This window comes from Zootoca vivipara, chromosome 11 (genome assembly GCF_965207765.1).
Source record: "Zootoca vivipara chromosome 11, rZooViv2.hap1.1, whole genome shotgun sequence".
In the NCBI taxonomy this organism is placed as follows: domain Eukaryota; kingdom Metazoa; phylum Chordata; class Lepidosauria; order Squamata; family Lacertidae; genus Zootoca; species Zootoca vivipara.
In genome coordinates, this window is record NC_142594.1 from 38,328,391 (window position 1) to 38,893,333 (window position 564,943).

The window sequence follows — 564,943 nt, forward strand, 5'->3', positions numbered from 1 at the left end:
CCACTTTGGGCGGCTTCCAGCAAAATAATAAAATGTCAAACATTTTAAACTCCCAACAACCCTGTGAGGTAGGTTAGACTGAGAGTGACTGGGACCCAAGGTCACCCAGTGAGCTTCATGACTGAGTGGGAGTTTGAATCCTAGTCCAATACTCTTATCTATTACCCTGCCCCCTCAAGGAATTATGGAGAAAAGTGAATCCCATATCATTTATTTTCCAATTTATAATATACGTTCACATCATAACACTCCACTTTATGTCCCTGGCTCTTTAGAGCCTGTCAACTTTCTTCCCTCCTGCCTTTTTGGGCTTTCAAAAGTAACCTTTATGTCATTGCATTTTGTGCATTTTCCAATTCTAATTACACACATTACGAAATAACTCAAAATGTAAATAAATATAGAAAGGTGGAGAATTTATCATTACAAGCCTTTAGACAACCCTGCTAGTGATGTTAATTACTTACAATAATCTTTCAGATATGGTCTAATTTACTCCAGTCCTTTGGAAATGCTTGATCTTGCTGGTTTCAGATTTTTCCTGTCAGCTTCACCAGTTCTGCAAAGCCCATCCTCTTCATCTGCCACTCTTCTTTCGCTGGCGCTTCTTGTTGTTTCCATTTTTGGGCTAAAAGAATTCTTGCCGCAGTTGTTGCATACATAAACAGTCTTTTATCTTCCCCTGGTATCTCTTCACCCACTATACCCAATAAAAAGGCTTCTGGTAAAAGTGAATTCCTTTTACTTGGTCCCGCCCCCCCAAATCCCCTGAAAGTATTTGGCAGACTTAATCCACTACGGAGGGATTCCTCAGTGTGTACATTTCATCCACTTTAGCCAGAAGGAAACGCTATAAGCATTTTGAGAGTATCCGTTATCATGAATTGGGAGCAGTAATCAAAGCAGAGAGCGCACAGAGGAACTCAGAAACAGATAAGAAGAAGAAGAGTTTGGATTTGATATCCCGCTTTATCACTACCCGAAGGAGTCTCAAAGCGGCTAACAATCTCCTTTCCCCTCCTCCCCCACAACAGACACCCTGTGAGGTGGGTGGGGCTGAGAGACTTCAAAGAAGTGTGACTAGCCCAAGGTCACCCAGCAGCAGCATGTGGAGAAGCGGAGACACGAACCCGGTTCCCCAGATTACGAGTCTACCGCTCTTAACCACTACACCACGCTGGCTCTCAGGATTTCCAAAAGGCACAGATACAGATAAAAGGCAAGTCTTGGTGCCTGTGTACACCAAGACAAGTCCCGTACACTTGAAAAGTCATGCTTAGTCATTCTGCTGCCAGTCAAAGGATTTCACTGTCAAGAGGCACAGGAATTCTCAGTCCTAATAAACAGGATGACCTTGGTTAAAGACACAGCTAAACCTTTTTCAGGCATGGGACAAAAGATCCCAGAAGGAGCCAATGATAAGTAACATGATATTTGAGGAACTGACCCCAATCTCTGGGTAGTGACCCGTATCATGCACATTGCTACTACAGAAAGCTCAGGGAGACGGAGGAGGAGATTCCAGCATTGATAAAGGTAGTAAATGTAGCCTTGTACCCGAGAAAATAAATTGGTTACTATTGATTCAGCAAAATAGAGCTTCATCAAGCCTGCGTAAAAACCTGGAGGACACATAGGTGAAACTGAGAAACCTGGTGTTTTAATCTAGCTAAACGTTACCCACTGTATATAAAAGCATCTTGGAGGATACACTAAAGCAGGGATGAGGAAACGGTGGCCTCCTAGATGTTGTGGGACTACAATTCCCATGAGCTGGTGGTCAGGGATGATGGGAATGGTAGTCCAACAACATCTGGAAGGCCACAAATTCCCCATCCCTGCACTAATGAAAGCATGCATTCAACGACTGGTTCCAGCTGCAAACTTGATTGATAGCAGAAGCTAGGTTGGCAAGCTGCCATTCGAAATTTCACACAGTGCCCTGGAGCGACACTACACATAGACCCCCCTTTTTTTTGCAAGCAGTTTTCCCAATATAATGCATTTTTGTAAACATTCATTGGGCTGGAGGACTGCGCCAGAAGATTAAGAGATGTGCATATTCCCAATGATAACTATGTTTTGGTTTGCGTATTAGTCCAAGGTAGCCTCCCTTGAAAATGCAAACAATGTCAAATCTTCCTCCCAGTTCAAATTTAGGGGATAAAACTTGTTGGAGGAAGTTCCTTACAAGAGACAGTGGCCCTAGCCTGTCCTACCTTAGAGGACGAGCTGGAGAAAGTGTGTGTGTGTTTTCACTCACCTGGCTGTTTTGTAGAGCAACAAAAGAAGGAAGTTAATATAAAACAGCCCTGTACCAGCTATTCATCCATTAGGCAAGGTGATCTTATTCATCTCATTCAGGAGATGTTGCTATTGTACCTTAAATGACAAAATATTGACATTTAAAGAATTATTGGCTGCCACTGGAATGCCAGCATATCTTACATTGAGCTGTGAAGCTGGGCTGCGTTCAGCTCCAAGGGTCATGAAATGCAGGACAGAATTAGCAGGTATTAAGCATAAAGAATTGGCATCATGCACCCATTCCAGCCTCTCAAAATAATATTTTGCTGTTTCCCCATTGAAGAAAAATCAAACCAAGTGCAGTTCTTAATGCCAATGTTCTTGGCATGGCTGGAAAAGATGTGTTGAATTTGGACACGGAGAGATTTTTCACTATCAGATGTAAAATTCCAGGGAGACGGGAGCACATTTCCAGACTACAGCTTTTGGCAAAGTATTTGAAGTTCTTCTAGCATTGGGAGGTATTCACAGATGTTAAACATCTGTATAATGCAAGGCAAAATTGCTGGCACCCAAAGTGCAGGAAGGGTAATGCTACGTTTGTGTGTAGACATTGGAAGGAACCGATGGTCTTCAAAGTAATCCAGTTTTGCCCACTCACATATCGTTTGATTCATCTTTCATCTCAACCTCAAATAACAACCAGTTTCTTAAACTATACTCCCTCCCCCATTCTGTTCACTGATATTCCCGCTCCACCCCACAATCCTATAGCATAGCATTGCAGTCCAGCATTTTGCAACTGAAAACAACCTACAACAAAATTGAATGGAACGTAGTGTTCTGTTTAGTGATGAAGAAGTAGAACTTTTATTTCACCCAAAGTTACACCAGGAATGTAGGAAGTTGCCTTATTATACTGAGTCAGAATATTGGTCCACTTAGTCCAGTATTGTCTACACAGGTTCATAGGTTTTCTGGAATTTCTGTTTCTCCCAGCCTTCAAAATGCCAGCGACTGAATCTGGAACTTTTCGTATGCAATAAGTTTGTCACTGTACCTGAGACTATTTCCATCTCCTATGTCCAGGGGCCTCTAAGCAGAAGAGAGTTTTCCCTGGGGAGATGTATGCAGATGGGAGAAATGGGTCCATGATGCTGTCTGGTCCAGTTTTGAGTATTTGGGTAACTTTCTAAAGTTATTAGGGATCATTCAGTAAATTACCACCAACAAAGAACCAATGAAAATAAGACATGGTTATATTCTTCTTTTATTTTATTTTATGAATGCCCCATATCGAAGAGGTGCCTTTTTCTTCTTACGTCTTTGCAATAGAATTTCTTGTTGGCATTGGCCTGTCTCGGGAGACCACGGAGGAGTGCACCTTTGGGAGTGAAGTCAAAATATAATTATTACTGCGCTGCTGATATTCTTTCTGGGTCACGTGGCCAGCATGACTAAACCACTTCTGGTGCAATGGAACACCGTGACGGAAGCCAGAGCACATGGAAACGCCATTTACCTTCCTGCCACAGCGGTACCTATTTATCTACTTGCACTGGCATGCTTTCAAACTGCTAGGTTGGAGGAGTTGGGGCCATGGGAGCTCACCCCGCCCCGTGGATTCGAACTGCCGACCTTCTGATCAGCAAGCCCAAGAGGCTCAGTGGTTTAGACCACAGCGCCCCCCGTGTCCCTTTACCTTTACAAAATAACCTGAAGAGTTTTAACAATATAGAAGCCTAGGTAAAAAGTAATCAGGTAAGTAATTTATTAGCTGGGTAGCTCAGCTGGGAAACTGTTGAAAGGCTGGAAAGGAGGAAAGGAAGATTTCTAGTGAATCTTTCCATGCAATCCTATGCACGTATACTTAGCAGGAAGTTCCACTGTATTTGATAGGGCTGGAACCACAGTACTGGTATAATCCTGTACATGTTTACTCAAAAGGAAGTCCCATCAAGTTCAGGGAGTTTACGCCTAAGAACCCGGGCAGAGAATTGCAGCCCAGGTGGGTTTAGTTACTGTTGCATTCATATCAAATCTTTATTGCGTTAGCATACAGCCATAGCAAAATAAAACAATACAAAAATGCCAGAGACAAGCAACACATTTTCCTACACACACAGAATTCAATAGGGCTTGCTTCTGAGTAGACCTGTATAGGTTTGCACTGCATGGAAATTATGAAACTACTGATTGCCAGGCCTGGTAAATGACAAAATAGGTGAATGGGTGGAGTTCCCCCCCCCCCTTTTCCCCTTTTCTCAGCTTAAAATTATTTTGTGAGCTCCAACACCTCCAACCGAAGAGGAAAAATTATAATTCCTGCCGCGCAAAATATTTAATCATTGCCAATGCATAATAAGCCGAATCCTGTGAATAAAATAAATTAACTCAGAAGTCTGAATGAAATTGCCTCCCAAGAATTTTAATGCTCTTCCAAGCATGAAAATAAAACACATTTGCTTCAGGTACTTGTAACCACTTGGCACATGATAAATCCATTTCCTCTCCCTCCCCGTTCTCTTTTCTTTCTTAAGAAAACCAACAAAATACTTCCTTGACCAAACAAAACATTTTTTAGTATATACTAAATCCTTGTCCAGTTTTAGCCTCCCAAAAGGAACGTGAGTTTTACTTGTGTCTGATGCAAAGCATCTGTAACGCTCTTCTGACGCCACCTGCTTTCCATCTATTAATATTCCCAGAAGGCTTTTATGCTGCTCTCAGGCGAGGGCCGCAGTCATGCAATTCAGATGCGATTACCGGCTTAAATCACTAGATGGGCCCTATTTGCTTTGAAGTGATTAGATGAAAGCTCCTCTGCATACATCACAGGGGTGTCTTTAGCTAGACTAGTTTGCAATACTGAAGCAAGCAGGTGAAAGTCACCCTCAAATAGTGGCACAGGCAATGCACCTGTGCTGAGCAAATGCCATACCAGCAAGGATGCTTCCAAATATTACACAATTCCTATCCAGAAAGCATGCCTGTGGGATAATCAGCAGATAATCAGAATGCAGGTCAAGGGACGGGTCCCCTACGTCTTGTTGGGCTAGAAGTACTTACAAAAACAGCAGTGATGAATCCTTTGGTTGTGATCCCATTGAGTCCAGTGAGGATCGGTTCCAGGTGAGCCTGGATAAAGTTACAGCATAATTCTGCACATTTAAAATGATAATAATAATAATTAATTATTTATACCCCGCCCATCTGGCTGGGTTTCCCCAGCCACTCTGGGCGGCTTCCAACAGAAATATGAAATGAAATAATCTATTAAACATTAAAAGCCTCTCTAAACAGGGCTGCCTTCAGATGTCTTCTAAAAATCTGGTAGCTGTTTTTCTATTTGACATCTGATGGGAGGGCGTTCCACAGGGCAGGCGCCACCACCGAGAAGGCCCTCTGCCTGGTTCCCTGCAACTTGGCTTCTCGCAATGAGGGAACTGCCAGAAGGCCCTCGGTACTGGACCTCAGTGTCCGGGCAGAACGATGGGGTGGAGACGCTCCTTCAGGTATACTGGACCAAGGCCATTTAGGGCTTTAAAGTCAGCACCAACACTTTGAACTGTGCTTGGAAACGTACTGGGAGCCAATGTAGATCTTTCAAGACCGGTGTTATGTGGTCTCCGCGGCCGCTCCCAGTCACCAGTCTAGCTGCCGCATTCTGGATTAGCTGTAGTTTTCGGGTCACCTTCAAAGGTAGCCCCACGTAGAGCGCATTGCAGTAGTCCAAGCGGGAGATAACTAGAGCATGCGCCACTCTGGCGAGACAGTCCGCGGGCAGGTAGGGTCTCAGCCTGCATACCAGATGGAGCTGATAGAAAGCTGCCCTGGACACAGAATTGACCTGCGCCTCCATGGACAGCTGTGAGTCCAGAATGACTCCTGGGCTGCGCACCTGGTCCTTCAGGGGCACAGTTACCCCATTCAGGACCAGGGAGTCCTCCACACCTGCCCGCCTCCTGTCCCCCACAAACAGTACTTCTGGCTTGTCAGGATTCAACCTCAATTTCCATTCAGAAGAAAGTCTCCCTGTTTTCAATGGAGCTTATTTCCAAGCAAGTGTGTACAATACTTCCCCAACCTGGTGCCTTCCAGAAATTGTTCATCTACAACTCCCATCATCCCTACTGGCCACCCCTCTTGGTCCAACAATAGGCAGGAGAACACAGGATTGGTGTATAAAGCAACTTAATAGGACAACTCTACAGACAACTTCTTCATATCAGGCCATTAGACAGTAAGTAAAGTTTAAAATCTTTTATTTGAATCGAATTCCATATATATATATATATATATATATATATATATATATATATATATATGTATGTATGTATGTATATGTATATGATCACAGATCAAGAGCTGTGCTTTTGCTTTTAGAATAATTAAAGTGATATTTTGGTATAAAAACAAACATAAATATAGTTTTCAGAATGTTCCATGTTCTGGATAAATGCCCAGCACAAAGCACAAAACCAAGAAAACAGTCACAGTTTGCATACTTTAAATTTACATACTAGAAAAAGTCCCCATGTCAGCACACTTTAGCCAATATATAAAATTGTCTTAAAGCATAGAAAAGGTATCCCAATAAAATCTGTAAAATGTGACACAAGTAATTAGAGGATTAATATTATACCTTTTATAAAATGGCGACTGGTTATAGATCAAACCTCTCTGTTATTTCGCATACAATTCCTAGCGGACCCTCCAAAGTCTGAGAGAAGAATTATGCAAGTAGCGCAGATTTGTGCATGTGGGTTGCTTTTTTAAATGGTCACAACTGTCCCTAGTGCAGACTGTGTGGTTGCAGAGGGATTGCTTTGGTACGGTTGTTGTTGTTGTTTAGTCGTTTAGTCGTGTCTGACTCTTCGTGACCCCATGGATTGTCCATGGAGTTTTCTTGGCAGGGATACTGGAGTGGCTTGCCAGTTCCTTCTCCAGGTGGATCACGTTTAGTCAAAACTCTCCACTATGACCTGTCCATCTTGGGTGGCCCTGCATGGCATAGCTCATAGCTTCTCTGAGTTATTCAAGCCCCTTCGCCACGACAAGGCATTGGTACGGTTAGGACCCAATAAACAACAGAAGAAATGTCTTGATCATAAGAGGATTTGATAACAGGACTAGTTACCTAGACTAGTGGTTCCCAAACTGTCCCCACGGACCACTTGAGAATTGCTGAGAATTGCTTGGCAGACACCTTACCGATTTCCCTGCCTTCTGTAGCAATTGCAATGCACTGGGCTTGATCCATTGTGATTTTTAAACTGTATTTTAATTGCTTCTTTTATTTCTTACATGTTGTGTTTTATTGTGTTGAATTCCATAGTATACAGATTTTGAAACAATGCAATCTATATATATAAAAATGTAAAAATCGTGAAAGTGTGGGCTCCACTTTTCTCCGTAACCGCTTGACGGATTGTCCTGAAATTTTGACACAACGATCCAGCCCACTCCCCGAGTGTTCCTAGAAAAAAAATCCCTCAGAACTGACACCTGTGCAGGTACAAACCACTTTTTCAACAAAGTAAAACAGCGCCCTCAAGTGCATTTCCTCCCACAGTACACCCCCTCCCTTCCTGTGAAATCTACGCCACACCCACAAACCCTGCCTCCACCATGAGATCCACCACTCACATGCATCCATCCAGCAGAGGTATTGAAGACCTCAGCAGAACTGAAAACAGGCCATTTACAGCAACAAGGCCCAACCTTGCCAAGTGGAGGTAGGGGCCTGCCTGGGGGGGGATGGGGGCCCGAATAGAGGGCAGGGATAGGTAATGGGTCACAACAGGGTGGGGGGGGAGACACAGGGATGAAACCTGCTCTCTCCACAGTATCTCGCCTCGGCTCAGGGGGATCTGAAGGGGGGCTATTACCCTCCATCTCACAGATTAACACACAGCAACATGTGCAGGGCCAGCTAGTAACATATAAGAAATCAAAGAAGCTGGGAATCACAAGTGGGGAGAGTGCTGTTGAACTTAGGTCTTGCTTGTGGTCTTCCAGTAAGCATCTACTTTGGCCTGATCCTGCAGGTCTCTTCTTATTTCCTGCATCAAGCAAGGGGCAGAGGTGAGTTTTAGGGAGCATGACCAGCTTGGTACACTGGGTGCCGAGCCTTGGGGGCACCACAACTATAATTTGGAATGGAGCATGAGGGGTGGGGGGGAGATAACTTTGGCATTGCACAGGGTGCCACTGAAATTTGAGACCCCAAGGTCCACCACTGCAAGGGGTTGGATTACATCAGGAATGGGGAACCTGTGGAGCTTCCCAATGTCATTGGACTACAATTCCCATCATTCCTGAATACTGGCTATGCTGAGTGCAGCCGATGGGAGGTGGAGTGCAACAACATCTGGAAGATCACAGGTTCCCCAGCCTTGGACTGGACATCTACAAAGCTCTTTCCAATTCTTACATTTCTATGATCGTATGAAGCGCGGCTCCCAGGGTGAGTGTATGGGCTTACATGCAGGGTTGGCTCAAGACATTTTGATGCCTGAGGCAGAGCAGCAAGTGGTGCCTCTCTTCCTGCCCCAACTCAGAGTGCAAATATCCAGCCCAGCCATCAAAATACAACAATAATAAACTGAAGATCTAACCATTTGCTGCCTTTCGTAACACTCAAAATCATGGCAAAGTGGCTTCCACGTCACTCTGTTAATGTTTGAATGCACATCCAAGGCATTGCTATGCCTCAGCTAGATATTAGTCCTATTGAAAGTCAGCTGAACTCCCTAGGAAAGTTCACCAACAGAGCAGAGGCAGCCAACAAACAGCCCTCTGGGTGTTCTCAGACTCCAGCTCCCATCAGCTCAGCCAATGATAAGGAACAATGGTTCCCCATCCCTGTATTCTGCATTTTGTCTAACCTGTCCTCTTAGCAAGTTCTGTGCCATTCAACTGCAGCTGGAGAAGGGAGAAAATGCCCAACATGGGCTTACCATTCACCTTTCCTTATTCCTTCCGTATTTTTTATTAACTTTTAGTTTCCTTCTGGGATAGATGAAACCCATAAAATGGACAAGCTGGTTCCATGTTGATGTGCAATGTGGTTGACCCTGCCACGCACACAGTCGAGAGAAACAGATATCATTGTACCATTGAGAACTTCAAAGGAGGAGCGAAGCGTGACACTGGTCCAGACGCTGCCCTCTGGCATTTGCCCTCCAACCTGCTGCGCAATTGAATGAGGCTGTGCATGATCACCGAAGAGCTGATTTAGAGTCACCCGGAGCATGTTACACGAGTGGATCAGCTTTATTGAAAACACAACACTGGCGACTCCCCTTTCGGTAAAGACAAAGTATCTCTGAGCAAGTTGTCCAGTAGAAACCAGACGGATCTGCTTCTCAATGGAGGAAACCTGAGTAAAATCCAGTAATTTGTTTCTGACAGCTCCTGTGGGCAGCCCCTTAATGGAGACCGAGGCTGAGAGAGCTGTGGAAACTGCAGATGGGATCCAGATGAGGCTCAGCATACTAATTCCAGAGCTGTCTCCAAAATAACGAATGTTGCATTGTGCTGGTGAAAGGATCTCAAAGCTAATCAGATCCCCGGCTTCAACTCTGGTGGCCCCAGAGGCAGATATCGACGTGTCTCGATAATTGACACCAGACTTGTGCACGGTCATTAGTTCTACGTTGGTGCCGTTTCGGTTGAGATAAGACACCAGGGAAAGCCCTTCGCGGATGCAGGTGGGGCCCATGGAATACAAGGCTTGGTGCAAAACGAACTTCACCACACCCCTTTCCGTAAACTTGACGGCTCTGCCATCGTGGGACAAGGTTAGCATGTAAGGGTCGGAAAGGGAAACTAATTTGAAAGTGGGCCGGTAGTTCGTTTGGTAGTGCATCGCTGTGGAGAGTTGCGCAGTCATGGCCACCGCCCCCGTGTCGTGGGATAACCAAAGCAAACTGAGGGGCGTGTTGAGGTCGTAAATGTTGAAGTCTTTACTTTGGTTGCAGAATTGATTGGGGCTCTTCAAAAACACCCAGAGAGCTTGGCCCGGTTCTACCTCCATAGCACCGCTCACACTGACGCTCTGGAAGATTTTGCCTTCCGGCTGCTCGATGCGGACCGCGCTCAGCTCACAGCCTTCCTCCTGGCTGCTGACTTTTAAGGCAAGCTGGAGGAAATTCCTGCAGTTGTGTTTCACGGCAAAATTGAAGTCGGCCCACATTAGGCCATGCTGCTTGAAGACCAGGCTGTTCTCTTCCACCGCGACGATGTCCCACTCGTGCTTCCCCTTTATCTTCAAGGTTACGCCAGGATAAATTTGAGAAGCGCCAGACTGTGCCGTGGGTAAAACGACGTTTGCAGTCCAGGACTCGGACAGCTTGTTCTCACTGGCTGTTGAGCAAACAGTGTCGCTGACAGTGGAGCAAGGGAGAACAACCGCCCTGTCTTCACACATTAAGCAAGCCTGGCACTCTTGCAACTCTTTGTTAAAGAAGTACTCTTCTCCGCACAAACCCAAGGCAGCTTCTTTCGCTGCAATTCCAAGGCATCGGAATCCTCCTGTTCACACACAGGGAAATACATTTTCAATCACAGGCCCATGCTGCATCATTATTAGTCTACCATTATTATTATTATTATTATTATTATTATTATTATTATTATTATTATTATTTGCACTTATTAGTCATGCTGTTTTATCCCTTTTACACAAAGTACCCCAAAGCAACTTACTAAGTTTTCTGTTTTACAATTTAAGATACTCATTTTACATCCTTAAGATATCAATGACTTCCCTCCTTCTCTTTCCATGGTTCATTTTACATATAATAAATCCCTGCATAGTTTACATAAACTACAGTGCATTTATTTCAGTAACACAACTTAAAAGGTGAAACCAATATAGGAGATAGATGCGTGACATGCAAAGCAAGATATGTCAAGCCTTTATTTGTTGTAATTGTAATTATTTGTTAAGCGGGTCAATTATAAATAGAATGTAATTAATGAAATGTAATAGCGATGTTTATTTTTGTATTATTGTAACTATTTGTTTTATTACTATGGAATTTCCAAAAGAAAGCATTTGTAAAAATTAAAAGAAAAATAAATAATAATAAGTTGCGTTACTGAAATAAATGCACTTTTTGACGATATTCTAATTTTCCGAGTTTCACCTGTATACCATTTAGTATTCCATTATTGCATCCACCAGAAATTATTTACACTGTTGAATTTATTTTGATGCTGCCAGCATTTTCAGCCTTACACAATTATTTCCCATATAATCCATAAATATTTTCCAATCTTCTTTAAACATATGTTTTTCTTGTTCTCTTATTCTATATGTTCAGTCTGCGAGTTGTGCATATTCTGTCAACTTAAACTGCCATTCTTCTTTAGTTGGGACCTCGCTCGTTTTCCATTTTGAGGCTAACAAAACACGGGCCACAGTATGTAGTAGCATACATAAATAACCTTTTTTGACACCCAAAGCAACATGCAATCAGTTTCTGAAAACATTTATATCCTGTCTGTCCATGTGCTTAAGGCGCCATACAATAAAAACATAATGTTGCCGAAGCAACATGTGCCCCAAGAGGGCTGTCTCTGATTTTTAAAACATTTATCCCCTCCTAAAACTGCTAGCACATTTGCAAAGCTAAGCAGGGACCAGTGTGGTTTCAGATTAGATGGGGAACCGCATGTTGAGATCCCTGCATTGCAGGGGGTTGGACTAGATGACCCTTGGGGTCCCTTTCAACTCTACCATTCTATGCTTCGGTGTTGATTAAATTGCATGAGTTTCTATTGAACTATTGCCATTACTTACATACTTACATTTGCATGTGAGTAAAAGCAATAATTCTGAAGCACGATGGCTAGAGCTGATGGGAGTCCAAAAATAAAAAATAATTTAGAGGGTATAGTAAGTCCTGTTGAAGTGGCTTGAAGGGGATGTTCAGGGAGTGGGATATATATGTAACTGAAAACTTGTCTATCATCAAACTAAATTGGGAGGGGCTCCCCAGTATATAGGTATTTTGTGATGAAGTATGGCTGCCACTAAATTATTTGCAATAATTTAAAAATGCAGCACTTGTAAAGAGATCATACTGAATTGAAATAACGCATTGCAACATAAAAGTGATTTTTTTTTCCTAACAAAGAGTCCTAAAAGCTCTTACTCTTCAGCCCAACTCCACAATGCCGACTTGAAACTGCACCATGAGGGAACATTCCTGCCTTCATGAATGGCTTCATTCACAGAAATGCAGCAACTTACCTGGAGTGTTCAGGCACTTTATCCTTTCTCCACAGATGTTTGGTGATTCAATGCACTCGTCTCTATCCTAAGAGTAACAGATAACAAGAGTCAAGTTCAAACACTTAGCATTGCTCTGAGGCATCGTGCTGCTTGGAGCACGGCCAGTGTGGCCAGCTCAGGGCCCATCGACCGAGGAGGGACACCCAACACAGGGTGGCACTTTGGCCAGGGGCCCATCAAACTTGGATCTGGACCCGATAGTAGGGGTTTACGGAAGTGAGATATAAATTGTGTGAAGGGCTGTAGCTCAGTGGTAGAGCATCTATCTGCCTTGCATGCAAAAGGTCCAGGATTCAATCCCTAATGGCATCTCCAGGTATAACTGGAAATCAGGGCTGGCCCTATGGCAAGGCTGGGTGGCACAGGGCGCCAGGCCACCAGGGGGGGGCGCTGTGCTGCTGTGCCTGCGGCAGCCGCGCTGGTAAACAGGGCACGGGGGGCGCCGGAGGGATCTTCGCACCACGGCGCCAGATATGCTTAAGACGGCCCTGCTGGAAATAAACCTGCCTGAAATCCAGGAGAGCTGCTGGTAATCGGTGTGGACAATATGGAGCTAAATGGACTCAGCATAAGGCAACTTTCTATTTTAAATGTGTAATTTGTGCTGGAGCATACGGGCAAAAGTTAAAAGTGATAAGACTACAGACATAATAAACGTCGTTTGCACAAAGAATAATGCAACAAAACCCAAAAGTATATAATACTGAAACATGGGTACAGTGGTACCTCGGGTTACAAACACCTCGGGTTACAGACTCTACTAACCCGGAAGTAGTACCTCGGGTTAAGAACTTTATCTCAGGATAAGAACAGAAATCGTGCGGCGGCGGCAGCAGCAGGAGGCCCCATTAGCTAAAGTGGTACCTCAGGTTAAAAATTGTTTCATGTTAAGAACGGACCTCCAGAACGAATTAAGTTCATACAAGAGGTACCACTGTATTGTACTTTAACTTTAGTTGGTCTGCCTGTGACCTTTCAGTGGGGCTGTCCCTGTTTGGGGAAAAGCTACCATTAAGATTCCAAGCACAATGATCTTTCACCTGGCATATCCGATCAGCATTTGTAGAGCACTCAGACAGCTGGAAAAAGCCAGCAGGGCACGAAGTGCATTTTTCACATTGCGAGGGTGTCTTTTGGAAATTACAAAATTCGTCACTTTCACAAAGGCCACAGTCCATTAAAGGTTCCCCAACATCAATCACTTTGGCATCAACTTCTACTTTATGCATGGAGTATGACTTCTGGAGATGGCTTCTGACTTGGTTCTGAAGGCCTTGGAGATTGGCTTCAAAATAATGTTGAATATCCTCTTGCAAACTCTTAAACGACATTTGCTTCACCGTGTCAAAAAGCATGCCATACTGGACCTTGATCAGATCCATTTGTTCATACATTTTCCTTTGTTGCTCTACGATTTCCCGCTGCTGAGCCACCAACATGCTCTGCTGCTCTGCAAGTTTGTGCTGTAAATCCACAATCGTCGCCTGCTGGCTTTTTAGCAAGTCGACAAATTTTTCTTGTCCTTTAGTAAGCTGAAGTTGCAGCACAAGCGCATCCTCAGACGGAACCTCATTTTCCCCTAAAATACAAACAACCTGGCATTAAAACATAAATCCTTGGTGGTATTTCTCAAAACATCATCAAACGAGGTCACCAGAATGTGTGACAGGCCTTCCTGGAGCATTCAGCTGGGTGCAAGCAAATAGCATTCAAGGGCAGAAATAAAGCAGTGTGTGTGTGTGTGTGTGTGTGTGTGTGTGTGTGTGTGTGTGTAATCCATATGGGGAAATGTCCTACCATTAAACCAAGATGATGTACCATATTTCTGATACCCATAAGTCTTCATCAGGCACTATTTGCCTGATGAAGAGTTCAGAATATTTCAAAGCTTGAATCACTTAGTTATGTATGTGTTTTTCTACTGGCCTTAGCATGTTGCTGTGTTATATTATTTGTTGCAAGCTTAGTTCAGTCTCGCACCCAGAATCAGCACACAACATCCTTGGGCAGGTGACGGAGCTTCAGCTTCAGTGCCCAGCTCAGCCATTTAGAATGTTTTACCATTTAGAATACTCCTTTAAACATTCTTAAAATATCAATGACTTCCCTTCTTCTCTTTCCATGGTTCATTTTGCATATTTTGCATAAGTCTCTGCATATTTTACATAAACTAAACCATTCAGTATTCCATTATTACATTCATCAAAACTTTTTTACACTGTTGAAATGCGGCCAACGTCTTCAAGTGTACACAAGTTCCCCCCATATATTCAGCAAACATTTTCCAATCTTCTCTACACGCATGTTCTTCTTGTTCTCTTATTCTATATGTTAAGTCCGCAAGCTGTGCATATACCATCAGCTTAGGTTTCCATTCTTCTTTAGTTGGGACCTCGCTCGTTTTCCATTTTAGAAATGGCCTGGCTTAGACACCCACACCTACCTGGTTTGACATCACAGGTCAGCTGAACGCCCAGGGCAGCACCGCCTAGTTCTGAAGCTGTGTAGGCAAGGTCTTCCCCGATGAACTGGGCTGCCCTCTCAGTTGCTCTGACCAAGGTGGGCTCACGGCAACCTTCCCCCTGGTTTGGAGGGCATGGGATGGTCTGGGTAGCTGGCCTGGACTTCTGGCGAATGTGCAGAGGCAGCCTGCACTCAATGCCTTTGCAGTCCCGAACGGTGCCATTGGGAGCGCCAGCGCTGCAGTCTCCTCCTCCAGTGCAACTCTCTTCTGCACCCCTGGTGGCGGCCAAGGCAGCATGTCCCAGGCTGCTGCCCCCTAGAGGCTGTTGCAGCTGCCCTTGCACAGGTGTGGTGGACTGGGCAAAGGCACGAGAAGGGTGCCTTGCCCTTCCTGAGCAGTGGGGGCCCTGGCAGTGTTGTCTGCTGGGCTGATGTTCGCTGTCACTGCTCCTGCTGCACGGGGGACTGCGGCAGAGCGCAGCGCTGATGCATCCTCTTTCGCCAGCCAGAAGCCACAGGCAAACCCCTAGCCAGCAACAGAAAGCCCAACGGAGCTGTCTCGCCAGCATCTCCAGCGTCACCTGCAAGAGGAAAAGAGAGCCTGGCAGTCCCTGGGGCAAGGTAAGAAAGACTATGTCTGTGCTTTTAGGGCATTGGCATACAGGTCCAATTTGCAGGTAGCACTCTGCCTTAATGTGAACCAGCAAATGTGCGGATTCCTGGAGTGAAGATCTCCAGTACGGAGCACCTTGCTCAGTCCTACTGCTGCAAGTCTACTCAGGTCTAAGCCATGATTTGGTTTAGCTTTATGTTCAAACTCAGGCTTACCGTTTGTCTCCCCCAGAAAAACCACAGGTAGTAAATGAAAAGCAAACCCCGGTTATAGCTTTTGTTTCCCCCCCAAAGTAATACAAACCTCAATCATGGAAGCAGCAGGAACTGGTGAGGAATACAGCAGCTATGAACCTGCATGTTGGCTCATTCATGCTAAAGCATATTTTTGTTTAGCATTACATGCAAATCGGATCAAAGAAAGAAAACAACAGCTTTTTTAAAAGGCACGGTCTGTTAGAAACTAGAAAGCAGTGGTTTGTTAAGGCAGAATTCTGGGTCTGGATTGCCCACTGGACAAGCAAGCATCGTTCTCTCCACGACCTCTCGGGATTATTGCAAAGGCCCATGGGAAAAACAGTAGAAAAGTCACTGTGTCATAGTGGTTAGAGGGTCTTATGCCACACCAGCAGTGATGTCACAGGGTCACTGTCCAATAGAATTGTGTGTCTAGAACAACTGCTGTTCCTACCCCACCCCAAAATGCGATAGCTGTGCTTGCTAGGGGCAAAACAACCATTTCTCCCCTCTTAGCAATGATTTCTGAAACAATATTAACTAGGCTCATGAGCAGATTCTTAGACTGGAGGAGGGGATATTGGACATACCATATTTATCCTGAGGAGAGAAATACCATACTTTTCCATGTAAGACGAGGTTTTTTTTACTCTAAAATCATGTTCAAAATCGGGGCTCGTCTTATACACGGATAGTGCAGAGGGGGACGGGAGATTGGTTGCAGACGCGAGTAGCAGATTGTCAGAGGTGATTGGGTTGGTGATTGGTGGCTGTGGCAAGGGCTGCTGGGGATGTGCTTTTTCCCAAAAAAGAAGCTCAACAACTCTGGGCAACCCTTCCCAAAAAAGTTCAATAACTCTGGGCCATCTCCCTCAATTTTCTTAAATTTGAGTCCCCCCAAATAGGGGGCATCTTATACATGGGGGTGTCTTATATACGGGGAAATAGGATATCCATAAACAATACTGATATTAAAAGTAGAGAACAATAACAAAACAGCAAAGCATAAAATGTTAGGAAAGCCATTGCTGTTAGCAGGAAAGGGTCCAGAAAGGAACATAGAAGGCTGCCTTATACTGAGTCAGACCATTGGTCTACATTGTCAACACTAACTGACAGCACCTCCGCATTGTTTCAGCCTGGAATTCTCTCCCAGCTCTACCCGGAGAACACTGGGAATTGAACCCAGAACCTCCAGCATGCAAGTCAGATGCTCTACCACTGAGCTATGGTCTTTCCCCCAAGGATTACTTCCGCAATTGCAACTGACAAACCTTCTTAGAGAGGGAGCTTCACATAAGGGTGCCACCACAGAGAAGACCCTCGGTCCTCGGCTAATGTGGTCAGGGATGATAGGAGCTGCAGTTCAACAGGTTCCGTATCCCTGCCTTGGTGGATTTCACTAACAACAATCAGGTTTGGATGAAAGAAGACAGCCTTTTATATCTTGATCCTAGAACTGAATTGATTTTAAAGAGGAGAAGCAGCACCTCTGTGCCCAGAAGCAAACTGTTGATCAATTGACAGTATTCCAAGGTATCCCTTCTGAGAGGCTCGAACCTCTCTTCTGGTGTTAAGGTGAGGCAGAGCTGGTGGGAGAGGAAATCAAACATACATTTTAGACCGTGATTGTTTCAAATTTGCATTACAGGCAGAGTGAAACATAAAACCTAAAGGGAGCCTCGCAAATGTTGAAACAAAATCAACAACCACAGCAGCGAAGGAACTTCCTCCCAGCCAGCCAACCGCATCCTAAACATGTTCCTTGGAAGTTAAGCCCCCCACTGATTACTACAGGCCACACATTCCTATACTTAGTAGGATATTTCTCTTCATCTGCCTTAGAAAAACAGAAAAGATCAGATGCAGCTGATCTGAGAACATCCCATTTGCAAGAAGAATTCTAGTTAGGTTTTAATACCAAGCAATATTAATTTTTTTATTGTTGTTCTTTTTATTCTATTATCCTAACTACCTGTCCCATCAACCTTTCAAGAAAGCTCTAAAAGGGTTCCCGTTGAATTCAGGGAAAATAACTTTATTCTTTGATCTGGCATGTCTATCCCCATTTGGGAGAAGCAAAGCTGCGGAAAAAGTCTTTCTCCTAACAATATAGACACTCCCCACTCCCTGGATGGGTACAGTCGCCTATGAACTTTTAACTGACTGTTAAAACACTCTTTAAAAAATAAAATAAGAAGAGCGTGATCCAGCCAGTCTTGTGGGAGCAAATGAGCTGCTTACCTTAAAAAAAGAAGAGGAGCAGACGGAGCCGAAACCAGTAGCTTTGGGGAGGTCCAATGTTCTGATCTTTGGATATGGGCTGAGATGAATCAATGATCGCGTGAAGAAGGCAAAAGTTTGTTTTGCCTCCACGGCAGGAAACTGACCTCCTCCTCTTCCTCCTCAGAAACCCTGGAAGGGAATGTTATAGTGCAACATTTCTTTTAGGCATCATTAGCATCGGATTTCCCAGGACCCTCCCTTTAACTCTTTAAATCCCGCGCTGCCGCAGAGGCAGGAAAAGGTTCAAGGAGGAGGAGGCTTTGCAGTTCAGAGGTGAGTTGCGATTGATTTAGTCTCCCTGGTTGCAGCAGCTTCGGGAGGAGGAGGAGGAGGAGGAAGAAGAGGAGGCAGAGCAACACTAGGAATCTGGTTACGGAATTAACTGGGGAGCGCGCAGTTTAACTGCAGGGAGAGGGCGAAGAACCTCGTTTGGGAGAAGATGAAAGGCTCCTCCTGTCACCCCCCAGTCAAAACAAAAAAGTGACGACGGTATTAGCGTCAAAGCCAATCAGCATCAGGAAGGGACTCAGCCCGCCTCGTCGGCCACTTTGACCCCTTTCTAACAACATGTGCGACCAGTGCCGGATTTACGTATAAGCTAAACAAGCTATAGCTTAGGGCCCCACTCTCTTGGGGCCCCCAAAAAAATTAAAGGGGAAAAAACTGGATGTACATTTCCAAAATATAAGATTAAAAAACAAATAAAATAAAACCTACATACAGCAACAGTGTTTTGTGTTGTGCAGGCTCCTATGATGTAAGTCATGGGCCCCACCTGCTCCCTAAATTATCACTTGTTTGCTCATTTCCACAGATAGGGTGCCTACATTCTGCATGGACTGGTTGCATGGGAACATGTGCAAAATGGCTTTAGATACCTATTAGGTCCATAAATTACCATATAGCATATATTCAACACAAAAAACAGTGACGTTGCTCTGCAAGTTAAAGAACCCAGATTTTGCCCTTGGTTTCCCCCTTTGAGACAGGGTTTAGAACCTGTGTCCTTCCAGATGCAATTGGACCTTGTCCACAGTTGCACATCATTTGGCTGTTATGCCTCTTCCCCGCATTCAGTTTAAAAGTGAAGTCCACACACGCACATAATAGGAATTTATATATCAGGAGCCACTTTGGATTTTCCCGTTCACACCAGTAGGTGTTCCCTTTTGTATTTTGTTCCCTATTATGCTGATTCAATACCAACAGGGCATGCATGGAGATAGGTAAGTGTGCACCTTGTGTTTTTTTTTTTAAGCCCACTGTGCAGGTAGTGTTCAAAAGGACACAGGCAATTATAAATCCTCAGCACACTTTTCAATGTGGGTTACCTGTGCAGTATTCTGGTTTTCTGCAAATCTGATGAATCAATAGATAGTTATCTATGCAGGAATCTCTGAATTTATGCTACTGCATCAGAAATACTTACCAGCACCTCTGGAAATGAAATGAAATGAAATGAAATGACATGAATTGCAAATTCTTAGCATAGACTTCAGATTCATGTTGCTGCTCAATATCTGGTGCGATCTTTTTTTAAAAAAAAATCTGATTTCCTGGTGCAATTTTCTGGTTTTGTGCAAATCTGAGGGATCAAAAACATTTATGTGCTTGAGTGCCAGAAATAGTTACAAGTACTACTACAGGTACTAAAGAAATGAAAGCACTGAGGATATACAGTGGTACCTCTGGTTACGAACTTAATTTGTTCCGGAGGTCTGTTCTTAACCTGAAACTGTTCTTAACCTGAGGTATCACTTTAGCATGCGATTTCTGTTCTCATCCTGAGGTAAAGTTCTTAACCCGAGGTACTACTTCCGGGTTAGCGGAGTCTGTAACCCGAAGTGTTTGTAACCCGAGGTGTTTATAACCCGAGGTACTGCTTTGAAATTGAAAGGGGAAATTGAAAGGGGAAATTGAAATTGAAAGGGGAGGGGGAGGGGGAGGAGGAGAAAGTACCATAACAATTGACCCACCCACACCAAAACAAATAATCTGCAACCCCAAGTGAAGCAGTTTGGAGCCTGATTTTCCCCAGTTTGTAGAATTATCCCTATATAAGGTAACCCCAAATTTATACCGGTAGTGGGAAAGCATTGAGATTGGTGTTGTTTGAAGGTGGGCTTCCTCCTATCCGCCCTCACAACTGGCTGTGTTGGTTGGGGCTGATGGGAGTTTTGGGTCCCAGCAATATCTGGAGGCCCACATGTTTCACATCCTGCACTGAATGATCAGGTGGTTTGGAAAGACCTTTACCTGAGACCCTGGTGTGGTGAGATGCTTCCAGTTAGAGTAGGCAAGACTGTACTAAGTTATGCTGTTTGCAAAAGCATGCACACATCTTTGCTATACTGTGATTGCTCTATCCTCATGTTATAAGGGGCAGGGTAAGAGGAATTTGCCCCCATGCATTACGAGACTACCAATGTACAGAGAGGGGACAGTTTAGCCAGAGAGAAGCCATTTTCTTGACTTCATGGTTCAAAAGTCAAGAGAAGCCTATTCTGCCGTATCAAGGTAAATTAATCCCCTGCTGACCCAGACAGTTCCTCCAGACCTCTTGGAAAACACACGCACCCTTTTACATAACCCATTGCTAAATCCTGTCTCACACCCACATGGAAACTTGCATAATCGCACCTCCAGCCAGATAACCAAAAACGATAACGATCACCCATTCTCGGAACTTCCACCCTCCCAAATCCCCGCCTGAGGTGCCCTCCCTTGTACTTTTCATGACCCAGATTCAGCTGAACCATGGACCTTTTTAAGATATATATATTTATCCCTAATAAACTATTCCGTTGTTCCTTTAGTAATGTTATGGTGTCCTCTATCATGTTACCCGATGCATCTCCCTATTCTCTACTCTGTATGAAACTGTATCTATTTACGAAACCGCAATAATATAACCTTGCACTGATACCTTGAACCTTTCTATCAAATTGTACCTGTTTAAAAAATCCTGCCATCCTGAAGAATTAATTGTTTGACTCTACTATTTGCAAAGGTTTCCACTTATGCACCCTTCTAAGCTTTTAGTTCGTTGTCCTTGATAAAATGTTATAAGCTGTCAAACATCGCTCTGAACTGTGAACGTTTTACCGCTGTTAGAATTGTATCCTCTCTGTGTATTATTAGTTACTGTATAATATCTTCTTCTTCTTTAACTTTAAGTGTAGTCTTTTCTCTCTATTGCAAACGTTGAATATTTGTATAAACTTTGTTGCAAGTTAATAGGCACCTCTGTGGCACAACATATTTTACGGACTGTTTCCACTTCTTCTTGATACCACACTGCCACCTAGCCAGTCTAAAAGAGCACGACTCAAATACACACTTTCAGTGAGAACAACAATTTTATTTGATAAACAGGTGTTATCAACAATCTTCCCACATCCGCAGAGTCTTCCTGTCAAACAATAAGGAGACATGCATAATCATTACCTGGACTATCACCATGATATCTTACATCAAGAATTCCATCAACCCCTTTGTCCTCTCGCGATTACCCCCTCCCAGAACCCATTTCCCCACCTTTTATGCAATTCTGTACTATTGGAAATGAAACCTATAAATTTGTGAAGCTTCCTTTGTTCGGGGTCCCTTCACTTCAACTTGCTTGTGTGGACGGATCGCTATTGCAATAGCTTTATTATTTAATTAATAAAGTACCTTGCTTCGTACGTCCTGGTTTGGCCTCTGTTATTTGGTAGGCAGGAGACGCTCAAACTTCGTCTGCCTGCCAGGATACCTGGACTCTTCCTGGGTCAAGGATCCACTTAATTCTAGGACCGTGTAGCTCTGCAAATTTTTACAACAGTTTGGCGACCACTTCGGGGACCCAGTTTTGCCTTGAGCTCCGGGTTCACTGAGGAAGGGGAGCCCAGCGCGCCCTTGCCTCTTTTGCAGGGGGGTAAACCAACCTCAGGACCCGAGGCGCTTGGTAGTAATTGAGAGTCCAAGCGGGACCCCCAGGACGAAGCAACGTTTAAAGGGACAAGGCTGTTTTTTCTTCAGGAACCAGTGGGAAGCTGGAGACAACGGGATTCGACTGAAAGGATCGGTCGTGAGTATTAAAAGGGGACACGCGGTGGGCTGATTACTGCAGCAACTAAAATTCTAAAACTTCACTCTTCACTGTTCTCTCCTTTTCTGTTTCTTATCTTGGGCTCTAGTTGCAGCTAAGCTGTAAAGGCATAAGGGATAAAGAAGAATTAGAGCCTTTGGGATCCGTCCTTTCGTTAAACGAAATACCCAGAAGGACGGACCCAGCTCGCTCCTGCCAATCTGCGCAGGAGTTCTGAGCAATCTACCCAACCTTTTTTCCGTATTCCTCTGCTCTTAATCTTCGGGTGAAGCCGCCCCTAGACACCCCCGATCCCCACCGGGAAGTGACGGGGTTGTTCTAGATCGCAAGGTCACCCGTTCTTTTCAAAAAAACCTTCCTTCCAAGGCTAACCACCCGGCATTGCGTGGGCAAGCGTCCAGGGCAGGTAGTCTTTCTATTAGATTGTAAGAGGCAGGAAAGTTGCTGCAGGACCCTAGGCAATTGATGACCAGAAGGGGGTCCTTAGGTATCTAGCTGCACCAGGCCGCCTAGTAGTTAGTGCACGCGAACGGCAGGCAGGAACACCACAAGGACGTGGGGGTGAGTCATAGACTCGGGAAGTTAAGAGTGTCCAGGAACAGGGTCGGGGACCCAGAACTGCAGTATAAAGAGCCAGAATAAACATGGGTGCGCATAATTCAAAGGAATTCCTGTCCCAGACTCCCAGCCGTGGCAAAGCTCAATGGAAGCTTCGCCAAAGTGGGGACTCTGAGGATGAAAGCCCATTACAATTCATATTCGAACATTGGCATGAATTACCTGGGGTGGAAAAACTTGACAAAAATCGGCTAAAAAGACTCTGTCAGAAAGACTGGATCCGCGTCACTGCGGACCATCCAGAGGGGGAAAAATGGATCCCGAGAGGTTCCCTTAATGCCCAGCGAATCTCTGCACTAAGAATAACACTGGAAGACCAATACCCCTTGCAAATTCGATATCTCAACTTATTTGAAAAGGCAAAAATCCTTCTTAAAGGGACTGAAGGTCCAACAGCCCCACAAATGCCAGTAATAACGGAAAGGAGTTCAAGACCCCCACCGTACCAGGAAACAATTATAGAAGAGCCGGTAGACCAGCTCTGCAGCCCTGCCGAAGCCCCGGCACCATCTCCTTCTAACGCAAACAGACAACGGGAGGCTGAGGTCCAAGACTCCCGGAGTGCAGTGGAGGGCGGATCTGTAACTCCTGCCATGCCTAGTCTAAGTCCAGCACCTCAGGGCAACCTCGAAGCCCGAATTCCTGCTGAAGTACCCCCCCAGCTAAGTCCTGTTGCTAGCAGAACTCGTAGTCGTGACCCAGAAACCAATTTAGTGGAGCAACTAGTGACAGTTTTATCGGAATTAAAGGGATCGTCCACAAAGGAAAGAGACCCCATAGAAAAGGAACCAGAGGCTACCGAGAAAACCCAGGGACAATATCCCTTAAGGTCAGTCCCAGTTTCAGATGGGACGAACTTCGTCTATTCCCATGTTCCCTTTTTAACCTCAGACCTACTGAATTGGGCTCAGCAGATGTCGACCTTAAAAGACAATCCTGACATGTGCTATCGTAAAATTGCCATTATTTTTTCTACTCATAATCCCTCCTGGGCAGACGTACACATGCTCCTGAATGGTCTTTTTAATGAGCCCGAACGGGAGGAGATTTTAGAGAAAGCAACAGAAGCCCTAAAATTACCTGATGTCCAACTCAATAAACCTGCAGGGATCGAGCCTCTAACTGCAGCCCAACTTAGAACCGAACCAGAATGGGACTATAACACCACGCCTGGGATTTGGTATCTGAAGGCGTTTCGAAAAGCCATCTTACATGGGATAAGGCTCGCGGGAAAAAAATCTACAAATTGGACTAAGATCAGGGAGGTAACCCAAGAACCTGATGAAACTCCCACCGCCTTCTATACCAGGCTAATAACCGCCTTTCGAACATGGGGGGGGATCGATCCTGATACCCCAGACAACCAAGTAGTGGTGAAAAGCTTCTTTAAAGACCAAGCTTGTCCAGACATCAGAAAATTCCTCTCCCTCCAAGTAGCCTATGAAGGGAAACCCATGAGTGAGATCCTCGGGCTTGCGAAAACCATTTATGATGGAAGGGATGAGAAAAAGAAAAAGGAGGCAAGGAAGGAAAAGGAGGACGATGCTAGAGTCCTCGCCTTGGCTTTGAGTGCAGCCAGTACCGCATATAACCCCCAACCTAGTTACCCCTTCAGAAATTCAAAGGCTCCCACACAACCTAGAGGGATGAACGCACATGCAAATCGACAAGCCTCTCCTTACCAAAGGGCTAACAATGTCCAGCATCGAGAGACCACCTCTCAATGCTTTTTCTGCAATCAAATAGGGCATTTCAAGCGAAATTGTCCATTATTCTTAAATACCGTGGCACCAAAACCAGCTCTAGGGATGGGATCCAATGCAGCACAAAACCCTAACCCGATAGCGCCAAACCCTTTCCAGAATCAGCGCCCATTCCAACTACCGCTGGAATTTAACCAGGAGCAAATGCAACCCACTCTTAATTCAGAGACTAACCAATGACAATTAAACGGGGATCCTTCAAACCTTGCCCTGGTATGCCCGACAATTGCCTTATCAGCCCATGACCCCATATGCACAATCACCATAGATGGCCATGAGTATCAGTGTTTACTAGATACAGGGGCAACTTTCTCAACTTTAAACGACAGTCATCTGAGGTCCAGTCAGCAAAAACAACGTATAATGGGCATTGATGGGATCCCCAGGACATGCGCTCTTTCAGAGCCAGCGAAAGTAACGATAGGGCCCCTGACTGCTGAGCACTCATTTCTACTGACCCCGAGCCCTGTCAACCTACTAGGGCGAGACCTACTATGTAAATTACAGGCAACTATAACTTGCAGCACTGAGGGTATCTACCTCCACATGCCAGAAGAGGCGGCAGTCTCCTTTCAAGGCATTTTAAAGGAAGAAAACCTGACTGATTTAGAAATACCAACCCCTCTGATTGACAAGGTACCAGTTCACCTATGGGGAAATACTAATACCTCTGTGGGACTCTTAAAATCGGCAGATCCCGTTGTTATTAAATACCGCACCGATGTCCCATACCCCTCCATCAAACAGTACCCCTTGCCGCAGGAGGCAATAGAAGGATTGAGGCCAATGATACAGGATTTTATGGATCAAGGCATCCTTGTTCCCTGCGTCAGCCCATGCAATAGTCCACTCCTGCCGGTACGCAAGCCATCACCCCCGGGTGCCCCAGTTAAATACAGGCTTGTCCAAGACCTCAGAATTATCAACAACTTTGTGATACCCCGCCACGCCATCACCGCCAACCCTAATACAATTTTGACCGGAATCCCACCAGATAGTACATATTTCAGTGTCATTGATTTATGCTCCGCCTTCTTTTCCATAAGAGTGCATGAGAAAAGCCAATTTCTGTTCGCCTTTACGTGGGAAAAAGGACAGCTGACTTGGACTAGACTCCCACAGGGATATGTAGAGAGCCCAACAATTTTTGCTTGTGCATTGCATAGGGACCTACAAGACCTCTCCTTTCCTGCTGGCTCCTCCCTTTTAATATATGTAGATGACTTGATAATTTGCTCCACCTCCGCAACTAATTGCCACATGGACACCGTCCATCTACTAACCGCCCTTGCCGACAAGGGCCACAAGGTCTCACCAAAAAAACTACAATATTGCCAAACTGAAGTAAAATACTTGGGCCACATAATTGGCCACGGAACAAGAGCTTTGACAACTGAAAGAGTAGATGCTATAGCTAAGGTTCCCCTGCCAAAGACCAAGAAACAGCTCCGCGGGTTTCTAGGAATGAGCGGATTTTGCAGGTCATGGATCCCAGGGTATGGAGAATTAACCAAACCCCTTGTAAAGATGACTAATAAGGACGAACCAGAACCCCTTGAATGGTCCAAAGAAAGCCTACAAAATTTTGAAACTATCAAAAGGGAACTGAGGTCCGCTCCAGCCTTAGGATTGCCAGACTACCGTCTCCCCTTTTCGCTGTTCGTGCATGAACAGAAAGGGGTAGCCTCCGGAGTTCTGACACAAACCTTCAGAGGCCAGGAACGTCCTGTCGCCTACTACAGTATTCAATTAGACCCGGTAGCTAAGGGGACTGTAGGTTGCCTCAGGGCAATTGCTGCCGCTGCGGAATTAGTGGACAGAGCCCTAGAAATCGTTCAAAATCAAGAACTAATCCTAAATGTACCACATGCTGTAGCCACCTTGTTAAACTTACGAAACTGTCAACATTTTAGTAACGAACGACTAAATCAGTACGAAGCTGCCCTGCTCACACCATCCAACGTGCGCATTAAAAGAGTCAATACCCTAAATCCAGCCACCCTACTGCCTCTGCCCGACGACGGGACCCCCCATCACGATTGCACCTTAGCAGTCCGCTTGGCCGAAAGGCCACGGGAAGATTTAGACCACCTTCCCTTGGAAAACCCAGATATCTCAATCTTTACAGATGGAAGTTCCAAGGTCGTGGCTGGAACAAGACAAACTGGGTACGCTGTGGTAACACACGACACCATCCTAGAAGCTGCACCTATAAACCCGCGCTACAGTGCGCAGGCAGCTGAGCTTATTGCCCTTATCAGAGCTTGCGAATTGAGTGAAGGCAAGCGCGTAAATATCTATACTGATTCCAAATATTGTTTCGGACTGGTACACGCTACGGGTACCCTCTGGAAACAGAGGGGATTCCTAACAGCTGCAGGAACACAAATCTCTCACGCACCGCTAGTGAAAAGACTAATGGACTCCATACATTTCCCGAAGGCCATCTCAGTAATACACTGCAAAGCACACACAAATGGCACGGACTTTGTCTCCTTAGGGAATAGTATTGCGGACGCCGCTGCCCAGAAGGCAGCGGCCATGAGAGGGGAAATGTATGAAAATGAATTTCAAGCCATCTTAGTTCCAGCCGATGTAGACTTCAATCGAATGTATCGCACCGCTAGTGTAGAAGAAATAAGCTCATGGCAACAACTGGGGGCACACCAAAGGGACAATGCGTGGGTTTTGCCGGACGGACGTCTAGCAATGCCTAAAGCCTGGGTACCCCGCCACCTCCGGGTTTTACACAATTTCACACACTGGGGAGCAAACCGCCTAGCAGACAGCATCCTTAGGCATTGGTATGCCCCAGGTGCACACCAATTTGCGAAGGCAGTATCCAAAAATTGCACCATCTGCGCCGGATTCAACCCAAAACAAGAACCACGCAAACCACCAGGGTCTAGACCTTGGGCATATATACCCTTTGAAAGCCTACAACTAGATTTTGCAGAACTCCCGAACTGTATGGGGTTTAAACAATTACTTGTCATAACAGACCGACTTTCAGGTTGGCCAGAAGCTTTTCCATGCAAACGAGCAAATGCTCAAACCGTTGCCAAAATCCTCATGCAGGAAATAATTCCCAGATACGGAGTTCCACGTCGATTAGACTCTGACCGTGGGACACATTTCGCTGCAGAGGTAGTTCAGTCTGTCACCAAGGCATTTGGAATTAAATGGGAACTCCACACCCCGTACCATCCGGCCTCTTCAGGTCAGACGGAGCGGATGAATGGACTTATAAAAACCCAATTGGGAAAAATCTGTAAGGCTACCGGGCTAAAATGGATAAATGCTCTTCCGTTAGTCCTACATAATATTCGTAGCCAGCCGAGAGGACTCTTGAAACTATCTCCCTATGAACTCCTGTTCGCCAGACCCTCCCCGACTCATACCACCCAACTCCCCGTCTCTGAGCTAGAGACTGGGGAAAACGAACTGACTGTATATGTTACACAATTACAACGACAACTAAAGAAACTACACCATTATGCAGCGACCTGTCAGAATGTTCCCCTTGATGTCGATGCTCACTCCTTCACGCCTGGACAGTGGATTTGGGTTAAAACTTACAGGCGAGCCACCTTACAACCCCAGTGGGAAGGACCCTACCAGATTCTCCTGACGACCCCAACTGCAATCAAGGTCTCTGAACGTTCTGCCTGGATTCATCACACCTTCTGTAAGTCCGCACCAAACCCCAACGACCTGGGTGACGTTGCAAGGACCTCCCCATCTTCCATCAACTCCACCGAAGACACCGTCCCACTCGACAATCCCGCGCCAGCCATCGAATCCCCCCAAGACCCTCCCGAGGAACCCACCTCGATCCCAATAACAGCCAAGGAAGGTGACCAAGGAGACCTGGAGAAGTGGATGTCAAAGATCCTTGTAGTACCTGAACCAGACGACCCAGATCATCCACCCATACGAATGCAGTTCCGGAAACAGAAATGCCACGACACCGGGAGCGGGACCTGAAACCCCAGTTTTTGTTTTACCTTCCCTTTCTCATACCACCTTCCCAAAACCCAACCCAGTTTTCCCACCCTCCTCCCTTATCTTTCTCAAACCCAAAAACCACCACCCCCTCCCTTCCCTAACTGTATCGTGTCTGTCGAGTTCTTTCTTTATTTTTATACAGATTTTCGCCTCTGCCAACCCGTGAGATGGACCGGACCCTGCTCCTGGGATACTGTCTCGCCTTCATCACCTACGTCGCAGCCCAGCAGCTCAATTGTGGAGAAAATCCTTCTGAGTTCTTCTTCCTGGATCATCGGACCGTCGACTCCTCTGACCCTACTTCCTTGAACAACCTTGGAGACTTCAAATTCTGCCTTCCCGGAACTAAGAGGTGGCTACCACATGCCTTTCGACCCCAACTGCGAGGCACCCAAACCTGGGAATTACTTATAAGGTCTGCCTCCTTCTCTATATTGGGACGTGCTTTCTTTACCCTTGACCATTCCTGGAACCGGTTAACTTGCCACAATGGAACTTCTCATCAGACCCAATGGGGCACCACTATTAAGACTTTTGACCCCGCAGAACAAGGACAAGGACTTTGGGGGGAATACACGGACTCTATGCATTATGACTTTTGGACTTATGGATTCATGTGTACCAATCCATCCACTGCTACGACCATTCAAGGTATCTGCGTTCGAAAATTTTGTTGTATATGGGACATAGGGACGGCATCAACCTGGGAAGGAAATAGGTATGTCGAGGGATGGTTACACTCAGTTGGAGGTGGGGCTAGTACGGAATGGGACCATGTAGGACCCCAGAGATGCGGGGGAGTCTCAACTGACCTACACTTACTCCACCGACAGGACCCTTTACAGCCCCTCGGCACTGCCCCTAGAAACGTCAACCTTACAGGACTTCCCTTGCCCCCGCGCATTTCCGATATCTCTGCATGGCAAAGTAATACGTACGTCCAGCTCCTTCAGCGGGCCGCCCATGCCACGAATTTAACTGACTGCTGGATCTGCACCCATATCCCATCCCACATAGAGCAGGGAGTGCCTTTCGTTGCAAACCCCCTCACCCTCCAACAGTATAAGAGTACCTACCTCCTGAACCGGAACCTTACTTTCTTAAAGCCCACTTCACAGTATATATACCTGAGTGGTGAGTCCCAAGGACCCATTTGTAGAGAATTTACAGGAACTGGAAGCCATGTGGGTTCTAGCAAATGCCCCGTTACGATCTTAATAAACCCCGGAGAGGACCTCACCTTAGTCAGGAATCACACGCATTCCCGTTCTTACCCTGATCTCAAGTCTGCCCTGACAGCCGTCTTGTTCCCGTTCATTCAAGAATCACCCATTGACGGTCTCATAGAAGCCTTTAGCACCGGACGAATTGGGAAACCCCTCAGCGGGCTATTCTGGCTCTGTTCCTCCCGAGGTTATACGTGGGTCAGTATTCACATGAGAGGATCCTGCTTCCTCGGCCACATACACCCAGGGTTCCGGGTAACCCAGGACTTACCTACCGGCCGCTTGAGAAACAGGAGGTCCCCGACTACCCCGTTAAAACCTAAGGCAAAGGCAGAGACCTGGCTCCGCGCAGTGTTCCCAGCCTATGGGGCTTTCTCGAACCATATGGACATCTTAAAACTAACGGATATTTTGTTGCGGTTCATCAATGAATCTGAGGCCGCCACGCTAGCAGTGTTAACAGAACTCACTCAGGTCCGATCCCTCTCTATTCAGAACCGCTTGGCTCTTGATCTCCTCCTGTCAGCGCAGGGCGGGACCTGTAAGCTCATCGGGGCGGAGTGCTGTATGTATGTATCCGATCAGACCCTGAATATAACAGCACACCTCCGAGCCATCGATTCCCTAACAAAAGATCTCCACGAGGTGCAGAATGAAGGGGTCTCAGACTGGGATATCTGGTCGTGGCTTCCCAATGCCTCCTGGCTCAGGGAAATCGTGAAAGGCACCCTTTTTCTAGCTCTATCTTTGATCCTCCTCCTTACCTCCCTTTGCTGTTGCCTCCAATGTTTCCCGGCTATGTTAACTCCCCGCAGACAAAAGCCCTCCCCAACCTCCTTTCAAGCTCCGTTATGTCCTTCCCCTGAGTTCCCCGAGATAGTACCGATGTTCCACCTTGGGAGTGGGGAGTACATTACCCCGGTGTGCGGAAATAATTTTTAATTACTTAAAAATTAATCCGCAGAGAGGGGAAATGTTATAAGGGGCAGGGTAAGAGGAATTTGCCCCCATGCATTACGAGACTACCAATGTACAGAGAGGGGACAGTTTAGCCAGAGAGAAGCCATTTTCTTGACTTCATGGTTCAAAAGTCAAGAGAAGCCTATTCTGCCGTATCAAGGTAAATTAATCCCCTGCTGACCCAGACAGTTCCTCCAGACCTCTTGGAAAACACACGCACCCTTTTACATAACCCATTGCTAAATCCTGTCTCACACCCACATGGAAACTTGCATAATCGCACCTCCAGCCAGATAACCAAAAACGATAACGATCACCCATTCTCGGAACTTCCACCCTCCCAAATCCCCGCCTGAGGTGCCCTCCCTTGTACTTTTCATGACCCAGATTCAGCTGAACCATGGACCTTTTTAAGATATATATATTTATCCCTAATAAACTATTCCGTTGTTCCTTTAGTAATGTTATGGTGTCCTCTATCATGTTACCCGATGCATCTCCCTATTCTCTACTCTGTATGAAACTGTATCTATTTACGAAACCGCAATAATATAACCTTGCACTGATACCTTGAACCTTTCTATCAAATTGTACCTGTTTAAAAAATCCTGCCATCCTGAAGAATTAATTGTTTGACTCTACTATTTGCAAAGGTTTCCACTTATGCACCCTTCTAAGCTTTTAGTTCGTTGTCCTTGATAAAATGTTATAAGCTGTCAAACATCGCTCTGAACTGTGAACGTTTTACCGCTGTTAGAATTGTATCCTCTCTGTGTATTATTAGTTACTGTATAATATCTTCTTCTTCTTTAACTTTAAGTGTAGTCTTTTCTCTCTATTGCAAACGTTGAATATTTGTATAAACTTTGTTGCAAGTTAATAGGCACCTCTGTGGCACAACATATTTTACGGACTGTTTCCACTTCTTCTTGATACCACACTGCCACCTAGCCAGTCTAAAAGAGCACGACTCAAATACACACTTTCAGTGAGAACAACAATTTTATTTGATAAACAGGTGTTATCAACAATCTTCCCACATCCGCAGAGTCTTCCTGTCAAACAATAAGGAGACATGCATAATCATTACCTGGACTATCACCATGATATCTTACATCAAGAATTCCATCAACCCCTTTGTCCTCTCGCGATTACCCCCTCCCAGAACCCATTTCCCCACCTTTTATGCAATTCTGTACTATTGGAAATGAAACCTATAAATTTGTGAAGCTTCCTTTGTTCGGGGTCCCTTCACTTCAACTTGCTTGTGTGGACGGATCGCTATTGCAATAGCTTTATTATTTAATTAATAAAGTACCTTGCTTCGTACGTCCTGGTTTGGCCTCTGTTATTTGGTAGGCAGGAGACGCTCAAACTTCGTCTGCCTGCCAGGATACCTGGACTCTTCCTGGGTCAAGGATCCACTTAATTCTAGGACCGTGTAGCTCTGCAAATTTTTACAACACTCAGATACTTGCGCATTTAAATCCATGTTCCAGTGTGAACTTTAATTCCATCTTTTCGGTTTCTAGTAATTCTATATATATTTGATTATTATTTATGTTCAAATCAATTGTACAAAAAAGTAGATGGTTCAGTACATGACAGTACATGAATAAAACAAAACAGTAGAATGCTACAACATCCAACATTCTTCCCTACTGAAGTACATAAAAGAGTAGGTTGTAAAAGAAGTGTGTTGCTACCATTTATAATTTAACTGAAAACGAACTTGAAAGATTCTTAGAGATAGAGAGACAGTTTTGCAATTCCGACTCCGATTTAAATCTCTGAGAGATTTGCAGTTGATCTACTGTAGGGAGCCATCTGGTCTATATTTTATTCAGCGTTTGAATCGTAACCCTATACTTTTATTGGCCGTGCAGAGTTAGCTCTGCAAATGCATTGTTTTATTCTCCGTCTGTTAAATGTGAAGTTGGTGTTTCATTTTTGCTAGCAAAGTGTTATATTTGAAAGCTAGACATGTTTTAGTTCTCAGCAGTTCCCCTTAAGTGGCACCAAAGCTCCTCTGGACATCGTCAGCCTCAATTTCAACAAAATGTTTATGTTTCAGTGATTTCTCTCACATTTTGAAACTCACATTTGTATAAGTTCTATATTAGTCTGACGCTGAGTGTGCCTAATGTCAGATATTTTCCTATACATTCTGCATTCCATTTGTGATACCAATAACTAATAATTTTTTTTTCCAAGTGATAAGTTTTCACTCAGGCTTCCGAAAGAAACCAAAACCAATACCAATGCTGTGTCCTTGAAACGTCTTACTACTACAAGAAGTGAGGTGAGCATTACACACAGTGGGAACTCAGCAGAACTCATTTTGGGCACCTCTTAGGTGGGCGCCATTGCCACTCTAAGAGAATGAGGGTGGTGTTCATGGTGAGTTCTAACACCTCTTTTTCTAGAAAAATAGCACTGATTACACACAAATTGCCGCCAGCCTCTGATTTTCCTCAACTTTGAAATCAGATAAGGAGGAAAGGCAACACTTTTGCTAGCTAGAAAGCACTGTCCTCTGCGCAGAAATAAGTACCACAAAGTTCAATCGGTTGCACTTGCTCTCTAGTGAGTGAGTTTAGGATTGCAGCCTTAATCATTTGAAGCTACTTGCTCAAGCATTTAGGGCAGGCATCCCCAAACTTTGGCCCTCCAGATGTTTTGGACTACAATTCCCATCATCCCCAAACTTCGGCCCTCCAGATGTTTTGGACTACAATTCCCATCATCCCTGACCACTGGTCCTGTTAGCTAGGGATCATGGGAGTTGTAGGCCAAAACATCTGGAGGGCCACAGTTTGCAGATGCCTGATTTAGGGAGTTGGAATAACACCTCGCTTGCATTACAGTTTCAGCTTCAAAGGAATTGTCTTTCTGTTTAAAATGGCCCTAGCTCAAATACCGGTAAAGAACAAAAGAAATCTCTTACTTTAGATATGAGTTGGAGCCATTCCAGTATTGGCGTTTTGTTTGGAATAAGATGGTTGGTACCAGCATACTCACATGTACATGCAAAGCCAGAATCGTAGAAGTCCCCACCCATGATCAACTATTTCTTAGTTGACTTGCCACTAAAACCCAGATATCCTACTCCTGGATGAAATGCACTATTCTCTTTATATTTTTCCTCCAATCTATATTTTCCTTCTCATCTTGCTTCCATATGCTTGTGCAAAATGACTTTCATATACGCAACATAATTATTTTAGAACTTGGTTCCAATCATTTGGGAGTGTATTGACTCCATATGAATAGCAAAATCTGGGCTGAGATCCCAGTTTCCCTAGAGCAATGTAGCATTTAAGAACTGAATATAGGCTCAAGATAACCTAGGCAAAAAAAAAAAAAGAGCACCAACTCAGAACCAACAATTAGTATTAGTATTAGGACAGTTCTCATTGTGCAAATATGTGTGTATGATTAATCATAGATCATATGTGCACTAGCACAAACTGGGATGTATAGTAGTGTACAGGAGTTTAAACGGTGAAGTTGGATTGTTGTTTGTCTCCATGGAGGATGGAGGAAGGTTGGTTGGAGAGAGGCTGAATAATCAAAGTGGAAGGCATTAATCAGTCTCTGTCCAAACATCCTTCCTCCACCCCAAATGATGGGGTTCGTCTTCGCATGTGAACATCATAGAGCAGCATGGGGAGGATGATTTATAGCTGAAAAATAAATCACCCACCGCAAGCTGATTTTTCATTGATGGTGGAAAAGATACAGGGATCCTATATCTTCCTTCTCTCTTTCCTCAGGGGATGAGAAACCATCACTCAAGGGGGCTTCGGAAGCCGTCGCGTGCACACTGGGGGAAATCTGGATCTCAGTGGCAGAGCACATGTTTTGTTCCAGGTTCAATCCCCAACAACTCCAAGCAGGTCTGAGATAGACCCCCGTCTGAAATCCTGTTGGCAGTCAGTGTAGAGTCTACACCAGGGTTTCCCAAACATGGGTCTCTAGCTGTTTTTGGACTACAACTCCCATCACCCCTAGCTAGCAGGACCAGTGGTCAGGGAAGATGGGATCTGTAGTCCAAAAACAGCTGGTGACCCAAGTTTGGTCTACCAAATGGTCTACACCAGGCGTGTCAAACCTGTGGCCCTCCAGAAGTTTTGGCCTACAACTCCCATGATCCCTAGCTAGCAGGACCGGTGGTTGGGGAAGATGGGAATTGTAGTCCAAAACATCTGGAGGGCCGCAGGTTTGACATGCCTGGTCTACACTGTAGGGCAGGCGATGCTGAGGGCTTGCTCACACTTCTGCTTGCCCTGTACCTAGAATACATGGGGTGCCTGAGTGGTGTCCTGCTTCTCCCATGCTTTCTAGCCATGGGTCTGAGAGGTTTTGCCTCTGCCCCGCTGCTTTCCCCTGTGTAAACCTGCTCTTTAGTGTCAACTCAGAATCCATGGGAAACCCGCTTGCCGTTTGTTCCAATTCAGCGCTAAATCACAGGTTTCCACAGCGGAAAGCAGCGGAGCAAGCAGAGGTGTGGCTGAGTCCTGAGTGAGGTAGATCAATGTCTAGTTCCTTACGAAGCAGTTTCTTATGTTCCTGGTACATAATTGCTCTGCTGTTTTAATGGCCTTCGCTTTATTGTACATAGTAATTGTTATATATTCAGTGGACTGTGTTTGCCTGAGCTTGAGTCTGGACTAAGGATTCTGAGCCCCTGTGTTCTGATTCAATACATGATATCCAGTCACAGAACATTTCAGGATTTGGACCTCTGCCATTGGCCCTTAAACTCTGAGTCATGATTCGCAGCTTGGAAGTTTAGACAGCCAATCACGTTGGGAGTGGGAGTGGTCCAGGCCTTCAGAAATGTAAATAAGCAGTTGCTTTGCCCCTGTTGTCCAGTTCTGTTAGTTCAATAAAGGTTATTGCTGTTATCACTGTGTCTTTCCTCGTGGGAACCCACCTACACTTCAGTAATTATGGATGTTTAAATGTTTCAATGAAGCTGTTTTATTTTTTAAAATGTGTGGATATGTATTTATAATCGGTTTGACACTTGTAAACTGCTTGGAGGTCATTTTGGCAAGTAAATTATATATATATATATATATATATATATATATATATATATATATATATATAGGATTTTTTTATTTAAATCAGATTTTTTGATTTAAAACGGATTTTTAAAATAAAATCCTTTTGGAGGAAAAATCTTTCTAAAGGTAGTTTTCTGTTTAAGTTACATTATAGTCCAAAGGCTACTCATCAGGAAATAAGGATTTGTTTTACGGGTCTAAAGACCACAAACAAAGTAAATTATCCGGGGGTCTGGATTACAAATAAGAACACCAATTTATTTAAAGATAATTACATCAAATAATGGAAGGAAATTAGAGGAAATTTAGAAAATTTGAGTAAATTGAAGCTGTCATTAAGGGGCAGAAAGGCTTCATGAACTACCCAGTGAGGAAGGCCTTATTCGAAGTTTGGGAGAGGAATAAATTCAAAGTTATAACAAAAACCCCTTGGTGGATATCACCTATAGAGTCAACTGCCATTCATAAAAATAACATGAACAATAACTGGCCAACTTACAGAAACTTGGTGGATGAGATAAATTATTTTTAATCCTCCCCCTTTCATCTTATTCTTTAATATTTATTTCTACAGAGCTATTTTACAATGTAATGTAACTAAGACCTCATTAGAGTGAGACAACAGAATGGTACTTTCTAGTCAGCAAATTTATTGCTTCTTGATGAATGAGGTTTTTTCAACAGAACCATTGTTCTCCACAGTTTCAAAATGTCTAGGATATGTATTTCCTACTTCTCTCCCCCCCCACACACACTTTATTCATTACAGTATATTCATTACAGTATACTGTAATAGTTTTACGACTTGCAAAATGATATGTTACAATATCTCTTGAGGCTGCCTGTCACCTTTTTCGGCAGCTGTTTGTGCTGGGATGGGGAGCATGGAACTAAGAAAAATCAGTGAAGCAGTGACTCCATGTGGTGGTATACCTGCTTTGCAAAATAGTAATAAAAAAGGCACCTAATCACAAACCACTTGAGAGCCAATTCACATGGCCTTTAGTATATGCCAATTTGAAATACGTATGCATGCATGTTGCACAGCGTATTAGGCTAGTTATCATGAGCAAGTAGCCCCCATTCCTTCTGAATGAGCACCCCTTCAGATCTACTGCAAAACTGATACTATGACACCCATATATAAGCATGTCGAGAGGTAATGTCATAGAATAGTAGAGATGGAAGGGGCCACAAGAGTCATATAGTCCAGCCCCTGCAAAGCAGGAATCTTTTGCCCAAGGTGAGGCTTGAACCCATGACCCTGAGATTAAGAGTCTCACGCTCTTAATCCCTGCCTTATCTGCAAGGTACATACAAACAAACATATATTCTGGGCAAGGAGGAGCAGAGCCTTTTAGGTGGTGGCAGCATGGGAAAGATAAGTGATGTCAATTACATAAAAAGAACTTGCTGCCCAGGAGTTCTTTCCTTAAATTTATTTTGACTTTCTGCATTACTATCACCAAAATCTTTGCAGACCAATGGATATGTTAATAGAACTACCATTTGACCAGTAAAGGTCAAGAAAGTCATCAGGGTCGGTTTCACATTCAGCTTGTGGCCCAAACAAATCCCACCCATTGTTTGCCAGATTTCTCCTATACTGCAGTTCAGGGCTATGTAGCTCCAGCTCCAGAGGTAGGGAAAGTTTTTCAACCTGAGGACCAAATTCCCTTGGAAATAACCTTTTGGGGAGCACATCCCACAGGTGAAGGGAGCAATAGGCAAAAGTGGGTGGGACACAATGTGATTCTCAGCTGTCTACTGTAGGCTAAATTTCAGCTATGCTAGAAGCCCAAGATTTTGGCATAGTCTACTCCCTCTCCCACAGGCGTTATCGCTGGTCTAGGGCACACATTCACACCAAGTGAAAACACTTGAGGTTAGTGCAGAACAGGGCTGATGTGGTCTGGAGTGGGAGCATAGCTTCGTGGGAGAGCCCCAGAGGTCAGACAGGGCCACAATCAGCCCCCAGGCCAGAGGTTTTCCTACGGTATCACTGGCATTCAGTAAGTCAGCCTTCCTAATGTCTGCCCAGGATGGGGATAAAGATGTCAGTGGTATTTGATTCCCAGTAAGTCAGCAAAAATGTATAAGACAAGTACAAATACCTGCTGGAAATGTAAAGAGAAAGAAGGTACCTTTTATCATATGTGGTGGCCATGTAAGGTAATGAAAGCTTTATGGGAAATGATATATAATGAATTGAAAAAAATGTTTAAAATAACTTTTGTAGGGGAAAAAACCCAGAAGCTTTTCTATTAGGAATTATAGGCACCGACTTCCTAAAGGAGCAGAAAAGACTTTTTATGTATGCGACAACAACCTCACGGATGCTTCTAGCCCAAAGATGGAAAGAAGAAAAAGTCCCCACAAGAGAGGAATGGCAAACTAAGCTGTTGACCTGTTGGACTATGGCAAAACTGACCGGAAAGCTCAAGAACCAAAAAGACAATAACTTTAAGAAATAATGGGGGAAATTTATAATTTATTTAGGAGACCACTGTGTAAGCAGATGAAAACATTAGCAGAATTTTAACAACACTTGTAATGTAACAAATACAATGAATAGCATGGAAAGATATAAAATATGGATTAGGTAATAATATGCAGCTGAAAATGCTGACAGTGGGGCCCATGGAGGGGATGGGGGGGAGTCAAGGGATCCAGAGAAATCTCTACATATGGTTATGTATTTGGTAGTGTGATAACTTTTTATATGTAAAATCAAATAAAAATTATTATTTTTAAAGTTGGAGACAGCAGCCAGGTTTCTGCAACACACAATGTGAATTCATGAATGTTATACAACAATTTTTTAATTGTCATATAAAGATTTTGTGGAGTGATTTTATTGCACTGAACCTTTTGGAATCGTGTCTATAGGCCAATAAAGGTTTGAGATTGAGGTTCCCTATCTGCACTAATCCCGTCAAGGGGGTGACATTTCTTTTATCTCAAACCCTGTAACTTTGGCACATGTGACATGCACTTTAGATGGCCATGGTGACAGACTAGGGCAGGGAGTGGGGGGTGGTAAGGCAGTAAGGACAAAAGAAAGATGAATAGGGGTAGCAGTTAGCAGTCCCGGGTGCATCCAAAATTATGTTACAACACAATGCTGTGCCTATGTACCCAGATGCAAGTCCCGTGGTGCTGAATGGAGTTTGCTTGGCAGATTGCAGCCAGGTTAGAATCTAGCTTTGAACGTATTCAGCGGTTCAGATCCCAGTGCTGAATTAGCTTGGACTGGGGCTTCCAAGTCTCATTCAAATTGCATTCACTGGATAATACTTAGATGACCTATGTAAATTCATGTACCAGTAAATGTGATTGCATCCAAGATGTTCCATATTAACTTCTTTCAAATGACTGTCAGGCAATAAAAAAAAACATGCACCAGGTAAAGCGATATCCTTTATTGGACCAAAACATAATAAAGAAAAGTACATTCCCTCCTTTGTCATTCTGTGCTCTGTGAGAGATTCCACTTCTTTAGTTGCTAATGAAAAGATCTGCAAGAATTTAAAGGCTCCCACTGCAAGGAGAAATGTTCCATAATCTGATGGGCTCTCAAGGACCCTCTGTAAACAGTTTACATTGAACTTTGCTCCAAGCTGTGTGGTATTTATGGTTGGGGCTTTATTGTTTTAGTGTGGTTTCCATCCTAGCATGAGACTTCAATACATTATTTTGGTCACGCTAAAAATAGATTAGAATTTCAGTGATTGACTTTAAGCAATCAAAAGCTTTTACTTTATATAATTTATATGCAGGCTAGAAAGTCCTGGCAATAATTGCATATCATTCACTGCAAATACTCCAGATGCTTTTGGGAATGAGCCAAAAAGCAGTTATTCTCCTCTTCTGGCTATATTTTTTTAATCAGATAGATCAGCTGGGAGATTGTTTGGTTTGCCCTCTGGAAAGACAAATAATAGTAGACTGGCAAGGGGACTATTTTTCTAAAAGAGGGGAATAAAGCATTTTGAATAAGTTTGTCCCAATGGTATAGCTCTCAGCTTTACTTCCCCATATGCCTTTTTTATAACACCCCCCAGAAGATGTATTAACATGTATTTGTTTGTTCGATCCAATTAATCCGAGTTAAGTATTTTGCTAACAGCCATTGTGACTTTGTTCCACTTTTGCAGGTGGTGTTCCTTTATTGGTGCTTTCCATTTGCACCACAGTTTAAAAGCAGGTTGTGTACAAAACTCCCATTTTCCCTGCATCCATTGTGCTCCTACTTCTGCACATTGATGCTAGGCACAAATCACATCTATCCTGTGAAACACTTTTGATGCATCTTTCCTCAGACCAACTTTGATCTGATTTGAAAACATAAGTCGTCTGATGCTACTGGGTTTTGTTTTGTTTTATAATGTTTTTTATTGAAATATTTTCATGAATAGTAAGGGTACATGCAACGTCTCTCTTTTCAATTCCAAGAGTCCTTTCTACAGGTTGGTTATGTTTGGTGTGAGACATTGCTCTCAAAAACAAACAGACAAATAAAGAATGTATCCTCATGACACTGAAGCAAAACCTCTGCACATACACTAAAGAATGAAATATCATTACCCCCTTATTTCTCTCCCCAATTCTCTCCCCCCACCCATACCTCATATAATGATATTGTTTTCCACCACTCCAAGCTCTGAGCGGTGCAAAATTCCAGGGGTTCCAGTTGCTTACCCAGAATGAGGTACAGCAGAGACTGTAGTGTCCTTATGATAAATGGTTTATTTACGCAGATATACAACCAGAGCCTATGATGGAGGAGTTCACAGCATGAACATCCCAAGAGGATCTTGCTTCTCCCTTGGATTTCAGTAGAAATCAGACATGGCTCTGACTACTACTTGCTTCCAGCTTCTTGCTCATATAACTCCACTCTGGTCTTTGTCTTTCTAACTACTGTATCAGCGAGTTGAGGGCAAGTTGATATTGTGTGTCTAGGCATGCCTACTTTGGTGTCTGCTACCCTCTCCTTACCCTTGCCGCATAATTCCTCTGAACTGAGCTGTTGAAAAATGGTCCTTCAGCATGTAGCAATCTGTGCAAATAGGTACACTTGCATTGTTTGAGCAGCTGGGAACAAAATGGCTAGGTTGTGCTAGGGGAGTGGGGAGCAAGCGAAAGTAAGGGTGCAATGATAGGGACCACTCACTGAAACATTATCACACATATGATTACACACAAACAAACACACACACCAAAAAATGTGTCAATGAGCTTCCACAGCTGCAGTGACTATGAATGTGTAACAGGTTATTTTTAGTTAATGGATTTTCCATGGTAAGAGGAAATCTGGATTAAGTGTAACAAAAAGTATAGGCTTGAATTTTGATGATAGCATCATGTGGACAGTGTTAAATATTTGAGTGCATGAACAATACCAATTCCACAATAAACCTCTATCTGGAAGCACCTTAGGAGGTGTTCAAAGATATTCTGCATACAGTACCTTGATTTCCAGAGGCAAGCCCCCTGAAAGTTTTTGTGCTAAGGTTGGATGAATGAAAGCCAGTTGGCAGAATTTAATTTGAGCCATGTTAAGAGGAAGTTCATTTGAACTTCCCACTGTGTAACTGAAACTCATTGTTTTCATCTGGATTTTTTTCAATACTTCCATGTTTCCAGGCAAGCTTAAGCTCAGCCCAGCACTTCTCTTTTTATAAATCTGCTATTGCCTGCTTCACTGGATTAAAAAGTAGAGCTGAATGTAAAAGGAAACTTATCTGCACAGAGCAGTTTGAGCGTGGCATTACATTTAAAGTGGGCCACTACCAGCCCATGCTTGTGTTCACAAATAATCCATGGCCGGGGTCACCTCACAGTTGCATGTGTGGGAGGCGGGTGGCGCTGTGGTCTAAACCACAGAGCCTAAGGCTTGCCGATCAGAAAGTCAGCAGTTCGAATCCCCGTGACGGGGTGAGCTCCTGTTGCTCGGTCCCTGCTCCTGCCAACCTAGCAGTTCAAAAGCACGTCAAAGTGCAAGTAGATAAATAGGTACCGCTCCAGCGGGAAAGTAAACGGCGTTTCTGTTCGCTGCTTTGGTTTCGCCAGAAGCGGCTTAGTCATGCTGGCCACATGACCCAGAAGCTGTCTGTGGACAAACGCCGGCTCCCTCGGCCTATAGAGATGAGCGCCGCAACCCCAGTGTCGTCCACGACCTCGACTGGACCTAATGGTCAGGGGTACCTTCACCTTTACACTGCATGTGTAAGAAACAACACCCACTTTGAAACATGATGCTCACTGTATGCAAGAATTTGTAAGTTCCCCACATCCACATACATGGGGAATCCCCTTTAGAGAACAAAAAAAATCCCTCCAGGTTTCTGTTAATGTTACTGGAACACATCTGAGATATTAAAAATGCTAAAGAAGAAGAAAAAATCGGGGTAGTTTCCCCTATATGTCAAACGCTGCTTATCCTTCTGGCAGGCAGAGGTGTGTGCGTGACTGTATATGATAGAAGGAGAGATATGGAGATGGAAGACTAGAGACGCATGATTCCCTCCAGCATTTTGCAGATGGAAATTGGGTATTTGCATCACTTATTCTAATAGAGCAGGTGATGCAAGAATAACTAACTCCCCTGCCTGTGCATCACCCCACCCCAATATATGGTTGCTGGTTCTTCTCCCTCAAATATAGATTGTAAATTGACCGGTTTCCTTATAAAAAATTAATGGAATGTTTAGTCTTGCAATGGAGCTGGCTGTAGTGTTAATAAGAGTTGCAACGTGAATGCACTTACATCAATGTGCACTGGAATATACATCTATATTCCCACTCAGATGTTTAATTTTTGGGGGTCCAGGATAGAAGTTAAACCGAAATACTGAGTTTATGCTAAAAATAGGTTGTGTGAATAGATCCTGTGCAAACATCTCAAAACAGCTAAAATTATGCTTAGACATCTTCCAGACCCCCAACCCCTATGCTTGCCTCTTTCAGCAATCCGTTCATGAGGAGGGCAGGTAGAATTCAAACAAAACAGGGAGAGAGAAAACAAAATTGGGCAACAAGTTACAAGCAGCCAGGCATGGAGTTATTTGGGCGAAGGTTACTTTTCACCCAGCGCTGTTGAGAACAGCGCTTCCCCCTCACAATCCACATGCACCCGTGAGCCCTTTTGAACACCTGACATCCAGGAAGGAAGCAATAATAAAACACGGTTGAGTCTTGGCAGTGGTGTTTTTTGTTTTTGAAGGGTGACTGCTGCCTGCTTCCTGAGAATGTTCCTCCTTCACCCCCTTCTTCTTTCGTTTTAGAGAAGGGTGCCTTCCCCTCCTTTCGTTCCACGAGTCGCCCAGGGAAATTTCCCTTCACCTCGGAGCCCAGCCCTTACTCTCCGCCTCGTGCTTGTGAGAGGCCCAGCAGCGCCCACTTGGCCGCCCCGGCGCCACTTCCTTCGCCGGAGAGGAACTCGCTCGAGCTGAGCAGAGGCGCGCTCGCCCCACGGGTTGCCTGCTTGCCTTGCCTGCGCTGCGTGGGTCACCCGTGTGGGTCCTGCGTGCGCGCTTCCTTGACCCCTCTCGCCTCGCCTGGACGCCGGGCAGGCCAAAGCCAGCAGCAAAGGTAAACCTCGGGGGTCTTGCTGGGCTTCTGTGGGGTGCATAGACTGTAACTGCATCTCCCCCTCCTGTCGCAGGAAGCGGGTTGGGTTGGGGGGGTGAACCCCTTATTAGGAGGGGGGAACATAAATGTTATTAGGCGTGGGGTCAAGAAGGAAGCTAAGAAGACTTCTCCCTAAACCAGTGGTTCCCAAACTTTTTTTTGGCCATGCCCCACCTAAGCACCTCTAAAATCCTGATTCCCCCCCTCTGTTTTATTGTATTTTTAATATTTTATTGGAAGCTGCCCAGAGTAGCTGGGGAATCCCAGATGGGCAGGGTGTGTGTGTGTGTAAATAATAATTACAACTGTAACATATAATTCTTATTATTCAAAAAGTGAACTCCTATTCACGTGGAGGAAGCCTAAAAGGTCATTAACTGTTAATAACTCATTCTCGAATTGCCCCACTTAAAAATCAAATTGCACCCCCTGTGGGGCAAAGGCAGCTGGACCTACCGTAACAGGCAAAGAAGCTCTTTCCCTCCCCAGAAAAAAAAAGGATTTGAGTGAGGAAGAGCAGGAAATTAAAAGTCAGAAAGAGTTCATGGCCACCCCCCTGTGGGTTTCCACCTTTCTTTGGGGGGAACAGGGGTTCATATACAAGATAATGCTCCAAGGGTAATTTTCTCTCCCTTATCTTTGGCTAGAGATGAAAATGAGCATTTTCCAGGATCTGGACCATTCACTGAACAACAACACGATCATACTATTTATTTATTTTTTAAATTGAATATGTATGAAAAATACACACCAAAAGCAATGACAGTCTTTTTTTAAAAAAGTCCACTCCTTTCCCTAGGTCCACTGAAGAAACTTTATTGTAGGATAGAAATGACTTTTTCTTTATCTGTGTCTTATAGTGTGGTGGGCAAGGCACTATGTCCAGAGAATATCAGTAATATCAGTAACAGTATGCGGCTGCTTTTTACTTTAATAGGATTGTGTGGTCAGGTGGGTTTTCATTGATTTGGGGCATTGCAGGTCACCTTTTGAGGCTTGGGACAGACTATATAACATGTTTTAAACCAGGGCCGGCTCTACGTAGACCCCCGGTGGCGCAGGGTACCATGGCGCCGGCCCGCCAGGAGGGCGCCGTGAGCTGCACCCGCCCGCTGGCCGACCGGTCCGCTGCGTGCGGCGCCCACCTGCCCACCGCCCTGGGAAACGGGGCGGAAGGGCGCCGGAGAGATCCAGCGCACCATGGCGACAGGGGCGCTTAAGACGGCCCTGTTTTAAACAAATAGATTTCTGAACATGTCTTGAATGTTTTTCCTCAAGTGGACAGGGACAGTTTTTCTTTACCCATCCTTTTCCCTACTCTCCCCCCCCCCGCCTCCTGCAAACTGTGATACTGGCTTTCAATCAGCATCGCTAAGTGTCTCTGATTTTAAAAATTGAGTTCTGCTTAAGAATCTAATTTGAAAGGTGTTTGGGTATATAGGTGGAGAAGGGTTGAAAAGGCGGCTCAGTTTCCCCATAACAACCTCTCTTCTGTGGCCGGTTTGTAAAGATTTTGTATGCTCCTTCTCTACCCCTCCCAGCATTCTCAGTTCTCTACAGTGGTTTTGCCAGCTCTGCAAAACTTCCTGCCACAGAAATTTGCAATCGCTGACAGAGGCCGGAATAGCAAACTTTCTTGCAACACAGGGGGAAGAACCACAATGTTGACTTACCACACCTAAGGTTGTTGTTGTTTTTTTAAATAAAAAAAGCTGTGTAAAAAAGAACAAGCAGAGTTTTCTTATTATAAAGTGTTATAAGAAAAATACTGCTCCTTTTCCCTTATGGGGTATCCAAAGAGCCCGTATAGAGTCCTTAAGTAGGTCCCCTATCGGAAGGAGAACCAACCAGAGAATATTGAGAAGTAAGGCAGCTAGTAAGCCTGAATCTTTATTAATTGTTGCAACAGGGTGCTCACAGCCACAGGCAGGAGGCAGGAGGGACCCCAAACAATGCTGTGCAAGTCCTTAGATAGACTTTTGAAATTGCCCACCCTGTAGCTCAAGACCACCCCCCAAAACATCACACATACATCACAGACGGAGGTGGGCTACAGCACAAATACATCACAGGGGGCGGTCTGCAACAGAAATCCTGTCTGGCAGGATACTGATAATGGTCACTTGATTGCTTTACCTGGGCAGCCTGGCCATTCCTTTTGAGATGCCAAATACTTACCGTAGTTCCTGAATCCAGGTCACAGACTCACCCTATTCATGCACAAATACACCCATAAGACAGGGTTTGTGAGCAAAAAGGGGAGGCTTTTCCCATTTCCTTCCTCACTGCCGAGAATATTTGAGGTCGCTGGAAGAGTCAAAATGACTACAGGATTGCTTTCCTGTACTATTTCAGACATGTGGTTTATATACTTATGTACTGCATGTTTTTGCCTTGTAGATTTATGAACATATGATTTATATATATGTGAGACCTTAGAATTCCTATAACAAAAGGGACATAAAAATAAAAAATATGCCTATGAGGGCATAAGAGTTGTTCTCTTATTTCAGATCACCACAGAAACACTGAATTCAAGAGAACAGCTACTTCTGCTCTACCCTGTCTCCATCTATATATATAAAAATGTAAAAGGGGCATGTGGGTGGGTCTCCACTTTTCTCCGAAACCAATTGACCAATTGTGTTCAAATTTGGACACAACGTCCCATGGGAATGTCCGAAGGATCTAATAAAGTTTCCTAAGCCAAATGTCACACCTGGGCCACGTAAAAAAAACCAAAACCCGTGTTCAAGAACTCACAACTTGGTAGATAAATAGGTAGATATTTAGGGGGAAGGTAAACGGCGTTTCCGTGTGCTGCTCTGGTTCACCAGAAGCAGCTTTGTCATGCTGGCCTGGAAGCTGTACGCTGGCTCCCTCGGCCAATAATGCGAGGTGAGCGCTGCAACCCCAGAGTCGGTCACGACTGGACCTAATGGTCAGGGGCCCCTTTACCTTTACCTTTATTTTTCTATAAGATTGCTAACTCCAAAGAACAATATTTTCATACTCCTTTTCCACGAGGCATGGATTGTATTGGATTTAGAATGAAAAAGCATAAGCAACACTTGTGGCCTCAAAATAAAAAAAAATTCCTTCAGTAGCACCTTAAAGACCAACTAAGTTTTTATTTTGGTATGAGCTTTCGTGTGCATGCACACTTCATCAGATATACGTATACGGATTTTTTTTTATTAATTTTTTTACTCAGACCAACACGGCTACCTACCTGTAACTTGTGGCCTCAGTACAATTGAGCAAAGATATTGCAAAACCTCGGTTGCTTATTTCCTGCTTTGTCAGCGTTGAACATTATCCTGGAGCAGAAAAGAAAGAAACTGGATTCTGTATTTTTCTCAAAAACTGCACTCACATCCGGAGGCTTTCAGAGCTGAATAGCCATCAGGCATTGAGAACGTGTTACAAAGTACACTAAGGACAAATAGGCAGAAGTTTCACCACACTTGCTGGGAATATATACTGAAGTTTTTCCAAAATAGCTAGCTTCCATTTTGCACTTTTTGCAGGCCAGATGTGATGTGCACATGCCTCAGTCTATGCTTGTCTTTATGGCTTCTAAGAACTGTCTCAGACTAGAGGTGTCTGCTTCTCTCTCTCCACAAATTTCCCCTCTAGTTGCTAGTCCTGACCGTGTACAGTGGTACCTCTACTTACAAATAACTCTACTTACGAATGTTTCTACTTATGAATGGAGCTCTGTCCGCCATCTTGGATGTGGTTTAGATAGGATTTTTTCTACTTACGAATTTTTAGTTAGGGTCGCTTCGACTTACGAATGTTTTCTCCCAATGCATTCCTATGGGATTCGACTTACAATTTTTTTCGACTTACGAATGTGCGTTCGGAACGCATTAAATTCGTAAGTAGAGGTACCAGTACCACTGTACTATAGCCTTGGACCAGAACTGCAGGAAGCCTGGGTCAGTTAATATCATTGCCCAGGATCAGTATTCCATGCATTCCAGATACATGTTGTTGCTGCTTTGCAGTGATATGAAAATTGATGTTCAAAATACTATTAAATAATTGCCTACCTGGTGCTTGTATGAGGATGCCTTCCTTATTTAACTTTTCTGGAGATTTACGTGGTTTCCAGTTCCTCCTACCTTATTAGAATTGGAGCAGAGGAACCAGTTTAAATAACCCCACACCCTTTTCACCTTTAGAAAAAGGAATGAGGTGGGGGATTTTTAGGACTTAAGATACATGTACCTAACTTAATTTTTGTGTGTTGGCATTCATCTGTCTCAAGAAACAATGGAAGAGTGCGCCTTTGGGGTAATTCAGAGTCACTACTTTGTTGAAAAGGGACTACTTTGTTGAAAAGGGTGGTGCTGTGGGTTAAACCACAGAGCCTAGGGCTTGCCGATCAGAAGGTCAGCGGTTCAAATCCCCGCAACTCCCGTTGCTCAGTCCCAGCTACTGCCAACCCTGCAGTTCGAAAGCATGTCAAAGTGCAAGTAGATATTTAGGTACCGCTACGGCAGGAAGGTAAACAGCATTTCCGTGTGCTGCTCTGGTTCGCCAGAAGCGGCTTAGTCATGCTGGCCACATGACCTGGAAGCTGTACTCCGGCTCCCTCAGCCAATAATGCGAGATGAGCACCGCAACCCCAGAGTCAGTCACGATTGGACCTAATGGTCAGGGGTCCCTTTACCTTTTACCTTACTTTGTTGAAAGTAGAACTGATGTATATTCAGTGCACTCCTTTCTAATTAAACTTACAAGGTTTACAGAGTTGAATGTTATCTTTCTTACTGCATGTAGGAAAGTGTGTTGAGAACTGCACTCTCAAAAACTATTATACCCATGAACAGAGCTACTTGTGTCAAGCAGTATTTATTATTTATTTGTTGGTTGCATTTTCAGTCCACTCTTCCTCCCCAAAGAGCTCAGGGTCATGTAAAGAGCCTCCCCACCACCAACAACATTTTATTTTCACAACAACATTGCGAGGTCTTTTGGTCTGACAGCTAGAGATTGGCCCGAGGCCACCCAGTGAACTTCATGGCTCAGTGGGGATGTGAGTTTGAGCCTTCCCTTTTAGGTCAACACTCTAATAACTAGAATAATAAACCACAGGACTTCTAATGTCTTGATGCATTTTGAACAAGAAAATCTGGCATTAGGTGAAGACTCTCTGTTTCTGTCTTGCACAAAGCCTCATCAGGCTTCAGAACTGCAAACTACCGCAGTCTGATGTTGCTTTTTACATTGTGTGTTTTATTGTATGCATTTAAAATTCATTTTTGCTGCCAGTTACCCCGAGAACCTGATTCTAGGGAGGCTTATTGATGCCTCAAACCCACAGGATCATAGTGGTGATACAGGGGGTGGTTAGCGGTTTGTTTTGTTCTTGTTTTTATTATATATTTTGTGCTTTTTATCATGTATTTTTCTGTTGGGAACTGCCCTGAGATCTACAGGTGAAGGGCGGTAAACATATTTTAACAACAACAACAACAACATTTCTAATTTAGCCTTTGTGCTTTTCTGTGTTTTCCTGTGTTACCAAGCAAAAATAAAATTAAAAACAACATCCTTTTCTGTAAGGCGAAAAGCTCCATTTTCACATGTAAATTTTGACATGTACCAGTGGTTTTTGATTTTTCAGTTGCATGCAAAACTCAACAAAAATTTAAAAGGTGGGTTATTGTTAGGGGAAGGAAGAGTCTTGCTTGGCAGAATGTACCGGTGTTTCCGGTGTGTGTGTGTGTGTGTGTTTCTGACAGAACAGCAGACTTGAAAAGATATGCAAATTGTGCAATAACTATATAGAAAAATATAAATATGTAGAAAACAAAAGGAGACAACTTGTTTGACCTTGATAGTCTGACTATTGCATTGGATACAGACAAGGCCATATTCTAGTGCAGCTAAGAAATATGACCATCAATATACAGTACAGAACAGTTATTGAGTTTAAAAAAAAAAGCATGTAACTATGTTGTAAATTGGATTGTCTTTCCTCTTCTGCTAAGCATATACTGTGTCAGGTTAATTTCCATTAATAAAGATAAAATGGGCCACATTTCAAAATGTTATGACTTTAGCATTGACTTCACTCTCACCCTATGACAGCATTAAGCAAAAATACTTTGTTGCATCAATTTGTAGAAGCAGCTTCTTATCATAAGGAATGATTATTTAAGGGAAAATAATTTCATTACTTATGAATAATATCAGTAATGTCCATATTTTAGTGTGCATTGCTTCTTTTTAGCTTTTTATTCTATTACATTCATTATTCGATTCAAGCAGGCCTTTCATATTCTGTAATCTGCATTTGCAATGTAATTGACAAATCCACTTGCTATCGTTTTCTCTTGGCAGAGCAGTAAAATTTAATACTGTCCTGTTCCTCTTACCTTTTTTAGGGGGGGGGGGTTATATGCTTTTAATTTGTATTTATTGCCTAGTAAAGACTGGGTTTGGGGTTGGTATGCTGGCCTAGCTATTTGACCTCTTACATTCCTTAAATCAGAAGAACATCTGATCCTGACCAATGTCCAATGATTTATTTAGCAAACAGACACTTCCAACAAATTTTTATCACAATTGTTTTCGTGGATCAGTGAAAGGCTCTTCAGATCAAAAATCATAGCATTGTGTGGTGCTTTCTTTGAGTGTACAAATTGCTTCAACATACATTATTTCAATAACCTTACAATTCTTAGGTGAAGGCCATAGTTCAATGGAAGAGCCTATGTATGTGTGTCATTGATGTGTCTCCTTCACTGTAAAATCCATTTCCCAGTGCACATGACCACGAATCCGAAAATACAACCACAACATGAAAATACAACTAAAAACGAATTGCGCCACCTTGGCTTGCTCATATTCTATAGACGTAGCCTCTGTACCTTTAATAAGTGCACAAATTAACAGATGACTTTTCCTTGGCATGGAAGTGTTATCTTTAAACTGGCCCTCATTTATATTTCTAAGACCCACCCCATTTTTGTGAGTATAAGCTTTAGGTTTTTTTAAAAACTGTTTTTAACATTGTGTTTTAACCTGCGCTGGTTACGTAGAGTGAAGGGCAGGTAATAAATTCATAATTAATTGCAGCAATAGCTGCACTTACTGATTTTTACTACATTAGTGCACCCTAAAGATAAGTTGCTCAAGGGGATCTTTGCTGTGTGTGTTTTCTTTCAGGAGATGGCTTTAAAGAAGGATTAAGGAAATTCATGGAGGATAAGGCTACCAGAGAGTATTAACCATGATAGCTGCCAGGGGCGGACCTTGGTAACAGGGTGCCTTGTGCAAGGCCCAAATTTGATGCCCCCTCCCAGCCAACAACTGCCTTCCCAAAGCCGGCTAAGCAAGGTGCCAGGCTTTAAGGAAGGAGGCATGAAGACTCGGGCAAGGTCCTAGAGCCCTCCCACCTCCTGGGAAGGGGCTGACTAGGCTTTGGGAAAGAGGAGGGTGGGCTAGAGGATCCTGTCAGAACCCTCACTCCTCCTCCCCATTGCCAGTGGTTACTAGGCTTTGGGAATGAGGCAGGAAGGCATCTTGGCTTGGCCCTTTTGGGGGGGAAACTGGTTGCACTGCCCTAAATCTGCCTCTGTAGCTGTCCAAGGTCAGAGGCGGCATGCTAAGTGACGGAAAACAATAGCTAGAGATGGCTGTTTCTGCCTTCACGTCCTGCTTGCGGGCTTCCCCTAGGCATCTGTTTAGAAATGTGGGAAATCTTATGCTGGGCTAAATAGGCATTTGTTCTGATCCAGGCAGGCTCTTGTTATGTAATGTGCGAGTCTAGGATTTAAAGGCAGGTGATTGCATTCCCTGGATGTTTTGATGAGGCAGGGAAGTTAAAGAACTAAATTCCACTCATGAAACATATGTCCTCACAAGTTAACCAGAACTACATGTATGCATATTGGAAAACAGTGCAGTTCTTATAATCTGTACTAGATGACTTCCTACAGAATATGTACCAACATTTTTAGATATTTGGATTTTTGATCTTTTGTACAACAATGTGAAATGGCAGGTTTGTGTGGATCACAGCATAGGATGGGGAATGGTCATTTGAGAGTGACTTTAACAGATTGGATTTTAAAAAAAATTCTTACCATTTCTAGTTAGCATACTTTTCCTGCTACCGCCTCAGTCCCCCCACCTAGTGATAGAATTTTGACTGAGGTTGAGTCAGTTCTTGGCTCCCTAGTATCAGGTAAAATATTTTCTAATTTCTGTGAACTAAACATAGGGCCTTATTCCTGTTCTCCCAATGACAACCGATGGAGATTTTTGAGGAGCCTCATATTGCTTAATCAATTAAACTTTTTTTTCCTGACTTCAGTTTTCTCTTCAAGGCAATTTCTCAGAAATATAAGAATCTTGCCAGTTCAATCTGTCATGCTAGTTTAGACAAATCACTACTGAGGTCTACTGATAGGTCATGCTATGGAAAAGCATTGCAATTTTAAAGAGTCATCATATGATCAGCCAGGCACCCAGATCTTTCCGTGTTCTGAATACATTAGCAATAGCTATTCCAGAATGGTTGCTAAGGACTGTACATTGATTGACCTTATTTCTGTAGCCCCATGACCAAGCAAGAGAACAAGTCAGTTACACTTGAAAGCAGACTTATCTCTGAAGAATCTCACAATTAGAATGTCCAACAATAATATAGTATGTATTCAAAATAAAAATAAAAAATCCTTCCAGTAGCATCTTAGAGACCAACTAAGTTTGTCATAGGTATGAGCTTTCGTGTGCATGCACACTTCTTCAGATAGTATGTATTAATATTTATATTAAGATGGAGAGAATCTTCTGTCCTAGAGATCTCCCTGCGACATGTTTTATAAGGGGTAGTGCATTTGGTTATATTCAGCAATTTTGTTTTATTTTTTACCAGTCCATGGGTGTCTCATCACAAGGAAAAACACATGATGTGAACTTTCACATAGGAAGTTGCCTCATACCGAGTCACTCTATTGGTCTGTCTTGCCTGGCATTGTGTAGCTGTCTAGGATACTAGACCAGGGGTCAGCAAATTTTTCAGCAAGGGGCCGGTCCACTGTCCCTCAGACCTTGTGGGGGGGCGGACTATATTTTGAAAAATAATAATAACAAATTCCTATGCCCCACAAATAACCCAGAGATGCATTTTAAATAAAAGGACACATTATACTCATGCAAAAACACCAGGTAGGCCCCACAAATAACCCAGAGATGCATTTTAAATAAAAGGACACATTCTACTCATGTAAAAACATGCTGATTCCGAGACCTTCCGTGGGCCGGATTTAGAAGGCGATTGGGCTGCATTCGGCCCCCGGGCCTTAGTTTGGGGGACCCCTGTACTAGACAATGGTCTTTGCTATCCCCTTCTACCCAGTCTTTTTTAATGGGAGATGCTTTGGGTTGAACCTTCCTTTAGCATGTAAAGCAGATGCCCCAGCAAGATTTCCGTGATTGTCACAGCTCTAAAAAGTGCTGTGGACACTTTGAGGCCGGGGAGTGGTGCCTAAATATAAGTCACAAAGGGAGATGCTGTGGGTCAGCTGGTGGTGGTGATGATGATTTGCATTTGTCATTCACTTCATTACAAAGAGTCTCAAAGCAACGTAGCAACGAAATAAAACAACAGACAGACAAAATAAAATAAAAGCCATTAAAAATGATGTGCCATACAAGGAGTGCCAAAGTTCTTCTGGTTTGCACAGTATGATGCAATTTTAGGCACACACACAACCAAAAAGAAAATAATTTTGTAAAATGGGCCTAAAGTTGACTTGTTTTGTGTTCCTGTGGAATAGATACAAGTGGCTTTAATGAAGGTAATCACCAGTCATTGTGATTCTTCCTGACTGCAAAACGAATTTGTGCCTGACCTACGCAGTTCACCATGCTGAGGATGTGTGCTTTATACTTTCACCCAAGGACAGTTGCATAAAAGGGCTCCCCTCCCCCAGCTCCATTTGCCATCCCTCCCCTTCCTTCTGTCAGATCTCAGGGAATAAAGGCTGCATTTCAAGATAAAACTGTGCACTGTTTAGTGCACCGGTGAGGATTGAGGCTCCCTGCAGGGAGAACTGATGAGAGCAGTTAACTAACCGTTGATCCAGTAAGCCGCAGGAGGGGTGTGGGAGGATCCTGTCTACCAATCAAAGAGAGAGGCATAACTTTTTAATGGTTAAACAACAACAATGTGAACTTTTACTTCAAAGAGAGAGGATAAACATCTTAGAAGGAGAATCTTTTTTTGTTTTTGTTTTGCCTTCTTTAGTCCATGGGCTAGAAGCAAACTCTGGGAAGTGGCAGATGGAAGGACGTTGCTTTGAACACATAGCTCTGCAATCCTAAAGAGGCAACCCCTTAATCTGCATCTACTTTGATTAGATTACACAGACAAGAGGTAAACCCGAAATTTGCCATTGGTTAAAATTGTGAGGGAAGTGCTCTAGAGTAAGCAGTGTATTTTAAAACAACTTTATACTGTAAACCACCCTGTGAGCTTAGGGTGATGGGCAGTATATAGGTTGGTTGGTTGATTGATTGATTGATTGAATAAATAAATGGTTATTAGCTGTAAGTGAAAACAGTGGATAGGCACTTACTTTTGCACCCGGATTTTTTCTGTAACAACTTGCACACCATTTAGATGGCAAGAGAGTTACTAAAGCAGCCCATGAACACGTGGAGTGCAAGAGCAGGGATAAAGGAATAGCAAATAAGTTGCCTTCCAAATGCTGTGGACTCCAACTAGGACCCCAACTACCATCAGCCCCAGCCAACATGGCAATGGTCAGGGATGATGGGAATTGTAGTCCATAATGTTGGGAGGCTATTTCTGCCTTGCGTGATTTCTGATTGTGAAAAAACAGCTATGCATTGTCTTCCTGAGTGGTTGTTTCCTCCCTGAACTGTTTACTTTATATATATACAGGTATGGTTCATTTTAAATATAGGTATTGCTAATTAAACTTAACTGAAGGTGTTCCTATAGTCCTTCCCCCACCCCTATTGTACAGGAAGCACACAGAAATGTTAAACCAGATGTTGGGGCAAGCCTGTTGTTTTACAGCACTGACTGCAGAGGTGCTTTGTGCTGCAATTGTATGCTGCACTGCTCTGAATTAGAATACCCCCCAGACCAAAGGCAACTGTTCCTTTAAGATAGTTGAATATGGCAAAATTTCAGTGCAGAAACTGCTGAATATTCTCTCCCATGCCTCTCTTATCAGTCACGTGCAGGCCTCCTGAATAATAAGATTTAGGGGTTTTTTTGCTCAGTTAATCCCATGTAGAGCTAATTAATAATTTTGCTATGCTGTTCCTGCTGGGGCAAAACAGCTACAGCTGCAATATCAGGAGCTAACTGCATGTTATGTGTAAACTGGTATAATAGAGTAATCTGAAAAGAAAACAGCTTTGGTGCCTGTAATTTTGAGTGGATAAGCACTAAGGGGGAGTAGTTGTTATCCCTTTTTCTGTTCCCTCTTTCTCCTTTTCAATTTGCCATCTGCTTTCCTTTAAAGGGGGGGAGGTTTTGGGGCTGCATATAACACATGACATTTAGTTACCCCCCTCAGCACAGGTGATATTTGCAAATGAATTGAATAGTTTTGCTAATGCTTAAATAACAGTTAAGGAAGAAAAATCAATATTCAATAATGAGGCTTCCTGTATATCTGTTACGGAGCATTATCAATAATTGTGTACCCGTTAAAAAGTTTCATAGTTTGTATTCTTATTAATGTGTGGGGAATATAGCCAAGGGTCATTTACTGCAAGGCCACACAGATAGTCTTTGCTTTATGTTTATTGAACACTGGGCATTTTAATAATTTGTTGTTGTTTTTTGTTAAGCCAGTGACATCTCTTTCCATTTCATTCTATGCAAGAACTTTTATGATTTTTTAAAAATAAATTGGATGAATCTGCTTGGTAAATAGTGGCAGTTAAATTAAGCTCCCTGTCTCCCTTTTAAAATTAGTTGCTTTACAGCACAACCCTCCGCATGTTTACTCAGAAGTAAGTCCCATTGTGTTCATTGGGACTTAGTTTGTGTTTGTAAGTGTTTGTAAGTGTTTATAAGTTTGCAGCATTACTAAGCTAGATAACTGCATATCTTACACTTTATGTTGGTCTGTTCATTTTAAGCCGGCTAAGGTTTTCTTTTATGTCACTTGCTATAATAAATTAAATGTGTGTAGGGGGACATATCAGGTTCAGGCAGTTACTGCATGACCAGCAGCTTCATCCATGTGCTTTGGTGTTCAAATAAATTCTTGCAACACATTTCAAATGCAATGTTGTAGAAAGTTTCCTTTGGGATTCCCACCCCCCTTTTACATGGAGACAAAGTCCATGTAGGGTGGAAGGAGAGGGGAGCAGCCCTTTTCCCCCTGCTCCTTAACACTTCACAACTACCCTGTTTCTCATATTTTAAGACATACCCATAAAATAAGCCATAGCAGGATTTTTAAGCATTCAAGGAATATAAGCCATACCCCGAAAATAAGACATAGTGATAGGCGCAGCAGCAATGCCGGCCGTGGCAGGATGAGGAGGAAAAAAATAAGACATCCCTTGAAAATAAGCCATAGTGTGTTTTTTTGAGGAAAAAATAAATATAAGACGTGTCTTATAATATGAGAAACACGGTATAGGTCATACTTTTGGCCGTGTCAATTAATTGTATTCGTAGTATAAAACTGTGTGTCAATAATCATTCACCTGTGCTGTGAATCTGCCTATTCTTAAGAATGGCTAGACTCCTGGTTTCCCCCAATCCCAGTGTGCCACATCGGCAGGTGGGTGGTGCCCCATTGCCTGTCAATCACCTGATATTACTTTGGTACCAGAAGACCAGTTTTTCCTTTGAACCATTGCAAGCTGTGGTGCATAGGAACAGCCTAGCCAAGTAAGGCTTGACGTTGCCACCTATCAGCTGATAGAAAGTGACTCCAAGCCTGCTTCCTGCAGGGATCCTCTGTGTGACCAAGTTCCCCACAAGGCTTGAAGTGATAAGAGGTGACTTTAAGCCCATTGGAGTTGGCCATATCCCCACTTTGGGCAGGGGTCAGCTGTATTGTCTTGTTCCCCAGTCGTTCAGCCAATCCCATCTCCATGTCAGTCAGCTGATCAGCAGGACAGGAAGCCCCCCTTTGCCAATGCACAATTTGGAGCACACTTCAAGGTTGACACCTGTGTACTGACAGGCCGTGTCCCTAGCTGCCCCAGTCCTAATACAGTGGTACCTCTGTTAAGAACCTAATTGGTTCCGGAGGTCCGTTCGTAACCTGAAACCGTTCTTAACCTGAGGTACCACTTTAGCTAATGGGGCCTCTTGCTGCCGCTGCATTGCCAGGGCACGATTTCTCTTCTCATCCTGAGGTAAAGTTCTTAACCCGAGGTACTACTTCTGGGCTAGCGGAGTCTGTAACCCGAAGTGTTTGTAACCCAAGGTACCACTGCATCACATATGACATCAGGGTGTGGGGCAGGTGGGGAAATGGCCTCACGGGCTAAATAGGACTCATGCTGGACCTATTTAGGATAGCAGGCCAGGTATTTCCCACCCTTATGGGATAAAAGTTAATGTGGAAAAGAGTCATCTTTTCTGCCTCCATTAGAAGCATCTTCCTTGATGTGGCTGTATTATTATTACTACTACTTTTTTCATACCCTTTTGTTTAAATAAAAGCAGTCTGATATGCACTGTTCTTGCACCACCTCTATTCATTTTGAAAAAGTATTCCCTCCTCTGTTTTCTCAGGCTTTCTGTCAAAATTTAAAATGACCTTTTGTTTTTCCTGTTAAGAATTGTTCAAAGATTTAAACCTGTATACTCATTAACAGTCAGAAAGTTGAGTCACTGAGATACTTAGTAGAGAACCACTTCCTTTTTTTAAAGACACTTCTGCACATTAGTGAAATAATGTGTCGGCTTCAGCTGTAGCAGCAGTTGCGACTGTTACTGGTCTGGGATTGCTTGATCCCATTACATCAGGCATTGGTAACTTCAAGAATGGATTACTGCATTGCATTCTATGTGGGGCTTCCCTTGTGGTTGAGCCGGAAACTGTAGCTAGTGCAGAATGCTGCAGCACAATTGCTGACAAGAATCAGATTCTGTCAACATATTCCACCTCTGCTCAGAGATCTGAACTGGGTGCTGACCTGTTACTGGTCCAGGTTCAAAGTGTTGTTATTGGTACAGTGGAACCTCGGTTTATGGATTTTTGGTTTACGAACGCCGCGGACCCATCTGGAACGGATTAATTCACTTTCCATTACTTTCAATGGGAAAGTTCGCTTCAGTTTATGAACAGACTTCCGGAACCAATTACACCCATGCTTTGGGTTAAGTACGCTTCAGGTTGAGTACTCCGCGGACCCGTCTGGAATGGATTAATCCACTTTCCATTACTTTCAATGGGAAAGTTTGCCTCAGTTTATGAACGCTTCAGTTTATGAACAGACTTCCGGAACCAATTGTGTTCATAAACCGAGGTACCACTGTATATAAAAACCTCAATAGCTTGAGACCAGTTTACTTGAATGATCACCTTTGACCCAGATGTGCCCACTTTACCACTTTTGTCAAGTCTACCCAGACATGCAATTTTATTATGCATACTTGTTTTTAAATTACAGTAATATTAGTGGCATTACTAATGTTTTTGATAATTGTGTGTGTGTGTGTGTGCTCTTTTTAAAAATATTGATTTTATCTATAATTTGGTGGCTATTCACACTATTTTATGTAAACTGCTTTTAAGATCTTCCATTTTAGAATTAAACAGTCTACAAATTCTGTTAAATAAATAGATGGGTTTTTGTTTTTAATAGAACACAGTGTGGTTCTAGGGTCAGGTTTCAACTATCACTCTTGAAATTGCCACTCCCAGTGCTGCTCATTGGGTATTACACTGCAACTCAGATTTTGAAATATTTTCCTAGCTCTGTCAACAATCCAGAATTCTTCCTGGCAGTAATGTTCAGAAAGAAGAAAAAAACCCTCCTTCCTGTATGTGTGAAAGCAGCCTTTTAGAACGGAGCTGCCTGGACAGAGCAAGTTTATTCTTACTATTCAGCAGGGATTAGCCTCGAAGCTAAAAGCAACTTCCATCAGCCCCAGTGAGCATGGCCAACGATGAGGGATGGTGGGAGCTACTCAACAATGGCTGGATGGGCACAGGTTTCCCCATCTGTACTGTGGTAGAATCAACACTGTTGGAGGGTGAAAGATTTCAAAATAGAATGCAACCCGCTTGAATGAAGGAAAATGTGGCATATGCCTATCCATTGTCAACAGCACCCCAACATGAGACAAAAACAGCTCCCCAACACCACCACTGCACCCATCTACAATGCAGATTGGGTGTGTAATAGACCATGGCATTGCGCAAATTGGGTGGCTCGCTGTTGAGAAACCGATTTGCATTCATGCTAATGTAGCCATTGTACTGTAATGGCAGACAAGAGTACTTCAGTAATACTACTAAGGGCTCATCCAGGGAGACCTCATGTTGAGGATCAAGAGCAGTTTCAGCGCTTACTGATCTCCCACAGGGTAAATATTCAGGATGCTTCAGTCCATAATGGTTGCTGGTGATCACCATTGTTAATAAAGACTGCAGCAGGACTAGCTGTTTGGCTCTCTCCATACTAATAGCATGGCTTCTCTGGGGACAAGGTACTTTTCTGTTCCCACACTCCTTGTAGTATGCTGCGATGCCAGATCAGAAGGACTGGGAGCTGTTTTCTAGATGAACCTTTGCTTTCTTGCATCTTGTCTCCCATCAAGCAGATTAAAAAAGGAAACTGTACTGTACCATGTTCCCTCCCTGCCCCGACCTGCTGCTGCTGCTGCTTCACAGCTCCAGTTCATCAGATTTATCTAATTCCTTCAATGGAACAGCGGCATAATACACAGCATTAGTCTTGTAAGAACAATATCAAATTCAAGGCATTGTTACATGTTATTAATAAACAAGATCTAGGAAAGCGGGCAACATGCCACATTATCAAATTCCCCTATTACAAATATACTTCGAAGCTCATGTTGCCATTTAATATAAATAACAATCCCCAAATATCTATAAAACTAACCTGCCTGAAGGGCATGCTTTTATTTGATGTCATGCTAATCAGTTTTGGCGTGTCAGAAATTACAGTTGCTGATGGTCCATCTGCTTTGTATTTATCTTATGTGATAAGTGGTGTTTATTTGATAAGAATCAATGCAATGAATGTTGAAAAAATGAAACAATTTTTTTGTCTCACTAAATCATAAAATCAATTGTTTTTGTCTCACTAAATCACACCCATGAGTGCCATAAAGTATATTCTAGCATAAATTTAACCATGAATACCTTGAAGTAGTGTTAGAAAGTGGAGACGCATTTTTCACGCTAGCTTTCAGATGTATAGTAATGCCTTTCTGTACTTCAGTAATCCTGCTGGTTGTTCACTGTGACTTGACTAAACTTTAGGTTATGTATGCTATGGTGTGATTATCTGGAAATAATAATAATAATAATAATAATAATAATAATAATAATACCCCACCCATCTGGCTGGGTTTTTCCAGCCACTCTGGGCGGCTTCCAACAAAACATTAAAATACAATAATATATTAAACATCTTCCCTAAACAGGGCTGCCTTCAGATGTCTTCTAAAAGTCTGGTACAGTAGTTGTTTTTCTCTTTGTCATCTGGTGGGAGGGCGTTCCACAGGACGGGTGCCACTACCAAGAAGGCCCTCTGCGTGGTTCCCTGTAACTTGGCTTCTCACAGTGAGGGAACCACCAGAAGGCCCTCGGCACTGGACCTCAGTGTCCGGGCAGAACAATGGGGGTGGAGACGTTCCTTCAGGTATACTGGACCCATATTGTTTAAAACTCATCTCACTTTAAAACAACCTTCACCAACCTGGTGCCTTCTACATGTTTTGGATTCCAACCTTCCAAGTTGGCAAAGGCTAGTTTGGAACATGGTTGGTTCCTGTCCTATCACATGAGATAGAGCCAGACGCCATGTTCCAAATTCTGGAGGAATTTTTTAAAATATTGGTGATCTATATGTACCAGAAGCAAGTTCTGTATGTGTGCCATGCTGTGGAGTGCTGTGTGACTTAGCATGTATGACTACATCTACAGTGGTATACCTTGGTTCTCAAACGCCTTGGTGCTCAAACAACTTGGAACCCAAAAACTGCAAACCCAGAAGTAAGTGTTCCGGTTTGCAAATTATTTTTGGAAGTTGAATGTGCTCCGTTTTGAGTGTCACACTTCTGTTTTGAGTGTTATGCTGAGGTCTGTCTGTTTTTGCTATTTATTTTGAGGTCTGTTTTTGCAGCTCTTTGTTGTTGTTTTTTGTGACTCTGTGGAACCCAGTTCAGCTACTGATTGATTGATTGATTGCGCAACTGCGCAGTACATTATTTATTGCTTTCATTTTATGGATCAATGGTCTCGTTAGATAATAAAATTCATGTTAAATTGCGCTGTTTTAGGGTTGTTTTTAAAAGTCTGGAATGGATTAATCCATCTTGCATTACTTTCTATGGGAAAGCACACCTTGGTTTTGGAATGCTTTGGTTTTGGAATGGACTTCCAGAACGGATTAAGTTTGAGAACCAAGGTACCACTGTATGTCTTCTTCTTCTTTTTTGTAAACACCTTTCCAGGCAGAGGCAAAAACATGGGATGTAGTAGGTCAGAGGTAGGACTGTCTCCTCTAGTGTAGATAATGACATTTGGAGAATGGGGAAATTTTATTAAAACAAAGAAACAAAGGCCAAGCCTAATATGTGCATTAAAGAATATGAGTATTATAGCATGTTTCCACAAGTTACTGCATGGGGCCATTTAAGTGGCTTATAGGAATCAAGCACCAGTGCTTAGAGTCTGTCCATTCTCTTGCATGGCTATATTACTTGACCCAGTTTCTGGTACGAACAGGAATTTATTAGCCTGTGAACACCTACCCAGAAGAGACAGAAATGGGGGGGGGGGGTACCAAAAGCTTGCTGAATGTTTCCATGCCAGTTTTTGAGACACTGTGTAGTGCATCATTTTCCTGGTAATTTGGGGGATTTCGGTGAAACGTGACTGATTATAGAATCATAGAGTTGGAAGAGACCACAAGGGCCATCCAGTCCGATGGCTGTCAAGCCTCTGCTTAAAGACCTCCAAAGAAGGAGACTCTACCACACTCTTTGGCAGCAAATTCCACTGCCAAACAGCTCTTACTATCAGGAAGTTCTTCCTAATGTTTAGGTGGAATCTTCTTTCTTGTAGTTTGAAGCCATTGCTCTGTGTCCGCTTCTCTGGAGCAGCAGAAAACAACCTTTCTCCCTCCTTTATATGACATCCTTTTATATATTTGAACATGGCTATCATATCACCCCTTAACCTTCTCTTCTTCAGGCTAAACATACCCAGCTCCCTAAGCCATTCCTCATAAGGCATCGTTTCCAGGCCTTTGACCATTTTGGTCATTATGACAGGCAATGGGCAGCCTAGCTGGTAAGAGGAGGATGCCATTTTAGCTGCAGTGGTGCAAAACCTGAGTTATGTTGCTAAATTTAAGCAGCCTCTTAGAACGAAGCTGCCCAACTGATAACCTCATATTTATCTCATAAATATGAAACAGCTTGAACTGCATATTAGCCAGCTATGCCTAGCGGGGCCTTGGGGGGGGGTCTTTCTCTCCCTAGCAATTACCGTATCAGCGCAGATCATTGGCCTGTTCCTTCGTCTACTGCTTTGCTGCTGCTCGTTTATGGTAATAGGCTTGTGGGGCCTGTGCTGCAAAATCATTCTTGTTACAGGGGCAATAGTCATAAACACATGGCTGAGGTTGTTTCTATCCAGGAGAGATCGGGGTGATTCTGCTCCCTATTAATCAGAGACTGGTTAATTTTTCTTCACAATTGGCAATGCGTTAAAAAGCTGTTGGCTAGGAGAAGCTAATTAGAATCCTCAATTGCAGAGTGTCGAATAAATAACTACCATTCATCAAGTATGGGCGTTTTTTCCTTGCAGCATGGAATTATTCTGAGCCCTGTCCTGATCCATGTTTATTTTGAAGTCCGTTTGATTTCAAAAGCGACTTACTTCCGAGAAAGTACACTTGGGACTCAAGCCTGAACTTGTTTTCCTGGATCTTCGTACTACTTGAATTCTTTTTTAAATCAACCAACTCAGCCACACTTCTGAAATGTGTGTGTGGTTGATGATGAATAAGAATGGGTGATAAAACTACAGTCGAACCTCGGGTGTCAAACGTAACCCATCCCAGAAGCCCGTTCAGCTTCCCAAACGTTGGACAACCGAATTGCGGCTTCCGATTGGTTGCAAGAGCTTCCTGCACTTAGCAGAAGCTGCTTCGGACATTCAGCTTCCAAAAGATGTTCCAAAACTGGAGCATTTACTTCCGGGTTTTCGGCATTCGGGAGCCGAATTGTTCAAAAACGGAGCTGTTCGGGAGCCGAGGTTTGACAGTATTTGCTATGAATTTTGCATGCTGACAATAGCTTCCTCTTTTTTCATTTTACAAAGTCTTCAGTGCGGGGGCGTGGTTTGAAATAATAAGAGTTAACTTCCATTTGATCACGTGTATCATGTGTGGCCAGATACACCAGGAAGCCAAGTCTGTAACTGCCACTAGATTACAAAGCAGCATGGTAGCAGCTGGAATGAGGCAGGAGCTAAGCACCTGCAATTCTGTCCCCAGAATTGTGCATTTACTTGTTCACAGTCTGACTTTGTGTAGAGGGTGAAGCAGCCACTTTTACATTTACAAAGTGCTTTTTTGCTACAGAATAATTGGTGTGTGTGTGTGTAATTACTAATTGGCTAAGATTTCTTTGAGTGATAGCCCTAAGAGAAATGAGAATTAGTTTGGAAGTGGCTAAATTTTATTGGGGGGGGGATCAGTAATGGGTCCAGCCATTTGCCTGCTACTGAGTTTCCACCCGGCTGTATATTGAGTCATTCTCACATGTAACAGTAACAAGGTTATGACTTATGCAATCTTCCCCATCACAATCATGTGTCTGGTGTGTGCTTTCTTCGGTACGTTAGTATTCTGCAGCCTTTGCTGTATTCCTTGCCTGCTAGGAGATAATTTTGCTCATTTGTTACTGTTTTGAGCAAGGCACATTGGCTGGAAAGGGTACGCTCCACAAAGCAGGCAGCAAGCTGACTTTTATTTCTTTGACAGAATAGTGTAAGCATCAGAAGTGAATTGAAAAGATCAAATATTCTGTGGAAATTTCTCCATACATTGTTTGGGTGGTGGTCTCCAATGAATCAAACTTCTCCAATGGCCAATGCAGTCATGTTGGAGCAAAAGGAAAGGGCTGAAATTACTCTAGGACATGCTTTACTGAACTCTGACGCTGGGGTGCCTTCAGATTGTCAGCGTTTTGTGGGAGAAATTCAAGCGTACTGGGAAATTTAGGTTTGTGCAATTAGAATGGACTTAAGTGATCTGTTGCCTTCGTGCAACAAATCTACTTTTAAAAATAAATGGGCTTTTTGCTGTTAGGAAACTTGTGACTAAGAAATACACTGAAAGGCGTGGAATGAATGAATGATTTAAAGGAAGACATATAAACACCCCACCAGCTAATTAGTATGAGCGCTCATTGATTTATAACCTTTCTACAAACAAATAAGAACAAATGTTCAATAAAGACTAAATAAAATCTAGTTTCAATGTAAGCTTTGTGTGAGCAAATCAGGATGACTGCTGAGTAAGTAGGATATTGTTTCCTTCGAACAGGAAAAAGACACTGCAAGACCAGTATAGGTGATCAGTGACCTGCCTTAGAGGGGGAACAACTAGTCTTATCAAAATGCTTTGAAAATGAAATGGTTTATTTCAGTGATAATAATAGGGGGAAAGCTACAATTAGTAGTAAAAGAATGAAACTTGAGGGCATCCCTTTTATGTTGCAGAAAGGTTTGTGACGTTCTTGGTAGGCACCGAGGCTCACTGCTCTCACTCTTGCCTGATTTTTGTTTTTCAGATGGAGGAAACATGTGAAGATATAGATCAGATGTTCAGCGATTTATTGGGGGAAATGGATTTGCTGACACAGGTAAGTTATGCTTTCTTAGCTGATTTGGAGAACTGGTAAAAGAAAGTAAAAAAGAAGGAATAAAGAATCCTCCTTCCTGTCTCCATTCATTGTTGATCCTTCATACTAAATATAATTATTTCAACATACTGTACCAGGATTGATTCCTCATCTGCTGCCCCCACATTGTCCATGAAATAACCAGTACCAGTCGTGAGAGACTTTCTGCAGCTGAAGCAAAACATCACAATGCCTGTTGTGCTAGACCAGCACATCTATCCACATTTTTTTTAAAGAAAGGACAAAGGACACTACAGTCATACCTTGGAAATAGAACAGCTTAGTTCCTGAACGTTTTGGCTCCTGAACTTTGCAAACCTGGAAGTGACTGTTCCGGTTTGTGAAATATTTTTGGAAGCCGCATGTCCGATGGGGCTTCCACGGCTTACAATTGGCTGCAGGAGCTTCCATGCTTTGGTTTTTTAATGTTTTGGAAGTCGAATGGACTTCTGGAACAGATTCTGTTCAACTTCCAAGGTACGACTGTACAGTGGTCCCTTGCTTTACGAATGCCTCGCACAACGGAAAACTCGCTAGACGAACGAGTTTTGCGCCCCGCGAGGCATTCGTAAGATGACAAAATTTTCTATGACCGCCGCTTCGTCTTGCGAAGCGCGACCATAGAAAGCGGCAAAGGAAGATCAGCTGTCAGCGAGGGAAGCTGACAGCTAATCTTCCTTTCCCAAGGGGGACGGAGCCGAAACGCGGCGGTGCGGCGGCTGCCCCTGCCTGTCTTCCCCTTGGCTCGGGGAAGACAGGCGGGGGCAAGCAGCGCCCGCTGCGATTTGGCTCCGTCCCCCGCTGCCGCCTCTAGCCCCGCACCCCAGACACGGAGCGCAACTTCGGAGACCTCCAAAGTTGCGTTCCGTGTCCAAGGAGGCTGGCGAGAGGCGGGGCGGGGGCGTGGGAAGGTCTTCCCCCGCCCCTGCCTCTCACCCTGCACCCCAGACACGGAGCGCAACTTCGGACGTCTCCGAAGTTGCGTTCCATGTCTGCGGAGTCTGGCGAGAGGCGGGGGCAGGGGAAGGTCTTCCCCCGCCCCCGCCTCTCGTCCTGCACCCCAGAAACGGAGCACAACTTCAGACGTCTCCGAAGTTGCGCTCCGTGTCCGTGGAGGCTGGCGAGAGGCGGCGGCGGGGAAACATCTTCCCCCGTCCCCGCCTCTCGCAGCGCACAGCTGGCATGGAGCGCAACTTTGGAGACCTCCGAAGTTGCGCTCCATGTTGGGGGAGGCAGGCAAGGTGGTGGCTGGGAGAAGAGCGCTTCTCCCCCCCCCCCCCCCGCCGCCGCCGCCTTGCACACAGCTGACATCGGATGGGGCTTCGGAGACCTTCTCCGAAGCCCCGTTGCATGCCGCTGCCAGTCCCCCAGAGCCTATAGAAACGCATTGATTAAGTTTCAATGCATTCCTATGGGAAACTGGGACTCGCTAGATGAAAAATTAGTTACACAAATTGACCCGTGGAACAAATTAATTTCGTCTAGCGAGGCACCACTGTATAACTATCCTTGCATGCATTATGTAGGAATGGGGGGTTGTATAGCAGAAACAGGTTACTATTTCGTTGGAGCACATATTTGCTCACCAAATTCTGCTTTCCCTCTTGTGGGGGGACCTTGTGTCTTTCATTTTCAGCCATTTGTCTGTTAAGCCCTTCTCCTGCCCCTCCACCAAGCTACTTTCCTTCCTGTGCGGGAGTTTAATTCCCTCCCTGGCCCACCTCTCTTCTGCTTCTGATTGCTGAGTCCTGCGGACGCTTTTCCTTCAGAAAAAGAAACCTCTGGGAAATGGGTCACATATATCCTTTGTAATGTCAAGCTGGCCTTTAGACTTCAGCGGAATGCTGGCAACGTAGCAAAATAAGAATCTATGGCACAAATTACATAAATTTTGAAAGTGTAACTTGAAGCACTTAACCTGCCACTTCGGTTTTTATATACGAGTCCCTCGGCATAAAGCTTCATCTTTTTTAAGGGCGTTCAGATAGGTTGTATTTTACTCTGTAGATTAGGAATTCTACTGGAAGGAGCTTGCAAACCAATAAAATAAAAGATTGTTCATGCCACCCCGACCTCCACAGCAGTGCAAAATTCCAGGGCTCCAGGCTCCTACCCAAGGTTCATGTTTCCTTTGGAAATGAGGCACAGGGGAGACTGTGGTGTCTTTATGGCATAGGGTTTATGTACACAGATATATATAACCTGAGCCTGCCATGTAGGGGTTCAGAGCATTGCCACTCCAAAAGGGCCTTGCTTCTCCCATAGGCCAGTGTTTCTCAACCTTTTTTGGGCCAAGGCACACTAGTTCCATGAAAAAAATCACGAGGCACACCACCATTAAAAAAGTTAAAAAATTTAACTCTGTGCCGCCCTATATTGACTATATAATTATGACTGAAAGAAACACTTGCCAATTGCTGTGTTGGTTGCAATCTCCTGTAATAAGGCTTCACAAGCCGCTGATTTCTCTGCCAGCACAATCCTTTGCTCAGCAAGTTTCAGGTTGAGCCAGCTTCTTTAAGTTTGTCTAAAACCACCCTCCCGTGGTGGTGGCTGTTGAGAGCTGTGCTCGCTCCGCGTCGTGACCCGGCTGGCTTCCTTTCCGGCGGGTCAGTGCTGATTATTGGCGGCCGCCAGGCACGTGACAATGCAAATCGCCCTTCTCGTCGCCGCACGTCGCGGCACACCAGCCAGCGTCTCGCGGCACACTAGTGTGCCGCGGAACAGCGGTTGAGAAACGCTGTCATAGGCACACTCCTGGATTCAAAAGAGAAAATCAAACGTGCTCCAAAATGTGGCTCTGACCCCCCCCTCCTCTCCAGCTTGCTGACCTTTTCCAGACTACAACATCACTGCAAAAACTCCATCCTAAACTTTCCTTTTGTCTTTCGAACTAACTGACCTTTGTAGGGGCTGCGGCACTGAGCCACTTCCATTTTCCCAGCTAATGACTCATCCTGACTTGCATTTTAACATGCAACAATAAATATCCAGCACCCCAGAATTAGAAGGGGAGTCCAGGCACCCCACCAACTTGTAACATTATGATTTAATGGCACAGTGTTGGCTATCAGAACGGTAACCCCAATTCACTATTACGTTTTGGCTTCTTACTGGTAATAATGGATTAGGTGTAAATGAGAAAGTAGAATAGCTTGAAAACTAATAAATAACCTTTTCTATGTAGAGATTGACACTGAGTCTGCTTTGGGGCAGTGGCCACCACCACTGTTTCCCCAGTTTTGCCCCCCCCCCACCTGCCCTCTAAGCTGCTATTTATCATGCTGGGGAAACAAACAGCTCTTTTGTGGAAGGCGGTTTAAATCAGGGAAACAGCACAAGGGAAAGGATCTTTTTTAAACCCTGCAAGTGCTCTGGCAACTTAAGCTGTTGCTTTTAAAAAGATATATAAACACCAGGAGATCCATGATTGGATCTTACATTTTTATTTATTTATTTATTTGCCTTAAGAAACTAGATAGTATGCAAAATGCATGACATTTCACTTGTTTGTGTTTTGTTAGTGACTTGGGGAGTTGGGGGGGGGACAGTTGAACACAGCTCTAGAAGCGGGGGGGGGAGATAATGGCTTATAGCAGGCATTGGCAAACTACGGCCCTCCAGATGTTTGGGACTACAACTCCCACCATCCCTGACCACTGGTCCTTTTAGGGATAGTGGGAATTTTAATCCCAAACATCTGGAGGGAGGGAATTTGCCTATGCCTGGATTATAGTCAAAAGTTTCCTGTCCCCCTTATGGTGTTCACACTGAATACATGATAAATAAGCAACTCGAAACTCATTTCCCCCATGACATATGAAGCAGCATTCATATGTGTTTGATGTCAAAGGTGGGGGAAGTTATTCTGGAGAAAGGGATGTTAAGACTACAGTCTTACAATCACAAAGCAAACCTCTTTCTATAGAGAATAACCTGCTCAGTAGATAGGTTTTCTACCATGACTGTTGCCAGTGATATTTCCCCCCTTTCTTCATCAGAGTTTGGGAGTAGAAACACTCCCACCTCCATCCAGCAAAACAACCAAGGAGGAATTTAGTTTTGCCGTTGGTTTTAAAGATTTAAATGGTGAGTATTTTGTATTACTATGATCTGTTTGTGGGGGAGGGGAGCACCATTTACCAAAAAGCTAAATGGACACTTTTCTCTTCTGAAACAATTCATTAATTTTGAATGTGTAAAATGACTTTGGTCTAACTCTTGAAACAATGAAAGTTTTCATTTTCTCTTTCTTTCAAAAAAGCGATCCTGTAAATTATACCAGAGCTATAATTTGCTTTTGGATATGGTACTCAAGTTATTATATTTCATTTCTCTATGCAAATCTTAGCCTGGCTTTTAATACTCATGAGATGACGCAGGTGTAAATTCCTCTAGTACAGTATTCCCAGGTGCTCTTTTAAAAATTGCCTCTGTCACCTCCTTGGCTAGAAGCCATCCTTATTATAATCTGTGGAACAGCATCTACTCACACTAGTGGAGCAAGTTGCTCAAGACCAGTACTGAAATGATGCCTGAGATATCTTGTATTCCCCCCGCCTTAACAGAATCCTTAAATGCATTGGAAGATACCGATTTGGATGCTTTAATGTCTGATCTTGTAGCAGACATAAGTGAAGTGGAGAAAGCCACATTCCAGGAACAGAAAGGTGCCTCTCATTTCCAGCATGCTGCCAAGACTCAGGCTCCAGCAAATGCTGCTGTCGGCACTTATGCCCAGTCAAGTTTCCCAAATATTGCCGTTACCCAGGTTGAGGATGATTTGCCACCACCTCCTCCAGAAGTAGCCTTTGATCTTCCTCCTCCTCCTCCTCAACCTGCTCCAACCCAGCCTCCTGAACCACGCACTCAGGTGAGCAGAATCTGTCACAGCTTAAAATTAGCTGCTGTTTCTTTAATACAAAAGGAACTGAGTCAGCATGAGTCAGCTGCCTACAATGAATCGGCAAAGCCTGCATGACTCGTGCAAACTTTCACCTACCGTGTTCCTCCAAAAATAAGACACCGTCTTATGTTTATTTTTCCTCAAAAAAAATCACGATGGCTTATTTTCAGGGGATGTCTTAATTTTTTTATTAAGTATGGTACAGTTTAACCTACAAGGTTAAACTGCCTATCACTATGGCTTATTTTCGGGGTATGGCTTATTTTCGGAGAAACATGGTACATATGCCTGTATATATACCGTAGAGTGGGCATTGATTGTGTGTGCTGTGGGTTGGTTGGATGGTAGAAAGCTGGTTGTGTTTGATATGTATAAAGCTAAATAAAAAAATTCCTTCAGTAGCACCTTAAAGACCAACTAAGCTCATACCAAAATATAAACTTAGTTGGTCTTTAAGGTGCTACTGAAGGAATTTTTTTATTTTGCTTCGACTCAGACCAACACGGCTACCTACCTGTAACTAGAACTATGTATAAAGCTGTCGGTCATGGTTGGAGAAGACTTTTTTTAGAATAAAAGCAGCATTCTGCAAAGTACTCTTTCTGCCAACTAGGGTCCGAGGACCAGGCAAAGGAGGTCAGAACCTTTTCTTTTTCAAACACTGACAGAATCTCATTTCTAAACTCTGCTAGGCTCTTGTTTTAACTTAGCCCTTCACCAGCCTGGTGTCCTCCATATACTTTGGACAGCATGTTCCATCAGCCATAGCCATAGCTGCCAAGTCTCCCATTTTCCCCGGGAAACCCCCGTTTCCCGCTGTCATCCCGAATGGTGAAATATCCCGTAATTCCCCCGGATTTCTTCCGGTGCCGCTCTGCCCATGTCTGGGCACCGGAAATCGAGCAGCGCCGGCACCAGAAGTTGCTTCTACGCATGCCCGGACAGGCATAGAAGCGACTTCCGGTGCTGCTCTGCCCATGTCTGGGCACCGGAAATCGGGCAGTGCCAGCACCGGAAGTTGCTTCCACGCATGTCTGGACATGTGTAGAAGCAACTTCCGGTGCTGGTGCTGCTGATCCCATATTTTTTTAACCGGGACTTGGCAGCTATGGCCATAGCCAGCCTATAATGAGAGTCGTAACCTGGTGGAGGGCACCAGGTTAGCAAAGGCTGTTTTAACAATTCTGCAGATGTTTTCCATATCAGCAAAAGAGAGAATCTAGAATAGCAAAACAAAAAGCCCTTCTATTTTAGAAGCAAAATCACTTTCTCCTGACCTTTTAAAGTACAATCCGACTACCCAGAAAGTTTCTGTTGGCCAGAAAGCACAATATCAGGTATTACATGTTGAGACAGCCCCACGTGGAGAAGTATAGTGGTTCTTTAGTCCAGAGAGCTACTACGTCCCCTTTGTCTTTCTGGTTTTGCCTGAGATCACGAAGCAAAGAGGCGAATAATATGGAAGTTTTCCTGCTGAAGAGGCAGACTACTTTTCTGTATAAACTGAAATGTTAAGCTAAAACTGAGTTTGCACCTTCAGCAGGGCGAGAAACTTCAACGAATGGATGTAAGAACATATCATCTTTGAATCAGACCAAAGACCTATCGAGTCCAGCATAGGAACTCCACAAGCAGGACATGAGTGGAATACCACTTTCCTTCTCCTATTCAGAGAGCTACCATCTCTGATATTGGAGGCAATATATAGCCATAACAAATGTTGGAAGACTCAGGACAGATTTAAAAAACCCACAACTGTATTTTTCCGTGTATAAGACAATCCCTATTTTTGGGGACTCCAAATTAAGAAAATGGAGGGGGAGAGTTTGCCCAGTGTTGTGGGGCCTTGGGGGGGGGGGAATTGCCGAAAAATCGCTCACCAGCCACCAATTGCCCACAAAGTGTCACAGCAGAAGCCAATCAACAGCAGCCCTTGTCACAGCCACCAATCATATGCCAAATCGCTGGCTCGAGGCTACAACCAATCGCCCGTCCACCCTCTGCCCCCTCTGTATAAGATGACCCCCAAATTTTAACATTCTTTTAGAATAAAAAACATTGTCTTATACAAGGAAAACTACAGTACTTATTTACACAGCACATAGTTTAACTAAGGAACTCATACAATTGTAGAGTTGGAAGGAGCCCGCGGACAATTTAGTCCAGGGGTAGGCAACCTAAGGCCCGGGGGCTGGATGCAGCCCAATCGCTTTCCCAATCCAGCCCACGGATGGTCCGGGAATTCAGCGTGTTTTTACATGAGTGTAGAATGTGTCATTTTATTTAAAATGTATCTCTGGGTTATTTGTGGGGCCTGCCTGGTGTTTTTGCATGAGTAGAATGTGTGCTTTTATTTAAAATGCATCTCTGGGTTATTTGTGGGGCATAGGAATTTGTTCATTTCCCCCCCAAAATATAGTCCGGCCCACCACATGGTCTGAGGCATGGTGGACTGGCCCATGGCTGAAAAAGGTTGCTGACCCCTGATTTAGTCCAACCCCTTGCAATGCAGGAATCTGCGGCTGTCCCCTACAGGGATTGCACCTGCAACCTTGGTGTCATCAGCACCCTACTCTAACCAATTGAGCTATCCAGGCTGGATTGTGGTGGTCACCAACCTGGATGGTTTTGAAAGAGGATTACAGTGGTACCTCTGGTTAAGCTACCACTTTAGCTAATGGGGCCTCCTGCTGCCGCTGTGCTGCCGGAGCACGATTTCTGTTCTCATCCTGAAGCAAAGTTCTTAACCTGAGGTACTATTTCTGGGTTAGCGGAGTTTGTAACCTCTGAAGTGTTTGTAACCACTGTACACAAATTGATGGAGTTACCACTGTACACAAATTGATGGAGGAGAAAGCTATCAAAGGTCATGCCCTGCTTCTGTACACCAGTTGCTGGAATTCCAAGAAGGGCAGAGTGCTCTTAAGGTGAAATACTGTTTGCTGGTTTCCCACAGGCATCTGGTTGGGCACTGTGAGAACAGGATGCTGGTCTCTTCTTATGTTCTTGTGTGATGGCCTTAATGTCAGAAAATATGGCGGTCCTCAAAACAAGAAGAAACCAACCAACTAGAACAGTGGTATTCGACATAATGGGATGCTGTGCAAACCCATGCTGGAGCAGAAAGCACCCAAAATTAAATTTTGAAAGGGAGAAGAAATGAAAATGTTCATGAAATGGAAAGGGCATAGAATGCTTCTTACTGGAGTGTGGTGTCTTTAAAAGGGGCTTTACAATCTTTCTTCTTTCAGGAAGAACAAGAGGCCCAAGCAAAATCTGACAAGATTAAGCTTGCATTAGAAAAACTGAAGGAAGCCAAAGTTAAGAAGGTAGCATTCTCTATTTTATTTTATTTTTGCAAAAGTATTGACAGCCAAACCTTACGATTTTAAACAGCCGTTATATACAGCCAAGTATTGGCTCGTTCCATGTACTTTCCCCTTCATTTTGTTTGCCTGTTGATTGGATGATTTGCCAAGTTGTCCAGATCACAAACCAGATTCAGGTCATACCTGTTTTCCACCAGGCTGTGGCTATTCCACTTCCGTTTACTGAAAGCTTTTTTTTTATGCCACCCTTCATAAATATTTATTCCAGAACAGTTAAAGGACAGTAGCAATAAAATATACACAAAACAATTAAAAAAAACAAATAGATGTGTTTGGTAACAATCCATTAGAACAGGAGTGTTATCATGAAAAATAGCCGTACATGGGAACTGTAGCCCCAAGGACTCCTAATGATTTTTTAAAGAAACAAAAATAGTTTCCCTTTCCATGAGGTGTAAAAATATGTCACCTTGGCTTAGATCCTAGCCTTTGCAGTGAACAGAACAGAGAAGTCTGTTTATGAAATCTGAATGGTTAGCTTCCTTCTGCTGCTGTAATGGCATGTGTAGCAGAGTCAAGCCATGGAGCCTGACATCCACATTGCTGCTGTTTAAGTGGATGAGGCGGGAATGGGACTTGGTGGCAGTGAAGTCGGGGCTGCATGGACTCACGGACAGGAGAGGACAGCAAATTGACTCAGCCAGCATGCCTGCACACCTTGCTGTCGCCCTGCCCTGCTCCACTCTGGTCCAGGTAAGCTGCAACAATGCCAGGCTCCAGAGCTCTGGCCTACTACTTGGCCCACGATTTCTCCAAAAACTCCCTGTGCTCACACACAAACCTGCTCCTAAGGTTGGAGGAGCCTTGTGAATGGTTTCCATGCTGCGGGGGCTGCAGGTGGATGGGATGGTTAGCAGTACCGCACAGACACACACTTTTGCTAAACAGAAGAGTAATTGAGAGTCTTAAGCCTTTGGGTTTTATTTCCACTTGCACAATTCTCCCCAAATCTGTTATGGGGGTTTCTCCAACCCTCTGGGGTAGAATGTAAAAATGCTATCACCATATTTCTGGGCAATCCCAAATAATGGCCTGACATTATTTCCACTACCCTTTGCCTTTTATTCTCAAAGAATTCTGATTCTGTATTCAAAACAAATATTCTGCACAAGTACCAAAAGTACAAGTTACTAAAGCGGAGGGATTTGGAAAGGATACAGCTTAGTTTCTCAACGCTCCTTGCTTTTTATAGTTTGAGCAAAATTGAACACCGCCCTACCAGAGCTGCTCTTGCAGAGATCTTAAAATTAGAATTAGCAGAACTAAGGTAGCATTTCCTGGCAAGGAACTGACTTTTTTTGTAGTAGGGCTGTGATTACTTAGGAAGTCTCCTTCCAGTGAACACTTCTCTTTTCACTTTGTGGAAACATGCGCTTTGATCATGAAGTAGTAGATCGGAACCTCTGTTTTACCAAGACCCAGTAACAATTGAGAACCATTGTAGCTGATTGATTGTAGTAAACGCAAACATGAACAACATGTGCCAACTGCTTAACATGTGAAAAAATTGCTTCATGGTGGGGGGGGGGATGCACAGCCTTTGTAGCTATTATAAAGTCAAAAGGTAGGTCTATTAGAGAGAGAAGGAATAACTAGTCCAGGATAGCCCAGTTTGCTTCATAGCGGAATGAGGATTTAGACCTTTATTGCTAACACTAACCACTAGACCACATTAGAGCACCTGCTCCTTTCATTGTTGTGCAGCTGGAGGTATCTCAGCAAATGCAGCTTTTTGTAGCAGAGTATTGGAGGGCTTTGAAAAGCTGGAGGTGCCCAAATTCCCATGTCTGCAAAACCATTAAAGGTTCAGTGTCTCTAATGTGGGAAGGTCAGTTACCCCTGAATTGGTGCATACCTGAACAATGGCTTCTTATTTCTTCTGACAGAATGCTTTAATATACAAGTGAGATTCTGGGAAATGTCCTGGTGAAAGGCAGGTACTATATTCTCTTAGACATAGCCCTTTCTTCTGCACAGTCTATTCCAATCCTAGACCTGTGTGGTCAGCCATGCGGGTCGTCAGAAACAGTCACCAATTAACGAATCTCTCAAGCAGAGACCAGAAGACCTGGTAGGGTGTTTTTATCCCCGAAGTCAATATAAAATGAGATTAGGTGTTGAATTTCCAGCCAGTTACAACTGGATTCTAGATTAGGTCTGATCTGATGGGTTTGTTGTTCCTTCATTTTATATTAACCCACCCAATATTATGGCCTACTCTGAGAAGGTTCTAAAAATAAACCACATGGAGAATGAAAGAAAATAATAATAATTTCTGGGATACTATATAATGTTGCCAGCTGATGAGGAAAAACTAGTGCAGCCTGCTTCTGTATCTTTAATAGTAGCCTGATTTGCTACCACCAGGAAGAGGAGCTTTTAACGAGAGGGAGATACGCATTAAAACCTCCTAATTTTTGCTGAAGCTGATGCTGTTAACGATGTAGGAGCAAGAGCTGGTAAAAATGTTGGCAACTCTGCTATCATGCAAACTGTATGTTTAATAATGTTATGGAGAAATGATCTGTATATTTACATGGCATTTCAGTTACTCTTTACTCAAAACATGAATTCTGTCTTGGAAAGGGGCAGGGAAGTAGAGCTGTTTACTTGGTAGTGTTCCCAAGACATATTATGTTACCCCACCCCACCCCCTGGTCCAATTTTCTGATACATGGTGGATTTGAATCGGCAATGATCTCTCTGATCAGCCCAGGCAGATTCTGGACCACAGTAGCCTTTTGGTCCACATTGAAATTAACTGCCTCATCTATTATTCTCTCCGCAGCTTGTTGTCAAGGTGCACATGAATGATAACAGTACGAAATCCCTGATGGTGGATGAACGGCAAGAGGCACGTGATGTATTGGACAATCTCTTTGGAAAAACCCACTGCGACTGTAATGTGGACTGGTGCCTTTATGAAATATACCCAGAGCTACAAATAGGTACCTTACAAAGCTTTTAGATCTTCTTACGCTATATTTTTAGAGCTTTACTAGAAAGCGTTTTGGTAATGCCATATCAGGCAACATTTTGCCATTGCCATCCAGCACCCATCTCTTTGTTTTGGTGGGTTCTTGTTTGTGTCCGATAGATCTGAGCTCCTAGTTTTGGTGTGTCTTCTCTCTACTAATGGTGTGTGTCACATACTAGGAGCTGTGTCTCCCTTTGCCCCCCCCCCTTTACTCCTTGCCAAAGCCATCCCACTTCCCCACTTTCCTTACACTTCACCTGGGCCACCCGTCTGCCTGCTCACCCATCTGGGTCTGCCCACCTCAATCTCTGGTTGCCTGCTTATCACCCTCCAATGCTGGTGTAATGCCCAAGCAGCTCTAAGAGCCCACTTTGTCATAACACTGTAGTTCACAGCACCATCTACCTGTAGGTAGCAAATTGCTGCATCACGGCAGCCTTACTTGTTTATTATATGTAAAAGGTAAAGAGACCCCTGACCGTTAGGTCCAGTCACGGGTGACTCTGGGGTTGTGGTGCTCATCTCGCTTTACTGGCCAAGGGAGCTGGTGTTTGTTTGCAGACAGCTTCCGGGTCATGTGGCCAGCATGACTAAGCTGCTTCTGGCGCACCAGAGCAGTGCACAGAAATGCTGTTTACCTTTCCGCCGGAGCGGTACCAGTTTATCTACTTGCACTTTGATGTGCTTTTGAACTGCTCGGTTGGCAGGAGCTGGGACCGAGCAACGGGAGCTCACCCCTTTGCGGGGATTCGAACCACCGACCTTCTGATTAGACCGCAGCGCCACCTGCGTCCCTTCTTCTTCTTCTTCTTCTTCTTCTTCTTCTTCTTCTTCTTCTTCTTCTTCTTCTTCTTCTTCTTCTTCTTCTTCTTCTTCTTCTTCTTCATATATAAATATATGCAGGGGAGTGTTAAAAGAAAAAGTCTGAAACATCAAAGTACCTAGTGAAATGTAGGGAATTCCTTTGCAAACTTTTATAAACTGGAAGAAAAAAAAACCTGGGAAGTTTTTCTGTTTTGGCAAAAATGCTTTCGTATGGTCTAGCCCAGTGGTGGTAAACCTTTTAGAGACCAAGTGCCCAAACTGCAACCCCAAATCCACTTATTTATCGCAAAGTGCCAACACGGCAATTTACCGTATTTTTCTGTGTATAACAGAGTTGTTGACCTTTTGGGGGGAGGATTGCCCAAGGTTGTTGAGCTTTTTAGGGGGAGGATTGCCCAGGGTTATGGAGCTTTTTTAGAGCGGGGATGCAGAAAAACACTAACCGCAAATGCAGATAATCACTTGCGTTGCCAAAGCCAACATGCGTTTGCCTCCTCAACAACAGCAGACCACCAGCTGGTTGGTGGGCGCGCAACACCCACCACCAAACATCGCTAGAAGGACCGTTTCCGGCTAACAGCGGTGTGGGACGGGGTGCAAAACTCCCCAAGACACCACTGCAGGCGAAGCACACTCTACGGAGTGTTTCCCATTCACACTGGCATGGGCGGGGTGGAGTGGCTAGCAACTTTGCCTTCTGGGGCAATGGTGCACATGCCCACTGAGAGGGCTCTGAGTGCCCACTATGGCACGCGTGCCATAGGTTCGCCACCACTGGTCTAGTCTATCATGGCTCTTGGGGTCTGAATATTATGGAAAACCAATTGCTTTGAATCATTTTACTACATTTAAATATAGAAATGTGCTCTGACGATGGAGCATGTGTGTAATGTATCTGTCTGTCTTAACATTTCTGGTTTGGGTTTCCCTAGAAAGATTTTTTGAAGACCATGAAAATGTGATTGAAGTCTTATCACATTGGACCCGGGACACTGAGAATAAGATTCTGTTTTTGGAAAAAAAGGAAAAATACGCTGTGTTTAAAAACCCACAGGTAAAGTAACATAACTTAGGCAAGCCAGTGGATAGTAAGATTTTAGTTAATACAGTAATGGCTAGATATTTTTTTTGCTCTGCAGTCCAAGTGACAAAGATTGAAGGTGTGTCCAGTGTTGGTATATCAAAGGGATCTTGAGTTGTGCTTCCTATGTATCAGAGCACAATATTGGTTACTACACACTAAATAGTCATTCTCGGGAATAGTCACTGAAGGTCAAAACCAAAGTAACACCAAAGTGCATTTTAACGTCCAACAAGGAGAGGGAGATTTTGGTAGATTTCTTGATTTATCCATTTGGTGAGCCCCAGTTCACTCATTCAGCGTGCCATGGGCTCTGGGAGTCACTCTGTTCATTGGATAATTAGTTTTATTTCCCTAGGGAAATCGTGTTAAAAGGCTTTGCTCCATTTTACTCCAGTGACTCATTGCAATGGATGGTCACAAGCTTGTGTCGGAAGCTGCAACATCGTTAGTACGTACAACTCCACATCCTCAAAATATCTTTATAACGTGAAATTTAATTCACTTTGTAAAGTGACTGCTATGACAAATGGGACTGCTCTTTGGGAAGATCGGAGTGTTTCTCAGACCTGGCTTAGCAGCATTGCAGAATAAACTTATCTCACACCAGCTGCTGCTGCTGCTACTGTAATTATTTCTATCAGTGCATCCCAGTTAATGCATCTTCACTTTAGAACTGGGGTGACCATGGGGTTTTATATGAGGATGCAAACTCAAATTCCTGGAAACCATAAGAAAACCAAACCACCCAACCCACATTTTGGGGGGATGCATAGTGACCTTGGAAGCCTGTACTGCTTATGATAACATAGTCTTAATTGTGTGTGTTTGATAATGTGTTTCATTTGGTGTACAGCCTGCATGTAGAGCAATGGACCAAGGACTCCTCTTTCAGTTAATTAGCTGGACGTTGTGTCGTTAATAAGAGCCAGGTGCAGTCACTCAACAATGAAAATACAGATAATTACTACACAGCTGCCTCAATCACAATGCACCAACCTTCCTGTGTACTGGTGGGTGAAGGATGACCTGGAATAAGTAAATGGGGTAGCTTATTTATGCTTGCCATGACACGTAAAGGAAAATAACAGCAGAAGGACATCAAATCCCGCTTTTTAAAAAATAAAATTTGTTGCCTGCTTTTCATTCTAAAGTAATCCCAAACCTGGGTACAATGCCAGTAAAAATGAAAAAATCATATAAAGTTGCATTCCATTAACTTTTACTCAGAGTAAGCCCATTGAATGGCTGTGACCAACTTAGAGCCATTCATTTCAGTGGGTCTATCTACTCTGAGTAAAGGTTAGTTGACTACAACTGATAACCAATACTCAGTAACAGGCATCCCCAAACTTCGGCCCTCCAGGTGTTTTGGACTACAATTCCCATCTTCCCCAACCACTGGTCCTGTTAGCTAGGGATCACCTGCTCAGTAACATGATAAAGCATCGGTTTACAAATGTATTGTTTTATTTCTTTATAAATTTTGTTGCTGCTTTTTACAATTTTTTTTGAAGTGGGGTACAGTACTGATAAAATGCAACAAAATATTCCCATCAGTAAAACACGCAAGAGCACATGCACAGTTAAATAGCTTTTTACAAAGTGCCGTGGCAAAGATTCAACCAAAATCCTGGGTGAATACGTAGATTTTCAGGTGGTGCCAAAATGTTACATCTTGGCATAAACTCTATATGAAGGCCACTAGCAATTATATACTGTAGTTACAGTAAAAGAACACCATGCACAATGCTTGTTTTGAGAATCACATTTTCATATAACGAAAAACAGTTGTCCATGGGATTCACAGAAACGGAGATCCTTTTGCTCCCAAGCAACAACTATTTCCCAATTATTAAATGGGAAAGCTGATAGAAAAGAAAAACTAAACACTGGTTTTTAAGCTATACTTCTAATACTTAGGTTTGTGTTACAATCCTAGGAGAATCAACAAAATTGTTAAGCAACCTTCCGTTTTCACACAAGATTTATTTATTTAATATATTTATACCCTCTCTATTAGTATATCTCATAACAAGGTGGCTTACAAGAATCTATAATCTGTCCTTTGCATGCATGCGTGTATATGCAATATAATGCTCACCAGCATATTTACGTTGTATAATTTGCAACAGAACTAAGCAGCATATAGTGTCTGCCTTGTCAGAGACTATTTCTCCTCGTATTTTCAGAAAGGAACCACAGACTTCTTTCAGACACGTGTGGTCTTCTTCAGTGGTGCTGTAGTCTATAGGAGATCACATGGCAATATATCCACCTGTATAACATACAGCCTCGTCCTTTGACCCAGCCTGCTTATTGAAGGATGGTGAATGGCGAGCATTTCCCCTTTTTAGCAATGGAAGAGTATCAAATAAGCAACAATGCATGGCAATGCTGAAAAATGAGACACGGGAAAAAACACATCTGTATTAATATGGGTTTGACAAGCAAGGTCATACGCTGTTGTCAAAAACTCTTGTCAATTATCCTTCTTGTTTACCAGTACCAAAATGTAGTCTATAGCACTGAGTTAAAGATACAGGGTGGTCTGTTTCCCCTTTAAATAAATACCAGATGCTCAAATATAAATCGCTTGTAGCCATAGGAAGTTCTTTTAAAAAAAAAGGCTGTGAGCAGCTGTTTTGAGTTTGTTCCATGGTGACAATAGCAAGAAGAGGATTGGGTTTGTTCTACGCAAACATAAACAAATGCAAACAGCTTTGGTCGTCTTTTAAGGGGACATTAGGTGCAATGCATGTGTTTTCTGTGCAAGCCTCGGTGTCCAAGAAGAGCATGATTGTTCTTTTTATACAGTACTTCCCTGGAAGTTAAGTCCCATTAAAATTTCAAGGACTTTCCCAAGTAAATGTGATTAGGGTTGGGCTTTGGCAGCATAGTTGTATGTAGGGTTGGCAGACTCAATAGAGGACAGGACTTCTGTGCCTTTAATTGCCCTGCTCTATTTTGAGTCTGGAAACCTTAAAGAGAAACCAGCAGACCCTTTGTTTAGTTTCCAAGCAAAGGGTCTGCTGGTTTCTCTTTAAGGTTTCCAGACTCAAAAGAGAGCAGGGCAATTAAAGGCACAGAAGTCCTGTCCTCTATTGAGTCTGGCAACCCTACTAGGAAGTCCTGCACTTTGTTAGCTCAAGTTTTATCTGTTTGCCACTTTTATTCTAATATCCGGCTTTAAGGAAGCTACTGATGGCTTAACAAGTCTGTTGTTTTTCTACTGCAAGGTGATGGTAGTTCAGAGAGAAAGATGCACTCCTTGTTTGTGTTCAGTTTGTGTTCTAAATGCAGACTTTAGGGCAGTGTTTTAACCAGCTGTCTTAACACCTGCAAGATGCTTTTTGTGGTAGAAAACTATAGCCAGATTTTGTCATATGAAGCAACCCCAGGACACTGTGTTGATAATAGGAATCAACCTTGCTTCCTTTAAACAATTACTGAAAGCTTTTTTAAAAAAAAAAATACAAACATGAGTGGTCAAAAATATAAACTTTAGAGCTATTGCTGTAGCAATTTTGGTAGTTTACAGTGCGTGTTAAAGTCAGCCATGCTTTGCTTGCACTTCCCCGTTTGTCTGAAAGTGCACCGAAGTTGAATTAAATCAGGTTTAACATATCAAAATTGCTGTGACCTGCCTTGCACATGACCCCATGTAGACCCTATACATGACAGGACTTGGAAGCAAGCTTCAAGCACTGCCATTCTTCATGCCTGGTATTTTTTCATGTATATTATTGCAAAATTATCTGGCACGATTGCAAAATAATAATAATAACAACAACAACATAGCCTTTCACAAATACAGAAAGTGCCATACTCCAAAATACATGTTTCATAGGACATAGTACTACTTTTATTCCAGCTCCTGTCCAGTGTGGTCTGTCAAATACTGATTGCCACATGTGTGCAGAACCTTGATTTTGAGCTGGAGGCTATGGGTATGAATTCCTATTGAAGTAGATAAGGCTACAGGCTTCACAGGGCCTTGGACAAGTGACCCTCACTTTTTCATCATAGTTGTCACCTGCTGCTCCTCCAGCTCCTCCCTGCTACCACCTGCTTGCTTGTTAGGCAAATGAACAGGCACACATTGGTACCTACTGCTACTGAGAGCTCTGATTGGCTATCTGACTGGAAACTTTATATGGACTATGGCAGCTACTGGAACTTGGACATGAAATGCAATTTGGTAGACACAGGTATAGCACCTGCTATTTACACCTGTTGTTTTAGGTATAGTGACCTTCCCAGTTTATGGACATTGCCTTATAATCATCACCCTTCTTTGTGTTTTTAATTAGAATTTCTACTTGACCAATAAAGAGAAAAATGAAAGCAAGGGAATGAATGAGAAAAGCAAAGAGGCTTTACTGGAGGTAAGCAAAAGTCTGGGATAAGCAACGCTGCATTTGGCTGGGAAATGGATGGATGTCTTCCTAAGACCCCAAACACAATAGATGTGTTTCAAGTTCTTCATTTTTGCAAAAAACAGAAAGCTCTAGCACAATAGGGATAAATGCACAGTTCTCACAATGGAGGGGTTTGATATGTGAGGTCCCCAAAGAATCAGTATTGACTTTGTAACTTGTTCACAAATGATTTAGAGTTAAGGGTAAGCAGTGAGGGAAGCCAAGTTTGCTGATGACACCAGATTGTTTAAGGTGGTAAGAACAACAACAAAAAAGGATTAGGACATCCTTTCTAAAACTTGGGGCCCTAGATGTTGTTGGACTACAACTCCCATCATCCCTGACCACTGGTCCTGGTAGTTAGGGATGATGGAAGTCAGGGCAGTCTCGAGCAGGTCGGGCACTGAGGCGCGGAGATCGCTCCGGTGCCCCCGCCCTCGCAGCGGCAGCACGGCTTCCGCACAGCTTCACCGTGCAGCGCCCCGCCTGCCGGCCCAGCGCCTTGGCGCCACCTGGACTATACCTAGAGCCGGCCCTGATGGGAGTTTGAGAAAGGCTGCCTTAGGAGATATTATTTTTGTATAGTTAACCTGTGGCCAATGTGCTGCTCTTGCTAACACGACTGCTTGTGAGCAGGCAGTAGCTTAGTAGCAGAGCACTTGCTTTGCCTACAGAAACATCTCAAGTTCAGTCCCTGGAAAGGCTCTGAAAGATCCCCATCTGTTGTGCTGTTAACCCAGGCATCCCCAAACTGCGGCCCTCCAGATGTTTGGGCCTACAACTCCCATGATCCCTAGCTAACAGGACCAGTGGTCGGGGAAGATGGGAATTGTAGTCCAAAACATCTGGAGGGTCGAAGTTTGGGGGTGCCTGTGTTAACCTATTTGTAGTACTTTTTTGAGTGCACAAATCATTTGTGCTCATAATCTTAATAGCCTTTACATCCTATGAAAGGCCATAGTTTGGTGGTAGGGCACATTATTTTTATTTATTTGTTTATTTGTTTATTTATTTATTTATTTATTTATTTATACCCCGCCTTTAGGGCTGCCTTTAGGTGTTTTCTAAATGTCAGGTAGTTGTTTATCTCCCTGACCTCCGATGGAAGGGCGTTCAACAGAGCAGGCGCCACTACCGAGAAGGCCCTCTGCCTGGTTCCCTGTAGCTATGCTTCTCGCAGTGAGGGAAGGAGGCGCCAGAAGGCCCTCGGTACTGGACCTCAGTGTCCGGGCTGAACAATGGGGGTGGAGACGCTCCTTCAGGTATATAGGACCGAGGCCATTTAGGGATTTAAAGGTCAGCACCAACACTTTGAATTGTACTCGGAAATGTACTGGGAGCCAATGTAGATCTCTTAGGACTGGTGTTATGTGGTCTTGGCGGCCGCTCCGTCACCAGTCTAGCTGCCACAGTCTGGATTAATTGCAGTTTCCAGGTCACCTTCAAAGGTAGCCCCACGTAGAGCGCATTGCAGTAGTCCAAGCACATGGTTTGCATGTATAACTAGGTTCAGCCCCTGGCATCTTTAGGTGGGGCTACGAAGGACTCCAGTCTGGAAGCCCCGAAAAGTGGCCGCCAGCCTGTACAGGCAGAACTGAGCTAGCTGGCTCTGACGCTTCCTGCGTTCCGCTTTTGTTTTGTCTAACCCCATTTTCACTCCACAGGAAAGCTTCTGTGGCACACCTGTCATTGTACCAGAAGTTGAAGGGGCCCTTTATTTAAAAGAAGACGGGAAGAAGTCCTGGAAGAGACGTTATTTTCTCCTGCGAGCTTCTGGAATTTATTACGTACCCAAAGGAAAGACCAAGGTCAGGCAAGTCAAAGAAACCCTTTCAGGCAATAAAGCAATTCATGAAGGTGAAAGTAAAGAAATCCTGAGGTGACATTCCAAGGGCAGCACCTGGTGCACCTGGGAGGGGTCCTTCTTTGGGCTGCAGCACTTGTGCAAATATTAGAATAGAGTTGCTGAGCTCCTTTGGAGCTGCCCCCCCCCACTCCCTCCAGGTTTGTTTTTCTAGTTAGATTTAAAAAAACGCTTCGTTGCTTTAAAACCCAGACATGAAAGGAAACAAAAAAGGCCAAACCTGCAGTTGTCCATTCAAAGTAAAAAGGTGCCATTGCTTTTTGTCTAGTTCCCTATGAAACGTATCTTGACAGTTTGCAAACATTCAGGGTTTTCCATTGGCACAAGGCAAGCAGAAGAGTCTTGCCATTGTTCAAGGCAGGCTAAAGAGAAAGTTAGAGAAAGAGAAAGTATCAAATTTGGCTTTGATAGCCTTCCTTCCTTCCTTCCTTCCTTCCACATATATGCCATGCATTTTCTACCAAAGATTGTTCTTTGTCTGGATAATAGGATGTAGCTTTTGAGGGGAAACAAGGAATCTCTTTTCTCTGTCCTTTTGGTTTGGTTTTTTCCCCTCACAGAGGCAAAGGGATTCTCTGAATCTATGATTTTGGTATATTGCTAACAAACTTGAATTTCCTACAGTTGCCACCCATGTGCCCCCTCCCGCAAATGCATAAGGGATAGTAAAGGGGACTATAGCTAGAGGGAGGGTGGAAATGAGCTTAAATTGGTGAGGGGGTGGGGGGAGGTCCTCACTTGAGCAGAAGGCCTGTGGTGGATCCAAGTCTGAGAGTGCCATCCAGTATTGTACTATGGCATTTCCATTCTTTTCATGCCCATTTTGTTGAAGTGAATGGGCACAGTCTGGCAGTATCACGTCAGAAAATTCACCTTGAATTGCCATGCAGAAATACACAAGGAAAGTGAACAGCAGTCCACTGCTGGAGGGACTTATCTCTGTTCTGCCAGTAACATGTGTGCATATATTCTTCACTTAAAACATCACAGAGCATGTTACAGTCTGGGACCTGTAAAGATGCGAATTCATTATTTTCCCTTTTTACAGGGCTCCGCTTAATTCGGTTATGGGAGGTGTCATGAACAGTGCATGGCGCTGAAATCCCACCCACTGGCAATTTGCCCCACCCTTCCTACCTTTGTGTCCTTAAGGTCTACAAGCATGCTTTTCTTTTGGGTCCTAATAACCGGTTACCTGCAGCGATGCATAACTGAACTCCTAACACACCTTTCCCCCATCCTCAGTCCAGGAAAAGCTGATTTGGGAGGAAGCTGTTTGGAGTGGACGATTGGGGGGTTAACAGTATTAAAACACAAATAGAAAGCACAGGTGTGGTTGTGATAGTTATCATCGGGCGTGGAGGCTGAGTTTAACCCTTGCTTCCTTGCTGTGGAGTTGAGAAAATTGCAAATAACTTCAGAGGAGGTACTCTCGCTGCAGTTGCCATGGCTTTTGAGACCTGCCCCCCCCCAGCAAAGCTTCCATTTGCAGTCTTTATAAATGTGCATGTTAAATGCAAATACCTATTTAACGCTGCATCTAGTTTGTCATCGGCTGGCTTCTTAAAGCGTAGCCAAACTCAGGAAGAATTCTGAGACTGTGTTCCATTTCCATTAAAGAAGCATCACATGAATGCCTGTGTTATGTCGTTTACTCACAGTTCCTTAGCTCAGAAATTAGGTGCACTACTGCACTAGTAAGAAAAACTTCATTGCCATAGCAACCGTTAAGAACAAGCAAGGGCTATTTCACAGCACTAGACAAAAGGCTACTAGAGGCGAGAGGGAGATTTGCCGTTTTGATGCAGCCTGGAGCAGAATCACAGATCAGCTTTGCACTTGTATACAAATAAACCTTGAACACGACTGGAGAAAAATTCATTATTTTATAAAGATGCTTGAACCCTTGCTGGCATTTTCCAGTGAACATGAATTATATATGTGGTTTTCTTGCACATGTGGGCATTGTATTTTACCCCTCAAAGTGATGATCCACCCAGTGTTGTAGCATTGGGGAGGCCACAGGGGCAGTAGCCCTTGGTGCAAAATTATTAGGGGTGCAAAATTTCAGCACTCGGAGTTGCCTCAATACAGACTGTGCCCTTAAATATTTGAGCAGAAGAATGTGCTTTGAATGTGTTTTAAAGGTGTTGTGTTTACACAGCCATAATAGAAACATCTAAGGGTACATTGGTTCCAGGGGATCACAGTAACTTGCGTACCCTTCTGCAAAGGAAACTAAAGTCAAATTGTGTTAGAATATGTGGGTAAGAAATCTACTTAGGAAAGTTCGTGGTACTGAATTAGGAAATAAACAAAAAGGCTACGCAGAAAATCAGTACACAAACCAGTTTCTGATGTGAATCTTAGTGCAGCTACTCATTTTTAACTTGAAAGCTCAGGAGAATCTTAAGTCTGATATTCTCTCTGTTGTTGTTACACTTAAAAGTCTTTGCATTAAGAAACAGGATCAGAGTAACCTGATGACCGTGTTTAGTGTCATAATGCAATTTCATATAATTTTTACCTTTTACCTTTACTTATAATAATTTATGGTGTGTTTGGCTTTAATTTTGTAGACATCTCGGGATTTGGCTTGCTTCATACAGTTTGAGAATGTAAATGTTTATTACGGTGTTCAACACAAAGCAAAGTATAAGGCACCTACAGACCACTGCTTTGTCTTAAAGGTAGGTACAAAAGATCATGCATTCTGGAGTGGCTGTTGCAAACATGTGTCACATTTGTAGTACAATCCTGTTGTTCTGTAAAACTCTTATAGCTAGAGCCTAGAAATGAGAAGTGAGATTTCTAGAGTTTCTGGATATAAACAATCTTTAGAGGGCAAAGGTAAGAGAGGGAAATAGCAGGGTTCCAACCATATATAACTCTAGCCTGTTTGAATCCAATCAGCACATGAAGGACTTAAACCATAGAGTAAGCTGTCCTGTCGGGCTTAGCCTATGCCACTTCCCACCTTGAGAGGAAATAGGTCACCAAGCCTTTATTATATTCCTCTTTTCCATATGACTCAATATGTAAGGAGCTCCGCATGGCTTTAACCAGCCTCTTTTGTTTCCGACCAGATCGGAGTCTGAAACTAGTGTTTTTTCTTTACCAATAGTTTAGAAACTTTTACCTTTTGTAATAAAATAACGGTTTGGCTGCCTATGCATCTTTTGAAGATTTTTGTAGGTAAACCATTTTATGACTTACCAAAGGTGTGGTCTATGTCTGTGCTGTGGGGGTGTGGATTAGCTTGGAAAGAGCTTTTAAAAGGGGGCATTTGGGGACTCAACAGAAGAGCACATTTTAAAGTTTTTACAGCTTATATTTCCATGCTTTTCTTTGCTTCATGTTTTGTGATTTTAAATCTCTGCTGGGGTTTTCTAATCAAACAGTACTTGCCCCAGACCTTGGGTCTTGGCTTCCAGGATTGCAACACAAATTAGGTATGACAGTGTGAAATGGAGTTTTAGATGAACGTCGATTGGAAAAATGGCATGGTGGGAATGCTAAGTCCTTCCCCAAGCTCCATGATCCTGATTTGAATTATTGAAGTATAAAATTTTTCCTCATGATACACTTCACATTACACCCCAAGTTTCTTTGGTTTCCCAGGCTCCCAGCTGCTATTAACACCTTTTTAAAATGCAGAGGATCTTTTGAACTGAATATCCTACATCATGTCTAGTTTGGCTAGAAAGCCAGGCAGACTCCAGAACTGTTGAAATATTTGAATGATAAATGCCAAATTGCACTGATTTCAAATGAACAGTTATGCATGCCAGACACAGAGCTTTGAGGATTGGCTATGTATGGGCCTTGGCCTTGTTGCGATGGTGGAACTTTCAAGTACGTTTGCAGCCTGTCTTTTTTGCCAACAAACAACTCGGTATTTGCAAACCCCATGTTCAGTCAAAAAGCCTGCTAAAACTTATGGCGTGGTAGCGCCTTTTCAGGAGCATTTGCTGTTGAGTTCAGGTTATGGGCACTATGGCATTACTTTTGGAGATTCAAAGAGTCACTAGCATAAAATCTTAGCCCCAAGTTTTTTAAAAAAAATAGAAAATATATTCACAGTTGACAGTAGCAAGGTAATCTAAATGTAAATTGGCTCGTTTAGTCAGTCTGTTGTGTCTGATACCAGGAGAATTTAATTATGCTTTATTGGCGCAGGTTTTGCATGAGTAACCTGAGAGTAATGGTGCATAATGTGGAATTAATCTAGGGTGAAAGAATTGGTGCCCTGGGAACAAACTGGCACAATAGCATCATCATACCCTATTTCCACGCTTAGTACCTGCCACTGCAGCCTATCCAGCTGGGCTTTCGTAATAACCTTTAGAGACATCTTTCAGATGGTGCTTTTGAGAATTGTGTTGCCATGTTCTTTAATGTTGGCCTTCTAGGGCTAGTCCATGTGATCTGGTACATATATTCCGTAGTGTAATAAACTCAAAAACTGCACAAAGCCAAAATCCGGAGTTCGTCTTGTTGCATCCCAGCCTGCTTCCCCCTCGCAAACTGGTTGATGTGATGCAAAGAAACAAACTGAGGTATTTGACTGGTGATAATATAATCACACATTCAAACAATGAGAACTCTTCCAACTTAATGCACCAAGTTAATGGGAGGTCATGCCCACCATGTGCTTCTAACCAGGACAGTAGTTTGTATTTATTATTTATTTGTTTCACAAACAGCATGCACGGCTCGATTGTGGAAAACACCACCACCACCACCACCTCAAAGTGGTTTACAAAAGATAAAACAGTAAAATCAAAGGGGGGGACGGACACAACCATACTTTCAACATGCAAAAGCAAAAATAACGAAAAAGATTAAAATTACCCCAACGTTCTAAGCATCTGGGCAAGTTTGTCTAAATAAGAATGTTTCTAGAGGCACCAAAGAGTTTGCAGGCTTCTGCTCTGAAATGTAAAAGTTTAATGGCTATAATGGAAATAGCTACTTCTCCTAAAGCGCTCCCTTCCATACAATAATCCAGTTCGTACATATGGCTAAGGGTGAATACACATGAGACACATATGTGGTTTCTCAGAGAGGAGATCCCAGCCACATCTTGGTGGTACTGCTGCAGAGCCTCTGAGAGATATGCTGTGGTTTAGCCAAGCACGTCACCTGAACTTGGTCTCATGGTTTGTCTTGCTTCAACCAAGGTTTTGTTCTTGGGCAGGCTTCCTCAACCTCGGCCCTCCAGATGTTTTTGGCCTACAACTCCCATGATCCCTAGCTAGCAGGACCAGTGGTCAGTGATGATGGGAATTGTATACTCAGAACATCAGGAGAGCAGAGGTCGAGGAAGCCTGTTTTACTGCTCGTGGTTTGTCTGAAGGAGACAAACCACAAGCCCAAGTTTGGAGGACATGCTAAGCCAAACTATGGCTTAGGTCAAAACAACTGGAGAACATGAGGGGGCAGGAGCTCTCACACACTCAAGCTTTCACGCTAAGCCATGTAGCCACTGAGTTGTAGCACTTAAGACAGTGGAGCCCTGTCTCATGTTGTAATTGGCAACTAATAACTAATAAGAATGCTTCAGAGAGAAGACGAGAAAGGAACTGGAGGGTATAACTAAATATTACACACAAGCTCGGGTGTCAAAAACCCTGCCAGCCTTTTTATTTATTTAAAGAAAAAAAGCTGCTTCATGAGGGGAGTTTCAAGTGAAGATATTTGAATTTTAAAACACTTCAGAAAATCTGCATTGCTTCCTTATGGAGCCTCTTAAAAATAATGAAGTATATTTTTTGGAATATTAAGGAAGACCGGCAAAGGTCATGGTAATGTTTGTTTGGTTAAAAGAGATCTTTAAAAATTGAAAAGTATCTGATGCCACCTGCTGGATTTAACTGATACTTGCAGTGCATCAAAATTCCTAGTTCTCAGGCCTAATAGAAGACGGAAGAATCATTTCTAGAATGGAAGTTGTTGTTGTTTAGTCGTTTAGTTGTGTCTGACTCTTCGTGACCCCATGGACCAAAGCACGCCAGGCACTCCTGTCTTCCACCGCCTCCCGCAGTTTGGTCAGACCCATGTTGATAGCTTCGAAAACACTGTCCAACCATCTCGTCCTCTGTCGTCCCCTTCTCCTTGTGCCCTCCATCTTTCCCAGCATCAGGGGCTTTTCCAGGGAGTCTTCTCTTCTCATGAGGTGGCCAGAGTATTGGAGCCTCAGCTTCAGGATCTGTCCTTCCAGTGAGCACTCAGGGCTGATTTCCTTCAGAATGGATAGGTTTGATCTTCTTGCAGTCCATGGGACTCTCAAGAGTCTCCTCCAGCACCATAATTCAAAAGCATCAATTCTTTGGCGATCAGCCTTCTTTATGGTCCAGCTCTCACTTCCATACATCACTACTGGGAAAACCATAGCTTTAACTATAGGGACCTTTGTCGGCAAGGTGGAAGTACTCATTGAATGCATTGAACTGAACATTCTACCGGTATTTAGCATGTGAACATTTTAGTTGCCCTACATTTTTCATGGTGCAGAAGTTACATTTTGAAAAAACAATTGTTGCAACAGTAAACAACAAATAATTTGTCCTGATAAAATTACAGACTTTTGTCATGCTATGTAATAAGGTTTCACTTGATTAATCTAAAAGATCACACCACATTTTTGCTTGAGTGTTGGGTGGATTCCTGCCACAGTCTTAACAATTTATGTATTCAGTAAACATTTGCCATATGTTATAAAAGGAATAGGTGTCAAGGGCCGAATTGGCTGAAAGTTTTGTGTGTTTTACCTTTGCCCCCATGTACCAGTGATTAGGTGGAACAAGTTTGTCATGAAACTCATCATGGGATATTTTTTGTTAAAGGGTGGCACATGAATTAGCTAAATAGTAAATGAATTAAATACGGAACTCGGAACACATTGGACTTCATGATCAGATGTCTTTTTATAGTCTACATTTTATGCAGATTTTCCATTAAGCATTTTCCATTAAGCACTAAGCAGATTTTCCATTAAGCACTAACAAGGTTATACTTTGAAGTTAATGCATGACAACCTCAAAAATTAACACACATAGTAGCGAAGCGGTGAGGGGCAGGGATGGATTTGTTGTTGGTTTTTTAATGTATGCAGAAAAAATACTGGGACCAGTGAAAATATGTATGCAAGCTGACACCAGATCCTAAACAGAGAGGCAGAAATTCTAAACGAGGGGATGTGGAGCAGAGACTACTTCATATGCTGCTCAAAAATTTGCTTGCTTCTTTGAAACTGCAGATACGTTAATCTTCCAGCTTATACAACTGCCACATGACAATCCTCAATGGAGACCCCAATTTACACACTGAATGCTAAGCTCAGAACTGCCTCACATTTACTTGGCTGGAAGTCATGTTGGAAGTAGGCTGTTTCAAGCTAAGCTTCCACCCAACAAATGTCTCCTTACAAATGTGTTTATAATCAGTAGCATTTTGTTATGAAGCATTTTGTGACTTGTTCACAGATGTATGTCTGATTTGTTTCCTGCTAATGTAAGACCTTTGTTTCCACTTATTTTAATTTCAATCTATTTTAATGATAAAAATTATTATTATTATTATTATTATTATTATTATTATTATTATTATTATTGCTAGCATCCCCAAATACAGAAGGAGTCTCAGTATATCAGATACTTGTGCTGTGATGACCGGCAGACTCTACATCAGTGGGTAACTGGCATAAGAATTGCAAAGGTATGAAGTGCAAGATGTGCAGTCGTTTTTTAAAAACACACACCCAAAACAGCTGCATAATTTGTTGATTTTCACAATGGACAAAAATAATTTGTTCCTTTCCAAGTAAAATATGGGCACACGATGGAAATATATTTGTGGAAATGTGAGATAATACAGATGCAAATGTAATTAGGTTGTGGGAGCCTGGAGAAGTCTCATCATCAGCCTGAGACCCATCTGAAAAATTATGAATAAGCTGTTCTAACTGCAGTAAGGAAAACAAGACAAAGATTGTAATGTGCTCACACATACGGTAGTTGATACCTGTGCATCAGGTGGCTCTTCCCATTTGCAGCATCCATCAGCTCATGCATGGACTGCACTGCCAGTGGGTGAATTCAGGTGATAATTTGCTAGCTGGTAACTCACCATGATGTGCAACCACCCAGCAAGCCAGTCTTCTGTATGATCATGTCAGATGTTACCACCCCAGTTTCACCACATTTCTGGTAAGGTGCAGAAGTGTAATAGCAAGACATTTTCGTGTGGTAGGGGCAAGTCCTGGTTGGCCTAATGCACCAGCCTCCGCCGATCAGTGTGGTAAACCACCCTGAATGAAGCATCAGAAGAGTGTCGTTGGAATTCTTACATAAGCAGATAAAATAGGATGGGCTAGGTCCACAAGCGAGTTCATCCAGCGTGTGAATTTAAGCCATTGTAAACCTAGGGATTCAAGGTTTAAATTGCCTCTTGCCAAATACTTAATGGAATGGGCTGTAGGTGACCTCTGAACCCAACAAATGGAAATGACTTTACAAATGTATTGGATTCTAGACACCCATCTGCTCTGATGTGTTTAAACAAATCCTTGCACCTGTAGTTTTATAGTACTGACATTTATACTAGGTGCTGTAGGCAGACCTAGTACCATTCACTGGGGAGCATTTCTGTGGAGGGCTGGTTGTATTAGTCAAAACATCAGGAAGCAGGAAAGTGTGCTTTTATTCCTTTGAAGGGGTATTGGTGGTAATTTTCTGCATATAGGATAAAGCATGTGCTTATTTTCTCAGTATGGGAAGACGTTGTATGATAACTACACTCGCGCAGTGCAGAAGGCTGGCTTGGCTTCTCGGCTGACCAAACTAGGGAATGTTCAATCCTCCACTGCTGCGATATCATCTTCAAAAGGTATGTGATATATGGTAAATGTTAAATTGTGTGCGCGCGTACATTAGTTATGGAAGAGCATCCTGCATGTTGGGTTTTCTGCAGATTGACATTTGTTCTGATTCAGCGGTAAGCAGCGGGTTTTCCTAGGGAAAAGGGTGGGACAAGAGAAAAACCTCTTGGGCTCATGCCTTGAAATCACTGGAGAAGCGGAAAAGTAGATGAGCCTTCAGTGTAGACAATACTGAGCTAGATGGAGCAGTAGGTCTGACTCTGTATAAGGCAGCTTCCCATGTTCTTAACATTTGGACACAGGTGTACTATAGTTTTTTCTGGATTGTATTTTAGTTAAAGCCTAACTTGGCCTTCAACTTTGGGTCTTCAGAAGTTGTTGCACTAAAACTCCCAGGATCCCTGACAATTGGCTAAGCTGGCTGGGGTTGATAAGTGTTAAGAGTTCAACAACTGCTGGGCTCCCAAGGTTGAAGAATTCTCATTGAAACATATTCTTGTTTTGCCAGTTCAACGTTTTCTAAAAAGGGAAACTAGAAGTGCAAGAACTACTTTTTTGGGGGGGGGGGAGAAAAGCTGCTGCATATCCTAAACTGGAGAGTAAGATATGACGGCCCTGGCCAACAGAAAAAGTTCACATAATCCTCTGCAGTACAGTACAGTTCAAGCCAGAGAGATTTCTTCTTGGCTTTGTTCCCTTAGTCTGTCAGGAATACGGCACGTCTGCAGCTCCTTAGAGAAGCATCAACAACATACAAAACTATTCACAGGGTGCTTTAGTATCATACGGAGATTAGTTTATTATTTCAATCATGATTCAAAATAAGAATGATTTTTGCTTTAATCACTCGAATTTGGTTTTGCAAGCCTGTTCTTTCTTTTTTTTTAACTATGTTTCATAGGTAGTACTCATGCCAATGGACAGGTCCCCCAAAGCACGACCCTCACTGCTGCAAATTCTTCAGAGCCTGGGAAACCTGCTGAGATGCCAAAGGTACAAATTAAACGTATCATCATAAATTCAGCATTAACATAAATGCATCTGTAGGCAGGAAGCCTGGAGGTCCATGCAAGGTCCATGCTTTCTTCCAGCTTGACTAGAAATCTAGGCACATTGGCTGCAGCCACCCACAGCCCTCGTAACGCACGAAAGGTGCTGTACTTCTTTTTACAGGTAGGTAGCCATGTTGGTCTGACGTAGTCGAAACAAAAAATAAAAAAAATTCCTTCCAGTAGCACCTTAGAGACCAACTAACTTTGTCACTGGTATGAGCTTTCATGTGCATGCACACTTCTTCAGATACTTATTTTGTCCATCTTGAAATCAAATAAATAAGTTGGCATGTAGGAAATAAAAAGCAATAGGAATACTATTAAAATTCAATATGAATATTTAGTGCAATGGAAATGTCATTTCCCATCTTCAACCACATCTACTTTAGACCACCTAAGTCCTAAATGAAGCTCATGGAGCATTGGTGGTCCACAGACCCCAGTTTAGGAACCCCTGCTCTCCATTTGGGTGCAGGTCACACTCAGGCTTGTAGCACCTGTGCCAAAGTACCTGTAAATGAATTAGGAACTGGAGATGTGCAAAATATAAACTTTGGGGCACCCTAGTTTTGTTCCTTAAATAGCCTGCCTTGGTTACTTACTGAACTGAAACAATTCATTCCACTTATCCATTTTGTGCATATATGCTCAAAGTAAGGGAGACTTGAGGGTTGTTTTTTTTTAATCTGCCTAGAAACTGTTCTACAGATGACTAGAAGCAGGAAGTGCTTAGAAAGGTTACCATGCAAACATAACTCTCTTAACAGCTACCAGCTGCCAGCTGCAAATGAAAGGAAAGCACGTGCATTACACTGCCAACTGGATTCTATTCATCTTAAGAACATAGCCTAGCAGCCACATGGTGAAGGCAAGCTCACCTAATACTCTGCCAGTGCAAACATTTACCTAACAAACTGCTAGTTAAATGAATGACACATTGATTTAACTTGTGTGACGAATGCTTTGGAAGAGATCAAACATTTTATCTTTCTGTTCAGTTTGTGTACAGTGTGCAGCTAGAGGTTAAGACACTCCAGTCATCTTTCATTATAAGAGAATGTGGAGGGAAAGTGGCTATGATTGGTACAAAAGGGCAGAAAAATGTATAGTAGCCAGCTTGCTCTCAGTTCTTAGCAAAATGCATTCAATGTTAAGCTCCAGTCACCAGCCTCCAGGAGACTATGTAAGCGAAGACCAGAGGAGATACGGTAGGTATTAACTACTCTGTGTACAGGCCTTTTTAGCGCACCCATTTCCCAAAGGCTAAAGAGAATGCAGTAAGCACTGAGCAATATATCAGTTGCAAGGGCTAAAGTAGCTGTATTCACACTATGTGAGCACTGCACTGTGTTTGCAAGCCAAGGAAATAAAACCGTGTGCAATGCCAGGTCAATGCAGGGCCAGCCCTACCATTTGGCAGAGTGACACAGCTGCCTCAGGCAGCAGAGGCTGGAGGTGGTGGTGATGATCAGTGGCAAAATGTTGAAAGGCAGGCTTGTCTGTGTCACACAGCCGCTGCTCCACTGTTGTGGACACTAAATGTTCAGGTAAGATTCAGCTGCCAATCTGCTTAGCTTCTCTTCCGCTTCAAATGTTTAGACCATTGAAATGAAAATTGGCAACTGATTCCTAGTCCTGGAACAGTTGAGAAAAGACTGGATTTTCTATCAGGCTGCCAGAAGGTTGTCCTTCTGTTTAGACTCCTTGTAGCTTCACATTCACAACAGATGTTACCTATGCTAAATCTCCCTACATCAAATGGGTATCAGGAAATGGTAATATAATTTGAGGAACTGAGATTGTAAGTAAACTTAAATGTCCATAGACAGGAGGGAGTCGTTCAGATTGTCCGGTTTTGCAAAAACCAATCCTTGTAGTTTTGGAATGCATCTATTTTTACTGCTAAATGGGCACAAATGGAAATCCCAGTGTTATATATTCTCCCTGCTGCCCTGATACCAAGGAAGACATAATTCCTGCTGGACCTGCAATCTTTCTTTTACTATTCACCTCTCATTTTGCAAATGGCTTCCTTTATTTTAAAAGGTTACGAAACCGGACAGCACCACTGACACCAGACGAGCGCCACCATCTCCCATGCCACAACCAAAACACCTCCGTAAACCTGGTGGGCTACACCCACCACCCCCTCCTCAAAGACGATGTTCTGCTTTTACTGGTTCGTTGAACCTGCCCCAAAATATGGAGAGAAGAAACACAATTGCCACATCAGATCCAGACGAATTTCCACCACCCCCTGAATCAATACTGCTACCCACTGATTTGGAGGACTTGCCACCACCACCACCACCGCCTGAATACTATGAAGATCCTCCTGATTTCATACCAGCCCCACCACCTTCCTTTGCTGTGGGCACTGGCACTCCAGAACTGCCACCACCACCTCCTGCAGTCTCTGCCCCCACGATGCCTCCGCCTATCAGAAAGAAACCTCCTCCTCCTCCTAAAAGACAAGAACAAAGTGCTGGGCAGGCAGGAGGGCCTAGGCAGAGTGGGCTTCCTCCAAGGGGGGATGCAAGTGAACAAGGAGGGGATTTAATGTCTGATTTAATGAAAGCACTGCAAAAGAAGAGGGGTGAGACATCATGAAACAAGCAGTTTAAATGAAGATTAGTGTGCGGTTTTAGTTGGATCAGGGAGAGGGTTGCCCAGATAATTTGTCTACAGCTCTTCCTGGTGGTCCAAAGGAATATGTGCTAGAGAAAGGCATCCCAACATATTACGAAGCAATGCATTTCCCCCCTACCCGCCCCTGCAACTTGTTCCGAGATGGTGGCTTCCCATGTTCCTGGTTTGATGCTGAAGAGCACAACTAGAAGCATGGGAAGTGTCCCAAGGGAGAGGCAGATTCCCAAGGAGATTTTGATCTAGCAAAAAAGAGGAAAGAACCTTATAACAAATTAAAGGCTGACTAATATTAATCAATTGAAGGTTTAAGAGCCTATTTAATTGGATTTCCCCTGGGCATGTGTTCATGTATATTGCACAATCTGTTCTTACGCTGTAAATGTATGGCAAATGTATGGACAGGCATGACCTGATTTGCAAAAATAAGGAGTCTGAAAACAGCACTACAACAGTTGCAGTGATAACAGTCTCAACAATTCCACCCACCATCCCCATACTTTTTAAAGAACTAGTACAGTGGTACCTCGGTTTACAAACACAATTGGTTCCGGAAGTCTGTACTTAACCTGAAGCAAACTTTCCCATTGAAAGTAATGGAAAGTGGATTACTCCGTTCCAGACGGTCTGTTGAGTACATAAACTGAAGCGTACTTAACCTGAAGTGAAGTTTCCCACTGAAAGTAATGGAAAGTGGATTAATCTGTTCCAGATGGGTCCGCGGAGTACTTAAACTGAAAATACTCAAACCGAGGCGTACTTAAACCAAGGTATGACTGTACTATTAGATATGGGGGATGCAGGTGGCGCTGTGGGTTAAACCACAGAGCCTAGGGCTTGCCGATCAGAAGGTTGGTGGTTCGAATCCCTGCAACGAAATGAGCTCCTGTTGCTCGGTCCCAGCTCCTGCCAACCTAGCAGTTCGAAAGCACATCAAAGTGCAAGTAGATAAATAGGTACCACTCCAAGCGAGAAGGTAAACGGCGTTTCTGTGCGCTGCTTTGGTTCGCCAGAAGCGGCTTTGTCATGCTGGCCACATGACCTGGAAGCTGTACACCGGCTCCCTCGGCCAATAACGCGAGATGAGCACTGCAACCTGAGTCAGTCACGACTGGACCTAATGGTCAGGGTTCCCTTTACCTTTACTATTAGATACAGCAAGAACCAACCATTTGGAAAACACTGAACTCTTCCACTTGAGGCTTTATTATTCACAGATTGTCCTGCACTGTGCCACACCTGTTTCCTCAATTGTTTTGAAGTGAGAAATCCCAACCAAAATGCTGCTTTCAGCTGTCGTATCTGCAGGCTATGTCTCTGGTTATTTATCCAATATAATGCAAGGCCAAAGATACGCAAGTTTCAGTTCTTCTTCCCACAGCAACCAAGTTAGCAATTGTCTTTTAAGTGATGCCTAAAAATATTTGTCTCCTAAAGACTTTATGATGATCGGAATACGTTAAGTCATTTATGACTTCTTACGCATCTTTCATCTTTTATGATTCACCCTAATCTTCCAGTGTTCGTTTTGACAGAACTTGTTTTGACTGCCAGCTCCTGAATAAAATCCTCTTCAGTGCCTCATAAAAGTGTCAAAGTTAATGAACAAGCAACACTGTTTTGAAGCATGTAGTGCACGCATACGCAAAAAAAATTCTTTGAAATGGCGAGTGCTTTCATTCTCTAAACATTCAGTTCAGGAGCACAACAGTTACGCCTAAAATCGGGAAACAGAAACAGACAGCATGGAAACTAAATCCTACCCTTGGAGAGTTGTCAATGGCCAATCCTCAAATGGCTTACCAGCAGAACTAGCTTGCAAACCAGATATTTTAACACAGCTGCAGAGACACTAGGAAGAACCTTGGCTATAAATGATACTTAGATCAAAAGCTGTTCTTGACATGAGAAAAGTGGTGCTTGGTGCAGTTCAACTATTTGCCCATACTGCCTTATGCTTTGTCAACTTTGTTTGTTTCTCAGATCGGTTGAGATTTTGTTGTTCTAACGATTTAGAATCCTGGTTTCTAGATCCAGTTATCATGTGCCAAGGTTATTTATGGGATCCTCAAGAGGCAGACTCTCTTGCCTTGGAGACTACAGAATTTGGGGTGCCTCTTATACAAAGCTGAATCGCGGACAGTCACAAGCAATTCCTATGATTGTGGCACAGCAAGAGCAAAGGGAGTTGGTTACAAGGAAATTAAAATGGCAAGCAGGAGGGAAGGGGAGCAATAATTCCAATAATTCCAGATAAGAATGGATGAATCTGTCTTCTTCCTGTCTATGCCAGTTCTGCATGAAATGATTCAGAATTATGTTCCACCTTGTTTCTGTATCAATCTATTGATTTTAACTGCATGAAAATTGGCATGTTTTATGCTTTTTACCCAGTAATACACATTTTTTTTACACAGTTTGGTACTATTTTTTGAGCTAAGAACTGTAGTAGAGATTTGGCAGCACATTGGGTGGGTGGGGGCTGTTTAAATCCATGTATTAGCCTGGGAAGGGTGCATCAGATCAATTCATTTAAAATGCAGACCAAATTAAATCATTGACATTACCAAGCTCAAGTGTGAGAAATGGAGAGTGCAGGAATTGGAGGGGCCACTGATCTTCTGACCAGGAAATGCAGAAGGCAGCTAATTTCACATAGATGTGGTTGGGAAACATTGTTCAGTAATCGGGCATACCAGGGGTGTAGCCGAAACAGGACAAGGATGATCTTGCAAGAGGAAGAGGAGAATTGAGCCACTGAATGACACAACAGGAATAGGAGCAGAGGGCATGATTTGACTAAAATTCTAAATGTGTCCTTTTTATTGTCGTTTGGTGTTACTTGAAGGCTATATCCCTTCATTTAATCTTGATCTCAGTTTCTTTTCGTCAAGATGAACAACTGACTTTAATGTCTTTAGCCCATGCAGGGGGGCGTTGTGCATAACCAGCTCTCTCAGCCATTGCTTGCCTCTGAAAGGGGCGTTGTAAAACCTGCTTCAAGAGGTGGACCTGAAAGTAAAACAATTTTAAAACAAAAGCATTATACAGAGACAAAACTACAGAACAAACCCTGGTATCCCAACAGTACAATTCTATGATTATATACACTCTTCCATACAGGTTACAATTAAGCGGTTTTTTCACTCAACGGTTTGTAGAGTTTATGCTTGGCATTTATGCTTCTATTCCTTGATAACTGTATCTTTCGTCTCTTGAGCATAAAAAGTTAAAGCAAGTTAGCAAGATACCTCAGAAAAGTCATTCCTTTCTGCCTTTTGCGCAGCTGACTCGGCCATCCAGTTTCTGAGCACGTACCTAGGATTTATATCTGTAGCCAAAAAGAAGACCGTATTTGCACATACAAAAAAAATCAGCAGGGGCTTTTCTCTTGAGATTTTATTATACTGACATCCACATCTTTTCTTAGTACTGATATAAGGAAGTAATTAAGGATCTGAAAGAAATGGACATTAAAACAGGAAGAAAAATTCATGCTTACAACTCCTTCACCACCCTGCTACTCTCAGAGTGCCTAGAATTAAGTGTGAGTTGCCTGTATTATTACCACACAACAACTTACAGCTGTACTATTGCAGGGAAAGAGTGTTCCCAAGTTTTCCTGAATCTGAAATATTTAAAAGGTGACAATTTATTATAGGCTTCTTTCATCGTCAATCCTTATTTCTAGGTTATACAATTTTATATACACTTTTACTTTTTAAAAGTAGCACAGGTTTCCCCTTCTTAACTTAAGCAGAAGAATGCACCTTTTGTTTTCCACCGCTAGAAACTTATCAAAAAAAGAGAAGTTTGAAGGTGGCCACTTTCAAACCCCTTTAAATTAAAACTTATCGAGTAAGGCACGCAGGAATGTTCACGGTGTATGTAACAAATGTTTGGAAGGAACATAATCACAACCAAGGATTTGTTACAGCTCCTGGATGGGGTGAGGGGGCTCTGAAACAGCCCTATTATTATTTTTCTTCAACTTGTCTCAAACTGATTAGGTTTAGAAGTCAGACAGCATTTGAAAATAAAACCACCAAATCTTATCTACCAGAACAATAAATGCTCATCTACGAAGAGGTTTACACTGAATTGTGGGATCAGTGGAGATTCTTGTAAACAGACCGAGACTTTAATTGTCAAGTGTATATCTGGTAATATTGGGACAGATGCCTACGCAAAGCCCAGAAGCCAGACATGGGAGCAACCGCCCTCTGTTGCAGTTGTTCCCTGTGATATGATGAATCTTGGTATTCCAGGATCCTAGAGGTATCCTGAAGCTGAATATAGTATAGTAACAATTACCTGCTTCTGATATGGAATGAAAAACCAATACAAGCCTGCAATCCTGCCAGATTAATGCCATTAATATACAACATTAATATATATATATATATATATATATACCTGATGGTGCTTCCTCAACTATCTGTGTTTTAAATCCTGTTATTCTTCAGGACCAGCAGGGCAGATGAATGAATTTTGGAGATGAAAGGCAAATCTGTTTCTTTTGATATCTGATACGGTAAGCAGCATTGAGAGGCACATATAGCTGTAGCATAATTATAGCTATATGAGGCTTTCCTTTTCACAGCTATTTTCCCAAATGCTTCAAAGTGCTGCTCAAATAAGTAAATAATAAACAAACAAACAAACCCTTATGTTTACCACCTTAGCCCATGGGAAATAATTAGTGCAGAAAATCTGGAGTTATTTAGGCTTAGGAGCTCCAATGACAACGTTATAAGGAGTCCTGTACCGAGTGAGATCGCTGATCCATCCAGTCCGGTGTACCTCATCCAGCAGTGCTCTCTAAGATCTCAGGCAGAGCCCTGTAGTCTAGTCTTGCTAGATTAGTTTTTTATAACCAAATCACTAAGCCTAGAAAACCAAACTGGTGGCAGTATGGTTGTGAACACAGCAGGATGAAGAATGTGTGGGGAGTCTTTGGGCCACCATGTTTGCTAGTCATCATCCCTGACCATTAGCCATGCTTGCTGGGGCTCATGGGAGTTGTAATCCAACATCATCTGGAAGGCAAAGGGTGCCTCACACCTGATCTACACTGGTGTGCCACAGAGGCAGGTTTCTTGTAAAATTGATCACTTTCCCCAAACTGGCAATTATTTCTGTCTCAAGAGAACCTAGAGGAAGGGGCTACTGGTTTTCAAGTCCCACCCCAGCAGAGTTAGCTCTGGGGAAACAAGTATATGGTATATGTGATATGTTGGCACACTAGGTCCCAGCCTGATATCTACTGCACACATAGCATATTCTACATGGGTGTAAAGTGTGTGGGAACTCAGGAGTGGGGTGTGTGTGTGTGTTTGCCCTCAGGGAATGGAAATCACAAGAGTCTACATTAAGGTGCTTGGAAACCCAATGTAATGTCACATCAGTTAAACAATTATTGAAAGAAATATCTGGCCTACAGGAAGGGCATGCGACTTAACTGTTGAGAAGAAAATAAATTATTGACTCACTCATCATTCTTTTGCTTCGCTTGGAATCAGAATCACCCAAGTTCCTATATTGTACACACAAAACAGGATCATGAAGATTAGTTTGTGCCTCTTGCTCTGGGCTGGTTCAAACGTATTGAGAATAAGCATTAGGCCCATGCACTTCTCCTTTATCTTTCCCCTTGTTCAGCAGCCTTAGTGCTTCCATTATTGTTTCTCTCTTTTTTACCTTTCTCTCTTTTTTGCCATATAATATTTTATTAATTTTTAACATACAATCACATTCGGCATTGGAAAACCGTGGCTAAAGCTTGACTTACTAACTAGGATACTTGATAAGGCTCTGATCTTAATAAACCATGGTTTATTAAGATTGTTACGTCTGAACCACAGCCTCTGTCTGCAATTCTGCATTTAACTGATACGCTACTTGCTATTTTTCCAAGACAACATTAATAAAGTATTCACAAAAATGCATCAATAATAAAGTATGGAAAAATGAATTATGCAGGTTTCACAACAGTTTATATTCTTCATGACCAGAAACTGATGATCATGGAATATGCTTTTTTCTAAAAAAATATTTAGGGGTACTCTCATTTTAACTCAAGAAACCCACCATTTTATAGTTAAAATTGGAAAAAATAAATACAGTAAATGGACAAAAGTACAAAAATTCACAAAATGTTTAGGGGTATGCATACCCCCAGGAAAAAAGCACTGAATATGCCTATGGAATCTACTGGTTTAAATATTCAGTCTATTTCATACGGAAGTCTCAAAGTAACACATAAAACACTTAATACACAATGCATAGTCTTGAACATGCACTGCCCACTGAAAGGCAACTCCAAAAAATATGTATCAATTGTTGGGAAGGAAAATGCTCAAATTTGTAAATCTGGGAGGTGGGGAATCATGAGGGATGCCTTTCCTACAGATCTTTTTATATGGATTTGATTACTGGTATGGGTAGACCAAAGGATATTATCAGAAAAACCCTAAGTTGCCATATACACAGTTAGGCGATTGGTCAGTCTAGCACAGTTCACTGACAATGCTACAAAACTACCATGATTTCAGACAGGAGGTATTGCAAGCTCAACCAAGAACTTCAAGAACACAGTGAGACAAGGGAAAGATTGGCCCCACTGATATTATTTCTTTGCACTTCCCCACCTCCCATCCTAGCTCTTCAACATTCTCATATAACTACTAAGTTTGCTTAATTGAATTTCCTCTGCTTGCATTAACTGGGTTAGAATATGTGATTTTTTTGCCAGGGTTGGGAGAAATCAAAGGACCAACCTGTCAATAATGAGTATGATCATCTAATATAAAGAGACCTGATACATATATTTTTCAGTTTTACACACTCACTTAAAAAAACAGAATTATTTTCACAGAGGAGAAACACATTTTAGGATTATTTTTTTATTCAATGCTAATATCTAGCCATTATAGAAAGATGAGTGCTGAGTTAGCAGCACAACTGTCCTGATCCTGATAAGGTATCTGGGAGGGGGAGGGAGAGGTCCAGTGAAAATTGAAATTCCCTCCACCTGCAAGTGTCCGCAATTGCATTTCTTTACCTTTTTAACCTCAAGAGACACAACACAACCCAGCTGGAAAAGAGCTTGTGTTTAGCCACATCTTGCAGAGCCCAAAATTCCTACATGGAAATAATTGATTGGTACTTAACATCAATAATAATAATAATAATAATAATAATAATAATAATAATAATAATACACACTTCACTTCCCAATATATGGATAACATGCAGCAGTTTGGGTAGCATATAGCAGTGATATATTCTCCAAAAATATTTCTGATGATCTACAACAGTACTGCACCAAGCTAAGGTAAAATCTGTTCCTTAGGCCAGGGACTTAGGTTTCTGTGTGTATTATAAATTATGGAAATCATTTCACTAGGCAAAAATCACACACTAGCAAAAAATAGTTCCCCAGAATAATTTAAATATTTTGGAAACCTGCCTATAAATTAAATGAAGGCATACAAGACTATTGTGTTGGGATAGTGTATATGAATGGCAAATATGCTGGTTTGGGAGGAAGCAAAACTTCTTGCAAGGAAGATGGATTGATTTATGATTCTTGCAATATCTGTGCTGGATTTCGGCCATTGATCCTCTCTGTAAATAAATAAGAACTATCTGTAAGGGAACATAACTTGCCACTGGCGAATTCTTTCCACAAAAAACGGAATAAGCTATGTTTATTTTTCTCTCAATTTATATAAAATCCTTGTTTGGGAACAGGTCATCTTTTAACCATGCAGGATATTACATCTGCCATCACACAGCTTATCATCTGGGAGTGATCCTCAGGCCTAGGATTTTTATTGTATCCAGTGCTCCACCCTTAACACCACCAGTGATAGTGACTTCCCTCAATTGCTCAAACAACACGTAAACAAAATATTCTTTATGCTTCTGGTGAACATGTCAGGTCATGTGTTGAGGTTTAGGCACATTCCCAGGTTGCAGAGACTTAATTCCTGACTTATATGAACCTCTACACTCTGTTGAGCCACAGAAACTCAAGTGCTGGGACAATATATGTCCCAACAGCCCACAGTTCAAGCTCCTCAATACTGAGCGACTGTTCTTGCTAATGGTGAGATTGTGCATTCCTTCGTAGAGTCCATCTAGCATGGAGGTGAATGTACGAGTAACTTTGCACAGGGCAAGTAGACTCGAGGCAAGGTGAAGGCTCAATACCTTGTGGGACCAATCTATTCCAAGCCTATTAATAGAAACAGACTACCAAAATATGGGATCAATGTGAGTTAACAAAAATAAGTTCTCAAACCCTTCAAAATATTTGTAATAGCTGTCACTGCAAAAAATGGTCCGTCCATCCCCCACCATTTGGCTTACCTATCAGATTCCTGCATGATGCGCTGCCATGGAAACAGAGACTGAAAAAATGTCCACAGTGGAACATGCAGCTGTTTTACTAAGCTCAGCTATCCTTTTCTTCCCAAAACAAACAAACAGGACCAGTCATTTTCACCCAGTCCTGCACATTATTTCAATTTCATTCTCCAACCAATCCTACTTTCACAATTTAATCTTAAAAGAATAATGAGCATTTTCTCTTAATGTCATTATGATGTATTCAAGTTTAAGGACCGTTCACATGTATCCTCAAATACCTTAGGAATGCTGATGCTCTGCAGCTGGTCTTCTGAAATCTCACTGAGCTCCCGAAAAGTCATTGTAAAATCCGCTTTTGTATCTTCCATGAGCTAATAAACATTAAAAGACTTCTGTCAGTTTCAGCTTTAGTTCTTCTGTCAAAGGGCAACTCAAATATTTAACCAAGGAAAGAAACTCACTTTTAGAAGGAATGCAATCAAATAGTTATCGTCCTCATTGTCGCCTAGGAAACCTAATTTAGCTTTGAATAGTTCTGTGAAGCTGCGAGTTAAGGAAATAAATGCATTAATATTACAAAACTAGAGAGTTTTTGAAAATTAAGATGCTGACATCTTTTTAAAATATGGGTTCCAACAATTACATACCGTTTATAATACTGTTCTGGGTATTCCCCAAGTATCTGAGAAGCCCTATTAAGAGAAAACGTGAAATGCTGCAGCAAAATAATTAGATTTGTATAAAACTCATAGATTATAATTCTGTTTTGCAATTCTTTTAAAGAAATCAGAAATGTTATATTGTTATTCTGAAGGGGAACACATTACTTTGCAACTGAATTGCGTTTTTTTGTCTTTGCACATTTTCCAAACAATACATGAGATTCAGTTCACATTTAATTTGTTGTTGCCACTATTATATAATCAGTGAAGCTGTTACATTGCAAGATCTAGCACATGTAAGTCAGTAAATGTAAGACCTGGTACTGCTTTTCTACATTAGTTTGAATCATATCACTAATGGGACTGCATGGGTATGTTTTGTTACTTGAAATTAAATATCTTTTAAAAAAGGGGGGAGGGCAGGAGAGTATTAACATGTTGACTGCATATCACTCCAGGGAGTGACATCTCATTGTAATGAGGTCACTTGGGCTTTTCTTCTTAGAAAAACCAATGCATCATTTCAGCCACATAATGTATAACGATACTAGTGATCAAAAGACATCTTTTCCATTTGGCTCTCAAAACCACAGCCAACAACCTTTAGCATGAAAACTGCCTCCTGGATTTGCCTGGCTTTCTGATGTTTCTGTTTTGTCTTCCCAGTTTGGCAGACACCAGCAATACTGGGGCCCAGTTTATGAAAAAATCTCCGTGATTATGTTGAGACCGTTTACCACCCATCATAAAGGCCATATTTTATTTTCCTCTTTTTTTTGCAAGCCAACCATGGTCTAAATAATAATAATAATTTGGTTTAAAAAACAAACTCCCCACTTCCCAAAAGCCCTCCTTTTTTGTTTAGCACATATGGTCATTAAAGAATGTCTCATCTCACAAGCTCTTTTAAGCTTGAAAACACTTTTAAGGATTACTTACAGCTGCTTTTGTCTGGGAGCCAATAAAGGGTTTAGAGCCTGTAACAGCTTGTTCAGATTAAACAGTCCGACGTTTGCCTGGTTTCCTATTTTATACAGTCTTTCATCATCAGATGTGTTTGGGACGAAATCTGAAAAAAGTATTCAGAGTAAACAACCAACCTTAACATATTTGAGTAAACTCGTTTTTCGTATTGATGCCAACTAACAAAAAGTGATGTAGGCACCAAAATATTTTGCACAGAAGTCTCTAAACACCAGGATATTAGTTTGCACTGGATTAGCCAAGGTCTGATATTTGCCAAAGGAAAGGATACGTTGTCAGCATGCAAGTGTAAAGATGGCAATGAGTTATTTTCTTATTTCAAATGCAGAAAAACAATACAGAGATCCTTCACAACAGCAGTTCTTACTCCCATCTCCTAGTTAGTAAGTAAGTAAGTAACGTGTTTCTCCAAAAAAATAAGACATACTCCGAAAATAAGCCATACTCCAAAAATAAGCCATAGTGAATGGCAGTTTAACCTTGTACTTTATTTAAAAAAATAAGACATCCCCTGAAAATAAGCCACTGTGGGTTTTTTTGAGGAAATATAAATATAAGACGGTGTCTTATTTTTGGAGAAACACGGTAAGTAAAACTTTAACACTGTCAAAGACCAGCAAACCATCTCCTAGACCAGGCATCCCCAAACTGCGGCCCTCCAGATGTTTTGGCCTACAACTCCCATGATCCCTAGCTAACAGGACCAGTGGTCGGGGAAGATGGGAATTGTAGTCCAAAACATCTGGAGGGCCAAAGTTTGGAGATGCCTGTCCTAGACCTTTCTCCTCCACTTCTTCCAATCCTATTAAATCCTTTTACTGCTCAAATCCGTATAAAGCCCAGAAATTAAAGAAACAATGCATTATAAGTGAATGCATACAGATCTAGTCAAATTCTGCAATTTTAAAATTATTTAATACTTTATATCCCCAAAATAATACTGCATTCACTTAGGCTATACATACCTGGGTCATAAGAGTCCATAAAACCAAATGGACCATAATCGATAGTTATGGCTAACAGGCTGAAATTATCTGTATTGCACACACCTAAAAATTAAACAACATTTATTTATTTCAGGTATGCTTTTCCTCCAGATTGGAACATAAGGCAGCTTACAACACAATATGCAATATAAAAATAATACAAAATAAAGAACAAAAACTATCTATCTAAAACTACACGCACACAAACGAAAAGCATGCATCCATAATAAAATCAGTCCCAAAACTGACCAACACTGCCATCTAAACAGCATGGTGTCATATCCCAGAAAATGCTGATTTCATATAAATGAAATGTGTGTTACTATCTGACAGATTTCTCCAGGAATTACAGTCTAGAAACCAGGTTCATTCCTCCATTCCATAGTTAAGAGGTAGTTTACTATTACAGTTAAACTGCCCAGAGTGGCTGGGGCAACCCAGTCAGATGCAGGGGCAAATAAAAAAGAAATTATTCTTATTCTTATTATATAGTTCTACATGGAATGAGCAGTATGTTTTTTGCAATGCACCTTAACTGAGGTACTATCCCTTTTTCCAATAGATATTTTTTCCAACCTTGCTAGAAAAGGACAATGTTGTATTTTCCTTAACTGTAAACAGCTTAAAGTTAGAGCCCTATTGAAATCAATGTGAAAAGATAAGTCAATACAAACTTAAATCCCACTAATTTCAATGGACCCCTACCTGCAACTAGCTTATGTTGGAGCCAATCCAATGTTTTTCTTAATTTAGTTTTATTCCATGCAAATCTGGTTTATTCACATAATTAGTCAACCATTTTGACACCCTCCCAATGTGTGTCCCAAAATGGCGGAAAACAACTAAACACACACACTCTCTCTCTCTCTTCAGGAATGAGGAGCCGGCCAGGCGCCAGGTTGTAAGAAAGGGCTGTGACTGTGCATGTAAAAGATCTCAGGTTTAATCCCTGGTTTCTCCAGATAAGGCTAGGAGAGACCTTTGTTGAAGTCCTGGAGAGCAACTGCTACCAGTAGTTAGTGTAGACAGTACTGGACCAATGATCTGACTCATTATAAAGAGGCTCACTGTGTAGGTTTGGGGGGGCTGGGAAAGACTACACCACATTTGTATTTTCTAAAAGAATCTAAATATTTCATACCCTTCACTCACAAAGCAACAACACAGTACCAAAAACATATCTCACCATGAGCAAAGCCTACTGACATCCACAAGGCAATCAGACCTGCAGTCTCAGACACTACTCTAGAGAAGAAGGCCTGCAATCAAAAACAATTTTACCATGAAAGTTGTTTTAAGAAAATTGTGCAGGGCCCAAGATGGGGAAACATACAAATATATTTTTCAAGAGTGGTTTAGACACATCATGGAGCTGTGTTGCCCTTCAGTTCTGCAGTCCCAGGAAAACTAAGAGCAAGGTTTTTGCTTTTCATGGGGGAAGGAGGAGCTCTCATGATTTCTAGGCTCAGGTCCAATAGGTTTTCCTTTTGTCCCGCAGATTTCCTTGGAAAGACCTGCTGTTTACTGCTGAATTGGAACAATTGTCAGCCAGGTTTTCTGTGGCTAGAAATCACAGGACAAATTGGGGTAGGGTAGCGGGAACAGAACAAATAGAATGTGGATGAGCCCTGAGAAAACAGTGCCCAAGACAAAGTTAAACAATCTTCCCCCAGTGCTACTTCCACATTCTTCAAAGGGCTAACTGGGGGTTTTCTAATAAAAAATAAACAAGAAGAAACTGATCATGCTTTCCCCACATCATGTCTAGTTTGGCCCATAAACTGTGAACCTCCTGGATAGAGATGATGTCACTTCTGCATTCTTTATATGTTATTGCTAAATACATATTAAACATAGATTAATGGGAAGTTCTGTTGCCTTTTTAATTTGAAGGCAAGTTTGGATTTGTCAATAAATCATAATTACATATTGTTCTTTTGTTGTTGCCGTTGCTGTGTCCACAGAAGCACAAAGACTTACCAGATATCTGTTTGAATCATTCATGTCTAATGATGGAAAGTGCTTATCTATGATATGGTCTAGCAGCATCCTAAATTACAAATGAAAAGTTTCTTCCATCAGAGACGATTTTGAAACAACAGTGAAGGAATTACTCTGTTATATATCTGATACCTGGAAATATCTGATACCTGGAAATATTGCTTAAGGTGCCTACGCCTACCTACAAAAGTTAAATTGGGTTGTAGGAAATATACACCCTTTAATAAGAAGCATTATTTTTCTATAGCCAGATTGCAAGTCCATACTAAGTTTTCAGCCACATGTGGTTCCCTCAAGTAAGATTTTATATCTTATTGGGATGGAACAGCAGTGTGGTTTTGGAGACTTTTGAGAGTTAACACCCAGGTGCTTGCTAGCACTACATTTTATGCTATTGAAATATCAACTAAATGTTTTACATTTTCCTACTCCTTGTACAAGACTGGCACCTGAAAATCTGAGGCTGGCTCTTGGAAATTTTCTAGCCTTCTATGTTTGAATCCATGCAAAAATCCATATACAATTGAACAAATTGTTTTGGGTCAGGATCCAAGTGCTCAATCTGTTCCACTTGGCTATGGATGTTCCGGACTTGGATGTTTTTGAACTGCAGCATGACAAAAGACTTTGGAAACTGAGAGGAGCTGTAAAGCACAACTGAAATAGCACTGAGTTGGGGGAGGAAGGGGGACGCCTGTACTATTTAACAACACAAAAAAACAACCCAATGGATGAATGTGAGCCCTTTAGTATTTCATAAAAAACCCAATAATATCAGTGACTTCACAGGCCATACAAGAATTTGCAGTACTGTAGTTGTAAATGCTTATTTCAACACTGACTCATGGAAAACATAGTATCAAGTATCAAGTATATGCAATGGCCTTTATACAGGGAAAAATATTTGCCATACACATTTTGCCATACACATACATAACACTGTATAGTGAAAGGCATTCCACAATTTAAAATGGAATTGTATGTTACCAGCACCCATAAATTAGTACTTTGGAGGGCTGCAAATCTATCCAACGCCTGCTTGCCTAAAAACAGGATGCAGGTACGCACCTGTGTGCGCGCACCAAAGAACTGGTATCTAAAACTCTGAAATTCTTTTCAATATTTATATTGGTCAGGATCCAAAGAGGCCTGTGTGTGAGTGCTAAGTTGGACTGGATGGCCATTGTGGTCTCTTCCAACTCTATGATTCTATGATTCATGCACTGCCCCATGCAAGTGAGTGTGTATTCTAATATTCCCATATGGTGGCAGTCCCCTGTACATCATAGAATGCCTCCCTACAGAGTCCCCTAATCTTTTGGGCCAGATTTTCAGGAGATGCACAAGCCTGTGTTAAGAAGGGGAAGGCTGAAAGGTCCCTGTGCATATGTAGCCTTTTAGAACCCCACAATTTTATTAAATTATCCAGAAGTGAAAACTGATCCAATAAATAAATACTTTAATTCTAACCTTAACAAATCCAGTTCTCCAGAATGAGTTAAAATTTCTAATGATCCTATTCGAAACCATGATTTGGCAACACGCAGAACTATAGCACCTGAAATACAAGTATATGCATGTCAATAAATAAAAATGCACTCTGTTCCAGAGCCCTAGATGTGCTTCCATTTGCACTCAGAACATCTGTGCTTGTAGATTCGCCCACTCACTTCAATGGATGGAGCAAATGCATGCTGTCTCTTTTAACTTTTGATTAATCAAAGGTTAGCAATACATCTGAACTCAATACTGTGGTTAATCTTAACTATGGCTTTGCCAAGTGATGACTTTCAAAGCTGACAAATATAAGAGGACAGTAGCATACAAAGAAGTAGTAGTCAGCTGTGAGGGACAGGGGATATCGCGAAGTCCCTCCCCTCCTGAGTTCAAGCCCAGCACTGACCACAGGGGAAAGCAGAGGGAGCTCTGATTCCAGTGGGGAAGCAGGAAGTCGGGTCCGAGGCTCAGGCAAGGTAGCGGAGCCAGGGTCCCAGGTGGGACAGGAAGGGGCAAGTAAGGGGGGGAGACCCATCCCTCCAACGCCAGAATTACGCAGAAAGAGGAGGGGCAAGAGGATGGGTCTGCCGAGGCTTTTGTGCTGGGGAAAGACGCGCCAAAAGTCATTCGGAGGTTCTGATACCGACTGAACACATTACTCTGTGTAAATAGCAATGAACTTAGCACTGTAAATACGCAGCACCAATAAAAGAATAAAATGCAGAGCTGCGTAGCGTCGTTACTCTGAAGTAGCCTACTCCGGCCACTGTGACAGCAACCTCCGAATCTTTTTGGGCTACTTTGGAGTTGCCGGGATGAGCGGGTCAGAGGCGGAGAAATGGCGGCAGCTCGCTGAACAAGCACAAGAGGAGCTGCAGAAGCTGCATCTGCAGGCACAGGGAGAATTAAAGGCAGCAAAAGAAGAGACTAAGAAGGTCCAGGAAGACCGGCTACAACTTGCGGAACAGGTGAGAGCGCTTCAGGAAAGAGAGCAGCAATTAAGGGCGGTGGCGGTAGACCTCCAAAGCAAGCTAGATGCAGAGAAAGACAAGGCGGGAGGGGCTCCCCAAGTCCAAGTGCTGCCAGGAAGGAGAGCAGGGACCCTTGTAAGCAAGTTCAATGGAGACCCGAGGGAATATCATGGCTTTGAGACTGAGATCGTGTATGCTCTTGAGCTGCACCAGAATGAGTTCCCCGATGATGAGCACAGAGTAGCGTTTATTGTGGAACATCTTACCGGAGCAGCCAGGGAGTGGCTAAGACCATTAATCGCAACCAAGAATCCTTGCATGAAAAATGTTCAACAATTTCTAGAAGGTTTGAGGACGATGTATTCGTCAGATAGTCATTTGGACCAGACTAAGGAGGAACTGCATAATTTACGACAAGGAAATATGACAGTTCGCGCATATTGGGCGAAGTTCACCATGCTGGTGCACAGACTGGGGTGGGTTTTGGAGTCGCCTCCTATGCAAGCTGCGTTTTACTTGGGTTTGCACGCGGACGTGAAGGATGAACTCTCGAGAAGTCCAAAGCCCAGTACTATGGATCAGCTGAGCAAAGCGGCTCTGGCGGTGGGGGTGAGGCAGGAATCCCGGTGGAACGACAAGCAAGCGACGCGCACAAAGCGGGCTTGGTTCCCACGGTCGCAGGAGAAGCCACTCCCTCAACAACCCTTTCAAGCCACGCCTGGAGCAAGCCAGGACCAGGAGCCCATGCAGATTGATAGCGCGCGCGCGCGGGCTTTTCAAACCCCAGCGGCGCCAAGACGCAAGGAGGGAAGGGGCGGGAATTGCTTTCTCTGCAACTCACCCCAGCATCTCGTCAGAGACTGCCCACATCGCAGGGAGTGGCAAGGAAAGGCGGGAACGGTGGTGCCCTCCCCCACTGACGCAGCACCACAGCAGGGAAACGGGAAAGCCTGGCTGCAGGAGACAAGGGGCAGCAGCCAGGCACAGTCAGCAGACAACAGCCCCAGCCCGCCCACCCGCACAGAGAGGAGCAGAGCCAGCCCACCCCTCCCAGAGCAGGAGTGGTTCTAGAAGTGACGCTAACGCTCCCAAATGGCTATCCCCTGACGGTCCTCGCCCTAATTGACAGTGGGGCGTCCGCCAACTTCTTCTCGAGAAGCTTTGCAGAAGAGCACCAAATCCAGCTTTTGCAGTTAGATTTTCCTCTGCACGTGGCAACCATTGACGGCAGGGAGCTGCTGGGAGGGGCCATCACACATCAAACCCCCCCCATGAGAATGACGGTGGGAAGGCACTCAGAGACACTGGCGTTCAACGTCACCACCATCTCAGACCCCCCCATCGTCTTGGGCATGAGCTGGCTGGCGCGCCACGACCCCTCCATCAGTTGGCACCAGAGGTGCATCACGTTTGGGTCGGACTTTTGTCTGGAACATTGCATGCAGCACCAACCAGGGGAGGGGCCTCCGATAGCCACGGTGGCCACCATGCATATCAAAGGGGGTGAGGCAATACCCAAGCAGTACTGGGACCTGCAGGAGGTCTTCAGCGAAGCGGAGTCCGACCACCTACCCCCGCACAGGCCTTTTGACTGCCAGATCAACCTGGTGCCAGGGGCGACGATACCCCCAGCCAAGCTGTACGCCATGTCAGACCAGGAGCTGGAGGATCTGCGCGCTTTCATCGACAAGAACCTCAAGCGGGGGTTCATAAGGGAAAGCAAGGCAGCAGGGGGCAGCCCGGTCTTCTGGGTGGACAAGAAAGACACGCAACAGCGCCGTCTTGTGGTGGACTTTAGACGGCTGAATTCGGTGACAGAGCCAGTGGCTTTCCCCATGCCCAGAGTGGATGATCTCCTGACAGCGGCACGCAGGGGCAAGATTTTCACCAAGCTGGACCTAAGGGGGGCGTACAACTTGATCAGGATCCGGGAAGGAGATGAATGGAAAACCACGATGTTCACGCCTCTGGGCTCTTTTGAATATCTGGTGATGCCCTTCGGGCTGCAAGGGGGCTCAGCATGCTTCCAGGCCTTCATGCACCACGTCCTGGGGTCCCTCCTCTTCAGGAAATGCTTGGTCTTCCTAGATGACATCCTTATCTACTCGAATGACCCAGTGCAGCATGTGAAAGATGTCAGAGAGGTGTTGCAACGCCTGAAGGAGAACCACCTGTATGTGAAGCTGGAGAAGTGCAAGTTTCACACCAAAGAGGTGGACTTCCTGGGCTACAAGCTATCAGACAAGGGGCTGGCGATGGACAAGGACAAGGTGCAGGCCATCCTGGACTGGCACAGCCCCAGGACGCGCAAAGATGCCCAACGCCTACTAGGCTTCGCTAACTTCTACAGGAAGTTCATCAAGAACTTCTCTCGCGTTACGGCTCCCATCACGGACTGCCTGAGAGGCAAGCAGAAGTTCAGGTGGACACCAGAGGCGCAAGCAGCGTTCGAAAGCCTCAAGAGAGTGTTCGCCTCAGACCAGAACCTGTTCCATGTGGTGCAGGACGCGCCCCTACGCATTGAGACAGATGCTTCTGAAAAAGCTGTGGGCGCGATTTTGTTGCAACTGGACGCCAACAGGGAGTGGAGACCCTGTGCCTTCTTCTCCAGGAAGCTGACACAGCCTGAACGCAACTACACAGTGTTTGATAGGGAACTTCTTGCGATCTACGCTGCGTTCCAGCACTGGCGACACTTCCTGGTGGGCGCAAAGCACCCCATCCAGGTGTGCACAGACCACAAGAACCTGGAGTTCTGGAGAACTGCCAGGGTGCTCAACCAGCGGCAGATACGGTGGGCAGAGTTCTTCTCGAACTTCAACTTCTCCATCCACTACATCCCGGGGGAGCAGAATGTCAGGGCGGATGCCCTCTCCCGCAAGCCAGAGTACATGGAGGAGGAGGCGCCACCAGCACCCAGGCACATCTTCCCCCCGTCAGCATGGTCCTGCGGAGCAGCAGTGGTGAGCGAGGCAGAACTCACAGCACTGACGGCAGCGGATGAATTTGCCAACCGCATCTTCAGAGAACTGAGAGGGGGGAGGGAGCAGGCAAAAGACTTTGCAGAACGCAGGGGGCTGCTTTTCTACAAGGGTGCACTCTACCTGCCCACCACCCAGCTTAGACGTAAGGTCCTCAAGCAGATGCACGACAACCCAACGGCGGGTCATTTTGGAAGGGACAAAACCGCCCACCTAGTCATGAGACACTTCTGGTGGCCAGGGGTGCGGGAAGATGTTCGAGACTATGTACGGGGCTGTGACACCTGCCAGCGGGCAAAGGTGGTCAGAGCAGCGCCACCAGGCTTGCTGGAGCCCTTAGCCACCCCACACAGGCCGTGGGAAGTGGTGTCCATGGACTTCATCACAGATCTGCCTTCTTCCAGGGGCAAGACCGCAGTGTTGGTGGTGGTGGACCTCATGTCCAAAATGTGCCACTTTATACCGTGTGCCAGGGCGGTCTCGGCAGAAGAGACAGCCAAACTGTTTGTGGACCACGTGTTCAGACTGCATGGATTACCTTTAAGGGTTATTTCGGATAGAGGCCGCCAATTTGTTTCCAGGTTCTGGAGGCGGCTCATGAACCTCCTGCAGGTGGAGGTCAGCTTGTCGACGGCTAGACACCCGCAGACCAACGGACAGGCGGAGAGAGTCAACGCCATTCTGCAGCAGTACCTGAGATGCTACGTCAGCCAGCGGCAAACAGACTGGGTGGATAGACTGCCACTGGCAGAATTTGCCTACAACAATGCGGTGCACGTCTCCACAGGGGTGTCGCCCTTTAAGGCCAATTACGGGCGCGACCTCAGATCTTTCCCAGAGAGGGAGGGGGAGGAGGAGGAGGAGGGCCCACAGGCTGAGGATTGGGCAGAGGAACTGGAGACGGTGCACCAGCAGCTCAGAGAACACTTGGAGAGGGCCAAGGAAGCGTACAAAAGGGGGGCAGATCGCCACAGGCGACAAGGGGAGGTCATCAGGGTGGGGGACAAGGTTTGGTTGTCCTCGGAGGGCCTGCCCACCAGAGGGAGGTGCAAAAAGTTGGCGCCCAGAAGGCTGGGTCCCTTCACAGTCACGCAACAGGTCAACCCGGTGGCATACAGGCTGGCACTGCCAGAGGACATGAGGGTGCATCCAGTGTTTCATAGATCGCTGCTGTCGCCGTACAGGGAAAGCAGCAGGCTCCGAGACAGCGAACACACCCCCGAGGGAGGGGGGGAGAGGGGAGGCAGGGAGCAACTCAATGAAGCCACGGCCATCCTTGATTCACGGAGGGGGGTGGGGGGACTGGAGTACCTCATGGCATGGGAGGACGCTCCGCCCTCCCAGAATGAATGGGTCCCCGCCACTCAGATACAGGAGGAATTCTTGGTGGAAGAATTTCACGCCCTCTTCCCCCACAGACCCAAGCCCTGGCACATGGAAAGGGAGGGGGAGGAGGAGGAGGCACGGGAGAGCAGCTCACCATGGCGCTGGGAAGCGGAGTTTGAGGAATCGGGAGACGAGATATGGGTGTCACCAAGATCCACCCAGTCAGAGGCAGAAGCAGATTGGCAGCACATTTTTACCCCCACCAGCTCAGACGCCACGGACTTTTTGGGATTCCAGTCCTCCCAGGCGGAAGGGGGGGCCTCGCAGGAATGGGCGGAGGTGTTCACACCAACGGGCTCGGAAAGCACTGAGTTCCTAGGCTTCCAGTCGTCACCGACACCTGGGGGGGACCTGGGGAGGGGAGAAGGGGAGCTTGGAAGGGGGGTGGATGTGAGGGACAGGGGATATCGCGAAGTCCCTCCCCTCCTGAGTTCAAGCCCAGCACTGACCACAGGGGAAAGCAGAGGGAGCTCTGATTCCAGTGGGGAAGCAGGAAGTCGGGTCCGAGGCTCAGGCAAGGTAGCGGAGCCAGGGTCCCAGGTGGGACAGGAAGGGGCAAGTAAGGGGGGGAGACCCATCCCTCCAACGCCAGAATTACGCAGAAAGAGGAGGGGCAAGAGGATGGGTCTGCCGAGGCTTTTGTGCTGGGGAAAGACGCGCCAAAAGTCATTCGGAGGTTCTGATACCGACTGAACACATTACTCTGTGTAAATAGCAATGAACTTAGCACTGTAAATACGCAGCACCAATAAAAGAATAAAATGCAGAGCTGCGTAGCGTCGTTACTCTGAAGTAGCCTACTCCGGCCACTGTGACATCAGCAAACAAAACAGTCTAAAACAGACAAGAATTTTGGATCGTGGCTTGGCCGAGATCTGTTGGAACTGTTGTTAAAAGGATTTATAAGAAACTGGACATAGAAACTGGATGAATATTAATTTGTATTATTAGAAAATTACTAGTTACAGGTAGGTAGCCGTGTTGGTCTGAGTCGAAGCAAAATAAAAAAATTCTTTCAGTAGCACCTTAAAGACCAACTAAGTTTTTATTTTTGTATGAGCTTTCGTGTGCATGCACACGTGTATCTGAAGAAGTGTGCATGCACACGAAAGCTCATACAAAAATAAAAATTTAGTTGGTCTTTAAGGTGCTACTGAAAGAATTTTAGAAAATTACTGTGAGAGTCCTATTGTGCTGTCTGAGTGGTTATAATCTTTGAGCTTGGCTTGGGAGAGAAATCTAGATAAAGTGCCATCTTGCTGAAGGGGGGGGGGGGGAGACTGTATTTTAAATCCAGCAGTGATAATTCTGGAGTGCATATGTTAAATATTTAGAATAAATGGTTTTACAGATAATTGTTAGCTTATAACTAGATTCCTTTATTGTGTATTAAGGAGGGTACACACAGGAACAAGACAGTTGGAGGTGGGAAGACAGGGTAGGAGGTATCTCTCAGGGTGGGAGACTAGGAAAAGAAGTAAACACCCAGATGAGAGCTGGGGGAATCTGTCTTGCTATGCGTGGATAAATGATATGAATTGTACAACATAAATGTGAAAAAGGGTCTTCTTGGTTATTCTTTCTTCATTCTTTTTCCTATATAACTGTGTTTTGTATTTTCTTATAAATGAGTTTGATACAATGACAGTATTCCAAATAATAATCTGAAATGCAGGAGTTACCTCTTTCTTTCTTAACATTCCCATTGTAGAACCGATCCCTCCACACGTCGTCGTCACTCACAACTAAGCTGTGGAAAAAGAGAAAATGAGCCGTTAGTATGAAACACCTTAAAGTTGCTTGACGTAAGAAGCAGTTTTAAACTGAGTCAGCCCATTGGTCAATCTAGCTAGCATTGCCTACACCAGGCATCCCCAAACTGTGGCCCTCCAGATGTTTTGGCCTACAACTCCCATGATCCCTAGCTAAGAGGACCAGTGGTAAGGGATGATGGGAATTGTAGTCCAAAACATCTGGAGGGCCGAAGTTTGGGGATGCCTGGCCTACACTGAATGGGAGCAGCTCTTCAGGGTTTCAAACAGGGAACACTCCAGCCCCGCCTGGAGGTGCCAGTGGCTGAACCTGTGATTTCATTTCTTCATACAAGCCTACACACAGGAGGGACAGGATGGTGGAAATGTGGTGGCACAAAGAACCCTGTACTTCTGTGACTATGCAGAAAGCACTTCAACATTGTCATTTTTTTGCTTATCAAGCTGTTATGCATGTCTTCAATCCAGGCCATTCAAATAAAAGTTGTTTGGCAACATATGGCAGAAGTAGAAGGAGCAAACTAAAAGAAGATGTTACTACCTGCACTTGTGATTATTATTGCCATTTTTGTACTTCAATTGCTTTGCAAGCCTTTCTTTGTGATTAATCCCAATTTACCAGTTTGATTGTCTGCCTAAGGCAGGCATGTCCAAAGTCCGTTGCGGGGGCCTAATCTGGTCCGCCGGTCGACTTAATCCAGCCCCCATGGCAATATATGTCCTGGGGATAAAATCCTTTAAAAAAAGCTCAGCAACTCCGGCATGTTCACTTCATCCAATCTAGCCCTCTTTGAAAAAAGTTGGGGCACCCCTGGCCTAAGGCGTCCAAGTGAAGCTATAAGGAAGATGGGATTTCAAGTTCGGGACCTTTCAAAACCAATTCTCTGGTCGTAGAAGCACACTGGTAGATGCACCAGTTCATACGTCTCTAAGAACAGGTGCAGATAGAGGCAGATGTCACCACAAATGCCTAAAAACAAATGCTAAAGTTTTGGGGAAAACATATTCCTTGCTCCCAGCTCCCTACATTTGCAGTGCTTAAGCACCCTATGATCGGTCTGGAGCACAACATTAACATTCATCACCCAACACCATGTGCCACTGACTTCCTGTGCTCTGTTCCAGAAACCCAAATCTTCAAAGCATGAAGGTTCCACATAAGAATGTTTTCCATTCTAGCATCACTCTGTGAATGGAGCTTCCTGTTGGCAACACAGGAACACAGAGCTAATAGAGTGGGCCCATCTCCAGGGATAAATTACATGCTCTTTCCCACACTTCTGCCAAGACTCAGCAAGAACTTTGTCAATTAATCGTAAGAGCTGAGATATGACGGCTTCCTATTGCCAGCAATCTAAGTGATCAGCTGGGGTTATTTGAGTTAAATATGTATGAAAAGAAGTCTGGAAAGCTTTCTGGAGTACTGCCCTCCTCCTTCCCCCACACGGCCCTACCAGCACACCGAGAGCTTCAAAAACAGCAGGCTAAGCACGAAGGCCAAGCAATCTCCTGAACTCAGCGGATTTGGTACACCAAGTTCACGCTGGCTATTGTCTTTGAATCAAACAGCCTGTCAAAGCAGCATCCAAGGATGGTTGTAACATTGCTACGAGATTTCATGCTCATCCAGACAGGCTCATGAGTTTTGCATCAGTCACTGAGTTTGCAAGACCTTTTGCTGAAGCAATTAAGCAGGATTTCCAAGAGGTCTCATCTACAAGTAAAGGGTCTCATCTACAAGCAAAATGTTGTTTCCTGATTGGTGTTGGAGAGAGAGTTCTGCATGTTCTCAGCAAGCCAAAAACCTGCACGGGCAATCAGAAAGGACCTTCATAACCACACACAGAATGCCCACCGAATGTCAGCAATATCACACCCTTAACAATTCGGCAACAATAGCAAGGCATCTCACATGGTAGAAATGCAACATTAGAGGGAGTTGCAATCAAGTAGTGTGCAGCTGCTGTTTGCTAACTCTTCTTAATTTTGTGAAAATTGTAAAAACTAAACTATGGTCACAAAATGGAAGTACAGTAAATGAATAAGGGGAGGTGTTGCGCTCTATCAGAAATTACATCACACACTGTACCTGGCCGGTGAGCATAACACTCATACAAACAAAATCTACTTCATATTTACAAAGACTGAGCAGAAGGCAGATTGGATTTCTCAGGCACAAGCCAAAAATCCCACAAGACACTTACTGTAAAAAGTACATGAGTGGTCTCCTCCTGATGTCAGTGGAATCAAGTAAGCATCAGATCAGATTCTAAAGAAAGTACAAACATGGATACAGTACCTAGCTGCTCTGCTTGTAGGAATTCCAAGATAATGCATAGCCTCACTTCCTAAGAATTCTCGAACAGTAGAGTGGAGCACAGCTCTGCCGTCCCCATTCCTATGGAGAGGAAAACTAGGAATATAAACGCTACCCTTTCCTTTTGAATTAGAAAAAGAAAAAAGAACATGCTTGAGTGGGCAGGGAAGATATGATCAACATCTCTCAGATTAATGTGTGGATCAGCTATCCACAGACTACACATTTCTCCTAATGCTGTGATGCATTTCATGAAAGTTTAAGCACATCAAATCACATATTTGCAAACAATATTTACTTATTAGATTTATTACCCGTCCTCCACTGCAAGGTCCCAGAGTGGATCACAACAATCAAGTATACACTTATAAAACAAATAAAACTATTACAACCACCAAACAAGAAAAGCGTATTAAGAAAATGAAAGCACATGTTATCTATTAAACAGTTTAAAACAAGGTTGTGAGTACGAGCCCTGTGTTGGGCAGAAGATTCCTGAATTGCAGGGGGTTGGACTAGATGACCCTTCCTACTCCATGATTCTATGTAATTCTATGTAGAAAGCCAGTTAAATACTGGGATAAAGATCTCCTCTTAAGTGGGAAAAATAGGAAATACATGTTTATAAATGGATTTTGAGAGAACCTTTTTTTAAAAAAAGTTTGTAGATTAATGTGAAATTCCAGAAAAGGGAAAACTTGCAAAGATGGCATCAATTTATCTATCCTTAGTTTGATGTAATGTTTGGCATTGTAGGCCCTGAGCGAATCTGAGCAATGCTCAGGAAATGCAGGCCGGTAAAATCAAACAGCTGAAAGTCCAATTCACCCAAAAATTACCCTGCTTTGCACAATTTAGAAGACAGCGTGTGGCACAAAACAGAACAGGGAGCTTGCAGAGAAGGAAGCATGGTAGTTCTTTTTATAAGCTAGGTTTTATAAGCTAACGTGAGAAGAGGAAAGAATCACAGGACAATCGCTTTGGGATTAAATAGGTCACAACTTTATTGATTACAAATGTAAGTAGGTCTTGGCATAGGCATTGGGTGTGTACCTGAAATCAATGAACGCTTTGGCACCACTGTGGCCCACGCTGGGCTGCAACCGCCACTTACTGGTAAGTGGTCCTTATCATCTGAACTATCTTCCAGCTCCTGGTGTTTTAATTTTGCCATGCTAGGGTAAACTTGTTCCAGGAAAAAACGTTTGGGAAACTCTTCCCAGGCGTAGGCATCATATAAAGCAGGAATTTAAAAGCTGCATGTGAGTCCTTATTCATAGCTGCCAAGTTTTCCCTTTTCTCGCGAGGAAGCCTATTCAGCATAAGGGAATTTCCCTTAAAAAAAGGGAGAACTTGGCAGCTATGCTAATTTCTAGCAGAGAATAGCAGTTTCAGCTCTTAAAAGGATAGCAAGTGTGCAACTAGTATCACCCTTAGAAACATGTTCAAATGAAATCAGATGTTACATTACACCTTCCCCTGGCCCTACCCCACTTACATATCTAGACTATAAAGAACCTGCATACCTCCACAAATCCTCAGGACTCCTATAGTTCTCTGCTCAGCATTAATGTGATTTCCCCTAATTCCTGGGCAATGCAAGACAGTAAGAGCTCCCCCAAACTGGTATGATGTTACCTCCCAGTTGTTAATGTTAAGAGATATGCAGCTCTTCTGCTTCTAGCTATCATGGTTAATGCTGACTAATTGACGTAGGCCCCATTAATTTACCTGGTCCTTCTTAAATAAATAAATAGGTTACGGCAGTGATCGTCAAAACATAAGGCAAAATTATTTTGCTCCTGATGACTTGAACAAAGGGGTGCTACATGCTACAATTTCATGCAGACAGATAATCTTGTGCTTTGAGGTTGGGATGTTTTTTTAAGCTGGCCAAAGTCATTGAAATGAAAGGTTTCAATTTCAGAATTAAATTAAACAGAAACAAGACCAAGAGCTATCAAGGGTGAATACAGAATAATACACAAAACACACGACAAACCTAGAGTACGGAGTCCTTCCTGAACCTTTCAGCTGCAGTTCCCAACTGTCACCAAACCTGCAAAAAACCATTGACATTAGTAATACTGAGAACTGATACAGTGCAGTAGGAAAGGATGTGAGCCCAGAAGTTCCAGGTTTAAATCTTCCCATAGCCATGAACACTATAAATCAGGGGCTGGGTAGGGCTGCCATACACCCTGATTTTCCATGACATGTCCTGGAATTCGCCTCAACAAAGCTCAACAAATTTGGTTACACTAAAAAAAATAAAAAATCACCTGCCAATCACTTCGATGGATGGTGATGCCAGCTGATGAGGGTGGGTGTAAAGTGCATATCTGTGGGAGACCAGCACCCAATTCATTTGGAGCCAGGGATTTGACAGCCACAAAACCTGCTCCTTAGCTTTAAATCAGAACAAACAGCAAACCACAGCATTTGTGTTTGGTCAGTAAGTTATTCCAGCCCAAGTATTTTAATTATCAGTAGTAATATTTCTTAATGTACTTTCTGAAAGTATATCATTTAGAGACCGACTATTCAAAAAGAAGAATGCAGTACCTGTTTGTATAAACACCAATCAAATGGGCTCTTCCATCACCCAGCTGACCTGCCCAGCTACCAAACTAACAAGGAAAGAAGAAATTAAAAAACCCAAGTCACTATTTGGTATTATTTACAGCAGATTTATAACTAGAAAAATCATTCCTAAATCTTCTGGTGATGGTGAGATTCAACATGTTAGAAAAACAAGTCCTACAAATTTCTTACAAGCATGTTTCAGAGACATAGCAACAGATTGGAGCAGTGTTAGCCAAGTTATAATTTGTTCTGTTCTATCATGACAGAGAAGTATGGCAATAATAGGAATCAGAGATGGAATTCCTGAAATATTTGCAGACAGTAAGTCAAGGGAGAGGAGCTAAAGCTCAGGTAAGACAGAGCAAGTATTATTATTGACCTGATGGCCACCATATCTGTGGGCCAGAGGCAGAGATCCCAAGGCAATTTTTGCACCAGAGACAAGCTGTATAAAGTCCTCCGAGTCTGAGACGGACACATCCAGGTCCAAAATATCTTCCAAGACTTCCTGGAGGGAGAATGACAACACAGAAATCACTTAGAATTCAAAAGACATTCCTTATAGTTGGAAATGCCACTTAATTAGTGATTTGTCCAGCTGCTACTCCTCCCTCCTCTCATAACACAGATTCTATTTATCAATAACACAGATGAGCTGAATCCATCTATTGTTTAGGGCAAGGCTAGCAACAGCTGGCCACTGTATTTAGTCACTGCAATAGGTTTGCAATTATGTGAGAAGCTGGAGCACCTCCAGTGCTAAAGTTCAGTGTCCTCAGCTTCACTCATAGGATTACTGTGTGGGCTTAATGGGATGAGAATTGTAAATCACTTAATTCACAAAAAAATGATGCACTGAGACTCAAATGGAAGTTCATGTCACATTTTCAGCACAACAGTTGCCCAAGAGCCATGTGGCATCTCCTCTCTGTACTCTACCAGTAGTGTAGCCTTTTTATTTTACTCCTAGTTGTCATTATAGTTTGTTTGTTTTTTTAAAAAAGCATCCTTTCTGTCAACAGCTTGTGGAATATGTAAATCAGGCCCCATAAAAATTAAGGAGATTGGGAGCGCACTCACTGGGCTCACACACACCCCTCTTCCCCTCTAATACAGACCTTTCCCCCTCCCCTTTTATTTTGGAAACAATGCTGATTAGCATCACACCTTTTCAAAAATCAGAGTTTACACATCTTTTTTTTCACCTGTGGTTGCAAACTGGTTTGGTGCTAACTGTGGTGAAAACTCCAGTGCAGGTGTAGTGCTAAACAGGAAGGAAGAGAGGTGCAGTGCTTGTATGACAGGCATGTCCAACAGGCTGTTTGTAATCTACCAGTCGATTGCGGTGTGCTCTTGGTTGATCGCGTGATCCTGATCAATCTTCCCAAAAAAGAAAGAAAATATTTTTTTTTTTTTAAAATATTTTTATTAATTTTCCAATTAAAACCAATTATATCACATTCAATATTTCAAATTATACACATATATATATCAATCAAACCGAATGTTATGCCAAATCATCTAAATAATTTATTTTTGGGTTCCCATGCTTCAAGAAATTGGGAATTCCTCGCAACTGTCCACTGCCGTCTTATTTCTAAAGTTCAAATCGTCCTCCAAGCTCATAATATTCCAAATCTTCCCCTTACAGTCACATAGATGTTTTCCACTTTCATCCGATTGTTCCAGCTGCTGAGATAAATATCAAAGTTTCACAGATGTTCTTTCTCCTGTGTGAGTTAATCAGTCCAGCCTCCCCATAAATCTTCTTAGTGGAGCTCCCTGTTGCGACGAAGTAGCAGCGCCATCTTAAAAGGCTCAAATCACTTTCATTTTCTCTCATAGCCATGAAGATTTACGATTTATTTATCTTTATAGAATTTACAGCTTTTTCAGGCAGGAGACCCAAACATCCAACCATGAACTCTTGGTAAATTAATGGATCTCCTTGCCCTATAGCTGAACTTAGCTTCAGGTCGCTGCTCCAATTTAAAGTGCGTCACAGCTCATAAATCCTCCGAACGCGTCCAGAACTCCTTCCGTCTGACTAGGGGGGGGCTTTTCTCATCGGCAACTTCACATCTTTAAGAAATATGCTCAGTAACAACAGCTATAAAGTTCAACTCACACAGTCTTTTGCTTCTCTTTCACTCCAAACAAGCCAGGACATTGCGTCCGGGAAGGTACGAGGCAACAATATGAAGAAAAAATAAAAACTTGCTTCCCTTATCGCTCCGTCCCCATCAATCCTTCTTCCAGATGCCGTACATTCTTTGACTCCTCTCACTCAGCAGCATAAAATTCTCAGCAGTAAACAGCGCTTCTTCCCCTCCTTCTGAAGTATGTCCATAAATTTAAGCCTAATTATCTTCTTTAACCATGGAAATCCCCGCCATGCAGATTAGCGTCCGGGAGTCCTGGCCGTCGTAAGTGCTCAGCCCAAGCTCCCCCCACTCCAAAAACAGTCGGGGGGTTCCGGTTTCCGCCTGCAGGAATGGCGGACCTGTTTTCCATCTCTCTGACCTTCGTAAGGAATTTGGCGGTTGCTAGGGGAGTAAATGGCAACCCCCTACCCTCTCCGGGGGTTACGGAGAGGGGCCGCTGGCCCGCGATGCCCCCAAAAAGAAAGAAAATAAAAATACATAAAAAATAATTTTTCCTCCCTCAAAAAAAAAAAAAAGCTCAACTACTTTGGGTCTTCCTCCCCCCCCAAAAGCTCAACAACTTTGGTCAATCCAATGGGTATAAAACTGCCACTTTTTTATACAGTGGGAGTAGATTGCAGTCTCTTAGGAGTTGGACATGCCTGTTGTATGAGAAGGGAAGGAGGCAGGAATAACACATGAACCCCTGGAGTACAGTACAGTGGTGCCTCACTAGATGAACTTAATTCGTTCCACGGGTCTTTTCTTATAACGGAAAATTTGTCTAGCAAATCCCATAGGAATGCATTGATTTTTTTTTTGGATTTTTTTTTGCCCATAGAAACGCATTAATTGAATTTCAATGCATTCCTATGGGAAAACGCGATTCGCTAGATGAATTTTTCATAAAACGAATTCATCTAGCGAGGCAACCTCCGCTCGAAAAATCCTTTCGTTAAGCGGAAATTTCATTAAGCAGGGCATTCGTTAAGCGAGGCACCACTGTACATGCAGTACAAATCTTTCGTGTGTTATTGGAGCTTTGGACTTGAGTAAACTAAACAAATTACTCAGTTTGAAGCCTTGGGGCATAGATCTGAAGTGAAAAGGGAGGTGAGAAAGAACAAAAGAGGGTGGTGTGTGATCTCTTCTATAAGATAAAGAATAATTACTTCCACACCTACGTTGTATGCTCTGAGTTCCACCAGCGCAGAGGTGGGGGAATTTTAAGGGATCTCCACAAATGTTCTAGAAAGTTTTCTGGCAAGGAGTTGAATGCCAAATGAAGAAGTTCAATACACCCAATGCAAACTGGGCCGCAATATATTTCTATTCAATATGCTATGCAGCTTATATTTTGTGTACTCAATAGACTCCCAATATTTTCTAAAAGTTGCAAATCAGCAACCTTGTATCACACAGTTAGAGGAGTTGCAAATAAATAAAATGAAGCCTAACCTTTGAGACAGCTACAAGCAGAACTCTGGATTTAAATGGTGTAGGGTAGACAAATGAAAAAATGACGTCTCGCACTTCACGAACATAATTCTCTTGAATACGATCAATGGGAAGTGTGGCTAAAAGGAACAAGCAAAATGTTTTTTACATACCCTTCCAGAGGACTAGCTGTATTAGTCATTTGACTTAAAAACAACAGATTCCTGTTTGTGAACTGCATCTAATGATGTGGAGTTTGACAATGAAAACCAACAGAGTTTTAGCTATTGAATTACTGCTACTAGAAATATATATTAAAAAGTAGAGCTGTTGATCCGATACCAGGGAAATTGACTCACACTTAAATGCAGCAGTGGCTGCAAACTCATTTGCCACTAACAAGTGTCCCAGTCATCTGCTAAGCAGAACACCTGGCAGTATCCCTCCCCAAAGCTTGCATTGGAAAAAGTAAGAAAAGAAAGTGTTTCGTATCTCCTCTGTACTCAGCAAATTAAAGAAGATCCTCTCTCCAGTTGCTGGAAGATTCGGGAGGTTGGCCGAGACCACAATAAATGGCAGACTATGCCCACCTGAGTTTTTGGGACCCATGTTTAAATCACATTTAAATCAATTGGTCCCAAAAATAAATTTTTCTGGTTCCAGTGAAACTTAAGCCCAGCTAATTCTCTCTGGTGTTCAGCTATTATGTAATCAGGCAATATGTTCCTCCAGATAAGGTGACCTTTACAAGTAATTCTGCCCAGTTTTTCTTTTTAATATGCTGTATGCAAAATATTATATTAGTATACCACTAGTTGAAAAGTACAGTACCTGTGAATTTTTCTGTGGAAAGTCTCCAGCCACCAAAATGAGATACTTTCCTTTTTCTTTCACAATAGTCTTGATCCCAGTTCGATTTGTTGATGTAATCATGCACATGGCTAAAACCACGTGCAGCAGTTATAGAGTCCACAAGGCAGCAGCCAGACTGACACACCAGCATTAACCAAATGGGAAACGCCAGAGCTGCACCATACCTTGACATACTGAGTCCTAGAACTTTTCTTAATGAGGTCTCAACTTTCTACAGAACTAAAAAAAGAGAGATACAATTACAATGAAGCCACAGTTCTAGCACAAAAGCTTTCACATTCAGGAAAATAGCCCTTCAACACTTCCCTTTAAATATATATATATATATATATATATATATATATATATATATATAGTATTTTTAAAAGCCATTGAAAATTATTTCACATTATTTGGCAAAGGCTGACCCTGGGAATTTTCTTTTTTAAAGTCTTTCTTTGTTCTCAAGATCATAGAGGCAACTATCCGCCAGCAACTTCTGCTGGACTTGGAAGGCCCGAGTTCAAATCCCCATTCTGCTATGAAGCTTGACTGGGTGACCTTGAGGTAATCCATTTTCTCTCAGCCTAACTCAACTCACAAGAGTCGTCGTGAGAACAAAATGAAGTAGGAAGAGAGCCATATATGCATGCTGCCTTGGAGGAAAAGCAGAACATCCATGAAGGAAATGAATATGGAATTAAAGTCCCTACTTGTCCTCAAATATAAGAAGATGACAATGGGCCACAAAGGAAGAACCTTTAAAGTAAGGATGCCTGTAACTCTCCAAAACACAATTCAAAGTGTTGGTGCTGACCTTTAAAGCCCTAAACAGCCTCATCCCAGTATACCTGAAGGAGCGTCTCCACCTCCATCGTTCAGCCCGGACACTGAGGTCCAGCGCTGAGGGCCTTCTGGCGGTTCCCTCCCTGCGAGAAGTGAGGTTACAGGGAACCAGGCAGAGGGTCTTCTCGGTAGTGGCACCTGCCCTGTGGAACGCCCTCCCACCAGATGCCAAGGAAATAAACAACTACCGGGTATCTGACTTTTAGAAGACATCTGAAGGCAGCCCTGTTTAGGGAAGTTTTTAATGTTTAATGTTTTTTTTGTTTTTAATATCCTGTTGGAAGCTGCCCAGAGTGACTGGGGAAACCCAGCCATATGGGCAGGGTATAAATTATTATTATTATTATTATTATTATTATTATTATTATTATTATTATTATTACTCTGCACCCATGATGCTCTTTGCACAACGAGGCAGGGGAAACCCAGTGAGCGAATCAGCACCTCCTGCCACCAAAGCACAAGCATCCGAGGGCCACTTCACCTGTGGGAAAATAAATATGGAACAAAAGTCCCTACTTGTCCTCAGATACAAGGAACAAGGCAATGGCCACAAAGGAAGAACCTTTAAAGGAAGGGATGCCTGTAACCCTCCTCTGCACCCATGATGCTCCTTGCATAACCAGGCAGAGGAAACGCAGAGAGCGGAGCACCTCCTGCCACCAAAGCCCAGGCGCCCGAGAACAACTTCACCTGTGGGACCTCTGCCTGGGCCGCACCTGCTTAAAGGCGCAGGAGGAAACGCAGCGAAACCCAGAGGCGGCTCTTCTGGAGAGAGACGTGGGAAGCAAGGCGGCCTTCCTCCTCCCTTTCCCCCTCTAAGCCAGGCTCCTTCCCGCTTCTCCCGCCGCAGGAAGACAGCGGGCGCGGCCCTCCTCCCTCCGCCCCGCCGGCCACTCCCTCAGGAGCGTCCCCCTCGTTGCTCCGGGGCTGCAGGCCGAGGCGGCGCCTGAGGGCGGCGTGGGCAGCCTTCCTCTCTCGCCCATCTCCCGCCGCGCTGCCTAGGCCGGGTGTTTCCGCGTCCGGGTTGCCTCAGCTGCTCGGCGAGGGGAGGCGGCCCTTGAGCAGCGGCGGGAGAAGCAGGCCTGGCGCCGAGGACGACGCGGCCATGGCCTTGGGCTGGTGGCACCGCTGCTGCTGTCGCTGCGCCGGCTCTTCCCGGGCGGCGTGGCTCGCCGGTTCCGGGCGGGCCTTGGGCTCCTCGGCTAACGGCGGCGGAAGGCAGCGGCGGGCTGTGGGGCCGGCGGCGCCCGCGTGGAAGGCGGAGGCGGCGGTAAGTCGGGCGGCGCGCCGGGGCGAATGGAGGTCACGTCGGAATGAATGTGAGGAAATGCTAGCGGGATCTCCGGGCTGTTTCGTTTTCAAGTTCAGGGAAGGGAAAGAAGATGCTTCAGGGTTCATAAAATGACGGGGGAATAAAGGGGGAATATTGGGGTGGTTTTGGTGGTGGTGGTTTTTTTCCACTCCTCCTCACACGCCATAAAATGATGCGCAGTAAATTCAGGACTGAGGAAAAGGACTTCCTGCTGCATTTGCTGCGAGAAGGAACAGGGATGATGGCCACCGGCTTGGAGGGCTTTGCAAGGGGATTTGGCAAATCCCCGGAGGATGCTTCTGTCCGTGGCTACTGTCCACGCGAGGCTAAACTGCATTTGCATATTCAGGGCTATCCCCCTCTCTCTCTAGAGCAGTGGTGCACAACTTTTTTTTGGCCATGCCCCACCTAAGCATCTCTAAAATCCTGATTCCCCCCCCCCCCTTGACATGTACGGTAATTCTCATTATTCAAAAAGTGAACTCCTGTTCACATGGAGGAAGCCTAAAAGGCCATTCACCGTAAATAACTCATTCTCAAATTGCCCCCCTTAAAAATCAAATTGCCCCGAACCAGGGCTCTAGATATTTAAGGCAATGGGGTAGCTTTCTTGCCCTCTATGCTCTGGGCTACTTTGGTCACTGATGCTTGACAAGATGGGCATTTTGGGTTGAGGCAGCATGGGATTTTCATGTACACAAAACCTTGGGAAAGAGATGGGGCTGGTTTTTTTTTAAAGAGAAATGGTAGGAGTAGGGAGTTTAAAAAGCGAGCACAAACTTGAGGGGATAGCTCAGTCTGCAGAGCATGAGACTCTTAATCTCAGGGTTGTGGGTTCAAGCGTTACATTGGACAAAAGATTCCTGGATTGCAAGGGGTTGGTCTAGAGATGAATCTAGACCACGATGATCCTCGTGGCCCCTTCCAACTCTATGGTTCTACAATTCTGAGGAATGCTTTTATTTCAATCATTTATGCTGTTGAGATAGCCACCAGCTTGGATGGCTTTAAAAGATTTAAAAGAGGTTGGATGGCCATCTGTCATGGATGCTTTAGTTGAGATTCCTCCATTGCAAAGGGTTGAACTAGATAACTCTCAGGGTCCCTTCCAACTCTACAATTCAGTGATTAGACAAAATAATGGAGGCTAAGGCTATCACTGACTACCAGCTTGATTACTACAGTATTTCCTCCGCTGTTGAAAGCAGCATGCCTCTGAATGCCACTTGTTCCTTGGGTCCTCCTTGCTAGCTTCCTAGAGGTGTCTTCTTGGCCAATGTGAGAACAGGATGCAGGACTAGATTGGCCTTTTTGGCCTGATCCAGCAAGCTCTTCTTTTGCTCTTAATTTTGTTTAGAGAGAAGCAGCATAGCTGACTGGGATGTTCATGATACTTGCCAGGCAGCAGATTTCGGAAGGCAACTCTTGGTTTTCTTTGTAAGGCTGTAATTAGCCTTCCTTGCGAGCATGAGGTTCCACACTTTCAGGTGAGACTTCAAAGACACGATAGCAAAAATAGTAACCTTGTTGATTTAAATAAATAAATAAATAAATAAATAAATACTGGTTTTACCATGACCTTCAACAGGTTCCCAAGGTGACGTGTCATTTTGACCCAGAACTGTGGTTAACCTTAACTGTAAACAAGCTAGCTTCAGTAACTATGGATTGAAGTAGGCTTTTCGAAACCAACCATAGTTAAACCATAGTTATGTTAACCATAATTTGCAATTCCAGGCAACACAACAAACAGAAGTTAATCAAAAGTAGTGATTAAAGCTTCTGCACTGTTCTTGGTCACATGGAAGGGAGAGGGAAGGAAGAGTGTGTGAGCTCAAAGCTCAGTCCTGATAATTGTCCATGTAAAATTTCTAGGTAGGAATCTATGAGGATTTAGAGCAGGCATCCCCAAACTTCGGCCCTCCAGATGTTTTGGACTACAGTTCCCATCTTCCCCGACCACTGGTCCTGTTAGCTAGGGAACATGGGAATTGTAGGCCAAAACATCTGGAGGGCCGCAGTTTGGGGATGCCTGATTTAGAGCTTGGTGCCATCAGTTTACTGATGAAAAAACAAAAACAAAAAACCTGATAAATAGAGATAAGAATAAAGGTACAAAAAAAGAATAAAAATTCAAAATACTTCCGATTAGTGTTATATCGTTTCTAACCATTTCTAATTATACCCTGTTTTTTAAATTTTATTTTCCCCGCTTTTCACGCTTCTCAGCTTACTTTTCCTTTATTTTCCCTTTAAACGATATTTAAATCATATTTAGACAAACTACTAATCTATTATTTATACCTTCTTTCTTCAAATGTTCTTCCACTAACTTCCACTCCTTTTGTACTCTCTGTTTTGGTGTGTTTCTTATGGCCGCCATCATCTTATCTAAATTCATATATTCTACTAATTTGATTAGCCAATCTTAGACAGTTGGCACCTCCGTTCCTTTCCATTTCTGGGCTATTACGATCCTTGCTGCCGCTCCTGCATACAATATTATATTCTTCCTGTCCTTTGGTATATTTTCTGGTAACATGCTCAATAAAAATAATTCTGGTTTTTCCCCAAATGTTATTTGTAAAATGCTTTTTAATTTTTCATAAATTTTGTTCCAGAACTCTTGTATCTTTTTGCAATGCCACCAGCAGTGCATGAAAGTGCCAATCTTCTCCTGACACTTCCAGCATCTATTGGAACCCGTCTTGTAAATCTTATTTAATTTCTCAGGTGTTAGGTGCCACCTGTAGACCATTTTCAACATATTCTCCTTTATTGTCGTACAGGCTGTTAACTTCATGCTCTTAGTTTTCTACGTTTTACTCTTATACTTCATAGTTTCCTGTTTGGTTCAAACATATGAACCCCTGGTTGAATGTCAGTTATGTTGCTGATGTTATGAATAGGAGATGGCTTTTAGGATTGTGCAGAATGGTTCTAAGTGATTGTTCCCAAGATCTCCAAGCATCTACCTTAAAAGAATCTTTGGGGAGCCCATGGTTCTAAAGCAGGGATGGGGAACCTGTGGCCCTCCAGATGTGTTTGGCCTCCAAGTCTCTTTAGCCCCCATACAACATGTCAGGAATGATGGGGTTGTAGTCTTCAATATTTGGAGGCCCTGAGGTTCCCAAAGCCAATTCTAATGGCTGCTTTAGATAATTTTTTAACTTAACCTTGAGTACACAAGAACATGCCTCTACTGTACTTTTAAAAAATTGTTAACATGAATATCCTGCCTTTTCTGCAAAGGAACTTGGCAGCAGCTAGTAACATAAAAGAGCTAAATATATTAATTAAAGGTATAAATCTAAACAAGCCACAAACAGCAAATTAACAATAATACAGAAGAAAAAGCCCCCAATACAGCAGGTCATAATCCCAAGTGCCCTCTGAAATGAAGCTGCTTGCTACCAAAGGCTGACAGCAAAGCTGGAAGGATGTTCTAGCACCTCAGTGTGCAAAAGGGCCTGCTCTAGATCAGGGCGGCCCAACTGTTCATACCAAGTGGGTCCTTTGACACAGAACCTGCAGGTTTCATGCTGCCTTGGTAGGGTGGGGAGCGAGGCTGCGGTTTGACACACATTCCCCCCTAGCCTTTGCACTGCCCTCCCAAAGCCAGCTAAGCAAGGCGTCCGGCTTTGGGAAGCAGTTGTGAGGCTCTGTCAGGGTCCTATAGCCTTCCTACCTCCTTCCCAAAGATGGGAATGTGCTAACTAGGCTTTGGGAAGGTGGAAGGAGGACTCTAGGACCCTATCAGAGCCCTCACACCTCCTTCCCAAAGCCTGGCGCCTCACTTATCTGGCTTTAGGAAGGCAGCATGAGAGCTTGTTGCTGAGGGTCGCTTAAAAAAGGCCATGAGGGCCATTAGTTGAACCACCCTGCTCTGGATGGTAATCTCTTCAAGGGAAGTAATAGTACCACTGTATTCTGCTCTGGTCAGACCTCACCTGGAGTACTGTGTCCAATTCTGGGCACCATAGTTCAAGAAGGATATTGACAAGCTGGAACGTGTCCAGAGGAGGGCAACCAAAATGGTCAAAGGCCTGGAAACGATACCTTATGAGGAACGGCTTAGGGAGCTGGGTATGTTTAGCCTGGAGAAGAGAAGGTTAAGGGGTGATATGATAGCCATGTTCAAATATATAAAAGGATGTCATATAGAGGAGGGAGAAAGATTGTTTTCTGCTGCTCCAGAGAAGCGGACACGGAGCAACGGATTCAAACTACAATAAAGAAAATTCCACCTAAACATTAGGAAGAACTTCCTGACAGTAAGAGCTGTTCGGCAGTGGAATTTGCTGCCAAGGAGTGTGGTGGAGTCTCCTTCTTTGGAGGTCTTTAAGCAGAGGCTTGACAGCCATCTGTCAGGAATGCTTTGATGGTGTTTCCTGCTTGGCAGGGGGTTGGACTGGATGGCCCTTGTGGTCTCTTCCAACTCTATGATTCTATGATTCTATGATTCTATGGATGATCCCATGCACTTGTCTGGAGAAGGCTTGGGCCACCTCAGAGCTTGTGTAACAGCTTTCAGATTAGTTTCATAAGAAACCACTTTGCATCAGAAAAAAGAGGTGTGGACTTAAACTAGTTTAAAGTAGTTTAGGGAAGGAATTGCAAAACTTTATGGTTTTGTTTTATAACACTTTCCCTACAGGAGGAAATGTTGTAAGAATTAAGGTGTAATAGAGTTCAATAAGGTTAGTTTGTATGTGGTTGTCTGTTTTAGGTTTTGAGGTATATATAACATGTATGGGCAGACAGGCTAGTAACTATTGCTGTCTTGTTTGCACGGTACGTATTAATGCAGCCTTGGAAACAAGACAACATTACCACTTGCCTTGGTTGCATGTAGGTTGAATTAATGCAACTCACTCTACATGGGGCTAACTTTCAACAATCCTTGCTACAGAAGCTTCTGTTCACCCAGAATGCAGCTACAAACATGTTGGCAGGTTCTCACCCACATAATCACATTGCACCTATCCTGTGACAGTTGCAGTACAGTCATATCTCGGTTCAAGTACGCTTCGGTTTGAGTACTTTCAGTTTAAGTACTCCGCGGACCCGTCTGTAAAGGATTAATCCACTTTCCATTACTTTCAATGGGAAAGTTCGCTTCAGGTTAAGTACGGACTTCCAGAACCAATTACACTCATACTTCAGGTTAAGTACGCTTCAGGTTAAGTACAGACTTCCGGAACCAATTGTGTACTTAAACCGAGGTACCACTGTAGTACCACTGCTTGCTTTCAGGCATATTTCAAAGTGTTTGGTCATTATCTTTAAAGCCCTAAATGACTTACGGTAAGTCCTGGGATTGTTTCCTCCCATACTGTCCTGGATACTCCCTAAGATTGTCTCAACCTTTTCTCAAACTTTAAATGGGTAAGCTCTGCTCACTGGCGTTTTATCTGGTAAAACAAACGATTAGAGGTCTTGGGGCTGAAAAAACCTCAATCCTAAAATCAGAAGGAGAGGGTCTTTTCTGAATCCACAACCACAAGGGTGGAAGCACAGCTGAGTGGGACAAGAGAAGGGGCCTTCTCAGTGGTTGCACCCAGACTATGGAACACCTTGCAGTTCAGTTAAAACCATTTTCTTCCAACAGGCTCTTGCAAGTTAGAAAATGGTCTTACAATTCTTTTAACTGTTGGCACTGTCTTTTTGGAATTGTTCTGCATTGTTTTAATGAAATTATAATTTAGAATGCTGTAAGATGTCCTAAGTAGTGTATTTACACTAGAAGGCAGAATATAAATACTCAGCTAAAATATAAGTTATGTGAAATGTGGCTTGTAAATGAATGCTCACTTCTGTTTCATTTCTTTTTTTCCTTTTGACAGAGACCTGATTTTCTTGGGAGAAGTTCAGCTCTATCCATTTTAAAAATTCGTAGTATATTTTGCAGGTAAGTTGAAGACCTTGTCATTGTATTGCACCATATATAGGAGTGTGTTTTAGGTAACCTGGGTGAATATTTTTAGAAGTCCTACAGTTATGGGTGCTATCATGATCTATATAATGCCGTAAATTGATACTATAGAACCAAAGCAGGTTCAGGGAAGCAATTTATACATTCAATAAACTAACTGGTATGGGATCAAGCTATTCTCTCTTCCCCTTTGTGTTATACGACAACACTAATAGTTTAAGTGCTCGTCTTCTATTTCATAACACTGATTTGATTTTGAATTCCTCCTTGCATGTTGTAACGTCTTTGGGCTGGATTTTGGAGCATATTCTATTAAAAGGACCTCCTGCACAAGTCTGCTAGGATAGCAACCCACCTTGTCTTTGAACATATAAAAGCTTCACCAAGCAACTTTACTCCTGTTTTTAAGTGGAAGCTGAAGAACCAGTGGCAAGATGTAGTAAATAAGTGCAGTAGGTATGTCAGGCCAATAGCATGCTCCTTAAGTTGAAACAATACATAGATTGAGGTAAAATGTGTCACTTAAGAATCAAAAGAAGGAAGTTTCCCTGGCTCAGCTACTGATTGGTAGGGATTCTTATCCCAGCGTCACATATTGAAGGGAAGGCCCCCACTAAGTGCGCCACTTGCAGTATTCGTATTCACCTCATTCTGAAACACATCTTTCCGAAGACACCACATTTCTTAAGTGCACAGCAAGTCTTTCTGCATACCTAGTTGTGTGCTCCAAACATGGCTTCACTTCTGGGTGACAGAGTACAAGCTGTATTCATGTTCCTGAGATTTATTGCCCAGCTGTCCTCTTCTGAATACTGTTTGAATTATTGGGAACAAGCTGCTGCAAGAATTCTTCCGCATTTGCCACAAGATTAGTGTGTGGGTGCAACATGGGTCCACTGCTCCTGTACCATAAGCTCAAATAGGCTTGCTTGCGTGCACAAGTTCCACATAAACAAAATGAACTAGAGTGGTACCAGATATTCAATAACATATTGAGTGCCTTGATTGCAGCAAATATTCATTGGTCTATAATTACCAATTATGGTGTAGGGTGTAATAAAGCAAGACAATAAATCCATATCTTTTGACCACCAAACTAGATGTTTGGAAACTGACTGCTTTTAATGAAATAGCTGTGCTATTTTTATTGTAATTATGTGTACACACACAAAAAAAAACTATCACGCCATAGCTCTAGCACATAGTGCAGATGAAATCTTAAATGAGACCTCTGTTTTGTCCTGCCCCACCTTTGCTGCGAAGCTCAAATTTTTACTGTTCGAAAGCCTGTTGATAGCATTTTACAGGTTACAGCTGTCTAAAGGAGCTTGTAGAAATGTTCTGAAAGTAAGAAAAAATATTTCAGCGAAAACTTCAGCTTGTTAAAATACATACAGTATGCCAATCCGCCCTCAACAAATTTATCTTGCGCTCTCTCCTCACCAGCAGCCAATTAGGGGATTATCCCCCCCCCCCCATTTCAAAACACCATTTTCTTTCCTGCCCTCTCCTATATCCACATTACAGCATTTGTCTACTCAGAAGTGAACCCCATTAAGTTCAGTGACTAATTTAAGTACCATCTAAGGAGAGGAGTGATGGGGTAACGTAACAGTGTCGTTGAGGTGAACTGGCAGGTGCAGGAATAAAAGTTTAAGAAAGGTTTAAGAAACCACTGAGAACTTTGGGTGGGAATCTGTTATGGATGAGAGCAGGCACAGAACTCGGGGACAATTTCCCTACCTCTGCTCTTGCAGCTGTCTAGTAGGAAGGGGCATGGAGACATGAACACCAGTACAAGGTGCTGCAAAGGCTTTTGGGATATAGGGTGGTAAGTACAAAGTAGGTGAGAAGTGGGCCGGGGGCGGGGAGAGAAAGAAACCAAACTCTTGTGATTTTAAGCATGGTTTGTTTAATAAATTCTGCTTTAGCTTTGGCTTAGCACAACATGCAAATCAGGCCAGTATTTTGTATGCTCTGTAAAATGAAACACAAATCCAACCTGTATTTTAGCTTTCTAAATTCTTTCAAATAATACTATCGCCAGGTTTCACCACACAACGCTGCAATTGCACAGCTGTGGTACAGCAGTTAGTGATGAAAAATATAAGGATCCTTTTAAACTGGGAAGGAAAGACTTGAATAATCTCTATGAAGATATTAAAAAGGTAAGGGCTCTTTGGTGAAGGGCTGTAATGGATCTCTCTTCCAAAGAGGCATAACATAACATTGCATCAACCTATTTCTAGTCTTACTGCTCAACTTTAAAACTGCATTTTTGTTTGTTTACAGGAATTATGGGTATCTACTACAGAACTGAAAGAAATGTGTGAATATTACTTTGATGGCAAAGGGAAGGCTTTTCGACCAATGATTGTGGTGCTAATGGCTAGAGCGTGCAATATTCATCATAATAACTCCGGGTAATTACCTAACCTTTATTTTTAAACTCTTACAATTTCAAATCCAGCTTCCTTGTCTCAAAAAAAAAATTCACTTGCTAGCAATAACAGCAGGAGTTAAGCAGCATGTTTGCAACTGCATAATTTATGCTTTTTTCAATATCTTTCCCAAACTGTACACAGCATTGCAAAGGATGCCATTGTCGCCCTTCTGCCCCTCAATTTCATTCTAAAAACAAGCCAGGAAAAGGCCAGAATTTCATTAGCCCAATATATAAATATCTGGAGTTGTTGGCACAAGTGTCCGCAGCATTGAGCATAGTATGTGGGAACCTTTGCACCAAATTGTAGTGTGGCAGAGCAGTTGCTCCCAGTGTTTTTTGGCACACTCATATGTGACGCATTAGGAAACTGGTATAAAAATCAAGGGAAGGAGCAGCAGGCACAGCTCCAGGTGAGTCTAAAGTGGCCGGATGGCAAGGAAAGGAAGTGTGGGATTTACGGTGGTATTGCTCGGAGTGAACCTACTGTAAGTAATAGACCCAACTTAATCATGTTCGTTAGTTTCAATGGGTCCTCTCTGAATAAAACTTAGCCCTTCCAGTGCTGTCCTAACCATGTCAACTTGGGAGTAAGTCCTGTAGAATTCAGCAGGGCTTACTCTCCCAGGTAAGTGGGGTAAGGATCGCAGCCACAGGCTGACTTGATGCCCACTTTATAGCTTTTGGCTATAGAAAGGTATTTGCTTTGTTTTTGTTTGGTTTGGTTTTTTGTTTGGGGGGGGGGGGTTCAGTGGGACAAGTTAATATCTTGTCCCCTTAGTGATGCCGTTGGTGCTCTGGGAAATTCACTGGCCAAGTGTTTTAAATTTCACTGACAAAATGTTCGAAGTGGGTTTTTAAATAATCTGGCACTGGGTTCTGTTTCTGCAGGGAAACTTTTAGCAGAGGTTGATGGAGATAGCTGCCTCTTTGCTCCTGTCACCTGGAGGCATATTGCCATGGAACAATGAGAGCTCCATTTTTTGCTTCCATCGCTAATATTCGACAATATATTCTGTCTCAGTCTTCCCCAGCCTGGTGCTCTCCAAAGTTTTGGACTGCAACCCCCAGCCCCAGCCCAAATGGCCATGCTAGCTGAGGCTAATGGAAGTGGTCATTAAAAATATCTGGAGGGCACATAGCTGCCAAGTTATCCCTTTTTTACAGGGATTTTCCCTTATGCTGAATAGGCTTCCTCGCGAGAAAAGGGAAAACTTGGCAGCTATGGGAGGGCACCAGGTTGAGGAAGGCTGGTATGTATAATCCCTTTTAAAAGCTAGCTTAGTGGCCAGCCCAACCTTCTGTGAAAAACTGTTTTCCTGTGTTTTACGAATAAATAATTTCAAGTTTGCTTCATTAGCTAACCAAGTTCTTGCGTTCCGTATAAGAGGGAATAATTTCTCTTCATGCGTTTTTCCTGCACCGCTGTGTACTTCTGTAAATTATTATTAATTTATTACCCAGGTGCCCTTCTATAGGGAAGGAATGCTCTCCTGGGCCACCCCCCAAAAAAGAATTCTTAGGGCAGGGGCCCCTCTGCTGATCTTAACACCCAAGACAGTCTGTAAGGAAGGTGGTCCGAAGATGATGATGATGATGATGATGATGGTAATCATAATAACTTTTGACTTCCCCATACCTGTTTATAAAAACCAACTGACTGATGCCGCTGGAGAAGAATTGGATTAAGTTTGGATGAGGAAGTGAACTACAGAGACACTGAATTTCAAACTATTTGTCACAAATGCAGAACAAGTCATTGCTATCCAAAACTGCATTTTCCTGAGCTGGTGAAGGGGTCCTAGCGTGCTTGGTTTGCTCAGCTTCCGCTGTCTCTTTCACTCCGATTTTAGGGAAGTACAGGCAAGCCAGCGTTCTATAGCAGTAATTGCAGAAATGATCCATACAGCTACTCTCCTTCACGATGATGTTATTGATGATGCAAATTCACGGAGAGGAAAACAAACAGTCAATCAAATTTGGGGGGAAAGGAAGGTGAGTGTGTTTGTAGTAATGCAGTGATTTATTTATTTTTTGGATTTGGAGGCATGTTTACATGGGAAGCTGTAGGTAAAGTATACAGGCTGTGAGAATGACTAAAGCAAACGAGGCAGGTTTTACCTATTGCTTTTAAGATTAAATAATTACGGGTGTTTTTTATTTGCAACAGTTTGTTAATTGCTTGCATGCTTTTGAATTGCACAGAACATTTGACATGCAAAATTAAATACGTTTGTTCTGCATACAGCATAGTCTAGCCAAAAGTTGAGCACTTCCTGAAATGAAGTGGCAAAAGTGTTCCTTGCACCCGAAGGCCTGCTTCCTAATTTGCCAACAAAAGCTGATCATATAAAAGGTCACATTCAGAGCTATTAACTTTCTACAGAGAGTTAAGCACTTTAAGCCTGTTTGCTCCCATTCATTCCAATTGGAGATATTTAAGCACATGCCTCTCACTATCTCATTGAGATCAATGGGACGTCAAAATGCTTAACTTTTATTGGGTAGAGCCCAAGCAATAATGTGGATATGATCATTCTCTGAGACAAACACAGCAGTAGTTCTAACCAAGCTTAAATATTTTACAGCATAGTTTGAGATATTCTCCCAGGACCTTTTGACACTTATTCGGGTGTGTGTGTGTAAGAGGTGCCCCATCATACTTTCCTGAAAATGGAATCTTTGAATTAGTCCCAAGAAGCAGGTTTAGCAGAAGGCTGGAAAAACAGGAAATTATCTGAAGAGAAGCTGATAAGATAACCCGTCTAGGCAAATACCTTGAATTCTTGGAGTGTTGCTTCCCCTTTCCTTATCTTGTGGGTGGAGTGATTAGAAAAAAAACCAATTTATCCAGGGGTGGCCAACACAGTGCCCTCCAGATGTTGTTGGACTGTAACTCCCAGTGGCCAGAAAAGATGGCCAGTGATCAAGGGTGATGGAAACTGTGGTCCACCAACATCTGGAGGGCACCACATTGACCATGCCTGATCCAGCACCTTCTTCTGCAGAATGTCCTCCCCACCCTTTGTCTTTTGGCCCCAGTTTGTTACAGCCCTGCTGCCCACTCACCTCTTCCACTTTCCTTGAATTCTTGAAAGAACATGTGAGCTAGAATATGGGTGCGAATTGCAGTAGTAGTGGGGAGATGAGACAAGATAACAGAGCAGGAAGGGCAGTTCAGATATGTGTGTGTCAGCTGGAGCAGACTTTAGGTTAATGAAAGGGGTTCTTTGAGCCGAGATCTTGCTGTGTTTGTGTCACAATCTTCCCTGATATCCAGTGGGAAATAGGAGCATCTTAATGGTGCACCTGCTGGTTCCAATTTGCTCTAATCCAGCAATGGCTCTTCATGTGCGTAACTGACACTGATGCTCTTTCAGGCCCCATTGACTTGGTAAGCACACCTGTTGATCTGGCTGGGCTGGGCCTCCTCATCTGCATGCAACTCAGCTGGTTTGGAGGCATGAGAAGGATATGGACTTAGCCCTGTCCTTCAACCTCCGTAAGCGAAAGCAGCCGTGGAAAATAATATTGGTCTGTACAATTAAAAGCTGTACTTGGCATTTCAAGTAATAAATATGATGGCTGAAAGTTATTGTTCGTGGCAGCCTTGGAATTATTTAGCTGTTGGGGATATTTTATTGTTTCTTTTTTATTAAATGCTTGTATTGGTTTTTTTGTCTGCTGCTCTGGGCTCCTTTGGGAGAAAGGGCAGGATGGCTTTTCAAATAAATAATAAAATCATCATATGTAGCAGCTGAGCTGACCTCTCTTTACACTGCTAGCAAGCATAATAGCAGACTCCTGGCTTGGAGGATCTATTCTGTCCCTTGAGCAGCCATTGTGGCGTGAGGTACCTTCTACTGGTGGCCCATCTATACCCATATCTAGACAGGAATAGCTTGGCTCCAGTGACCTATGCTGTGGTAATCTCTAGGTTAATTGCCACAAAGCACTGGGCACAGGGTTGCCCTTGAAGGCTGTTTGGAAACCGCAGATGGTGTAGAGGCATGCAGCTGCCAAGTTTTCCCTTTTCTCACGAGGAAGCCTATTCAGCATAAGGGAATTTCCCTTAAAAAAGGGATAACTTGGCAGCTATGTGCAGAGGGCAGTTGCCAGGCTGCTGATGAGGTGGACCATATTACACCAGTATCGGTACAACTGCAGCTGCTGCTTACACCTTTTTTGGACCCAATTCAAAGTGCTAGTTTTAACCTATGAAGCAGCAGTGGGGAACCTCTGGCCTGCTGACCAATCTTGGTACATCAGGCTTCCCCTCAGGCTTCGTCAGCCTGCCAGACTCTTTGGGGGAAGGCACCCTCACCTTATTAGGACAGATAAGGGCATGGTTTAAAAGGAACTATCAGAAGCTTCAAGTAGGCTCCTGATTGTTCCTCTGCTGATGGGTGGCAAGAGTCTGTCGAAACCGCTTCCTTTGCCTAGCATTGCTCTTTGAACTTTTGAAATTGGAAGTTGAAAAAGCAGCGTGCAGCAGCCTCCAAGGAACTTAGTATCACTGTGTGCCTGTCCATTCCCGTCCTGGGAACAGGCATGGGCAGCCAAAGAAAGCATCCCTTTGGGAAGCAGCTACCTTTTAAAAGGATCAGCTATGCAGGGGATTCCTTGCGAGTAGCCGGTCCTCCAGAAGGCCAGTTTTTTTTCTCTGTCCTCCTGATCACCTGAGGAAAAACAGCTGCCTTTTCAAAGGATTGTCAAGACAGTTCCCCTCCCCGCACCCGCTCCCATTTGAGCTTCCAGAGGATCAAACAGGAGTGTAGTCTGAAAGCCCTTTCCAATAGCAGAAGTCTTTTAAACAGCATTGAAGGTCCCAACAATTGGGACTTCAAAGCACATCACTTGCCATCATAGTGATTGACAGGGGCAGCCCTGTCAGGGATAACAATCTGGCCCACTACCCAGAAAAGGTTCCCCTCCCCTTTTATATAGCCTTATATGGCTTGGGACCAAAACATCTGACTGACTGCTTCTCCCATCAAGAATATAGATGGATATTACAAGAGTTGTCTAGTGCCAAGAGAGGCTCAGAGGTGGCAGCAACATGGAGAGGCTTTTCAGTGGTGGCCCCCACACCTGTGAAATGCTCTCGCTATTGAGGCCTTCTTGGCACTGACATTGACATCTTTTTGGTGCCAGGGTAAGACTTCACTCTCCTTCAGGTATCTGTAAAGGGAATACCTTTGAATAAATCTGGAGAAAAAAAATAAATCAAACAAAAATGACTGTAAATTGAAAACGCCTCTCTCTTTCCCCCACCCTCCTGCTGCATTAAAGATGGGGGGGGGGCAACAGTTTCATTATTGTGTGTATGCTGTTTCTCTTTTAAAGCAAATTATTCTTTTCCAGGCAGTCCTAGCTGGGGATTTCATCCTTTCTGCGGCCTCTTTAGCATTAGCACGTATTGGAAGCGCAACCATTGTTTCTGTGATAACGCGTGTGATTGAGGATCTGGTGCACGGTAAGGCATTTAAACAACATCTCTAGAAGCAACTGAGACGTTTTGTCTAGGCAGCAGTTGAATGACAGTGTTGGACTCTTCATCTTTTTTTAGGCGAATTTCTTCAGTTGGGTTCCAAAGAAAACGAAAATGAGAGATTTGCTCACTACCTCGAAAAGACCTTTAAGAAGACTGCGAGTCTTATAGCAAACAGCTGTAAAGCAGTATGTACGTTCCGTCTTTCTTGTTGTTCATATACCATGACGCATCAGTGGGAAACTTGGGAGGTTTCGCAGCCTTTTCACTGCTTTCTCTTACTAGCTCTTCAGGCTTAAGGGGCCCAAAATCCTGGAAGCCTCTCCAGTGTGTCTCATGCTGGAAGGAGTGAAGCACATCAGTAACTCAGCACTCTTTGCTCATCTCAGTCTCACAATGTTAGGAAATGAGTCAAAGGAGGATATTTTTTTAAAAAAACTATGTCTTGATGGCTAGTGCCATTGGTCATTGGTGGCTGCTGTACTTTGCCATTCCTTGTTGTAATGCCATTCCTTGTTGCATCTTTCTTTCTATGCATCTATTTTGGAAGACTTCCTTACTTAAAGTGCAGTTCTGAGTAGACAGGAGTCCTGTTGAATTCAGAGGGGCTTATTCCCAAGTGGGTGGGGTTAGGACTGCAGCTTAAAACGTCCAAATAATATATTGCCAAAACTTCAATGGGTATAAAGCTGCATTTTTAATCCTGGTTTGGCTCTTCCTTTGTCACAATGGCTGATTTCCATATTGGTTTCAGATACTCACTTGTGCTGTTGCTTAAACTGTACTAGAGACACTTGAGCTAGGATGCAGAATTCCCTAGTATTATTCATTCTTATTGCTATTAGCAGACCTCTAGGGTTGTTCTATGACTGGCAAATAGAAGGGGAAGAAATGGAGGCAGTGAGAGATTTTACCTTCTTGGGCTCCTTGATCACTGCAGATGGTGACAGCAGTCACGAAATTAAAAGACGCCTGCTTCTTGGGAGAAAAGCAATGACAAACCTAGACAGCATCTTAAAAAGCAGAGACATCACCTTGCCGACAAAGGTCCGTATAGTTAAAGCTATGGTTTTCCCAGTAGTGATGTATGGAAGTGAGAGCTGGACCATAAAGAAGGCTGATCGCCGAAGAATTGATGCTTTTGAATTATGGTGCTGGAGGAGACTCTTGAGAGTCCCATGGACTGCAAGAAGATCAAACCTATCCATTCTTAAGGAAATCAGCCCTGAGTGCTCCCTGGAAGGACAGATCGTGAAGCTGAGGCTCCAATACTTTGGCCACCTCATGAGAAGAGAAGAATCCTTGGAAAAGACCCTGATGTTTGGAAAGATTGAGGGCACTAGGAGAAGGGGACGTCAGAGGACAAGATGGTTGGACAGTGTTCTCGAAGCTACGAACATGAGTTTGACAAAACTGCGGGAGGCGGTGCAAGACAGGAGTGCCTGGTGTGCTATGGTCCATGGGGTCACGAAGAGTCGGACACGACTAAACGACTAAACAACAACAACAACAGGGTTGTTTAAGTGTATAGTGTGGTGCACATTGGAACAAAATCCTGACTTCACCTATCTGCATTGATGAGGTCTGTACCCAAAGGAGTGAATAACCATGATAGTGATATTGAGTGGTGGATAGTTCATTGAAAACATCAGCTCTTGTGCAGCAGCTGTGAAAAAGTTCAAGTATTGGGAATTAGTAAGAAAGGGATTGATTGAAAATGATGCTGCCAAGTGTCACAGTGCCCCTGTACTCCGTCCCCATCACAAGAGCTGCAGTTCCCAATGATGTAACAGTGAAACCTTGTTCCCAGGATTCTTTGGGGGAAGCTATGACTGTTCAAAGTGGTCCAATACTGCTTTAAATGTATAGTGCAACCCTAGTCCAGTGCTTTGTCCTAGATGTGTTAATTCATGCAACTGTTTGCATTGGGGGTGGGATTTAACATGGTGTACCTGTCTGCCAGTGTGGTGTAGTGGTTAAGAGTGGTAGACTTGTAATCTGGTGAACCGGGTTTGCGTCTCCGCCCCTCCACATGCAGCTGCTGGGTGACCTTGGGCTAGTCACACTTCTCTGAAGTCTCTCAGTCCCACTCACCTCACAGAGTGTTTGTTGTGGGGGAGGAGCGGAAAGGAGATTGTTAGCCGCTTTGAGACTCCTTCGGGTAGTGATAAAGCGGGATATCAAATCCAAACTCCTCTTCTTCTGAATATGCTGCTTCCCAAGGGACATCAGACACGATCACTATAGCATCTCTCTCTCTCTCACTCACTCACTCACTCACACACTGTGAAGACCAGCTTGTAGCAACTTCAGTGCAGAAAATGGCTGCCTCAGGCATACTTTGCATGTAACAATCACCTATTTGACAGTCGTGTCCACTTTTTACATTGTGTTTTGTGAATTTAACTCTGCCCTTTTTGTGGAGAAGAAATTGCTTTCGAGTTGCTGGCAATTGCTGGGAGCAGAGTTGCCTCATATGACATGGCTGCCATTGCATTAGTAATTAGCAAACAATCAGTTTGCAGCCCATCATTCTGTATCTTGGAGACTCCAAGCCCTGTGCATGCAGTGAAGTTTGGCCATAATGAATATTTGATATATCCAATCTAAATTCATATATATATATATATATATATATATATATATATATATATATATATATATATATATATGATGCTGTAGTTCCAACTACCGCACAATTGCGCTCATTTCACACGCTAGCAAGGTTATGCTTAAAATTCTACAAGGCAGGCTTAGGCAGTATGTGGATCGAGAACTCCCAGAAGTGCAAGCTGGATTTCGAAAGGGCAGAGGAACCAGAGACCAAATAGCAAACATGCGCTGGATTATGGAGAAAGCTAGAGAGTTCCAGAAAAACGTCTACTTCTGCTTCATTGACTATGCAAAAGCCTTTGACTGTGTCGACCACAGCAAACTATGGCAAGTTCTTAAAGAAATGGGAGTGCCTGATCACCTCATCTGTCTCCTGAGAAATCTCTATGTGGGACAAGAAGCTACAGTTAGAACTGGATATGGAACAACTGATTGGTTCAAAATTGGGAAAGGAGTACGACAAGGTTGTATATTGTCTCCCTGCTTATTTAACTTATATGCAGAATTCATCATGCGAAAGGCTGGACTAGATGAATCCCAAGCCGGAATTAAGATTGCCGGAAGAAATATCAACAACCTCAGATATGCAGATGACACAACCTTGATGGCAGAAAGTGAGGAGGAATTAAAGAACCTTTTAATGAGGGTGAAAGAGGAGAGCGCAAAATATGGTCTGAAGCTCAACATCAAAAAAACCAAGATCATGGCCACTGGTCCCATCACCTGGCAAATAGAAGGGGAAGAAATGGAGGCAGTGAGAGATTTTACCTTCTTGGGCTCCTTGATCACTGCAGATGGTGACAGCAGTCACGAAATTAAAAGACGTCTGCTTCTTGGGAGAAAAGCAATGACAAACCTAGACAGCATCTTAAAAAGCAGAGACATCACCTTGCCGACAAAGGTCCGTATAGTTAAAGCTATGGTTTTCCCAGTAGTGATATATGGAAGTGAGAGCTGGACCATAAAGAAGGCTGATCGCCGAAGAATTGATGCTTTTGAATTATGGTGCTGGAGGAGACTCTTGAGAGTCCCATGGACTGCTAGAAGATCAAACCTATCCATTCTTAAGGAAATCAGCCCTGAGTGCTCCCTGGAAGGACAGATCGTGAAGCTGAGGCTCCAATACTTTGGCCACCTCATGAGAAGAGAAGAATCCTTGGAAAAGACCTTGATGCTGGGAAAGATGGAGGGCACAAGGAGAAGGGGACGACAGAGGACAAGATGGTTGGACAGTGTTCTCGAAGCTACGAACATGAGTTTGACCAAACTGCGGGAGGCAGTGCAAGACAGGAGTGCCTGGCGTGCTATGGTCCATGGGGTCACGAAGAGTCGGACACGACTAAACGACTAAACAACAAGTTCAGATGGGCCTTGTGTTCTTTTAAATAGGTCTAGTTTGTACGTGCCTGGATGTATAAACAGGGACCGGGGATGGTCAACAGTGCAGCTAATGAAGCCTGTCTTTTCTCTTCAGTTGTTTACTATTAATGTGATGCATATACAAACAGTGCATACTAATGACAGAATTCTTCTGTGTTTCCCCTTCAGGTTTCCATTCTAGGCTGCCCTGATCCAGAGGTGCATGAGATTGCATTCCAATATGGAAGAAACATCGGGATAGCATTTCAGGTAGTATACAGCAGGCACGTCCAACTCCCAAGAGACTGCGATCTATTCCCAGTGTAAAAATTCTGGAAGTGATCTACCCATGAAGTGGGGGGAGCCAAAGTGGTTGAGCTTTTTTTAGGGAGGAAAGCTTAGCTTTATTTTGGGTGGGGGGAAACATTGCTCACCTAGAACGACGACACAGCGGCTAAATACCCATTTCAAACAACGGAAGAAAAGAGCAATGGCAGCCGGGGCGGGGGGGAGGAGAGAGAGAGACTTCCACTCCATTGCTTAACGCTGCCACAGATCAATAGGGATCCTGTGATCGAACAAGATCATCTGGGGATTGACCTGTCTGACATCTCTGGTATATGGGGATACTAAAGAAATAAATAGGCGAAGAAACTAGCTTTTAGACTTGTGAGACAACAAATGACCGGGGCCAGTGCCATAAAGCAGTAAGATCAGCAAGCTTAGACTGTCCCCTGTTCAGCAGGCAGGAAAGAATTGAAAACTAGATACAACTATTATAATTGTTATGAACTAATTCTTTTTAAGATCCTTGTTAACTGGAATCAAGGTGTGTCTGTTTGTTTGCAGTTGATAGATGACGTTCTGGATTTTACATCCTGTTCTGATCAGCTGGGAAAGCCAACGTCGGCAGACCTTAAGCTTGGTATAGCCACTGGTCCTGTCTTATTTGCTTGTCAGCAGGTAGGATTAATAAATATACTGTCTTCACCCCAAGTTAAACTTGTACTGCTGGCTACTTGAGAGAGATCTATTATTGAAATTTAAGGATGAGTAGCGGTAGAAGCACTTCATGTTACCTTGTTCAAGCTGTATGCCTGCCTTTTCATAAAAATGCTTGTGAGATGTTTATAGGTGAGAAAAGATAATAGGTAGTTCATCTCTCCTATTGGTTGCTAAGCTCTTGCATTTTGGAGGAAGTTAATGTTTTTCTCCTTCTCAGTTTCCAGAAATTAATGCCATGATAATGAGACGATTCAGTTTGCCAGGAGACACTGAACGTGCCCGGGAGTATGTATTACAGGTAAGACAAGACCAGACTAAAATAAACACTAGCTCATACATGTATCTAATATTGCTAGACAATAACGTTCAGTACAATAGATTTATTAATAGGAATTCATCTGGCATTAAGTTTTATGGTTATTTTTGAAGCCCTGATGTAGGATTCTAGCCTTTACTCTTAACACTTCATTTTACAAAGCAAATTTATATTGGGTATCACCTATCAATGAGATGTGTGGTTTTCTCCAACAACTGAAACACGAACTTCAGAAGTTTTAGTAAGCCCCCTGTTATAATATTTGTTGTAAGGTATCTTGAGCAGGGTATAAATATTTCCATAAGGTGACTGTTTGCAAGAACAGACTTTCACCATTAACCTCCTATGGAGAACAGGACCTGCTCACCCAAGCTGAACACTTAATACAGAAAATGTGAGCATGATACATTCTGTCCAGTAAGCATTAGTGTAAATTAGTTTTTGTGCTTCTCCTTTCCAGTGCACTCAGCTCTGTTGTAATCTAGATGTATTACTTGAAGCTTTAAGTACAGATAACCACCTTGGAGGAGTGTAGAGGTAGTCGAGCGCATTCAAACATTTATCAAAGGCAGACAGCGTATTTGCTTGTCCCTCAGCTTTTAAACTGCTTGCAGCATAGAAAAGCTGCCTTATGCCAAGTCTGACCACTGGTCTATCTAACTCAGTGTTTCTCAACGTTTTTTGGGCAAAGGCACACTTGTTTCATGAAAAAAATCACGAGGCACACCACCATTAGAAAATGTTTAAAAAATTAACTCTGTGCCTATATTGACTATATATAAAGTAATTCTCCCACGGCACACCAGGCAACATCTCGCGGCACACTAGTGTGCCGCGGAACAGTGGTTGAGAAACACTGATCTAACTTAACATTGTCTACAGTGGCTCTCCAGGCTTGCTGGTAGCGGGTTTCTCCCAGTTGGTTCTGGAGCTGTAAAAGGTCCCAGATTCAATCCCTAGCATTGAGCCCTTGAGCTCTGTAGAACGGTGGTTTGGGACAGTTCTAAAAACACCTTTGCTAACATTTGTTATAGAATCAATTTCAAAATCTGACAGAAAAGAGGAAGCAAGAAATATGCAATGGCCTCCTAACTTCTCTACTTAAAAGTCTTTGGGTGTTTTTCTTTTCTTTTTTAGAGTCATGGTGTGCAGCAAACAACCTACCTCGCCCAGCGCTACTGCCATAAAGCAATGAGAGAAATCAGCAAGCTCAGACCATCCCCTGAAAGAGATGCCCTCATTCAACTAGCAGAAATAGTCATCGCCCGAGACAAATGACACAGCTGCCAGAATGAGTTGTAATGAAGGAGATATTTACCAGACTGTGCCTAAAGCTACGTGGTGGAATATCTTGGCTTGCTTCCAGTGCAGTTACCAAAATTTAAGTTCTCCTCACTGAAATAAATATAACTAGGTTTATGAAGTAAAAATGTTTTATTGAAGGAAGCCATACAAAAATGATGAAACAAGATCAATCTGTTAAACTGGTAGCAATGCCTTGTGCCTGTATTTTTAATGGGGGGGGTCTTGTTTTTGTCATGGGCACTGTTTACATCGTTCAATATTGACACCCAAGGCCACAATGAATAAATACAATCAATGTGTTGAAAATCACTTTTGCAAACTCCTTGGTGTGTGCTGGGAGTATAAGAAAGATACTTTAAGAATGATCTAATTGCCTATTAGTTTCAGAGTACCAAGAATATTAAAGGAGTATGGTTTATTATAAAAAGACCACATTTTTTGTAAATAAACAGGTTATATACAATTTTAAGATTTCCAATTTATAAAGGGAATACAGATAGTTTTTACGGATTGCTAACTGATCTCAGAAATAACAGATTAACAATTAGGAAAAGGCAAGAAAGCATTTAATATAGTTAGGTTTGTTTAAGGTAAGGCGGCAAGGGATGCTTCAGTATTTAATGCCACACTAGAAAACAACTGTAACCACTCGAACAGCCAGTACACCTGCTCTTTCATCATTTAATTTTAATACCCATTAAGACGGTTCAGTCCAAATAAATCTTTACTACATACAGTAAAAAAAAAAACCCTTACTAAATCATAATCTGCCTTAGATTATCTAAGTAATACAAGTTTTGTACAAAAGAGACCAAAAAAAGTCACCTGACGTTGTGCTCAAAATGGAGGTGTCAAAGTGCACGTGTTGCTTTCTTAGAAGAGCAAAGTAGGCCGTGACTGTTCATGTCCTTCCCTGTGTGAGCTGATATGATTAGCTCCATTCAGTAGGACACCTGGACCAGCATCATCTCGCCTGTAGTATCTGCCTCCACCTGGACTCACATGCTCCTTGTATTTTGTGGATGGCTGTGGCAGCAACCGTCTTTAAATACAGTGATGTGGACAAGTCAGTAGCAAATCCCTTTGGTGCTACAACGTCATCTTAGCAGGACATGCAACCTTGCACGTTTTAAGTGAGGTGGCGAATAGGACAGTGACTTGTGATAAGTTTCCTCACAGCTCTGCACGTTGTGGAATGTGTTAAGATCGGAGAACTTGGTAGCCTCATAACCAGGGCCAAGTGGCTTCATTTCATAACCGCAGTCACCCAAGCTGGTAAAGGCAATCACCCCTAAGGAAGCTCCGCTGCCAGAGTAAAAGACTACTGGGTGGAGGGAAGAATGCATTGCTGATTCCTGGTGTTGCAGCTGCAGTGCCAAAGATGCAATTAGATGGCATGACGTTGCCCTTCTAATGCTAAATCAGCACTATCAGCCTGGACAGCTCTGGTCATATGTGGATAGCTGGGAATAGGCACAGATTTCTGCTGCGTGTCAGTCCCCAGCTAAGTCTAGCATCCGAGAACTATCGGAAGAGATGTTAATGCAATTTCCCAGGCCCAGGACTCCTTTACTCTGCAAACTCCCCTATAAGCCTTTTAGCACTGTGATCCTCTGTTTAAAAGAGTAAAAAAAGACATGAGTTGCAAGTGTCTAGCAGTTATCACTGTCGCAATGAATGAAGCCAAATAGTTTTGTGTAATTTTACACATCATGAGCTTGTAGAAACTTTGTTTCCTATCTCAGAGGATGTTAAGTTTTGCACTTGCATCAAAATTGTCTCTGCTTAAAAGGGGCGGGGGGATTTTTGCCAAGTCAATGTTTTAGTATTGCTTTGCAAGGCAAGCCAACAAATTAATGCACAAGACCTTTGGTTCACTTACGTATTTATGAATGGAAAAATTCAATGCAAATTTACTCATAAAAAAAACTCAGGTACAAATTACACATACATCATAAGACCACCCATCTTTGATTCAAATGGACACCTTAGAGACTCAAATGGACTAATTGGAATAGGCTTTGTGAAAGAGTACTCCAGGCAAAAGATTACAACAAATTGGAAGCATCTTGGATTTTTTGGAGAGAAAAAAGTATAATTCAATACATAAGTTTGTATGCATGCTTTTAAACAAATACTATAGTTTGAGGATGAGCAAGAGTCTAAACAAAGGTAAATGACCAGCACTATCAGACTTTTCAATCAGATTTAATGTTAGTCTAACATAGTTGTTAGTTTACCATGCTGCACTGAAAAAAGAAAATAATGGCACAATTTGAATCATGAGTCATTAAATATTATATACCCTACTTCCCCAGAATATTTAGGCTGGTCATAAAAATCAACAATGCATAAGTAAATAAGCATAATCAGTAATAAACAGTTGCTCGTTTTACAAACTCTGCAGAGACAAATGCTTACAGATGAACATTCAATCATACCATTTAAACAGTATGGCCTGAAAGGATGGGCACATTTTAAAAAGCATTAAGACAATTGTTAACCTTTTAGTTACCCTTTGTAAATAATTATGGCATGATTGAATAAGACCTGACCTGAAGAGAGAATTTAATCCGCATAGTGCATGATTGACTCAACATAGTTTCCAGGAAACAGGCCAGTCACTCTGTTGCAAACACCTTCATACCAGCCGTCATCATTCTTCTTTATAACATAAATGATTGCACCCTCCATGAATGACAGCTCATCATCCTTGTCCTTTGTGTAGTCATATATGGCAACAACTGGGAATTGGGGAGAGAGACAAAATTACTTTTGCTGTAAGTAAGTGAGTCACAAAGGCGCTTGAGTTTGGGGTGGGGGCTATATTGCTAATTCAGCCACTTCCTAATCTAACTTGCAAACCAAAATTACAAAAAGGGCAGGCGCACGATAATGGCAACATGAAAAAGACTAACCTGAAATTTAAATCGAAGCTTCTGTATTCTAATCATAATGCAATCACTCTCTCTACTACTAAGTCCCAAATTCAATCCCTGGTACTGAAAACCTGTCTGATGCTTTGGGAAGTGGTGGCAAGTCAAAGGACATAGAATTGGAAAGGGACCACAAGGGTCATCTAGTCCAACCTCCTGCAATGCAGGAATCTTTTGCCCAACATGGGGCTTAAACCCATGACCCTGAGATTAAGAGTCTCATACCAAGTGAACTACCAAGCTACATGCAAGACAATTTCATTTTGTTAGCTTGCACCCAGTTCTCCAATCTGTTAAGGTCATTTTGAATTCTAATTCTGTCTTCTGCAGCATTAGCTACCCCTCCCAGTTTAGTGTCATCTGCAGAATTGATGAGCATCCTCTCAATTCCTTCATCCAAGTCATTTATAAAGATGTTAAACAACAAATGGCCCAGGACAATCCTGCAGCACCCCACTTGTCACTTTTTTCCAGGATGACATGGAACCGTTAATGAGTACTCTTTGGGTTCGGTCAGTCAAATCCACTTAACGGTTACCTCATTCAACCCACATTTTACCAGCTTCCCCGCTGGTAAAATGGACTTTGTCAAAAGCCTTACTGAAATTTCCCTGATCCACCATGTTTGTAATTCCATCAAAAGAAATCAGATTGGTCTGGCATGACTAATTTTTGAGAAACCCATGCTGGGTCTTAGTAATCACAACATCCTTTTCTAAATGCTCCCAGACTGACTGTTGAATTCTAGGACCTTTCCTGGTATTGATGTCAAGCTCACCGGTTGGCAGTTACCTGATTCTTCCTTTCCCCCCTTTTTGAAGATGGGGACAACATTTGCCCGCCTCCAGTCTGTTCTCCTCTCACCTGTTCTCCAAGAATTCTCAGAAATAATAGACAAAGGCTTCTGATCATAAAGACAGTTTCTAAGCATGTGGAGATAAACATGCTTTGAAAACATCTTCAAACCTTTGCACTAATCAGACAAAAATCTAAAGAGTGGGTGCCTCTGCCTCCTTCCCCACTTAACCCTTAATGTGTTCAGACGAGCGTCTAAGCACAGCTTTGGTGACACATTTCAAACAGCACAGATTATTTAGATCTATTCCAGTCTGGATTCCAGCCTGGCCATGGGACTGAGTCACCCTTAGTCGCCCTGATGGAAGACGTCTGCAGAGAGCAGAGCTTCTTGAGCTCACTACAGCTTTTAATACCATTGACCATGATAACTTCCTGGACCTGCTCTGTGGAAAGGTAATTGGGGACACTGTGCTGCAATAGTTCATGACCAAATCCAGAGGGCAGCACTGGGAGAGTGCTTTCCAGATCCCCGGCATGTATGCTATGGGGTGCCACAGAGCACCATTTTATCCCCAGATAGGAGGCACTGTGGGTGATTGGTTCCCCCACCCAAGAAACCTATCTGTCGTCTGCCCAAGACAGGACTGAAGTTCATCTGAAGGAGCAGGTACACAGTTTGGGGTTGCTTCTGGAAACCACTTTGTCACTGGATGCCCAGGTAGCCTCAGCAGCTAGAAATGCTGTTTGTGGACTGGGAGTGTGTGACCACAGTAGTTCAGGAACTGGTGACTTCAAAAATGGATAGCTGCAATGGGCTCTACGCAGTGCTTCCCTTGGTATAACATCATCTCAGTAATTTGTATAAGCAACCCTATAGGATAGGCCAATATTACTGTCCCCCATACTGCAGATTTGCAGACGGGGTGGAGAGGGAGGATATTGTACAGGAATACACGGCATGTTCGCAGCAAAATTGGGATTTGGAGGTTAAGCCTCTCGTTTTTAGCCCTGCTGTTAAGGGGCTGATCTGCTGCAGGCACAAGCGTGTTCGCCCATTACCTTTCTCAATATAGCTTTTAGGTGCCCAAGCCGGATCGCCGTCTGCATATGGGTCATTGTACTGCACGACTGCAGCCTCCTCATCTTCATAATCCACAGGTGGTGGAGGTGGTGGCGGCGGGGAGTCATCAAACATGGGCATCTCATCGGGAGGCGGCGGTGGCGGTGGAGTTGGACTGTCGGCAACTGGAAAGCCAGTGGAAAAGAGGACCTCTTGTCAGGTTTCGTGCATATGCAAGTAGACACGTGATCAGGGACCCACATCTTCTATCGGAAGCTAATGGCATGCACTACCCATACCATGCACAGATTAGAAACAAAAGCTCTGCATGTTAAAATGCTATGATAGATGGGCTTTGCAGGTTACTAGCAGCCACGTAACAGCAGGTGCCGTTTTCCACGCAGACACTCCAAGGCATCATAAGCGGCACGCTAGCGGAGAAGAGGAAGGGAATTCACTCAATAGCTACACATTCCAAGGGCTGCTGAATATTGCAGCCCGTTATCAAGCGTGTCGTTTGTGGGCTCAAGACAATTTTGTTACTTTTGCTCTGGGTTAGCAAAGTACCTGAAAAACAGAGAAAGAGCCATCGCTAAGAGTCCTGGCTTGGTTATATCCCACTTTAACATTCACTGATGCCGATAAGAAGAACAGAATCAAGGACAGAGTTAGAATCAAGAGCCTGATGCAGACCTTGGAGGTCATTTGTGCAGCATCTGCAAGGCATCATTCCATGCCTACCGGATGTTGTCCAGCATCTGCTTAAATACCTCCAGTGAAGCACCCATCTCCCAAGACAGGGTGTTCCACTGCTGAGCAAGTATCTTCTCGATAGGAGGTTTTCCCTACACTTTAGCTGAAACCTGCTACCCTACAGTTCCCACCCATTGGTTCTAATCCTGCCTGCCCTATAGCGCACCAGAGAACAAGTCTGATCATCTTCTGTGCTCCAGCCCTTCAACACATCTGCCTCCTAATTTCCCTCTTCTCCAGGCTAGACATACACAGCTCTTTCAACTTCCTCATAGGACTTGGGTTTCCAGACCCGTCACCCTCCTCTGGACCCATCCCAGTTTCCAGAAGAGAGGCCTGTCTCAGTAAACGTGCAAGATGAGCTCCAGCACTTTCGTCCTCTAATAAGAGGGTGAATGGCTGCCTACTCTCCAGGGAGCCTCATCACAGTTCTGCAAACTATCCCTGCAGGGAGAGAATCCTGCATATTCTCAATCATTTACCCCACTATGCACAAACAGATGCTATTCTGAGTAAGAGAATTTCACAACGAAGTGGCTGCGGCTCAGTTCTCACGTAACACTAAGCTTAATCATGGCTTAGCATGAGCGCACAAAGATTGGGGCTCCTGGTGAGAAGATTGTGGAAACCCAGCCAGATGGACAGGGTATAAATAATAAATTATTATTATTATTATTATTATTATTATTATTATTATTATTATTTCTGGCCCGACTGCTGCTGTGCCAAATACCAGCTGCTAGACGACCACCGCTTCCATGCCTTGCTTGTGGGCATCCTGAAGGCATCTGGCTGGGCAAGTGCAGGGCTCCAAAATCTAAACCCGGTTCAGAATCTGAACTGCAGGGCTCCAAAATCTAAACCCGGTTCAGAATCTGACTTCAGTAGGTAAGCAGCAGCATAACCTGTTGTTGTCAGTGCTGTGTTATATGACAATGGGCCCATCGTTCCTCTGGGAACTTCTGCCGCAAAAGCCACTCTGAAAAGGATGTGTTTGCCGCAATACAACAGCTTTTCCAATCCTAGACAACGTTCCCAATGGGTTGCATCCCATAATTTATTGGTCCAATCCGTTTAGCACGAGAGACAGACATGCACATGAAACCATACCATTTTCCGGACTGGATCCATTTCATATGGAACTGGCACAGGGGGTTTAAAGAGAAACAGTGCCCATGCCACAATTTTCTTTAGCTTAAGAGCAAAATGCAATGCTCATTCAGAATAGAGCATTCTTGGTTTTGTCCAGCTAATGAAAATCTTCTTTGAACAAAAGAACCTCAGTATTGACATGTGCTTTTAAATCAGAACCTCCCTTTCAATAGGGGGGGGAGCTTTTCAGCAGATACAGTTATATCACTAACGAAACACCCCAAATTCAAGCTAGCATAATGACGAGAAACCGAATAAGGCATATAATAAACTGAAGTCTCAATGCCCCTTTCATTTAATTACTGAGATTTTAAGTGGTCAAATTTTTTAATGACACTAATGCCAAATCGTTTTCCGTTCATTCATTCTTTTAAAATGTTGTAGCGGGGGTAATGCAAAACTAATTGCTTGGATTGGTCTGAAATATGAAATGCATGCCCTGGTATTCCATATCTCTAGAATGTCACCGAGCAGAACTCATTAGCCACAGTTAATTTCAGCTTCGTGAAGTGCACTCTTCACATCTGTATTTCATGTAAGCCAATACAGGCTCCCCTTGTGGCTTCACGTGCTGGTTTCAGCTTTGGAATGCCCAGGAAAATTGTAATCCATCCAAACTCAACCCTGCAGTTGCATTATTGGCAAAACTAGGGCAGGGATGTCTCAAGATGCACAAAGTGTCAGCTCATGTAATTAATTCTAAACTATTTACCAGCTTGCTTAATGTTTGACTGTATTATTAACATTGTATATGTATGGAATGTTTCTCGTGGGGTAGGATATGGTGATCACTTTTTATGTTTATTTTAAAAACTGGAGTATTAAAGTAGTTTTAAAAAATGCACAAAACATCTCACTCCTTAAAATAATAATAAAAACCCTGGGGATTATCAGTACTTCCTTCAACCAGGGTGGAACCTTTCGTTTATCATTTCCAGAAAGCGTTGACAATATAGAAAAGCTAGGGGTTAGGGGGAAGAGAGGGGTATGGTTCAGAGGGCTGCAATATGTTGAAGGGATTGGTGAAAATTGGAGAGGCCCGCCCTTCAGTGAGCAGAAGTATTTTCGCTTGCCTAATGCCACCATAGGATGACACATCTCAGATACACCGTATTTTTCCGTGTACAAGATGCCCCTATGTATAAGACGCCCCCTTTGGGGGGACTCAAATTTAAGAAAATGGGGGGAGATGGCTCAGAGTTGTTGAGCTTTGTTTTTGCGGAGAATTGCCCAGAGTTGTTGCGGGTCACAAAACAAAGGCTTTTTTAAACCAACGCATCTTACATTGATGCCTTTTTTGTGAGAGTCTCCCAAGTCAAAAATATAAGTTTGGGGATTTCACCCTGCACACAGTTTGCAGGGGGGGGGGAGCTACCCTGATGACTTTGCAGCCTTCCCTGGTGGTGTTTTCCTTGTAGCTAATCTCATAACAAGTCTCCAGGCTGCATTTTGAACTCTTTAAAAAGAAAACAGTTTCTTCTGGGGTCAAGGGTAACCAGGTGGGCACACATATCCCTTTGAGAAAAGCCACAGTTCCAAAAATGTCGTTAGTAATCATCATGCCAAAAAAAGAAAACGCCACCAGAAGAGAAGGCACTCCCCTTCAGTTCCATGTTGGCACTAAAATGAAAGATGGAGTTAGCATCTCACCGAGGAAAGAAAACAAATGAAACAACTCCCCCACCCCAAAACAAAACACCCAATAAAGACCAAAGGAAAGAGCCTGACTGGCCAGCCATGCATGCTAGGAGAGAGAAAGAGAACCGGCTCTACTCTTTGGAGAAGCTGAGCAGCCAGACTTACTGTTTTCCTGCACCCTGGCCACGAAGCCTGTGAGAGGTATCTGTGGAGTCAACTGAGGCATAGGGGGAGGGGGTGGAGCAATAGAAACTGGAAGCGACACACACACACACACACACACACACACGCCATAAATGGGGGAAGTAAACACAGATACAGGAAAAGGAAAAGGAAAAACAAAAAGCAGCTGTCATTAACAATGGACCACAAAACAAGGTATGCAGTGAACAACAGGAATGCACACAGCAGGACCTCCTTCAAAGTTTGCTTCCCCAGCAATACAACCGCTGCTGAACTGCATTTTTAGCCAATTTGCAACTCCATTAAGGGGCGGTTGGGGGGGGGGCAACTAGGGATGAGGCTAAAATCCACACTTCCTGTTTCAGAGTTTCACTTGTTGATTTGAACAAAACTCTTCTTTCCCCTGCTTTAAACCCAGAAGTCCTGACATCCTGCAGCAAAATCTTGCAGGAAGTGGCAGCGCATAAGCATAAGGGGAAAGTGAAATTTGTGTTTTAGCAAGAGGACACTTTTCACAGTAAAAATGGCATGGGAAAGAGCTGAATAGGGACTCTGCTTTGCAGCGAGCACTTAAATAAACAAGCCAGAAAATGGCAATGATTACGGAGGTGATTTGTCTATGGAGCCCCGCCCTTCCGTGTAAGACTGAATATACTATGTTGTTTTATAATTTTATATTTTGAAGCAGCTTTGCGCATCCCTTCAGGAAGGCAATTTGTTTTCAGAAGAGATGGCTTTCCCCCCCTGCTGAACTGCAATTCAAGAAAATCCACAATTCAAGTGAACTAGCAAATAAACATGTCAGCATATCCCTAAAAAATAAAATGAATTTGTCTCTGCCTATCAGTCAAGCTTCACGGGACATATTTGTAAAGGGCTTCATTTATTATTGCATTCAGGGGTATCAAGAATGGTGCAGAATGAAGCTACCTCATTTTCAGCTTCTTGCAACATGGATTCTGTGCTCATCTGTTCAGCATCACCAGGAAGGATCCTTGCGGCTGACAAGGCAGTCAAAGAGCACAGAGAATCCTGAAGGCCAAGCAAAGGCCCACGTTTAAAATATGACAATGGCATGTGAAGCAAGCCCATAGTAATGAGCCTGTGTTTTGAGCCTTCTGCAGAGGGACCCTCAAATTTCCTTCCTTCCTTAGGTTCATGGGAAGGAGAAAAGAGGTAATTTAAAGGACTTGCCAACAAGGTGTGACTGCGTGTGTTAGTTGCCAGTCAAGCCTCCACAAAGTCTGTTGAGTCTACATCAGATGGAGACAGAAGTTCTATCTCATTAACAGCCATGCGCAGGTGCCATTTCCAGCACCACTTGGCGAGTCACCACACTGCGCTGTGGCGGATTAGTGCAGCACGCGGGGGACTTGCGTGACCAGATAAATGGCCTCCGTGGGCCGGATCTGGCCCATGGGCTGGAGGTTGCCGACCTCTGCACTAATCCTTCAAAGCCCACTTTGTCAGTGCCTGAGCTGCATGCAGAATTAAGGGGCCATTTTCATCTTTGAAATGAGCTTTGAATACACACCCACCAGAGCAAGCTGTGTATCAAGATGTTGGTCTCAAGAAGAGTTAGATGGGGCAGCAGGACGGAGCCAGAATTTTTAGGGGATGGGAACATTTTTATTTCAGCATTTCATCCAATCTAGATTCAAAGCATCTCAAAGGCCCCACATTCAACATGGTAGTAGGACTGGGATCGCAACTTTGAAACAGGTTCTAGACTTCCAAGTACGCAGTAATTTTAAACAATGCTGTAATTCAGCATTCCTCTTTCAACAATTAAATCTGAGCACCGAGTTAACTTTGAAACAAGCTAGACTCCCCTATGTGCCCATGTAACTGAAACACACCATGATGGACTGTTTTGAAGAGATCTCACTTCCACCCCCACCCCCCGAATTCTCTTTCTCCTCTCCCCACAAATGCTACAAAATTAGGTCCGTGCCTGGCATGAAAAATGCAGTCCTAGGGAACTGGGAAACCTGGAAGCTATACAGTACTGTCAAGACTGGGATGTTAAATCATTAAGTTTCAGAAAAGGATGAAAACAACTGACAAGTTAAAATTAGTGGCTAGAGGCTATTGTTTAAAGCATGGCACACTGCTCATATATAGGCCTTGCGCCTGTATTTGAACAAAAGCTTGCAATACAAAAAAACACACACATACAAAAACAAGAATGCTAAAATGATTAGGACATTTCACGAGGATATTTCTGTCCTACTGAAAGCTGCCCGCTGAACGTGACAGGACCGTTTCTCTGTATTTTCACATACTTTACCTCTGAACATGGACAGGCAGCCAACTAACTAGTAGTGCAAATTTAATTCACCATTTCAACACTATGGGCTGGATCAGACAATAGGTCCCTCACCGCATGTTGCAGTACAATGCGTAGAAGGGAACAAAAGTGTTCCTGAACATCTGATGTGAACCACACGCACATGGGGACACTGCATTCGGCTACAGGGCATACAATCCAATATGCAGAGACCCAAATTGCAAAGCTCCTCCGCAAGTGTCTATACTATATTCAAATGTAACATCTCCATATAAACAGGGAGGAACATTAAAGGTGGCTGTCTGAATGGGGAAAGGAGGCCTCCTCTTCCATGTTATGGGTCAGATTTCTAACCTGGCTCCCTGATAATTTATAGTTGATCATAATAGGAACAAAAACACTGTAGCTGAAGCTGGGGACAAGGAAAAGGCTGGAAGGGAGAGAAACTAAACAAGATTTTTAGGAAAGTCCTTCTAACACCAGTGCTGAAGAAAAAAACACAAGTCACATTCACTCCTAGTTTAAAAACATATTTCTTTCAAACGAATTATTATCTAGCAAAATATACTGTGTGTATTTTCTAGGCCCAGTTCAGGTGTAACAATCTTGGTCTAATAAAACCATGGCCGGTTCCTGATATGTAATCATAAGAGATTAAACCACAGTTTTCTAGTTCAGATGGAACAGGAAACAGTGATTTACTAAACCACAACAGAAGTGTCAAAGCCAAACACAGAACAGATGAAAGAGAACAGAGAGACTATGATGGAGCATGCAGATTTGTTACATCTGAACCAGACCTTAGTCGCTGAATTATAGATAAATCAAGAGAAATGCAAAGCTATCAAATCACAAAAGCGACCCCAGGAGTTCTGGGCTCTGTAGTAACCCAGCAGCTTACTTGAGTTTTGAGAATAGAGAGGACCGCCATTAACATGAGGCTGAGCAGAAAACGAGGCAGTCACAGAAGGATTCCGCCTAAATCCACCAGAAGAGGCCGAAGAAGTGGTAGAGTTGTGTCGGGATATCTGCCTGGTCATAGTGCCGTACTGGGAACCAGGAGCTGACCCAGGAGCAGCTGAAAAGCAGGCACCAAAAGGAACCAACAAAAAGAGATAAGCAAAAATAATAACACTTGGGGAGAAAGTGCAGAAAACCAGGAGGGAGCACGTACAAAGCCCACAGTACAGCAAACGCATGGAACCCCAAGACCCCGGTGATGGAAATTGATGGAGCAGAAGATTTGAAAGGAGGCTACTTAATGTTGAAGGGGCAGGGCTGAAATTCACTCTTCTTTATTTATAGTTTTAACTTCTGAAAATGCACAATGCTTTTAAACTCTGAAACTTTATTAAACTTGATCCTTATGGCTTCCAGAGCTACTGGAACCATTTAAATATGCAGGATGTGCTGCAGATAGAATCCTGTTACCTACACTGAATTCAACAAGTATAAATGTATTGCTTTTTATATTATCTGGACAATAGTGGACATTATTTCTTCCATGTTGCTACAAGTATGACTAGTGTTCTGAAAAACAGTCTTCAATGGACTAGCCCTCAAACTCTTCTCCTGCATAAAACAGAAGGCATGAGGTCCTACGCAGAGTTTACATCATTAACACATTGGAGCCCTCAGTACAAATCCAAAATGTGTTTGAGATCTCCCAGGTTTCAGATCAATAAAGAAGGTAAAAACTTTGCCCAAGGGAAGTGCTATAAACAATGATTATCAGTTGTTATCTACTTAGCTATGCAAGTTTTCTCTCTTTGGTAAGGTAAAAGTCCACATTCACTAGTGAAACTTATAACTCTCGTTTGCTAAAGCAGGAGGTGGTCTCTTAGTTAAGACAGTCAAACACTTTGAACAGGTGTATGTGTGCCGTAAAGCATACCATTAGGTTATACAAACTCTATTTCACCTAGTATTAGAACATTTACCAATGTTATCTGGGTCAAAGCCTCTCAAGTTCATGTCAAAGCAAAAAGCATCCTCCTGCTGTCTGCCTGTTACAGAGCAGCCTTCCCCAACCTGATGGTCTTTGCCCATTGCTGCCATCAACGGGACGCAGGTGGCAGTGTGGAACGCGGGTGGCGCTGTGGGTTAAACCACAGAGCCTAGGGCATGCCGATCAGAAGGTCAGCGGTTTGAATCCCCGCAATGGGGTGAGCTCCCGTTGCTCGGTCCCAGCTCCTGCCAACCTAGCAGTTCGAAAGCACGTCGAAGTGCAAGTAGATAAATAGGTACCGCTACAGCAGGAAGGTAAACGGCATTTCACTGTGCTGCTCTGGTTCGCCAGAAGCGGCTTTGTCATGCTGGCCACAGGACCTGGAAGCTGTACGCCGGCTCCCTCGGCCAATAACGCGAGATGAGCGTCGCAACCCCAGAGTCGGTCACAACTGGACCTAATGGTCAGGGGTCCCTTTACCTTTACCTTTACCTTACCATCAACATCAACCATGCTTGCTGGGGCTACTGAGAGCTGGAGTTCAATCGAATTTGGAGGGCACCAGGTTGGGAAAGGCTGCCGTAAAGCTGTCAGGCTAACTGTAGGAGTAGTGCCTGCATAACTAGTAGTTATTTCAGCTTTTAACATTTGTGAAATCAAAGGCATGCTAAAGACCAATGCTAACGCAACACAAATCGTCAATGTCTTGTATTGTGCTACTGAATATCGACGCCCAATCAAAACCATTATTATGTTTATTAGGTACACCTGGTTAAATTAAGGAGGCTCAATCTATGGCCCTCTAGAGGTTATCAAACTGCAACTCCCAGCATCCCTGGACAATGGCCCTGTTGGTGGGAACAGATGGGGTCTTGGATCCAAAAGCTTTCAAGGGGCCACAGCTTCCCCTCCCTGAATTAAATTAAACATTCCAAGTTAACAAGTTTTTAAAGTTGCACTTTGAGAGTCAAATGCTGTGTGGTTTCAAGAAAGCACAAGACTACCTATGGCTATGCCCCACGCTGGTGGTCCAATTTTGAGTTAATTTATAATGCTTGCTAAATGTAGTAACACTGCTCACCACTTCAGGGCAAGCCATCAAAAAAAGGCAGGGTCACCCCAATGTGCTTTATGCACATATATCACATTTATGTGATATATCCAAGGACATAAGAATGTGTGAAATTGACACATGGTCTACACATGAGTTACTTTTGAACACAAGACTGAAGTAGGATCTGTGCCCCACTGAACTGGTTATATTTAATTATTCTGAATACCACATTATCAACAAGTTTTCTGAATGTATAATGGGGATTCGGGGGGGCAGAAAACAGATCACAGGCACTTGCCCATTTCTGGCACACCACCTAGTGCCTGCTAGTTGTTCAGATTCTTGTAAGGCCGGGTGCCCTTCTGCTTTGGAACAGATATACATACAGTACTATATAAACACACATTGGGCACTCTGGTTTTGTAAATTTAAGCACATAGCAGTGGGCCACAGGATCAGAGGTTTTCTTGGTTTTTGTTTTAAAGGCAAACCACAAAAATGACTGAAGGTAGCTCAACCCAGTACGCAATGTACATTTGGGTGATATATATATATATATGGCAGAGCAGATATTTGCACCCATAAGGCCCAAGGTTCAATCTATGGCACATCCTCATCAAAGGATCTTGTACAATAAGGATAGAAAGGACCTCTGCCTGAGACCTTGGAAAAGTACTGCCTAACAGCATAACAGGCCAGGCATAGGCAAACTCCGACCCTCCAGATGTTTGGGACTACAATTCCCACCATCCCTAGCTAACAGGACCAGGGGTCAGGGATGATGGGAATTGTAGTCCCAAACATCTGGAGGGCCGGAGTTTGCCTACAATACTAGGGTATTTGGAATAGGTATCACTCACTACAAAGGCAGGCTCCTGTGATATATTTAAACTTTCAGAGGCTTTCACCACAGAAAAAAATTAGTTGGGGTTAGATTGGTTAACACCCCCCCAAGCTTCTATTATTGTAGCAGGACAAATGCACACAACACAACTCAGGATGTATACATTTATTAGTTAACAAAGGGGGAGTTGATTAAGTATTTTTGTTAAAGAACTGCAATAATGCCAGCTCTTTCAAGAGGTCTCACCTATCACACTGCCCAGGACCAAAGGTGGGGGCATTGGTGGTGCTGGTGGAGCTTCGGGAGGTGGAGGAGGAGCAGATATGTGTGCTATTAAAATAGATTGCCAAGTCAGGCCTTGATCCAGAGCTTAACCTTTTGACTTATGGTGGAAATGCTGGGCAGATGAAGGTGCCCCGTTTACAATGCGGTGCTGGCTGCTTGTGAAGTCACTGGGAGGCCGATTCAGCCAAGCGGAGGTCCATTTCCACTCCATCACGTGGCGAAGCATATTTTACCATGCCCATCAGACAGAACTCATCGAAAACCAAGAGGGGAGTAAGGGCAGGATAAAGCACCCCCTCTAACATCATGCTACCAAGTGGCTCTCTCTGCATGGTTACATGCACTCTGTAGCTGAGTTCCCAAGTGGACACCGTGACATCTAGCTTTCCCCAACTGGGTGCCCTGTGGATATTTCTGGACTATAATTCCCACCATCCCAAAACGGCATGGCCAATGGTCGAGGACGATGGGAGCTGCAGTCCCAAACACTAAATGGGCCTACAGGTTCGGGAAGGCTATATGGCCATTTTAATCTATCTCACAAAACTCAGTAAGAGAGTCATTAGTCAATGGCGGGCACAAAATATGAGCCTTGGCCCAGATAATGGTCCCATGTCTGTGTAGACTTGCAATTCCTTACCCCCAGGCTGAATTAACATTTTGTCTGACATCTGCATGGAAAGGGCCTATGCGCATGCAAAAGAAGTATTCAAAATTTGTTTGTACACCCAAAAAGGAGGAAGCATGCTGTAAATCAAGATGGCAAGACCAAGAACAATTTAGTAGCAGAAGTCACGAAATTCCAGCTTAGATTTAGTTCCATATTTGTCTGATTCTGCTTAGATGAATGGTTTCCCCACAAGGAAGCAGCTTCCATTGAGAAGTAAGAGTGGTAGTCAGCTAAGTTTCACTAAGAGTAGACCCACTGAAATTCATGGGCCTGACTTGGCTTACTCCGAGTGAAACTTAGTTGAATGGCATCCTAATACATTTCAATCATCTCCAGCTTGTGCTTGGATCATCATGGTACCCCCATTTTTAAAAAAAAAATCAACATGACGATTCAGGTACCCTTTGAAAACTGAAGAAAACCTGCAGCATTTCCTCAAGGCCTCTTTTAAAAAATAAACTACACCCACTGAATAGGCGACTGAATCTGCTTCTCTGAGGAAATCTGAAAGCTTTTCTTTGATTATAATCTTTCTGTGTTTTCCGGTCCTAACATAGTCCACATTCTCAGCCCTTCCTAGAAATCCAATGGAAGGACAGGACAATCTACATGGAACAAAGTATTCTCCATCTCAACCCGCTTAATCATTTGAATTAGGCAAACCGAGATAGCGTGAGAAAGAATAATAGTTGAGGAAGCTAATCTAAATTGTGAAGGAAGGTAGTTTATTGCATAAATCCACAATTTGTACGAGCCGAGTTTCCTATTGTGGACGAAACTGCATTTTACCATATTTGTTGTTGTTGTTGTTTAGTCGTTTAGTCGTGTCCGACTCTTCGTGACCCCATGGACCATAGCACGCCAGGCACTCCTGTCTTGCACTGCCTCCCGTAGTTTGGTCAAACTCATGTTCGTAGCTTCGAGAACACTGTCCAACCATCTTGTCCTCTGTCGTCCCCTTCTCCTTTACCATATTAATGCAATGTAATTTTTTGTCATTAATCTGGGGGCTGGAGAACTTGTGGCCCTCCAGATGTTGTCAGACCACAACTCCCATCATCCCTGACTACTGGTCATGCCGGCAGTGGCCGATGGGAGTTGGGAGTCCAACAACAACATCTGGAGGGCACCAGGTTGGGGAAGACTGTAATATAACTATATGAGTAGTGCCTGGATAACTAGTACTGGGTATTTATTTTGCCTTTATTTGAAGACACATTTCAGTAGCAGCCTACTGAAATCAACACCTGTGAAATCAAAGGCATGGTAAAGACCCATTTAAATGGATCACCTTTCCATGCAAGCATTTTGCCTACCCAACGTTAAGTAGCTAATGCCCTTGATTGTGCTACTGAAGACTTGAGTCCTATGTTGTGCCTGTCTAGTCAGCCAGCGGGTCCTGGTGGTCCCTTCACATACTTGCACAACTGAAAACTATTAACTTCATCCGGCATCTGAAATAATCCCGTCTATTACATAGGATATTGTCTAAGGAGTTTCTTGGAAAATACCTTGGCCGATAGTCGGAGGTGAAGGTGTAGGCACGGCAATGGGAATGCCAATACTGCTGCTTCCACTATTTTCTCGACTGCCACTTCCACCGCTACTGCCACTGTTCCAAATAAATAAATAAATAAATAAATAAATAAATAACAAAAGGTCCAAGCAGATAAACAGATGTCTTTCAAGAACAATTATTCTAATACATGTTATACTTGAAAATGAATCCATGTCAATAGTGTGACAAATTACCTCCATTTCACGACAAAGCCAAGAGCTATCACCCTGCCTCTTATTATCATATCAGCAGAGCAGAGTGCACGAAATTCTAACAGATACAGATGTAATTAGCTAAGTCATTACGTACTCACACACACACACACACACGTTTCAGCTATTGGAGTATTTAATTAAAAAGTGTAAGCAACCGTTCTGAGAACTAAAGAACTGTTAGCCTAATATAATGTTCCTAAATGGTTACAGGCACCCTAAAGTAATTAAGGGTGATAAATTGCATGTTAAAGGTGTCAAAACACCAGCAATTTGCAACTCTGATGCCACGTACTCTGGAAAAGGTTTCCTTGTTCCCAAAATATCAGGGTGACACTACACATTAGGATTGTTGTGAAAAAGCACCTGAAGAAGGTGACGTGTTGGGAGTGTTGGTGAATTTTGTTTAACACACTGTTCATTAAGCTGTCAGCCAACCTAATGAGAAAGAAAACATATCTCCTGAACACATCTGGTGGGGACAGTGGAGAACGGAGCTTATTTATAGGTGTTTAACCCAACAGCAATTCACACCTAAGGACAGGTTTCCCTGGGTGAGACTATACTGGTAGTGACATAATGTGCATTCATCCACCTATCCATGACCCCAGTTTAGCTCCTTAAAGTTGTCTGAATAGGGATGCGAAAGGGACAGAGACCCTTTGGAGAAGCTGAGACCTTGATATTTGATCAGAGTAACTTGGTCCTTGTCCAATTTGTAGTTGGCAAAGAAGCAGTGGGTAGAGAGCATCTAGGACCAAACTGAGACTGTTCAGATGCCCTTGTTAAGTTTGCTGCTGCCAAAAGGTGTAACATTACTCCATTTATGGTACGGAAATGTTGTTTTTGCTATATGCCGATGGTGATGCTATCCGGGTAAGCATGGTCTCAGTCTGGCCCTCCACCTTCGCTACATATTGGAATAGTGCTGCAGTGTGCTTTTGGGTGAGTCAGAAGCTGGAGAAAATGACCCACATGGATGCAAACCAGTCAGATACAAAAAGAAGGAAGTAAAGCACGCTGCCGGCTAACTTGAGAGCCATTGAGACGATAGTACAAAGGAACAAATTAAACATATACTACCCACTCCTTCCAATTATCCACAAACATCACAAGACCAAGCAGCAAGCAGCAAGCATAAAAAATCAGTCTCTCTCTCTCTCTCTCTCTCTCTCTCTCTCTCTCTCTCTCTCTCTCACACACACACACACACACACACACACACACACACACACAGCTACATGAAAGAAATGGAGATTGCTACCACGATCAGAGATTATTCCCACAAAAATTAGTGCTCTGCATGCCAAGGATCTTGAACCTGTTGCCATGGCTGCAGCTGAATCCCGTACCACAAACCACTTACATGACACTGAAGAGTCCATTTCCGCTGCCTCAAATAATGAATGTACAAAAAGACATTTATACAACCGTTTTAAATAAGACAGTGTTTTAAGTGACTGCAGCCTCTCTCAAAATAGAACTATTGTCATTTTTCAAGCTCTGCAGCAAGTGCTGGGTTTATAAGCTTCCATTACGCTGCTCCAAAATAAAAATAAAAAATCAAATTACATTCCGCTCATTACAATGACCATTGGTATGTCTTTAACCATTAATGCAGCATAAGCTACAGTGCTGAAAAAACTAACTTCTATTCCACTACAGCCAGCAGCTATGTTCTATTCTTCTCCAAAGTTTTATTGACACTCACAGGGAGCCAATTTGGAATAAGAAGGTGGTTCTGTTCATTCAGAAGAAACCTCTAATACAAGTCTGGGAATGTAGACTGAAGAATGGGGGAACAAATTTTGCATGCCATTTGTAGATAGTGGCCAAATTATATGTCCAGAATAATCACATGGAATGTTGCTACATCAAACGACAGGTGTGAGAAGCGTGGCATGTCTGAACCCTCCCCAATCAAACTATCATTATTTATTAGTAATTTATATTTAGCAATATGCAATTATTTGTATGTTTTAAACAGATTTTATATATGTCTATGGTTTTAATTCTATTCATGTTTAATTGCTTTTTAATGATTGTTTTCCCCCCCCTATGTTTTTAATTATTCTTGTTTTTATCTGTAAGCTGTTTTGAGTCCCATCGGGGAAAAAGGTGGAGTATTAAAAAAAATAATCAATAATTAATCGACATGCTGCTTCATGTCAGAATAGACTTCTAAGTGGTTCTGACCAGTTAAACAAACGTTAAAATATGCATCAAAACACAGCAGCGATTAAAACAGGAGACACAGGTCACAGGATGAAGGGAATGCCTGTGTACACAGGTGTGTCTTCAAAGACCGGCAGAATGCCAATACAGGTACAGATATGGTGTCTCATATTTCAGTAGAGAGTGTGTTCCAGCGCCAGCAGCGAAAAAGCTGGCTTCTATGGCTGATAGCTATCAGCCACAAGTCAATAATTATCAGACTGTGTCAAGACTAAATGGGTTCCATTTGTTGATCTTAATGCCCTTACCAGGAAATGGATATTCCCTGCAGTGGAATCTGGGAAGGGGCTGAGCTAAAATCAACCAGGATGGACTGCTAGATTTCCAGAAGCAGGGTTGTTGTTTTTTACAACACAGTGAAATATTTAAGCATGTAATCTGCCTACCACACCAACACACCCCAAGTCTGAAGTGGGATTTCTCATATTTCAATTGACTACTACCGTAGTAACCACGAGACTATATAATTATCTAAACATTTTTTTTAAAAAAAATCCTTCCAGTAGCACCTTAGAGACCAACTAAGTTTGTCATTGGTATGAGCTTTCATGTGCATGCACACTTCTTCAGATACACTGAAACAGAAGTCACCAGACCCTATATTTCTGCGGTTGTCTTAGAATTAACACTTTCTCTACCTAGAAACAGCAAAACACATTAAACTCGTTGCTTCGCAGAAGAAGCTTGACAGAAATCTGGTATGTGCGAGCCACACACACAAACTTATTAAGTGTGATCTTACATTATACCGTTAATTTCAGCGTTATAAGTATGACAGCACAACCATTTTCTCCTCCTTAAACCATCTATCATCAAGAATCTTCCCTTCCCAAAGTAAAAAAAAAAAAGGGGGGGTTAAACCACTGAGCCTAGGGCTTGCTGATCAGAAGGTTGGCGGTTCGAATCCCCGCAACGGGGTGAACTCCCATTGCTCGGTCCCTGCTCCTGCCAACCTAGCAGTTTGAAAGCACAAAGTGCAAGTAGATAAATAGGTACCGCTCCGACGGGAAGGTAAACGATGTTTCCGTGTGCTGCTCTGGTTTGCCAGAAGCGGCTTAGTCATGCTGGTCACATGACCCTGAAGCTGTACGCCGGCTCCTTCAGCCAGTAAAGCGAGATGAGCACCACAACCCCAGAGTCGTCCACAACTGGACCAAATGGTCAGGGGTCCCTTTACCTTTACCATGGTTGGCAAACATGAATTTCTATTTAGGAAATAGAGGAATTGTTAACTTATAAAAATGAAAGGTTCTGAAGATCAAGTACTCTAAGAAGATTTGCTCTTGATCTTGTCTTTACATTTCAGGGTATGTAGTGATGGTGGTTATTCAGCAGTGTTACATTTCTTTTACATTTTTACACTGCCATCCTTCCAGATGAAGCAACTTACATGTTGGGTTCTAGGGCTGGGTGATATCTGGTTTTCAACATCACAATATATCACCAGCTAAACATCACAATATCTCGATGTATCACAATACATATCTGTGGCGGCAGAGGGTCCCGCCATACCTCCCTGCAGCGGCAGAGGGCCTTGCTGTGCCACGCCACCCCGTGGCGGCGGAGGGCGCACCGCTCTTCCCTGCGGCAGAGGGCATTGACGAGGCTCCCTGCGGCGGTAGAGCATCTTAAAATGTAAGGAAGTAGTAGATTTAATAAAAATATTACCGTAAATAAACTTCCATATAATATTTTTAATATATTTTCGGCTAATTTAAGGGAAGTTTAAATTATTTACTAGTCAAGTTGCATCTGCTTCCACACTCAGGGGTTTAAGCGGAATCTGTGCATGCATCAGCCCCACTGAGTTCAACTAAACTGACTTCTACTTTCCTGGGAGTAAGCCTCATTGAATTCAGTGAACTCTTCCCCCTCCTTGCTGCAAGTCCTGCAAGACCTGCTCTCTGTCTAGCCCATTTATAACTGGTCCAGTAAGACTCACTCCAGCTGCAAAGGCTGTTTCTGCTGTTAAGGGATCATCAGAGTATTGATTAGGGTCAGGATCAAAATTTAGTTTTGGAGATGTCCTATTTTAGCTGCTATCTGGATTATGTCCTTGTATTTTCACTGTTAAAACCTTGTTAGGAATAATTATCAATAGTTTGCTACATAGCATATAGGAGGACGGGTGATACTGTTATCAACAGGTGGGGCAGGGGAAGGCTCACAGAAACACTTCAATATTTATTTGGATCCTGGTGATAGTCAAGATCTAAGTCCTGTTTCAGTTTTCTCCCAAGCAGCTGTTCCTTAATTGTGGACTGGAAGAGACTACGAGTGAATTCTAAAAACCAGGCTCACCTATCAATGAGTTCCACGGGCTGTGCTGGAACCACAACTGAATACCCTTTTGTTGTAAACAAAGCAAACTTTAGAAACAGGAAGTGCTTTAAACTAAAAATTCTTTGTTCCGTATCTCTTATCCTCCAACGTCTTTTATCATGCTTGGTTGGGATCAAGTTTCAGAACAAGCCACCTGCAGAGCCTTGAACTGTACCTGTGTGTTCTGGGCCTCTGGTTCAAGGATGCCGTTCTCCCAGGACTGTGCTGGCTTCCAAGCCTTGCAGGACTGGTCATGTAATCATTAGGGACTGTTGGTGGCTTAACAGGCTCCAAAGTCTTATAAGGTGTGTTCCGTCTGGCAAAATGAAACAAGACACAGAACAAAAGCGGGTGGGGAGAGAGAGGGAGGCTTATTAATTTACTAAGGAAACAACAGTTTACTAAGGAAAGCACAGTTCAATGTACATGTTAACAGTGTTTCTCAAACATAGGGGTCCCCCAGCTGTGGTTGGACTATAACTCCCATCATCCCTAGCTAGTAGGACCCATGGCCAGCAAACTGAAGCTCAATCTAGGTAAGACTAAAGCGTTGTTAGTGGGTGTCTCCCTATACCAGATGGCTGGGAGAGGCTGCTTAATGGAGTTACAGTCTCTTTGAAGGAGCAGGGATATGGCTTGGGGAAACTTCTGGCTCCTTTGCTTTCACTTGAGGCTCAGGTGGCCTCGGTGGCGTAGAGTGCCTTCCATCGGCTTCGACTGGTGGCCTAGCCGCACCCCTGTCTGGACAGGGATAGCCTAAGGTCTGTTGTCTATGCTCCAGCAACCTCTACGTCTGATTATTGCAATGTATTATACTGTATTTGCCTACCCACATTTCTTACCCTTCAATGCAACTGAACCTAACTTTCCACCCCCAAGCAATTCATTGCCTTCAAAGGCATCACGTAATTCTCCCTTCCTAGCATTAGAGTTCAATAAAATAAAGAGTTCCTTCCAACCCTGTCGGCACTAAACAGCACTTATTGGTATTTCCTTAGATTTATAACCCTCACGCTCCTTTTTCGAGTTCCCAGCAACTGCTTGCTGCTCTGCGTAGGATTTATATACTCATCTAATCCTTTCTTGTGTCATCTACAGCACATAATGCCTTTAATACCAATGGCTAGTTTCTGTAAAGGATTGCCTTCTAGGATTTTCAGAGTTTTCTTAAACTTCCACCTACAACCTAAAGCAGGAAGTTTCTGCTCTGCTGGGTGTCCAACTTGGCAACTTCTACTTTTTTTAAAGAAAGAAAAAGCTACATGCTTCATTAAATAATTTGTTTAAAATTCTGTTAAAACTAGCTTTTCTACTTTTATGAGTAATCTTGCTTCCTAGATTTTTTTTTTAATCTAAGGAAAATTAAGCAAGCTCATGAATGAAAATTTCTCCTTTTTCTGTATTAAAAACCACTTCGCCCCAAATCAACAAGTCAGCTATGCATTGGGAAAACCATAGAGCCAGCTCTAAACCACAGGTGACTCTGGATGACTACCAGCAAATTATAAAACCACAGTAAGACATCAAACATTTAAAACTTCCCCATACAGTGCTACCTTCAGATGTCTTCTAAAGGTCAGATAGTTGCTTATTTCCTTGACATCTGATGGGAGGGCGTTCCACAGGGTGGGTGCCACTGCCAATAAGGTCCTCTGTCTGGTTCCCTGTAGCTTCACTTCTCACAGTGAGGGAGTCGCCAGAAGGCCCTCAGCATGGATCTCAGTGACCAGGCTGAACGATGCGGGTGGAGATGCTCCTTCAGGTATACAGCACCGAAGCCATTTAGGACTTTAAAGGTCAGCACCAACACTGTTAAACTACTACTGATTCCATGCCTGGTTACTGGAGCATAAATTCTCTAGTCTGGCTTTCCATGTTTCCCAAAGATGGTGGCATTGTGCATTATTCTAGCAACATTCTATATTCCTAGCAATAAACCTATGCCTCCTGCAAACGCATACACCTCATTCCAAAGCTCGAGCGTTGCTCATTTTTCCAGGTTCAACATTTGACATCTACCCAAGTCAGTCTTCCTCAGACTTTTTGAATCTGCTTTTAAACTTCCTCTACCTTCTCTATTTTTAAATTTTTACATATGGATGTTTTATGATAGCCTATATTTGTAATGGGGTCACGAAGGGTCGGACACGACTGAACGACTAAACAACAACAACAACAATATTTGTAATGCCTAAGAAAGGGTTTGGCAAAGAAGATTTCGCTTTTATTTCCTTAAAAATACCTCAAAAACTTCAATTTTTTCGGAGATTTTGCAAATAAAAAATAAAAAAAATCTCATCAACTTTGCCCAAAAAAGAGAGCTCAACAACTTTTGTGTCCGGATTTTCACTTTTTGAAATATGGCAACCCTATCCAAGAGAGGGCTTTCAAGCAGATGCTGCTAATCTCCTTGAAGTTTATTACTTAGTGTGTCTGAGAAATCATAGCACATCCCCACACCATTCCCTAGGGATTTTTACCTTCCCAGAGCACCCCAACCTATAGTTTGAAGACCTAGGAATGAATGGTCTAAGACTGTACCAATATAGCAACTTATATTGTAAAAAAAGGGGGGGTGCTCTGGTATGCTATAGACCTTATTCTGGCCCTTGCAGTAGAATGTGCTTGCTTGTAACAGGACTTCAGTTTCTCACCCTCTTACCACAGCCTCAAGGCTATTGCAGATCTTAACAGGGCTCTGGTAGAGCCAGTCCTGTAAACAGAAAATACCCACCAGGCAAAAACAGATGGACTGATATAATGCCTATGTACCAATTCAATCCACTCAAGGTGTCAGACTGCATAAACAGAACATATTTCGGAGTGGGTGTTCTGTTCAAGCATTGGAAACTTAAAAAATAAAAATAAAAATAATATTCCGCTTTGGCTGTAACAGGAATGAAATAGCAGTCATCCCTGCTACCCTGGGCCAGCTCTACCATGAGGCAAAGTGAGGCAGCTGGCTTAGGCAGCAGGTGCTGGGGGCAGAGGTGGTAGCAACATGTTGGGGTTACATGCACTCTCTGAACTAGCCTTCTGCACTCTTGTAAACACCAGAGCTGAAGTAAGACCAGATACTGAAGTCTGCTAAGCTTCTGTATGTGCAACTGGGTGGGTGGGTGTGCCATTCCCACCCCCTTCGCCACAGACAAATATCATTCACTGGCCCCAGCCTCCCTGCCCAGGTTGCAATCCTAAAGGCCACGCACTAAGGAGATGGCTGTATTGAAACCTGTTGAATCTACTACTGTATAAGAAAATGCGCTTTTCGGATTGAGTCAGTTATTCCGTGTAGGCTGTACAGTCATACCTCGGGTTACGAACACCTTGGTTTACGAACTGCGCAAACCCGGAAGTGTTTTCGCGACACGCGCACCGGTCTGCGCATGCGCAAAGCACAAAAATCATGCTTTGCGCGTGCGCAAAATGGCACGTTGCGTCCCGTTCGGGTTACGAACTATTCGGGTTGCGAACTGCGATCCGGAACGGATCGCGTTCGTAACCCGAGGTATTACTGTAGTCTCATGGAATGATTCTCAGGCCAAAATATTAAAGGTGATATCCAATTAAATCATACTACTGAAATCAGGGAAACTTCTGAGTGCATTGATTCCATGGGTCTACTCTGAACATGATTTCGGTTGGATACCACCGCGGTATTTTATAACAGAAGTGCAAGTTAAACAAGCACTAGGAGACAGAGACCTCAAATGCTAGAAAACTGTTGACCCAAGCAATTAAAACTGTATTCTTTGTCAACCGAAAAGGGAGAATGAAAGTCTTATTCTTACCCCAGAGTTCCCCGGCCCGACATGGGAGGACTTGGTGGTTTTTGTGTAGGCGGATTTGTTCTTGACAGAGTGCCAGTTCTCGCAGGCTGGTTATTTCCATGCTGAAAACCAGAATAATGCTTTAATTTCTTTGGACAGAAATAGCCCCAACTGTTATGTCGATGCAATGCTTGAATACACTAATATATGAAGTGAGGATTCCCAGACAGCTTTTAAACCACAGCTTCTTCTGCTGCATACAGGATTAAACACTAGAAGAGAAATCCTAAGCTTTTTAATTCTAAGCCCCCACCCCCACCCCGCTCCTTTTGCACATTTGCACCCACAGTGAATGAAACCTAAGCTGCACTAAGCATAAATAATGGCTCATGAACCAAATTTTATTTTAGTGAACGTGTCAGATCCACTGAATTTATTTTGTATTCAAGATTTACATAGGCATGCAAGTGTTTCTGGGAAGCCTGATCTAAGGTGTAAGTCAGTAAGAGATAAGCATCTACCTAATCAAAGCAAAGCACTATGTATGTTAGAGAAAAATTAAAATGTTATCTATGGATAAAATGCACTTTGTCAATATATCAGTGATATATTAACTGTCAGTTGGAGCTGAGGTTCAGCACATGTAAACAACCTATGGGGTTGGGGGAAGAGAAGAGAGGAGTAAAGGGGAGAAAGAGGAGAGGAAAAAGGACTAGCTTTCAGGTGTAACGGCTCAGCAGCCTCTATTGTCATGGGACATTGTGGGTCAAATGAGAAATAACTCTTCTTACCTTGGCTTTTAGCCACTTACGTTGGCAAATAGAAAAGGAGGAAGAAAAGTAGAAATTAATGGCAAAATCTCTTACTGTTCACATGGCAGGTTTAAGTAATAATGGCACAATTATTGGCAGCATTTGTTTTCTTCACTGTAATCTACAACTGCAGGCCAGTTCAGGGAATAGCTTTCGTTTGCCATCACTGAGAAAGCAGACCAAGTTTCCACAAAAGGAGGAAGTCTTGTCCGTCTTAATTCAGCATTTTTTTTAAAAAATTAAAAAATGTTTCCATCCCTCTAGCAATTGTGAAACGCTGTCCAGGTTGACACTTAGAACCATTCGATACATTTAGAACAGCCTGCAAACACCTGAAGCAGGTGAAGGCAGGTGGGGCTGGTGAATAATGCCCACCCCGCCCCAGAAGACCAATATTTTGGTCCATGCCTGCTTGGTGCCTTAAAAAAAAATGGAACCTTAGCCTGTGAAGGTGGATTACATGAGACCACATACAAAAAATAAAGTTGATCTTCCCGCCCCAGCACACACAGAGAGATTAATTCTTCCACATAAAGCATTATGAAGTTGTGAATTTCCTGCATCATTGGCAAGGGAGTGGACCAGATGATGTTTTAGGTCCCTTCTAACTCTTTTGATTCCCTTCAAGAAAGACAAATGGGCTGCAAATTATATGTACCCAGGGAAATGGTAGTCATTCTGGTTGCATCACCACCATTCACACAAAGAGATAATCAGCAGCTCTCTGCTAGCCTAGTTCACAACAACCTCTCTGTGTGCAGTTACTCTCTCTTCTGACTGGTAGTAGTTCTGAAGCTCAGGCAGAGAGGCTTTCCCAATTCCCAGAAAGAGGTCTTGGCTGGGCGTATTGTTGCACAACATTTAACTAGGAATTCTAACGATCAGGCTTGTGACTTTCTACCTGAAAAGCATGTTCTCTGCACCACGGAGTTATGGTTCCACTTTTATACTGTCTGCCCCTTTCACAATATGCTTTGCACACCCAACGTTGCATTTCTGACCTTTTGCTTCTGACGCTAGAGCCTTGGGGGGAATAAAGCCCAGCTAGGAGAAATGGGATGGCGAAAAAGAAAGCGAGTGTCAGCACAGCCGAAGAGTCAGATCAGATATGAATTCACCGGGTAGCTGTGCTCAAGTAATTTCTTAGTCACATGTTACCCCTCTGTAGAATGAAAATTATTTATGACCTATCTCAGATGGAGGCTATGAAGATGCATTAGGGCTGTGCGTGCAGCATTTTGGATTCCCAGGACAGAGAGAACATGAAAAGAGGTGTATAAAAAGATACACCGTATTATTCCGTGTGTAAGACCATGTTTTTTGATTATTAAAAAATGTTGAAATTGGGGGTCGTCTTATACACGGATAGTGCAGAGAGGGGAATGGGTGACCGGTGGCAGCTGTGAGGAGGAGATTGTCAGTGGCGACTGGGCGGGTGATTGGTGGCTGTGGCAAGGCCTGCTGGTGATTGACAGCTGCTGCTGCTGTGGTGGCGATTGGCAGCGGAGGTCAGGCAGGCGAGCCAAAAAAAGCTCCACAACCCTGGGTAACCCGCCCGCCCCCCCCCAAAAGCTTAATAACTCTGCGTAATCTCCATTTCCTTAATTTGGGTTCCGAAAAAATAGGGGTTGTCTTATACACGGGGGCGTGTTATACACGGAAAAATACAGTATGTGGTGTGGAGGAAAAAGCCTCCATCGTCCTCCTCCTCTCATATGACTAGAATCCAGTGTAATCTAATGAAGCTGATTGGTAGGAGATTCAGAACTGGCGAACAGAAGTACTATTTCAATCAGGGCACAGTTAGCCTACGCAATTTGATTCCACAAATTGTAGCGATGGCCACTAGCTTAGAGAGCTTTAGTGGTGCCTGCCCATCACAGTGCACTGGTCTTAGTTAACTGGTCTTACAAAGTACCTTTGAACACAGAGTTTGATTTCAAGCAGGTCGTCTGATATTATTGTGACTCCAGGTGCTTGACAGGTTGATCTGTGGAGGGTGGAAGAGGAAAGGATAGGGGACAAAGCTCCCCACATCTGATCTCAGTCTAAGCATAGGGCTTTTTTTATAATCTAAGTGGATTTAGTGTAAGTATATTACACTTTAGTGTAAGTAAGTATTATCTCAAAAAGCAATCTTCTATTCAGGCAATGTGTGCTTTTAAAAATTAGGATTAATATTTAAAAAGGCACACAGCTTTGTACACATTTGCATAAATATATCTCATGAAAGAGAACCCTAGGGAAATTCTTTAATCACAAACTAGTGCTGGATTGCAATGCCAGATTAAAGAGATCTCTTGTCTGCACAGGTAGGCAAGTAGGCAAGTTTTCCATAAGATGCGCAGTGTGTTTGCTACTTCTGCAATAAAATAATTTAAGGAGTTGTTTCCCAGTGGGTGACATGCAATTTCTACAAGGAAGTGCTTTCTGCACAGGAAGTTGTTTCCTTCTAACAATGCTTGGAAAATAAAGCTCTGTACTTTTCCCCAAGTCCTCAAAGTACTTAAAATGGTAACTTAACAGCATCCCTTCCAATATGATCCTGTGTGAGTATTAAAATCTGCAAGGGGGAGGGGGCTTTTTCCATCATTCCACAGGTGAGAAAGCTGCATTGTATGGTGACCCAAGACATGTTTTCCTTGGCTACTGCCCTAGCTATTGAGCTCCTGAAACACAACTGGAATAGTCTTATACACCAATTAAATACATTCATCCTTTCCCTGGGAGGGATGATAAATATTCTGTTGATGTAATTCTTAATTACTGTTATAGCTTTCTTGATTGCTGTTACCCACCCTGGGCTCCTGAAAGTGATGGAGGGTCAGATATAAATTAAGGCAATACATAAATAACAAATCCTTAAAGCATCCCATAAAAAGATAGCACAGTCTTACTCCTATATTGCAGATCAGGGACCTGGAGCCAAGAGAGAGTAGCTTGCAGAAAACCACCCAATGAGTTCATGGCAGGAGGTGAGATTTGGACTAAGAAGCTTCTAGCTCATGCTGAGTTCACTTTAGTTCTCAATATGTGCTAGTAGTGTGTTTGTGTTATCATCACCATCAGACACACACACACACACACACACACACACATACACACACAGCCATACCAATTTTTATATTTGGCAGACAAACAATGAGCTCCTGAAACATTTTCAAATTCCAAAATTTGGTATGGGCTACCTTGCAAAACCATCAGTTCAGGAATCAAAGCAGCAGCAACAAGAGAAACTGGTGTAAAGAATATGCTCCATTATTAAGCACAAATTTTGTAGACACAGCAAATGGAAAACAGTAAGGAAGGCAGGGGGCATTTTTGCACTCTGGTGTGTCATGAAAGGAGTCACAGAGTTGTCTCCACTTTGAAGCCCGCTACTAGAAAACTGTGGAACTGAGTTCTGATCACCCTTTCGCAAGACTCACAATAATATTACATACAGTGACCTTTATAAAGAGCCAAAACCTTTCTTGCAAAACAAAAAGTAGCAGTGTTCCAACATTTCTTCTTTTTCTTACAAACTAAAGGCATGTCAAGAACACTAGAGGAAGAGAACAGGTTATGTTGTCAGTTCTCTTCAATTTAAATTTAAACACACAGGGCTTTCCTTTTGCGGTCACTCCTAAATACAATTGCACAACTGCTTGCTTTCAACACACCTTTGAGAGGATTTAAGAGGCATTTAAGTGCATTCAAGGAAAACGTATTTCATAAATTGCTTTCGTGAGGGAAAGGAGCAGCTCCATCGAAGTCTGCCTGCTACCTTGTTTCCCTCCTCCATTTTTGCATCACTGCGTCTGTTCTCAGCTTGCCAGAGCTTTTAACAAACAGATGCTAAACACATAGCACTATCACAAACAATCACAGCTTCAAAATGCAGTGATAGTAACATTTGGCTGGCACAGCACAGATGTGACTGAAAGGACTGCCTTTATTTTAGAGAAAAGATCTAATGATATATTCTTCCAGGAAGGACCAAAACAGGAAAAAGCAACTGCTATTCTCAGAAATCAAATGAAGACTAGCATTCTGGCTGAAAATACAATTGGATTAATAAATTTATTTATACCCTTGTGATATATAGACCTTGTTCAGATGTAACGAGATGCAGCAAATCTCAAGTCCTCACAATCCACTTCACCTCAGTCAGTTGGAGGAGTTTGCAAACCCTTTTTGTTGCTTGGTCTAACCCAGGCATCCCCAAACTGCAGCCCTCCAGATGTTTTGGCCTACAACTCCCATGATCCCTAGCTAACAGGACCAGTGGTCAGGGAAGATGGGAATTGTAGTCCAAAACATCTGGAGGGCCGAAGTTTGGGGATGCCTGGTCTAACCTTAGTTAAGTGATATGCCCTAACTGGGGGAAACTGCAGTTAGTCCCTAAAAAGCTAGCTGTAAAGAACAGTTTGACTAGCTTTGCTTCCACTAAACATAGTTAAAATTAACCACAGTTTAAGGTTTACACAACACTAAACTGTGGTTAACTGAAACTGGAAGTGGAAACCGTGCCAATTTCCTCCTCACAATCAATGAAAGAGGAGGAAAGGGAAGACTGTTTCCTAGTTTTATTGCAGTACTGTATCAACAGAATGGTGTACTTCCAAACAGATGCAGTAACTACTTAAAGAGATATTTTAGAAAACCTAGAAGAGCAACTTCAGATATCATTTGGTACCCCAAATACTTGAGGAGGGCTGGGAAAAGAACTAAGTTCTTACCTTTACACCATGACCCACGTCATCCAGCACTGTGTAGTCTATAGGTTTTCGAATATACCTTACAGGACGCTCCATGTTTGCTGGTGCAATGATTTTGTGTGTTCTGGATGTATTCTTATTGGTTGTCAAAATGCCGATCTCTCTACGGGCCACCTTCTCTTTATGTATGTCCACCGTCTACAAAGAGGAAAAGTCAGAAATTCATGCCTAACTGTGACATAAAAATAAGCCCCACAATACTTTTTTTTTCTCATCATCATCAGAAATTTATTTTATTAAAAATGTAAAGCCAATATAAATGGTAATATTTGCAATCTTGATGACTAGCAAGTTCTATTTCTACATTTACAAGATTCTTCTACATGTTTGGGAAGTTGCTTGCAATGCATTTGCACACCTCTGATCATAACCAAATTCTGCTTGATGGTTCCTGAGATCAAGGAATGGGTTTTCATCCTTCATTTCTTTACACCCTGTTTGATCTGAGACTTCAACCATTCAGGGTTTTTCTGCATTCAGTTGGTAATATCTGGGTTGATCCCAATGGACAGAGTAGGTTCCAAATATAAAAGAGTAAAGGAAATAAACTGGATGTAGAATGGTGAGCAGTCATAAGATGCACTATTGTTCTAAAAATCAGTTGCTGAAATGGTCACGTAATTGAAAGGAAGCTAGTATTTCCATGCTCAGATATCATTCCCCCCCCCATGCTGCCCTGCAATTACATGATTATATAGTACTGTACAGTTACACCTATACTTACAGCATCATACCTTTCAACTTATGTAAAGCATACACATGGAAAGTGGGGAAAACAAACAAAAATCTATATATCACAGTAAATAAATTATTTGTTACAAGGGACACAAACCAGGAAGTGAGCCAGAAACACACAGAACTGCAAGACAGTCACCTGACGGAGCTAAATGCTAAATTTCCAGAATTGGAAAAGCAAGAAGAGAGAATCTAGCACATAAGGAATTCAAAGAATCACCCTGGAAAGGCTTGAATCCTGACACTAGAAAACCCGAACACTAATCTCAAAATTCAAACTATGTGTGTATGTTTCTACCTTCTCGGACTACAATATTTATTGTGATGGGGGGAAAGGGTAACTGGAATTTTTGCAGTCTTAGCTGCAGGTTTAGAAGATAGCCATTTGGGTCACAATTGGGGTGGGATGTTTCTAAATAAGCAGGATGCTTAGAGCATATGAATATGAGCATTGGAGCAGAGGGGTGTTCCACTGTTGCCCCATTCTCAGTCACCCATAGGTTCTACTCAGAGCCCACCAGTTTCAAAAATGTTAGCTGCCCGTTCTCAGTTTCTCTCCAGTGCTAGAAGACAAGAGAATCAGAACTTTTTAGTGCACATGAGTCACAAAGAGAAAGACAAGCTACATTAGAAAATAATTGTCAAGGGCAAAAGGACACATTTCTATCCAAGCAGTTTGTGGGTGAAAAGCAAATTAAACCCAGCTGAAGTGTTTGCAGATCCCATTAATAGCTATCAAAATAATTTTAGAACAGTTTTAAATTATGAGATTTATATAAAGTTATCACAAAGAAGAAACATGGAAGAAAATGCGTAATAATTCAATAAGTGATTGAAAGTATATGAGAGAAGACCAAAGAGTATGGATTGCATCCAACTAAGTTTTACTTAGAGCACATCCATTGAAATTAATAAACCTAAGTTACTCATATCTATTAATTTCAATGAGTGTACTTCAAGTATGACTGGCACTGGATATAACTCTAGGAACCTTTGCTTCATATCGTTTTCACATCTTCAAAATTTGTTAGTAAAATATGGGCTTCATAGTTTTTAGAGACAAATGTTTACAGGCACATGAGCTGGTGATGTGTTTCAGCTTCCGATGGGAATTGTGCTTCCAGTTTGCCAAAAGATCTCTTTTACCTCTAGAAAATATCTTTCCATTAACTTTTGCTTAGAAAATTGGGGATATCAAATATAAAAGGTACTGTTTATGTACATCATTCACTAGGACATAGGTGCATCAAAACATGTACTGTATATAGAAATAGATGCCTCCATAGAGGAGTTTAAGCAAGACAATCTTCAGCATCTCTACCCAAGAAAGATGCAGACATATACAGTGGTCCCTCGGTTTACGAACTTAATCAGTTCCAGAAGTCCGTTTTTAAACCAAAACTGTTAAACCGAGGCGCACTTTCCCTAATAAGGCCTCCCGCTGCCAGTGCCCTTCCACCGTTCGGCTTCTGTTCTTAGACCGACGTAAAGTTCACAAACCGGGACACTACTTCCGGTTTTGTGGAGTTCATAAACCGAATCATTCTTAAACCGGACTGTTCTTAAACCAAGGTACCACTGTATTCCTATCCACCTCGCAGTCACATAGGAATGCCTCTCCAACATGTACAGTCAGATGCAAATGGTTTGCAGTTTTCCTAGGCTCAGTACTAGTAGTGGACTAGGCTGCAGGTTTCTAACTTCTATTGCAATGATTAGACCAAATTCCTTAGGTTAGAGCAGTGGCAGAGGAACCGTCTTTGGCACCCAGGGCGGTGCAGCCCGTACGAACTGCGCATGTGCAGCATTCCGTACAGAATGGCGCACATGGACACTTCGTACGTGCTGCCGCTCACGAGTGGCAACCCGTACGGACACCGTGCAAGCAGCAGACCATACGGACTGCGCATGTGCGGCAACCGTATGGGATGCTGCACATGCACAGTCCGTATGGGCTGCCGCTTGCACGGCGTCTGTACGGGTTGCTGCTCACGTGTGGCAGCACGTATGGAGTGTGCATGTCGCTGTGCGAAAGGCAGCCCATATGGACGGCACGTGTGAGGAGAATGGTAGGAGGAATAAGCCAGTCTGGAGCCAGTAGCAGGCCCCTTACTCAGTGCCCTGTAAGCTCACAGACTGGAATAGGCCAGTGTCTTGCATACAACACAAATGCCAAGCAGCAGATTAGATCAACCTTAAATCTATAAAAATCTGGCATGCCCTCCTCTTTGCAAAGTGGCTTACAACAGCTAAGATCAGGGGTCCCCAAACTACGGCCCCCGGGCCGGATGCGGCCCAATCGGCCTTCCAATCCGGCCCGCGACGACCCCCGCCGCCCGCTGCCGCCGCCCGCTCTCACGGCGCGCGGCGCAGCGACGATCTAAAAAATCGGCAAAAAATCGCCGAAAATCCTTTGTGCGCATGCGTATGGGCCTCTCCTGACCCGGAAGAGGTCATTTCTGGTGCACTTCCGGGTCGGGGGAGGCCCATACGCATGCGCACAAGCGATTTTCGGCGATTTTTTCCCGCCCGTGTGCGTGTGCGCATGCGCACGGGCGCACACTCCCCCGCCCTCCGGCCCGCTGCGCGCGCACTCCCCTGCCCTCCGGCCCACTGCGCGGTCGGCGCGGCGGGCACCGGCCCGCCGCGCGGTAAGTCTGGGGACCCCTGGCTAAGATCATAGGAAGGAAAACAAGTTTGAAGCTGAAACAAGTCTATAGTGCAAAGGAGTTTCATAAAGAAATGCAACACAGCAAGGAAGCCTTCCTCACCCTCTAACTTGTTTGCAAGGAACAATAATCTTCCTTGCCCTTCACTGGGTCACCACGTTCACCATCTCTCTCTATAGCTCTTTGCAATGAATGTGCCCCTATAAATCTGGTGCATCAATCACTTTGCATATCATTGGCACACATAAAACTGTCCCCACAGCTCCTCTTCCAGTAAAAGTTGAGTTAACAAGATTTCATAGACCACTTTAGGTGCACTGGGAATGTTTTTACCATAAACAGCTATTTTATTGCCACTAATAATGGGAATATGTGGCCCATGGAAGGTTGTGTTTTTGGTTGTTTCTGCTTTAATCACGTTAGGGAGGGAATGCTACAACGCTGCTGCTTAATCAAGTCTTACTCAACCTTTACTATTCGAGGCTGCCATTTCAGTCAAAGAACTGCACAATCGTAGTTTGTTTGATTTTGATGAATACCCATTTCGCCGTAAGCAGACAATATTTGTTTGCGTGTGAAAGAGAGAGAAGAGGCTTACATGAAGAGTAACGCTGCTGCTGCAAGCCAACATGAGGACAGTTTATTAAATGACAGATTTCCCAGTTTTTGGTGGGGGCCTCATGGAGCACATGGAGTCAGTGGCATTCTTGCAAGAGTGGTGCTCCTCTCATTAGGATGGGATGGTTGTGATATCAGGTGCAGTCGCTGCCATCCAAATCTCACTAATGCCTCTCACTGCCCCCATCCTTGTCTGGATATGTGAAGGAGGACAGTCACCCTCACTGGGGGACTGCAGTTTTGTTGAATTTCTAACCCAAGCAATCACTTAATGGGCCACAGCCATTTAAAATGATTGAGTACAGAAATTTCAGGACTCATTTACTCTACTCCTGATCCCTGACAGGCCCGGCTCTAGGGGTAGTCTCGGTGGCACAGGGTGCCAGGCTGGCAGGAGGGCGCTGCGTGGCGAAGCCATGCTGCGTGCTGCGCCCGCCCACCAGGGCGGAGGCACCGGAGCGATCTCGGCACCAGGGCGCCCGACCGGCTTGAGACGGCCCTGATCCCTGAACAACTACAACTCTGTATGCCAATTCAACCTGGAGTATCTAAGCAGTCTGCACAGAACAATAACACGTGTTTAAAGATATCAGGAGCCAGCCACAAAGAACTTGCATTCTCTCACCAACGCATACTCCCCTTGCTAGTCTTTTTTTTAAAATTATTTTTTCTATTGGTTTTACATAATTTTACACATGTTAACTTAAGCCATTTCAAACATTAAAATAAAAGGTTCTTTCAAACCTCCTTCCCTCCCTCCATGGGTTCCATATATAAAATAAAGTATTCTGCATCTTTTACCCTTATCCATCTATTACATATCCATAATTACCATAACTGATTCTACATTACAAGTGTCATTATATCCCTGCCAATGATTTTAACTGTTTACAGTGGTCTTTTAAATATATTGAAAATTTACTCCAGTCTTTTAGGAATACTTGATCTTCCTGGTTTCTGATCTTTCCCGACAGTTTGGCCATCTCTGCGTACTCCATCAGTTTAGTCTGCCGTTCTTCTCTGGTTGGTATCCCCTTGCTAGTCTTAACCATGGTTACCAACTTTGAACCCTAGTTTCAAAACCTAGTCTTGGATCCAAAAGTGTGCATGTGTATATGCATGTATCTAATTTCTGGTCTAGCAGCCCCTTGTGCCTAACGGAGCAGCAATCTGCCAACCTATGAGGGCAATCTTTTGGGGAGGCGCATAAGCGTTGCGGTAGGAAGAAGGGGTGGAAAGCTGCACTCCGACCTTTGTACCCCAGCCCTGGTTAAAAGGTGAAGCCAAAGAGAAGGAGACATGCAATCTTACACCCCGCCAATGTAAAGCTTATCCTCACTACAACAATCAATTCCTTGAAATTCCTATTTTAGAGATGAGGAAACAGAAGGCTGCTTTCCTGGGGGAGAGCACCCCATTTTGTTCAATCTAGAACAGCGTTTCTGAGGCAGTGGGCCTCAGTGCCACAGTCTTCCTGGTACCTTCTACCTTGCAAGCCCTGCCCCCTAGCAAACGATATCAGTAATTACCGGCTCATTGTGTCAAACTCTCCCTCCATTTTGTGACTATCTATGCCCCACCATTTTGCAACTGTTGGGCCTCAGTCATCTTCAGCCCTCTCAAGAGGGGCTTGGTTTAAAAAGATCAGGAGCCACTGCTCTAGAAGACTCTTCTGTAGCATGAGACTACACCTGGAAGTCTCTTCACTCTCACATTCCTTTGCATGCTTTTGTTATTATTTTTGTGGGGTGTGCGTGTTTAAAAATTGTGTTCTTAAAGCCGCAGCCAGCACTTTCAACCCAAGTCTCAAACAGACCCACTTGTCCTTAAAGATTGCAATTTCCCTTTCTTCAGTTGAAAAGGGTACAAAAACACAGCCAAAAGAGCTAAGCACATGCTGTCAGAGTTAATTCAGCTTCAGCATTCAGAAAGGGCAATAGGACTTTGCATGTGCCCAAATGGTTCTTTGGTTTGGCACACTGCAGTGCCTGTGAAGTACAGCACTCTCTCTTTTTTCCAGCCTCAGAGAAAATGATTTCATGATTGTTACCATGGAGCAGAGAAATGCCACTCAGGAGAGATGTCAGCAGGTTAAGAGTTTTTGCCGGCAGGAAAGTGAAACAATCTATCCAACCAACTTTGTACAGTCGCTGCCATTAACTGCACTTCCTAGGCGTGCATATTCTTACACTAGACTAGGAATAGTTAGAGATTGGGATACAGGGCCTCTGCTGAATTTTCAGGCGTTTCTTTTTTTTTTAATTAAGCCTTTTAACATTTTTACCTGCCAGGGTTTTAAACAAATGAATTCAAGGCACTCTGATCACTTACATTAAAAAATAAACTATTGAGTACTTGTAAGTCCACTTATTAGCACATAGAATCATAGAGTTGGAAGAGACCACAAGGGCCGTCCAGTCCAACCCCCTGCCAAGCAGGAAACACCATCAAAGCATTCTTGACATATGCCTGTCAAGCCTCTGCTTAAAGACCTCCAAAGAAGGAGACTCCACCACACTCCTTGGTAGCAAATTCCACTGCTGAACAGCTCTTAATGTCAGGAAGTATGAGAATGCAAAAAGTAACAGAATGCAAAAAGTTGCATAGCAGGGGGTTGGACTAGATGACCCTTGGGGGTCCCATCTTACTCTATGATTCTATGAAAATCAAAGGGAACTGTTTGATTTCTTCACTCAATTCAAGCTTCTTCTTTTTTTAAAAAAAAAGAGTATGTAAGCTGAGCTTTTGTTAATTGCACTCCAGCTATGCTAGCTATAAGCACCAAAGCAGAAACGGAATGCATGTACAGCTTGCAATCCTCAATACCGAGAAGTGAACTCAGTCAACAGGACTTGCTTCTGAGTGAAAACACATGCACAGGACAAAGCGAAGGGAAAATGTCACTGCACACACGGACAGCGCTTCATACCTGCTGGGTAACCAGCACAGCTGTAAAATGGAAGTATATATTGCTGCAACAATCTAAATTAGGAAGGAACTGATGAAGAAATATGATAACATCATCTCTCCCAAAGACACTCCCTGCACTCACTCAACCCAAAAGTGTTATATGAATAGATGGGGCGGGGGCCTGAGATCAGAATGCAACTGTTTACAGAGAACAGAAGAAATGCCAGCTTAGTTTTGCACAGCAACTTTCTCTCTAGCTTCTCTTAGCTGTCTTACAAAATCCGTTAAGACCAGTCTTTGCATAAACACAGCTGCTTTGCTTCAGCAGGTCACCAGCTCTCCAACAGCTTGTGCACTTCCCGAAGTATTAAAAGCTGACATTTCTGCAGAGCGTTAATAACAAACTGTTAATGTGCTACTTAATTTTCACAGCGTGCTTAGAAAACGTCTAATATTAGAAACGTTCAGTGGGGAATGGATATGGCCAAAAGAAATCTTCTTAAAATTGAGTTTACACAGGGTTCTGCGGGTGTTCCGAGTGCAGTACAACATTTTACTTTGGATACAGAATTCAGCATTTTGAGAACCAGATTTCGAAACTATGTCTGCTTGTGCAGAGAAGATTAAATTGGCGCCTTTAACTTTAATCTTTAAGAGTTGAAGAGAGTTTCTCTTCCGTGAGGTGGATTGAGGCACTCGCAGCAGGTGGCAGGTGGGGGAGACCAAAGTGTTCACCCCTCAATTTGAAGCTTGAGCATGCCCAACACGGCTGTTCACCGGATCCTGCCTGCCACCACCTCCCTTCCCCCTGTCTATGGCAATGTGAGTGCTCCCACCTCTGGTCTGGGGAAGGGGTCCTTCCTTCCACTCCATGAATTCTTCTTCCCTTCAGGCACTGAGCACTGGCTGAAATACAGTGGAACCTTGGTTCTTGAATGCCTTGGTACTTGAACATTTCGGCTCCCAAATGCCAAAAACCCGAAATCAAGTGTTCCAGTTTTCGAACGCTTTGCGGAAGTCGAACGTCCGATGCAGCTGTCAGTTATTGTTTCCAGGGCGCCTGCACCAATCAGCAGCCACACCTTGATTTCCTAACGTTTCAGAAGTTGAACGGACTTCTGGAATGGATTACGTTCGAGAACCAAGGTACCACTGTATTCCAACAGGGAGACAGTATGCAGAAGAATAGCAACCAAGGATGTAACTCACGCTGAAATGTAACATCATCTGCTAGCCTTTAAGGGTCACAAAGCTCTTTGTTGTTTATGATCCCCCCAAAATGGAACTAGAATACTACGGTAAGTGAAACTTATTCCACTGGGCAATAAACTCAATGCATGTGTGCAGAAAGAATTTAACTGGCCTGTGACAAAAGCTACATCAGGAAGCACACATATTACAGCAGATAAAATACCAAGAATATCTTCCTGCTGTTCCCCGGCCGCATTGTTGAAATGCTGAGAGAGCTCTGCTAAAGTTCAGCTGAGTACAAAGAAATGGAACTTTAAACATATGAAATGGGGAGGTCAGACACAGTGCTGTAAAGACAGATGGCTTTCTTGAAAGCAAGAGCAGTATCGTCTATGAACATGTCATAATCTGTCAACGTTGTGTGGCTGAAGCACGAAGACAGGAAAACAGGAAATGTGTCCTTTATTTCTAGCTCTGAAATCCTACACAGAGACAACTGCTCAACATCTCTACTGCCTTTGACTGGAATTAACTGCAGCACATCTAGATTTTTCTGAACAGGATAGCATAGTGTTATTGTTGATTATTATTGATTTATATACCATTTACATGCCAGAATGGATTCTAAGCAGCATACAAGCATAAAATTGTGTTGTCCAGGAAACATATAGAGACATCCTTGGATGCCCAGTGTGCAAACTTTTGTACTTTCCATTCGAATGATATGTATTTTCACCTCTGATATATCAACAGGGCATATACCCTTGTGAGATTACATACATTATTTTATTTGTATGCCACCTTTCCACAGTTCAAACCACGTAAGGCATCTTACAACATGAAAAAAAAATACAACTGCAACATGAACGTAAACAATAAAACAAAAAACTACAAAACCAAACTGAACTATTTCCACATTAATTGCAACAAAGTCCAAAATAAATATGCAAAAAACCAACAGCAACTATCTCCCCCAACAAAACCCATCAAACAACACCCAAGCCCAGTGGTCCTGAAGGTAGGAGTCTATCAAATGCTGAAGATGATCATCCAAATGTCAAGGACCAAATGGAGCAAGCAGCATGCAGACCTAGTGGTGGGACGAAAATATCCTTAAATAAGAGACATGGGGGAATGATCAACGGTCTTCAATGTCTGTATACTAATGCACAGAGCATGGGAAATAAACAAGATGAACTTGAGCTCTTGGTACAGCAAACTAAATATGACATAATAGGCATCACTGAAACCTGGTGGGATGAGTCTCATGACTGGAATGTAGTAATAGAGGGATACAATCTATTTAAGAGAAATAGACCAAACAGGAAAGGAGGAGGAGTAGCTTTATATGTTAGGGATATGTATACCTGTGAAGAGATCCAGGATTTAAAACTTCAAAGCCAAATTGAGAGTATCTGGGTCAAAATTAAGGGAGAGAAAAACAACAGTGATCTCATTGTGGGAGTTTACTATAGATCCCCAAGCCAAACTGAGGACACAGATGATGCCTTCCTGGAACAGATGGCCAAGCATTCCAAAGGAAGTGAGATAGTAGTAATGGGGGATTTCAACTATCCTGATATTTGTTGGATGTCAAACTCAGCCAAGAGCATAAGGTCGAACAGATTCCTCACTGGCCTTGCAGACAACTTCATTGTCCAGAAAGTGGGAGAAGCAACAAGAGGATCAGCCATTTTAGATCTGGTCCTAACCAATAGTGATGACTTGGTTAGTGGGGTAGAAGTGGCAGGATCATTAGGTGGGAGTGACCATGCTCTTCTGGAGTTTATTATCCAGCGGAAAGGAGCAACCAAGCATACTAAGGTCCAAATTCTAGACTTTAAGAAAGCCGACTTCAGAAAACTTAGGGAAACGCTGGGTGAAATCCCATGGACAGTAATACTAAAAGGGAAGGGAGTTCATGATGGTTGGGAGTTTGTTAAAAGGGAGATATTAAAAGCACAACTTCAGGCAATACCAATGAGACGGAAACATGGAAGGTGCCTAAAGAAGCCAGGCTGGCTATCTAAAGAACTTTTGACTGAGTTAAGATTTAAAAGGGATATGTACAAAAAATGGAAAAGGGGGGAAATCTCCAGAGAGGAATTCAAACATATAGCCAGCACGTGTAGAGACAAAGTCAGAAAAGCTAAAGCACAGAATGAACTCAGGCTCGCCAGAGAGGTTAAAAGCAACAAAAAGGGCTTTTATGGGTATGTCCGTAGCAAAAGGAAAAACAAGGAAACAGTGGGGTCACTCAGAGGAGAAGATGGTGAAATGCAAACAGGGGACAGAGAAAGGGCAGAACTCCTCAATGCCTTCTTTGCCTCAGTCTTCTCCAAGAAAGAAAACAACGCCCGACCTGAAGAATATGGAGCAGATGATTCAGCAGGGGAAACACAGCCCAGAATAAGTAAGGAGGTAGTACAAGAATACTTGGCTAGTTTAGATGTATTCAAGTCTCCAGGGCCAGATGAACTACATCCAAGAGTATTAAAAGAACTGGCAGAGGTGATTTCAGAACCACTGGCAATAATCTTTGAAAATTCCTGGAGAACAGGCGAAGTTCCAGCAGACTGGAGGAGGGCAAATGTTGTCCCTATTTTCAAAAAGGGGAAAAGAGAGGACCCAAACAATTACCGCCCAGTCAGCCTGACATCAATACCAGGAAAGATTCTAGAGCAGATCATTAAGCAAACAGTCTGTGAGCACCTAGAAAGAAACTCTGTGATCACTAAAAGTCAGCATGGGTTCCTGAAAAATAAGTCATGTCAGACTAATCTGATCTCATTTTTTGACAGAATTACAAGCCTGGTAGATGAAGGGAACGCTGTGGATGTAGCCTATCTTGATTTCAGCAAGGCCTTTGACAAGGTGCCCCATGATATTCTTGTAAAGAAGCTGGTAAAATGTGGGCTAGACAATGCTACCATTCAGTGGATTTGTAACTGGCTTACTGACCGAACCCAAAGGGTGCTCATGAATGGCTCCTCCTCATCCTGGAGAGTAGTGACCAGTGGGGTGCCACAGGGTTCTGTCTTGGGCCCAGTCTTGTTCAACATCTTTATCAATGACTTGGATGATGGGCTTGAGGGAATCCTGAGCAAGTTTGCAGATGACAGCAAGTTGGGAGGGGTGGCTAACACCCCAGAGGACAGGATCACACTTCAGAATGACCTTAACAGATTAGACAACTGGGCCAAAGCAAACAAGATGAATTTTAACAAGGAGAAATGTAAAGTACTACACTTGGGCAAAAAAAATGAAAGGCACAAATACAGGATGGGAGACACCTGGCTTGAGAGCAGTACATGTGAAAAGGATCTAGGAGTTTTGGTTGACCACAAACTTGACATGAGTCAGCAGTGTGATGCAGCAGCTAAAAAAGCCAATGCAATTCTGGGCTGCATCAATAGGAGTATAGCATCTAGATCAAGGGAAGTAATAGTACCACTGTATTCTGCTCTGGTCAGACCTCACCTGGAGTATTGTGTCCAGTTCTGGGCACCACAGTTCAAGAAGGATACTGATAAGCTGGAACGTGTCCAGAAGAGGGCAACCAAAATGGTCAAAGGCCTGGAAACGATGCCTTATGAGGAACGGCTTAGGGAGCTGGGTATGTTTAGCCTGGAGAAGAGAAGGTTAAGGGGTGATATGATAGCCATGTTCAAATATATCAAAGGATGTCATGTAGAGGAGGGAGAAAGGTTGTTTTCTGCTGCTCCAGAGAAGCGGACACGGAGCAACGGATTCAAACTACAAGAAAGAAAATTCCACCTAAACATTAGGAAGAACTTCCTGACAGTAAGAGCTGTTCGGCAGTGGAATTTGCTGCCAAGGAGTGTGGTGGAGTCTCCTTCTTTGGAGGTCTTTAAGCAGAGGCTTGACAGCCATCTGTCAGGAATGCTTTGATGGTGTTTCCTGCTTGGCAGGGGGTTGGACTGGATGGCCCTTGTGGTCTCTTCCAACTCTATGATTCTATGATTCTATGATTCTAAATACTCGATTATGTAAACACGCTGCATTCAAGTTTAACTTTAGCTTTAAACATGCAAAGCTGTTTGCAGATTTGGGGCAGGGTCCAATGGGGCCTATAGCCAAATGTTTTGTAGTGAGGGGGGGGCAGGGTAGCACTGAAGCCCCGGCGGGATATACATTAACGTAGCCTATGGCAATAGCCAGTGTTGTACTTGGGAGTAAGCCCACTGACGTAAGTATGGCTTAGTTGGATTTCACCCTATATACAGTTATATAAAATTGTACTACTTATTATGGAAACTTTTCAGCTATTTTTTCCCAAAGGAGGTAGAAGTAGCTGATTCAGTGATGAGGCCTGGAATGCCCTCAAGGAAAAGAGGCTTTCTCTAGGTACAACCCTGCTCATGTGTCACATTAATCCACCAAACATGCATTACAGGAAATCAGTGCACAGATTTGACCACCTTCTTTTTCTTTGCTGAAACTCCCATTATATGAAGCAACCAGCAGTCGCAAATCCCTTTCAATTAAATATAATGTAAGCAAACACCCGCCATGTTTATTGCCTAATTCCACGTTTCCACTGAAGGCATTGCTCTTACATTTCCCCCCAAAAAAATGTAAAATGAGAAGGCCTAGGCTGCAAACATGCTCATCTCTATACTGTACATCTGCCAGGTTGAGAGGGTGGTGGTGATGATTTAAAGAGAGAAAACAAGTTGTTTCTGATCAATCAAGTTAACATGTTGCAGGTCATTTCACATGGGTTTTAGAAATGGGAGCAGCTTCTGGGTATGACGACAAAATTATGGTCCTGCAGCTGGCAGTACATGGGGCTCACATGAAGAACAGGTGTGATGTGATACACACACACACACACACACACACACACCCCTTAAGGACCAATACATTTATAGCATAAGCTTCCATGGACTAGTGAGTCCATGTAAGATACAGGAAAAGCACCTAGGTGGTGTCCGGATGTAGTCCGTTTCACGTTCTGTGAACCAAGTCAAAACAAAAGAGTTCATAAAAGGAACTAAGACTTGGGCTGATGTGTTTCAACATCCCTTCAAACAAAAAACAGCTGTACAAACGCCCTTGTTATTGGCTTATTGTTCCAATACTACTGTTCTCAATAAACAAGGTCAAGTTTATTCTCAAACCACAAGCGCTCTAGAGCCAGCCAGGAAAACACAAGGGCGTTTAATACATAAAGCAAATGCACCTGAAGACTTTGCATGTGGTTTTTTAAAAAGTGTTGAAGAAGGTTGAGCAGATGCTGTACGCTGCGCATACATGCAGAGACAGCGTGGTGTGTGTCTCCCCTTGCAATATCTAATCCAAGCAGCCTATTTGGACAGTTTCTATAGTGTGTTCAGCAGCCTTAGCTTTTGTAGGGACCCAGGAGACTTCAGAACTTTTTGCCATAATACGGAAGTAACAGGCACAGCAGGCTAGCCTAAAAAGGAAAGTGTCTAAAATCAGGAACCCCTACATTTGTATGCTGCCTTGCCATCAAAACTGAATTCAAGGCTACAACAAAAGAGAGCCCATGGATCATCACTACTACTACTACCACCAAAAATAAAAAATTGAAAAATCCAGCAGCCAAACCATTGACAGACCAACACACAAACAGAACCGAACAAACAAGGCAAAAACTACAATACATCAGTCACCAAGAGAGCAAGCTGACCTAAACCTAAAGGCATTCCAGTCATTGCCTGGAGCGAGTACCGTAATGACGGCACCAGGTGGATCCCCTTTGGGAAACCGTTCCAGATTTCAGGGCACAACCACAAAAGGGAGCTTGCTTCGGCAACCTCTTGCCTACTAGTCTCCACAGTTAACAGCACATGGAAGACGGCTCCCCGTGATTAAGTTTGCATATTCAAAATTAGAATGGCAAAAGCAAGAGGGCTGTTTTCCTCCCATTCTGAAGTTCCATCCAAGTTTTCAGTAGAAAATAATAGCACATGGTCAATGTTTTACTTAAGAAGCAACAGCAGGATGTTCTCCATGTCCAAGACCCACTTGTCAGCTCTACCACCTCATCCAGAACACTCCATCATCCCCCCAAGAGGTGGTGGAAAGCTTATTTCCAAGCCGGCTTTCCATACGCAGGAAGGCAGACCATATGCCACTTTTGTTTTTGCTTTTTTAGAAGAACACAAAGTACTCTGAACACCATCTCATTCAGGGCTTCTACTGCTGTTCTCTATAAAAAGAAGCAGCATCCCAGAACATTTTAATATTGCCACGATACAAAAGCCTACTTCCTACAGCACCCCAAATGTCATAAAGCCATTAATGGCAGGTCCCACCAGTTACAAAAGAAAGGGGAAATAAGTGAATTCAAGAAATGAAGCGTAACATTCGACATCTCCTATCACTGAAGTAATACAAGCCGCAGTTTTCAAAATAGGGTAAGCAATCGTGCCCAGAAGTTAGGACTACCACCAAGTAAGCTGGATATGCAATAGGGAGAAAGAGACTCAGTGGGATGTGGCAGGTTTTTTAATGAATGCTTTTTATATGCCTTTCCCCCTTCATGGATCACTGCCTTGTCGTGGTAAAGGGGCTTGAATAACTCAAAGAAGCTATGAGCTATGCCATGCAGGGCCACCCAAGACTGACAGGTCATAGCCAAGAGTTTAGACTAGGATTAGGCAACCTAAGGCCCATGGGCCACAAGCGGCCCACAGGGGTTTAACCACGAGCTGCCCCCAAACTGAGCCGCCCGCTCAGCGAGTCCCCGCGTGCTGCGCTAAACCGGCACAGCACGGCATGGGGACTCGCTTCCGCGGCACCGGAAATCACATCTGTGCAGATGCAGGCCAGAAATCGCAGGCACGTACACTCAAACGCACGCGCAATCCAGCCCACGGAGGGATCTCCACTGGAGTGAACCGGCCCAAGTAAGGTAAACCTTGCCGACCCCTGGTTTAGACTAAATGTGATCCACCTAGAGAAGGAACTGGCAAACCACTCCAGTATTTTACCAAGAAAACTCCATGGACATAAAAAAGGAGAAGCTTTGAGAAGAAAGTGAGAGTTTCCAAGGCATGCTCTGGTTCGTGGGGTCACGGAGAGTCGAACACGACTAAGACTAAACAACAACAATATGCCTTTAACAGTATTTGACTATTCAGTTTATAGTTTTGTTTTTTGTTTTTTATTGGTCAAATGCCAACTTCTTTACTTGTTGAAAGCTAGTTCTTACCCAATGATTACTACAAAGTCCCAGGGTAGGTTACAACCATATAATCATAAAATTTCTAAAAACCAACAAAACAATTTGAAACAAACCAAAGAATGCATATCAGACAATAGAGTTGATCTATGGGGAAGGAGTTCTACATTTGGGGAAATGCCACAGAGAATTCCATCTTCTGAAGCTACCAAAATGGAACCCTTTGCTGATCTCTGCAAGCAGGAGGGTCTGTATGGAAGGAGGCAGATCTTCTTAAGGTGCATCGAGCTTTAAACTCTAATATGGAGGTGATAAATTGGGCCCAAAAACTAACTGCCAACCAATGCAGCTGTTTCAAAACAGCTGTGACTTCTAAATGAAACCCTGACCAACCTGATCCACTAACCGCTGAAGTTTCTGAATCATCTTCCAAGGGCAACCACAATATTCTGGAGGCAACTAGCGGCATGGAGAACTTGAAAATCTGGCTAAAATTATTGTTAACAGAGTGTGGTCTCTGAACAAGTAGTGTGTACAAATTCTGGCACAGATACCTAGTGCAGAGATTGATTTATTACTTCACAGCAGGAGGAACTGGAGGTTAATTAATTGGAAGGAAATAATTAAATTAATTGGAGCAGCAGTTGGTGGCAGATGCTGATTTGTGTGTGTCTTCCAGGGGCTTCAGCCCTACTAAGTAATGGATGAGTAATCGCCCCCAGTGGAAATCTAATTTGGTAGAGGTGTGTAGAAAGAAAGGTGTGAGATATCTGAATGATTTCCAGTTTGATCATAATAGCTCTACGAATTTAAGCTTCTTCTGGAACATTCATGGAGAAAGTGAAGGACAATGACATGCTTTCAAGATTACTGTGCCTGTAGAGCACAGAGTCCTGTATTTCTCATGTATAACTAGGAAAATGCCTCAGGTTTCACCTAGGTCTGTGCCAGAGGTCACCAATATGGCACCTAAAAAACCTCCAAATTTTCACTGCTGCCACCACTTTGAACTATATCTAAGCTGCTGATGCTCCTTGAAGCACAATAAGACTTGCCCCAACAGCTGGAATTTTATCCTCTGTGAACTTTTTTTTTTTTTGCTTTGTACTTGTTTTGTAATACTGGTGTTTCCTGAATTTTTGCTAAATTATAGGGATTTCTTCTTTGAAGTTACTGAAGTGTTTTATAAACTGATTTCTTCACCAACACACACACACACACACGTTTTGTATTTGATAATGAATGGTGTCTGTTCTAAGATGCTTTTGGAACAGCTCACTGTGGAAAGGGCAGACCCAGTGTTAGAAACTGAGATATAAAAGCTAGGAGCTAAACGGCACCTTAAACCTAGCTTATGGGCACAACAACGCAATGTTTAGGTGCGCTTTTTAATAACAAGAATACAAAGCTGAAAATGAATGAACTGCAGCTAAAATATTACATTAATTTTTCACATGGTCTAGTAGTCCTTCCCCTGCCCACCCCCCTAATATTCTTAAGAGGCAATCTTCTCCAGTCTTCAGAGAGTAGCTGGAAGTTGGGAGGCAGAAAAGGGTCCTCCTTTCCTTCCACTCTGCAGTTTTGAACTTCAATCTTAGGGTGTAGTACTGTGCCTAGAGCTCAAAAACCGCTCACGCTAATGAAATTCCCTGTCACAAAACAATGCCTAGAACAACGGGAGCTTCAAACACTAGGCAGAGCAACCAAGGGCAGTAAGGGAAATGGGGGAAGGACAGGACATGGGGGAAAGTGGAGGACAACAGGAGAGAGAAAATGATGTGCTAGAAGACAATATGCATGTCTGTATACACTAGTTGTACCCAGTGAAACAGAACTTCCTGAAACTGCATAATTTCTTCATGGATTCCCAGCACACAACTTTTGGCTATGTCCTTTCGCAAAAATGATACTTACCAGTTCTACAGCAGCAACACCTGAAAATTGCTGTGCTCCCTGGGAGCCCTAATGATCTTCTGGGTGTATGATTCACAACGAAAGGAGTCAATCCTTGAGACTGTCCTGAAATGGCTTACAATACTTTTTACCCACTTTCTGAAATAACAGAACCAATTTTTAGAAAACGTGTGCATAGTCTATGATTCCTCAAGTAGCGATGCAATAAAGATGTACCTCCATTAGGCAGAACAAGATCTACAGTACAATTCTACACTGCAGTGCTGCACACAAATCTGGTTATGTCTTAAAAAGAGGGAAATTTACTGCAATGCAAAATAAAGGAGCATCAAAAACATGTTTTAAGAAGTTATGGATACTAAAGCCAGTATGACATGTAATAAAAACCTATTCAAAATAGTAAGAGCCACCCATTTGTTTATATCTTCCTTTCTAGTTATTGTCAGATGTTAGATTAGAATAAAAGACAACTCTTAGGACTTGCACGATCCAGGAGGAACATAACTCTTGATAGTGTAACATCTCCTGACAACGAGGGTATAGTTAATTCTAGACAGAGCACCTCCTCTCAGTACCGAAATGAGTGACTGCAAAATCTGCCTCCAATGCTGTGGGTAGATTTTCAGATTGAGATGTTTTGCCAAAGGCACATCATATAATATTTATGACCCATAAATAATGGTCCATATCATTAGACTGAGGGGAAACTCTCAAGATTTATACTTCACTCTTTTCCTCTCTTGAAAGCGGCTCTTTCTACAATGTCATCGTGACTTATTTAGCATAATAAGAATAAGTGAATGTGCTTACCTGCAGTGAATACAGTGGACTCTTGGGTTGCGAACGTGATCCGTGCGGGAGGCACGTTCGCAACCCGCAGTGCCACATCTGCGCATGCGCGGGTCGTGATTTAGCGTTTCTGCGCGAGCGCCAAAACCCGGAAGTAACCCGTTCCGAGACTTCCGGGTTCGGCATGGCGCGCGACCTGAAGCGGCCGTAACCCGAGGTATGACTGTACTTGCTTTTCTGTTTGTGGCATGTTTCCAAGTTATAAGCACAGGCCTTTGCATAACTTAACCTAAGCCAGAGGTGAAGCTATTTTGGCCATGCCACCCCCACCTGCACTACACTTGATGTTGGGGTCTGCAGCTGATCGGCAGTGCCTGCAAAACCCTGTGCCTTTGCATGCATGGTTGGACTTCAAATCACACTGGCAAAAGAAAATGGATCACATGACGCCATTACGATGTCAGGTGAGTATGAATCCCGGAAGACCTGTTGCCTGCCCTGCAGGCCTTTTCCCTCATGGCCTGTGAGGGCAGGGCCCCGACTGACACTAGCTGCAAAAGCTGAGGCAACTGAACAGACTCTTGGAATGGGGTGTTGTTAGAGGTTTCTCGGGGGGGGGCTTGTTTCTGTTGGTTTTTTGTATGTTTTAAAACTTGTGATTTATGTGGCAATTGCCCAGTTTGGTTGTGTGTTTTTTAATGTTTTATTTATTGTTCATAACTATCGCTGTTGTTGCTGCTGCTCCTGTTATTCTATATGCCGCCCATTTTACTGGGCTAGCCTAGTCACCCTGGGCAGCTTCCAACAAATTAAAACAAATTACGACACTGCATTGTGTAGCTATGTATTTTTAAATTTGAACTGGTTTGAACTGTGGAAAGGCAGCATACAAATAAAATTATGTATGTATGTATGTATGTATTGAGAAGTGACATATGGCCATAAACTCTGTAGGTGCTTACATGGGAAGTGTAGGTGCTTACATGTGGCAGAAGTGCATATAAGATAAGTTCTGCAGCCACTCAATGTAAAGAGCCATACAAGCAGATGTATGATTCCTCCTTCAAAAAAAGTGGGGGGACTTAACGTTTTCATGTACATGGACTGTGATATAAAAGACCCACCTCACACGTCCCCCTGTGGAGGAAAGGGGCACAGGTATGTGATGACTGCCACTGACCAGCTAAGTCCCAGAACGGAGCCACAGAAAATCATGACGTCATCTCCTTCAAGTCCAGTCCTTCCAAGCTGTGGTAAACATCATGCTTGCCAAAGGGAAGCTGCTCTAAAACAGGCTCCTCTTGACAACTCTCACACAAATACACATATTTCAAAGCTCTTAGTCCTTTGCACATTGTTTCTTCTCACAATCAGCATGGTAACACACACACACACAGGGGAGGGAGAGAGAGACAGAGCTCAGTAGCCTCCGGAGACGTGCAGCATGCTCAAGCACACTGTGCTACAGATGATCCCCACAGCAAGACCTTTTAAAGAGCAACATGCTCTTTCCAACTGAGCTATCCAGTCAGATTTTTTTTTATTTTGCAATAGAAGTTTCAACAAAACAGAGAAGGCACATTCCATCTTTCAAGTTTGAATCACTATGTAATAAGTTCAGAAGCCTAGGATTAAGCAAAACGAAGTCACTTTTATGTAATGCCTGGGAAATGAACACTGTTGCAACAAAACATTTTCACTCTCAACTTGCAGCCTTCTTTTCTTTCTTCCCCACCCCACCTTCCAGAGGTGTTCTTGTGACCATTGGGGAGAAGGGATGGGGAAAGGTGAGCAGCTGGGGAGAGAATTTGGAGTGGGGGGGAGATAGAGAAAGGGCTATGTCACCTGTTCCGTTTCTCTGCTCCACCAGTGCTCCCTCTCAACAACAAAGAGACACATGCTGGGACTGTATTGCATTGTGTTTGTGTCTTAACAATTAATTAAACCCTTAGGAAGCCTCAACACACCTTTTTGTAATTCAAACTCACTACTTCTTGCGCCTCCAGTTATAACAGTCAAGAGCACACACTTTCATCACTATCGGGTTATGTTAAGGCTGCCATTAAGTCCCTGTCTTAATTTTCCTCATAAAAATTGCTAAATAAGCCTTTCCTTCACCTCCCACCCCCACCCCTGCAATTTGCTCAGTGTTGCCTAACTTCTTCTTAAAGAAGTAAGTAGAAAACAGGATTCCTAAACTCAACAAACAGCCAAGTATGTACAGAGGCAGAATACCGATGCAATGCATTTGTGCTGAAGTTGTGCTGCAGTGTAGAATTTTAGAGCACTGGGGAGCACCCTCTAAAAAGCCTCTTTTTCCTGCTCTCCAGCTCTCCAGCTCTCTCGCTCTCTCAACTCCCTCTCCAACTAGAGCTTTGAAGCTCTTGGGCTGGCTGGAGGCTGCACCAGAAAGCTACAGTGGCAGCTGAGCCACCCTATACCTCAGCTGTTAGGTGGGGAGGCTGAGCAGCCTAAACAAAGCCCTATTGCTCCTCAGGTCTCTTTGTGGCTTCCTCCACCCTCACCATCATCCTCTTCAGGCTCCAGGGAAGGTCTCCTCACAAGCCATGAGGATTCTCCAGCTCTTCCTCCCAATTTCCTTGTATGATCTATCTATCTGTCTATCTGTCTATCTGTCTATCTGTCTATCTGTCTATCTGTCTATCTGTCTATCTATCTATCTATTTCCCAGCACAAAGTGGGGGGGGGGTGATGCCTGTATTTTCAGAAGTACTTGCTACTGCGAAGTAACAGTAATGCACCATCTGCTTTGGAGACATTCCACAACAGGTGTGGGAACCCTTTGGGCCCTCCAATGCTGCTGAACTACAACTCCCATCAGCCCCAACAAACAAGGCCAATGGATAGGGATGATGGGCGCTGTAGTTCGGCAGCATTCGGAGAGCCAACGGTTCCCCACACCGTTCCACAACAAGCGAAGGACCTTAAGTCCAACAAAACTTTTGCAGCAAACCTGCTATATTCTTTTAAAGGAATCTCAATTCAGAAGAGGTTGGTTATCTGTAGCTACATTCCAAGTTTGTTTATTTCATCACAAGGTGAGGTAAGCGGGGAATAACTGTTCATACTCTTCGAGAACGTATAGCATGTTTAATGCTATCAACCTCTTCCTCACGTTACAACAAGGAGGGGGCAAGTGTCGCTCTGCAGATGTTGGGACACCTAATTGCATCAGTCCTAGCCAGCATGACAGGTGGTCCCCTGGAGAAACATAGTTCCCGCACCCTTGCTTACAGCACGACAATGCAAAGTGTTTTGAGCACTCTAAAAGCACCATATAAATGCTATTGTTCCATTTACTTGATGGCAATTATCAAATGTCGCTCTAAAATGTATTCATAACTCCTGCTCCTGTTGTTATTACATTCAATTTCTTACTCACCACAAGTTCCCAGGCTGGGTTACAGCAATTTAAAAATACAATATTAAAATCAGTTTATGACAAATGCAATCAAAAGAATATTATGATCATCGACACCAAGTGCCCAATTTTAAAACGTTGATTCTAATCATCACGGGGCAGGAAGAGACACGGGGAAACTGGAATTCATCCAGAGGACAAATACCACATACATCAAGAACATATCACTCCGAAGACAACTGAGGCCTGGTGTGATTTCAGAACATTTGGTGGTTTGATAATACCGGGTTACATATAAAAAGGAAAGCATTGTTCAGAAGCAGCTTTTGATTTTGTGAGAAATTATACACCCACCCACCCACTGACACAAATCAGAGCTATAAATGCATGAAAAACCTTGGGTATCAGAGTTTTTAGTGCTAAATATTACGCAACTTTTTGAAAAGAAATATTAATTGTGCATTAATCATAGCAGCAGCGTTTACGCTATTTCAGCACTAATTGATGCTTTTCTGGTAACTTTTTGTGGATCAATAATTACATATTGAAAATATAATCCTAAAATAGAGCGCTGCAGAGAAAACTCTCTGGAAGTCTCTTCCATAGTTATAACAGCTTCTGGCTTTACAAATCCCTGGCATTTGAAAACAAATATTCGTTTTTTTTAAATCAACAGAGCATAAGCTGGAGCTTTCAAACACCACAAAGCATTAAGGGCTGCACAAGATATTGTTTTTATTCCTGAATCTGTGCTTTAAATAGTTTGCATTAAGCAAGACATTGAATACTCCAGAAATAGCTCTAGCTGCAGAACTCCTTCCTGGATACTTGCTGATGCTCAGACATCTTTTCAGAAGTGTCAAAAGGGCTTCCCACTTATGTAGCTGGAAGTTGCCAGGCTTAGAATGGTAATACCATTTTAGAATATAACCTTCCTGTTTTCATGCAATTCTTTACAAGCCCTCAAAACATCCACTAAGGCTGTGAATTTCAAACAACTGCTTGACTCCACGCCTGTGGGTTAAGTCAGGAGTTCCCAAACTGTGGCCCACAAGAACTTCATTTATGTGTGTCTGCAGATTTGTGGTTGAAGATAGGAGATGGATGGCACAGCCATACCATTAAGTATTTATATAGAATATCCGTTGTATTTTTTATTGCTTCTTTTATTTGTTATATTGTATTTTTGATTCAAATTGTAACACAATAAAATACAATACGTAAGAAATAAAAGCAATGAAAATACAATGAAAAACCATACAGTGTCTATTGCAGCACATTACAACAGGGGAATGAAGTCATTAAGGGGTCCACCGAGACCCTCGGCAATTTCCAAGTGGTGTGTGTGGTGGCGGGGAGTTTGGGTTAAGTAAGAAACAAAAATGCCCTGATACTCTTTAAACACTCAGTTTTTGCAATAAAGTATCACACACCACACACATAAAAGCATACAAAACCATGGTCTTCATTCCACATGGATACATCTGCCAACCCCCCCCCCCCATCCATCTTCCACAGAACCTACCCATTGCAGAGTATTCTGGGGAATGTATTCTAGGGTGCACACTATTCATGTTGGAATAGGACAAACCTCTTGCAGTCGATGTAACCTCACATGAAATGAGAGGGCGCCCCAGAACACATTCACACACACTGCTTCCCTGTGGCTACAAAGTTCAATAGTGGTGGAAGTTTGTCCTCAATTCATGCCTTTCTGTGAATCTTGCCCTCAATATAGAAACTCCTAAGAACAGGGCCGTCTTAAGCATATTTGGCGCCCTGGCGCCGTAGTGCAAAGATCCCTCCAGCGCCCCCGCCCCGTTTCCCAGCGCGGCGCCCCCCTGGCGGCCTGCGCCACCCAGCCTTGCCGTAGGGCCAGCCCTACCTAAGAAGCTTCTAAGGAATTCCTGGAGCCCCCAGAACAGTCTGAAAACTGGTGCCTTAGAAATCACACTTTACCTTTAAGTACATGCCATTATCCCAAATTGATGGCACTTAACCAGGCAAGCTGGGACCAATTTTGATAACAGTAACTGCCCAGGTAAGGTTTACTGAAAATCTGGGACTTCAGTACAGCATAGGATTTTGCAACCAACTTAGCAAAACCCTTACTGGGAAGACCCTAGGAGGCCATGGTAGCAAACCAGCGGCAGGCAATTTCCCTTTCAACGGCTCTTTCAGAAAGTCCAACTGCCTCTGACATTTCTGGTAGAGATGCTGAAATGTGAAAGAACAGCAAAGTCCGGCAAGTGTTTTGAACCCCAAAGAAAACGTAACAATGAGTATAGTAGCCTAGTAGGAGAAACTGCTGAAAGGAAGTTGCTTAAGAGTTAACAGCTATTGGAAATGCAACAGGTGATTCCATCTTGTAGACAAGCAAGCCATGCTCAGAGGGAACCACAGTAGTCACACTCAAGCCACAGATTAGGAGGAAAGTAGTTGCTAAATGGAGGAGGGAGCATAATGAGCAGACGTTTTTGCTTTTTTGTGTAAATCCCAGAGAGGCCTTCGAAAAATCTCAGAATGGAATGCACCAGATCTGCCTTCTACAGCTTCCACTGCAGCACATTGCACTGCAAAGTGCTGGCAAATAAGTATTTATAGTTCTTCCTATCCATGTAAACAAAGTGGCTTAACTCAAAAGACAGCACACACACACACACACACACACACACACACACACACACACACACCAGTGTTTGAAACTCCCATTGTTCTGGGCCCATTTTGCAACAGGGAATTTCATTAGCGTGAGCAGTTTCTGAGTTCTGGGCACAGTACTACGCGTAAGATTTCAAATAAAAACTGCAGAGTGGAAGGAAAGGAGGACTTTTTTCTACCTCCCCACTTTCAGCTACTCTCTGAAGACTGGAGAAGAGACCCTCTTCCGAATATTAGGTGGGTGGGCAGGGGAAGGACTGAAAAATGAACAAAATATTTTAGTTGCAGTTCATTTATTTTCAGCTTTGTATTCTTGCTATTAAAAAAACACACCTAGACATTCTGTTGTTGCGCCCATAACCTAGGTTTAAGGTGCCATTTGGCTCCTGGCTTTCATATCTCAGTTTCTAACACACACACACACACACACACACACGCACACACACACACACACACACACACACACAATCATAGAGGTAAACTAAGCAAAAGCAAAGGCTGGGTATAGGATTTATTTTTTTTAAGAAAGTTAATGAAGAACAACTGGCTAACTTTTTAAAGAACCTCAGAATGCGAGAGCTAGATACAAGTTAAACTTTTATAAAGAAGTCTGGGGAGGCTTATACAACAGAGATTAATTTTCAAAAGGCCTAACAACCAAAAGAGCTACAAGTGTCCTTGCTAAATACTCTCAAAATGCTTTACAAAGCATTAATTGTTCACAATCTTTTAGCAAACAGTTCATGTATCAGGTGACTCAAAAGCTTTCTTCATAGCAGGGCCTTCAGTTCAGGCCAAGAGCTAAACAAAACAAGGGGCTGCACCTTTTGTACCAGCAGAGAATTCAGACTATGGCACAATTAGTATTAATAAGCAGCCAGTAAGATATAAAACAAGCTTATAAGATTAAAGACAATCTGGCTAGCGGAGGGGTGATCAGTGACGCCAATAACTTATGCCTACTGATTTCAGTGCTCTTGGTATGATTTAGCTGGATATCACCCAACATCCACAAAGCCACTGATGTCCTGCCTTTTCAAAAATAAAACAAAAAAATTCATATTTATATGTATCTGCTCTTTAGCTGTTTGTTTTATGCATCTAATGTTAACAGTCTGCAACTGTAACAAGAAGTCCATTCATTCAGTAAACTATGGCTCTCGCTTACCCTCCAAACCAGGATCTAACATTACAGTCGTACCTTGGTTTTCAAACGGCTTAGTTCTCGAACATTTTGGCTCCAGAACGCCGCAAACCCAGGAGTGAGTGTTCCAGTTTGCAAACTATTTCTGGAAGCCGAACATCCGACAGGGCTTCCGATTAGCTGCAGGAGCTTCCTGCAGCCAACCAGAAGCCGTGTTTTGGAAGTCGAACAGACTTCTGGAATGGATTCCGTTCGACTTCCAAGGTACGACTGTAGTTTGATTGTGATTTGAAACACTGGTTCGGAGGGCAAGTGAATGTAGTGACTGTTGCGGTCGCCATCCGTCGGCCTCAGTTGGCAATGGAGGAGTGTGCCTTTGGGGGTGAAATCAAACTGTTGGAAGATCGCAGCACTTGCTGTGTCGGTAGCAGAGATGCCAGCTTGCGGAGGCAATGAGGGGGGGCAACATCACACGTGATGTCAGGAGGTTCCGGGTGAGAAGGCTGCTTCAGCCATCCTCCCCCTCTGCAGAAGGAGAAGGAGAAGCTGGCTACTGAAGGCGTGCCACACTCAGCTCCACCCATGTGCCCTTTGGACAGGGGAGGGGTGCAGCCCCCACCCAAAAATATTGGGAGGCCCAAAAGGGCTCGGGCCCCCAAGAGCTGGTGCCCCTGGGCTGTAGAAACAGATACAAAAGAGATGTGCTTTGTTGCAGCTGGGACAGATGAAGGCATCCAGTTGTGCTACTATAGATGCACCACAGCATTTCTTCTTTCTGGGCTATGACTAGCTACAAAAGGTGATCCGAACACACTAGAGAACGAAAGCATATGCAAGCCTGAGGCTTATTTACATTACTATCAAACCATGAGTTGGCACTGCACGTGAACCGTCTCAAAAAAATCTCTTTACATCTTTGGAAGACCAAAGAAAAGCATATCTTTGGGGGGGGGGGAAATAGGATTGATTACCTGGGAAATATGATTGATTGAGGACTCCATTCTCCGGAGCTGGGACGCTTGGATATCCAGTAGTTGGAGCACATTGTTGGCCAGTGCATTGATCTGATAAGCAACACTAGCCAAAGACTGAGTTGTGTATGCTTTGGTCTCTTCTAATGCTTTCCTTTTGTCTGGAGCCTGAAGGAACGAAGAGAGAGAGATGTATTATTTTTTGAAGTTCGGAGAGAGGGAGAAGAACCTCTTTAATAATTTAGATCACCCAGAAGACCTTATTACTGGATGTGCAGTCTGATAAGGTGGAACCAGAAATCCGCAACACAGAGAGAGCAGAAGGAATAAGCAACTAGCAGCATATGGTCTTGTTTAAAACTCTGTTGCAGGATCAGTAGAAAACCTCTAATAATTTACTACAGCAACATTTTCGTAGCTCTTCCATATCTTTTATTCTAGGCAGCGAATGGAGGATGGTGGAATAAAAACTCCCCAATATTCTTGAAGTGTAGAATTTCAGAAATCCTGCGTAAATCAGGAGGACACATTCCTTCCCTCTTCTCCCCTCCTCCCCTTGTGCTAGATGTTCTCTTTCCCACAATCCTCCTAGGAAAAAAATGGCGTTGGATCTAGATTGCCTGCTAAAACTTTTGGAGAAATGTTTGAAAAGCTTTCCTTACTGCTTAAACCAGTTACATTTCTTATTGTTTTACAAATACAACTTGCTAAACAAGCATCTTCCCAATGTTATTCATGAGTTCCACTAAAATTATAAAGGCACTCAGCATGCTGTTAACTTATTGAATTAACTGTAACAAGAAGTGACTGAAGGCCACTCTTTAGATGGATCAGACAGATTCATGGTCTATTAATGGTGCATAGATAGATAGATAGATAGATAGATAGATAGATAGATAGATAGATATCCCTCACATACCCTCCAAGTTTAGAATCAATATGCCTCTGAATACCAGTTACTAGGGAGCAACAGACCTTGGCCTAATCCAGCAAAGCTCTTTCCCCCTAAAAGTTGGGACATATATGCCATTACTCCAATAGTACATCAGTCTCAATAATTTCCAGAACTTAAAGAAACCACTCCATCCATTCTTGGAGAGAAGTTCTGATACTACAGAACATAGAATTTTTGCCAGAACTAGAAGATTCTTTAATTGCCCACCACAAATTGTCAGCCTCGAAAATATTCAACAGCAAATTCAAAAGGTTCGAATTCGAAGCTTTGGCCCAGCATTCATAACATTGGACTCACACTGTTAAGGGTGTTGTTTAAGCAACAGGGCAGCTCCAAAACACAACTTCTATTTATGAAAATTAAATTTCCTTGTGCATTTGGGAAGGGGTAAAGAAAGCACTTCCATTCATGTGTTTCACCCAGCTACATCTTTGCTCTCTCTCCTTCCTCTGCAACACTAACTACAACTTAATCAAGTCCCATCCTCCTGCCTCCCACAGAACAGCTGTTCCAAATGTGAGTGGAATATTGCAGGGACCTGAGACCTTTAACAGCCTATTGCTAAAATGTTGGAGAGCACATATCTGAGCATCCAGTGCCAGCAGCTATGAACAGCCTGTTTGCAATATAGGGCTGATACATAAGATATACTTTCCTAAGGCTATTAAACAGTTCAGAGCTGGGATGAGATTTGAGTCAGGGATTTTTTTGGTTTCCAGATTATATACTGTGCCACAGGATTCTACATCACTTCTCACAAACAGGAGAATGTGGACAAGCAGAAGAAGGGCAAGCAAGAAGAGACAGCGCAAACAGTCAAGATAATGGAGCAGGCATCCCCAAACTGCGGCCCTCCAGGTGTTTTGGCCTACAACTCCCATGATCCCTAGCTAACAGGACCAGTGGTCAGGGGTGATGGGAATTGTAGTCCAAAACATCTGGAGGGCCGAAGTTTGGGGATGCCTGTAATGGAGGGACAAAACCTTTAAGCTATCTAGAACCAACATTCAGCCTGCCTTCTAACAGATAGGAACAGTAAAAATATTCTAGGGCCAAATAAAATTGATTTATCTTCCTGCAAAGATGGCTAAGCCAGCATTTGGGACTGCTATAGCTGTAACATCTACGCAAGGCTTCTGGGCTAACCTAAAGGCTTTATGATATCCAGGTCTCTCTGAATTGTGGAACTTGCAAACTTCCCAAGTCTCCTAATGGTGCTTAGATTGAGAGCATGCTGCAGCTGATAGACATGCACAGGAAGCCGTATGCAGGAAGAGCAGCCTTTTGCTTTTCCGGAATGATAAGCCTATAGTTCAGAAAGGTTGCTATCAAAATGCTAAACAAAGCACACCATTTCCGTTTGGCACAGCACTTTATATCTACCAGAGTGCTTCTTTCAAAGGAAGAAATATTGCTATTGACAAACTGAAATGTGCAAACAGGAAGGCATAGAGAAACATACACACACAGGTTCTATGCAGCCTTTAAAAAAACCACCCCTAAATAGCAAGCTTAGCCAGGAAATGGAGTGTTCAATTGGCACTCAAACCAAGCTTTGTATTTCCTGACTGCAGTGAGTGCAAACCGGAGCTTTCAATGTTGCATCAATAACCCCTCCATCTAAATGTCTTTCCCTACTATTAAAATTGCAGTGGAATCGAAAGACTGGGCAATGGCGAGTTTAATAAAACAATGGCCAGTTTAATAAAACAATGTTTGTGCTGGCTGGGAAAGTTCCAACCAACAAGGATCTGGAAGTTGGGTGTCCTATGAAAGCATTTGAAATACCTCACAAGGGTTAGAACTTGCATGTAGAAACCTTTCTGCATTGAGCAAGAAGATATGAGAGGCAGATGTCTTCAGTACATTTGTAGCATTGGAAGTTGAAGCCCTCTAGCATTCAAAATAATGCGGGAGTAAAGCTAGAGAGAAGACAATAGATCAGGCATCCCCAAACTTCAGCCCTCAAGATGTTTTGGACTACAATTCCCATCTTCCCCGACCACTCGTCCTGTTAGCTAGGGATCATGGGAGTTGTAGGCCAAAACATCTGGAGGGCCGCAGTTTGGGGATGCCTGCAATAGATTTTGTACTTGGAATCATAGAGTTGTAGAGGTGGACGGTGCAATGCAGGAATATGCAGTTGTCCCATACAGGAATCAAACCTGCAACCCTGGCATTATCAGTACCACACTCTAACCAACTGAGCTATCCAGGCATCTACACTATACATGTTTCCACATTAACCTCCAGCTTTGATAAGATAAACTACTGTTGTACTTTGGATGAGGCTTTTACCCCTTCGCTTCCAAGAGCCCCACAAGGCCTGGATGGGGATATAGCCATGCCTCGCACCTAAGTAGTTCTCTCTCTGGAGGAAACACATTTTTTCATTTACTACTTTGTCCCTGGGGGCAACTTTAAGAACAAACTAATTAACTGTCTGCTGCAACATACCCCTGTGCTATACTTCCAGCTTGTCACAGATGAAAACAGGGATGTGCTACACTATAAAACGCCTATTCTCAAGCCAAGGATCACTTAGTAAGCTCCACTATGACACACTCTACAATACGATCACTTGGACGCTATATTCATTTAATCTACAGCAGCCCTGTCCTTCACAGGTCCAGCAGCCAAAAGGGCAATGATTATTATGGTGAAAGTTATACCCCCCCAAAAAAAACCCCTTATTTGTCTACAATGCTATCCTCTGTGGTGAAACAGTACTGATTGCAGTGAGTGAAATGGCAATCTGGTACCTCAGTGCTCATGTGGTACGCATTGAGACACATGTGTTCTAGTCTTGCATGTTTTCAGACCTGGAGCCCACTTTGAACTCAAACATGCATTTGAGGATCTATTTCTTTTTTTAAATTTACCTTATATTTGTATACTGCTGCTGTTCCAGGTTGTAACCCATCTTAGATGACGCTGCAACCCAGCAGCGGATCCTGGTCACTAGTTAAAGACCAATGAACGAGCAGACAAGGTGAATGTTAACATTAAGCAACTTAACAGCAGCTTACACTAAAAAATACCAAAAGCAAGCATGCTCTCATGGCAGAAATGGGGATGGCAAGATAAAGGTTTACTAGAAGCAGGGACAAGGCAATAGGGACCTTCTCTGGTAAATACAGAGAGTTGGCCTCTGTAGCAACTTCCTTTGGCACTGAGGGATGCCTCCAAACATTGTTGGCAAAAGCCAGCCAGGTGCCATTATCGTCCTAATTATTTAGCCCTAGGAAGAGAGGCGCTGTGTGTCTCAAAAGCTTCCTTTCATCATGTTTAATACCTGTGGGTTCAAATAAATGATTTTTTATCTTCTGCTTTTTTAACAAGTCTTTCTTGAAAAGGGTTGCTGTAAAGAGTTGCTATAATTTTTGCAACGAGAACTACAATTTAACCTGTATTGGGGCTGTGTAGCTGAAAAGCAGCACAAATGTTCAGATGCAAATGTGCTGAGGAATCAGTTCAATTGTTGTAAGGGGGTGGGAGCTGCATTTAAATGCATGCAAGCCTGCAAAAGATGCTGAATGAGTTCCTGCTGAAAAGAAATTCATAAGTATTGCATTGAGCCCTACACCTACATTTTCATATAGCCCAGTCTACTTAGCACTGGCTGGTGAGAAACAAATTAGATTATTTTAATCCATTTACACATGACTTAAACAATCTGTCCACATCTCATTTTACTTAGCACAGGATGCTGTAACCTACAGAACTGTGCCAAGGAAAGACAATGGTCAACGTGCTTTCATTTAAGCAATTCACTTCTGCTAATTCACTTCACTTATTGCTTAAGCTTTCTGAGAAACCTACAGAATTCAATTTACATTTCCTGGCAAGTAGAACAGTTTAGCTAGTTATGTTTGTCCTCAGGTTGTAGCGGCACTTGCAGTACATTAATTGTAGACTGAGGAATTAAATTCTGCTCTCAGCAGTTTCAGTATGTGCCAGCTTATTGGACAGGCCTATGTCAAGATCAACATTTCAGTGTAATTCAAGCACCCCCTATCTACATGAAGTGATCCTCAAAGGGGCATTGGAAGGGAATATGGTTCCACTCTCAGAACTGTCAAAAGCCTGCATGTTTAGCTGTATGCTGCATACAGGTATATCTTTTTTTAAAAAAGTACAAGACCTGGAATCCACAGAAACCTAGTACACCTGTTAATACAAAAAGCACTTTCTTAGTCCTCATTGTGGCAAAGAAAGGTTGCAAAGACTACAGCAGCATTTGCTGTAGACTCAGAAACCAGAGAGTTCATTGGCCGTGGGCACATAGTTCCCCTTCTCTTTCTCTCGTCATTTCCTAGTCTCCATAGGCTTCCTGTTTCCTCAGATATAAACTTGCAAATAGCCACTTGCCTAGTCTCCTGGAGCAAGCTAAAAACCAGCTCTGGGTCCACAATGCTTCTGTGATGTGGCCTGTCACACACTTCCATGCAGAAAAGGGGAGCGGGAAAATCTCAAGCAACTGAGTGGGCAGTCTCCCCAGAAAGACTGAATTTGATCTAGGGCAGTGTTGGTTCCCCAACTTGTTTTCCCATGCATCACTTGAAAAATGCTGAGTGTCTTGGCAGACTACTTATTGATTTTGCTGCCTGTTGTAGAAACTGCAATGTGCTACATTATATACTCTATGAATTTTAACTGCATTTCTACAGACACTTCACGGGCTACCAGAACGAAGCTCACGGGCTATACTTTGGGACCCCTGATCCAAGGGCATTTCCCCTCCCCCTACTACTATTATATTGCTAATCACAATATTTTAATTTATTACCTGCGCTTCACCCTAAGGTGCCAGGGTAAAGGTAAAGGTAAAGGGACCCCTGACCATTAGGTCCAGTCGTGACCGACTCTGGGGTTGCGCGCTCATCTCGCATTATTGGCCGAGGGAGCCAGCGTATAGCTTCCAGGTCATGTGGCCAGCATGACAAAGCCGCTTCTGGCAAACCAGAGCAGCACATGGAAACGCCGTTTACCTTCCCGCTGTAGCGGTTCCTATTTATCTACTTGCACTTGACGTGCTTTCGAACTGCTAGGTTGGCAGGAGCTGGGACCAAGCAACGGGAGCTCACCCCGTCACAGGGATTCGAACCGCCGACCTTCTGATCAGCAAGCCCTAGGCTCAGTGGTTTAACCACAGCGCCACCTGGGTCCCTCAAGGTGCCAGGGTAGGTTACGGCAATCGAAATGCAACATTAGAACTGCTTACAATCGCAAAACCAAAGAGTGGGTCCCAAAAATGTACACCTCAGATGCCCAGTGCCAGGGTAGAGAGGGGCAGCTATGAGCCAAGTGTAAGAGCTAAACTCACCCTGCCCAGAAGACAGTTCTCTGATGTAACAGCTGAATGCAGGGCTGCCCCCCTCTTCCTTCTGGGCTCAGAGGGTGGGGCAAGAAACTGACCATCTTGACACTTCAAAAATGAAGTGTTATCTTAAATCAGGACACCATTGTACACAGGGTGCCCACCAACTGGACATGCCTTAATTCTGTCCTTGCAAGGAGGGGCAGGAACTGAAAGCATGTCTGAGGAGAAGTGGCTTCATTTATTTCTGTGCTTCTTCTGCAAGAAGAGGATGCAGCCAGAGTTGGCTAATTTTGCTTTCTCACCCCACACCCCGCCGGCCTCACCCCTGTTCAGACTCCATTTGGGCGGCAGCCACACCACCAGTTTCTCCCCATCTCCCTTCCCATGTTTCCCCTCCCCTGACAGACTTTGGCTTTTTCAATGTCACACTAGGGAGTGTGGCACTCATGTGGCAATGGGTGTGTGCACCATCTCATTTACACACCATGAAGAAACATGCGAGGTGCAGCCAGGCATTTGCAAATGCTGTAACAGGCATGTTTTTCTCGCTAGCCTCAAGTATTGCTTAACTTCTACACTATCCTGGCTCCCCAGGTTCAGGAGGGGAAAGCGGGGGCACCGTTCTAGACACTTTTCTTTTTACCTGGAGAGAGTAGGAAGAGAACCGCTGGTGCAGGTGGCGGTAAAGGAAGCCGGGGAAGGCCCAGGCATGGAGAAAAAGCAACCCTTCCCCAATTTGCAAGGCTGCTGTAATGAGTGACTTCCATCGTTGCCTGACCAGCACATTTTGGAGAAAGCAAATTTCAGTTTAAGGTTCATTCAGGAGTTCTTAACAGGGAGAGGGCCTTTTTGGTAGTGGTGCCCATCCTGTGGAATGCCTTCCATCAGATGTTAAGGAGATGATTAATTCTATAACATTTAGGAGGCATCTGAAGGCAGCCCTGTATAGGGAAGCTTTTTTTAATTTAATGTTTTCCAAGTTTTTATATATGCTGGAAGCTGTCCAGAGTGGCTGGGCCAACTCGGTCAGATGGGCGGGACACAAATAAAAAAATATCATCATCATCAACATCATCAACAACAACAATAAAGCCCAGGACTTTAGTCAGTCTCAGATTACTAACCGAGTTATCCTTCTTGCCTCCAAAGACCTGAACAGGCAGTTTTCATCACCACCACCTTAGCATGGCTTCACCCAAACTCTCTGGTGGTAGAAAGAGTATCAAGGGATTTGTTGCTAGATGGACATTGTGAGTCTAGCAAGGCTGCAAGGATGCAGAACTCCACAACTCAGCAGGAGTCATCTGGTATGCAGCCGAGGGAAGACTCTTGAAAGAGGAGGGGGAGAGCAGGAAATAGCAAGAGAGTTGTAGACATTTCATCTGTCATTCCTTCCACAATTTTCAGGCTGCAACTAACTGCCAGTGCCAAAACAGCACCACTAAGGCACAGGAGGGGAGGTCTCAGCAAACCTGGGAGAAGCCCAAGGTTTGCAGAAGTATGAAAGATACTGGATGGCTTTAAAAGCAGGAGGGGGTTAGACAAATTCATGGAGGATAAGCCTATTGTGATGGCTACTTAAACACAATGGTCATGTTCTAAGCACCACTGTTGGGAGACACCATGCTTCTGAACACCAGTTGCTGGGAATCACAGATGGGGAGGGCATTTCCAACATTCCCAGTGGAATTATTTTGAGAAGAAGTTATATTGATTCAGATCACCAACCGGGAAATAACCCAGAGATGCATTTAAAATAAAAGGGCACATTCTACTCATGTAAAAACACACTGATTCCCAGACCATCTGCGGGCCAGATTTAGAAAGCAATTGGGTCGGATCCAGCTCCCGGGCCTTAGTTCGCCTACCCATGCTCCACAGCCACAGCAGGCCCTGTAACTCTCGAACGGATTGACTCCACCCCAAAAGGCTCACTCCACCATTGTCTTCCGAGACAGACAGCAACTGGCTGTATAGAGTTTATCTAACCACTTACTATAGGTGCGAGGCTTTCTCTCTCCCAGTGATTATATTAATTGTATATGTAGGCACTGATTAATAAAGGAAGTTAATGCTCAGCATTGGGGATTAGTAGAGGAAAGGCACTTTGTGGGGCCTGCCTGGTGTTTTTACATGAGTAGAATGTGTGCTTTTATTTAAAATCCATCTCTGGATTATTTGTGGGGCATAGGAATTCCTCCATTATTTTTTCCCCAAAATATAGTCTGAGGGACAGTGGACCGGCCCCCTGCTGATAAAGTCTGCTAACCCCTGCTGTAGAGAATGATATGATAAATACTTTTTTATTGTGGTTGCAGCTGGGGCAGATGAAGGTGTCTGGTTCTGCTACTTGCAGATACACCGTGGCAATTCTCTCTATGCTCCTCCAAAAGGTCATTCCTCCTCTGGTCCCTGCTATGGATCCAGCCCTATATATGCCCTGACACAAGACACTCCTTGGTGTCTCTAAGCCAGGCATCCCCAAACTTTGGCCCTCCAGATGTTTTGGACTGCAAATCCCATCTTCCCCAACCACTGCTCCTGTTAGCTAGGGATCATGGGAGTTGTAGGCTAAAACATCTGGAGGGCCGCAGTTTGGGGATGCCTGCTCTAAGCAGTTTGAAGTAACCCTCTAATGCAGCCTGTGTCAACCCTGGATCCCCAGATGTCAATGAACTAAAACTCCCACCACGCCTCTCTAGCAGGACCAATGGCCAGGGATGATGGGAGTTGTAGTCCAACAACATATGGGAACCCAAGGTTGAGAAAGGCTGCTCTAATTGTGTTACCCCTTCCAACTCACATGTTTGGTGTTTGTTTGTTTTTTTAAAGAACTTGGAAGGCTGGCCTGCACTTTTAAGACATTATTCAGCTATTTTCGCTATTTGTTGTAGAAACAGGTCACAGTTTCTCCAAGCTCCCCTCAGGTTCCTGTTCAGCTCAGTCTATGCCTACCACACGTGATCGGTGATAATGTGTCCCGGAGGTTTAATTATCCCACTTGCGCTAGCTAATGTTTACAGACTACGAGCCAAGAGTCCAATTTGCAGCAACGATTAAGAACTGTAAATCCAGAGGTCATTTAAAATAATTACGAGAGAGCTACCTATCGAGCGAGGGTGGTGGGTTTTTGTTTTTTGAGGTGGGGGGCTTGAGATATTGCCGGGCATTTCTTCACATTTCCACAAAGCTTTTAAGAGGCGCTTAGCAGGAGCCCCGCTCTTGCCATTATGGCCCAGGAGCAGGTCCGCCATGACCTCAATACATAAGATAAGGAAGGAAGAACGCCAGGTCAGCACTCACTAAGGCAGCAGCCAAAGAACTCCTCTGCACCGTGGGGAACAGTCTGGAGATTAATATTTAACAAGGCAGGACAGAAACATAGCTACGTAAGTCTACTCTTAAAATACTCTGCTCTGTACAGAGGACTACAGACCTAACCTATAATGGAGAAAAATCTACAGCAGGCATGCGGAACCATTGGCCCTCCAGATGTTGCTGAACTACAACTCCAGCAATTGAGTTGGTCAATGGTCAGGAATGATGGGAGTTGTAGTTCAGCAATACTGTATCAGGAAGTCTCCCGCACCTGATCTATGGGGTTGGGGGCATGAGGGATCCAGACAGAAGGCCCTGCCAGCACTGGGAAACATTACAGAACCTTTCAAATGCTGTTTTGGCTATATAAGATCAGCAACTCCTGAGAAAGTTAACTCCACTGCAGCTGTGGCCGTGGTTAAATGGCCCAGCCACCCACACATGGGTGGGGCCCAAAAACAAGACAATGAGCTCAGCATCCTGCTGGGAGGGTCCACCAATTCTGTGCTTGGGAAAGGCCCACAAGATCAGGTCCTGAGCACATAGCTGCAAGTCAGGATCAAGAGCGAACCGCAGCTTGCCCAAGTCACCCCAAACGGCAAAATATAGGTTTGCCATGAGCCAGGGTTGGTTGGAGGGGACTGTCATGCAGAGGGGAAGTAGGCGAGCCTGAAGCATTCAGCTACTTTGCATCTGTGTGAGGATTCGAACCTGGGTCTCCCCAGCCCAGCAGCCCACTGAACCAGCCTGTTAGTCCATCTAGTTCACCACTGTCTCCTCTGATTGATAAAAGATCTCTAAGGCGTCAAGCACAGATTTTTTTTTTGCCCTACAGAAGATTCTTTTTGAAGTGGAAATGCCAGACATAAAAATTTAGCTCCCTAAAAAGGAGGGAGGGAGGAGAGATCTGCTGAGAGAGAGGGAGGGAGGGAGGGAGGGGGAAAGGGAGAGGGAAAGGGTCTCTCAGGATCCTGGGAAAGAGGCAACAGGCCAGCTTTCTGCTGCTACAACTGCTTGTAGTTTTAATGACCATTAAAATGTGACAGGGGGAAGAATCATTTTGATGTCCACTTGAGGATGAATTTGGATTACAAAATGGTGGTTTTTCAGGGTCCCTTTCCAGCTCTACAATTCTATATCCTTCTGTGCTCAAAATGCTATTAATAGTTTAAGGCAGATAGGAAGACAAAGGAAAGGGACAGAAAAGCATGCCAAGTTTTCCTTAGGAAAATGTTTACATTTCAGCTCAGAGTGATTACATTTGCTTAGTCACGCTGATTCATAATAACTGCAACTTTTGAGAGGACTTAAGTTCGGGTCATTAAGCTAAACAATATGTATTTAGACCACAAGGATGTGAAAACAGCGGGTTAACTTCAGAGAAGTACAGCATTAACCTAGGGAAAGCAAAAGTAATTTTCGAGAATCATGTGCATGGCTGTTTATGCCCTTCAGCTAATAAAAAGAAAACAACTCTGCACCAACGTAGAGCAGAATTCTCAATCTTGAACTATTAATTCTACAATCAGCATAAATTATGTAAATTAACCAACCTGACAACCCCCCCTTACTATATTATGTTTCTGCCAGTCATGAGAAAAGGAGGGGGGGATGAGTGGCCTCAAGTGTTAATCCCTGTTTGCTGGGAATCCTTCCTAGCATCTTCTACTACTGTCAAGTATAACTTCAGAGCCATTGGTAACTAGAAACTTGCTTTTATAATGTAAGGTGAAGTCCACAGGATGCAGAATTCCGCACAAAACATCAAATTTGATGCTTGCACTGCAATACAAATTACACAGAACATTCTGTTCTGAGGATCTTGGCTTTATCTCCTGTTTTGCTGTGTCTTACAATCTCAGCTCCCAAGTTCTTTAACTGTTTGCATTTTTTAGTTAGTAGCGACTCAAGCCTGATAACAAAGCTGGGAGTCTACTGGCCGTATCAAAACAGGAGATGGCAAGCAGGAACTACACTATTAGGGAGGAGTCGGTTTGAATCCCCGCAATGGGGTGAGCTCCCGTTCCTCTCGGTCCCAGCTCCTGCCCACCTAGTAGTTCGAAAGCATGTCAAAGTGCAAGTAGATGAATAGGCACTGCTCCAGGGGGAAGGTAAACGGCGTTTTTGTGAGCTGCCCTGGTTTGCCAGAAGCGGCTTGGGCATGCTGGCCACATGACCCGGAAGCTGTATCCCGGCTCCCTCGGCCAGTAAAGCGAGATGGGCGCCGCAACCCCAGAGTCGGCCGCAACAGGACCTAACGGTCAGGGGTCCCTTTACACAGCAGTCAATTGGTAAACCCAAAAAGAAACCTCCTAACAGACACCTTGCAGAATAAAGTAGGTACAATATAGCCGAACTGGCTCGAGGGGCCTACAGCAGCATGGTGATGGAACCATCATGAAATGAGAAGCCAAATAAATTCAGCCTAGATGGACGGTTAGGTTTGGGCTTCAGGGCAGAAATCCATTGCCCAGAGGCCTCAAAACAATGTCAGAGGCACACCAAAGCCCAGCCAACTTATGGAAAGGTGTGTTTTTTTAAGGTGGGGGGAGGAGGGAAGAAGACCCCTTCCCAATGCTTGGTAAGCCTGTGGGGGGGGGGAGTAGAGCAGCTATAATGGGGTGCCCACTGGGCATCAGAAGGCAGAACAGTAACAGATGAAATGGGGTGGGCAGTGTGTTGCAGGAGAGAAAGTGGCTAGGCAGCAAAGGGGACCTCCAGAGGTACCTTGCTCAAAGCCCTGTTAAGCCCATCCTCAGTGTCGATTTCAAAAATGTTCAAAACATAAGTCAGTCCAGGAAAGGCTGCCCAGGAACAGAGCTGCAAGTGGGTGGTGAAATATCACAGTTGCTTGGCCATATTCCAGGTCCACTAAACAAGCCAAGAAGCACCTTTATGTTATTTTTAATGTACCCTTCTTAATATATCATAGTTGTGGGGGGTTTCTTCTGCAACAGACTATAAGCAGCCATAAATTGCCCAAGGCTCTGGGAGGCTACAGGTTAGGTTACATACAGCTGTTTTTGCCCAAAAACGTACTGACTAAAATGTTGGGACTCAATCTAAAATGCAACATCTCCCCTTTAGCCATAAAAAAACACTCTTTCATTTACACAAAGGCCCACCAGCAACATTTAGTGGCGGGGGAGGGGGATTGGAGTGATATGGTATGGACTTCAAAGACACGAAAAGGCAATGCTTTTTCTGGTATAAAATGAGGTACTGGTGCTCTTATCTTGATAGAGGTGTTGTGGGTGCCAGCACAAAATGGCTGCTAATAGGTTGGTGTGGGCCTAGCCAGTACTGTACTCCATCCTGATAAATACTGTCACCAGATAAGTCAATCACCCATTTCCACCACCCTTCTGAGTGATCCCCCCTCCCCATCCCCACCCCTCCCCACCCCTTCTCTACATAAGTGCCTGGAAACTTCCATTTCACTGTATCTGAATAAGTGTGCATGCACACGAAAGCTCATACCAAAATAAAAACTTAGTTGGTCTTTAAGGTGCTACTGAAGGAATTTTTTTATTTTACTTCGATCCAGACCAACACGGCTACCTACCTGTAACCAGCTTATACCAGTGTTTCCCAACCAGTGTAAGCTACAGTATAAGCCAGTGTTTCCCAACCAGTGTGCCTCCAGATGTTTTGGGACTACAACTCCCATCATTCCTGACCACTGGTCTTGCTAGCTAGGGATGATGGGAGTTGTAGTCCCAAAACATCTGGAGGCACACTGGTTGGGAAACACTGGCTTATACTGTAGCAGAGCCTTCCAAACTGTGTGTTGCAACACGTCAGTGTGTCAGCTACAGTGTGTAGGTGGGTTTTGCGAACGGTCCCTGTGCTCCTCTCGGGGCTGAAAAGGAGTTAGTTTAACCTCCAGTTTGCTAGCAAAACTGAATTACTGTACTGTGTTGCGAAATGATGCGTATCTAAAAAGTGTATTACCAACATGAAAAGTTTAGAAAGTCCTGACTTAGAGGAATTACTAGTCCCAGTAAGAAATTATTCCCAAATAAAATAAGGCCTGCTGGTGTCATAATACTAGACCATGGTTAGGTAGAAACCATAGTATGGTGCCTTAAATGTTGCTGGCATCCCAGAACACATGCAGTAACAAGTTTAGCTAAGCCAGCCACCTGCAAATCAGTTCACATCAGAATTGAACAGGGTTAAATTCCTCAGCATCACTCAATTTAAATCATGGTTTCCAATCCTGGTTTGAAATCAATGCTTAACCTTAAGCCTAACTGTGGTTAAGGAAAAAAGCAAACCATGGTTACACAGCATTGGGGATCCGTAGCATTTTAATATTCCTACTTCTTTCAGAATGAAGAACTGCATGAATTTCCTTGCCGAATAGCAGAAACTGTACTAAAAAAATTGGAGAACCCACGTTAGAAAATGAAAGTGAGGACTGTGCAAACAAGGACTGACTCAAGAAAGAAATAGAAGTATATTTTTTTAATTGGATAAAACACAGCAATCACTTCAGGCTTTTAAAACCACCTCCAAATGACAGAAATGTTTACTACTATATGTGAAGATTATTCTTCTAGGCAGTGATCTACAAAAATAATTTTCACATCTAGTGGTAAACGTTTCAGTCATTTGAAAGTGGTTTATCCAATTGGAATATATATACCGGGGTTCAAACTAAGTTGGACTATCTGATGCACACCAATGACACTTATTACAGGAATATGTCAACATGGTCATTCACTATCACTGCCAAATTACCAAGCAATTACTTGCTTCTGTGTTCAGCCAGTTTATAGACAGATTTGTTCAGCACGACTATCTAGCATCAGACAACACACAAGCCATCAAGAGCAGTCTCAGTGGACTGGAAAGCGAGACACAGACTTACCATGTTTACAATTAGGTCTGGAAAGAAGAGCTAGAGTTATTAAAAGAAGCCTTTTGAGCAGGCACAGGTATGTTTATAATAAGCCTGTAGTAATTGGGAGACTCAAGGTTGAATTATACACTGCTAATTATGTATGCACCTACTTTTAATTCTCCATCTGCGATTTCTCAGAGACTATTTACAAAACTGTTTCCCTATAGACTGTCTAGATATTATTGATTATTATTTTCCGGTTACCATTGTTGTCTGTTACTAATGGGGCTTGAAATTAAAACAGCTTAATGTTTACTTTGCTTGCAGGCCGCCATCCATAACACAAGATTGTCTCCAGGATCAGAGTTTATCTAGAGTGTCAATCCAGTTTACCAGCAGAATCGCAGAGAAATGTAACAAAACACACAAAATACAAACAGAACGTATAAAATGTCTATTAAATCCTCACAATTGCAATGTGCCACACAAATAAAAAATAACCATTTCAATTTCTATGGAATAACCAGTAATGGTCCATTTCCACTAAATGTACAGTAGTCTTTATAATGTTAGTATGACAAAGCCCTAATTTCATGTGAAAAATTGGACTATGGAGTATTCCACAGCAATTGCTATTATTTATGTATTGTTTATATGGCACTTTGCATCTATAAAAGTATTAAGATTCTCATAAGTTCTGGGGCTTGTTTGTGGGGTTGCAGAAACGACACACAGTGTTAGAAACTGGCGTAGAAGAGCTAGGAGCCAAATGGCTTCTAGGACCTAGGTTGTGGGTGCCGAAACAGAATGTCTGGTCACCACAGGATGGGGGTCAACAACACTATTTATTATATTGATAAGCATGAATAAATATCCAATTCACATAAGTGGCACAATGTTAATATCACATTTTTAGCAGAAATTGTTGATACATGTTTAATTTGGTGTTGACAATAAAAATATTGGCACCATACTTCAGTTTTCAAAACACTCTACTCTTTATTGTTAAACTCCTTAACATATTGTTTATCCTTAACATTTACTTTGAGACTTCAAAGCACAAACATTTCAGTAATCCTTAAGGGTCAGCAAGGCACAAAAAATGGCACCCAGACTTTTTGAGGTGCTCGCAAACGGAGAATCTTTAGGCGCAAAATGCACCTGGCGCCCTGCTAATTTCAAACCCTGATGAAACTGGATTAATAAAAACTTGATTTAAGATTATTCAATTTCTACTTAACCACAGTGCAACATACTCCATCCTCCGAAAGAGTACCCAAGTAGCCGTCACAAAAACTAGCAACAGCATGAGCTGAGCCATATTCCGCCATCTTTACGCATGTTAATCTTGACTGATAATGGAAGACAAACAAAATTTTAAGCCTAGCAGAGCTGACCTGAGTAACAATATATACTAGTTAGAGAACACACGCCTGGCTAAAGACCAAAAAATAAAGTTCACTTTTCAAAACCCTGGGTCATAAAACTCCCATTAAACAAGATGTTCAAAGAGGAGCAGTTAAGGATATTGTAAGTTTCCAAAAATAGGGAAATATGGCCCATATCTGTTAATATACCAACTTTCACATTTCTAAACCTATTGAAAGCAATATTCTATGAGTGGTTTACATTCTGCTCTTAAGTCTCTTGTTTCTGTAATTTTAACTATACAGTACAATAATAAATACTTTATGTTCTCTGTGCTAAAGGCAAAGCCATTTGATTTTGTAACTAGTTAACACTAGGTAAAGGTAAAGGGACCCCTGACCATTAGGTCCAGTCGTGACCGACTCTGGGGTTGCGCGCTCATCTCGCATTATTGGCCGAGGGAGCCGGCGTATAGCTTCCAGGTCATGTGGCCAGCATGACAAAGCCGCTTCTGGCAAACCAGAGCAGCACATGGAAACGCCGTTTACCTTCCCGCTGTAGCGGTTCCTATTTATCTACTTGCATTTTGCCATGCTTTTGAACTGCTAGGTTGGCAGGAGCTGGGACCAAGCAACGGGAGCTCACCCCGTCACAGGGATTCGAACCGCCAACCTTCTGATCAGCAAGCCCTAGGCTCAGTGGTTTAACCACAGCGCCACCCACTACCCACACTCTAATTACCACAACTGCAGTGTCTTGAGAGCAGCTTCTTTCACATGTGCATATGCCCACAAATAATAGTAATAATAAGAATATAAATAAATAAAAAGAATAACAATAACAACAATAATTTATTACTTGTACCCTGCCCATTTGCCTGGGTTGCCTCAGCCGCTCAATCCGTTACATAGAATATTATACTGGAGGAGGTCTACAAGCACTTAGCCCAATTTAACTAATGCTTCCCTAGCACTCTCTCTACCCTGGGGGTGGGGACCCTTTTCAGCTTGAGGGCTGCCTTCCCTTAGTGTTCAACCTTTTGGGGGGCCAGGGATGAAGAGCAAAAAGTGAATGGGACCAGAAGTGAAAGTGAGCAGAGCAATAGGTGGCTCCTGCCTTTGTACATTCCAACTGTGCAAAAGTCAGCGTTTTCTACAAACATATACTGTACTTCATCAGGCAAGAAAGAGGCAAGCTTAAAATGACACAGAACAGGTATAGCCTGAGTTGGGGGAAAGGGCCAGATAGAGAAGTCTGGTCTGGAAGGTCACATCTGGTCCCCCCTTAACTGTGATCTATTATTCCATTTAATGGCAGTTGCAAAGAGCACAGCATTACATAGAGCTCAATAAGAAGAGACAGCTACAGCAGACAGAGGTTGGGGTGGGCAGAGTAGACATGCTGAGTAAGTTGTCCTTAAGGCTGCCATGCACTTCCGTAGCCTGCTGGCACAGCTGAGCCACTGTTAGGAGATTACAGAGCCTCGCAGTGACACTAAACACATGGCAGGTCATCATTCATTTATCAGCTTCTATCAGAACAGGGCCTTTGATGGCATGAGTGTCAGAACAAGACCTATGCTCATTCGATCATCATCACCGAATGAATGGCATGTTCATCTAAACCAGAACAGTATTCGATAGACCAAAAGAACAACTTAGTTTCTCTAAGACGAGCCTCAAGCACCGAGGGCAGCTATCTTTAAATTCCAGCCAACCTTACATGGTGTGGTAAGAAGAAAAACGAACACGTTCTGCTCCCCATTGATCATCATAGTCACTTTTGTGTACAATAGGTGCATTTACATTAAAATTAAAAGCTCTCTGTTCAGTGGAGAGGCAGAAAAACCCAGTACATAAGCACCAAGCAGATACAAACTTCCAGTCACAAATAAACACTTGGCAGACATAAATGGTGTCCCCCCTAAATAACATTCCGCCTCTACAGTGGTGCCTCGACTTACAAATTTAATCCGTTCCGAAGGAACCTTCGTAGGTCGAAAAATTCTTACCCGTATATTCCGGTGTATAAGACGACTGGGCGTATAAGACGATCCCCAACTTTTCCATTAAAATATAGAGTTTGGGATATACTTGCCGTATAAGAAATACGACCCGGCGTATAAGACGACCCCCGACTTTTGAGAAGATTTTCCTGGGTTAAAAAGTAGTCTTATACGCAGGAATATACAGTAAGTCGAAAAGCGCCATTGGAAAGGCGATTTCCCATAGAAATGCATTGGAAACGGAAAAATTCGTAAGTTGAAGCAACCCCATCTAAAAATTCGTAAGTCAAAAGAACCCTATCTAAAACCGCCGCGGTTTCCGTTTGGATGTCGAGAAATTCGTAAGTGTGCGGCCATTTGCCCCATTCGTAAGTCGAGGTACCACACTGTATTTTGTTTCTATCAGTGAAGTAGTAAGGATGGCCTATAGCAGTAGTTTATGAAATTTGAACTTTACTGTTCCCAAAAACTATTCCCTTGTCATGAAGATGGTGTCCTTGCCTTTGCATTAGATTTACTGCCCATGTGTCATTATTGGCTATATGGTTCAATTCTTGTAACAATTTAATAAGATACAAGAATATTAAATAATTCATTTTCCCCCTCCCATTTTAGTTCTTTCAGCTGCTCTATTTCCCCTGTTCATCTTTGCAAAATATCTCTAGGTTTTCCATGGCTATCCATGCCTGCCTCCCACTTAAGTCAGACTTTTATCCCGTGATCTGACCACATAGATCCCCATAAAGGAGCACATTAATCTGGCAACCACAAACCTACAGTTAAAACTGGAAATGCTTGGGCAGGGGGAAGAAGTGGGGAAATTAACCTGGTGCCAAAATACAGGACTAGGTGTTGGTGACTGGCAGGAAGTCCTTACCCCAGTCCCTGAACTTTTGGGGCACTCTGGCTCAAAACCAGCACTCTGCATTGTGCTCAGCCAGTGCAGCTCCTTAAGCACTTGTAAGACAGCTAACATATTTTGAAACCACTAGAGTTGAGGGTATCAATCTTTCTCCTGCATTTCTAAAATGAATTTTTGAGGAAGAGGACGGAGAACAGAAACCTCTTCTGAGTCCAAATGCCATTTGGCTACTATTCTCCAAAATGTGTCTCCTCTGCGGCTGTTGCAACTGGTCACTATTGGATCAGTTTTTAAGAATTGGCACCTGCATGTTTGGAATCTAGTATTTCCTCCTGCTTGTTCATTCCTGTTTACTAAGAGTGAAAGCCTGGGGGGGGGCAGGGGTGGTTTGTTTTTCCTCCATCATTTATTAAAAACATTTATATACCACTCTTCCACTTTTAAAGAAAATTCCATCAGAGCAATATACAAGAAAACAGAACAAAAGTTCATTGAAATGCAAAGTTAAAATAACATTAATTTTTTATTTAAAAAAAACCAAATTACAACAGTAACAATAATCCATGGTAGCAAAACAACTTCTTTGAAATTCATCACCAGAAGCTGGGTATTATTTTTTTATTTAAAAAACCCAGCAATGTGTGGGTGAAGATGTGAATCTTTAATAGTTGCTGAAACAATGTCGTGGATAGGGGCAGGGGGTTAAATCTCTGTCCGGCACTTTTAGAATTGTTTTGGCACTCAGTCACAAATAAAGCAGAAAAACAGGAATGCAGTTATGAGGTCTAGGTAGAATTGCAGGTACCGTACGTCCTTCATTGTCTCCGATCTTATCCTTCCTCCCATCACTTTTTACCATCAGAAATTTGTCATTTTAACTGCTTGGCCCATGGCATTCGCTCCGTCATTCCACCCAGTTCCATGCGGCCGTGCCCAGTCTCTGTAACCTCCTCCCTACATACAATCTTGCCCATTCCATTAAGTGTCTATGGAGGTTTCCCTTTCACATCATCTCCACCACCACTCCCAAAGACGCAACTCCGCTGTAGCCTTTTGCTGTCGCTTAATGGCCCCCGTGAGACATAGGATTTCGTTCTCAATTAGCATTGTTGCTGCACTCCTTCCTTAAAATGTGCATCACACCCCACTTGCTCGCCCCCATCACTGAAGTTCAACAGTCTTCTTAGCAGCATTTGCTCCAGGCTCTGCATACCCCTCAGCCTGCAAAGGAAGGTGGGACTTATAGACCCAAAAGCAAAATGTGGATGCATGGAGCCTGACTTACGAGCGAGCAAGACTGCACAACATCCAGCACAATGCAAAAGTTAATCAGGAGTCTCAATGGACAGGTGTCTGTGTTTTTCCTACCGTGAGTGTTAAACACACAGTTTGTTTTATCCTCGAATGTGTTGATTTGCTCAAGAGGCATAGATTTCTAAAAGTAGGCAAAACAGTTGCTTTCATAGACAGCTGTAAACAGCAACTGCTCTCCAAGGGTGGCAGGAAGGGCCAGGACCCCCTATTTAGTCTTCCATTTAGTTTTGCATTTGTGCCAATATGCAAGGCAAAAGGAGCAGAAGAGGTTTAGATTTTCCATTTGACTCCTGCATGTTTTGTGTTTTGTTTTGTTTTGTTGTTTTGTTTTTAAATGGTATTGCAGTTAGCAATTAGAGGCAGAGAAAGCCAGGCACCAGGTTGACACAGAATTATATAATTATAGCACTGAAAGAGACAACAAGGCTCAACTAGTCCAACCCCCTGCAATGCAGGAATCTTTTGCCCAACATGGGGCTCAAACCCACAACCCTGAGATTAAGAGTTGCATGCTAGACTAAATGAGCTATCCATCTAAGTCTTGCCCTCCTAGACAGCCAGCACAACTACTATAGGGCCTTCCAAAACTAGACTGGGATGGGGAGTATCCCCAAGGCAGTCATAGGACCAAGAAGTTTACAGGCATTATCAACTGGGTCCTTAAACCAGCAGATAACACCAACTTGCCTTTTCCAAATGATTGCATTTGACTAGACTGGACTGACAGCTCAGTAGTGAGAGGGATATGCTACTAGTTTCAGCCAAGGGCCAGTCAGGTATTAAGGAACAGTAATGGCAATAAATTGAAACTCAATCCTGAGGAGGCAGAGATGTGCTGGTGATACCAGCATTCTCCCTAGAGCAGGAGAGATCTCCAGATGTTGCAGAGGCTGTAACCCTGTCATCCCCTATGACCCCCCCAACACCTGTCACGATGAATGGGGGCCTGGTGGGGAGTTGAAGCTCAACAGGGCTACAGGCGAGCTACCTGCCACAAAGGATCAGTCTGGAAGCGCTATCAGATCTATCTTTATCACCTGTGGCTACCTCGGAACATTTTCTATTGAAGGTGCAAAATATGCAAGTTTAGGAAACAAGCAGCAAACAGTGTCATGCAACACGCGGGTGCATTTTCTATTGTAAATAGCTGTCTTGAAAGTTGCAGTCCTCCCCCTCACTCAGAACATCTGCCCATGTTGTGTGGTGCCAATATTACTGCTTCTATACTCAGCGAGAGTGTTCCTGACAAACCCATCCTTTCTTGCTGCACTTCCAATGAATATAAGTTTTACTACTGTTTATGCTTGCTTTGCTCTGTAGACAAAACAGAGGAGCAGCTGGAAACCTATCTCGGGAGGTGCCCCTTTGAACAGAAAAGGCTAAACTGCATTCCAGCGTCAAAAGTTCTGCTGTCCTGGAAGACTTACAAGGGGGAGGAGGGGATATTTCGACACTTTTAAAGGTACTTTGTAAGATTTAATTTGTGTTCTAGCATGCGCTTGCACTGCTGAAGTTACTAATAACTGGCTGCTGAGCGTACGAGCATTGCAGCCTAACACCCACCAGTGATTAGGTAGCATTTATTGCATGTATATATTGCCTCCCATTAAAAGAAGTCTGGAATCAATTCATCACCGGGGGGGGGGGGGAATCCATGATAAACTCACATAAACTATTTGTTTGTTTTTAAAAAAACAGATTAAAACAGTACAATATCATATAATTTGTGCTTCCCAAATTCTTGGGGAAACGCAAATATATTTGCCTGGATCTAAAACGATGGTAAGGTTGGTGCCAGGCAGGCCTCCCTGAGGAGAAATTTCTATAAACAGGGGGCTACTACAGAAAAGACCCATTCCCATACTGCCATCCTCCAGACTTCCGCTGTGGTGGCACACAATGAAAGGCCTCAGATTATGATCTAAGGACCCAGGCAGACCAGGCTTTCTAGGACTGCATTTTGGTTGATCATTTGAAACTGAGTTTTGTAGTTCCCTTTTTTCTGTACTTAGTAAACACTGGTTGGCACACCACGAGTACACTATGGTTAGCCATTATTCATATTTTTAAAAGAAACAGTGCGCTTGGGATTCTTAGTTATTGCAAGGCTAATTTATCCTTAGCAAGTAGCATTTTAATTGGGATGCTGCCGTAGCTTTTTTTTTTTAAGAGAGAGAGCGCACACGTACAGTATACTGTAGTAACAAATTCACATTTCTAGTTCACAGTAAGAAATTCCGTAAAACTGTTAATAGCACCGAGAAATTACATTAAGGCAACAGTGAACATCTATTTCCATATTATTCATTCACATACTCATTAGCCCTACCCTTTGTTGTTCAACCTGGAAAAAAGTATGAATGCCCTTCCCTGACCACCAAATGTCCTGTTCCATGAAAAATTAAATCCTTAAGGAGCACCTATCTGTATACATCACCTTGCCGACAAAGGTCCGTATAGTTAAAGCTATGGTTTTCCCAGTAGTGATGTATGGAAGTGAGAGCTGGACCATCAAGAAGGCTGATCGCCGAAGAATTGATGCTTTTGAATTATGGTGCTGGAGGAGACTCTTGAGAGTCCCATGGACTGCAAGAAGATCAAACCTATCCATTCTTAAGGAAATCAGCCCTGAGTGCTCACTGGAAGGACAGATCGTGAAGCTGAGGCTCCAATACTTTGGCCACCTCATGAGAAGAGAAGAATCCTTGGAAAAGACCTTGATGTTGGGAAAGATGGAGGGCACTAGGAGAAGAGGACGACAGAGGACGAGATGGTTGGACAGTGTTCTCGAAGCTACGAACATGAGTTTGACCAAACTGCGGGAGGCAGTGCAAGACAGGAGTGCCTGGCGTGCTATGGTCCATGGGGTCACGAAGAGTCGGACACGACTAAACGACTAAACAACAACAACAACAACATCTGTATACTGAATAGCGCAATGGAAGTACAATGGTACCTCGGGTTAAGAACTTAATTTGTTCCGGAGGTCCGTTCTTAACCTGAAACCGTTCTTAACCTGAGGTACCACTTTAGCTAATGGGGCCTCCCGCTGCCGCTGTGCCGCCACTGCGTGATTTCTGTTCTCATCCTGAAGCAAACCTCTTAACCCAAGATACTATTTCTGGGTTAGCGGAGTCTGTAACCTGAAGCGTCTGTAACCTGAAGCGTCTGTAACCTGAAGCATCTGTAACCTGAAGCGTCTGTAACCCGAGGTACCACTGTACCAAGGCGAACAAACTATGTTTACTAACGTGGCAATCTTCAAAAGGTTTTCTTTATGTAATGATAGGATAAATTAAAATAGGAAGGCAAATAAAAATTTACTCCAGTGAAAAAATCCCAGGACAAGGCCCCGTTTCGCTAATTCTTCATCAGCAATGTTTTAATGGTCAGAGTGTACCAAGTATGTTTGCAAAGTATGTCCTGTGATTTTTTCACTGGAATAAAATTTTATTTGCCTTCCTATTTGAATTTATCCTATCATTACATAAAGAAAACCTTTTGAAGATTTACTTGAAATTCACCTTCCTCCTGGCCCAAGTTCTTGCAATTTACTGTTTATTTCTGGACTTCACCAAGAACTCCAATTTCTACAGTACTAACATGGCAAGGTCAAAAAAGTTCTCTACCTCAGCAAAGTGGGAGGTCGGAGGGGAGAATTTCTGTGAGAGTATGTACAAGGTTCAATCGGGCAATATAAAATGGCCAGGATGGCTACAGCATGGCTGATTTAGTACAAAGCTTGTTTTTCTAGGGTGATCATTCAAAACAGGAATGATAGTACATTCATTTCCAAATATGAGGCATTTGGAAGAGGAGTAGGAATCAAAAGTTTGGTTCCCTTCCCAACCTCAATGACTCACACTTAATCATCAACCTTACCCTTTACTCATCTGGAAATTAATTATAGTACAAGTGATTACACTGAAAAATTGGCAGGCCTCACTAGATGACTGGCAAAAATAAGGACACTTTCTACTTCGACTACTATGCCAGTTTGTCCTTCAGGAATCAGCACACCTTGGCTTAGCAACATTACATAGGATCTTCAACTTTAAATCTTATATCTTACAGCTTCACCCAGAGGCACACTTACTTGGAAGTAAGCTAAATTAACCCAGTGTGGTGTTGTGGTTTGAGTGCTGAGCTGGGATCTGGGAGAGCAGGGTTCAAATTCCCACTCAGTTAGTCAGCTCACTTGGTGACTTTGGGTCATGCCCTGTTCTCAGCCAAACCTCCTTCGCAGGGTTGTTGTGATGATAAAACAGGGAGAGGGGTACAATGTACTCTACCTCTTTGGGGGAAAGGTGGGATATAAAGTGTAGCGCAGAAAAATACATACATACATACAACGTGAGTTCGTTCCAAGTAAAAATGCATCAGTTTGCACTGTGACTTTCTGAACACGTGCTTTCCAAGAAAGTCCCACTGTGAATAGTAACGACTACCTTAAATACCAATTGGGTTGGATCTAAACTTATAGTGCAATCCTCTAGATCTACTCAGAAGTCCCACTGTGTTCAATGAGGACTTTCTTTCAGATAAACATAAACAGGACAGCCTTATAAGTTAGACTTGTGGTGTTTGTTTGTTTGTTTGGCTGTAAATTGCTGTGGGTTGTCTTGGGTAAAATAAAGCAACTAACAAATTAATAAATAATGATGATGACTAAACCTCATTGCTTTCCTAAGCATGACTAAGTTCCCATTCAACCCACTGATTTGAGTGGGACCAAAATGCAACTACAGTGGTACCTTGGTTCTCAAACTTAATCCGTTCTGGGAGTCCTTTTGACTCCCGAAACTATTTGAAAACCAAATTGGCTGCAGGAGCTTCCTGCATTCAATCAGACGTTTGGCTTCCAAAAAACGTTCGCAAACCAGAACACTCACTTTCAGGTTTGCGGTGTTCGGGAGCTGATTTGTTTGGGAGCCAAGCCGTCCGAGTACCGAGATACCACTGTAATTTGCTCTAGGTCAAACCCAGTCACATCAGTCTCCCCATCATAATTTCATACTTCTGTATGGTCCTTACTTTAAAACAGGGATAAACCAATATGGTGCCCTCTTCATATCGCTGGACTACAGTTCCCATCAGCCCTAGTTTCTGTCCTTGGCCGATTGTCAAGGATGATGACAGGTGTAGTCCAACATCACCTGGAGGACACATCGCCCACCAGTACTTTGAAACGAAGTAGACTAAGTGGAAATGAGGAAAACATCTTAGTCCTTACTCTAAACTCATCATTCCATGCTGTCAAGACAAAATCCTCTATTGCCAGGGTTTACCAGAAGAAGGCCATCTGAATAGTAGTTCTTAGCATGCTAGGAATCAGAAGGAATGCCATCTTCTTCAGGAGGCAACAACACAGCCTGAGTATGGGAACAGTACCGGAATTCTTGACAGGATCTTATGCTCCAGACAAGGGAGGAACAAGACACTTTGATGGGGGATGTAAAAAAAAAAAGCCAAATGGACTTCTCCCATAGCAATTAACATCTGCCATCTATCAGGAAGCTGCCTTATGCAAGCCATTACATTAGGCTGTCACAGAAGAAGGGGAGAGAAGGGATGCAGGACCATCATCAGCTCTGCTCCCCCCTCCATCAACTGTTGCCTGGCAACAGCCATTATATCAGGCAGTCAGGAGGGAAGATATACAGGACCACGCCACAGCTGAGAAAACAGCAACTTTTCCTCTCCTTGAACCCCTCCACCCAAGCTGATTATTAGAATTCATAACTAAAAACTCATCCCCTTGTTTGCTTTTTTCTCCACCCTCCTCCTCAATCCATTTTCCTTTCGTGTCATGACATTCTACAGTGTACAGAGACTGGTCTTCTTTTTTATCCTGGTCTGTAAGCTGCTCCAGGAGCCTTGTTGAGTTGAAGAGTTGGATAAATAATTCTTTGATTAAATACACAATAATTATCATTATTTTAAATGAGATTATAAGGAAGGGACTATAGATTAGTGGCAAAGCACATGCCTAGCACAGAGAAGGTCCGAGGCTCAGTTGGTGGGGTGTCCAGGTCAGTTAGCGAGTGATGGGAAAGACCACCTGATACCTTGCAGAGCCAATGCCAGTCAAAGTAGAGATAATGGGCTGGATGAAGAAATAGCCCATAGTTTAGAGCAGGTGTGGGGAAACTTTGGCCCTCCAAATATTGCTGAACTACCCATCATCCTTGGCCACACTTGGTAGGGCTGCTAGGAGTTATAGTTCAAAGGTTCCCAACATTAGAGGATTTCCATGTTTACAGGACCTGGGCAAGAGCACCATTATGTTTTTTCCAGTGTTTCCATTCCTTTCAAATGGGGCTTGCATAGGATAATGTCCTGATGGACTGTGCCCCACAGGTGACCCCAGCCTGCCAGTCTTCACAGCACCCAAGTCTCTCATTCAAGATGGCAACCTCACCTTGCCTCATGGCAGGGCCCCCTTTGCATTTCAACCCTCACTCATTTGCAACAACCCACACTCGTTTGTTTAGTGGAGGCACGCTTACGCACACATTTTTATGACCATCTCTTTAACCTCTGCTGAAACTCTAGTTGGAATAAACTTTGGGAGATTTTATTTAAAGGATGTGAATAATTTCAGACCATAAAACACGAGGAAGTCCCTAGGAATAATGGAAGATGATGCATCAACTTTGTGAATTAGCGAGAGGATTGTTTGCAGAGATTGCACCAACTTCAGCACACATCAAGTTTTCTAACTGCCACTAAACTATAAACAGACCTTGGGAGTTCATCTGTCGTGAGAGTTTTTAAAGTCTGGAATGCAAACACAACTGTGGAGCCCTTCCTCGCCATGGTCGGTACAGGACAGGAGTCGAGCATGCAGAACAGGAGCAGGGAAACTGTAGTCCTCCAAATGCTGTTAAGACTACAGTTTCCATCAGCCCCAGCCATTATGGATTATGAGCAAGGGAAGAGTCCAACAAGGTTATCACATTGCTGCCACTAGAGCACAGATAGCCAGTGCAGATGCCCAGGGATGCCTTCAAAGTTAGACTCTGATTAACGCAATGCTTTGGGGAAACCTAATCAGCTTGGCATGGCATTCCTTCACTCCTCCCTTGGTGGAACTGAACACCCTCCTCCATGCTGAGAGAACTGGATCTAACTTAAAGGAAAAACAACTTCAATATCACAGGAAGAATGCAAGTCATTTATTGGGCGAAGGGGAGACAATGCAGTCTCCCATCCCCTGGCCAAAAAAACCCCAGCAAGCGGACAAATCAGGGATCATCTAGGATAGGATAAGGGATGAGATGCAGACTGCACTCATTTTTCACAGACAGCTCATTTGAAAATGAACTGTCACAGATGTACCCTTAATGAACTGCTCTCTTTCAAGCTAGCGATAAAACAGTCATTGATACCAGAGGAGGAAAGATCTCTAGTCATACTAAACACAAACATTGATTTGTTGTTAGGAAGGAAATCTACTGCATGTAGGCTTAGATTAAATTTTTAGTATCTTTTGAAGTCTCTTGCTCACCAATGCATTACAATCCCTTCCATACCGCTGCACACAGTCCAAGGAGACCTGACCTATGAAAGGGCTCTCCCCCCCCCCCCGGCATGAAATTAATGTGTAGGGTTAAAAAGTGATGCGTTTTTAATGCTGTCGGGGAAAATTGGTAAAAAGAGTTACCTACAAGAACGCATACCAAATGAGCCAACACTTCTACGCTAACATAGTATTCCCTTACATATTCTCTGCATCTCTTACATCATGGGTCAGCAGAAGCAGTCTATGAGCAATAACCAGATTCCCTTGGACCACCGAGTGTTAGGCTAGATTGGTCTTGGCCTGATCCCAAGCCACTACCGATGTTTTTAAAGCAACAGTACAGGTAGAAGCAAGGATGCTGGTAGTCACTCCCTTATCAGATTACATAATACCTGTTCTGCAAGGGCTATACTGATAACAAATTTGCTTCTAGGCACAGTTCAAAATGGCTAGAATGGTGACATTTAAAGCCCTTGATGGCTCAGGTCTCAAATAGATTAGGGACCTACTCCTCCTATACCAGCAGTTGACGGGAAGCCTTTTAGACCTGGCGGGTTACATCTTTATATCCGCCTATCCCTGCAGGCCAAATTTGACAGGTAGGTGGAACCACCTTTTTCTCAATCATATGACTTCATAAGGGGACAGCAATGACTTTCAAGAACCATGCAGGGCTTGCAAAGAGCCTTGTGCTGAACTTTGAAGCACTACTGTTCAGCAGGCTTGCCTTCAACTCCCCACCCATGGTACACAGGCAAGGAGTTCTGCAAAGATTTGCTGCACAAGTGAGTTCCGTGTGGGGAACTTGCACAGCCAGACCAGGCGCGTCCCACACCTGGTTTGTTTAAAACATTTTTACCCTGCCTTCCAACCTTCATCCATGGTCACTGCAAACAGATTTTTTATTCAGTGATACACTCCAACATGGTCTAGCCATACATGCTTCTTTTAAAAGCATGACAAAAGTTAGAGTGGAGCCAATTGTAAGAGGGACCCAGGTGGCGCTGTGGGTTAAACCACAGAGTCTAGGGCTTGTTGATCAGAAGGTCGGTGGTTCGAATCCCTGCAACGGGGTGAGCTCCCATTGCTCGGTCCCAGCTCCTGCCCACCTCGCAGTTCGAAAGCACATCAAAGTGCAAGTAGATAAATAGGGACCGCTCTGGCGGGAAGGTAAACAGCGTTTCCGTGTGCTGCTCTGGTTCGCCAGAAGCAGCTTTGTCATGTTGGCCACATGACCTGGAAGCTGTCTGCGGACAAACGCTGGCTCCCTCGGCCTATAGAGCGAGACGAGCGCCGCAACCCCAGAGTCGGACACGACTGGACCTGATGGTCAGGGGCCCCTTTACCTTTACTAGTACTGTACACCCTCATAAAATGTGAGAAAAAGGGCTGGAAGTTGTTGCCCCATCCCTCAAATTCTAATATTCATTATTTATACAGTGGCCTGAATAAACCTATACCCCATTCATGAACACACACATCCCATACGAGTCAGGGATTCACAAGTTTTAAAGCGGTATTACCAATAACAGCAGCCATTCAGTACAAGTCCAAGCAATGCACTGAGGTTGATCTGTTTACAAGTGTCACATTATTCTAAACCAGGCATCCCCAAACTTCGGCCCTCCAGATGTTTTGGATTACAATTCCCATCTTCCCCAAAGATGGGATTAGCTAGGGATCATGGGAGTTGTAGGCCAAAACATCTGGAGGGCCGCAGTTTGGGGATGCCTGTTCTAACCAGACTGAATCTAGAATTGAATATGACCCTAAGTTTACATTTGATCTAATTAGTAGATTTTCCTTAGGCAAACTGCAGAACACTGAAGCAAATAATGCATCTGCCCAGCACAAACGAGAGAGAGAGAGAGAGAGAGAGAGAGAGAGAGAGAGAGAGAGAGAGATGGCAAATGCTTCCTCATGTTTACTTATACTTATGTTAATTAGCTCTTAATAAGACTTGTTGCAGGAGGATCCAACATATTAAACAATCTCCTGCAGCCAGGTGAGACAATGCTCAACTGAAAACTGCTATGCAAACCAAGTCATCTTCATAGAATTGTAATTTGCCACCAATATCTGATTAATATAATTAAATGGCTATGCTGTTTAGCCATGTAAAAAAATCAAGGACCAAAATGATGAATTGTGACTTGTATTTTAAGAGACAGGAATTCCCCTAAGGACTTCTGCTCACAGATGAAATAATATCTACCATCAACTTGATCCTAGAACAAGTCCGTACAAGCGGCTCAGTTTCTGGACACTATTTTGCAGCTACAAAATGACACACAAGCACCAACTTCTCATACAGAAAATCCACTGATGGCTACATAAACTTACACGGGTCCAGCTTCCACCCTGAGCACACCACAAAATCAGCTGTCTGGACCGTGCTCCTGCCTGCATACATTAAGGTTGCGAATATAAGCCGCACTTGTAACTTTCCACAGTCGGAATTTGGGGGGAAAGTGATGCTTATATTCAGGCCAATACGGTAATAATCCATACAACAGGGTATATATATCTATATATCACAAGCAAAAAGGAGCAGAGAAGGTCACTAATTCATTCCCCAGCATCTCCATGTAGGGCTGGGAGAGCCACTTGTTTGAAACCCTGGAGAGCCAGCATGGATGGTAGCATGGATGATATTGAGCAGGCATCCCCAAACTGCGGCCCTCCAGATGTTTTGGCCTACAACTCCCATGATCCCTAGCTAACAGGACCAGTGGTCAGGGATGATGGGAATTGTAGTCCAAAACATCTGGAGGGCCGAAGTTTGGGGATGCCTGATATTGAGTAAGATGGTCAAATGGTTAGACTGAATATAAGGCAGTTTCCTATGTTCCTGTATCAGGCTGGGCAGTGTAGAAAAACTGATCAAGACACCCACTTCTCTCTATCTACCGTATGTCCATCACAGAAGAGTAGCAGCTAAGGTTCTCTGTTCTAAAGCAGCCTGGTTACAGAATAAATTACCTCACTCCATTTCATCTAGACATGTTTTTATCTCTCTCTCTCTCTTTTTCACAGCAGTGAAGCCTACAAAACAAGATTTGGAAATTTTAAAGACAGATTTGCAACAATTCAGCTGTGCAATCTTTCCCCCATTAGTCAAATCCTAAAATCCCCGCAGTATTTGCATTAGCTTCCTTTTATTTATATTCAGTTCCTCATGCCTTCTCTGCATCCAGCAGCTGACACACACTTTTAATTTCCTCCATGCTGGAGATTCATTGAACCTCACTGGCTCCTTTCAAGTCTCTTCCACCAGCCTCCCCTTTTCATTCCTCTCAGATAAAGTGCTGATTACCTAGAAGGCTTATCTGACCCAGAGGGCTAGGGGAGGCTACTATCTAGAATTCTGTTTGGCTGCTGCTGCTTGCGTCACTGCACATGGTAGCCAGAAGCTTACTTTCCAGTACAATACAATATTGGCAGCTACAGCTTCGGCAGTCGGAGGGAGACAGAAATAGGATTCAAATCCAGAAGATCTGGACGTAGTAGCCCTTTGTCATTTACAGTGATTAAATTTAGACTTTCAGAATGAGAACCAGCAGCCTGGTTTAAGCCATACTTGTCCAAGCACACACACATACAAAAGCAAAATGTCAAATGGCTCTCTCAAGGTTAGGCGTCGCAAGAAGATCCGTATGTGCTCTGATCAAGAGACAGTTGAGAGACAAAACCTGTTCCATATCTGCTCAGCAGTATGGAGGTGGCGACACAAGACAAGGCAGTCCCTCTCTATAGGACGCACCCTGCACTTTCTTTCTCTTAAAGGCGTGTCGTGATTTTGAGAGCTCTAAGGCAGGGAAAGGAAATTACAGCTCTCCAGATGTTGTTGAGGCTACAACTCCGAACATCCCTGACCGCTGGTCATGCTTGCTAAGGCTGATGGAGGCCCACAGGCACCTCATCCCTGCTTTAAGCTTTCATACATGGAAATTCTTTTGGTAGGTTAAGCCAAGAAGTAGAACTAGGATCACCCAGTGAACTTCACTGACGTGCAAGGATTCAACTGTGGGCCTCCCCGATACAAACCCAAACAGTCTAACCACTCAAGCACATGTCATGGTTGTTGGTTTCATTCTTGTAGGTATACTGGGTGTGTTTTTTTTTTAAGTGAAGTAGCAGCAAAGCACTTTTCAAAAAAAGTAAGGAAACACATCTATTCTTTAACCATGCATCTCCCTCACGTCACCTTTTTTTTTAGTCCTGCATCTTGAGCTGCTATGACTTGCTTTCCACAGGGATGGAAGTTGGGAGAAGAATGTGCAATTCAACAAGCACTGGAAACTCAGTTTGAATCTGATGCAAACACCAACTGCAGAGATTTCTTTCCCAGCCCCCAGCTTGTATGCACACAGGCGCGCACGCACACACACACACACACACACACATAGCCCTACATTGCCCTGTGTGTTACATTCTCTAATCCTGGGGCAGCAGGACCATAGACATCGACACTACTAGCAAATTCAATCCCCTAGAAAAGTAATCTCTACACTAGTCCAACTGCAGAGCAGATGGCTTTGTACAACTGCTGGTATAACTCTGCCTTACACTAGAAATCAAATCAGTATTATCAACTTGTTTATCACTTTATACTGAATTGGGCTAAATCCACATAAAAGCAGAAAAATTAGGTATTAACCTAAAAAAAAAAGAGTTCTTCCTTCTACACCTTAGCATGGGGAGATACCTTTTCACCCCCAGCTGTTGACATGCAGCTTTGTTTTAAAAGCAGGTTATGTGAGCTTATATGAGCGAATGCTAGTTATTATTATGGGGGGGGACTTACCCACACTGGGGTAAACGTACTTAAAGCTATTTGAAAAAAGCAGGTACTGGACAGGTTTGCTACAAATTTATGCAAGCACAGGGAAGGGAGGGGAAATGACACACAAGCACATACACAAACACCAACCAACAGGTCAAAACATGTGCTGCAGTTGCCACACCACTGTATTTGTCATATTTCCCATGAGTAAAACCAAAAGCAACCTCGCCTTTTTCAAGCATTTGTATCAGCAGCTTTCTTTGGGTGGAGCAAGAAAACTTTGAAGCAGGGGGTGGAAGGAGGGGGGGCAAGGAAACTGCTTAACTCTTACGGCTGTGGAAAGGCAGGTCAAACTTTTAGCTGTGCCAAGACGTAAAACCTGTTCTCCTCAAGCACTTCATGTGCAAACGCCAGTGTGGTCTAAACAGGAACAAGATGCCAAATCATATTCAGGCTACAGCTTGCTTGGTAAACGAAGAGGAAGACAGCTTTTATGGCGAAAACTACTATGAAGGTTGCTAGTTCATACGATATTACAAATTGCGGGTACATTTGCAAGGATGGTTTGCCCTCGAGGCCTATTGCTGACACAGCCGTACCCTCTAGGATTCGCACACATCCGAAATTAGATCCAAGTTAAACGAAAGTGGAAAAAATGTGCAGCAAATTCCAAGCAATCCTGAGAGGGATCCATGCTAAGGTCATACGGCAGGCACATCAGCAGCATGGGGAAAAAAGTGCTCCCCAAGCTTTTAGTTGATGGAATAGTTAGAAGTTATGAAACCTAATGCAAGAATTGTGGTCTCCCGAGGATTTATAGAAGCAACAGAAGAGGGGGGGGGACTACAAATGGTGCAAAGCAATAGCTATCCCAAGAGTCCCAATGTATTGTGAGCTCTTCCTCAGGAGAGTCATGCTTAGTTATAGAAGATGCAGAGCATAATTGCAAAAAGCCTGTTAGCTGCGGAATGGCACACCAGCCATCCATCTGTACGTCACTGTGTAGCTTGAACAGAGAGTCTAGCATCTTTCTTGCTTGGAACTAATTCTTAACTATCTGAGGCAAGGGGACCTACTCTAAAGTTTTGTTTTCCCTTTTTATGCAAACTGCTTTGAGCGCAATTGGAATCATGAGTGAAGGGCCCAATTAGCGTTGGTGCATTGCCAAGACCTTGGCACGATATGCACTAGAGCCATTTAGATATCCAAATATATATTTGTGCGAAATGTGATATACAAATAAATTTGACTAAGATTATAGCCCCTCCTACCACAACTGCACAGGACAGAACAACAGGAATTATATTCAAAACGGATTTCCCCACTTCTATCTATACTAATAGCACTCTTCATTCAGTCTTCCATGTCTTTACAACAGACATGGGAGGTAGGTTGATATTATCCCCATATTACTGGGGGTGGAGGGTTTGGGAGGGGGATAGAAGAGGCCAAGAAATAGGATTTTTTACTTAGAACCCAGTGAAGTCACAGCAGAAGTGAGATTTTAACCCGGGACATTCCCGCTATAGGCTCAGTCACTTGTCCTTGTAGTATGTCAGATGCAGAGTTTCCTACAGATGTTCCCCTTTAGATGTTACCAACAAGTGCCACAAGCTGATTTTTTACTTATGGGGGTGGGCGAACACAAACACCAAGCTGGCAGTCCTGATGAGTAACATCTGAAGCCACTTGGGAGTCAGAACTTCCTTTTAGAATATATCACATAGTGTACAGCCTCTAAAACGTGGCAAGCCCATGTTTTTCCTGTATCTAAAGAACAAAATATTGAAGACTCAGTGGGAAGCAGAAAATACTTTGCTGCCTATCCTCACTTGACACCAGGTGGTGATGTGGGGAAAGCAGAAATTTTGGTCACATTAAGGGAGAAAGAGCATTTAATTAATAAAACTTGCATTTGATTTTTTTTCAACTACTGATGACAGCAGATTGATGTGTTTAAGCATAGATCTGACCCAAAAATCTAGAAAGGTGGATTCCTTTTTCAGAAAAAACAGTGCACAGTTAAAGAATGATTTCCTGCTTATTTCCCACAGGTAGAAAAGAAATTTTCCAAAAAATCTTAATATTGGGCTTATCTACACACTGTTTCTTTTCCAACTCTCATCCCAACTCCTTGATCAGTAAGAAGAGTGTTTATTTATTTATTTTCTGCTTTAAAATATCATACATTTAATATTTTATGCACTCCAGGCTTCCTAAAGTACACTGTTATATGCAACTGCATAAAACACACACATTATATACATGCTTCTGTATATAATTTTTTATATACTTAGGCTTTTTAGAAAACTGACAATACACAAGCAGCTTGGGTATAAGTGGGTACTTGTTGCAAAGAGGTGGTCCAAAGCTTGATCGGGACAGAATTGCCAAACTGTGTTTATAAATCCATTCAAAGCAGATTCCTCCTCCCACCCTACCCCACAGCCTGTCTCTACAGACACTTTTCTTCTAGCCAAGCACACATTGCTTCTAGAGTTCAGCTGAGGAGAAAAGCACCACAGGAGGACAAACTGTGATGAGGCAGACAGGCATACGGTAGGTTCTGCACTCATCCAAGTAGTCCACTTGCTGTTCAAACAACACCCTTCATTCTGTGCAAATGGGGAGGGTAAGTGTTTAAGCACATAGATCTGCCATAGTCACAACTAATTTAGGCCTTAACTTTTAAATGAAAAATGTTACTTGGATGCAGAGAAATATTCCAAGTAAAGGCAAGGTGGAGAACATTCAGATAGCAATACCGAACAGCTCCCAAATTCAGTGGTAAGGAGTTGCCATAAGACAGGCACGTCCAACAGGTAGATTGTGATCTACCAGTAGATCACTGGACGTCTGTGGTAGATCACTGGCTCCCCCCAAAGAAGCTCGACAACTTTGGCTCCCCTAAAAAATGCTCAACATTTTAGCCCTTCACTCCCCCAAAAACAGGGCTTTCCTCCCGCCTCAGAAAAGCTCAACAACTCTGACCCGAACCCCTAAAAATGGGCCTTCCTCCTCCCTAAAAAAGCTTAACAATTTTGACCTGACCCCACCCCCCCCAAGAGGGTAGATCACTGCCAGTTTTTAGATTGCAGTCTCTTCGGAGTTGGCCACCCTTGCCCTAAGAAAAAAAAAATGGGTGTGAGGGGAAGAGAAATCTACTGTATAGTCTTATCACTACATAACTTTGCATGCAGAGGCTAGGAAGGGTAGTTAATGCTGGAGGCAAGCCTAAGGAAAGGTACTTGGGAGGAAGCAGTGAAGCCTAGATTGTAGCCAGGCAAACATATGCAGCATGCAACAGGTTCCACAGTACTTTTATCTAGATTTTAAACAAATATTACCCCCACAGAAATGTGTGAAAATAGGGAAAGTGGCTGCAAACCTATGAGCACCTAGCGTAGGACTGCCATTCAACTTGGTGGGGTGGACTCCCAAGTAGACACACACAAAGGATTGTGCAGTTTAAGCCCTTTAGAAGTTACAAAGATCATTTAGAAGGGTAGAAATGCATTTGAAGCACCCACATGTACACAAGGATAGTAGAGACTCTGGAAAAAGGTTCCTTTCCTGAGTAACATAAAGGCCCCACCAGCACTGTGTAGTTAAAGCAGTATCAAGCCACTTTAAACAGGCATGTCTTCCTGCAAAGAATCATGAGGGTGTTGTTAAGGGTGTTGAGAATTGTTAGGAGACCCCTTCACGGTGTTACATTTCTCAGTGTAGTTTAATAGTCAATCCCTCTCCCTAGGGAACACTGGAAACTGCGGTCCTGGGAGGGGAATAAGGGTCCTCCTAACAACTCTCTAGGCAGCCTTAATGACAGTTCTGAAAATTGTCTGGGAGAAACCATGACTGTTTAAAGTGATTTAAAGTAGTGCAGATGGGGGCCTTAGACACAGGTTCTCTTTCATGGAGCCTAAATATTTCACTCCAGAATGTATTAATTATATGAAATAAGCAGGCCAGCCCATTTCGAGGAGAACCAGCGTATCCTTTTTAAAAAATAATGCTTTACTTTTCCTGGCTGCATACCTGCAGCTCCCTCCTCTCAGAAATTTATCGTTTCAGCAATCTAGCACCATGCCAGGAACACAATTCATTTGGACTTGGTATGAATTACACACCAAATATTAAATAAACAGTGTCCACAGAGAATTCGCTTGCATTATTAAATTACATGAAGTAATTTATAAGTGTGCGCGGCGTGCGCACGCATACACAAGCCTGAGATGGGGGTGGTTTTTCCCCACCCCCTTCCCTTCTTTCACAAATTCAGGATTTCACATTGCTACAGTGAACAAGCCAAACAAGTCTCACTTCGAAAGTCATTTCGCTGCATTCATTTCGACATATTTGAAGTGGGGGGGGCATATCCCTCCTACCACGCCGCTCCCACCCCTCAGGAAAAAAAAACCCTGAAAGAAGTCTGATGTAATATATATACTCTCTCTTTCTACTTCCAGTTTTCTCAATGGCTTTTAAACCGCTTACAAACATATACAAATTGAGATATGATCAGAATCCCAAAGGGAAACGCATGGAGAGAGGCAGAGAGAGAAGATGAGGGGAAGCAGTCTGAAGGTAAACAGGCAGGGCTCTTGCTAAACCCATGAACCATTTCTCCCCCACCCAGCCAGCCACTTCTGCCTCCAGACGTTCACAGAAACACAGGGAGGGCTGTAGAATAAAATACCCTTACAGACACACCCTCAGATCCGAGCAGACGGAATAGCCACCCTCCATTAAACCCCCACCCCAGGCGCTTCAAGGGAAACACAGCCCCGAGGTGGAGCTGGGTGGGTGGAGGAGAGGAAGCCCTCGTTTGGTTGAAAAGTTTAAAGGGAAACGCCGAGGGATTGGACGGGGGGGGGGGGTCGGGGAGAGGGCGACACCGTGTCTCGCAGCCTGGGCTGGGCGCTACAATATGCCCGGAGTGGCTTGCCCAGTGTCTGGGCTGGGTGCCTTCTCTCCCCTTCGCAACAGCCCTTGCCCACTTCCTGTGTGTGTTTGTGTGCAAGAAAGCGAGTGTGTGTGTCTCTGGGGGAGGTCCTCCCCCCCCTTCCCCCTGCCGTGAAGGCGAAGGGAGGCTACTGGTTTCCCCTCCGCCGCCCCAGGAAAGGCAAGCGAGGTCTCCCCGCCGGCGCCTTCCCTACTACCTACCTGGATGTAGTTGTTCTCGCAGTAGTCGGCGACCCTGGTGAGGTTCTGGTAGCTCTCGAGCAAAGCCCGCTTTCCAGAAGGGATTTCCTCCTCTAGTAACATCTGCAGCTCTGCCATTTTCCACCCCTCCGCATCGCTTCCTCTTGCATTAAAGAGACAGCGGGAGCTCCGCAAGCTCTCGAGCCAGCCCGCCTGGTATTGTGGGATTCCTTCTCCTCCTCCTCCTCGCCTCGCTCTCGCCACAGAGACTTCGCTTTCCCCCCCCTCCCACCCACACCGAGCCGCTCTCGCTCTCGCCCGTCCCTCGCCTGGCTCCTTTTTCGCCCGCCTTCCTTCTCGGCCGCCGTCCCCCTCCCGCCCCGCCCCACAGGAAAAGGTATCGCAAGGCACGCCGGGAGATGTAGTCACGGCTCTTTCCTGCCGCCCTCCCTTCCTCTTTCCCGCTTTGATCAGTCTATAGGACGGGGCCGCCGGCAACTCCTTGCGTTTTGACAGTGGCTTCGTTTCCCGGGGATCCGCGCGGACAAACCCGACAGGGTTTCCCAGCGATGAGAGAGTTACTTGGAAGGGATCCTGAGGGTCATCCAGTCCAACCCGCTGCAATGCAGGAATACGCAGCTGTCCCGTGCGGGGATTGAACCTGCAAACCTTTGCGTTATCAGCACCGCGCTCTAACCTATTTAAGCTGTCCCTTTAGAGCAGGCATGTCCAAGGGCTGTTTCGGGGGCCTAATCCGGTCCCCGGTCGATTTAATCCGGCCCCCGTGGCAGTACATGTCCTGGGGTAACCCCTTCCCCCCCCAAAAAAAAAGCTCAGCAACTTCAATCCTAAAAAAAGCTGAACAACTTTGGTCGGCACTCACGCGTGTTCACTTCATCAAATCTGACCCTCTTTGAAAAAAGTTTAGAGCTCTAAAGCTCTAAAAAGCTGTAGAGGGAGAAAGCTTTAAGTGGTGACATGCACGTGCCAGGAATACTGTGCCCCCCCCAACCTAGCAAAAGATTAAGTATTTCCCTCCAGTCCCCGTCCCCCCATAAACAGGGATTCTTTAGCTGTGGTTCCTGCAGTACAGGGGGGGTTGGGCTAGATGACCCTGTGGGTTCCTTCCGACTCTGTGATTCTGTTGTGAACTGCCCTGAGATCTACGAATGAAGTGTGATATATGCTAAAGGGAGGAAGTATTCTAGTCCTTGTGATTACAGGAAAAACCCAGCATCTACTATGATGTAGACAGCCAGATGCACCCACCCAAACCTCCAAAAGTGAAGTTTCCAAAGTAATGTGATACAGCCTAAATATGTATATAGAGAGTAGACAGGCAGATTGGGCAGGACTATGCAGTCGCAGCTGCAACCCATACAGAATTTGATGGGCCTAAGCCTCTTGACATCAGTGGACTTTGAGGACATCTCATTCTGCAAAAGAGATGCTTTGTTGTTGTTTAGTCGTTTAGTCGTGTCCGACTCTTCGTGACCCCATGGACCATAGCACGCCAGGCACTCCTGTCTTGCACTGCGTCCCGCAGTTTGGTCAAACTCATGTTCGTAGCTTCGAGAACACTGTCCAACCATCTCGTCCTCTGTTGTCCCCTTCTCCTACGGTAGTGCCCTCAATCTTTCCCAACATCAGGGTCTTTTCCAAGGATTCTTCTCTTCTCATGAGGTGGCCAAAGTATTGGAGCCTCAGCTTCAGGATCTGTCCTTCCAGGGAGCACTCAGGGCTGATTTCCTTAAGAATGGATAGGTTTGATCTTCTAGCAGTCCATGGGACTCTCAAGAGTCTCCTCCAGCACCATAATTCAAAAGCATCAATTCTTCAGCGATCAGCCTTCTTTATGGTCCAGCTCTCACTTCCATACATCACTACTGGGAAAACCATAGCTTTCACTATACGGACCTTTGTCGGCAAGGTGATGTCTCTGCTTTTTAAGATGCTGTCTAGGTTTGTCATTGCTTTTCTCCCAAGAAGCAGGCGTCTTTTAATTTCGTGACTGCTGTCACCATCTGCAGTGATCAAGGAGCCCAAGAAAGTAAAATCTCTCACTGCCTCCATTTCTTCCCCTTCTATTTGCCAGGAGGTGATGGGACCAGTGGCCATGATCTTGGTTTTTTTTGATGTTGAGCTTCAGACCATATTTTGGAGATGCTAGTACAGCTAAATAAAAATACTGTATTTAGGACCTATGAGATCGCTTTACCCTACATGTGCCCAGTCAACCACTTTGATCAGCAGAATTGGCACTACAGTACTACAGGTGCCACATAATATCTGCTCTACATTTGTGAAAAGTCAGTTGTTTGGTGTGGCATGCAACACCCACATTTTGGAACTCCCTGCCTATTGAGATCAAGCAGGTGCCTTCACTCTACTCTTTTCGGTGACATTCCTGTTTAGACAAGCCTACTCGTATGCTTAGGAAGTTCAGGTAATTTTACTCTGTTTAGTAGTTTAACTTGTAATTTTAAAAGTAGAATTGTATTTTTTCTCTCCTTGCTTTTACTGGTTTATCGTCTGTAAACCACTCTCTTAATTTTTTTTTACAATCAAACAGTGTATAAATTTTATGAAATAGCTATATATATGTATGTATATGATATCTGCAGTGGTTTACAAGCTTGCCCCACCCCCAACCACTTGAAAATTGCTGAGAGTCTTGGCAGGTCACGATTTTGCTACTGGTTGTAGCAATTGTAATGCACTATGCTAGATGCTGTGTGATTTTTAATTGTATTTCTATTCCTGCTTTTATTTTTTATAGTGTATGCCATTGTATTGCAATCTAAATTCCATAGAATTCCAACTGTAATACAACAAAATGCAATATAAAGATAAAAGAATCAATAGAAATGAAATTAAATAATCAATATGAATATTTATTACAGAAACACCATGGATCACCTGAGAGACACTGGGTGCACTACAAAAGGCCAGTATGTGAGAAGGGCCAAAATAATAGTACAAATATATAAAATGTTATCTTTGTGAAAGTGGAAAGCACTGAGGATTCTGACTCACATCATTATAGGACCTTATAGCAAAGCATCTCCTTTCTCCATAGCTGGCACAAATGAATTTTAGGATGGAAGCCTTGATTATGAAACCTCACCATCTGCTTTGCTTATGGCTTCATGCTGATTGATTTTCATATGGAAAGAACATCAAAGGGACTGTGACAGGACATTCCGTTTCAAGGCAGTCCCAGAATCCTCTGCTGCTGCTGCTTTTCCTGCAGAAGTCACTAGCAAGAATGCCAATTAGTGCCAACTGCAAAGATGATAATAATGTGGAGCACAGAGCTCAATGTACCCTCCTTAAATGTGGCAGTCCTAAAACCAGGAGTATCATTTCAGATTGTAGCTGGTAGGTGCCACAGCACCTACTTTAGGGTTGGGTGAACAACCTCACTTCCTTTCAGATTCTCATTTTTCTGATCTTAAGTTTGATTCTCCACATTTTCACATCAGCCTGTGATTTGTATCCTTATGGGGGGGGGGGAGTTCTAATGAAAATCCAGTGGCATTTTAATGCACATTTCTCATGTTTGTAATTTTTACAAGTATACACATTTTTGCAATGCTGTTTCTCCTACTGTAGAAATATGTATGCTATTTTCACTAATAGATGCACTTATATACAGTGGTACCTCGGTTTACGAACTTAATCCGTTCCGGAAGTCCATTCTTAAACCGAAACTGTTCTTAAACCGAGGTGCACTTTCCCTAATGAGGCCTCCAGCCGCCGGTGCCCTTCCACCATTCGGATTCCGTTCTTAGACTGAGGTAAAGTTCGCAAACCGGGACACTATTTCCAGTTTTGCGGAGTTTGTAAACCAAATTGTTTGTAAACTGAATCGTTTGTTCTTAAACTGCCTTACAAAATTAAGACAAGTGTGACTTTGGAACGATGACTGTTTCTTTCACGTATTGTTTTGGGAAGTGTGACAACTAGGTGGAAAAAGGTGGGTACAGATTTTGGCTGTGTGCATCTTACCAGCTGCCCAGTAGTGCTGACCCTTAATGCTGATCCAGGGGTGGGGGTGGGGGTGGAGGGACATTCAGCCACTCAGAATGTAAAACCAGTAGAATTTTAGAGATACAAATAAGGAGTTGTATCCTTATTTGTTCTTGCTATATTCTTGCTCAAAAAAGACCAATTGAAATGAATGGACCAAATTTACTTGTGTCCATTGTTAATTACAGTGGGTCTGCTCTGATTACAACTAACAGTGAACGCAACCCAAAACTGACAACTGTCGGCTGGACCCTGCAACTTTGCATTTTAACGGTGGTTGAGATTAGCGATTATGATGCCTATTTCCAAGTTGTAGAAGGCTTCATTGCCAAAGCCCTAAACAACCTCGGTCCAGTATACCTAAAGGAGCGTCTCCACCTCCATCGTTCTGCCCGGACACTGAGGTCCAGCGCCGAGGGCCTCCTGGCGGTTCCCTCACTACGAGAAGCCAAGTTACAGGGAACCAGGCAGAGGGCCTTCTCGGTAGTGGCACCCACCCTGTGGAACGCCCTCCCAAGCAGATGTCAAAGAGAACAACAATTACCAGACCTTTAGAAGGCATCTCAAGGCAGCCCTGTTTAGGGAAGCTTTTAATGTTTGATGGATTTCTGTATTTTGTTGGAAGCCGCCCAGAGTGGCTGGGGGAACCCGGCCAGATGGGCGGGGTAAAATAATATATTATTAATATTATAATTCCTGCAGATTGTGCCCAGCAATGGAGCAAGCCAATCAGGAGCCTGGGTCGGCGCACATGTCTGCGGGGCCAGCCGACCATGGGGCGGCGCCAGCCAGGGCAGGGCGCTTCAAGGAGTATGCCTGCCTCCTCCCACTCAGCCACCCTACAGTTGAGGGGGAGGCGGCGGGCGGACCGTTTGGGGCAGCGCGGAGCCTGCGGGCACCCAAGGTACTGCATCACTCCCAGGAGAGATGCATGGCTCAGGCACGCTGCAGGCCCTGCGGTGAGTGCCGCCCGAAATTTTGTCACACACACCCCCAGTGGTGACACCTGGGGCGGCCTGCCCCCACCGCACTCCCCTTCCTGTGCCCCCGTTTGTGCCACAGTTAAAAGTACCACTGTGGGGACTAATGGAAAAGTTGGCAACCATGCTAGATAATAGGCACTCATGAAGCCTAAACACACATGGCCTGAAACACAGGTATGGCTATAGATAGCTACACCCTGCTTTGCCCAGATGGGGCTTTGGCTTGAAAGTTGAAACCGCAAACTTTGGTGTGCTTCTGGATTACTGCCGCTGAAATATAAAGTCTGGGAAACACAGCAGTAATTGAAAGGTGTGTTGATACCTGCAACTGAATGAATTAATCTCTTACTGTCACATAACAGTAAGATTTGATCTGTGCAGAAGACATAAAAAGAACGCTAGAGAAATTTACAGGGGAGTTAAATGGGAGTTCTCATTGCTTTATATTTTCCCTCAAGATAGAGGGAATTTAGTTGAACGTTACTAGAATGATAAAGATCTCTCTTCCCTTAATAATACAAATTTGCAGTATATGAGGGCATGAATATAGCTCCAGTTTCACAACCACAAAGGTCACTTCCATATGACCTGTTTACTGAGCATTCATTCTGATTAGTTTGTGCAACGTTTGCGGGGAGGTAAGATGAGATTGGCTGTTTATTGAACATTCATACGTACGACGTTGCATCTTTTCATCTGATGAATGCTGCAGAACAAGTATGTATTGGTAAGGCAATCGGTTCCGTCTCTCTCTTGTCTATGTGTGTCTCTCTCCAGGGCTTTAGTGTACAGAGATTTGGGTTCTAGTTCAGTAAAAAGCTTCCGCTTATTAAAGGTGAGTCGCCAGCCCGGGAAGGAAAGGAGCCCACCTTTTCTGACTTCCTGCTGGGTGTGCTTTCTAAATGGGCAACGCAGCCCACTCTGATTGCCTGTTGCTAGGCAGCCTGTAGCATTTTGCAGTAGCAGGAGCAAGCACACTCCAGCCAGGCATCGCTAGGCAGCCCAAGCTGGTGGGGAGCCCAAAAATAAATGCAAGATTGCTGGTCTGAGAAGGAACAAAAAACAGAAAGGACAAAAATAAGCTGTGTGACAGCGCTTCATTATGTAACTTGCCCTATCTCCCCTAATCAATGAATACTGCAATTGTTTGCCCTCTCTGTACCAATCTTTCCTTTTCCTATCTTTTCTCTTCTATATTTATGCCTTAAAATAAATAAATATAAGTCTAGACACTTCTGTGTTTTCTCCCACCCACCCCCTTTTCAAATATACTGTGTGGAGGAATGTTCTCTGTCTACAAACGCCATGTCAAGAAGCGCATGAGGTTCCATGCTTTATTACAAAACAGGGACAGTGAATCAGCCCCCCTCCCAACATGTTGATGAACTCCAATTCCCATCAGCCCCAGCCAGCACAGCCAGTGGTGAGGGATGATGGGAGTTGCAGTCCAACAAAATTCTGGAGGGCAACAGAATTTGCTCTGTGCCAGTAAGTCAGATAGTGAGGAAAGATTCATTTTTATCAGAGGTAAATGGGATTTTTTTTAAAAAAAAATGGCATTTCTGAATCATGCTTCTGCCAGGCTGAAGGAATTTGGTAAGTTTAGCCTGGATAAGAGACAAGTAATATTGCATATACATTGCATATCCATGTAGGTCACCATTATACACCTTCAGCAGCACTGGAGACCTTACGAAAAATATCTGAAGTGGATTTTCAGAAGAGTGTGTGTGTGTGCACCTTTTTTAGCCCACTTTCCATCCAAAAGAGACTTCTAGAGTGGCTTGTAATTGCCAGTTATATGGCAGTTCCTGCCCTATGGCTTACACTACAGTCTAAAAGCCATCACACAAAAGGGAAAAGGAATGGGAGAGAGGAGGAAGAAGAAAAGCTCATACCCGGTATCTTTGTTACAGAGTGCACTTCTTGCAAGAACCAGCGGGAATGGAAAGATTTCAAGGTGAGGCGGAACCAAAAGTTGCTTGTCTTTCAGCAGTGCAGTCCCATTTTTCCCAGGCACCTCACGATCATAAACAGTTACTAAGCAGAACAAGAAAAACAAAGGATACCAACTGGTAGAATACAAAGGAACGGATCTCTCTTGTGTTTGTGTTTTGCTGTAGCTGTATAATAAAGACACTCTCATTTGTTTCAGAATTCAGCTTCTCATCTCGGCCAATATTGCTTCTTACAGGACAGTGTGAAAGTTAGAGCTCATGTCTTAATTACCATGAAAGGATTCCTTGTGCTTAAAAGGTTTATGGCTCCCTGGGGAAAATATAATGGTTGTGGGGAAGCAGAAGACTCTGGTTCATTCCTCAGATCACACCCATTCCTTCAACACTTTTTTATGATGACTAGCCAAGGACATTTTGATACCTGAAGCACAGAATCCTAAAGTCAATCCTTCCCACTAATAAAAATTTCCATTCTTTGGAGATAATTTGTGTTTCCTCTCCTGTGCAAGGGTAACACATACAGCTGCTTTTTGAGGGGGTTCAAGAGCAACATGGCTATCCTTTCCCCCCATATTGATGGAACATTGCTACTGGGCCAAGAATAAAAGGGATTAAGCTGGACTTCAGGTGATAATGCACAAGCAGCCTCTTAGTATAACACAGGCACCCCCAAACTGTGGCCCTCCAGATGTTTTGGCCTACAACTCCCATGATCCCTAGCTAGCAGGACCAGTGGTCGGGGAAGATGGGAATTGTAGTCCAAAACATCTGGAGGGCCGAAGTTTGGGGATGCCTGGTATAACAGTTCTACATTCCAGCTTCTCTTCTTTCACCAAAGCTACCTGCATTTGAAGGCTACACTGATCACTGTGGTATCTGATCATCAGCACAATATCATAGAATCATAGAATCATAGAATCATAGAGTTGGAAGAGACCACAAGGGCCATCCAGTCCAACCCCCTGCCAAGCAGGAAACACCATCAAAGCATTCCTGACAGATGGCTGTCAAGCTTCTGCTTAAAGACCTCCAAAGAAGGAGACTCCACCACACTCCTTGGCAGCAAATTCCACTGCCGAACAGCTCTTACTGTCAGGAAGTTCTTTGGCAGTCATGTATATTTATTAGAAGTACCCCTGCAATGCTTGATTAATGCAGCAGGTTAAGAATTCAGTTTCAGTATAAGTATGAAAGGGAATTGGATAGTGTTGATATAACATAGAAAATGCTGGTGTTTGAATATATGCTTGAGAACAGCTCCTGTTTATCAGTCAGCCCCGATTTCCTGTCTTTGTTCCTAGTAAATAATTGTCTCTGTTTTGTTGCTAAGGATGACTTGTTTTAATGTTGCTCCAGTTGCTGGAGTTATAATTCTACAGGCTTAAGTTCCCTCCCTCGGGGTCTCCAGAAGTTAAATCTTGGAGAGGAATAGATGGCTGGATGCCTCTTGTCTAAAGTGCAGACATGCCTATTAGCAATGTACAAGCATGAACACTAAGGCACCACACAGAGTATAGCTTTGCTGTTTCATTAACTGCAGGTGTTGAGCTGTTGATGATAGTCTTCGATAGTGCAATTATTATTTGTTTAGAAAACTTATACACTGCCTTTCCGATGCAACTGCTTTGCTCAAGGCTGCGTACAATTAAAAATAAAATGATCCTACAAAAGAAATAAAGCAGCAGTATAAAAATGGAAACAGGCTCAACAAATGCAAACCTTCTAAAATGAGGGTCTCCTATTTTTTATTATTATTAAAAAATCTGCCTGGTGATGTTTTTAACCAGTTAGTACAATTGCTAATTGAGAGCGAGTGGCCATGCCTATCTCTGTCTTGTCTGGCTTAATATTCACTCTACTAACCTTCATCCATCCCATAACCACCTTCAGACATTTGGTTCAGGACATCAACAGCTTCCCTCGTATCAGAGAAAAAGGAGAAATTATATTTCCTTGGAATAAAAAAAACCCTAGCTTTAAAAAAAACAGGTGAAAAACAAGCTATTATACACATTATAATGAAGACACACTTATATGTGGAGTTGCCTTACTGTTACAATTCCATATTTGCTGTATCTCATTGATTTAGCCAAAGTATAATCAGATCATAGGACGTGGGTGGCGCTGTGGTGTAAACCACTGAGCCTCTTGGGCTTGCCGATCGGAAGGTCGGTGGTTCGAATCCCTGTGTCAGGGTGAGCTCCCATTGCTCGGTCCCAGCTCCTGCCCACCTAGCAGCTCAAAAGTGCATCAAAGTGCAAGTAGATAAATAGGTACCACTCCAGCAGGCAGGCAAACGGCATTTCCGTGCACTGCTCTGGTTTCGCCAGAAGCGGCTTAGTCATGCTGGCCACATGACCCGGAAGCTGTCTGCGGACAAATGCCGGCTCCCTTGACCTATAGAGCGAGATGAGCGCTGCAACCCCAGAGTCGTCTGCAACTGGATCTAATGGTCAGGGGTACCTTTACCTTTTTATAATCAGATCATACAAGTAAAATGTATCTGAAATGTTCCATTAATATTTAAATGGTTACAGGTAGGTAGCCGTGTTGGTCTGGGTCGAAGTAAAATGAAAAAATTCCTTCAGTAGCACCTTAAAGACCAACTAAGTTTTTATTTTGGTATGAGCTTTCGTGTGCATGCACACTTCTTCAGATACCCTGAAGATACCCAGCTACCGCCTGTAGCTTACAGAAGCTATCTGAAGAAGTGTGCATGCACACGAAAGCTCATACCAAAATAAAAACTTAGTTGGTTTTTAAGGTGCTACTGAAGGAATTTTAATATTTAAATGGTGTGACTTCTCTTAGTTGTTGCCATCATTAAGCACAAATGAGCCACAATATACCCATAATGAGGTTTTTTAAGTTTTACAGTGTGAGAGTTGAAAGGGTATGAGAGAAAACCAATTACTGTAACTTTGAGAACAGATTCATTCTCCAGCTGCATTTGCTCCTCAAAGCCACTGGGTGGCGCTTCAAGCTTAACGTGTACCAACAAGTAAAGGCCTTAGGCAATTCCTGTACAGTACAGTAATTCAAGAAGAAGCCCCAAACAAGATGCACAGATGTGGATTTCATCTTGTCTTGAGAAATGCTCTAAGAAGCGGGAAAGAGAAGATCTGACAGGTAGCAAAATACAGGTATCTCATCTGCTCATAGCACACGGTCATTGCTAGGCAATAGGAAAAGATCTATGACCATGACACAAATTTGCCACTGGCAAATTAAAGGTGGCACGCGGCTGGGATCTCAGTAGTACTGCATTCTGCAGCACATTCGGGCACCCTGTGAGTAGAGTTTAAAGAAACTGTGGTTAAAAGGGGGAGAGCTAGGTTCCACCCCCAAACACCTCTGACTACTCACCTGATTTTGCTACCGCCTGTAGCTTACAGAAGCAAAAGGCAGAGGTTCTCACAAGGAGCAACTTTTTATTCAGCACCCCTCTTTGACTATTTTTTACCAAGAAAGAATGGAAGATAGTGGTCCAAGCAGCAGATCCCTCCTGGTGGGGTGAGATGAAAAGCATTTAGACATGAGAAACAGCACCGTGCCACAGCTCATGAGCTATGAAGGAGGAAGTGCCTAGTTCAAATGTCACTTCAGCCCTTCTCTCAGCTGGTGTCACAAAGCACATTGCAGTTTTCAATGGCAGAAAGAGGTAGAATTCCAGACTATGTCTCTTCAAACAGTGTGGAGTCGTCTTATTTATTATTTATATTTATGTATATGGTGCTTTGGAAAGAACAGGTTTTTAACATTCCCATCTTTCCCAAGTTCAAGGTGGCTTACGAAAGCGACAAAAATCACATTAGAGCACAATATGAAAAACGAACAATTACGCAGCAACTAGCTGCTGAAACTAAGTAAGAGCACAAGAAAAGCTCTGCTGGATCAGGCCAAAGGTCTACCTAGACCAGAATCCTGATCTCATAGTAGCTAATGCCTATCAGGAACTGTGTGCAACAACTCTCACACCAATTCCCAGTAATTGGTATTACAGTCTCCAAAAATGAAAGTGAAACATAGCCATCATGATAGCCTCATCCTCCGTGAATATGAAAAATTCTCCCAAAAACTAGCAAAGAAGGGGGGGGGACTATTGATATTTTGTTTTATTAACCACCTTCACCACCCTAAAGTTCCAGAGTAAATAACAGCAATTTAAAAGACAACATTAAAAACTGTTTAAAACAAATTACCAATCAGAATACAGTCATACCTCGGTTTAAGTACACAATTGACCAATTGTGTACTTAAACCGAGGTACCACTGTAATAGGGTGGGTCCTATATGTGTGTGTGTGTGTGTTCTCTAGGAGTAAAGAGCTGCCTCTTCAGATTACCACAAAAATTGTATAATTCCTCTCCGGGGGGTGGGGGGCAAATTGCAAAACTAGGAAGCTGCCACAGAGAATGCTCTCTCCTGGGCCATCTCCCCCACCCCACCCCCTCAGGGCAGTGGAACTAGCAAGAGGGCCTCCTCTGTTGATCTTAACAGAGTATATTAAGATCTAAAATGGTATGAATTAGGCCCAGAAACGAACTGCCAACCAATGCAGCTGTTTTAAAACTGAGGTTAGATGAATTCTAGATGGAAACCTAGACAGTAATCTGCATTTTGGAACAGTTGAGGTTTCTGAATAGTCTTCAAGGGCAGCCCCACGTAGGACACATTGCAGCAATCCAGTCTGGAAGTTACATGGCATGAGTGGAGAGAGGTACCATCCCACAGCCTTTGAATGCCCTCTTCCACATGAACCTGCTGGAAAATTCCCAATCATCTTTAGAAAGAAACCCTTCTCTGATTGTCCTTGGCTCTCTCAGAGATCAGGCAGCTGGCAACTGGGGAGATGGCCTTGTGACACTTGCTTTTATGTTTTGTGGCTCTTATGCCATTCCAATGTTAACACAAAGGCCATTACCTCATTTTTCCAAGGCCTTTTCAGATACTGTTTAAATATTTTTTACTTTATTTCTCTGACATTTATGTTTTTAGTGCTCTGCTGTTCATATTGTTTTATTCATCATTTTATTTTTTAAAGAAATCTTTTGTACAGTATATGATAGCTAGCCATCCTGGGAGGAGCAGTTCTAAACAGCGTGGTCTGATTTATTTAAAACAAAACTGCTGTAAAGGCCCTGACAGAGCAGACCTTGCTGATACTTGGGAACATCGGAAGTTGCCTTATCAGAGCATTAGTGCCATCAAGCTCACTGTTTGCGCACTGACCGATAGTAGCATGTAATTCTTGAACATAAAATGTACTAAATATAATTTCCTATAGTAGAAATACTAAGGGTTGTTTTTAGATTGGATGAGCAGGTGTGCAAATGTGAAAAATAATAGAGACACAGAACATATAATATGAATATGAACATTCAGTAATTATTCCTTGAAATATTGCCTTGCTTATTTTAAGTGTGTGTGGTAGTAACTGTGTTTTGATCATTTTGAAAGTGATTTTAAGATTTTAGCAATTTATACAAAAAAACCCTGATGATTTGATTTGATTTATTGTTACGGTTCTTGACCAGCACAAAAACCCTGATGTTTTCTACCTATTGTGAAAAGAGTATAAATCATTACTAATGTATTCCCAAAGGAGTCTAAAATTGGTAGTATGTTTATTCACTGAAAACAGAAAGAGCAAGGTTAAGCGGGAGGAGGGAGAATTCTTTCTTCTTCTTCCAAGCCACATTTAATGTTCCAGCAGTGAATTACAGCCTCCCCTCCCCACACCCTGGGCCCTGACTTTAACCTGTGAGAGTTTCTGCCTGAGAGAGGAGGAGGAAGGTGGCTGGAGGAAAGTGATGAGCTCCCCAACACTATTTGCAGGTGCTCTCAAGAGGCGGAGGAAGCCGAGAAGGGCAGAGAGGACGACGAGGAGGAGGCCACTAGGCTAGTAGCCGTGTTTCCTCATGATCGTCAGAAACTCCTGCTCGCTCACTTCCCCGTCTCCATTCAGGTCAGCTTCGGTGATCATTTCCTGCAGTTCCTCGTCCGTCAGCTTCTCCCCAATCTCGGAGGCGACGCGCTTGAGGTCTTTAAAGCCGATCTTGCCCCTTTCCGGGTCCTCGAACAGCTTGAAGGATTTCACGATCTCCTCTTTGGAATCCGTTTCGGACATCTTCTTGGTCATCACGGAATAAAAAGCGTCGAAGCCGATCTTCCCCGAGCCTTCTTTATCCACTTCGCTCACGATCTTCTTGATCTCTTCTCTGGTGGGTTCAAAGCCCAGGGCCCGAATGGATACCTTCAGGTCTTTCACGTCGATGGTCCCGGTGCCGTCGGAATCCAGCAGGTCGAAGGCATCGCGCATCTGCTCCTTTTGAGCGGGGCTGAGTTCAAGCTTAGGGCCTTTCTTCTTCCACTTGCTCCTCCTAAAAGCCATCCTTCTGGGCCCTCAAGGCAGCGCCGTCCGGGCTCCTCAAGCCGTTCTGCCACCTTGCTACTGGCTGCTCCCCGCAGACGCCAGGAGGGAGAATGCTTATGCCTATGGGGGGGAAACAGTTGAAGGTTGCCATGGCAGGGAGGATCATGGATGTCAGAGATCGGAAGTAGTAGAGGGACGGACTACATTTCCCAGCATGCTCCTCGAGGAGGCGGGGCAAGAATGAGCTGATCGCTGCTGTTGGGAGACATTTAACAGGAGAAGCCTGAGCCTTGGGCAAAAAAAAAGGTGAGCGAACCTGCCACGGAAGGTAGGAGCGGGGAACAATTTGTGCTCTTTGTTATGCTTTGTTATTTCGGAAATGAGGCGGAAGGTCAGCTGTTCTTCGGCGCCTCCACCCTCTAGGCCTTGCTTTGGGGTGACGTGACGCTTTGCTGTCAAAAAGTTGGAGGAGAAAAAAACATTGTATTGTTATTTTTGTCCTTGCAGCTGTCAGGTTCTGTCTGTAATTGAGGGAATTGGGACCAGATGTGTGTTGCTGGGAAGTCTCGCCCCCGATCCCCACCCCAAGAGTGTGTAATAATAGATGCCTAGTAATAATGGGTGGTTGTATTATTGTTGTGTACAGTACTGGAAACAGTAAATCACTGGCGCTGAGGCTGGCTTTGCAAAGCTTATCTAAAAGCCCCCTGTGAGTGAGGATGGGGTGAGTGTAGATAAAAGTTGTTGGGAAGTTTTGAATTGCTTGTTTAGCTGTTCGCCAGGGCTGCGTGATGTCGCACTTGTCAGGTCACAACAGACGTTTAAGAAAGCAAAAGACAGGTGCTGTTAAGTCCTGGGAAATAGCAATGGGATGGGCTGGAAAAAGTGGAAGGTAACGGAGGACTGGTGTACGAGTAAATCAGCAGTTACTCCAATACAGTCTTTTAAAACCACTTGTTCGAACTTCCTGATCAGGCTGGCGAAAGTAAGGTGAAACGATTGACCCGCATCCGTCCAAATCCCTTTTCTTTTAGCGCATGTTGTTAATGTCACCTCCCATCCACTTTGAAGACGACAGTACAAAATCTAGGATATGACCCATGTAGGCTGCAATTCTGTGCATGCTTATATGGGAGTAAGCCCCTCTGAACCCAGTGGCATGAGCGTAGCCAGGATTTTTTTTGGGGGGGTTGCTTTTGTTAGTGGGGGCAGGACCTCAGTTTGCTATGTATTTTAATTTTTTTTTGATTTAGGGGAGCAGCTGCCCCTCTCTGCCCCCCGCCGCCTACGCCGATACCCAGCGGCACTTCTGTGTCAGCATGCAGGACATTGGGTTATGAGTCGTTAACCTCCCTAAGTATAATGATTTCGGAGCAAGCCCCATTGACTTCTTTGGGGTCGGGCTTAAAAACATTCAGAAGGACAGGTCACGCGAGCTAAATAATTGGGCCTCATTCTTGATACACAGGGAGATGAACCTACACGAGACTTGAGCGAAAGGAGGGTAGTAAACACCCCTTTCCATGGTGCCTTTGGCGCAACCCTTTACTCCCAATTCCATACTGTAACTGAAAAAAATAGTTTATTATTCCCCGTTGATCCTTCCTCCCCTTCCTGTTCGCTGCCTCGCGGCTTTCATATTGTAAGCCTCTCGGGGCAGGGACCTGTCTTCTTTCCAAAGCTGACATTATATAAATCGATAAAGATTAAACCGACAAGTTGTGCGCTGTAGAAAGGTGAAGCCGGGGCACTGTATGGAGTGACAGTCCAGGTGGACTTTGGGTTTAGTTACTTCACATATTTCTTTTCCACCACCACGCCAGAGTGGAACCAAAATAGGCAAGTCTCAAAACCACGAGAGTACTGTACGCCTTATTATTATTATTATTATTATTATTATTCATTCACTTCGGGCTGTTTTACACCGTCGCCTCCACGATTCCTTCAGGATGCGACCGAGGGGCGACTGGGGGCCGCGGAGGGGCCGGGAAAGTCGCTGCCGAGGGGAGCCCATCTTCTCGGGGGCGAGCTGTGAGGGGAGCCGCCCGCAAAGGCCCGGCCTGGCTTTCCTCCCTCTGCTTGGCTGAAGGGGGCGGAGGCAGCCGCGGCCCTCGCGTCCCCTCCGCCACCGCCTCCTTCGCCAGACCCGCGTTATGTCCTGCGTTCACTCGGTTACAGGGAACTCCTGGGCGAAGGGAAGCGGCGGCGGCGGCGGCGGCCGACACGACACGGGCCCCTCGGAGGGAAGAGGCGGGACATGGCGGAGACGGAGGAGAGAGACGGCGGCGGCGGCGACGGCTCGGTGCACGAGACGCGCTTCGAGGCAGCCGTCAAGGTGATCCAGAGCCTGCCCAAAAACGGTGAGTGAGAAGCCCGGGAGGAGGGAGACGGGCGAGGGCCAGGAACTGGGAAGGTGGGGCTGCGAAGGCGACAGAGACCCAGAGGAGAGGGTGGGAAGCAGCGCCGCCTCATTTCTGTGGCTCTTGGGGGGCGAGGAGGAGGGTCCCCCTGAATTGGGGTTTTTCTCCATCCCAGCCACGCCACACCCACAGGAGCCACTGCGAAAGACCTGCATCTTTTCTCTCCCTCCGCCACCCCCTTCTTTCTACTTTCTACCTGCCAACCAGCTCTATTATGAATTCACTAGCCAATCTTGAAAATTTGCCATTTAAAAGACGGCCAAATTTAAGGTTGCCAGATTTAAAAGACGGTTAAAGCTGTTTGGAAAAAACCGGGGTGCCCCTTGCCCTGGCACAATATGTTAGGAAATGGCCTTTCCTGGCAAAAGCATTTCTTTAGCAAGAACTCTAGTGCTCCTGGCTCTTTTTTTCTACCTAGGCAACCATTTTAACTTGTTTACCTTATTAATCCCTTGGGCAAGCTGACTGGCAGAACAGCTAGCATAAGATTTCTCTAAAAGTCTTTATGGTGCAGTAGTTGGTTATTTAAAAGCAGCAGGAGGAAGAACCTGTAGTTGGATAAAAAGGCATGCATGCAATACCAACAGTCTAAAAGCAGGGAAGGTTTCCTCTTAGCATTGGTAAGGAGCAGTTGGAGCCAGGTAAACATCTCCAGAAAGTACATTCTGGCTACCACAACTCAGAAGGCCTTATCGTAGGCCTATTCCCACCTTGCTTTCTAAAGGTATCAGACAAATTTTAATGGCCTATCGGGTTGCTGAGGGAATAGATGGTCCTTGCAGTTCTATACATCCCTACTTTGAAGCCAAATTTGAGTACAGTACTTATACACACTTATGTGTACCATATATAGAACTGCTGCCTTGATGCTCTTTGTGCATATTACGGTAAGTTCCATACAACAATTGTTCCTCTCACCAAAATGAAACATTCTGCAATCTCTGTGTGTAAACCTGATACGTAGTTTAATATTTACAATGTAAAGTTGATAAACTTACATTGAGAGCAGGACTAAAAAAATTGTATGTCCAAAAAGAAAAGCTTCCATCTCTATTTAAGAGAGCCAAATACTCAGCCAACTCTGCTCCAGAGGTTTTTTTTAATGCCTTCAAACATTTTCTTTAAAAGCAACAACAACAACAAAAACCCAACCAAGTTACCCCAGACACTGCAAGCAAGGAGGGTTTTTTTTTTTTTGCCTTGAGTGTGTTATGTTCATACTTGATTTTGCATTGGTAACAGCTTGCGGGTGTAAACGGTGTGATTTTCAAATTCCTTCTCTTTCCCACCCCACCCTTCTGAAATTGGCAGAGTCGCATAACCCTGGAAAACTTAAGCTGCATTTGCTGCATACTTAAGAATGGTGTGAACATTTGAGATGGCCGCAGCCATTGCACATGTGCAGATGACAGTTTCATGAATAGGAGCTTGGGGGATGGGGTTGCAGGGATGGGGAAATCAAAATGTCTATGCAAATGTGCCCTGAAACACAGTGGGATGAAATAACCTCACTGTGTTTTAAGTCACCAATATGAACATACCCATAATATTAGAAAATGAGAGGTGTCCTTCATATTGTGCATCTTATAAATACTTTTCTGTCTTACTTTAGTAACAGAATCTTTTAAAATATGTATCAATCTAAAATTTTGAGCTTGTGCAAGATCCATTCTAAGAGCTAAGGATTGGTTGGTGGTCAGGCACACCAGCCATTTATAAAGTGGTAGCATAAGCAGTCAAGAAATCTCCTTACCTGGCAAATAGAAGGGGAAGAATTTGAGGCAGTGAGAGATTTTACTTTCTTGGGTTCCATGATCATTGTAGATGGTGACAGCAGTCACAAAATTAAAAGACACCTGCTTCTTGGGAGAAAAGCAATGACAAACCTAGACAGCATCTTAAAAAGCAGAGACATCACCTTGCCAACAAAGATCCATATAGTTAAAGCTATGGTTCTCCCAGTAGTGATGTATGGAAGTGAGAGCTGGACTATAAAGAAGGCTGATCGCCGAAGAATCAATGCTTTTGAATTAGGGTTCTGGAGGAAACTCTTGAGAGTCCCATGGACTGCAAGAAGATCAAACCTATCCATTCTGAAGGAAATCAGCCCTGAGTGCTCACTGGAATGACAGATCATGAAACTGAGGCTCCAATACTTTGGCCACCTCATGAGAAGAGAAGACTCCCTGGAAAAGACCCTGATGTTGGGAAATACAGTGATATCTCGACTTACGAACGACTCGACAACCAAATTTTTCGACTTACAAATGGGGCAAATGGCAGCACTCTTATGAATGTCTCTACATCCAAAAGGAAACCGCAGCAGTTTTAGATAGGGTTGCTTCGACTTACGAATTTTTAGATAGGATTGCTTCAACTTACGAATTTTTCCGTTTCCAATGCATTCCTATTGGAAATTGCATTTCCAATGGCGCTTTTCGACATACAAATTTTTCAACCTATGAAGGTGCCTTCGGAACCGATTAAATTCATAAGTCGAGGCACCACTGTATTGAGGGCACAAGGAGAAGGGGACGACAGAGGACGAGATGGTTGGACAGTGTTCTCGAAGCTACCAACATGAGTCTGACCAAACTGCGGGAGGCAGTGGAAGACAGGAATGCCTGGCGTGCTCTGGTCCACTAACCAACTAAACAACAATGTGGTTTTCAGTAGGGCAGATAGTATTGGGGTAGCCATGGGAGCAGGGCCTATGGTAGAAACTGCTTGAGGCAGTTTGACTGGAATAACCTAACTATCAATTTAGGTAACCATAGTGGGGTAAAATGACTTTGGGGGGTTTTGTTTCAGGAGGATCTGCTGTGGTATTTTGATCCTTAACAGGGCTTTGATTTTCTATAGCTTTTCCCCCGTACTGCAATATATCTTCAACACAGGATGTGTGTGAGCTGAACCACAGTAGGGACAATTCTACCATAAAGCTAGCATGAGAGGTATCAGCAGTCATGTTTTTTTCTGTTTGTTTGGACACGTTACTTTCACTAACAGGAGAAACAACAGAGATGATATCATTACTTGAAATATAAAGGTGACTATGTTCCTTTGCACAAGTATACTTTACTCACTAGAGTATCCTTTCTGATTATAGAATGAAAATAAACATAGACAGGAGGTGCAATCAGTTGATTTTTTTAAATCAGAAATTGGTGTGCATAAAGTCTTGAGTTTAGTCCTTGTTATGGGTGTACTTAGTTCTCGGTAGCCTGGTGCTGCAAGTCATGCAGTCATATTCTATTTATTTTGGACTGGATCTTTAACTTTGGACTGGATGCTTTAACTTAAGTTAGTTGAACTTTGGTCTCATTGAATTCAGTGCGAACAATAAGTCATGGTTTAAGTTATGTCCCCTTGATTTCAATGGAACTTTCAGTTAAATTAACCTAGTGTGAATCTAGCCCTTTGAGTTGGTACAGAAATTAGGTGTTTAATAATATCTGTCATTTATGGTGTTTCTCACTCTAAGATTATTTTCTCTAGGTTCATTCCAGCCAACAAATGAAATGATGCTCAAGTTCTATAGCTTTTATAAGCAAGCAACTCAAGGACCCTGCAGTAGTCCAAGACCTGGATTCTGGGATCCTATTGGTAGATACAAATGGTAAATATGATATGCAAGAGATGTTTTAAGTTTGTATGTACACAAGCCCTGCCGTAGTGGGGGCCAGCAGGGAGGATGAATTACTAACTACTCTTTTTTTCATGGGACACTGCTACAACTCACTGGTAGACCAAAGGGTTTGCATGCATAAGGTCCAGGTTCAGTTTCCTACATCTCTAGGTAGGACTGGCAAAGACATCTCAAACTCCAGAGGGCCACAGCCAATCATGGTAGACAATACTGAGCTAGGTGTGACACTGTATAAGGCAGCTTCCTGTGACAACTTGCATATGGAGAAAAGCCTTAGTTATAAAGAATATAAATGTGTACCAGATCACTGGTAGAAGGGGATGTTCTCAGTCTCTCTTTTTTAAAAAAACCAAGGCCTGGTATCATTTCTGAGATTCATGTTCCAGGTATCTTAACTTTGTCGCCTGGGGACTTGACGTGTGCATCCTGCTCTGCCTAGCACGCCATGATTACCTGAGCAATGCCACCGTCCCAGCTTTTTCTGTTTAAAAGGTACCTAGTTCAGGAAAGAACTCAGTAGCTTTGAGGGTGCAGGCAAGATTAAGATAGAGATAAGAATTGCACAAAGAGACTTTCGGTACAGAAAATGTTTTCCCCCCCCTGAAACTTAAAGAAGGTTCATTGGCCATTGTCTATCAGCAGACTGCAAACTGACTTTTAGCGGACTGTCTCTGCTCCTCATGCTGGTCTCCCACTGTTGGGAAATATCTTAATAAAGATGGTGGCAATGTACATGTAAAATTGGTGGTCGAGCTGATGGAAGTGCAGTGTTGCCCCCATTCTTTTGCAGAATATGTCGGAGGTGGAGGCAGCCGGGTTGGATTCTGCTGTTTGGCTCTCCCTAACAGAGGCATTGTTGCCTGTAAACACTTGTAATAATTTCTCTCAGCTTACAGAGGTTTCTTGTCAAACAAGTTCTGCATGTTTTTGAAGCTCAAGGGTTTTTAACAATTAAAATAAAAAATATGTATACATAAGCGGAATCTGTATTTTTTTTTGGTGACTTTTGGGAAGTTTTATCGAGCTATACACACCCCAGTGTGACCCAGGTGGCACTGTGGGTTAAACCACAAAGTCTAGGGCTTGCTGATCAGAAGGTCGGCGGTTTGAATCCCTGTGATGGGGTGAGCTCCTGTTGCTCGGTCCCAGCTCCTGCCCACCTAGCAGTTCGAAAGCACATCAAAGTGCAAGTAGATAAATAGGGACCGCTCCGGCGGGAAGGTAAACGGCGTTTCCGTGCGCTGCTCTGGTTCGCCAGAAGCAGCTTTGTCATGCTGGCCACATGACCCGGAAGCTGTCTGCAGACAAACGCTAGCTCCCTCGGCCTATAGAGCGAGATGAGCGCCACAAACCCAGAGTCAGACACGACTGGACCTGATGGTCAGGGGCCCCCTTTAGTTACACACCCCAGTAAAAAACGACGACGAAAGGGTTTATATTTGTTTTTTAGTTGCTGTTATTCTGAGTGCAACCCTCCAGAGGTGTTCTTTTTTAAAAACTTGTGTTATAATTGATATCCACAGCAGATTAGCAAAGTATACTTTTTATTCAGGCTAAGGTTAAATCAAATTAAGTGCTCATTCTTGTCTTTGGAAAGGGGAAATAATAATAAAGATGATGGTGATGATGATAAAACCCAGGAAGTAAGATATTGTGGGAAGAGTGCTGCATGGAGACAATGCGGTCTTGCTAACTAACATTTCTCTTATTTTTTTTAAGCTTCAGGAAATCACTTGCAGGGATTTTTGGCTATTTTAAGAAGTAAACAAAACAAAACCCCGAATTCTAAAACTGTATTTTTGGGGGGAAGCCAAAATAAGTTAGAGGAGTGTGTCATAGGTCCTTGATACATCTGGCAGGTTTCTGTGACAGCTACAGTGTACAGGAGAATAGGAAAATGCAGTTTGAGGCAGGGAATAGGGATCAGGCAATTGCAATTTTTTTCAGCAGCAGCAGTAGTGTTTTTTGCTCCAGTGCTGGGTAATTGTGTCTCTCCCTCCCCCCACTCCCCGTAACTGCTGTGCTGTCTGTGACTTTCCCACACAGAGATTTGACTCTGCACACAATAGACAAACTCATTTGAAAAGGCCATCTGGGTTATTGGATCCAGCTGCTTATTTATTTGCTTCAGTTTTATATCTTTGACTTACAGTGGTCCCTCGACTTACAAAGTACTTGACTTACGAAATTTCAAGTTACGAATGTAAAAATGGCTGCACACTTACGTTTTTTTCAACATCCGAAAGGAAAACTGTTGCGGTTTAGATGGGGTTTTCTCGACTTACGAATTTTAGATGTGGTTTACTTGACTTACAAATTTTTCCGTTTCCAATGCATTCCTATGGGAAATCACTTTTTTCGACTTACAAACTTTTCGACCTATGAATGTGCATTCGGAACGGATTAAATTCGTAAGTCGAGGGACCACTGTACCTGTTTCTCAAGTCTATTGCAAAGAGTTAGAACAAGTTAGATATTCTGCAAAATGTTGTGCATTTTGAACTGGGCACCCAAGTCGAGTATAAATTATTCATAACTATGGCCTGCTGTCAGACAAAAAGTGAGAAGGAAAAGATGGAAATGAGGCCATTTATTAAAGATTAAAAAGCACATTGTTTGAAGACTGAGAAACCAAGCCTATGTTGAATCTCAGTCTCAGAATTTGTGTTACTTGTCAGACAATGAGCACATATTTATGTACACAAAACTAGATTGTGGCGAGTTCTGTCATTGCAGAATCAAGGGCTCAGTAAGAATGAGCCTACTGAATCTTACAGGAATTATAATTTTAAATGTCTTGAGGATATTTGTGATATTTATTGTAGGGATGCATGGAGCGCTTTAGGTGATATGCCCAAAGAAGATGCTATGATTGCCTATGTTGAAGAAATGAAAAAGGTAAGAGTTGCTAGGTATGTCGAAGAAAGCAAATATTCCACAATAATTTCATTTCTAGGCACATGAAGCTTGCCTGAAACTTGATTAGCTTCTAGCCAAGCTTCAAAAGGAATTGCTGCAAATTATTTGATGGACTTTACCCTAGGCAGCCTAGCTGTCAAAATGCTGAGAGCTTTAGGGATATTGCTGCCATGAAAGAGAAGTGAGCAATGCTTGTGCAGTGCATTATGGAAGTTTATGGTAAGCAGCCTGCAGTGAATCACTGGAACTGGAGCTAATTCACAGCAAAAACAGAGATGGAGAGAGGCTGTGCAGGCTCTTTTAAAAACACTTGTACTGTAATATCAGTTGGAAGAGTTTCGGCTCCTCTGAGTATTTGTTAAAAGGAATGCATTACAAGAGTACTAGATGACTCAAAACTGAAACATGCAAAGAGCTAAACCTTGGGTGCTTGTATACAACTTGCACCAAGATTTCAATTTTGCCGTGCATTTTCGATTATGTGGGGTTGGGATAGACGACAATACTCTTTATATATTGGAAATCAACAAAATTATCTACCTGTCAATCTATCAATACTTCATAATGGCTAACAAAAATAAGAACACTGAAAACCTGCTTAGAGTACAAAGTCAGAATTCTGATTTAATATCTATGCTAATATTATAATGAACAGTAAACCCTAGTGTTAAGGCCATTGGAGGGTGTAGGAAAGTTAACAGCAATCCTCATATGGGGTGAAGGTGCTGGATTGAGGACATAAAGGAAAGGAAATTTCTGATGGGGAGAGAGAAGAGAGCAGAAAGCATGGGGAGAGCATGTGTAGGATAGGAGAAGGAAGGGCCCATGAGCGATGAAGGGGTGCCCAGAAGAGGTGTTGCAACGGCCTGGTAAAGGATCCAGCTTGAGGCTGATGGAAGCTCATCAGTGAGATGCTCATCAGAGGAGATTGCGATGTGGATTACCCAGAGACTCTGAAGCCTAATAGGCTTGAGTGTTAAAGTGTTGGAAAATTCTGATTAATTTTGAGATTTGCATGGGAGCTTTAAATATTCTTTAGGATATTGTGCAGTTTATATTTAACTTCAACATGTGATTTGGTAGTATCCCAAAGCACATAATAAAAAGAAAATATCCTCTGTGTTGTTGTTGTTTTTTGCCATGGCAAATGTATTACTATTTCTTCATATCTGAATCATGTCACCCACTTACTTTTGGTAATCAGTAGCGCTACTCTGAAGTAAGTAGGCTGGGTATTGGAGTAAGCTGGTTAGAATAGAAATTGAGTAGGCTTGAGCCTAAATTGAAAAGAAACATGCTATGCCTAAATTACTAAATGTAATTTGGGGCGTTGTTAGGATTAATCTAATACCACATGTGTTGAAGGAGCTTCTGATGAAATCATTCCAGTAAATGTGTTAAATGTTTCCAAATTATTGTTGCTACAATATTATATATTGCATAGCTGCCAAGTTATCCCTTTTTTAAAGGGATTTTCCTTTATGCTGAATAGGCTTCCTCGCGAGAAAAGGGAAAACTTGGCAGCTATGTATATTGCCTAATGTTTTCTTTCGGGAAAGCATCTTTCATGCATAGATTTAACAGGCTTAAGCAAGATAAGCCTGAACCTCTGCCTTCCTTTCTGAGAATAGTAGATAATAGAATGGAAGACAGCAAGAAAATATATCAGAATACTCTTATCTGCTGATGAATTTAGTTTCTCTGTATTTCCTGTACTGCCTGTTTCATGGCTTCTTTATTCTGATAAATGTATTCTTTTTGTAAAGGAGTTATAAATTATGAAAGAATATGGTAAGAAAAGGTTGAAATATTTTTATTCTCAAACAAAATCTCCTTTTGGCACAAAACCATGTGCAGAGTTACTTGAAAGTAAGTCCTACATTTGGTGGAAGTTGCTTGTGAGTAAACAAAGATGGAATCTGGTATTTAAGTTGTTTAACACGTTGAGCCTAGAAGTTTTTTGGATAAGCTCATTGCTGCAGTGGCAAACATGATTCACCATGCAGAGTTCTTGGGAGAAACAACAGGAGTTCTGTTGTAGTAGTATTGCCTTTCTCATTTTCTTCAAAGGAAATTTATTTTAAAAATTATGAATGTACCTTCCTTAGCCAGCAATCTGCATTCTGGCTTAGTATTAATATCCTTTACACAAACACATAAAAATGACAAATCAAGCCTGTTTATATTTGTGAGATTGGGCTGAATATACTGTACATAAAGAGAGGTAGTGATATTTGATAATGATATTTATTTATTTAAGGATTTATAAACTGCTTTCCAATAAATGTTTCTGAAGTAGTGCAATGTCGAAGGTTTAAAAAATCTTCTTCTTTGGCGATCATTCGTAGCTGAGTAAGATTGTCTTCCATGACCATAGTCTTAACCAGGCTTCCTCAAACTCAGCCCTCCAGATGTTTTTGGCCTACAGCTCCCATGATCCCTAGCTAGCAGGACCAGTGATCAGGGATGATGGGAATTGTAGTCTCAAAACATCTGGAGGGCCGAGTTTAAGGAATCCTGGTCTTAACAGTGAGTCCATAAGTGACTGTGGAGGCCAATTCTGGATCCACACGTCCTTCCACAGTGGGGACAAAGGTTGGGAGTAACATGCCTTCCTCTTAGCACGTTTCTCCCTTTCGTCCTGAGTTTGAGTGTCTTCAAAGTCCATGATGCTTTTGGTAAGGCTGTTCTCCAATTGGAGTTCTTGCAAGCCAGTGAGGTGGTGCAGGATTTATTTATTTATTTATTTATTTATTGTGATGCTGTTTTCTTGTGAAGTATTGCAATATCATTAACTGATAAGCAATTCATAAATGTTTTGTATTCCTGCAGATTCTTGAAACAATGCCAATGACAGACAAGGTTGAAGAACTCCTACATGTAATAGGCCCATTCTATGAAATTGTTGAGGATAAAAAGACCAGAGGATCTGGCATAATAGCAGGTTGGGATATAAACTCTACTTATCCACTATCTTAATTAACTGCAGGTTAAATTAAGCTATGCTTTTGCAATTTGTTTAGCTTCTGTGAATAATTTTAAAGGTAAATGCATCAATTGTTGTGAAGCACCTCAGAGCCAGGAGCAAGAAAGCTCTTGCCAAAACACCTCTCTCCATTATCCTGACATTTTATAACTTCCATGCAAATGTGTTGCAAGTCTGACTTGCCACAGCTTTCCTAATATTAAAACACCTGCATGTCCTTAATTCTGTTGTTTGAAACAATGGCTTAAGGTTGGCTGGTTTCACCCACAATGAATGTTAATCTGTTTCTTGGTTTGGACACTTCAACAACCCATGGTTACGCAAACTGGAAGCAAAAGCTTCTGAGCTGGTGAAATGCACAAGGCCATGGCTCTGGGGCTCATTCACATCAGTGTTTAGTGTAGGGTGTGAGAAACCTAAGGCTTGTTGTTGGACTCAAAATTCCATAAATCCCAGCCAGCTTGGCCAGTGGTGATGGGGGAGTGTTTGCCTAAAACATACATCCAGTGATATGGAACCTTCGGCCCACATACCTAATGTGGCCTGCCAGGCCTTCCCATTTGGCTCCCAGTGCTATTTCAGCGAAGTCATGCCCACCTGTCCCACACCTTACCAGATGTGGGGCTGGTAAAGGTGGGGCTTGGTCAAAAGGGCAGTGCCTGCAAAAGCCTTTGCATAGTTTTTCCCAAGGACCCAACAACCAGCAGATTGTCAGATGTTTGGGAACTGCTGCACAAAGCGCTTTGCAAACCCTGTGCTCAGCCAAGCTCTGTGCTCGACCTGCTTAGGAAGTGCTGCAAAAGTGGCTCTGCAAGTTCTTAAACCCTTTCCCTCCCGAAAAGGAAGCAAGTTTTTCCCAAAGCACTTCCTTCAGCCTTTTGAATAGAAATAGCATTCTTGGCAGGGGCTCCATCTAGCCAACTGTTAGCTGATCTTCGGTGAAAGCCAGCCTCTTTGATTGGCACTGGGAGCACATCTTCAAAGGCTGCGCTACAGTAACCTTTTAATTTTAACAGGCGTCTATCACTTGATGTCATTATAAAGTTGGATGATTGACAGATGGATGCTCACTCACCTGTGAAAATGGCTCCCTGGTGGGTGAGGAGATAAAGGTCCGGCCCACTCACCAGTCCAATAATATCTGGAGGACTTTAGGTTCCCCTTCCTTGGTTTAGTACGATGTCTGAACATCTCTTCTATTGACCCTGGCTCCCCACTGCATGTACATGTAGCAAAATACATGTGTTTATCTATTTAGTGTATTCAAAGCAGTGGCATGTCAAGTAGCCCTTATTGGTCAAGTGGTTAGTCTTGAGCACCTCTGGCATGCTGGGCTCTGCACTTAAGGTACAGCTGATGCAGTCTATAGCCAGAACTTCATTATTATGCAAATAGCTTGACTTCAGTATAGCTTCTTACAAACAACAAAAACTTGACCTATACTTATTTTTGCAGCTTCCAAGTGTTATATGTGGAAGTTTAGTATGAAGGTTGCATTATAGAAAATATGAAGAAATACTCATCACATGCTGCAACTTCCCAAATAGTGGCACTATGTGTTTTAATACTCCAAATCCCCTTATCAGGGTAACACCTCATTTGCTGGGAATTTGTCCTAGTTTCTAACACCAACATAACTGGACTTCTTTATGTTTTTGTTCTTTTTTAATGGATATTCTGTTCTGATATTGTGTTTGCATGTTGCATGGACCAAGAGCGTAGTTGTATTGGGAATGGTTTGGCAGAGGGACTGTTGCGACAAGGGAAATTGTAATCCTGTTCTTTTTTTGTATTATTGCTATAAAAAACTTATTTTTTTAAAAAAAAACTTGATTTGGTTTGCCGGTAGTTAGTAAATGTGTATCTGTTTTCTTTATGAACATTTTTTTGCCCAATTCTAATAAATAGGTTTTCCACATGTTACATATTGAAGTTCCCCAAAAGCTCAATTCCTCTACGGAGAGTCCTTGCATTGCAAGAAGAGACTTTCTAGCAGAGGAGACTTGTTTCTGTCAAAGGGATGTTTGGTATTCTACAATAGTTCAGTGAAGTTCTGAAGCTGCAGAAAACTTGTAACATCTTGTTTTGAAAATGTATCCCATGTTAGCTTTGAAACTTATTACAGTGGTACCTCTACTTACAAATAACTCTTCTTACGAATTTTTCTACTTACAAATGGAGCTCCGTCCGCCATCTTGGATGCGGTTTCGATAGGATTTTTTCTAGTTATGAATTTTTAGATAGGGTTGCTTCGACTTACGAATTTTTTCTCCCAATGCATTCCTATGAGATTCGACTTACAATTTTTTTCGACTTACAAATGTGTGTTCTGAATGCATTAAATTCGTAAGTAGAGGTACCACTTAGTTTGATTTCTAGGCTTGTGTGCTTGTAATACTGCATTGTTTTCTTTGTTTAGCTTGGTTTATCTCACTTGTAGGGACGGAGGAGAAATTCAATTCTGTATTATTGTTGTTTATTATTTATTAAATTTGTATACCGCCTTTCATTCGAAGATCACAAGGCAGTTCACAACATAAAATTGCAAAATGTGTAATAAAGAACAAACAAAAGCAAACCAATAACCCCCATCCCACAAACACATGCATTTAAAGCTGAATCTATCAAATTCACACTGTCCAGAATAATACCGTATGCAAACTGAAACACAGCTATCCTTTGAAATGTGCACTTATCTGAATTTTGTGATGCAGTTCTCCAGCCAACTGATGTATATAAAACACTTTTACCAGGGAAAAGTATGTATAAAAATGAAGACAGTGGTGAAAATAACCAACATAAATGCAATGTATTAGGGGAAATTGCTTGCCAAAGTGTGTACATTAGTCAAAACTACATATAGCATGTTTTTATTAGGAGAAATTAGCACTAAAATGGTGGTGAGATTTTTTAAAAATGGCAAATTGTTGCAAAATGTGGAGAATGAGTTTAAGATTGGGGGGAAATGAGAAACTGGGAGAATGAAAATAGACAGATCCTTCCAGCTCTACTCACTGGTCACTACTTGAAGACTCTCTTTTTTTCCCTTCTTGGGTCTTGCTGCCTATGAAAAATATTGCCTGAATAGTTTGACAACATGTTTTCCCCATTTTCCTATAATGTAGAAACTGATTTGTGGTCCTGCAAACTCCTTTTGTTAATCTAGTTCTGCTTTTACTTGTGTATAATCAGAAACTTCAATACAAATTACTTATTTAATAGTAAATAATAAATATATGCCTCTTCCGTTTTAAACACAATCACATGTGCAAAGTTGTTTCTGTCAACACAAAACTATTTAGAAATAGGAAAGACTCCTTCTGGGAAATATGAATCTGTGGAAGAGCTATATGAAAACGCCAGTGCAAAACTGGTTACTGGAAAGAGTTCTATGGTTTTTCAGAGTCATTTCTATTCCTGCACTCACTAGCAAATATTCTACACTATTGGTTTTCAACTAGCAGGTTGAACTGAACTAAGTCACAGCCGGGGGGGGGGCGTGTCTGGGTGTGTGTGTGACACCAGCAGCATTACCACCAGACACAAACATGGTAAAATTAGAAGCTGGGGCCCATATTGCATATTAATGTGAAAGTGGACAGCAGTTCTGAAAAAAAGTTGAAGTCTACTGCTGTTCTAAACTTTATGTAGACCAGAAAAAATTATGGTACAAATATTATTAGAACCTTATAAAGCAAATATTAAGTGGTTTAGAAATACTTTTTAAATTATAGATTAGAAGCAGAAAAACCCAAAGCAGATTACTAAACTGTGAGATAACATATTTTATAAAATGAATAAGATCCTCTATACATTTAAAGCACATCCAACCCATATTCGAAGCCCATTACTGTACTTCCCCCTTTGAATACTGGGAGCTGTAGTTTCCCCATCACATAATTCCCAGCATCCTTAAACTACAGTTCCCATTATTCTTTGTATGGTGTGGATCTGTGCAAAGACTGCTATAACCTGCTTTGAAGTGGAAATTAAACCCTGAAATCAAAATAATGGGCAACCTAAAACGATTAGGTACTCTTCTTCCAGTGCATTGGAGAGGCTAAATGTATCTTGCATAACTACAGGCGTCCCGTCCCCTCCCCACTTATGCACGATTGACTTGCATGCTACTGCATATACGTGTGGGGCCAGGAAATAAATCAATAAATCAATTCAAATGTGGAAATGGCGGGAGAGAGCTGGTGTCAGGAGCTGGAGTCAGGAGTAGGTCAGCAATAAAAAAACTCTGGCGTAAGTAAAATTAACTCTCTTTTTAAAGAATCTAAAACTGCACAGACCTAGTGATCACAGAAACTCTTCCCAGCAGGACTTGCCCCAATGTGGCAGTTGTGACGGCTGAAGGTCCCTGCCCTCCCACCGCACTCTAAGGTTCCTCCCCTGGTTCCTTCCCCAGTAGCCTAAGGCTCATTTGTTTCGTGTCTCTGCTCTGCTCTCTTCAGTTCTCTGTGTGTTCCGGGAGGCCACAGGAAGACGGGAAGATTCCCTGGCTTCTTCAGAAGCCTACTTCCACTCAGACTCTAGATCCTGCTCTGCTTCTGAGTCTGGGCTGCTCTCTGCCACAGCCTCTTCCTGCTCACTAAACCCTGTTACCTGTTCAGGTTCCAACACTTCCTCCCCCCAATCTGCTCCCTCTTCTCCCTCCGACCACTCATCGTTGTCCCACCACCAGTCCCCTGGCTCTGAGCTGCCTTCTCCTGAGGGCTCCATTGGGAGTTCCCCAACTAGTGCCTCCTCTGCATCCAGCCAGACCCTCCCCAGAGTCTGAAGAGGGCAGAGGAAGCCCCAAAGTGATTTAAGATTCTTTATGTACGCCACAGTGGCAGCCAGGATTCTCATTGCCCAGAAGTGGAAAACAAATGATATACCATCTATAGATGAGTGGCAATCGAAGGTTCTTGAATTCATGGAATTAGCCAAATTAACACACAGAGTACGTGATTCGGACGATGCGAAGTTCCAAGCTGAATGGAGTAAATTTATAGAGTATGCTAAAGGAAATTATATGGGTATGAGAGCGTTAGGGGTAGCAACATAACGTCTACAGTGTGTTGAGTCTGTTGTAAATAGAAAATACGAAGTAGGATTGACAGAATTTACCACTTATGGGTTGGAAGGAAGTCATATAGGTTGAATTATTTGTAATATGAATGTTTGCTAATATGATTATGAAAAAATGAATAAAAAATTATCTTTGAAAAGAAAAGAAAAAGACTCTGGAGGCACAGCAGGACTTTGCTTTGGCTTCTCAGCCTCCCTACCTAACTGCCGATGCACGTGGTAGCATCCTCCAGCCTTCTGCCCGCCCCAGAACTTCAATTCCAGTTGTGGATATTATTGGATACATTATTTTTGGTCTAGGTTGGAGAGAGAGAGTGGTGGAGAGGGCATTTAGAGAGTGCACCTGACTACTCAATTTTTACTTATGCACATGGCGGCCTGGAACATAACCCCTGCATAAGTGGGGCGTGTGTGTGTGGACATCTGCATGCCAAGGCACATATGATTAAATTAGGGAACTATTATTTAATGAACACCATTTGTCAACTTCACCTAAATGGGTGGTAATATGATTGCACCTCATGCTTTGTCTATGTCTACTGTTTTAAATTTTGTTCCCAAAACAAAAAGAGAGGGTGCGACATGAGAGAAGTACTTAAGTAGTAAGAAGGGATATCGGAGGTCAAGGATAGTGAAGAGAGGATGGGGAGAGAGTCAAAACTGGTGCAGGTGGGTTTTTTGTTTTTTGTTTAACAACTGTATTTTATGACTTTGTTTAAGTCGAAGAATGGCTCTTCTGCAACCTATGGAGGCTCAAAGAAGGGTTCTGAATGGACTTTATAGCAGAGTTCGTGCATCCATGAGAGATAGTTCAGTTGGTAGAGCATGAGACTCTCAGGGTTGTAGGTTTGAGCCCCACATTGGGTGAAAGATTCCTGCATTGCAGCAGGTTGGACTAGATGACCCTCGTGGTCCCTTCCAAAACTGAGTCTGTGATTCTGTGATCCATTTAATTGAACATAATCCTATTGTCTTCCTCTTCAGTCCATATGTGGCTAGGTAGGGAATGTGCTGATGCTTCATAGGGAAGCCAAATTGATGATATATCCTTTCTAAAGTTCTGCATGCCAGATTTATGAGTGATCCAGCAAATAAAAATAGTCGTTTTCCTTAAACATCATTGAAATGGTTATTATTTGGGAATCCTATCTATTTGGGGAGCTACTGTATTGCACTGGGACTGCTTTGTTTATCAAACAAATTTCCTTGTCTGAAACATTAGTCTTCTCTGTTGCGAAAACGATCCCCCCAGCTCACAGTTCCTGGAACAAAAGTATGGAAACTGATCTGCCTCTTCACCCTTTAATTTATCGTATAGATCTGAGTAGCAAAGTCCCTTGCAGACAAAGGGAAGCAGCAAAACATGTTTAACAAGTCCCAGGTACTGATTTGCACAACAAGCAACTTGAATCTAAAGACTAAACACGCTAAAGTTTTTGGCACTGCAAATAAAAGTTATGCTAATACCGATCACACTCTTCTTGCCTCTGTTGTTTCACTGTTGCCCTGTTGGTAGACCTCCCCAAATCAGTCTGAAATTAGTAATAAAAAAGAATCTTATTGAATTGAAGTGGCATAGATGCATACACACTTCTGTTCTTTAAGGCCAGAACTAATTCATCCCTGGAGTCAAGAAGTGACGAATTTTAATACCCTCGGAGACTGATTATTATATATATTGTTATATTTGTACAAATAACATATTGGCCTGAATATAAGCCTCACTTTTTTCCAAATGCCAACCGTGAAAAGTTAAAGTATGGCTTAAGTTTGCAACCTTACAAAAATTGGCTTTTACAATTTCACTGCTGAAGCAGACACATGGTAAAACGGAATGGCTGTGAGTTCCTGCAGAATTTTAAGAGAGCGACTTATATTTGGGTATTGTCTTTTTTCCCCTTCCCCCCCTTGAATTTAAAAGGTGTGGCTTATATTTAGGCCAATAGTATTGCAGGGAGACGTTGAATTTTCTTCTGGTTTCAAAATAGAGAATATATGACTGAATACTGAAGGCTTGCTTGACTTTTAAAATTGTTGGCTTTGATAGTGACAGCCTATATCACATTCCTGTATCTGTAGCCATGTACTAATACAAAACTGTAAGTCCTTTACTGACATAAATGTAGTTGATATAAAAGCTGAAGCATATCTATATCTGCTCTTCTCACACAACACCTTGCATTGAATACTTTTATGATGAAGTTTGCCTTTTCACATGAAGTATGCCATTGCTAAAAGAAGCTTTCAAAGCCATGGAGAAGTTTGGCTTCTGAATAGTATTGGCATACCTACAGTTTCTTACCTAAGCAATGGATTCTGAACCAATAGTAAAGAGCTAATGGTGTGTTTAGCCCAAGGGTAGAGAGCCTGTGGCCTTCCAGTTGTTGCAGAACTCCCAACACTCATCAGCCCTAGACAACAAAGTTCATGGCCAGGCATTATGAGAACTCAAGTCCAGCAACATTGGCAGGGTCATGTTCCCTGCCCTTGGTATAGCCTCCCCCCCCCCAAAAAAAACCCCTAAAAAACCCTAGTCTAGTTTCAAGCTATGAGAAGGAATTTTCACTTACCAGTACAGATGCTGTGAGCCAAAGGAGGGAAAGTTTGGGGAATATATATATATAATATGAGAATTATATTTAAGGACAAGAGGTAGAAATTGCCTTGAATTTATTTTATTTTTTTAAAAAAAGATATTTAATAACTACACAATTCTTTTAAAACTTCTAGTAAATATTCATTTTCTGAACTTGCTTTTAGACCTTGGATATTCCATAACATCTATGCCAGCTGTGAATGGCAAATCTGAAAGCAGCGACAGCGGAGCAGAGTCAGAGGAGGAACCCCATCAGGAAGAAATAACAGAGCTAAAGCAGGTTGAAAAAGGTACAGCTTTATTTCTGAACCGCACCCACCTTTTCACACAAAAAAGGGCGTGTCATTTAAGGACTAAATTTTTTTTAAAAAAAAATTTGCTCAATGAGGGGTTCTAAAAATATGTTATTGCACATGAGGAATCCAAATCTGCAATTATTTTTATGATTGGTTGATGTTTAGCTTGGTAAATTGAGATCTGTTTGAAATACACTTTAAAAAAAGCCGAAAACTCGCATTTTGAACCGAAGTTAAAGTTTTATTTTATCATTTTATACAAGCGAAAATATAAAGAAATTTTTTTTCCAGCTGTAACAACATATCATTACTTTATCTTAGGCATCCCCAAACTGCGGCCCTCCAGATGTTTTGCCTACAACTCCCATGATCCCTAGCTAGCAGGACCAATGATCAGGGATGATGGGGATTGTAGTCCAAAACATCTGGAGGGCCGAAGTTTGGGGATGCCTGCTTTATCTTATAATGTCCTATTATAGTAAAAAAAGAATAATTAACAACTTCAAGGGCTTGTGTCACATGATCATGTATCTGCTGAGGGCCCACATCTGAGTAGGAGAGCCACTGGCAGAAGCCCCCTGGACCATGCTCTTCAAAAGAAGTTTACACTGTTAAAATTTGCTTCCTGTAGAATCTAAAGGCCTGCTCTTGATCCTCACAAAGATGGTGTCAGACTTAGAGAAACCATATTCCATGCAGGTCAAGACTTCTGTTCATTTAATGGTTCTGAAGCAGGAGAGTATATAGTATTTCCATCCTTCCATCACTGTGATAGAAAGGTTACCATAATGCTTTTTATCCATGCTACTATTGAAGGAACTAAAATCTTGTCTTTCTTAAAATGTGGCAATCCTTATCTTAAGATTGGGTGCCTGCCCAACAACCTTAATCCTACACTATCAGAATGCTGTTTTTGCACCCCCAATTTATCCAATAAGGAAAGACCGTCACTCGACTGAACTTTGGTAGCTCTACTTTACAGTGTATTTTTAACACCTCCAAGTAGTTTATCCAGTCCTCTGCATAGACTTCCTTATCGTGTTTATCATCATAGCTATTCTTCAAAGAAAACATGCTTTTCTCCTTCATGGGAATAAAATTCTGTTTGCAAAGGGTGGGAGTGAGCAACAAAAGGACACAATTCTCTGCTGAATATTATATATATATATATATATATATATATATATATATATATATATATATATATATATATAGAATATAGTATAGTATAATAAAATGATGTTGGTGGGTGAGGATCCCAGCTCCTTTGATGACCACACAATTGTTCTGGTACCAGAGATGCTCTGTAACATATTCAAGCAAGACCCCAGCCCCCAGTCTCCAATGCAACACAGAAGACAATTGCTAGGGCTGGTTAGATGTCCTCATGCCACACCATTCTGTCTATCTCGGATAGATGAGAAATCTACTTGTCAGAGCATTTCGGCTTTGAAACCCCAACGACCTCAGTGGGTGAACTGGTGATAGAAAGCAAAAAAGATATCACATACTGTTGTATAATATTATTAATATTAATATTAATATTAATAGTACAGATAACTACAATACATATATAAGAGAACTACAATACAGTGGTACCCCACAAGACGAATGCCTCATGCAACGAAAAACTCTCAAGATGAAAGCGTTTTGCGTTGCGCGAGGCCACTCGCAAGACAAAGTTTCCTATGACCGCGCTTCGCAAGACAAATAGGAATGCATTAACTAAATGGGTAGACCGGGTAAACCGGGAAAATTTTAAACCATGCTTTGCAAGACGAGTTTTTTGCTATACAAAGCGACTTGCAGAACAAATTAATTTCATCTTGCAAGGTACCACTGTATCTTGTAATCAATTTTAGGCACTTATCAACATCTGTTTTCATCAAAATTGGGGAATAACCTATGTGTTTATAAATGACAGGAAAATTTTAAAAATGTTTAAAAGTAGGAACTTTTCACATAGAGATTTACCAAGCAAGACCTCAATATTTACAAGGAACCAAAATATATTTCAAATTACCTCATCATACCACAACTTTTTAACACCCCTCAAATCAGGATTTTTAAAGATGAAAAATTCAACACGCCCTAATGGCCCGTGTCTCCCTGCCCTACATGATTTTGTAAGAGTGGGCCCTGTTTGGAAACTTTAGATTTCAGAAAAGGCTTAGGAATCTGATTATCAAGATGCAATCCTGCCCCCACTTACCTAGGAGCAAATTCTGAACATGATGGAACAACATGTGTTGTTGGGATGTAAGCTTTTGTCTACAATTGTTGTTTTTTTTAATGGAAAGATATTTAATAGATTGGTAAAAGGAGTGATGAGGGAATGCAGGACATGTAACTGCAGGGATGGAATGGGTGCCCACAATTTAAATACAAAGTAAGACACAAAAGTCAAATGGAAACATTTCTTAATGAATTATGTAGTACAAGTAATTTAACATTGCAATCCAAACCTTGGTCGGGGCATAACTGGCTATCAGGCCCACTGCCACATCCGTACCTCTGCCACTCACACAGCCTGGTGCAGAAGAGGAAGGGGACCACTTGAAGTCGTTACAGCAACGAGACCCACATTGGGCCCAGTGGTGACATGTCATTGCAGTGGGGCTGGCTTGGCATCCAGCAGATCCTGGGTTAGCTCAGCCCCTTGCTGTTTCAGGGCTTTCCGTAGGCTTTCACCAGTTGGGATCCTGGCAGTGGGGCTTCCACACATTTAGTTGGCAGAATGGAGGCTTCCATGCCAGTGAAGTAATGCTGCCCAGCCCACTTCATGGACAGAGACTGTCAGAGATGAGTACAGTCAGTGCTGGATTTACGTATAAGCTAAACAAAAGCTATAGCTTTGGGCCCTACTCGCTTGGGGAACCCCAAAAAAATTAAAGGGAAAAAATTGGATGTACATTTCCAAAATACAAGATAAAAAAAACAAATAAAACCTACATACAGCAACAGTGTTTTGTGTTGTGTAGGCTCCTATGATGTAAGTGATGGGCCCTGCCTGCTAGCCTGCACCCTAAAATATCACTGGTTTGCTCATTTCCATAGATAGGGTGCCTACATTCTGCATGGACTGGTTGCATGGGAACATGTGCAAATGACTTTAGATACCTATTAGGTCCATAAATTACCATATAGCATATATTCAACACAAAAACCAACGGCAGTTTGTTGTTGACAAAGGACAGCTTGACATAGAAAGGGCCCCATTACCTTCACTAGCTTAGGGCCTCATCAAACCTAAATCTGGCCCCGAGTAGAGTTAATTAAATCTATGAACAAATAAAAAAAGCGCATTTGTAAAAAAAACTAGTATATTTCATAGTATAAGTCTATTTGAAATGTTGTTCCCTTATTTATTGGTTTTACAGAAAGTGAGAGTCTGGGACCAGATTTGATGCCTGCTCAGGAGCTGGACTGTGTTGTCGCCAATGGCTGCTGTGAAGATGTCCCGAATACTGACATTCATAATGGCATACAGACTAAATCTGCTCTGAATGGTATAAATGTGGATGAAGAAGTAAAGAAGAGAGACAAACGCCTTGAACTACCTATAATTTCTAATTTTGGGTCTTCTCACCAAGGTGCTTTTCTCACGTGCATTTGTCCAAATTAGTCTATATGTTTGGCAAGCAGAATTTTCCAGTGGTGAAGACTACCCTGGGAATTTGCTGTCTGGTTTGTAAAGATTATTTTCTCACTTTTACCAAGCTGTAGTGGAAATTTAAACTTTGGTCTGCTTGATACTATATTCTGTAAACTTGTTGAATTTTATATGCCATATTTACTCGAGTCTAATGCACCATTGAATCTTAATGCGCACCTTAATTTTCGCAACGTAATTTGGCCAAGAAAGGTACGCATTAGATTTGAGTAAATACAGTATTTGACTGTAGTGTGCCCTCAGTTCATATACTTACTGTGTCTTTGTCTTATGTAGAAGCAATGTAAACTCCTCCATGTACAGTGAACAACACTGAGGCTTCTTCTCATCCGACTGACAAGTTTCTTCCTCCTTCTCCCAAAGTGGGTGGGAGATTCATGCAAATAAAGTGCCTACACAAAGGGCATCCATTTGGAAAATATGATTGAGAGAGGTGGGGTTCAAAGTACTGCAATTAGAATAAATTAACCTCAACAATCACATATTGGCCCATTCTGAATAGCTATGGCAAGCAGTGCTTTCAATTGCTTTATCTTAAGCAAGCAACTTACACAATAAGCTTTTAAATATTTGAAGTGTGTTCATGTGCTCAGTTTAGACCAGCCCTTCTTAATCTTGGGTTACCAGATGTTGTTGGACTACAACTCCCATCATCCCTGACCAGTGGTCTTGCTAGCTAGGGATGATGGGAGTTGTAGTCCAAAATCTGGGGACCCAAGTTTGAGAGAGGCAGGTTTAGACTGATGAAATATTTATAAGTTGATTGTAAGTGGACTTTTGCACTGTCATTGTTTTATTCTTGCCAAAATTGGCCTGTTTGCACTTATTAAGTGTTTGGTCATATACCTGTACACACAGGTGCAAATGAAGATACCGCTGAAGAGGTCTCTGGCATTCAGCACTTGACAAGCGATTCGGATAGTGAAATATACTGTGATTCTATGGAGCAGTTTGGACAAGAAGAGGTACAGTTTATCAAGTTTTGAACTGAATGTGAAAAGGTAACATAAAATGACCAGAATCCAGAGAGACATGAAATTAGTTCTTTGAACCTACAAAAACTTTAAAGTTGTTTGCTTGAACAGCAATCCTCTCATGCTGATGAAGGCAGACTGATGAAATCAGTTCCTGATATGGCATGAAGATAACTGATCAAAGCCCAAAATTCCAGGGGTCTCATATAACTGCCTTCTGTAAGCCTAAACAGTTCTTTAGATTCTGCTAAGCAGATGAAGGGTTAGAATCTGGAAGAAATAATAGAATGTACATCTAATACAATGCTTCCACAGTCTGTATAATGGTCAACCTAGGTGTGATTTTAAATGTGTCTATTGCTTTTAGCATGCACTTTTAAAATATATATGCAGAAAGCAACTCCTGGGGAAGCCGATAACTACTCTGATTGCAGCAAATGAGAAAGGAGAGTTTAACTCTTTCTTACCCTGCTGAGGTCCTTTCAAGCTGCTATTTACTTTAGAAAGAAAAATACATTTTCCACAACATGCATATTAAACGCAGAGGTGCCCCTGGACCACAACAATAGTCCACAAAAGACTCTAATATAGGTGGTATGTTAGGTATATTAGGTATCCCAGCTTTATGGGAAATACTTTACGGAAAATATAATAGCCAATTCTCTTAACTTGTAGATATTGGAGCCAACGAAAGGATTTTCAAAACATCCATTACATTTCTCAGAAGTAGACCACAGCAGTCTGCTGGGTGCTTCTGGTTTTCTTGAACTTGGAAACTACAAGACAGACGGTATAATGGTGGCTGCAATTGAAGGGAAAGGTGAAGTCAAGTGTGGTGGTGAGGATGGCAAGGCAAGTGATGGAGGCCCTCACAAAGAAAAGAAAGGTGGTGAAAAGGTGGATTTCTACGGAATCAGAAGAGGGAGAGGTACTATTGGAATATTTGTTTTGCTATGTTCTTGTGTAGCTAAGCAAGTCTAGTGCCATACTTCTTCTTTTTTGTAATTTACAAAAAAATCTTTTCACAGTCTGATTTTTATATGGATTAAAAACCATGCTTTATTTCTCGATGCTTTCTCTTTCCCCTCCTAAATTTAGGTCATAGAATGCACCCTTTGGGTGATGGTGCCCAAGGTGGACAAATGGGTAGTGGAGGAGATGGAGAACGATGGGGGTCAGACAGAGGACCAAGAAGTGGCCTCAATGAACAAATTGCAGTAGTGCTTATACGATTACAAGAAGATATGCAAAATGTCCTTCAGAGATTGCATGCATTGGAAACACTGACAACTTCACAGGTAAGGTGTGGTTGTATTCTATAAAGTTAGGGTGATGTCCAGTGTTAGTCCTACTTTACCTGTTCTCCTACTCGGTGCATGACTTAGTTGGAGATCATCCTTATTCTTTACTTTTAGAAGCTTGATTATTGGAGTAATGTATGTAAGCAGGTGTGTAATGTAGTGGAGTTTGTTTGTAAGCAGGCTTAATTGCAAAGGATGGATGGCAGGGAAGAGGTGGCAAAATCATCACTCTAAGCAGATATGTTCCATTTCATTATGTGAGCAACAATGTTATATTACAATGTTTCAAAAACCGCAGTAGGAATATGATGTGAAGGTGTGAGTATAAATTTGAAACATAATTTGTCACTGTGTTAAATTTGTGTTTGTATTTGCAGACAGGAACTGCAACCGTACATTCAAATAATCAGACTCCCTCACCTGCTAAGGTAAGATCTTACCTACTTTCAACAGAGCACCTTTGATTTTTATGTTGGCTTTCCTTTGACTGTATGAAGATTAAAATGGACCTTTCCAATACAGTCATCTTAAAAAGAGCATTTTAAATGCTGTTGCCTTCTGTCTCCTGTTAATTTGATCCATTTGTTTTATTTATTACCCTGATTAATCTTGAAGATTCTGTGCAAGACAGATCTACAGGAGGAAATTTTAAAGCAGTTCTAAATGTAGAGATGGGAGGAATATACAAGTGACACAGTGCCCAGTTGGGGCAGAACATACAAGTTCCAAATATATCATCTTAGATAGTTCTATATCTATGCAGACATTTACTAACATCTTCTATAACTGGAGAAATTAAATTTTTAATGTGTTATTTTAGAGACCTTCCTGGTGGCCGTTCGAGATTTCTCCTGGTACTTTAGTCTTTGCTGTTTTCTGGCCATTTGTTGCCCAGTGGCTGGTACATGTGTATCTTCAAAGGAGAAGGAGGTAAGACTGTCAGTCCTGTTAGATTTGCTAATTTACTCTGCTAATCCACACTTCCATGCTGCCCTTTGGATCCTTGGCCTCTGCCTCTCAATTTTCTTTCTTGATTCTGTATAATCTTATCAGCACACAATGATTTTTTTTCACAAGGACCATAAATATTCCATTTTATATTAGGGATATATCTTTTCACAGTGTTTTGCTGGAATAGTATGCCAGTCAAAGCAGAATCTTATGCCAACCTGCCTCATATGTTGCACTTGCATAATTTGTTGAGTAATCAGTGTTGTCCAGTGGTCAAGTCTTAATTTTTTCTGAATAATGAAGACATCAGGCTTATTACTAGGTATGAAAGTAATGGACAGACAAATGGAAGATTTGTCCTGATATCACATGAATTTTGGGAATACTTCTCTTGTTTGGTAGGAATTTAGAAGCACAAGCTTAATGTGAAATACGTTTTGCCATGAATGTATTCGAACTATTAACAAAAGTATTTTTTGGTGAAAATTTTTCACTAAAGTTTTTCGCCAAGCCAACCCTTGTATATATATATTATATATACAACCCATATAGGGTAATATATAATGGAGTTGAAGAGCCCTTGTATTTGCTGAATTTCTGGACATTTCACCAACAACAGTCATGTTACAGAAATGTGTAAAGCAGCTTATTCATTTTAGGATTAAAATGTGTAAAGTGAAACAGTAAATGGTATTAATCAGGGATGGTGTAATTCTAAGCATTTTAAGGCTTAGAACAAGAATACTGTAAAATGTTTATGGGTAAATGAAAGTGTTGGGGTAGCAATTTTACATGCAATTCCATTAAACTCAACAGACTGCTAAGTAGAAATACTTACGATTGCATTTCAAGTTTGTGTTTTGTTCTCCCCTTCTCAGAAAACAGAACTGAGGATTCAATTCCTGATTTTACTTAAGGACTGCTAACAGGGAGACCCTGGAAGGTGAAGTAATTTAAGAGAACTGCAAGAACTGCAGATGCTAAGATGGCTACATCTTTCTTCTATTTTTTCCCCTTTTGCACTACCTGGCATACTTTACTTGAATGGTCCCTTTCTCTTAGGTTACAAATAAATACAACTATCCCATCCAGCAACCACATGAACCCTAAATGAATTGTTTTGGAATGTACTTTTTGGATTAACAGTCTGTAGAGTTGAAGGCTATTACTGCAGCATCTACTGGGAGTGTTTCTTCTTCCCAGAGCTGGAATGAAGAAGTTCCTTCAATTAATGAAAAACAACAAAACAATAATGAAAGCCTGTGAATTGTTACTTTTAACACGATTTATTTTATAATGCCGCAGAAGACTTTCCACATAGCATACAAAATATACAATAAGCAGTGGAAACTTTAAAGTCTGGAATAGTCCCAAGTATCTGGATTGTATGACTGCAATTAACATTGTAGCTCTGGGAGATCTAATATATAAATTGCTGCTACATAGATGAGGTAGTTTTTTAAGGAAACAAATCAAGTGTTTGAAGCTGTAGATTGTACTTCCATGGGGACCATCAGTGCTTCTTTTAAAAACCAAGTCAAGCATCTTAATTTGTTAGAACAGCAGTCAGAGTTTGAATATGGCACGATAGATTCAGAACTCAGTACACAGAATAAAGTACGTAAAATGGCCCTGGCACCCCCTAACCTACATTGTCATATTGAAATCAATGGGACAAGAATGTAAGTACAGTTTATTGTAAATAGTCCTTAATGTTCAGTTTCAGAAGTTGCATAGTATTAATTTAGAAGGTGTTCAAAATGCATGTTAAAAGGCCACATTGCTGCCCCAGGAAATGTATAGAAACAGGCTGTTGTGAATGGATTGATTCCAGTGCTAGGGTAATAGGAAGCTGCTGCTGCTGCTGCAGGAAAATCCTGCATCCAATACCTTAAATGTGACTAAGCTGTGCTACATCTGCAGGATAGACCTGGTAAAAGGGCCTCTATTATATATTTTCTCACAAGGGTTATAAACCTATGACTATTACCAAATACAGCAGGTGAGGCTTGTATGATTGAATGTTCCTCCATACCAGAAATTCCACATTATTTTAAATAAAAAAGAGAGAGAGCTTTTCCCTACCATGTTTCTGTGTGGAGGATTTTTTTAAAAAAAAAATGGGACAAGCATTCAGTCTTCCCATCTTCTGTCAGAAGTAGTGACAGTCCTGGCACAGATTCAGCTGGTGTCAGTGTAATTTTGCCCCTCAACTCAAGCCAGTTAGCCCATTCCTGCTCCCATGGCTAATAAGCACTGTCAGCTTAGACCACTGTGTGTGTCTCTGCATGTGCACACATGCACATGTGAGTACTCTAAAGCAGCAGTTGACACCCAATCTTTTGTTGCATTTGCAGTTTAGGGCCATTGCTTTTTAAAACTTTTAGGGCAATATTTCTTATCTTTGTTTTGTTTTTTTACATACCTAATTGCTGCAGCCTTTTCTCATACCTGGGCCCTTTACAAGTGCAAGTCCCTTTCCTTTAAACACTTTCAAGACAATTTTAGCATTGTCACTTTATTAGATTTCTACTTAATTGATTAGATACCTATTTGAATATAACAGCCTGATAATTTCAGTAGTAACATCTCAGACTACAACTAGAAGGGACTTTTCTATAGCAAACGAGAAAGCTAGCAATTAACTAACATTACATTTTGTTATATGATGTTATAAAAATCAACCTAAAGTGATTGCTTTTCAGTTTGTGTATTGAAAAAAAAATAGAAAAACGTATTCTAGACCTGTGAAAAGAGCAGCAACTCCAAAGCTGATTACTCTTTCAATGAACCTACTGCAGTCAACTGACCTACTTTAAAGTAATTTCTGGATTGTGACATTTTTTGCACTGTGTAACTCTTCGGAGTGATGCATTACAGAAAGCTCATGGGCAGTGTTGCATCTGCTCTGATGGCAAGGTCTTGAAGAAAAGCACCTTCATACCTGTTATATGCTATATAAATAATGTAATTACAGGAGTTAGAATTTCTGCCTTGTTTACTAGAACATGATTTTGAAGTTTAGTTTTAAAAGTTAGTTCATCTTAATCTATTGTAAATAACATTTAATAAAGAATGACAGGAGCATTATCCAAGGACATTTTATAACTGAATGATTGAATGTAACATAGGCCTGTTTGAAGTTTAAGATTTCGAGGTTCTCAAAAGAGTGACCGGGTCGGAATATGACAATAAGAATACTCTTGTCCTAATTGTTCCAAGTTGCTTTATTCTCATCAAGGATGAAGGGGATCAGTTTCAGAAAATACTCTTTCTTTAAAACATGGATAGGCAACGGCCCATGGGCCGGATGCAGCCCAATCGCCTTCTCAATCCGGCCCCACGGACGCTCCGGGAATCAGCATGTTTTTACATAAGTAGAATGCGTCCTTTTATTTAAAATGCATCTCTGGGTTATTTGTGGGGCATAGGAATTCGTTCATTTCTCCCCCCCCCCAAAAAAATATAATCCAGCCCACCACATGGTCTGAAGAACAGTGGATCGGCCCACGGCTGAAAAAGGTTGCTGACCCCTGCTTTAAAAGGACAGTCTTCCTGCTGTTTCATAGCTGGTTTTCACCAGAGCTTCAGGGCACAGCTTAAGGAAAGGGAGATAGGAGAGCAGTTGTGGAAATACAAGACTTCCAGTCTTCCCCAAAGGGTGGAGGGTGACAGCAGCATGTAAATCAGGTAGTGTGTCTCCAGAACAGGTAAGTACTCCAGCAGATTGTCAGATTTTGAGACTCTTTCCTCTAATAAGCCATTGGGGTTCAACTGGTGGGTTGGGAATCACTAGTGGGTCATGGCCTGACCCAGGGTGGATCACAACAGGAGCGCTGTCACCATGCAAATATATGGTAAAAGATTAAGAAATGGGCCCCCATGTCTGGGTTAAAAGTGGGTCCTGGGCCTGAAAAGGTTGAAGATACCTGAATCACCACTGATTATATGAAGGAGGAAACTAACTGGGAATTACAAAGTAGGTAGGCTCTGAGAGCAAGCTAGCTCACAGCTCTCATTTTATTCATTTGCATTGACAGCTCAGTTGTTTCAAAGTATTGCTTTATACATCTTACAGAATACCAGTACACCTGGTGAAAATATTGTGTAATCATTTATTCTGGGCTGTTAAGATCAATGAATAACTTCACACCTTTATTTATTGCATTTACTGGCAGCAGTATGTAGGCAGGTGTTAATTGCTAAATTGCTCATATTGCCTACAGATATAAAACTGGACTGATACAGGTGTAATGACTGCTAGATAATTCAGATGATAGCTTCATTTTGAACATGATAATATTTTGAATTAAAGACAGGTGACAACACCAAAAATAAAATGACAGTTGACTAGATAGGTAATAGGCTGATTGATTGCATTGGTGAGGACCTAAACAATGTTCATAGGTAAGGTGGGTGGGAGAAACAGACCTTGACAATGACATTAGAGATAATTTTGTACATTGGCAGCTTAAACAGCAGGGCAGGCAGTATACAAATTACCTAAAGAATGTGGAACACAATGGGATAGGAGCATCTTTGGGCTGCTCTATAGGCACAGCTTGAAAAGTCAGAAAACCAGTTTTGAATTCAGTCTGTAAAGTCACTGAATTGGAGTCGCCAAAATAACCACTATGCACTTAACCTCCCAGGTATGCTCAACAACAAGCAGCTCTTCCTCCCAATGTTTGACGTTTTGTTCAATGTCACTGGTTGTTGTTATACCACCATTAAATACATAATACTTAGACTTACATAAGGTGCTGTAAAGTAGACTAAAAATATAGTTCAGAAGCTGTTTGGAATGAATGGTTTCAATACAGCTTGTAAGAAATATATATATATATATGGAGAGTTAAAAGCAAATCAGGTTTTAAAAAAACTTAAGTGTGTTAGAAAATAGAGAGTAAAACTTATGTTAAGGAAGCTTCTTAAATGTGCAGTTCTCTGGAAAATAATTCCATTTTCCCATACTACAAGCTGAATCCAGATACTGTTAGATGCTGTGCATTATTCCTAGCTTCAAAATAGGAAGTATCTGTTTCATCATTTGGCTGCGGAATGAAGGGCATGGTCTGATTATCCAGATTATCCCAGTCCACACCATGAAAGAGGGGGTGAAGTTTCAGCTCTGGAAAAATTTTTTTAACAAAGGTTAGATTTCTTTGCATGCACACCTTGCACTTTCCAGGTTCTTTGTCCGATTCTGGATGTCTGCAATGTATTTTTTCTTAAATTTGTCTGACTGTATTTAGAGTCGGAAGACTGAAATTAAACGTCTGTCTTAGTAAGGGTTTGCCAACCTACTCCTACCCTTATAGATTTGAAATGTTTTTGCAAAACATTCATCAAAGTTCTCTTTCTACAGTAGGTAGCCCTAAGCCAGCACTTCTTTCCCAGAACTTGCATGCTCTAGACCAGGCATGTCAAACCTGCGGCCCTCCAGATGTTTTGGACTACAATTCCCATCTTCCCCAACCACTGGTCCTGCTAGCTAGGGATCATGGGAGTTGTAGGCCAAAACATCTGGAGGGCCGCAGGTTTGACATGCCTGCTCTAGACAATATGAAGCAGTCTCTAGACAGCGCCCCCATGACGTGTGGATTTGATAAACCAGATTCACACTAAAGGAAAAAAACCCAGAAGCAATAAGGCAGTGTGGTGTAGTGGGTAGAATGTGAGGCTAGCTCAGGGAATTGGGGATTCAAACCACTGCTCAGCCATGAAGCTGACTAAAAAAGCCATGGCTGTATCTCAGCCTATCCTACTATTTTGAATTGCTATAAGGGTAGAAGAGAGGGGAGAGCCACACACACTGTTATGGGCTCCATGGAAGAATTAATAAAATGGTTATTGCCTTTCACTGGATTTTCATCCTGTCTTGTGATTTTTGTAACCTGGCAGCTGCAGTGTTGGGCTGACCATCTTCATGCATAATGACTAGAAATGGCTATAGCAGATAGTCTTCCCTCCAATAACATACTGGTATGTACTCAAACTGCAGGTTTCTAAATTGCTAAAGAAAAATCATAATGGTAACATTAAAAAGATAACTAACATATACTAACCCTTAAGTCCAGCTCGCTTACTGCTCTCAATGGTTAAAAGAACTTCTATTGCATTCTGAGCACCATCTGACAATTTCTCTTCATCTTCCGGCCATGGAATATCTAGAAACACACACACAAAAATCTCTGTACTTATGCTGGACAAACAACCTTTGAAATTAATTTTGCTCAAAAGTAAGGTAATTTACCCCTTTTCAGAATATTCTGGAATACTTGTTGTGGTGTTTCGTCATTGAAAGGTGGAATTCCAGTTAAAAACTCATACAAGCAAACTCCAAGTGCCCACCAGTCTACTGCAGGACCTGAAGTGAAGAAAGTCCACATAAATTGAACACCATGAGAGGTATTATGTAAAGGTGTATTGCCTGGGAAGATACCGAGTGCCCAAAGACCTGTTATTCATGAAAGCAGCATACAAGGCAGAAATTGTTTTCTAATCACCTTCCCTTTTCCCTTCTGCTATTCCCAATATGTTAATGTTTCCTTAAAACGACGGAAGGCAGAGCAAAGCAAGTCACCTCCCATTCTAAACCACCCTGGGACTTTAAAAGACCAGTTATGTTAAGCAAAGAAAAACTCAAAGCCTGCATTTCCTAGGTTTTAAAAAGGAACCAAGCACATCATTTAGAGCAGTGGTGGCCAAACTTGTCCCTCCAGCTGTTTTTGGACTACAACTCCCATCATCCCTAGCTAACAGGACCAGTGGTCAGGGATGATGGGAATTGTAGTTCTAAAACAGCTGGAGGGCCAGGTTTGGCCATCACTGATTTAGGGCCTCATATTCAAAATAAATTCTGAGTTGACTAATGATCGCAGAGAACAAGTCATTATTATAAAAATGCTGTACTTTTCTGTGTATAAGACTAGGTTTTTTACTTAAAAATTATGTTTAAAACAGGGGGGGCATCTTATACATGGATAGTGCATAGGAGGGACGTGGGATTCCCGCCCCCCCCGGGTCTTATACATGGGGGCGTGTTATACACGGAAAAGTACGGTAAACCTTTATGTGAATATCTAATGTAGAAATGGGCACCAGAGAAGCTCGGACTCAACAGGAAGTTCTCTCTGCAGTGCTAATAGGACATCATATGGCTAACTTCCACTTACTTGCTCTTTGACAGCTTTAAGGTTTACAAAACTATGCATAGCATGGAGAAGGTGGACAGAAAAAAGCCCCACCCCCTTTTCATAACACTAGAACTTGTGGGCACCCAATGAAGGCAAATGTTGGAAGAATTAGGACAGATAAAAAAATACTTCCTTCCCCCAGGAGGGCAGTGGTGGCCACCAGCTTGGATGGCTTTAAAAGAGGATTAGACAAGTTCATGGAAGAGATGGGTATCTATTGCTACTAGATATGATGGCTTTGCTCTACCCTCCACAGTTGGAGGCAGCAATACATCCAAACACCAGTTGCTGGAAACTACAGGAGGGGAGAGGGTTATTGTGCTCATGTTCTGCTTCCTGGTTTCCCATAGGCATCTGGTTGGCCCCTGTGAGAACTGGATGCTGGACTAGATGGGCCACTGGCCTGATCTTAACAGGCTATTGGTATGCTCTTAATGAAACTGAATACTGATCAAGTGCAGTCAAAGACCAAGCAGGCAAAGCTGTTGAGACACCACAAGCCATTAAAAAGCAACATGCACCTTGCAGCTGCTGCACAGCTAAAGCTCCAGACAGCCCATCATGTCAGGAAGGAAGGATGCACTTGCTGTGAAAACTTGCTTGCACTGCAGATGCTGGTACATTTTCCTGCTGTTTCACCCACCCCCCACTGTCCAATGGATTGTCGGTACACAGCGGTGAAACCACCCAAGAGTATGTGCTTGTGTGCATGAATACAACAGGTGAACTGAATGACCCCAGTCATCAGCCCACAGCAATTCCAATAATTGCAGAAGTTTCTGCCAACTGGTAACAAATTGTTTGGTTCATACATTATATCTATTTGAATACTCAACGGCACATAGTCAGGAGCATACACATGAGCAACCAGCCCATTCATTTAATCAATATGGTAGTTTTCATATGAAAGTTACCTAAAACCTATTTCTACAATTCAGTTTACCTCTTGATTTCTAATAAAAATATATCCAGCAATCAGTGAAGCAAGTAGCATTTAATAATGTGAGAGAACTTGGATTTTTTTGTGGGGGAGGGGGAGTAGGAATATGCATAAAGCTGTCAAAGTCTAATAAGATCACATCCTATAGGAAGTGTTGAGAAAACTGTATTTCATATTTGATAAAATGGCCACATTTTTCAAGTCAAGTTTCCTGATTTTCACTACAAGACAACCTTATATGGTTAAAAGTCAGATGGCACACAATTCCCACACTTCTCCATTTATAAATGACACTCTGTCCATAATTCCCAGCATTATTACTTTTCTTCCTGCCCTTTCTATCCTTAGGCTCTGCTTCTATATATCCTCAAGCTGTCCTTCTCCCCTGATGGATCTGTGCAGATTAGATCAACTTCTTTACCCCAATCTTAAGTGCCAGTGTAGATGGATCCCTCTTGGTATCCATGACTAGACAAGGAGCTGCAGACAGCACAGAACCCCGTTTGGCCACCTCAGCTCTAGTTTAGTATGTGTTTTCCTGAAACCAGATTGTCCTATTATAGGGAAACTGTTCAAAAGGAGGATTGTAACTTGGGTATGTTGGTTTCCTCCTGTGAGAAGCCAACATTAATTCTACAGGTTTTCCAGATGATTAGTTATGTGCTATTGCTACTGCATGTTAACCTTTGCAGGATAGACCTACTAACTGCAATTAAGAGTCGTAACTGCAATTAAGAGATTTGTTCTTTAAAGTATAATGCAGTATAGCAATTAATCACCACCACCATCATCTCTATGCAGCAGGCTTCAGAATACAAAAGAATGGAGTACTCTACTAGGATCACAACACGGCATTTGAAAGCAAGAAAAGAAGGACAAGGAAATGTTTTACTTATTGCTAGATTGGCCTGGAAAGAAGAAAAATGGAATTCAAGATCTTCCATGGAATGGATCTCATTATGCCATATTAAATGTGCTGGACATTAAGATGCTACAGTGTTTTTATTACTTCTTGTTCTTGCTGTTGTATAGTTATTTATTTCTACCCCGCCCTTTTTCTGACAGAACAGGGAAAGGATGCAGTGACAGAAGCTGATACAGCTATATGCCAAGTCATGCGGATCTCTCACTCTTCTTTCATCTTAAACAGTGTGATCAAATTATGCTTTGACTGTTCTATTAAGTGCTATAATCAGACTTACCAGTGACCTGAACTCCTGTGTATAAAAAAAAAATACCAGGGAAACATTCTGATAAATATATATATATAACTTCATTATATTGCACTCAGTTTTTACATTTTTCTAATGAGTAACATTTTTTTTTACAAATTCACCAACACATGGTGTTTTTCTAAATACAAGTATCCTAGCTTTGCTTCCTTAAAATGGTTAACTTAATCTATAAACACACAATGAATATTTTGCTACATTGTCTATTTATCACATACTAGCAGAGATTAGAGGACAGTTTATAAATTTTGCAGGCTCAAATGGCAATACTTGCAAACTATACTGCTCCAGGGTGCAGCTCAAGGGTTGCATGTATGAATCCACCTGCTTAAGCTAACAGTGCACATACAAAAAACAGTGTGTTAAGGATAAACATATTTTCTTATGCACTTGTTTCCCTCGCATTGAGTCATACCATTTTTCTTCCTGTCATTCTGAACTGGTGCAAATCCAGAAAAACCTAGCCAGGAGAACAAACCAAACTATTAAACCATGGTTTGATCCTGTTTTGTTCCACCCCAATGTGGGAATAAATCATAGTTCAAATTCATCTGCAATGGGATTTAGGCCATCCATAACTGTGATTTAATGAAACTTTCACTTTCCTCCCCACCTGTGCAAAGAAAATTGAATTTAGGAAACTTTTTGGATAATAGTGCAACGAAAGACTAAATAAGGAAAAGAAAACACCCTTAGGAACTTATAAGGTTAAATCCAGAATCCAGTAATGTCTGACATCAAAGTGCTCTCAACTGCAGTGAGCCAGATCTCACTAGAAAAGTGAGAAAATGTGTGTAACAGGTACATGAAATTATACTGCTGTTTGCTTACCATGAGCCTTTGCTAAGAGGAGCTCAGGTGCCAAGTAGTCAGGGGTTCCTAAAATGCGTGTTCTCTCTACTGGAGTAGCTCCTCTTCGGACACTCTTGGGGGTCCTGTATGGTGTACCACTGTTTCCTTGAGGGGTCTGATGTCCAAGAATAGATATATCAAACACAGGTATCAAACAAGTTATAAGTTCATACTTTCACACTGGCTGTAGGCTCAATTACTTGAGCTGTGGAGCTGAAAAAACATCCAGCAACGATGTCCCTCTGAATCTAGGCCTCTCAACACTCATGTGAATCCATTACTACCTCATCCTCATGAGGACTTCTCAGGCAAAAAGGTTTTCCAATTGCCTCCTTTTGTGCCAAGTCTTTCTCACATTCCATAAAGAAATGCCTTCACTGAATATGACCGTTTTAAATGGTTTTTAATAATAAATGACATTTGTCTTATCAAGGCCTCTTGCTACACATGAACAGTGAGTGTGAAAGGAACGAGAGGTTCTGAATCTTTATTTCTAGAATCCATTATGAAGCTAGACCAGGCATCCCCAAACTGCGGCCCTCCATATGTTTTGGCCTACAACTCCCATGATCCTTAGCTAAGAGGACCAGTGGTCAGGGTTGATGGAAATTGGAGTCCAAAACATATGGAGGGCTGAAGTTTGGGGATGCCTGAGCTAGACCAACCACTCAAGGACAATGATGAAGCTATAGATGTGTCAAATCTCTAGAAGAGATGCACTCATGAAGACAAAGATTTGCCTGGGAACTGCATCTCTCCCATAAGATCTACTCTTGGGAACTTCTCACCCTTCTTCAAAGAGTCCACCAGCAACTCTTATTGATTAGTCTTAACCCAATGACTTCCAGGGGTGTATTTTTCAACAATGCCCTCTATGATCAGTTTTATCTGCAGCTTTTAGCAGTAATTATAGTTAATCCATAAAAACATAGGAGGCACTGCTTATGTATCCAGACAGTAAAACGTGTTCATTTTTAAGGCATGAACATCACTAAGACTAAACTGCACCATTTGACCAAGATGCTCTTCCTAAAACAGCACTGAAGAAAATGCACAACAGCCACAGAGAGAATCTGTCAACAAAACAGATTTACATACATACATAATTGTATTTGGATGCCGCCTTTCCACAGTTCAAACTATGCTCAAGGTGGCTTACAACATTTAAGAAATAAGTGACTGCAACATGACAAAAGTGGTCATAAACAATAAATAAAACATCAAAAATACACAACCAAACTCAACTTCCACATAAACCACAAGATCTAAAATAAAGATACAGAAACCTCCAACAACAAAAACCCCCAAACAACACGCCAGCCCAAGAGTCTGTTCAGCAGTCTCAGCTTTTGAAGCTGGGGTTAAGTCAGGGCCCTGCCCTCCCAGACCAGGTGGAAAAGGCCTACAAGGCAGTGACCAGGTCTTCCAAGACTCACAGCAATATAAGCATGTGAAAGGGATCGTGCATAAATGGACTAACTTCACCCTCTAGATACTAACATGCATGATTGACATGTACCACTACCACACACCCAATGCACAACTGACATGTTTCCATGGAAAGATCACTATACGTGTACATCATAAAGGGCTGAGGGTTTGGCCATCGCGTGCATTAGCATATAAAGCTGAGTTAGCCCGTTTAAGATCAGAAAGCCTCATCATGTGTTCATACGTATGAAGAGGACTTTGCTTAGTTGCACCCACTGATTTGTCATTTGTGTAAATGGGATCTACATTCAACTAAACTGTCACCAAATGAAAAGAAGAAATGTGTACCCATCTTCTTCAAGTTAACTGCCTCCTTCAGAAACTCCCTGAAGGCCTACAAGCATTTCACACACAATGACTTTCCTACGCAGGAAATTATACTGTAATGCACAAAACCTATTTCAACATATAAGTGGTGTCCATTGACTGGCAGAAAATTCTCCATGGTGTGGTCATACACATTTTCACCAAAGTACATACAAGGTACTAACAACTTCTAAATCTGTGCAGGAATGAGTTAGGTGTGGAACAGCTAGAGCCTGTTCCTTCTACCAAGAAATATCACCAGTGATATTGGAAAGTATGGGGGGGGAGTTAATTTCTTCTAAAACACTTTGGTTATTTGCCTTACAACCAAGTATCATGTTAAAGTACACCATTATGTCTACTTAAATCAACATGTTTAAGGCAATATTAATGTAACTGAAAAGGCAGCTCTAACTCTGTCTCTTTAGTAAGGGCATTTGACTTTTATCAAGTGGCCTTTTTGATATTGCATGACAATGTTCAATAAGTCTGTTTAGTACCTACCTGAAATACGCTGTAAGGTGCTCCCTTTTGTGCAGGTGTAACAGTCATGGGATAAGAGCCACTGCAAGCAGAGGTATCCATTTCTTCTACAGTCATCCAGCTAATTCTCGACGGCTCAGATGTATTAGACACATTGATCTGACTGTTGTAACTCCGAAAAGCAACCACATTTTTCTTTAAGAGTTTCAGTGCAGATGAAGAGCAGTGAATGTCAGTGTGCATTTCAGTGACATCTTTCAAGTTTTTGTCCTGCTCAGGATACAATGGTTTGCTCTCCTGGAGAGCATGTACTTCTTCACTTCTTGGCAAGGCATCTGAGCAATAAGGTGATGTTGTTGACATGTTCTCTGTTTTTAGCTCCTCAAAGGTGAGATCTTTAATGCTTCCATCGAAATCAGAAAGGCGCTTTTCCAAGTGACTCTCTGCAGTAGATACTTCTCGAAGGGATAGATCCGAGTCTACACTCATGCTTGCTAAAGGCTTTTCATCATCAATGCATAAGAAACTGGAATTCATGTGTTCCTTTTTCTCATTTTTTTCACAATCTGCATCTAGATCATGCATGAGATTCTTTGCTATTAGAGGATTGGCTGGCTCGCCACCCCTGTTTTGTTCAGTGCAACAGCAGTCTTTTGCTTGAGCTTCATTTGTACAGGTCCCTTGCAGGTGTCCATCAAGTTTCAAAGAACAGATTACAGTTGTTAAACCAGTGCTTTGTTTCTCTGGAATTTTACAGCCCCGTTTGTATTCTGCACTGCTCTTTTTGGCAAGGATCAGTTCTTGTGAAGGGCTGGTGTCAATTGATTCAAAAGATCTTTTGACACCTCGCATCTCCAACATTGTCTCCTCCTTATTATCCCCCACACGTTTGCTCAAGGCCAAAGGGGACAAGTGGTAACTAGATTTTGCAACCTTCTTAGTCAGAGCAGGTTGTTCTGTACAACCCTTTTCTTCCCATTCTTTATATTCTGAAAGACATTTTCGGGCAAGGTCTTTAACTGCGCTAGTCCTTATAGAAGTATCACATGAGTCAAAATGTCCAATCCGTCCTTTGCGCCTGTTCCCAGAGTCATTGCTGCTAATAGGGGAGATGGCAGACTCCAGCACTTTCTGCTTTAAGCCTTTAGTATCACTGACAAGCAGAAAATTTCTATCCTTGGCCTTCTCTGGTACATTCTCTTTGCCTGGGGCAGATGAGAGTATATCTTCTGCTTCCTGAAAATCAAGTACTTCCAAATGTATGAAAATGCTTAAACGAATTAATAAATTATACATACTTATTACACTATTCCCTATTCCTCCTTTTAGTCGAGAGACCCTGTCCCAGGGCAGCTTAACAACATACTGTATATTAAATTTGCAGTAGATTAAAACAAAAACCATACACAATTACAGTCGTACCTCCGTTTACGACCACAATTGGTTCCAGGGAGCCAGTCGCTCCCCGAGTTCGTCGCTCCCTGAGGCACACTTCTGCGCGTGCGCGAAGTGCCGATAGAGCGCTTCAGTGCGTGCGCATGCTGTGCAGATCGCTTCTGCGCATCCGAGCGCCGTGGAACCCGGATGTAAACACTTCCAGGTCCGCGGTGGTCAGAAACCAAAGTGGTCGCAAACCGAGGTTTGACTGGAAAAGGAATACAACAGCAACACAAAACTGTTTCCCTCCATATCAAGTGCTTGCAGAAAGGGTTTGGTCTAGGCTGCTTGTCAAAAGGTGAACAGGTTTCTCTGGGATGGAAATCTAGACACCAAGACTGAGAAGGCTTTGCTTTGTGATACATCCATCATACTTCAGATAGCTTCTGCGGTGGAAGGGGGGAGGAGAGAGAATAGAACCGGGCTTCCAATAGACACCTGAGTGCCTAAGAAGGTTTGTATAGAAAGGGGCAGTCCTTAATCATGGTGGTTTCTAGTTTGCATTTTCCCAGTCAAAATCATATCCACCATACTGAACACTTAACAGGTGGAATAAAACACTTTACGAACAATGCACTCTGTTGCACATACATTACCCTTGAAAAAAAGAGCTGTGTAATTGTACAGCAAAGAAGTCCTAGGTGCCTGTTCTGGCAATACTCCTCTTCCCCTTACCCCAAATCTTTTATGCATTGTAAAATCAAGGGCAGATCTAAGGTTTCTTCATTCTTACAGGAGCACCATAATCTTTCTATTTAGACCCTATGTGAAAGCAGAGCTTGATTTGTTGCTCCAGGATACCTTGTGTTCAAACCCACAAGGTTTCTCCTAGTTCAGAGCTTGTGTTTCTTTACACAGCAGCATGTTTGAAGCAAGGAGAACAGGAGGAGGTTATGTGAGCCCTTAGGATTACTATATGCCTACCTTGGAAACTGCTTGTACCTGTATTGAAAAGCCCAAGAAGATAGAAGATTTAAGGACTGCCCTTCTGGTAGGTTAATTTTTTTAGGCTTTACAATGCCCTCCTCACAGGGTAGATTCCGAATGATTTATTTAGAGGAAAGTTAGAGGAAGGAAAAAAGAAAAAGAAACAATCAGTGAGAAAAGAAGTCATCCTTACCTGCACGTCTTTTTCCCACCTGGGGCTGCTGCAGCACTCTGACTCCATGCTGGATAATTGGGTGCGGGAATGGCTACTGGCGCTGGAGGTCCCAAACCTTTTCCTGCACTGATGCAGAGTTGGGGTCAGGCTCCTCACAGGCATTCCTGGTGTTGCAGCCGCAGAATCAAAACCTTCAGAAATAACAATTCATGTTTTTATGAAGACACAAAAAGCATTGTAGCCAGTTTCACGGCAAATCTGCTCAACAGTGAGGGAAGACTAGATCGAGTACGTAACTATCAGCTTGTCCTTCCCTACAGGTCTCATTCGTCCCGTCCCCCCACCCCCACCCCGCTCACAATTCCAGAAGAACTTTTGATAGTTATTCTTACTGTGACGTGCAATATGAATAATACAATAGAAGTACATTATGCAAGTGGCAATGAAGCAAGGTCTGCTTTCAAGTATTATAAAATGCACTCGAGCTATAAAAAGCAGTAATATAAAAATGCAGTCAAAAGACAAAAAGGGGGAAATGGGATTAGTGTGCAATATGGAATTCTGCCCGGTGGAGAGGGTGTGAATGTGGTTGCTGCACTTGGTTGCTACATTACACTGGGACTAAGATTAGCCACTTATCTGGAGGAAAGAAACCACCTCAATAAATAGATAATATGAAAGAGAAAAGAAAACAAGTAAGGCAGTCAAGGCAGCTAGAATGCCCACCTATCTATCCTGGAGAATAAAACTGCATTCACATCCCAGCAATTTGGTTTCTCTGTTGAAGGCTGAGGTTAAGACAGTCCCCAAATCTCAAAAGTTTAAAGACTATTTCAATAAAACAATGTGAACCCTAGTTCTGTAAATATGAATTTCTTTGGTTTCAGCTGCCAGAAACCTTTCTGGGCAGCTTACAATACAGAAATACAGTATACAGGCAGTGACCATTTTAGTCATGTCCAATATGTACATTACCACATGCGTGCACACCGCACTGAACCGGGAAGTGTCACAAAAAGGGGCAGAACGGGGCAGGGTAGAGGCAGAATGGGGTGTTTGCAGGCTTTCTCAATGGTGTTTGAAATACAGGTATACGCAATTTCACTTAAATGCACATAACCCCCACATAAACTGAGAGTTGCCTGTACTAATAGTAAACACTTGCAAAGCACCACCACACACAAATCTCAAAGCTGCACAAAAAGCAACATAAATGAGAATGAATAAATTAAAAGTTAAAAGAACCTGGAGCTGGAAGGAGACCATAATAGACACTGATCAATTCCTGGGAGTGGCCTATGTTCCAAAAATGGGACGCCGCCACCACCAAGAAGGCCCTTCCTCCAATCACCACCTGCCACATCTCTGATGGCAAGGGCATTTCCAAGAAAGCGTTTAGACACATGGAGATAGGTGACTCTTTTATACTTACATGCTTTCAGTAGCTTGTTTGACACAGAACTGTAGTCTTTGTGGTTCACGGATAGCGGGGAAGCAAATCGTTGAGAAAGCTGAGATGTATTTCCACAAAGAGGGCTTGGACTAGGTGCATGCACTGTCCCTGCCGCTGGGGTATACTGTCAAAATGAGAGAAGCTTGTCCAACAGATACACATATAGCCAGATACAAGACAGTCCATAACATTTTATTATTACAGTCCATACCATTTTATTATTTCATATTCTACACACACATACACACTTGATATAACTGGATCTTTGCAACAGAGTGCCTGAAGGAAGTCCCAGGATCAATCCCTGTCATTCTGTCTGAAACTGCCAGTCAGTGCGGACAATACTGAGCTTTATGGATCTAAAGTATAAGCCAGCTGCCTATGTTCTAATGATCTGGGAAACAGGAAATTATTTTGTCTACTTACAAAACCCAAGGAACTCATGAGAGACAACACTTGTCCAGGAGTACGTGAATAGTCTTGCATGGGTTTAGCCATGGATGGTGTAGTGAGAATATCCATCATATTTATTTCTGAAGAAAGAGTAAGAGTATCAGGACCTACTTATGATTTGGTTTTTAAAAGTGTTTTTAGACTTCCTGCAACAAGAAAAGGCTGCAACATGAAGCGCCGTATCTGCGCATGAGCAAAGCACGATTTAGCGCATCTGCGCCAGTTACGGACACACCAAACCCAGAAGTAACCCGTAACCTGAAAAGACGCGACATGAAGCGGACGTATCATGAGGTATGACTGTACCTGTACATTGTTTAGCTATTTATACTTGCACTTACCAATAGAGGTCACTGCAAGCCAAAATATCATTTTATTCAAATTTCATAAGCTTGAGCATAGTAAAACTAAAAGCAGCTCCTTACAATGTTGGTTTTTTGGCAATGTGGAGAGTTCCAAGCTTCTCCAACTGTTTAGTTAAATAAGAAAAAAAATAGGCATGTTAAAGTGTCTTGTTTTGCATATAGCTGGCAGCAGTTCCCACACTGTGGCTCTTGGAAAATAAATCTTGAAGAAATTGCTTCTTTTGAACTACACAGAAGCATATAACTAAGGAAGGTCAGGATTGCTACTGAAAATGAAAAATATATGTGAATCAGACTGTAAAAGTTTTACAGAAAAATACATATACTGAAAAAGCACAAAAATGCTTACATTACACCTTGCAAATATTTTCATAACAGTCTTACAGCACAATCCTATGCTTGTTTACCAGGAAGCAAGTCCTGCTATTCAAGGAATCCTACTTGCTACTTGCTAGTGAGTGTTATAGCAGCTTTCCTCATCCTGGCATTTTGGATGAGCATTCCCATCAGTCCCAACGGTCAATGATGATGGAATCTGCAGTCCAAAACATATGGAGGGCCTCAGTTTTGGGGAAAGCTGGTTTATAGGATTGAAGCAGTTGTCACAAGCAACCTGAAGGAAAAACGAACTTCTCCAACTTAAAAAAAAAATTCCCTGTCTAGTTACCTGCAAGTGACGAGGCAGACTTGTTAACAATGAATCTTTGTACATCTAAACCAGGCATCCCCAAACTGCGGCCCTCCAGATGTTTTGGCCTACAACTCCCACGATCCCTAGCTAACAGAACCAGTGGTCAGGGATGATGAGAATTGTAGTCCAAAACATCTGGAGGGCCGAAGTTTGGGGATGCCTGATCTAAACTAGTGCTAAGCATCAATATATATCTGGGAGAATTCCAATCATCTCTTAGATACACACACATACACACGTGTGTACGCATGAGATGGACTGCGGTGTATACATGTCTCACCTCTATTCAGAGTAACTCTGGAGAGACCAAAGTCTGTCAGCTTAATGTGACCCTCATTAGTTATCAGCATATTGTCTGGCTTCAGGTCTCTGCAGGTGTAAAGAAAATGAAATAACATTGCAGCACAGATGCAGGTGGCTTATTGTAACACGGGGCACAATTTTCAGAGGTCACTTCCCACAAAAAGCTATTGAAGGGACATTCATCCATGCTAGGTCAGTAGAGTCTACGCGCCAAGTAGCTTTGATAAGAAATAAGTCTTCTAAATTTGCATGTGAAGGACACAAATCCCTGTGCTTCAAAAGAAGAGGGCATATTTGTCCTGTGTTAGTAATATTAGTAGGGTTATTTTTTGCCATTAAGTAAGATATAAATGCAATAAATAACAAAAAAATTAAAAACAATAAGGAGGTGGTAGTGTAAACTCCAGGAAGACACCTCAACAGATGCATAAGATTTTTTCTTCCTTTGATGAGGTTTTGCATTTATGTTAATACATATCACTTACCTGAAACAAAATACCATTAGGAGAACAAGCGTACTTTGTCAAGCTAAGTGACATTTGATTCCTTGAGGAACTGTGGTGAACTGCAAAGGCAACAGCTAGACTGACATTAAAAGTAACATAAGAGGGGAAACAAAATATAAATCCTTCCAGCAGCACCTTAAAGACCAGCTAAGTTTGTCATTGGTATGAGCTTTCAAGCATGCACACTTCAGATCTGAAGAAGTGTGCATGCACAAGAAAGCTCATACCAATGACAAACTTAGTTGGTCTCTAAGGTGCTGCTGGAAGGATTTTTTTTATTTTGTTCTGAATACGTCAGACTAACACGGCTACCTACCTGTAATAAGAGGGGAATTAAATTCTGCTTTGTTTAAACACCCGCAGTCTCCCTGGTCTCAACTAAGTGGCATGAAATGTAGCAAGAAAGGCATAAAAAACCAATTTTACCTGTGGATTATCCCATGCCTGTGAAGGTAATCAAGAGCCAGTGCTACTTCAGAAATATACTTCACTGCCATTTCTTCATCAAAATAGCCGTATATGTGAAGAAGAGATTTAACATCTCCACCAATGAGATACTCCATTACCTGTCAGTGAAAAATGTTACTATAAAAGACATTCATTGTTCTCTTGGATTAGAGGTAACATCTATTATAATTCTATGCTTGGAGTGTGGGTGAAGTTCCTGATTTCCTTATATTACTGTTTTCTAGAATGCATGCCAGTTTCTAGAGAGGCCATGTCAGAAGTCATGATATAGGCAGAAAAGGAAATTAAATATGGGGATATTTAAAAGGGCCAAATCAATGGTGCCTTAATACAGAGATATACTTGGGGTCTCTACAGCTTGTTTCTTTTCCAAGTTGACTATCTTAAGAAAAGGGTTGGTCAAGAAGAGAACAGAAAACAAAAAACAAATTTGAAATGTTTCTTTCAAAGAAGAAAGACTTCTCTAAAACTGGTTGGGGAAGCATATTTTGGAAGCTACCTTAAGGCACTGTAAGTAATTTACTCACCAAGTAGATGTTATTGGCAGACTGAAGTGAGTAGTATAAGTGCACAATGAAAGGACTTTTACTGAGAGCCAGGGCATCTCTCTCTGCCTGCAGCTGATGAACCATATTCTTATTGATCAGCTCAGCTTTTTTTACTACCTGTAAAGCAATACATGAATAGGTTGATAAACAGAGGAGGGAGGGATTGTTTGTTTGCTTTTTTAAATGTTTTCATCTATCCAATATGTCACACTTTCAACAGATATCAAACCAAGCAGTAAAAAATAACTGAAAATGCTATTACTAAGCTAAAGTGAAAGTGTATTTTTGCTGTTATTAATAGCTTGTGGAAATTGTTGTGGTGGGAGGGGAAGGGGGCCTGGAGCATAATTGACAGCATGTGACACCTGCAGGCGGGGCCTCCTTGGCTAGGAGCCACCACAGAAAAGTCTCTGTCTCTCGTCTCCACCCTCGGGGAGGAGGGAAGGCACCAGTCAGATAGCAAACAGATGAAAAATATAAAATAATATTTTATATATATATATATATATATATATATATATATATATATATATATATATAAACTGGCCATGTCTGTTAGTATCCACGTTTCACCAAAACCGCTTGACCGATTGCGTTCAAATTTTGACACAATGCTGTATGCGAATATGAGAGCAAGCCCATACCGTTTTCAAAGACAGATGTCACACCTGTGCCATGTAAAAACTCCAAAACCCTGTGTTCAAAACACACCACTCAGATGAAAATGCATTCTGGGAAAAGAACCAGGTTGCAAACCAGCACCCTCTAGCGGTGGCTACACTGGTACTACACCTATAAAACCTTCCCTCTCAACAGCATCTTGGCTCCCATTTACATACTGTAAAGGCCGAAGCCTTTACAGACTAGGCCGAATGGAGGTACTGACTCGCTGGGGTGGGGGGGAAGAGGGGGTGGGGTATGTCAGGACACGGTGGGACCAGTCACAGGGATGAGCCGGGGGTGGGGGGAGGAAGGGGTGGGATACATCATGGATCGGCACAGGGTGGGGGCAGTCACAAGGATTAGCCACAGCAACGCATGGCAGGGCCAGCTAGTAATAATAATAATGATGATAATAATAATAATAATAATAGTAAGTGCCGGATTAAGGTATAAGCTAAACAAGCTATAGCTTAGGGCCCCACTCTCTTGGGGGCACCAAAAAAAATTAAAGGAAAAAAAACTGGATGTACATTTCCAAAATATAAGACAGAAAACAAATGAAATAAAACCTACATACAGCAAAAGTGATTTGTGTTGTGTAGGCTCCTATTTGTTGTGTGCAAATGGCTTTAGATACTTATTAGGTCCATAAATTACCATATAGCATATATTCAACACAAAAAACAGCGACAATTTGTTGTTGACAAAGGACAGCTGGACATAGAAAGGGCCCCATTACCTTCACTAGTTTAGGGCCTCATCAAACCTAAATCCGGCAATAACAACAACAACAATAAAAATGGAATGGGATAAGGAAGCCGGTGGGCACTGCAGCGCGGAGGCTCACCTTGACAGCGTACAGCTTCCCCGCTTTGCGGCCCAGGTAGACCTTCCCAAAGGCGCCTCGGCTGATGGGCTTGACGATGGCGAAGTCCTCGATGGAGGGCGGCTGGGGCGCCGCAATGCGCCTCGCCCGGGACGAGCCGGGCGCCGTCTCCTCACGCAGGCTGCTGTCCTGTGGGGGCGCCGCCGGCTCCACCGACCCCATCCTTGCCTCCCTCCTCCTTCTCCGCCCGCTCTCTTCCTCTCCCGTCCCCCCACCCGGTGCGGCCCCAGCCCCAGCTTCGCCCCGCGACAAATTCAAAGCTAAGCTCCGCCCCCCAGCGTACGTATGACGCCAGGCGTCAACTGAAAAAAGGGGGACGCCCGGCCAAGTCGTAGAGGTAGACTCGAATTAAGAGGTTTTCGATAAACATTTCCGGCTGAGCATCGGCTTCTCTCGCCCTCCCGTTGGACTTCGAAAGGCGAAGGATATTGTCGCTTTTCATCGCCATAGGGCGGGTTCGTTTCATCAGATGTCAAACAGATAAACAACTACAGTACAGTATATGGCTTTTGGAAGGCATCTGAAGGAAGGGGTGTTTTTGATGTTTGATGTTTTATGGTGTTTTTTATATTTTGCTGGAGTGGCTGGGGCATATAAATAGCAAAATCATCATCATCATTTCATCTCTCTGTCCGGAGAGAACCAACATAAGACCAACCACACAATCATATCATGCAAGCTTTCAAGTTCTCCTGAACTCTTCATCAGGCTGCATGCTAAACAAACAAAACAACGGGGTGGAGATGGGGCGGGGAATAGAATTGTCCAGGAGTCATTTCTCTTTAAGGGTACGCGAAAAGCAGAAATTAGATGGATATTGGTGTCTAATATCACCATTGGAATGGATCTAGCATCACCAGTTCAATTGCTGTATGTCATGCACCTGTTAAAGGTCAAGGAACCCAGAGTGGGGGCGGGCGGAGTTTATTGGAAACTTCTAATTGTATACGTTTTAACAAAGTGTAAAGAGTAGGGTTAAATGTCAATAAAATGTAAAAAAATAGTTTGCGACAACTCAAATTAATAAAGCCAGTGCTTTTTTTCTAGGGGTACGCATACCCCTAAACATTTTGTGAATCTTTGTACTTTTGTCCATTTCCTGCATTTATTTTCCCCGATTTGGACTATAAAATGGTGATTTTCTTGAATCAAAATGAGAGTACCCCAAAACATTTTTTTTTGAAAAATGCACTGAATAAAGCAGATGTAGTTGTTGCAAAATGTACATTTTGCATTTCATTGTCATTTAACCCCACCCTTTACCTGTCAGTTGAAGATAACACTTTACGTACTGTATTTGATGCAGTGAACTGTGGTCAATGAAATCTTGTACTGTACCATAATAAATCTGTTGCAGTGTGTGCCATTTTATATATAATATGTCTATACTGTATGTGTGTATATATATATAGATAGATAAATAAATATAAGCATTTATCAATTGTATACTGAGTTCAGAGCCAAATGTGGTTTTGGGAGAAGAGCTATAGCTCAATGCTAAGTTCTTGTATATAGCTTGTATACACCTTGTATACAGGCCCCAGGTTCAATCCCCAGCAGCACCTCCACATAGGGCTGGGCCACAGTGAGAACAGGTTGCTGGACCTGGACTAGATGGACCTCTGGCCTGATCCAGCAAGGCTCTTCATATTTATTTATTCGTTTATAACCCACCGTGCCTCCCCATGTTATCCTCACAACAACCCTGTGAGGTAGTTTAGCCTGAGGGTAAGTGACCCATAGGTTTTGAACCTTGGAGTCGACTCCCAGGTCCCTAGTCTGACACTCTAATCACTACATGAATGCATCTAGCTCTAGGGGCCCATACCGCACTCAAAACTACTCCGCGCTGACTCTTAAGTGCTGCTCTACGTCGGCTAAGAAAAGAGACCTGCGGGTGACCCGGAAGCAGTTCTTCCTGAGCCGCCCACATCCGGGCTAGCGGACGAGCGTTCGCGTCGGGTTCGGTGCGGGCTGTGCCGGCGGCAGGAGGCGGCCATTTTCCATGAGAGCTGAGTAGTCTCCGAGTTCCCCTTATCCCTCTGTCCAGAAAGAGCCCGGAAGGGCCGAGAAGCGAGGCCCCGACCGGAGGCTGCGGAGAGCGGGCCGGTCCGTCTGCGGGGCCGGGCGTGGCGACGATGTTTTCCTTCTCCACCACGGTGCAGCCCCAGGTAAAGGCCTCGCGGGGGGAGGGCGGGGAGTCTCTCTCCGGGAGGAGCAGCTATTGTTCTGCGTAGCTACTCGGGCTGCTGGGAGATCCGGGCCCAAGATGTCGCCGGCGGCGGCGGCGGCGGCGGCGGCTGGAAAGAGATCTGGGGCGGAAGGAGAAGGGAAGCGGCCTCTTGGCCACCGGCTGCCCGGCCACGTCTTAGAGAGAGGCGGGTTTCGCGCCAGCCTTTCTCGGGAGCGAGTCGAGGTTTCAGGACCCTACAAGAAGAGCCCAGCTGGATCCTGTTTCTGAACAGACAGCTTCCTCTCACGATGCCCCCAAACAGCCTTAGGAGGACAGTGAATTGGCCTAGTATCGAATATCCAGGGCTATGCTGCTACTGAATATGGAGGTTCTACTTAGCCACCCGTGTTTAAAATCTCCGTGGGTCGCGGCGCCGTTCTCAATGTTATCACCTTCCCCTTTAAAAAAAGTAATCAGCGCAGCATGTCTTTGGAAATTAAGACGTGAGGTATTATTTCCATTTGCCAGTTCGGGCGCTGGTGTTTGTGAATTTCATTAGACCCCATTAGAAAAGGGACAGATTACTGTATTTTTCCGTGTGTAAGACTATATTCCCCCCCAAAAAAACTTTTTAAGTTTAAAATTGGGGGTCGTCTTAAACACGGAATGTTTAAAATATTTCTTAATTTTGGGCTCAAAAAATAGGGGTCGTCTTATACATGGGAGCATCTTATAGACGGAAAAATATGGTATATCCATGCACCTTACTGAGTGACATTCAGTGTCATGCAAATGGACTTCTCTCAACCCCTTTCCCCACACAATCCTCCACATCTGCACTGGAGGCTCCCCTCCCCTCAAAAAATAAACCCTCTGAAACAGGTTTGGGGGAATAGTGGGGCTCTGTTCCTCCAGTCTGTTTACAGGTAGACAAACACTATTGAACTTCATCAAGTGCTGATAAAATTATGAATCTTTGTTTGACCCTACCTGCTTAAGTCTTTTTTCTGAACTAAAAAAAAAAGCCCAAACACTTCAACTTTTCCTTAATAGCATTGTTAGACACAAAAGTTATAGGTAGATGGGTCTTGGGTTTAAAGGACAGTTGGGTTGGTGTACAGTAAAGGAAGAAATAATTTTATTATTCATTTAACAAAATTTAGAAGATTCTGTTTAGTTGTCATGGCTAGCAACTGTTGGTAGGCTAATAGTCCGTGAATGCTTCATATGGTTTACATTGATGTTACGTTGTCATGTTTAATGCCCTAACATCTCAGAAAAGCTGCTGCACCCTTCCTTATCTAATGCTGTCGTTGCCTTTTTGAAGAATTTTGTATGGTGTAACATTGTCCATGGATGACATTTATTGCATTCCTATGTAGAATGCTTTTGGGGGGGCACAAAATCATGCACTTGAGTTGGGGGACTAATGAAAGCAAGATGGGGCACAAAACAGGCCTGTCAAGTTTCCAGTTAGAGTAGTATGTAAAGAAATATGTTGTTTTAAAAGTACAGTCGTACCTCTTGTTATGTCAGTCTCCAGTTGCATTTTTTCAGGATACGAACTCATATACTTCTGGGTTTCGCTGCATGCGCAGAATGCTCTGCGCACCTCCCGCATGCGCAGAAGTGGCGCTCTAGTTGTGGACTTTTTGGGGTGCGAATGGCACCCCGGAATGGGGTGTATGTTCTGTTTTGTTGAAGCTTATGCACTTAAGTAATTTCTTGTGATCAGAAGAAAAGCCAAGGAGAGATGAGCCCTGAAGCAAAAAACAGTAGAAATTGATTCCTCTCTGAGAACTGCTGGATGCACAGCTAGACAGAAAGAATACTAAATTACATTGAATCCTGCCTTTTTGTAAATATCAGGAAATTTGCGAGAGGCTGTTTCACCTAATAAGCAGGGCACTGGTTTCTTGGTTCTGAAGGAAATTAACTCCTTGCAATAATACGTTTATTCTTTTTAAAAAGTTGTTGCTTTGTGTTATAGAAAACATGCTCAAAGCATTGTTTTTTTAAAAAAAGAGGAAAAAAGATTTCTGTTGTAAAAATTCAGATTAAATAAACGTAGTGATTTTAAAGATAGTGCTTTCACATAAACTTTCTTTTACTCTAGGTCACAGTTCCATTGAGTCACCTCATCAATGCCTTCCATTCACCCATAACTCCAGCTCCATCATTTGCTACACCATCTACCCAGTGTGTGCAAAAGGAAGCTGCACCCGAACATGAGGTGCAGAATAGTGAGGTAAGAATTCTCTGATAGCAGTGATAGGTTTATTTGTGTTCGTGTATCATTTAGCATGATTTAAATTTGCTTGGTGCCTTATATGTGGCATAAAAAGGAATATTATAAAGCGAATTTTGATACTCCTTTTAGTATTCTATACTGTCCTGGGACAATCCAGATGGAGTATTATTATTATATACAAAGCTCCACACTTAGTTTTGAAAAGAGAGAATTTCCTGATATGCAAGTATTCATTTGTGCACAGCTGATTAAATATTTTTTGTGCACTGCAGTTACAAACATAATGACAATTGTTATTAAATTTATTACCCTGTTCTGCTGAAGTTGCCTTTTTGAAGAATAAGACAACTTACTTGGTCTCTAAGGTGCTACTGGACAATTTTTTGGGAAGGATTCTTTTACAGACTTTTTTAGAACAAAAACATTTTTAAGGACTTGATTCTTTTAAAGGAATTTTTTTGAGGAGTTTTTTTAAATAATCCTTTTCAATATTTTATTTATTTATTTCGACTACGGCAGACCTGAATCTAGAGATTTGGGGTTAACTCCGAATAAAGTTCGGAGTTAACATGCATAGGATTGTATTGCCAGTTACAGCAGAAATTATAACTCTTTGAAATTGTTAGTTTACGAGTATAACTGCTCTAGAGCTACAGCCCTTCAATTTGAATTAACGATGTATATTTTGCAATATGGTCACTGATAATTTCTTGATGTTTGAAACTGCGCCAAATAAAGGCTTTTATTGTACATAGATACTGCTTTCATTTGCTTTGAGTAAAGAGCAGTGACTTCAACTTAGAAATTGTATTTTGGAAAATAATGACTACGTTTTAAACAATTGATGGAAATAAGTCGATATTTTGAATAGCCTTAACGATTGGGGCTTGCAGAATGAAATGGGGAAAGCGTGTGTGTTCTAGACTGCTTCTACTTTGGGGACCGTTTTTAGAATCATATTAGTTGGACATTTCTTTTTCTTTTCTTTTTCCCCCTTTTTGAGTAATCTGATGTTCTTAAACGTTTCCATTCTTCACCTGTTCTTTTTACAGCCAGTACTTAATATACGAGACCTAGGACTTTCTGACTTGAAAGCTAACCAGTTTGATGAACTAGTGGACAGGCTACTACCTGGCTATCGTGTAGAAAACAAAATCTCTTCACACTGGCAAACATCGTATATATCTGCACAGTCCTTCTTTGAAAATAAGTATGGTATGTCTTAGGATATTATGGCAGCGAAAAGTTGAATCGCTTACTGAATTGAAGCCAAGGCAGCATCACATCCCACCCCTTAATATATGGTTCCAGTGAGATGCTTGTTTTCTGCTTCGTTTCCATGCTTATTTCTTCTATAAGGCCCCTGTAATGCAGGGATGGCAAAGACTTTTTAGCATGAATGGTCTTTCCCTTCTATGCGTCCTTCAGGTTTGATGTAGGGGTGTGTGTGTCATGCCTCTGCTGAGCAAGGCCAGAGGCAAAAGTGGGCAGAGCAACAAACATGAGTTTTGCCTTTGTGCAGTAGGCTGTGCACTGCAAAGTAGTTGCACAATTGTGTTATTAGACATAAAACACATATTGCTCACAGCAATAGTTAAGAGCAATAAGAAACATGTAAAGAATGTTCTATAATTCTATATGGGACTCTACCTTAACTTAGACATGTAAATAACCACTTGCCTGATTTCATATGGAGAGTAAGAACTTTCTCAAGGCAACTGAGTACTGAAGCTTTTATATACTGTACTTAAATAAGTGATTCTTTTACAGGCTTTGGACATAGTATTAAGTACCAACATAGTTAAGTGTGGGCTAGTAAACATTTTTGTGGACCTTTTTTCAGGGCTGCTTTTCATAATATTACAGTGACTGAAAAAACTAATTTGCAACCTAAGAATACAAAAAGCAATCTTGTTCCCAAGAGGAAGCTCTGTTAACCACAGCAGGACTCACAAATAAATGTGGATAGGATCAACATGTTCATTTGAGAGTGAATCGGACTGATTAACTCTCAAATGAAATTAAAAATGTGAAGTTATTTTAGTTATATATGTTTTGAAATAGATTTTGGAGACTCATTTTATCCTGTAAAATATTTTCATTTTATCCTGTAAAATATTTTGAACCTATAAAGTTTTTCTAAAGCCATTGTTTAGCTTAGTGATTGCAATAATAATAATAATGTTTTTATGGTAACTTCCTAGGTTTCGCAGATGTGTTTAGTGTCTTGCGCTCATCTTACCTGTACAGACAGCATCCTAGCCCCCTCCAGAGTGTATGTTCAGATCTTCAACGTTGGCCAGGTATGAAGTAAGAAGATTCTTTTTGATTAAATTGATTTAGCTGGCTGAAGAACGTACCCTGTTTCCCCTTTTTTAATACGTAGTCAGAAAGTAAGCCATGGCAGGGTTTTTAAGCATTTGAGAAATATAAGACATACCCCCAAAATAAGCCATACTTCCGCTCCGCGGAAACCAACCCCCACAGGCACCTCCACTCACAGAGTCACTCCATGCAGCTGGCACTGCAGGAGCGCGATCAGCTCTGAAGTGGCGCTCCAAGAGCTCCGCTTAACAGCTGATCGCGCTCCCGCCTTGCTGGCTGCATCCCCGCGCTCCGCCTTCTCGTCCATCGCCGCCCTGCCGCTTCTGTGCTTGTCGCCACCGCTGGGCTCACTGCTTCTTCCTTGCCTGGCTTGGCCAAGGAGCTTGGAGCGCCCTGCAGCGGCAGGCGGAGCGCCTGAGCCAGCGGCCTCTGCCTGGCCCGGCCTAGGATGCCTGCTGCCCTGCCACCCGGAACCAGTGGCTGCTGCAGCGCCGAGCACTCAAGAGAACCGAGCAGCGCCCTGAGCCAGCGCCCTGAGCTGTAAAAACTGTACCGGTAATAAAAAAAATAAGACATCCCACCGAAAGTAAGCCACCCTGTGTTTTTTTGAGGAAAAAAAGTTATAAGACGGTGTCTTAAAAAAGGGGAAAGACGGTAGTATATACCCTGTTTCTCATATTTTAAGACATACCCATAAAATAAGCCATAGCAGGATTTTTAAGCATTCAAGGAATATAAGCCATACCCCGAAAATAAGACATAGCGATAGGCGCAGCAGCAATGCCGGCCGCGGCAGGAGGAGGAAAAAAATAAGACATCCCTTGAAAATAAGCCATAGTGTGTTTTTTTGAGGAAAAAAATAAATATAATACGTGTCTTATAATATGAGAAACACGGTACTACAGGATGAATCCTGAGTTCCCATCAGTGGAGCTCTGCTCATGTGATGCTTGTTAGAGGAAGGAGGTTATTCTCCTTGACTAATTCCCATGCCTCTGAAAAGCTGTTCCAGAGGGTTGGAACTTATCCCTGCTTCACATGAGGTAGACCTGGAGGCTGGGAATGGAACAACTGGATCCAGCTCTCTAAAATTACTTAAATTAATTAGTTGTATTTTTGAAATTTTACTTTCAATGGCAGTGATTAATGTAACACTTGTAGTGACATTCAAGCCTTCTCAGATTTCTGTTTCTCACAAGTTTTGAATTCTCGACTGAACTTCATTGAAGGGAAGGGAGTTAGTATTACCTAACTACCAATTACCTAACTTGCAACTGATGCAGGTTCTCTTATTTGTCTGTTATTTGCCGTATCTGCGAAGTTTGGAGACTCCACAGGAGCCTCTGTATATATGAATGTTCTGTATTTAGCAAGATCTCCTTAAAAATTGCTTGCTTGAATAGAGTGAATTGCTGTTGCTATAGTATGGCGAGTGTTGCTATTCTTTTAAATAACATAACTAGGATCCAAAGAGCAGCCTGAAGGGTGCTTAATGGGGGGCTGATTTTTAAATTTGAACAACTGCCCCTTCCCTTCTTTTTCCCATGCTGTATTAAGCTGCTTTGAAACTCCAGATATTTTTGTATGTGATTGCTATACAGTCATACCTCATGATACGTCCGCTTCATGTTGCGTCTTTTCAGGTTACGGATGCGCCAAACCCGGAAGTCCCAGAACGGGTTACTTCCGAGTTCGGCGCGTCTGTAACCTGCGCACAAGCGCTAAATTGTGCTTTGCGCATGCGCAGAAGCACCGCATTGCGTCACATGTGTGTGCAGATGCGGCACTTAATGTTGCGGCCATTTCATGTTGCGAACAGGCCGCCGGAACGGATCTCGTTCGCAACATGAGGTACCACTGTACAGCATAGAGGAGTACTGTTTTGGGGAAACTACTCAAAACACACATGCACACACCCAAAAGCACAGAACCTGGTGTTTGGCTCTTTGTATCGGCTGTGTTTCAGGATTTACACTAAAAAATTAAGTAAGGAAAGAATTTATGTTATGTTGAAACAATGTGTTGTGTGTTTTAAGTTTTTATTCAGACACGAGGTTTTAAGACGCTGAAATCAAGAGCAAGACGGCTGCAGTCTTCATCAGAACGATTAACAGAAACAGAAAATGTAGCGCCCTCATTTATAAAGGCAAGTCTAAAGATTTGAGTGTTCTGATCATAACCTCTTCTGATGCCTGTTTTATACAGTGTCTTTAAAAAATACCTGACCCATTAAAAATCGGAAGCCAAGTCCCGCTTCTCAGGAGTTTGTAGACTGAAGTAATTGAGGACAGGTAAATGTGGATTGAAAGGGAGGGATCAGGAAGAGATAAGGGATTTATGAATCATGATGGTAGTTAGGTTGTTAGAAAGCTGATGTAGGAAAAGATAGGTAAAAGGGATAATTGCTGATAGGTATACAAGCAGAATCCATCTTAAAAATAGATGACTATATACCTTTTCACATCTAGAATGTTAACAATTTCAGCTGAATGGTACTGTAATCCAAGCACTGTAAAATCCAACGGGCAAGAATGTCCTGGAGACTGATGGATAGTGATATTTCACTGTAATTATTTGAATTGCTGCCCAGAATTCTAGGGTGCTGTCCAGTTACAGTAATATGCATGTACAACAGACTTTGGCTCACACCAACTTTCCATTCCTCCCCACTGTGGCCTCCTGCTCTAGAGGGTCGTCCCCCCTCCCCCCCCAGCAGGAGGGGGTACTTCAAGGTGAAGGACAGAAAAGGGAAGTCTCATCACATCCACTGCCACAAGATTGGCTCTCACCCCTGCATGATGCACTTGCAAGCCTTTCCATTGCAAGTGGTAGTATTGCTACTTGATAATTATCCATTCATATAAAAATTTAAAAGGTCAATGCATGCTGAACTTTAAGAGAGAGGAGAGTGCTCTTCGGCTCATGTTCTGTCCCCTGTTTACCACACGCATCTGGCTGGCCACTGAGAACAGGATGTGGGAGTAGGTGGCCTGATCCAGCAGGCTATTATTATGTGCCCAAAAATCTGACCCCTGGTTTAAAAACTAATGCAAGTGTTTTCTCCATCAACTCCTTAGGGTCTCCTACTGAGAGATAGAGGACCTGATGTTGAAAGTGTAGATAAACTAATGAAAACAAAAAAGATACCTGAAGCTCAACAAGATGCCTTTAAAACTGGATTTGCTGAGGGCTTTTTGAAAGCACAGTCACTCAATCAACGTAATGGTTTGTTTGTCTTATTCAAAGTGTTCTGTTTTGTATGTGCGGTATTACAGATCACATTTAAAATACATGGTAAATGAACCCCCTTTGTGCCGTATCCATATATGGTAGAAAAATAAGAATTAAGCAGCAGGTTCTTCATCGTCATTGTCCCACAATGTCATCCCCTTATCACTTAGTCTAGCTCAGGCACATCCAACAGGTAGATCATGATCTACCGGTAGATCACTGGATGTCTGTGGTAGATCACTGATAGATCACTGGCTCTCCCCTCAGAAGCTCAACAACTTTGAGCCCAAACCCTAAGAAACCGGGACTTTCCTTCTCCCTAAAAAAAAAGCTCAACAACTCTGAGCTGACCCCCCCCCCAAAAACGGAGGTAGATCACTGCCAGATTTTAATTCAGAAAGTAGATCGCAGCCTCTTGGGAGTTGGCCACCCCTGGTCTAGCTGATTGTCAGCTTCCTTGGATTTTATACAGTAAAAAAATTGCTTGCCTAATATATATTTTTCTTCTTTAGATTCCATAAGACGAAACCGTTTCTTTGTCCTTGTTCTGATCCTGCTTGGCCTTTATGGTTTGTCAAAAAGTCCTTTTTTATCTGGTAAATGCCCCTTTATGGATACTGGTTTGTTAACTTTTCATTCTTTTTAAATCTTTCATTTCCTGCTTTGCTTTGTGAGGTTAGTCTGTTATTTTAAGTCTAGATTAAAATCACAAGTTGAATGAATTCACAAAGTGGTGTACGCTACTCCAGGTGAAAACATCTAGTGTTCTTTTCTCTGAAATGAGTAATAGTTGGGAAAATATATCTTGGTAAAATTTGAACAAGAACATTTCATAGACCTCACTTTTCTTAGGACAGTTGAATACTTTTAGCACCCTAAGTAGTTGTGTTTCCTACTGATTTTCAATACCTTGGTTCTTGAATGGAATCATTTAGTTTCTCAGATCAGACCGTTATTTTTAAAGACAGATTTGTATAGATCTGGTGTGTCATAGAATTACATCTATGGATATTTCTTTAACATTCTTCCAACCCAAGTAAGTTCTTGCATTTCTTCCAGAAGCTTTGGCAAAACTTTGGCAGTGAGTTCAGTAATGGGTCGTTGAGAGTTCCTCATTGTAAAGATTTGGTGTGCAGGGTGATATGATTCAGATGTTGGAGATGGGCATGGGGGTACACTACACAAGTCTTTATAGCAGGCATCCCCAAACTTCGGCCCTCCAGATTTTTGGACTACAATTTCCATCATCCCTGACCACTGGTCCTCTTAGCTAGGGATCGTGGGAGTTGTAGGCCAAAACATCTGGAGGGCCGCAGTTTGGGGGTGCCTGCTTTATAGGTATAAATATCTGTTTAGCTGGGACGTAGTGAATGGCCTGATAGTATTTGATGCTGAATCATTACTGCAGCTAAATAGATAAGGGCATAGTCAGTTCTGAGAGCCACACGTAAGAATACAATACAAGTGAACTAAAGAATTTATTTTTTAAAGAAATGCTTAATTGAACATTGGTAGGTGCAAAAATAGCTATGACAAATGATACTGACTAAATGGCCTATCAGTAAATTAATCTATTTTATCCTTTGCTTTTAGTGCGTTTTCGAACAACTTCTGGGCTTGATGCAGCTGTGGACCCTATTCAGATGAAAAATGTTACTTTTGAACATGTCAAAGGGGTAAGTTTAAATGCTTGATGTCCACCAACGATTGAATTGAAATTTATCTATGTAATTTATTGATATACCACACAATACTTAAAATAGTTTCTAAGCAATTTACAAAAAACAGCAAACAGTGACACACGGAGGCCACAGTGTAATGCAATGCAAAATTTGAAGAAAACTGCAACAGAACACTATAAAAAAATCCAAGAACAAAGAAGCACAGCAGCACATGTTGAAACATTTTAAGGGTACGGGATCCTTTCCTTCTTCAGCCTTCCTCCTGCTTGTGACGGACAAATACAGAAACCACTGCCTGTGAATGCACCCTGCAGCTCACACACATCCATGGATCATGCAATAAACCCGAGATGAATATTGGTGTGGGTCTGCCAATATAGTTGGATGGTGGCCTCTCACGCTAGCTTTTCTTCCTATAATACTTGCCAATATATGATGTGCCTCTTGTTGTTCAGCTTCTGGCAACTTTGCTTTGTCAGGAACTGTTCCATGATGATGCAGTGTAGCGTTGCCAGCATAGGTGGCTACATTCTCCATTTGCCTCCTGTAATGACTAAAGTTCACAACAGAATTATCCATGGCAAACAAATTCTACAGATGGATCCCTGATACTTTTTTAAAAATCAGACAAACTGCTGCTTCCTTACATGCATCTTTGAGTATTGTGTTTTCTTTTAAATTGTTCCATCATGATCTTACACGTGATCACAATTGAGGTTTAATTGCTTTTCCCCCTAGCACTGTACTCTGATATATTATGTAGGAATTAGTTCTCCCCCCCCCCCTTTACAGTTCTAGAGGCTTTACCTAGTACAGTATATGTTATTAGCTGTATGACTTGGTTTTTCAGTAAATGTTTTATGTTAAATAAACATAGGCCAGAGACCAGTGTAGTTCTATATCTGTTGTCCAGTTGGACTTCAGACTTTACTTTCTTAAAATAGCAGCCTTCCTCTTGCCACAGGGCAAACTGCTTTGGAAAGCATGGGAGTTTCCAGGCAGCTGACTATACAGCAGGGGCCCCTGTATTTTAAAAGCAAAAAAAGTTATACTGGGGGGGCTCATGAGCCTTTGTGCTTAAAAATAGCTCAGGATTGTGAGCACAAGTCTACCTAAAGCTAATTTGGCCAAGTTATAAAACAAGTCTTTAAAAAATGGTGGCATAAGATATTCATTTTAAAATTTTAATTGAATGAAGGTTGAAGAAGCAAAGCAAGAGTTGCAAGAGGTGGTAGAATTCTTGAAAAATCCTCAGAAATTTACTGTACTGGGAGGTAAACTTCCTAAAGGTAAGTGTGAGCTTTTGATTGTTGACAGGTGCTTTCATGGGGGTGTTCATACCACTTGTTACATTGCAATCCTATTTATGTGAGGCAGGTAATAACCTCATGTGCCTCTTTCATGAACATCCTACAGCAGGTATTCCTCTACCGTCAGAGGCATTCCACAGGGTCCCCTCACTCCCCCAACACACCCCTGGATTGTGGGATGAATTATACCAGTCCTGACATACTGAGAAGGAAACTAAAAAAAACTGCAAAGGGAAAGGAAAAATATATCCAAAGCAAGCACAGAAAAAGGCAGTTTCTCTACCTTTGCTACTCCTGCTCTTTTTGAATTGCTCTGCCCTTTGTGTCTTTTAAATTTGTATTTAGTTCACCCCTCCCCTTTTGTAACTCTTGTGATTGATCCTTTTTCACTCAGGGGAGTGTGTTTGTTGTCCAGATTTTCTTTTTGTATACTCTCTGTATTGGGTGGGGAGCCTTTGGGCCTAATTAAGCTTTGTCATTTGGCCCAACGGGCTAATGACCTGACATCACGTATGTTATCAGACCAGGCGTGGGCAGGTACAAAGGTAGCTGGGCTCTTCCAAAAAGGACTTCTGAAGTTTACAAAGACCAGCACAGGGTTCTTTGCAAGCCTTGGGTGACGCTTTGAAATCCTGACAGTCAGCCAATTGTTGGGGTTGAAAGCGCAGTGTCACCTGACATTGTGATGTTAGGTGATAGATGGGTGGCCCGCCCTTATATTAAATAACTGTCAGATCCAGATCCACATCCCTAGCCTTCATAGTTGTCCTCCTCCTAGCTGGGCTGAAATTTGCAGTGACTAGAATCACTTGTTGAGAAATTATAAAAATTGGGGTAAACATGGGCGATAATCAGTTCTACATATGCTTTGTCATAATTTTATTTCCATGTCATTCTTTCCCCAGGTATTCTGTTGGTCGGACCACCTGGAACTGGCAAAACTCTTCTTGCTAGAGCTGTGGCAGGAGAAGCTGATGTTCCATTCTATTATGCCTCTGGATCGGAATTTGATGAGATGTTTGTTGGCGTTGGAGCCAGTCGTATCAGAAACCTGTTTAGTGAGTACAACTTAGTTTTACCTTGAAAATGGGCTGCTTTCATGAAGACATGTATACCTGAAGGAGCGGCTCCACCCCCATCATTCAACCCAGACACTGAGGTCCAGCTCCAAGGGCCTTCAGGCGTTTTCCTCACTGTGAGAAGCCAAGTTACAGGGAACCAGGCAGAGGGCCTTCTTGGTACTGGTGCCTGCCCTGTGGAACGCCCTCCCATCAGATCTCAAGGAAATACAGTGGTACCTCTAGTTACGGACTTGATCCGTTCCGGGTTCGCACCCCGAAAAGGCCGTAACCAGAGCGGCGCTTTTGCGCATGCGCGATAGAGCACTTATGCACGTGCAGCGAAACCCGGAAGTAAACACTTCCGGGTTTGCCGTGTTCTTATCTTGAAAAGACGCAACTAGCAGCGGACGCAACATGAAGTATGACTGTAAACAACTATCTGACTTTTAGAAGACACCTGAAGGCACCCTTGTTTAGGGAAGTTTTTAATGTCTGACGTTTTATTGTATTTTTAATATTTTGTTGGAAGCCGCTCAAAGTGACTGGGGAAACCCAGCCAGATGGATGGGGTATAAATAAACAAACTATTATTATTATTATTATTATTATTATTATTATTATTATTATTATTATTATTAATTTCAGGAGTGTGGATGAACACATTTTGAAATCTAGCAGTTTCTTATTGAATACATGCTCTTAAGTCTAAGCTCTCTATTAAAATAAAGAAGGCTGTAGCAGGCATCAGGAAAATTCAAAAACATTCTATTATTATTATTATCATCATCATCATCATCAAAATTATATCAAAAGTCTGAATTCTGTCTGAACGGTTTTAACCCAATATACGTATGTATATATTCATTCCAGTCTGGACCTTTATCATGGACCCATTGTTTTATCCCTAATTCAAAGAACAGTTGTTTTTCCTTTTGACTGCTTTCTAGCTAAAATAGCAATACTGTATAGGCACCGAAAAGCTATTTTTCTAGAAAAGTGCAATTTATGAGGGTGGCCAGAATAAACTTGTGAATCTCATATTAGAAATGTGTGAAGAATACAAAATGGTGTTTGTAGTATGAAGAAATAAATTTTGACATGTTGCTTTCTTAGGGGAAGCCAAAGCAAATGCACCATGTGTTATATTCATTGATGAGCTAGATTCTGTTGGTGGCAAAAGGATAGAGTCTCCAATGCATCCCTACTCAAGACAGACTATAAATCAGCTCCTTGCTGAAATGGATGGGTAAATACTAATTTTCTTTCTGAGCCAAGGGATTATCTGTTATATTGGAACATCAGAATAAGGAGAATGAGTGTGGGGTTCATAGGGAGAGGTGTGTGGCCCCCCAAGCAGTAAAATAATTTGAAATCTGATATGTCACTTGGAAAGAATATCATACCATTTAAGGCATGTTCAAATGCCTGGTATCACCCTACATAGCAGGGTAGCCAAGCCCTGGGAAACCCCAGATTACTATACTGCCCAGCAGCCATATTTTATACGGATGCTGCTATTCCAACTAGTTGATAAGCCTGCAGCACCCTCTTTTTCTTTGACCAGGGCACAAAGTGGTTGGTATGCAGGCAAGGATTGTCTAGGCGCACAACATAGCATAGTTTAGTTAGGAGGGATGGTGGTTACACTAGAGTAGCAGGTCTACTGATCATGCTTTGGGCTGGTGTCACTAATTACAGCCTACCTACAAGCCTGTTTCATTGAGCCATTTGCCTTGATCACTGCTAATCCAGATTTTAGGGCATGTCACTCATAACTAAGCTTTCAAATTTGCAGCCATAAGATGGCCGTGAAAAGAGGATAGATTCTGAGGCAGAGTTCTCTGAATACCTGTTGCTGAGGGGCAAAAAACAGGGGAGGGCATGCCCTGCTGCGAGGCTTCCTCGCAGCATCCAGCTAGCTGTTGTTGGAAACAGGATTTTGATTCACTGGACCTTTGGTCTGGTCCAGCAAGTCTGCTCTTACATTCTTACTAGTATTCTTCTGGCATGCCTGCAGATTTCCAAACAAATGGATGACCCCCACTCTGGAGCCTTAGAGTGCTTTGAGTCATGCCTAATAAAGGGCTTGCAGTTGCATGGATATTGCTGTACTCATTGTAAGAACAGAGAAACTCTTCACACCTAAGTACATTAACAAAAGCTCTCTTCTCTCTCTTTTTTAAGCTTTAAACCCAACGAAGGCGTCATTATCATTGGTGCAACAAACTTCCCTGAAGCATTAGATAAGTATGTGTGTGTGCGTATATATGCATAAAACGTAACTTTGCATGGCTTGATTTTGTGCATATATGACTTTGAAAGCGTAGGTCAGTAATAGCTATTAAAACTTACAAGGTACTATTCTTGCATCATGTCTGTATTTTTATCTTTGAAAGCAGCACTCAGAAGGACTAGCCCCTTCTAGCTATCATTATCAGGAACAGCAAAAATGACAGCAGTGGCAGCCGGGATGTATATATGAAGTGTTGGTTCATAAAGTACCTTTTGCCTTGGGGTTCCTGTAATCCAAGGAGGGTTGGGAGGGTTGTGTGGAGGCCATTTGCTTGTGTGAAACAATTTTTAGTAAGTCAGAAATATATTAGCTGCTCACTTTACCCTATCATGTTCTTAACTCTTAAAAAATTAAAAATCAGTCATCTGGTTAGCAAGGATCTTAAATATATTGAATCATTCACAGAATTGTTTTTCCTCCCCAATTAGTGCTTTGATACGTCCTGGCCGCTTTGACATGCAAGTTACAGTCCCCAGGCCAGATGTCAGGGGCCGAACAGAGATTCTGAAATGGTACCTGAATAAAATAAAGTATGATGAATGTAAGTATAAATATGCAACTGTTATCTTGGGAGCAGGCAATACAGAAAGTTGTAGAGTGGCTGTAAATTTTAATCTGTTTCTAAGTCGCTCTGTGAAAGCGAAATTATGGCTATGGCCCAAACTATGTTTCAGACCGATAGGTTTGGCCCCCCTGATTCTGAGGGATAATTTTAAATCTCCATGGGAAAGGGAAGTGGTAGAGGAAGTGCAAAAGTGCGGTCTGTCCTCCCTTTATATTGAGTCCATGACGTTCAGTCGCGCTAAAGCGATGATCGCTCAGAGATTGGGGGATATCGCCAGACAGGAGGACATAGCCCGCATGAAATCTGGGATGTTTTTAGGGGAGCAGGTGTATCGGTCTGCACCAGCCCGTTACCTGGCGGATATCCACTACGTGGAATACCGCAGACTACTTACTGCGGCTAGACTGAATGTCCTTGATTCGGCGGTTTTGAGGGGAAGATTTGGAGGAGTCCCATACGGTCAGAGAATGTGCCATTGTGCCTTGAGTGAGGTAGAATCTACAGAACACATTCTACTGAGTTGTCCCTTTTATAATGATCTAAGGCAATGTCTTATAGCCCCGTATTTATCTCAGTTTAGTTCCCGACTAAGAGAACGGCAGGCAGCATATTTGCTAAACAAGCCCACTGGGAAAATAACCTTCTCAGTGGCTAAATTCCTTTTCCTGGCGCTCAAGTGTCGGAAACGTATAATCGAATGTCTTGATGCGGGTTACCTGTAGGAGGTTTAGTAGTGCGGTCATACCCCATTTATGTATCCCGCTGATGCCCTCAGTTTTATATTTTTATATTTTTATGTATCCCGCTGATGTCTTCAGTTTTATATTTTTATATTTTATGTATCCCCCTGATGCCTTAAGTTTTATATGTTTATCTTTGTACTGAGAAATGTTTTTGTTCTGACTATCGGTCGAATAAAGTATATTGAAGTCGCTCTGTGACCTCTAATTTAGATATGTGTTCTAAGTTCCGAATCACCTTGATTTTTTTTTTAAAAAAATCTCTGTTCCCCTTTCACTATACTGAGGAATCTGAAATGGCTATAGCTTGTTTCCCCTTTTGGCCAAAGTGGATGAAATTTAGGGCACATGAGCTATTCCAGTGGATTAAAGCATGCTAAATTGCAAACAAATACGTCCAGGGGCTTTTTGAGAGGTGCGGGGAGTAAAACAGAATCACCCCCCCCCCAATCTAATTGGGTGGTGGTGGATAGGGAATACCTTCTTAATAAAGAAAGCATAACTCTGTTGATGTGCTTTAGCAAAGAGCTCTTCAATACTCCACAGGCAACCTTTTGGGCAGCCTCACTATTTTCAATGTCTACAAACATAAGAAAATATGGAGCTATAAGGTAAAGAAAAGTATAGAAACGCAGCGACACAAGACTTTGTAGAGGACCTGATCTGGCAGTTTATTGACATTGTTCTTTGATGTGGGGAGGGGAGGGAAAACCCCAATTCACTCCAGTTTTTGGCCCACACATGAAACCCCTAGTTATTACATGCTTGTGATTGAAATTCAGAATCTTGTCACCAGTGGGAGCCAGAGTCTTTGATTTTGCTTACGGTATTGCTTGAATAAATCAGTGCTCTGTTCTTCATCTATATTGTGATTATAGTGGCAATAAAATTAAAGTTCGCTTTAATGTGAAATAATATTAATTTCTCAGATTAGGTTGATATAGGACTTTGTGTGTGTGTGTTTTACTGCAGCTATTGATGCAGAAATCATTGCAAGAGGAACAGTAGGATTTTCTGGAGCTGAGCTAGAAAACCTAGTGAATCAAGCTGCATTGAAAGCTGCGGTTGATGGAAAGGATATGGTTACTATGAAGGAGCTAGAATTCTCAAAGGACAAAATTCTTATGGGTAGGCTATTTCTAAATTTGAATTTCTGAATTCAGAGAGGTAAGTATTTTGACCTTGGGCACTTCATGGGAGTTAAGTAACAAATACAGCACTTATATGCTACACTGAGGGTTTTTGGGTTCTTGCCATTATTTCTAACAAAGAATTATCAGAGGTAAGGAACCCTACTTGTGACATGGAAACATAAAGAACCTAAACATAGCTTGCCTTTGAGGAAATGTGTTTCAGAACCTGAATGTGTGCCTAAAATCTCCTGGAAACAGGGTAAAATGTTTATTTGGTTTCTGTAACCTTGAATCCTCTGACCCAGGCAAACTCTGGCCCTCAATATGTTTGGGACTACAATTCCCATCATCGCTGACCACTGGTCCTGTTAGCTAAGGATGATGGTAATTGTAGTCCCAAACATCTGGAGGGCCGGAATTTGCCTATGCCTGCTCTGGTCCATCCTGTATACCGGGGTCAGCAAACTTTTTTGGGAGGGGGCCGGTTCACCACCCCCAAGACCTAGTGGCGGGTTGGACTGCGCGCGTGGCGGAGGAGGCCAAGCTCCAGCCCACAGCATGGCCATGGGGGCCGGCCAGTGAGCAGCAAGACTTCCTCTCAAAGCCCAGCCCGCTTCCTCTGCAGGGTGGGGAGAAGCCAGGAAGTGGGAGGGAGGAGGCGCCACCGTGGTGTGTGTGTGTGGGGGGGGGGTCGTGAAAAAATTGTGGCTGGAAAAAATGGTGACAGTGATTCCAGAACCCTTCGCGGGCCAGATCCAGAGGGCAATTGGGCTGGATCCAGCCCATGGGCCATAGTTTGCCAACCCCTGCTGTATACAAATACCTAACTCTTCTTTAGAGTGTGGATCCTTATGGTGTCCATGCCACCCATGGTCAGGTGGGAGGAACCAGCAGACTTGGGGGAACCCCCAAATAGCCCAGTGAAGATAGAACATGCTCAATAGCCATGGAGCTCTGATTGGTGGTTGACTGTTGAGAATAAACAATAGCAAACGGTGGGGCAGGGTGAATGGAATGGAGTATAGTGGAATGGAGTATCCTGACTGGCTGGCTGGAACCTTAAGAAGAGCATTCTCCAATGCAGTGTTTTGCTTGTTCTCCCCCTTGGATATACTAGTAGCAAAATTTAGTGCTGAGTTATGGCTATGGAGCCCAGATGCGACTTCTGAGCATGCGCAGGGGAATCTCAAGGTTTGAAAAAGTAAAAAAAATATTTAGGGAGGAAACAAATACAGAGGTACCTCAGGTTAAATACTTAATTGGTTCTGGAAGTCCATACTTAACCTGAAGCGTACTTAACTTGAAGTAATGGAAAGTGGATTAATCCGTTCCAGACGGTCTTAAATTGAAAGTACTCAACCTGAAGCGTACTTAACCCAAGGTATGACTATAACGGGACAAAAAACCCTTCAGAACAGTTGAGTGAGGACTGAGCCTACTAAGTCTCCACTTCAGTGTCTGCATGATGGTGAGAAAAGCAAATGGGTTGTGGGTGTGAGTGTGTGTTACGAGTAGAATGGAGCATCTGCTTGCATTTGGTCACTTTTCAGCTTCCGTGATTTCCTTTCTTTGCTTTCAGGCCCTGAGCGTAGAAGTGTAGAAATTGATGATAAGAATAAAACAATTACAGCCTATCATGAATCTGGGCATGCCATTATTGCATACTATACTAAAGATGCAATGCCAATCAACAAAGCAACAATTATGCCACGAGGACCAACACTTGGACATGTGAGGATTTTGATTTTGTAGAGAATACCCACTTTTGACCACTTTACTGCTTTACTTTTTCAACAGAGCTGATATCAAACACCTGGCAATATATTTCCATAGTAAAATGTAATTGAAATGAGAACCCGGTTGGTTGCCGTGGCATTCGTTATGGAGGTTCACCTTCATTACATAGGCACCAGGCGAAAATGTTTCTCTATAACCAAGACTTTGGCTGATTAATATCCTGTGGCCTTTTAAATGTGTTTAAGGGGAAGATTTACTAGTTTGTTTTTGTTTTACTATGTATTTTATGTTTTCATTTTGTATTTTTATTATCTGAACCACCCTGTGATCTTCAGATGAAGGGTGGTATACAAATTTAATAAATAATTATTATTATTGCCATTTTAGAAATGTTTTATATACACCCTGCAGTGCTATTGGTTCAAAAAAGACATCCACTTGTGGATGAAAACATTCATTCATCTGGCTCTGCTGCATTTTGAACTTTGGGACTATTGCCCAAACACATGCACAAAATTGTTTCATAGCAGAGTTGGAGATTCCCCACTCCAGCTGCAGGGGCTGAGTGTAGAAGGGCTGTTACCTTTAGAGTACCATAAGCCCAGATTGGCCATCAGCAAAAAGTTGCTTTTGATTTATTTCTCGCTAAGATACTGCATGACCATGACAGGTCCAGACAGAGCCGGCAACAGTGCAGGTGTCTACTCTTCGGGAAGCAGGTTTTAGTTTGGGGTAGAGAAACCAACAAATGTCTCAGAAGGGTATCAAGGCATTTAGTATCCTCTAACTCGCCTCTGTTTCAAGATTGTTAAAGCAACTAGCCAATCAAAGCAACTACAAAGTGTAATTTGCTATTTTCATGAACTTTAATCTCTGCTCACACAATTTTGTATTAAAGGTGTCTTTGCTGCCAGAAAATGACAGGTGGAGTGAAACTAGGTCCCAGCTGCTTGCGCAGATGGATGTTAGCATGGGAGGAAGAGTTGCAGAAGAACTTATATTTGGGGGTGATTACGTCACAACAGGTCAGGAAAAACCCGAAACAAGATTAGTATTCAAAATGTTTGTTTTAACTTCAAAATCTGAATTGCTTTTGTATAATTTGTTGTTGTTGTTGTTGTTGTTGTTGTTCATTTAGGTGCTTCTAGTGATTTTGACAATGCTACTAAAATAGCAAGGCTCATGGTGACTAAGTTTGGAATGAGTGAGAAGGTAAGATCTAAATATCTCCTGTTTGAGTTTTGGATGCTGCCCTCTTATCTCCGCATTGATGAGTCCTTCAGGACGTGGTATCAGACCCTTGTATTAAATTGCTGTTATCCCTATCTGGATCTTTAGACCGTAGTGTATTATAAAGTGAAATGTATATGTGATCAACTCAGCCTTACGGATTATCAAAGATGTGAACAGCGTGGGTGAATAAGAAACACGTTTTGTCATTTTTCCTTGGAGATTATACAAAGCAATTTAAAGTGTGGACTTGACAAAATAGTAGTGATAAGTGAGACACTGCTGGCCTCCCAATGCAGGGTTACTGGCACTTACCAAGAAGGGTGGGGTGAAGCATGGGAGTATTAGATTGGTGCAGAACAAAGGAGCCAATCTCCCCCAGCTTTATCCCACCTCTCTGTCCCTCTGTGTTGGAAGTCAGCAAAGCAGCTGTGCACCTCGCCAGCCACTACTGTATATGTTACACTGCCATGTTCATTTCACAGCACATTGGGGGGGGGGTTGGGGTCTGCACATTTTTGCTCTATAGTACCACAGGGAGAGCTCAATCAAGCACCAGAAAGCATTTACTCCTTCTGCCTGTATTCCCTTATATGTTTTGTTTCCTCCTGGTATGCCCCTTCCTTTCAGTCATCGTGGATAGTGAAATTTCTCTTAGATGCATGTTTTTTTTTGTAATCTTAAAAAGCAACAAGTTAAGACAATGATTAAAAATTAATATTAAGTGTGAATAATTTAATAGGATTATCCACCAAAATGTGTGATCGATGACAAAGGCTGCAGTCGTATACACTTACAGGGAGAAAGTCCAGTTGTGAACAGTGGGACTAACGTTCTTTTTCTTTTTAATTGTGGGACTAACTTTCGAGTAGACATTACTAGATTTATGCTGACAAGCTCCCTCCCATCCAGATTTAACAAGAAGGTTGTGATATGGTGGGCAGGGCAGTCTCGAGCAGGTCGGGCGCCCTGGCGCTGAGGGGCAGAGATCGCTCTGGCGCCCTCGCAGGGCGCAGCATGGTTTCCGCGTGGCTTTGCCGCGCAGTGCCCTGCCTACCGGCCCGGCGCACCACACCACCGGGGCTCTACCTAGTGGTGGGATACTTCTGTGTACAGCTTCAGCTGTTTAAATATCAGACACCTTGGGGGCCTGTTGCAGCACAGTAGATATTATTTGCAGGATGCTGAGATGTTAAATTGCACAACAATTGAATGTAATTTTGTACCCTTGAAAAGTCCTATATATATAAGTTCCTTTTGTCTCTTTCTTTTGCTTTCTATAAGCTTGGTGTCATGACCTACACAGATACAGGGAAACTCAGTCCCGAAACCCAGTCTGCAATTGAACAAGAAATAAGAATGCTTTTAAAGGTAAGAAAAAGTGTGATTCTCCCATCATGGAATAACTGGAATAAATATTGGGTGAATAAAGTTTTGCTTCCCTTGGGTTTCATGTATATATCTAGTAAACCATAAAAATGGCCTAACTCCTAATTCAGTTCATGACCCTGTTAAAAGCTTAGGAACTTCCTTTACAAATTATTATCAATAGAACATTCTTCAAGCTCCTTGTTGCCAATAGATTCCTTTCTCATATTCCGTTATTTTTCTACCTTATTTTTCCTTCCATCCATTGTGTTTCTTACTTGTTTTAAACTAAAACATTTATGGAGTCTTGGTTTCTGCAATGAGTATACAGTAATACCTCGGGTTACGAACACGATCCATTCCGGGTCGCAGTTCGTAACCCGAAAAGTTCGTAACCCGAAAAATTCCCGAAGCGCCATTTTGCGCATGCGCAAAGCGTGCACGCCGCTTCTGCACACACGCAGCGAAAATACTTCCGGTTTTGCGCAGTTTGTAACCCGAGGTGTTCGTAACCCAAGGTACGACTGTACATGAATAAAATTGAAACGTGAATATTTGTGGCTTTATTGAAAATATTAGATCAGGGGTCAGTCTTAAAACAGTTTTTAGAATACATGTCTTCGATTTCCAGTTTTGTTGCAAATGATCCTTAATGTGTTTATTTTATTTTATTCTGTGATAGGAATCATACGAACGAGCAAAGAATATATTGAAGAACCGCACAAAAGAGCACAAGAATTTAGCGGAAGCATTGCTGACCTATGAGACTTTGGATGCCAAAGAAATTCAAATTGTTTTAGAGGGGAAAAAACTAGAAGTGAGATGATAACTTCATTGTTAAGCGTTCTAATGGATTACTTGCAAGAATGCAGTAGTCTCCTTATGCAGTGTAGCTCCCCCCCCCCCCCCTGATGCGTGCGTGGTAATAATCACATTTCTTAAGGATAAGCAATTTGTCTTGTGTGCTTTTGTTACATTTTACCTAACTTTTTGTATTTCCTTAGAAAGAGATGCCAGGAGCAAAAGAAGTTCCCACAAGTATAGACAATACGATCTCAGGGTTGAATCCCGCTTCTTTGGAAACCTCAAATACTGACGCTGAATAGTATGTCCTTAACATAATCTTCCCTAGCTAATTGCTCCATGTGGACTTGGACGTGTAGCTGTTCAATCGTGCGGCTTGAGATCCCTTAAAATGCTGCAGGATCTACAGGTTGCAGAGGGGATGACATTTCCATATAGTTTAATTCCATGGGCAGTTTGTAAAACCATCACTCCTCATTTAGAAAAAAACCCACAGATTTTATTTAGCAGGTCACATAAGGCTACAGGAAGCTGGGAACTGGCATTGCTGTAACAGAGCCACTCACTCCCTGCCCCCCACTGGTCGTCTTATAAATGCCAGGGTGTTGGAATCCTGGAGCATAATAACTGGGCAGAGAAATAATAGGGTTTTCTGTTTGGATGCCTTTAGATTTCACTGGGGGTGGGGAGTGGAATTTTAATGGCTATGAAAAATTGCACTGCCTCTTCAGAGTCAGTTGAAGACCTTTCCAGTTTTGTTTAAGTGGTATGGGGGTGTAACTGCATTGCTCTGAAAGGTGCTATCCTGTTGGATTTTTAAAAATGAGATAGTGTATGGCTCTTTTGAGAGCTCCATCAGTTTTCTTAGAAGGCCGTATTGAATCAGTCAGAGTATTTTAAATTCCTCTTTTTGTTCCTTTTAAATCAATCCATTTCCCCAATAAAAATACAAATTTTTTATTTGAAATCTTCAAATCCTTCAACCCATGTTATGAGCACATAGTACCCAAACAGAAAATGTGTTCAGTTATCTTCTGAAATGTTAAGAGTTGGGCTAGGGTGGAGTGGGAAACAATTGCTAGTAATACTACTGTTTTGTGGGAGGATGGGCAATGGGTGGGTTATTCTCACAACTTTAACCCTTACACTTCCCCATTCAAAATAGGTACAGTGGTACCTCGGGTTATGAACACGATCCGTTCCAGGACGCAGTTCGTAACCTGAAATGGTCGTAACCCGAAGCGCCATTTTGCGCATGCGCAAAGCGCGCACACCACTTCTGCGCATGCGAACACGCGCATGGCGAAAATACTTCCGGGTTTGCGGAGTTCGTAACCCGAAGTGTACATAACCTGAGGTGTTCGTAACCTGAGGTACAACTGTATTTAAAAGAGAAAAGGTTTTGTGCCAGTCAGTGGGGGGAATGAAAGAAAGTTGGCAGTGAACTTTCAAACTAGTGCTAACATGACACATTGCTGTGAATACAACTTGACAGTGTACTTATTTTTGAATTGGTTTAAGAATTCTTTCATTCAGCAAATCCAGTACTCCAGTGCAACTTTCTTTTTTTGCTTTTCCCATTCAGCTAATCTAGTAACACATGGAGGGACCTCAAGACCCTGTCTTAAAGCAGAATACCAAGCTGCTATGCTGACACATTACAAATATACACTTTGTAGTGACTTACAGTGAAAGATGTGCAAAAACAGCATGCTTGGCACCTTTTTAAAAGAAATTAAAGGTTTGTTTTAATTATGCAGAAAACTTTTCCTCATTGTAAATTGCTTTATCTCTGGTTTCCCTTTTATGTAAATTGAGGTGTACAAAACATATCTTAAACCTGTAAATAAATTTGAGAGTTAACCGAAATGTGGAATTTTTTTAGTGAATTTGATTTCCAAATACAGGTAGGTAGCCGTGTTGGTCTGAGTCAAAACAAAATAAAAAAATTCCTTCAGTAGCACCTTAAAGACCAACTAATTTTTTATTTTGGTATGAGCTTTTGTGTGCATGCACACTTCATCAGATACACTGAAACAGAAGTAACCAGACCCTTATGTATATTCAGAGGGTGGGGGTGGGGGTGATGGGAATGGGTGATGGGCTGATAGGAGTGGTAAACCTGTTGATGACTGTTAACGACTGTTAATGACTGCAATTGGTGTGTGGGGGGGAAGCAAGGGCTGAGGTACTAAGGAAAGCTTGATCATGTATAATGAGATAAGAATCCTATGTCTCTGTTCATTCCAGGTGGCTCCATGGTTTTAAGCTTGCTAATGAGTTGCAATTCAGCAACTTCTCTTTCCAGTCTGTTTCTGAATTTTTTCTGTAATAAAACAGCTGCTTTGAGATCTTGTATAGAATGTCCTGGGAGATTGAAGTGTTCTCCTACTGGTTTCTCTGTCTTGTGATTCCTGATGTCAGATTTATGTCCATTTATCCTTTGGCGTAGGGTTTGGCCTGTTTGTCGAATATAGAGAGCTGAAGGGCACTGTTGGCATTTGATGGCATACACAATGTTAGAAGATGAGCAATTAAATAGTCCTGAGATGGTATGTTGGATGTTGTTGGGGCCAGTAATGGTGTTGTCTGGGTGTATGTGGCAGCAAAGTTGGCATCTGGGTTTATTGCAGGCTCTGGTACCAGTGTCCATGTTAAGTCTGGTGGTTTCTCAAGCTCTGGGAGGAAGACCTTTCATTACCTACAGACAGCCACCCAATCTTAAAACAACTCCTCACCCACAATAATACAACCACCAGACTTAAAATTGGCAACATTCCCTGGCTTCCCATCAGCTGGAAAATGTACCCATGGAAAGTTTCCTATTACACAACAGACTCTGCTCCATCTCAGCATATTAATATCTCATGCCTTTCATGCTATAAATTTAAAGAACAGCATCTGCACACCTAGCTACCATATGTGCTAATAATATATATAAAAATATTAGCAATAGTTCTTACTGATTATCCAGATTTAATACTATTCCATACAAATGCTGGGATTCTGAGGTGAGATACCCACACAGCGGAAGTCCAGTCACAACAGAGAGACAGCTTAAGGTCCAAAGAGTGACTGCTGCAGAAGATCAGGCTTCAGTAATACAGTTCTTGATATATTCATACACTTTGTAGGCTTTGCAGATAAATATATCTACAAGTAGAAAGTATTTCTGTTGCTCCAGCAATTCAAGACATAATACAGATTCCGACAGCACTCACTGACTGACTCTCAGGACAAGACACAGGACAAGACAGATGCCTCTATCACCTATATCGGGCATCACCAAACTCGGCCCTCCAGATGTTTTGGGACTACAACTCCCATCATCCCTAGCTAACAGGATGAGTGGCCCAGAACTTCCACCAATATTTTTTAAACCAGCTCTGCTGTTTCCACACTTCTCCTGCTTCCCAACACCCACCTCCTTCCTTCCCGACTCTGACCCTATTGCCTTATCCTCATACATGAGATGATTTGAGCTCATTGAGGAAATTATCCCCTTCCTCCATGTCTGATTCCTCCAAAAACAAATTCCACAATACTTCAAAGTTTTGAAATAAGATGTGGAACTGTAGGTAGGTAAATACATACTGCTACAACATCCCACGAACCCCCTAGACTTAATCAAAAAACAATGAGGATGACATAGGCTATGAGATTAACCCCTCTCAGTGGACGAGAATGTGATCTAAACCCCATCCCCTTTAAATCCATATCAACGAAAAGGAAAACTCACTCTGAAACTCACCTACAGGTGGTACCTAACACCAAGGAAATTAGCAATAATATGCCCAGGAACCTCACCTAAATGCTCACCTCACTGAATTTATTTTTAAAAAGACACTGATTATGTATTCCTTACTCTAAAGCAACCTCCCCCATCAGCCTCTGCTGGCATGGTCAATGGTCTGGGATGATAGGAGTTGTAGACCAACATCTGAAGGACACTAGATCAACCGCTGTTCCGCGGCACACTACTGTGCCGCGAGACGCTGGCTGGTGTGCCGCGACGTGCGGCTTGTTTCCCGGGCAACGGCAAACCCTCACCAGCCGGAAGCCTCGGCTCAAGGCTCGCGAGAGCGCAAACCTGGCTGACGAGAGAAAGCTCCACTTCCGCCACCCCCGCACGCTGTTGAGGGAAAGGGAGCTAGAGAAAGGACTACAGTTCCCAGGGGCTCCTTTCGGGCAACTGTTCTCGCCGCTTGCTCTTGCGAGATGGCCCGGCGCCGCTCTGTTCCCCAACCCCACCTCTCGCAAGTTCGCGCTCGCTTGCGGCGCGGTGGTTGAATGTGGGGCGGTGGCGGCGATGGCAGTGCGCTCCGCTGCCTCGTCGTCTCCTCTGACGGAGCTGTCCTTGTCGCCGTTCGTCCGGAAGCTCCGTAAGTGGTGGATCCTCCGAAGCCCCTCTCCCTTTCAGGCTAGCGGAGACGAGCGCGCTGGAGCCGCAGCCGCTGCTTCTAGGGGCGCCGGAATGAGCGGCAGAGGGGAACTTTCTTCCAGGTGTGCCTCGTGATTTTTTTCATGGAACAAGTGTGCCTTGGCCCAAAAAAGGTTGAGAAACACTGCACTAGATTAGTTAAAAACTCCAAAGGCACCATGGGTGACAATAATGTTGTAGCAGCACAGGTTGAAAATTCTCAACATTTCTTCCAGTACATCACCAGTCTTCTAACCCAACCCAAATTGAGGCCCATAGTTTACAGAAGGGGTGGGGAATTTCTAGTCAGTAAGCATAATTAGCAGGTGTGCATTTTGGTAAACCACTTTGAGGTGTTTGTTTGTTTGCTCCAATCAATCAGTATAGAATTTTTATGAAATGAATAATTAGGTCTGTGAGGCCTATTTCAACCAAGCCATGCCTGCCTGCCCTACATCAAGTGTTGACCAGGTAAAAACATGGCTCAAGTGAAAGGGGTTTTGAGGCACTGTCAATCAGTGGAATGTTGGTGCCTGAAATATCCTAAGCAAACTGCTGTGTGCAGGGCTTTGCAACACCTGAAAACCAGCTAATCATTGGGTCTTACGAAGCCCTATGAAAAGTGCTTTGCAAGACCCATGTGGGCAAAAGGGCCACCTGATGTAATCATGATGTCAGTGGTCCCGCTCACTTTCCAAAGTTGGCTTGCAAGTGGTGGGAGAGATAACAATGAGAAATAATAATAATAATAATACATTTTATTTATTATCTGAGGCAAAACCGGACTCCGAGTGGCTAACATCAAGTATATCACATATTACCATAAAATCAAGCAATCAAAATACATCCTACATCTTAAAATCAAGTCAGAATCAAAGTAAAATCCAATCAGACGGCAGCCCGCAAAGTAGGGATGGGGACCTTTAATGCTCACCAGGAAGAGCCCACACCCGTCCTCTAGGTAATTAGTTCCATTATCGAACTGCTCTCATTGCAATATTGTCATGTTTACATTAGGCGGTTTCATAATGCAGTATTTGTATCTTACAAAGGAACTCCTCCAGCACTGGAGCTCTGGGCACTGACTGGAAACTGTCTATTTGGCATTTGACTACAAAAGCCGAAGAAAGTTAAGAACACAGGAATAAAAATGAGACCGTGAACAGCCCCAAAAAAGATCACCAGAAACATTATCTTAAAAAAGGTTCTGAAGATGTAAGAGGATGCCATGGAGAGTACAATAACTCCCAAGATAGTGGAAATAGCTCCCTGCGCAACAGGGTAGCCAAGGCTGTACAGAGCATCCACAGCCTTGTCATTCACGTTGTGTTTCTCACTGGCAACAAAAATGTAAGAAATATGAGCAGAGAAGTCTACTGAAAACCCTATGCAAATTACAAGGTTGATCATGGATATGGAATCGAGATTAACATTCCAGAAGGTCATGAAACCAGCTACACCGACAATAACAGAGGCAATAGCAAAGGTTACCCACAAAGAACAAAGAGGATTGGGAATGAGTAGTAAGGAAATGAGTAGCATGGCTCCAGCAGCAATCACAACACTTTGAACCGTGTCCTGAACGATTACAATATATTGATCAAAGTATATAAAAGCTGGATGATAAACCATTAATGGTACCTTGCAGCCCTCAGCAAGGCCTCTCAGCTCATTTAACAGACTCTTCTCATCCACTGCAGTAGTAACATTGACTGTCTGTATGAAAAAACGTGACGCTAATATTTCTGTACCAATAACATTAACATCCCACTTGAAGTCTGGATTAATTCTATGGAGGGTGGATAAATTGTCAATGAAAAGCCTACGGCCATCTATACTGAAAGACATACGTTTAGCGATATCTTCGTAAGTTCTCAACCAGGACACTGATAAATTCTTGTTGATGTAGGATGATCTTTCTAGTGCATTCATGCAGTTTTCAATATCTGCACGGACAGATGAATCCCAATAAGCTTTGCTTTCAGTAACAACAACCATAACCCTTGGGCCATATTCTGAAAAATATTCCTTTTCCCATTCATAATACTGGATGACGTAAGAATTATCACTAGCTAGATTTCGAAGATCTATACCTTCTTGGATTTGAGTGCAGCCAAAAATACTAATACCCAAATACATGAGATAAAGGACTACCACAAGCACCTTGGTCCAGGTGTGCATAAGGAAGGGACCATAATACTTTCTAAATAATCCATTCATGGGGTGTTCAGTCTCTGCTCCAGTGGACTCATCAAAAGACCCTCCTACACAGCACATGTTATAAATGCTGCCCTGAGAATCCTGAGGCTCATTGTTCACTTTCATGAATGTGAGCCAGTGTCTGTTGCTTTCTTCTCGCCTCCCATTTAAAGCAAGAACGGCCCCCAAGAATGTCAGGTTATATAAGTAGCAGAACACAAAGGATGTTCCTGTATAGATGCAAAATGCCTGAATGGACTGGAATGGAGTTGCAATTCCAATGTAGAAGGCTAAAACGTCTGTGAGAGTTGTGATGGTAATGGACACGGCTGCTTTTCCGTAGGTGTCAGCCATTCGATCTCTGACACTGTCCTTCACTTTAGTCTGCTGCCACCAAGACACCAGGATGAACATGTCATCAACACCAACCCCTGAAGAACGGCAAATATTTAACATATTAGTTCCTATATGTCATGTGAGAAGAGAAATACAGTGGTATCTTGGTACTCGAATGGCTTGGCTCCCGAAAAAACCGGCTCCCGAACACCGCAAACCCATAGATATGTAAGAGAATTTTCACCCATCATCATTCTTAAACATATTAATGAAAAGCCCAATGGAGAAGTCAGGAGGAATGTGTACATTTGCTCACTTACCAAGGATAAGAAATGGCGAATTTGCCACTGTGACAACAAACGGCACCCCACAAAAGAGCAGTAATCCAAAGCTGCTGACGACAGATAAGCCTGCTGAAAGCACCCCAAAAGCTGCAACCCACACTTTTGTCCGTACACAGTCCAGCCTGGAAAACAGATTAAGAAGATTCTAATTCGATTCAGAGTATCATGGTACATTTGCTAATCCCCCCTTCCACTGAACCAAGCTAAACCCATTGGCACCAAAAGGATAGTCTGTGCATGCATTGAAGCTGGGTTAAGCTTTGTTTTGAAGCCCTAGTTGCATAAAATATCTCAAAAAAGAATGTAAGCTTCCAAGCTCCCCAGAATGCTCCATCAGCTAGACAGTAAACAAACTGAGGGGGTGAGAACAAAGTTGGCTGTTGGTAAGGCCATTGAGTCTGCATTCTTAAGATGGAATGTGAGGAAGATAGCAGACATCCAGATGAAGCTTGGGAGATCTACTACTTCCTCTTAAGCCTGCATACACATGATGCCTTTAAATAAATAAATAAAATTTCTACCCTGCCCATGTGGCTGGGTTTGCCCAGCCACTCTTGGCTTCCAACAGAAAGTTAAAAATACATTAAAACATCAGTCATCAAAAACATCCCTAAACAGGGCTGCCTTCTGATGTCTTCTAAATGTCAAATAGTTGTTTATTTCTTTGACATCTGATGGGAGGGCGTTCCACAGGGCGGGCGCCACTACTGAGAAGGCCCTTTGCCTGGTTCCCTGTAAATTTGCTTCTCGCAAAGAGGGAACCGCCAGACAGTTGATAGCCCTGGTTAACTCCGCATTCTAGAGGGCCACCAGGGAATTGGCTGAAAGGCCATCAACATGGGATAAAGCATCCCCTACCACTCTTTGGAAACCATTTGGATCCATTAAATGGTGGGGGCGGACCATCTGAATTGGTCCCTCCTCCCTGCAGAGGGGAAGGGTTGCAGAGAAGTCGAATTGCACCAAAGCATATTTGAAGCACATTCTTTCCTTCAAAGGATACTGGGCATGGTAGTTTACCTCTCAGAGTTACAATTCCTAACAACCCTTAACAAACTACTTGCCCAGGACTTCCGGTTTTGACCGCGGATCGCGATCGGGCTAAAAATGGGAGCTCTGCAGCCCCGAATCTTTCGCTGGAGAAGCGGGGGGGTCTGCAAGGCTAAGCAGCCCCCCAAAGAAGGACTGGAAGGTGATTCCCGTCTGAGGCATCGGTGGTTCCCTAAAGTTTCTCCCGAAAACCTTCGCAGACCGCAGAAGGAGGGGGAGAAGCTGGGCACTGCGACAGCGTGAGACCAGAAACCATAACCAGCAAGAGCCGAAACCCGACGCGATCGTGCACGGTAAAATTCCTTTTAATTAAACCCTTTTAAAAAGACATACCCTGGGCGTGTGAGAGAGAATTTGGAGATCTAAAGAAATTTGAGAAGAATCCCCCCCACTGAATTGGACTTAAAAACCGGAGAAATCAAAGCGAAAAGTGGGGTGTGGGAAGGACTGTGATAAGACGCAGAGCGCAATGCAAGAGACACCGACGGGGCTTTAATTAATAAATGCCAAGCTGGGGACAAACTAAATTAAAAAGAAGTAAGGAGCCGGCTGAACTTTGATTTACTTTGAAGTACATACAACACAGATAGAACGTGAGTTTTTATTGCTGTAAGAATTGAGTTTGGAGAGGGTGAAAGAAAGATTTATTTTGACTCTCCTCTGAGTGACTGTCCCTTGGAAACTCTTTTATAAGCTACTTTTTAGAAACAGTTGCAATTTTCTACACTAAAGAAACTTGAAATAAAATGGCGACGATCCTCTAAATAAGACTATGACTAAGCAGACAAGGTCACAAAGAAACTAGAAGTGACGAAACCTGAGTGAGAGGAATTTAAAGAACACGCTGACCTGGGGAAAATTTACAATAGACTACAATATAGTGACCTCCAGTGGCTACATAAAATCTAACCGGTAAAATACCCACCTAAAATAGACATCAAGTAGAGGGCAACACCGTGTGGACAAGAGAAAAATAGCAGGACATTACAATAAAATGGATAATATAGTAGGACAACATAATAAAATGGATAAGCAAAAGAGGACAAATACAGGAAACTCAAACCAGAGAAGGACCTCAACAGCAGACCACGAGTTGGATCTTAAAGAATTAATTTTAAGTCTCAAAAATGACATAGGAGAAATTAAACAAGATTTCAAAAATGACATAGGGAAGATTAAACAAGACTTAACAGAAATAAAAAAGGAAATGAATGAAAGGATCAAGAATATGGAAGACAAAATGGAAAACTTGGAAGGAAAAATGGAAATTAATGAAAAGGACAAACAAGAGATTAAAGAACAAATAAACAGGACAGAAGAAAATACTAAGAAGGCAATGGAATCGATCCAGGAGGCACAAGAACCAAACGTTGGAATCATCATTGAAAAATATATCAAAAGAAAGGAGAGAGGGGAAGAAAGAGATTGAAAAATTAAAGAAAGATCTGGACGATCAAAGAGCAGCATTGGAGGCGTCACAAGATGCTCTCGCAATGATGCAAATGAAAATGAAGGAGAAGACTCTCAGATTTAGAAATATCCCAGAAACACCTAACGAAGAAATCGAAAAACGAATTGTAAGTGCGCTAGCAAAATGGTTAGATCTTGAAGAATTGGATGTTGAAACGCGAATAGAGGAAGCGTTTAGAGTTAATTCGAAAAAAGAGAAAGCAAAAAATTGGCCGGGAGACTGTCTTGTGACTTTTACAAATATGTGGCTGAGAAATAAAATTTTAAAAATGAAGGGAAAAAAGAAATTAATTATGGAAGAAACTGAGATATTCATCATGAAAGAAATTCCACCTCAGCTGATTCATAAGAGGAAAAAATATCAGTTTCTAGCCAAGCCACTAAAAGCTAAAAAAATATCCTTCAAATGGGAATATCCAGAAGGAATAGCGTTTTCCTTCAAAGGAAGGTGGAGAAGATTCGACACACAAGAAGCAGCGGACAGATTCTATAGAACTTATTCTCAAGAACTGGGAGGAGATAAAGCAAGGACAATTAAAGCTAAGACCCCTATAAATGAAGAAAGTTTGGAAGATTCCAGCGCAGACGAACTTGATGGTGAAGTAGAAGATCGAGAGGTAGATGAAGAAAGAGAAGAAAACCAACTGGAAGAATGATTGATAAATTGTAAATAAAATCTGACCCAAAATGTCAATGTTGTAAACTGTAACTGAGAGCCTGACTAGATAAGTCACTTCATAAGAACTATTGATTAATGAATTTCCTTGAGCCTGCTTAGTCTAAACATTCGATTTTTTTTCTTTTTCTTTTTTTTTCTTCTTCTCGGTTTTTTTTTCTTTCTCTCTTCTTCCCCCTTCTCTTCCTCCCCCCTCCCTTTCTTTCCCCCCTCTCCCCCCTTTTTTTCCTCCCCTTTTTATTTCTTCTTATCTAAATTATAAATTGATCTATAATATTTAATAAATATGAATTTAAGAACAATTTCATGGAATGTAAATGGCCTGAATAATAAAAAAAACGGAACAGGGTGGGACATATCTTAAAAAAACAGAATTGGGATGTGGTTTGTCTCCAAGAGACGCACATTAACAAAAAACATGTGAGAATTTTGAAAAATGAGAAATTAGGATCAGAATTTGTTGCGGCAGATACAAAAAAGAAAAGAGGAGTCGTGATTTATATTAAAAATAAATGGAATCTGGAATTAATATGGACAGATAGAGAGGGAAGAAGTGTTGTGGTTAGAACAACGATTGAAGGAGAACAATGGTTTTGGGTGGGGATTTACGCCCCCAATGGGAGCAAAACGGCCTTCCTGAAAAATTTGGAGACCCAGTTAATGAATTACATGGGCGAAAAAATAATAGTAATGGGAGATATGAATGGAGTTATCGATGTAGAATTAGATAAAAATGGAAAACACAAAGGAAATAAGACAAAATTACCAAAAAAATTTATGGATATTATGGAAAATTTAAATCTACTAGACGCATGGAGGCATAAGAATCCCATTAAAAAAGAATATACACATATCTCGGCGCGTCACCAAACTGCTAGTAGAATAGATACTATATGGATTCCTAAAGAATTGGCATTAAGAATACATAAAATTGAAATAAGACCTCAGACCCTCTCGGATCATAATCCAGTGACCCTCTCATTAAAAAATGAACAAATACAAAAAAACTGGAGGCTTAATGTCTTCCTGTTAAATAATAATAAGAACATCCAGGGGGCCAAGAAAGTCCTAAAGGATTATTTTGAGTTAAACTATAAGGGTGAGGTGGATCCCCTAACGGTATGGGACGCAGGTAAAGCCGTGATACGCGGCTACTTCATCTCATTAAACGCAAAAGTAAGGAAAGACAGAGAACAAAGGAAAGAAAAACTCCTGCAGGAGATAAAATATAAAGAAAAAATGCTTTATAAAAATTATAACAAGCTAGTGGAACAAGATCTTAAAATATTGAGAATGGAATTTGAAAAATTAATTGATCAAGAAATGGAGCAACAGATACAATTCTGGAAATACAAAAATTTTGAATGGGCTAATAAACCTAGTAAATTGCTAACATGGCAAATTAAAATAAGAAAAAATGAAAAAATAATCAATAGAATACAATCGGAAGGAAGATATTATTACAAAACGGAGGAAATTATGAAAGTTTTCCAAAAGTTCTATGGAAAATTATACCAAAAGGAAGAAATACCCACCGAACAAATTGATGAATTTTTTATTAAAATATCATTTACCAAAAATACCAATGGAAAAATTAAAATTATTGAATAAAGAAATAACGACCTCAGAAATACTAGATGCAATTAATAATATGAAGAAAGGGAAGGCCCCGGGCCCTGATGGGTTACCAATAGAATTCTATAGAGAATTACAGGAGGAACTTTTAGCCCCCCTTAATGACCTAATGAACACAATATTAAGAAAGGGAAGGACACCCCAAACATGGAATGAAGCCCAGATAATATTAATTCCTAAATCACAAGCGGATACAGACAATCCAGGCAATTATAGGCCAATCTCGCTATTAAATAGAGACTACAAAATTTTTGCAAAAATCTTGGCCAAAAGATTAAGTAACATCCTAGAGGACATAATTCATAGAGACCAGGCGGGATTTATAAAAGGGAGATATGCAAAGGACAATATAAGGACCATTGTAAATATCCTGGAATGCCTCGAGAGTCGAAGAGATAAGCGAGCAGCTCTTCTCTCCATCGACGCAGAGAAGGCCTTCGACAGGGTCTCGTGGCCCTTTATGATAACAACATTGGAAATTTAAATTTAGGCGGCAAATTGGCGAATGCAATTAAAGCAATTTATAATATCCAAGAAGCAAGAATTTTAATAAATGGGAAAATATCAAATAAAATAGATATTACGAGAGGCACCAGACAAGGGTGCCCTCTATCCCCCATCCTCTTTATAATCACTTTAGAAATATTATCAAAAAATATTAGGGAAGAAGAAAACATTAAAGGAATAATAATTGGTAATAAAAAATTCAAAATTAAAGCATTCGCGGATGATATAATAATAATGACAGAGGACCCTGTCAAAGGCATTCCGGTCGCAATTGAAAAGATAAAAGAATATGGACGTCTAGCAGGCTTGAAAATCAATTATGAGAAGACTAACATGCTAGCAAAAAATTTAGAAATGGACGAGAGAATAGCCCTCCAGGAAAATACAGGCTTGAAAATTGTTAAAAAAATTAAATACCTGGGCATTCAAACCACTATAAAGGGGATTGACCTAATACAAGAAAATTATAAGACAACCTGGAAAAATATTAAAAAAGATTTTGAAATGTGGGACAAATTAAAATTATCAATATTGGGGAGAATCTCATTAGTGAAAATGTGCATAGTCTCGAGGATGAACCACCTATTCCAAAATCTACCTCTATTAGGGCAAGAAAAAATCTTCAAAGAATGGAAAAAAGACCTTGCCAAATTCATTTGGAATGGAAAGAGACCAAGAGTCAAATACAAGGTTATGATAGACCTGAGACAAAGGGGAGGATTTGGGATGCCTGATCTTGAAGCCTATCACGATGCGGCAGCACTCTGGTGGATAAAAGAATGGATGGCTTTGAAAGACACTGATGTATTAGATCTAGAGGGATACGGGATGGCATTTGGGTGGCACCATTACTTGATGAAATAGAAAAAAGAATCACTTTTTTGTTAAATATTATTCGGAAATCCTTACATGCAGTTTGGCAAAAATATAAAAGATATTTTGAGCCCAAAACACCCTGGTGGATCTCTCCCCTAGAGATAGTTGCGGTGAAAAGGAAAAACATGGAAGTAAATTGGCCAACATATAAACATTTATTAGAAAATAAAATGGGAATTTGGCAATTAAAAGAATATACGGCAGTAAAAGGATATTTTAATACATGGCTACAATATTTTCAAGTGAATCAAAGATTTCAAATCGATAAAAAAATTGGCTTTGATAAAGAAGCATCCAAATTAGAGGAAATTTTATTGGTAAACAAAGATAAATACATAAAAAATTTGTACCAAATCATACAATGGAAAACTGAAGAAGAATTAACAAAAGATTATATGATTAAATGGAGTCAAGATTTAGGCAAGCCCATCTCAATGAAAGAGTGGGAAAACCTGTGGAGGAAAGATTTAAATTTTACGCCAAACTATGATATAAAAGAAAATATAATGAAAATGCAAAATAGATGGCACTTAACACCAGCCAAATTGGCAAAAATATATCCAGAATCGAGCAACGTCTCTTGGAGATGTAACCAGGAAATTGGAACCCACATACATATGTGGTGGAATTGTAAACAAATTAAGGTGTTCTGGGAAATAATTATAAGGAATTAAAGAAAATCCTGAGATATCCAATTAAGAAGTGCCCCAAAATGCTCCTTTTAGGAATGGTGCCTGAAGATGTCAACCCCAGAGATAGATGCTGTATAAGCTACGCCGTAACCGCCGCAAGAGTGTTAATTGCAAAAAATTGGAAAACCACTTCTGTCCCAACAAAAGAAGATTGGCAAAAGAAACTTTATAATTATTACAATCTGGCCATAAAATATGAAGAAATTAAAGGAATAAAAGAGGATGATTCAAAAAATAATTGGAAAGCATTTATAGATTATATGCAAATCAAGGTAGAGAAACCAAGCCTTATCTCCAATGTTTAAAGGTTCTCTCTTTTTCTTTTTCTGTTCAGAAATATAATGTATTAATGGTAGTAGGATAAGAGAGATTGAGCTAGGAAATTTGATAGATGAGAAGAATGATATTAATTTATTGTAAATATTGAAATAAGGTATGTACATAAAGAATGAAAAGGAAGATAAATGGGATTAGTTCAGACCAGGCTGTGAAGTCGCAGGGGAGGGGGTTGGGGGGTTGGGGGGGGATGGTGAGGGGGAAAAACAAGACAATTGCAACATGGTTATGGTTGTAATTTGTTTTAATTTTGTTATTGATTTTGATTGATTGTGTTTGCTGTGACATAAAATAAAGTTTGTTTTTTTAAAAAAAAACTACTTGCCCAGAATTCCTTGAGAGGAGGAAATGTGCTTCAAAGGTAACACAGTCAACATATTCAATCTTTCTTACAAAGATGCAGACTTAATGGCTTTGCCACCAGCCAACATTTTTTTTTACTGCTTCCCTTTACTTTACAATCTAGCTGACGAAGAGGACGAGTAAGTTAGAACACGATTTTGTAACATTTTGGAATATCTATTATGGGTCAACATGGCTACCTATACTTTTTATGTTAAGGGCTGGGTATCCACAATAAAGAGAAAGAGAGTAGTTACAGGTAGGTAGCCGTGTTGGTCTGAGTCGAAACAAAATAAAAAAATTCCTTCAGTAGCACCTTAAAGACCAACTAAGTTTTTATATTGGTATGAGCTTTCGTGTGCATGCACACTTCATCAGAAAGAGAATGACAGTAGCGTACCCAGACGCAGCATCCCCTCCCACAGGAGTCAGGCCTCACAGTGAAAGGAGAAGACACGGCAACATATATTTGGGATTAAAATGGCCACAACTTCAAAGGTAGGTAAACCTTGGTATAGGCATTGGGCATGTATCCCTCTCAGCCCCTTGCTGGGGGTCTGAGGCATGACAGCGTCAGTTAGGGAAAAGATGGGACCAACACAATACATGAGTTTACGCAGCTGGTCCCTCCCAAAATCGGTGAGGGTAGCTCTATGGCCCCTCTGCCAAGCGCTTGGGAACAGAGACTACCCTCATTACCCCTCTAACGTGGTACCCTGTTGTCGTCGCCACATGAAGCGGGAGAGTCACCACTTCACCCCTTCTTCAGGTGTTTGACTAAAAGATTCCGCCCAAGGCCAAAACCGCCAAAGTTGTGAAAATTGCTATGGGGAAGGTGAAACCTGCAGAGATGGGAAAATGCCTTCCCGGCCCTGCAAAAACATAAACCATCATATGGCCATAGCAACGTGCGCATACTGGGGGGGGGGGAGAGGTTAGTCTGCAAGAAAACAATATTAGAGAGAGGGCTGGGTGGGTGATGATCTGGGGCCGACTGAGCTGTTGGAAAGCAGCGCCGGCCCCTTCTGATGTCCGCTGAGTGCCCTGCTTCCAAAGCTGCCGTGGATTGGCCAGAAATATCAAACTGGGTTTGGTGGGAACCCAGCAGCCACTACGGCAGCCAGGGGGGAGGAGCCAACAGTCGGGGCCAATAGGGCATGGCTTCAGAAGGAGGGGGAAGCGCCCTGCCAGGTCGCAATCGCCACCCACCTCAGTACCAGGTAAGCAGCCATAATTTTTTTAGAAACAAGCTGTTAGAAACTGATCCTGCCACTGTAGGCGGTGAAAACACTGCAACTTGAGCTACATATGGGGGAGGCCAATATGGTGTAACAGTTGGACTGGGACCAGAGAAACACGGGTTCAACTCCCCACTCAGCCATGAAGGTCACTGGGTTGTGATGAAAAAATGAGTGGGAGCACTGACGTCTTTGGAAGAAAGGTGGATTACAAACAACAAGGAAATTGTTATACAAATTTATAACAATAAATATTAAATGTAATAACATTTTTTCTGATGCATCTAAATGCCTTATGCATAAATCATTTTTATAAACAAAAAGTCAGATGTGGGTTTCTTCTTGCAAATTTAAGTACGGTAATGGTGGGGGGAGGTACACTCTGACAAAATGAAAAGATAAAAATTATTTCCCTTTCCCCAGCAATTACCTTGAGCATGTCATGTAGTTCATCTGGCCCTGGAGACTTGAATACATCTAAACTAGCCAAGTATTCTTGTACTACCTCCTTACTTATTCTGGGCTGTGTTTCCCCTGCTGAATCATCTGCTCCATGTTCTTCAGGTCGGGCGTTGTTTTCTTTTTTGGAGAAGACTGAGGCAAAGAAGGTATTGAGGAGTTCTGCCCTTTCTCTGTCCCCTGTTTGCATTTCACCATCTTCTCCTCTAAGTGACCCCACTGTTTCCTTGTTCTTCCTTTTGCTACGGACATACCCATAAAAGCCCTTTTTGTTGCTTTTAACCTCTCTGGCGAGCCTGAGTTCATTCTGTGCTTTAGCTTTTCTGACTTTGTCTCTACATGTGCTGGCTATATGTTTGAATTCCTCTCTGGTGATTTCTCCCCTTTTCCATTTTTTGTACATATCCCTTTTAAATCTTAACTCAGTTAAAAGTTCTTTAGATAGCCACCCTGGCTTCTTTAGGCACCTTCCATGTTTCCATCTCATTGGTATTGCCTGAAGTTGTGCTTTTAATATCTCCCCTTTAACAAACTCCCAACCATCATGAACTCCCTTCCCTTTTAGTAAGTCTGTCCATGGGATCTCACCCAGCGTTTCCCTAAGTTTTCTGAAGTCGGCTTTCTTAAAGTCTAGGATTTGAGTCTTACTATGCTTGGTTGCTCCTTTCCGCTGAACAATAAACTCCAGAAGAGCATGATCACTCCCACCTAATGATCCTGCCACTTCTACCCCACTAACCAGGTCATCACTATTGGTTAGGACCAGATCTAAAATGGCTGATCCTCTTGTTGGTTCTCCCACTTTCTGGACAATGAAATTGTCTGCAAGGCCAGTGAGGAATCTGTTCGACCTTATGCTCTTGGCTGAGTTTGACATCCAACAAATATCAGGATAGTTGAAATCCCCCATTACTACTATCTCACCTCCTTTTGAATGCCTGGTCATCTGTTCCAGGAAGGCATCATCTGTGTCCTCTGTTTGGCTTGGGGGTCTATAGTAAACTCCCACAATGAGATCACTGTTATTTTTCTCTCCCTTAATTTTGACCCAGATACTCTCAACTTGGCTTTGAAGTTTTAAATCCCAGATCTCTTCACAGGTATACACATCCCTGACATATAACGCTACTCCTCCTCCTTTCCTGTTTGGTCTATTTCTCTGAAATAGATTGTATCCCTCTATTATTACATTCCAGTCATGAGACTCATCCCACCAGGTTTCAGTGATGCCTATTATGTCGTATTTAGTTTGCTGTACCAAGAGCTCAAGTTCATCTTGTTTATTTCCCATGCTCTGTGCATTAGTATACAGACATTGAAGACCATTGATCATTCCCCCATGTCTCTTATTTAAGGATATCTTCCTCCCACCACTAGGTCTACATGCTTTTTGCTCCATTTGGTCCTTGACATTTGGATGATCATCTTCAGAACTTGATAGACTCCTATCTTCAGGACTACTGTCTCCCTCCCCCACATAAGTCAGTTTAAAGCCCTCCTGATGAGGTTTTTAAGTTTCATGGCAAAAACATTCCTCATAACTTTTGTGAGTTGCAGCTCATCACTTGCCAGAAGTCCATCTTCAAGAAACTGCAGACCGTGATCTAAGAAACCAAACCGTTCATGTTTGCACCATTTGCGAAGCCAGTTGTTCACTCCCCCTATTTTTCTCTCTCTCCCTGAGCCATGTCGTTCAACTGGGAGGACAGATGAGATGACAATCTGTGCATTTAATTGCTTCAACTTCCTGCCCAGAAACTGATCCTGCCACTGTAGGCGGTGAAAACATTGCAACTTGAGCTACATATGGGGGAGGCCAATATAGTGTAACAGTTGGACTGGGACCAGAGAAACTGGGGTTCAACTCTCCACTCAGCCATGAAGGTCACTGGGTTGTGATGAAAAAATGAGGAGTGGGAGCGCTGAGGTCTTTGGAGGAAAGGTGGATTACAAACAACAAGGAATTTGTTATACAAAATTATAACAATAAATATTAAATGTACTGTAATAAAATTATTTTCTGATGCAGCCTTATACATAAATGATTTTTATAAATCATTCTTATAATGATTATTATTACGTGGGTTTCTTCTTGCAAATTTAAGTAATTGCTGGGGGGGGAGATACACTATCACAAAATGAAAAGATAAAACTTATTTCCCTTTTCCCACCCAGCAATTACCTTGAGCATGACATAATTGAGAAGGTGATTGTTAAGGTATACGTGATGGAAAACAAAGGCACCACTTCCTTAGTATTTTTTTCAAACTCTTCCTGTCTGGAGATTGAAGTAAAATAAGCCACCTGCCATGAGGAGCGGGGGGGGGGGGGAGAGAGAGAGAGAAGAGAAGATCACCTGTTAAATATATTTTCTCTCTTAATATATAAATCTAAATGCTCACAAGAGTATAAAAACATGGTGCAATTAGCAGAATATAAGTGGGACCTGAAATAAATTTTGCAACATGGAGTGCTCCTGTACAGGGGCCCAGGATAGCAAACAATAAAAAGTAGAGATATTTCCCAGTCTACAGATGTAGACTGAGAAAGATCTCTACTTTAAAAGGCTTGCTAAGAGGAAGGTTCTTCAGTAGGCACTTAAAAGACAGCCGATACAGCGTCTGTGTAATATTCAAGCAGGGGGAGTAATTCCAAAGGACAGGTGTCACAGCACTAAAGGCCCAAGTCCTACATTGTGAGGAACCGACCTCCTGATCAGATGGTATCTGCTGGAGGCACTCAATGACTTGACTTGTCATATAAGGTGGTCTTTCGGATAGCCCGTCCCAAACGGTGCAGGATTTTATACACCAAGGGTTCAAGTTAGCCAGCCATGCCCTCTTTCAGGATAATTCATTTCACCTCACATCCCATTGGACACTCAACATTCTGAGGCCACCCAGCAATTCTCAGTCTTCATTAAGCTGCTTGGTTGGGTTGGCTGAACAAAGTCTCTAATGCCTCAAGTCACTAATGCACAGCCTATGACTGGTAGAAGCTTCAGCTTAGCACCACTGTCTGGCTTCTGACTTTTAGAGACAGCCATTAGTTTACATAACTTTTAAAATGGCATTAGACAAATCCATAGAGGATAATAATACCAATGGCAACCAGTCATGATGCTATTCCATGTCTCCAGCTTCAGAAGCAGTATGCCTCTAAGTACCAGAGTACTAACTGCTGAGAAACAAGAGCAAAAGAGGAATACAGTCCTAATGTCTTGCTTGTGGGTTTCCCATAAGCATCTGCTGCTTGACCATTATGGGTGAAAAGGATGGTCTAATTTTAAATTATTATGCTCACCAACTGAGGGCCTTGAATCCACTTATTTTAGGACTAGTCTCGAGTTGTACAGAAACTAGTAGCACTAAAAACTGAACTTTCAAGTTGGTGTTCCCCACTTCTCTGTCAAGTTTATTGGAACAGGAAGAGGAAAACAGATTTCTGAGGGAAATAGCATGGAACTGAACAATTATTTATTTTCCCCTTTATCTGGGGGTGGGCAGGGCAGGGAACAGAAGCTGTTAGTCTTCCTGGTAGGCCTGTCAGTAAGGTAAAGGGTAAGGGACCCCTGACCATTAGGTCCAGTCGCGAACGACTCTGGGGTTACGACACTCATCTCATTTTACTGGCCAAAGGAGCCGGTGTGCAGCTTCCGGGTCATGTGGCCAGCATGACTAAGCCGCTTCTGGTGAACCAGAGCAGCACACGGAAATGCCGTTTACCTTCCCACTGGAGCGGTACCTATTTATCTACTTGCACTTTGACGTACTTTCGATCTGCTAGGCTGGCAGGAGCTGGGACCGAGCAACGGGAGCTCACCCCGTCCTGGGGATTCGAACCACTGACCTTCTGATCGGCAAGCCATAGGCTCTGTGGTTTAGACCACAGCACCACCTGCATGTCAGTAAAACTAACCAAATGTTGAGGACTGGGAGGGAGAAAATACCATTTCTGCTGAAATATACATCTTCCATATATTGTTTAAATGTGCATATTATGCCCCACCTGATATTTATAATAAATAATTGCCCTAAGGAGGCAGGATAATTTAAAACAAAGATAGCCTTTTAATAAAATGTCAGGCATTGATGTCTGGTTGGATGCTACCAACAATCAAAACAATGAGTTCTGTTTAATAGGGTGAGAGGGAAAACACATGCTAATGAATGAAAAGCTGCAAAAGACTAACCCAAATGGAGTAAGACTTACCTGTCTGGAGCAGTTCCTTTGCTTTCCTTCTGGATGCAAAGGGGCATATTAATAGCCTTACATTGAACAGTGTTACTGGCTCCAGTAGTCAAACCACTTAATTTAAAAATATATTTTTAAGGGAGAGAAAGGTAAAAAAAGAGAGAGAGAGAGAGAGAGAGAAAAAGCAAGGGAGAAACTATTCAGGCCTGGGTAGCACAGAGAAGCAAAACTAGTTGCACTAATAACAACCCTAGCTGAGAAAGCAGATACAGTAAAAATTTTTGCTTGGGCTTGTTAGCTAGCCCTCAGTTTTAGTAGCCAGTGAGGTTCTGCTTTCTGTTCTCCAAAGGCTAGGTGAGCAAGTCCTTTTTTGTTTTCACTTTCGCAAAGAAGGTGGAGGGGTTTCTATGGGTGAGGAGCTGTGGGTCGGATGATAGGCATTTAGAACAAATCAGCCCATCACACTGACATAAACTGGCGGAGGTGTTGCTAAAGGTTAATTCAGGGCCCCAAGCCCCAAGCTTTTTATAGTGGGCCCCAAATCTCATTCCTCTTGCTCCCCCCTTTAAACATATTTTGAAAGCTTTATTGATAGTGCAGTTGTTAGTCCTGCAACAAACATTATTCTGAAGAACCCAGTCAGCCACCATATTGGTTTTCTAGAAGCATCCATGCACATTAATTACATATGCAGATTATATGAAAATTGTATGCTAGGCCTAGGCCCTGGATCATTTAAGTATTCATCAATTTATCTACAGAAGTTATTAATCATTTTATTTCAAGGGCAGGAAACCTTTTTGACTTGGGAGGTCAGATCCTGATTCTCCCCATCCTACGATCCCATCTCTACGTGCGTAGAGGCAATTGACAGATAAGGTGGTCCTGTCAAAGTTGGCCCATGGGAATGGGGGAAGATGGTGCCCAAGTTGAACTGAAGTCCCAATGCATCAGCTGATGGGTGGTCCTTTCTGTTGGGATTGGTTGTATGTGCAGCTGATCTAGCCCTAGCTCTACCTGCCATGTGCCTGACATCCCATGTGACATCAGATGTAGGACAGGTGGGTATGATTTGGGTAAAATGGCCTTATGGGCCAAATGGTGAAGCTTGGCAGGCCAAATTTTGCCCATGGGCTCAAGGTTATCTGCCCCTGATTTACATCCAAGCATGTCCAAGCTGTGCAAAAGAAGTACAGTGGTACCTCGGGTTAAGAACATAATCCGTTCTGGAGGTCTGTTCTTAATCTGAAACTGTTCTTAACCTGAGGTGCCACTTTAGCTAATGGGGCCTCCCGCTGCCGCCGCCCCACAATTTCGATTCTCATCCTGAAGCAAAGTTCTAAAACTGAGGTACTATTTCTGGGTTAGCAGAGTCTGTAACCTGAAGCGTCTGTAACCTGAAGCACCTGTAACCCGAGATACCACTGTAATTCAGGAAACAGCATAAAGGCTTAAAATGCATTTTTAAAACCTAGAGATTGACACAAGGCATAGTAATGTGCATCATTTTGAAAGAGGCACTCCTTGGCATTCTTGCTTTGCCAGAGATGCTGCAATAGCTTGTTTTCTAATTACTTGCTAAAATTAAATGTTTGGCCGCCACTGAATGCCTCCACTTGTTGATGCAGGTGGGTGAGGCATGGGGAACCTCTGACCCTAGTGGTTTGACTTCTGATCCTGTTAGCTCCAGTAAGCGTGGCAGCATGCATCAGGCAGACACAGAGATTCATATCGGTCTCATTCCGTAACGTGTGAAGCGGCTCCATCATACCAGGAGACGCTTACCTGGATGGTTGCGAGGTTCAAGGATTTCACCACGCCCGGGATGCGCTCCAGAAACGTCCGGAGCCAGAGCTCGCTGTCGTTTCTCCGAGAAGCCTCATCCTCCTGCAAGTAGTAGAAGAGGCGCAGCGCTTTGGCTGCCCGGACGGGGCGCGACGGCCCATCCCCGGGGGCCAAGTCGAGGCCTCCCAGAAGGTGGCCCAAGAAAACGGGATTGGGAAAGCTCGGAGGTATGTAGAGCGGGAAGGTGAGGTCGGGCAGCAGCGCCTCTATCCCGGCTGGGTCGCCTCTCACGGCGCTCAGTAGCGGGTTGGGGCTGCTGCAGTTGTCGCCGGGGATGCCTCGCGCGCAGAGCTGGGCGAAGGGGAGCGCGGCGCCGCCGGGGCTGCGGAGCTCCCACACCGCCTTGTCCAGCGCCAGCAGCTCGGCGAAGGCCTCCCGGGTGAGGAGCGAGCCTCCGCCGCGGGCCACGGCGATGAAGGCGACGAAGGAGCCCTCGGTGCTCAGCCTCTCGGCGGAGAAGCGCTGCGCGTCATCGGTGGGGAAGTGCGCCTGCACGAAGCGCCGCTCGCTCTTGGCGGGGCCCTTGAGCGGCGTGAACTGGCGCTCGATGTCGTTGTCCTCCAGGCTGCTGAGGAACCCGAAGCCGGTGCCCAAAGCGGCCGAGAGCGCCACGGGCACGAGCAGGAAGGGCCACGGGTGCGCGCCCACCAGGGCGCCCAGGGCCTGCAGCGCGCGCGACAGGCGCCTCTCAATGCAGTCTGTGTGGCAGTTGAGGGGCGCCATCGCCTTATTTTTCCTTGGTGATTTTTCTACTTCTCCTCCTGCCCAGCGGCGAAGAGAGGAGTTAAGACCGTTCTCCGAATAAGCCCTGCCCCACTTAGCACGAGTGTGCTGGGCAGAGTTTCGAAAACACCTCGAAAAGGGGGAAATGAGCGGGAAAAGATGATTAAAATGGCCGCTGGGCGGAGGTTCATCCTTCGGGAAACGCTCATCCGTTAACCGCCACAGAAGGGGGGGGGGAGCGAGGCGGTGCTGGGGAAACCCCCGTTCAGCGAAGGCTGCAATCTGGCTGCTATGCCTGAGGGAAATTCCCGAGAACGAGGGGGCGCAGTGCCTTTTTCCAAGATGCAATGAAAGTGAAAGTAACCCTTTTAACTGGGAATTTCCTTCTTCTCCACAGTCTCTCCCCCCCCCCCAAAGGGTGGGAGACCTGCGGCTCTCCAGATGTGCTTGATGACTGGCCGTTCTGGAGAGGGAGTCCTAACATCTGGAGGGCCACTGGTTCCCCACAGTTAATGTAAGTTGTGTTTAGAAACACAGATCCATATATACTACAGGTGAAACTCGAAAAATTAGAATTTCGTCAAAAAGTTCATTTATTTCAGTAATTCAACTTAAAAGCTGAAACCAATATAGGAGATAGACTCATGACATGCATAGCGAGATATGTCAAGCCTTTATTTGTTGTAATTGTGATGATAATGGCGTACAGCTGAAGAAAACCCCAAAATCACAGTGTCAGAAAATTAGAATATTAAATGAAATCAATAAAACAAGGATTGCAAATAGAACAAATTTCTGAGAACCTCTGAAAAGTAGAAGCATGCATATGTACTCAGTACTTGGTTTGGGCCTCTTTTGCAGCAATTACTGCTTTTTATATAAAAAAGCTTGTATTCCCGGCAGAAGAGAATCAAGTAGACTGGAAATGTCTTAAATACATGTCTAGCGATGTCTAGAGCCAAAATATGCAAAACTATGTTTTTCTAAAGAAAGAAGGATATTAATGTTTCAGGCACTCAAGTGAGGTTCCTAAGAGATCTGGATTCATTTTTTTTGCTTGTCAGAGACTTCCTTTGCTATTCTGTGAACCTTAATGTCTTTCTCCTACCAAATATCACTTTGCTGCAAATTTACTGATTTCACATGTTTGTTTTGCTCTGTCTTTTCCTCTCTCTCCTCTGTAGGGCCAATCCACATCTGGGTTCATAAACCCCTCAATGAAGATGTATTTTATTTTATAAAATCATAAGATGCCAAACACACATGCAAATCTGTATTTAAGCAGCATTGCCTTTAGCTTCCGTAACAAAGACAATATTTTGTGGGCAGCCAAGGCTTACATCCTGAAAGGGATTGGATAGGGATTGGCTAAAAAGCACAGAGAGCTGATTGACAGAAATGTCTCTAAGTTCAAATGGAAGGATGTAAGATAGGGTATGTGAGATAGGAACAATGGCACTCTGCACATGTGTAATGACACACTTTGCTTAAATAAGGGTTGTGCAAGTTGTATTGTGAGCAAAACAACAAAGTTAAACATTTAAGCCCTGCTGAGTCAAAACTTTACTTTTTAGCAAGATGAATGGATTGCTCAGCTTGTCATTTTCATCTTAGGAGTGAAGTCAAAAACCTGAGCCTAACTCAGTTTCACCTGCAGACTATGTCAAGTGTCTTCTAAGCAGAACAGAAGCAATCTCCATACATAAATAAAGTTAAAAATAAAGATGAACAAGACCAGAGGAAACTGCTGAAGGCAAGAAGAATAGAAAAACTGATTTCCCAACAAAGACATAAGCAGTATAAGGGGAAACTGATGCCAGTCATCCCAAGGTGCTTGGGGTCCCCACAAAAAATCCATTCCAAAGCAGCTGTTTGCTTTTCAAGGGAAGCTCTCCCTAGAATCAATAGAAATGTCACTTGAAATGCAAAGAGCATCTTCTGGGAGACAATCCATGTTGCAAACATGGCAGGGAGAGAATGAGCTAAACACCTCTTCCTCATACCCATGCTCACAGGGCTCCTCAGGGCTCCAAGACAGAGCAATAATGTGCACATTAAATCACATCCAAATAACTAACATCACCGATAGTTTAGCCCTGGGTCTCTTGAGGAACAAATGACATTCATTGCAACAAGAAACATGTTCACATTTCAGACAAGTACCAATAAAATCACTGGAGACTTGATTGGATCCTTAAAATGGGAATCATGCAAGACTGGCGCCAGGTTCAAGTGTGTCCCTGGCAAAGCGTTATCTCGTGGATCCAAACATTACCAGCAGGGTTACAATTTGTCATCCATAATTTAAAATTCCATGCAGTGTCCAATGGAGCACCCTCTGTCATTAAATTTAGCAAACTGGAACTAATTGGAATTAATAAGTTATATCATCGAGTTATTTCATAGAGACCTATATGTTGATATGCATGTAAAAGAAAATGTGCTTGTTCTACCCTGATCATAAACATTTCTGTGAGTAGGCACAGCCATTCAATATATGCTGAAACTAATAGGTAACAAATTAAAATGAGGGTTAGGTCAACGCATGCCACCAGAACTCATAGTTCACTTGCCCAAACAGAAATCCAGTGTGACAAGTTTAGATGAAAGTTCTGTGTTGCTGTGTTTCAATATTCTGAAATATCCAGAAACTTTGGCATGTGTGCAGCACCAAAGTATTCCTTGGGAATGTCAGACTTGCTCCCCCCACGAAAAAAACAACAACCTTGCATTGCAGCACATCCTTCTCTGATTGGCCGTCACACAAGCAGAAGTAGCAACATAATGCCTCTGCCCAGTAGTATGATTCATGCTGCTCTTACTCTCAAGAATAAGGCTGCCTGTCACAGGTGCCCCTGGTTCCAAGGATGCAAATCTATACAGCTGTCCCTGCTGGGAGCAGCGAGTCCTTCTGACCTGAGCCGCCTGCTTCTGCCGGGCAGGTGCGGCGCCCTCTCTCGCGACCCAAGGCAAGCGACCGAGCAGCCCCGCGGCGCCACCAGTTGCGCAGCACAGGAGCCCTTCCTGGGATGGTGCCTCCTAGCGCGCAAGAGCTCGGACGCCTCCGTTCTTCCTCGCGTCCCGCTGCGCGCAGGCGGGGGCACACACGCCAAGCTCAGAGCGGAGCGCAGGAGAGAAGAAACTTTTGAAGACGCCTGGGCGCAGGCAGGCGCGCAAGGGGCGCGGAGAGCCAGCGAGAGCCTCCCGTCCGGGGTTGGCCCGCCCCTGCGTGCAGAGCGCTGCCCGGCCCGACCTGCTGGCTGCTGCCCGGCCGCCTGCCTTCCCCCCGCAGAGAGGCTGCCTGGCGCGCTGTCTCATTTTGATCCTGCGCAAGGCGCCTGCCCCGTCGCCCGCCCGCCTGCCCGGTAGCAGCAGCATCCCCGGTGGGCGAGGCAGGACACTGCCACTCTCCCCGCCCCACGGCCGCCGCGGCACCCGATCATCAGGACCCTTGCCCTTACCTGCGCGCAGGGTCCCCCACGGGGCGCAGCGCCTCCGGAGAGGAGGAGGGTAGGGTAAAATAATGAATGCATTTCTGTTCAGCATAAGGCTCAGTATTTAGTCTTCTGAAAAGATTACATTGGTATACAAACACACACATCTACCTGCCCCTCCAAACTTAAGGGTATTCTGTTAAAGGAATCGGGGGTGGGGGGTGGATCTTGTCTGAAGCCCAGGGCAGGGCTAGGGCCATGGTTGACCCTTTCCGAACTCCCTGCGTGAGGGGCAGGAGTCAGATAAAGTCGGGTCAATCCAATGCATAAGCGAATACCGCTCACATTCTGTAACCAATAAAGTTGTGGCCTAAACTCGCCCAATAACATTTAACCTAATATCTGCGACCTTGTGCCTCATTCATCAATGAGGGGGTGGTTTCGGGGTCTTGACACACAACAGTAAGTCTCTCACTGTTTCTGGGGGGAAATCTGTTGTTCTATTTAAAATGTTCTAGTGTGAGTAAAGCAAATGTCTACATCTTGTCACTAAATTAATATAAAATTATTTCCCTAACTTATGGTTAGCTATATCATTCCTATAAGCTCTTTTCTCTCTCACTTCCATTCAATGCTTGCCTACTGAAGTTTATGGTCTGTGAGGCAACATCCCTAAATTACAAAATGCACCCTGTGTGACATGACATAATATAACTGGTCCGCAATAAGCATAGTGTAAGGAAGACCAAGATTAATCCCAGAATTATACTTTGAAATATGTCAGTCTTATTTGTCAGTCTTATTTGTGAGTGCCTGTGGCCTTCAGAAGGCTGGGGGGTTGGGGGGGGGGAGGCTTTCACAACATACTAACTTTAGACCTTTCCAGAAACATATCCCAATATTTTACTGTGCCTTGCAACTCATGCTGCTAGATAGGAAATAAAATATGAGAGCCAATATCATATGGGGTAACTGTGCCCCTGAAGGACCAGGTGCGCAGCCTGGGAGTCATTCTGGACTCACAGCTGTCCATGGAGGCGCAGGTCAATTCTGTGTCCAGGGCAGCAGTCTATCAGCACCATCTGGTATGCAGGCTGAGACCCTACCTGCCTGCAGACTGTCTCGCCAGAGTGGTGCATGCTCTAGTTATCTCCCGCTTGGACTACTGCAATGTGCTTTACATGGGGCTACCTCTGAAGGTGACCCGGAAACTGCAACTAATCCAGAATGCGGCAGCTAGACTGGTGACTGCGAGTGGCCGCTGAGACCACCGGTCTTGAAAGACCTACATTGGCTCCCAGTATGTTTCCGAGCACAATTCAAAGTGTTGGTGCTGACCTTTAAAGCCTTAAATGGCCTTGGTCCAGTATACCTGAAGGAGCTTCTCCACCCCCATCATTCTGCCCAGACACTGAGGTCCAGCGTCGAGGGCCTTCTGGCGGTTCCCTCGTTGCGAAAAGCCAAGTTACAGGGAACCAGGCAGAGGGCCTTCTCGGTAGTGGCGCCCGCCCTGTGGAACGCCCTCCCATCAGATGTCAAAGAGAACAACAACTACCAGACTTTTAGAAGACATCTGAAGGCAGCCCTGTTTAGGGAGGCTTTTAATGTTTAATAGATTATTGTATTGTATTTTTCTGTTGGAAGCCGCCCAGAGTGGCTGGGGAGGCCCAGCCAGATGGGCGGGGTATAAATAACAAATTGTTGTTGTTTGTTGTTGTTGTTGTTGTTGCTGCTGCTGCTGCTGTTGTTATAGGATAGTGGACATAAATATTTGTACAAATGGATCCAAAGTACCATGAGTAGAGGGAGAAAATGTAGGGGTGCTGTTAACTGAACCTTTATACTAGGAAAAGGCTATATTAAACACATGATAAATAAAGTTACAAGCTTTATAATTCAGAGAAGCACTCAAAGATTTTGAAAGTCGCTAGTGGAAGGTTTTGTGCAAGAGCACTTGCAATGAAAGGACTTATTTAGAGTTAGGACTACACTCTTCCGTTGAATCAGAAACAGACCTTCCATAAAGGAAAGAGAACTTTCATTAGATTTTGGATCCAAGTCATAACATTTCACATGCCTGAATATTTCGGATTCCTCACTAGTTTCAGCTGTAATCAAAACACAGAATAAAATGAAATTCAAATAAACAGCTGGTGGGAAAGCCCACATATCCCCGGCAGCCAGCCTGGGAATTCCCTAATGGCCGACCACCTTGCCCAGGAATATAAGCAAACAGACTTAACAATTTGTTGAATAGAATAATCAATAAAGACCAAGCTGGTTTTTTGCCGGGAAGGCAAATAAACAATAACACAAGAACAATAATTGAATTACTAAAATACGTAGGGATAAAACCTAGTAAAAAAGTACTAATGTTATTAGTGGATGCTGAAAAGGCCTTCAATAGTGTTTCATGGGATTTCCTATTGAAAACTATTGAAGGAATGAGACTAGGAAACAAGATAATTAACGGAATCAAAGCTATATATACCAATCAGAAAGCAAAATTAATTATAAATAATGAAATTACGGAAGAGTTCAACATTGAAAAAGGAACAAGACAAGGATAATAATAATAATAATAATAGTAATAATAATAATAATAATAATTTATTTATACCCCGCCCATCTGGCCAGGTCCCCCCAGCCACTCTGGGCGGCTTCCAACAAAACACCAAAATACAGAAATCCATCAAACATTAAAAGCTTCCCTAAACAGGGCTGCCTTAAGATGTCTGGTAATTGTTGTTCTCTTTGACCTCTGGTGGGAGGGCATTCCACAGGGTGGGTGCCACTACCAAGAAGGCCCTCTGCCTGGTTCCCTGTAACTTAGCTTCTCGTAGCGAGGGAACCGCCAAAAGGCCCTCGGCGCTGGACCTCAGTGTCCGGGCAGAACGATGGGGGAGGAGACACGCCTTCAGGTATACTGGACCAAGGCCATTTAGGGCTTTAAAGGTCAGCACCAACACTTTGAATTGTGCTCGGAAACGTACTGGGAGCCAATGTAGGTCTTTCAGGACCGGTGTTATGTGGTCTCGGCGGCCGCTCCCAGTCACCAATCTAGCTGCTGCATTCTGGGTTAACTGTAGTTTCCGGGTCACCTTCAAAGGTAGCCACATAGAGCGCATTGCAGTAGTCCAAGCGGGAGATAACTAGAGCATGCACCCTGATGCCCTCTGTCACTGCTTTTGTTTATTACTATACAAGAAATTTTATTAACAGCCATAAGGAATGAACCAAAAATAACAGTTAACAATTTAGGAAATAGGTATTACAAGCTTAAAGCCTTCGCAGACAATGTCATCATAACCACCGAAAATCCGGCTGAGAGTATACAGGAAACCATTTTAAAAATGAATAAATTTGGGAAAGTCTCAGGGTTCAAACTAAATAAAGATGAATCCAAATTATTAGTGAAAAATATGAACAAAAAAGAGGAGAAAGAACTAGAATGAGCAACAGGATTAAAAATAACAAACAAAGTGAACTATTTGGGTGTTTGGATTACAAACAAAAATATAAACTTATAGAAAGACAATTTAAAATCTGATGAAGTGTGCATGCACATGACAGCTCATACCAAAATAAAAACTTAGTTGGTCTTTAAGGTGCTACTGAAGGAATTTTTTAATTTAATTTAAAAATAGAAATAGTAAAAGATTTGGAGACCTGGGGGAGGCTAAATTTGTCTTAGTGGGGAAGGATGTCAATAATCAAAATGACAATACTTCCAAATATGTTATTTTTATTTCAAACTATACCAATCATTAGTGGGGGTTAAATGTTTTGGAGACTGGCAGAAAGAAAGACCTTGCAAAATTCATCTGGAAGGGGGAAAAGCCGCGAATAAAATTCAAACCATTAACGGAGACTAGGGATAGAGGAGGCTTCACAGTCCCGGATTTTAAATTATATTACGAAGTGTCAAGTCTGACCTGGATCAAATATTGGATATTATTTTAAAAATATGGAAATATTGGACATAGATGGCTGGGACAATGTCTATGGTTGGCATGGTTATTTAGGGCATGACAAAGTTAGGAACCACAGAGGATCCTCATATAGTGAGGAAAGCCCTGTACGCTGTATGGGAAAGATATAAACCACTACTGAAACCGAGAACCCCATGGTGGTTCTCACCTATTGAAGCAACAGCAATACACACAAAAAAAACACACAAGGAATAACTAGCCAGTTTATAGGGACAATACAACTGCCCTAAATTGAAGAAACAAGAAGAGTTAAAAAGGTTAGGAATAACCTGGCTCAAATCCCACCAGCTATGTGCAGTCCTAGGAAAAGACAAAAAAAGAAAGGATTTGATGACAAAACCTCAAATTTAGAGAAAGAATTATTACATTTTTTTTTAAAAAAAAACTTTCAAAAATGTATAGGCTACTCTTAAATTGAAATTTAAAAGATGAAGAAATAAAAGATGTAATGAAAAAGTGGGCACAAGACCTGTGAAATTCTTTGCTCTTGGGTGGATGCTTTTAGAATTAGAAAATTGGAGGGAGCTATCTGTCAGAGGTTGTTATGACTACTCCTGAGTAAGGACCTTCCACATACTTGTCTTTCAAAAGTCTTTATTGGTGCATGTTATTTACAGTGCATAGCTGCCAAGTTTTCACTTTTCTCGCGAGGAAGCCTATTCAGCATAAGGGAAAATCCCTGTAAAAAAGGGATAACTTGGCAGCTATGTTACAGTGTAGTGAGCTGTCGGTTTCATGTCTTCTCATTCTGTTTCAGAATCCGGCATTGCCCCTTTACGTGACTTTGACCAACATAAAAGCCTTGGGACAGTGAATCTCCTCCCCTTTCTCCTCCTCCTTAATTCCAGTGCCGGGGGAAAGGGTCTACGATCCGTTTTTTCCCTGTCCACCCTTCCCGCCTCTCTCTCTTCCCGCCTGAGGAGTAGGGGCTCTCCCATGCTGCCAGAGACCTGGCACTCCCTCTCCGTTTCCTGACTAGCCCCTTCAGACCTCGCGCTTTCATGGCTGCTTGGGGATGGACTGCTCCTGATGAGAGGGGGGGTTCTCTATAATCCCTCCCCCTTACATCCACCCCCATCCAGGCCCCCCTCCCCCGAGGAGATGGGCAGCTGTGGAGAGGATTGGAAGCCCAAAAACTCCGTGGCATCCGAGCTGGTGGGGGTGAAAACGTGCTCCCAGCCGGGGCCCTGTGAGGATACTGGAGGTGACGACTGAAACCCTAGGAAGTCCGTCTCGTCTGATCCCGTGGGAGTGAACACCTGTTCCCAGTCCATGAGCAGGGTTTCTGTGCTGGAGGGAGCGCCGAACTCGTACTCCTCTCCCCGATCCTGAAACCTTGCTTCCCATTCCCACAGCGATCCTTGCAGCTCTTCTTCCCCTGAGGTGTCTCCCCCCCTCCCCTGCAGGTGCCTCTAAGGCTTCCCTCCCGATGTGCCATGGTTTTGGTCTCTGCGGAAACAGCCATGGAATTCCTCCACTAAGTATTCCTCCTGCACCACATGAGCCGGCACCCAGGCATTTTGGGTGGCCGGAGTGTCCTCCCAGGCCATGAGGTACTCCAGACCCCCCTCCCCCCATCGTGAGTCCAGGATTTCAGTGGCTACATTCAGATTCTGCGGCTCCCTGTCCCTCTGAATGTCTGTCTGTGGTGTGGTGCTTTCCCTGAACCTGGTGCTTTCCCTGTAGGGGGATAGCAACGACCTGTGAAACACCGGGTGTATTCTCATGGAGTCTGGGAGTTCCAACCTGAACGGCACTGGATTGATTTGATGTGTGACTGTGAACGGCCCCAAGCATCTGGGTGCCAACTTCTTGAACCTCCCCATTGCTGGTAGCCCTTCCGAGGATAGCCACACCTTGTCCCACACCCTGATGACCTCTCCCGGTGGCCGGTGTCGGTCCGCTCCCTTCTTGTAGGCTTCCTTGGCCCTTTCCAAATGCTCCCTGAGTTGCTGGTGCACTGTCTCCATCTCCTCCGCCCAATCCTCTGCTGCGGGTCCCTCCTCCTCTTCCCATTCCCTCCCCGGGAATGCTCTGAGGTCTCGCCCGTAATTGGCCTTAAAGGGCGATACCCCTGTGGAGACATGCACTGCGTTGTTGTAGGCGAACTCTGCCAGTGGCAGACGATCTACCCAGTCCGTCTGCCTCTGGCTGACGTAACACCTCAAGTACTGCTGCAGTATAGCGTTGGCTCTCTCTGCCTGGCCATTGGTCTGGGGGTGTCGGGCCGTGGAGAGGCTGACCTCCACGTGCAACATGCTCATGAGCTTGCGCCAGAACCTGGAGGTAAACTGCCTCCCCCTATCTGATATCACCCTCAATGGTAAGCCGTGCAGTCTGAATATGTGGTCTACAAACAGCTTTGCCGTTTCCTCCGCTGAGACAGCCCTTGCGCACGGTACAAAGTGACACATCTTGGTTAGGAGGTCCACCACCACCAGCACTGCTGTCTTGCCCCTTGAAGAGGGCAAATTGGTGACGAAGTCTACAGACACCACCTCCCAGGGCCTATTTGCCGTGGGCAACGGCTCCAGCAGTCCTGCCGGCGCTGCCCTGTCCCCTTTTGCCCTCTGTCAGGTGTCGCAGCCTCTGACGTAGTCTCGAACGTCCTCCTGCACCCCTGGCCACCAGAAGTGTCTCATGATTAATTGTGTGGTTTTGTCCCTCCCAAAGTGTCCCGCTGTCAGATTGTCGTGCATCTGTCGGAGGACCTTACCTCTCAGAGATGTGGTGGGTAGGTACAGGGCCCCCTGGTAAAAGAGCAACCCCCCTTTTTCCATAAAGCCCATGTCTGTCCCCTTCCCCTCCCTCAGGGCTCGTAAGATGCGCTTGGCGAACTCGTCCTCTGCCGTCAGTACGGTCAGTTCTGCGTCACTCACCACCGCTCCCCCACAAGAAAGTTGCTAAAAACCAAATCAAAAGGGGCATTTTATTATTTTGCAACAAATGGTTAAAATGGAGAAGTAGGATAAAAATATAATACATAGGAAGTGATAAAATCCACACTACTGCTATATTGATTAAACAAGCAAGGATCTTTTTTAGGAAACGAAACAAAATTAGATGTGGCATATTACAAAGCTTGGATGATTTTGCATGTTACATATTCCCTTTTCTATGCCCCTATGAAGTAAATTTACCTAATTAGGAAATGAAACAGCACTTTACTTCTCATTTTACTTTCTTCTCATTTTATTGAAGTGAATCATAAAGCCACTGATTTTAAATGGTTTGTAATTTACAAACATAACACCCCAGAGATAAATGGAGATGTTTTAAAAAAGAAGTTATATCAAAAAGAGTCTTATTGGATTTATAGATTTGGTTCTCTAGCTCCTTCAGGCCTTAATCCTTCTGTTGATTACAGTTCCTTTTTGTAATTCAGTTTTATGAATGTATATCTTATGGTATGAATCCTCTGGTCATGCTATATTGTTCTGCCCCTTTAAATGGTTTTTAGCCTCCATGTATTTAACTCAGAGAAATTTACAGTTTGTATCAGCTTTTGCCGACCTTGAGGATTGTATGTAATGCTAGAGCTTTTTAGCCATTATTGTTCCCATTGGTGAGTATAAGGAATTGCTTTGTCTAAAATTTTTAGATTGTTATATGGAATAATAATAATAATAATAATAATAATAATAAATTTTTATTTATACCCCGCCCTCCCCAGTCAAAAACCGGGCTCAGGGCGGCTGACACCAACAGAACCACAATAAAACATAAAAACAATTAATTAAAAAACAGATTAAAATACAGTATTAAAATTTAAAGTGCAGCCTCATTTCAAGTAGGCCATAAGTGGCTGACACCAACAGAACCACAATAAAACATAAAAACAATTAATTAAAATACAGATTAAAATACAGTATTAAAATTTAAAGTGCAGCCTCATTTCAAGTAGGCCATAAATCCAAGCCATGAGGGAGAAAAACACAGGGGTCAGGCTGAGTCTAACCCAAAGGCCAGGCGGAACAGCTCTGTCTTGCAGGCCCTGCGGAAAGATGACAAATCCCGCAGGGCCCTGGTCTCCTGGGAAAGAGCGTTCCACCAGGTTGGGGCCCGTACTGAAAAGGCCCTGGCTCTAGTAGAGGCCAATCTAGCCAACTTATGACTCGGGATCTCCAGAATATTATTATTTGTGGACCTTAAGGTCCTCCGCGGGGCATACCAGGAGAGGCAGTCCCGTAGGTACGAGGGTCCCAAGTCGCATAGGGCTTTAAAGGTCAAAACCAGCACCTTAAACCTGATCCTGTACTCCACCGGGAGCCAGTGCAGCTGGTAAAGCACTGGATGAATGTGATCCCGCGGCCGGGACCCTGTAAGGAGCCTCGCCGCGGCATTCTGCACCCGCTGGAGTTTCTGGGTCAGCTTTAAGGGCAACCCTGCGTAGAGCGAGTTACAATAGTCAAGCCTGGAGGTGATCGTCGCATGGATCACTGTGGCCAGAATGTTGATTGATTGTATTTTATCATTGTTCCTTTGAGGAAACTGGAGTTTCACCAGTGAAACGGGAGGATTTTCAGCTAGCAACCCATCAGGATAGACGAGGATAGTCAAGGAATTTTGCTGGAAAAATAACACCAATGAATATCAACTTTATACTTATCTGGAACATTTATGATTCCCAAGTGAACTATTGCACTTTAGACTGACAGAGATTAGTAATGTTTGTACACCATTGAATGTATGCATCAGGCGATTACATTTGCATAGATATTTTCTTATTACTGTATTATTATTTACACTGTTGCTATATTTAATATTTTTCACTGTCGATTGTCATGGCTTTCTGTTTTTTGTTTTGCGTTTGGTTATATTTTCCGTGATTGTCAGTTTGCTATATATTGATGAAACAAGCAAGGATCTTTTCTTAGGAAACAAAACGAAATTACATGTGGCATATTACAAAGCTTGGATGATTTTGCATGTAACACATTCCCTTTTCTATGCCCCTATGAAGTAAGTTTACTTAATTAGGAAATGCAACAGCACTTTAGACCAGCCTTTCCAAACCTGGTGCCTTTCAGATGTTTAGGACTACAACTCCCATCAGCCCCAGCCAGCATGGTTATGATACGTGGGGCAGTGGGGCTTATGGGAGTTGTAGCCCATAACATCGGAACAGAACCAGGTTGGGAAAGATGGCTTTAAACTACAGCATTTTATCATACTAGAACAAGGATTTAGAACATCAAGGTGACATTTTTTCTTCTGATAAGGTTTAATTGCTTATTTCCCCCATCTAGAAATAAAGACAAGAATGGTACTTGGAAACAGAAGTAAGATTGTGTGATCCATACATCCCATACGTCCCTGCTTCCCCTAAAATACATCCATACGTCCCTGCTTCCCCTAAAATATTACAAAGAATCATGGCTACAGCACAATGATGAACAAATGTGAGTGATCCAGGAGCACCACCCAGAAACTTATTAAGAGTTGTATAAATCACCTAAGTAAATATATAAATCTGTATTTTAACTGGCGCTGCATTATCTTTCTCTCATGTGCTAAAGAAAGCAAGTAGGGACACAGCTGGAAAATGTACCCACGGAAATTTCCTTATTATGCATCAGACTCTGACCCAGCTTGACATACTAAAATCATATGCCTTTCATGCTATAAATTCATTTCTCATAATCTTTCCTAATACTGATGGCCTTCTGATTCACTCACAGTACCATGAATATCAAGTCTGTACAGTATCTGAATGGTTATGAGAGACAAAATGTTCTACAAGGGGCGCCTCCCTATTAGCATTACGGATGCAAGAACGATGTTCCCCCATGCGGACTCCAACCGCTCGAGTGGCAGAGCCAACGTACAATAAATTACAAGGGCAACGAATCAGATAAACAACGTTTTTAGTATGACAAGTACTAAGGAAATTTATGATGAGATGACCAAGTTCAGCTTCATTATCCGGCATTTCAGTACATTTTGTCTCTCATAACTATTCAGATACAGACTTGTTATTCACAAGTACTGTGGGTGAATCAGAAGGCCATCAGTATTAGGAAAGATTATGAGAAACAGTTACGGCAGCAAGAGTCCTGATTCATCTTAATGTTCAAAACCATACATCCAGGGGGACTCAATTCTGAATTGGATCTGAATTGCGTTATTTGAGGCCTTAGTTTTAGGCGCTTTTAGTTCTGTACCTTTAAATACTTTCCTCTTGTTATCAGCACCACCTGGAGTCGGCTTTATATGTTGTTTGAAGCTTGTAGTCTTACGAAACAGTGGACAATATCCGGAAACACTGTAAACAACGACAGTTTGTTGACCACTTCAGCAATGTTGGAACTTTATAAAACAAAGCGTTTCAGCTTGTTCTTCATTGGATGACTTTCTGCTATAGCGTTTCGATTTATGACCAGCAGAGACTTTCAGAGACCTAATAGATTTTTGCTTTATTGTTTATGTTTTGAAGAGAATCCCCTAAGAATTGTTTACATTGTTTATATGTGTTAAGCTTCATGTACTGTTTTGACATCATAAAGAGTTGATATTATACATTGCATGTCATGTGTTGCTCTGTTTTTGATTCGTGGCAATGTTTGCAACAAAGGGGGTTGGTTGTTTGATTGATAAAATAATTAAATAGCAACTATAATTCTCTGTGTGCTAGTTTTTTTAAAATAAAAACCAATTTTTAGGACTCTCTAAGATGATGTACCTTCAACACATATGGAAAAACCTGCAGGTCTCACTAAAGCTGCAAAGAAAAAAAAGGGGGTTTGGTGTTTTTTTTGCCAAAACCCAGAAGAAGAAAAATAAAAGCCAAAGCCTTAAAATGGTTCACCAGAAGCGGCTTCCCCTGCGACCTCCGCCGCGACTTCAAAACGGAGCATAAACGGAGCCTCCAGGTAGAAAGTCTCACTCTGTGCGGCTGGAGGCTCCATTTAGGCTCCGTTTAGAAGTTGCATATGTTGTACATATGCGTCATTATGTAGTGACACATGCATCATTATGTAGCAACACGCCCCCCCCCCCCCGGGCATGGCAATTTGCCGCCCCGGGTGACACAGCAGCTTCCTCCACCACTGGGCGCCTGAGTGGGAGGAGGCAGGCAGACTCCTTGGAGGCCCCGCGGGTGACTGGCCCCACCCCTCAGAGGCCCCTCAGAGCGTCCTGCTCTGGCTGGCCCCGCCCCCAGGTGTAGGGCACACGGCCGCCCCAGGTGCGGCTTGGTCCGCTGCTGGATGAGGAACCTTTATTTTTTGAAGAACAAAAGGGGCATTTTATTATTTTGCAACAAATGTTTAAAATGGAGAAGTAGGCTAAAAATATAAGACATAGGAAGTAAATGTGTGAGAATAAATTAGGGTTCCCAGGTTCCCAGGGACTGCCCCCAGATTTGCATATCTTTTCCCGGGAAACGTGGCAGCCGCAGCCTCAGCAGCCCAGAGCCAGTCTGGTAGCGCAGTTGACTCTGGCTGGCTTCAGGAGCTGCTCGCTGCTCACTGCCGTGTCACCCGCCATTTTTCTTCTCCGGAAGTCCCCATATGATGTGTCTTGTGTGCGGGCACAGGTCACGCGTGCTGCCCCAGTCACCTGATCAGCTTCCTCCGCCGCTGAGAGCAAGCATGAGGAGGGAAATAGAAATGGATAGCTGCTGACTGCTATGTGACTCCCACCACCAGGGGTGAAACTAGGCTTTATTTCACCCAGGTCAAAGACCCAGTTGGGCACACCCCATGCACTTTTATGTACACACACACAGGCTGGGAGCCTCAAATGTGCCCCCTCTGGAGACTTCGCCCGGGGCAAGCAACCTGAATAATCCCCCCCCTGTAGTTACAGCTCTGCCTACCTCCACTTTCCCCCAAGGGCTGCAGCCCTCAACCCACAAAAAGTTGATTACTTCTTATTTTAAAAACACAGAGGGACATGACTGGCAATTATACATTTAGCATTTAGGGGGCTGGTCAGGGTGGAGATGGCATATACTGACAACTGGCTCTCTTTCCTTAACATATATGAGTTGCAGCAACTGACCAGTAAAAACAATCTCTGCCTATTACAATATGGGACACTTATAATTATGATAGTGTTATGCACTGTGCTAAAAAAGTAAGATTTATTTATATTGCCTAGGATCTCATTATTCATTGGGTGGTCTGAGGCTGTTGCTTCTGCCGCAACAATCTTATCTTTCTAAATCCTATTCATGTTTCATTAGCTTCTGTGATCTCTGAATGTTGAAAGACAGTTTTACGGCAGTGTACAAAACCACGTGCTCTTTACTTGCCAATTAAGCATTATACCTGATCTGGTATAACCAGACAGCCTAGCCTGAATGCGTCTAGAAAATCTGAAGGACAACTAAGGAAGCCATCGGATTTTGTACAGAGAGTAAGGACTGGGGATTCGTTGACAATGTACTGTTACTGATACAGTAATCGATTCTTATAAAGAGCACATGGAACCTGGGAAATCCATGCCTAAGGTAGGTGTTATTGAAACAGAGGAAGTATTTGTTGCAGAAACAAACAAAATGGAGATGTGCATTAAAAAAAGCATGGACTTTATATATGTGTGCTTGTGTTTGTTGTATGGTATATCTTAAACATGTAAACAGAATGCTACAAGCTGTTCTCTATACTACTATTGTACATTATGTGTATGTCTTGCAAGCTTTCTGTTTATATGAGTATCTGCTAAGAATGTTTGGTGTGTGTGTGTGTGTGTAATGTAGATTGAACAATCCAGTCTTTTCTACTTGGAAAAGATAACATTCTGTTCTGTAGCTATACAGTTACACTCTGATTAATTTGAACATGACTTTTATTGACAATATTTTGGAGAAAAGGGCACCCAGGACCAGTTTGCTCCCATCACACATAGATGGTGTGTGTGTGTGTGTGTGTGTGTGTGTGTGTGTGTGTGTGTGTGTATGCACATCAGAAGTTATCTGAAATCATAAAGTCGTTGAGCATATAATATTTTACTTGTGTGTTGCTTGCTAGAAACTTACATAATATGCTTTATTTACACCTACAAAGTTATTCAGCTGCTTTTTTTCAATGTGCCCAGGATGCTCTTATTGAAGATGGCTCAGTAACATTTTTTTCCATAATAAGATCTTCTTTTCGTTTTATAGGGCGGCATAACAATTGTTTCATAATTTCCATAAGGATATTGGGCATGATCCAGCCAAACTGAGTACTGGCACCTTTTTTTTCTTTAACAAATGCACTGATCTTAATGCTATATGATATACTTAGGATAAAGATGCATATTTGCAGGCATATGTGTCCCAGAGAACATGAGTAGAGCAAGCGGAATTGCCCTTTAGCTGAAGCATGATACTGCAGGAATTTCAAAGCCTGGCGCCTTCAAAATTACATATTTATAGGTGCCAGGTGAAAACATTCCTCTTCACCCAGGCCTTTTGAACTGTGTGGGGCAAGAGCACCAGCTCCTGGGGGCCCCCTGAACTTTTTTTTAAGGAACCAGCCCCCCCCCAATGTTCAGAGGGCTCCCTCAATCCTCCGGAGAAGGTGAGGGGCACGGGGATATTGCTGTGTTTCTTATTACATTATGTACTTTTGTGTTTTTATATTGTAAACTGCCCTGTGATCCATGGACGAAAAGAGGTAAAGGTAAAGGGACCCCTGACTGTTAGGTCCAGTCGTGAACGACTCTGGGGTTGTCTCGCTCATCTCGCATTATTGGCCGAGGGAGCCGTCATACAGCTTCCGGTTCATGTGACCAGCATGACTAAGGTGCTTCTGGTGAACCAGAGCAGTGCATGGAAACGCTGTTTACTTTCCCGCCGGAGCGGTACCTATTTATGTATTTGCACTTTGACATAGTTTCGAACTGCTAGGTTGGCAGGAGCAGGGACCGAGCAACGGGAGCTTACAAACTTTCCAGAGGCATCTGGTTAGCCACTGTCGGAAGCAAAATGCTGGTGTGCAAACAGGAGAGCTTCTATGCTCTTCTGAAAACATCTTATTTGTGTGGGAGCTGGGAGGATCCTCAGGTTCATTACGCTGTGACTACATTGTTAATCATCAGTTAAAGGAAGAGACTCCATCTCAAAGGGAGGATGCCTCCAACCTCTGCTCTTGCCACAGCAGAACTGCTGCATTCCTAAACTGTTGGTAGCTGTTTCTGCAAGTTGGTTACAATAATCGTCTCACGCCTTAATGTACTGATACTCAATTTTTAAAAACTACGGGCATTTATGTTTCACAGGGTGCAAAAGAAGGGCTTTGGACATTGCCTGGGAGAGAAACCATGCGCCTTGCGCCCCTCCTGGGCAACAGCCACCCGCCTTCGACTCCCGAGCCTCCCCCCCAATCTGTCAAAACAAAGGGGGAAGGGGGAAGAAGATTGGGGAAGGCTCAGGAGTTACAGGTGGGCAGTGCGCCATTGGCCAGTTTTTTTTAAAAAAAACTCTACACATTTATGTTTCACAGGGTGCGAAAGGGCTTTGCACCTTTATACAATATGCATGTGTGCTTGGGCCCAGGGTCTTTTGCCGCACCATCCCCACTACTGACTCCCTGTTGCTACTCAGCTTCAAAAAAAAAAGGGGGGGGCAGATTCATTGAAAAAAAAAATCTGGTAACCTTAGAATAAATCCCATGATGCAGTACTTGAGATGAGTCTTCCCAAACCTGGTGCCTTCCAGATTTTTGGGCTACAACTCCCATCAGTCCCAGCTAAGATGGCAGTGGGGTTTATGGGAGTTGTAGCCAAAAACATCTGAAGAGCACCAGGTTGGGAAAGATGGCTTTAAACTACAGCATTTTATCATACTAGAACAAGGATTTAGAACAGGGAGCAGGAAAGAACTGTATCACTTGACTAGTCCAAGCCTTTTCCCTTACCACAAGGCAGGCCAACTCTTACTACCAAGACCACAACCGTCCACAAGGAGAGAATAGTTGCACTGCATGCAAAAAGCTGCTTATACGGCAAATACCTCAAGGTGAAATCTTCCAAATGTGAGTGATCAAGCAGCTGGGTAGGAAACCTGCCTGAATATGTTACACCTATTATCCATCTGCTATTTTTGTGGCGTTGATTGTTAATATATGTAGGCAATCCTTTTTTTATTTTAAAAAATGTGATTAGAGTCTCATATATTGATAAGAGTGTTGTGAGTGCCAGAACCAAAAGGACATATAGGCAGCCACAAAACAGGTGTTGGCACTCCAAAAAACCATATGCAGAACAAACCAGTAGAGCAGTAATAAGTCAGATTAGTGAGCAGAAGAGCAAGATTCACATTAATACCATAAAAGCTCTGTTAACTACATATATTGTCCAAACATACTCCCAAACAGCTGAATGTTTTGTCCTAGGACAGCATCATATGTCTCATTTCAAAGAACAAGTTCCACACTTAGTATTATGTAAGTGTAAGGCTTACTGGATTTTCACTTTAAACTCTGTAAATCCTAATGGATACAATGATTTAGCCTCATACTTTTTTGCAGTTAATCACATTAGAAGGTATTATCACAGGAATTATAAACTATGACTCCCAGAAGCTGAGTTTATTCTGTTTTGCCCTATGTATTATTTGAGTGAAATACTTCATTGTTCATCTTAGGTAAATGCTGTAATTGTGTGTTTGTGTTTGTGTGTGTGTGTAGATATATGTGTGTATACACACACATCTCTCTCTCTCTCTCTCTCTCTCTCTCTCTCTCTCTCTCTCTCTCTCTCACACACACACACACACACACAGAGAGAGAGAGAGAGAGAGAGAGAGAGAGAGAGAGAGAGAGAGAGAGAGAGAGAGAGATCTGAATGTATGGAGAGAGAAAGATAGTATGTATTATTATGCTGTATGTACATAGTACATTGGACTTACAGCTAAGAATTCATCAATGCAATGTGGGAAAAATAATTTGGTTTGGTCAGATGACATCATTTTGGAGAAGCAGAAGTCTGAATTCAATTGGAAAGCAAAATCTGAAAGTTGCACTGTGATGGGAACTTCCCAAGCATGCTGTAATGGAAAGGTTGCCATGAAAAAAAATGGGCAAGTCAATTCGAAACCTTTATAAATGAAAGCAGAAAGGAAATCTCAGCAGTTCTAGCACTAATAAATAGCTACTTAGCAAACTTCAGTGTATACACAGCACAGATTTCACCAGCAAACTTCAAAAAGCTGGGTACATTAAAACAACTGGAGGTGAGTTTGAATAACATACTGCTGTATGTATTGATGACTTTGATTGTTGTACATGTTTACTTTACATAAGAATATTGCCTGTTTCTTCAATTTTTTTGCATTTTTATTTTAATATTTGCAGTTTACAAGTATCTGGGACCCAAATAGTTTATTTGCTGTGGGCATGCTGGGTAGAAATTTGAAATCCTTTATATTCTAATAGCAGCACACCTTCCTCTATTCTATCCTTTGCAAAACACATCTAAATGCCCACTTTCTGGTAGGTGCTTGCCATTAATTAAGCCAATAATGATTAGTCGTTGACATTATGCTCCCTAAGGATTATCCCCAAATGACCACACAGAAATCATAGAATCAGATCATTGTAGAGTTGGAAGGAACCCCAAGGGCCATCTAGTCCAACCCCCCTGCAGTGCAGCGCTCACCCTGCTGGGGAAACATATTTTAATTTTAGATGTGGATTCATGGAACTAATTATTTTATACTTTTCAGAATAAAAGTAAGAACTGATGGAAACTGAGGATGAAATTGCCATTGTGGGGATCGGATGCAATTTTCCTGGAGGTGAGCACTGCTCATTTGAATTACATACAGTATTAAGTTTAGGTCAACGTGTAGTGGGTGCTACCAGAGATCTTTATATCAGAACTAACAGGGAATATGATTATACTTCTAGTGCAATGATACCGCAGCAGTCATACAGCAGTCTTTTAATGATCATAATCAGTATTGTCTCACGTGGTACAGCTGAATCATGGATGCACACTTCTGATATACAGTTCTATGATAAAATAATATAGAATCACAGGCGTCTTAAGGTTATCTGGCACCATGGTGCAGGGATTCCTCAGGCGCCCCCTACCCCCATGTTTCCCTCCGGGCGGACAGCACCTCTCCCTCGGGCCCCTCTGCAGCCCACCTCACTCCCCACACACACCGCCATGGTGTGCCTTCTGCTTCTTGCCCACTGCCGGCAGGACCGAGGCCGGACTCGCGCTCCGCCGGGCAGGGCCAGGCGCGGCGGGTCACCGGAGGGGGCAGCCTGATAGGCAGGGACGCTGCCAGCTGTGCTCTGCCTGCTCGGCAGAAGCAGCTGTGCGGCGCTGCCGTCCAGGGAGCCCTGGCTGCCACGCCGACGAGAGGCTCACGGCCAGCTTCCCCGCAACAGCGCCCACAGCCTGAGAAGAGGCGGCTGAGGGCAATGCTGCTGGCAGGGCTTGAGGCGGCTCCTCTGGCAGCATGGTGGAGGCGCCCTCCAGAACTTGCCATCGTGGCGCCTTGCGCCAGTAGCCTCTATGGCTAAGACGCCCCTGTATAGAATCATAATATCATAGAACTGGAAGGGACCAAGAGGGTCGTCTAGTTTAAGCCCCTGCAATGCAGGAATCATTTTGCCAAACATGGGGCTCAAAGCCATGACCCTAAGATTAAGAGTCTCATGCTCTACTGGCTGAGCTATCATGTTGTGTTATTTACTTAGAATTTTTTTAATTGCCTTATACAGTGGAACTTCAATTTTTGAGCATCTCAGTAGCCAAACGATTTGGAACCCGAACACCAATAACCCGGAAGTGAATGCTTCCATTTTCGAACATTCAACTTCCAAAATGTTCAACCATCGAGGCGCGATTCTCCATTTTCTCAATGGACTTTGCTGGCTGCCCATTGCGCCTTGATGGTCAAACGTTTTGGAAGTCAAACGGTCTTCCAGAATGGATTACGTTTGACAACCGAGGTTCCACTGTAATTTCTGTCAAACGGATCACACCAAAATAATTTAAGTTTCTATTTTAATAATTAAACTATTGGGAAGTAAATTCCAGTTATTTAAAATAATATTTTGCAACAGGTGAAGGAATTGATAATTTCTGGCGAGTTCTAGTAGAAGGCAGAAACTGTGTTATAGAAATACCTCCAGAAAGATTTGAAACCAAAAGCTGGTATGATCCGGACAGTCACAAACCAGGAAAGACGAACACAAGACATGCCGCTTTTACCGATGAGTAAGTATTAACGCTTAATCACAGGATGGTGGAAAATAAACTGTGAATCAGCTCCAAAAAAGCAGAAAACTAAACTGTTTTAAATATTTTTTATTGTAAAGTAATTTGCCGAAAAATACACATTTGGTGTATGTTAAGGAAAATAGAAAAATAGATAATACATTCCAAAGACACATTTCTGTGTGTGATACCAGTCATTGGTAGGAAGCAAAAATGGTTTTGGTGCTACAGGTCTGAAGCAGTTTTGTTTTAGCCTAATATGATTGTCCCCTGGATGGTATAGTTCCTGGGCATTGCTCCCAGGTTAACTGGGTATAGGATTGCAGCCTGAACTACGTAACTATTTAAGTCAGTTTATATGGAAATAGAATTTACTGCAAATTGTTTCTTAATCTTAAGGTTGGAAGACCAAAGAGAGTACTTGATTACACAGTGTGTAAATTATTTGTGGAATTCGTGGTTACAGCACATGGGTGGGTGAGATGGTGGACACTGGCTTAAAACCAGCTTTGAAAAAGAATCAGATCATAGAAATTTGTCCATCAGTGACTATTACTCAGGATAACTAAGTGGAACAGGCGTTTTAAGCAGTGAACACTTGAATGCCATTTGTGAGGTAGCAGAAGAGGACTTTTGCCTTCCTACCCTGCTCTAGTAGAAAGTCCTCTTTCCTTTATGGAAGGTCTGTTTCTGATTCAACAGAAGAGTGTAGTCGTAACTCTAAATAAGTCCTTTCATTTGCAAGAACTCTTGCACAAGACTTTCCACTAGCGCCTTTCAAAACCTTTGAGCGCTTCTCTGAATGATAAAGCTTGTAACTTTATTTACCATGTGTTTAATATAGCCTTTTGCTAGAATAAAGGTTCAGTTAACAGCACCCCTACATTTTCACCCTCTACTCATGGTACTTTGGATCCATTTGTACAAATATTTATGTCCACTATCCTATAACAACAGCAACCGCAACAACAACAATTTGTTATTTATACCCCGCCCATCTGGCTGGGCCTCCCCAGCCACTCTGGGCGGCTTCCAACAGAAAAATACAATACAATAATCTATTAAACATTAAAAGTCTCCCTAAACAGGGCTGCCTTCAGATGTCTTCTAAAAGTCTGGTAGTTGTTGTTCTCTTTGACATCTGATGGGAGGGCGTCCACAGGGTGGGCGCCACTACCGAGAAGGCCCTCTGCCTGGTTCCCTGTAACTTGGCTTCTCGCAATGAGAGAACCGCCAGAAGGCCCTCGGCGCTGGACCTCAGTGTCTGGGCAGAATGATGGGGGTGGAGACGCTCCTTCAGGTATACTGGACTAAGGCCATTCAGGGCTTTAAAGGTCAGCACCAACACTTTGAATTGTGCTCGGAAACATACTGGGAGCCAATGTAGGTCTTTCAAGACTGGTGTTATGTGGTCTCGGCGGCCGCTCCCAGTCACCAGTCTAGCTGCCGCAATAAGTATTAAGTAGTGGCTCTAAATTTTCTTCCGTTTTCATTTTACCTTCCCGAAGAACAAATGCCCAAATTAGTAAAGCCCTTTATTTTAAAATGATTAATGGAAATAATATTTTAGAAGTGAAAATACTTGATTGTCTTAGTAATGAATGTGCCATGAGTTGGTTGCATATTATTTTCTCCTACTTACAATGTTAATATCTGGCTTCTGTTTTGTAGGTTTAATGCATTTGACAACAGGCTTTTTGGAATTAATGATGTGGAAGCTGAGCGTATGGATCCCCAGCAGAAATTACTCCTGGAATGCACATATAGAGCACTGGAAGATGCAGGAGTCCCTAGAGAAAACATAAGCGGTTCAAAAACAGGAGTTTTTGTTGGTGAGATGATAATTTGAAGCTTAAAGCAGTTGTACTAATTTAGGAGCATAGACTGGAACATATAGGGCTGGTCTATACAACTCGCTTAGGATGCAATCCTATACACACTTACTTGGGAGTAAATCCCATTAGCTTAGATCCAACTCAGTTCTGAATAGAGTTTTCCTATTGTGGTGGTGTGTTAATGAAGTCTTATGAACACTTAAGGTTCATTTGCAGATCTCTTAAAAAACCCCAAAAAGTGATTGGTAAGGGAAAGGTAGCACCCAAATATACATCAGAACATTTGAAAAATGGGTTCAACATATCAATATTTATTGAACAAATGAACTTTAATTGATGTCAACAGGTAACACATGTTAATGTAATTCAGCCCACTGTTAAAGACAACCGAGAGTATCTACCGCCCACTTCACAAAATTTTTGAAGAAAATGTGAAGTTGTCTAGACAGTAAATATAACTGTGCTTAAAAGCATTACAAGCTACAGAAAGTTTAAACTGATATAACTCAAGAAACAAACTAGATATAACTCAAGAAAGAAACATGATGGTGATTAATCAGTTACATTATTTGCAGTTTTAAAAATAAAGTCTAGTGTATTAAGAGAGCTGGTGGACTTTATGATCATTAAAAGAAAATCTGTGACTATCAGATGCTTTGAATAGAACATGTAAATATGGATTTTATAGTAAATAAAACATAAATAATCCTATGCTATAAAGGAACTTTTATGCAGTATTTCCAATATTCAGATTTGAGGAATCATATGGTTTTCATATTATTAGTGATATATGTAAAACACACTTGTAAAACATGATCATTTGTACTGCAACCCTGTTAGGTAGGTGAACTGCATTCAGATTTTATACACTGGAGACCTGCGGAGAGATTAGCAGAGAGCTAGAAAATGCAATTTATGGTGGATTTTTTTTAAAACCCTGGTCTCACAACTCAAAGTCTATCCACTTAGCTGATCAGAACTCACAAATCTGAATACCTGTGTAGCATTCCCTTACGTAGATGACTCAATGGAAAGCCTAATTTTGTGGTGTAGATTGAAGCATGTTGTGTGTGGCAGATCTAGAGCAATAAATGCAATCAAGTTGTTCAGAAGGAGTACTGTATTCTCAATGTACTATGCTGGTAACACAGTACATCTTTGGTATTCACAGGTATGATGAATCAAGACTACAGGCTAATGAGTGGCAGAAACGTCACTGAAGCAAGCCACTATGATGGCACTGGGACAGCAATGAGCATAGCTGCTAACCGGATTTCATATACATTTAACCTGACTGGGCCATCGGTTGCTATCGACACGGCTTGCTCCTCATTTAATTATGCTTTGCACTTTGCTTTGCATGCAATTAAACAAGGTAATTAGATCTAATAGTTTTTCATTCGTTCATATTTTTCCTTTCCTCTAAGGACCTCAAAGTGGCAAACAAGTCCCCACTCCATGCGATATTGGCTCTCATATTTTATTCCCCAACTAGCAGCATGAGTTGCAAGGCACAGTAAAATATTGGGATATGTTTCTGGAAAGGTCTGAAGTTAGTATGTTGTGAAAGCCTCCCCCCCCCCAACCCCCCAGCCTTCTGAAGGCCACAGGCACAGGCACTCACAAATAAGACTGACATATTTCAAAGTATAATTCTGGGATTTATTCCTTACACTATGCTTATTGCGGACCAGTTATATTATGTCATGTCACACAGGGTGCATTTTGTAATTTAGGGATGTTGCCTCACAGACCATAAACTCCAATAGGCAAGCATTGAATGGAAGTGAGAGAGAAAAGAGCTTATAGGAATGATATAGCTAACCATAAGTTAGGGAAATAATTTTATATTAATTTAGTGACAAGATGTAGACATTTGCTTTACTCACACTAGAACATTTTAAAGAGAACAACAGATTTGCCCCCAGAAACAATGAGAGACTTACTGTTGTGTGTCGAGACCACCTCCTCATTGATGAATGAGGCACAAGGACACAGATATTAGGTTAAATGTTATTGGGCGAGTTTAGGCCACAACTTTATTGGTTACAGAATGTGAGCGGTATTCGCTTATGCATTGGATTGACCCGACTTTATCTGACTCCTGCCCCTCACGCAGGGAGTCCGGAAAGAGTCAACCATGGCCCAAGCCCTGCCCTGGGCTTCAGACAAGATCCACACCCCCGGATCCCTTTAACAGAATACCCTTAAGTTTGGAGGGGCAGGTAGATGTGTGTGTTTGTATACCAATGTAATCTTTTCAGAAGACTAAATACTGAGCCTCATGCTGAACAGAAATGCATTCATTATTTTACCCTACAGGAGACTGCGAAGCTGCTCTTTGTGGAGGAGTGAGCTGCATAATGGAACCACAGGTCTTCGTAGCTCTTAGTAAAGCAAAGATGCTATCCCCTGAAGGAGTCAGCAAACCCTTTTCTATAAAAGCCGATGGCTATGGACGGGGAGAAGGTTGTGGAGTTATTTTGCTGAAATCGTTAAAGAAGGTATGAGTATAGAAACGGGACTGGCTGTGTTTGTCATCCCAACTTTAAGAAGAGCCAGTGTGGTGTGCGGCTAAGAGCGGTAGACTCGTAATCTGGGGAACCGGGTTCACGTCTCCGCTCCTCCGCATGCAGCTGCTGGGTGACCTTGGGCTAGTCACACTTCTCTGAAGTCTCTCAGCCCCACCCACCTCACAGAGTGTTTGTTGTAGGGGAGGAAGGGAAAGGAGAATGTTAGCCGCTTTGAGACTCCTTCGGGCAGTGATAAAGCGGGATATCAAATCCAAACTCTTCTTCTTCTTCTTTACCTCTTTTCATCTTCTTTAAAATAGGCGCAGGAAGACTTCAACAAAATATGGGGTGTCATCAGCATGAGTGCAGTCAACCAGAATGGAAGATCTGTCACACCGATCACCAGACCATCTCAAGAGGAACAGGAGAAGTTGCTGCTCAGCATCTACCCAGATCGTGTTGATCCATCTGTTGTGCAATATATTGAAGCACATGGCACAGGGACACCTGCAGGAGATCCTGTTGAGGCAGAGAGCTTAAGTAATGTCATTGGTAAAAATAGGTCTCCTAATCTGCCCCCTCTCAAGATTGGCTCCGTTAAAGGGAACATTGGGCACACAGAGTCAGCTGCTGGGGCAGCAAGCTTAATCAAAGTTCTTCTCATGATGCACCATGGGAAGATAGTCCCATCCTTGCACTTTTCAGAGAGCACCAGCAGCATAAATACAGAGAAATTGAATCTCTCCATCCCAACAACAGTGGAGAAGTGGGAGGAGTCCAGTGATTTCGGCAGAGTTGCTGGGATCAACTGTTTTGGATTTGGGGGCACCAATGCCCATGTGGTTGTCAGACAGTTTAAACAAACCCAGGTCATTTCTCCAGTCCGAAGGCCTCTCGAATTATTTGTCATTTCGGCAGCTTCAGGAAATTCTCTCAAACAGGCGATAGAAGACACAACTAGACACATCAGCACAAGTGATTCTGTAACACTCCCAAATCTGGCCTATACATCAGCTTGTAGAAGAAGCCATATAAACTATAAGTACAGAAAAGCCTTTGTGGCATCTTCACTACAGAAACTAGAGCAACAGCTTTCCCCTGCGGCTGAATTGGAAACAGCTCCGCTGAAGAAACCGCCAGAGTTAATTTTTGTATTCTGTGGTAACGGTCTGGGTCTGAAAGGGATACCTGAGATATTGCTACAGTCTGAGCCAGTGTTTAGAGACAAATGCAAAGAAATAGAAAGGCTGTTTCTAGAATACCTTCCCACAGGAATCCTAAAATCAAAAGAAAATGAATACAAAGATTTGTCCAGGCCTGAAGTTGCCCAGCCCTTGCTCTTTACACTGCAGGTGGCCTTGGTTACACTCCTGCGACACTGGGGCATTAAGCCAATTGCTGCTGTTGGCCATTCAGTTGGCGAAGTAGCTGCTGCCCATTGTGCTGGACTGATTTCCCTGAAAGATGCTATCAAAGTCATCTACCACAGGAGCAGGCTGCAGGCTAAAGTCACTGGAGGGAGAATGCTGGTGGTTGGCAACATTCCCGTTGCGGAGTTGTCAGCAGCCCTTGGTGAATATTCCGGGAAAGTCTGCGTTGCAGCGTTTAACAGTCCTTTGTCTTGCACATTATCAGGAGATGAAGCGTCTGTCCACGCCATTCAGAAAGATCTGGCTGAGCACTTCAGTAAAAGAAACATCTTTCTTCATGTTTTAAATGTGCCAGCTGCATATCACAGCCAAATGATGGATCCAGTACTAACTGAGGTAGTAGAAAATCTATCAGAATTGAAGAAAGGGAAGCCAGAGATTGACCTAATTTCCACAGCAACAGGGAAGGCCGTTTCAGATGGTGATTTTGTTACAGGTACCTACTGGGCCAGACAGCTTCGGGATCCTGTTTTTTTTGCAGAGGCTATAACAACTGCAGCAAAAAGCAGAGATGATCCTGTATTTGTGGAAATTGGTCCCCAGAGTGCACTGAAAAGATATATAATTGAAGCATTAGGGACACAAGCTAAAGTTTTTCCTTCCTTGCACCTTGACAAAGAGTATATGACACTTCTCACACTTGTTAAAGGCCTTTTTGAATTGGGAGTCAATCCAGATTGGGAGCACATCTATGCAGGATATCAGAGTGTACCAGCAGCCTATCCCAGGTATCAATTTGATCACAAGAAGCTCATGTCATTTTTAAACGTGCTCCAGCAGCCAACTCAAACCAAGCCGAACACAAACCACCTGTCAATTCATAATGTCAGCAATGACAGTTCAGAATTCAAGTATTCCATATCTCAAACAGTGACTCCATATCTGTACGAGCACAAGCTCAATGGTGTTGCTCTGGTTCCTGGTGCCTTTTTTGTTGAACTTGCTTTGTCAGCTGTGATGGCTAGCTCAGGAAGGAAGGAGCCCTTAAGTTTGTCTCAGATGAGCGTGAAGTTTGAATCGCCTTGTGTTTTAAATGAAAATTCTCATGATTTGAAGCTAAAAGTGGTATCACAAAAGGAAACAAAATATTTCAAAATACTGTCCTCATCTGGCGCGGTATATGCATCTGGACAGACCACATGGAACCAAGAAACCTTTCTTGAAGAAAATCACATTTCATATAGACATGTTTCTCAGCGGTGTAAATCAATTGTCAGAAAGGATGAAATATACGAAGCATTATCTCGTTTTGGATTTCAGTATGATTCAGTATTCAAGCAGCTATGTGATTTGTTTTATTGTGAAGAACTGAAGGAAGCCATAACCACCATTAAGGTGAACGAACAAACCAGGGAAGAACTGCACAAGTATTTTATTCACCCAGTGATATTAGACTGCTTTCTGCAAATGACTGCTGTGATGACCACAAAAACCAGGAACAACTGTACAGGGTTTCCTTCCAACATAGGCAGCCTTGTAATTGTCCGACCTTTGGAAGAGGAAATGATGATATATCTGAAAACAAGTAAGTCTACTGAGAACTATGTAGAGTTTTGTGGATGCTTCACAGATAAACAAGGCTCTGTTTTGGTTGAGATTAAACGTGTTGGGATCACTCTTCTGAAGAGAACGTCCAATAGTGGTGGTGATTTCCTTTTTGAAAATCAGTGGGAAGAGGTAACCCCTTCCTGGATTATCCAAACCTCAGGAGATGTGCCCAGAGCTGCAGTGTTTGCTGACAAAACTGGTGTTTCTCAACAGCTAAAAAAATATTTACATAAAGATTCTAGGTTTTTGATGTATGAAGACTGGGAGCGATTACTGGTGCTAGGAAGCTCAAATTCAGCTGCTCAGGACAAAATTAGGCTAGATGTACAAGACTACAGTGATGTTTTGTTTATGTGGGGAATTCAAAGATTAAATGGAGAAAATCCTGAGAGTGTTGTTGCAAGCTTATCCAAATGTTGTGAAGCTTTCCGGCAACTTGTCATTGCATTGAGGGAGAAGAACAGTCGTGGTTCCATCAAGATAATTACGTATAGAGCAACAGGCAGGAATGTAGACCACATTAACCCTGGCTTGGCTTTGTATGGCATGGTAAGATCCTGCATTCTTGAAGCTACTGAAATCACATTTCAGATTATTGATATTGGTTCAACAAGTACAAGGGACATAGCAATTTTAGCAGATGTTTTAGTAGAATATGAAGCAGATAAATATGCTGAAGTCTGGATTAATCAGGGGAGAATTTACACTTCTGAAATTAGATGCACACAGGTTAATGATATGTCCTATAATGATCCTTCCCAGTCTCTTCAAGAGTCTGAGCTGTCAACTTTTTACACTTCTGAGCCTCATGAAGTAAGACATCTAATTGCCGAGCCAGCTGACCACATTGATATTTCTCTTGATAATCACAACGTTGAAGTGCAAGTTGAGAAAATATGTATCCATTCTGAAGACTATTATCCTGTTAGTGTTTCCAGCTGTAACTTTGGAAACACATTATACTGGAATTCACAGACCATTGATAAATACAAGTTCTTGGCTCTGGACTACAGTGGGACGGTGGTTGCAACAGGCAGTGATGTAAAAAAGATCAAAGTGGGAGATCATATTGTTTCATGCTACCCAGTGGCTGCATCTTCAAGAATCAGGATTCCAGAAGCAGTGTGTTTCAAAACCCAGAAATTTCCATGCTTTCAAACTGTACCCTGTGTCTCCTTCTTCAGGATAGGATGGGAAATTTTGCACCAGATGTTACCAAAGATGAAACGGAATAGATGTTTAGGCATTATTTCTGATGAACCACAGTCGGTTTTGTGTAAAGTGCTTGCTTTGTCAGCTCGGGAATTGGGCTGGAACACCTTATGTACAGCACTTGACAGCAGCCTGGAAAAAAGAGTAGCTCAATGCAATGCCCTTGTCTTTCTGCCCTTCCTAGAAAGATTACCCAAAGATGTCTTAGTCCGTCTTTCACATCTTCAGGATGTTGTGGTAATCGATGGGAACCACCATTCTGAACACTTGCGAACTCTAATTGGAAGTGGTCATGAAAACTTTCAAATTCGTATTCTCAGTCTTGCAGCCATTTTTCAGAAATCATCGCTGAAACATTTCCACAAGCCTTTCAGTAACTGGTTGAAATCAATGCCACTCAGGCAATTCAAGGACTTGCCTTTTTCCGTTTTTCAGCAGACAGAAAACAGTGAGAGCATAGACACAATAACATCCTACTTTACCTGTAAGGCTGTCTCATTTGCTGTGCTGAAAAGCAATGGGCAGAACAGGCATATTTCTGACATACCAGTGCATGAAGCAAAGCGGAAGATGTTTAAGCAGAATGCTGTTTACATAGTCGCAGGAGGACTCACTGGGCTTGGCTATGAAACTGTTAGATTTATTGCTCAAAATGGAGGAGGATGCATCGCGATCCTTTCAAGGAGAAAGCCCAGCATTGAAAAGCAGAAGGAAATAAGTGATTTGCAGATTCAGAACAAGTGGAGCAATATCATCAGTCTGCAGTGCAATGTGACTTTTTGGCCTGAGGTTGAGAAAGCAATCAGTTCAATCAGCAAAATCTTTCCAAAGTGTCCAATCAAAGGTGTTTTCCACAGTGCTGTGGTTTTGCATGATGGGCGCATTGAAAATATGACCCTATCTAGCTTTGAGAAAGTTTTAAGCCCAAAGGTTGCTGGTGCCATCAATCTGCACCATGCCACTCAGGGACAGGCTCTTGATTATTTTGTATGTTATTCATCTGTTGCTTCCTTTCTTGGAAGTTCATTGCAAGCAAACTATGCTGCTGCCAATTCCTTCCTGGACCTTTTCTGCCAATTCAGAAGAAACTCTGGACTGTCAGGACAATCCATCAACTGGGGTGCCTTGAATCTGGGACTACTAGAAGATCAAAATCAACTTCAAAAATTGGTGGAATCAAAGGGTATATCAATTCTACAAGTGGATGAGATCTATGAGAATCTTAAAACAAGCTTAACCCTGAACCACCCTCAGCAAGCTGTGGTGAAGCTGAACTTCAAAACAATGCTCAACCATTACTATCGTCAAATTCCAGCAATCAGAAGTCGCATGCATACTATTATGATAGAACAATTTGGCAGTCAGGCTGAGCTTTTTGAACAAGCCATGCCCAAGGATTTGGCTGCACTAAAATCTGAAGACTATATCATATCATTGGTGAGTCAGCTCACTAGTACAGATCCAAGTGACATTGAAGTGAATACACCCCTTTTGTCCCTTGGCATAGATTCCATGTTGGCCATGACTCTGCACAATCTAATTTATCTTGAACAAAAGGTTGATATACCACTTGTGAAAGTTCTTGATCCTCATAGCACAGTGTTTAGTTTAACGCTGCTTTTAGATGAATGTTCTAAGGAACCTGGGAAACCTGAGTGATTCCTGAGGGGGAAATGAACTGTGAGTTGAAACCTGAAATATCTTTTCCTAGCTTCAGTGTTGATTTTATTTGTGTCATTTTTTAAAAATCTAATTTTTCTATTAATAGTGACCCTCAACAAGAACCATAATTTGGATGAACTAAATAGATGTATCGGTAATTATATTATTAGTTAGTGCCAACTGCTATTTCACCACAGACACCGGTAATCATTCAAATCTGCTGACAGTTAAGCTTTTCATGTGAGGGATTATCTTTCCAGACACAGGCTGTGCTTTAAAACTCTGTCTCCAAGCATGTGTGGTTTTTGCCCTGGAGCTTTCCCTGCAAAATTCCACTCTTTAGCACTCAATCGGTGCACATGTCAATTCAGGCTTTCAGTGGGTTGAAGTTTGCTTTGATTGAGTGCTAAAATGCAGGTTTTCATAGGGAAAACTCCGCAGCAAAAAAATAAGGGCTGCTCCGACATGGAGCTTTAAAGTACGGTACTGTATGGAAAGAGCAGATGAACGGTTGATAATCCCAGAGGGTCCTGAAACAGCTTACTCTGAACCGTTTTGGGGGCATTCTTTGTTTGCCCTTCCTAATGTTTTGGCATGCTTAATACAAGTAAAGTGGTTTATGGGGATCACTCGCCCTTTATGAAAGCGTGCAGAGGCTGAGCTTGAGTTTGAACATTAAACGCAGGATTTTAAAATGAATGTAAAATGTGTTTCTGATATATTTTTTAATCTACAAGTCATTTGCCACATTACAGTATGTTTTGTATGTTTATCTTCTCCCTTTTGAAAACGGATCAAGGAAATTCAAATAACCATTACATAAATAGCATTTTTCATTGTGATCTCTCAGTTTCCAAGGGAGATACAACATAGTGCTTTGCTTCTGCCTCTCCTGGGTCTTAAAAAAATTGGAATGAGCAGAGGGCTGTATTTGGAGTTCAGTCCTCACTGCCATTGGCTGCCTTCATTCCCAGGTCTGTATGCAATGTAATTAACATTACACTTTCTATATATTTTGCAGACTTTGGAGGTTAATACCACATTAGTTAACTTTGCACATTGTGTTTAAAATTGTGAAGTACATATTTTTTTTCAGATTTTTAATGTGGAATACGTTTTTACCTACATTACTACTTTGTAATTGCATATTTTATATTTTTATGCTATATAATGAAGTCATCTTGCTTTATTACTACTTTGCATCAAAAATAGCCATTATTACTCTTTGTGTTCAAATAAAATAAATTGTTTTTAATCAGTTAATAAAGGTGTACTTGTTTTTAATCAGGTGTACTTTTATGCAATTAAATGGAATGTTTATTCTTAATACAAAAAGAGGGGTGTGTTATTTCAGATTTTTGTTGAAGGGGGGACAAGACTCTCAGCATGTTTTAAAGATTCTTTGTAGGTATATTCAATATTACTTTAGTAAGAATTCTTGCATTACAAAATAGATTTCGTTTTTTTCATCTGATACATATAGATTCTTATACATGTGAGTGTACAAGGAAGAAATTTATGTTTAGTGCAGAACAGGGATGGGAAAACTGCAACTCTTCAACTATTGCTGGACTCCAATTCTTATCTGTTCCAACCAGCAGGGTCAATGGTCAGGGCTAATGGGAGCTCAAGCCCAGCAATGCCAGGCTGGGGACCAGCTCCCCATCCTTGCTGCAGGACTTGTGAGCTTACCACGGCCCTAGTGGGGATTCTTTCTGCATCTCAGTCAGGGTACTGATTCCTGAGGGTAGCTCATCCACTGAAGCCTCTTAACATTGAGTAAAGTGGTACCTCTACTTACGAATGACTCGACTTACGAATGTTTCTACTTACGAATGGAGCTCCGTCCGCCATCTTGGATGCTGTTTAGATAGGATTTTTTCTACTTACGAATTTTTAGATAGGACTTATGAATTTTTTCTCCCAATGCATTCCTATGGGATCCGACTTACAATTTTTTTCGACTTACAAATGTGCGTTCGGAACGCATTAAATTTGTAAGTAGAGGTACCACTGTATGTCCAATGGACATTGTCCATTCCATTACAGGGGATTTGATAATGGTTTCTCCTTTATAATGGGTCCTCCTTTATAATGGAGAAAGGCAGCCTAGAAATGGAAGAAATCACATTGTGTCATTGATACAACGAATGTGGGTGGAATAAGGCCTATTTACCAAGGACAGAGTGCAGCAGGGCTTATTCTAAACTACCCCCCCAATAGTAGTTCCCCTTCCTCAAACCTTTAGTAAACAGAAGAAAAGGGGGTGGTTAAATGAAAATTATCAGCAAAAGAAAGGAAGAAATAGACTGCAAGGCTGAGGAAATCATTGGTGGCAAGGAAAAAATAGGTACACAAAAGAAGAATTCATTGGATGCCAAGTTACAGGTTTGGGGCAAGTTCTCTTTGGTTCACTCATGTGCCCAACTGCACAAAAAATTATTTCACACTCTTCCTCTTTTTCTTTTTCTACACAGCACAAAATGTGTCTATCTGCATATTAGAATAAACCATGCATAAGTGACAGTCCATAAGTTACAGAGCACAGATGACTTAATCATGGCCGGATCAATGTTTTCTAAGGCACGTTGCTGTAGATATCTAATTAAGGCCCAGCCAACCAGTCATTTCTAGTAAAATGGCTTGAAAACATGTAAACAATATGAATATACAGGTAAGCTGTTCTGATATGACTGACATTTTTTGTTCCACTGAGCATCGTAGGAGAGGTATGTTCCACTGAGCATCGTAGGAGAGCTATGTTAGTGAACATTGGCCTTATTAGTTAACTTTTACCGGTATGTGCACAGATGTTCACCCCTAAATGCCAGACACTGAATAAAAACAACAGAGGATGTGCAGTGCCTATGCACTCTGTTGTTGACGTTACCAGAGAGATCTGTGCAGCTGCATAATTTTTGTGGTAGTATGAATATTTGTAAGAGTGGAATGGGGGATAGAAGTTGTTTATCTTCTTTTTTGCTATAAGCCCTAATCTCATCACATATTGCTTTAATTAATTTCTTAATTTTCTGACACCCTGAGTAAAGAATTACTTTTAATTGTCAGTACTATTTGTAAACTGATAGTGTAAGGGGGTGGGCTTACAGGGAGCAGTCATCCCCCATCAAATCCAGCTCCTCAAACGGCTCGGACAGCAGCGGAAGGGAAGGAGAAAGGAAGGAGGAAGTGAGATGAGCAGGCCAGGGCTCACACAGCATACAAGAGCCCTTCCTGCAGCATGTGATACCAGCGAGGAAGGAAGGGCCGCAGAAAGTTCCAGCGGGGAAACAGCAGAGGGGCGTCCTTTCAAATTCACCCTGGAACTGAGGCGATCAACGGCTCGCAAACCAAGGGGGAGGAGATTTGGGGTCCCCAAACTACTCTGCTGGGGGAGGAGCCGAAAAGCGCCATTGGGAGAATCTGATAGCACTGAGTAGACATGTTTTCATGAAGCTCTTGCATTGTCCAAAGCTTTCACAATAAAAGCATTAAAGACAAGATGGTTTGGAGTGTCGTTGCTCAAGGGTAGCCAGCAACCGCCCTGACAGATAGGTTTATTGTACTTGTGCAACCAAAAAGTCCCAAGTTCCCAGAAAAGTACTTTTATACAAAGCTAGTAAATGCATATTAATAATGGTGAATACAACAACAGAAACAATGAAAGGGGGGTGCACTGTGGCAGAGAAATGTGACAACAATTCTGCTGATGTGGCCAACAGAAAATATCTGTATACAAACCTGACACTTAGATTTCTGACAACAAGCGGAGACTGAAATGGAAACTATAGGTTTCTTTGTGCTGTTCCAAGAGACTGAGGCTATGTACACATCAGTGGCTTAGAATCATAGAATTATAGAGTTGAAAGGTCTCTTAGGGTCATCTAGTCCAACCCCCTGCAACGCAGGAATCTCAACTAAAGCATCCATGACAGATGGCCACCAAACCAAAAAAGTTTTCCCCGCCACTGTTGCATTTCAAGTCATGTTTGCATGTTTCTGTGCACACCAGAGACGGGGCAGAGATGTGCATTACCTGTTTGGTCTCCCCATCCCTGCAAACCCTACCCCATGCCACTTCTAATCATGAAGCTGTCTCATCTGCACATGCACAATGTTGGTTTCAAATGCACACACCTCAGCTTAACTGCGAAGTGAATATGGTGTTTCAACTAGGTGGAAGCTGACCAAGCTACAAAAGTACCTGGGTGGGGTGGGGGGAAGGAGGTGGCCTGTGTGTTTTTCTGTGGTACGAATGGATGTTTGTGGGGTGGGGGGCAGAATGGATGAATAGGCTGGGACTCACAGGGAAGAGGGTGGGGCAGGGAGAGGGAGGGAGAACAAGCAGGGGCGGAGGAAGGGGGTGTGGTGGGGGCAGGCCACCCTGGGTGTCACCACTGAGGGGGTGACAAAATGTCAGGCGGCATTCATCACGAGGCCTGCAACACACCCAAGCAACGCGTCATTCCTAGGAGTGACATAGTGCCTTGGGCGCCCGTAGGGTCTGCGCTGCCCCAAACAGTCCGCCTGCCACCATGCCCTCAGCTGTAGGGTGGCTGAGTAGGAGGAGGCAGGCAGACTCCCTGGAGCTGCTGGCCCCACCCCCACAAGCTGCTGGTCCCGCCCCACGGGTGCAGGTCACGCGTGCTGCCCCAGTCACCTGATCAGCTTCCTCCGCCGCTGAGAGCAAGCATGAGGAGGGAAATAGAAATGGATAGCTGCTGACTGCTATGTGACTCCCACCACCAGGGGTGAAACTAGGCTTTATTTCACCCAGGTCAAAGACCCAGTTGGGCACACCCCATGCACTTTTATGTACACACACACAGGCTGGGAGCCTCAAATGTGCCCCCTCTGGAGACTTCGCCCGGGGCAAGCAACCTGAATAATCCCCCCCCTGTAGTTACAGCTCTGCCTACCTCCACTTTCCCCCAAGGGCTGCAGCCCTCAACCCACAAAAAGTTGATTACTTATTTTAAAAACACACAGGGACATGACTGGCAATTATACATTTAGCATTATATCTAGTTTGACACTGAGGAATGCTTTCGGTTGGTAAGGGGGCTGGTCAGGGTGGAGATGGCATATACAGACAACTGGCTCTCTTTCCTTAACATATATGAGTTGCAGCAACTGACCAGTAAAAACCAATCTCTGCCTATTACAATATGGGACACTTATAATTATGATAGTGTTACGCACTGTGCTAAAAAAGTAAGATTTATTTATCTTGCCTAGGATCTCATTATTCATTTGGTGGTCTGAGGCTGTTGCTTCTGCCGCAACAATCTTATCTTTCTAAATCCTATTCATGTTTCATTAGCTTCTGTGATCTCTGAATGTTGAAAGACAGTTTTACGGCAGTGTACAAAACCACGTGCTCTTTACTTGCCAATTAAGCATTATACCTGATCTGGTATAACCAGACAGCCTAGCCTGAATGCGTCTAGAAAATCTGAAGGACAACTAAGGAAGCCATCGGATTTTGTACAGAGAGTAAGGACTGGAGATTCGTTGACAATGTACTGTTACTGATACAGTAATTGATTCTTATAAAGAGCACATGGAACCTGGGAAATCCATGCCTAAGGTAGGTGTTATTGAAAGAGAGGAAGTATTTGCTGCAGAAACAAACAAAATGGAGATGTGCATTTAAAAAAAGCATGGGCTTTATATATGTGTGCTTGTGTTTGTTGTATGGTATATCTTAAACATGTAAACAGAATGCTACAAGCTGTTCTCTATACTACTATTGTACATTATGTGTATGTCTTGCAAGCTTTCTGTTTATGTGAGTATCTGCTTATAATGTTTGGTGTGTGTGTGTGTGTAATGTAGATTTAACAATCCAGTCTTTTCTACTTGGAAAAGATAACATTCTGTTCTGTAGCTATACAGTTACACTCTGATTAATTTGAACATGACTTTTATTGACAATATTTTGGAGAAAAGGGCACCCAGGACCAGTTTGCTCCCATCACACATAGGTGGTGTATATATATCTAACGCATGCACATCAGAAGTTATCTGAAATCATAAAGTCGTTGAGCAGATAATATTTTACTTGTGTGTTGCTTGCTAACTACTTGTAGAAACTTACATAATATGCTTTATTTACACCTACAAAGTTATTCAGCTGCTTTTTTCAATGTGCCCAGGATGCTTTTATTGAAGATGGCTCAGTAACAGTTTTTCCATAATAAGATCTTCTTTTCGTTTTATAGGGAGGCATAACAATTGTTTCATAATTTCCATAAGGATATTGGGCATGATCCAGCCAAACTGAGTACTGGCACCTTTTTTTTTCTTTAACAAATGCACTGATCTTAATGCTATATGATATACTTAGGATAAAGATGCATATTTGCAGGCATATGTGTCCCAGAGAACATGAGTAGAGCAAGCGGAATTGCCCTTTAGCTGAAGCATGATACTGCAGGAATTTCAAAGCCTGGCGCCTTCAAAATTACATATTTATAGGTGCCAGGGGAAAACATTCCTCTTCACCCAGGCCTTTTGAACTGTGTGGGGCAAGAGCGCCAGCTCCTGGGGGCCAAGGAACTGTGGGTCCCCTGAACTGTTTTTTAAGGAGCCAGCCCCCCCCTCAATGTTCAGAGGGCTCCCTCAATCCTCCGGAGAAGGTGAGGGGCAGGGGGATATTGCTGTGTTTCTTATTACGTTATGTACTTCTGTGTTTTTATATTGTAAACTGCCCGGTGATCCTTGGATTAAGAAAGTTATATACATTTAATAAATAAATTTTTATACACTTTCCAGTGCAATTGCCCATCACTCCCCTTATCCCAAAATTCTAGCTTTTTTGGTGTGTGGGGAGTCGGTTTGTTGTGCAAGAGCACCCAATCAACTTTAATTGTGCAGCCTGAATTTTCTGGTATGTGATTGAAGCCTATCCAAAAATAGCAAGTCTGGAATAACCCCTGGTACAGTTTTACAAAACTTTCCAGAGGCATCTGGTTAGCCACTGTCAGAAACAAAATGCTGGTGTGCAAACAGGAGAGCTTCTATGCTCTTCTGAAAACATCTTATTTGTGTGGGAGCTGGGAGGATCCTCAGGGTCATTACGCTGTGACTACATTGTTAATCATCAGTTAAAGGAAGAGACTCTGTGCATTCCATCTCAAAGGATGCCTCCATCCTCTGCTCTTGCCGTAGCAGAACTGCTGCATTCCTAAACTGTTGGTAGCTGTTTCTGCAAATTGGTTTCAATAATCATCTCACGCCTTAATGTACTGATACTCAATTATGATTTGTCATTATAGAAAAATTGTCCTGGGGAGTAAGGAATTAAAATTGTTGTTTTAAATGTCAATAGCACAATGCAGAAATAGACCAGGTTGAAATTTCTGCAAAGGGCGAAGTATAGGCGCTTACACAACAATTGTTTAACATTAACATAAACAGCCTGTTGCAAACAAGGCAAGTGTGAAATAGTTCAAAGAGAAATGGGATGTGAGTGGGATATTTTTATTTTTATTGGACTTTCTTCAATAGCTCCTAATAAAAGAGAAAAGCTCATTTTACACAGGAACATCTTTTGTAAGGAGTAAAGTGAGTGCAGCTGCTCACTTTATATGTAGGCTAGCCAAAACAGGATGTTTATAAACAGAAGCTGGAAAGAATTGGGGATAAAACTCAAAAAGCTTGAGGCTTACTCCGTCTTTTAAGAAGAACTATGAAATCTAACCCCATAAAGACCAGATGACTACATTCCTCCCCAAATATAGTTTTCTGCCCTTCAAATAATTAGGACCACTTCATTGTCTTACTAGATGACAGCCTTTGTCCACAACAGGATTCTCCTTTGCTGTGAAGACTTAGCCATCTCTGGCTTCCTGGGTTGCTTCCTGTTTATTGAAAATTCATCCTGATTTGTTTGAAGGGAGAGTATATATTGGCTTTTCATTGAGCTTCCATTGTGATTTGTTTGCAGGGAATAAATAAATCAGTATGGATCCCGGGGTGGGAAACATATCAGCACTGGCGAAGCTGCATGGTCTGGCACCAGGGGGGGATAGGAGGTGGGGGTGAGGGTGGCACGCACCCCAGGGGGCGTAGCACATGTCCTGGGGGCGTGGCATGTGTCCCAGGGACACGGCACGTCGCCTCACGGTGGCATGGCATGCATCCCCGGGGCGTGGTGCGTCGCCTGCGGAGGTGTGGCGCCCGGCACGATGGGGTGTGTGTGTGGTGCATTTCCGGGGCAGCCGCGATGGGTACCCCCCTCCCCGATGGTGCCGGGCCAGGGCACTCCCCCCTGCCCTTCCGCCAGTGCATATCAGTACAGTGGTACCTTGGTTCTCAAACTTAATCCGTGCCAGAAGTCCGTTCCAAAACCAAACTGTTCCAAAACCAAGACTCACTTTCCCATGGAAAGTAATGCAAAACAGATCAATCCGTTCCAGACTTTTAAAAACAACCCCTAGAACAGCAATTTTATGAGAGATTTATTACAAATGAAGACTGCTAATAAATCTCTGTGCCCACATGCTTCCTCGGCGCGAGCCTAGCAGAGTGTGCAAATCGTGGAAGCAGTTTGTGGTCTGGACGTTGTCTTCCGGACAATGAAGGAAAATGGCATGAATGCTACAACTTGTGTTTATTATAATAAGCAGTAATAAATACATATAACTCACTTAACAAAGCCATTCATAAAAATCTCTCTCACTATTCCTAGAGCCTGCCAGCAAGTAAAAGAGAGAAACACAAAAGTACAGTGGTACCTCTACTTACAAATTTAATGCGTTCCGAACGCACATTCGTAAGTCGAAAAAAATTGTAAGTCGAATCCCATAGGAATGCATTGGGAGAAAAAATTTGTAAGTCGAAGCAACCCTATCTAAAAATTTTGTAAGTAGAAAAAATAATATCTAAACCGCATCCAAGATGGCGGATGGAGCTCCATTCATAAGTAGAGTTATTCGTAAGTAGAGGTACCACTGTGCAGTAAATACTATACTATGTAGCAGAGCTCAGCCAATCCGCAGACACACTTGCAGTCAGCCAATCAACAGGCTGTCTCCAGGGCACCTTGTCTCTGGGCAGACTGCTGTCGCTAGGGTACTTCTGTATCTGGGCAGGCTGCCAAGAATATCTCACAAATTTAACATGAATTTTACTACCTAACGAGACCATTGATCCATAAAATGAAAGCAATGATCAATGTACTGTAAAAAGGTTAGATGTTATGTGAGAGGTGCCAGTTTGCCCCCAAGATTGGGGTGTGTGTGTCAATGTGTGTTGCACCAGGCTCCCTCAACATTGCGAGGGGTTGGGGCTGGGCCCCTTCAAACAAATATTGAGGGGGTTGAAGAAACACTCTGTGAGGTGAGTGAGGCTGAGAGACTACAGAGAAGTGTGACTAGCCCAAGGTCACCCAGCAGTTGCATGTGGAGGAGCGGGGAACCCGGTTCACCAGATTATGAGTCCACCGCTCCTAACCACACCACCACATTGGGTCTCCAGTGAAGACACCTCCACCTCCTAGAATTGGCGTGCCTGTGTTGCGTCAAGAGAAAGTTACCCCACGCTTTCTAGAGCACTTTCCCCATTATACTCCTTATCAAAAAGAGGGAAGAGGGATTTATTATTTCGCCGCCCTGAGAAGTGTAGTGGCAGGAGGGGAATAAGGGCTCTTGGCAAGCACTATTGACAGGATCCTTTGGGACTGTTTAATGGGGCAAGATTCTGCTTTAAATGTAAAGTGCAAGGTGGGGCCTTAGAATTCCCCTCAGTACTTACAGTCTGCCCCTCGGGAGAGTCTTAAGTCTCGAAACATTGACTTCCTCCTCAGCAGCCAACTCATGTATGCATATCAATATTTTTGGAACTGCCTACTTTTCTGACGCAGGATTTTGATGTCAGTCCTCTTTCTTTGACCTCCACAACATAGCTTGAACTTTCCCTTCATCTGTGCTTGGTTGCCTAGGTAACCTGTAGGTTGCCACCTGCTGGTCTGTTTGTTTATTGCAAGAGGATCAAATCTGAATCTCAATGTACCTCAGAGATTGGTATAGATCTCCATGTACACACACACACACACACACACACACACACATTTATGAACTGATCTGCTCTTCATCGAAGAATATTACTTGGTTTACTCTGTGGACATCACAAAGGGTTGCTTATATTTCAAGTAGTCACAAATTAAAAATAAATATTTACAACTCTGCCTTCTTTTCCACAGGATGATTGTCTTATTCAGTGACCAACGCAAATAGAAAAATAAAATAAAGATGGGGTCTGAGAATGAAATAGCTATTGTGGGTATAGGATGCAACTTTCCTGGAGGTAAGTATTTGAGGGGGGGGGAGGAGATATAAGAAAGGTATCCTTGTTTCTTACACTATTTTCATTGTGAAATAAAGCATAAAACTTCCTCGTGATTTAAAGTAAAAGTAAACTAAGAACTCAGCACTAGTTATTGAGAGATACCAATATTTAAATTCTTGCTAGAAATATTTTGTAACACTGTATGTCCCTGTCATGAACATGGAGAAGTGAACGTCTGTGATATTATGAAGTCCACTGGAAATTCAGGCTTTTTACATGACAAATCTTGGAGTTTTGCATCTCATCAATACTCTTTAATGTCTGATCTAACTTCCACAACAAGCAGAATAGCACATACAGTGGTACCTCTACTTACGAATTTAATGCGTTCCGAACGCACATTCGTAAGTCGAAAAACTTTTTAAGTCGAATCCCATTGGGAGGAAAAATTCGTAAGTCGAAGCAACCCTATCTAAAAATTCGTAAGTAGGAAAAATCCTATCTAAACCGCATCCAAGATGGCAGATGGAGCTCCGTTCGTAAGTAGAAACATTCGTAAGTGGAGTTATTCATAAGTAGAGGTACCACTGTATAAATTTAATTATGTATTTTGCCTTCCTGAACTTGGAATATGCTAACCTAAACCTTACGCCTTCACAACTAGATGGCTCTTATCTGCGAGATGCCACCCAAACAAATATGGTAACAGCTGAATGCAATTTTCATAGGAACATCATGCAGAAAAATTACAGACAGTATGATGAGATTGTGTGATTTAGGAAAAGGGGGGAAATGGTTAACTTATAAAGATCTATTAGTGAAAGTAAATGATCAATATGTGCTAAAACCATACAGATTGAGCAGTATTGTATGAGCTGGTTACATTACTACCAAATACAAAGCGTATTTAATAAACCTAAATTAATAGGTTTTTCTGAAAATAGATCTAAATTTCAGGAATTATTGATTGAAAATTCCATTAAACCATTGGCAAAAATATACAAATTTTTATTAGAATGGGATATGAAGGATGAGGAAGTCAAAAATGTGATGATAAGATGGGCACAAGATGTTGGGAGAACAATATATAGGAGTCAGTGGGATAAATTGTGGAGGGTGGATATGAATTTTACGGCCTGTATAAGGGAAAACATGTTGAAATTGACATGCAGATGGCATTTGACGCCGGAAAAATTAGCAAAAATATATAGGAATAATTCAGATAAATGCTGGAAGTGTAAAGAAAAAATAGGAAATTATTTCCATTGTTGGTGGAGTTGTACAAAGGTTACCAAATTTTGGTCAGAAATCTATGACAAATTGAAAAAAATGTTGAAGTGGACGTTCGAGAAAAAGCCAGAGATCCTCTTACTAAGCTTAATACCTGTTAATATCCCGAGCGATAGGAAAAATATTCTCTTGTACGCTTGCGCAGCGGCCAGAATGTTGTTGGCTCAAAATTGGAAGGGGGATAAAATACAATCAATTCAGGAGTGGCATATTAAATTGGCAGAATTCATGAATTTAGCAAGAATGGCGGCAGTAATTAGGAGGGTCCCAAAACAAAAATTGAAAGAAGAATAGAGATATGTGGAGGATTACTTTCGCAAGGAGGGTATAAATTTGAAATGAGTGATTTGCTTAGACTGAGATCCACAAGACAAATACATAGACAAGAAAAATATGAAAAGTTTTATTTTTTAATTACATAGAATAAGGAAGAGGCATGGTAAATGTTATATATTGAAAGGGAACCGATATTAAAATGCTTGGAAGTTGATTTTTATTCTTTTATTTCTTTTCAAATTTCTCTTTCTCTTCTTTTTTGTCCCTTTTCTTTTTCTTTTTTTCCTTTTCTGCTCTCCTTATGATTTGATCTGATATGATTTGATCTGATTTGTTAGATTTTTGCTTTTTGTATGTATTAGTTTGTTTGTTATGAGTTGGGGAAAATTCTTATGATGTGATTTAATATGATTTGATATGATTTGTTATAATTTCCTTTTGGTTTGTGTTTGTCTGTTGGTTATGATTTGTTGATGATTTTAATAAGAAATAAAGTTAATTTTTAAACCTTAAAAAAGAGAGAGAGAGAGAGAGAGAGAGAGAGAGAGAGAGAGAGAGAGAGAGATTGTGTGATTTAGGAAAAGTTCCAGTTTGCTGTGAAAGCTGAAATTTTGTATCACTTGAAATGCAAATTTAATTTGTATTCAGGTAGGTAGCCGTGTTGGTCTGATGCAGTAGAAATATATTTTTTAAAAATTGTCCAGTAGCACCTTAGAGACCAACTAAGTTTGTTCTTGATATGAGCTTTCGTGTGCATGCACACTTCTGAAAGTTGGATTTCTTATGTAAGTTCAGATAAATTGAACAAGACAGGTTTGACATTTTAAAAATGAAAACAGTATATTTAAATACATCTAAAAATGTATATTTAAATCTTTATGCAACAGGTGAAGGAATTGACAGTTTCTGGAAAGTGTTAGAGAATGGCAGAAACTGCACTACAGAAATACCTCCAGAAAGATTTAACTTTAGAGAGTGGTATGATCCAGATGACGACAAACCAGGTAAAATACGTACAACTCGTGCTGCTCTTCTTGATGAGTAAGTCATATATTTTGCTAATAAATCCTTCAGACTTTCTAAACTTGCAGATTTCCCCCTTGAAATGACTGGCTGATGTAATATGTGTTATTATATGAACCTTTCAAAATCTCTTAAAATTAACGAGCAATCTCAAAGTGCTGCTTTATAATGAATGCATTTCCACACTACGTGAACTACTTTGGGTGCAAATCTTATGCTGAAGTTGTACACTATATGAACTTCACCAAAAAATGTGATGCCATCATAATACTGTACTAATGTCCTTCCACATTCTGCTTATCAGCTCCAATTTAGAGTTTGGGTATTAATCTGTTTTCCAGCTACATGATTGGAAGGCCTTGAGGGCGGGACCCTTGCTGAGGTGGTGTTGGTGAGCAGCATGAGCAGAGACACATTTTAAGACTCTTTGAGTTCTTTTTTTCTGAAAAAAGTGACTAGTTAATAATCGCCACAACAACAATAAATTCATTATCATCATCATTATTTCCTTATACTTTGTACCCCACCGTCCATCATGGAACCCAAGTTTCCAGGCGGTCACCAACCCAGGTACATCTGGACCTGCTTAGCTTCAGTAAGGTGATGTCCCTAAGTGCCTTCAGACCAGATGTTGTCTCTGTGCTTCTCCAAATGCCCCATAAACCACAGCCACTGCTGTGACCAACAAATGCCTCATTCTTGCTTCAGATCATACCCTGGGACTAAGGCAGCTATAACCCATTTTAGCACTGTTGTCTCCCCCATGAGAGTTATCCTTATTCCCAGTGCTCTTTTTCTAGAAAAAGAGGTGCTGGAACTCACCATGAACACCTCCCTTGTTCTCTTATAATGGCAACGGCGCCCACCTGAGAGGTGCCAAACTGAGTTCCAGTGAGTTCTGGTGGGGGGGGGGCTGATTATACTGCAGTGCAGCTTTTCCTGGTGCAATAGTTTCAAGCCATGGTGTTTCACTGGTATTTCCGCCAGCTTCATACTGTGGTACCTTGGTTTAAGAACAGCTTAGTTTATGAACAACTTGGATTAAGAACACTGCAAACCCGGAAATAGATGTTTTGGTTTGTGAACTTTGCCTTGAAGAAGAAGAAGAAGTTTGGACTTGATATCCTGCCTTTCACTCCCCTTAAGGAGTCTCAAAGCGGCTAACAATCTCCTTTCCGCTCCTCCCCCACAACAAACACTCTGTGAGGTAAGTGGGGCTGAGAGACTTCAGAGAAGTGTAACTAGCTCAAGGTCACCCAGCAGCTCTTAACCACTACACCATGCCGGCTCCCATGTTCCACTTCCTCTCCCGGTATGCCCCGCAGAGGACATTAAGGTCCACAAATAATAACATACTGGAGATCCCGAGTCACAAGGTGGTTAGACTGGCCTCGACCAGGACCAGGGCCTTCTCAGTACTAGCCCCGACCTGGTGGAACGCTCTCTCTCAGGAGACTAGGGCCCAGCGGGGGTTGTCATCTTTTAGTAGGGCCTGCAAGACAGAGCTGTTCCGCTTGGCCCTTGGACTGACTCAGTCTGAACCCGGTGTTACCCTCCCCTAAGGCTTTATCCTACAGATATTTAAATGAGGTTGCACTTGTTGATTCATAATTTAAAAATTGAATTTTAACATTGTATTTAATCTGCATTTTAATTGAATTGTTTCTTTTATGCTTGCTTTGATATTCTTGTTGTTAGCCACCCTGAGCCCGGTCTTGACTGGGAAGGGCGGGGTATAAATAAAATTATTATTATTATTATTATTACTATTATTACTATTATTATTATTATTATTTGTAAATTGAGTCCCCTGCTGCTATGGGAAAGCATACTTGGTACACTTAGACCTGAGAAACCTCGCTGATGAAGAATAATTGAAACAGGGCCTCGTCCTGATGTTGATGCTTACTGGAATTTATCCTGAATAAAACTTTGTGAAGACTTTTTGAAATTATCCTTTTTGGCCCGAGTTCTTGTCATTTATCGTTTAATTTTGGTTTAAAAACAGACTTCTGGAACAGATTAAGTTCATAAAGCAAGGTACCACTGTACTAGGAAATGACATGGGCACAGTGTCCTATCTGCTGTGTCCTATCATGACAATTTATTTGCTGGTACAACATGTAGTATTAGGCTTCAATGAATTTTAAGTATATCTTATCTTATCTTATCAGAGCATGTTGGATGAAGCAGTATGTGAATCATACTGTATATCATGTCATACCTCCATTTAATTTTTTTAGATTGAATGCATTTGATAACAAGCTGTTTGGCATCAGCAATGAGGAAGCTGAGTGTATGGCTCCTCAGCAAAAGCTACTCATGGAATGTACCTACAGAGCACTGGAAGATGCAGGAATCACTCCTGAAAACATCAGTGGTACCAAAACAGGGGTTTTTGTTGGTAAGATAATAGTTATGGCAGAAGATTTTGTCTATTTACATTGCATGCCATATATCTGCTTTAGAGGTGGCCACACAATGATAGGTTGTTGGAAGACGGTTGGAGGATGGATGGTGGCTAACAGATTGAGGTTGAATGCTGACAAGACAGAAGTACTGTTTGTGGCGAACATGAGGCGGGCAGGTGTGGAGGACTCCCTGGTCCTGAATGGGGTAACTGTGCCCCTGAAGGACCAGGTGTGCAGCCTGGGAGTCATTTTGGACTCACAGCTATCCATGGAGGCGCAGGTCAATTCTGTATACAGGGCAGCTGTTTATCAGCTCCATCTGGTACGCAGGCTAAGACCCTACCTGCCCGCAGACTGTCTCGCCAGAGTGGTGCATTCTTTAGTTATCTCTCGCTTGGACTACTCCAATGTGCTCTATGTGGGGCTAGCTTTGAAGGTGACCTGGAAACTACAACTGATCCAGAATGCGGCAGCTAGACTGGGGACTGGGAGCGGCCGCCGAGACCACATAACACTGGTCTTGAAAGACCTACATTGGCTCCCAGTACGTTTCTGTCACAAAATATACAGCAAAGTGAAGCTTGGAAATGCAGGCTGTTAGGCCTTTAAAATATGTCTTTCCAAGTGAGTTCCTAAATTCCTCTCTTCCCCAGCATAGGAAAAGGCCACAAATTTGGTAATTAAAAAATTGGTTTACTTATAAACTCATCAAATGTCAGCTTCATGTGCTTTTCCATACATTCATCAGGAAACATTGCACAGGCAGGAAAACTTAGCTTACAAAGTGGTAAAAGTTCCTATATTGATTGGAATATGAACACAAGGGTGGCTGGTGAGAGCCATATGGCTGAGCTGGAGCAAGCAGCTCAAACCTCCTCACACACTGAGTTTCTCAAGTAGATGGGACAATAAGCTTGATTACTTATCTCATCCCAAGTTCAGAGGAAGTGACATAGCTAAGCCTGGCAGGAGAGCTCACTCTGTGTTTTTAACCCCTTCATGCATTAAACTTAAGCATGTTGGATATGTGAGGCTGGTTATCCCACAAAATTAACCCAATCGTCAGATTTACTGTGAGGGGAAACTGAGATGGGGAAGCACATGCTGCTTAAGTGCCTTAGAAGAAACACAGAATGAAAGTGAAATAATAAATAATTGTAGGATGGGAGGTGAAGAATAAAAACCATTACTAGATGCAGATTTTAGTGTAAATTGACCTTAAAAACAAATGTTCTGTATTTACAGGCCTGATGAATCGAGACTATGAATCCATAACCACCAGGGCAGTTGCTGAAATAAACCATTATGATGCCACAGGGGCAGCAATGAGTACAGCAGCTCATCGGATTTCATACAGTTTTAATTTGATTGGACCATCAATTGCCATTGATACAGCTTGTTCATCTTTTCTCTCTGCTTTGGACCTTGGCTACAAAGCCATTAAACAAGGTATTCTTGGTTACTATGTTTCTTATGCATACCATTAACCGTGATTCCCAAACTCCCCCCCCCCCATAGACCACTTGAAAATTGCTGAGATTCTTGATGGATCACTAAATGATTTTTCTGTGTATTATATACTGTAATGCACTGTGCTAGATGGTGCATGGTTTTTATTTGTACAGTGGAACCTTGGTTGTCAAACACTTCAGAAGTTGAACATTGCAGCTTTCAAACGTTGATAACCCGGAAGTGAATGCTTCCATTTTCGAATGTGCCTCGGAAGTCGAATGGCTTCTGAGACGGGTTTCTCCATTTTTTCAGTGGGTTTTGTCGACCAGCAATTGCGCCTCAGTTGTTGAACATTTTGGAAGTCAAATGCTCTTCCAGAACGGATTACGTTAGACAACCAACATTCCATTGCTTATGCCCTGCCTGATCCAGGAGAGGCTAGTTTAAAACTTTGAGATGAGAGACAAAGATACGCCCAACAAAGGATTTTGTAAGAGAAATCACCATGATGACACAGATGGTATCGTGGCTATGTGAATGAAATATCAGGTTTCTCCCTTTCATGATTTCAGGCTCATTTGGTTTTTCTGTACCTTTGATATAGGAGACTGCGAATCTGCTATCTGCGGAGGAGTAAATTGCATCATAGAGCCTTGGAAGTTTGTATCTCAGAGTAAAGCAAACATTTTATCACCTGACGGAATTAGTAAACCCTTCTCTAAACATGCAGGTGGCTATGGAAGAGGAGAAGGATGTGGCGTTCTTTTATTAAAGTCACTAGTAAAGGTAGAATGCTTATACTGAACTCTCAATTTCCCAAATGTCCCAGGGATGTTCATTGGGTCTAGTGTGCTTCGGAAAGGAGAACACCAAGAGACTTGCTGTCTTTATATTTGCTTTTTTTAAAAAATATGCCCAAGCAGAACCTAAGTGGAGGCAAACAGGCATTCCTTCAAGGTAGCACTGATGCTACCCAATCTCAAGTCTCCAGAAAGAGTTCCAGAAAGATTCTCTGCCTATGTCACTAAGCCTTCAAAACTGCCACCTACCCTTTGGCTGCTGTTTCTTGGCATGATCCCCTGAACTAGAGGTTTTAACCTCCGAATTCTGATTGGTATCTAAATTAGAAGGTATCAGAGAGAGATTCCCAATTATCATGAGACTCTCTTCTAAACAGATACTATTTATTTATTATATTTATAGCCAGTCTTTCTTCAAGGGAACTCAAGGTGGCATACATTGTACTCTACTCTATGTTATCCAATGACTGAAAGATGGCCATTGACCTAAAGCCACACAATTAGATTCATGACTGAAAGCGGATTTGAAACTTAATCATCCCAGTACTAGCCTGACATTCTGATTACACCAGGCTGACCCCTTAATTTACTCACTAATGAAGTATTCCAAACTATTAACCAGAAAGCAATCCAACAAGAAATTGTTATCCATTAAAAATGCAATACTGACACATAATAATTACAAATTTCCCCAATATCCCTCAAAATAAATGGCTGGAATAACTCGCTGCTCTTGTACTGTAAGAAATGCTTAAGAGTAATACCATGGTGCAGAAAAAAAGTAAATTCAGCATAAAGTTGTATATGTTTTGCTGTCCTACTGCCCTGCAGTAGGTAGTTTGGGATCATGGATGTTGGTAATCACCAAAGTAACATGTCACGGGAAGTTACAAATGAGGAGAAGATTCAGTGATACTGAAAGGTCCAAACACTGCTCTCAAACAAAACAAAACAAATCTAAATATAATCATGCTGCAATAGTTACTTAATGTTTTATAACATTGTGTATTCCTTGAATCTTTTGTCCACAAATAGGCACAGGAAGAATTCAACAAAATATGGGGCATCATCAGCATCATGGCAATCCACCAGAATGGAAGCTCCGTTGCTCCAGGCATGCAATCATTTCAAGCAGCACAAGAGAAGTTATTACTTAACATTTATCCAACATATATTGATCCTTCAGCTGTTCAGTACATTGAAACAAACGGCCTAGGAATCCCTACTGAAGATGCCACTGAAGCAGAGAGCTTAGGCAATGTCATTGGCAAAAAAAGGCCTCCTGATTTGCCCCCTCTCAAGATTGGCTCCGTTAAAGGGAACATTGGGCACACAGAGTCAGCTGCTGGGGCAGCAGGCTTAATCAAAGTTCTTCTCATGATGCACCATGGGAAGATAGTCCCATCCTTGCACTTTTCAGAGAGCACCAGCAGCATAAATACAGAGAAATTGAATCTCTCCATCCCAACAACAGTGGAGAAGTGGGAGGAGTCCAGTGATTTCGGCAGAGTTGCTGGGATCAGTTGTTTTGGATTTGGTGGGACCAATGCCCATGTGGTTGTTAAACAATTTAAACAGACCCAGGTTACCCTTCCAGTCAAAAGGCCCGTCGAATTATTTGTCATTTCAGCAGCTTTAAGAACTTGTCTCAAAAAGGCGATAGAAGACACAGCTAGATATCTGAATACCAGTGACTCAGCGACACTCCCAAATCTGGCCTACACAGCTGCTTGTAGAAGAAGTCACATAAACCACAAATACAGAAAAGCATTTGTGGCATCCTCTCTGCAGCACTTACAGCAACAGCTTAATTCAACTGAAATGGAAACTGTTTCACGGAAAAAGCCTGCAGAATTGGTCTTTGTGTTCTCCGGTAATGGTTTGAATTTCAAAGGGATATGTAGAGTCCTGCTGAAATCTGAGCCCGTCTTCAGAGACAAATGTATTGAAATCAAGCAATTATTTCAACAGCTTGCACCCAATAGAATTTTGGATTTAACAGAAAGTGAGCACAATGATTTGTCCAGGCCTGAAGTTGCCCAGCCCTTACTCTTTACACTGCAGGTGGCCTTGGTTACACTCCTGCGACACTGGGGCGTTAAGCCAATTGCTGCTGTTGGCTATTCAGTTGGCGAAGTAGCTGCTGCCCATTGTGCTGGACTGATTTCCCTGGAAGATGCTGTCAAAGTCATCTACCACAGGAGCAGGCTGCAGGCTGGAGGGAGAATGCTGGTGGTTGACAACATTCCCGTTGAGGAGGTGTCAGCAGCCCTTGGTGGATATTCCGGGAAAGTCTGCGTTGCAGCGTTTAACAGTCCTTTGTCTTGCACATTATCAGGAGATGAAGCATCTATCCACGCCATTCAGAAAGATTTAGCTGAGCACTTCAGTAAAAGAAACATATTTCTTCATACTTTAGATGGGCCAGCTGCATATCACAGCCACATGATAGAACCGGTACTAACAGAACTCTCAGAAAGTCTATCAGAATTAAAGGAAAGGAAGCCAGAGATTGACCTAATTTCTACAGCAACAGGGAAGGCAGTTTCAGGTGGTGATTTTGTTACAGGCACCTACTGGGCCAGACAGATTCGGGATCCTGTTTCTTTTGCAGAGGCCATGATGACATCAGTAAAAGGCAAGGGTAACATTGCCTTTGTGGAAATAGGTCCTCAAAGAGCTTTGCGGAGATACATCATTGAAACATTAGGGACGCAAACCAGAGTTTTTCATTCTTTGCAAACGGATAGGGAATATGTGACTCTTCTTAATCTAGTGAAAGATCTTTTTGAATTGGGATTGAATGTGAATTGGCAGCATTTTTATGAAGGTTATCAAAGTGTACCATCAGCTTATCCCAGGTATCACTTTGATCATCAGAAACTCTTGCTACATTGGAATATTAACCAGAAAGCAAACAACAGCGGTGTAAGCTCAAGCCATTCTTTAATTTGCAGTACAAATAAGGATAACTCAGAATTCATTTGTTCTGTCTCTGAGGCTCTGAAACCACATTTATATAAGCACAAGAACTACCATGCTGCATTAATTCCTGCAGCTGTTTTGGTGGAACTTGCTCTGGCAGCTGTGATGACGAGCACAAGGCCAAAAGTACCCTTAAGTTATTGTCAAATGAATATATTTTTCCCTGCACCATGTGTTTTAAATGAAAATCTCCATGCTTTGAAGATAAAGGTTGAGCCACAACAAACAGTGTCAAAGTTCAGAATACAATCAGGTTCAGCTAATACGGTTTTTGCTTCGGGACAAGTCATAAGGAATCCTGAAAAATCAATTGAAGAAAAGAATATTTCCTTAAAAGACATTTTTCAGAGGTGTAGATCTGTTGTTAATGAAGATGAGGTTTATGAAACATTGGCTCAGGCTGGATCCAACTATGATGATACTTTCAGGCAGCTTAGTAATGTATTTTATTGTGAAGACTTGAAAGAAGCTGTGACAACTGTTACAGTGAAGAGACAAACAGTAGAAGAAATGTATGAGTATTATATCCATCCAGTCCTTTTAGATTGTTTTCTGCAAATGGCGGGTACTCTGGCTGCAGTTACTTCCAATAACAAAGTAGTTTTACCTTCTGGTATAAGTAGTCTTGCAGTTGCTCGATCATTGGAAGAGGAAATGATTATATATTTAAAAACAAGCAAGTCCACTGACAATTTCTTAGAGTTTTGTGGATGCTTCACAGATAAACAAGGCTCCGTTCTGGTAGAACTGAGATGTGTTCAAATTAATTTGGTACAGGAAATTCCCAGGAAAGAAAATGAATTGTTGTTTGAAAATCAGTGGAAGGAAATAACTTCTGATCAAGTAATGCATAATCTGCCCAAAGCACCTCGAGTTGTGGTGTTTGCTGACAAATTTGGAATATCGCAGCAGCTCAAGAATTACTTACATAGTGAGTCTAGATTTGTTACGTATCAGGAATGGGAGAAATTGTTGGCAGCTAAGAGAACAGATACCTATGCACAAAATAAAATTAATATGGAACTGCAGGGATATGATGACGTTCTGTTTATGTGGGGCATCCAAAAACTGAATGAAAATTTACCAGAGAAAGTGGTGAAACATTCAGTAAGATGCTGTGAGGCATTTCGCCAAGTTGTTATTGCATTAAAGGAGAAGAAGTCCAATTGCTCCATTACAGTAATCACTTACAGGACTTCAGAAAGGAAAGTAGACCATATAAACACTGGCTTTGGTTTGTACGGCATGGCTCGAACATGTATGGTTGAAGTCCCGGAAATAACATTTCAGATTATTGACATCAGCTCTACAAATGCAATAGATATCTCAGCCTTAGCTGATGTTTTAGTAAAATATAAAGCACAGGATTATCCAGAAGTTTGGATTGATGAGGGACGAATTTATAGTTCTGAAATTAGGCGCACACAGATTGAACCCACAGCCTTCAATACACCTTCCCACCCACTTCAGAACTCAGACTTCTGCATTTTGTATACAGGAGATCCATACTGTATGAATGATCTGTCAGTTAAAGTTGCCAACTCACATACTCAACTTGGCAACCACAGTGTTGAAGTTCAACTTGAAAAAATAAGCATCCACTCAGAAGACTATTTCCCTGTTAGCGTGTCCAGCTGCAAGTTTGGGAAAACGTTGTATTGGAATTCAGATACTATAGATAAACACAAGGTATTAGCTCTAGACTTTACTGGCACCGTAACAGCAACAGGTAGTGAGGTGAAAAAGGTAAAAGTGGGAGATCATATTGCTTCATGTTATCCGGTTTCTGCAGCGTCAAGAATTAATATTCCAGAAACAGTTTGTTTCAGTACTCAAAAATTTCCATGTTTCAGAAATATACCATGCATTTCATTCTTCTGGGTAGCAAGAGAGATTTTTTATCAAACGCTGCCAGTGCCAAAACATAATGAAATATTAGGTATTGTTTGCACTGAGCCGGAGTCAGTTTTGTGCAAAGTGCTTACTTTTTCAGCTCAGGAATTAGGTTGGAAAATAATAGTTACAAACCATACAACTGGTCTATGGCAACGTGTTAATCAGTGCAATGCCCTTATTTTTCTACCTCCACTAAATGGACTATTTAAAGAGGGCCTAAGCTGTCTTTTCCATCTTCGAGATGTTGTACTGGTTTACGGCAATGAACAACCAGAATGTTTGAGGTATCTGGCTGGGAGTGATCATGAAAATATCCATATTCACGCTGTCAGTCTTATCTGCATTTTCCAGAAAACATATATGATACGGTCTCAGAAGAAGATGTATTGTTGGCTGAAGTCAATGAATATGAAGCAATTAAAACATATTGCATATTTCATTTTTCAGCAAGCAGGAAAGCATCTGAGGTCTGATGTTGCTGCATCCTATTTCAACTGCAAGAATGTCCCAGTTGCAGTACTAAAAAGTGATGAGGAAGACAGCAAGATATCCGATATACCAGAGACTGAAACAGACAGGAGAATGTTTAAGCAGAATGCAGTTTATATAGTCACAGATGAATTCACTAGGCTTGGCTTAGAAACTGTAAAATTTGTAGCTCAGCATGGAGGTAGGTGCATTGTGATAATTTCACAGAGGAATCCAAGCACTGAGGAGCAAAAGGAAATAAATGCTCTCCAGGATCACTGTGAAGGGAGCAGAATAATCAACTTGCAGTCTAACGTTGTTTGCAGTTCAGAGGTTGAGAAAGTTATCAAGTCTATCAGTAAATTTTTCCCAAACTCTCCTATTAAAGGTGTATTCCACAATGCTATGGTTTTACATGATGGGCTTCTTGAAACCCTCAACATGTCTAACTTTGAGGAAGTTTTAAATCCAAAGGTAGCAGGGGTAATCAATCTTCACCGTGCCATGCAAGGCAGGGAGCTTGACCACTTTGTATGTTATTCTTCTATTTCATCATTTCTTGGAAACGCAACACAGTCAAACTACGCAGCTGCCAATTCCTTCCTGGATCTCTTCTCTCATTACAGGAGAAACAGTGGCCTTCCAGCACAGTCCATTAACTGGGGTGCTTTAAATCTCGGAGCCTTGCAAGATCAACAACACTATAAAAATTATAGGTTACAAACGAAAGGAATAGAGGATCTGCAAGTGAACGAGATTCATGAATATCTAAAAAGAAGCTTAATTCTGGATAAACCTCAGCAAGCTGTGTTAAAATTCAATTTTCAGACTTTAGCTGATCATGTTTTATCTCAAAATTTGTCTCTGAAGAGTCGTTTTTATGAACTTGTTTCTGAAGAGACAGGTAGTAATCCTGAGCTCGCTGGTGAAGCTGAATTCAAAAACCACACTCTAAATGAACCTGTAGGTTATGCAATCACACTTTTAAAAAGCCTGCCTAAAGCAACCCCTGTTGATCTTTCAATGCATACGCCACTTTCATCATTGGGTGTAGACTCTACATTAGCCTTGACTCTACAGAATCGTATCTTTACGGAAAGGAGAGTGGAAATACCTCTCACGAAACTACTTGATCCTCAGTCCACTGTGTCAACTTTAATTTTATACTTGAAAGAAAATTCTGACACAACTGATTCTCATGGAGCTGAAGGTACTGATGTTGGAAGCTGGTTGTAGAAATGCATTTCCAGGCATTATACTAAATTAATTATCAGTAATGGCTTAACGTTCAGGGTTGGTTTGTTTCTTGCAGTTCAGTTCAGACCTCAAAACCCCTTGATTGCCACAGTATTACTAGTCCCCAATATGGAAACCTTTCTCTATATAGGACACATTCTGGCCATGCCTATCACCACAGTCTGACGGATAAGACGTGAGCACAGTAGGTGGCTTGTGGCAGTAGATATAAATACACCCTGCATATGACAAGTGAAGCAAATCCAATGTCTTTTCAGTTCGGTGCTCAATACAGAATTTCTATCTAGCTACGAATTTCTGATTGTGCAAAATGATTTCGTGAAAATAAGGAATATGCAGTTGAACGCTATTCTTCTATTGCAATATCTCACTCTATTCAGTTAGACGTATCTGTATGTAACACCGCAGCCCAACAGAGAACTATCCGGGATGAACCTCGGTTGAAAAAAATGGTGTTTATTTCAAAGTAGGCATGTAGAGTGTTGCTCTGGAGAGGTGCATGTGATTGCAGCCTTCAATTTCTACCATTCAATTATTTAAGTACAATTGTTCTGGTTTTTTACTGGTAATTGCTAGGTGGAATATGAATAATATGGGAAATGTATTAATTGTAACTTTAGTATATAGATAATTAATTTGAATGAAGATTTATTGTGTGTGTCACAAGGCAAGAATTCAGAAAAGGCCAAGAAGACACCATAAAGGCAACAAAATGGGAAAATACAAGGACCCTTTTCAAAGATGCTACGAAGGTTAGAATTAGATTTTTAGATGCTGATGAGAGCACAACCAAACTCTCCCTCCTCTGCCCCAGCCACAACATGGAGGTTGCTGTTCTCATATTCAGCTTAATAAATGTACTTTCCCCACTGCAGCCCTTCCTAATTTTATAACCAAATCTTGCTTGTCCAAGGATAGTTTACAGAGGCAGAAAAATGCTTACAGAGGGCCCGTCATTTATTTACAGACTTTGCTTTTTGCAAAGTCTGTAAAAAAGTAAACAAAAAAAGCAAATACACAGAACACTCAGACGGTGGAACTGCTCAAAACCTTTGCCTCTGTCTTCACCCAAAAGGAAAGCAGTTTCCAATCTATTGATAATATAATAAATGATGCAGGGATGGAACTGCAGCCCAAGATAGGAAAAGAGATGGTAAGGGAATTCCAGTCTCCAGGGCCTGATGAGCTGCACCCAAGGGTACTAAAGGAACTTGAGGATGTAATCTCAGAGCATCTGTCTATAGTCTTTGAGAATTCTTGGAGAACGGTTGAGATCTCTGCAGACTGGAGGGCAGATGTTGCCCCCAGGTAACTACTTACCAGATAGCTTGACGTCTATACCAAGAAAGGTCCTAGAACAGATAATTAAGCAGTTGGTCTGTGAGCACTTAGAAAAGGGTGCTGTGAGTATTAAGACCCAGCATGGGTTTCTCAAAAAAAAAAAAAAGTCATGCCAGACAAACCTCATTTCTTTTTCTGACAAAGCTACAAGCTTGGTTGATCAACAGAATGGGGTAGATGTAGTGCATCTTGAGTTCAGTAAGGTTTTTGACAAAGTCTCCCATGATATTCTTGCAGAGAAGCTGGTAAAATGTGGACTGGACTTCGTAACTGTAAGGTGGATTTATAGCTGGTTGACTGACCAAACCCAAAGAGTGCTCACCAATGGTTCCTCATCATCCTGGAAAAAGAGGGCAAGTTGGGTGCCACAGGGTTCTGTCCTGGGCCCACTGTTGTTCAACATCTTCATTAACAACTTGGATGAAGGTATTGAGGGAATTCAATATGACCTTAACAGATTGGAGAACTTGGCAAAAAAGGGGGGGGCAATGTGAGCTGAGAGGGTTAATAGCTCAGCAATCGTCCTGCCGCGGGGCCCTATGACGTGTCCATGTAAACAGGAAGTACCTGTGTACTGTTGTAACTTTCTGTTATATGAGAACGCTGTATGTTTGTATCCTGTCTGTTCGTGTCGCAGCTTCCAGCCAAGATGGAGATGTCCACACCAGGCTGAGCTGCCCTAAGCAATAAATCTTCTTTGTTTTAACGAACAAGGGAGTGGACATGAGTTATTTCACAGGCACAGAAAAGTTGGATAAAGCTTTCGCTGCTACGGAATGTGATATGAACTTGGGAGTAAAGTTTCTGGACGTTTTAGAAACAGAGGCTTGACATTTGTGACGGAGCGTACTGGGCGAGTATTTTTGCTACGTCTGAAACGCAGCTAAGAATTTGTTCGTAGGCAGATAGATTTCTCTGCTATCTTTCTGTCTCACAAAGCTGTGTTATCGATAATTAGCCAATTACGGGCTATTATCTCAACAGGCAATTTCAATAGGGACAAATGTAAGGTTCTACACTAATAGGAAGAACCAGCTTCACAATAGAAGATGGGGGACACCTGACCTGCCAATAGTACATGTAAAAAGGATTTGGGGTCTTAGCAGACCACAAGGCTAATATAAGTCAACAGTGCAATGCAGCAGCAAAAAAAAGTTAATGCTATTCTACGCTGCATTAACCGAAGTATTCTGTCCTGGAAACGATGCCTTATGAGGAACGGCTTACGGAGCTGGGTATGTTTAGCCTGGAGAAGAGAAGGTTAAGGGGTGATATGATAGCCATGTTCAAATATATAAAAGGATGTCATATAGAGGAGGGAGAAAGATTGTTTTCTGCTGCTCCAGAGAAGCGGACACGGAGCAATGGCTGCAAACTACAAGAAAGAAGATTCCACCTAAACATTAGGAAGAACTTCCTGACAGTAAGAGCTGTTCGGCAGTGGAATTTGCTACCAAGGAGTGTGGTAGAGTCTCCTTCTTTGGAGGTCTTTAAGCAAAGGCTTGACAGGCATATGTCAAGAATGCTTTGATGGTGTTTCCTGCTTGGCAGGGGGTTGGACTGGATGGCCCTTGTGGTCTCTTCCAACTCTATGATTCTATGCTCAATTCTGCCTTGTTCAGACCACACCTGGAGTACTATGGCCAGTTCTGGGCACCACAATTTAAGATATCGACAAGCTGGAACATGTACAGAAGAGAGCAACCAAGATGCTCAAGGGTATGGAAACCAAGCCTTATGAGGACAGTTGAAGGAGTTGGGCATGTTTAACCTGGTAAAGAGAAGACTGAGAGAAGATATGAGAGCTATCTTCAATTATCTCAAGGAGTGTCACATGGAAGATGGAACAATCTTGTTTTCTTCTGCTCTAGTATATATACCTTCACCCCGGTATGGCTCCCCTTTATCACATACACTGCCCAACAAGACAATGACAAGAATCCACCAACAGCATATGGCTATCCTGATTCAAAAACACCCACCCAACTCACACATGAAAACAAAGTTCACCATAGCCAATCACAAACAAGCAATCACACCCTAGGCAAACCCCAACTTCTCTCACCACCAAAGGAACACAAGCGAATAGCAAAGAGAACCAACACAAACGACACTGACACAACGCCCCACACATACATTAAGTGAACTAGAAAAACACCACCCGACCCCACTCACCATTCCCCCCTCCACCTCTTCCCCCCTTTTCTTCCTAATGTACCAGTAACACTAATGTCTCAACAAATGAAACTGACCTGTAGAAAAGGTAACACACTACTTACACACTGCCTACATTAAAACAAAGTTAAAAAAGAAAAGAAAATATGACACAAGCGAAACTTGCTATACTGTATATATTGGGTGCTTAATATCACAGCATCTTTGGTTTAACAGAGAACATGAGATATACTATCTTAGTAGGCTCCTACAGATCTGGGATAAGGAGGGGTTCCCACTTCAATAAGGTGGTATTTTCAGGCAGGTTTGAAACGTGGCTCAACTGAAAGCGGTTTTGAGGCACTGTCAATTAGTGGAATGTTGGTGCCTGAAATATCCTAAGCAAACTGCTGTGTGCAGGGCTTTGCAACACCTGACAATCAGCTAATCATTCGATCTTACGAATATAATAATAATAATAATAATAATAATAATAATAATAATAATTTATTATTTATACCCCGCCCATCTGGCCGGGTTCCCCCAGCCACTCTGGGCGGCTTCCAACAAAACATTAAAATACAGAAATCAAACATTAAAAGCTTCCCTAAACAGGGCTGCCTTGAGATGCCTTCTAAAGGTCTGGTAATTGTTGTTCTCTTTGACCTCTGGTGGGAGGGCATTCCACAGGGTGGGTGCCACTACCGAGAAGGCCCTCTGCCTGGTTCCCTGTAACTTGGCTTCTCGTAGCGAGGGAACTGCCAGAAGACCCTCGGCGCTGGACCTCAGTGTCCGGGCAGAACGATGGGGGTGGAGTGCTTTGCAAGACCCATGTGGGCAAAAGGGCAACCTGATGTAATCATGATGTCAGTGGTCCCGCTCACTTTCCAAAGTTGGCCCGCAAGTGGTGGGAGAGATAACACTGAGAAATAATAATAATAATAATAATAATAATAATAATAATAATAATTTATACCCCACCCTCCCTGGCCAAAACCGGGCTTAGAGAGGCTAACATCAAATACATGGCATATTACCATAAAATCAAGCAATCAATTAAAATACATTCTATATCCTAAAATCAAGTCAGAATCAAAGTAAAATCCAATCAGACGGCAGCCCGCAAAGTAGGGATGGGGACCTTTAATGCTCACCAGGAAGAGCCCACACCCGTCCTCTCGGTAATTAGTTCCATTATCGAACTGCTCTCATTGCAATATTGTCATGTTTACATTAGGCGGTTTCATAATACAGTATTTGTATCTTTCAAAGGAACTCCTTCAGCACTGGAGCTCTGGGCACTGACTGGAAACTGTCTATTTGGCATTTGACTACAAAAGCCGAAGAAAGTTAAGAACACAGGAATAAAAATGAGACCGTGAACAGCCCCAAACAAGATCACCAGAAACATTATCTTAAAAAAGGTTCTGAAGATGTAAGAGGATGCCATGGAAAGTACAATAACTCCCAAGATAGTGGAAATGGCTCCCTGCGCAACAGGGTAGCCAAGGCGGTACAGAGCATCCACAGCCTTGTCATTCACGTTGTGTTTCTCACTGGCAACAAAAGCATAAGAAATATGGGCAGAGAAGTCTACTGAAAACCCTATGCAAATTACAAGGTTGATCATGGATATGGAATCGAGATTCACATTCCAGAAGGTCATGAAACCAGCTACACCGACAATAACAGAGGCAATAGCAAAGGTTACCCACAAAGAACAAAGAGGATTGGGAATGAGTAGTAAGGAAATGAACAGCATGGCTCCAGCAGCAATCACAACATTTTGAATCGTGTTCCGAACGATCACAATATATTGATCAAAGTATATAAAAGCTGGATGATAAACCATTAATGGTACCTTGCAGCCCTCAGCAAGGCCTCTCAGCTCATTTAAAAGACTCTTCTCATCCACTGCAGTAGTAACATTGACTGTCTGTATGAAAAAACGTGACGCTAATATTTCTGTACCAATAACATTAACATCCCACTTGAAGTCTGGATTAATTCTATGGAGGGTGGATAAATTGTCAATGAAAAGCCTACGGTCATCTATACTGAAAGACATACGTTTAGCGACATCTTCGTAAGTTCTCAACCAGGACACTGATAAATTCTTGTTGATGTAGGATGATCTTTCTAGTGCATTCATGCAGTTTTCAATATCTGCACGGACAGATGAATCCCAATAAGCTTTGCTTTCAGTAACAACAACCATAACCCTTGGGCCATATTCTGAAAAATATTTCTTTTCCCATTCATAATACTGGATGACGTAAGAATTATCACTAGCTAGATTTCGAAGATCTATACCTTCTTGGATTTGAGTGCAGCCAAAAATACTAATACCCAAGTACATGAGATAAAGGACTACCACAAGCACCTTGGTCCAGGTGTGCATAAGGAAGGGACCATAATACTTTCTAAATAATCCATTCATGGGGTGTTCAGTCTCTGCTCCAGTGGACTCATCAAACGACCCTCCTACACAGCACATGTTATATGTGCTGCCCTGAGAATCCTGGGGCTCATTGTTCACTTTCATGAATGTGAGCCAGTGTCTGTTGCTTTCTTCTCGTCTCCCATTTAAAGCAAGAATGGCCCCCAAGAATGTCAGGCTATATAAGTAGCAGAACACAAAGGCTGTTCCTGTATAGATGCAAAATGCCTGAACGGACTGGAATGGAGTTGCAATTCCAATGTAGAAGGCTAAAACGTCCGTGAGAGTTGTGATGGTAATGGACACGGCTGCTTCTCTGTAGGTGTCAGCCATCCGATCTTTGACACTGTTCTTCACTTTAGTCTGCTGCCAGCAAGACACCAGGATGAACATGTCATCAACACCAACCCCTGAAGAACGGCAAATATATAACATATTAGTTCCTATATGTCATGTGAGAAGAGAAATACAGTGGTATCTTGGTACTCGAATGGCTTGGCTCCCGAAAAAAACGGCTCCTTAATGCCGCAAACTCATAGATAAGTAAGAGACTTTTCATCCATCATCATCTATATATATAAAAATGTAGGCATTGCGCACGCGGAGGTCCAAGCCTTTTCCATAACTGCTGAACCGTAATGTAACAAATTTGGCCACAACGTTCCATACCCATCAGGGAGGGATCTGGCATTTAAAAATTTCCAAAAAACCACCCCTTTCACACCTAAAATAATGATTAAACACAAGTGGCGCCCAAATTAGATGTCACCACCAGAAGTTCTGAAAACTCCAGCAGCATCCAATAGAAAGGCAGATCGCACCCTGCCACCTCCAAAGCTGCGCCGCCAGAGGACATCACAAAATTCCACAGTAACCAACTGAAAACAGTCCTTTTGCAGCAGCAAGGCCCAGCTTTTTCAATAGGCCGCAGCACTGCCAAGCAGGGGGAACTGAGTAGGCCACACCATTCAGTAGGCCACAGGCAAACAGAATAGGGCCTTTCACACAGGGGGGGAAGGGATGAGGCACAACAAAGGTGGAAAACACATAGCCATGGGGGGGGGAGGACCCTGAGTCAGCCAAAGCAGTGGGGGGGGGGGACAGGGAAAACTGAGTAGGCCTCACCATTGGCCAGTAGGCCACAGGCAAAAACAAACAGAATATGGGGCTTTCACAACAGGGGGTGGGGGGGTGGTCACAGGGATGAAGCACAACAAAGGGAGGAGTGGAAACTCATAGCCATGGGGGGGAGGGAGAACCCTGAGTCAGCCAAAGCAGTGGGAGGGGGGGGTTGGGACAGGGAAAACTGAGTAGGCCACAACATTGCCCAGCAGGGAAAACTGAGTAGGCTGCACCTTTGCCCAGTAGGCCACAGGAAAAAACAAACAGAATATGGGGCTTTCACAATTGGGGGGGGGGTGTCACAGAGATGAGGCACAACGAAGGGAGGGGGGAAACACATAGCCATTGGGGGGGGGGAGAACCCTGAGTCAGCCAAAGCAGTGGGGGGGGGGTTGGGACAGGGAAAACTGAGTAGGCCACAACATTTCCCAGTAGGCCACAGGCAAAAACAGACTATGGGCCTTTCACAGGGTGGGGGAATCACAGGGATGAGGCACAACAATGGGAGAGGGGGCTCACAGGGATGAGGCACAACAAAGGGAGGGGGAAAACACATAGCCATGGGGGGCAGGTAGGACCCTGCGTCAGCCAAAGCAGTGGGGGGTGGGGACATTTTCAGGAACACGTGTGGGTGGGGAGTCTTATTTTTGAAATTTACAGCAGGGGAGTCAGGGTTTGGATAGGGCAGGTGAGGGGACTCTGAAGGGAGACTCTGAAGGTCAATTTTACAGAAAAAGGACCATTTAACACAAAAACCCACAGCAACGCATGGCCGGGCCAGCTAGTACTTAAATATATTAATGAAAAGCCCAACAGAGAAGTCAGGAGGAATGTGTACATTTGCTCACTTACCAAGGATAAGAAATGGTGAATTTGCAACTGTGACAACAAACGGCACCCCACAAAAGAGCAGTAATCCAAAGCTGCTGACGACAGATAAGCCTGCTGACAGCACCCCAAAAGCTGCAACCCACACTTTCGTCCGTACACAGTCCAGCCTGGAAAACAGATTAAGAAGATTCTAATTCAATTCAGAGTATCATGGTACATGTACTAACCCCCCCTCCCACTGAACTAAGCTAAACGCGTTAGCATCAAATGGATCAGCTGTGCATGCATTGAAGCTGTGTGAAGCTTTGATTTGAAGCCCTAGTTGCACAAAATATCTCAAAAAAGGATGCAAGCTTCCAAGCTTCCCAGAATGCTTCATCAGCTAGACAGTAAACAAACTGAGGGGGCGAGAACAAAGTTGGCTGTTGGTAAGGCCACTGAGTCTGCATTCTTAAGATGGAATGTGGGAAAGATAGCAGACATTCAGATGAAGCTTGGTAGATCTACTACTTCCTCTTAAGCCTGCATACACGATACCAATAAATAAATATATAACAGCCTTCAGAACAGCTCCCAGTTTCTCTACACCAGCCACCCCCCAAACTTCACCCTCCAGATGTTTTGGACTACAATTCCCATCATCCCTGACCACTGATCCTGTTAGTTAGGGATCATGGGAGTTGTCGGCCAAAACATCTGGAGGGCCGCAGTTTGGGGATGCCTGCTCTAGATGGTCTAGAGGGATGTTATGGCCGATGGTGTCAAAGGCCACTGAGAGATCCAGCAGAACTAGGAAACAGCTTTCACCTTTGTCCCTATTCGCCAGAGATCATTGATCAGAGTGACCAAGGCAATTTCAGTCCTATTATGAGGCCTGAATCCTGATTGGAAGGGATTCAAATGGTCCGCATCCTCCAGACGTGCTTGGAGTTGTTCAGCAACTGTCCGCTCAATCACCTTGCCCAAGAATGGAAGATTTGAGATGGGCGATAGTTGGCCATATTGGCTGGGTCTAAAGATGTTTTTATTAGAAGCGGTTTAATGACTGCCTCTTTCAGCGGGTCTAGGAAGGCTCCCTCACAGAGGGAAGCATTTGCTGCCCTGCAGAACCCACTGCCCAGCCCTTCCCAGCTTGCTTTTATTAGCCAGGATGGGCAAGGATCAAGGAGACAGGTGGTCTGTTTCACTCGTCCAAGCAGTCTGTCCACATCCTCGGAGGTAACAGATTGGAAATGATTGGACTCTAGCACTTTCCCGCCCTGGTCCTGCTCCCACGGTGGAGTCTACCTCTTTCCGAATCTGAGCAACTTTATCGCAAAAAAACTTTGCAAAATCGTTGCAGGAGATCTTGGGGTCTTTACCAGGCCCCGGTGGCAGAGGTGGTTCGTTAAATCGTGAACCAGCTGAAAGAGTCTCCTGCTGCTATTTTCTGCAGATGCAATAGTGGCGGTGAAGAAAGTCCTCTTCGCCATCACCATTTGGTAGGCTCGATGTTGAGCTCAAACCCGTGTTCGGTCCGATTCAGAATGAGTTTTCCGTCACCAGCACTCTAGCCGTCTCAGCGATCGTTTCATTGCCCTCAGCTCCGTGGGAAACCACGTAGATGTCTGGGCTCCATGCAATTGGAGAGAGCGCTTCAGAGCCAGACATTTGATAGCCCTGGTTAACTCCACATTCTAGAGGGCCATCAGGGAATTGGCTGAAAGGCCATCAACATGGGATAAAGCATTCCCTACCACTCTTTGGAAACCATTTGGATCCGTTAAGTGGTGGGGTGGACCATCTGAATTGGTCCCTCCTCCCTGCAGAGGGGAAGGGTCACAGAGATGTATAGTAGCACCAAAGCATATTTGAAGCACATTCTTTCCTTCAAAGGATACTGGGCATGGTCGTTGACCTCTCAGAGTTATAATTCTTAACAACCCTTAACAAACTACAGTGCCCAGAATTCCTTGAGAGGAGGAAATGTGCTTCAAAGGTAAAACAGGCTCGCATTCAATCTTTCTTACACAGATGCAGACTTAATGGCTTTGCCACCAGCCAACTTTTTTTTTTTACTGCTTCCCTTTGCTGTACAATCTAGCTGATGAAGAGGACTGGAGGATGAGAAAGTTGGAACACGATTCTGTAATATTTTGGAATATCAATTATGGGTCAAGAATTTACAATTTACTTGGAATATCTATTATGGGTCTGCAAGAAAACAATATTAGAGAGAGGGCTGGGTGGGTGACGATCTGGGGCCGACTGAGCTGCTGAAAGCAGCGCCGGCCCCTTCTGCGGTCTGCTGACTGCCCTGCCACCAAAGCTGCCGCGGATTGGCCAGAAATTTCAAACTGGGTTTGGCGGGAACCCAGCAGCCGCTACGGCAGCCAGGGGGGAGGAGCCAACAGTCAGGGCCAATAGGGCATGGCTTCAGAAGGAGGGGGAAGCGCCCTGCCAGGTCGTAACCGCCACCCACCTCAGTACCAGGTAAGCAGCCATGATTTTTTTAGAAACAAAAGCTGTCAGAAACTGATCCTGCCACTCTAGGTGGTGTAAACATTGCATCTTGAGCTACATACAGGGGAGGCCAATATGGTGTAACAGTTGGACTGGGACCAGAGAAACACGTGTTCAACTCCCCACTCAGCCATGAAGGTCACTGGGTTGTGATGAAAAAATGAGGAGTGGGAGCACTGAGGTCTTTGGAGGACAGGTGGATTACAAACAACAAGGAAATTGTTATACAAATTTATAACAATAAAGATTAAATGTAATAACATTTTTTCTGATGCAGCTAAATGCCTTCTGCATAAATGATTTTTATAAACGAAAAGTCAGATGTGGGTTTCTTCTTGCAAATTTAAGTAATGGGGGGGGGGAATACACTCTGGCAAAATGAAAAGATAAATTTCCCCCCCTTTTCCCAGCAATTACCTTGAGCATGTAATAATTGAGAAGGTGATTGTTAAGGTATACGTGATGGAAAACAAAGGCACCACTTCCTTAGTATTTTTTTCAAACTCTTCCTGTCTGGAGTCTGAAGTAAAATAAGCCACCTGCCATGAAGAGCGGGGGGGGGGGGGGGGAAGAGAAGAGAAGATCACCTGTTAAATATTTTCTCTTAATATATAAATATAAATGCTCACAAGAGTATAAAAACAGGGTGCAATTAGCAGAATATAAGTGGAACATGAAATAAATTTTGCAACATGGAGTGCTCCTGGTCAGGGGCCCAGGATAGCAAACAATAAAAAGTACCTTCAGTAGCACCTTAAAGACCAACTAAGTTTATATTTTGGTATGAGCTTTCGTGTGCAGATGTATCTGAAGAAGTGTGCATGCACACGAAAGCTCATACCAAAATATAAACTTAGTTGGTCTTTAAGGTGCTACTGAAGGAATTTTTTTATTTTGCTTCGACTCAGACCAACACGACTACCTACCTGTAAATAAAAAGTAGAGATCTTTCTCAGTCTACAGACGTAGACTGAGAAAGATCTCTACTTTAAAAGGCTTGCTAAGAGGAAGGTTCTTCAGTAGGCACTTAAAAGACAGCCGATACAGCGTCTGTGTAATATTCAAGCAGGGGGAGTAATTCCAAAGGACAGGTGTCACAGCACTAAAGGCCCAAGTCCTACATTGTGAGGAACCGACCTCCTGATCAGATGGTATCTGCTGGAGGCCCTCAGTCACTTGACTTATCATATGAGGTTGTCTTTCAGATAGCCCATCCTAAACAGTGCAGGATTTCATACACCAAGGGTTCAAGTTAGCCAGCCATGCCCTCTTTCAGGATAATTCATTTCACCTCGCATCCCATTGGACACTCAACAATCTGAGGCCGCCCAGCAATTCTCAGTCTTCATTAAGCTGCTTGGTTGGGTTAGCTGAACAAAGTCTCTAATGCCTCACGTCACTAATGTGTGCACAGCCTATGACTGGTAGAAGCTTCAGCTTAGCACCACTGTCTGGCTTCTGGCTTTTAGAGACAGCCACTAGTTTACATAACTTTTAAAATGGCATTAGACAAATCCATAGAGGATACTAATACCAATGGCAACCAGTCACAATGCTATTCCATGTCTCCAGCTTCAGAAGCAATATGCCTCTAAGTACCAGAGTACTAATTGCTGAGAAACAAGAGCAAAAGAGGAATACAGTCCTAATGTTTTGCTTGTTGGTTTCCCATAAGCACATGCTGCTTGACCATTATGGGTGAAAAGAATGGTCTAATTTTAAATTATTATGCTCACCAACTGAGGGCCTTGAATCCACTTATTTTAGGACTGGTCTCGAGTTGTACAAAAACTAGTAGCACTAAGAACTGAATTAACTTTCAACTTGGTGTTCCCCACCTCTCTGTTAAAAGTTTATTGGAGCAGGAAGAGGGAAATAGCATGGAACTGAACAATGTCTCTTTATTTCCCCCTTTATCTGGGCAGGGCAGGGAACAGAAGCCGTTAGTCTTCCTGGTAGGCCTGCCAGTAAAACTAACCAAATGTTGAGGACTGGGAGGGAGAAAATCCAATTTCTGCTGAAAGACACAATATATCTTCCATATATTGTTTAAATGTGCGTATTATACCCCACCTGATATTTATAATAAAATAATTGTCCCAAGGAGCCAGGATAATTATCTTTAAAACAAAGACAGCCTTTCAATAAAATGTCAGGCTGGTTGAATGCTACAGCAGAAGGTGTAAGATCAAAACAATGAGTTCTGTTTAATAGGGTGAGAGGGAAAATACATGCTAATGAATGAAAAGCTGCAACAGACTAACCCAAATGGAACAAAACTTACTGTCTGGGGCAGTTCCTTTACTTTTCTTCTGGATGCAAAAAGGCCTTACACTGAACACTGTTATTGGCTCCAATACTCAAACCCAGGGCCAGCTCTAAGGCAAGGCTGAGTGGCGCTGCGCTACGCCCGCCAGACAGCCGCACTGGGAAACGGGGGTGGGGGTGGGGCGCGCCGGAGGGATCTTTGCACCACGGCGCCAGATATGCTTAAGACGGCCCTGCTCAAACCACATAATTAAAAAAGCTTATTTTAAGGAAGATAAAGGTAAAAGAGGGGAGGGGGGAGGGGAGAGAGGGGGGGGAACTATTCACGCCTGAGAACAGAGATAATCAGAACTAGTTGCACTAATAACAACCCTAGGTGAGAAAGCAGATACAGTACAAATTTTGCTTGGGCTTGTTAGCCAACCCTTATTTTTAGTAGCCAGTGAGGTTCTGTTTTCTGTTCTACAAAGTAGCAGCAACAAACAGACAGCACGGTAATGTTAGCAAAACAATGAAATCATCATCAATCTTTGAGAATTGTGAGCTTTGGACTTGATTATTGCACTTTATACTGGACTTTTAAGACTTCGAGCATGTGATTTTGTACACATTTTTGAATCTCCTTGTATATGTGAAGGTTGTTGGTGCATATACATTTAAATATTTTCACTTCACGGTGGTTTACCTTTTCATTGTTCTGTTCTACAAAGGCAAAGTGAGCAAGTCCTTTTTTGTATTCATTTCGCAAAGAAGGGGGAGGGGTTCCTATAGGTGAGGAGCTGTGGGTCGATGATATGCATTTCGAAAAAATCAGCCCATCACACTGACATAATCCGGCGGAGGTGTTATTAGAAGTTAATTCAGGGCCCCAAGCTTTTTGCAGTGGGCCCCAAATCTCATTCCCCTTGCTCCCCTTATTTAAAAATATTTTGAAAGCTTTATTTATAGTGTAGTTGGAAGTCCTGCAAAGAATATTATTCTCCAAACCCCAGTCAACCACAATATTAATTTTCTAGAGGCATCTATGCACATCAATTACACACAGTGGTACCTCGGCTTAAGAATTTAATTCGTTCCAGATGTCCGTTCTTAACCTGAAACTGTTCTTAACCTGAGGCACCACTTTAGTTAACGGGGCCTCCCACTGCCGACATGCCGCCACCGTCTGATTTCTGTTCTCATCCTGAAGCAAAGTTCTGAACCTGAGGTATTTTTCTGGGTTAGCGGAGTCTGTAACCTGAAGCGTTTGTAACCTGAAGCGTCTGTAACCTGAGGTACCACTGTATGCAAATTATATGAAAAATTGTGTGATGGGCCTAGGCTCTGGATCATTTAAGTATTCACTTATTGATCTACATAATTTATTAATCATTTTATATAAAGGGTGGGGAACCTTTTTGACCGGATCTCTCCCCATCCTACGGTCCAACTTTGACATGTGCATAGAGGTAATTGACAGATATGGTGGTCCTGTCAAAGTTGGCCCATGGGAATAGGGGAAGATGGTGCCCAAGCAGAACTGAAGTCCCAATGAATCAGCTGGTGGGTGGGCCTTTCTGCTGGGATTGGTTGTATGTGCAGCTGATCTAGCCCTAGCTCTACCTGCCCTGTGCCTGACATCACATGTGACATCAGATGTAAGGCATGTGGGCATGGTTTTGGTAAAATGGCCTCATAGGCCAAATGGTGAAGTTTGGCTGGCCAAATTTGGCTTATGGGCTCAAGCTTTTCTACCCCTGATTTACATCCAAGCATGTCCAAGCAGTGCAAAAGAATTAATTCAGGAAACAGCATAAAATGCATTTTTAAAACCTAGAGATTGATACAAGGCATAGTAATGTGCATCATTTTGAAAGAGGCACTCCTTGGCATTCTTGCTTGTCAGAGATGCTGCAATAACTTGTTTTCCAATTACTTACTATAATTAAATGTTTGGCTGCCAATGAATGCCTCCACTTGCTGATGCAGGTGGGTTAGGCATGGGGAACCTCTGACCCTACCGGTAGTGGTTTGACTTCCGATCCTGTTAGCTCCAGTAAGCGTGGCAGCATGCATCAGGCAGACACAGAGATTCATATCGGTCTCATTCCGTAACGTGTGAAGTGGTTCGATCGTGCCAGGAGACGCTTACCTGGATGGTTGCGAGGTTCAAGGATTTCACCACACCCGGGATGCGCTCCAGAAACGTCCGGAGCCAGAGCGCGCTGTCGTTTCTCCGAGAAGCCTCATCCTCCTGCAAGTAGTAGAAGAGGCGCAGCGCTTTGGCTGCCCGGACGGGGCGCGACGGCCCATCCCCGGGGGCCAAGTCGAGGCCTCCCAGAAGGTGGCCCAAGAAAACGGGATTGGGAAAGCTCGGAGGTATGTAGAGCGGGAAGGTGAGGTCGGGCAGCAGCGCCTCTATCCCGGCCGGGTCGCCTCCCACGGCGCTCAGCAGCGGGTTGGGGCTGCTGCAGTTGTCGCCGGGGATGCCTCGCGCGCAGAGCTGGGCGAAGGGGAGCGCGGCGCCGTCGGGGCTGCGGAGCTCCCACACCGCCTTGTCCAGCGCCAGCAGCTCGGCGAAGGCCTCCCGGGTGAGGAGCGAGCCTCCGCCGCGGGCCACGGCGATGAAGGCGACGAAGGAGCCCTCGGTGCTCAGCCTCTCGGCGGAGAAGCGCTGCGCGTCGTCGGTGGGGAAGTGCGCCTGCACGAAGCGCCGCTCGCTCTTGGCGGGGCCCTTGACCGGCGTGAACTGGCGCTCGATGTCGTTGTCCTCCAGGCTGCTGAGGAACCCGAAGCCGGTGCCCAAAGCGGCCGAGAGCGCCACGGGCACGAGCAGGAAGGGCCACGGGTGCGCGCCCACCAGGGCGCCCAGGGCATGCATCGCGCGCGACAGGGGCCTCTCCACGCAGTCTGTGTGGCAGTCGAGAGGCGCCATCGCCTTATTTTTCCTTGGAGCTTTTTCTATTTCTCCTCCTGCCAGCGGCGAAGAGAGCCGGACTCAGGACGGAGTTAAGACCGTTCTCCGAATAAGCCCTGCCCCACAGCACGAGTGTGCTGGGCAGAGTTTCTAAAACACCTCGAAAAGGAGGAACTGAGCGGGAAAAGATGATTAAAATGGCCGCTGGGCGGAGGTTCGCCGTTCGGGAAACGCCCATCCGTTAACCGCCTCAGAAGTGGGGGGGGGGGAGCGAGGCGGTGCCGGGGAACCCCCGTTCAGCGAAGGCATCGGTTTCTTGGCTGCAATCTGGCTGCTATGCCTGAGGGAAATTCCCGAGAACGAGGGGACGCAGTGCCTTTTTAAGCCAAGATGTAATGAAAGTGAAAGTAACCCTTTTAACTGGGAATTTCCTTCTCCACAGTCTTCCCCCCCCCTAAAGGGTGGTAGACCTGCGGCTATCCAGATGTGCTTGATGACTGGCCGCTCTGGAGAGGGAGTCCTAACATCTGGAGGGCCACTGGTTCCCCACAGTTAATGTAAGTTGTGTTTGGAAACACAGATCCATATATACTATATTGTTACAAACAGGAACCATTTATTATCCTCAGCAAACGTGGCCGCCTCCCTGTTCACCCCCAACTCCAGATCAGTGTGCACAGGTTAATTTATTTTTTCCTCCCTTCGCATAAGCTTTCCTGCTTAGGAGGAGCAAGTACTCATTCAGAACATTGAAATCCTGCTACCTATATACATCCTTCAGAGTCCTGTGGCATTAGAAGCATCACCAGAGATCTTCTACACATTTTCAAGCCTGTCTTTGCAACCCTAACGACTGGAAACATTTCCAAGGAAAATAGAAGCTGAAAATATAAAAGCTCCAAATTCTGCGCCAAGTAATGCATTTGCATGTTTGTAAGGCACAATCGCAGTACTAGCCAGATTCCCTTGATTTGCTAGCTCTTCATCATTTGGATGAGCTCCAACCTAATGAAATGCTGGATCAGGGAGAAAGTTGGGTTAATCTTTCAGTCCTTCCAAGAATTTTACTATGCAAGCTGGTGTATCTTTCTAAGACTGTGTTCACACTTCTGTTTACTGTACACTCGCCGCATTTCCAGTGCAGAGTTTTTAATTCATGTTCCCATGACATGTTAAGTGTATTTTGTACTCCATTATATATACTGCTGACTGGAGTCCTTAAGCCATTCCTAATTTGTAACTCTCTGCCATCAACACCCTCAAACAGAAACAAATCTGACACTAATGAAGTTGTCTGGATGAGAACAGTCTAAGGAAGAAAGAGGCATTAAACATACTGCGGGGGGAGTGGAACGAACAACTTAATTGCACTCTGAGGCAGGAATGTGTACACACACCAAATATGAAAAAAGATTGTATTTTACTTTCAGTTTTACTTCTGATGTATATGACCTGATCGTTAAGGCACTTGCTTGCTGCTGCATCTGCTGTTTTAATAGTATTTAGCCCCTTCTGATAAAAGGTTAATGATGGGTGTGCCACGTGTAAAAAAAATTTTTTATAAGCTTGCTGAAGACCAGCTAGGATCCAGAAGAGCAAAAAGGCACAGTTCTTTAAAGCTAGCACTAAGATTTCACAGAAGTTGAATGAAGCTGTTTCGGAATAAACTGTGGTGAGAAATTGCAGATTCACAAGAGTTCATGAATCTAGAAATGATTATAATTATGTGATTGCCAAGCAAGTTCTGTTCAATGCCACAGTGAAGCATTTTAGATTTTTTTTCTATTGTACAGAATGATGCTTGTGCCGGATTTCAGATACCACAAGAATATAAATAGATTTCCTGCTCATATGACATACTAGTAGATATACTTCAGATGTGACATAGGCTCTGAACATACTAGATTTTTAATGTGTGTGTGGCTTGCACAGCCCTGACTTTTAATTGCACTCTTTCTCAATGTTTTCCATCCACACTTGTGGATGCGCTGCTCTTCTCTCCCCACCCCGACCATGAATTCCAGAAGCCTGAGGTCCATTGTGGGCATGCCTGCAGGTGTTTGTTTACCTGTGCTTGCGGTCACACACACACACACATAAATATATATGCACGTTTTCCAAAATATCAGACATGCACAAAGCAGCAGGTTTAAAACCATCAGTAGCACACCAAGAAGCACCTCACCAACAGAAGTTGGGGGTATGGTGATAGATGGCACCCATCAAAATATCACCACACATGTAAAAATACCAACAACCCTGTACACACACACTGCACTGCAGTACATCCACAGTTAGGAAAATTACAATTTTGTGTTGGATTTTTTCTCTCCTTACTGCACTATCCGCAGATCAGGAAAATCTATTCACTCTTAACCCTATATAGTTTATGAACAGATTCTTGGGGAACCTCTCTTAGTACATGACTCTGGACCAGGCACAATATCTCAGCCTGTTTTATCTCACAGCTTTTTTGTGAGGATAAAATGGAGAAGAGGGGGCCATGTATGCCACACTGAGCTCCTAGGAGCAAAGGTAAGATATAAATTTAGGAATGAATAAATCCCTCCATTTTGAGAATTGTCCATTTATTCTTCCTCTGTGCTTCCAGCAACTGATGCATAACTACTAAAATTGCTCAGGAGCCTTGGGTGAGGGACTTTGACAGAGGCTTTTTAAAAATCCCAAGCATACAATGCTTACTAGATAACCCTGAGGGATAGCTCAGTTGGTAGAGCATGAGGTTGTGGGTTGTAGGTTCAAGCCCTGCATTGGATGAAAGATTCCTGCATTGCAAGGCGTTTGAACTAGATGATCCTACTGATCCCTTCCAACCCTTATGATCCAAGCTTCAAGCAAGCCCCATCCACAAGCTTATTGGCACTTATTGGTGGGGATGTGAAAAAATAAGTAAATAAGTAAAAAATAAATAAATTCTGGGGGGAAGTGTATGAGGAATTGAAAAGGATGGTAAAGTTCACGTTTAAGAAAAACCCACAGTATTTTTTACTAAGCTTGATCCCGAAAAATTTCCCAGAGGATAGGGAAAGTATTTTCCTCTATGCGTGTGCAGCCGCAAGACTGTTGATAGGGCAAAAGTGGAAAAAAGAAGAGGCTCCTACAATACAAGAATGGCAGTTAAAATTAGTAGATTTTATGAGTTTGGATAGAATGACAGCGGCAATTAGGAATAAATCAAAACAAATGTTTAGCAAGAAATGGGGATATGTAGAGGATTACTTTAAGAAAAAGGATATTAAAACGGAGCTTGTGATCTGTTTAGTTTAGAGAGACACGGGGAAGAACTGAGAAAATTTATGTCAAGGGAAAGAATTATATTATAGATACTTTGTGTTTTAGGAGAACAACAACGCAAGAAATGGGAGTAATGTAAAGCTAAGTGATGTGTTAGACTGTGGAAGTTAATTTTATATATATATATATATATATATATATATATATATATATATATAAGGATGTGATTTTTGAAGTGTGATATTATGACGATGGAGAAATTGTTTGTTTTGTCCTTTGTTGTAATGACTTTTTTAAATGTTTCAATAAAGTATATTTTAACAATTAAAAAAAGGAACTGTAAAAGATTAATGAGACACAACTTACTTTTGCAGAAACCATGTTGATCCTGCTTAGGAAGATTTGGGTTTGCATATTTTTGATTACCTTTAATAATGCTTTCTACCAATTTACCTAGAACACATGTTAAACTAACTGGCCTACAATTTCCTGGATTCCCTCTTGATCCATTGTTTAAATTGTGTGCTACATGGGTCACTTTCAAGTCCTTAGGAATGGAGGCTAATCTTAGGAACTCGATACATATTTTTGGTTAGGTCAGCAGTTAAACATGTGAGTTCTTTAAGAACTGTCACTGTTGGGCCAAAGTGAGGGACCCCCATTCACATCCCCTTCCGGTCATGAAGTTCATAGGGTAACCTTAGGCCAGTCAGTTTGTCAGAGGGTAGGCAGGAAAGATAAAACAGCAATGTGGTGGAAATAATCATGCACACCAGAATGAGGAGTTGTTTTGGGAAAAAACGCCCCAAAGGTATAAAAGTAAAAAACAAGGGAAACTACTGTAGTCTTGTACCAAAATTAAATGGTATCAATAGGGTTCATGTGGAGGACAACAAGGCTCACTTTAGATCCCCACTCTTGAGCAATGCCTACAAGTAATTACAGTGGTACCTTGGTTCTCGAACTCAATCCGTTCTGGAAGTCTGTTCAACTTCCAAAACATTTGCCAACAGCCAAGACGTTGAAGAGGAGTCCCCCAGGACCACCTCCTGAGTTTACCCATCCAGGAAGGACAGTGCCATTGTAAAGCAGGACCTCCAAGTCCCAGCACAGAGAGATACCATAGTCCAGAGCTTTCCAAACTTTTCATGTTGGTGACGCTTTTTGGACATGCATCAATTTGCAACACAGTAATTCAGTTTTACTAGCAAACCGTAGGTTAAACTAACCCTTTTCCAGCCCTGGCAGGAGCGTGCGGAGTGTTCGCGCAACACACACACTGCAGCCAACACACTAATGTGTTGCAATGCACATTTTGGAAAGCTCTGCCATAGCTGATGCCAGACATAAGCTGCCCAGACATCAAGAACTAAAGGATCTAGCACACAATAGCTCTCACATTTCCAAGGATCCTGTCCACATCCTCAGGCTGTAGAGTTTGGAAAGTATTCATTAAGACTGGACAAGCAGAGTCCAAAGTTATAGCCACCGGACCTGTATCTAATATAGTATCCGAGTGAAGAAATCTGAGAGGTTTTGTCAACGAAGTGTTGAGCAAATTGTACATAGTGGTCACATGGACCAGAGTGTAAAAGACCCCGGACCACTTGAAACACCTCTGCTGGATGGCTTGTCGCTGATGCAATGGAGGCAGAGAAAAAGATTTCATGGACATTTGTCAGAAATGCATGAGCTTCTCATTAAGGAAACCTAACAAACTTACAACGAATTTTATAGTTCCACAGAATGTGAATTGAAAACCATTGCAAAAGCTACTTGCGTGATTTGCACAACCATATTCTAGGGGTGGTACGTATTTACCACTGCATATGCCAAACTATTGTAAAAGGAGAGAGGGAAATGGACTGTGATTTTCCAGTGGCAAAATAAAACAGTTTCAGTATTACAAAAATACAATATATTTGAATGGAAGCAGCATCTTAAGACAAAAGAGAAAAAACAAATGACTGCAACAAATTTGTAAAATTTGCATCTATTATGCTGACCTCTGTCTGATTCCCCACCCCCCAAAAAAAATTTTCATCAACGTCTCCAGCCATATTAACACACTGATCCTAAAGATAGTGTAAGTTGTAGCTGAAGTGGTGCACAGAACAACACACTGCGATATAGCTGTCAAGTTATTCAGAAGCCTGGTTCCATCTTGAGATGAAGCACAAAACTGAACTTTATTTTCCTGTTCAGTCTAGTCTTCTTCCACAGTGCCATCTAGTGACACTTGTGTTCAAACAGCTAACTCCTCACCCTCCCTGAAGTTAGCACAGAAAAGTAAACACAATAAATAAATAAATTGAATTATTTTAATAGTATACATTACAATTTTTGATGAAGGTCTGGGGAGATCACCTCAGCTTTCACCTTCATGATGTCCTGTTGACAGTCAGCCCTGTTTCACATGAGAATTGCCCCTCAGTGCTTTTAAGGATTGAATCTATGGCACCGATTTCAGATCTTCTCTTTTGACAAGCCTCACATCAACAATCCTGTTTCCTTTACTGATGACGATGAACTGGCAGGCACTCCAGAATACAAACTCTCCCATTTAAAAAAGGTTTACACAAATACAATGAGAGCCCAGATCGTATGAGATTTGGGCCTGGACTTGATTTGCCTCATACAGGGACCCACACTGCAACCAGCTAGACTTCTCCCTTTGCCACACTGCACCCCCTTATCTAGGTGCCTGCCATGGCTCTGAACCCAAGGCACAGCTGGGACACCGACACAAAAGAGGAGAAGCAAAGTGCCTCTTCTGTAAAGGCAATGTTGTTAAGCTCCTTACAGGCACCAAAACAATCTTTATCCCATTCTACTCTTATCTGGGGCGCACCATTGCTACAGTGGCTGAACCATGCCATCACAAACAGGCAGGTAGTGTTTTTGGAGTCTGCAGATAAACCCTAATGGTTGATTTTAAGGAACAGTATCCCAAAAAAAGAATGTTAAAAACACAGGAATAAAAACGAGACCGTGAACAAGTCCAAACACGATAACCAGAAACATTATCTTAAAAAAAGTTCTAAAGATGTAAGTGGATGACATGGACAGCATCAGGAGACCCACAATGGTGGAAACAGCTCCCTGTAGGATAGGGTAACCGAGGCGGTAGATAGCATCCACTGCCTTGTTGTTCACTCTGGGTTCCTCACTGGCAATGAAGGCATACGAAATATGGGCTGAGAAGTCTACTGAAAACCCTATGCAGATAACAAGGCTGATCATGGATATGGAGTCAAGGGTCACATTCCAAAAGGCCATGAAACCAGACACACCAACAATAACAGAAGTAATAGCAAAGGTTACCCACAAGGAGCAAAGAGGATTGGGGATGAGTAACAAGGAAGTAATTAACATAGCACCAGCAGCGGTCAAAACACTATGAATGGTGTTCTTAATTATTACATTGTATTGATCAAAGTATATAAAAGCTGGATGATAAACCATCAGTGGTAACTTACAGTCCTCTGCAAGCTGTCTGAACTGGTTTAAAAGTTCTTTCTTCTCCTCTACACTGGTAATATTGATGGTCTGTACGAAAAATCGTGACCCTAGAATTTCCATAGCACTAACATTAACATCCCACACAAATTGTGGCTGTACTCTAAACAGGGCTGATAAATTGCCAATAAATGAACTCCGGTCATCTAAATTTGAAGAAATGCCTTTTGCAACAGTTTCATAAGTTCTCAACCATGACTCTGAAAGATCCTTGTCTACATAGGGTAGATTTTCAATTGACTGCATGCAGTTCTCAAGATCTGCACGGACAGATGAATTCCAATACGGTATGCTTTTCGTAACAATAACCATGACCCTTGGGCCATACTCAGAAAAATATTTTTCTTCCAGGTCAAAATACGGGATGACATAAGAACGATCTACAGCTAGTTTTCGGGCACTTATACCTTCTTTAAGTAGTCCGCACCCAAAACTACTACTAACCAGGTATGCCAGATACAGGACTACCACAAACAACTTGCTCCAGGTGTGCATCAGGAAGGGGCCATAGTAATTTTTAAAGAAGCCATTCATAGGATGCTCAATCTCTGCTCCAGTGGACTCGTCAATAAACCCTCCTATACAGCACCTGTTATACATAGGGCCCTTCAAATCTTGAGGCGTAGCCATCACTTTCTGGAACGTTAGCCAATGTTTGTTGCTTTCTTCTCTTCGGCCATTAAGAGCAAGAACTGCCCCAAGGAAAGTCAGGTTGTAGATGTAGCAGAACACAAAGGCCGTGCCTGAATACAAGCAAAATGACCGAATGGACATGAAGGTACTTTCAACTCCAATGTAGAAGGCTAAGACGTCGGTAAGCGATGTGATGGTAACAGAGACAGCTGCTTCCGTGTAGGTGTCAGCCATCCGATCTTTGACACTCTTCTTCACTTGAGTCTTCTGCCAGCAGGACACCAGGATGAACATGTCATCAACACCAACCCCTGAAGAAAGGAAATATAGATCATGCCAGTTGCAAACATGCCACAGGAGAAACATGAATATGTGGATATATACAAGAGGAACACACCTAGTCATTTTTGTATTTACAGATTACCGTAGTAAGTTATATTAATATTGCAATTCTATATATAAAACAGAGAGCTCTGTGATGCCGTAATAACAAAAGACTTCTGTTGGAGACAATGGCAAGCTTTCCCCCAAACCTCACTGTAGTTACGGACAGGATGCCATGAGCTAGACAGAGACATCCAGCCTGTGTTCTGCCAGTTCCCCACTTTGGTGCCTACAACTGCAACATTACAGTGCAACACTATACCTCTCTACTCAAAAGTAAGTCTCACTAAATTCAATGCAGCTTACTCCCAAGTAAGTGGACATAGCTGATCATAGTGCAGATCATAGAACTGGAAGGGACCCTGAGGTTAATCTATTTCAACCCCCTGCAATGCAGGAATATGCAGCTGTTCCGTAGCCTAAGAAGATTAACCATGACAGAGCACCATAGAGCAGAGCTTTCCAAACTGTGTGCCGCGTGCAGTGTGCTGTGCAAATGCTCACAGCCCTCCCCCTGGGACTGGAAAAGGGGTTAGTTTAAAAGGGCCGTCTTAAGCATATGCAAAGCTCCCCCCCCCCCCGTTTCCCAGAGTTGTCAACCTTTTTTTTAGGGAGGGCGCTGCCGGAGGGGGCGGGCAAAGCGGCTCCTCTGGTGGGGACATACTCTATGGGTAAGACGCCCCTGTGTGCAGCTGCCATGGGTCTGGACCAGTTAGTATGGCAGTGTGGCATGACCAGTGGATGTGATCCTGCTGCCTCATGTGGGGTGCTAAGTGAGCACACCTTATATCATTGTACAAGTTCCGCATGTTGATTGTGCATCCTTTATCCTTAGTCTATTACCCATCAATGTCACTGAGGTGACTCTTAACTAGGGGAAGGCCTCTGAGCTGGTAGGAGATGGTGAAGATATCCTATATAAATCTCCATTTGTGATCTCTGCCCCTGAAGAGGTCTGAGTAGCATTGCAAGGAAGGATCCCGTTCCAAGAGCTAGAAACAACATAACATAAGCAAAAGAGACGCCTCTCCAAGCAAGCTGAATTTCATGAGTGGAGGATAAGCAGAGATGTTTTATTATGTTTTTATATATGTTGGAAGCCAGTCAAAGTAGTTGGGGCAACCCAGTCAGATGGGGGGATATAAATAGTAAAATTATAATGATTATTATTGACTAGAACACCCATATTTTCATCAAGGATATGTTGGAGGGTATGTGTGTGATCTACTGTACTTCTTATGGAGCAGGTGGGAAGAATACTAGTACTACTTGCTTGCCTTTCCTTCTGCCTCCACAAATAAAAGGACTTGTGGGGGAAAGACAAATTATTTTTGTTTATAAAAGTTGGTCGTTCAGGGGAAGTAGTCTGCAATATTCCCGAGGGAGGCATCCAGGCTCCAGTCAGCTATGGCCTTCCATAGAACTCATTGATGGGTTTTATGAAGTGATGTGTCGAGGAAGTAGGGGGATGCATTGGCTAGATGTATTTCGGGCTGAGGGTCTGGAAAGGAGAACAGGCAGAGAGGTGTGCAAGGAGAGCGCAGGAGACTCTGGGACACTCAAGGGTGAAAAGAGGGACGATCACGGGCTGAGACGTAATGAGAAACACGGACAAAAAAGCAACACCGACCTCTTTTTCGTGCTCAAAAGCGACTCTTCCAAGTGCGACTGTTCTCCAGTCGGCGACGCCAGACTCGTGCTCCGCCGGACAGAGCCAGGCGCGGAGGGCAGCCGGAGGGGGCAGCCCGAAGGGCGGGGACGCTGGCAGCTGTGGTCCGCCTCTGCCTCCTTGGCTGAAGCAGCTGCGCAGCGCTGCTGTCCAGGGAGCACTGGCTGCCGCGCCGACAGGAGGCTCGCCACCGGCTTTCCCACAATGGCGACCGCAGCCCGAGAAGAGGCGGGCGAGGGTGGTGTTGCCAGCGGGGTTGGAGGAGGCTCTGGGTGCGGCGCGGCATGGCGGAGGCGCCCTCCAGAACTTGCCGCCGTGGCGCCTTGCACCACTAGCCTCTATGGCTAAGACATCCCTGTAGTTTAACCTCCCTGTAGTTTAACCTCTAGTCAAACTGAATTTCTTTGTCACAAAATGATGCATGTCTAAAAAGTGTGTTACAAGTATGAAAAGTTTGGAAAGCTCCGTCATAGAGAAACCTAGAATTCTTAGCACAGTTAAGGAAAATAATAGATGGGTGAAAGTTCTCTTTCATATTTAGATATTCTCATCAAAAGCCCACTGGATAGAGCATGAGAAATGTATACATTTGCTCACTTACCAAGTATAAGAAAGGGTGAATTTGCAGCTGTGATAACAAATGGCACTCCACAAAACAGCAGTAATCCAAAGCTGCTGACGACAGATAAGCCTGCTGACATCACCCCAAAAAACGCAACCCAAATTTTTGTCCGTACACAATCCATCCTGTAAAACAGATAAAGAAGAATATACAGTGGTGCCTCGCTTAACGAATGCCCTGCTTAACGAAATTTCCGCTTAACGAAAGGATTTTTCGAGCGGAGCTTGCCTCGCTAGATGAATGCGTTTTACGAAAAATTCGTCTAGCGAATCGCGGTTTCCCATAGGAATGCATTGAAATTCAATTAATGCGTTCCTATGGGAAAAAAAAAATCCAAAAAAAATCAATGCATTCCTATGGGATTCGCTAGACTAATTTTTCGCTATAAGAAAAGACCCGTGGAATGAATTAATTTCGTCTAGCGAGGCACCACTGTATCCGCATTCAGAGTTTCAATGTGTATGTGTCAATTTACACCCTTTGAGAAATGGAAACTGGCAGAGAAATTGTGTGGGCTTCACTCTGTCTACACTGTAGAAACTTGAGCAGTAGACACCCAAAAAGGCTGGAAAACAGATTTAAAAGCATCTAGTGGAATTTGGCATTTCATGGTACGTGTGCCAATTTGCTCCCTCCTTGAATGGATCTACCCATCCAGAGTACTACATGTAGCTACTGCATATTAAAGATTTGCCCATGTTGAAAAAGAGGAATGTTCCCTGCAGAGCCGTAGCTAGGTGTCTTGCACCCCTGGAGAACTGTCCAGATTGTGCCCCTTAGCCACAGACAAATTAGCTCTTCTTTCTGCTTCTCTCCAACCCCCCACCCCACCCATTCAATTCACTCTCTATTTAAAACCATTTCTTATGAGCCAATAATCAATATTTATATTTATGGACATATTTTTAGCCTATTTTGCATCCCCCAATCACCTGCACCCCTGACGGAGGCCCACCTCATCACCCCCTAGCTACAGCCCTGGTGCCCTCCCTCTCCCAAGAATTAAGGGGTGAGAAGTTACCTTGAACACGATACAATTGAAAAGACTATTGTTAAAAAATACGCAGCACTGGCCAATGGGATCACTTTGTTTCTAAGTTTTTCCAGTTCTTCTTCTTTGGATACTGAGGACATATAGAACACCTGTCAGGTTAGGGGTGGGGAAATAAGGAAGAACACAAGAGTGTTAAATAATCTCTCTCTTAATTTATAGCTTAATGTTCTCAACGGTATGAAGACAGGCTAAGAATAATCATAAAATGAATACTTATTATTGCTCGTTCCTTCACAGCATTTTTTAAAGTGTGATTACTGATAAGCTCCAAAACATGGCAACTTACTTCCACATTAAAGCGTGTTGCATGGCGATCTAAAAAAATAAATCATTTGCCTAGTTCTCCCAAGATGAGTTTCATTTCAGAGGACACTCCTACAAGTGTCAATTTAGGAGCGGCTCGAAGAAAGCCACTTACCCGGATGAATTTGAGCTTTAAGGAGGCCAGCACGCCGGGGATGCGCTTCAGAAAGGCCTTCTTCAGCCAGATCCTGCTGGCCTCGCGCCGCGGAGGCAAGTCATTCTGCAAGAAATAGATGAGGCGAATCACTTTGGCCGCCCGCAAGCGGGGCGCCTGGCCGACTCCGGAAAGCAGCTTCTCCCCACCCAGGAAGGGGCCGAGAAAAACGCCGCCTTGGGTGACCGGGAAAGTGAGGGTGGGTAGCAGCGCCTCGATCCTGGCCGGGTCGCCTTGCACGGCGCTGAGCAGCGGGTTGGGGCTGTGGCACGTGGCGTTCCCGGTGCGCGCGCAAAGGGTTTCGAAAGTGACACCCCCGATGGCGATGCTCCGGAAGGCGGCGTCCAGATCCAGCAACTCGGCGAAGGCCTCCCGGGTGAGGAGCGAGTCTGCGTCGCGGGCCACGGCGATGAAGGAGGCGAAGGAGCCCTCGGTGTTCAGCCTCGGCGGGGAGAAGAACGTGGCGTCGTCCGTCTGGAAGTGCGCCAGGACGAAACTGCGCTCCGTCTTGGAAGGGGCTGCGATGGGCGTGTACATGGCTTCGAGGTCGCCGACATCGCTGCGGGGTAGGTACTTGAAGCCCGCGGCCAGCCCGCCCGTGAGCGCCAAGGGCACGAGCAGGAAGGGCCACGGGTAGGCGCCCACCAAGGCGCCTAATGCCCGCAGCGCGCGCGACAGGGGCCGTTCCACGCAGTCCGTGTGTATGCGGCGCAGTCCCGGGGGCGCCATCGCCTGCCTGCCGGCCTTTCCTCCTGCTTCTTTCCCCTCCGAGACAGCCGCTTGCGGCGTCGGGGCCGGCTGCCCCGCGTGGTGGGTGCCGCTCTTCCTGTCGCAGGGCGGGCGCCGCCGTCCGTTGCCGGGCGGGCGTTATTTCTCCTGACGTGGCTGCGTTCCACGCGCCCACCGCCGTGGCCTCCTGCTCGGACGCCCGAGGCCCTTGCGGGCGCATATCAGAAGGAAGCGGGGCTGGCCCTCTGCTGCCCTTGCTCGGGCTCGCGTTCCCTCTGGGAATGCCAGAGCCAGACATACGGTAACTGCCAAGTTCTCCCCCTTTTTTAAGGGAAATTCCCTTATGATGAATAGGCTTCCTCACGAGAAAATGGAAAACTTGGCAGCTATGGAGCCGGATTTAGGTTTGATGGGGCCCTAAGCTAAGGTAATGGGGCCCTTTCTACAGGTGAAACTCGGAAAAATTAGATTATCGTTGAAAAGTGCATTTCTTTCAGTAATGCAACTTATTATTTTTCATTTTTCTTTTAATTTTTACAAATGCTTTCTTTTGGAAATTCCACAGTAATAAAACAAAGAATTACAAAAATAAACAAAAATAAACATTTCATTAATTACATTCCATTTATAATTGACCCGCCTAACGACAAATAATTACAACAAATAAAGGCTTGACATATCTTGCTTTGCATGTCATGCATCTAATATATTGGTTCACCTTTTAAGTTGCATTACTGAAATAAATGAACTTTTCGACGATATTCTAATTTCCCAAATGTCACCTGTATGTCCAGCTGTCCTTTGTCAACAACAAATTGTCACTGTTTTTTGTGTTGAATATATGCTATATGGTAATTTATGGACCTAATTGGTGTGTAAAGCCATTTGTACATGTTCCCATGCAACCAGTCCATGCAGAATGTAGGCTCATCTATGGAAATGAGCAAACCAGTGATATTTTAGGGAGCAATTTGGATTGTGTTCACCGTTTCTGAACCTGAGTTAAGACCTGAATGGAAGGAATTTCTGTATCTGTGTCCTCTTAGAGCAGAATTCTTTGGAGGAAGATAAGAGAGTGGTGTGTATGTGCAGAAATTAGCCTATTGTCCCGAGGTAAAATTTACATTCTGCCTTCCATCCATTTTACCTCTGGCCCTGCCCACCACTGGCATGTGCTGCCCCACTCAGAATGTCGTCCAGAAGGGTACGACAAGAAGTACTGTTTGTGGGGGACAGGAGGCGGGCAGGTGTGGAGGACTCCCTGGTCCTGAATGGGGTAACTGTGCCCCTGAAGGACCAGGTGCGCAGCCTGGGAGTCATTTTGGACTCACAGCTGTCCATGGAGGCGCAGGTTAACTCTGTATCCAGGGCAGCTGTTTATCAGCTCCATCTGGTACGCAGGCGGAGACCTTACATGCTCGCAGACTGTCTCGCCAGAGTGATGCATGCTCTAGTTATCTCTCGCTTGGACTACTGCAATGCACTCTATGTGGGGCTACCTTTGAAGGTGACCTGGAAACTACAATTAATCCATAATGTGGCAGCTAGACTGGTGACTGGGAGCAGCCGCTGAGACCACATAACATCGGTCTTGAAAGACCTGCATTGGCTCCCAGTACGTTTCTGAGCACAATTCAAAGTGTTGGTGCTGACCTTTAAAGCTCTAAACAGCCTCGGTCCAATATACCTGAAGGAGTGTCTCCACCCCCATTGTTCTGCCCGGACACTGAGGTCCAGCGTCGAGGGCCTTCTGGCGGTTCCCTCGCTGTGAGAAGCCAAGTTACAGGGAACCAGGCAGAGGGCCTTTTCGGTAGTGGCACCTGCCCTGTGGAACGCCCTCCCACCAGATGTCAAAAAGAAAAAATATACCAGACTTTTAGAGGACATCTGAAGGCAGCCCTGTTTAGGGAGGCTTTTAATGTTTAATCAATTATTTTATTTTATTTCTCTGTTGGAAGCCGGGGAAACCCAGCCAGATGGGCTGGGTATAAATAATAAATTATTATTATTATTATTATTATTATTATTATTATTATTATTATTCCCTATTTACATTGTATACTGCAATAATGAATAAAGGTAAAGGTCAGGGGTGACCATTAGGTCCAGTCGCGGATGACTCTGGGGTTGCGGCGCTCATTTCGCATTATTGGTCGAGGGAGCTTCCAGGTCATGTGGCCAGCATGACAAAGCCGTTTCTGGTGAACCAGAGCGGGGCACGGAAACACCGTTTACCTTCCTGCCAGAGCGGTACCTATTTATCTACCTGCACTTTGACGTGCTTTTGAACTGCTAGGTGGGCAGGACCTGGGACTGAGCAACGGGAGCTCACCCCGTCCTGCGGATTCAAACAGCCGACCTTCTGATTGGCAAGCCCTAGGCTCAGTGGTTTAGACCACAGCGCCACCTGCATCCCTGCAATAATGAATACAGTACTGTACTGTAATATTGAAGTTTCACACCGCCCTGTCTTAACATGGAAATTCCCTTCTCACAAAGAAGAAGAGAATCCAGATTCAGTGCTCTTGGAAATTTCCTCCTGCCAAACTTCACATTGACTGTCCTGTGTCTTCTACTGGAGGAATTCTGGACCAGGGGAATCTCAGAATACAACTACCTCCAGTTGAAAAGGGATTACTTGATTTGCCTCTTAGCAGCATTCATACCACCACCATCACTGCAGACAGTGCTCTCTCCTTTCCATACTGCATCCCCTTATACAGTACATATGTTATATTGTTTAATTTCATTTCGCCGCTGCCATGACTTGGAACCTGAGGAACAGCTGGGACACTGACACAAAGGACAAGAAGCCAGGAGTTTCTGCTAAGATTAAAAGGCAATCGCCACAGCATGTTGTTACAGAATGAGTTCAAACAGTCACCTGAGCAATCTTTATCCCACATTAATTTATTTTGGGTATACCATACTATCAGCAAATGACTGAAATATGCTTTGCCAAATAAACATGTATTGTTTGGGAGTCTTGTAACAAACCATAACACCTTTCAAGTGAAAATTTTATGCCAGGTGGTGTATTTACATAACATAAATAGGAAGATTAGATGGCTATGGAACATAAGGAACAACTGAACATTTTCCTTCAATTTAACAAGCTATTTACAGGCAATATAGATTGATTATGGTTTTTCTTTCCATGTTCACAATCACTACCGGTAGTACCATTTTTCATTCTAAAACCTCAGTTTCCCCATAACATTTCCTTCTAGAATACAGGGTTCCTCAGTCTTGTTTCCATATGAACAATGTTTTCCTTAAGCATTGGGTGAATTTTCAATGCCCTTGCTATCGTTTTGGTCCTCTTTGTTTGGAACTCCACCACAAAACGCAAAGAATGTTAAAAATACAGGAAGAAAAACGAGACCGTGAAGAGACCCGAAAAAAATAACTAGAAACATTATCTTAAAAAAGGTTCTAAAGATGTAGGTGGATGACATGGGCAGCACAAGGATGCCCACAATGGTGGAAACAGCTGCCTGTAGGATAGGGAAACCAAGGCGGTAGAGAGCATCCACTGCCTTGTCGTTCACTTTGGGTTTCTCACTGGAAACAAAGGCATAGGAAATATGAGCAGAGAAGTCTACTGAAAACCCTATGCAGATAACAAGGTTGATCATCGATATGGAGTCAAGATTCACATTCCAGAGGGCCATGAAACCAGTAACACCGACAAAAACAGATGCAATAGTAAATGTTACCCACAGAGAGCAAAGAGGATTGGGGATGAGCAGCAAGGAAATTACTAACATGGCACCAGCAGCGATCAAAACATTTTGAATGGTGTATTCCATTATTACAGCAAATTGATCAAAATATATGAAAGCTGGATGATAAACAATTAGTGGCACCTCACAGTCCTCAGCAAGTTCTCTCATTTCGTTTAAAAGATTTTTCTCATGTACTGCAGTAGTAACATTGACAGTTTGTATGAAAAACCGTGATGCAAGTATTTCAGTAGCACTAATATTAACATCCCACTCATAATCTGGATTTGCTTGGAAAAGAGTCTTTAAGTTAGTCATAAATGACGTATGGTCATCTAAATTTAAAGATGCCCCTTTTGCAACCATTTCATAAGTTCTCAGCCATGACTCTGATAATCTCTTATCCACATAGGAGGACTTTTCAAACAACTGCATGCAGTTCTCAAGATCTGCACGGACAGATGAATTCCAATATGGTATGCTTTCCGTAACAGCAACCATGAGCCTTGGGCCATACTCAGTAAAATATTTTTCTTCTGAGTCATAATACGCAACGACATAAGAACGATCTACAGCTAGGTTTCGAACATTTATACCTTCTTTAAGTTGACTGCACCCATAAACACTACTAACCAGGTATGTCAGATACAGGACTACCACAGCCAACTTGGTCCTGGTGTGCATCAGGAAGGGGGCATAGTGATTTCTAAAGAAGCCATACATGGGATGTTCAGTCTCTGTTCCAGTGGACTCATCGAAAGCCCCTCCTATACAGCACCTGTTATACATAGGGCTCTTCGATTCCTGAGGCTTATCCATCACTTTCTTGAATGTGAGCCAATGTTTGTTGCTCTCTTCCCTTCGCCCATTAAGAGCAAGAACTGCCCCAAGGAAAGTCAGGTTGTAGATGTAGCAGAACACAAAGGCTGTGCCTGTATACACACAAAATGACTGAATAGACACAAGGGAACTTTCAACTCCAATGTAGAAGGCTAAAACATCGGTAAGAGTTGTGATGGTAACGGAGACGGCTGCCCTTGCATAGGTGTCAGCCATCCGTTCTGGGACTCCCTTCTTCACTTCAGTCTGCTGCCAACAGGACACCAGGATGAACATGTCATCAACACCAACCCCTGAAGAACAGAAAAATATGTAACATACCAGTTCCAAACATGCCATAGGAGAAGATCATGGATATTTACTAGGGAAACACACCTAGTCGTTTATTGACAGTGGTACCTTGGTTCTCGAATACCTTGCGACTCAAATGTTTTGGCTCCCAAATGCCACAAACCTGGAAGTGAGTTTGGAACTTGAACGTCCGACACGGCTTCAGATTGGCTGCAGGAAGCTCCTGCAGCCAATCGGAAGCTGCGCCTTGGTTTTTGAACGTCCATTTGAGAACCAAGGTACGGCTGTATTTACAAATCGGAAACCTACTTTTCTTTATAAAATGATATTTGAGTGCTTTACAAAGAATGTTCAGGAATTTATAACAGCATGGGTAGAAAAGCATTGCCTTGCATAAACACTGCACACAAAGCAAGCTTTCCTTGTTCCATACAAGTTTTCATTTTGGCCACATTCCCCTCATGTAGGAGGAGCAATCAAGGCCAAATCTGCCCTTTGCTAATAAATGTTTTGAAGGAGTGTGATGAAAAATGTGTGCATATGCCCATTGACAGCATCATAGAATTATAGTGTTGGAAGAGATCGGAAGAGTCATCTGGCCCCGCCCCCTGCCACACATGTGATATAAAACTTTTCTACTTACTTATGCCATTTCAAATAAAAAACAAAAATAAGAATTAGCATTAAATTCTCCAAGTGGAATGTATAAATTGCTGCTCGAGTGGCACACGAAAGATGAACAAACAAAGAATGTTATGATTTTGTGGGCAAAGGATGTGGGTCATAATATTATGATTGAGGATTGGGAGAAATTGTGGAATGTGAATATAAAGTTTACTGCGTGTAGTTTATTACAAGAAAATTTAATGAAGATGATGTATAGATGGTATCTTACACCAGTAAAATTAGCAAAGATATACCACAGTCATGATAATAAATGTTGGAGATGTAAGAAAGAAGTAGGATCCTTTTACCATATGTGGTGGATGTGTCCACTAGTAAGTGATTTCTGGAACAAGATTTATAATGAACTCAAGAAAGTGTTGAAAAACACATTTGTTAAAAAACCAGAAGCATTTCTAGTGGGCATTGTAGGGAAAGAGATTTCAAAGAAAAATGTGCCTTTCTTTATGTATGCTACAACCCCAGCGAGACTTTTGATTGCTAAGAACTGGAAATTACAAACAGTACCAACGATCGATGACTGGCAGATGAAGATGATGGAGTTTATGGAACTGGCTGAGATGACCAGAAGAATCCGCAACCAGGGAGAAGAAGCGATGGAAGAAGAATGGAAAGATTTTAAATTATATCTTAAAAAACATGCTAAAGTAATATATTAGAATAGAAATTAAGTTGTAAATGAACTGTGGAAATTTATAATATGTGAGATGATAGTTAAAAAATAAGATATATAAGGTGATTAGAATGATATAAAATTTGTTAATTATAAATTTATTAAAGGACCACAGGGAGGGAAACCCGCGGGGGTCCCTATAGACAATGTGAAGGGATTAAGGAATAAGCAATTTGATTTTGTGTTTTTATTCTTCTTTGTAGTGTTATTAATGTTGTGTTCTATTTTTCTTTATGTACTTTTTTCTTTTTCTATTCTGGAAAACCTTAATAAAAATATTATAAAACAAACAAACAAACATGCAGGTGTTGGTTTGATGGGTTAAAATCAAAATGTATAGGAGTGGCACATCCTATTAAAATTGAAAGTTAAGAATTTTATACACGTCCTCAATCAATAAAACAAATTGCAACACCCTGGAAAAAAAATTCTCCAAGTGATCAGTTTTATATGGGATTACTGCCCAATACTTACTTTAGGCACACCCATCAAAAGCCCAATGGATAAGAAGGCATAAGGAATGTATACACTTACCAAGTATAAGAAAGGGTGAATTTGCAGCTGTGATAACAAATGGCATTCCACAAAACAGCAGTAATCCAAAGCTGCTGATGACAGATAAGCCTGCTGACATCACCCCAAAAATTCCAATCCAAATTTTTGTCCGTACACAATCCATCCTGTAAAGCAGATAATAATATGTTTGGGTTCAGAGTTCTGTGGTAATGTGCCAATTTGCAGCTTCCTTGAACAAAATGACAGTGCCACACAGCAGTTGCGAGAAATACTCTAGGGTTTAATAATGATGGAGTTCACAGGTGGCGAATACTTGCATTTTTTAAAAAACATATCTTTATGATTTGTAAAGGAAACCTTTGTATGGGTTAACACTTTATTATCTCTTTGGAACTATGGTGTACCTTTGTCCTTTGGTTTTTACGGGCTGTGACGTTTCATAGTTTACATTTTTAATTCTTTGTTTTGTTTTTGTTATGCCTGTACTTTTTTTTATTATTCTTTATTAAATTTATATGCCGCCCTTCAACCCAATGATCACAGGGCGGTTGACAATATAAGAACACAAAAATACATACTAAATCAAGAAAATGTTATGTGGGGGGGGGGGAGAGAAGGGATACAGTGCTACCTCTGGTTACGGACGCTTCAAGTTACGTTTTTTTTCAGCTTACGAACATTTTTAACCTGGAAGTGAGTATTCTGAGCTCTTGGAGGCTTCACCACTGCCCAGTCAAGCCCCAACATCCGAGGGACCTACAGAAGCTCTGTGGTTGGCCTCCAGCCACGGGGGCTCTCCGAGGCCTCCACAAATGTCTGGAGCCAGGTCCTGACATCCTCAGGATGCCCAGCAGGTCGCATCCCAGTCCCAAAGTTAGGTAAGGAACACTTACGGTACCTAATGAAGAGCAGTGAAGCTGTTAAGAAAACAAAGATGACCCTGGGCCGAAAAGCCCTTTACCAACCCTTGCCCCACCCCCAGCTGTAGCAAGATGGGTGGCATCTAGCCAGGAAAGCTAGATTCTGCAAGGGATTTTGGGATTTGTTTATGTGAGTCTGCCCTGTGCCTTTGCTTTGCTCATTCATTTGGGGGACTTCTGGGGTACTCTGCCTTCTGCCATTGTTTTGGGGATCATGTGGAGCCCAGTTCAGCTACTGGTTGATTGTGTGACTGCAGAAATGGATAAGAGCCCCCCATCCAAACAATGACTATCATCAGTGCATGCAAGGAAAACAAATGTTAATATTTTTCACCTACAATACTGTCTTATTTATTTTATGGTACAGTACATTGATTATTGCCTTCATTTTATGGATCAAAAGTCTTGTTAGACAGTAAAATTCGTGTTAAATTGCTGTTTTAGGGGGTACTTTTCGTCTGGAACGGATGAACCCACTTTTCCATTACTTTCAATGGGAAAGTGCACTTCAGGTTAAGAACGGACTTCTGGAACTAATTAAGTACAGTACTTAACCTGAGGTACCACTGTAAATAGAAACAGTAAGTTTTAGAAACTGAAACTGACAAGAGTGAATAAGCCACTCTAGCTATTGAGAACATTGCCTCTTCCATCTACTAGTGGGCTTCACTCTACATCAGGCATCCCCAAACTGCAGCCCTCCAGATGTTTTGGCCTCAACTCCTATGAACCCTCGCTAACAGGACCAGTGGTCGGGGAAGGTGGGAATTGTAGTCCAAAACATCTGGAGGGCCGAAGTTTGAGGATGCCTGCTCTACATAGTAGGCCTACCTTTGGGCCAGATCTTTGACTCCATTTTGCTGCAGTGTTTTTCATGAGACTTTCACTTCATTTGCTGAGTGACACTTTCCCAATTAGCTTTCAATATTGGGATTTCTTTAAGCAGATCTACCCATCTAGAATACTTCATGTAGCTACTGGTAGTGAATATGCAGATCTACCCATGATGGGGGGGCAGGGGGGGACAGGGATTTCCCCTCCCTCTCCAAAGAATTAAGGCGGGGAGATTACCTTGCACATGATACAATGGAAAAGAATATTGTTAAAAAATATGTGACAGAAACCAATGGGATCACTTTCTTGGTAATTTTTCCAAATTCTTTCTGTCTGGATTCTGAAGAAAAATAGGTCACCTGCCGAGTGAGGAAAGAAAGAATAAGACAAACTATTGCATCTCTTAGAATGTATAACTTAATATTCTGAAGGGTATCAAGGCTAGCTAAGAAAAATCATTAAATGGTTATATTGTCATTTCCTTCACTGCATTATGTTAAAAAACCACACCTAGCAAACAACAGTTAGTTGGAAGCTCCAAAAAGTGGCAACTTCATTCCATGGAAATGCTTTTTTTGCACAATAATTAAAAAAACTCTCTGCCCAGTTCTTTCAAGCCTGTTTAATTTCAGCAACCCTACACGTGTCCACCGAGAAGTACATCAATTTTATTTCCATGTTTAGCTGACATAGGATTGCAGCCTAAAAAAAGCATTCCTTTTCCATATCGGTTTAATATACTGTAATCTAAAAGAATGAGGGTGGGCTGATTTAAAGCTCTGCCTTTGTCCCCCCAGAATTCTGGGGAGGGAGGGAGAGAAGGCTTCCAATGGTTGCTCATCTTGCACTGCTCCTCTTCAGAGCAGCAAGCCATTCTTCTATAAATGATATTTGTATCTTAAAAAATGTGTATTTTTGAGGTTAGAGAATAAATAGGTCATGGCACCTACATACACCTTAATCATAAAGCTGGACTCTGATCTCAGGCCTGGAGAGCCCTCTGATGTCTATTACCTGGGCCCCACAATATTTTATTCAATTTGGCACCCTTGGCTGTATGCATATAAATTCGTTATTATATTGTTATGCAAGGGGAGGATTGCATCCTGCAGGTGCTAGCTAGCCCCATCCGCAGCACCCTAACATATAAGCCACAGTCAGCGCAGCTCTGAGCTCCCTCCGCATCCCTTTTCCGTCCCTGCTTTTAGATGGCAAGGCTGGGGCAGGGCCTGTCCTCCTGCTTCTATTGCCCTGGGAGCCTTTCGGGCGAGGAAAGCCAACACAGGATTGAGAACCTCGACGGCTTTTTATCAAAACGAAGGACGAAACTGCCGAGCCCAAGGCAGCGCCGTTGCAAAGCGGTCTGCCCAGAGCTGCGCGCCTTCCGAGACGTGCATGTGCGGCGCTTACCCGGGTGAAATGGAGGTTCATAGTGCCCAGCACGACGGGGATGCGCTTCAGAAAGGTCTCAATCCAGACCTTGCTGTCCTCTCGCTGCAAAGCTCCGTCCTCCTGAAAGAAGTACACGAGGCGCATCGCCCTGGCTGCCAGGACGGGGCGCGCAGTGCCATTTCCCGGGCCCAGCACGACGTCGCCCAGGAAGTAGCCCAAGAACACGTGGCTCTGGTAGAGCGGGAAGGTGAGCGAGGGCAGCAGCGTCTCTATCGCGGCCGCGTCGCCCTCGACGGCGGTGATCAGCGGGTTGGGGCTCAGGCAAGTGTTGTTCCAGCGCGCGCAGAGGTCCTCGAAGGTTTGCTTTTGCTCTCCGGCTGCCATCGCCCGCACCGCCGAGTCCAGCTCCAGCAGCTCCGTGAAGGCCGCCTTGGTGAGCACCGAGTCGCTCCCTCCGGAGGTGGAGGCTACGGCGATGAAGGTGGCGAAGGAGCCCTCGGTGCTCAGCCTCTGCGGGGAGAAGCGCCGGGCGTCGTCCGTCGGGAAGTACTTCTGGATAAAGCAACGCTCCGCCTTGGCTGGGCCCCCGACGGGCGTGTACTCGCCCTCGATGTCGTTGGCCTCGCGGCTTTTCAGCATCATGAAGCCCATGCCCAGTCCGACGGTGAGCGCCATGGGCGCGAGCAGGAAGGGCCACGGGTGCGCGCCCACGTAGGCGCCGAAGCTGCGGAGCGCGCGAGACAGGGGCCGCTCCACGCAGTCCGTGTGGCAGCTGCAGGGCGCCATAGTCGAGGCAGCCGCGACGTCCGGGCCGCTGGGCGGCTGCTCTGCGTGGGGCGGCCGCTCTTCCCTTCGCGCTCTCGGAGGGTGGGGGCTCCGTCCGTTGCCGAGCGGCGTTACTTCGCCAGGTGCGGTTGCGTTCCAGTTCCACCCGCCCACCGCCGTGGCCTCCTCCCGCTCGGGCTCCCAAGGCCCTGCAGACTTGGACGGCGGGGCGGGGAGGGCAGTGGGGGTGGACGCCATATTAGGGGAAAGCAGGGCTGGCCCTCTTCGGCCCCTGCTTGGTCTCGCGTTATATCTATCTAGCAATGTCCACTTTTTTGTGCAACAAATCTTTTGCGTTGTTGGTAATGAGAAAGATACTTGCTGATGCAACAGCAGGAACTGAATGTTTCCATTAGAGTCGACTTATGAGTTAAGCTCTATAAACTTTGGATGTAAAATGCTGAGGTATTAAATATGTGATTTAATAAAGATTTTCTCTTAGCAAGTGTATTGGTGACAATCACAACACAGTAGGAATAGTGAGTTACACCTTTGGGCCTGACATCCCACTTTTGGGACGGGTGCATTCAAAAGTTGTTAAGCTTCTTTTAGGGAGGTCGCCTACAAACCTGCCCTCTGCCTTTCGCCACCCTGTAACCCTGTGCTGCCCTTTGACTCCATGCTGCCCAGCGTGGACCGCACACACACATACCCCCCACCAGCAACAGCTTAGACACTTGACACACAGGATGAGAGGCCAGAAGTTTCTGCTAAGATTAAAATGCAAATACTGCAGCATGTTGTTACAGAATGGTTTCAAACAGTCATCTATAAATAGGAAGATTAGTAGAAAGGGCAAATGGAACATATTCCTTTGGGTTGACAAGCTGTATCTAATTTCAAGGCCCTCAGAGGAGAGATGGATTGGCTTTAGCTGCATGTAGCTTTGGTGTGCCTTCCCATATTGACAATAGGTAAAGGTAAAGGGACCCCTGACCATTAGGTCCAGTCGTAACCGACTCTGGGGTCACGGCGCTCATCTCGCATTATTGGCCGAGGGAGCCGGCGTACAACTTCCAGGTCATGTGGCCAGCATGACAAAGCCGCTTCTGGCGAACCAGAGCAGCACACAGAAACGCTGTTTACCTTCCCGCTATAGCGGTACCCAGGGCCGGCGGTACCATTAAGGCGAGCTAGGCAGTCGCCTAGAGCGCCAACATGGAGGGGGCGCTGGCCAGCCTGCCCCCCGCCACTCACCCGTCCGCCCGCTGTACCCAGAAAGGAGAGCGAGGGCTCCGACAGCGCCTTCCCTCACCGCCGGGGCTGCAGGCAGGCAGGAGACCACCTGCCGTGGCGCCCGGAAGCTCTGGGCTGCAACAGGTGCTCGCGGGGCCACGGTGGGAGGGCGAGTGGGGGATGAGGGGCGCGGCGCTGGAGCAGCCACCCTGGGGAGGGTCATGCCTTCCACGTCTCCGTCCTGAGCTGGCTGCCTTGGCGGCCGGCTCCTCCTCCGCCTCCTTGAATGCGCACCCAGAGTATGGCGTCGGCCACCACGCTGGGGAGGAAGGTGCGCCCTGAGCAGGAGGCGCGCCGCTGGAGGCCCGCTGGGCACATCTGCGACACCGCGCGGAGGAAGACAGCGTCCCGCCGCGCCCGAGAGGACATTCCCTGGCGCGCGCCTCCGGCCCGGCTCCCTTGGGGGCGACGGGGCTGAGGGAGCGCCCTTCCCCGCCAGGGTCTTCAGGAGCTGTGCGCCGGCTTGGCTGCTCGCCTGCAATGTGTGGCCTGGCACGCATGGCGTCGGCGTCGGCTCCGCAGCCTCCCGCCCCGGCAGCTGCGCATCTTGGCTTCCGCCAGTAGCAGACGCCTCTTCCCTTAGCCGCGGCGACCGGGATGGCGGGGAGCAGCCATCTATTCTACTCTACAGTACCTGAGATTCCTGCTTTGCAGGGGCTTGGGCTAGATGACTCTCGAGGTGTCTTGCAACTCTACAATTCTATGAGGGTCGGTGCCTTGTCTAGGGGCTGCAAGGTAGGCCAAGTGGCATACACAGCTCTTTCCTCCAGCAGAGAGAGGCAGCTGGGGCATAGGAAGAACAACCAGGGGTTCTCTTGCCCCCACCCATTACCCCCTTTTCTTCAGCTTCTTGTATCATCTCCCCTGTGGAGAATTTTAGACTCTGGACAGGGACTTGGGCAAAGCTCATGGATGACACTGTGAAAAGATGTCAACAGCACGCGGTCGGATTAGGCCACTCAGGCCTTGTTTTCAGCATCAAGGCTCAGCTCCAAAATGGGTGAGAAGGAACAACACTTGGTGAGAAAAGGTGGGACTTCCCAGCACCCGCTACAACCTTTGGAGGCCACCTGCTTCTTAGCTATCTCCTTTACCTAGTCAGTGCTTTCAGGCGTTTTGAAGCACTGCACAGTGCACCAACCCACAGGCCCAGCTCAAGTCTGCGATAAACAAAACAGTGGACAGCCATACGTACCGATATCCAGGGGTTTGCCTAGGGACTGGGCTGGTTGGTTTTCACCAAGGGTGCAAGGCTGGGCTGGGGGCAAAAATTGCACCTCTCCGCTCTGGCTTGCAGTGGCTAGGAACCCACCTGCCTGTCATGCACTCCCCAGGCTGCTCCTCCACTGCTCTGGGCGGCCAATATCACCTTGCCAAGGGCACAGGGAGCCTAGGCATGTCTCTGTCCACATCGGCCCATCCATATGCACCATTTGCATGTGAGCAATGCAGGCACTTGGACCCCCAGTTGCTTTTGCAAATGGCTCCGTGGAAGCCACACCCTTCAACACATACGCCCTGCTTCCTGGTCCCAGATACAGATGCTGTGTAATGGGTCGGAGTCATTATCGCCAGTATCCTAGAGCCATCCAATCAGCTTTTTAGCTGCTGCAAAGAAGTCTTCTCACCCTTTGTGCTGATTGGAGCCAGTCAGTCCATCAGTCACAGAGGATCGGCTCCTAGGGTCACACTGCAGATAGCACATGATACATCTGTGTTTGAAATATGATTGGCGGGGGTGGGGAGCACCAGAAGGTGATCTTGCCTACGGCGCAAAAAAACCTAGCACCGGCCCTGGCGGCACCTATTTATCTACTTGCACTTTGATGTGCTTTTGAACTGCTAGGTTGGCAGGAGCTGGGACTGAGCAACGGGAGCTCATCCCGTCGTGGGGATTCGAACCGCCGATCTTCTGATCGGCAAGCCCTAGGCTTTGTGGTTTAACCCACAGCGCCCCCCCCGCGTCCCATATATTGACAATAGGGAGTTCCATAATGTTGCCTTCTAAAAGCCAAGTTCCTCAATCATGTTTGCATATAAATAGTTTTTTTCCTTAAACATGGAGTGAATTTTCAGTGCCCTTGCTATTGTTTCGGTTCTGTCTGTCTGAAAATCCCACCACAAAACCCAAAAGAATGTTAAAAATACAGGAATAAAAATGAGACCACGAAGAGACCCGAAAAAAAATAACTAGAAACATTATCTTCAAAACGGTTCTAAAGATATGGATGACATTTACAGCACAAGGATGCCCACAATGGTGGAACAGCTGCCTGTAGGATAGGGAAACCAAGGCAGTAGAGAGCACCCACTGTCTTGTCACTCACTTTGGGTTTCTCACTGGAAACAAGGGTATTGGAAATATGAGCAGAGAAGTCTACTGAAAACCCTATGCTAATAATAATAATAATAATAATAATAATAATGGTGTCTAGAGGTGGTTGGAGGATTAACAGATTGAGATTGAATGCTGACAAGACAGAAGTACTGTTTTTGGGCGACGGGACAGGCAGGTGTGGGGGCCTCCCTGGTCCTGAATGGGATAACTGCCCCTGAAGGACCAGATGTGCAGCCTGGGAGTCATTTTGGACTCACAGTTGTCCATGGAGGCGCAGGTTAATTCTGTGTCCAGGGCAGCTGTCTACCAGCTCCATCTGGTACGCAGGCTGAAACCCTACCTGCTCACAGACTGTCTAGCCAGAGTGGTGCATGCTCTGGTTATCTCCCACTTGGACTACTGCAATGCACCCTACGTGGGGCTACCCTTGACAGATAAAAAGATTATCATGGATCAACAAGGTTGATCATGGATATGGAGTCAAGATTCTCATCCCAAAGGGACATGGAACCAGTAACACTGAAAATAGCACATGCAATAGCAAATGTTACTCACAGAAAGCAAAGAGGATTGGGGATGAGCAGCAAGGAAATAAGTAACATGGTTCCAGTAGCAATTCTGATCCTCCCATTTATGTGGCTGTGGAAGTAGTTGCACAGTTAAATCTGCTCAGTTTTTTAGTTCCTCGTCGTCATAAATCTGAACATTTAGTTCACCTTAAGCGAATAGTTGCTCTCTTGTTATGAATGAATTTGGCAATGAACTAAGAGTTGTATTTTTCATTCACTAAAATGATTGTATTGTCAGTGTGCAATCGATTGAAGAAAGACTAGTTTCACAAGGGAAGATGGTGTACCAACACTGCTTCAGTCTCTATTCAAATAGCAGGTAGTGACACAAACTAGCATGCTGTGCTCTCTTCTGACCTCTTTATCTAATGCTTTGATTGTAGCCCAGAGCAATTATTAGGAATAACCTTGTAACATGAAAAATAGACATATTTCAAGACAGGGAGATTTGACGCTCCTTGGAGAAGGACATTGTATGTGCTTAAAGCTATCTTGTGTATGTATTTAAAGGGGGGGGGTTGTTTTGAAATGTGTCTGGCTTTGGGGTGCAAGTCATATATAAGGTTTCTTCTTAAGAAATGCCTCATCTGCTGGCTCATGCCTTACAGCTGGGATGGGGGACCTGTGCCCCCCCCCACCAATGTTGGTGGACTCAGATTCTCATCAGCCCCTGCCAGCATGGCCAGTGGTTAGCAATGTGTGGTGGCAGGAGCTGTATTAAACCCACTCTCTCAGATATGTAAAATTAAATTGGCCACACGATGGCACCAAATACTCAGCTGTAAAAAACCTGATAGTCATTCAGGGTAGTCCGGATGGTTGTTGTTTGTTTAGTCGTTTAGTCGTGTCCGACTCTTCGCGACCCCATGGACCACAGCACGCCAGGCACTCCTGTCTTCCACTGCCTCCCGCAGCTCGGTCAAACTCATGTCCGTAGCCTCGAGAACACTGTCCAACCATCTCGTCCTCTGTCGTCCCCTTCTCCTAGTGCCCTCAATCTTTCCCAACATCAGGGTCTTTTCCAAGGATTCTTCTCTTCTCATGAGGTGGCCAAAGTATTGGAGCCTCAGCTTCACGATCTGTCCTTCCAGGGAGCACTCAGGGCTGATTTCCTTAAGAATGGATAGGTTTGATCTTCTAGCAGTCCATGGGACTCTCAAGAGTCTCCTCCAGCACCATAATTCAAAAGCATCAATTCTTCGGCGATCAGCCTTCTTTATGGTCCAGCTCTCACTTCCATACATCACTACTGGGAAAACCATAGCTTTAACTATACGGACCTTTGTCGGCAAGGTGATGTCTCTGCTTTTTAAGATGCTGTCTAGGTTTGTCATTGCTTTTCTCCCAGGGTGCTTTTCTCCCAGGGTGGTCCGGATGGTTGACCACCCTTAAAAGATTAGTTTGTTGACTTATTTAGTTTTTAAGTTTTGTTCTCACACCTTGATGAGAAAACGTTCCCTTTAAACTTTTCTAGGCACCTTCATATTTCTGATGGTACATGTGCTGATATTCCTAGAAACTCACCTGCCGAGAAATTTAAAACGCTTACCTTCTAGCTTCAAAGATTGCTCCAGTCTGACAAATTCTAGTTTCTTGTACCCATGGCTTATTTCATGTGAAATCATTCACACAAGATAGTTCTATCTATCTATCTATCTATCTATCTATATCTATCTATCTATCTATCTATCTATCTATCTATCTATCTATCTATCTATCATCTATCTATATACTGTGTGTGTGTGTGTGTGTATCTATATCTATATATATATCACTTGAGCAGAGAGAAAACTGAGTACAGTGGTACCTCACAAGACGAATGCCCTACAAGACAGATTTTTCGCAAGACGAATTCGTCTCGCGATCTGATGGTGACTCGCAAGACGAATTCGTTTTGCGAAAAAAATCGTCTTGCGAGTCGCGGTTTCCCATAGGAATGCATTGAAATTCAATTAATGCGTTTCTATGGGCAAAAAAAGAAATTCCAATGCATTTCTATGAGAAACCGCGATTCGCAAGGCGAATTTTTCGCAAAATGAATTGACTCGCGAAACAAATTAAATTCTTCTTGCGAGGCACCACTGTAGTCCCTAACCCTAACCAGACTTACTAAGGAGCAAGCTACCATGAGCAAATTTATTCATTTATTTACCAGAGGTATATCTGCTCTTTGTCCCAAAGGCGTCCAAGGCAGCAGCATTAGAACTGTGCAGGAAGTTAGATTTGATTGCTATTTTGGCAAAGATGGGGCTTTAGAAATGATCCACTTTGAATAGTAAGCACTTTTACTGCAGCTACTATATTATTATACCATCAGCTTCATGAAGTGTAAGATCTCTAGGATCTGAAATATACGTCTGCATGGATGATTGGCTGCAAGTACCTGGCATCTGTGCAGAGCATCCTTCAGGCAACACTATGTTCGTTATGGTAAATACCATTAGAACATTTGTGGATCAATAGCAAACATGCAGGTTTGAGGCAACAGTCCTAAGCATAAAAAGCATAAACAGCAAAGATAGCTGACTCAAAAGTCTACACATAGGTAATGCCTTTATTAGGATCAATTTTTAAAAACGACAAAAATGTGGCAAGTTTTCAAGTTCTCAGGCAAGATGTTAACACGAAGCAAGGTGTGGTGAGAAGCACCCTGAGCATAAATGAATCACCAATTACGTACACATGAATGTCATGCTACTGTTTGTTCTGTTTGCTGCCACAATGTTTTCTGAATGCTGGCGGTATATTTTGGCCAACAAAGAAGTAAGTGAGACACCGCAGGTCTTTCTTCTAAGTAATCATGCTTAGGATTTGACTTCATGTGCAACATTTCAGATTTGTGATCCCTCTCTGGGATTTTACCATGAGAGAAGCAGAAAAGATAGGTAGATAAGTAATTTTTTTCAGAGTGACTTTGGAAATAAAAATGGCTTAACCAGACATTTCCAAAATTCCTGACACGGTTCCAAAGGTCGGAAGGTATATTGCGTTCAATAGTTTTCCAGAAGAGAATCCATAATATGCCGCTGGAAAAAAAGTTACTGCTGAAAGCATGTTGGGCATTTGAGCAAGGAATTATTAGACTGTCGGGTGATTGTTAAATTATCAGACTGGCGAAGGTTACCATTGAAAGGGTCACTGGGAATGATTGATTGCACCACTTAGCTATACCTTGGTGGAATAGATGGCTAATATTTTATTTTATAATAATTCTTTTTTATTTCTAATTATTAATTGGCAGAAGTCCCGAAACAATAAAGAACACGACTAAATAATGTATGCGCTGCACAGAAAAAACAAAGCAAGCTAATATGCACATTCTATTACAAAACTATGCTTTGGTTTTAAATCATTATTAGCCACTTTAAAGAAAAGAGGAATGCTTCCCCCCCCCCCCCGAGATCGCAGCCACAGTGCACAGTGCACAGTGCTTTGTGCACAGTGCTTTGTTTACGTAAAACGTTGCACCATACGTTGTTCTCCCCGATAACATCTCTTCAATATTTCTTTAGAGTTTAGACATGAAACTATTTTCATGTCTCTAGGAGAGATGTATTTTCTTCTTGGAACTCTGATTAGAGTTAATGGACATTTGCTTGTGTGTAAGAATGTGGTTGGCAGGGTCCGCCTTGCTTGTTTAAAGTTTAGGCTAAGGATTCAAGTCAAAGAAGAATACTTACAGAAAACACTCAGAATGAGTGGGAAAGAAGCCAAACATCTTAAATCTTTGAATTTAGGTCCAACTTAATCATAGGAACACAGTGGCTCAGTTTGCATATCAGGGTTAAACCATATTTAATGGTTTACCGTGAACATAGAGATTACTTCTGCTTTTCTCCTTCCACAGCACGTACGAGTAGCTTAGCACTACATCTGAACCGGGGATCGTGGTTTCACTTAAACAAACCAGGAACGTTAAGCCAAATCTGTGTTTCAAATAGTGGTCTGTTTTGAGAGAAGCAAGCTATGGTCCATGTTTCACACAAAACACTAAGCCAGGCATCGTGCTCTGTTGCTTTTGCTTGCTCTATTTCATTTATTCAATGTTTTATCCTTCCATTTCTCCCTTTTGGGGCATAGGATGACTTTACTTAATAAAACACTAAAACAACCATCCAACACAAATGAAACATTGTTACAGTTACAGAATAACAATAAAAATGCAATAGAACAGGAGCTGTAGGGCCACAAAAGATAGAGGAGGAAGTGGGAGCCATCTGTGCATTCACAGCAGCCCATTAACTATGGTTGGCTGTGTTGTGTGAACCCAGCTGAGATGTGGAGATGACAAATGTACAGGGAAATATTTCCCAACCTGGTGCCCTCCAAGCGCTTTAGACTACAACAACTCCCATTTTCCATACCTGTTGCCCATGCTTGCTGGGGCTGAAGGGAGTTGTAGTCTAAAACAGGCATCCCCAAACTGCGGGCCCTCCAGATGTTTTGGCCTACAACTCCCATGATCCCTAGCTAACAGGACCAGTGGTCGGGGAAGATGGGAATTGTGGTCTAAAACATCTGGAGGGCCAAAGTTTGGGGGTGCCTGGTCTAAAACATCTGGAGAGCAAGGCTCACCACATAAGGAAAGGGGAGAGAGGTGTGGTGAGGAGAGGAGAGAATATTTAAATTACTTTCCACTACCACTATTTTAAATAATAATTAGTCTTCTTTCACGGCATCCACCAAAAGCACTCATCATGCAAGGACTCCAATCTGGATTGGGGCTCTGGTGCTAATCTAAGGGAGTTTGGCCCTTTGTCTCCTACTGTGGTCCTGATCAGTCCTCTGTGACTGCTATCTGCATTTCAAGAAAAGTTTCCATTGCCATGAACGGGAGCTTTTCTTAAAATGCAGATAGCATAAGTCAGAGACTGGAACATCAGGGGTGCAAAGGGTTAAAGCAGGGGTCGGCAAGGTTTACCTTGCCTGGGCTGGTTCACTCCAGTGGAGAGCCCTCCGTGGGCTGGATTGCGTGCACGCCCACAATTTTCTGCCTTTGCGCAGATGCGGTTTTTGGCGCTGCGAAAGTGAGTCCCCGCGCCACACTGGTTTAGCGCGGCGCACGGGGACTTGCCAAGCAGGAGGCTCGGTTCGGGGGCGGCTCGGGGGGCGGTTAAACAACCCCCGTGGGCTGCTTGGGGCCCATGGGCCTTAGGTTGCCGACCTCTGGGTTAAAGCTCCCTACGCCTGCAACCAGAATCCTTATCTGGCTCTCCATGTAGAATCCTAGAGTTGGAAGGGGCTCCTGAGGATCATCTAGTCCAACCCCCTGCAATGCAGGAATATGCAGCTGTTCCTTATGAGTATCGAACCTGCCACCTTGGCATTATCAGCACCACCCTCTAGCTAACTGAGCTATCGCCTGATGTTTCCTTTTAAAAAGCCATGTGTGCAGTTTCTAGTTGCATGAATGGTGTCTTGTTTAGTTCAGCAAGCACATTGTAAAGCGAAAGGGACTAATTTTCATAGAAAATGAACCAAGTCTCACTTTGCTGCTGGTTAACTCCCTAGACCCCTGTTGATGCAACACACAATGTTTTTGTAGTCAAAACAAAATAAAAAAATTTCATTCCAGCAACACCTTAAAGACCAACTAAGTTTTTTATTTTGGTATGAGCTTTCGTGTGCATGCACACTTCTTCAGATACACTGAAATAGTTTGAGTAGTTTTCAAATGTCTGCATCCTCCCCAACCCCACCCATGCCCCAGTAGATAATTGGAAACTATGCACTGGTCCCTTAATCATAATATTAATTTAATTGTACAAAGGTTGTACAATGACAATAAATGTATATTATTATTATTATTATTATTATATTCAAATGAGTGAATGTTACTTTTTTTTATAGCAAAACTGAATCTTCCTACAGATGCCGATTTATTTGTCAAAGAGTTATTTATTAATGGTCACTGGAGATGATGAATTACCTATCACTCTCAATGCATGGACTCCGATGAGAGTTACTGCACAATCTAAAAGGCATTTTCCCAGCCATTTTTTCTTGTTGACGCGAATAGGCTTGCGACTGTTCCACTAAACCCCTGACTACATAAGGAAGAGAGTCCTCATGAGCTAACTCAGTAATTTGTGTTGATTTTGAGAATTGTAGTGTATGAACCAGGACATCACCGACACCCTTTTCAAGATTGTGTGAACACTTTTTAGCAGCCTCTGCCCACGTGTTAGGACAAGCTACAGGGTAAGCCCAGGTGTGTGAAGCCAGCATTTCCAGCAGTCTTTTCGCAGCATCCAGCACCTCTTGAGCCAGCCCTTAGGACAGCAGTGAGTAACTTCCAGCCTGGGGGCCTAAGCATGGGTCCAGTTAGGCCAGCGATGACATTTTTCTGAAGTAACACCCAGGTGTGCAGCAAGAAGTGCTATTCTTCTAGAAAAAGAGGTGCCAATTCTTATTTCAAATGATTCCAGTGCTGGGTGATGTGGGCTGTCTTAAGACTTGGCAAAGAGAGGTGCCAGAACTGAGATCCAGTGAGTTCTGGCTGAAAAAAAAGCCCTGCATTTAGCTCTTATATTTGTGTGTTTACATTTGTGTGGTACCTCGATTTTCTGACATCTCCATTGACTAACGTTTCGGAACTCGAACGCTGGTTTTCGAACACGCCTCAGAAGTCGAACAGGAAACGCGGCTTCTGTTTTGAGTTTCTGGTTTTTGAACATTTTGGAACTCGAACGGTCTTCCCGAACGGTACCACTGTATGTGCCTTCATAAATGGAAGGGTTTACAAACACACACACACACAGAGAGAGGGAGAGAGAGGGAGAGGGAGTGTTACGTTGTATCTTCCCTGCCCATCCACTTAGTAGCACAGTAATTAAATCCAAGTAGTTGAGCAACACAGGAAAAACAGTTGGCAGCCATTGTGTATCTGTAGGTGTAATGCTGAACTCAGCTGAACCATAATCTCTTTTCCACCATTCTATATGTGAATGTGCTTAAACACATTCAGTGTCCATTGTTTCCTGCTCCCCCTCTCCATACCACGTGACAAGAGACCTTTAAAAGCCATATTATTAGGTGACATCATTTCTTTTATATTTTATCTGTTGGACAGCAGTGTGGTGTTTTGAAGAGTATAGCAGCTGTCTCAGTGGTATATACAACGTGTTTCACAACAAAGATGCAGTGTTTGTCCTTAAGAGCAGAGCAATGTGTTTTTCATGTAACTACAATCTGATAGGAACTAGAGGCTTCCTGAAAAGGGAATAATATGAAGCACATTTTTAATAGCTACCCTGCAATGCAAAAATTATAGTGAGGCAGCATGTGGACAGGAGCTAGCCAAAGAATATTGAAATCCTTCAAAATATGGTATGGATGATCCAGCACATAAATCCTTCAAGTTTTAGAATATGCATACTTGCATATAGACATGATTCTAGACAAAAGGATGCACGGAAAATTGTGGGCATGTTCACCTTTTGCACTGAAATCTAAGACAAGGAAATTTGCCTCTGCCGAAAGAGCGCAAACAGTTCTGGGCACGGAGCTGAAAGGGCACTGCAACAATGACAAACAATGGATGGTGCAAAGTGGGGGCGGGCATAGAATTTTTGGCTTCGCACAGGGCACTGCTGAAATTTTGAAGCCCAAGGTCTGACACTACTAGCAGCCACCACTATTTTTTTTACCTGCGACAACTCTAATTGCATGCTGTAGTATCACTCCAGGACAGTGCTTCCCAACCTTTTTTTGGCCAGCCCCAACTAAGCAGCTCTAAAATCCTGATCTCTCTCTCTTCCCCCCCCCCCCCGGACATATAATTCATATTATTCAAAAAGTGAACTCCTATTCACGCGGAGGAAGCCTAAAAGGCCATTTGCTGTTAGTAACTCATTCTCGAATTGCCCCCCCCCCAAATCAAATTGCCCTCCTATGGGGCGTGTCCCCCACGTTGGGAACCATGGCTCTAGGACCATTCTAGGGGGAAGAAAATGTAGCAAGCAACAAAAAGACAAAAAACACTGCATGGTACCAGTAAGCAACACCCTAAACTTTAATTTTGCTTTGTGCCTCCTGTTTTTGTTTAACAATATTGAACTAGTCCTTCCATTTCTGCCACCTGCAAACGGAGAAGTGAAATCAGGTAGTAGGGAAGGTAAAGGTGGGGTTTTACCACAAACGTAGTCAAGTTTGGCCCTGAGAATCCCTGGCCTGAATAATATATATCAGTCTTTCCCAACCTGGCACTCTTCAAATGTTGAACTATAACTCCCGTCATCCCTGACTGTTGGTCACGTTGGCAGGGAACCCTTGGGATTTGTAGTCCAAAATATCTGGAGGGATAGCTCAGCCTGAGACTCTTGATCTCAGGGTCGTGGGCACCAGGTTGGGAAAGGCTGGTGTATGTCTTTATGTATTTTTTTTTCTATGCAAGAGAAGCCGGCAGGTGGCAGTAAAGAACTATTAGGAACATAGGTTTGCTCCTGGGTTTTGTCAGAGTGACAGTAAACTTTGTGTTTACTACAAAAAGTTTTTTTCCTCCTGTACAGTTCTTTGCATAATCTCTCTGCAGCTATCATTTTTCCAGTGGAAACACGTATGGTGCATCTCCTCCCTGCAAACAATCACATTGACAATTACCTTAATGGAAAATCGGATGGCTACTCATGGCCTTTGTCTGGGTTGAATCCACAGTGGAAGCCATCCAGGAAAATCTATTGGCCACAATTACGGCACTGACGAGTAGCGTTATTAGATTTAACTCTCTCTAGAGAGACCTAAATCTAGACCCAATTCAACAAAAGGCTTTATCTGTGTTACTCTTGCAAAATAATAATAAGAAAAAGCTTGACAGAGAAGCCTGAGGCACCAGTAAACCACACCATGAGCCCCAGGAAATATCTGCATCCCTGGTATGAAAGGTGGGACTAACAGTGCAGGGAGTTTACCGAAGGGATAGGAGATGTAAGCAAAACCTCATTAGATGAAAAAATTCATTCCACCTCTTCTCAGTAGACAAAGGTTTCAAATGGCAAGTCTCCTAACAGGTGCACAAAATATCAACGGTGGAGACAGAGAAGTTCAGCCGTGACTTATTTTCACTGGGACAAAGAGAAGGTTATTAAATACTAAACATAAAATAGTTCTGTTTCGAGACTGTCAAGACACGTATTTCTGCATCTGGAACATATTGAATGCCAGCCCTTAAGCATATATGAGAAAATGGAGCGATAGAAATGCATGCTCACACTCAACCCGCTTGAAGAAAAGCAATAAAGGAAGAACTGAAGAAATAATAAATCAACTCCTTCCTCACCCCTTGGAATAAACTGTTCCTCAAGTGATCAGTTTCCCCCAAATAGGCTTCTGTTCTTACAGATAAATAGGCTCTACTGTACTTACGGTGCCACTGCCCAGGTCCGTGGACACCAATGCAAAGACCTGTCCCTTAAGCCCCTTTGTTGTATTTGGAAAATCCTTTTCCAAAATATTTCTAGTTTCCCCCTCCTCTCCATATAAAGCAGTACTGCTGTCTTATGGCTAAAGGCCTCTCAGGGCTAAATTAGATGACAGTGGTACCTCGGTTCCCGAATGCCTCTGTTGTCGTACATTTCGGTTCTCGAACACCGAAAACCTGGAAGTAAATCCTTCCATTTTCAAATATTTATCAGAACCTGAATGTGCAACGCAGCTAGTGAGGTAAGGTGAGAATATTCTCCGCTAGAAAATTCTCTGGAGAATATACTCCGCAAACTGTAAATTCTGTGTCATCTGCTTTAAATGTACACACCTCGTTAATCAAGAATATTCTTGATAATCTCCAAAAATTATTCTCGAGAATTTAACATCACTAGACGCGGCTTCCACTGAGTGCAAGAAGCTCTTGCAACCAATGGGAAGCCATGCCTCGGTTTTCGAACATTTCTGAAGCCGATTGGGCTTCTGGAACGGTTTATGTTCGAGAACCAAGGTACCGCTGTATTATGACTTTATAAGTGCAAGTAGTCTTAAAAAGCTGCATCAGGCACCTCAGTGGCAAGAACCAATCTCTGGCTGATTCCTTTCTGGTCCAAGAGTGTCCGTACAAAGTCCCTACTTATCTGGATGGCTTCTAGGAGGGGCACGGAAGCCTTTCCCTTCTGAGGGCCGCATTCCCTTCTGGGCAACCTTCAGGGGGCCACATGACAGTAGTGGGTTGGGGCCAGGAGCAAAGGTGGATAGAGCAAGAAATGTAAATTGTGTCCTTGCACCATAGGCAATTTCTACACACATGCGCAGAACCTTCTCTCGGACCTCTCAACTGTCCCCAGAAAACTGGGACATTCCATTTTTTTCATGCAAGAGTACAATGATGATTTGGGGTGGTATGATCTCACCCCCCCAAAAAGTGCTTTTGGGGGAGCAGTGGTCTTGCATGGGTCACATGACTAGCACAGGTGTGCGGCCCCGGAATATGGCTCCCCAGTTTTCCACCTTGGCTGAGCAATTTGTGACCATTAATGTTAAAAATTTGGCCATGGAAAATTTCTGTGGTGTCCCCCTTCCCTTGATGCCCTAAGCATGTGCTTATTCTGCTTAATGGTTAATCCAGCCCTGGAAAAAGCAGGGTCGTCTTAAATTCTTGTGTTCCTACTAAGGGCATTACTTAACCTTTCAGCTGTATGTGCGGTTTCAGTAAGGCCCAAAGGTCATCTGTTAGATGCATTCAAGGTTAAAACATTAGGAAAGAACCTGACCCCCACCCCAGTAATACCTAGAGCAATACTGTATTGTCAAATATTTAATATTAACATTTAATATTAACCAAACAGGTCATAATTATGATAGTAACTCTCTCTCTCTCTCTCTCTCTCTCTCTCTCTCTCTCTCTCTCTCTCTCTCTCTCTCTCTCACACACACACACACACACACACACACACACACACACAGAGAGAGAGAGAGAGAGAGAGAGAGAGAGAGAGAGCCTATGCAAAGCATTTTGCAAATAGCAGTATAAAAAGACATAAGAGCATAAAAGAAGATTAAAGCATTTTAAAAGGAAGATACAAGTACTGTAACTAAAACCGAATGAGTTAAATTATTTTCAGCTGGCAGCATTCGTCTCCGTAAGCTTCCCCCAATATTGTGCTTATACTGTAGCAAAGCTATTAACACAGGACAAGCAGCCACTGTTATTTTAAGCAAGGAAGCCTACACTTTTGGCATGCATACTAATGCTTTTGACCAATTTCAATGTTCATAACAATAATTATTCAAGAACCATTGAGATGGCTGGAGATACTGGGCACCATGTCACTCCAAGAAAATCTGTGTGTGTGACTGCATCCCCAATAATTCTCCTAAATGGCGCTTTTCCTTCTTAAAATGGTCCCTTCCACAGCATCTCATAGATAGGTCTGGAGACTCAATAATGGAGAAACTGGAAGAGTGTGTACAGTGGTACCTCTACTTACGAATTTAATGCGTTCCGAACGCACATTTGTAAGTCGAAAAAATTTGTAAGTCAAATCCCATAGGAATGCATTGAGAGAGAAAAATCGTAAGTAGAAGCAACCCTATCTAAAAATTCGTAAGTAGAAAAAATCCTATCTAAACAGCATCCAAGATGGCGGACGGAGCTCCATTCGTAAGTAGAAACATTTGTAAGTAGAGTTATTCGTAAGTAGAGGTACCACTGTACTGCAATGATAAGTTACGTGTGTTTGAGATGCTCTGGTGAATATGGCTTGCATCAGTTGGCAGGGAATGCCCTCCTCAGTGACAAGTCAATCAGACAGCAAAAGCACTATCTAGGAATCTATATATCAGCCAGCGGCACCAGATTGGCTCTCTGGCATCAGGCTGTGCTCCCAGTGCCCCAGCTGGAAGCATATTGTTTAGAGTTGCTTTTTTGGGGGGGGGGAGGCTGCATGCCCTGGACCCAGCAATTGTTAAAATATGAGCGACCCTAGCTTCCTGTGGAGGCGATTGCCTGGGTGATGGGCCATTAAGGGAAACGAAAGGAAAGGGGCTTTGTGTGTGATGACAAGAAGATGAAGCCTGAGCTTAGAGTTGATGGTTTGTGGTGAAATGACACAAATAAAGCAGCTAGCTAGAGAGAGAACCATGCCTGTTTTCTGCTGGAATCCAAGGTATGGGAGAAGCAAGATCCGTTTGGGGGTGTCAATGCTGTGAACCCCTCTATTGTAGGCCCAGGTTGTAAAGGTACCCCTGACCATTAGGTCCAGTCGCGGACGACTCTGGGGTTGCGGCGCTCATCTCGCTTTATTGGCCGAGGGAGCCAGCATTTGTCCGCAGACAGCTTCCGGGTCATGTGGCCAGCATGACTAAGCCGCTTCTGGCAAACCAGAGCAGCTCATAGAAACGCCGTTAACCTTCCCGCTGGAGTGGTACCTAGTTATCTACTTGTGCTTGACGTGCTTTCGAACTGCTAGGTTGGCAGGAGCTGGGACCGAGCAACAGGAGCTCAGGGTTTGAACCGCCAACCTTCTGATCGGCAAGCGCTCTAGGCTCCATGGTTTAGACCACCGCGCCACCCACAGCTGTGGCTCAGGTTGTAGTTATGTGTAATATACCATATTTACAGTTTCTGCTGTGCCTCAGGAGACGGAGGAAACACAAAGCCTCAGTAAGCGTCTGGAAGCCCTGGAATATCTCACTGCTTGGAGACTGGGGTGGCATGCAACATTATGTACATTCCCCCCTCTGATCAGGGGGGAGGGAGAGAGCAGTCCCCAAGGCTTCCCGATTGAACCCCCTAGAAGCAACAACACCTATCATGTCCCCTAGGGGGACTTGAGTTTTGAATGAATACTTCCAGAGGTGTTTTTTTGGGGAGGTGTGTGTGCAAAATATTTGCCAATGTGGGGTCACAGGGTCACAGATGGCATAGTCTTTGTTGCTAGATCTGCAGGTTTTCAGCTCTTTTTTTGGTCTAGGTACAATAAAGACAGCCAAGAATTCTGCCCTAAATGGAGAACAGAAACTTCAAAATGTCTCAAAGTTGTGTAATAAAAGGAGCCATTATTGACACACACTCGTTTTACCTAATAACGATGGTGCGTTTCATTCCAGTCATTTAAAAGGCATCTTTATTTCTGCAGAGGAAAGGGAGGAAATCTTCTAAGATTCTGTAATGTAAACATGTGCTGACATTAATTATTGTAATATTTATCTGCAAAACAGATGGTAATGCTTTCCAAAAATGTGTGAGCAGCGATCAGAATGAATTTATGGAGGCATTACTGCTTCTACCGTGCTCTCATCTAGGTGTAACCTTGGTCTTTGGTCCATGCAAAGGGGCTGCCTTTTCAGTGAAGTTCTACCAGACAGATGGAAAACATTATTAACTACTGTTTTCCTTTCTTGTCAGAAATGTTTTGTCTAATCATCACATAATTACACATCCATATTGTAGTAAATCACGCTATATAAACATTTCAAACAGAGTGGAACTATTAAGGTGAAATGCAAAATATTCCAGACTTTAAAACAAAACAAATATGAAGTGAACCGTGCTGAGTAAGAAAACGCTAAAATCAAGGTCAGACAAAAATATAACTCCATGATTTTGGCATTTGGCTTTCACAGAGCTACATTTTGTTAACCCACAGACGTTAATATCCTGGGTGCTTTGATAGACCTCCCCCCCCCCGCTTCCTTTTGATATGCTTGGTAAAGAAACTTCTATTTCTAGTTGGTGTTCCCTTCAAAAAAGTGAATGAGTGGCTTGGATTGGGTCCATCTTCCACATGGTTGCCCTTTTCTTGAATATGAACAGCCTCTAGCAATTCTCTCTCTCTCTCTCTCTCTCTCTCTCTCTCTCTCTCTCTCTCTCTCCCCCCCCTCAGCTTCAGCTGGTCACCTATCATGGGCAGAGCCAAGTTTTTTGTTGGGGAGGGGCAGGGCTTTGTTAGGGGGGCCAGAACTGATGTGATTGGTCAGTTAGTTAAGTACAGTGGTACCTCGGTTTAAGAACAATCCGGTTTAAGAACGATTTGGTTTACAAACGCCACAAAACCGGAAGTAGTGTTTTGGTTTGCCTCGGTCTAAGAATGGAAGCCAAATGGTGGGAGGGCACCGGCGGTGGGAGGCCTCATTAGGGAAAGTTCCCCTTGATTTAAGAACGGTTTCAATTTAAGAACAGACTTCCGGAATGGATTAAGTTCGTAAACCGAGGTACCACTGTATTGTTTGTTTTTGTTTTACTTGACATAGGAGGGTCAGCTGCCCCCCTGCCCATCTTGGCTATGCCCATGTCACTTGTCACATGCTCTGCAACATTCCACCAATGAAAATACAGTAGTAAAGGGCGTGTTTGTGATATCACCAAGGCCCACCACCATTTATCACTGATGAAGATTCTACTCCCCATACTCTACAATGGTCAGGAGCTGCTGCAGTTTGAACTGAGGAGTCTTGGGGTTTGTGGGCAAGATTGTGTGGTGAACCACTGACCTACATGCTTCAGCTTTTGCAGTTTAGTGTCCTCAGGCCCTGGACTGACTCCACTCACGCTGGCTGGTCATTGAATCCTCCTGGACCTGCACCTCAGGACACTCGTAGTGATTTATAAAGCCCTGAACATCTTGGGACGGAGATATCTGAAACTGTGTCTCCCACAAAGAGGTGGAGGAAACGTTCTTTCATATGTGGTGGACTTGTAAAAGGGTAAAAGAGTACTGGAAATGATCCATAATGAATGGGAAAAGAATGTTTAAAAGTACCCCCCCCCAAAAAAAACACCCCAGAGTCCTTTCTGTTGGGGATAATTCAGACTGAAATTCCCAGGTGTCAAAAAAAGAGAGGTTATTTATGTATGCTGCTACTGCAGCCTGTGTCTTGTTAGCCCAAAAATGGAGCGAGGTCCCAACTAAAGAAGAATGGCAGCTTAAGTTGACAGAATATGCACAACTTGCATACTTAACATATAGAATAAGAGAACAAGAAGAACATACGTTTAAAGAAGATTATTGGATATATGGGAAATAATTGTGTACAGCAGAAAACGCTGGCAGCATTAAGACAAAAGCAATAGTGTAAATAAGTTTTGATGGATGCAATGATGGAATACTGAATGGTATATTTTTTTGTAAAATATGCAGGGATTTATGATATGTAAAATGAACCATGGAAAGAGAAGAAGGGAAGTCATTGGTATCTTAAGGATGTATGAGTATTCTAAATTATAAAACAGAAAATTTAATAAAAATTATACAAAAAAAAAAAAGAATAAGAAACTGTCTCCCATACCTACCTTTGCATTAAGATCTACACCCATAGGACCTATTTCACAATGGCACCCCAAATTTGCCTTCTTTTGGCTATTTGACCAGCACCAATTTTGTTCTTCAATTATTTGAAAGCTTCCCCTTTCCAGCAGACTTTTACCAGGATTTAGGGAGCCGCCAAGCTGCCTTGGAGGGAATCGCCAAGGAGGGATTCAAGGACAAAGTGGGAAATTTAGGTTTGCACAATTAAAGTGGATTAAAGTATTCTGTCACCCTACTGCAAGAAATTCACTTAAAAAAAACAACAACCCCACATTTTTTTCTGGTTAGGAAATGGTTGGCATCCATCTATGTCAGGAAACAATGGAGGAGTGTGCTTTTGGGATTGAAGTCAATCTGTTGGAAGATTGCAGCACCTGCTGTGACTGTAGAGATCGGTACAGGAGAGACATGCTTTGGTGCAGCTGGGGCAGATGAAGGTGCCTGGCTGTGCTGCTGCAGTTGCACCATAGCATTTCTTCCCTCTGTGCTGCTCCTAGCGGTCATTCCTCCTCTGGATACACGGCCTGCCTCCAGGCACTGCGGTTGTCCGCAAGGGATTCCCACATGGCAGGGTTGAAGTTGTCAGCTTTCATGTCATGTTTGCAGACATCTTTGTAATGCAGGGTTGGTCTGCGAACTCTGAAGCACCGAATAGCATAGAATGAATGACTAATGGGAAGACCTATAAACAGTCGACAAGCAAATCATGGCTAGGGTTGCCAGACTCAATAGTGGGCAGGACTTCTGTGCCTTTAATTGCCCTGCTCTCTTTTGAGTCTGGAAACCTTAAAGAGAAACCAACACACCCTTTGCTTGGAAATTAAACAAAGGGTCTGCTGGTTTCTCTTTAAGGTTTCCAGACTCAAAAGAGAGCAGGGCAATTAAAGGCACAGACGTCCTGTCCTCTATTGAGTCTGGCAATCCTAATCACGGCGAACATTCATTGCCATGTAACCTGCCCACAAACAATTCAGAATAAATGCTCAATAAAGACCAAATACAACCTAACCTCCGTATATGCTTTGTGCAGAATGGTCATTAAATAGGTCATCTGGAAGAGACCTTTATTACATGTTTTGAATGCTTGTGCTGTGATTGTTGGGCTGTGTTTTTAATCTCTTTGTATTTATTATTGTATTGCTGTAGTTTTAAATTTTATTATTGCATTCTGCCCAGATATCACGTTTAACATATTTTAAATAAATAAAGCCACGTTGCTTTCTCACAGACACAAAGTCTGTCAGGAAATGGCTCTAGGTCACTAGTCAGCAATGTCCTCCATCTGAAATGCAGGCTCCTGTTTATGAGCATGACAAAGAAATTGTCCCGTCCCTCCCTCAGCTTGATAGAGGCAGGCTGTGCTGTGGTCTGGTCTGGTCTCACAATGGGTCTGGGGTGGAAGCAAAAGGAAAAGAATTATTGACAAAAATTTAAAAACCATCTAGAAAGGCAGTCTTATGGCTAGACCAATTCAATATGTAGGAAACAATTTATGAACCTATAATGTTCCCATCTTCAGCAGAAAGTGAACTCTGGCTGTCCGGACAAATCTCTTATTTCACCCACACAAACAGACCTCTTGCTGTGCTGAAAGGCAATGCACTAAGCAGAAGGCCAGTAGACTTGCAAAAAAATAAAAAAAGTAAACGGGGAAATTATTTAAGCAGAGAGTACCTTGTTTACAAAGGGCAAGTCCCAGGGTTTGAGTTAGGAGTAAAATCCATAACCCAGAGTACACTTCAGCATTGAAGTGAGTTTTTCATTCAGAAGCCTGAAGCCTAGACCAATAGCTTTAGGAGCTGTTTATTAAAAACCATATATCTGCAGTACAAGGTCTCTATTAAAATTGAGATACTAGTTTTGGGATCCGAATGTAACAGCTGGAGACTAACATTTGGGCTTTTAGATTGAACTAAGACAGTCCTAGCTACATTACAATAGTTTACGTTGGCTAGATAGACCAGGGACCCCAAACTAAGGCCCGGGGGCCGGATGCGGCCCAAACGCCTTCTAAATCTGGCCCGCGGACGGTCCAGGAATCAGCATGTTTTTACATGAGTAGAATGTGTCCTTTTATTTCAAATGCATCTCTGGGTTATTTGTGGGGCCTGCCTGGCGTTTTTACTTGAGTAGAATGTGTCCTTTTATTTCAAATGCATCTCTGGATTATTTGTGGGGCATAGGAATTCATTCATTTTTTTTTCAAAGTCTGAGGGACAGTGGACTGGCCCCCTGCTGAAAAAGTTTGCTGACCCCTATAGATTCATTTTGACCTACTTTCTCCAAATGGCTAACAGTTTTCTCACACACTGACCTCTCCCGAGTTATGGTGGCTTTGGTGAGAATTCTCAAACCCTCTTTTAATTCATCCATGGTTGATATTGCTTGTTGCCTTCTCCAGATGTAATCTGTTCATTGGCCTGCCCCTCTTCTTCTCTCCCAAACTTTTCCTCTGAAAACCACTCATCTCCTGCCAACTTACTGGTGTCTCAATTTTGCACCTACCCCTGGTTGAAACTTCAGGAGGAGCATGTAATAGAATTGTACCTATTATTCTCAAAAACCTGGTCACTGAGAAAGTTATCAGGGTCATCCATCAGACAGGGTGTTTGTTGGCAAGAAAAACGGTAAAGTTAGCATTTTAACAGGATTAAAACCAAAGCTCCTTATGCTCTTTTCTTCTGTATTGAATTAAAGTAATGTCATTTGGGTTAGAAGCTGATTTCGGTGTTTGATGTCAACAAACAAAACGACTGTGTGTAGTTTATCTGTTTCCTTTAGTTTGTTAAAAGATGGCATTTACTTCAGCCACAATCTTAACATGGTGCGCAATGTACCTGCAATGTTTAAACATTAATGTTGTAGTGTACAAAGATTTTATTACACACCCACATCTTTGGGAGGATCAGATACTTGGATTGGCTATAGGACAGAAAGTTAAGGGAAGGGGAAACTGTGCATGTCTACTTGTTGTGGGGCCTAAAAGTTATAAATTTCATCCTTCATGTTTTCAGGAATAGAATATGGGTTGGTGATAATAACTCCATTCCGTGCTGCATGCTGTTTAAAGTTGTAGTCATTCATTTATTTATTTTTAAATCACATTCAAATGTTTTATAAGCTTATGAAATCAACCTAAGGGCTGGATCGCATTTTTGCAGCACTGGGGAGTCATTAAGCCTCTGAAGTGAGGCAAATGTGCAAATTGGTAACATGTGGCTCTTCCTCATATTCACACTTGTAAAATTCAAAAGTCCATTTGGAGAAAATGTGCATCATGGGTTTTGTTAACGAGTCAGATCAGTTTGTTATCATTCCAAAACATAGTGTGTGACATTGAGGCTAATTCCATTGAAATCAACGAGACTTAACACCCATGCCACCTGTAGGTGTTTAACAGTATATATTTAAATGCACTGCCTATTTTTCCTACAGAAGTATTTAGCTGCTCTGCATACTTTGCAAACCTGAAACATGGTCATATGTAAGAAGCAGAAGGAAGAACAATGGGTCATTGTAAAGAAAATGAAAGTTTTGGTCATCGCAGCATCAGACGTGTTCTTTTGCTGCTCTAAACGCAGCATTGCTGGTCGTCTTGTTTCTTTTACTCCAATGGCATCTGGACATCTGGAAATAGTACGACTTGTGGCAAGCATTAATAAAAATTCAAAAATGCCATTAAAGTAGCAGTGTGCCAGCAAAAAAATTAAGGAAAATTAGCTGAAACTAATCAAAAACACATAAACCTGAAATAGTAGATTGCCAATGGAAAATTCTGGGAACACACTTATTATGATAGACTAGGAATATGTATTTACACATTTGTGAATTTTAGTCAAGCTGTATTATATTACCTAGAAATATATATATAAGGAGAACATTTGGATGAGAAAGGAGAGATGATTGTTAAAAGGTTAGAGGAGGCAGGAAATGATTCATAATGCAGCACTGTGGAACCCAGAATCACTCCCATCGGCAAATGAAGTGCAGATTATAATGAAGGGATGATTTAAACGTAAAATGTCCCTGGAAAACAACTGCTAATGCTACAGACATTGGATAGCTCTAGAAACCCCGTGAAATCCAATGAAACCTAACTGCTAAGAGCTGAGATTGTGCAGTTCACTGTTTTGTAAGACAATGTAGGTGGGTGGCTTGAATGGCAGAAGTTTAACATTTGCAGAAACCACTCCCACCTTGAAATATAACTAAACATCACATTCAGTGCTCCAAGTGTTGTGGGGCTGGGGGGGAAATGCAGGAGTCCCTTAATGAAACCCACAAGCTACACCTCCTGACTCTCCCCAATTTGAACCAAATCATGAGTTGCTTTGTAAAACTCTTGCGGAACACGGAAGAATATTCAGTGTGAAATCTCACACCCCGGCCCCCCGGTAACTCTGTTCTAGTCACCAGATGCTACAAACATTAGACAAGTAAGATAGATTGAAATGCTGAAATCAAAGAACCAAAGGGAAGCAGAATTGGCTGTGGATGCAGGAAATCCAGTGGGATGTCTGCAGGAATCACCAAGCAGTGCAGGAATCTACAATTCTGTAATGCTCTTGCTTTCAAGGACTACTTAATAACCCTGTTCAAGTGCCTGTCCCAGAAGACATTTTTTTCCCTTTGCAAGTAGTTCAGGCTTAATATCATTATGGGAAGATGGGGAAAGGCTCTTTGCTGAAGTAGTTTAACCAGTCCCCATCCCATTTGGTGCCAGATTTCCCCCCCACCTCTTTTTTCTTGGAGCAGGACCTGAGACAGCTGAGAGCTTAAGATACTCATGCCCTACCTAGACATTACAGGCATTGTGTAGCTGCTGATGATTCTTGTCTGCCACATATTTCTTTCCTGTAGTGTCTAGCAAGAAATCCACCATTCTATTCAGCATTTCCTCACTCCTTGCAAATGGGAGGCAAGAATTAGGCAGGTGTCGCCAAAATTTTTTAGGCCTGTCAATACATTTGGTTTTTTGAGCAAGTGCTACCCTCTGGCTACTTCATTTCCATCTTCTCAGATCTGCCATCCCATCAGAGACACAGAAAGGGAAGACACCCAATACATACTTTGCTTTTCAAAGCCACCTGGGTAAAAGTTGGATCCAGTAGAATGAATCTGAGCATTGAAATGCAGAGATGAAAGGATAAATGGGAAAGAGGGCCACTCTTCCAACTTCCTTCTTCCACTCTTTGTTCTTTCCAGAAGAGAAGATAACCACTCTCACCATCTCATGTCATGACAAAGACATGGGGAAAGGACTCCAAGGTCTTATGAGAACTAGAGGGAGACCTCGAGAGCATCATCTAATCCACAGGTGCCATACTGGCAACCACTGAATTAAGAGTGGAGAAATACCATGTGTTATGACATCATGTCATTCAGCTCCTTTATTAGGCACCAGCAGGGAAATGCATGGGGTGGCATGGGTCAATGGTAGACAAGGTAGCATCTGAAGGGGGATTCAGCTGTTGAAGAATTAGTGGGATAGGCTGAATACTGATGTGCCTGCTAATATTGTTTCTTTTGATAGTCTCTGTTTTGTTTTTAAGTGATTTGTTATGTGGTATGGAGCAGGGGCTACTATATATCACATTATCACAGAGTTCTCTGGATTAATAGCCCTACGTTTTAGCATAGGTTTGGAATGTATACTTTGTAAGTGCATCCATGTCTGAATTTTACCTCCAGTTTGTAGATGTTCAGTGAAATGAGTTTGACAATCAATTAAGCTAAAAAATTTGGTTATCTTAAAAAGACTTCAATACATGGTGCAGTTTACTGTACTATTTATATTTCGGCTATTGTGTTTACATCTTAAAATGTGCCGCAATTTGAGAAAGGTGGTCAAGAATTTTTAACAAATGAATAAATTAGCCTTCATTTGCATTTGATGCCATTGGTGCTACTTCCCATGATCCAATTTACTATTATGGCATTAAAATTGTTATGAAATTTATAACTACAGCATTTACCTTGAGTCATGCATGCTTTGCTATTGGTGCAAGTTTAAGCAAGGCATGTGCCATCATTGTTTAATATAATTATTCTTGCTGTGCTTATGCCATGTGGCTGTTGTTAATTAACCTTTCTTGAGGGGAACAAGGCTGAACTTCATACTGGGAGAAGACAGGCTTGAGGAAGTGTTATGAGTCAACACATGTAGAAGATCACAGAGGAGGCCACTGTGTTTTTCCTACTGATCCATAGAAGGTTTCCAAGTAAGATGGGTATATTTCCCTAAGACGATTCATTCTGTGGTCAAAAGCTACAGTTACATGAAATGAATTATCCTTCTCTCCTTTCTCACCCTTGTTCAACTTTTGGCATATATACCAGATGTCGTTCATTAGATCTGCCAACAAACGAACAACTGAAAACCTCAGATTTTCAACACATGTCGCAGTGAGAGAGTGCAGAGATGAAAGGCTGTTAAGTAACCCAGAGACTCTAGCATGAATACGACAGAGCCATTTATATTCCTGGTATATATGGGGCAAGCCCATTTGCATGGACTTGGTTTTCAGATGCAGACTGGGCACTAAACATGTAGGGAAGTTGGGGTATTTCAACACATGATTTCACTACGTTAATACCCTCAGTTCCCTACATGATTAAATCTCATTTGAACAATTTTGGAGGCAGAATATAATGTATTTGCTAAACTGGTGGTGTTTCTCCTTTTTTAAAAACCTAGTGTCACGGTGAACCTAGTGGTAACCCTAGGGAAGGTGAAAATACATTTTTCCGTGTAAGGAAACATTTTTTTAATCTGTTGCCACAGAACTCTCCTGGACACTGGCCTCTTAAAATGCAAACACAATGTCACAATTGTTCATCCATTTATCTAATAAATGTATATTATGTCTCCAAAATTGTTCAGGGTGGCTTAAAACAAATAAACTCAATAACAAGTATAAAGGAGATACTAAAATTTATTTAAATAATATTATTGTTACATTGAAGAATTCTGGTTTCTAGCTTACATTGTGTTAGATGTTGCTACAAAACATGTTAAACGTGATTTTCTTCCTTTACTACATCAACAGGAAGATGATGTCGTTCATTTGGCCAGACACTGCCCACTTTGAAGAACTGACATTCCACATAGATAATGCCAACAGGAAATGGCATTACATAATGCACGGTCTTTTAAAATTTTGGTACATTTTGCTACAGAATCAGCCCCACAGATCCCCCCCAAAAAACCATAGCTTCTTCCATCCATATTCACAGGAATATTCTATTTTGATTATCATGGATTATCACTTGAAAAAAACAACCCAGAGACAAAGTTTGAATGCAACCGCTCCTGTAAGACATATATTCTACTTTAATAATTTAAAGTCAAAAACTGCATTGTGAGATCAGGCCTACAGGGTCCAACACTAAAATGGTGGCATTCTTGTCAGAATGATGGCTTCCTGTCAGCAAGGTTGCTTAATTAACACAGACAATCAGAGAGAAAAGTCTTGTTAATACACAGGCCAGGTGATCTGGGAAGCCAAGAGGTCCCCCAGTTATGCTTGTATGAGTGTTTGGCCCCCCCACTTTGAGCAACTTATTGGACAGAGCAATTGCTGTCCTTTCATTGCATGCCTGCTTGCCCTGGACATGCATTTGCTGCCCTTAGAACATGGGTAGGCAAACTAAGGCCCAGGGGCCAGATCCGGCCCAATCACCTTCTAAATCCAGCCTGCAGACGGTCCGGGGATCAGCGTGTTTTTACATGAGTAGAATGTGTGCTTTTATTTAAAATACATCTCTGGGTTATTTGTGGGGCATAGGAATTCGTTTCCCCCCCCCCAATATAGTCCGGCCCCTCACAAGGTCTGAGGGACAGTGGACCGGCCCCCTGCTGAAAAGATTTGTTGACCCCTGCCTTAGAATCTGACCTTTTCCTTGTCTCTGGCCTCTTCGATTGCTGTCTATGGAAATATACACAGGCATCTGAATGTCAGTTCTCTGTGTCCCCTTCAACTAGCAACCAGTCACACTCTGCTGCCTTGACACCAGACTGCTCTGACTGCCCTGTTTTGGAGTCCCAAACACTCATCACAACACAAAAGCTTCAATTACTGTAGTTATTTCCCTTAATGCAGGAGTGATTAATCTGCGACACTTAAGATGCCGCTGGACTATAATTCCCAGAATCGCCCACAATTGGCCAAGGCTGATGGGAGTTGCCAGTCCAACAACATCCCAAGAGCCACAGAATCTCCCGCCCTGCCTTTAAGGCCACCAGGACAATTTAGGTGCCAAATGATTGCAAAATGTGTGCCCATCTACTCTGAGCATTCGAAAATGGGGAAGTGAACCCCAGAAGACGGGCAAGGCCAACCTAAGAAAATGCATTTTAAAAATAAGCATTTCTGAATAACTGATGTCAGTCATATACTTGTATGCTGTTACTGCCTCGGTGGCCCCGTGACTCATCATGACAACAAGCAGCACAGCCTCTTAAATGCGTTTTAAGCGGACCTGGCGCTTTGCAAGCCGTTTCGCCTCTAGGTGCTGCCAGGGAAGAAAGGCTCTCTCTGAAACTCTGGGGAGCCTCTGCCAAGTCAGCCTCGGCGCCATGCAGCTTCCTTCCCGTGCTCCCAGCGAGTTCTCCTAGGGGCGCCTCCTTCCACCTGCCGCTGCGCTTTGAAGGCTTCTTCCTTAGCTCATCACACCGGCGAGGAAACAGCCCTGGCGTTGCGCCTGCGCCCCAGGAGCTGACCGGCTCGCGCGGCGCACCATCACCTCCGGAGGGGCGGAGCGAAGAGCTGGAATGCGGAAGGCCCCCTCCGCGCGCAAGCGCACAAAGGCAGCGCCTCGGGAAGGCGGATAAGGGCGAGTTTGAGGGGGTGGGGTGGGCGCATGCGCAGAAGACGTGGCAGTCTGCGTAGCAGCGACTGAGGAGCTGGGTCGGTCGGGCCAGAGGCCTCCGGTTGTCGGGATGGACGAGGATATTTTGACCACGCTGAAGATCCTCATCATCGGAGAGAGCGGCGTCGGCAAGTCTAGGTGAGGTTCCTGCCAGCCAGCCGGCCGGGCCTCGGCTGCGGCCTCTCCTTTCCTCCCCAGCCCCACCCCGAGTAGGCCTTGCCTGGCAGCAGCCCCCCTCAGGACCGAAAGCGCTTCCGCCCCCTTGTCACCGGGGAGGGGCAGGGGGCCAAGACCCCCCTCCCACTGCAACTGCCCCCCCTGCTTATTAGGGGCTGTTGCCTATGGACTTGGGTGGGGTTTACTCCCAAGGAAGCCTTGGCCGGATTCAGGCCTTAACTCCTGAGGAAGAGGGAGGGGTGGGTGCCGGGGCTCAAGCTGGACTGGACGCCACGCCCCCTGACTTGGGACATTCGTCCCTGGGGCCAAAGCTCTCCCTCTGGCTCGTTGTCTCCGCGGATCAGGGCGTCGCCTTCTGCATATGCACAGAGGCTCAGTTTCATCCACACGCCGGCCTGTTGCTTGATTATTGGATACTTTTGGTTCTGGAAACATCATCCCGGGGCTCAACCCCTTACCTCGCAGCCATTGCATCTAGTTCTCTGGGACCACGCAAAGGTTTCTTCGCCCCTTCTCTTGCAACGTCTCTGGGGAGAGTAGGGCACTGTCAGGCTTGCTAGGCCAGGAGCCAACGCGTAGGATCACACGCCGAAGTAAGAGATGGTAACCTGGGCTTATATTGGAGAAATCAGGATTCAAATGGTCTTTCCCCTCTCCTTAAAATGTTTATAGCCCTACCCGGTGCTGTTTGGCCTTGGTGTGAAATGTAGCTCGTTTATTGAACAATAACTCAAAATGGCACAAAACGATAAGTAGATGCTACTCTTAAAATAAACAAACTGCAGTGTTAGGCAACAAATGCCTGAGGGAATAATAACTAGGACTTGACCTGGTTCTGGAATCTGTTTAGAGTTGGTGCCAGGCAGGCCTCTCGGAAGGTGAAAGGGCGTTTTACCATGGAGTATTGGGCCCTTCCCATGTTTCCACATAATGCACAGCAACTGAAATTGGGACAGCAGATCTTCCTTTGTGGAGAACAGACTAAAGTGTGTCAAGCAGGCTCTCCTCGTGATTCCCACTTTTAGAGAGATACTCCCAAGTACCTAGATATGAAGTCGTTTAAGGATCTGCATTCCCTCCCTAGTGGTGTTTGCTGTCATAAATGAATAAATATTCTAGCCCCCTGTTCTAAAGGGCCTTCTTTGTTTATCTGTGTCTTGCTGAGCTTCTGTTCATATCTGGGCTCCTTCTCATTTCTCAATCACAATAACCTTTGCCTTGTCTGCAGTGTCTCTCTCACAGTTACTAGCTAGATTCCACATGATCCCTTTCTTACTATTGCTGGGTTGTGAAGTACAGCCCATTGTGCTGTGTCTGTGTCATAAATTGATCATCAATTTATTCATCATGTGAACTCGTACGCTATTTGGACATCCTTTAGGATACAAAGGAAAGTATACAGAAGAAGCAGCCTATATTGAAAGACTAATTCATGACCTTAAAACCACTTCCATAACTTTATTTCACATATATATTGTATGTATAAATGCCAGGCAGACACCCATCAGTGTGGAGTTTGACTCTATGGCAGCACCATCAATAATGCTTCATGTTATTTGAAGAAAGTGTTCTTGTATATGTTACAGCAGTATATTTAGTAACCAAGTCTGCTATTTTGAATTTACAAAATTGAAGAGGCTAACAAATTTGTGGAGGATGTGTGTATAAAGTGCAGAGTCAGTGCCCCACCCCCTTGTACATGACTCTCTTAAGATGTTGCAAGGACTCAGTGCTGGCAGCCAGGACTTTAGATTTCTTCTGGATTAGGTCATCTCCAAGTATGTGACCTTAGAAAGCTTCACATTATTACAGCAGGCTGCTTACCTGTAATCCGCTGTAAGGAGAGTTATCAACTTGTTTTTTGGTTCCAAACTAACAATTAAGCCTTTGGAATTCTTGCACTTTGGAAAGTACTGTAGTTTGATTCTGTGTTAGCTATACAGTTGAGATGCTTTCTCAGACCTTTGGTTTCCAGTAGGACTGCAGATGAAGGACTGGCAGGGGAGGAGGAGAGGGAAGAGTGGTACATTTTAATGCACACAGTCCAGTGTCATATATATGCTCTTGAGTGAACTGTTCTTGGTGAGAGAACTAAGATACTCTAGTTATTTAGAAAGAGTGATACCTTCCAGAGACCTGAATTCTGCTACTGTTGGACCCTGGTCATTTTCCATCAGCAGTGTAAAAGAGTTTCATGTTTAAGTAGACTTTCAGTTGGTGGGATAGGCTTTAGCAGGCTTGTAGGTATAACCTTGTCACCAGTGTTCAAAACTCCTATTGTTCTAGGTGCATCTTGTGACAGGGAATTTCATTGGTTCAAGCAGTTTTTGAGCTCTGGGTGCAGTACTGCGCCAAAGATTTCAGGTTAAAACTGTAAAGTGGAAGGAAAGGAGGAGGACCCTTTTCTGCCTCCCCACTTCCGGATACTTTCTAAAGACTGAAGAAGAGACCCTCTTAAGAATATTAGGGGGGTGGGCAGGGGAAGGACTAGACCATGTGAAAAATGAACATATTTAAACTGCACTTCATTCATTTTCAGCTTTGTATTCTTGTTATTAAAAAGTGTGCCTAGATATTCTGTTGTTGCACCCATAACATAGGTTTAAGGTGCCATTTAGTGCCTAGCTTTCATTGTTTCTAACACTGCTTGTCACTTATTTAGCATATTTTGTGTGCTGTGCTGTGTGTGTAAACACATACAATATAGTAATCCTTACAGCAGAACCATGATCACATGGTGAACTTTTGGTCCTCCAACCACCATGACTAGGGATGCTGGGAGTTGCAGTTCAACAACATCTTGAAAGCCAGAGCTTCCCTAGCTCTAGAAGAGTTATTTGTCATTCAGTTTTCAAACAGAGCATTTCTTTGCAGCTAATGTCTAACCACTCAGTATTACACAGCACATTCACAAGTCCAATGGGTATCTCCTGATGCTGCTATCTCAACATTTTAACATTCATCTGCTGCTGTGCAGTATTGGCAGTGTAGAATTTGGCAAATTTCCTTAAAGATAGCTCAACAACTTTGGCACAAAAAGCGCTTAACAACTTTTTGGAATATGGCAACCCTAACATACCCTAGGTGTGAGTTCAAGAAGTCTAGAATGGAACTCTCTGGCACTGTCTTGGCCAGTCTTTCTCAATAGAGCTGCAAGTTTGCTTGCACAAGGATTAATTAATGTTGAAAGAGGATAAGCTCATTTTCTGAAGGAGGGAGAGTTGACTGTCCTAAAAAAAATGAAATCTGGTAGGGGAGAGGGCGAATCTTCTGTTACAATCATGTTACTTGGCAACGCAAATCTGAGATCTGTTACAAATGTATCTGGTTGGATAGTTATATCTCTGAAATATAATTATTGCTATGCTCATTTTCTCCTTCTCTCTTTCTCCTTCTCTCTTCTTCAAATGCCCTTCTCCTTTGTGCAGCCTTCTGTTACGGTTTACCGATGATACATTTGATCCAGAGCTTGCAGCAACAATTGGTAAGTTTGTGATGCCGTTGTTATTTAGATCAAATTTAGACTATTTGATCTAAATGCTGTAAAAAGTGGAGACACTGCAATGGAGAAAGTTGATCACTAATAAGGAAAAGACGCAGCACTGGCACAAAAATTAGGTGAGATTTGCTGTAAGAAATTTGCTTAAATTGGAAGTTTAGACACCTCTCACCCCCACCATGTCCCCATTGTAAAAGGGAAACATAAGGAAGCTGACAGTGTAGTTTACTCACCTTTTTGTCAGCATTGCAGCTATATCTGAATTTGTTGACAGGTTAGATTCTGACAAGTCAGATTCTGCATATGCAGAACAAAAAAGCTGCTAGTAATTCGAAAACTGCAAGGTTCAAATATATTGATATCAAATAATATAAATTGGCTGAACCTGTAAAACACTTCATAGTTAAGTCTGATTTTGACATAGGCCCTGTGTAAGTGAGTGATGGTAGGAATTTGAAGTATGGCAAGTGGACACACTACTTGGTTTGGAAGCCCACAAATAGTAAAAGCACATGCTTTGCTATCTGCAACTTGTCCTAAAAACTTTTCAGGAGGAGTTGAACTTCTTAATCCTTCTCCTTGTCAAAATTGATACTGTCCTTCAACCATTTAGCATTTTAAAGTGGGTATTTCTACAGAAATAATGTAATGGTCTCTGTTTTTTGTGTTCATGTATTCTGCATATGTTGCTAAGGCTATACAAAGATCATGGCTATATTTAGCATTTTGGTTTGTTTGGGAGAAGATGTTAATAGCTTTGAATTGTGAGGCCTGCATAGTTCAGCAGTGATGAGGTCAGATAGATCAAAGGATAAAGCATGGAACTATAGTATTTAAAGTTTACAAGGCGGGGCTGTTGGAGAGGATTCTGTAAGGAAGAAATATGACGCTTGTGGAATTTGTCATGATCAGCAGGAGTTGCCACAGCTGCCACATAAGATTTTGGTGAGAAATAGCAGATTCAAATTTAATGAAAATCACATGTAAACAAGTAGAGAGCTTACATTTGTCTACAGGGGACTCTTTTTACTCCAAAAGTGAAGCTCTTTGTGAAAAAGAGCTTTTGAGTACATGAATTTGGTTGCAGAGCAGGCACAAACCTTCCTCATTCATTCTGGATGTTTGTCTTGACTACAAGACAATATAACCATATAACACTGGTCCTAAAGGATCTACTTTGATTCTTAGAGCACAATTCAAAGTGTTGGTGAGATCCACTGAGATCCAGCCCCGAGGGCCTTCTGGCAGTTCTCTCATTGTGAGAAGTGAGGTTACAGGGAACCAGGCAGAGGGCCTTCTCAGTAGTGGCACTTGCCCTGTAGAGCACCCTCCCATCAGGTGTCAAGAAGATAGATACCGTAACTATACAACTTTTAGAAGACAGCTGAAGGCAGCCCTGTACAGGGAAGTTTTTAGTGTTTGTGGTTTTATTTTTTTTATCTATTGGAAGCCTTCCAGAGTGGCTGGGGCAAACCAGTCAGATGGGCAGAGTACAGAGAATAAAATTATTACCACCACCACCACCATTATCATTATTAGATGCTGCTGAAGCTGATTGTCCCTTCCTTGAGTTGTGTGTTGACATTATGGGACCTCGTTCATTTCTATCTCAAAACAAATAGCAAAATGAGCAGAGGTATATTCATCGTTCTTTTGCTGCCTCTGTTTTGTGAATGACTTCTGCTAGCCAAGCAATGCAGAGATGGGTAGTTTATTATAGAAGTCACCATACATACATTTTCTGGGCAGCTAATTACAGCATTTGTTACACAAAGGTTACTTCGGTATTGGAACCAGTTTTATATGATGTAGGGTTCATGAAAATGTACGCCTGCTTTCTTGACTCTGTTGCATGTGGCAAATTATACGTGAGATTCAGTTTTCCTATGAAATTGATGTTTACTTAGAAGTTATGACCTTGTGTAAAATGGGCCGCTTGGTTCTCTGCAGTAGTTTGCCTTCAACATTAAATGTTTTTTGTGTTGGTTTGCTTTTGAGCTACATTTAATAGCAAAACTTACAGCTAATTAAAACTTGCTTCTTTTTTCACCTACATCTTGTCACATGTTGCAGTCTTGCAGTTCATCTGAAAGTCATAAACACACAGAATATTTGTCTATCTCCAAATTATTGTGCTAGAATATTAGATGCAGATAGAATAATTATTCAAAAAGAGCCAAAATTAGAATGATTCCTATCATCCCTGAATATTAGCCATCCTGGCTGGGGCTGATGAGAGTTGTAGCCCACAATACCTGGCATGTTTTCTGTTTTAACTTCTGTCCTTTTCTGGGGAGAGCATTAAGTATTCTTCTCTTGTAGGTGTTGACTTCAAAGTGAAAACAATATCTGTCGATGGAAACAAGGCTAAACTAGCAATCTGGGTAAGTCGTAATAACGCATGTGAACCTTGCATTATTGAATGATGTATGTATGGATTGATTGATTTTAATCATATGTTGCTTTTCCACAATGGGCTGTTGCCAAAGTGGCTCATAGCAAAACAATATTGATACCTGAAGACTCTTTCCAGTGTTATCAAAGCCAGTCCTGGGAAGCAACAGTGTACTTTTTGTACTGGGCAACTGGTTACTAGGCTACAGTTCAATAAAACATTGCTGTGGTGAAAGTGAACCTGCATACAGTATTGAAAACTTCTGCAGGGTTCAGGTACTTCAGCAAGTAAGTTCCCACAGGATAGGGCTGTGCGATTTAGTGATACATAGTACAAAATAGGTTTAAAGTGCACATTGTAGTAACGGTTTCATAATATTTGACATGGCAAATCACAATGTGTCCATGTGCTATGTAAAAAATTGTGAAGCTGGTCATCCATGAAGCTGGTCATCACTTCTCTCATGATTCCTGCTACCCCTGTTGCTCTGTGCTATAAAATAAGAGTTGTAACAATATGTTAAAGGTAAGTGAAAATGTATCTGTTTTAGAAGCCTAAGTAATAGCAGTTGCCAAGACAATTGCCCCATCACCTCCAAATAGTTACATCCTTATTTCAGATATCGTGATATATCGGGATATCACAATGTTTAGCTGGTGATATATCACAATGTCGAAAACAGACATCAATTAGCCCTGCCATGGGGGGAACTAGCTCACGTGCCCAAATCAAGCAGCTTTGAACTCCTCATCAATCAGCTCATTCATGGGAAGTTCAAACCTACTTACCAGCTGCAGGACCAAGGTACATCTCAACCCAACTCAAATTATAAGAAATGTATACGATATGAAATAAAATAACAGTATATAATCAACATTTATTAATCAGTTATTTATTAATCATTATTTCAATCATTGTGACTCTTAGAAGTAAAATAAGGAAGTTAAAAGTAGTGAAACAATACCTTTCTTATCTTCTCTAATGAGATGATTGGGCTTTTGAATATTGGGCTGTAAGTTTGTGGATTTGAGCCTTAAGTCACAGCATTGTTTGACATTCAGCCTGTTTATTTGTTCAGAAGAGCACAAACATGGCTGAACCCAGCTTTAGCCATGCATGATGTTGGAAATACCAGCAACAGAGGTTCCTTATTGGCAAGGGAAGTGCACAGTGTACATGCTCCTGCCCTTTGTTCCTGAGGCTCATAGTTCCTATTAAAATTTTTTTGCACTATGCCTCATGAAATTCTTTTCCACCCCAGGCTATTTTTTACCTCCTTTCAACCCTTTCATCTTTATTTGCCCTCTGCACAGTTCTGCTGCCCTCAGGAGGATCAGTATTGACCACCTTGGGAAACCCTGCTATAGAAGAAGAAATGGCAAGATAAGGCCTATAGCACATGGAAGGAGGAACTTTGTGCACATTTGTTTGTAATGGGCAAATAGAATTGTATGTCTATTGCCATAGGCTCTAACATAGTAAAGACCTGCTGTACTCTGCACATGATAACCTTTGTAGAATCCAGGAAGTGTATCCTGTTAAGCTTTGCCATGAAAAGGTTTGCAGTCTTGAAGATGCAAATCAGAAAGTTCTTTCTAGGTGAAAATACAAAATATTAGGATGCATGCTGCCTGTTGTGGGAGTTGCAGGAAAAATGTGTTTAACTATGTCAAATAGGTTCTCAAAATTGTCTGAATTTTTTAGGACACTGCAGGTCAGGAACGGTTCAGAACGTTAACACCCAGCTATTACAGAGGAGCACAGGGTGTTATATTAGGTAAGCATGCAGCTGGTTACTGCTTATCTGTTCATTTTCTGGTATAGGGCATGATACTGAAATTCTTGGCCTTACTGTAATTTTACCATTACACAGCCAAATGGGTGGCAAGTTAGAAATAAGAACTGTGGGAATTGCTGGAGGGTGGAGTTCTATAGGTAGCTCTTGCTGTTTCTCTTCCTTCCCCGTCTGCAGGCTTTATTTTACTGGGTGAAGAAGCTGCAGGTGTTTTTACTCCCAGATTGAGTGCAGGATGATGTTTTTCCCCGGCCACTGTGCTCCAGTTCCCTTCCCCAGCTGCTTTTCTCCCAAGGGACAAGATGCAGGTTCTTGAATTGCTCCCTGTGTGTGGAAGGAATTTTGATCAGGCACATGACTGACAGGCTAAGGGTTACACATCCTCTAACTGCTATCTGCTCAATCTGATGACACAGGCATCTCCTTCACTTAATAAAAGAGGGGAGAAAGGGAAGCTACAGTGCATTTCTGGCCAGAGTTAGCTCTTAAATGGAAAATGAAGAAACATGCCTCCAGGTAATCCTTGAGGTGCTTGCTTGAGATCAGTCTCCAACTTGCTGTACTAGTACATTTTAATAGGTTCCTCCATCTTTACTTCATTATCTACCCCAGGGGTGAGCAGACTTCAAGCATTGTGTTTTAATAATACCCTGAGATCCACCAGCTGGAGCCAGATTCAAAAGAGGACATGTCTATAATTAAACAATTCTGAGCCCATGAAGTTGTGTTGAGTACCAGAACTGAATGGAGCTTGCAGCCCATCCACACAAAATCCACTCCCCTCGTCCCTAGTCTACCAAAAGTTCATGAACTTACAGCTACTGAAACCTTTTGTAAACAATATTGCAATTGTGTTGGTGTTTCAATGAGGAATAATGCAGCTAGGTTCTCAGTGAGAACTACCTGGATTGGAGGCTGTAGCCATCCAGTCAGACTACTTTGTCTAAATACATTACCTGGGCTGAGTCCCTTATAAGAGATTAAGCAGATGTCTAGTTGTCAGCAGCTACTTAGCTTTGATCAGTCAACAGCTGGCAATTCAGAGGAGTCCGAACCTTGCAAAATGGACTTCTGGTTCTGTTGTTTATTGTTATTAATAAAAATATGTATATACAACAAATTCATATAAAATGCCAAGGTGGTGTACAACAACATATACAATAAAATACTATAAGACAATAGAAAATAATAATTAAGACTGGGTAGAATAATAAAAAGTTTGAATAACTGCATAGGCCTGTTGGCATAAAAAGGTCTTCAAGTGACAGCTGAAAGTCAGTAGCAAGGATTACAGTGGCTGATTGAGAAGAGGACTCAGAAGTAATAATAAGGGAAGAGTCACAGTTCAGTAAGTCATTTACTGGTATCGTGGCTCTGTCTAGTTTCTAAACTTTGTTGTCATAACTAAATTCAAGGCTGGCCATCTGATTAGGCAAGCCCCTTCCCTCAGGTGGCATGGGATAGGTGGAGGATTCATCCCACCAGCACATCAGGCATTCTCCAGAGCCCTTTCTCGGTGCTATGGTGCAGGGCCGGCTCTAGGGGTAGTCTGGGTGGCGCGGGGTGTCAGGGCGCCGGCCCGGTAGGGGAGCGCCGTGCGGCGGAGCCGTGCAGAAATCGTACTGCGCGCTGCGCCCGCCCACCAGCCACGGCAAGAAACGGAGCGGGGCAAGAAACTGAGCGATTGCCGCACCACGGTGCCCGGACGCCCGACGTGCTTGAGATGGCCCTGCTATGGTGGGGTGGGTAGGTGAGTGAGTCTTGCAGTGCTGCAACTAATTTGGCAAGAGAAAGGGTTATAAATTTGAAGGTGAAATGTTTGTTCCGTTCTTAACCTTGAAATACATGCATCACTGACTGCTATTAATTCTTGATTTCAGTTTATGATGTCACAAGAAGAGACACTTTTGCTAAACTAGACAACTGGCTAACTGAATTAGAAACATACTGCACAAGAAATGATATAGTTAAAATGTTAGTAGGAAACAAAATTGATAAGGTGAGTAGCCCTGAAATACATTTTTGCCCTGTGATTCATAAGCTTATTTTTATAAGTGTCTGACAGTTCTGCTTGTTGTAGGAAAACAGAGAAGTTGACAGAAATGAGGGTCTCAAGTTTGCCCGAAAACATTCCATGTTGTTCATAGGTAAGACCTTGAAAAGGAATGCAAAGTGTGGTGGAATGTTCTGTTTAGCTGCAGTTGTTGTACGACAAGATATAATGGCTGGGGTTATAGTGGTGCATGTTTTGGAGGATAAAGCCATATTTTACAACAGCAGGATTAATGTAAGCTAAGTAAAGCTGTGGAACTAAATTTGCAAAGTACAGGTTACTTCTGGGTTCGGTGATTCATGCATGCGCAGACGCGTCGAATGACTTCATGCGCATGTGCAGAAGCGCTGAATCACGCGGCGAGCATGCACAGATTCGGCGCTTCAGGTTGCATACTGCTCTGGATGCGAACGGGGCTCCGGAACGGATCTTGTTCGCATCCAGAGGTACCACTGTATATGCCACTGCATTGTTACTTTATGTTGGCCATGAAATATGACAGCTATACAGCTGTTGTCACATTGGTTCTTATTTGGATGTGATGAGTACCATCCACCAGGCTCTGTTGCTGTCCTCCCCACCCCCCAATGGATTGCGCAGAGGAATCTCTTGTGGGTCCCATTAATGGGCAAAGGTGGTGAAACGGTCTCAGTTGCCTTGATTGAAATACTGTTACATTACCTTCTAGCTTGATTTCAAGAGTCTTCCATTTCATGCACAGCCCTTTTTTGCTAAGAGAGGTAAAGATAAATCTGCTTCTCTCTCTGCATCCCTCTTCCCTGAGGATGCAGTTTCAAAGAGGAAGGTGGCAGGTGCTGCCAGTAGCTCCTGTGGGGGTTTCAGTGTGCTTTTCAGCAGAACAGGTATTGCTGCTGTTGCCTCCTCCAGGTACTGACATCCTCCTTTCTTCTGACATGACTTCAGTGAGCCATCTGTCTCTCCCTGAGAAGGCCTGAGACCATGTTGGTTCACTTGCAGCTTGACACAGTGTGTTCGTGTGTACCATTTGATGAAACACAAATCTCTGGGATGAGAGACACAAAGAATATTCTCTACTTGCTGTGATGCAAAAGCCTTTTCCAAACTATTAGTTTCACTAAGCTAAGTCTTCAAGAATTTTGCACCTACATTGGTGTGCAAATGACAGAGCCATGGTGCTGTCTGCTTAATGGTGCACCCATGGAAGAGGAAGTTGGGACAACATACAGTGACACATGTATAACATTTCATCTCTTCTTCTCTCTCCCCCCCCCCCCCGGCAGAGGCAAGTGCAAAAACATGTGATGGTGTACAGTGTGCCTTTGAGGAGCTTGTTGAGAAAATCATACAGACTCCAGGACTGTGGGAAAGTGAGAGCCAAAACAGAGGTGTAAAGTTGTCAAACAATGAAGAGGGCCATCGAGGCGGCTGCGGTGGCTACTGTTCTGTGTTATAAACTCCGGAAGACTTGTTCTTTGGTGTATTTAAATGGATAGTGGTGTCCTCTGTACATAAACTTACATCTGCTATTTTAGGGACCTTGCGGTTTGCACATATTTGTGTATCATGGCAGTGAACATTTTTCTAGGAAAATGTGCTCTGCAGCTTTTCCAGTTGAGAACTGTTATGGTTAGCATGCCTAATTTGAAACTTATAGGTTCTTTTTATATGTGGCATAAGAACTTGTTGCAGGAACAAAGACACTCAAATTTCATAATTATCATGGAATTACTTTGGGGAAATATTTCAAACACATGTTGGCTTCATTCTGTTTAAACTCGAGTCTTTAACTCAACTATGGCACTATTTGAGGCACACAAATCTCAAATGGTACAAGTCGATACATGTAAAATTTGCACAATTTTATTGGCAAAGGCCTTTTCTTACCAGTTTAACAGCATGGATATACAATCCCTTTTTAGCTTAAAGCAACACTTTTTCTAGCTTGTAACTAATCCCAGTTAAAATCTGTGATCTTGAAAGAGGTGCAAATTATGTTTGGCGGGGGTTGGGTGAGAAGAGGAGATTTTAAATTTTTTTCACTTCAGTGAATACTATGATTGTCTAATTGGATTTTTTTTAAATCCTGAATGTGTGTGTGGACTCTTGCACCATGGCATTCATGATGTAGTGTGCTATGGACCTGCAGGAGAATTTTTTTTCTTTAGGTTACAGGCTTAATGGAGTCTCATTGTGAATCACTTTGCCAAGCTTTGAATGCTTGTTTCTAAATGTTAGCAATGTAACTTAATTTCAGTAACTCAAAATTGTTGTTCATATGTAATTTGAATGGTGTGAACCAGATGACTGCTCAACTTGTGGCTGTTGGTTCTGAAGCTTAAATAATGTTTAAAAGCTCTAGTCTTCTGGGTGTGTATGTGTAAGGCATGTGCTATTTCATTGGAATTTGCTGTAACAAACAGCCAGTAAATTGCTCGTTTCAGAGAACTTGTATAGACTAATAATTTTTTTTCACAGTATTCACTTTTTTGTAACACCTTCCTCATGTACAGGTGAATTTTGTAAGACACAATTGGAAGATCTATTGGACTGTTGATCCTGTAATAGACAATACTAATGACTTAAAATACTGTGGGGTACTGATATATTTCGCAGTATGAGCTACTGTGCAATTTCCTGTAAATATATACAGTAAACTGAAATACCTTTATAATGTTGCTTTTTTGTAAACTTAAGAGCTGCACACCACCTGGTCTTTCACCAAGTATATGAGCTGTTGTCACTTTAAATACATTTTACTTAAACCTTTAATTTCCACTTTTTACACTTGTTGGGAAACTATCAAAGTTTTGAAGTTCTATAAGCCAAACATGATAAGTAAAGGTTCACACTCCTTAGGCTAAATTAACAGTTTTCAGATGTATGCCGCCATTTTAATTTATGGCACATTTGCTGAACTGCTTATTGCCCAGTGTAAAGATGGCAAAATGCCCCTTGAATAGATGGGAGGGAATCAAATATTATTGCAGAGAGGTGTGTTCCTAACTACATAATAAAGATTGTGAAGCATCTGCCATCTTTTTATCATAGGATATGTGCTTAAGTTTTGTGCGGTGTCCTGTTCTCCATATTCCTGTTCTTCAATAACCAAAGTAACCTTTGCATTTCACTTGGGATGGAGGCTGAACTGATTAACTGAACTGGTGGTTGTATTTGCAAAGATAAGAGGCACATCTTCTTTGGAAGCCATCTTCTTTCGGCACATCTTCTTTGGAAGCCATGCTGTAACATGAAACTTGCAAGCACCCAAAAGTGCCTCATTTTGAATTCTAGCTTTTCCCAAAGTCCATCTTAAAATTTATCTTATGCAGTCATGAATGGCTTGACCAATATGAGCATACCACTTTATTTCGACATTTTCCTTGGCTTAATAAAGGCATTGCCCTAATGTGGACTTAGAATTCTTCTTTGATAATCTCTAGCCACGTTCTTTCTGTTTGGGTAAAACTTTTTTTGATCCCCACGTTTTACTAAGGCAATGCGGAGCAGAAACAAGATGCCAATAGTTGACTTTTCCATATCAAAGCAAGTGCTAGGCAAGTAATAGTTGTTGTTGTTGTTTAGTCGTGTCCAACTCTTCGTGACCCCATGGACCAGAGCACGCCAGGCACTTCTGTCTTCCACTGCCTCCCACAGTTTGGTCAGACTCATGTTCGTAGCTTCAAGAACACCGTCCAACCATCTCGTCCTCTGTTGTAATAGTTGGTCACAGATTTTCAGCTTGTTTCACACAGCTTATCCCTTTGTGGATATGTTTTGGTATTGCACTTACTGCAATGGCTTTTACAGTTGATGAAACTGGATCAAGTAGCAGCTGTATAAGTTGTTTACTTTTGACACTTACCCAATTATCTCATTCCTCATAAGGCTTAGTTTTCAGACTCTTGATCATATTGTCACCTCTCACACATTCCAGCCTTTCAATATCTTTCTCAATTGTGCCCAGAACTAGACACAGTACTTCAGGTGTTGCTAAGGCAGAATAGAGTGGTACTATTACTTCCCCTGATAGGGGCACTGTACTTCTGTTGATGCAGCCTAAAATAGCATTTATTTTTTGCTGCAGCACCACGCTGTTGACTCATGTTAAGCATGTGGTCTACTGAGACCCCTCAGTATTTTTCACATGTACTACTGGTAAGCCAGGTGTTCCCCATTTGCGCAGCTGGTTCTTCCTGTCTTAAGTGCAGAACCTTACTTTTGTCCCTATTGAAATTCATGTTAGTTTGGGCCTAGTACTCCAATCTGTTAAGGTCATCTTGAAGTTCGATTCTGTCCTGTGGCATTAGCTATCCCTCCCAGTTTGCTGTTATTTGCAAATCACATGGGTATTGCCTCAACTCCTCCATCCAAGTAATTTATAAAGACATTGAACTACAACAGCCCCAGGACAGAACCCTCTTCACTTGCCCCCTTTTCTCCAGGATGATGAGGAACCATTAGTCAGTCAACCAGCTACAAATCCACCTAACAGTTACCTCATCCAGCCCACATTTTACCAGCTTCTCTGCAATAATACCATAGGGGGGACTTTGTCAGAACCCTTACTGAAATCCTCATATACAGCATTTCCCTGATCCAGCAAGCTTGTAACTCAAAAAAAGAAAAGATTCATCTGACATGGCTTGTTTTTGAGAAATCCATGCTGGGTCTTAGTAATCATAGCATGCTTTCTAAGTGCTCACACAGCTTGGCTGTTTATTTGTTCTAGGGCCTTTTCTGGTATTGATGGCAAGCTGACCAGTCAATAGTTACCTGGGCAATCTTTTTTTGGTGGACAATAGTCTGAAAAAATTGTTTTCTGTAGGCATCTTCTAGGATGTGTGCTCAGTTTATGAGAAGCTGTCAAGAGCTGGTGGTTGACCTGCCAAACTGAAAGTGCTCTTAAAAAATATCCCATAATCCTTTTCCTGTTGTGTAGGAACATAGTGGCCTGAAGCGCTGTGTAAAAAGGACTCCCTTTAAGGCAGACAAATTGGAAATGCTGGGCTATATACCGGTAGCATTGTGCTCTCCCGAGAGAAAGGCTATAGAGTCAGACATAAATAGGTTCAAGATTTTTGGGTTTTAGCTTTGTTGCCAGAGTTCAAAAGTTCATAATTCATCAACAGTTATTGTAGCTTGCTCTGTTCCGTTGGAGCAGAAACTACCAATCAATATGAAAATACATTAGGGGAAAACATAACTTGGCCCCACACGGAAATGCATTTAGAGGAAAACAGGCAACTTAATTTCTCTGGCAGATGTGGAGTTGAATTTTAGATTTTTTTTAAAAAAACCCCACAACCCCACACATTTATTTTAAATTCTAATTTGAAGAGGACTTCCACTTATTTTGTGCCATTTTTATCTTTCATCTGACAGGAAAATCTGCCCTCCTAATTCGAACAACTTCCCTTCCCCTCAAGCTTATAGTCTTGTCAACACTATATAGTTGAAACCACATTAGAATGGTTGCTAAAAATACATTATCAGCCACATGTAAGTAATTAGCATTAGTGCAATGTTTAGCATGGTTGGTGAAAGGTTCCATGCCTAAGTTGAAATAGGAAAAAGTTATGAGAGCAGGAATTGCTCAGCTGCCCAGCCCTCTCCAGCCACCTGAGGCTCAAGCTACAGCGCTGTTAACGGTGGCGTTCACAATCTTGGCAAAGGTGCATGCGCGCATCATGCAAATCTATTGCATAATATTTACAAGCAACGAGCACTGGATTTTCCCTCTTTTGATTTACTGTTATTTTGCAATTTCCCTCCTTAAAAAAATTAACTAGCATTTAGTACAGCATGAAAAGGTTGGGTTTGTTTTTGGTATATCTGTTTTGAGGAAGAAAAGAGCTGTTTGGTGGGCAATTCCTACACCCCATCAAGAGCCCTGTTTCCCCAAGATGGTAGTGGTGGCTTCTTCAACCCACCCCAGTCTATTTGGGGTTGTAGCTTTCCCTGCCCTTACTTTTCCCCTCCAATACATTCCAACAAGACCTAGTCTCCCTAGGAATAATGATGGATGACAGCTAGGGTTGCCAGACTCAATAGTGGACAGGACTTCTGTGCCTTTAATTGCCCTGCTCTCTTTTGAGTCTGGAAACCTTAAAGAGAAACCAGCAGACCCTTTGCTTGGAAATTAAACAAAGGGTCTGCTGGTTTCTCTTTAAGTTTCCAGACTCAAAAGAGAGCAGGGCAATTAAAGGCACAGAAGTCCTGTCCACTATTGACTCTAGCAACCCTAATGACAGCCCACAAAGCTGGAGAGGAGGGAAAGCTTTCCGAGGAGCCTTTTGCCCTCCCCCCAATGTCCTTGGCAGGGGTGTGCTTCCCCCCCTTTACCAACCATTTTTGGGGGGTTACTGTCCATTTTCTCTCCCACCCCAACCAATTAGACCCCTGTGCATTCTATTGAAATGCATAGGGGTAAAAAAGAACTCACACTTGCACTCAGGTTGCCTGGATAACCTCATGTGGCTTTGAGAGGCTGTGATAGGACTGTCTGATCCTGGCCCCTCAATGCAGTGTGGGGTTGCCGGGGCTGTGTGAGGAGCAGCTTCCAAAACTGTGCCTGGGGCAACTGCCCCTCTGCCCCCCCCACGACACCACTGAACCCTGGACCTTTTCCGTGGTAGGAGTATGATCCTCCATTGAACTATGACTCATCTCTAGGAAGCAGCGAGGGCAAGACAGAATTGCAACTGCAGAACTCATTGCGCGCTATGCCAGAAATGAACTGATCCATTGTCAGGGTTTATTTTTACGATCCACTAAGTGTGTGGCGTCAGGGACCCAGGTGGCGCTGTGGTTAAACCACTGAGCCTAGGGCTTGCTGATCAGAAGGTCGGCGGTTCGAATCCCTGTGACAGGGTGAGCTCCTATTGCTTGGTCCCAGCTCCTGCAGTTCGAAAGCACATCAAAATGCAAGTAGATAAATAGGAACTGCTATAGCGGGAAGGTAAACAGCGTTTCCATGTGCTGCTCTGGTTTGCCAGAAGCGGCTTTGTCATGCTGGCCACATGACCTGGAAGCTATACGCCGGCTCCCTCGGCCAATAATGCGAGATGAGCGCGCAACCCCAGAGTCGGTCACGACTGGACCTAATGGTCAGGGGTCCCTTTACCTTTACCTAAGTGTGTGGCAACCGCCCTTTTCAGCCTGTTTTTACTAATATCCATCTGCGGTGCCCTAAGGGGAGGCCTCTGCGCATGCTGGTGCCACATGCAGAACTTTATACAAATAAGCCGCTTGCACATCACCCACCACCACTTGAGAAGTTGCTTATTTCATGCAGCAACATGCAGAAAGATGGTCTGGAGTCCTGCTGTTTATCTAGGCATTTCTATGCTGCACAGTCAACTGTGTCCTCTGTGCAGTTTGAAACTTGAAATCCACAAAATGCAAATGCAATCAACCATACTGAAAACAACAACATGCCTTCTAGAAACTACAGAGACTCCCAAGCCATTCTTCCACTGGTGCTCTTCCCCCATTTGCTGTGGAACAAAAACTGGAGAGGTGATTGGAGGCACAACAAGGTTTTTCAGGTACAGTAAGCCTGCTCATAGGCTGACATGGGGAGTGTCCATCTTCTCACGTAGCACTTCACGAGACACAGGATTGTGATCACACTACCTGTTTTAATTAGCTGACTGACATCAGGCTATTTGGGCTATCTGTGACTGTTTCTTGCTAATGCTTCCCTGCCCCACTACAGGTACTAGTAGTATTAATAAATACTCTCAGTCACACTAAGTAAATAATCTCCAATCTGCTACAAAGGTGTGTGCCTATTTAACATCCATTTAAGCTCTGCCGATCACAACTGTAATTTTTGCCAGTCAGCTCCTACCATGCAATGTTCTCCTTTGTATACCTACCAACTGAGCTTTTACTTCATTCATCTGACAAAGTAGACCTGAATCCAGGACACGTTTTAGGGGGGAAGGGGAGGGAATCGAACTAGATTTATGCACATTTGAAATTGTATTCCAGTCCTGAATAGAATGTGACAGAATTTAAAAGCCCCTTCTGCTGTTAAAATGCCCTAAAAGACAACAAGGGGCAGATCCATATGTTTGAAAGGCTCTTCCAGATGTCCCGTTTGTGAGGAGGTTAGATGATGCTCTACCAAAGCAAGTGTTATCTCACACTTGCCAGTGCCTTGTCCTGTCATTTTCCTCATTGTGAGGAGTCGGATCATTTGAGGAGGCGGGTTTCTTGTTCAAGAGCTCTCAATACTACCTATAAGTAAGTGCTCGACCGGAATTTGCAGGCATGCGATGGGATCTCACCTGAAAACAGCGATAGTCTGAAAGTGCCGTGACTTGGTCTAGCTTGTTGTAGCTTCAACTCTACATTGGCTGAAAGCTAGCCTGGACATTGTGGAGAGCTGAGCAGGGCTGGTATTTTATAGCCCCACACTATTATTCATGGGCATTTGCACATTATAGACAAACCTACTCATGTCGTAGTGTTTAAAGTAGCTCTGGGAGGCGTGTGTTTGTGTATTCTTTGCTTTTTCTAGCCCCAAGCCTCTGGAACCTTTCATGCAGGCTTAGCTTTGGCCATTTAAGCTTGCCAGCAGCCGTTGCCTCTTTTCATGCTTTTATCTTTTAAAGGGAACAAACGAAAACATACCTCTGTGGCTGTGTAGCACTTTTTTTTTATGAACTCCTGTCAAATCTCTTAATCCCATTTTGGTGCTCTGGAGCAATTTATTTCTGCCCCCAAATCCCCCTTTTCTTGTCTGCCAAAGAAAACACTGGGCACTGGGCTGCCCATTTTAAAATGAAGTTGTTGTTCAGAGGAGTCTGTTAGTAGTAAAGTTAAAAAGGACAAACTCAAACCTGTTTTTCATATCTTAAAAATAAAATAAAATACAAAAACACTCAGTTTTTAATGCCCAGATTACAAAGCCTAGGTGGAGCTTGGAAATGAAAGGGATTTCCTTGAAATATTATATAGCCTTTTACTACTGGCCCTTTTCTTTTTTCTTTTAAAAATCTAAATTGAACGCTATTTAAAATACTGACACACATGAATATGCTGTAAAGTGCATCTAGATTACCGATGAGAAAATAACACTCCTCTGTTAGTCAAATTTCCAGTGTTTGAAGCCAGTGGCTGCTATAATGTAAGTCACGCACACAATAGCCAAGCAAGACAATGCAAGAGTAAAAGCGTATACCTCTTCAGAGCTGCAAATTATCAAAACTTAAAATTGTAAAGTTTCCCAAATCTTTTAGATTTTTTTTAAAATCCTCTTTGCAGCTGGCACTGTTGGGGGTCAAAAATGAAGAAGAAAAAGTATCCCGTAATGTTCTCACTGTTAGTGGCTGTACAGCTATCCTATAGATAACACCAGCCAGCAACCATCTAATTTTGAAACCATCTGCTTAACCTAGTCTATTCTGAAATACAAAGGGAACTCTATCCCCAAATTATACAAAGCCTGAGACCAGATAATAGTGCACAAAGTCGTCTAGCTGGCCTGCTCCGATATGCAAAGACAATTAATTTGTTGCTTTACTCGTCCGATATTCTGTGGGTATGGTTTGAGGTATTTACTGTCTAATTTAATTTCTACTGATTAGATTTAATCATAAAGATTCTAGAGTGCTACTTCTTCAGTTTAGGAAATAGCAGCTGCCTTGGAATTTGTGGGAGGGAATTAATGGGAATCCAGATGGGGAGATACGAGTGACATATGTATCAGTGTTTTAAAATGCTGAATGGCCAGAGTTTGGTTCTTGGGGTGCCCTAATGCTCAGTTGAACCCACAAAGAAGGGAATGCAGTTGGATGAGTGGGAGAAGTATGCAAAGGGGTCCCTATCCTGTTTAGACTTTTGTAGCCCTTTCTTTTGCTTTTAATATGCATTAACAATATTTTCAATTTGCCAAAGACAGTGTACGAAGTATTTACAAAGCTTGAAAAGTGAAATAAGCATGGAATTTCCTTTCTCTAAGATCCAACAGCCGCCCCCACCACTGCCATAAATAAGAGGATAAGCATGACAATATTATTTTTATTTTTCATTGTTATTTTACAGTGAGACCAGAATTATCCTAGAAGGATAATTATCCCAACAAGGCAGAGCACAGCTGTTTTAAAGAAGAGTGTTTTTCAAAGGCACTTCCATAAGATGGCAGCAATTCTTTAGGTGAATTCAAGAGACAGGAGGCATAGGAAGATGTCATAGGGAGGAGAATTGCTGAAACCCAAAAGAGGCGTTTCATTTTCATGGGCTTTACTTTCATTTGCTTTCTGACTTTCCTGCCATCAATCAGTCAGGTATCTGACTTATTTATTTCATCTCTTTCCATTTTCTTCTCTTTCTCTGTGTAGATAAAAGAGTCAGGCGCTTTTACCATACTATTTTTTATCAGCTGTTGTTGAAGTTGGTTTATCAGCTTTGGGAGAAAGTGACAGAGCAGAATGATTCAAAATATTTGATTGTATCGAGGAAGAGTTTCTTTTGAAATAAATACTGGTGCTCTATATATAACAGCGGTATAAAAATACACAAACATATACCAAGGTGAAATCTGATGATAAAATTAATGTTTCACCAATTAATAGTCACGTTTAGAGTTAAATATTTTTAGGGGTGAGCTAAAAAAAAGGAAACCTTGTTTTTCAGCCACAGAGCATTTAAATATTTGTTTTTAATATTTCATTTTAATTTCCATGTCTAACATTTCCCACCCACACAGGCTAGTTCAACATTAATTTATATGTGGATTCATTGCCTTTAATTAATTTGAGTTTGTTAATTTCTTTCAATTTGTTACATTTTATTATTTAATGAGTTATGTAGCATCCATAAAACCGCTGGAGGAATGGATATTGATCTAAGATTAGACGATTGTGCTCTTTTTAAATTTATGAAGTGCTTGTGAAGAGGTCATCATATGGCAGAGGGAAAGAGAGGCATGAATTTTAACAAAAAGCAGCAACCATTTTTAAAGGATAAGTCCCACTGCAATGTGGGTGATTGCAGCCTTAGCCTTAATGATGGGATGGATAAGAGCCAGCATTTCGAATGTTTTGAATGTTTCTGGGTTTTTTTCCTTTAATTTACTAGCTGGTTTTTAATTGCCTCTTCTGGTTTACAGTAAACCAACCTAGCAAATGTGCCGGAATCAAATTTAGAAGTAATTTATGAAAGTTAGGAAAGTTAGGAATGGAAAGAGACACTTAGAATGTGTATTACAGATGAAGCTTTGCCATTTATTTTGGAAAAGGATCCAGTCCACGTTATAAGCATAAATCTGAAGGAAAACCATTTCAAGATTTTATGTCAAGGGCATCAAAATGACATTGTGTATATATGTAGCCTAGTTGTGGTTCGGCAGATTGGAAGGATGGTATGTTTAATGCTGGTGGTTATGTAATTGGATTACCTTATAATAATAATATTTTTTCAATCGCTTTCAAACAGATGCATTGTATCGTACCGTGGATTGATTTGGAAATAATAGTTTATGTCTCTTAGATTACAAGGCCCTGCTTGCAGGCGTGCAATCTAAGAAACAAAAAGATAGTCAAAGGGAATGAACCCAACAGGGAAGGAAAAGCTATTTGTGGGTAAGACTTGCAGTATACTGTATTTAGAAATTTTATATATATGCTATTCCTATACTCATGCACTTACCCAGAGACTTGAAAAGCAAAGTTAGATTACAAATCATGAATGTAGTGGTGATGCAAATGGATATTATAAGATGCCTTTATATCAACAGCTTTAAAACAAACCATGAAATAGCATGGAAAAGATAAAAAAACAAGCAAATGAATGCAGAAGTATGATTTGGATAAAGAGTTTTAAACATTTTTTTGAAACGCAGGTATATAGTTTGACAGACTAGATATGATCTTTCTTTGAACCTACTTGTGATTGTGGCTTTATGTATTTTTTAAGCTTTTAAGGGGAATTTTTTTGCATGTTTTAATGCCGCCTCTTTCTTTCCCTTAAAATACATAACACTTTATGGAATTTTAAAGCAAATGCACAGATATCTAAAGCATATTTAGGAGCTGATAAAAACATTAACATTAAAAATGGTCACACTCCAGGCATCCACGATCAATCCAAAGTTAATGAGACTGAAAAGCATCGAATTTCAATTGGGAGGGTTAAACAAATGCTTAGAAATTTTCCGAATGAGACAAATGAGGGTTAAGAGGGCTCTTGTCACGTTTAATATCTGATGGGGGCTACAGGCTGTTATTTAGTGGTTTACCAATGGAATTTTCTTTGAGATCTGACTTTCCAGTTTTTAAGGGATTTTCCTAACAATGTTAAGTTACCAAAATAACAATGATGCTTTCCTAATATTTTTTCTTCAGTTCACGGTCTGGTTAGCTTTATTAGGATAAGTAGTGCATTTATTTCAAATTCCTGCAGACTGATTACTCCTTGTGGATAACCAGCCCAAATATCAAATAGTATCTAATTCTGCGGCACGTTGTGGACTGTATAATACTTTCTCTAACTGCATGCCATCTTCTAACAGTACAGTGGTACCTCGGGTTACAGACGCTTCAGGTTACAGACTCCGCTAACCCAGAAATAGTACCTCAGGTTAAGAACTTTACCTCAGGATGAGAACAGAAATCTCACGAGGGCAGTGCGGCAGCAGCGGGAGGCCCCATTAGCTAAAGTGGTACCTCAGGTTAAGAACAGTTTCAGGTTAAGAACGGACCTCCAGAACGAATTACGTTCTTAACCTGAGGTTCCACTGTAGTTCCACCAAATCACTACATAAAGACGATGCTGTGTTTAGCTGTGCCAGTAATTGTCTCCCATGTTTTGAAGAACATGAAACAGGGAAGTTTTGATTTTTAGGATCGCGTCCAAAGAGCTTGATTGAAATGTTAAGAACAGAAGAGGAACCTTGCTGGGTCAGGCCAAAGGCCTATCAGTGGCCAACCAGGTCCCCTTGAGAAGCTCACATGATGGGGGCAGAATGCAAACAGCATGTAACACCTTTGTTCGGACCACTGGACCAGCTTCAGGGTTCTTGTATTAATAGACATAGCCCCCGTTCCTGACCTTTGCATATTCTGGCTGGGACTGATGGGAGTTAAAGTTGAACAACATCTGGAGACCCTATTCCCCTATCCCTTATGTAGACAGTCCTGGGGAGAATCCAAAGATGAATGACTTGAAGGCAGGAGTGGATGTGTGAAAAATGCCTTCACAGATCCGAATCCACTTTAATGGCAATGCTTTTCAACGGATTCACATGTTCAGGCACTGCTGTGATAAGGCATCAGGTGGTGTCTGACACTTGATTTGTCATTCCATTTACAGGCTGATGCAACGGGGGGGGGGGGATGTGAAGAATTAAATGGCTCCTCATCTCCTTCCCAAACAAGGCACATTACTTCAATAAAACTGCTTCTTGCGTAGTTGACGGCAATAATTTTGTTCTCTTAAGTCACTCCGGCAGAATAGAGGACCTCAAGCAAACTGCTGTTGTACATTACCACATGTTACTTACAAATTTGATTCTGAGGTTAAGCCACAAAAGGGGAGCCTGGCAATTTGAGGTTTTGATAAGGTCCTATGATTTACTCTTGATGACAAGTCTGGGAGACAAAACTGCATCCAGCGAATACGTATGTTCTTTAGTGAATTTTATGCTTAGTCCAACGTGGTGAATGGAATTGAAAGCTTGAATGTCATTCTGAAAGAATGCGTACACACAGCTTAAAAAGAAGAAGAAAAAGAAGCAGACCATGGAAATAATTTGTAATTTAATGTGATCATAAATATAGAGCCTCATTATATGATGCCACAGCAGTCCTCCACTGTCTCCCACAAACCCTTTTAATAGGGGAAATTCATATTCCTTCCTTACTACAACACACGAGTTCTCTCTCTCTCTGTGTGTGCATTTATGTGTACACATATCTTTTAAACTGCAGAAAGGGCTTGATTGACGTGGTATTTGTTTCCTTAAAAAAGAAACAGCAGATGTGGAAGGGAAGTCAGTACAAAGCCAAATTTCTTTGGTGGGTTGTTTGCACCAAGTATGCAAGCCACAAGGGCATTGCTCTTCTTGTTCTTTTGGTTGAGATTTGGAGAAATAAAGGAGGACGAGAGAGTTTAGCGTCACTGTGTATTTGGGCCTTTCTTGTGAATGAATGTATTTTCAAGTAGCGCCTTTCCGATCTCTTTTTCAGGTGCTGAAAAATAATAAATACATAGCGCGAACAATATGTTAGGTTCTTTCTGTCCTCCCATGTGAATACGGTACCATGTTATGCATGCTTACTCAGAAGTAGGTCCCACTTTGTTTAGTGGGGTTGGCCCACACTTATGTATGCTTACGACCTTAATCTGTATAAATGCATTTGCTCGCATTTGTCTCTTGCTAGCCTTGCCCTTCGTTCCCCACCCTTTGACGACCCCCTCCTCCAAGTCTAAATTTTGATAGTAAATTCTTACAGCAGGAAACGGTCTCCGTTTTATTGCTTTGTAGATGTATATCAAAGATGGTGAATCTAGGATTCCCCCACCACTATGAGACATTTGATCTGATTCATTTAACTGATTGTTCCTAAAGAAATTAATTATGCTTTATCTCCGAGTCTAAAAATAGTCCATCCAGCTGCATGATCAGGGATAATTAAATAAAATTAGATCATAATGCAGCTGCCAGAATTCCGATTAGAGCTAGATGAGATGTATATCATATTATACCAGATTTGCTGATTGCCAGTTTCATTATGGACTCCAATCAAGGTGCTGGTTTTAACCTTTAATGCCATATACAATTTGGAGCAAGAACATCTTAAGAATCACCTTCCTCCATATCAGCCAGCCAGCCAATCTGCTGTTTGCGTTTAGATGAGCAGCAAAAGACTGATTTATTTGAGAGAGCTTTTGTAGATCATTGTCCTTTGATTGATCTAACGTCCTCCTACGTGTTTGCAATTTTGCAGCATAATCCTGTTCATGTCTACTCAGAAGTAAGCCCCCGATGGGGCTTTGCTCCAAAGAAATGTTTATATAGGATTGCAGCCTGAGGGGTGAAATTCAACATTACATGAGCAGACTTCAACTTAGGATTTATCCTTCCTTTTCTTCCCCCTTCAGCCCTCCATCTCTTCTGGAGAATCCTCCAGCAGAGAATCGTGCTGCTGCAGCCATGTGCGGAGGATTTCCTCGCCCCCCCCCCAGGTGCGCGCAGTCGGTATCAGAGCCACACATGCGCCGTTGGGCGGTTTGCCCTGCCCCTCGACACCCCGCCCCAGGTACTGGAGAGCCCTCCTCCGCCACTGCCCTCCAGAGCAGATTTTGGGGGGACACAGGGCGATCTGCAGGACAGAGGATTGTGGTGAATGCCACATTTTCATGTTTTTCCAAACCAGCAGTGGGAGCTTACTGGATGCAGAGTAAGCAGGAGTGTTGTACATAGCCACACTCATGCATCCATTAACTTCAGTTGGTCTCCTCTGACCATGACATTGGATATTACCCAATGTTATAGCCTTGACAAAAGTGCAGCCTAATGCAGCACAATACAACAAAATTTTGGACACAATCCATTAGGAGTTTTCTCTACATTTAATGGATGAATTTTTTTGATAGCAACACATATTTTTCTCTGCTCTCATACATTTCAGTGGGTCTTGCACAAAATATATTCCCAATTGACTATGTCCATTGTTGTATACAACTCTGATAATATTTTTTTAGTACAGTGGTGCCTCGCAAGACGAATTTAATTCGTTCCGCGAGTCATTGTGAAAAATTTATCTTGCGAATCATGGTTTCCCATAGGAATGCATTGAAATTTCTTTTTTTGCCCCATAGGAACGCATTAATTAAATTTCAGTGCATTCCTATGGGAAACCGCGATTCGCAAGATGAATTTTTCGCAAAACGAATTTGTCTTGCGAAAAATTCGTCTTGCAGGGCATTCGTCTTGCGAGGTACCACTGTATAGTGCGATGAACAAGGTTAACAAGCAAAACGGAAACATATATGATCTCTGCCTACTGTACTGAGACAGCATTGCTCTCTATCCACATATAAAGATGGGAGTTCCTTAAGGAATCCACGTATGGCAATAAAAATCCAATTTATATACCCCAAATAACTACCGGTACATATATTACATAATTAGAATACCTGTGAGGACTCTTGAAAAGTATCTCAGCTATGGCAAGCTTTTATTTGAATGTCGTCTCTTCAGATTGTGAAGTGAAATGTAGCTCTCTCTATGCTGTGTTATGAGAACCATCTGGAGAGACTGGCAGACTGCTTAGCTTGACTTGAAGAAACACTGTTGGGTGCTTATTGTGTACCTTTCTCTGATACTTTAATCCACGATAAAGACAGATGGCTCACTTTTGCAATATTAAAACCATATTTATTAGCGATAACCTCTCTCAAGGAGGAAAGAGAGAAAGAGTAAATCTGAACAGAGGGAGGCATTCAAGCGCATTTCTTGGGGAAGAACTGGTATTAACAGAGTTCACTTCGCTACATATGGATAAGATAAGATTGCTGAGCCACCTAATAAATACATTGGAGAGTGGAGCTACTCCAAAATGTTACATATTCAAATAGTAGGGTGATGTATTGCCCTGCTGGGAATTTTGCTTCTCTTTCCTTGATATCTGATCAAGATTTAGCTAACATAGATAAAACTTATATATTCCTGTGAGCCTTAGAGAGAGAAAATATTTCAATTTAATTCAGATAACTCTGCCATCTCCTTATTAATGTGTCTTGGATTAGCAGAATTTGTTCTAATGCAGTCAGAAATATGGGATTTTAAGACTATCCTGGAGGTGTGTGTGTGTGAGAGAGAAATACTATAGTTAGTATATATAAGTATATATAATATAAGGTTAACAGATTTACAAATCGGTCCCCATACAAAATCCATTGAAATTAAAAAGTGTCCCTGGATTAACTGAAAAAAGTCTGGTAACCTTAATATAATAACTATATATTTTAAGAGGTATTTTTATTTTTATTAATAGATATATACAGGTGAAACTTGGAAAATTAGAATATCGCCGAGAAGTGCATTTATTTCAGTAATGCAACTTAAAAGGTGAAACCAATATATGAGATAGATGCATGACATGCAAAACAAGATATGTCAAGCCTTGATTTGTTGTCATTGTAATTATTTGTCATTAGGCGGGTCAATTATAAATGCAATGTAATTAATGAAATGTAATAGCGATGTTTATTTTTGTAACTATTTGTTTTATTACTGTGGAATTTCCAAAAGAAAGCATTTGTAAAAATTAAAAGAAAAATAAAAAATAATAAGTTGCATTACTGAAATAAATGCACTTTTCGACGATATTCTATTTTTTCCAGTTTCACCTGTATTTTTAACTGCTGATTTCGTGTATACTTGAAATTTTGTTTAGGTCTACTCCTTTAGGACTCTTATGGATAATTCTAATGTATATAATATTTTCTACATAAATTGCTTAGAGGTTCTGACAATTGAGTGGTATATGAATGATAATGAATGAATAAATAAATAAATAAATAAATATTGCTACTTGATAAAATGCCAGTTGGAGTCAGAAAACCCAAGAAGAAAATGTGTTATAAAAATGCTTACACATCGAAATTTTCCTTTTGTCCTGGAGGGAGAACATTCAGAGGGTTATGAACTAAAGTAAGAAACCAGACACTTGCTAAAGAAAACTGTACTGATAATTAGAGAGTATTGTAAGCCAATGTTCAAAGCCTTTATTTTTCTAGTTCAGAGTCTTCAAATGAATTTTTAAATGACATTTTATGTTTTTTGCATGGGCGAGACAGATTTTTAAAAGTAAATAAATAGAGTTTATTATATTTAGGAGGATTGTGTGTGTGTGTGTGTGTGTGCATGTTGCATTCTTCATTTGACCACATGTGATTTCTATAAAAGTGTAAATTAACTTTCTGAAATAGATTTATCAGATAATAAACAGTATCAGGTAAAAGGGGAACATAAATACTGTTTCTAATTAACACCAAAATAATCTGTTCTCCAACAATGCTGAGGTGATTTATTTATTCAAGGTTTCCAGCATTTTTTCCAAGCAACTAAATGAAGTTTAACAAAGAGAAAAGTCAAGAGTGGAAATGCTATTTGCAGCCTTTTTTTGGGGGGGGCAGGAAATACAAGTGCTGGAAAGGTTTAATATCAGGGGACTTCCACTTCATTTGATATCCGTGAGGTATAGATTATATTCTTCGGAGAGTGCAGAGGTAAGAATATAGTCTGTTCATAGAAGCTGCCAGACCAAATCAGACCATCTAGCGCTGCATGGACTGGCAGCATAAACAAAGGAATCTGCCTTCTAAGGAGTCAGATCATTTCAGTATTGTCTGCACTGACTGGTAGCAGCTCTCTAGGATTTCAGACAAAGACCTTTTTCCAGCCATACCTGGAGATGTTGGGGCTTGAATTTGGGATTATTATTTTTTTGCATGCAAAGCAGATGCTCTACCACGGAGACTTTTTTTAATAAAAAAATATTGTCTTCAGTTTATGCTCTTGTAAATTTTGACATTTGAAAGAAGGTAAAAAGGGTCAACTGTTGTCTTTGTCAGTTGACCCTTTTTACCTTCTTTCAAATGTCAAAATTTACAAGAGCATAAACTGAAGACAATATTTTTTTTATTAAAAAAAGTCTCCGTGGTAGAGCATCGACCGAAGAATTGATCGCCGAAGAATTGATGCTTTTGAATTATGGTGCTGGAGGAGACTCTTGAGAGTCCCATGGACTGCAAGAAGATCAAACCTATCCATTCTTAAGGAAATCAGCCCTGAGTGCTCCCTGGAAGAACAGATCGTGAAGCTGAGGCTCCAATACTTTGGCCACCTCATGAGGAGAGAAGAATCCTTGGAAAAGACCCTGATGTTGGGAAAGATTGAGGGCACTAGGAGAAGGGGACGACAGAGGACGAGATGGTTGGACAGTGTTCTCAAAGCTACGAACATGAGTTTGACCAAACTGCGGGAGGCAGTGGAAGACAGGAGTGCCTGGCGTGCTATGGTCCATGGGGCCACGAAGAGTCGGACACGACTAAACAACAACAAAAAGGGTCAACAGAACCTTTTGTTTTAAGGTAGGGACTTTTTTTCTGAAGGAGTTTTTTTTCTTTAGCATTAGCACAAAACCTATTGGGGCAGCATCTGCAACTAAAGCAGTGTTTTCCAATCTTGGCTCTCCAGCTGCTTTTGGACTACAATTCCCATCATCCCTGACCACTGGTCTTGCTAGCTAGGGAGGATGGGAGTTGTAGTCCAAAAACAGCTGGAAACCCAAGTTTGGGAAACACGGATTCTAAAGCATCACCCTTTGTCATCTGGGCACTGCATCCTGCAGAATATGCCTGTCCCCATATGATCCTTTTGTTGTTGAAATCACCTGTTGGAGTCTTGCTCAAGTGTCCTGAAAATGATGAGATGGAACTGCGTCTATTATGGTGATGGACCCAGGTATCTGGATTCTGCTCCCTGTTTCCACCAGCCTTTGCCATTAGGTCAGTCATTTCTTTTTCCAGAGGCATAGCTCTGTAGGTTTGCTGCAGCAAAAGCAACCATGTGGCACCTTGAAGACATACCACATTCATTACAGCAAAAGCTTTTATGGACTACAGTCTACTTCATCAGATGCAAGAGGTGTTATCCTGAGTTGCAGAAACATTTTGTTTAGAGAGGGTGATTCTTTATTTTATTTTACTTTAGACGCAAAGACAGATTTGGGACTCATCGAGTAGCTAAATTGTTAAGACAGCTCCATTAACAGACAGAGAGTTTGAAATCTGGTATACACATAGTTCCAAGTAGCCTGATCTGAAAATACAACCATTTCCTTCCTATGTTTTGCTCAAAACTTGAGGCATGGGATTAATCAGCTTGTTAATAACAGCAGAAGCCAAGCCAAGCTACTCATGCAATGGAACGGGTCTTCTTTCCTCCTCACACACTTTAATAATAACACATTCATTTAGGGGGAAAGAGGTTTCTAGATACATCTCTCTACATCATTCTATTACTGTATTACAATGCAAACGTGGGGCAGTTATTTAGACAATGGTCTTATAACACCTGTCTATACACCCTAATTCATTTTACTTTGTTTACTTCAAAATGTAAGCCAGCCCTGCTATTTTGGGATGTGGTAGCCCTCCTGTTAATTCTGCTGAGTGAGGCCCTGTCCTCTGCCCCGAAGTCCTTTTCTGATGTCCCCACTGCACATGAACTACCATTTGACCTTAGCTGCTAAGTATCCTGTTTTTCGCGGGAAACCCCCGGATTTTAATCCATTTCCTGCTGTTCTCCCGAATGGAGAAAAATCCCGGAAATCCCCTGGATTTCCTACCTGCCAGGGAGCCTCCATTTTGGGTGCTGCTCTGACCATGTGTGGGCACCGGAAATAAAGCAGAGTGGCACCGGAAGTCGCTTCTACGCATCTTGGTGGTGGCCGCATGGCAGCGGCCATCTTAGTGGTGGCCGCATGGTGGCGGCTGTCACCAAGATGGCCGCCAGGCATGTGTAGAAGCAACTTCCTGTGCTGCTTTGCCCACACATGGTCAGAGTGGCCCTGGAAATTGCTTCTACGCAACTTATGGTGCCGTGCCGCTGCTGATCCCGCATTTTTCAGTGGGAGGCTTGGCAGGTATGCATTTGACAATCCCAACTGAAGAGGAATCTGTAGCAGCACCAAAGAGGAGGCCCATACCACAAACAGTATTGTTATAGGGTTTTTAAAGGGTGGAACAGTCCGGATGAAATCTGGTTGATGCTGGAAGCTGGAGACAGAAAAAAACATCTTACTCTGGGTTACTCAAGAGCTGTGTTTTGGGGTTTCTCTGGAACCCTAATGGGGAATCAATAACTGTTGGGGTGTTGGGTTCTGTGAGCTCCTCCATCCTATGCTGAGGTTGTAAGGTAAAGGGACCCCTGTCCATTACGTCCAGTCATGACTGTGGGTTGTGGCGCTCATCTCGCATTATTGGCCGAGGGAGCTTCCAGGTCATCTGGCCACCATGACAAAGGTGCTTCTGGCAAACCAGAGCAACACATGGAAACGCCGTTTACCTTCCCACTGTTTATCTACTTGCACTTTGACGTGCTTTCGAACTGCTAGGTTGGCAGGATCTGGGACCGAGCAGCGGGAGCTCACCCTGTCACAGGGATTCGAACCACCAACCTTCTGATCGACAAGCCCTAGGCTCTGTGGTTTAACCCACAGTAGGTGTAAATAAAACTATATATCCTAAAGACACTACAATCGACCTTCATTCCAAGGAAACCAAACCCTTGGGCCCCTGAAGTCTCTCACTGCTTGGAGATCAGGGTGTAAGCAGTATTTTGAATGTGTGAGCAGAAAGTAAAGGATACATTTCCAGAGAGAGGGAGAGAAAGAAAGAGATTTACTCCTGCCACCTATATCCTTTTCTTTGGGTCCTTTATAGCTTTGGCTGAAAACGATATCACCACGGCTCTCTGCATACCACATATTTAAATGTAGTTGTTGATGGTGATTGTACCCAACATCTCTGAGGTTTTGGAGCGTGACTTTGTATTTCGATTAAGTGATGCTGTTCCATGAGATTTCTAAAAACTTGTCAGCTGTTGTGGATTATATAAAATAAATAGATAGATAGATGGAAATATCCTTTGACAATGCACCAGTCTAGAAACATAACCCTTCCCTGGACCCCGTGATTATGAATAGAGAGGAAATACTTAGACTGTGGTGCTGAATGAACTTATTCAGAAGTGCCAGTGTCTTTGATGGTACTTCCAAGGGAATAGAAAGCTGCAAGATCACAGGATAAGTATTTTATTTATGTGGTTGTCAAAGAAAATCAGTATCTCAGCCTTAATACAAAAGTGAGTGCAAGAATTCTTGAAGAACACTCTAATTCCATATTAGAGACTCCAGTAGTAAATCTCAAGGTAACACAACATCACTGTTTAATTTTTAAAAGGTGTTGTTGTTGTTGTTGTTGTTGTTGTTGTTGTTGTTGCATTTAAATCCTACCTTTCCACCCAGGAGCTCAAGGTGGCACACATGGGTCTCGCCCTCTTGATGTTCTTTTTCACAACAAAACTCCCTGTAAGTAATGGGAAATCAAGAGTTCAAGATTATGGGGATGTAGAAGCTGCTCTCAGAGGTTTGTGGTGTAATGGCTTGTGAAAGGGCTTTCTTGGTGATGGCCCCCTAAACATGGAACTCTGTTCCCCCAGAAGTTCATCTGCCACCATCATTACAGCTTCCACCAGTTGCTGACAATGCAACTCTTTAAATTCGCCTTTGAAAACAGAAGAATTGATTTTGGTGTCCTCCTTGTATTGTGTTATATGCATTATTGTTTTTTTGTGTGTGTGTGTGTGTTATGGGAGGGAGTTTCTGTTTTCTTTTGCTGTTTTAATTGTGCTTTTGTATTTTGTAACCTGACCTGGGACCTTCTGGTAGAGAGCAGGAAAGAATATATTAATTAAAATTAATACCTGTAACCTTATATAAAGAGATGGGAGCATGTAATGGGTAGTGATGCATTTATCTTAACACCTTATGCTCTCTAAAAATATAGACGGTCTGTTTCCAGTCTTAGTGTTGGTCATGGAAAATAGATCTTACTGCTTTGATTACGTCAAAATTGAGTGTCTTTGGGATGAAGGCAGGATTCCAGCTTTCTGATTGACTATAAACATCACCATCATGGCTCGCCCACAACAGCTGGCGCCCACATTGGGTAGAGCGATTAGGCTTTTAGCCCTTGCAGCTTACTCCGACGTACACAAAGCCGTGAGTCCCCTTGGAAACATTGGCTGTTTCAGGAACCCGTGGATAAACATGGGGTCTTCCAGGAGCTGGCAGGCCTTCCTCTAATGCGTGTTACTCTCTTTGTCTCTCCAGCTCGACCTGTAATTGAAGACAACTGCTTTGGCGGTTCATTTTTGGCAGCTGTGAGATGAAGTGGAGAGTGAGAGTTTCCAGACGTGGCACCCAGTTGCCAGTTTTATTCTCCTCTCTGTCTTTCTTTGGGGTTTTTTTTTATACTGACCAGACAGCAGTGGGTATAGCTACAAGGCAGCTTGGAAGGCATTACTATATGTCTGGCCTGCATGGCCTTCTTGTCCTTAGTCGCATGCGAGTCGGAGACTGGCTCTGCACCTCTTCCATTCTTCTCTCTTCCTGGATCTTCTCTCTTCCTCCTCAGTTCCTTTCCTCTTCATCTTATCTGCCCCACTGAATAATGTTGTCATGGTTGGTACCAGCCTGCATTACCTAAAAGCATGGAATTGCAGCGTTGCAAAGTTGGAAGGGAACCGAACAGTTATCTTCTTCACCTACCTGCAATGCAGGAATCTCAGCGAAAGCATCCATGTTGCAACACTGAACCATGAAAAGCCCATCCTTCACATATAAAGGGAATCGAATCATTTCAGAGGGCAGCAATCTTTCTGGGCCAGTGAGTACATTTGGGATTTTGAGGTAGTACTGTGGGGGCTATCACAAGATGGCTGATGCGGGGAGTCATGGACTGGTTGGATCCCAGGAGAGGTGGGAGGCCAAGAAGCAGAGATGAGTTGGGCTGGTGAAAAAGCCATGGTGTCTCCTGCTCCTGCTGTGACAAGCTCACCTCCCCCCTGGTCTCCCAGGACCAGGAGAGGTATGAAGTGGGAGGAGCAAAGACAGGTGTGGCAGAGTAGTCTCAGCTTGCTTGGGAAAGATCTGGGCGAGGAGCAGACTTAGGCAGCTGTGGGAAAGCAGGGACCTTCAGTCTCTGCAACTGCCTCATAGGGGCAAGAAGAGTTGCTGTGCTCATTAGGCCTGGCAGTCCTGAGCAGACCTTGGTTTTTCTAATATAGAATTAATTTCACTTATTCCATGTGATTTATTGCTGGCTCATTATACAAAAAATGGCTGCCGCAGAAACAGCACCACAAAAAGTGAAGGCCTATTCACCCATGAACCCCCACATCATAAGCCCTATTATTATTATTATTATTATTATTATTATTATTATTATTATTATTAGAATTTATATACCACCCTATACCCAGGGGTCTCAGGTCGGTTCACAGAATGAAATCAAGATATAAAAATACAAAATACATAATAAAAATAAAAGCAACAACCCAATAGCCCCCATCCCCACATTTCAGTGTGGGGCTGGGAAGACCCATATATCAGTCACCACCACACTTGTTCACACAGAGAGGAGCTATTTGCACCTTGCCTCTGTTCAGGTCAGAAGGTAGGGTGGGCGTCTAATCCCAGCATCCGATGAAATGTGGGCACATCTCAGGGAAGCATGTTCAACGTAGGAGAGGCCAAACCACTGCAAGCAGGAACTGAGCAGGTGGAGCAAGTAGTCTGTCCTGGATTGTGAATTTTTAAGGGGATATATATACTGAGATGTTTCACATATGCCACAGGATGTACCAATGGGCATACTGGCAACCATCCACCTATTCATTAAAAATATTTATATACCACCTTTAATCAAAAGCTATCGGAGTGAGTAGCAATAACCTCCTAAAACAATACATCACTCCAATAAAATCAACAATATATGAAGCATCCTATGGCTGCACATTAGTGGCAAACATTAAAAGCCTGTATAAAAAGCCATGTTTTGTTGTTGTTGTTTAGTCGTGTCCAACTCTTCGTGATCCCCTTCATGGATCAATGCCTTGTCGTGGCGAAGGGGCTTGAATAACTCAGAGAAGCTATGAGCTATGCCATGCAGGGCCACCCAAGATGGACAGGTCATAGTGGAGAGTTTTGACTAAACGTGATCCACCTGGAGAAGGAACTGGCAAGCCACTCCAGTATCACTGCCAAGAAAACTCCATGGATAAAGGCAACAGCCATGTTTTACCTGGTGCCTAATTGTGAAAAACAGGTGGTACCTGCTGAATGTCATGGGGCAAGAAGTTTCAGAACCAGGGTGCCACTGCTTGAAAGGCACAACTGTCGCTATATTTGTATCTAACTTGTCCTTCTAATTTCAATGGCTCAGTATGACTGACTTTCTCTGGATTGAGGCCACAAAGGCAAGTTCCTGGGACAAATGTCCCATTCATCATATAGGTGTGTTGACCCTGGCTGCACTTCCAGCATAAATGCAGAGGAAAGTCCCATGTGATGGTAAAATCCTCTTAGAGCACGAAACATCCCAGCTTGCTTGCTTATTAGCAAGTGAGCACCATATTCGAAGTGTTTGGTTGACTTCCCAGACCTCAAGCTCTTGGCAATTGTGCAAAATTGCTGGGAGCTGGAAGAGTCATCAGAGACTCTGCGTACAAATGAACAGCCTGTGGATCCTTGTCTTTGTTCTGAATCCTCATGCAGTTTCACCCTGACATGGGATGGTTTTCATTTGTGCTTTAAATAGGGCAGGGTTGAAACGCCATGTTGATATTAAGAGGCAGAGGGACGATCTTTCAGATGGCTTCAGGATGCCACAGGAGAAAAAAGCAACCTGCAGATGGTTTAATAACTAAAAAGCAATGATTTAGCTGGAGAAAAGCAATAAAAAACTGGCAGGGTCATATGGGAATGAGGGTGGTGGCAGCAGTAGCCAGCTGGATATAAATGGGTTTTGGGTGTTGATGAAAAGGTACACACAAGACCCAATCTTTTGTGAATATGTTGTGGATTTTTTGCCGAATAAGACACATAGATGGTTGGGGAACGCAGTCTTGAAATGCATGCAGATACTGAAGTAGGAACTGAACATATGCTAAAAGAAGACAGCTTAGTATGGGTGGCCCTGATGCTGCAGAGTTTTGTACTTGACCACATGACAGGCATTTATCGGGTCTAAACAATACTACCAGACCTTCCAAGTGTCCCTATTTCCCAGGGACAGTCCCAGATTTCCAGGAGCAGCCCCAGTTTCCGATTTAATCATGGAATGTCCTGGTTTTCCTAAGGATGACACTGTTTTCATCGGAGAAATGTTGGAAAGTATTTACCATGTGCACAGTTGTTCTGGCAAATACAACTCTCAGGAAACCTAGGCCCTTGGCCTGAGTTTGCTGCTTGGGTGGGTATCACTGGCGCAACTCTAGGATACAGGGACTGCTGGTTTGCTGGTGGAACAAGGGCTCCTGGGGATGCGGGAACTTCCTTGACTCATGGTGGGGGAAAAGAGGAGTTGTGCATCAAGGAGTTGCTGAAGGCAAAGACACCAAGGTAGGGAGAAAGGGACATTGGCACTTACCTGACCTGATGGTTGTCCCACCTCATGACCCTAGAACAGCTCGGTGAGCCATCCACAAATATGGCGCTCCTAGTTTTCAGAGGACAGCCCTGTATCGGAAGGGCTGTCAAGTCTAAAGAGAAAGAACCATCAGAAGGCAGAGTACCAAGAGCCTTGAAGATGTTTATCACCATTTATCACATGGACAGCAGCAGCAGTTGAGCAGCCACACAGGTTACCTGGTGATAGTCTTCCCCACTATTTGCATCTAACTTGTCCTTCTAATTTCAATGGCTCACTATGGTGGGATGCACTCTATCCCTGTGAAAACTATAGTAATTGTTTCTAAATTTGCACCCCTAAATATATACATTAGCATATCCGTCTCGGCCATTGTATTTCTAGAATGTCTAGAGTGTCGTTTCATATAATTGAATGTGCATTATTGTCTGTTTCCGAACAGCAGCAGCAGCAAGACTTCTACTTTTTTTCAAATCTGTTTTTATTTATGTAAATATTTGTGCACTTACTAATACTCAGCCATCTGACTTACTCAGTTCTGTTGACATGGCCTGATTTGTTGTTGAGAAGGGCGTGTTCTAATGTGTCATCAGCTACTTATTGTGCAGCTGGGTGTCTGTCTGCAACATGCGACATTTCTATTGTTTTCTAGTAACCAAATGCTCAGATTGCAGGATAACGTGGAAATACAAATATATAACTCAGCAATATTTGTAAAGATACATTTGCAAATAAAGCACCCAAACCACCAACCCTGCTTGTTTCAGTGAGGTTTTGAAAATGTAAGTGTTCTCTGCTACTTTCCCAGTTTCCTGATTAATACATTTCTTAAATTAGGTGTCCAGCATGGAAGGTAATGGTAGCAGCTGTTCCTTGCCCTGCTCCCTAACTGGAGACTTTTTGAGTTGTAGCCCAGCTGTTTAGCCAGCTGTTCCCTACCCCAGTGGTTCCTAACCTTCCCCCACCCAAAGACCATTGAAAATTGCTGAAGGTATTAGCAGACCACTTCATGATTTTTCTGCCTGTTGTAGCAGTTGTAATTCCGTAAAATACAATATAAGAAATAAAAGAAGCAATAAAAATTGCAACTAAAAATCAATAGGACTATTTAATGTGATGGTTGTGCCATCTCCTATCTTCAACCACAAATTCCAGGCAGACACACAGTAGATGCCTTGCAGGAATCCTGAGGGCCACTGGACGTTCAAGGTTTCCTTTCTCCTATAAAGTAGCTGCTACTAACCACTCTGATGGCCAGTTTTAGAGTGTTAGAATCTCTGAATTCTATTAGCTTTTGGGGTAGATTAATCTGCCTGTTTTAGTTTCTCTCAATTTATCCTTTTTCCAATCTTAAATTCAGCTCTCCACACATTTGCAGTAATTTGCCATTTCCTCATATGCTGTTTTGACTAATGTGCACATTTTGTGTAAGCAGTTTCTCCCAATTCTCCATTTTTGTATGCTGTATTCACTAATACAGTATATGCATCTTAATGCAAATTTCTCCCTAATGCATACAATTTTGTACACGGTGTTTGACCGGTGTTTGACAGAGAACTGTGAATTTTGAAGTGCAAGTGTGTGTTGGTTCATGTGTTAGTTTGAAATGTGTGATAAGGTGGGGCTTGATTTTTTTAAAAAAAGGCAAACAAAATAATTTTTCTCCCCCTTTCCTAAGTAACTCAGATGTAGTTTTGTATATGGTGATTGTCACAAGCTATGACTCATAAGTTGCAGCAGAGATCATTGGCCCAACTCCTTTAAACAGCATTTTACATCAAGTCCTCACCCCTTACCACAATTTTGCACCTGGCTCTGGCTGGTGGACCTTGGGAGTCTAGTAAAAAACAAAGTAGGTCCCACAAGCTTGACGTCTATCCACTTCTGCTCCAGGCCACTCAGAGAAATGAGGCTCTGCAGTACTTTCTTTGGATCAGAAACATGTTGTGTGACATGTTGTCTCCAGTACTAGAGGAGACCCAATGAAATGAATAAGGTAAAGGTAAAGGACCCCTGGATGGTTAAGTCCAGTCAAAGGTGACTATGCGGCGCTCATCTCGCTTCAGGCTGAGGGAGCCGGCGTTTGTCCACAGACAGCTTTCTGGGTCATGTGGCCAGTATCACTAAACCACTTCTGGTGAACGGAACACCGTGACGGAAACCAGAGTGCATGGAAACATTGTTTGCCTTCCCACCACAGTGGTACCTATTTATCTAGTTGCACTAGCATGCTTTCGAACTGCTAGATTGGCAGGAGCTGGGACAGAGCAATGGAAGCTCACTCCATTGCAGGGATTTGAACTGCCAACCTTCCAATCGGCAAGCCCAAAGAGGCTCAGTGGTTTAGACCACAGTGCCACCCGCGTTCTCAATGAAATTAATAGACCTCAGTTCATCATGGTCATTAATTTAAATGTGTCTGCTCTGACGAGGAATAGCATTGGATACAGCCCCCTCTATTATTCACCACACACACACACACACACACACACACACACACACACCCCTTGGTTAAAAATGTAGAGATATTATTGTTTTGTGAAAAGCAATTTAAAACAATGCTGAGTTTTCATTATGAGGAAGAGACAGAGAGCTGTGGTGTGGCTTTTCCAATAACATCTTGAATGTGTAATTTTGCAATATTGTCCCTATGTCATTAATGGGATCCTTATTGTAGGCATAGCCTTGAAGTAGACAATGGAAAGAGAAAGGCTGCTGTCTCAGTGATTTCTTGACTCTGTGTTCTTCATTATGCTCCTTTGTTTTGTTTTCCATAGTATTTTCTGGGGCAGCTCGTCCTGCTGCTTGATGATCAGAGAGAAGGCAGGTTAGGCATCCCTGCTTCGTCTCACTCTCAAACATTTCAGCCGTGACATTGCAATGTCTCAGTGGAAGCAGAAAAGTGCCTCATATGTACAAGGCGCTCTCCTGTGTACAAGGCGATGCATGCAGATGAAAGCATTCTGCTACAAATATTTGATGCAGAAATGTTAGATGGTTTGGAAGAGACTACAAAGAACCACTTACTGGAATTAGTACCAGTGCCAGAGCTGACGTAACAAAAGCAAGCGTTTTCCGTGGCTATACAGGAGAATGTGGCCTGCATTTATAGTGCAATCCTGTACATTTCTACTAAGTCACATCTATTTTTGTGTCAAACATCCATATTTTAGCTTTGATGAAAGCTCTTTCAAAACAAAACATTGCTACACATCAGGGTTGGCTAACTTGTAGGCCTCCAGAAGCTGTGGACTCCATTTGCCCTCAGCCACACCCAGTCGTAAGGGGTGATGGGATCCTATTTTTAAAAGACATCTGAAGGCAGCCCTGTTTAGGGAAGTTTTTAATATTTAATGCTGTATTGTTTTAACACTCAATTGGGAGCCACCCAGAGTGGCTGGGGAGACTCAGCCAGATGGGCGGGGTACAAATAATAAATTATTATTATTATTATTATTGCAGCTGAGCAACCCCTGGAAGGCCACAGATTAGGCAGTGTTGCATAGTGGACTAGGACCTTGGGAGATCAGGGTTCAAATCCCTGCTTTGCCATAAAACTCATGGGGTGACTTTGGGCCAGACAGTCACTCCATTCAAACCAGCCTCACAGGGTAGTTGTGAGGATAAAACAGGGAGGAACAGAACAATCAACCCCACCTTTTCCTGCATTGCAGGGGGTTGGACAAGATGCCTCTTGGGGTCCCTTCCAACTCTAAAATTTTATGATTCTATACACCATATACTGTATTTTAATCAGTGTTATACCTCTAACAGTTGTGAGGAATTCTGGAAAGGGTGGTTAAAGGGTGCTGGGAAATGTACTTCTGTGAGGTCAGCACCCTTAACAAACAAAAGTTTCCAGGATTCTTTGGGGGAACCCATGGCTGTTAAAGTGATATGAGTGTACCAGTAATAAGCAAACACTGGCAATTTTGACTCCTGTTTTCACTGGAATTCTCCATGAACCCTACACTGGGGAAAAAATGTGAAGGTTATTGAATGTCACCCTTAAAAAAGAAACAAAAAACAACCACCTGCGTCTCAAATAGGGACTCTTTGTCCAATCTCCCTAACATTTGGCATGGATGATGTTCCAAGAGAGCATCTTAAAGCATACAAATTTTATTCTGCTCACATTTGAAATGTCAACGTTATAGGTAGCAGAAGTCAGGCTGTAGCTCCCATCGAAAAGAATGATTCCTGAAAAATGCATAGAAACCTGAAAAATAGATGAACGTGTTCTGAAAGCACTAAATGCAGAGGAAAGTTTTGGGAAATAAATAAGCTATGAAAATAATTTTTAAGGCACCTGCCGCCCCAGTGCATATGCTTAGCTGGCTCACAGAGAAACTTTTAGCCGGTGTGGCTTTTCCTGAATGTTGATAATTTTGTGTTTTAATGTTGTGACCCTGAGCTGGAGTAAAGGGCAGGTAATAAATAGATAAATAATAACAGGGAAAGCTGTTAATGACATTGTAGTATGTCTGGCACAGAAGCTGATGACTTCTTTCTCTGGGAACAGAATCACAGAGCCACAGGTTAAGGCAGTCTGTAGGATCAGGCGTGTAAAAATATACAGTGCTAGGATAACCATGTTAGAAGAGGACAGATAGGTGACTTCATCAGAAATGGTATAGAAAGTGCAGGGTACTAGTTAGACTTCAGGCAGGCTCACAGCCAAATAGGTGCCCGTCTACGATTTCTCCTTTCTCTTTGCTTCTCGAGTGTATGCTAAGCTACACAAACCCTGCAGTACGTTTGCAACTCAGACTGTTTTACTGCACATTAAGGTAAGAGTGTTTATTTATGCAACCTCACTTCCAATAAAAGCTGAACTTTACAGAGCATTATATGGTGTGCGCTGTGGATGCTGTGTATTGCTAGGTCACACCATAGATCAAGACTGAGCTGCCAAACACCCAGCGAGGAACTTTGAAGTAAACTCTAGCAAGAGGCGGAGAAGAAAATGGAGCCAGAAACAATACAGGTTAGAAAAATGTTTATTTTAGTTAGCAAAAGAAGAAAGAGTTGGACTTATTAGATGTATTTTTCCTACTGTATTAATTCTGGGTTATGTTCCTGGAAATAATGACTGGCTCAGGACTTCCTGGAGTTAGCCCAGTTCTGTCCTCAGATCGCTGCATGCCATTAAAATGGGCTAGTGGCCGTGCTTGAGTGAGGGCCTGTTTATAGGGTTTTGCACTGAACTCTCTCCTTCAGTTCAGCCAACCTCTGGTCTGTGGTAACACACATACATTGCGCTGGGGCGAAGGTGACAAATGGTTCCATCGTTGGGGTGAAGGTCTGTTGCAAAGTGAAAGATTTCACTAGCTCATAACCAAGGCACTTGACTGTGACTTTCCATCCAAGTGGAACAGAAAGGTTAGGGGAATCTAGCTCTAGGAATGTCTAGAATAATCAGACTCTTACAAGACATCTCAAGACAAGAAAAGGTAAAGGTAAAGTGTATTGTGTGAACCAGGCCATGATGGGATCACTGACGGAAAATCCCACAATCTAAATCTAGTTGTGATAATTGTAGCATTATATTTGTAGGATAACAAGCCTCATATAACCAAAATGCTTGAGTCTAATTAATGCATGTGCAGGTTTATGCCATAGAATAAGCTGTCCTGCCAGGCTTAGCTAGGTCACCCCCCCTCACCTTGGGAGGAAGGAAGTCAAGTCTATTGTTCCCCTCCATCTACCATGTGAACTCAGGCATGTAAAGAGGTCTGAGCTGCTTGCTCCCAGCTCAGACAGCATAGCTTTCTTATAAAACCATTGTTGTGTTCTTATACAAATAATTTAGGAACTTTCATCACACTGGAACTAATACAAGTTTTACTGCCTATGTTTTCTGACTGCTGTATGGAAAAGCACATTAAACTGACCTTTGAAGAGCTTGTAAATTATTTTTAACTTACCAAATGTGTGGTCTTTTTCTATGCGGAGGAAAGAAGGGAACTTCGGAAGGAACTTAGAAGGACATATTTTAAAGGTCTAACAGCCTCTATGTCCATGCTTTACTGTTTACTTTGCTATATGTTTTGTGATTTTAAATTTCTGCCGGGGTTCTCTCATCAAAGAGTACCTGTCCCTGGATTTTAATTATCCAGGAAATTCTCCTTTTATACCTATTTTTCTATCCCAACCAACAATATTTGCTATAAAGACTGTCATGTTTGTTTTTCTACACATAATTCAGAGGCAAAACATATGCCTCCCACCAACGCCATTCCCATCCTTTTGCTCTCACTACTAACAGGAGATCTTTCCATTAATCCAGTAAGTGTGGTCATCTGCTTTAGCCAGTTGCTCACGAAATGAAGGCCAAGTCACATGATCATGATGAGTCACATGCTGTGATCTCATGAGAAGTGAATGTGAGTCACATCTGAACATGTGGCAAAGAGGTCGTTTGATCACTTTGTCATTCATGCAGATTGCTTTTCCGTGTGTGATAAAGTGAGTTCATTTTTTCCGCTCACCTCATTACGCACTAAACAGTGATCTTAGTGGGGAATGGAGCAATCAGTGGTGAGAGTGACAAGAACTTCCAGGTACTGAATACTGGCTAGACATAATAGACTTCTGGCAAAACATTCACATCTGACTTTCTGGTACAACATTATGGGAGTTCCAGAAAACCATAGGTCTAATCCACTTTGGTCATTAAGAACAATCAAACAAACAGATTTCCCACACAATTTGCTTTGCTAATACATTCTCTTCCTCTGGGTTTCCCACATGTTGACAGTCACATTTCCCTTCTTTTCACTGTCCTTGGGTCAGCTGAAATTTATGGAGCAACATTAAACATGGAGCATAAAGCTAGCCTAGCATCAGGGTTTACATTTCGATCAGTAAGTTCAGATATCTTTGTAAGGGTCTTACTCAAAAATATTGTGACTATTTTGTGGGTCCACCACATATGAGAACATGAGCCTTTTGTTTTTCAAATTTTCCAGCGTACTGGGCTAACTAATGTGGGACAAATGAAAAAGGGTAAAGATTTTTTTAGGTTTTTTCCTCTGATTTCTGCTGGCAATTATTGTAAAGGCTCCCACCACATAGCTGCACATATTTCTGGTTGCATCCCCCAGCCCTCTGTCAAATAGTTCCTTGGCTTTTTAAGCCTGCACAGTTTTTACAATGACCTTTTTACCTGTAGTCGATAATCAATAAAATGGTGTTCGCATGAGAAGTGAGCATTAGGCTCATCTGCACGTGTGGCAAATGTGAAAAAGGCACCTCATGAAAAAACACCACACTGTGTTTCTGTCATATGGTGCTGATATGTTCACTTTGTTCTAATTTTAAAGTGATTTTTTTTAAAAAAAAGTGGAGTACACCTTTTAAAAAAGAAGTAAATTAAACGGTTTCTAGTTAGCTACTCAATAACAGGAAGGAAAACTATGGGTTGTAGCCAACCAACAAACCTAAGTTACATGTCTCCATTAATTTCATGGGGTCTAAATAATCTTCATAGAATAAACACTGGATACAACCCCATGTTTCTTATTGAGGATCATTCAATGACTACCTCAGGAGGAAAAGAGGCACTTTTAAACTATGGATTTTTTTAATTGCATGCTTTCAGAACCACCATCTCTCCTCCTAGACATAGAAACATAAGAAGCTGCCTTAAACTAACTCACGACCCTCAATCCATCTAGCTTAGTGTGGTCTAACACTAACTGGCAACAGTGCTCCACGGTTTCAGACAGGACACTTTCCCATGCCTACCCTGGAGATGCCACAGATTTAACCAGTGACCTTCTGCATGCGAAGCAGTTGCTCCCCGGCTGAGCTTGGGCTCATTTTCAGCACTCTATATCTCTTAATGGTTTAGGTAAGCACTCCACAACTATTTCACATTTCCATCTGTTCAGTTCTGCTCTGATCTAATTAGTTGAAGAATAGCATATCATATTCTCCCCTCAGGTTGAGTTCTTGGTGTGAGTGTTGCATGTTGTTGTCTATCATTTGTGTACTTTTCAAATTCTCGTCTCTTTCATAGTTATCAAATGTGCTGTGTGGAGAAATACGCGTTCGCAATCGTCTTCATGGGGGTGTCACGTCACAGTGGCTAATGATGGCATATCCCTCTCAGCGTTGGCCTTAGATGATGACATGCACATGTCAGCAAAACTGAACAGAATGGTTTTTTGTGAAGAAGGAATCTTGGTTTGGGGTTGAGTCTCATACCAGTTCCATGCAGCTCTTCATTAAGATGCTGCACACATTCAGCAACAGAAGAGAAAATGTTTGTCTAATTCTTGTGACATAATGTCATGAAAAGAAATTGTTTCCATAATACTCTTTTTGTTGATCTTTCCACTCTTGGAAATGTGAGGAAGCACCATAACTATACTTCTGCAGTCTTCTAATTCTGCAATAACCAAGTAGTTTCTCAAAAGGAAAACTATTATATGAATTTGGCTAAAACAGTAAAATAAAATAAAATAAAATAAAATACAGGTACATCTTAGGTTTGAGTTATTTTCAAGCTCCTGGGTGGTTGGTCTTAACAATATTTTGTAATGTTTTGTCCTTCCCAGCAAATTCACACTACGGATTGTTTAGGACTATGTAAGTTTGCTCATTTCCATAGTGATGTATGGAAGTGAGAGCTGGACCATCAAGAAGGCTGATCACCGAAAAATTGATGCTTTTGAATTTTGGTGCTGGAGGAGACTCTTGAGAGTCCCATGGACTGCAAGAAGATCAAACCTATCCATTCTTAAGGAAATCAGCCCTGAGTGCTCCCTGGAAGGACAGATCGTGAAGCTGAGGCTCCAATACTTTGGCCACCTCATGAGAAGAGAAGACTCCCTGGAAAAGACCCTGATGTTGGGAAAGATGGAGGGCACTAGGAGAAGGGGGCGACAGAGGACGAGATGGTTGGACAGTGTTCTCGAAGCTACGAACATGAGTTTGACCAAACTGCAAGAGGCAGTGGAAGATAGGAGTGCCTGGCGTTCTCTGGTCCATGGGGTCACAAAGAATCGGACACGACTAAACGACTAAACAACAACAACAAGTAGTTTGCTCATGGTAATGGATCTGGTCTAGTGAGTTTTAAAAAGCAGTCATTTGGTCACGATTCCCAACTCCATCAATTACGAATCCTTTGGCGTCAGTAAACCCACCCTTGAATTTCAAACATTTGCAAATGTCTGTCTTAGGAATATATTTAATAAAACAAAACCCAGATTCCTTAAGCACAGAGGAGAAGAACCTGCAACCCTCCATATGTTGCTGGAGGACAACAACTGCTCATTGCCCCTAACAGCACCTGTCTGGCAACATCTAGCAAACTTTTCCAGCCGGGAGCTGGTCCACTGTCCCACAGACCTTGTGGGGGGCCGGACTGTATTTTTTTTTGGGGGGGGATGAACTATTTCCTATGCCCCACAAATAACCCAGAGATGCATTTTAAGTAAAAGCACACATTCTGCTCACGTAAAAACATGCTGATTCACAGACCATCTGTGAGCCCGACTTAGAAGGCGATTGGTCCGGATCCGGCCCCCGGCCCTTAGTTTGCCTACCCATGATCTAGAGCAGGCACCCCCAAACTTCAGCCCTCCAGATGTTTTGGACTACAATTCCCATCTTCCCCGACCACTGGTCCTGTTAGCTAGGGATCATGGGAGTTGTAGGCCAAAACATCTGGAGGGTCGCAGTTTGGGGATGCCTGATCTGGAGGGCCACAGATTCCTTACTCCTGCCAAGTGAGTGAGCAATGGGACATATTGGAGGGGGGAAATGAAACAAACAAACAAACCCAGAGCTTAGTTAGATCACATATATGAGAGTGGGTCACTCTTTAGAACAGAACAGCACAGCATAAGTGCATACATTGGCCTCCATGTCTTGAAGCACAACCTCACTCTTTGCAACACCCAGGCCCTGACCCATCACCAGACCACAAATGCTCTCTGCCACTTGAGATATGCATGCTGTAGGTTAGCCCCTCATAGCTTAGCATGTGACTGAAATTCACACGAGCATTTTGCACAGGCCAAGCAACCTGCATGCAAAGATTTGCCGCTGTATGTTGACATGGTAAGTGTGTGTCCTTTGTCTTTGCAGTGGCACCCATATGCTCTACACATTGCTATCACTTAGCTGGCTTAATTTGGTTGTGAAATTTTGTTTCTGGAACATAGTAGTTTGGTTCTAATTGTCAGGTGTTAGTTATTACTTGTAGAGCTTTGGAAAGACTGTGAAAACTGGCTGCGCACAAGGCTTTCTCTTGCCTGCTCGTTTCTGGCTGAGATCAAGTTTAAGGCTTATTTTCATATGAGTGACTCCAAAGAATAGCTTGAAAAGCTTACATTGTGGCATATTTTATTTGGATTTATGGACACAGTAGATCTATTTACATGTGAGTATGTGTCTAGAATATGCATATGACAATTGGATTGTCCTAGTAAAATTCTCAGTTCGTATCAATTTGCATGACACAACAGTGTTGCTACATTACAGCTTCCAGATGTGGAATAGAAACAATAAAATCACACGTCATGTAAGTGTATTTAGTTTCAATTTGCAAGCTGTTCAAATGCCAGCCATGATCCTTAAGAAAAAGCAAATCCTGAAACAGCCAAAGAGGGGGGAAATGAGCTGACCTTATCAATTTTCCATTTCACCCTGTTTGCCTATACTTAAACAACTTCTACCCACTAGCTACACTACCATTTTTTTAAAAAAATAACATAAAATGTATTATCATCTTGACTTTTCTCAGATTTTTTAAAGCAATTAGTACATATGGAAATAAGCCTTATGCTTGATCATAGCCAAGAGAAAAAGATTTCTGATCCATCTGAGTAGCCAATTTTCACAGCTTTTGCTTCCCAATTGATGCACCTGGCTACTGATTGCTAAGTTGGTAGGATGCTTCCTATAGCTTGGTCATGATTCAGTTTGACTGTGCAAAGATTGAAGATCTGGATAGGCTGACAGTGGATTTAGTTGCAAAGAACATTTTTGGTCATGTTTAGAGGTCTGATATTACATGGAATTTTGGCAACGTGTCTTGTCTTATGATGTCACCCAGTGTATATTCCTGTCTTTAAGAAAACATTTCACAGGAATGTGACTGATGCCTTGCTCTTTTGAGTAACTCTACCAAAGATGCTGGAACTTAACTCAATCCCCATCACTAGCACAGTAACAGCCAGGTCAATCATTTTCAGCACCTATTTATGGGAGAAGATGACCTCTAGCTTAGATGAGTTGTTTTTTAAAGGATTAGGAGCTTCCAGTGGAGCTAAGGGGAGGGATCAGTCAGTCTGTTTGTTTTGTTTGTATATTCCCCTTTACCCGCAGGTCTCAGGACAGTTCACAGGATAAAACCACAATATAAAAACACAAAAGACATACTCAAAATAAAGGCAACAACAACAACAACCCAATACCCCCCAATTTTAAACATAAGAGTGAAGAAGAAGAAGAAGAAGAAGAAGAAGAAGAAGAAGAAGAAGAAGAAGAGGAGGAGTAGTAGTAGTTTGGATTTGACATCCCACTTTATCACTACCCAAAGGAGTCTCAAAGCAGCTAGCATTCTCCTTTCCCTTCCTCTCCCACAATAAAGACTCTGTGAGGTGGGTGGGGCTGAGAGATTTCAGAGAAGTGTGACTAGCCCAAGGTCACCCAGCAGCTGCATGTGGAGGAGCGGAGACGCGAACCCGGTTCCCCAGATTACAAGTCTACTGCTCTTAACCCATAGCTGCCAAGTTTTCCCTTTTCTCGCGAGGAAGCCTATTCAGCATAAGGGAAAATCCCTTTAAAAAAGGGATAACTTGGCAGCTATGTCTTAACCACTACACCACACTGGCTCTCAGATGGCATCAGTGTGGGCAGATTAAGTCTGTTCAAGGCAAGACATGTTGGCTTGGGCTGTGTAAATACTGTACTCTAGCTCAATCTCAAAGCCACCCCTATCTCAAAGCAGTGAGAGATTCTGGGGTTTGCAGCACTTACCCTGGGTTTGATTTCCTTGGAACGAGGGTCAGCAGAGACGTTCGTGTCTTTAGGATATATGGTTTATTTACACATATCCACAACTCAAGCCTAAGACGGAGGAGTTCACAGCATTAATACCCCAAGAGGGCTTTTCTCATAGCCACAGGTTGGATTCAGCAGAAAATGAATTATGTCTCTGCGTCTCAGCTTCTTACAAGTGCTGAGTTAGCAACAGAATCCTCTATCCGTTTTTACCTTAACTGGGTACAAGTCACAAAGAATTGGAAAGGGACTCAGAGCATCATGCAGACCGACCCCACAAACCTACAAACCTATACTTTTACAGCACATTCAAAGCATATTTTCTCCCTCAAAGAATTCTGGGCATTGTAGTTCATTAAAGGTTGCTGGGAATTGTGACTCTGTGAGGATTAACTACAGTGCCCAGAATCCTTTGAGGAAAAGAATGTGCTTTGAATGTGTTTTGAAGGTATAGTGTGCTTGCAGCCTAGGTGAATAAATATATCCCTTTTGGGAGAGAGCCCTTTTCACAGTGACCAAAATGTCCATGAGAATCCTTTTAGCATTATATTAACTACCGTAAATATTCTCAGTTTAAATATGGTTTTAAACTGGCAGTTTATATAAAATGGTTAAACTATTACTTCACTGCCTTCTGCGTGGGGCAGGCTTGAAATTAAAATAAGCAAATAAACAGAATATAGCTCTATCAAATGTTTTCTTCATTGGGTGGCTGATGTGGAATCAGAGCAAAATTCCATACAAGGCGATAGGCTAAAAGGCCAGAAGGTCAATCCTTTATGCCAGGCTAAACATGGATATTCTCCGAATCAGAAGTAACTGGCTCACGGAGCAATGTTTATATCCCACCTAACCTCAGATTACTCAAGTCACAGCCACTGCCAACCACAACAGCTCAGCCTCCTCTTTTCTAAATCATGAGCTGCCACTCATCTCTGTATTCCAAAAGACATCCAGAAATTTTCTCCTGAGCATGTTATTTAACACTGAAAACTGGTGCAACAGTCACCCTGTTTGTGGATGCTGCAGTTCCCCCCCCATGTGTGCCCCTGGGGTGGCTACCCCTTGCTCTTAGCCAATGAGGGTGTTCTTTGTGAACGGGCAACCACTTGGCAGATCCTCCTCAGTGTGGGAAGTGGGCAAAGTCACAGCTTCTGCAAATGGAAAGTTCACCAGATGCCCCAGCAGCATGGGCGTTAACCACAAGCAGAGAAGCTGTGTGCTTTTAACTATCTTGGACATAAGTAGCAATTCTATCAACCGATATAGCCACGGATTCTGGGATGGGCTCAGAATCAAAATAGCATAGCAAAGACAGCCTGGGGTGTCCCCAAACTTCATTTTGATCTTGAGTCTGGAATCTACACTCTCCTCTGAAGGAAATTTGCATGGCACAGTTCTATTGGCTGCCATGAACCAAATATATGAATTGGATTGGCCCTAGGTAGGTGTCATGGACTGGCTGGATACAGAGGCATGGTGGAAAAAACAGCTGGGGAACCCCCAAAGGAAGAAGGCTGAGAGCCTGAGGAGTGGTGGTGGGATGAAAATGGGTGGTCAGAGTCAGAAAAGGGAGAAGACTGGGAGGAAGTGATGTTGGGAGCTAAAGAGATAAAGGGTTTAGTGATCAGGGAGAGTCTGTGGTAGAGAGAAGTCTAGAAGCAGAAACAGGAGAGGAGGAAGGCCAAGAGGCAGAGATGAATCAGGCTGGTGAAGAAGTCAGGCTGTCTCCCCCTCCTGCTGTGACAAGCTCCCTTCCCCTCTTATTTCCGAGGAGCAGGAGAGGTATGAATTGGGAGGATGCAAAGACAGGCATGATGGTGTAGTCTCAGATTGCTTCGGAATGACCTGGGAGGGGAGGAAGACTTAGGCAGTTGTGGGAAGGTCTCCAAAACTGTCTCAAATGGGCAAGACCTAGCAAGAAGTGTTGCTCTGCTCATTGGGCCTGGCCCTCCTGAGCAGACCTTGGTTCTTCTAATCAAGAGTCAACTTCATTTACTCTATGCGATTTATTTCTGGTCTTCTCCTGACAGCAATGAGTGCTCTCAAGGCACTTTATCAGTTGGTGATATTTGACTTTTACTCAATCATTAAAGGTAAAGGTACCCCTGACCGTTAGGTCGAGTCGCAGACGACTCTGGGGTTGCGGCACTCATCTTGCTTTATTGGCTGAGGGAGCCGGCGTACAGCTTCCGGGTCATGTGGCCAGCATGACTAAACCGCTTCTGGCGAACCAGAGCAGCGCACAGAAACGCCGTTTACTGTCCCACTGGAGCAGTACCTATTTACCTTCTGATCGGCAAGCCCTAGGCTCTGTGGTTTAGACCACAGCACCACCCTTTACTCAATCATTAGGATCCCACAAATCAACAGCTACAAAGTAGATGCAGTTTTCAATCCACAGTGTTATATTTGGTTTTCCATGGTCATTCTATATTTTTTTGTGTGAAATTTATCCAAAGCCAGAAAACTATTTTCCAGTATTAATAGATAGCTTATGTACAATAGCAAATATTCTACTTGGAGAATGTGCAAAGAAATAATCAAGTTTCATACTTTGAAATAAGCAGTTTAAGCAATATGGTCCTCTTGCTTTAAACAATACAGCCCTAGTTATTACATTACAGACAAAAATTACTTTCACAAGGTCAAAATCAGCACCAGATTGGCTGAGTGCAGAATCACTTTAAAGACATGTGGAAATTACATGTCAAAATGGCGATCAGGAGACACACACATCATGTTCCGATTTTTGTAAAGCAATTGCCTAGACTCCTCTGCCATCCTATTACCATCCTGACTAATAGCCTGCACATGGGATGAGTATATGTGATATGAAATGGAAGATAGTGTGGCCTTCATTCATACTCAACCAGGGCAAAGTTTGAATAGTGCCATCTAAGAAATCTGTGGCAGTTTGTATACCTTATTAAAACAATCTGGACATTGTTGTGTAGGCAGTGTTGTACCAGGCCCCGTGATGGAAATTATTGAGAGTTCTGCAAAGAATTACTGTAGAACAATGCCCAAATCATTATTCACTCCAACAGTGAACTAAGGTGGTTGAGTGCCAATCATTTTGGAACTGAAATTAGGACACCACCTACAATATACAGTGGTACCTTGGGTTACAGACGCTCCAGGTTACAGACGCTTCAGGTTACAGACGCTTCAGGTTACAGACTCTGCTAACCCAGAAATAGTACCTTGGGCTAAGAACTTTGCTTCAGGATGAGAACAGAAATCAGACGGCGGCGGTGTGGCAGTAGCGGGAGGCCCGATTAGCTAAAGTGGTACCTCAGGTTAAGAACAGTTTCAGGTTAAGAACGGACCTCCAGGACGAATTAAGTTCTTAACCCAAGGTACCACTGTGTAGTATAGTGGCTTCTACATATTCAAACACATAGTGGCACATAGGTTTGTGGGTTAAAAGAAACAACTATAAACCGCACCTGAGCTAGAGGAAAGTAGGAAGCTGATCCAAACAAACTGTGGGTCAGGCAGATGATGTAAACATGAGGGAATTGACCACTTTCTTTTTTCTCTTCTCCCTCTCCCCACTTCTCTTCCCCCCACAACCCCATGTTGTCTATAACAATAATGTCTCAAACTGAATGTCGTTGTCCTGTATGAAATATTCTACGATTTGAAAACAGAGACACCGAATGTACTTTTGTTACTCATTAAAATCTTTTAACAAAGACATATTTAAATCCGGGGGGAAATGGATGCAGCAGATCTGTAGAGAACAGGAGCTGGATACTTCCATGTCCCTGTCCCTCTCCCTCCACAGGCCAAGTTTTGCAAGTAGGTGCAAGTCTACCACCTGTCAACCAATTGACATCTTAATGAGGTCAGGTGACCCATTTTATTTTGCCCGCATGCTTCGCAATCAAATTGCACAGGCCAAGGTCCAGTGCTTTGTAGGCACCAACAAACAGCTGATTCTCCATGCTTGCAAAGCCTTGTAGTTTTGCAAGCTCCAATAACCACAGCAGCACATAAAAAGACACAGAGCTTTGCAGGCATCACCATTCAGATATTTGGTGGTGCTTCTGCTAGGCCTTGATTTCAGCTCAGTTATATCATTACAGGCTCCACACCTGACATCATTTATCATTTACCAAGTTGGTGTGTGGACCGAATGGGCTATCTATATCCATGGAATCTTCTACATAACTGGCACGACACGCTCCTTTTTCTTTCCCCCATCTTGTGGTTAGCGGGACCATTCTGTTATTGGTGGGTTTGGGATGCAAAGTAATAATTTGTTTCATTTGAATTGGTTCTCAGCTTCTTGCACATTTCAAGGTGGTTTTATAATCCGAAATTCCAATACTACCTTCAGCTCAGGAGAATAGACAATGGAATGAAAACATTTGGGAGATCATTAATGATAAGTGGATGACTGAAGAAGAAAAGTTGAGTGGCTTCTTCGAGCAAGTATCTAGGGGCAGGCGCCTTATAAAACGCAATCGGCGATTCGTCCAATCCACTTTGACAGCTTTTCAAATATTCCACCTTAAATATGTAACAAAATGATCTCACTTCAGTCTGTGTGTTTTTAAATAACTTGGACCCCGAAATCCTCTTAATCCTTCCTTGGAATAACCCAAGCAACCAAGTAGCCAAACTGGTAGTCACCGTATTGTGATGCCATTCAGGCTTGCAGAATTCTTGTGCTTCTTCCCCTCTTGGATCAGCTGCAGCCTAAGTCACTTTCTATTAGCTCAGCAAAGCACAGAAAATCATAACAATAAAAATGTTAAATGTGCTGTGGAATTTCATTCTGCTTCTATAATGAGCTTAGCAAACCCCTAAAGCAGAAAATGCATAATCTCAACCAGATTTCAAAGAGCATTTTTGCCTGCTTTCTTGGAAGAAGAGCCAGTCAAGCTGGACCAGACATTTTCTTCAGAAGCAAAAGCAGCGGCTTTATGGGTCTGCTGCAACAAGGCCCCAAGAGCCATTGATTCCCATTAAAGCTATAGGCAAGTCAAAGCCATGTGCAACGGCATCCAAGAAGAGTAAAGTTAACAAACTGCATGTGTGCTGTTAGCCTTTAGATATAGCGTAATGGTCTGGATTTGGGTGGCAATGAATGTAACTCTTGGTACTCAGACATGGAGACAGAGAGCTGGACTTTGTAGCAGCACCAAGTTCTGCTTTTTATTACTGGCTAATATGCAGCCCAGCAATAACTCTTGATTTCAGTAATGCCTCCACCAAGTTCCCCTTTATTCTCCACACTTGTGGAAGCTGTGACGAAGCTTTTCAGTTTTCCCAAGATGTCATAAGTTTGCAAAACCACAGGTGAGAATGGTGTTGAATGAGGAAAGGATGGAGAAGATGATAATCAATATCTCAGAATGAGTGTGTGAAAAGGTTTTATTTTTTTTAATATACATGATCTCTCAATATTGAGAGAAAAAGCTTACATGGTGTAGAAAGAGACACTTTTTATGTGAGCAAGTTAGTTGCAGTCATTTTTGGAGAATTATCCTTCCCACCTCTTCCCTCCCTTTTATCTATCTTTATCTCCCTACATATCTGATTCAAAACAGAAGACTGGATTTCCAATAATTCTTTAGAGGCCGAGCGCTGCATCAACAAGGACATAATTTAATTATTCTAAGCTTCGTTTCTTCCCAGTAGTTTTGTACCACCCAAAGGGATGGCATTTGTTTTTCAGATCCACTATCTTTTGTTTGATTTTAAAGGGGGGGAAAGGCATTTCTTTGAAAAGAAAGGCAATATGCAATTAATTTAATCAATTATAGTTGTATAATTTTCTCATTCATTGCTGTTACAGGTACTGAAAAATCTTAATAAACTACTGATCTGATCTCTGAAGAACTTGACTGTCTCTGTACAACCAATAATTTTCAAGAAGAAAGATGAAGACTCCCTTGGGAACACCTGTTTGGATGCTATCTGCAGTTGCCAGAATCCGACAATACTGTAGTTAGTTGAAAATTTGATTGCATCAAGCAAAGGTCACTTTAAGAAGAGGGGACCTGTTGCACAGAAATACAGCCATACCTCGGTTTAAGTATGCCTCGGTTTGAGTATTTGCAGTTTAAGTACTCCGCGGACCCGTCTGGAACGGATTAATCCACTTTCCATTACTTTCAATGAGAAAGTTCGCTTCAGATTAAGTACACTTCAGGTTAAGTACAGACTTCCGGAACCAATTGTGTTTGTAAACCGAGGTACCACTGTACTTGCACATGTGGCTAGAACACAAAAAGGCAGCGAAGAGAGGGCAAAAGTGCCTGAGGGAAGGAACAACTCCTTCCTCCATATGCAATCCTGTCTAGCTCCCCCTACTGGTGTGGATGACATGTGAATGGCAATGACTATCCTAGGCTGGAGGAAAAAAATGGGAATGGAGGAACACCAACGTCCCAAACACATACACAGAAAAATCAGGTCCAAATATAGGCCACTTTAGAAGCACCCTGAGTCTCAAGTCCTCTTTCTCCTCCAAGTGAAACTAAACCTGATCACATTGGCATTGCAACCCCTCATTGTCCAGGGTTGCGGGGAGAATCAGACTATTATTTTGCCTTCAGCCTTGGTGGATTATGCAACATCATTGATAGCAATTGTTTCTTTTTCCATTCAGTTTGGATTTATTTTCCTTCATATCCAATACAGATTTTTTTGGATACCTTATTTGGACTACCTTTTCTTTGTAAAAGCACAAGGGCACAGCTGATGTTGTTATATGTTAATAGTATTTTTTCACAACTAATTCAAATAATTTTAGTCTATGATAATTTTAAATAAATAAATGTGTGGTTATTCCATTTGTGGTGCATTTTACTCCCCCCCCTCCTCATAAAAATGTATAAAAGAAACCCAGGGTCTTGAGCCACATTTTGATCCCCATTTTCATCCTGACCCACTTTGCTGCTGCTCTAGCTGTGTATACACCATAAAAAAACAAACCATTTCCCATCACTTCCAAAGAATCCTGGGAACTGCGGTTTAATAAGGGCAATGGGCATTGTAGCTCTGCGAGAAGTAGATTACAGTTCTCAGGATTTGGTGGTGGTGGGGTGTGGGAGAATATGTGCTTTAAATGCATTGTGTAAAACAGCCTAAGTCTCACAGCAACATGTGCACAATATTTTTCTTAACTCTTTGGTCTATGTAAAGGAACCAGTGTTTGATACTCCTGGCCCAGGAATAGGTTTGTTGTTCTTTTTTTAAGACTAATGATTCTGGAAGGGCTGATGCCTATCCTGTTTTAGATTTTGCAATGTGAGGAAACAGGGACCTTCATTCAAATGGCGGGTGCTTGCCCATGGTCTTGGCCATCTCCCCAAGACCCAAGACAAAAATGTAGCTTCCCTCCAACATTTCTCCAGTGAAAATAAGGGCATCCTAAGGAAAAGCGGGACATTTCTGGAATCAAATCAGAAACTGAGATGGCTTCTGTAATTCTGGGACTGTCCCTTGAAAATAGGGACTTGGAGGGTCTGACCAGTGCCCTCCTTGTACTGTGTGTGAAGATATCTGAAGTGATAGAAACTATGGTGATAAGCAGTATATAAATGATTAGAATAATAAATAGGTGGAGTGCCCATCTGATAACCTTAAGAGAAATGTCCAAAACAGTCGTGTTTTTTAAATGAAGAGGCTCAGTTGTGCAGCAAGGTTTTCCACTTCCTCTGGTGCTACTATGGGCCTTGCTTGCCATGTGGTGCAGGGGCGTACCCAGGATCAAAACTAGGGGTGGGGCAAGAGAGGGGAAGAGAGAGGGAAGGAAGGAGGGAGGGAGGGAAGAGAGAGAAGGAAGGAAGGAAAGAAGGGGTGTGTGAGAGAGAGGAGGGAGAGAGAGAGAAAAAGGAAGAAAGAAAGAGGGGGGAAGGAAGGATGGATGGAGCTCCCGTCCGCCCCCCCCCCCAGCTCAGGCTGCTCCTCCCCCCTCCCAGTCGCTGGCTGCAGCCGCGGAAGGGGCGGAAACAGCCCAATTTCCATAACCCGCAGCGACTTTTCCCCTTCAGTTTTCGGAGGGGAAAAGTGTGGGTTATGGTCCATAAAATATGGTAATTTTGTTTTGCTTCTGGGGGGGGGAAGCTGCCCCCTGCCCCTCACTGGGTACGCCCATGATGTGGTGCGAGGAACACCCTCTCTGTGCAGTTTGGTTAGCTGCCTGTTTGCCTGTGGAAAAACAAGAGATGGGCAGGGCCTCCCACCTGTCAGACATTTACAGCTGGTCTACATGTCATATTCTCTCTCTCTCTCTCTCTCTCTCTCTCTCTCTCTCTCTCTCTCTCTCTCTCTCTCTCTCTCCCTCTCTCCAGGAAATAAAGAGCCCATTGGGGCCCATTGAGATTTCAAAACACAGCAGCCAGGCTTGCAAATGGTCCAGGTGATCTGTGCAGCCAACCTTCCCGTTTCAGCAGTTAAAAACTGGCTTCAGCTATGTGATTCTACAGATGGATAAACCTCTAGGCAAATCCTTGGTAGTTAACCATCCAAGCAGGCTCATGCGATCTGCTATGCTGATTGCCCATTTAATTAGTACCACCATCCCCTCTTTAATGACTGAGAGAAGGAAAGCCAGCTCCATTTTTGAGCAATAGACAAGTATTACACTATATTTTAGGCACCACTGTTTCCTAGACAGGCTATTCCAATTAAGTCACAATGGGTGGTCACGATGAGATTTCCCTTGTTGCTTTTCATTGGTCTCCAGCCTATTTGTCTTTCTTTTCATTGGTCTTCAGTCTATTTATCTTTCTTATCTTGCCCTGCTCAGACATTTTGAAACTCAAAATCATACAGGCTCCCACTGAGCTTCGGTTCTCTCTGAAAACAGAAACAGATACAGCAGAAATAAGCCGCTTCTTTTTGTTTTTAATACAAAGGGTCAAGCTGTGAATGAAACACATGAAACCAATAGTCTGCTTCACGTGAAAAACTCTTGTCTGAGGAGAACCTTTCCACTGCTGCTGTTCTGTACAAGAATGACAGATTAATCTCCTTTCCTCCTTATTCACCTTTCACATTGATGCCTTGCAAATGGCATCACACTGATGGATGGAGTTATAAATATACTACAACTGTAATATCAATGCATTAATCACCCAAATTTAGTAGTTTTAAGATGATAGGATGCCATCCATTAGCTGCGGAGTTGACAGTTTGCAACATACCTGAGAGCAGGCCTCATCTTTCCTTTTTTAGGCCATCTATTTCTTTTTCAACAGGAACATCTGGTCATTTCAAAACTGTAATTTGCAAACACTTTAGCTCACTATGGAATGTCAGAAAGCTGTTCTGAAAAGCTGAGCTCTTTTCTTGTGCCAAGCTAGTTGGACTAGAGTGAGCAACTATTGTTATAAATCTGCCTTTTGCTTTTCCAACCCCTCTACAAATGATGAAATCAAATGCTCCGCGAGGCCTTGTTAGCGACTGGCACAGAGCACTATGGCAAGAGAGGTTAGAATACCGACACACCTAGCCTCATGTGCAGCAGCAATTGGGTGCGGGAGAATGAGAAACCAGTTACATTTTATGTAATCAGAAAAAGAATCACACGAAAGTTCCTCTGTAGGGCTCAGTGAACAATGCAGATGCTCTCTTTCCTATGGCCTTCAGGCTAAGCAACTGAACATCTTCTCCTGAAAGTCTTAACCATATAGTTACATTGCACATGCTGCTAGGGTTGCCAGACTCAATAGAGGACAGGACTTCTGTGCCTTTAATTGCCCTGCTCTCTTTTGAGTCTGGAAGCCTTAAAGAGAAACCAGCAGACCCTTTGCTTAATTTCCAAGCACCCTACATGCTGCAGTCACAGACATTTCATGGATTTGCTTCTTCCATGTGAATTGTCCCATGTATTCCAGTCATCTGATGGGACCCTGTTCTAGATAACTTTGCATTCTGAGTTTAGACTTCTTACCACAAGGAACAGGGCCTTGTTTATTGTGGTGCCCTTTTAATTATGGAATTCTTCCTGGGATGGTCACAAGGCTTGATTTCTTTCGAGCTTCACAAAGTTGTCAAATACTTTTATAAATTAGTTTGGAAGGCCTTTATGGTAGCGAGCTAATATGGCGGAGTAAGCTCATTATTGTGCTCCCTTTTCTGCTGCTGCTGCTGCATGTGTTTTCTGTTCTGTGTCGGCTGTTGTGTGTGAAATGATTGTAATTTATTTTATGAAACATACTTGTAAATTACACTGAACAGAGTCCGCCTGGACTATAAAGTGGAGAATAACTTAGGGAGCATATTTTGATGGCAAATGTGGAGAGATATTCTTTTATTTTTTGCTTTTGAACGGTAAGTAAACAATGTTTAAATTATGTCTGTGTTCTAAAAGAAGTGTGCTCTGCTACTGCCGTGGAGTTTGGGTTCCTGGCCTTCATTCCACTGGATAAATATGCAGTTTTTAGAGCCAAGATTTACGTTCATTACCCCCACCCCCAACATCAGACTACTTTACAAAAAGATTGCATGTGTTGCTAGACTTGAGAAATGAACAAATTACATTTGCGACTGTCTTAAAAGTAAGCTGTTTTATTTCACTAACAGAAAAGATACTCTGGCTTTCTCCCCAGTAATTCGCAGGGCAAAACTTTATTAATCCACGCTGTGCAGACGCTTGTGTCATCCTATGAGCAAATTGCAGATATTTCACCTTTTTAAAGACGTCCTGGTGTGCTGTCATTTCCACTAAGAGGCAACAGTTATGCTCTGAAATGTCACAGCAAGAATGGATTGTTTGATACCATGGAAAGAGCAGCCTGGTGGGGAGGATTTTGGGTGTGATGGTTCCACTTCTGGATTTAATACTATTATCAGAAAGTGGCTTTAAGGGACTTCTGCTCAGATTCCTTGACTTTTTGATAGTGGTCCAAAAGTCCTCCATGCTGTTTTCCATCTACATAGAACTGGTAGGAGAGTTCGGCCAGGAACAGTTTAATAAGTACAATGATGATATCCAACTCTGCCCTCTTGTACTATCGGGTTGGTATTGTTGGACCACTGTCTGGAGGCAGTAATGGGCTGGATGAAGAACAATAAACTGAAGTTGAATCCTGACAAGATGTATTGTTTGTGGGCAGTCATCATGCCCACTCCAAATTTGTGCAGGGTTTATTCCTTAGCCTTTGCTTTTCCCAAAGATAACCTGCAAGGCAACAGAGGTTTAGGATCAGAGTTTTCCTTTCCCCTAGATAGGCTACATTCCCAGGTTGACGAGCTCCATCTGCCCCTCACTCCCCTCTATAGCACATGCAGAGACTCCCTTCTTGGCCATCGAACCCACTATTGGTCTCATCCCAACTCACCGAGGGTTTGAGACCCATTGGCTACCCTCACCTGGTTTAGCAGGTTAGTCACAGCTCTTTCTAGGGTGTGTCTGCTGCCAGCTTCTAGGAGCCACAGGTGAGAGTTGAGTGCAGCGTGGGGACCAAAAGTCCCCCCACCAGAGGTACTACTCTTCCCCTAGTGCCCCACATATGGCAATATGTGTGTGTGTGAAGGCCCAGCAGAGAATATATTTCCTCAGACTTTTAAAAAAGAACAAGCTGAGTGAGAGACTGCTGGTGTCCTTCTACCGAGGCTCCATAGAGAGCATTCTTACATACTGTATCTGTGCTGCACAGCCATGGATAGGAAAGTGCTCCAGAAGGTCATAACCACAGCCCAAAAGATTATCGGTCATCCTCTCCCATCTCTGGAAGAACTATACAATTCCTGTTACCTTAAAAAAGCAAATAATATTTTACAAGATTCATCTCATCCTGGATATAGTCTTTTTGCACCGTTGCCTTCGGGCAAGTGATACAGAACACTTAAATACAGTACGAATAGATTAAAAAACAGTTTCTATCCGAGAGCCATAACCATCTTAAATGTTGTAACTAAATAATATGATCTTGGGGAGTTGTGATGGGTGTGTATGTATGGCTGTAATTGTGTTTTTGTTTTGTTTTTTATGGGATGGCATTCAATTTCGTTGTACCATGTACAATGACAATAAAGTATCTGGAGTAGATGGAGGAGTGGGAGCATGAGAGCAGATAGGAGGAGTCTCTTTTACAGGTTCTGCCCCAGTTCATTTAGCAATACCCTGGCATGCAGGTGTTGAGCCGCTGGAGCATCGCCCACCAGATCTTCATGCTTGGAAAAAGCTTCACCTGCTTCATTTGTTAACAGCACAGGTGCAGGGACAGGTTTTTGCCTTAAAGTGGCACCCCTAAGTGAGTGCCTGCCTACCTACCGAATAAGTATCGGCCAGGCTGATATGCAGGAAGAATTAAAGCTCACCAATCATATGCAAGCAAAAGAAACAAACCTTTCTTATTGGCTTGCCTTCAGCAGCCTCAAGGGTTCAGTAGCTGCCATGGCTATTATTCTCTCCCCCTCTCCCCGTGACATCTATAAAAGGCTATATATTTTAAATCTGCTATATCTTGTGCAGACATATGGATGGGAAGCACAAGTGCAAACAGATGTGGCCAGACAGACGAGTGGAGAACCAGATGTGTGAATTTCTTTCAAACAAGGGGAAAATTCACCCACCCATAAATTTTCACACAGTCATTGAAAACAGAAAGGAGTGAAAACTTATCAGGTGCATTTCTTGTTGATTCAGACATGCATTTAAGCCATCGGTTAAGTTTACTGGGGTTTATTTTCTCCTTTTAGGGCTTAAAAGGTAGAATGCAGCTTATATTAGGGTACACATACGCATACGGATCAGATCAGCCACCTGTCGGGGGGCGGGGGCTGTATTTGAAATGCCAAGACAAGGGACTCTGTTAGCCAAACAAAGCAGCCTGAAATGTAGAACAAACTTTCCTCAATCTCCACCACTTTGGTAATCATATACTTTGGGCCTCATCCAGCATGCTTTAATGAAGTGAGTGAGCCAATGTAAAGTTTTCTCTTATGTGCTACTAATGGTGATCTGACACATGTCAGATAAAATAGAAGAAAGGTAATATATTAGATGATGATTATGATAACAAGAATAATAATCTGTTTCTTTGGGCATTAGATTCCAGACGTTCTTTCTACCTGTAGTAGTTTCATGAAATACCATACTTTTCTGTGTACAGTATAAGACTAGATTTTTTTTATTAAAAAATTATGTTCAAAATTGTGGCTCCAATAGTTGGTCTTTAAGGTGCTACTGAAGGAATTTTTTTATTATACAATTTGAAGATTGGATAAAATTGTGGAAAGTAAATTTGAAATTTACGGATTGTATATTGTTGAGAGAGAATTACATGAAGATGATGTATAGATGGTACATATCACCGGTCAAATTGGCAAAAATGTATAAAAATGAAAAGAAAGAGTGTTGGAGGTATGAGGCTGAAAGTACCATTTACCATATGTGGTGGGATTGCAAAATTGTAAAACTGTATTGGGAAATGATATATAATGAATTGAAGAAAATGTTGAAAACAACATTTGTTAAACAACCAGAAGCCTTCCTGTTAGGTATTTTAGGTCAAGATCTGCCGAAAGAGAAGAGGACACTATTTATTTATGCTACTACGGCGACGAGAATTCTGATAGCACAAAAGTGGAAGACTGGAGAGATACCAACTAAAGAACAATGGCAAGAGAAATTGATGAACTATGTAGAACTGGCAAAAATGATGGATAGACTTCGAGAAAAAGACAAGAGTGACTTTGAAAAAGAGTGGAAACCATTTATAATATACTTGCAGAAACAAAGGAAGAATATTGACTTGATGGCAGGAGTTAAATAAACATTCAAATCTTTACTAACAAAGAACATTTAAAATGATAAAGAAATAATATACCGGTAGTGGACTTTTAGGAAACAGCAGTATGTAATAAGGGGGAAACAAACCAGAAATGGAAGTTGGAGGGCAGCCCAGGAGGGGAGGGAAGAGGTGATGTAATATAAATGTTATTGATATGAGATGTATGTAATGATAGAAAAAGAAAAGTGAATAAAAAATGTAATTAACAAAAACACAAAATTGTGGCTCGTCTTAGACACGGATACAATCTCCCCATATTTTCTCAATTTGAAGCCCCCCAAAATTGGGGGGGCGTGTTATACACAAAAAATATGGTACTTCTCAATTTCCCCCCATCCTTATTGCACTGTATGCTGTATTTATACAAATAATAGATTGATCTTATAGAACTGCTGCTGCAGCCCAGGAGTGAGTACAACATGGGGAGGCTGTGGGTTAATTTTTTTGCTAATTGACTGTTTATGCAAAAGAGGAGGAAAATAATTAGCCCCAAGTTACCACTAAGCTGTGGTATTAATATAATATAATATAATATAATATAATATAATATAATATAATAATATAAAATCCTATTTGGAAAGGGAAGGCTTAAATTAAAATGATAGTGTTGGACAATAAAGAAGGGAAAGGCTAGACTAGAGAACAATCTAGAAAGTAGCTAGATTGGCTTAATCATTCTAACCTGGCAGCCTGATAGGCCATCTAAACGGAGAAATTGTACAGCTGTTGTGTTGAATTAACAAAAGTTTGATTTTATGAGGTCAGAGAAAAGAAAATGGAAGCTGAACAGGGCTAACTGGTTGAAAAAAGTGGGATATAAATCCACCCAAATAAATAAATGATAGATAGATAGATAGATGCTCAACAGGGCCAGACCAAGGTATTTTGCTTTCTGAAGCTAACCAGACTAGATGCTCGAATCTTGTTTCCACACAGGCACCAGAACAGTGTCCTCTGCCTCATCAAAGGGCAGCAGGCTAGCTTAGAGGGTGCTGGACAGGCCTTGAAGGGGACACCCAGTTCTGCCCTCCAGCACCTCAACACGATTCCCTGGCCCCCAGCTTTTGCCATCTGAGGCGGTTGCCACACTGTGGGTAATGACAGGGCCAGCCCTGCTTAGCAAGGCTCCTTTTCTAACAGAAGCAAAACACAGGTTGTATTATCAAGAGCAGTAAATTCATGCTTCACTACAGAGAAACTCCAGTAGCTTAGGAAAACAATTTTTACCTGGATGTATTTCCTGTTATTACTGGTTTCTGTAATTAGGGTCAAATAAGGGGGTAACGAGGGGTGGTGCCAGTGCCAGGTGTAGAAATAAGATGAATGAGTTTAAGCAGACTAACCCCCCCCCCTTTTAAAGGGCTATTGAAAACACAGCTCTGAAGTGAAATAAATCTACCTGCTTTACAAGATCCACACCTCCCTATTTTTCAACAGGGACTCTGTGGTGATTATTGCCCCTGACCTGTTTTTTTCAGAGGCTTGACAAAGGCCAACAGATTTATGTTTTTGGAGAGTAAGCAATTCTGCAGAGATTCAAGAGTTCATAAAAGCAAAGTTGGTATGACCTAGCTTCCAAGTGATTTAATATAATGCTAATGCAATGTAAACAAATGGGAGCACCTGTTGTGCTTCAGCAATGAGCAGGGCTGAATTCTGTGGTAATGCATTTATTGGCTGAGGTAAGCCAACCCTCTGTTCTTTGCCTAGATATTAGAAAGGCATTTTCAGAGCCGTAACTAGAGGATCCTTTGCCAGAGGTGAGTCCCTACTTTAGCATATTGTTGCTGTTGTATTTCAACCTCACCTTCGAAGCAGCTGCACCCCGGCCCAACGCTACCCAGGCTGCTCCATTTGTTAAATCTCACTTCTCTTTTGAAGAAGTAAATTGTCTCCAGTCCAATGGAAATGGATGGAAAGTGTAGCAAACTTTGGGAACATGTGGATGCTTAAAAAACAACAACCCACTATCCCTGATTTACACGTTTAAAAGACTCACATACTATAGTATTCTCAGGATTATACAATTTCAAAATACAAATGGGAAAGTTAGTGTGTTGATGACAAACGTTCTAGTCCAGCCTGCTCTCAGACATGCAAGTTTTCTATAAGCAGGGCGTTTTTCAAATTGGGTATCTTTCAGACGTACAAAGTGCAAGCTAAAGTTGTATAGGAAGGACCCCAGGCCTACTATGTAAAACTTAGTTGAATACTATGTTAGATTGCATCTTTGTCTCATGATACCACAGCACTTTTTGTTTGTTTGTGTTTCTACATGTTGTTGGGCTCCATTATCCAGCGATGGAGATCACATCTAAGCCCAAAGAGGATAATAAATTCTGATAATCTTACTTCTCTCTCCATTTTCGACTTAGGCCCCATGTGCACTGTGCATTTAAAGCAATGCCATTCCACTTCAGATAGTCATGGTTTTCCCCAAAGAGTCATGGGAAGTGTAGTTTATTCACAGTGCTGAGAGTTGTAAGGAGACCCATATTCCCTTCACAAATCTACAATTCCCAGATTTCCCTGGGAAGAGGGACTGATTGTTAAATCACAGTGGGAACTGCAGCTCCGTGAGAAGAATAGGAGTCTCTTAAAAACTCAAAGCATCCTTAACAAACTGAAGTTCCCAGGATGACACACCCTCCCACATTCCTCTGGTGAAAACAGGGATATCATAAGGAAAAGTGGGACATTCCTGGATTAAATCAGAAACTAGGACTGCTTCTGTGAATCCGGGACTGTCCCCGGAAAATAGGGACACTTGGAGGGTCTGGGATTATTTGGGGAAAGCCATGGCTGTCTAAAAGGGACACGGATGACGCTGTGGTCTCAACCACAAAGCCTAAGGCTTGCCGATCAGAAGGTCCGTGGTTCGAATCCCTGCGATGGGGTGAGCTCCCGTTGCTTGGTCCCTGCTCCTGCCTACCTAGCCGTTCGAAAGCAAATCAAAGTGCAAGTAGATAAATAGGGACCGCTCTGGTGGGAAGGTAAACGCCGTTTCCGTGCGCTGCTCTGGTTCGCCAGAAGCGGCTTTGTCATGCTGGCCACATGACCCGGAAAAACTGTCTGCAGACAAACGCCAGCTCCCTTGGCCAATAAAGCGAGATGAGCGCCGCAACCCCAGAGTCATCCGCGACTGGACCTAATGGTCAGGAGTCCCTTTACCTTATGGCTGTCTAAAGTGGTACAATACTGCTTTAAATGTATAGTGCAGATGGGGCCTTGGTCAGGAGAAGTGCATCCTGAATGCCTTTACTGGTCTTCAGCTGTTTGGGCTTGAATGCTTTGGCCATTAGAGAGTTGCTATGGTGCTGCGTGAGACTTCTCATGAGCACTTGTGTCAGATGAACATAAAATGAGTTTACCCCACTCCCCTTTGCACAGGTGCAAATTATGGCACAAGATGCAGAGCAGTGGGACCCCAGGTCTTACACTTAGATTATGTTAGCCAGAAACCCTATCATGTGGTGGAACACGAAGAATCTGTTGTAAAGGCAGTCGATGGAATTTCCCAGTGGGAAAGACTAATGGAAAGTCCATGTAAGAAGTGTGAATGAAATCCACGAGCTTCGTAAAAAGCTTTGGCTATAACCTATCAAATGAGGAGATGCTTAATTTATAAAACATCTTTACTTGGGCAGGGGGTTATTTACAACATGGGGAAGGTCAATTGCCAGTAGAGAAGCAGGAGAATGCTTGGGTGGTTATAGAAAGGCAAGTGGGTTTGGCTTCTGTACAACATATTTCTAAAGATCAAGGAGCTTACGGTTTATGGGTTGCTAACGGCTGTAGAAACATTCAAGGCAAGGGGAATGGTTTGTCTCAGAGTTGAACAGAGATGTTGCTACCATCTTGTTGGCATTTGCAGGGGCTGATGGGAAATGAAGTCGCAGTCTTGCTCCCAGACTGCTAGGAAACTGGTGGTGTTGGCAGAGGAGCCAAGAAATTGGTAACCCTGCAAGGCAGCAATGGGGAAGAACTGCTGGAGCTGGCCAACGTTGTGCTTCTTCGGCAATTTGAGGTATGTTCACAGTAACAGGCCAACTTATGTCTTATCAGTTTAGGTCCATGGTGCAAAAGGACAGAAAGAATGCCATGCTCAGGGCCGGCCCTACGGCAAGGCTGGGTGGCGCAGGACCGCCAGGGGGGCACCGTGCTGCAGAGCCTGTGGCAGCCGCATGGCGGCTGCTGGGAAACGGGGGGGGGGGGCGCCGGAGGGATCTTCGCACCACGGCGCCAGGGTGCAAAATATGCTTAAGATGGCCCTGGCCATGCTTTCTCTGCTTTGTTAGTGAAGAGCCAGCTATGTCCACCAGGCTTCCTGAACCTCAGCCCTCCAGATGTTTTGAGACTACAATTCCCATCATCCCGGACCACTGGTCCTGCTAGCTAGGGATCATGGGAGTTGTAGGCCAAAAACATCTGGAGAGCCGAGGTTGAGGAAGCCTGATGTAGACTATTCTGGTTATGCTGATCATGGGATAATACTGCTATGTGTTGGGGCGGCAGTTATGTGTGAGTGCAAGGCACTCATAATGCTTGGATTTAGTAAAAGTTGCTATCTGATTTGCATACCTTTGGGAAATTGGACAAGGCAACTCTGAATTAAAATAAATGCATAAATAAAACAATGTGTGATGTGCCCGTAATTTAAAGAGTTTAGCTTGGGGGTCATTCACACTGAATGATAACTAACCAACATATACCATTACTTCTGATCAATGAATTATAGAAATAGTCAGCTAATAACTGCCACACCATTCCCTATCACTCCCAAGCTATCTGGAGTCAGAATGAACCCTTTGAGAGAGAGTAGACTGGGTGATCCTTATGAACCTATTAAAAAAGTGTGAAATCTGGGGAAATAAAGCTTTGCTTTGAACCATTGCTTTTAAATTAAAATGGAACAAGCCCAGGTAACACCTTATGCTTTAATATTATTTCTAATTCTTTCCCTCATAACTGGATAGAGATTAGTTTTTTTTAATATGAGTTTCTTGTGTGTGGTTATAGGAAACGATAGTTATCACCCAAAATATTCCACGTCAGAGGTGTCAAATTAATGGAGGAGAGCAACCTCTCAGCCCAACCATGTGTGATAGCTGTGAAAACAAACCTAGGGAGATGAACATTCCTCCACCTGCAGCAAGTTAATTAGGCAAGGGATCTCCTGAGCCAGTTTCTAGAAGGGGAATACTTTCTGCTTTTAGCCAGGGTGGGATTTTGATCAAACTCTTGGAATTCTCCACTGCCTTGGGTGATTTGCTGTGCAGGTTACTGCCAGCTGGACGGTCCGCTCTTCTTGCCATAGAAAAAGCCTCATCAGTCATTCATAGTGTTGAATGATGCAAGAACCAATGTTCTGCAGGTGGCCTTTCCAAAGGGAGAAGAAGGTGGGCAGGATGAAGGCCCATTATTTCTGGAGTTTATAGATACGGTGACAGTCAAAGATGCTCCTAAACTTTCTGTTGAGATGTTTGAGTTTGCAAACAGGGGGAGGGGAGCGTCGTTGCAATACTCACCTGTTCACTGTGGTCAGTTGGTACGATTGGCTAATTAAGCCTGAACAAAATGTCTGTCTGTTCTTTAAAAACGTTCCAGTCCTTAACATGTGCAACAGAGGTGCTGATCATTGTCCAGCTCGTTTATGAAATTAGGTGGATGAGTACAAGAGATGGAATTATTTCTGCAGCCAAACTAAGATTGTGGAATTTCTTACCATTTCTGCATACCGTAATTCCCTCTCTGTGCATTTTAGACATTTGATTAACACTTTTGATTTGTTCTGGTTAGCTTTTAGGGTTTGACACCCTTTTTCATTTGGGCAGTGTCTGCTTTTAATACCCGCTTGTATTTAATACCCGCTTGCATGTTGATTTGCCTTGTTTTAACCTTACATTTATTTTTGTGACGTGCTTTAACTTTTTTTTTTTATAAACTGCTTTTGCTGCTTTGTACAGAGAAGGGATTTAAACATAAGAAATAAAATAAACAGACGAGAGCATACCCTCAGGCTCAGTTTACACCTTATCCAGAATATAATGGTTGTCACACTCGCTTTGGTTGGTCACATACCCTTCTGGGTAATGTCTTCATGTTCTTCCCACATTGTTGGGGCACAGCATGTGGCTAGTAGTGAAGGTTGAATAGATCTTACCATAATTTATCATTTGCTCACCGAGAGCCATAGCTGCCAAGTTTTCCCTTTTCTCGCGAGGAAGCCTATTCAGCATAAGGGAAAATCCCTTTAAAAAAGGGATAACTTGGCAGCTATGCCGAGAGCCAATGTTATAATCTCAGACAAAAGTTCCCTGTTATTACAAGATTTCAAAGCATCTTCAGATTTAAAATTACAGTAATGCAGAGTAGGCTAAGAGCTCATAAATTGTTTTCTTATGCTTCCTTAAAGATAAAAGCCTCTTTAAGAGGCCAATACAGTGGTACCTCAGTTTAAGTACACAATTGGTTCCGGAAGTCTGTACTTAACCTGAAGCGTACTTAACCTGAAGCGTACTTTCCCATTGGAAGTAATGGAAAGTGGATTAATCTGTTCCAGATGGGTCCGTGGAGTACTTAAACTGAAAGCAGGGGCGTAGCCAGGATGAAAATCAGGGGGGGCAAGGGGCGGGGAGCAAGGGCGGGGCCAAGGGGCGGGGGCGGGGGCGGGGGCGGGGCCACATCGGAGCAGCCCAAAATCGGGCTGCTCCGACTCCCTCCTCCCCCTCCGCGATCGGAAGGGACGAGGGGGAGCCAGGATCAGCCCGAAATCGGGCTGCTCCGACTCCCTCCTCCCCCTCCGCGATCGGAAGGGACGAGGGGGAGCCAGGATCAGCCCGAAATCGGGCTGCTCCGACTCCCTCCTCCCCCTCCACGATCGGAAGGGACGAGGGGGAGCCAGGATCAGCCCGAAATCGGGCTGCTCCGACTCCCTCCTCCCCCTCCGCGATAGGAAGGGACGAGGGGGAGCCAGGATCAGCCCGAAATCGGGCTGCTCCGACTCCCTCCTCCCCCTCCGCGATAGGAAGGGACGAGGGGGAGCCAGGATCAGCCCGAAATCGGGCTGCTCCGACTCCCTCCTCCCCCTCCACGATCGGAAGGGACGAGGGGGAGCCAGGATCAGCCCGAAATCGGGCTGCTCCGATCCCCTCCTTCCCCCTCTGCAATCGCTGGGGCAGGTGGAGGGAAAGCCCCAGAGCCGCGCAAAGCGGTTGCCTGGCTTTCCCTCCGCCCGCCCCACAGTCAGCCGGCTAGAAGGGACGTCTCCCTTCTCCCTTGCTGGCTGTGGGGCGGAGGGAGGGAAAGCCAGCCAAACGCTTTGCGCGGCTCTGGTGCTTTCCCGCCGCCCGCCCCACAGCCAGCCAGGGAGAAGGGAGACGGCACCGGGCGGGCAGTGGGGCAGGCTGGCCAGTGGCCCTGCTTCTAGGGGGGGCAATTGCCCCCTCCTGCCCCCCTGCCTACGCCCATGACTGAAAGTACTCAAACCGAAGCGTACTTAAATCGAGGTATGACTGTAAACTTGACTCTTGCCGCACACTTTCAAGTGCAGCTGGAAATGGGCACCGTGTGCTCACACAATGCCGTTTCCAGGGTCTGTATGGGGGTGGGATATGGCTGTCACTGCATCATTACACGGGGGCAGCCATCCCTTCTGCATCCAGCACCTGGAAGCAATGTTGTGGGATAATGTAGTGCTATGCCTATTTCTGGCAGGAGGACCCATGCTTCCTAGCCTTTTGGAAAGTCCCTTATCTTTAGGGGAACTAGATAAAGATGGAAATAGTTTTAAAGTCCTCAACCATTTTGTATTCCTGTAAGATTATGATGCACACACACACACACACTATGCAGGCCACAGAGGCACAGAAAAGATGAAATAGCTAATAACCAGTCTTGGCTGGAATGATCAAAATATTAAAATTCGAATATTAAAGTTTGTCAAGGGACACTTCCAGGCCATCACTCTTTTCAGCTGGAATTCAATTGCATACAAGCAAATTCAGGTGTGTGCCTCCTTTTCACGCCTGCAGTAGAATGCAATATGCATGAGCTCTACTGCGTTCCCATTCGTAGTGTAGAAATACCTCAGCTGAAATAGGAAACTATGGCCTACTGTTTTCTGGAACAGTTCTCCAGAGTCCAGACTGACCATTGGCTGTGACCCAGACCCTATGGCTGACCCTCCAGCCCCATAAGACAAAACAGTCTTTTAGCAGTAAGAACACCAAGTTAATAACACACTGTTTCAACTATGATGTAACTCATGTTGTGGATATTCCTCTTCAGAATTCTCTTGTATTTGTGTTAAAATTCTTCTCTGCGGTACTCTCTGCAATTCTTCATTTGTTTGTTTGAAAGGACTATGGAGAAGTGAGATTTTTTTTATATATAAAAAAAACCAACACAAATCCTGGCACTTCTTTGTGTTCCTTCTATTTTAAAAACAAAAGGAAGGTCTGCTTTTTTCAAATGATGTGTCTGGGAAGTGCATAGATGTGTTGCCCATAATATGCCACCAGACGGTGTAATAATTTCCACACAATTCATCAACACCTTTAATCTAAACGACTATGTACAGGATTCCAGGCAACATGTGTTTTCCATGTGTGTAGTGTTCCAAACAACGTGTTTCAACTTGTCGTAATATAATCAAAGGTCCTGCTAATTACTTCAGCCTGCAGACTATGGCACTCCCGGCTCGTCATATAACCACTCTGAAATAATTTTATTAGGGAGCAAAGCGGCTCAATAACACTAATTAATTGTGTTTCTTGGACCACTGAAAATGTGTAAGTGGAAAGAGAGTAGTTCTGCTACATTTCCCACCAGGCTGACTTTTGCACTTTTGAAACATGCTTCTCTGTCATGGTCATTATAGCAAGAGAGAGAGAGAGAGAGCTGGAAAGGTGCAGTACGAGAGCATTCCAGACTTATGATTTGAGGCTGGAGTTGGATATGCAATGCTGGTCAGAAATTCACACTCTGGCAGATCCGTATGCCTTTTTAGGCTGTTTGCCCACTAAGTTCCAATAGGGGTGGGGTGGCGGGTAGAGACAGACTTGTGGGGGGCGGGAGGCGGAGAATGCCAATATTTATGTACTAATAGGTGATTCTAGGGTCCCTTTGGTGTGGATGACATGGGAGAATGACCATATTAACCAAATATGAATGTTGATGTAAACTTATTGCTAAATGTTTGTGCCAATGTAACTAATAGGAGTGGACAAAAATTGCCCGAGACATTTCAACAGGGCACAGGGCTTAGAGCTCCTCCAGACAGCCTGTTTATTCACCTTTCATCCTGATTTGCTTGCACAAAGCTTCATGGTAGTTAGATTATGTCCCGTCTTGATCAAGCATTCATTATGATTACTAGTTATATGACAATGAGTGTTCATCTTGATTTGCTTGTGGGGTGTTTACAAAGCTTTCCATTCATTCACTCTACACATTTAAATGCATATCCTGTCTGTGTTTCAATTTTAAAGTGGATTTGTTGCCGTTGAGCACTTGACTCTCACATTCCTGAAGTTCTTGTGTGCACTCGACACCCTCCTACAAAACTCTTTTAGGGAGGAAATTTCCAAATTCATTTTCAATTTTGTTTCTGGTGATACTTCATGGGGCAGTTTTGCTATCTGTAAATGGTCCGTACCATGTCAGAGTGGCTTGTGAAAATACTCAGAATTGTACAGTTTTATCATTATTAATTAATTGAATTTATTTACTGCCCTTCATCGAAGGGTCACAGGGCAGTTTGCAATATAAAAACACCAAAATACATAACATGGTAACAAACAAGAACAATAAGCCACCTACACACAATTTAAAAGGCCCTAGATCAGGGGTCCCCAGACTATGGCCCCGAGGCTCTTTTATGCGGCCCCTCACCGCCCACTCTTACTGGCGCAGCACGGCTGCCCACTTCCGACCCGGAAAAGCGACGAAAATAGCTTGTGCGCACATGCAAGCGTCATTTCCAGTGAACTTCCAGGTTGGAGGAGGCTTCTGCACATGCGCACAAGCTATTTTTGGCGCTTTCCAGGTCGGGAGTGTGCCAGAAATAGCGTTTGTGCATGGGCACGCCCAGCTGCACGTTTCCCCGCCCTCCGGCCCACCGCGCGATCGGTGCGGCAGGCATCCGGCCCGAAGCCGGGTAAATTTGGGGACCCCTGCCATAGATTGTTTAATTAGCCAAACAATAACTAAAATATTTAAAAAGAAATAGTTCTAATTATGGGTTTACCTCTGTTGATACAAAGGTGGCATTTTTTTTAAAAAAAATTATGGGATCCAGAATATTAACTTTAAATGAATTTGACAGTGATATTCTGAATCATTTTATTCTGCTGTACTGTATCTTACATCTCTTGGCTTTGAGGGTGTGGTGTGTGCTTCTTTTATTTTGTTCTTCCCCTTCTTTATTTATTTTTTGTACTTTGCATTTAATTCTTTTCATTAAACAAAAATACTTGAAAAAGTGTTAATGTTACCTATTTTGTATGCAATTTGTAACATGGGTTCTTTGTCCCATCTTCCCAAAAGGGAAACATTTACAAATAACCAGGAAGCCCTACCCACGTTTTAATTAAAAGTTAACAATTTTCAACCTGACCTACATGAACCAACATAAGAAGTACTGGGTTCAGGGATGAGATAGCAGCTATATCAGCACAACCGACAAGATGCTTCTGCAGCGTTTTCTTTCAGCTTTGAATGCAGATAGCAAAACTGGCCCGGTAGTTACCCGAAAGCAAAATCCAAAATCAATGTGGAAATTCCTCCCTAAAAGAGTTCAAGGTGGCTTCCAGACTGTCAGTGTTTTGTGAGAGGGATTCAAGTTCATATTCCTAACCCATCCCATCATTCTTTGAGTTTTGAAAAAAATTGTATAGAGGTAGTAGATGTGGGTCAGTGGCCTGGTCACTGTTTTGCATTTTGGGGATATGGAGTATGAGAGGATTGGCACAATCTTTCACAAATAGTGGCTGGATAAGTGAACCGCAGAAAGAAAGAACCCAGGAAGTTCATGAGTGTTTTATGAGCCTCCAGTAACTTGTAAAACTTCACAGGGCTGAGGGCTTCTTCTTGGTTATGTAGAAGTCTTCAGTGAAGCTTCCACCAGGTGTATTTGAGGGGAACAGGACCAGAACACAAAGTGAGGATCTCGAAGCACAAAATGTTATTTATTACTCTGACTTTCTTACTTCAGAGCTGGTGTACTACCTGACACTCATTACAGCATAGCTGAATGTTAACCTATAAAGTAAGTAAACCACTTGGATGTTTCTTATTAAGATATATGGCAATTAGTCAGCCAGCTTCCTCACTAGGCTGCTTTCTTTGCTATTCCATAAAAACGGCCTAAAATGCTGTACTTGGCACAATTCTTCTGCACTACCATTTTGTTGCTGTAATGGGAAGGCAGCAAAGGGTAGCTAAGTATAAATTCACCTAATAATGTTTCCACATGCCCATGTTTAATGTCCAGTTGTAAATCCCTGCTCCACTAAATGCCGTTTTCATGCTGGTACATGTCACGGTGAAACAGAAACTGAGGTATATTTTATAATATAAGCTGTAGATTAAATTCCCACCTCTGTCGCCTGCGAGGAAACTGTAAAACAAAGACCACTGCCTATATTTTGGTTTCTGAAGGGCCCCCGCAGAATGCTGCTTAAGAGTACATCTAATGTTGTGTTTTATTTATGACTGGTGATGTGGTAAATGCTTTACTCTAAGCTGTTGTGGTTAAGATAGCATTAGTGGAGAAAAACTGCTTTTTCTAGGAAACTGAGAACATAATGGAAAGTTTTGTTTAAAAGGCAATCCATGGCATGTAAGCAATCTGCACCTAACAGCTTACCATGTTATGCCTTTCAGTGAAATGATGAGAACTCGGAACAGTTTCTGTGGAACAGAAAGTTCCAAAATGGTCATGTGTGCCTTCCTATAAAAGGAAGTCTTTCGGGAGCTGTTTGTATAAAGCCTGGTGAACTGGTCAAGCCAGTTCTTTTGCTGAGATAATGGCCATGGCTGGTCTCATGAGCATCTTAAAGGGTTAGCTAAGAAGAAACACGTTGCCATGGGACTCAGCTAAGTTAGTAAAGAAAAAGCGTTGTATATGCTTTATAACGCTGTGACACCAGGTGGCGCTGTGGAGTTCCGTCTTTCGCCAATGCGATTTCCCATGTTTACAACGTGTTTTCCTGAAATGCTTTTTTGATGTGTTGAGATCCAGCCACAGTGGCAAATGAAGGTTCTTCCAGGAGGCATCTCCCCACCTTGCTCACCTAGGTCATCAAGGGAGAACAAGAGGCCAGGTGGTGTGTTTGGTTGGTTGATGCAGGGAGATGAAAGGAGACAGAGTGGCTTGTCTTACTGTGTGTTGGACCCAAGGCTGTGGCTTGGGGCTCTCCTTGGGGAACCTAATGGGCAGCAAGATCTGTTGGAGTTGTGATGCTGTGAGCCCTTCCACCCTATGATCTGGTTGTATATATGGGAACCTAAACCATATATCGTAAATTCACCATAGTCTGTTGACCTTCATTCCAGGGACACCAAAGCCTGAGTAAGTGCTGGAACCTCTGAGTCTCTCATTGCTTGGAGACAGGGTTTTAAAGATATGGAGCAATTTTGTTGCTACAGTGGTACCTTGACTTATGAACGACTTGACAACTGAATTTTTCGACTTACGAATGGGGCAAATGGCCGCACGCTTAAGAATTTCTCGACATCCGAACTGAAACCACGGCGGTTTTAGATAGGGTTTTTTCGACTTACGAATTTTTAGGTGGGATTGCTTCGATTTACGGATTTTTCCATTTCCAATGCATTCCTGTGGGAAATCGCGTTTCCAATGGCGCTTTCCGACGTACGGATTTTTCGACCTACGAAGGTGCCTTCGGAACGGATTAAATTTGTAAGTCAAGGCACCACTGTACCTGGCTCTGAAACATGAGCAGAGGAGGGCAACAAAGATGGTAAAGGGCCTGGAGCCTTAGTCCAGTGCGGAAACGTAGAAGGAGCTGGGTTTGTTTAGCCTGGAAAGGAAATGATGAAGAGGTGATATGGCAGTCATCTTCAAACTCTGAAGGACTGTCAGACAGAACAGAGGTAGCTAACCTTCTTGGGGCTGAGAGCTTCATTATGGCCAAGTCTTTGGATGCTACAAAGAAAAGCTCTCAAGGCTGCCTTCCAGAAGGAGGTGCTGTTTTAATTTCTGTTATTACCATTCATTATTAAATTGAGTAATATAAAAGGTAAAGTGACCCCTGACCATTAGGTCCAGTTGTGACCGACCCTGGGGTTGCGGCGCTCATTTCGCGTTATTGGCCGAGGGAGCCGGCGTATAGCTTCCAGGTCATGTGGCCAGCATGACAAAGCCGCTTCTGGCGAACCAGAGCAGCACACGGAAACACCGTTTACCTTCCCGCCAGAGCAGTACCTATTTATCTACTTGCACTTTGACGTGCTTTTGAACTGCTAGGTTGGCAGGAGCTGGGACCAAGCAATGGGAGCTCACCCCGTCACGGGGATTCGAACCGCCGACCTTCTGATCAGCTCTGTGGTTTAACCCACAGCGCCACCCGCATCCCATTAGTAATCAATTACTATATCAGTAATATAGACATGGACAAATTTGGAGGGGGGGCAGATCTTGCTTTTTGGCATCACAACAACAAGGCACCTGCAGGAACAGTCAGTAAAATATATATTTTTAATGGACACATTAAGGGGTGTCATAGGGTCTCTCTCTCTCTCTCTCTCTCTCTCTCTCTCTCTCTCTCTCTCTCTCTCTCTCTCTCTCTCTCTCTCACACACACACACACACACACACACACACACACACACGGCATGGCAGTATCACAGCAGAGGACCCACAGGAGTGAAGGGATTTCTTTGCCCAATAGGATTTTTGTGTGTGGTGTTTGATATTAAAACAGCAAACACATTGCCAATTCCATATTACAAATGACTTTTGAGGGTCCTCCCTGCTTTAATTTGCAATGTGGCCCTCATGACTAATGGCCATGGTTAGGTCTCTCTCCTCCCTAAAAGCTGAATTTCCTTCTCAACTTACTTCTGCATAAACAGGCAGATGATTAGGTTCTACTAGAGGTAATGATATTGTAACAGTACACTCCCTTTTTTTCCTTTCCTGTTACCTATGTCAGTTCATTTTTCCACTACGGATTCTTAATGAAGAACAGTGCAAGTGACAATGCTGATTTGTCTAACTTGTGTTTCCTTACACTAATTCCCCCCCCCCCCAGGCCAGTGCAGTAATAGCTCCTGAGGATTTGAACTTTTTTCCTTGGAACAACAGCACCAACAAGCAACAATGCTTAATCAAAGCACGTGCCAGGCCAGGCATTGCTGCTTTTGGAGACCCTCCCACAAATATTTCAGACTCCCATGGAGCTGTTTGCCACGTAGCAAACACAATAGGGTAACTTATCCCCAAGAATGTACATGGACACTGAATTTCCATCCCTGGAGCAGACATGGAATTTACACCTAAACCATCTTCATTTCAGCATAATCCAAGGAAGATTTGCAAATCATCCAGGCCTCACAGAATGCAAACCTGAGAAGGGAAGGAGGAATTTCCTTCAGGTCACAACAGCAAGGAGAAATAACAATGCTTTCTTGTAGCTTCATAAATCCTCTCCTTGCCAGTTGCTTAAAACAGTACTGCTTCCTCCTCCTCAGTTCTCTCTGTTGTAGCGCAAATATTTAGGTTTGGGGAAGGGTCCTGCCTCAGAGGCAAACACCTTCAGGCAGGGCCAAGAAAGACTTCCTTCTGAAACTCTGGAGAGCTGCTGCCAGTCAATGTAGTTAATATTGAACTAGATTGATATTTTGTCTAATTTTAGTATATTTGTTGTTGTTTAGTCGTTTAGTCATGTCCGACTCTTCGTGACCCCATGGACCAGAGCACACCAGGCACTCCTGTCTTCCACTGCCTCCCGCAGTTTGGTCAAACTCATGTTCGTAGCTTCAAGAACACTGTCCAGCCATCTCGTCCTCTGTCATCCCCTTCTCCTAGTGCCCTCCATCTTTCCCAACATCAGGGTCCTTTCCAGGGAGTCTTCTCTTCTCATGAGATGGCCAAAATATTGGAGCCTCAGCTTCAGGATCTTTCCTTCCAGTGAGCACTCGGGGCTGATTTCCTTCAGAATGGATAGGTTTGATCTTCTTGCAGTCCATGGGACTCTCAAGAGTCTCCTCCAGCACCATAATTCAAAAGCATCAATTCTTCGGCGATCAGCCTTCTTTATGGTCCAGCTCTCACTTCCATACATCACTACTGGGAAAACCATAGCTTTAACCAAACAGACCTTTGTTGGCAAGGTGATGTCTCTGCTTTTTAAGATGCTGTCTAGGTTTGTCATTGCTTTTCTCCCAAGAAGCAGGCGTCTTTTGATTTTGTGACTGCTGTCACCATCTGCAGTGATCAAGGAAAGTAAAATCTCTCACTGCCTACATTTCTTCCCCTTCTGTTTGCCAGGAGGTGATGGGACCAGTGCATACCTGCCAAGTTGCTGTCGGAGAAATAAGGGACCGGGCCAGAAGTAGCAGACCGGAAGTAGCGCTGCCGCCATTTTGGAACTGGGCGGAGCATGCTCAGAAGTGACTTTTGATGCTGCTTTGCCCAGTTCCAAAAAGGCCGCCGTGCCAGAAGTTGCACTGCAGCCATTTTGGAACTGGGCAGAGCAGCATCAAAAGTCGCTTCTGAGCATGCTCCGCCCAGTTCCAAAATGGCCGCCGCGCCAGAATAAACCGGGGGAAAACAAAAAAAATCCATTTTTTCAGCTAGGAACAGCTGGAAAAACGGGGATTTCCCGGAGAATACGGGAGACTTGGCAGATATGGACCAGTGGCCATGATCTTGGTTTTTTTTTGATGTTGAGCTTCAGACCATATTTTGCGCTCTCCTCTTTCACCCTCATTAAAATGTTCTTTAATTCCTCCTCACTTTCTGCCATCAAGGTTGTGTCATCTGCATATCTGAGGTGGTTGATATTTCTTCCGGAAATCTTAAGCTTGGGATTCATCTAGTCCAGCCTTTCGCATGATGAATTCTGCATATAAGTTAAATAAGCAGGGGGACAATATACAACCTTTTTTTACTCCTTTCCCAATTTTGAACCAGTCAGTTGTTCCATATCCATAGAATCATCTTATTCAGAATGGCATAGGTGACAGGACAAGATTAACTGCTTGTGAAGTCTGCATACTTAGACTTGGGCAGTTACACTAGCGCAAGAGATGGTCCATGAGCAAACCTCCCCCATGCGCATCATCCTCTTTTGAAGGATCACACTAGAATCATAGAATTGTACCATTGGAAAAGGACACCAAGGGTCATCTAGTCCAACCTCCTGCAATGCAGGAATTCGAGAAATCCATAGTAAGATCTTTGACATTTAGGAACCTCCTAGCAGTTCTAATCCTAACTCTCTTCATCATCCTACTGGCAGCCTCTACTGCACATTTGAAAATGTGCCAGGGTTGCTCCACCCTTGTACGTTACTACCCTCAAGCATGTTTATGAACACTGCAAATGAGAGAGAAGTTGGGCGGGGGAGGGATGTGTGCACAGTTGAGATCAACTGCTTCCTAGGCCCCAGTGCAGTCTACTAAGCTTCAGATAGCATCGTTGTTGACAATCATAGACAAAATATAACTCTATTTAAAATTCATCCGCTGTGGATAAGAATACACAGCATGGTTTTCTCTTAATCAATACTCAGTCATTTTGCATGAATCTCATGCTGCCAAAGAGGTCCTGCATCAACTAGCATCCAATGGGCCCCGAACTTTTCTGGTTTTCATTTACTTTATTTTAGGTACTAGTCACCAGAAAAGATCTGAAAAGTCTGCAGAGAGACAATGACTCCTTACATATAGTAATGTATGTGGCCCAGCAATTGCTGGATGAGTGAATGGGAAATTCCTTGCTGTTTGGCCAACTTCACAGCACTCAAGCAGCTAAAGAAGCCATAGCAAGAGGCCAAATTTTCAGAACCTCTGGTTCACTAACCCCACAGTGTTTCACAGCCTTCTTATATTTAGGAACCTCAACATCTGAAGAGTCTAGTCTCTACTGCATATCACAAAGTCATTTTTAAATTTGTTTGAAAGAGAAAGCAACTTTGCACAGCCACCTCAGAAGTCAATCCCAGAACTGGAAAGAAATTCCTGAGCTTGACGAGAAACCTATCATTCCTCCCCCTCAAAACAATGTAACATTGTGATATCATAAAAGAAAGAGATGTCCCTTATTTGTGGTTATTTACGGCGCTGTAAATCAAGTATGTGCCGTCAAGTGCCAATGAAAATTGTTTAAAAATCAGCCTTAAATAGCTAAACTCTTAGCAGCAGCTCATAAAACGAGTCTTGGCAGGTCTTAGGTAGTTATGGTTAGAATGACAGTCCTTTAGGGACTTAAGATAGCCAAAAGCAGTAGTAGTTAAGTACAGAGCGATAGATGAGGGAGTCTGCCGGCCGAGGCAATTTTGCAGCACACACTTGAGGTCTTAGCACCTCCAAAGTTGTGTTGTGTTTGTTAAGTCCAGCAATGTAGAACTTGACGTGGGAGGTGGGAGAAATAAACACTGTCACCTGCTACATCCGTCTCTGTTCCTGTGAGGTAATGACAGTGAAAAAGGAAGTGGCCTTTACTGAGGTAAAAAAACAAAACAAAACCCTGCACTCCCAGAGAATAGGGCAGTATATCACAATGAGAGTGAAGACAGATGCACATTTTAATAGTAGTCACCGTAGTGTGATTCTGTATTTGCAATTTGCTTTATAGACAAGCATATCAGCAGTTCATCTATACTGCTTCAGTGTTCAGTTTTGAGCTTCTGCACTCACATATGGGCTGTGTAGCTTTTTTAAAAAAATATATAGACATAGTTAGATGTGTATATTTTCTCCTTCAGCTTATTCTTTTTTAAAAATAGCTGTAACCTGCCACGGTTATCATGGAGGGAAGCAACTTGAGCTCAAAGCACTGTCTGTAGCCTGTTTGGGTCAGTTTATCCACACACTGAAAACTTGCAGACCTGATAATTCAGAGTGTGTGCTGGGGCAAAAGGAGGATGTTTTATATTGAGCATCTGTTTAAACATGGTGCCTACCTTTGCTCCAAGAGGGCAAAAGACCACCAGCCAGCAAGAAACACTTTTAATTGTTCTGTGGTAAAAGTGAGCGGAATATTGTTATCTGGTGTAAAGAACCAGCGCGTTGTGAAATGCTCTACAGGAAAGGGGGGGGGAATGAAGTGGGGTGGAGGGATCATGTCCAGAAAAAGTCTGAACAGGAAAGTAAAAATATCTGAAGAAGGAACCAACAAGACAAATAAAAGAGAACATCCATTAAGAAACCAGACCTCAGCTGCTTAAAAAGTCAGGTGTGTGAGTTATAGTTGTCTTGAGCCAGACCTAACATCCACTGCCAACAACCACATCCACTGCCAATAAGCCAAGCTGACATAACAGTTGCTTTAAAAGAGTTTGGGGAGGGGAGACTGAGGGTGGGGAAGGGGAGGGGGGTGGCGGCGAATCTACAGCTTTACGTGTCCATGGCCTCTTTTCTCTTTTAGTCATTTTTTCCTCTTAATGCGTGTTTTCATCATGGTCCTCTTTCCGCTCTCTTCTGGAACAGGAGGCATTTAGCCATGTGCCCAAGGGTTGGTTTTTATTATTTATTTAAGGTCGGTCTCACAATCACTGACATTTGGGGAAAGCCAAATATTCAGTTTACATTTAGTTTTTCTAGGTGACCGTCAATGATGATGATGTTGTTGTTGTTTAGTCGTGTCCGACTCTTTGTGACCCCATGGACCAGAGCACGCCAGGCACTTCTGTCTTCCACTGCCTTCTGAGCCTTTGCCCTGCTTTGTTTTGAACTCCAAGGCCAAACTTGCCAGTTGTTCCTTTTATCTCTTGATTCCCTACTTTAGCATTCCAATCCCCTATAATGAGGGGAACATCCTTCTTTGGTGTCATTTCTAGAAGGTGTTGTAAGTCTTCATAGAATTGCTCAATTTCACTTTCTTCAGCACCGGTAGTTGGTGCATAAACTTGGATTAACCATCAATGATGCTCACCCTTAATCTGCGGACTTTAATTTATGGAGGGGTGTCTCAAACCTGAAGCATCATGGACTGGCAAGGCACTCCATAGTATCTGAATATTTCAACTCACACCTCCGCATACCCCTACCTATCAAAACTGCCCCCCCAAAACCCCAGCAATGTCCAACACTAAGAGCTGTCCGGCAGTAGAATGTACTTCATCAGGTGGTGGTGGACTCTCCTTCCTTGGAGGTTTTTAAGCAGAGGTTGGATGGCTATCTGTTATGGATGCTTTAGCTGAGATTCCTGCATTGCAGGTGGTTGGGCGAGGTGACTCTCAGGATCCCTTCCAACTCTGCAATTCTCTGATTCCCTCTGTGAGAGCCAGGAAAGGTCAGGAACACATTGTAGGCCCATGTTTCAAAACTGCATTCCGTTTCCTGCAACAAAAGGCTTCTGGAAAACGTTTTCCCCTTTGGGTGTGTTTGGTTTAGCAGGTGCGGTGGTAGCACTGGAGATGATCAGTGCTGTGCGCTGGCAGCTTTTTAAAACACCTGGTGATGAAACTGAACTGACAGTGAACTTCTGAAGGCAAACAGTGTGTTATCGAGCCAGAACCAAAGACATTAAACTCGAAGGTCGGAATACAAAGCATATGTGCTTATGATCCTTTTAAGCAGCCAAAGGACCTGGCACAGAATTGCTATATCATAATACAGACTATTCTCTGTCTTTTAAACACTTGAGCACAAATTAGATGTGATCTCGCTGTGCATCTGTTATCATGATGATACAATCAGCTACCATGGGCCAGATCTCTGCAGCGAGCTGCTGTCTCCTACTCCTAGAACAATTTCTCTATCACATTTCACATAAACTCCTGGGCAGCAATCCAGTACCAAGTTAAACCTATTGACATCAATGGGATCAAGCGTGCTTAACACTCTTTTGGATTGTAGCCCTGAGATATTGAGCAACAACTTAATGTGAACAGAACATGCATATGAAATCTATGGCCCAAGGAATGATCATTTATTTCCAAAATGGCAAGTTTGTTTTTATTATTATAAATAAAACCAAGTTACTTATTTTATTAAAATGGTTACATATGTTGAAACAAAGACCAGCAATTTTAATGATGCTTGGTTTTCTACATCATAAATAACTGAAACTCTGTTAGTTGTTGGCTCACCACTGAGCATGCTTCTTGCGTTTTTAAGAAAACTTTTAAATCTGTGTTTCCAGAAACTATGCAGCAACAAGAAGACTAAATTAAAGTAAAAATGTAACAAAAAACAAGGACAAGTGTCTCTTAAGTTTGAAACTCGAGGGTCTAATTGAATGTTTGTTATGTGTGGAAATCAACTGGCAGTCGCAAGTGTTTACAGCTAACAGGCTTCAGGAGTGTGTGGTTGCATATTCTTGGCACAGAAGGGAATTCATGTGAATAACATCAGCCTGTCCATTTGCAATGCATTATGAATCCACTGAATTGGCCAGGCTTCATATAAATGCTAGGCACCTGATTTCCTGCCCATACTTTGACAAAGAACAGTTGCTTCTGGTGAGTAATGTGTGGATTCCCCAATTCTACACCATTCAGAAGATCCTAAATTTTGTTGCTGAACTTCCTCTAGATCAGTGTTTCCCAAATTTGGGTCTCCAACTGTTTTTCAACTAAAACCCCCATCATCCCTGACCACTGGTCCTGCTAGCTAGGGATGATGTAGTCCAAAAATAGCTGGAGACCCAAGTTTGGGGAACCCTGCTCTAGATCAAGGTTCCCATAATGCCTGACCATTGACTATGCTGGTTGTAGAAAATAGGAGTTGGGAGTCCAACTTCTACAAACCCATGAAGAACACTCTAATATTGGGCAACATTGTTGTTGTTGTTGTTTAGTTGTTTAGTCGTGTCCGATTCTTTGTGACCCCATGGACCAGAGGACGCCAGGCACTCCTGTCTTTCACTGGCTCCTGCAGTTTGGTCAGACTCTTGTTGGTAGCTTCAAGAACACTGTCCTACCTAGGCCCAAAATTAGATTCGGTCAGTACTGATCAACCTCACTCTGCCCCTATTGGTCTCTTCCATTTCCCAAACCTAGACAATGTGACAAAGAGAGCTCCTGGTGGATGTTGCAGTTGACCCCCCCCCCTTTAGACATAGCATTTGGGGCCACAATATATTATGTGATATATTGTTCCCAGAGTCCATGTGTACTGCCCCCTCCCCATGCTAGGTTGAACCATAACGGATGACTTGCAGTAATATCAAAGTACATTGGGAGTCACATTTCCCATATTTCCTGGCAGCCCTAGATACAGTGGTACCTCAGGTTAAGAACAATTCGTTCTGCAGGCCTGTTCTTAACCTGAAACCGTTCTTAACCTGAGGTACCACTTTAGCTAATGGGGCCTCCCGCTGCCACCGCCCCATGATTTCTGTTCTCATCCTGAAGCAAAGTTCTTAACCCGAGGTACTATTTCTGGGTTAGCAGAGTCTGTAACCTGAAGCGTCTGTAACCTGAAGCGTCTGTAACCCAAGGTACCACTGCACTGCTATGCATGCTTGCAGCAGCATTCATAGCCTAAAAGAAGCCCCATCACAATGCCTGCAGCAACCTCACCTTGTGATCCCCTCACTGAGGTACAGTTGCGTAAGGAAACTGGCATTGAGGAAGGTTCCAGGGAGGACGTTGCCCTGAAACAGGCACATTTTGATTTGGGCTGTGGTGGGATCTAGGCTTGATACTAAATAGACCTGGGGAACAAAATCTGTAGTTAGAAACCTGCATTTGCAGGCTGTCCCACAACACCCCTTCTGTCTGTGGTGTTTGGGCTCTAGAGCCCATCTCAAGGCTCAGATCCCTGACCTCAGGGACCTATGGCTGAAAATCACGCTTTCCAGGTCTGCTCACAGTTCCAGCCTGGCCCTGACACCAAAAGGATGGACCAAAAATATTTGCTACCCCCAAGCGGCTGCACTGCACAATCCAAGATGCTCCATGCTCTCTGGGGAAACATTGCACCTCTCAGAGTACCTGATTTTTCATAGGTGCCCCTTAAAAACAACAACCACAACTTACACACACTCACACACAAATTTTTTGATACTAGGAAGTCCTGTGGCTTTCATTCTTTTCAATCAGATGTTGTTCTGAGTAAGCATGGTTAGTTTTGTGCTGATAGTACTTCCGTTTTGTTGCCAATCACCCAAATAAAAAAGCACAGAGAATATGTCTTACAGAAAAGTTTGGCAAGACAGTTTATTGTCACAAAATAGTTAATAGCAGAATAACTTATAATAGTATGAACTAAAGTGAAGAGTTTACTCTGTTTTCTTTAAAAACTCACATTGTTATGACAAAGTCTAGTTGATCAGGTCTGAAAGTCACTGTTGTGGGGGGGAGACCTCTTTTGCACGAAGATGCAAGTCGACCCAAAGTACCCTTCAACTGTTCATACAGTCGTAACATATATTTCCTGCTTTTTATGTCAATGCAAAATAGCAATTTTAAAAAAGTAAAAATATATATATTTATGTACAAAATATTTTTTCATATCAAATCATTTTAATTGTACACTTTAAAACAACCACAACCACAAAATGCTATGTTACATCAAGATGCGTTCTACATGTTGTAGAAAATAGGAGTTGGGAGTCCAACTTCTACAAACCCATGAAGAACACTCTAATATTGGGCAACATTGTTGTTGTTGTTGTTTAGTTGTTTAGTCGTGTCCGATTCTTTGTGACCCCATGGACCAGAGGACGCCAGGCACTCCTGTCTTTCACTGGCTCCTGCAGTTTGGTCAGACTCTTGTTGGTAGCTTCAAGAACACTGTCCTACCTAGGCCCAAAATTAGATTCGGTCAGTACTGATCAACCTCACTCTGCCCCTATTGGTCTCTTCCATTTCCCAAACCTAGACAATGTGACAAAGAGAGCTCCTGGTGGATGTTGCAGTTGACCCCCCCCCTTTAGACATAGCATTTGGGGCCACAATATATTATGTGATATATTGTTCCCAGAGTCCATGTGTACTGCCCCCTCCCCATGCTAGGTTGAACCATAACGGATGACTTGCAGTAATATCAAAGTACATTGGGAGTCACATTTCCCATATTTCCTGGCAGCCCTAGATACAGTGGTACCTCAGGTTAAGAACAATTCGTTCTGCAGGCCTGTTCTTAACCTGAAACCGTTCTTAACCTGAGGTACCACTTTAGCTAATGGGGCCTCCCGCTGCCACCGCCCCATGATTTCTGTTCTCATCCTGAAGCAAAGTTCTTAACCCGAGGTACTATTTCTGGGTTAGCAGAGTCTGTAACCTGAAGCGTCTGTAACCTGAAGCGTCTGTAACCCAAGGTACCACTGCACTGCTATGCATGCTTGCAGCAGCATTCATAGCCTAAAAGAAGCCCCATCACAATGCCTGCAGCAACCTCACCTTGTGATCCCCTCACTGAGGTACAGTTGCGTAAGGAAACTGGCATTGAGGAAGGTTCCAGGGAGGACGTTGCCCTGAAACAGGCACATTTTGATTTGGGCTGTGGTGGGATCTAGGCTTGATACTAAATAGACCTGGGGAACAAAATCTGTAGTTAGAAACCTGCATTTGCAGGCTGTCCCACAACACCCCTTCTGTCTGTGGTGTTTGGGCTCTAGAGCCCATCTCAAGGCTCAGATCCCTGACCTCAGGGACCTATGGCTGAAAATCACGCTTTCCAGGTCTGCTCACAGTTCCAGCCTGGCCCTGACACCAAAAGGATGGACCAAAAATATTTGCTACCCCCAAGCGGCTGCACTGCACAATCCAAGATGCTCCATGCTCTCTGGGGAAACATTGCACCTCTCAGAGTACCTGATTTTTCATAGGTGCCCCTTAAAAACAACAACCACAACTTACACACACTCACACACAAATTTTTTGATACTAGGAAGTCCTGTGGCTTTCATTCTTTTCAATCAGATGTTGTTCTGAGTAAGCATGGTTAGTTTTGTGCTGATAGTACTTCCGTTTTGTTGCCAATCACCCAAATAAAAAAGCACAGAGAATATGTCTTACAGAAAAGTTTGGCAAGACAGTTTATTGTCACAAAATAGTTAATAGCAGAATAACTTATAATAGTATGAACTAAAGTGAAGAGTTTACTCTGTTTTCTTTAAAAACTCACATTGTTATGACAAAGTCTAGTTGATCAGGTCTGAAAGTCACTGTTGTGGGGGGGAGACCTCTTTTGCACGAAGATGCAAGTCGACCCAAAGTACCCTTCAACTGTTCATACAGTCGTAACATATATTTCCTGCTTTTTATGTCAATGCAAAATAGCAATTTTAAAAAAGTAAAAATATATATATTTATGTACAAAATATTTTTTCATATCAAATCATTTTAATTGTACACTTTAAAACAACCACAACCACAAAATGCTATGTTACATCAAGATGCGTTCTACATGTTACATCGAGGTTTGATATCTGCTATCTAGATTATATTAGTGCAATTGGAACTGGCTATGCTTGAGCAACGCTTTGCATACCTGAAAGTCAGCTTCACCGAGGGTTTTGATCTTACTCACTATACGGGAGTTTGCCATATATGTCAAGTAAAGAAGGAATGGGCGGCTTAGAAGTTCACTGGGTCTTACTAGAAGCAGAAGGGGTAGGAGTAAAATTCCAATAGGTTACGCAAACAAAAAGACCCAGTTCAGATTTTAAATCGAAATGTAGTTTATTTTGCTCTGGCTGCGTTGCCTGAACCTCATTATTGTATTGCAAACTAGCAAATCTACAAAGACATCCAGTTCCACACTGTGTCTTTGCTGATCCATGCATGTAAGGTCCTGAAACTATCCCTCTTTCTGCATCTGGATAGCTTTTTCCATGGGAAAAGTTGAACTCACCCAATACCTGCATAGAAAATGAAATGGACCAGGTTCTAGGCATTTTGCTTAATGATCTTTGCTGTGACTCTGCTTTGCCCACCTCAAACAGGGTTTGGTAAAAAATAAAATGTACCAAACAGGGTTGAGTATAAAAACAGGATTAGCAGCTTTCCTGGACTGAGAACTCATTTCCAAACTAGGATCTCTAACTAGATTTACAAATTTACCCTGGATACTGTTATTCAGATGTAACACTAAAACTGGTTTAAGGAAAATAAGCTAGGTTTCCATTTCCCCTGAACTGGACTCTGGACAACCAGCTCTTTTCCCAGTTTTATTTTACTGACCCGAGTATAAGCTATATTTGGCTTTACTGTTGCTTATTCAAGAGTGTAAACCCGATTAGAATATTTTTGTATGGTTGGAGCAAAGTATACTTGCTTTAGTCAAATTTAGGAGTTTAAAATGGTGTTTCTAATGCCCAATTTAGCATCTACTTTGACTTTAAATTGCTTCAGTGCCACAATTGTTTGGTGTGTTGTGTGTGCCCCATATGTTTTTAATTCCAAAGATTTGCTTTATATAATATATAGATTTCATTATGCTTTCTCCCCCCCCCCCCTTCATGGAAATGGGGATTTTATTCATTTGATACATTCCGTACCAAAATAAAAACATTTTGGACGCATTAAGGCAATAACAGTTTCCGTCGTGGAAAGTTATTGAGCTCCAGTATAAATAACAAACTGAAGCATAGGTTGATTTGGTACCAGAAAAGTGATCTGCTTTGTTTACTTACATAACAGTTTCAATAAGTCAGAAGGAGAGCTTAAAAGGAAGGAATCCCAACTGGATTTACTGATGGTTTCATTGGAACGATAACGTCAACTATCGCAATGAGTCTTTTTATAGTTAAAGATTTGAACTACATAAAAGAATTGGAGCGTGTTCTTATGTAAGGCTTAAATCCCCTTTGAACTCTCTCTTATTGTTAACCTCCAATATCTGTCAATGTACTGACTAGGCCAGGGGTAGGCAACCTAAGGTCCGGGGACCGGATCCGGCCCAATCACCTTCTAAATGTAACCAGTGTGTTTTTACATGAGTAGAATGTGTACTTTTATTTAAAATGCATCTCTGGGTTATTTGTGGGGCCTGCCTGGTGTTTTTACATGAGTAGAATGTGTGCTTTTATTTAAAATGCAGCTCTGGGTTATTTGTGGGGCATAGCAATTCGTTCATTATTATTTTTCTCTCCAAAATATAGTCCAGC

The 564,943-nt window shown here is 42.9% G+C and overlaps 16 protein-coding genes and 2 long non-coding RNA genes across 63 annotated transcripts; 8 read left to right on the forward strand and 10 right to left on the reverse strand.

Annotated features, from left to right (window-relative positions):
- Window positions 1–7,737: 7,737 nt before the first annotated feature.
- LOC118092106 (uncharacterized) lies at window positions 7,738–15,696 on the reverse strand. The gene is made up of 4 exons (XM_035129846.3): window positions 14,997–15,696; window positions 13,594–14,132; window positions 12,512–12,578; window positions 7,738–10,785 (listed from the first exon to the last, which is right to left on the reverse strand). The coding sequence occupies exons 1-4, from the start codon at window positions 15,583–15,585 to the stop codon at window positions 9,251–9,253; spliced, it is 2,730 nt and encodes a 909-aa protein (XP_034985737.2). The 5' UTR covers window positions 15,586–15,696; the 3' UTR covers window positions 7,738–9,250.
- Window positions 15,697–20,527: 4,831 nt separating this feature from the next.
- On the forward strand, window positions 20,528–32,145 carry LOC148684269 (uncharacterized). The gene is made up of 2 exons (XR_015946292.1): window positions 20,528–22,220; window positions 28,773–32,145. It is a non-coding gene; the product is annotated as an uncharacterized LOC148684269 (long non-coding RNA).
- LOC148684270 (uncharacterized) lies at window positions 31,797–32,290 on the reverse strand. The gene is made up of 2 exons (XR_015946291.1): window positions 32,135–32,290; window positions 31,797–31,871 (listed from the first exon to the last, which is right to left on the reverse strand). It is a non-coding gene; the product is annotated as an uncharacterized LOC148684270 (long non-coding RNA).
- A 10,929-nt stretch (window positions 32,291–43,219) lies between these two features.
- Window positions 43,220–99,126, forward strand: APBB1IP (amyloid beta precursor protein binding family B member 1 interacting protein). Its single transcript, XM_035129651.3, has 14 exons — window positions 43,220–43,487; window positions 64,564–64,635; window positions 68,676–68,763; window positions 69,243–69,547; window positions 72,832–72,909; window positions 75,758–75,917; window positions 77,704–77,825; window positions 82,166–82,240; window positions 83,938–84,081; window positions 86,717–86,827; window positions 91,758–91,856; window positions 92,909–93,026; window positions 93,920–94,011; window positions 96,117–99,126. Exons 2-14 carry the CDS (start codon window positions 64,564–64,566, stop codon window positions 96,678–96,680), a joined length of 2,028 nt encoding a protein of 675 aa, XP_034985542.3. The 5' UTR covers window positions 43,220–43,487; the 3' UTR covers window positions 96,681–99,126.
- Window positions 99,127–99,510: 384 nt separating this feature from the next.
- On the reverse strand, window positions 99,511–129,431 carry LOC118091986 (uncharacterized). Of its 6 annotated transcripts, none has more exons than XR_015946369.1 (20): window positions 129,208–129,431; window positions 127,648–127,908; window positions 126,838–126,956; window positions 123,615–123,743; window positions 123,215–123,279; window positions 122,652–122,708; window positions 120,632–120,730; window positions 118,243–118,310; window positions 111,196–111,283; window positions 109,705–109,774; window positions 108,911–108,983; window positions 107,704–107,787; window positions 106,694–106,823; window positions 105,740–105,784; window positions 105,554–105,635; window positions 105,371–105,463; window positions 103,780–103,859; window positions 102,209–102,252; window positions 99,968–100,173; window positions 99,511–99,728 (listed from the first exon to the last, which is right to left on the reverse strand). XR_015946369.1 is itself a non-coding variant. In XM_088653986.1 (20 exons), the coding sequence occupies exons 2-20, from the start codon at window positions 127,859–127,861 to the stop codon at window positions 99,606–99,608; spliced, it is 1,743 nt and encodes a 580-aa protein (XP_088510112.1). In that variant the 5' UTR covers window positions 127,862–127,908; window positions 129,234–129,431; the 3' UTR covers window positions 99,511–99,605. The 6 variants fall into 6 exon arrangements, 4 of the variants coding, with proteins under 4 accessions (XP_088510112.1, XP_088510111.1, XP_088510110.1 ...); XM_088653986.1 differs by having other exon boundaries at window positions 99,968–100,047; window positions 129,234–129,431; XM_088653985.1 differs by having other exon boundaries at window positions 99,968–100,047.
- A 145-nt stretch (window positions 129,432–129,576) lies between these two features.
- PDSS1 (decaprenyl diphosphate synthase subunit 1) lies at window positions 129,577–150,605 on the forward strand. Of its 6 annotated transcripts, none has more exons than XM_088653992.1 (11): window positions 129,577–129,787; window positions 135,676–136,220; window positions 137,812–137,932; window positions 138,057–138,187; window positions 140,061–140,202; window positions 143,572–143,683; window positions 143,777–143,886; window positions 147,860–147,940; window positions 148,520–148,633; window positions 148,893–148,973; window positions 150,129–150,605. In XM_088653992.1, the coding sequence occupies exons 4-11, from the start codon at window positions 138,090–138,092 to the stop codon at window positions 150,267–150,269; spliced, it is 879 nt and encodes a 292-aa protein (XP_088510118.1). In that variant the 5' UTR covers window positions 129,577–129,787; window positions 135,676–136,220; window positions 137,812–137,932; window positions 138,057–138,089; the 3' UTR covers window positions 150,270–150,605. The 6 variants fall into 6 exon arrangements, with proteins under 6 accessions (XP_088510118.1, XP_034985367.2, XP_088510117.1 ...); XM_035129476.3 differs by having other exon boundaries at window positions 135,676–135,740; XM_088653991.1 differs by lacking the exon at window positions 137,812–137,932 and having other exon boundaries at window positions 135,676–135,740.
- A 1,559-nt stretch (window positions 150,606–152,164) lies between these two features.
- ABI1 (abl interactor 1) lies at window positions 152,165–245,448 on the reverse strand. 8 transcript variants are annotated; one of them, XM_035129473.3, is made up of 12 exons: window positions 245,206–245,448; window positions 207,735–207,902; window positions 181,538–181,714; window positions 176,796–176,810; window positions 176,026–176,126; window positions 172,410–172,550; window positions 167,419–167,519; window positions 165,199–165,282; window positions 162,008–162,184; window positions 158,799–158,885; window positions 155,090–155,275; window positions 152,165–153,040 (listed from the first exon to the last, which is right to left on the reverse strand). In XM_035129473.3, the coding sequence occupies exons 1-12, from the start codon at window positions 245,320–245,322 to the stop codon at window positions 152,865–152,867; spliced, it is 1,530 nt and encodes a 509-aa protein (XP_034985364.1). In that variant the 5' UTR covers window positions 245,323–245,448; the 3' UTR covers window positions 152,165–152,864. The 8 variants fall into 8 exon arrangements, with proteins under 8 accessions (XP_034985364.1, XP_034985362.1, XP_034985365.1 ...); XM_035129471.3 differs by lacking the exon at window positions 165,199–165,282; XM_035129474.3 differs by lacking the exon at window positions 158,799–158,885.
- A 12,206-nt stretch (window positions 245,449–257,654) lies between these two features.
- On the reverse strand, window positions 257,655–258,735 carry LOC118091707 (centrin-2-like). The gene has a single exon (XM_035128938.3). The coding sequence runs from the start codon at window positions 258,549–258,551 to the stop codon at window positions 258,060–258,062; it is 492 nt and encodes a 163-aa protein (XP_034984829.1). The 5' UTR covers window positions 258,552–258,735; the 3' UTR covers window positions 257,655–258,059.
- Window positions 258,736–258,764: 29 nt separating this feature from the next.
- Window positions 258,765–294,792, forward strand: ACBD5 (acyl-CoA binding domain containing 5). Of its 10 annotated transcripts, none has more exons than XR_015946293.1 (15): window positions 258,765–258,839; window positions 260,712–260,893; window positions 264,452–264,572; window positions 267,428–267,500; window positions 270,354–270,465; window positions 278,347–278,472; window positions 281,859–282,071; window positions 283,010–283,116; window positions 283,801–284,053; window positions 284,224–284,423; window positions 284,804–284,854; window positions 285,247–285,356; window positions 286,256–286,320; window positions 291,644–291,788; window positions 294,318–294,505. XR_015946293.1 is itself a non-coding variant. In XM_088653691.1 (13 exons), exons 2-13 carry the CDS (start codon window positions 260,791–260,793, stop codon window positions 286,266–286,268), a joined length of 1,482 nt encoding a protein of 493 aa, XP_088509817.1. In that variant the 5' UTR covers window positions 258,765–258,861; window positions 260,712–260,790; the 3' UTR covers window positions 286,269–288,467. The 10 variants fall into 10 exon arrangements, 4 of the variants coding, with proteins under 4 accessions (XP_088509817.1, XP_034984827.3, XP_088509819.1 ...); XR_015946296.1 differs by having other exon boundaries at window positions 294,321–294,505; XR_015946295.1 differs by lacking the exon at window positions 291,644–291,788 and having other exon boundaries at window positions 294,321–294,792.
- Window positions 289,379–307,029, reverse strand: MASTL (microtubule associated serine/threonine kinase like). 3 transcript variants are annotated; one of them, XM_035128934.3, is made up of 13 exons: window positions 306,717–307,029; window positions 305,186–305,323; window positions 304,617–304,756; window positions 303,662–303,750; window positions 302,299–302,405; window positions 301,852–301,996; window positions 300,438–300,610; window positions 297,902–299,116; window positions 295,580–295,715; window positions 294,719–294,733; window positions 291,634–291,747; window positions 291,446–291,547; window positions 289,379–290,508 (listed from the first exon to the last, which is right to left on the reverse strand). In XM_035128934.3, the coding sequence occupies exons 1-13, from the start codon at window positions 306,915–306,917 to the stop codon at window positions 290,351–290,353; spliced, it is 2,733 nt and encodes a 910-aa protein (XP_034984825.2). In that variant the 5' UTR covers window positions 306,918–307,029; the 3' UTR covers window positions 289,379–290,350. The 3 variants fall into 3 exon arrangements, with proteins under 3 accessions (XP_034984825.2, XP_034984824.2, XP_088509808.1); XM_035128933.3 differs by lacking the exon at window positions 294,719–294,733 and having other exon boundaries at window positions 306,717–307,028; XM_088653682.1 differs by lacking the exon at window positions 289,379–290,508 and having other exon boundaries at window positions 291,303–291,547; window positions 306,717–307,028.
- A 1,686-nt stretch (window positions 307,030–308,715) lies between these two features.
- Window positions 308,716–332,527, forward strand: YME1L1 (YME1 like 1 ATPase). 12 transcript variants are annotated; one of them, XM_035129448.3, is made up of 21 exons: window positions 308,716–309,436; window positions 311,045–311,176; window positions 312,232–312,394; window positions 313,384–313,482; window positions 315,541–315,650; window positions 316,582–316,729; window positions 317,248–317,331; window positions 318,329–318,411; window positions 319,616–319,706; window positions 320,633–320,785; window positions 321,902–322,034; window positions 322,973–323,035; window positions 323,510–323,622; window positions 325,359–325,514; window positions 327,099–327,250; window positions 328,155–328,281; window positions 328,395–328,468; window positions 329,771–329,857; window positions 330,537–330,671; window positions 330,859–330,959; window positions 332,244–332,527. In XM_035129448.3, the coding sequence occupies exons 1-21, from the start codon at window positions 309,296–309,298 to the stop codon at window positions 332,245–332,247; spliced, it is 2,349 nt and encodes a 782-aa protein (XP_034985339.1). In that variant the 5' UTR covers window positions 308,716–309,295; the 3' UTR covers window positions 332,248–332,527. The 12 variants fall into 12 exon arrangements, with proteins under 12 accessions (XP_034985339.1, XP_034985340.1, XP_034985342.1 ...); XM_035129449.3 differs by having other exon boundaries at window positions 316,582–316,723; XM_035129451.3 differs by having other exon boundaries at window positions 308,716–308,926.
- Window positions 332,528–335,818: 3,291 nt separating this feature from the next.
- Window positions 335,819–354,193, reverse strand: LOC118091646 (patched domain-containing protein 3-like). The gene is made up of 4 exons (XM_035128756.3): window positions 353,218–354,193; window positions 349,421–349,542; window positions 337,934–338,079; window positions 335,819–337,708 (listed from the first exon to the last, which is right to left on the reverse strand). The coding sequence occupies exons 1-4, from the start codon at window positions 353,998–354,000 to the stop codon at window positions 336,123–336,125; spliced, it is 2,637 nt and encodes an 878-aa protein (XP_034984647.3). The 5' UTR covers window positions 354,001–354,193; the 3' UTR covers window positions 335,819–336,122.
- Window positions 354,194–369,739: 15,546 nt separating this feature from the next.
- On the forward strand, window positions 369,740–387,076 carry LOC118091644 (uncharacterized). Of its 4 annotated transcripts, none has more exons than XM_035128755.3 (7): window positions 369,740–369,881; window positions 374,082–374,153; window positions 375,439–375,592; window positions 377,264–377,424; window positions 378,599–378,802; window positions 379,750–379,931; window positions 380,261–387,076. In XM_035128755.3, exons 2-7 carry the CDS (start codon window positions 374,099–374,101, stop codon window positions 385,787–385,789), a joined length of 6,285 nt encoding a protein of 2,094 aa, XP_034984646.2. In that variant the 5' UTR covers window positions 369,740–369,881; window positions 374,082–374,098; the 3' UTR covers window positions 385,790–387,076. The 4 variants fall into 4 exon arrangements, with proteins under 4 accessions (XP_034984646.2, XP_060136836.2, XP_034984645.2 ...); XM_035128754.3 differs by lacking the exon at window positions 369,740–369,881 and adding an exon at window positions 373,465–373,589; XM_060280853.2 differs by lacking the exon at window positions 375,439–375,592 and having other exon boundaries at window positions 369,751–369,881.
- A 4,171-nt stretch (window positions 387,077–391,247) lies between these two features.
- On the forward strand, window positions 391,248–411,453 carry LOC132591091 (uncharacterized). 3 transcript variants are annotated; one of them, XM_060280852.2, is made up of 7 exons: window positions 391,248–391,382; window positions 396,000–396,103; window positions 398,539–398,692; window positions 400,918–401,078; window positions 402,331–402,534; window positions 403,142–403,323; window positions 404,373–411,453. In XM_060280852.2, the coding sequence occupies exons 2-7, from the start codon at window positions 396,049–396,051 to the stop codon at window positions 409,920–409,922; spliced, it is 6,306 nt and encodes a 2,101-aa protein (XP_060136835.1). In that variant the 5' UTR covers window positions 391,248–391,382; window positions 396,000–396,048; the 3' UTR covers window positions 409,923–411,453. The 3 variants fall into 3 exon arrangements, with proteins under 3 accessions (XP_060136835.1, XP_088509805.1, XP_088509806.1); XM_088653679.1 differs by lacking the exon at window positions 391,248–391,382 and having other exon boundaries at window positions 396,002–396,103; window positions 402,850–403,323; XM_088653680.1 differs by lacking the exons at window positions 391,248–391,382; window positions 396,000–396,103; window positions 398,539–398,692; window positions 400,918–401,078; window positions 403,142–403,323 and having other exon boundaries at window positions 402,417–402,534.
- Window positions 411,454–414,383: 2,930 nt separating this feature from the next.
- Window positions 414,384–427,175, reverse strand: LOC118092105 (patched domain-containing protein 3-like). Its single transcript, XM_060280855.2, has 4 exons — window positions 424,733–427,175; window positions 420,751–420,872; window positions 417,853–417,998; window positions 414,384–416,288 (listed from the first exon to the last, which is right to left on the reverse strand). Exons 1-4 carry the CDS (start codon window positions 425,513–425,515, stop codon window positions 414,682–414,684), a joined length of 2,658 nt encoding a protein of 885 aa, XP_060136838.1. The 5' UTR covers window positions 425,516–427,175; the 3' UTR covers window positions 414,384–414,681.
- A 3,885-nt stretch (window positions 427,176–431,060) lies between these two features.
- LOC118092104 (patched domain-containing protein 3-like) lies at window positions 431,061–439,665 on the reverse strand. Its single transcript, XM_035129844.3, has 4 exons — window positions 437,052–439,665; window positions 436,601–436,722; window positions 435,559–435,704; window positions 431,061–433,215 (listed from the first exon to the last, which is right to left on the reverse strand). The coding sequence occupies exons 1-4, from the start codon at window positions 437,817–437,819 to the stop codon at window positions 431,687–431,689; spliced, it is 2,565 nt and encodes an 854-aa protein (XP_034985735.1). The 5' UTR covers window positions 437,820–439,665; the 3' UTR covers window positions 431,061–431,686.
- A 1,046-nt stretch (window positions 439,666–440,711) lies between these two features.
- Window positions 440,712–450,241, reverse strand: LOC118092103 (patched domain-containing protein 3-like). Of its 2 annotated transcripts, XM_088654232.1 has the most exons (5): window positions 447,713–448,953; window positions 446,540–446,661; window positions 444,567–444,712; window positions 443,867–443,914; window positions 440,712–442,677 (listed from the first exon to the last, which is right to left on the reverse strand). In XM_088654232.1, exons 1-5 carry the CDS (start codon window positions 448,715–448,717, stop codon window positions 441,095–441,097), a joined length of 2,904 nt encoding a protein of 967 aa, XP_088510358.1. In that variant the 5' UTR covers window positions 448,718–448,953; the 3' UTR covers window positions 440,712–441,094. The 2 variants fall into 2 exon arrangements, with proteins under 2 accessions (XP_088510358.1, XP_034985734.3); XM_035129843.3 differs by lacking the exon at window positions 443,867–443,914 and having other exon boundaries at window positions 447,713–450,241.
- A 26,549-nt stretch (window positions 450,242–476,790) lies between these two features.
- On the forward strand, window positions 476,791–490,073 carry RAB18 (RAB18, member RAS oncogene family). Its single transcript, XM_035129539.3, has 7 exons — window positions 476,791–476,904; window positions 480,372–480,427; window positions 482,765–482,826; window positions 484,542–484,614; window positions 486,513–486,631; window positions 486,713–486,779; window positions 487,948–490,073. The coding sequence occupies exons 1-7, from the start codon at window positions 476,837–476,839 to the stop codon at window positions 488,118–488,120; spliced, it is 618 nt and encodes a 205-aa protein (XP_034985430.1). The 5' UTR covers window positions 476,791–476,836; the 3' UTR covers window positions 488,121–490,073.
- Window positions 490,074–564,943: the final 74,870 nt, after the last annotated feature.

Excerpts from the sequence above, each read along its gene's own strand:
- APBB1IP (XM_035129651.3), top strand. The coding sequence starts at position 64,564 with ATGGAGGAAACATGTGAAGATATAGATCAGATGTTCAGCGATTTATTG. Across the intron at positions 72,910-75,757 it reads AGGAAGCCAAAGTTAAGAAG|CTTGTTGTCAAGGTGCACAT; the intron begins GTAGCATTCTCT and ends TTCTCTCCGCAG. Across the intron at positions 75,918-77,703 it reads ATACCCAGAGCTACAAATAG|AAAGATTTTTTGAAGACCAT; the intron begins GTACCTTACAAA and ends GGGTTTCCCTAG.
- ABI1 (XM_035129473.3), bottom strand. The coding sequence starts at position 245,322 with ATGGCAGAGCTGCAGATGTTACTAGAGGAGGAAATCCCTTCTGGAAAG. Across the intron at positions 165,283-167,418 it reads ACCTCCGACTATCGGCCAAG|CACACATATCTGCTCCTCCT; the intron begins GTATTTTCCAAG and ends CTATTTTAATAG. Across the intron at positions 153,041-155,089 it reads TAAAAGCTATATTGAGAAAG|TTGTTGCCATATATGACTAC; the intron begins GTAATGGGCGAA and ends CCCAATTCCCAG.
- PDSS1 (XM_088653988.1), top strand. The coding sequence starts at position 129,623 with ATGGCCTTGGGCTGGTGGCACCGCTGCTGCTGTCGCTGCGCCGGCTCT. Across the intron at positions 129,788-135,675 it reads CGTGGAAGGCGGAGGCGGCG|AGACCTGATTTTCTTGGGAG; the intron begins GTAAGTCGGGCG and ends TCCTTTTGACAG. Across the intron at positions 137,933-138,056 it reads TCTATGAAGATATTAAAAAG|GAATTATGGGTATCTACTAC; the intron begins GTAAGGGCTCTT and ends GTTTGTTTACAG.
- RAB18 (XM_035129539.3), top strand. The coding sequence starts at position 476,837 with ATGGACGAGGATATTTTGACCACGCTGAAGATCCTCATCATCGGAGAG. Across the intron at positions 484,615-486,512 it reads AGCACAGGGTGTTATATTAG|TTTATGATGTCACAAGAAGA; the intron begins GTAAGCATGCAG and ends TCTTGATTTCAG. Across the intron at positions 486,632-486,712 it reads TAGGAAACAAAATTGATAAG|GAAAACAGAGAAGTTGACAG; the intron begins GTGAGTAGCCCT and ends TGCTTGTTGTAG.
- LOC118091646 (XM_035128756.3), bottom strand. The coding sequence starts at position 354,000 with ATGGCGCCCCTCAACTGCCACACAGACTGCATTGAGAGGCGCCTGTCG. Across the intron at positions 349,543-353,217 it reads TGAACCTCGCAACCATCCAG|GTGGCTTATTTTACTTCAAT; the intron begins GTAAGCGTCTCC and ends TCCTCATGGCAG. Across the intron at positions 338,080-349,420 it reads TCAATTATGTCATGCTCAAG|GCTGGACTGTGTACGGACAA; the intron begins GTAATTGCTGGG and ends TCTGTTTTCCAG.
- ACBD5 (XM_088653691.1), top strand. The coding sequence starts at position 260,791 with ATGGCGGAGACGGAGGAGAGAGACGGCGGCGGCGGCGACGGCTCGGTG. Across the intron at positions 264,573-267,427 it reads CCTATTGGTAGATACAAATG|GGATGCATGGAGCGCTTTAG; the intron begins GTAAATATGATA and ends TATTTATTGTAG. Across the intron at positions 278,473-281,858 it reads GCTAAAGCAGGTTGAAAAAG|AAAGTGAGAGTCTGGGACCA; the intron begins GTACAGCTTTAT and ends TTGGTTTTACAG.
- LOC118092106 (XM_035129846.3), bottom strand. The coding sequence starts at position 15,585 with ATGCTGGCGAGACAGCTCCGTTGGGCTTTCTGTTGCTGGCTAGGGGTT. Across the intron at positions 12,579-13,593 it reads ATGCTGATCGGATATGCCAG|GATAGAGACGAGTGCATTGA; the intron begins GTGAAAGATCAT and ends TGTTACTCTTAG. Across the intron at positions 10,786-12,511 it reads AAAGTGCCTGAACACTCCAG|GAGGATTCCGATGCCTTGGA; the intron begins GTAAGTTGCTGC and ends GTGTGTGAACAG.
- LOC118092105 (XM_060280855.2), bottom strand. The coding sequence starts at position 425,515 with ATGGCGCCTCTCGACTGCCACACAGACTGCGTGGAGAGGCCCCTGTCG. Across the intron at positions 420,873-424,732 it reads TGAACCTCGCAACCATCCAG|GTGGCTTATTTTACTTCAGA; the intron begins GTAAGCGTCTCC and ends TCTTCATGGCAG. Across the intron at positions 417,999-420,750 it reads TCAATTATTACATGCTCAAG|GCTGGACTGTGTACGGACGA; the intron begins GTAATTGCTGGG and ends TCTGTTTTCCAG.
- LOC118091707 (XM_035128938.3), bottom strand. The coding sequence starts at position 258,551 with ATGGCTTTTAGGAGGAGCAAGTGGAAGAAGAAAGGCCCTAAGCTTGAA.
- YME1L1 (XM_088653684.1), top strand. The coding sequence starts at position 309,296 with ATGCTGCTACTGAATATGGAGGTTCTACTTAGCCACCCGTGTTTAAAA. Across the intron at positions 320,786-321,901 it reads TCGTATCAGAAACCTGTTTA|GGGAAGCCAAAGCAAATGCA; the intron begins GTGAGTACAACT and ends TTGCTTTCTTAG. Across the intron at positions 328,282-328,394 it reads GGGTGATTACGTCACAACAG|GTGCTTCTAGTGATTTTGAC; the intron begins GTCAGGAAAAAC and ends TTGTTCATTTAG.
- LOC118092103 (XM_088654232.1), bottom strand. The coding sequence starts at position 448,717 with ATGGCGTCCACCCCCACTGCCCTCCCCGCCCCGCCGTCCAAGTCTGCA. Across the intron at positions 444,713-446,539 it reads TCCATTGTATCATGTGCAAG|GATGGATTGTGTACGGACAA; the intron begins GTAATCTCCCCG and ends TCTGCTTTACAG. Across the intron at positions 443,915-444,566 it reads TTCACCCTTTCTTATACTTG|CCAGTTCCATAAACTCCATC; the intron begins GTAAGTGTATAC and ends TGGTCATCTCAG.
- LOC118092104 (XM_035129844.3), bottom strand. The coding sequence starts at position 437,819 with ATGGCGCCCCCGGGACTGCGCCGCATACACACGGACTGCGTGGAACGG. Across the intron at positions 436,723-437,051 it reads TAAAGCTCAAATTCATCCGG|GTGTTCTATATGTCCTCAGT; the intron begins GTAAGTGGCTTT and ends CTAACCTGACAG. Across the intron at positions 433,216-435,558 it reads TTCACCCTTTCTTATACTTG|GGGTTGGTGTTGATGACATG; the intron begins GTAAGTGAGCAA and ends TCCTTTCTTCAG.
- LOC132591091 (XM_060280852.2), top strand. The coding sequence starts at position 396,049 with ATGGGGTCTGAGAATGAAATAGCTATTGTGGGTATAGGATGCAACTTT. Across the intron at positions 396,104-398,538 it reads AGGATGCAACTTTCCTGGAG|GTGAAGGAATTGACAGTTTC; the intron begins GTAAGTATTTGA and ends TTTATGCAACAG. Across the intron at positions 403,324-404,372 it reads TATTAAAGTCACTAGTAAAG|GCACAGGAAGAATTCAACAA; the intron begins GTAGAATGCTTA and ends GTCCACAAATAG.
- LOC118091986 (XM_088653986.1), bottom strand. The coding sequence starts at position 127,861 with ATGTCAAGGTATGGTGCAGCTCTGGCGTTTCCCATTTGGTTAATGCTG. Across the intron at positions 122,709-123,214 it reads ATTGGTGTTTATACAAACAG|GTTTGGTGACAGTTGGGAAC; the intron begins GTACTGCATTCT and ends GGTTTTTTGCAG. Across the intron at positions 105,785-106,693 it reads GCTCCCAGACAAAAGCAGCT|GGCTTCTCAGATACTTGGGG; the intron begins GTAAGTAATCCT and ends TTCTCTTAATAG.
- MASTL (XM_035128934.3), bottom strand. The coding sequence starts at position 306,917 with ATGGGGTCGGTGGAGCCGGCGGCGCCCCCACAGGACAGCAGCCTGCGT. Across the intron at positions 299,117-300,437 it reads GGTGGGAAAAAGACGTGCAG|GAAGCAGAAGATATACTCTC; the intron begins GTAAGGATGACT and ends CTTGATTTTCAG. Across the intron at positions 291,548-291,633 it reads CCAGAATATTCTGAAAAGGG|ATATTCCATGGCCGGAAGAT; the intron begins GTAAATTACCTT and ends GTGTGTTTCTAG.
- LOC118091644 (XM_035128755.3), top strand. The coding sequence starts at position 374,099 with ATGGAAACTGAGGATGAAATTGCCATTGTGGGGATCGGATGCAATTTT. Across the intron at positions 378,803-379,749 it reads TTTGCATGCAATTAAACAAG|GAGACTGCGAAGCTGCTCTT; the intron begins GTAATTAGATCT and ends TTTACCCTACAG. Across the intron at positions 379,932-380,260 it reads TGCTGAAATCGTTAAAGAAG|GCGCAGGAAGACTTCAACAA; the intron begins GTATGAGTATAG and ends TCTTTAAAATAG.